At 45.6% G+C, this 576,716-nt stretch overlaps 4 protein-coding genes across 23 annotated transcripts in view; 3 read left to right on the top strand and 1 right to left on the bottom strand.

Moving 5' to 3' along the window:
- Nucleotides 1–2,428, top strand: part of LOC140729756 (phosphatidylinositol N-acetylglucosaminyltransferase subunit Y-like) — a 4,414-nt gene extending 1,986 nt beyond the window's left edge. For 3 of the 4 annotated variants that reach the window (XM_073049947.1, XM_073049946.1, XM_073049948.1), the window contains exon 2: nt 1,019–2,428. In XM_073049947.1, the coding sequence (XP_072906048.1) occupies nt 1,235–1,453 (219 nt within the window). In that variant the 5' untranslated portion in view covers nt 1,019–1,234 and the 3' untranslated portion in view covers nt 1,454–2,428. The remainder of the gene's footprint in view (nt 1–1,018) is intronic. The other variant, XM_073049945.1, reaches the window with a different exon arrangement.
- Nucleotides 2,429–30,257: 27,829 nt separating this feature from the next.
- usp47 (ubiquitin specific peptidase 47) lies at nt 30,258–247,863 on the top strand. 4 transcript variants are annotated; one of them, XM_073049940.1, is made up of 29 exons: nt 30,258–30,528; nt 87,343–87,402; nt 99,120–99,323; nt 106,847–106,960; nt 116,331–116,481; nt 127,058–127,154; nt 128,876–129,021; nt 129,134–129,213; nt 130,771–130,920; nt 136,410–136,505; nt 136,877–137,029; nt 138,613–138,780; nt 142,845–142,976; nt 144,956–145,032; nt 152,873–152,928; nt 155,266–155,378; nt 156,412–156,516; nt 157,145–157,352; nt 163,602–163,717; nt 187,367–187,486; nt 191,097–191,880; nt 219,490–219,665; nt 220,327–220,407; nt 225,564–225,679; nt 227,111–227,229; nt 235,756–235,886; nt 236,226–236,273; nt 241,414–241,544; nt 246,399–247,863. In XM_073049940.1, exons 1-29 carry the CDS (start codon nt 30,490–30,492, stop codon nt 246,571–246,573), a joined length of 4,146 nt encoding a protein of 1,381 aa, XP_072906041.1. In that variant the 5' UTR covers nt 30,258–30,489; the 3' UTR covers nt 246,574–247,863. The 4 variants fall into 4 exon arrangements, with proteins under 4 accessions (XP_072906041.1, XP_072906040.1, XP_072906043.1 ...); XM_073049939.1 differs by having other exon boundaries at nt 30,259–30,528; nt 191,097–191,895; XM_073049942.1 differs by lacking the exon at nt 87,343–87,402 and having other exon boundaries at nt 30,259–30,528; nt 191,097–191,895.
- A 2,037-nt stretch (nt 247,864–249,900) lies between these two features.
- dkk3b (dickkopf WNT signaling pathway inhibitor 3b) lies at nt 249,901–277,695 on the bottom strand. 2 transcript variants are annotated; one of them, XM_073049943.1, is made up of 6 exons: nt 277,462–277,695; nt 269,636–269,767; nt 260,660–260,752; nt 256,280–256,424; nt 253,170–253,326; nt 249,901–251,043 (listed from the first exon to the last, which is right to left on the bottom strand). In XM_073049943.1, exons 1-6 carry the CDS (start codon nt 277,630–277,632, stop codon nt 250,815–250,817), a joined length of 927 nt encoding a protein of 308 aa, XP_072906044.1. In that variant the 5' UTR covers nt 277,633–277,695; the 3' UTR covers nt 249,901–250,814. The 2 variants fall into 2 exon arrangements, with proteins under 2 accessions (XP_072906044.1, XP_072906045.1); XM_073049944.1 differs by lacking the exon at nt 269,636–269,767.
- Nucleotides 277,696–314,915: 37,220 nt separating this feature from the next.
- Nucleotides 314,916–576,492, top strand: LOC140729753 (F-actin-monooxygenase MICAL2-like). Of its 13 annotated transcripts, none has more exons than XM_073049926.1 (37): nt 314,916–315,067; nt 397,133–397,484; nt 414,359–414,566; nt 421,310–421,426; nt 428,571–428,672; nt 429,092–429,247; nt 432,112–432,212; nt 433,782–434,039; nt 435,524–435,639; nt 452,202–452,328; nt 453,257–453,347; nt 454,248–454,395; nt 455,921–456,120; nt 458,464–458,576; nt 460,326–460,394; nt 461,815–461,943; nt 463,286–463,402; nt 468,317–468,484; nt 469,926–470,036; nt 471,235–471,987; nt 474,034–474,126; nt 474,982–475,062; nt 484,873–484,980; nt 485,876–486,062; nt 487,932–488,026; nt 493,238–493,322; nt 521,770–521,944; nt 526,237–526,394; nt 531,131–531,205; nt 536,134–536,231; nt 538,180–539,509; nt 552,313–552,428; nt 553,114–553,200; nt 557,247–557,340; nt 567,804–567,903; nt 571,218–571,291; nt 576,068–576,492. In XM_073049926.1, exons 2-37 carry the CDS (start codon nt 397,221–397,223, stop codon nt 576,250–576,252), a joined length of 6,489 nt encoding a protein of 2,162 aa, XP_072906027.1. In that variant the 5' UTR covers nt 314,916–315,067; nt 397,133–397,220; the 3' UTR covers nt 576,253–576,492. The 13 variants fall into 13 exon arrangements, with proteins under 13 accessions (XP_072906027.1, XP_072906032.1, XP_072906031.1 ...); XM_073049931.1 differs by having other exon boundaries at nt 458,461–458,576; nt 471,235–471,708; XM_073049930.1 differs by having other exon boundaries at nt 458,461–458,576; nt 471,235–471,801.
- Nucleotides 576,493–576,716: the final 224 nt, after the last annotated feature.

Here is a 576,716-nt window from a genome sequence, read left to right as displayed (position 1 = left end):
CTCCATTGATTTGTCCTTTTCTTATTTTGTGATATCACTCTGGAGGAACATTGTATCATTTCTTAATGCATGCATGCATTTCTAAATGACAGTAAACGAGGACTGAGTGAATCTAATCTAATATAGTACCGCTCTGGTTTGCATATCTAGTGGGCAGTCGGGACGTAACATCCGTACTCGACCCCGAGCAGTGATGGCCTTGTCTGTAACTGCTCTATACCCTGTTGTAGCCTTTTCACCAAAAGCTCTGCCAATCTTTGTGTTGTCTTCAAACTTACCAACCCATCCTCTACGCTTGTATCCAAGTCACTGATAAGCATCATAAACGATAGAAGTGCCCTGTGGAACCTCAGTGGTCTCAGACCTCCAGGGAGGATAATGAGCTTCAACCCCACTCTCTCTTCTGTGGGCAAAAAACTCTGAATCCAGAGAACAAGTCACTGGAACTGTTCACTGGCACGTTATCAATTTGTACAAATCTGCAGACGCTGGAAATCCAGAGCGACACACACAGCCTGCTGGAGGAACTCGGCAGGCCAGGCAGCATCTGTGGAAATGAATAAACAGTTGTTGTTTTGGGATGAGACCCTCCCATTCATACCTGAATGCTTTTTTTATAACTTTTTTGTTCTTTAACTTGCTCCTTAATAAGTTTAGGTTTTTAGGAATTCAAAGTTGAATTTTTGCTCCTGACCTGGCCAGGATGTCCAGGCAGTGAGGTGTCAAGGGCTGTGCCTGAGCTAGCTGCCAGCCCCTTTTCCAGTGCTACATTCATGCCAGAATGTCCTTGCAGAGGGAGCATGCGACCAAGATGGGTTCAGTGCCCCCCACCTCACCAGGGAATTGGGTGCATATAAGATAGTAATAACTCTTAATTTGTAATTATTAATAGTATGGTAACCACTAACCTTTGTATGCCTTTTGTTACTGAATAAAGTTTGTACGTTTATTTAAAAAAGAGCATTTCTGTCCATTATGAATCTGCGCTTACCTTTTCAAACCCGTCTGTCACATGCAGGTATGAGGAGACCACCAATCAGCTGATCAATGATGAGCTCGGGATAGTCTATCCGATCATTGACGGCATTCCCAACATGATCCCACAGGAGGCCATATTAATTCCGAAAAGTGAAGACGGCAGCAAGGTTGAAGGAAGTTCCCAGCAGTGAGGAGTGGAGGGGGACACCCGTGGGAGACTGTGGTCTGCGTGATTTTTTCCTTGACACACTGCAGGATGATGCCATTGCACCTGTCCACACTGACTGTACTCATTCCCTTGATGTCTCTTGCGGGGTTGTTGTATTCTGCAGCATTTGACGAGGAGTTTCCGCAAGGTTGTACCAGTGCAGCCAGTGTCTGCTTCTATAGCCTGTTACTCCCCATCACCATTCCCGTCTATGTGTTCTTCCACCTCTGGAATTGGATGGGGATTAAGCTCTTCAGACACAACTAATCCCAGCATGAAGCTCTCAGAATATTTAGAACTCTCTGAACTTCACCCTGCTGCTGAAATGTTAGAGTGACAAAGTTTGTGCTTTGCTTTGAAATGTTGAACCTCTTGGTTGTGAGTTGCTGGTTTTCAAGTTCACATTTACTGTTATTCATATGTATACAGCTAAACAAATCATCATCTCTCTGGAGCCAAGGTGCATACATACAAGTTTAATTATCATTAAACAGTGCATGATTACAGCCAAACAGAACAGCGTTCCTCCAGGGCCAAGACGCAAAACACATTACCAGCAGCACATAGCACAACATGGGGCAGCACGTACACCCAATCACAAAGCAATGACAGCACAAGTCCCTGACTGACAAGGCCTGGAGTTTGACAGGCTGACGCAAAGTGCATTCTGTTTTCAGCATCGACAATGGCCTTGGTTAACTGGTTTCCCGGGGTGTGGTGTGTTTTTGTTTATCAGTGTTGTCCCAATATTTATTGCATTGGTTCTGGTTTCAGTGTCCAGTTTGGGTTTCTTGTGGTCCTGCGAATGTCGGATGGTTGTATGTCTAACTGCCACCGGGGTCAGTGTTGCAGCTTGCTCTCTGCTGTCGGTGATGTCAGCTGAAGAGGCGATGGATTAACCTCCCTGATTTCAGCTGGGACTTGGAGTTGCTGAATCCTCTGCTTTCTAAAGACGGAGCGGTGTCGCCTATATTAACATCTGTCCCAGAGCAAACATCACCAAAACCAGTGATCTGATCTTCATCACACCCATCTTGCTCTGCAATTTGCAGCACAGGTCAGGCGCTGAGGTGCGATGGAGGGACGTGTTCCCCTACTGGGGAGGTTGTGGGGCCATCGATCATTACACAGAGTTCGGAGGCAATGAACCGCGAAACCGACTATCATCCACTCTCAGGCCACAGGCACCAAACTCACACTGTTTGCCACGTTAAATTAAATAAAAGGCAGTTTGAGCAATAATCTCGGATTTTATTTTCAGAGTAGTTTGACTGTTCTTTAATAGTTCCTGTCCTGGGTGTGGGGAGGGAACCAGTGAGGTCTCCTGACTGCTCCTGTGAGAGAGGAATTGAACCTGATGTGGTAAAGGGGGAAAAGCTGAGCAGAGCAGTGGGGGGGGGGGGGCTTGTTTGGGGAGTTACTGCTCTCCCCCTGCCCAGCGTGTGTGCAATCACTTCCTGAGATTGTGCGTGTAGGGGTGGTGTGGAGGCCTAGCAGTTGGCACAGCCCTGTTACAGAACCATTGATCGGGGTTCAACTCCCACCGCTGTCTGTGAGCAGTTTGTTCATTCTCCCTGTGTCCATGTAGGATTTCATCCGGGTGCTCTGGTGTCCAAGGACATACAGGTTAGGTTTAGTGGGTTGTAGACCAGCTCTGTTGGCACCGGAAGCAGGGGGCATTTGCGGGCTGCCCCCAGCATGTCCTCAGACTGTTGCTGATTGGTGACAAAAAGGGTTTTTTGATGTACGTGTGACAAGTAAAGCTAATCTTTAAAATCAGCCACGGTCAGAAGGTGAAGCAGATTTGATTGTCTGAATTTTCTCCTTTGGGATATGCCCGAGCCCTTGTCTGCAAATAAAGGTTTGGCCGTTTAGAAGCTGACATTTCCACCCCTGACAGCTCTCTCCCACACCCGCCAATACTTTCCTCCAATCACCTTTAAATGATGTCCCCTCGGATTAACCATTTCCACCCCTGACAGCTCTCTCCCGCACCCGCCAATACTTTCCTCCAATCACCTTTAAATGATGTCCCCTCGGATTAACCATTTCTACACCTGACAGCTCTCTCCCGCACCCGCCAATACTTTCCTCCAATCACCTTTAAATGATGTCCCCTCAGATTAACCATTTCCACCCCTGACAGCGTTCCATGCACCCGCCAATACTTTCCTCCAATCACCTTTAAATGATGTCCCCTCAGATTAACCATTTCCACCCCTGACAGTGTTCCATGCACCCGCCAATACTTTCCTCCAATCACCTTTAAATGATGTCCCCTCAGATTAACCATTTCCACCCCTGACAGTGTTCCATGCACCCGCCAATACTTTCCTCCAATCACCTTTAAATGATGCCCCCTCGGATTAACCATTTCCACCCCTGACAGCTCTCTCCCGCACCCACCAATACTTTCCTCCAATCACCTTTAAATGATGTCCCCTCGGATTAACCATTTCTACACCTGACAGCGTTCCATGCACCCGCCAATACTTTCCTCCAATCACCTTTAAATGATGTCCCCTCGGATTAACCATTTCTACACCTGACAGCTTTCTCCCGCACCCGCCAATACTTTCCTCCAATCACCTTTAAATGATGTCCCCTCGGATTAACCATTTCTACACCTGACAGCTCTCTCCCGCACCCGCCAATACTTTCCTCCAATCACCTTTAAATGATGCCCCCTCAGATTAACCATTTCCACCCCTGACAGCGTTCCATGCACCCGCCAATACTTTCTTCAAATCACCTTTAAATGATGCCCCCTCGGATTAACCATTTCCACCCCTGACAGCTCTCTCCCGCTCCCACCAATACTTTCCTCCAATCACCTTTAAATGATGCCCCCTCGGATCAACCATTTCCACCCCTGACAGCTCTCTCCCGCACCCACCAATACTTTCCTCCAATCACCTTTAAGTGATGCCCGCTTGGATTAACCATTTCCACCCTGGGATTAAGTCTCCAGCTGTATGCTCGATCTATACCTCTTGTACATTAGAATCAGGTTTAGTATTACTGTCATATGTTGTGAAATGCGTTGTCCTTGCGTCAGCAGTAAAATGCAATATATAATAGAAAAAATTGAATGACAGTAACTATATATATTAAGTAAGTAGTGCAAAAACAAATTTTAAAGTAGTGAGGGGTTCAATGTCCATTGAGAAATTCGATGGTAGAGGGGAAGAAGCTGTTCCTGAATCGTTGAATGTGGGTCTTCAGGTTCCTGTAGCTCCTTCCTGATGGTAGCAACGACAAGAGGGCACGTCCTGGGTGATGGAGTCCTTAAAGATGGACACCACCTTTCTGAGGCACGGCTCCTGGGTGGTGAGGAGACTGGTGCCTGTGGTGGAGCTGACTGAGTTTACAACTCTGCACCTTATTTTGATCCTGTGCCGCAATAACACCCCCCCCCCCCCCCATATCAGGTGGCATTGCAGCCTATTAGAATACTCTCCATGGAATTTATGTAGAAATTTGCGAGTGTTTTTGGTAACCTCAAACTCCTAATGAAACAAAGCCATAACTGTGCCGTCTTTGTAACCGCATGGATATGTTGTGTCCAAGATAGAGATCTCGACACCCAGGAGCCTGAAATTGCTCACTCTCTCCACTCCTGATCCCTCTATGATGACTGGTATCCCTCATCTCACCCTTTCCAAACTCCATAATTAGTTCTTTGGTCTTAGTGATGTTGAGTGCAAGGTTGTTGCTGCGACACCACTCAATTCTGTGAACAAATCAATTGTCTTAATAAAATTAAGCTTTAGATCTGAACATGTTCTGTTGGTTAATGGAACCTTCAGTAGCAGAGCAAAAAACCACTAAGCTATTTTTAAAGTTGAGAGTCAACTGTTCTATCATATGAGTAGAAGATTGGATTTCTGGTTGATCAAGGAGGTGACAATGATATCCCTGGTATCATGTTTCATCTCTCCCTCTGCATGCATTCACAGTCTGGTCCGTTTGGTCAGGGTACGCAGCAGTGAAGTGGTTTTTATTGAAATTTTAATTTGTAATAGTTTTGGTAGGTACGAAGCACTACCACAGGAGATCAGCATCCACCGTCGTGCTCCCTTCTCACTGGGTCCCACACCACCAGGTTCAGGAGCAATTACTACCCTACAACTAACAGGCTCCTGAACTGGCATGGATAACTTCACTCAACGCAACTCTTTCTTTACTGAGATATGGCCTTTCCGGCCTATCTGTTGGGTAAATATATCCAATGACTTGGCCCCCACAGCTGTCTGTGGCAATGAATTCCACAGATTCACCATGTTCTAGTGAAAGATATTCCTCCTTATCTCTGTAGTAAATGCTTGTCCCTCTATTGTGAGGTTGTACCCTCTGGTCCTAGACTCCCCCACTCTCAGAAACATCCATCCCATCTAGGACTTTCCGTAATCAATGAGATCCCCCACCATTCTTCTAAACTTCAGTGACCAGAGCCATCAAACATTTCTCGTAAGTTAACCCTTTCATTCCCAGGATGATTCTCATAAGCCTGCGCTGGATGCCAGCACTTTTTTCTTAGGTAAGGCCTAAAACTGTCCCAAGTGCAGTCTGAGCATTGCCTCATAAAGCATCAGAATTACATCCTTGAGCGTACATAGTTGTGGCAAAGCTGCACTCACAGGTCTGGTGAGGGGTTTAGACCCAGTGACAGTAAGGGAACCGTGTGACTGACAGGCGAGCCTGTGAGCGGTGGAGCTTCCCTTGCTCTTCACGGTGCGAGAGGTGATGAGCTTGGCGTTGCCTGGGGGGGGGGGGGTTGTTCACAGTGATCACGCAGTAGCACGGCGGTTAGCACAATGTTGCGCCTGGAGGTGGGTGCGCCAGTTCCATTCCGGCTCGCTCTCTAAGGAGTTTCTACGTTCTTCCAGGTGTTTCGGTTTCAAAGACATACCCTTTAGTAGGTGAATTGGTCATTGTAAATTGTCCTGTGATTCGGCTAGGGTTAAATCAGTGGGTCAGTGGGCTGACAGGGGCTGTTCTGCATTGTATTACAAAATGGGTAAATATTAGCAAGTGCCTGACCTGTACCCTGTGGTGGAAAGGTTCTGGGGTGAGCCACTCGCTGCTGGATACCGGCTCTTGTTACCTCAGCAAATGCCGAGATGCACACTTGTAGCACGCAGGGCTGGAAGGGCCTACTCCCCACTGTTTTGCTAATATAGAATTGTAATTTTGTACACCTCTATCAAATCTCACCTCATTCTCCTCTGTTCCGGGGAGTAAAGGCCAAACCTAGTCAACGTTTGCCCAAAACCCAGGTCCAACAACATCCTTGTAAATTTTCTCCACACTCTTTCAAGATTATTGCTAACTTTCCTGTAGGTAGGTGACCAAAACTGTGCACAAAACTGCCACTTAGCTCATTATCCAGATTCCCAGCGGCGTAGCTCAGCAGTTAGCATGACAGTATCAGAGCTCGGAGATGATGATGGGGAAGGAGACCAGATCATCCAGGAAAACCCCAAGTGGTGACAGGAAGAAGATGCGCACACCTGAGGCCAGGATTAACCCGGGTGCTGGTACTGGCAGGTATCAGCACTAACTGCTGCGTCCATACGCCATTTCAGAATACAGCATAGCGTAGTCCGGTTAATTGAGCTGCTCATTGGGATAACTCTTAATACAGACTAATCGATAAAATAGCTGGGATTCCTTTCATTTATTTGGGACAGCATGCCAACTGCACCAGACGCTATTTAACAACTGTTCTCTCTGAGGACAGCACAGTGTCAAACGGACAGGTTTTAAATAGCTTCACTTGTGTTATGTTACACATTTGAGCCAACAGATGCCAATTCAAAACAGTGATTATAGATCATTTTGTTTGTTACCTTGCAAAGATGCCATGAAAAATCTGATACAAACTGAAAGATTTACCCCTCTGGATGAAACAGCAGCCTACACTGGATGAATTCTTCCTCTGATAATTATTAGGAATATAGACAAGGTTTTATCGTACTGTAGTAATATTGATAGTATTATAATTTGGTCTATATTTCATTTACAGTAAATATATAATTTTTTGCTCTGTTATGTGGTGGTTTTTTTTATACCTGTGTAATGATTTCCATGAAACTTTGGCTAATTGGGGCAGCCACCTAATTGGGCCAAAATGTACTGGTCCTGATGTGTCCCAATTAACTGGAATCCATTGCTTACCATTGCCCTGAAATGTTAACTCTCTTTGCAAATGTCGTGGGACTTGAACCAGTGACTTCTTCTGACTTAGAACACACAATGCTTTTCACAATAAATAGTGGGGCAGTCGAGGACCAGAGGGCACAGCATCAGAGTAGAGGAGCATCCATTTAGAACAGAGATGAGGAGGAATTTCTTTAGCCAGAGGGTGGTGAATCTGTGGAATTCGTTGCCACAGGTGGCTGTGGAAGCCAAGTGGCTGTGTATAATTAAAGTGGAGATTGACTGGTTCTTGATTAGTCAGGACATCAAGGGTTACAGGAGAATGAAGTTGAGAGAGATAATATATCAGCCTGAATGGAATGGCAGAGCAGACTCGATGGGCCAAATGGCCTAATTCTGCTCTGATATCTAATGGTCTTAGGGTCTTAAATTAGTGAAAGGAAACTGCCCCTTTACCAATCATTAGTATTAATTAATTAGTATATCATTAATTATTAGTATCCAATTACCCAAATCCTACCTTAATCCTAAATGTTCAACAAATTCCTCCATATTACACTCAGTTTACAGAGGCCAATTAACCAACCAGCATGTGTATATTTGGGATGTGTGAGGAAATGGGCACACACGGGAAATTCCAGGCGATCACAAGGGCAACCTGCAAACTCCCCACAGACAGCAGCTGAGTCTGAACTGAGTGCAGGTCTCTGGCGCTGTGAAGCACTGGCTGTATTGCCATGCTTTTGATCCATTTAGTTCCAGTTCAAGTGTGTTATTGTGTATACTGCCAAATGAAACAAAGTTCATCCAGACCAAGGTGTACAACACAGGTCACATAACTCACACCCAATACACAAAGTAATATTACCACAAATAAATCAACAAATAATAAAATATATTCCAGAAGACTGAGATTTAGCACAAGGTTATGAAGAAATCATGGCAGCACCTTAGGCATTTGTGAAGATTCGGCAGGACATCTAAAATTTAACAAAGTTCTACAGATGTGTGGTGGAGTGTGTATCAACTGGCTGCATCACGGCCTGGAATGGAAACACCAATGCCCTTGAACAGAAAACCCTACCAAAAGTAGAGGGAACGGCCCAGCCCATCACGGGTAATGTTCTCCCCACCATTGAGCATATCTACACAGAGGGCTGTTGCAGGAAAGCAGCATCAGGGACCCCCACCACCCAGGCCATGCTCTCTTCTCACTGTTGTCATCAGGGACCCCCACCACCCAGGCCATGCTCTCTTCTCACTGCTGTCATCAGGGACCCCCACCACCCAGGCCATGCTCTCTTCTCACTGCTGTCATCAGGGACCCCCACCACCCAGGCCATGCTCTCTTCTCACTGCTGTTATCAGGGACCCCCACCACCCAGGCCATGCTCTCTTCTCACTGCTGTCATCAGGGACCCCCACCACCCAGGCAATGCTCTCTTCTCACTGCTGTCATCAGGAACCCCACCACCCAGGCCATGCTCTCTTCTCACTGCTGTCATCAGGGACCCCACCACCCAGGCCATGCTCTCTTCTCACTGCTGTCATCAGGACCCCCCACCACCCAGGCCATGCTCTCTTCTCACTGCTGCCATCAGGGACCCCCACCACCCAGGCCATGCTCTCTTCTCACTGCTGTCATCAGGGACCCCACCACCCAGGCCATACTCTCTTCTCACTGCTGTCATCAGGACCCCCACCACCCAGGCCATGCTCTCTTCTCACTGCTGTCATCAGGGACCCCCACCACCCAGGCCATGCTCTCTTCCCACTGCTGTCGTCAGGGACCCGCACCACCCAGGCCATGCTCTCTTCTCACTGCTGTCATCAGTACCCCCAACTCCCAGGCCATGCTCTCTTCTCACTGCTGTCATCAGTACCCCCAACTCCCAGGCCATGCTCTCTTCTCACTGCTGTCATCAGGGACCCCCACCACCCAGGCCATGCTCTCTTCTCACTGCTGCCATCAGGGACCCCCCACCACCCAGGCCATGCTCTCTTCTCCCTGCTGTCATCAGGGACCCCACCACCCAGGCCATGCTCTCTTCCCACTGCTGTCATCAGGAACCCCCACCACCCAGCCCATGCTCTCTTCTCACTGCTGTCATCAGGGACCCCCACCACCCAGGCCATGCTCTCTTCTCACTGCTGTCATCAGGGACCCCCACCACCCAGCCCATGCTCTCTTCCCACTGCTGTCATCAGGGACCCCCACCACCCAGCCCATGCTCTCTTCCCACTGCTGTCATCAGGGACCCCCACCACCCAGGCCATGCTCTCTTCCCACTGCTGTCATCAGGGACCCCCACCACCCAGGCCATGCTCTCTTCCCACTGCTGTCATCAGGAACACCCACCACCCAGCCCATGCTCTCTTCCCACTGCTGTCATCAGGGACCCCCACCACCCAGGCCATGCTCTCTTCTCACTGCTGTCATCAGGGACCCCCACCACCCAGGCCATGCTCTATTCTCACTGCTGTCATCAGGGACCCCCACCACCCAGGCCATGCTCTCTTCCCACTGCTGTCATCAGGACCCACACCACCCAGGCCACGCTCTCTTCTCACTGCTGTCATCAGGACCCCCACCACCCAGGCCATGCTCTCTTCTCACTGCTGTCATCAGGACCCCCACCACCCAGGCCATGCTCTCTTCTCACTGCTGTCATCAGGGACCCCCACCACCCAGGCCATGCTCTCTTCTCACTGCCACCATCAGGGGCCCCCACCACCCAGGCCATGCTCTCTTCTCACTGCTGCTATCAGGGACTCCCACCACCCAGGCCATGCTCTCTTCTCACAGCTGTCATCAGGGACCACCACCACCCAGGCCATGCTCTCTTCTCACTGCTGTCATCAGGGACCCCCACCACCCAGGCCATGCTCTCTTCTCACTGCTGTCATCAGGACCCCCACCACCCAGGCCATGCTCTCTTCTCACTGCTGTCATCAGGGACCCCCCACCACCCAGGCCATGCTCTCTTCTCACTGCTGTCATCAGGGACCCCACCACCCAGGCCATGCTCTCTTCTCACTGCTGCCATCAGGGACCCCACCACCCAGGCCATGCTCTCTTCTCACTGCTGTCATCAGGGACCCCCACCACCCAGGCCATGCTCTCTTCTCACTGCTGTCATCAGGGACCCCACCACCCAGGCCATGCTCTCTTCTCACTGCTGTCATCAGGGACCCCCACCACCCAGGCCATGCTCTCTTCTCACTGCTGTCATCAGGGACCCCACCACCCAGGCCATGCTCTCTTCTCACTGCTGCCATCAGGGACCCCACCACCCAGGCCATGCTCTCTTCTCACTGCTGTCATCAGGGACCCCCACCACCCAGGCCATGCTCTCTTCTCACTGCTGTCATCAGGGACCCCCACCACCCAGGCCATGCTCTCTTCTCACTGCTGCTATCAGGACCCCCACCACCCAGGCCATGCTCTCTTCTCACTGCTGTCATCAGGGACCCCCACCACCCAGGCCATGCTCTCTTCTCACTGCTGCTATCAGGACCCCCACCACCCAGGCCATGCTCTCTTCTCACTGCTGTCATCAGGGACCCCCACCACCCAGGCCATGCTCTCTTCTCACTGCTGCCATCAGGGACCCCCACCACCCAGGCCATGCTCTCTTCTCACTGCTGTCATCAGGGACCCCACCACCCAGGCCATGTTCTCTTCTCACTGCTGTCATCAGGAACCCCCACCACCCAGGCCATGCTCTCTTCTCACTGCTGTCATCAGGACCCCCACCACCCAGGCCATGCTCTCTTCTCACTGCTGTCATCAGGGACCCCACCACCCAGGCCATGCTCTCTTCTCACTGCTGTCATCAGGGACCCCCACCACCCAGGCCATGCTCTCTTCTCACTGCCACCATCAGGGGCCCCCACCACCCAGGCCATGCTCTCTTCTCACTGCTGCCATCAGGGACCCCCACCACCCAGGCCATGCTCTCTTCTCACTGCTGTCATCAGGGACCCCCACCACCCAGGCCATGCTCTCTTCTCACTGCTGCCATCAGGGACCCCACCACCCAGGCCATGCTCTCTTCTCACTGCTGTCATCAGGGACCCCCACCACCCAGGCCATGCTCTCTTCTCACTGCTGTCATCAGGGACCCCACCACCCAGGCCATGCTCTCTTCTCACTGCTGCCATCAGGGACCCCCACCACCCAGGCCATGCTCTCTTCTCACTGCTGTCATCAGGGACCCCCACCACCCAGGCCATGCTCTCTTCTCACTGCTGTCATCAGGGACCCCACCACCCAGGCCATGCTCTCTTCTCACTGCTGCCATCAGGGACCCCCACCACCCAGGCCATGCTCTCTTCTCACTGCTGTCATCAGGGACCCCCACCACCCAGGCCATGCTCTCTTCTCACTGCTGCCATCAGGGACCCCCACCACCCAGGCCATGCTCTCTTCTCACTGTTGTCATCAGGGACCCCCACCACCCAGGCCATGCTCTCTTCTCACTGCTGTCATCAGGGACCCCCACCACCCAGGCCATGCTCTCTTCTCACTGCTGTCATCAGGGACCCCCACCACCCAGGCCATGCTCTCTTCTCACTGCTGCCATCAGGGACCCCCACCACCCAGGCCATGCTCTCTTCTCACTGCTGTCATCAGGGACCCCCACCACCCAGGCCATGCTCTCTTCTCACTGCTGTCATCAGGGACCCCCACCACCCAGGCCATGCTCTCTTCTCACTGCTGTCATCAGGGACCCCCACCACCCAGGCCATGCTCTCTTCTCACTGCTGTCATCAGGGACCCCCACCACCCAGGCCATGCTCTCTTCTCACTGCTGCCATCAGGGACCCCCACCACCCAGGCCATGCTCTCTTCTCACTGCTGTCATCAGGGACCCCCACCACCCAGGCCATGCTCTCTTCTCACTGCTGTCATCAGGGACCCCACCACCCAGGCCGTGCTCTCTCACTGCTGTCATCAGGGACCCCACCACCCAGGCCATGCTCTCTTCCCACTGCTGTCATCAGGGACACCCACCACCCAGGCCATGCTCTCTTCTCACTGCTGCTATCAGGGACACCCACCACCCAGGCCATGCTCTCTTCCCACTGCTGTCATCAGGGACCCCACCACCCAGGCCATGCTCTCTTCTCACTGCTGTCATCAGGGACCCCACCACCCAGGCCATACTCTCTTCTCACTGCTGTCATCAGGGACCCCCACCACCCAGGCCATGCTCTCTTCTCACTGTTGCCATCAGGAACCCCACCACCCAGGCCATGCTCTCTTCTCACTGTTGCCATCAGGAACCCCACCACCCAGGCCATGCTCTCTTCTCACTGTTGCCATCAGGAACCCCACCACCCAGGCCATGCTCTCTTCCCACTGCTGCTATCAGGAACACCCACTACCCAGGCCATGCTCTCTTCTCACTGTTGCCATCAGGGACCCCCACCACCCAGGCCATGCTCTCTTCTCACTGTTGCCATCAGGAACCCCACCACCCAGGCCATGCTCTCTTCTCACTGTTGCCATCAGGAACCCCACCACCCAGGCCATGCTCTCTTCCCACTGCTGCTATCAGGAACACCCACTACCCAGGCCATGCTCTCTTCTCACTGCTGTCATCAGGGACCCCCACCACCCAGGCCATGCTCTCTTCTCACTGTTGCCATCAGGAACTCCACCACCCAGGCCATGCTCTCTTCTCACTGCTGTCATCAGGGACCCCCACCACCCAGGCCATGCTCTCTTCTCACTGCTGTCATCAGGGACCCCCACCACCCAGGCCATGCTCTCTTCTCACTGCTGTCATCAGGGACCCCCACCACCCAGGCCATGCTCTATTCACACTGCTGTCATCAGGGACCCCCACCACCCAGGCCATGCTCTCTTCTCACTGCTGTCATCAGGACCCCCCACCACCCAGGCCATGCTCTCTTCTCACTGCTGTCATCAGGGACCCCCACCACCCAGGCCATGCTCTCTTCTCACTGCTGCCATCAGGGACCCCACCACCCAGGCCATGCTCTCTTCTCACTGCTGCTATCAGGGACTCCCACCACCCAGCCCATGCTCTCTTCCCACTGCTGCCATCAGGGACCCCCACCACCCAGGCCATGCTCTCTTCTCACTGCCACCATCAGGGACCCCCACCACCCAGGCCATGCTCTCTTCTCACTGCTGTCATCAGGGACCCCCACCACCCAGGCCATGCTCTCTTCTCACTGCTGCCATCAGGGACCCCCACCACCCAGGCCATCTCACTGCTGCCATCAGGGACCCCCACCACCCAGGCCATGCTCTCTTCTCACTGCTGTCATCAGGGACCCCCACCACCCAGGCCATGCTCTATTCACACTGCTGTCATCAGGGACCCCCACCACCCAGGCCATGCTCTCTTCTCACTGCTGTCATCAGGGACCCCCACCACCCAGGCCATGCTCTATTCACACTGCTGTCATCAGGGACCCCCACCACCCAGGCCATGCTCTCTTCTCACTGCTGTCATCAGGACCCCCACCACCCAGGCCATGCTCTCTTCTCACTGCTGTCATCAGGGACCCCCACCACCCAGGCCATGCTCTCTTCTCACTGCTGCCATCAGGGACCCCACCACCCAGGCCATGCTCTCTTCTCACTGCTGCTATCAGGGACTCCCACCACCCAGCCCATGCTCTCTTCCCACTGCTGCCATCAGGGACCCCCACCACCCAGGCCATGCTCTCTTCTCACTGCCACCATCAGGGACCCCCACCACCCAGGCCATGCTCTCTTCTCACTGCTGTCATCAGGGACCCCCACCACCCAGGCCATGCTCTCTTCTCACTGCTGCCATCAGGGACCCCCACCACCCAGGCCATGCTCTCTTCTCACTGCTGTCATCAGGACCCCCACCACCCAGGCCATGCTCTCTTCTCACTGCTGCTATCAGGGACCCCCACCACCCAGGCCATGCTCTCTTCTCACTGCTGTCATCAGGGACCCCACCACCCAGGCCATGCTCTCTTCTCACTGCTGTCATCAGGACCCCCACCACCCAGGCCATGCTCTCTTCTCACTGCTGTCATCAGGGACCCCCACCACCCAGGCCATGCTCTCTTCTCACTGCTGTCATCAGGGACCCCCACCACCCAGGCCATGCTCTCTTCTCACTGCTACTATCAGGGACCCCCACCACCCAGGCCGTGCACTCTTCCCACTGCTGTCATCAGGGACCCCACCACCCAGGCCATGCTCTCTTCTCACTGCTACCATCAGGGACCCCCACCACCCAGGCCATGCTCTCTTCTCACTGTTGCCATCAGGAACCCCACCACCCAGGCCATGCTCTCTTCTCACTGCTGTCATCAGGGACCCCCACCACCCAGGCCATGCTCTCTTCTTACTGCTGTCATCAGGGACCCCCAACACCCAGGCCATGCTCTCTTCTCACTGCTGTCATCAGGGACCCCCACCACCCAGGCCATGCTCTCTTCCCACTGCTGCTATCAGGAACACCCACTACCCAGGCCATGCTCTATTCTCACTGCTGCCATCAGGGACCCCACCACCCAGGCCATGCTCTCTTCTCACTGCTGTCATCAGGGACCCCCACCACCCAGGCCATGCTCTCTTCTCACTGCTGTCATCAGGAACCCCCACCACCCAGGCCATGCTCTCTTCTCACTGCTGCTATCAGGGACCCCCACCACCCAGGCCATGCTCTCTTCTCACTGTTGCCATCAGGAACTCCATCACCCAGGCCATGCTCTCTTCTCACTGCTGTCATCAGGGACCCCCACCACCCAGGCCATGCTCTCTTCTCACTGCTGTCATCAGGGACCCCCAACACCCAGGCCATGCTCTCTTCTCACTGCTGTCATCAGGGACCCCCACCACCCAGGCCATGCTCTCTTCCCACTGCTGCTATCAGGAACACCCACTACCCAGGCCATGCTCTCTTCTCACTGCTGTCATCAGGGACCCCCACCACCCAGGCCATGCTCTCTTCTCACTGCTGCCATCAGGAACTCCATCACCCAGGCCATGCTCTCTTCTCACTGCTGTCATCAGGGACCCCCACCACCCAGGCCATGCTCTCTTCTCACTGCTGTCATCAGGGACCCCCCACCACCCAGGCCATGCTCTATTCTCACTGCTGCCATCAGGGACCCCACCACCCAGGCCATGCTCTCTTCTCACTGCTGCTATCAGGGACCCCCACCACCCAGGCCATGCTCTCTTCTCACTGCTGCTATCAGGGACCCCCACCACCCAGGCCATGCTCTCTTCTCACTGCTGTCATCAGGGACCCCCACCACCCAGGCCATGCTCTCTTCTCACTGCTGCCATCAGGGACCCCCACCACCCAGGCCATGCTCTCTTCTCACTGCTGTCATCAGGGACCCCACCACCCAGGCCATGCTCTCTTCCCACTGCTGTCATCAGAACCCCCACCACCCAGGCCATGCTCTCTTCCCACTGCTGTCATCAGGACCCCCCACCACCCAGGCCATGCTCTCTTCTCACTGCTGTCATCAGGGACCCCCACCACCCAGGCCATGCTCTCTTCTCACTGCTACCATCAGGGACCCCACCACCCAGGCCATGCTCTCTTCTCACTGTTGCCATCAGGGACCCCCACCACCCAGGCCATGCTCTCTTCTCACTGTTGCCATCAGGAACTCCACCACCCAGGCCATGCTCTCTTCTCACTGCTGTCATCAGGGACCCCCACCACCCAGGCCATGCTCTCTTCTCACTGCTGTCATCAGGGACCCCCACCACCCAGGCCATGCTCTCTTCTCACTGCTGTCATCAGGACCCCCACCACCCAGGCCATGCTCTCTTCTCACTGCTGTCATCAGGACCCCCCACCACCCAGGCCATGCTCTCTTCTCACTGCTGTCATCAGGACCCCCACCACCCAGGCCATGCTCTCTTCTCACTGCTGTCATCAGGGCCCCCACCACCCAGGCCATGCTCTCTTCTCACTGCTGTCATCAGGACCCCCACCACCCAGGCCATGCTCTCTTCTCACTGCTGTCATCAGGACCCCCACCACCCAGGCCATGCTCTCTTCTCACTGCTGTCATCAGGGACCCCCACCACCCAGGCCATGCTCTCTTCTCACTGCTGCCATCAGGGACCCCACCACCCAGGCCATGCTCTCTTCTCACTGCTGCTATCAGGGACTCCCACCACCCAGGCCATGCTCTCTTCCCACTGCTGCCATCAGGGACCCACACCACCCAGGCCATGCTCTCTTCTCACTGCCACCATCAGGGACCCCCACCACCCAGGCCATGCTCTCTTCTCACTGCTGCCATCAGGGACCCCACCACCCAGGCCATGCTCTCTTCTCACTGCTGCTATCAGGGACTCCCACCACCCAGGCCATGCTCTCTTCCCACTGCTGCCATCAGGGACCCACACCACCCAGGCCATGCTCTCTTCTCACTGCCACCATCAGGGACCCCCACCACCCAGGCCATGCTCTCTTCTCACTGCTGTCATCAGGGACCCCCACCACCCAGGCCATGCTCTCTTCTCACTGCTGCCATCAGGGACCCCCACCACCCAGGCCATCTCACTGCTGCCATCAGGGACCCCCACCACCCAGGCCATGCTCTCTTCTCACTGCTGCCATCAGGGACCCCCCACCACCCAGGCCATCTCACTGCTGTCATCAGGGACCCCCACCACCCAGGCCATGCTCTCTTCTCACTGCTGTCATCAGGACCCCCACCACCCAGGCCATGCTCTCTTCTCACTGCTGCTATCAGGGACCCCCACCACCCAGGCCATGCTCTCTTCTCACTGCTGTCATCAGGGACCCCCACCACCCAGGCCATGCTCTCTTCTCACTGCTGCTATCAGGGACCCCCACCACCCAGGCCATGCTCTCTTCCCACTGCTGTCATCAGGGACCCCCACCACCCAGGCCATGCTCTCTTCTCACTGCTGTCATCAGGGACCCCCACCACCCAGGCCATGCTCTCTTCTCACTGCTGCCATCAGGGACCCCCACCACCCAGGCCATCCTCTCTTCTCACTGCTGTCATCAGGGACCCCCACCATCCAGGCCATGCTCTCTTCTCACTGCTGCCATCAGGGACCCCCACCACCCAGGCCATGCTCTCTTCTCACTGCTACCATCAGGGACCCCACCACCCAGGCCACGCTCTCTTCTCACTGCTGTCATCAGGGACCCCCACCACCCAGGCCATGCTCCCTTCTTACTGCTGTCATCAGGGACCCCCACCACCCAGGCCATGCTCCCTTCTTACTGCTGTCATCAGGGACCCCCACCACCCAGGCCATGCTCTCTTCTCACTGCTACCATCAGGGACCCCCACCACCCAGGCCGTGCTCTCTTCTCACTGCTGTCATCAGGACCCCCACCACCCAGGCCATGCTCTCTTCCCACTGCTGTCATCAGGGACCCCCACCACCCAGGCCATGCTCTCTTCCCACTGCTGTCATCAGGGACCCCCCACCACCCAGGCCATGCTCTCTTCCCACTGCTGTCATCAGGGACCCCCACCACCCAGGCCATGCTCTCTTCCCACTGCTGTCATCAGGGACCCCCACCACCCAGGCCATGCTCCCTTCTTACTGCTGTCATCAGGGACCCCACCACCCAGGCCGTGCTCTCTTCTCACTGCTGTCATCAGGACCCCCACCACCCAGGCCATGCTCTCTTCCCACTGCTGTCATCAGGGACCCCCACCACCCAGGCCATGCTCTCTTCCCACTGCTGTCATCAGGGACCCCCACCACCCAGGCCATGCTCTCTTCCCACTGCTGTCATCAGGGACCCCACCACCCAGGCCATGCTCTCTTCTCACTGTTGCCATCAGGAACCCCACCACCCAGGCCGTGCTCTCTTCTCACTGCTACCATCAGGGACCCCCACCACCCAGGCCATGCTCTCTTCTCACTGTTGCCATCAGGAACCCCCACCACCCAGGCCATGCTCTCTTCTCACTGCTGTCATCAGGGACCCCCACCACCCAGGCCATGCTCTCTTCTCACTGTTGCCATCAGGAACTCCACCACCCAGGCCATGCTCTCTTCTCACTGCTGTCATCAGGGACCCCCACCACCCAGGCCATGCTCTCTTCTCACTGCTGTCATCAGGGATCCCACCACCCAGGCCATGCTCTCTTCCCACTGCTGTCATCAGAACCCCCACCACCCAGGCCATGCTCTCTTCCCACTGCTGCTATCAGGGACCCCCACCACCAAGCTGATTCAGAATCAGATCTAATATCACTGGCATATTTTGTGAAATTTGTTAACTTTGCGGCAGCTGTACAATGCAATACGTGATATGTCACCATATTCCGTATGTATGTATATATATATAAATAAAATAGTTAATTTTAAAATAGTGCAAAAACAGAAATAATTTTTAAAAAGTGAGGTAGTGTTCATGGATTCAATGTCCATTTAGGATTCGGATGGCAGAGGTGATGATGCTGTTTCGGAATCGCTGAGTGTGTGCCTTCAGGCTTCTGTATCTCCTTCCTGACGGAAACAATGAGAAAGAGCATGTCCTAAGTGATGGGGGTCTTTAATGATGGACAACACCTTCTTGAGGCGCCAGTCCTTCGAGATGTCCTGGATACTGCAGAGGCTAGTACCCAAGATGAAGCTGAGTAATTTTACAAATTTCTATTACTACTTTTGGTACTGTGCAGTAGCCAACCCCCTGCCCCCACATACCAGACAGTGATGCATCCTGTCAGAAAACTCTCCATGGTTCATCTGTAGAAGTTTTTCAAGTGTTTTGGATGACAAACCAGATTTCTCAACTTCCTAATGAAATGTAACCGCTGTCTTGCCTTCTTTATAACTACATCGATATGTTGGGACCAGGTTAGTTCCTCAGAGATCTGGACACCCAGGAACCTGAAGCTGCTCACTCTCTCCACTTCTGATCCCTTTATGAGGATTGGTATCGACAATAGACAATAGGTGCAGTAGTAGGCCCCTTGTTATGAAGGTCAACATGCCATTAGCTTTCTTCACTGCCTACTGTACCTGCATGCTTGCTTTCAGTGACTGATGAACAAGGACACCTAGATCTCGTTGTACTTCCCCTTTTCCTAACTTGACACCATTCATATAGTAATCTGCCTTCCTGTTCTTGCCACCAAAGTGGATAACCTCACATTTATCCACATTAAACTGCATCTGCCCACTCACCCAACCTGTCCAAGTCACCCTGTATTCTCCTAACATCCTCCTCATATTTCACACTACTACCCAGCTTTGTGTCATCTGCAAATTTGCTAATGTTACTTTTAATCCCTTCATCTAAATCATTAATGTATATTGTAAATAGCAGCAGTCCCAGCCCCGAGCCTTGTGGTACCCCACTAGTCACTGCCTGCCATTCTGAAAAGGACCCGTTAATCCCTACTCTTTGTTTCCTGTCTGCCAACCAATTTTCTATCCATGTCAGTACCCTACCCCCAATACCATGTGCTCTAATTTTGCCCACTAATCTCCTATGTGGGACCTTATCAAAGGCTTTCTGAAAGTCCAGGTACACCACATCCACTGGCTCTCCCTTGTCCATTTTCATAGTTACATCCTCAATGTGTTCCTTTGCCTTACCCTTCCTGAAGTCCACAATCAGCCCTTCCGTCTTACTGACATTGAGTACAAGGTTGTTGCTGTGACACCACTCAACTAGTTGGCATATCTCACTCCTGTACGCCCTCTCATCTCCATCTGAGATCCTATCAACAATGGTTGTATCATCAGCAAATTTATAAATGACTTTTGAGCTATGCCTAGCCGCACAGTCATGGGTATAGAGAGAGTAGAGCAGTGGGCCAAGCACACACCCCTGAGGTGCACCAGTGTTGATTGTCAGCGAGGAGGAGATAATCAGCAAAGAAATTCAGTCTCCTGGTTAGAAAGTTAAAGATCCAATTTGTGAGGCCCAGTTTTGTAGCTTATTGATCAGGACTGTGGGAATGATGGTGTGAAACGCTGAGCTAGAGTTGATGAACAGCATCCTGACATAGGTGTTTGTATAGTCCAGGTGATCTAAGGCCGTGTGATGAGCCATTGAGATTGTGTCTGCCGTTGACCTATTGTGTAAGAACAGTTATTACCCCTCAACCATCAGCTCTTGAATCAAAGGGGATAATTTCACTCAAACTCATCACTAAACTGTTCCCTCTGGACTCACTCTCAACGACACTTCATCTCATGTTCTCAATATTTATTGTTTATTTATTATTATAATTATTTGTTGTTCTTTCTTTTTGTATTTCCCTAGTTTGTTGTTTTTGGAGCACTGGATGTCTGCCCTGTTTATGTGGTCTTTCATTGATTCTATTATGATTATTGTATTTATTGAGGAAGCCCACAAGAAAATAATCATATATTTGATTTGATAATACATTTACTCTGAACTTTGAGGTGCATTTACAACACAAGTGAAAGAGTAAGCAGTGTAATACTCGTGGCGCTTCATACCTGATAAGATCTGGGTGATTATTATTTGGTAATCTTATTACATGCACATGTATCAGTAAAGAAAAAATAGCTGTTCAGCAGTTTCAAATGTTTCTCATGGTAGAATTTTCTTCACCAAAATGTCACAAACATTTCCTTTTGGTCAGCATCTAAATTTAACTTCCTGCACATAAAATGGTGAAAAAGTTCCCTTCTCATGAATTGAACAGTTAATGTCTTTGTGTTGATTATAAATAGGTTTCAGCTTGAGACTGGCTGCAGTAGAAAGATTTCCTTGTCAGTCATCTTTCCTGTAAATAGTGACCACTGCTAAAAGCTGTATTGACAGTCTATAAAATCGAGGCGGTGTGACACGTTTACCTGTAACCTCAGGAAATGGTTTTTATGTGCAGGTCAGCTGACAGTCCCAAAAAAATAACTCCTAATAGACCATAAGACCTAGGAGCAGAATTAGGCCATTCAGCCCAATGAGTCTGCTCCACCATTGTATCATGGCTGATTTTGACAGACAGACATACTTCATTGATCCCGAGGGAAATTAGGTTTCATTACAGCCGCACCAAGAATAGTGAAGAAATATAGCAATATAAACCCATAAATAATTAAATAATAATAAGTTAATCATGCCAAGTGGAATTAAGTTCAGGACCAGCCTATTGGCTCAGGGTGTCTGACACTCCAAGGGAGGAGATGTAAAGTTTGATGGCCACAGGCAGGAATGACTTCCTAATTCAATATTTTTTATTAATGTATACAAGAATATATAACAAATACCTAGTATATTTATCTAAAAAAATTACTAACAGAATACAGACAATAGAAAAATTGAACTGTATAGGACTGAGTAACATTCGTGTATATAGTACTCTGGTAATGATTACTAATACTGCAAATTTACAAAGAGTATATATTAGGAATTTTATATATATAAAAAAATCTAGCCCCTACCAAGAAAGCCAATGGGTAAGAACAAGGAAAAAAATATTTTTAAAAAGAAGTGTCACCAAGTTGTTAACAAAGAATAACATAATTAATAACATCTACGTAGGAAAAAAGCCTCACAAGTTGGAGTAGTAGTTCATAAAAGGACCCCATGTTGTATAAAAGTACTGTACTGAATTAGAAATAGAACACCGAATCTTCTCCAAACTAAGATGAGTCGTAATGTCTTCTAACCACTGCATATGAGTAGGAGAGACTGCTTCTTTCCATTTAAGCAAAATCTGTCTTCTCCCCATTGCGAGATAAAAGCTAGAACATACAAGTCTGAGGGAGTTAAAGTTAAATCTTGAGTTCCGAGAATACCAAAGAGAGCAGTAAGAGGATTAGGTTCAAAGTTAGTGTTAAAAAGTTGAGAAAAAGTAGAAAACACATCTTTCCAAAATAACCAAACCATATGAATTAATGAAGCATTGGCTGAATTACATTTGTCACAAGTTGGAGAAATATCAGAATAAAAACGGGATAATTTCTCTTTCAACAAATAGGCTCTATGTACCACTTTAAATTGTACCAAAGAATGGCGAGCGCAAAAAGATGACTTATTCACTAATTTCAAAATGGTATTCCAATCTTCATCAGAGATCTGCATATTCAGTTCATGCTCCCAAGCTTGCCTAATATTATGTAAAGAAAGCTGCTTAAACATAAGCAGTTTATTATATATATTAGAGATTGATCCATCAAAAAAGGTTCCAAATTTAAAATATCATCTAAGAGATTCTTACCTGAACTTGAACGAAAGGTAGCCAATTGAGAACGCAGAAAATCTCTAATTTGAAGGTGACCATAAAAATGAGTTTGGGGTAAACCAAATTTGATGGACAACTGCTCAAATGACGCTAAGTTCCCATCAACAAATAAATCCAAAAATTGTCAAATACCCAATCTATTCCATTCTATAAAAACTTTATCAGTAGTAGAGGGTAGAAAAAAAAATAGGAATTACTTCCTGTGAGGCTCAGTGTTGCATCTCGGTGGAATGAATCCCTGGCTGAATATACTCCTGTGCCTAACCAGTACATTATGGAGTGGATGGGAGACATTGTCTAAGATGGCATGCAACTTGGACAGCATCCTCTTTTCAGACACCACTGTCAGAGAGTTCAGTTCCACCCCCACAACATCACTGGCCTTACGAATGAGTTTGTTGATTCTGTTGGTGTCTGCTACCCTCAGCCTGCTGCCCCAGCACACAACAGCAAACATGATAGCACTGGCCACCACAGACTCGTAGAACATCCTCAGCATCATCTGGCAGATATTAAAGGACCTCAGTCTCCTCAGGAAATAGAGACGGCTCTGACCCTTCTTGTAGACAGCCACAGTGTTCTTTGACCAGTCCAGCTTATTGTCAATTCGTATCCCCAGGTAGTTGTAATCCTCCACCATGTCCACACTGACCCCTTGGATGGAAACAGGGGTCACCGGTGCCTTAGCCCTCCTCAGGTCCACCACCAGCTCCTTAGTCTGGAAAAGAAATTCCTTTTCATCAGGGTGCACAACACAGTACATATAACTCTCACACAACTGTTCTCATGTATACCAACAAATGAAACAATGTCCCCCTGGACCAAGTTGCACAACACACAATATGAAACTCATACACATAACATGTAAGTAATATTACCACAAATAAGTTAACAAATGATAAGGAGCGTTTACGACATAAGTTAAAAAGTGAAGAGTATAACACTACTGGTGCTCCATACGTTAGATGAGAGATTGTTGTTGGATGGTTCAGGCTGCATAGCCACACTGGGTACAACGTTCTCCGTTCACTCCTTACCAATCCCACCATCACTGTCAAACCTGAATACTTTGAGTGGTGCTCCAGATTCAATCATCTGTGTCTCCATTCTCAACAGAGTTCCTTCGCCACTGAGGCTCAGCACACAAAACGCAGGGCCAAAGGGCCTGTACTGTGCTGTATTGTCGTATGTGCCTCAGTGGGTCAGGCAGCATCTATGGAGAGAAATGGACAGTTGACATTTCAGGTTGAGATCCTATATCAGGAATTCAAGTTTCAATTTGAAGTTTAATTGTCATTTAACCATACATGAAAATAGCCAAATGAAATGGCGTTCCTTTGGGGCCAAGGTGCAAAACACATGGAGTCATAGAACACTACAGCACAGAAACAGGCCCTTCAGCCCATCTAGTCTGTGCTGAACCATCAATCTGCCTAGTTCCATTGACTTGGATCCCTCCATATACCTATCCAAATTTCTCCTTAGGTGTTGAAATTGACGGTGCAAGCTCCTCTCAATGGAGTCAGGCCTCAAACTGTGGGACCACTTGCTTTTCAGCTGCCAAGGGAGAGGCATCGAACTGTCATGTTCTACTGGGCACAGCATAGTTGTGGTCAACTGAAGATTTCAATTAGACTGAGCTGTCTGGACTATGTACATATATATGTGCCTGGTTGTGTTTTTACTAATATTCCATATGTGCTGGTACATCAGAGGAGTGGGCCTCAAAGCCACTGTAGAACCATAGAACCATAGAACATTACAGCACAGAACAGGCCTTTTGGCCCTTCTGGCTGTGCCGAACTGTTTTCCTACCTAGTCCCACTGACCTGCAACTGGACCATATCCCTCCATACCCCTCTCATCCATGTACCTGTCCAAGTTTTTCTTAAATGTTAAAAGTGAGCCTGCATTTACCACTTCATCTGGCAACTCATTCCACACTCCCACCACTCTGTGTGAAGAAGCCCCCCCCCCCCAATGTTCCCATTAAACCTTTCCCCCTTCACCCGTAACCCATGTCCTCTGGTTTTTTTCTCCCCTAGCCTCAGAGTAAAAAGCCTGCTTGCATTCACTCTATTTATACCATTATAATTTTATAAACCTCTATCAAATCTCCCCTCATTCTTCTACGCTCCAGGGAATAAAGTCCTAACCTATTCAACCTTTCTCTGTAACTCAGTTTCTCAAGTCCCGGCAACATCCTTGTAAACTCTTTCACTCTTTCAACCTTGTTAATATCCGTCCTGTAATTCGGTGACCAAAACTGCTGCTCATCAGGTATCGGTGAGTTGGCGTCTGGTCTATGTACATGCTTATCTGTGTCACTGTTTTTACTGATATTCTGTGTAGGTTTGTTGACTAGTATGTGCGAGAACTGGGCATCAAACCACAGTGTCGCGGGCAAGGGGGGGGGGTTCTTTATTCTTTGAATGTGTTCTTATATATGACTGTCGGTAATGTGTTTTAGCATCTTGCCCTGGAGAAAGACTGCCTCGTTTGGCTGTATTCATGAGTATTCATGTATGGTTGAATGACAATTAAACGTGAATTGAATTGTGCTAGAAGCTTGTTACCAACAACACACAGCACACTGCACACACTACAACTAGCACATCCGGTTACAATGGTAGAATGGCATACAGTCACAAAAGGGGAACAAATATAGTGCAATTTCCTGAGTTGTCCTGGTCCACCTTGTTCTTCCACTAATGTACACTCGGGAGCAGCACTGAGTGAGCACTGGAGGGCAGCACCGAGTGAACACTGGAGGGCAGCACCGAGTGAACACCGGAGGGCAGCACCGAGTGAACACTGGAGAGCAGCACCGAGTGAACACTGGAGGGTAGCACCGAGTGAGGGCAGCACCGAGTGAACACCGGAGAGCAGCACCGAGTGAACACTGGAGAGCAGCACCGAGTGAACACTGGAGGGCAGCACCGAGTGAACACCGGAGAGCAGCACCGAGTGAACACTGGAGGGCAGCACCGAGTGAACACCGGAGAGCAGCACCGAGTGAACACTGGAGGGCAGCACCGAGTGAACACTAGAGGGCAGCACCGAGTGAACACCGGAAGGCAGCACTGAGTGAGCACCGGAGGGCAGCACTGAGTGAGCACTGGAGGGCAGCACCGAGTGAACACTGGAGAGCAGCACCGAGTGAACACTGGAGGGCAGCACCGAGTGAACACCGGAGAGCAGCACCGAGTGAACACTGGAGAGCAGCACCGAGTGAACACCAGAGGGCAGCACTGAGTGAGCACCAGAGGGCAGCACTGAGTGAACACTGGAGGGCAGCACCGAGTGAACACTGGAGGGCAGCACAGAGTGAACACTGGAGGGCAGCACCGAGTGAACACTGGAGGGCAGCACCAAGTGAACACCAGAGAGCAGCACCGAGTGAGCACCGGAGGGCAGCACTGAGTGAACACTGGAGGGCAGCACTGAGTGAACACTGGAGGTCGGCTCTCTTTGCCTCCTGCCAATCAGCTATTGCTTTACCCATGCTAGAATCTTTCCTGTAATACCATGGGCTCATGGCTTGTTAAGCAGCCTCATGTGTGGCACCTTATCAAAGGCCTTCTGAAATTCCAAGTACACAACATCAACCGACTCTCACCAATGATTGACTGAACAGGAGGGTTGTGTGGCTACTGTGGGACCGGCAGAAGGTGGCACTTCTTCATCTTTGGTCACAAGTCAGGAGGTGTTTTTGTTATAGACTAAGCAAATAGAAGCATTGCTTTTGGTAGATGGTGCACACAGCAACCATTGCACGCCCGTACTGGAGGGAATGAAAGTTTAGGGTGGGTACAAATCGGGCAGGGGGTGCTATGCCAGGTGCCAAGCTTCTGGAGATGGATTCATCCAAGACATTCAGAATCAAAATCAGGTTTATTATCACTGACATATGTCAGTGAATATGTTGCTTTGAGGTAGTAGTAGTACAATACATAATTATGACTGGAAATCACATTTCACAATGTAGAAAAAAGAAATAAATAGTGCAAATAGAGAGCAAAGTAGTGAGGTAGTGTTTACGGGTTCATTGTCCATTCAGAAATCTGATGGTGCAGGGGAAGGAGCTGCTCCTGAAATGTTGAGTGTGGGTCTTCAGGCTCCTGTACCTCCTCCTTGATAGTAGCAATGAGAAGAGGGCATGTCCTGTGTGATGAGAGTCCTTTATGATGAATGCCATGTTTTCGAGGCATCACCTTTGGCACGTCCTCGATGTTGTGGAGACTGGTGCCCTCGATGGAGCTGTCTGAGCTTATAACCCTCTGCAGCTTTTTCCAATCCTGCGCTGTGGCCCTTCCAGACCGGGTGGTGCTGCAACCAGTTAGAATGTTCTCCACGGTACGTCTGTAGAAATCTGCAAGAATCTTTGGTGACGTACCAGATCTCCACAACCCCTGAATGAAATGTAGATGCTGTTGTACCTTCTTGAACTCTGGCCCCATAATAGTCACTGGCCTCCCCAGCATCAAGGACATTTTCAAAAGGTGATGCCTCAAAAAGGCAGCATCCATCATTAAGGACCCTCATCACCTGGCACATGCCCTCTTCTCATTGTTACCGTCAAGTAGGAGACACAGCAGCCTGAAGACACTCACGTATGTTTCAGGAACAGATTTTCCCCCTCTGTCATCAGATTTACAATGAAGCCATGAACACTACCTCAGTATTTTTTCTCTCTTAATGCATTACTTATTTAATTTAATTTTCTTTTTCTGTATGTACTTTTTAATATGCTTTATAGTTTTAAATTATGTATTGCAATGTACTGCTGCCACTAAAACAACAAATTCCAAGACATATGTGCTATAAGACCATAAGATATAGGAGCAAAATTGAGCCATTTGGCCCATCGTGTTTGCTGCACCATTTCATCATGGTTGATCCAGTTTCTTCTCTGCTCCAATCTCCAGTCTTCCCCCCACTCCCCTGTATCCCTTCATGCCCTGACCAATCAAGGATTTATCAACCTCTGTCTTAAATATACATAAAGACTTGGCCTCCATAACTACCTGTGGCATCAAATTCCACAGATTCATCACTCTATGGCTAAAGAAATTCCTCCTCATCTCCATTTTATAAGGACGGCCCTCTATTCTGAGGCTGTGTCCTTTGGTCTTTGACTCTCCCACCATAGGAAATATCCTCTCCTCATCCACTCTAGCAAGGCTTTTCGCCATTCGATAGGTTTCAATGAGGTCATCCTCATTTAAACAAAATTCTGATAATTTGTGATTGCATCATTTTGTTGGGCCCAGGATTGATCTTCAGAGATGTTGAGATGTATGAAGTTAAAGCTCAGTGAATTTGAGAGTATTCCATTACATTCCTGACTTGTACTAGAATCATTCAGCAGGTGAAGAGGCAAGGAATTCATCCAAGCTAATGGAAATGTTGTTTTTGATGGTTGTGTCTAATTCAAGTTTAATTGTCATTCAACCATACACATGAATGCAGGCAAACGCAACAGTATTCCTCTGGGGCCAAGCAGCAAAACGTGCAGCACACATAATTACGATAGCAGAAAAAGCATACAGTTACAAAAAAAATGATACAGCCCAAGTCCCTGAGTGTCACGGCCTGTAGATTGATGGTGCGTGGATGTTGTCCTGGAGTCACTTTTCTGCAAGAACTAGCTCACAGCAGTACATCATCACATGCTAGTTAAGGGGCAGACAAACACAATCCAGCTGAACTTCTTCCGAGTGACCACTGGAGAGCAGCACTGACGGGAGGGGCCAACACCGAACAACTGAGGCAACGCAGTTCCCTTGTTGCAGGTCTTGCAATGAACCAGTGAACTGGGCTTGCCGTACCCTTCACCGGGGTCATTCAGGAGTTAAGACGTTTATGGTGGAATACACAGTTCTCAGGTGGACATTTACATGGTTGGTGCACTGAGTCAGTGGTGGTTGTCAAGGTGTTGACAAATTCAAGGTAAATTTGTAATCAAAGTATGTACTAGTTACCAGTTACACCTCATATTCCATCTTGGTAGCCTCCAATCTGACATGTAAACATCGATTTCTCCATCTTCTGGTAATCACTCCCCTCTGTTCCCTCTCCCTCCCTTTTTCCACTACCTTATTCTGGTTCCCCCCACCCCTTCTCCTCCTCACCTGCCCAACACCTCTCTCTGGTTCCCCTCCTCCTACGGTCCACTCTTCTCTCCTATCAGATTCATTCTTCTTCAACCCTCTCCCCATGGTATGTGTCGGTTTCCTCCCATAGTGCAAACACATACCTTGTAAATTGTCACAAGATTATGTCAGGGTTAATTAGGGTTGCTGGGGCGCTGTGGCTTGAAATCGTGGAAGGGTTCATTCCATGCTTATCGCTAAATAAATAAAATAAATAAAGTTATCTTTTCCAGCAATTACCTTTGTCACTCACCTTCACCCTCCCCTGGAGTCACCCATCACCTCCCAGCTTGTACTTCCTCATCTCACCCACCTTATTCTGGCTCTTTCCCTCCTTTCCAGTCCTGATGAAGTGTCTTGGCTTGAAACATTGATCAACACTGGTGCACCTCAGGAGTGTGTGCTTATTCCACAGCTCTACTCTCTATATATCCATGACTGTGTGGCTAGGCATAGCTCAAATACCATCTATAAATTTGCTGATGATACAACCATTGTTGGTAGAATCTCAGATGGTGATGAGAGGGCGTACAGGAGCGAGATATGCCAACTAGTGGAGTGGTGCAGCAGCAACAACCTGGCACAATGTCAGTAAGGTGAAAGAGCTGATTGTGGACTTCAGGAAGGGTAAGACGAAGGAACACATACCAATCCTCATAGAGGGATCAGAAGTGGAGAGAGTGAGCAGCTTCAAGTTCCTGGGTGTCAAGATCTCTGAGGACCTAACCTGGTCCCAACATATCAATGCAGTTACAAAGAAGGCAAGTCAGCAGCTATACTTTATTAGGAGTTTGAAGAGATTTGGCATGTCAACAAATACACTCAAAAACTTCTATAGGTGTACCATGGAGAACATTCTGACAGGCTGCATCACTGGTGGGGGGGGGGGGGGGAAGGGACTACTGCACAGGACCGAAAGAAGCTGCAGAAGGTTGTAAATTTAGTTGGCTCCATCTTGGGTACTAGGCTACAAAGTACCCAGGACATCTTCAAGGAGTGGTGTCTCAGAAAGGCAGCGTCCATTATTAAGGACCTCCAGCACCCAGGGCATGCCCTTTTCTCACTGTTACCATCAGGTAGGAGGCACAGAAGCCTGAAGACACACACTCAGCGATTCAGGAACATCTTCTTTCCCTCTGCCATCTGACTCCTCAATGGACATTGAACCCTTGGACACTACCTCACTTTTTAAATATATATTATTTCTTTTTTTGCTTGATTTTAATCTATTCAATATACATATACTGCAATTGATTTACTTATTATTATCTTTAATTTTTTTTTTCTATATTATGTATTATATTGAACTGCTGCTGTTAAGTTAACAAATTTCACGACACACGCCAGTGATAATGAACCTGATTCTGATTGTTTATTCCTTTCCACAGATGCTGCCTGACGTGGGAAGTTCCTCCAATATTTTGTTTGTGTTGCGTTGGTGCAGTACTCCTTGATTGCTGCAGGTCGCGCGTGCGCAGAGCTGCCCGTCCCGGCAGGCGGGGGCGGGTCCGTGTGACGTCACACGCCGCTGCCGCTGACGCAGTGCCGGGGCCGCATTCGCCATTTTGGTTGTTGCCCGGGCGCCTGGACCGAGTTTCTCGGAACTCACGGGGTCTTTGGTCTGTTTGTCCGTCCGTCCTTTTACCCGGCTCCGCTGCCTGCTTCAGCCAATTCACTGCGGCCCGACGATGTCTCCTTCTTGAGAGGCCCGCTCGCTGCTCCAGCGCCCGGATTGTCGTTTCCCCCTCCCCAACACCCACCCACTCCCGAGACATGGTGCCCAATGAGGAGAACCGGCTGTTACCCCGGGAGGTGAGGCCCGGTACCTGGGACAGGGCGAGGGATGGATGGAGGGAGGTGTGGGGTTAGGGGGTGAAGAAGGAGATGGGTGGGGATAGGGAGAGAAGGTGTGTTGGGGAAGGAGGGTGTAGTGTAGTGTGAGGGAGTGGGGGAAAGGATGATGGGCAGAGTATGTTGGTGGGGAAGGAGGGGAGGATGATGTTAGGAGGGGATGAGGAAGGAAGGACAGTGGAGGCAGAGGGAGGAGGGATGGGGGAAATAGGGGAGTGGGAGAGGGTATGAGGGAGAAGATGGGTAGGGGATGATGTAGGGCAAGAGGGAGTGGGGGTTTTGGAGGATATGGAGGGAGTGGGTGGGGAGATGCAAGGAAAGGGTGGGATGGTGGGGAGAAAGGGTCAAGGCAGGGTGATGGTGGATGGAGGAACATGGATAGGGGAGAGTAAGGAGTGGGATAGTGTTGGGGAGGTGTAGGCCCAAAGAGAGAGTTAAAAAGATGAGGAAAGAGGCTGGAGGTGGGTGATGGGAGAGTGGCTGAGAGGTTCCGAAGTAAGGAGGGATAGAGGTGAACAGGAGGAAGGGGGCAGAGGAGTGGAGATGAAGAGGCCATTGAAATACTTTAGCAGGACCATAGGCAAACTGGCTGGTGCAATGAGGGGAGAGAGGTTTTGGATATGTGTGTTGGCTTGAGTGGGCAAATGGGGAAGGAGGTGGCAGGGGTGAGGGGTTGGGTTGGATGAGAAAGAGCAAAATGTGTGTAGGAAGGTGTAGAGGTGACTGTGTAGGGGCATCACTATCTTTACCTTCCCTCACATCTCTGCCCAATTTGAAGACAATTTACAAGATACTGGGATATATAATATTCCTTGTCAAGTGAAGGGAGATGTGTTCTCTTCTGCCTGAGGTGGACAGATTGCTCTGATTTAAGCCATGATTTATATGCTATCTTTCTCTGCACCCTGGACTTGAGAATTGTTACAAATGCTGCCTGGTCCATCTCTCTTTGAACAGATTTGTGTTGGGGTATATCTTTAAAAAAAGAGCATATAGCCCAGAGCCTGAATTTGATTCCAGAGCCCAGAGTGTGAGTTGTGCGGTTGGCACGCCCTTCAGTATGCACTTTGTTCTCGAGGTGGTGGGGAGGCACAGGCCCTCTCTCATCACGTAAAGAAGCTCTTGGCTGGGATACAGTTTAATTCTCCCATGGATTGTCAGTGTGCCTGTGTGCAGTGTGTGTTGTTTTTGTTTTCTGTGTTACTGACAGCTGTCCACACGTGGTTTTGCAATAATGTTATGGTTTGAGTTGTCTCTAATGTTCTTTCAATCTGGCTCTTCAACACAGTGCTGTTGACACCCAGCTCCAATGTAATTCATTTCTTTGTGTGCATTGATGTTTATGATAAAACAGTTTCGAACTTGAAGTGTTCAAAGTGCTTGGCCACTTTTGATGTCTGGTGTTTACCAAAGCTGCACTGCTTATTCCAGCATCTATATTTAATAATTCTACTGGTACACATACTCACAGGATTGTAATTTTAGAATTAAACTGTAGAACTTAATATAGTTTTTGTTTTGTACTATATGTGAATGAAAATCGTAATTTTTATTTGTATCATAGATTGGGTTGATGTAAAATATGCCGCATGTAATAACTGCATCAGCAGCTTTTCTGTTTTATAGCTCTCAGTGAATGTTAATTGTCCTTTCAATTGGCATATTTCATGTTTTGACAGCAGCAGATGGCTGTGGAGTCCAAGTCATTGGATATCTTTAAAGTAGAGGTTGATAGATTCTTGATTAGTCAGGGTGTCAAAGGTTACAGGGAGAAGGCAGGCGAATGGGGTTGAGAGGAATAATAAAACTGCCAAGATTGAATGGCTGAGCAGGCTCAATGGGCCAAATGGCCTAATCCTGTAGTCTAACATCTGGGACGGCACGTTAGTGTAGCATTTAGCGTAACACCATTATAGCGCCAGTGATCTGGCTTCTATTCCACCCTTGTCTGTAAGGAGTTTGTCCATTTTCCCTGTGACTGGATTTCGTCCGGGTGCTCAGGTTTACTCCCACAATCCAGGGATGTCCGGTTTGGTAGGTTAATTGGTCAGATGGGTGTAATGGATGATGCGGGCTCGTTGGGCTTGTTACCGTGCTGTATCTCGAAATAAATAACATTACTATGCATACATTTTCTTTAAATTTGGCCAAGCATTAGTATATGGGAATTCTATAGACGGGTATGTTGATCACAATGTATAGAAGGCTGTTTCTGTATGAAATAATCCTGACTCCAGATTGATTCTTGAAATTAAGGGAGAAGTGTCTTTTGAGGGGAAAGTGCAGAAGATTGTCCCATATTGACAATAATCCCATTGTAGATTGTGTGTGGGAGTGACAAGATGATGCTTGTTTTCCAAGGTTTTGGTTGAAGGTTATCTATTTGGAACAAAAGTGAAAAATTTCTTGAGGATTGTAAATATTTGAAGTTGTTAATCCTGCAGAACTGTTCATGCTCAGTTTGAGTATATTTGTGGCTGATTTGTTTTTACTTTAAAGGGAATCAAGTGGGAACGGTCGAGGCACAGGTTCAGCTATAAACTTCAAAGCCTAAAAAGATAGGAGCTGGTGCTTTAGAATTCCAGCTGCACCATTCATTGAGACTGTGGTTGTTTCTTAATACCATTTTCCTGGAGTCTCTTAGCATCCAGGCATTTATTGATCTCAGTTTTAATGAGGTCAGTTTCTGAGACTTCACAGTACTCTGGAATGGAGAATTCCAGAGATTCACCGTCCTCTGAGTAAGTAACTTAAATGGCAGAATCTCTGCTGATTCTCAGCAGAGGAAACGTCTTTCCTGCATTTATTAGCATGTAATCCAGCAGCTGCTGGAAGTCCAGAGCAACACACAAAATGCTGGAGGAACTCAGTAGGTCAGGCAGCATCTGTTGGAATGAATAAATGGTCGATATTTTGGGCCGAGACCCTTCATCAGGACTAGAAAGGAAGAAGAAATCAGAATAAACATGTGGGGGGGGGAGGGGGAGGGCAAGATTGAAGATGATAGGAGAAGCCTGGGGGAGGGAGAGGATGAAGTAAAGCTGGGAGTTGGTAGATGAAATTGGCAAAGAACTGGAGAAGAAGGAATCTGATAGAGGAGAGTGGACCATGGGAGGAAGGGAAAGAGGAGGTGATAGCCATGTGAGGAGAAGAGGTAAGAAGCTGGAGTGGAGATTTGAAGGGGGAGAAAGCTGGTGAAAGTCCTGGTAAAAGTTTCTCAGTCCGGAACATCAACTATTAATTTCCATAGACGCTATGTGATCTGTGCAGTTCCTCCAGCATTTTGTGCTTGTTGTCTTACATTTAGCCTTCTGAGCCCAGTGAGGACTTTGGAAATGTTCGTAGTGTTGTTTAATTTTTACCTAAATTTTTAAGAATGCATACTAGGTTACCCCAATCTCTCATTAAAACATCAAACCTGTCATCCCTGGCATCAGCTAGAATATCTTTGCTGCATTACCTTCATGGACATTATATTCTTGTAACAGTCAGGAGACCACAGATATGGAAAATGTGCACCTAATAGATTGGCAAAGCAGGCTTAGGAGATAGATGGCATCTGGCTATTTATTTTATTTATGTAGGGATGCAGCACTGAGCAGGCCCTTATGGCTCAGCAACTACTTACTTAACCCTTTCCTAATCATGGGACAATTTACAATGACCAATGTGCCTACTAACCAGTACATCTTTGGACTGTGGGAGGAAACCAGAACACCCAGAGGAAGGAATCCCATGTGTTCATTTGGGGGGGTGGGGGGTGGAATGTTAGAATTGAACTTTGAACTCTGACCCCCCCCAGCTGTGATACTGTTGTGCTAATTGCTATACTCCCTTGCTGCCCATCAATTTGTTTTATCAGTACTGTGTGTATATGTGCATCGACAAACAATATACTGGTAAGTCATGAAAAGTGAGAAATAGATCTCTGAAAAGAGAAGGCTCGTATCCCTTGTTTATTTAGTTGGTCTGCATTTTTGTAATTAATCAGTTTTATCAATGCATCCAGTATAAGGGCAAGGAAATCGTGATGGTCCTTGGTAGTCACTGAGTTATACAATACAGAAACAGGCCATTTGGCCCAACTTGTCCAAGGTGCTGACCTGAATCTGGAGGAGCTGCACCATAGGAGTTCCCTTCCCTCACTGTTCTCATCCACCTACTCCACTTCCCTATTTAGATCCATGCGCACCTTCCTCTCCTGTCAGGTTCCATAGTCTACATCCCTTCGTCACCTCCAGCCCCTTCCACTATTTCCACTGTTCTCTCCAAAGTCTGCCGCTCATCCTCGCCTGGATCCATTTATCATTTGCCAACTCTCACCACACTCTTTCAATAGACAGAAGGTGCAGGAGTAGGCCATTCGGCCCTTCTAGCCAGCACCACCATTCACTGTGATCATGGCTGATCATACACAGTCAGTACCCCGTTCCTGTCCTCTCCCCATATCCCTTGACCCCGCTATCTATAAGAGCTCTATCTAACTCTCTCTTGAATGCATCCAGAGACTTGGCCTCCACTGCCTTCTGGGACAGAGCATTCCACATATCCACCACTCTCTGGGTAAAAAAGTTTTTCCACATCTCTGTTCTAAATGGCCTACCCCTTATTCTTAAACTGTGGTCTCTAGTTCTGGACTCACCCATCAACGGGAACATGCTTCCTGCCTCCAGTGTGTCCAATCCCTTAATAATCTTATATGTTTCAATGAGATCCCCTCTCATCCTTCTAAATTCCAGTGTATACAAGCCCAGTCGCTCCAATCTTTCAACATATGACAGTCCCGCCATTCCGGGAATTAACCTTGTGAACCTACGCTGCACTCCCTCAATAGCAAGAATGCCCTTCCTCAAATTTGGAGACCAAAACTGCACACAATACTCCAGGTGGGGTCTCACCAGGGCCCTGTACAGCTGCAGAAGGACCTCTTTACTCCTATACTCAATTCCTCTTGTTATAAAGGCCAGCATGCCATTAGCTTTCTTCACTGCCTGCTGTACCTGCATGCTTGCTTTCATTGACTGATGTACAAGAGCACCTAGATCTCATTGTACTTCCCCTTTTCCTAACTTGACTCCATTTAGATAGTAATCTGCCTTCCTGTTCTTGCCACCAAAGTGAATAACCTCACATTTATCCACATTAAACTGCATCTGCCATACATTTGCCCACTCACCCAACCTGTCCAAGTCACCCTGCATTCTCATAACGTCCTCCTGACATTTCACACTGCCACCCAGCTTTGTGTCATCAGCAAATTTGCTAATGTTACTTTTAATCCCTTCATCTAAATCATTAATGTATATTGTAAACAGCTGCGGTCCCAGCACCGAACCTTGCGGTACCCCACTGGTCACAGCCTGCCATTCCGAAAGGGACCCTTTAATCGCTACTCTTTGTTTCCTGTCAGCCAGCCAATTTTCAATCCATGTCAGTACTTTGCCCCCAATACCATGTGCCCTAATTTTGCCCACTAATCTTCTATGTGGGACTTTTATCAAAAGCTTTCTGGAAGTCCAGGTACACTACATCCACTGACTCTCCCTTGTCCATTTTCATAGTTACATCCTCAGAAAACTCCAGAAGATTAATCAAGCATGATTTTCCCTTCATAAATCCATGCTGACTCGGACTGATCCTTCTACTGCTATCCAAATGTGTCGTAATTTCCTCTTTTATAATTGACTCCAGCATCTTTCCCACCACTGATGTCAGGTTAACCGGTCTATAATTCCCTGTTTTCTCTCTCCCTCCTTTCTTGAAAAGTGGGACAACATTAGCCACCCTCCAATCAGCAGGAACTGTTCCTGAATCTATAGAACATTGGAAAATGATTACCAATGCGTCCATGATTTCTAGAGCCACCTCTTTAAGTACCCTGGGATGCAGACCATCAGGTCCCGGGGACTTACCAGCCTTCAGACTCAACAGTCTATCCAACACTGCTTCTTGCCTAATATAAATTTCCTTTAGTTCATCCTTTACCCTAGTTCCTTTGGCCACTATTACATCTGGGAGATTGTTTGTGTCTTCCCTAGTGAAGACAGATCCAAAGTACCTGTTCAACTCGTCTGCTATTTCCTTGTTCCCCATAATAAATTCACCTGTTTCTGTCTTCAATGGCCCAATTTTGGTCTTAACTATTTTTTTGCTATTCACATACCTAAAGAAGCTTTTACTATCCTCCTTTATATTCTTGGCTAGTTTACCTTCGTACCTCATTTTTTCTTGGTATATTGCCTTTTTTGTTATCTTCTGTTGCTCTTTAAAAGCTTCCCAGTCCTCCGGTTTCCCACTCATCTTTGCTATGTTATACTTCTCTTTTATTTTTATATTGCCCTTTACTTCCCTCGTCAGCCAAGGCCGCCCCTTACTCCCCTTAGGATCTTTCTTCCTCTTTGGAATGAACCGATCCTGCACCTTCTGCATTATTCCCAGAAATACCTGCCATTGTCGTTCCACTGTCTTCCCTGCTAGGGTATTGTTCCATTGAACTTTGGCCAGCTCCCCCCTCATAGCTCCATAGTTCCCTTTGTTCAACTGTAATGCTGACACATCCGATTTTCCCTTTTCCTTCTCAAATTGTAGGTTAAAACATATCATATTATGGTCACTACCTCCTAATGGTTCCTTTACCTCGAGGTCCCTGATCAAATCCGGTTCATTGCACAACACTAAATCTAGAATTGCCTTCTTCCTGGTAGGCTCCAGCTGTTCTAAGAATCCATCTCAGAGGCACTCCACAAACTCCCTTTCTTGGGGTCCAGTACCATTCTGATTCTCCCAGTCTACCTGCTTGTTGAAATCTCCCATGACAACTGTATCATTACCTTTGCGACATGCCAATTTTAACTCTTCATTCAACTTATACCCTACATCCAGACTGCTGTTTGGGGGCCTGTAGATAACTCCCATTAGGGTCTTTCTACCCTTAGAATTTCTCAGTTCTATCCATACTGACTCTACATCCCCTGATTCTATGTCCCCCCTCGCAAGGGACTGAATATCATTCCTCACCAACAGAGCCACCCCACCCCCTCTTCCAGTCAGTCTGTCCTTTCGATAAGATGTATATCCTTGAGTATTCATTTCCCAAGCCCTGTCCGCTTGAAGCCATGTCTCTTATTCCCACAACATTGTACTTGCCAATTTCCAACTGAGTCTCAAGCTCATCTACTTTATTCCTTATACTTCTTGCATTCATATATAATACTTTTAATTCGTTACTCCCCTCTCCTTTCATATCAATTCCTATTTTACTTGGCCATACTGTATGATCTCTTCTTGAGCTTTCTACTCCATTGATTCTGTTGTCCTTTTTAACTTTTCTTATTTTCACTTTCCCTTTAACTCCATCCTTATATTTCCAGTTCATCCCCTCTCCCCCACTACTTAGTTTAAACACATCTGTGTTGCAGTGGCAAACCTGTCTGCCAGAATGCTGGCCCCCCGTCTATTAAAGAGCAACCCGTCCCTTTTGTACAATTCATCCCTACCCCAAAACAGATCCCAGTGGTCCAAGAATGTAAATCCTTCCTGCACCAGTTCCTCAGCCACACATTCAGATCCATTATCTCCCTGTTCCTGCCCTCTCCAGCACGAGGAACTGGAAGCAAACCAGAGATAACCACCCTGGAAGTCCTGCTTTTCAGCCTTCTTCTGAGTTCTTTGAAGTCCCACTGCAGAATGTCCTTCCTCTTCTTCCCGATGTCATTTGTGCCGACATGCACTACCACTTCCGGCTGTTCACCTTCACCCTTGAGGATTCCCTGCAATCGGTCTGTGATGTCCTGGATCCTTGCACCAGGGAGGCAACACACCATCCTTAAATCTCGCCTGTTGCCACAGAAACCCCTTTCCGTACCTCTTACTATGGAGTCCCCTACTACCACGGCCCTTCCTGATGTCTGACTCCTCGGCTCTGCTTCTGCACCAATTTTCGGCTCGCAGACCTGTCCGCCTCTCAGACTGGCAGTATCTTCTGTCCTGACAGCTTCCAAGAGGGTGAACCTGTTATTGAGAGGTACATCCCCTGGGGTCTCCTGTACTTCAAGCATCCTTTCCTTCCTCATCGTCACCCCCTTTCTCTCTTCCGGTATCCTCGGTATCCTTTCACCACTATATATAGCCTATCTCTACTCACTCATTCAGACTAGGTGAAGAGTCGTAACTTAGACATTGTTGGATCTGACTGCTTAATTTTTTTCTTTGCAGTTTAACATTTGTCTGCTTGTATTTCAGTAGTTCTTGTATGCATGTAACAGTTTAGTATGTGTATGTGCATATTCATTGTGTCCCCTAGAGGTTATATAAAAATGATTTTGGAAACTTCTCTTGGTACTGCATTATTTGAATAAGAGCTATCTCATTGTTTAATTTTTTTTTACAAATTTGAATGGAATTTTCTTTTGTGGGTATAAAATAGGTGGCCATGAGGCCAGCACCATGTTAGATCTTGGATCTTTCTTTTGTTCCTCCCTTTACTGAGTAAGCCTCTATCACTGTTCCTTTTAAATTTCTTTGTTTTATGAACACTTGATAAAATGACTATGAAGCAACACGTTTTGTGCCTTTCAATTTTTGTGACTTCTGAAAGAACTTTGGATTAAAACATTAGTCCAAGAATATCGGCTAATTCCCTCAGCAGGTGCTCCCTGTTCTCAGTTCCTTCTTTATATTTGCTGTTCGGTTTTCCCTCTCCTTGCTGAATTCTGAAACCTCATGATTACAGCTTTTTCTTTGAACTAATATTGCCATCGGCTTTGCTAGATAGCCATTGTTGGACCACTTTCTGTTGTAGGTTAATCAGCCACTGTAAATTGTCCGTAGCATGTCGTAGGTGAGTGATGGGATCTGCAGAAGTTGAGAAGAATAGGAGATAAGACACAAAAGTGGGGAAAGGGATTGCTCTTTGTGTCGGTACAGATGATGGGCCAGAATAGTTGTGTCTAATGTTTTAAAGAACTTTGATATGGTGTAAATGTGGTACTATTTGTAAACTATGTATTAATTGAAAAGGGATTTAGTGCTTTCATGGCGAATTTGACAAATAAACTCTTCTCGGGCTTCCAGCTGGGTTACAAGTGTTGATTATAACTGATGTTTCGATGACAAGCTTTGTTACCTTCAGGGATTTCATCATCCTTGATGAAGATGGCAGAACTTGTCATTGAAATATCAGTTTTAATCAGTACCTGTACCTGGCTGGGATCCCGGAAGGGTTTATTCATTCGTGCTAATTGTTGAAGTTTGAGTTTAAGTTCATGTTTATTTTCATTTAACCATATATATGTATGCAGCAAAATGAAGTCGTGCTCCTCTGGGGCAAGGTGTAAAGCACAGCACATACAGCCACAGAAAAAAATTAGCACAAGTCCCTGTGGAATTTAGCCGGAGGTTTGCTGGTGCATGGGATGTTGTCCTGGAGCCACATTTCTGCTGGAACAAGCACACAGTGGTTCTTCATCTTGCCCTGGTGTAACTGACTATTGCCTTCATAGCTTGCTGTACTCAGATTTAAAAACCCATTTATTCTATTGAGGCAATGAGAAGTATATGTAGACAGAATTCATGGAGGGGAGACTGTGCCCATAACTCTGCAGTATTTTGTGGTCTCAGGCAGAGCAGTTGTCATACGAAATTGTTGTGTGTCCAGATAGGATGCTATCTATGGTGCATTGATAAAAACTGATGAAGGTCATGAGTGTGCAGGGATTAGGGTAGGGGGCTGTGGATGTGTCTCAGGAAAGAAATAAAAAATTATTATTAGATAGCTATAGCTTGGTAATGTATGTGAAACCCATCTGTAGATGTACATGTCCGTAGAATATAGACTGATCAAGGGCTGTTAGTGAGGTAGTCAAGGATCCAATTGCAAAGGGAGGTTTTGACTTCCAGGTTCTGGAGTTTGCTTGGAATTACAGTATTGAAGGCAGGACTGCAGTCAATAAACAAAAACAATAGTCTGACATGTTGTAGGTGTGTCTACTGTCCAGGTGCTCCAGCGATGGGTGTATAAGGCCAGGGAGATGGCATCTGTCGTAGACCTGTTTTGGCAATAGGTGAATTGCAGTGGGTTGAGGTTTTCTAGGACACTGGAAGTTGATGTATGCCATATCCAGCTTCTCAAAGCACTTCATGATAACTGTCAGGGCCACTGGGCATGTTATCTTGTTTTTCTTTGGTACTGGGATGATAGTCATCTTGATGCAGGGGGAGTTTAAATATATTTACAAATACTCTCGCCAACTGATTTGCGCAGGGTCTATGGACATGGGATGCAAGAATTTTAAGTTGCTCCAGTAGAAGGCTACATGGGTCTGATGAGCCAAACCAAGTGCAGCTTTCTCTTCCTTCAGTGTCCTTGCACCAGTCATTTTTCTCCAGTGATGACTATATTTCAAAGTTTGTATTTTAGCAATCTTAAGGTTTTGTTTCATGTAGGGGCTGTCCTTAAGCTGTTGAAAAGCTGCTCTGTGGTCAGCTGTTTACCACACTGACAAGCCTTGAGTTTGAGAGAGAATTTTCATGTCATCTTAATCAGGGAAGAACATTTAATGTAGCACAAAGTGCTGGAGGAACTCAGCAGGTCAGGCACGGTCTATGAAAGGGAATAAATGGTCAATTTTTGGGCAGAGTCCCTTTATCAGGACTCTTGAAGGGTCTTGGCCTCTCTATTGCTCTCTATGCATGCTGCCTGACCTGTTGAGTTCCTGTAGCATTTTGTGTGTGTATGTAGTGCTGGATTTCCAACATTTTTGGAATGTCTTATGAAAAAGATTCATGGCAGTTTGAGTTGATAGAAGGGAATTGGGTATAAACTTGTTAAAGACAAATTGTATTTGAATCGGATTCAGGTTAAATATCATTGACCTTGAAATTGCTTGTTTTGTGGCAGCAGTAGAGGCAATACATAAAATATACTATAAGTTATAATAAGAATATAATTTTGAAAATTAAGTAGTACAACAATAGTGAGGTAGTGTTCATAGGTTCTTTGGAAAAAAATTAGGTTTATGAAGAAAATGCAGTCATTTGTGGATTTTGAGGAGGTGCTTCACAATATCTCTTAAAAGACTGGTTAGCAAAATAGACAATTGTGAAATTAAAGACTCAGTAGCATGTTGGCTTAAAAATTAAAACTTTTGGGTAAAGAATCAGGATAAATAAAACTGCTTACAGTAAAATTCTTTAAGCCAATGTGCCAAGTTTTCCTCCGCCTATCCCCTACCAGCTTGTATCCTTCCCTCTCCCCACCTCATTCTGACTTTGCCCTCTTTTTTTCCCAGTACTAATGTAGGGTCTCGGCCTGAAACAGTGACTGTTTATTCTTCATGATGGATGCTGTCTGACCTGCTGAGTTCCTCCAGCATTTTGTGTGTGTTGCTCTGGATTTCCAGCATCTGCAGAATCTCGTGTATTATTGCAAATTTAGAAATTGTGACTTGGATGCCTAAGTCTAGGTTGTCAATATAGACCAAGAAGTAAAGCCAATTCCCTGAATACTGAGATTGCTATTTCACCTTCCTTCAGTGTGGTGGTAGAGAAAAACAATTAATGAAATTAAACTGTATCTTTTGGAATTGATTTTAAAGTTCTCTCGTTTTTAAAGCTCTGGGGCCAGTTGTAGATCACAGAATAATTTTTGTTTTATAATCCTGCCTTGAGTTTGGAGGTCTGCTTCCTCTAGTCTGTCAAATGTAAACAATCTCCCTTAAAAGATAATTGGCAGGTCAGCTGTTTTGTACTGCTCTCCTAAACTGTGGAACAGATGTCTACTCAGGTTTTGAGATGGTGTTTAAGTTTCAAATATTTATGTAACATTGCTTTTAACTAACATCTTTTTATCTTTTATTTTCATTTTTATTTAAAATTTATTTTCATGTTTGCACTTTGTCTCATTGTGAAACATGTTGAAGTACATTGTATGACAAATGCTGTAAATAACTTTATTAGTAAACTATTCAGCACTACATTCTGTTAACCAACTTAATCAATGTTGTTTTTATGCTGTCAATCTTTCTTTTACTCTTGCCCACACGGCATCAGTATTTGTGGATCCTGGATCAGCCTCTACAGCCATCTGTGGTCCCAGCAATATCCCTACTGCAGCAATATCCCTTTTATGCTATTTACTTCAACTTTGCAAATATGTAATGCAGCATCTTAGCAAAACCTTCTGGAGGTCTGTCTGTACCATGTTGGCTCCATTACCCTCATCAATTCTGTCACCTGATCAAAAAAAAGTTTCAAACTGGTGAAACAAATCTCTGCTTAATTCATGACCCTCCAGAGTCAGTAGGGGAAACTATCCTTTGACTTGTTTTTTAATTTGCTTTGATTGGTTTGACAGTGAATGCAGCTGTATTTGGAGTGTTTGAATGTATGGCAAGGCTAGTTGTTATTGCATAAAATGTGAAGATTCAAAGGTTTTATAAAATTTGAAGTCCAGAGGAAAACTTTTGACCTAAAATGTCGGCTGTCTGTTTCCCACCATGAGTGCTGTCTGAGTTTCTCCAGTTTGGAGTGTCTAACTCCACAATAGACAGTCTCGAGCAACTTTTTTTTTAACCTCTCCATAGATGCTTCCTGACCTGCTGAGTTCCTCTAGCACTTTTTGTATGTATGTGTGTGTGTTGGAAATGTAGTGTTCAGTAAGGAGAGTAGTGAGAGACTCTGCTGAGTGGGCAGATGACATTTAACAAAGCTAATGGTGAAGTGCTAGGTACTTTCAGAGAGATAAAATAGTTGAAGGAATGTCTTCTCTTCCTAAATGGCTGACAGCTTATTTTGTGACTGACCCAAGGCTTTAGATAGTGCAGCCAGGGGAAAGCTCAACTTGCATGTACCCCAGTCAAGGCCCTTAATAATTTTAAACATGTCAGTGAGGTCATCTTTCCTTTTTTGTAAACTACTAGTATAGGCCCTGACTATTTATTCACTTCACGTGACAAACCTATCATTCCAGAATCAGTCTGGTGAACCTTTGCCACACCTGCTGCACCATAAGCCTTGGAAGCAGAATTAGGCTTTTCAGCCCTTTGAGTATTCTGTCACTTCCTCTCGGGCAAATAAATATTCTTTCTTTTGTAGGAAGGCAGTACATGTAGATAATATTCTAGCTTCAAACTCACCAAGGAATAACAGGAGCAACATAACTTTGAAAGCAAATTAAAAACGAGACTTAAAGAACAAAGATCAAAGTAAATTATCAAACTGGTTGTATGCAAGTACAATAAGAAAAAAAAAGTTATCAATAAATATTGAGAACATAAGATGAAGAGTCCTTGAAAGTGATTCCATGGCTTGTGAAATCAGTTCAGTGTGGGGTTGAATGAAGATATCCCTACTGATTCAAGTGCCTGATGGTTGAGGGTAATACCTGTTCCTGAAGCTGGTCCTGGTGGTGTGGGTCCTGAGGCTCTTGTATCTCCTTCCCAATGGCAGTTGAGAAGGGAGCATGGCCAGGATGGTGGGGGGTGGGGGTGGGTGAGGTATTTCCTGATGATGGATGCTGCTTTCCTGCGACAGTGCTTTATGTACTCAATGGTGGGGTGGTCTTTATCTGCGATGGAATGGGCTGTATCTGCTTGCTTTTGCAGGATTTTTCCATTCAAGGGCATTGGTGTTTCCATACCAGGCTGTGATGCAGCCAGTCAGTATACTCTCCTCTGCACATCTGAAATTTTGACAAATTTCTATAAATGACATGTAAATTAACACAAACTTATAAGGAAGTAGATCCTAAGAATGTTCGGTAGTGAATGTAGCAGTATTTAAAGGAAAAGTTTACTTTTCCATGGAATGTCTGAATGTATGGTAAGGGTCATCTCTGATTGTCCATAAGATAGATAGATACTTTATTCATCCCCATGGGGAAATTCAACTTTTTTTCCAATGTCCCATACACTTGTTGTAGCAAAACTAATTACATACAATACTTAACTCAGTAAAAAATATGATATGCATCTAAATCACTATCTCAAAAAGCATTAATAATAGCTTTTAAAAAGTTCTTAAGTCCTGGCGGTAGAATTGTAAAGCCTAATGGCATTGGGGAGTATTGACCTCTTCATCCTGTCTGAGGAGCATTGCATCGATAGTAACCTGTCGCTGAAACTGCTTCTCTGTCTCTGGCTGGTGCTATGTAGAGGATGTTCAGAGTTATCCATAATTGACCGTAGCCTACTCAGCGCCCTTCGCTCAGCTACCGATGTTAAACTCTCCAGTACTTTGCCCACGACAGAGCCCGCCTTCCTTACCAGCTTATTAAGACGTGAGGCGTCCCTCTTCTTAATGCTTCCTCCCCAACACGCCACCACAAAGAAGAGGGCGCTCTCCACAACTGACCTATAGAACATCTTCAGCATCTCACTACAGACATTGAATGATGCCAACCTTCTAAGGAAGTACAGTCGACTCTGTGCCTTCCTGCACAAGGCATCTGTGTTGGCAGTCCAGTCTAGCTTCTCGTCTAACTGTACTCCCAGATACTTGTAGGTCTTAACCTGCTCCACACATTCTCCATTAATGATCACTGGCTCCATATGAGGCCTAGATCTCCTAAAGTCCACCACCATCTCCTTGGTCTTGGTGATATTGAGACATAATAATAATAATAATAATAATAAGTAATAGTAATAATAAGAATGTAATTGTGACTGTTGATGGTATACTATACTAGTAGGAGGAAGAAAAGCCATTGTTTTCACATAGAGAATGAGGATCATTGCTATTTGTATCATTGACAGAAACAATAGTGCAGAAACTGTTGTTCATGTTCTATACATACCTCCCACTTCATCTCAGTTGGCATTAAATTCTTCCATATTTTACAACAGTTGGATGTTATCAATTGTGATATACACAAATCATTGTGAGCTGCATATGGGAATGTAACAGAATTGTGCTATTGTACTTGATCTGTTCAATGCTGACTAAATTATTACAGTGAAACTACTTTAATTAGCATTCTTAGGACTTTGGCATCAGACAAGCAGATTTTTTGGATGCTTGCATGTTATCCTTGATAATACCCCAACATTCTTTTGATTTTTATTTTATTATCAACTTTGTAAAATCGGAAAATGTTCCTATGAACCTGATAAGTTTTGAGGAAGCCTGGGGAGCAGAACCAGGTGATTTAAGGGAATGGATGGTATACTGTGAGTTCTGTGTTCAAAGTTCAAAGAAAATTTATGATCAAAATACACTGTATGCAACCCTGAGATTCATTTTCTTGTGGGCATTCACATTAAATACAAAGAAGTAACATAGAATCAATGAAAGGCCATATGCAACAGGATGGACAAGCAACTGAAGTGCAAAAAAAAACCCAACAAAGTGTGCAAATACAAAAAGAGGAAAAAAGTAATAATAATAAATAAACATTACATGTCAAGATGATGAGATGAAGAGGCCTTGGAAGTGAGTCCATTTCAGTGGGATCAGTTCAGTGATGTGGCAAGTGAAGTTATCTCTGGTTCAAGAGCCTGATGGTTGAGGTTAATAACTGTTCCTGAAACTGGTGGTGCAGATCCTGATGCTTTCCTGATGGCAGCAGTGAGAAGAGAGCATAGCCTGGATCGTGGTGTCGTTGATGATAAGATGCTGCTTGGTGGGGAGGGTTTTACCTGTGATGGTCTGGGCTGTATCCACTACTTTTTGTAGGATTTTCTGTTCAAGGGCAGATCAGGCTGTGATGTAACCTGTTGATATATTCTCTGCTACACCTCTGTAGAAGTTTGTCAAAGTTTTAGATGTCATGCCGAATCTTCACAAACTACTGAGAAGGTAGAGGTGCTGCTGTGCTTTCTTTGTAATGGCACTTGCATGCTGGACCCAGCACAGGTCCTTTGAAATGATAACACAAAGGAATGTGCAGTTACTGGTCCCCTCTACTGCAATTGCCCAATGAGCACTGGCTCATAGACCTCTGGTTTCCTTGTCCTGAAGTCAATAGCAAAACATGAAATCACAAAACCTACAACACCAAACACAAAAACTCCTCATTCTTGCTGACATTGAGAGGTTGCTGTGTTACCACTCAGTCATATTTTTAGTTTCCCTAATATGCTGATTCATCACCACCTTTGATTTGGCCAATGACAGTGGTGTCATCAGCAAACTTAAATACAGCATTGGAGCTGTGCTTAGCCTCGCAGTCATAACTGTAAAGTGAATAGAGCAGGGAATTAAGCACGCAGCTTGTCTTAAGAGTTTGAATAAAATTAGGGCCGCCTTGCATTAGTTGGTATCTGTAATAAATATGACTTTGGCATAGTAGATGTCATGAAGGGGGAAGTCCCTACCTTGAAGTTGAGTGATAGTGTGGAGTTTTTCCAATGACATTCTTGGTTGGCTGTTGCAAAATGTTTTTCTTAAGTCCATTACCCCAACTGGGGCACAGGTCGTTGATAGCAGCTTGCCAGAGTCTTCAATCCGGGTTTGCTATTTCAGTCTGTCAAGGAGATCCTTCCATCGAAGATCCTTCCTCTCCCAGAAATGAGGTCTTCAGAGTTTCTGTAATGCTGCTTTTTTTTTACCGTGGCCAACTGTCCTCCTTTTGCAGCTGGGCTTGGGACCATCCATGGCATAGTTTGATTCCAGTGGAAATGCACTCATGTAATTCCAGAAAGGTTTGCAGTGCTGCCATTGGTTTTGTGGTGCACATTTGAGGTCCTGGCTGATGGGTAATTGCAGAGTCACTAGGAAGTTCTATTAATTGCTTGCAGTGGGATAGACATGCCTGTGCAGCTGATGTTTTTAGTGCTCTGTCAATAAATGTTATGAGGATTTTTGCTTTAGTTAGGGAAGCACTTTTGCAATATTCTGGAATAAACACTGAATTCAGTAACTTCCTTCTTCCCTGTTGCTCTGTTTAATGTCTCTTTCTGACCTCATTTCTTTTATGTGCCTTGTTGATGGCCAGTGCTTGGCTTTCTTATCACTTGATCTATATCTGGTAATTTCAAAGGAGTGTTAGGGTGCAGGGAGGGGTTTGCAGAAGTTAAATCAAGAGCACAATTTGTAAACTTGGTTAAATTGCATTTGATAACAGGAGGAGAGAGAATTGGAAACAATTGGAAAATAGATCTTGATGGAAGGTGCACATGCAAATTTTCATTGCAGTTTCTAATGGTTTAGCTGTGTTGTAAAGTTATCACCTGTAGGAGTTGATTGGAACATTTGAATAATATAAAAATGTCACTTCACTAGCAGCATATTCTCATCTTCTGTTAGATTGCCAGAACATTAGGAAATGTGATGACTGACAAAGGTTCTCGTAAGTTCACTGGATTTCTGATTGCCACTTGTTCAGTTTTATCAGCAAGTGGAACACACATCCCTGCATGCTTCATCCATAGTGTTGGAGCAACTATTTGAGGTGGCACGGCAGCATAGCAGCACTTTACGGCACCAGCAACCAAGGTTCAATTCCCACCATTGCTTGTTAGGAGTTTGTACGTTCTCACCTTAACCACATGAGAATCTTTCAGATGCTCCATTTTCCCCCCACATTTCAAGGATATGCATGTTGATAGGTTAATTGGTCACATGGGTGTAATTGGTGTGGACTCATTGGACCAGAAGGGCCCATTACTGTGCAGTATCTCAGCAGGTCAGGCAGCATCTGTGGAAGGAAATGAATAGTCAACATTTTGACCCAAGTCCTGATAAGGCGTCTCAGCCTGAAATGTCAACAGTTTATTCCCGTCCATAGATGCTGCCTGACCTGAGTTCCTCCAGCATTTTGTGTATGTTGCTCTGGATTTCCAGCATCCGCAGAGTCTTGTGCTTTTGACTTATTGCAATCTTGCTTGTTGCTTTCATGATGGTTTTGAGAAGTTGTGCGAACACATGATTTGTTTCTTTGCTCATTAGTCTCTGGTGGCAATCTGGCAATGTTCTGGCATCGACAAGCCTGTGGATTAATACGATATGGTGTCATTTCATACCCTTTCTCAGCATGCATCTCTCCCTCATGCCCAGAATGGAACTGATAAATGTTCAGTTTACTCGAGATAGTTCAATAACTATTATGTTTCAAGGGCAGTTTTATTTTATAGTGACATTGATGTTGGTTATGGATAATGTAGCGGGTGAAGTATGACATCTTTATTTCCTGCCACTATATCCCCACCTATATCCCCTTCAAGACATAGTAATGAGGAGAGTCCAAATTTGTGACAGCGCAATGTAATAATTATCAGTTAATCTGCATATTTCTTTTCCTGAACCTCCTTTCTGGAAGGCACTGTAGGGCTATTAAAACAAAAACTTCACACCATCTTAAAAGTTTCCCCAGGCATTTAATCTGATCATTTATTCTAGGTGGCTGCCCCTCACTCCCACCCTCTATCTATTACAACAGTCACTGCAATGTTACAATAGTCATGGGGAACCTCAATATGCAGGTAGATTGGGAAAATCATGTTGGTGCTGGATTACCGGAGGGGGAATTTGTAAGATGACTTTTTAGAGCAGCTTGTGGTGGAGCCCACTAAAGGATCAGCTTTTCTGGTTTGGGTTTTGTGCAATGAACCAGATCTATAGGAAGAAGCACAGTTGACGTTTTGGGCTGAGACCCTTCTTCAGGACTAATGAAAGAAAAGGTAGTAAGAGATTTGAAAGTAGGAGGGGGAGGGGGAAATCCGAAATGATAGGAGAAGACAGGAGGGGGTGGAGTGAAGCTAAGAGCTGGAAAGGTGATTGGCAAAAGGGATACAGAGCTGGAGAAGGGAAAGGATCATGGGACGGGAGGCCTAGGGAGAAAGAAGGGGGGAAGGGGAGCACCAGAGGGAGATGGAGAACAGACAAAGAGTGATTGTGAGAGGCAGAGAGAGTGAAAGAAAGGAGGGGAAATAAATAAGGGATGGGGTAAGAAGGGGAGGAGGGGCATTAACAGAAGTTAGAGAAATTAATGTTCATGCCATCAGGTTGGAGGCTACCCAGACAGAATATAAGGTGTTGTTCCTCCAAACTGAGTGTGGCTTCATCTCGACAGTAGAGGAGGCCATGGATAGACATATCCGCCAGGACTTAAGAACTTTTTAAAAGCTATTATTAATGCTTTTTGAGATAGTGATTTAGATGCATATCATATTTTTTACTGAGTTAAGTATTGTATGTAATTAGTTTTGCTACAACAAGTGTATGGGACATTGGAAAAAAAGTTGAATTTCCCCATGGGGATGAATAAAGTATCTATCTATCTATCTATCTATATCAGAATGGGAATGGGATGTGGAATTAAAATGTGTGGCCACTGGGAGATCCTGCTTTCTCTGGTGGACAGAGCGTAGGTGTTCAGCGAAACGGCCTCCCAGTCTGTGTCGGGTCTCACCAATATATAAAAGGCCGCACCGGGAGCATCGGACGCAGTATACCACACCAGCCGACTCACAGGTGAAGTGTCACCTCACCTGGAAGGACTGTCTGGTGCCCTGAATGGTGGTGAGGGAGGAAGTGGATCGATGTTGCAGCCAGTTGCACGGGGAACATTACACTGGTAAAGGGAAGAATGAATTCAATTAAATACCAGCAAATTCTGGAAGCAAACATCACACTGTCAGTAAAAAGCTGAAGATGAAAAGAGGATGGTTTCTACAACAGGATAATGATCCTAAACACACCTCAAAATCCACAATGGGCTACCTCAAGAGGTGCAGTCCCCCTACCTAAACATCATCGAAAATCTGTGGATAGACCTCAAAAGAGCAGTGCATGCAAGACAGCCCTAGAATCTCACAGAACTAGAAGCCTTTTGCAAGGAAGAATGGGTGAAAATCCCCTAAACAAGAATTGAAAGACTAGTAGCTGACTACAGAAAGTGTTTACGAGCTGTGATACTTGCCAAAGGGGGTGTTACTAAGTACTGACCATGCAGGGTGCCCAAACTTTTGCTTCGGCCCTTTTCCTTTTTTGTTACTTTGAAACTGTAAAAGATGGAAATAAAAAAAGTAATCTTGCTTAAAATATTAAAGAAATCTGTCATCTTTAACTTTATGCCTTTTGGAATTCAGGACATTTTTTACTCGCTTAGCTATTCACAGTAACAGATATTTTGACCAGAGGTGCCCAAACTTTTGCATGCCACTGTATCATTAAGGGTTTCCATCACCTCTTTTCGTTGCTACCATCAGAGAGGAGGTACAGGAGCCTGAAAAGACTTTGCTCACCTTTTCAGTCCTGCTGAAGGTTTTCAGCCTGAAATGTTGACTACTTTTTTCCATAGATACTGCCTGGCTTGCTGAGTTCCTCCAGCATTTTGTGTGTGTTGCCAGCATTATCAGGAACAGCTTCTCGTCTGCCATCACATTTCTGAATGGACAATGAACCCATGAGCACTACCTTGCTATTTTTTGTTCTCTCTTTGCAGGGCTTAATTTTTTATATACACTTCTTGGAATTTATTGTATTTTATTATGCATTGCAGTGTATTGCTGCTGCAAAACAACATACTTTAAAGCAGGATCAGATTTAATATCAATGGCATCTGTGGTGAAATTTGTTTTGTTGCAGTTGTAGTTGTTTTACTGCTGCAGTAACCCTTTCCTTTCCTGGGGTGGCTCCGGCAGTCCCACTTGTCTTAGGTTGACTTCAAATGGCCCAGGCTTTCCTAGTCTGGACATTGTCTTTAACTTTTGCCTTACTGCAACTCCCACAATATTACATAGATAATATTGACAGTGAACTAAGATTCATTTACTCCCCTCGACACAGAAGCGCTCTACGATAGATAGATAGATAGATACTTTATTCATCCCCATGGGGAAATTTAGTGTGAAGATAAGAGTTTAGTGTGCAGAAGAAATCTGCCTGTTATCATCAAGATTCAACATTATTTAATGTCATTTCCTGTATACTAGTGTAAGAATGAAATTATTATTCCAGATCCAATACAGCACCAAAAAACATGGTAAAGAGCACAATAATTCAAAAAGCACAATAAATATAAATATATAAGATAGCTTTTATACATTTTTGTATATCCATAAAGTGATGCTACACTGTACATAAGGTGACTGATGGGAAAGAGCAAAGTGGTGGTGGTGTTAGTGGGTGGAGGTGTTGTTGAGTTTTGCTGCTTTTGAGGCAAGTAACTGTTTTTGAGTCTGATGGTCTTGGTGCAGATGCTAAACAGCCTCTCCCTGAAGGGAGTGGGATGTGGGACAGTATTTCAAAAGAGATTATCTGGTCATTTTCCCTTTGCAAGCTTGCTGTAAATCTGGCGTTGAAATTTTGGAAATCTGGCGGGAGCAAACGATGTTGGGAACGATGAGGGTGGAGTGTCATGGAGTGTCCAGTTCGTAATTGTCAAATTGTTCTTATGAGATGATACCTTGTCTAACAGTTGCGGTTTATTTTCTACTTTACTATCTTAGAAGCTAAGCAAAGCCTCAGAATAGAGGCACATCCATTTAGAACAGAGATGAGCAATTTTGGGCAGTGGTGGATCTGTGAAATTAATTGCCACATATTGCTGCGGGGGCCAAGTCATTGAGTAGGTTTAAAGCAGAGGTTGATAGGTTCCCTCATTTCTGCCATGAGAGAATGCAGAGCAGACATGATGGGCCAAATGGCTTATATTTGCTCCCACGTCTTTTGGTCTTATCATTAATTTGGCATAGTACTCAAATCCTGAGAAGATTGAGTTTATAAGTTTGAACATGACGGTATAACCCAGTGTTTAGTACAGGCTGGAACTATACTGTGGGAGGAGGAAAGGTTCATTCTTATAATTGCCAGCTTTGGGTTAGAAGTTAAACTGAGGCACTATGTCCTGGTTCAGATCAAATGTGGCAGCATTGAGGCTTCTACTGTTTGTCTAATAAACACTTCCAGCAATTTTTGTTGGTAAGTCAGCTGCCTTCTAGTATGCCTTTGTATATCAAAAACAAAATATCAGCCTGTAGTCTCTCCAAAGATAGAAAAAAAATTGCTCCCCCCCCCTCCCCAACTGAGCAGCAAATATCACACAGTGACACGGAGTCACTGGCAGATCTAGGGGTTCTGGTTGCCTACTTGAATTGGCAGATGTTGCATCTCCCTGTCATGTTGAAGTCTCCCTGTCATGGCACTTTCCTCTGCAATAATGCATAAGTATTCATTACTCATTCACGAGGATGGTGCTAGGAATGAAATTTTGAAAAGATTCTGTACATTTCCACTGTACCTAGGCAATTTAAAAGTGGCTTTAAATCTACAGGGTTTGATAAGAGTAAAGTTTGATAAGGGATTAAGTTCAAATTAAATTTATTATCAAAGTACATTTATGTCACCATATACAACCCTGAGATTCATTGTCTTGCGGACATTCGCAGTAAGTACAAAGAAAAGCAATAGAATCATTGAAAGACCGCACACAAGAAGGATAAACAAATAATGTGCAAAAAAACAACACAGTGCAAATATAAAAAGAAGAAAAAAGTAATAATAATATCAAAAATGAGATGAAGAGTCCTCAAAAGTGAATCCATTGGTTGTTGGAACATTTTCAATGATGGGGTGAGTTATAGTTCAAGAGCATGATGGTTGAAAGTTAATAACTGTTCCTGAACTTGGTGGTGTGGTCCTGAGGCTCCTGTACCACCTTCCTGATGGTCGCAGTAAGAAGAGAGCATAACTTTGCTGGTGGGGATCCCTGATGATGGGTGCTGCTTTCCTGCAACAGCATTTCATGTAGATGTGTTCACTGGAGGGAAGGGCTGTACCCTTTTTGGACTGGGCAGTATCCACTACTTTTTGTAGGATTTTTCATTCAAGGGTTTTCCATACCAATCTGTGATGCCACCGGTCAATATACTGTATATCACACATCTGTAGAAGTTTGTCAAAGTTTTAAATGTGCTGAAACTTCACAAATTTCTAAGGAAGTAGAGGCGTTGCTGTGCTTTCTTAGTAATTGCATTTGCATGCTCAGGACAGATCTTCTGAAATGATAACACCAAGGAATTTAAAGCTGCTGATCCTCTCCACCTCTGCTCCCTCAATGAGGACTGGCTCATGAACCTCTGGTTTCCTCCTGAAGTCTGTAATGAGCTCCTTGGTTTTGCTAACATTGAGCAAGATGTTGCTGTTGTGGCACCATTCAGCCAGACTTTCAATCTCCCTCCTATATGCTGATTCATTGATTTGCCCAACTATTTTAAGAAATAGATAGGGTGTGGATGGTATCTCAGTTTAATGTTGCCTCTAAAGAAGAACAGAGCAGATTCTGAAATCTTGAAGAGAAACAAATGTTGAACATAGCAGAATCTTTGGAGAGAAGAATAGTGTAGTTTCACTTGATATTTCATGTGATCCACATTCATGCCAGCCACATGTGCATGCTCATCTTTTGCCTACTCCAAGAAGCTGACTTATTTTGTCCTACACTACATCCAATGCCTTAAAATATTTTTTCTTATCATTTCACTTAGTTCATAGAGTAGTATAGCATGGAATCTTGTCATGGATAACTTGTTGTGGACTGTCTTTCCACCTGCTGCAGGAGGGCTTCAGTGGCAGTGTATGGTCCAACAAATAGTGCAAATAATTGTCGTAGATGATTTTCTTGTGATCACAAGACCCTTTTGGACATTGGTAATGCAGATTCCTGCAAGTCTGGTTCATTGGCGAGACAGATAGAGGGGAGCTGCATGGCCTTGGTTATTGCATGGGCCAGGCCCTTATGCCGCGAGATCGCCTGTTGTAGCCTTCCAGTGGAGAAGCGGCTGGAGACGGTGTGGTGGATGTCTGTGCTGGTTTAGGGCTGGACGCTCCCGCTGGTGCTGCCCTTTAGTGTTCATTCAGTGGAAGACAGGCTAGATTGTGTTTGCAGCTGCAGAAGCACTTGATGATCAGACTGCTGCAGATGTGTTCTTGCTGACAACATCCCATGCACCGTCAATCTATAGCACATAATACTCAGGGAATTGGACTATATTATTTTTCTTTTATGACAATGTTTACTGCTATGTTAATCACATGTACTATATATGCCTTCTCTGTGTGGTTGTTGGTGCTGTGTTTTTCAGCTTGGCGCTGGAGGAGCACTGCTTCGTTTGGTTCTATTCATGGGTATTCAAAGATTCAAAATACATTTATTATCAAAGTATGCATGCAGTATACAACCCTGGGATTTGTCTTCCCACAGACATGAAACAAAGAAAATCATGAGACCCATTCAAAGAGAAAGTGAAATACCTAATGTGCAAAAAAGAGGACAGATTGCTCAAACAACAAAAATGAGTGAAAAATGCAGACCATAAAACATCAGTCATTGCAGCAGTCTAGGAATATTCAGCCGAGTTCACTTCAGTTTTGCACTGTGTCGTTCGTTGACTGCAGGCCGCAGAGCCAGTCCTTCCTGATCAAGATTGCACAAAATAGCAATTAAAATAGCAGTAACTAGTAACACATCACAACATGAACTACAGAGTCCAATCCACAAACTGTGTTGATTAAACCTTGCCCAAGATCCTGGATTCTGACACCATTGAAGGAGGAGGGGGGTATGGTTAAACTCAGGCACCTTCCTCAGGAAGCAGTAAGAGAGAAACCTGTCAAATGCAGGGAGATGGCTCTGGACACCCACTTATATTCATATCCATGTGTGGGTGAATGACTTTTGAACTTGAACTTGACTCTCTGTGGAAGCTGATCACCTAGCCATCTTTAAATTTTGGATTGCCAGCATCTGCAGCTTTTGCTTTTGTTGTCTTGCTTGTTAGGCTCAGATGAATGGTCCTCGCTGTAACTAAATTGTGTGCCAATTCAGCCAGACACCTTATTCTGTTGGGCATTCAGAAAGTTATTGAGGTACAATATCTCAATCTTACTTGACTATGCATGAATCATAGTATTATTTACTCTTTATTAATCCAGCAACTTCAATTAAAAAATAAAGACAATTAAGTAAAGATTTGCTTAGTTGACGAATCACAAGTATGATGTAATTCACTGAATCTAGACATGATTCCTCATCGAACAAAATTCCCTAAAATTTAATCTTCAACAACCATTAAATGCCAATCCTGGATGACCTCTTCCCTGCTGATCTGGAGTCTATAAACGACAGAAAATTTTGCTTTGTGGTTTTTGACAGCCCGCCCACCACCATATTTTGCATGGGTTGTGCTCCAGTCCAATTCATATTCTTCCAATACACAAATCTGCATCATACACATTTGCATCGTGTGCTCTAAAAAGTGATTTGTGCTGATTTATTCTTTTTTTCACACAAATTCCATGAGAGAGAGTTTTTTTAATTCCATATCTCAAATGTTTTGGATTTCTGTATCCTGTAAGGGTGAGCTATAGCCCAGGCAGCTCAAGTGTGCTTGTTGGTCGTCACTAACAGACGAGATCTTTCCTGCCTTACCTCACAAGGAGTAGAGTGTAGCGCTGACACATGGTGCCGTTCCCTTCAATATACAGTCAAATAGCAGCAACAAAATATTATTGCCAATTTCCTTTACATCTGATAAGTTTTGAATTTTTGAGATTAATTCTCACTTAGCTTCTTAGGCTATTTTATTCCAACCTTTCAGGAACATTGGGATTCAGTATTTGGTTATGTTTAATGGTTACTCTCAAATTCATTTACATGGATTATTTTCCAAGTTCAGTATTTTCTCTGCAGCAATCAAATTAATTTATGTGCTTTTAAGAGGCTGTTGGATGATAGAAAAATGGAGGGTTATATAGTAGAGAAGGGTTAGATTAGATTGAGTAGGTTAAAAAGTCAGCACAACATGATAGGTTGAAGGGCCTGTACTGTGCTGTAATGTTCTACATTCCAGTTTGTGTTCAGCTGATCTAGATTTGCTCAATCTCCACAGCATTCTGTGTTGTGTGGGAATGATTCTGGCTTCTGCCCCCTGTCTTCCCAGTGATGATGAAAGGTCTGAAATTTCCCCAATATTGATTGGCATCTCTCTAGAGCACGGAGTTTAGACGGGGTGGAGTTTGTTAGGTGTGTTCAGGAAGGTTTCCTGACACAATATGTAGATAAGCCTACAAGATTTGATCAGGTATTGTGAAATGAACCTGGTCAGGTGTCAGGTCTTTCATTGGGAGAGCATTTTGGAGATAGTTATCTCAGTTCTTTCTCTTTTACCATAGCATTGGAAAGGGATAGGAACAGACAAGTTAGGAAAGCGTTTAATTGGAGTAAGAGGAAATATGAAACTACCAGGCAGGAACTTGGAAGCATAAATTGGGAACAGATTTTGTTAGGGAAATGTATGGAAGAAATGTGGCAAAGGTTCAGAGACTATTTGTTTTGCATGGGTTTGCATGTGGTGTTCCAATGAGACAGGGAAAGGATGGTAGGGTACAGGAGCCATGACGTACAAAGGCTGTGAAAATCTAGTCGAAAAGCTTATGAAAGTTTCAAAAAACTAGGTAATGATAGAGATCTAGAAAATTATAAGACTAGCAGGAAGGAGCTTAAGAATGAAATTAGGAGTGCCAGAAGGGGCCATGAGAAGGCCTTGGCGAGCAGGATTAAAGAAAACTCCGAGGCATTCTACAAGTATGTGATCAGCAAGAGGATAAGATGTGAGAGAATAGGACCAATCAAGTGTGATAGTGGAAAAGTGTATATGGAACTGGAGGAGATAACAGAGGTACTTAATGAATGCTTTGCTTCAGTATTCACTATGGAAAAGTATCTTGGCGATTGTAACAAAGACTTGCAGTGGACTGAAAGCTTGAGCATATAAGACATTTAGAAAGAGGATGTGCTAGAGCTTTTGGAAAGCATCAAGCTGGTTAAATCACAGGAACCAGGTAAGATGTGCCCCAGGCTCCTGTAGGAGGCGAGGGAGGATATTACTGAGCCTCTGGCAATGATCTTTGCATCATCAATAGGGATGGGAGAGGTTCCAGAGGATTGGAGGGTTGCAGATGTTATTCCTTTATTCAAGAAAGGGAGTAGAGATAGCCCAGGAAATTATAGACCATTGAGTCTTACTTCAATGGTTGGTAAGTCAATGGAGAAGATCCTGAGAGGCAGGATTAATGAACATTTGGAGTAGTATAATATGATGAGGAATAGTCAGCATGGCTTTGTCAAAGGCAGGTCGTGTCTAACGAGCCTGATTGAATTTTTTTGAGGATGTGACTAAACACATTAATGAAGGTAGAGCAGTAGATGTAGTTTATATGGATGTTAGCAAGGCATTTGATAAGGTACCCCATGCTTATTGAGAAAGTAAAGAGGCATGGGATCCAAGATGATCTTGCTTTGTGGATCCAGAATTGGCTTGCCCACAGAAGGCAAAGAGTGGTTGTGGATGGGTCATATTCTGCATGGAGGTTGGTGACCAGTGGTGTGCCTCAGGGATCTGTTCTGGAACTCCTTCTCTTTGTGATTTTTATAAATGATCTGGATGAGGAAGTGGGAGGGATGGGTTAGTAAGTTTGCTGATGACACAAAGGTTGGAGGTGTTGTGGATAGTGTGGAGGGCTATCAGGTTATTGTGGGACACTGATAGGATGGAAAACTGGGCTGAGAAGTGGCAGATGGAGTTCAACACAGATAAGTGTGAGGTGGTTCATTTTGGTAAGTCAAATATGATGGCAGAATATAGTATTAATGGTAAGACCCTTGTCAGTGTGGAGGATCAGAGGGATCTTGGGGTCCGAGCCCATAGGACACTCAAAGCTGCTGCACAGGTTGACTGTGTGGTTAAGAAGGCATATGGTGCATTGGCCTTCATCAACTGTGGGATTGAGTTCAAGAGCCAAGAAGTAATGTTACAACTATATAGGACCCTGGTTAGACCCCACTTGGAGTATTGTGCTCAGTTCTGGTCATCTCACTTACAGGAAGGATGCGGAAACTATAGAAAGGGTGCAGAGGAGATATACAAATATGTTGCCTGGATTGGTGAGCATGCCTTATGAGAATAGGTTGAGTGATCTCGGCCTTTTCTCCTTGGAGCGATGGAGGATGAGAGGTGACCTGACAGAGGTGTTTAAGATGTTGAGAGGCATTAATCGTGTGGATAGTCAGAGGCTTTTTCCCAGGGCTGAAATGTCTAAGATGAGAGAGCACAGTTTTAAGGTGCTTGGAAGAAGGAACAGAGGAGATGTCAGGGGTAAGTTTTTTACGCAGATAGTGGTGAGTCAGTAGAATGGGCCATTGGCAACAGTAATGGAAGCAGATATGATAGGGTCTTTTAAGGAACTCCTGGATAGGTACATTGAGGTTAGAAAAATGGAGGACAATGGGTAACCCTAGGTAATTTCTAAAGTATGTACATGTTCGGCACAGCATTGTGGACCGAAGGGCTTGTATTGTGCTGTAGATTTTCTATGTTGCATCCCATCTGGCTGCGTTGTTGCCATCAAGGCAGTACGATTTGGAGAGCTACCCCTCTTCTTGCAATTGATGAATTCAAAGGAATGGCAGAGTTCAGTGCAGTTTGGCACTAGTGGTTATCAGTTAGCCATAGCTGACGAGCCCCATCTGCCCAAAACAACTGGTTTTAAGTCATCAGCAACATGTCTTTGCTCCTGTCAGATTAAACTGTTTCTCTGAGCTTAGAATCTGTGCCACACATGAAGGCCAGGAGCTGGACTTGGTTGTCAGAGGCTATTTGAGATTCATGCCAGTGGGAGCATTTAATAGATAGTGGGTAACCCCACTCCCTCCCCCAGCTATGACAACCTTAAGGAACCTGAGCATATATCACACAGTGAATGCTGAAAGATCTTGATGTGATTTATCATTTAGCTGGCAAATGGATAGCACCTCACACTAGATGAGTTGTAGCTACAGGTAAACAAGCACAAGTATTTATCCCTCATCCGTCAAAGGGAGACGTTCATTGTAAAGGAAAAGTCTGTAATCTTTTTAATGTACGAAGTACCTGCTGCCACCATCAAAGTAATCAGAAAGGGCACCACGGTAGCATAGTGGTAAGCACAACACTTTATAGTAACAGTGACCTGGGTTCGATTCCCACTGCTGTTTGTACGTTCTCCTCATGACTGCATGGGTTCCCTCCAGGTGCTTTGATTTGCTCCCACAGTCCAAATAAGTACTGGTTGGTCAGTTAATTGTTCATTGTAAATTGTCCTGTGATTAGGCTATGGATTAATTGGGGTTGCCGGCTGGTGTATCTCAATTTTAAAAAAAAAGAGCACTCACTCTGCTCTGATTATTCTTTGAATCAATCCAGCCGCTGCATTCACCCATAAAGAGGTCTCTGGGGTGTTTTGGTTTTCCTCTGATCCATTTAACTGCAGTTTGGATTTCCAGCACTTTCACCAGTTCAGCAAGTTGTGTGCTAGGTGGCAGCGTTTTCCTTGGATTTAAGTGCTGGAATTAAAATAGCTGTTCCCAAAACTCCAATGTAGTTGTCACTTCAGGATTAGAAATTGAGCTCTACATCAACCATTTTCTCTTCCAGACCAATGTGGCAGTGATTCCATCATTTCCAAATCCCTGACTACCATTCACAGCTGAAATATTAGTGCTCATTTTTTTTACTTTAAGACTGTACTTTACTCATATTAACTTGACGACTTGATAAATCATATTCTCATTACTTGAACTTAAACCACTGTGCTATATTTTTCCTTCCCGCAGCTCAAAGATGTGCCATTTAATAGGCTAATTGGTCATTGTAAATTGTAAATTCTCCTGTGATTAGGCTCATTGGGCCTATTCTGCACAGTATCTTTAAATAATAAATAAACAAAAGACACACACAGGGACAAGTCCCTTCAGCACATCAAATCTGTGCCCTCCATGATGCCAATCTAATCCCATCTGACTTCTTGGGTCTCTCTATTCCCTCCCTGTCCATGTGTTTGTCTAAATGCTTCATAAATTTTACTGTTTCTGCCACCTTCCCTGCACCTACCACTCTGTGTGGTAAAGAAAAATCTTGCCTCATCAATCTCTGTTAAACATCAGACATACAGTAAATCTGTTCTTTTACTTAACTAAAATGCAGCCACCATGATTACTCATTGAGGAATGAATTGTACAATGCACTTTTACCAAGTTATTATAGCATTTAAATATAGCTTACTGTAGTATCGTCATTCCCCAATGTATCAGTTACTGAATCCCATCTCCGTGCTTTATACTGGCACACTACAGTCAATGTGCTTGACACAGACTCCCCAAATGTGAACTCGTCTAATGTACTTTTGCCTTTTCCGAATTGGCACTGTTTTATTCACCTTGCTCCATGTTTTTGCTAGCCTCTACACCACCCTCTCAGCTCTTTCCCTCTCCCTCTGGTCGCTGTCTGAGATTTCAAGTTCCAATATGGTTTTGGTTGTCAATATTGAAACTTACTGAATATTGAAAGGCCTAGGTAGAGTGCAAGTGGGTCAACAGTGGGTGAGCTCAGGCACAGAATGCAAGCCTCAGAATAAAAGGATATTCATTTAGAACAGAGATGCTAGGAATTTCTTTAGCCAGGGGATTCATTGCCTTGGACGGTTGTGGAGGCTAAGTCATTGAGTGTATTTAAAGCGGAAGTTGATAGCTTCGTGATTAGTCAGGGTGCCAAAGGTTATGGGGAAAAGCTAGGAGAATGGGGTTGGGGGTAATAAAATGGTTATGATGGATTTGTGGAGCAGACTTGCTGGGCCAAATTCTGCTCTTTTGTCTAATGGTCTTGTCTATTTCCCCCAGTCACCAATCACTTGATCTCAATTATTCCCTTCAGTCCTCTCAGATCTTTGCGTTTCTATCTGGCAATTTCATCTTTAATTTTCACTGCTCCACCATTGTTGCTGTGTGTTTAGTTCTAGTATTCCTTTCCTAAAATTCATTATCTTTATTTTCTCTAAAGACACTCATTCATTCCACTTCCTTCATAAAGCTTTTGGCTGTCTTTCCTCAGGGTTTGGTTTTAAATGTGGTTTGATCTTGCTGTAGTGTTTTGTTATGTTACAAATTTTGGAGTAAGTACAAGCTACTGCAAGTATTCAGAGAAGAGAAAATCTGCAGATGCTGGAAATCCAAGTAACACACAAAATGCTGGAGGAACTCAGAAGGCCAATCAGCATCTGTGGGAAAAAGTACAGTTGATGTTTTGGGCTGAGGCGCTTTGGCAGGACTGGAGAGAAAAAGATGAAGAGTATATTTAAAAGGGTAGGGGAGGGGAGAGAGAAACAATGTGATAGTTGAAACTGGGGGGAAGGGGTGAAGTAAAGAACTGGGAAGTTGATTGGTGAAAGAGATACAGGGCTGGAGAAGGGGGAATCATTAGAGGACAGAAGGCCTTGGAAGAGAGAAAGGGGGGCAGGAGCACTAAAGGGAAGCGATGGGCAGGCCAGGAGATAGGTGAAAGAGGTGAAAGAGCTTTTGCTGTGTATAGAGTATTTTATGTGTTGCCGTGGTATGCTTGGACCTGCTGAGTCTACAATCACTAATAGATCTGTTGTAGACGTGATCTGGCTATTGAGCCCTATTTATAGAGGATTTTGCAGATTCTTTCTGTTATGGTATTTAGCATTTGTCCATGTGGAATATCACCTGTCACTGTTCCATTATAGTTACATATTTCATGCTTTGTTCAGCTGAGACCTAAATTCTTTCTTAATCTCTGTCACTAATTTTGTACATTAATATTGAGCTGACTGAAGAACTTTCTAGGGTAGTACAATCAAATCTGACTCTAGAGCAGGAGTTCTTAACTTGGTGTCCATGGACTCCTTGCTTAATGGTATTGGTCCATGGCAAAAAGAAGGTTGGAATCCCCTGCTCTAGAATAAGATCCCAAAAGATTACAGAACAGCTGCTGCACTGTTAAAAGATACACTCTTTCAGATGAGGTTTTAAACTAAGGTCCCACTTTCTCTCTAGTGGATGTAAAAGAGACTTTGATAAGAGACAAAGATAGAGGGAACAGTCAGACATTTAGCTAATATGGGGGGGCATAATTTTAAGGTGATTGGAGTAAAGTGTAGGGGGGGGATGTCAGTTTTTTTTTACAGTGGTAGGTGCATAGAATGCACTGCCAGGGTGGTGGTTGAGGCAGATGCAGTAAGGACATTTAAAATACTCTTGGATAGACTCATGGATGATAGAAAAATGGAGGGCTATGTGGGAGTGAAGGGTTAAATTGATCTTAGTGTAGGTTCAAAGGATAGCATGCAACCATGCTCTGTGCAGTACTGTTCTAAAAGAGCCCATAGGACTATTTTGCTGATAAACACATTTTAGTGATGTACACACTATTTATTCCCTCAAGTAAACTGACCAGGTTGTGTCATTCAATGACCGTCACTTTTGCTGCCTGTATACAAATTGACAGGAGCCTTCTGTGCTAGGTTATCACCCACTTTTCAGAAGAGAAATATGCGATTCTGCAGATGCTGGGAATCCAGAGCAACACACACAAAATGTTAAAAGAACTCAGCAGGTCAGGCATCATCTGTGGAGAAGAATTAATCATTGACTGTTTCATCCCAGTTTGGCAAAAGAATAAACCAGGGAAGGTAGTGCACCCGTGGCTGACAAGGGAAATTAGGGATAGTATCAAGTCCAAAGAAGAAACATAAATTAGCAAAAAAAAGCGGCACACCTGAGGACTGGGAGAAATTCAGAGACCAGCAGAGGAGGTCAAAGGGCTTAATTAGGAAAGGGAAAAAAGATTATGAGAGAAAGCTGGCAGGGAACATAAAAACTGACTGTAAAAGCTTTTATAGATACGTGAAAAGAAAAAGATTGGTCAAGACAAATGTAGGTCCTTTACAGTCAGAAACTGGAGAATTCATCATAGGGAACAAAGACATGGTAGACCAATTGAATAACTACTTTGGTTCTGTCTTCACTAAGGAGGACATGAATAATCTTCCGGAAATGGTAAGGGACCGAGGGTCTAGTGAGATGGAGGAACTGAGGGAAATACATGTTAGTAGGGAAGTGGTGTTAGGTAAATTGAAGGGATTAAAGGCAGATAAATCCCCAGGGCCAGATGGTCTGCATCCCAGAGTGCTTAAGGAAGTAGCCCAAGAAATAGTGGATGCATTAGTGATAATTTTTCAAAACTCCTTAGATTCTGGATTAGTTCCTGAGGATTGGAGGGTGGCTAATGTAACCCCACTTTTTAAAAAAGGAGGGAGAGAGAAACCGGGGAATTATAGACCGGTTAGTCTGACATCGGTGGTGGGGAAAATGCTAGAGTCAGTTATCAAAGATGTGATAACAGCATATTTGGAAAGAGGTGAAATTATCGGACTAAGTCAGCATGGATTTGTGAAAGGAAAATCATGTCTGATGAATCTTATAGAATTTTTTGAAGATGTAACTAGTAGAGTGGATAGGGGAGAACCAGTGAATGTGGTATATTTAGATTTTCAAAAGGCTTTTGACAAGGTCCCACACAGGAGATTAGTGTGCAACCTTAAAGCACACGGTATTGGGGGTATGGTATTGACGTGGATAGAGAATTGGTTGGCAGACAGGAAGCAAAGAGTGGGAGTAAACGGGACCTTTTCAGAATGGCAGGCAGTGACTAGTGGGGTACCGCAAGGCTCAGTGCTGGGACCCCAGTTGTTTACAATATATATTAATGATTTAGACGAGGGAATTAAATGCAGCATCTCCAAGTTTGCGGATGACACGAAGCTGGGCGGCGGTGTTAGCTGTGAGGAGGATGCTAAGAGGATGCAGGGCGACTTGGATAGGTTAGGTGAGTGGGCAAATTTATGGCAGATGCAATTTAATGTGGATAAATGTGAGGTTATCCACTTTGGTTGCAAGAACAGGAAAACATTATTATCTGAACGGAAAAGGGGAGATGCAACGAGACCTGGGTGTCATTGTACACCAGTCATTGAAGGTGGGCATGCAGGTACAGTAGGTGGTGAAAAAGGCAAATGGTATGTTGGCATTCATAGCAAAAGGATTTGAGTACAGGAGCAGGGAGGTTCTACTGCAGTTGTACAAGGCCTTGGTGAGATTGCACCTAGAATATTGTGTGCAGTTTTGGTCCCCTAATCTGAGGAAAGACATTCTTGCCATAGAGGGAGTACAGAGAAGGTTCACCAGATTGATTCCTGGGATGGCAGGACTGTGATATGAAGAAAGACTAGATCGACTAGGCTTATACTCACTGGAATTTAGAAGATTGAGGGGGGATCTTATTGAAACGTATAAAATTCTAAAGGGATTGGACAGGCTAGATGCAGGAAGATTGTTTCCGATGTTGGGGAGGTCCAGAACGAGGGGTCACAGTTTAAGGATAAAGGGGAACCCTTTTAGGACCGAGATGAGGAAAAACTTCTTCACACAGAGAGTGGTGAATCTGTGGAATTCTCTGCCACAGGAAACAGTTGAGGCCAGTTCATTGGCTATATTTAAGAGGAAGTTAGATATGGCCCTTGTGGCTAAAGGGATCAGGGGGTATGGAGAGAAAGCAGGTACAGGGTTCTGAGTTGGATGATCAGCCATGATCATACTGAATGGCGGTGCAGGCTCGAAGGGCCGAATGGCCTACTCCTGCACCTATTTTCTATGTTTCTATGTTTCTGTGACTTTTGTGCTGAGTACTGATGAAGTGTCTCAGCCCAAAATGTCAGCTCTTTATTCCTCTCCATAAATCAGGGGGTTCCAAAACTTTTTAATGCAGTGGACCCTTTCCATTAGGTCCATGGGGTCCATGGGCCCACATTTCCAAGGGGTCCATGGGCCCACATTGTAAATGCCAGTCATAGATACTGACCTGTTGGGTTCCTCTAGCGGTTTGGGTCTGTTGCTCTTCAAATGGGAGGCAGGTCCAAAATGTTGAAGCTCATGGAAGCTGGTAATCTAGATCAAGAATTGTCCTGGTGATAGGGCTTAGAAGGTGATGGTCCATTGGAAACCTATGACTAGTAGTGTATTATAGTACTGGACAATTGCAGTTTGTTTCAGGTATTAACAACTTGGATTCGAATGAGGTATGATTATTATGTTCTTGAAGACATGAAATCTGTGGTGTTGATTAAGTGGGAAGTCTTTGGCTATTGAGCATTATTGATGGATTGGTAAAAATGGGTAGAGAAATTGCAGATGGAATTTATTCCTAAAAAAATGTGGTGATATGTTTTGCAGAGAGAAAAATGAGTAAGCTGAATGGTAGGATCATAGGAAGTACTGAGGTACAAATAGACAAGAGCTGTTAAAATGGAAATGCAAGTAGATAGTGGTTAAGGAGGCATAGGGCTTACTTGCCTCCTAACATGCATTCAGAATGCCAGGGCAGGGAGATGTGGTCTAGCTATATGAGTTATTAGTTAAGTCACAGGTGGGGTGATATGCATTTCCAGTTGCCACGTTATAGGAAGGGTCTGATTGCACTGAAGAGATTCATTGGTATGTTACCTAGGCTGCAGCATTTCAGCAACGAAACGTGATCAGAGAGGTTTGGCTGGTTCAGTGCTTCCCAACCCTTTTTTTATGCCATGGACCCCTGCCCATTAAACAAGGGACCCCAGGTTTGGAACTCCTGGTCTGATGGGTATCAAGTACGAGGGGCATAAATAAAGAGTAATGAGAAGTTTTCCCTTAAAAGAGTGATTAAAATCTGTAACACATTGCCTGAAGAGAATTGTATCGGCTGTCCCTGGGTTGCAAATGCCTGATGTATGCATACTAATACAGACATATGTACTCCCATAATATTAAATTCCAAAATCTGATGTACGGACGCCTATTCTTATGAACAGCAGAACTAGCAGAGAACATCTCTGTGGAGGTGTGGTTATCATATTGAGTTTTAGTCTTTTCTGACATCTGTAAAAATGGAACCAGTTCATTACCCATGGGGTGGGAGGGTGGCAGCTTGTACTCTGATTTACAGTCGATTCCGGTTGGTTGGGACACATGGGAACCAATACATTTTGGCCCAATTAAGTGGTTGCCCTAATTAGCTGAAGTTTCATGGAAATAGTTAAAATGGTATATAAAAAAGACAAACTACCATTTAGCTGAGTAACAAATTTTGTATTTAAATTAAATACAGAACAAATAGGAACACTACCAATACCATTATAAAACTGTATTACTTCCTAATTGTTAAAGACAGAGGAATTAATCCAGTGAATGCTGCCATCTTCTTTTTATTGACTGTAAATTAACAGAACCGTTGTAGGCACCTATGATAATTTTTTGGCTAATGTCAAATCTTTGCGTAGCATCTTGACAAGGGTCTCAAATTTTTTAAAGTCAAAATTTTAAAAATGGTCAAAAACCACTGGTTTGAATTGGCATCCGTTGGCCCATATGGAGAACCTAACACAAGCACACACAAATGATGCTATTTTAAAAACAGTTTGCTTGGAGCATGGTGTAGTGTCTTAAGGGTCACACAGTTGCACATGCTTTAGCAATGGTCTCCTGCTCTAATTAAGCGGCATAGTGTCCCAAATAAACAAAGGCATCCTGGCTATTTTCTCAATTGTTTTTGTTCTTTAAGAATTGTCCCATTAAGCAGCTGCCCCAATTTACCGAAGGCCGAATTAACCAGAATCCATTATATTTAGAGGCGCACTTGTATTACCATGGCATAGATGGCCATGGCCTGAGTGATGAGAAGTGAGACTGGTATAGATGGGCATTTGATGATCAATGTGGACACAGGAGACTGCTGAACCTGTTTTCTAAACCACGAGGCTCAATTACATTAGATCCTGATAGTTTTTGATGGGGGTACAGACAGAAAGGATGTTTCCTCTTGTAGGAAAATCCTGTGCAAGGATTCCCTGTTTGGGCACTGTCGTGATTGTAAGGATTAGGGTGTCAATTTGGAGTTCAATTCCAATGTCATCTGTAAGGAGTCTGTTTGCCCTCCCCGTGAACGCATGAGAGGGTGCTCCAGTTTCCCCCCTCAGTCCAAAGATGTACTGGTTAGTAGCTTAATTGGTAGGTTAGGCTCAGGTTAAATTGGTGGGTTGCTGAATGAAGCAACTCAAAGTGCTGGAAGGGCCTGTTCTGTGCTGTATCTCTAAATAATGACAATAAATTAAAAATGAGTCACATAGTTGAGATATGAGATATTTTTCCCCTCAGAGTTGTGTGTCTTTGGAACTCTTCTCCTTAAAGGGTTGTGGAAACAGTGTGAATATTATGAGGAAAACATGCAGGCTGTCAGGGAAGGAGTGTGTGCATGGGTGGGGGTGGTGTGACAGGTTCCCATCAAATGGAATGAGGAATTCAGGTTACAGTCAGATCAGCTGTGATCTTATTAAGTTGTGATGCGGGCTTAAAGCTATTGGCCTACTTCTAATCTGTTTGTTTGTATTTTAAGGGGAAAGTGGATAAATGCAAAAATAAAGGAATAAAAGTGCATGTTTAATTGGGCGTGAAGAAGAGTAGAAGTCTCATGGAGCATACATAATGACCTGGTCCAGTTCGACTGGCCTTACAGGCTTTTTCCCAGGGCTGAAATGGATAACACGAGAGGGCACAGTTTTAAGGTGCTTGGAAGTAGGTACAGAGGAGATGTCGGGGGTAAGCTTTTTATGCAGAGGCTGCTGAGTGCATGGAATGGGCTGCTGGCAATGGTGTTGAAACAATAAGGTCTTTTAAGAGACTCCTGGATAGGTACATGGAGCTTAGGAAAATAGAGGGCTATGGGAAACCCTAGGTAATTTCTAAAGTAAGTACATGTTCAACACAGCATTGTGGGTGAAAGGCCTGTATTGTGCTGTAGGTTTTCTATGTTTCTATCTGTCAAAGGGCCTCTGGATCAGTAAGGGATTGGAAAGCCAAGAGAATGTTAGCATTTATTAAAGACAAAAGTAAAGATCTTAAACCTCCGTTCGGGGACATGGTGAAACCACATCTGGAAAACCAGAACTCCCTATCTATCAGAATTGGATCTTAGCCATGATCTTATTGAATGACAGCACACTTGATGGGCAAAATGGTCTACTCCTGCTCCTATTTCTTGTGTTACTTTGGGAGCAATGTATAAAGATAGCTCAGCACCATCTTTTGAAGAGCAGGTTGGGATGAGTAATAAATTATGGCGTCGCCACCAATGCCAAGATGCTGAAAATGAGAATTTTTTAAAAATGTCTCCCTCTTTTAAGGAAGGATCTACTGGTGACCATGGTAGTGTAGTGGCTAGTGCATCAATTCCGGTGTAAGGGTTTGTATGTAATTCCCGTGAATGACATGGGTTTTCTCTGGATGCTCTGATTTCCTCTCCTAGTCCAAAGATGTACTGCTTAGTAGGGTAATTGATCATTGTAAATTGTTCTGTGATTAGGCTAGGGCTGTTGCGGGCCAGTGCAGTTTGTACTGGGAGGGCTTATTCTGTGCTGTCTCTCTAAATAAATCTGTTTAGAGGTGGCATTTCCAGAGGTAGTTATCTAGAATGGTTGTTGCCTCTAGGAAATATCAGACAGGTTCAGCTGGTATTTGCTGACATTTACAAGATGTAAAAGGACTTTGGAGTCCATGTGCAGGATTCCCTAAAGTTTAACTTGTCGGTTGAGCCGGTGATAAGGAAGGTAAAATGAATGCTAAGAGCAGGGATGTAATGCTGAGGCTTTGAGAGGCATTGGTTACAACACTTGGAGTATTGTGAGCAGTTTTGGGCCCTTTTTCTATGAAAGGATGTACTAGCATTGGAGGGGGTCCAGAGGAGGTTCGCAATAATGATCCCAAGAATGAAAGGGTTAACATGAGCATTTGGATTTGGGCCTGTACACACTGGAGTTTAGAAGAACGATGGGGAATCTCATTGAAACCTATTGAATATTGAAAAGCTTAGATAGGGTGGATGTAGATAGGGTGTTCCCTATAGTGGGGAAGTCTAGGACCAGAGAGCACAGCCTCTGAATAGAAGAATGCCAATTAGAACAGAGATGAAGAATTTCTGTAACCAGAGAGTCATGAATCTGGAATTCATTGTTACAGACGGATGTGGAGGCAAAGTCATTGAGTAGATTGAAAATGGAGATTGATGGGTTTTTGATTAGTCATTGTGTCAAAAGTTATGGGGAGAAGGCAGGAGAACGGGGTTGAGAAGGATAATAAATCAGCCATGATAGAATGTTGGAGCAATCTCGATGAGCCTAATTATATTCCTCTGTCTTACTGTCTTGTAAGCAAGAGGATGATAGCTTATTGGGTCTAGGCAAGGTTGTCGAATTAATGTTATCTAAAACTAAAGTAATTTCTCTCCCTATTCTGATGCAGAATTGCAGACCTGAAACATTAAATCTGTCCTTCCACAGAGGCTGAGTATTTCCAGCATTTTGTATTTTTATTTCAATAGTGATGATAATTCAGAAGTAGTTCATCAACTGTGAAGGACTTTGAAGTATCTGAAACTGTGAATGTTACTGTGGAATGTCATTCTCTTTCATAGGGTAAAATAAAGATAAAGATTAGCTTTATTTGGCATATGTATATCAAAAGATACAGTGAAATGTGTTGTTTGTGTCTGTGATCAACACAGTCCAAGAATGTGCTGGGGGCAGTCTGCAAATGTCACATTCTTCCAGTGCCAGCTGAGTATGCCCACAATTTGTTTATCTTTGTTCCACACTACAGCATTGGAATTGTATTTTATTGCCCTATTTAAGGTAATATATTGGTTTATGTGTTGTGTGTGTGTATCTTTTGTGGGTGTGAAGTGGACCGTGGTTTTGTTTGGTTGTCTGTGTGTATAGCCAGATAACAATAAACTTGATCTTGAATTGACTAACCCATTTGTATTTTGAATGTGAGGTTGAAAGCTCAAGGCAATCGTCTTATCTAGTGGCACATAATGGACAGAGAATGTGGTGTGCCTGTGCCCTTTGGAAGAGTAGTCAGTTCCCCTTTTGAAAGCTCCCATTGAATCTTGCATGACTACTCTTTTAGGCAGATCAGAAGTGGCTGCATATGAAGGCATTTAGAATATAGAACAGCACAGGAACAGGGTCTTTCAGGATACTGAATGTTCCACCTCTTCTTGTGCCTGTCTAAATGCCTCTTTAACATTACTATTGTTTGGAACTCCACCACATTTTATTAGTACTTAGAGTACTAATTAAAAAAACTTCGCCTCCCAAACTGCTTTAAATTCCACTCTCTCCCTAACAACACTCTGCCCTCAACCCTGATGCCCCACCTTATCTTACAGCTGTGTCCTCATATTTGACATTTCCATCCTGGAAAAAGACTCTTCCCTATCCACATCTCTTGGTAAGGGCACCGAGGAGTGTGCTGGAACATAAAGGGATCTGGGAATACAAGATCCATAATTCCTTGAAAGTGATGTCACATGTAGAGACTCATTAAGAGAGCTTTTGGCATATTAGCCTTCAGAAATCATTGTTATTTTGAAGTTGCATAAGACAACCCACGCGTGGACTATAATCAAATTTGGGGTATAGTTTGCGTATCTAGTCACCTACACATCTACCTACAGGAAAGGTATGAATAAGACAGAGTGCAGAGAAAATTTACAAGGATGTTTACAAACAAATGTTTAGGACACACTTCTGTTTTCTACTGTGTGACCTTGTCAGGATGAAGGTCGGTGCTCTCTGGTCAGCTGATTAGCAATGATCTCCTCATGGAAACATTAAATTGTTAATGTGACCATTGGAAGTTGGCTCCTGTTTAATTTCCATTGTGTTCCAGGGAAGTGTCAGACTTAATGCTGGATAATTGTGTGTGTAGCAAGAATTGGACACATAGAGTGCTCACAAATATACCAGTAATGTAGCACCAGTAGTAGCAGAAGTGTTTAAACCCACACCTGTATTTGGATTTGGAATAAACAGGAAAAAGAAACAGCTTGTATAAAACATGTTGTAGTCAATTAAATATTAACAGTGTAGTTACTTTCATACCGACAAATGCATCATCCACTTTTCATACACAGGATGATCTTGTGGGCCACACTGCCTTTGTACTTTGGAAATGCTGAATGAGTGTTTAAGTATTGGACCTCAGCAAGTTAGGCAGCGACTATGAAGAGGAATAAACAGTTGATGTTTAGGTTCTAGATCCTGATGAAGGGTGTCAGCCTGAAACATCTACTATTTATTCCTCTCCACAGATGCTGCCTGACCTGTTGAGTTCCTCCAACATTTTGTGTGTTGCTCTGGATTTTCAGCGTCTGAGGAATCTCTTGTGTTAAACATTGCTGCCTCATGTTAGTTTGTGCCATTTGGTTAGACCGTGGTTCATTTGTAAGTCATTTCCATGAATCATTTTCCTTGATGTCTAAACCTGACATGAGTTTATGTAGCATAGGATTCAGGCCATGGCCTTTTCTCATGAATACAGCTGGGAGGAAGTGCAGGAGTCTGAAGACACACACTTAATGATTCAGGAGCAGCTTTTCCCCTCCGCCATTCGATCTCTGAATGGTCCATGAACCTTTCGGTACTATCTCCTGATTCTCCTTTATTTGCACTATTTATTTTAGTAAAATAATTTTATATCTTTGCTCTCTTCTGCAAATCCAGTGATTTCATGTATAAGTCAGTAATGATAAATCTGATTTTGAAGTCTTTACCGATTCTAATTATTCAAGCAGCTTCAACCTTTTGGGAGGTGATTTTAAATTTTTGCTTGTGCTGAAAATGGATTCTGGTTTCTCTTCCAACCAGTGGCATTGGAGACGATTCAGAGGTGGTTCATGAGAATGATCCTGTGAATGACATGTTTAATGAATGAGCAGTATGTAATGGCTCTGGGCTTATACTCGTTGGAGTTTGGAAGAATGAGGGGGGGATTTCATTGAGACCTATCAAATATGAGGCCTAGACAGAGTGGATTTGGAGAGGATATTTCCTATAATGAGGGAGTCTAGGACCAGAGGGGATAGCCTTAGAAAACAAGGACGTTCCTTTAGGTCAAAGAGGAGAAGGAATTTCTTTAGCCTGAAGGTGGTGAATTTGTGGAATTCATTGACACAGACGGCTGTGGGGACCAAGTCTTTGGGTAGATTTAAAATGGAGGTTGATTGGTCTTAATTAGTAAGGGTATCAAAGGTTATAGGGAGAATGCAGGTGAATGGGGTTAAGCGGGATAACACATCAGGCATGATGAAATGGCAAAACAAACTTGATGGGCTGAATGGCTTAATTCTGTAGTTGGGTGGCTGAATGGTCTAATTCCGAGTTTAAACCTGCATCACTTTGTTTGGAATAGTGTCATGGGGACTTGGCCAAACAGACAACCTGAGATCACCGATCTGACTGAACTGCTGTAAAACAAATTTCATGACATCAGTGATAATTCTGATTATATCTGGTGTGTCAATCCATTATGACTAGACTCTAGGACTAGAGTGCGATCACTGAGCTGTGTTTGCATCACTGTGTGTTCTACATAGCTAAAATTGCTGGTTATTTCCTTGTTTCACAAATAACAGTTCAACTGCAGTGAGCAAACGCTGATACTGAAATAGCTGAGGTTTCCATTTGATTGGTGGTATGCAAATACAATAGAATTCGATTGGCTTGCGAGGCAGGAAGTGGCCAGAAAAGCAATTGGGTTTGAAACAAGGAAGTTAAGTACCGTGTATTTACATTTCTTAAGGTGAACCAGTCCCAGCAGCTGCTTCAACTTTCTATTTAATTTCCTATTAGTGCCTTGTATCACTTCCCTTAACGATCCTGCTGGAAAGAAAATGGACGCTAATTAGGTTTTGTGGAATGTTTGAACCAAATAATGGTTGTTGCTATCTCTCCACCATTTCTCGTTGCTATTGCTGCTGAAATCTGCTACAGATGCCGTCCAACTGTGGAGACTGTCTTGTGACCTTCAACTGTAATTCAGGCCTCGGCTGCAGAACAGGCTTGGAGGTCATAATTTCTCTGGAATTGTCAGTGTGGGAATCCAAGCAGGGTCTCACTCTGTGGACTACAGATGTTCAAGATTTTTGGGGATGTTTTGATGTCGTTCAAAGTCAAAGGAAGGAAGGGACGTGTAGTGGATTCTCTGGTAAGTGTGAGAGGTTTGGCACGACTGAAGTACAAGTTTCTGAATTGGTCTAGTTGTTTTCCAGACCTGTGTTGGTAAAAAAAGATAAATACTATCCTCTTTTTGGGTACGGTCAGTCCTGGCCACATGGAAACTTGCTGACTGATTAAGTTGGACTTGCAAAGCATCCAAGCATCTATTAGATATGACTAGGATTATGAATAGTTAATTGAGACTATTTGAGAATATTGTCAGATCTCATTTGGACTTTCTTTATATTCTATTAATGTTCATTGTATCCAATGATGACATGAAACCTGTGCAGGAGAGTTTTTAAAGTAGAATAGCCATTGCACTGGACAGTTCCACTCTCTTGACCTCAGAAGTCTGGGTCCAGTGTACGAGTAGAATTTACAAACTGTGGTTTTCCTTTCTTGCAGTAGATGACCATGACTACTTCAGCTTCTTATCACACTCTTCCCTCTCCACAAAGAGTAACAGAACTGCCGCCTTGGCCTTTGGATCTCACTGTTGATCTCATCTGCCTAGTCTGTCAGAGCTGACTTCACGTGCTAGGCTAGGCATGGCCCTATCTTACTGGGGTATGAGGCCCACGAGCTGCTGTCACCTAGTTTTGTCTACCTGTTACTGCCAAAGAATCTTTCATATTCTTCCGTCTGTAGTGCTGTCCTTCAAGTGGAAGGAAAGCTCCTGAAACATTCTCTACAAAATTCTTCAACCCTCTTTCCAAATCAGTACTGAAGGAATTGGTAGGTTCACTAAAAATTACACAACTTTTGATAGGCAAATTTAAAATAAAGCAATGTGAGATGCCGTTCACCTCTGAATGGCAGCATCACTTCCTTTTGTGTTCCTATTTGTTGACTTGGTTACTGCATTTACAGGCTTATTTTTCCGTCTTTGAGCTGCCTGTCAAAAGGATGAAGAGTTCAAAATAAATTTATTATCAAAGTATGTATATGTTACCATGAGCTACCTTGAGATTCATTTTCTTGTAGGCAGTTATAGGAAAATAAACAAATATAACTTCAAGAAAATTTTACTATAATTTACAAAAATAAAATTATTTACAAAAACTACATAAACATTGGCAAACAACAAAAGTGTAAAACAAGTTGTGCAAATGAAGAAGAATAATGAGAACAAGTTGTAATGAGTCCTTGAAAGTGAGTCTGTAGGTTGTAGAATCTGTACAGTGTTGACGTGAGAGAAGTTATCCATGCCATTTCAGGAGCCTAATGGTTGAATCTGGTGGTGTGAGTTCTAAAGCTGCTGTACCTCCTGCCCGATAGTGGTAGTGAGAAGAGAGCATGGCCTGGATTGGGAGGTGGTGCGGTCTGTAATGATAGGTGCTGCTTTTTTGAGGCAACACTCCATGTGAATATGCTCAAAGGTGGGGTATGCTTTGCCTCTGATGGACTGGACTTGGTTGTCTTCACTACTTTCCATTCCTGGGCATTGCTGTTCCCTTACGAGGCTGTGATGAAGCCAGTTAGGATACTCTCCATTCTGCATCTACGGAAGTTTGTTGAAGTTTTTTGATGGGGCATTAATAGAGTGGACTGCCAGAGACATTTTTCCAGGGTGGAAAGTTGGGGGTGGTGGGGATAGAGAGTTCTTTACAGTGTGGAATGCACTACCAGGGGTGGTGATTGAGGCAGACATACTGGGGACATTTAAAAGACTCTTGGTTAGGCACATGGATGATAGAAAAATGGAGGGTTATGTTGGAGGGAAGGGTTAGATTGATGGGAGTAGATTAAAAGATCAGGACAGTATCGTGGGCTGCAGGGCCTGTATTGGAATGTACTGATGATGTTTGCAATTCATGATTAATGTGAAACAGTACCTTGTGACATAATCAAATGGCTCTAAAGTATCCTCTCCAAAGATCCTGCTTCAACATTGCATGGAATATTGTTAATAGTACACTGGTATTCCAGTGAACTGTAGTGCATTCAGAATGCAGTTTTACTTTCACTCCTGTCTAGTGAGTTTGCAAATTCCAGTAAAGGGTGGGTCCTGCTGTTTCACTAAATTCTAAATTCTGTGTTCTAAGATTGAACTGCGATTATGCAAACAACACTTTGAAAACCCAACCAGAGAGAATTTGCAACAATGATGGGGGTCTTTGATGGATGCTGTGTTCTATGGCAGCACGAGGTGAATGGTTCCTTAAGGATGTCATAACCAAGGTGTGGGGGGTGGTAGTGGTGATAAGCTCTCTCTACCTATCAATGCCATGCGTCTCAAATAGCCTCTGACAACCAAGTGCAACCCCTGGTCCTCACATGTGGCTTAGCTACCAAACCCAGTTGGACAGTTTCTTCTGACAGGGGAAAGGGCAAAGTTGGGCTGATGGCTCCTTAATACCAGTCACTTCGGGCAGATGGGGCTCATCAGTTGTGATTGGCAGCTCATCTATGAGAAGGAAAACTCCGATCTCAAACCGCCACTGCTACATTACATTATATTAATTGTCAACAGTCTGTGTGGTTATGGGTGAGGGGAACAACTTTCTGCACTTGTTCCAGCATTGCTCTGTAGACAGTAGTTTTTCTTTAGGGATGCAGCGTGGAATAAGACCCTTCCGGCCCCTTGAGCTGTGCCGCTCAGCAACCCACCTATTCAATCTTGGCCTAATCACATGCCAGTTTACAATGACCAATTCACCTGCTTGGGCTATGGGACGAAACCGGAGCACCCGGAGGAAACTAACATGCACATGGGAAGAAACACATAAATTTGCTTACAGAGGAAGCCAGAATTGAACTTCAACCTTCTAATACTGACCACCTAGCTGCTATGCCACCATGGTGCCCCATGGCAATATTTGAATTGTTACGCATAAAATTAAGGGATGTTTCCATTCTCTTTGAGAAGACGAGAATATAAGAGCATTGTCAGACTGCACTTTTGAGCATTTTGGGCTCCTAATCTAAGAAAAGATGTGCTGGCATTGGAGGAGATCCAGAGGAGCACAAGAATGATCCCAGAAATGAAAGGGTTAACATGAGAAGTGTTTGGCTCTGGCCTGTACTCTCTGGAATAAGGGGGGTGGGGAAGAGAATCTCATTGAAACCTAAGGCCTAGATAGAGTGAATGTGGAGTAGATGTTTCCAGTACTGGGGGAGTCTAGGACCAGAGGGTGCACACTCAGAATAGAGGGTCATCGAATCAGAATGGATATGAAGAGGAATTTCTTTAATCAGGGGGTGTTGAATCTGTAAAATTTATTTTCATAGGTGCCCAAGTCATTGGATATATTTAAAGTAGAGGTTGACAGGTTTTTGATTAGTCAAGGTGTCAAAGTTTACAGAGAGAAGGCTGGAGATTGGGATAATAATCAGACTCAATGGGCTGAATGGCCTAATTCTGCTTCTATATTTTAAGGTCTAACTCAAGCATTCAGTTCCATTAACATCCTTGTGAATCTCTTCTCCACTTTGTCAGTTAGTCAGTTTTAGTTATTTAATCTGGGTTGGGGGGAGTGGGGGTAGCCTCAGGTTTTGGACTGAATGTAACCCTTACATGCTGCATTGCTCAAGGAAAGGAGTTAAATATTTGCACTGCAGGCAATTACGTTATCCTTCCTGTAAAATTCTCAGTCAAAATGTAATAAGCAGGATAAGCACCATGTACACCATCACATTGAACAAGAATAAGGTTTAATATCACTGGCATTATGTGGTGAAATTTGTTTTGTCACAGCAGTAGAGCGCAATACATAATAAAATATATAAATTACAATATGACTTGTATTAAAAATATAAAAATTAGTGCAAAAAGAAAAAGAATAGTGAGGTAGTGTTCATGGGTTTATTGTCCATTCAGAATTCTGATGGTGGAAGGGAATAAGCTGTTGGAAAAGCGTTTAATCGGAGTAAGGGGAACTATGAGGCTATCAGGCAGGAAATTGGAGGCTTAAATTGGAAACGTTCTCAGGGAAAAGTATGGAAGAAATGTGGCCAATATTCAGCGGATATTTGTGTAGAGTTCTGTATAAGTACGTTCCAATGAGACAGGGAAGTTATGGTAGGGTACAGAAACCGTGGTGTACAAAGGCTGTAATAACTCTGGTCAAGAAGAAAAGAAAAGCTTACAAAAGGTTCAGAGAGCTAGGTAATGTTAGAGATCTAGAAGATTATAAGGCTACCAGGAAGGAGCTTAAGAAGGAAATTAGGAGAGCCAGAAGGGGCCATGAGAAGGCCTTGGCGGGCAGAATTAAGGAAAACCCCAGGGAATTCTACAAGGATGTGAAGAGCAAGAGGATAAGACATGAAAGAAAAAGACCTATCAAATGTGACAGTGGGAAAGTGTGTATGGAACCGGAAGAAATAGCAGAGGTACTTAATGAATACTTTACTTAAGTATTCACTATGGAAAAGGATCTTAGTGATTGTAGTGATGATTTACAGCAGACTGAAAAAGCTTGAGCATGTAGATATTAAGAAAGAGAATGTGCTGGAGCTTTTGGAAAACATCAAGTTGGATAAGTCACTGGGACCGGACAAAATGTACCCCAGGCTACTGTGGGAGGTGAGGGAGGAGATTGCTGAGCCTCTGCTGATGATCTTTGCATCATCAATGGGTATGGGAGAGGTTCCCGAGGATTGGAGGGTTGCGGATGTTGTTCCTTTTTTCAAGAAAGGGAGTAGAGATAGCCCAGGAAATTATAGACCAGTGGTTGGTAAGTTGATGGAGAAGATCCTGAGAGGCAGGATTTATGAATATTTGGAGAGGTATAATATGAGTAGGAGTAGTCAGCGTGGCTTTGTCAAGGGCAGTTTGTGCCTTACGAACCTGATTGAATTTTTTGAGGATATGAATAAACACGTTGATCAAGAAAGAGCAGTAGTGTATATAGATTTCAGCAAGGCATTTTATAAGGTACCCCATGCAAGGCTTATTGAGAAAGTAAGGAGGCATGGGATCCAAGGGGACATTGCTTTATGGATCCAGAATTGGCTTGACCACAGAAGGCAAAGAGTGGTTGTAGACGGGTCATATTTTGTATGGAGGTCGGTAACCAGTGGTGTGCTTCAGGGATCTGTTCTGGGATCCTTACTCTTCATGATTTTTATAAATGACCTGGATGAGGAAGTGGAAGGATGAGTTCGTAAGTTTGCTGATGACAAAGGTTGGAGGTGTTGTGGATAGTGTGGAGGGCTGTCAGAGGTTACAGTGGGACATTGATAGTATGTAAAATTGGGCTAAGAAGTGACAGATGGAGTTCAACCCAGATAGGTGCGAAGTGGTTCATTTTGGTAAGGTGCTGGGAGGGTAGGTACAGAGGAGATGTCAGGGGTAAGTTTTTTTTTTACTCAGTGGTGAGTGTGTGGAATGGGCTGCCAGCAATGGTGGTGGAGGTGGATATGAAAGGGTATTTTAAAAGGCTTTTAGATAGGTACATGGAGCTTAGTAAAATAGAGGGCTATAGGTAAGCCTCGTAATTTCTAAGTTAGTGATGTGTTCAGCACAACTTTGTGGGCTGAAGGGCCTGTATTGTACTGTTGGTTTTCTATGTTTCTATGTTCCTATGTTCCTAAAATGTTGAGTGTGTATTTTCCGGCTCCTGTACCACCTCCTTAATGATAGCACTGAAAAGAGGGCATGTCCTGGATGATGGGGTCCTTAATGAAGCTGCATTTTTGAGGCATCGCCTTTTGAAGATGATGCTGGGGAGGGTAGTGCCTATGATAGAGCTGGCTGAGTTTACAATTTTATTCAGCCTTTTCTGAATCCTGTGCAGTGGTCCCTTCATACCAGATGGTGATGCAACCAATTACAATGCTTTCCGCAGTACATCGGTAGAAATTTGAAAGAGTCTTTGCGAACGTAATGAGTCTCCTCAAACTCCAAATAAAATATAGCTGCTATGGTGCGTTGCACTAATATGTTGGGCCCAGGATAGATCTTCAGAGATGTTGACACCCAGGAACTTGAAACTGCTCGACCTTTCTGTGGCCGATGCCTGGATGAGGACATTTGGTTAGTTGTTAATAGTAAACTCCTTGCTATAAAATTGATGTATGCGATGGAGTTCTTTCTGCAGACTGTCCTGTAAGTCTCTTTGCCAGGGGTGCATCTACAGTTCTGTGCGATTACCAGTGTACAGCTGGTCTTCCTCATGCTTTTTTGTTTTGACATTTTCAAAAGTTTTGGTAGTTGAGAGTAGATTTTATCGTGTAGCAGACTGTGAATACTCTGAAATGCAGCGGGTGGTTTTGCTCATAATCACAACATTAACTGCAGTATTTGCACCTTGATTCAGGTTTCCCTTTAATTTGTTCGACAGCTTTTTGTTTTTTCATCCACACTCTCATGGTTTTTATCACCGTCAGGTCACTGATGGTGCATCCCTTGCCCAAAGGAATTGGGTCAGTAAAGGTAAATGTTCTATTCTGAAAATTAAGCACAATTTTATGTCCTTTGTTTATTATTTGCACAAAAATTTATCAGTGGGAAAGCATTTTTCGATGTCCAGATGAAGGATCTCCTCTCCAGAGATGCTTCCTCCAGCATTTTATGTGTGTTGTTCTGGATTGCCAGTGTCAACAGAATCTCTTCCGTTAATATTTCTCCTGCTTTTAACCAGCAAAAATCTGAAGGGATGACAATGTACTTTATCGGAGGATGATATGTGGCTTGGAGGTGGTGTGCCTCATGTTTTTGCTGCTCTTGTCCTTCCAGCTGGTAAAGGTGGTGTGTTTGGAAGGTCTGTCTGAGGTGTCTCAATGAGTTACTGCAGTGTGTCCTGTGGCTGCTGTGGCTGGTAGAGGTGGTGGGTTTGGAAGATGCTGTCTGAGGAGTCTCGGTGAGTTACTGTACTGTGCCAAATTTACCAAGAAGGATTTTGAGGATCATCTTGAAGGACCAACATACTGCGGGAGGCCATCATGAACAACATATGCACCGCCATCAGCTATGTTGCCCGAGCGCACCCTTGGACTGCACTGGTTGTTGACAGAAGTGACCCATTCCACTATGCTTTGATGTACATGTGACAAAGCTTATCTTTATATCTTCATTATCTGAGGAGTTACAAATGGTGCTGAACATTGTGTAGTCATCAGTGACCATCCCTGCATCTGACCTTGTGACTGAAGGAAGCTCGGCACTGAGGTAGCCGAAGATGGTTGGGCCAACGGTGCTACCCGCAGAATGTTAATTATGTTTCTGCAGCACAGTGTGCTTTTGTCCAGGAGTTGAGAATTCTTGCCAGAAAACAGGTGTTACGTGGTGTCTACTTCAGCGATGCACAACCCATATCTCTTTGTTTAAAAATATACCTAAGCTGATAATACTACAGATTCTCAGTGTATTAAAGCTCAAAGCAAAGCTGGAATTTTTCAGTATAATACTTCATTATTTTTAGCACACTACCTCTTAAGCCCATCACCCCTACTAGGACATCGGCCTGTTGACAGCACCTCGCCAGAGTCCTCTGACGTGGGCCAATGGAAGATTGATCGGCTCTGTGGCTTCTGCTTTCACCCCATGGCCTGATGCGTCTTGTAGGTGAAGAGCCTTTCCTCTTCCAATGATAAGGTCATTGGAGCATCTTTTGGCATTTCTGTATCTCTGGGTTTGCTAGCCCCATGCCCAACACTCCTCCTTTCACAACTGTGTTATTTTTTAGCACATATGCTTCCAATATCTTGTAGGGTTCATCATCAATTTCTGTTTGATGTGTTTTGAAAAATAGTTTTTTTTTCAAGGCATTTATGTTGTGTTAAAGGTGCTATGAACTCAGTATTAGCAGTGGGTTCCCTGCTTAAGTGAATGTAACCAAGTTGAATCAATTCAAAGTGAAGCTTTGCTTTAACAATTAAAGCAGCTGCTTGATAACTATCAGAGCTTTACTATAGTTCAAGGGATTAATTATAATTTTTGGTGGGTCACATTTGATTAAGCTACAGTGGTGAACACATAATTCACAAATCTGAAATTTCCTGATCATAAATTTAATCGCTTCCCTTTTGGCAACTCAAGGTGAGGTGATTAGGTTGAGGATGAACAAGAGGATGTTTTGGTGGAATGGATTAGATTCAGCTTTATTTCATGTACATTGAAACACATCATTTGTATTAACAACATGCGCTCCTAAGGATATGCTGGGGCAGCCCACAAGTGGTGCCACACATTCCGGTGCCAACATAGCAACGTTCAGCAGTACAACACAAGCAACAACACCAAGAAGACGAGCAAAACAAGCCCCTTTCTCTCTCTCTCTCACTCTCTCACTCACTCTCAATCAATCAATCCATCCCAGGACAGGCTGCCTCCGGGGCTCTAATCCTTGACCCCTTAACTCGGACATCAGGCCTCCAGTTCCTGCCTGAGACTCACTGACATTTAGGTCTTCAAAACCTTCACATCTTTGTGAGAGAGATACAGAAAGCTTAGATGGATTGGGAAAAATCAATGAGAGTTACATTACAGAGTGTCTCTCTTGTGCTTGCCACTCCCTCTCCTCTCCCTTCCCCTTTCCCAAACCATGATTCCCCTCTCCCTTCCCCTTTCCCCAACCATGATTCCCCTCTCCCTTCCCCTTTCCCCAACCATGATTTCCCTCTCACAGTCCACAAGATACCCATACCAGAATCAGGTTTATCATCACTCACATATGTCTTGATTTTTTTTGTGGCAGCAGTACAATGCAATATATAAAATTACCACAGTACTATGGTAATGTCTTAGGCACTCTTAAGCAAAGTGAATCCCAGCCTTTTCTCAATTGTTTTTCTTCTTTAAGATTTGTCCCGTATAAGAGGCTGCCTGGATTAACTGATGGCCCAATTAACCAGAATCCACTGTATTTGCACAATTCTGTATAAAGCTGGCTGAGGTACATGTGAACCTGTTAAATTTTGGCTTCTAACTCTAATAGAGTTTCAAATGATGCAAGAGGAGAGGATCCCTTCAAAACCAATGTATGATGACCACCTGGAATGGAAGAGATCTTTTCTGAAATTCTTTAGATTTTAGTCAAAGAAAAAAGAACTAATTTAAAATGGATGTTTTACCTGAATACTGCAAGTCCAGTTCACTGGTTCCATGGAGTGATGGACAGTGGGGTAGCTGCATTGCCTCGGTTGTGGCAAGGTCTAGGCTGAAGCTGCGGGCTTGCCTTTTGTAGCCATCCTAGATAGGAGATGCTGAGAGGTGGTGTGGGAGAGCCTCTGTAGAGCGAGCTGCAATCTGTTCAGGGTTGGAGGTTGGCCCCTCTCGGCTGTGCTGCTCTCCATTGTTTGCTCGGTGGAAGAACAAGCTTGACCATGACTACAGGCATGCCATTGATGTATTTGGGCTATATTATTCTTATTTTTTGTGTGACTGTATGTTTTTCTGAAATTGTAACTATGTGCTATGTACTGCTGATAATGTGTGTTGCTGCTTGACTCCAGAGGAATGCTTTTTCATTTGGCTATGTTCATATAATGTTGAATGATAATTAAACTGAACTTGAATGACAAAGCTCATACTGATAACCAAGTTTCCCTTTGGATTAGGGAGGTTAGATGAAATTGTTTAGAGTATTTCATGTGTTTTTGATTACTTTGTGAACTTGAGAGTGAATCCAGGATAGCTTTGGAATTGAAATCCTTTTACTAAGTTCTACTACTCCTGTAAGACCCTAATGCAGAAATATCAGTATAATTGGAACACTTTTAAGATGATGAAACAATTCAGAATTAAAGTTAGAGTGTTCACCTGGATAACAGCACTTGGTAATTACTGGGAATGGCACATAATTACTGAATGTGTGATCTGGGTTCCCTGGTGTACATTTGTAGTAATTACTCGGAGGAGAGCCTTTCCAGTGAGGTACAGACTGATTACAGGAGTTTTTCCGCTTAATGAGTGAAAACGCTTCATGACGTTTAGAAACTCTAGACAAATTAAATGATTGGATTAAAGAAAAGGAAATGATATGACCGCATGCAAAGTCATCTGTGTGAGATAAAAATAGTCTTTGTTACTGAGCAAAGGTTAAATTTCCCTGAAAGTTTGAATCTGGCATCAGCAAGCTAGCCCTGTACTGGCATGAGTTCTAAAGTCATATAGTAAGATTCAGGTTTAATATCGTTGTGCATTGCTGGTAACTCTATGTATAAATGATGTGGACAATATGTTCAACTGGCTATTCAACTTGTCTTTTGGGATTGGCAAATAAAAATGGTTAGCATAACGCTTTACAGCGCCAGTGACCCGGTGTCAATTCCAACCGCTGTCTGTAACTAGTTGAGAGGTTCTCCCTGTGAGTGTGCTCTTGTTTCGTCCAGCAGTCTAAAGATGCAACAATTAGTAGGTGAATTGGTCATTGTAAATTGTCCCATGATTAGGCTAGGATTAAATAGGTGGGTTACTGAGCGATGTGGCTTCTGTGACTGGTAGGGCCTATTCAATGCTACATTTCTAAATAAATAAAAAAATAAAGAAATAATTTTATTAAGGTACAGTAAATATACTCTGATCCAGTGTGATTAATTTTCTAGTTCACCTTGATAAATATATACACTCCAAGCTGCTTATCGCTGACCTAATTTATTGCATCTACAAGGTGTGTGTTGCAAGGATAAAGCAGTGTTTGTCCAGCGGCTCAAATCAAGACACAATAAGTATCAGTGGTAATTGCTTCTTCTTTTGCAGGCAAGAGAATAGCCAAATTTGGACCAAGTAATTCCCCAGTAGCTCTCGCATGTCTCCTACTCCACATCCCTATAATCAGCAAACACCACTTGTAGAACTTTGTTTATGGGAAGTATTAGTAGGAGAATGTTAATGATCTGTACTTTTACATTATTTCAAATCTCTGAAATATTAGTTATCATGTGGTGTAATTTTGAGAATGGAGATTTGATTGGGGTAACTTGCTCTTTTCAGACCTGCAGTGTAATGCTGCATGTCAGGCAACTTGGAGTTTGGATAAACCAATCGACTAAACTATCTATGGGAGTAAGTGTCCCTTCATCGTCTTGTGCCACTTAAAGTTCTTGAGCATTGTACTGCAACTCTTACCTTTCACTGCACCAATACTGTGTTTCATGGTCACTCCTAACTGAGTAAGTCCGGTCTGTGTTTTTATATGTGTATATATAGATAGAGATAGAGATGGAAGTGAGAAAAAGAGCAACTTGTATTGAATATTTCTTCATAGTTCTTCTTGGTGGGATTCTTTTTAATGTACCGTAAGCATGGCTTAACAAGTGCAGCAGCAGAACATAAGTATCTACCTTTAAAGTGTCACCCGTACAGGTTAAAGTTCAACCCATCTCATGATTCCTTGGCCAAAATTCTGTCCCATCCCTCCTGAACCTACTGACAGAATTGTTGCCTGTAAGTTTTCTGTTAAGGGTTTTTCACTCTGAGCCATCACCAGCACCTTCAAGGACATGCATTCAGAAAGGAAAAGGAAAATGGTCACCAACAGAATCAACAAACTCATTCGCAAGGCCAGTGATGTTGTGGGGGTGGAACTGGACTCTCTGACAGTGGTGTCTGAAAAGAGGATGCTGTCCAAGTTGCATGCCATCTTGGACAATGTCTCCCATCCACTCCATAATGTACTGGTTAGGCACAGGAGTTCATTCAGCCAGAGACTCATTCCACCGAGATGCAACACTGAGCGTCATAGGAAGTCATTCCTGACTGTGGCCATCAAACTTTACAACTCCTCCCTCGGAGTGTCAGACGCCCTGAGCCAATAGGCTGGTCCTGGACTAATTTCTTCTTGGCATTACTTACTTACTATTATTTAATTATTTATGGTTTTATATTGCTATATTTCTACACTATTCTTGGTTGGTGCGACTGTAACGAAACCCAATTTCCCTCGGGATCGATAAAGTATGTCTGTCTGTAATACCATGAAGGATTCCACATATCCTGCTCATGGACTGTTTGCCTCACTCCCATTAGGGTGAAGGCTATAGAGCATCCCCACCAGGACTGCCAGACTCAAAAACAGTTACTTTTCCCAAGCAGTAAGGGTCATCAACACCTTCACCACTACTTTATTAATTCAAGTTAGTTACTTTATGTACAGCCACTCCTGTGCCTGGCGTCACTTTATGTACATATAATCAATGTGTACAAGCTATTTTTTTATATTTATTGTGTTCTTGTGCTTTTTTTTGTGCTGTGTAGGATCTGGAGTAACATTATTAGACTCTCCTTTACCCTTCCTTTACAGGAAATGACATTAAACCATATAGATTTTAGAATTAAACAATCTTGAAAGGGACTTGGATCTAACCTCTCGTTAGGTCATAATATAAAGTTTGTAGCCATGCTAATAATTAAATAGCTGCTGCTTATTCATGTCCTCATGTACCTTTGTTCTTTTATTTCTCTGTATTCCTGCTGGTAGCTTTGCTGTCCTTCCATGCTCCTGCCAGGGTCAGGTTGTCTCTGTGGCTGACTAGTACTGAAACTGTTGCTTTCTGAAAGCATACCATGTCAACCCTTGTACCTTATTTTCCAAAGCCACTTTCAGATAGTAAGAATAAACTGAGTTTTCAATGTTGGTAAAAATTCTTATTTATTTAGAGGTACAGCACAGAACAGGCCCTTCTGGCACAATGAACCCCACTGTAACTCACCAGTTTAACCCCAGCCTTATATCACTATACAATATGTAGATAAGCCTACAGGAGGAGAGGCTATACTTGATCTGGTATTGGGAAATGAACCTGGTTAGGTGTCGTCTCTCAGTGGGAGAGCATTTTGGAGATAGTGATCACAATTCTATCTCCTTTACCATAGCATTGGAGAGGGATAGGAATATGAAGCTATCAGACAGGAACTTGGAAGCAGGTGTTCTCAGGGAAACATACGGAAGAAATGTGGTAAATGTTCAGGGGTTATTTGTGTGGGGTTCTGTGTAGATACGTTCCAATGAGACAGGGAAAGGATAGTAGGGTTGTTGTTGTGGATGCATGTTAATTGGGACCAGTACATTTTGGCCCAATTAAGTGGCTGTCCCAGTTAGCTGAAGTTTTATGGAAATAGTTAAAAATGTATTTAAAAATAGATGTTTAACTGAGTAACAAATTATGTATTTAAATGAAATACAGAACCAATTAGAACAATAGCGCTACTGCTATAGTATTATAAAACTACATTAGATCTAATAGCTGTTGACAGAGGAATTTATCCAGTGTAAGCTATCGTGTTCTTTTGATTGACAGTAAATGAACAAAATCAGTGCAGACAATTAGTGTGGATAATGGACTGCCTTGATACAATGCTTTTGATGATTACATCTGCCAACTTTTTATTTTCGTTGTAACATTGAAGATGATTGTTGATTCCTTCAAGTTCTTCGCAGTTACTAACTTTATGAAGTGGTGCAATCATTCCATTTTGACTCTCAGCCATTCCCTGCATCTCCAAACCTGAATGCTTGAAACAGTGTACGGTGATTATCTTACTGCTTATTTCTCACTATTAGTGACAAAAATCACAGCTTTTTAATACAAACACAACGCAACTGATGCTATTTTAAAAACTGTTCACTCTGACTGCAATTTAGCGTCTAATAGGTACACAAGTATAGGTGTCTGATGCTAGTTTAAAAACTGTTCAGCAATTCTCCTGTCCCAATTAAGTGGCATAATGTCCCGCATAAATGAAGGGAATCCCAGATATTTTCTCAATTAGTTTTTGTTCTTTAAGACATCCCAAATAAGCGGCTGCCCTGATTAACCGATAGCCCAATTAACCCGAGTCCACTGTGTATCTGACAGTGTGGTCTCTGCTTGCTCTTAGGCATATTGTTTCTTGTATTCTGGTATTTCCCCTGGCATGTATCTTTGCTTTTCGTATGATTTAAAATATGTAATTTTACTTTTTGTGTATCTTAGGGGATGTTTTGGAGTTGCAGACAAAGTATCTTTGAGGAAATGAAGAAGAAATTCTCTCAGGTAGTATCAGTGTTGCATTGGCTGGAAAGTATTAACAGCCTGTGAATGAGGCAATAACATGGCCTGGCCGGGGTTTCACATTTGTTCCAGTAATCCTGGGCAGTGCTAACAAAAAAAAAAGCAAGTGGAGTTGGCTTATTTCTCCTGTTGTTTGTTTTAACTGCCATAATGTAGCTTTATTTTTGGTTAATTAGAAACTGAGAATCCCTGTCCTGCCAGTGGCCATTGATCACCTTTGCTCCTTTCTTGTGTAACTTGCTGTAAGTGGTGGCTGACTGCACAGTAGCACCAGCCACTACTTCACCTCTCAGCATTCTTTTCTCAGTATATGCTCTCCTGACTTTCTAGTGCCGATGTCTGTATATTGCTATTATTTTTGTGTACCTATCATATACCTACTGTATGTGCTGTGTGCTGTCGGTACTGTGCTTTGCACCTTGGCCCTGGGATCGCTGTTACATTTGGCAGTATTCGTGGATTTTCATGGATGGTTGAATGACAATTAAACCTGTATAGCATGTTCTGAGGAAGCTTTTGCAGCTTTTTATATTTTTAAAGCTATTGTGTGGTGCCTTTTAGTGGTATTCAATTGCTAACTGTTTGTGTAAACTCTGTACAATGTGATGAGGCCATTTGAAACACGCACAAGGCTTGAAACAGAGAACCTTCTGTTACTTTTCATCTGTCTTCATCTAGGGCAAAAAAAAATCTTTTAGTTTAAAGTGTAGTGTTGGGTTGTTGTGTTCTTAAAATGCATGTGTTTTTTAAACATTGTAAAATGCTCTCAAAATGCACCTACTTTTAAAATATTCTCACCATTGTTTGTAAGGAGTTTGTACGTTCTCCCATTGACTGAGTGGGTTTCCTCCGGATGCTCTGGTTTCCTTTCACAGTCCAAAGACGGGATGCCGGAAGGGCATGTTACCATGCTGTATCTAAATAAATAAAATTAAAACTTTTAACTTCCGTTGACAGTTTGTCCCATATACTTACCACCTTCTGTGGGAAAATATTGTCTCTCAGGTACTCCTTAAACCTCCCCATCTCACTTTAAACTAGTGGTCACCAACATTTTTAAACCCAAGATCCCCTACCTCGGCCTTAGTGAAAGGCAAGATCGACCCCAGATCGATTAGTTACACGCATGTGCACTGGGGCAGAAAAGACCGGAAGTAAAACCCCACAACCCGAAAGTAGAAATAATGCATAAACACCAGGGGTACCCACTGTTTTTTTGCACCACGGACTGGTTCAATATTGATAATATTCTTGTGGACTGGCTGGCGGCGCGGGGGGGGTGTTAAACACAACGGGAATACAGTGATATTCGAAGCAGGTTCCTTATGTCCAGTCAATTCTGCAATTTAGTTTTCACAGCTCTCGGCACTTAGCTGCTGTCCCGCGCTGCTCATGTTTCCTCTGCTGAAAAAACTCAGCGGGTTCGTCTTTAAGTGCAGGGTGCTTGGACTCAAGGTACCGAAGCAGTTTTGAGGGCTTCATTGCCTCATTAGACAGCCTCCCGGCCTGAACTCCAGCCTCTGCCCACCCACCACCAGACGCCCTGGTCAGGTGCGGCTGGTCGTGGGTGGGGTGAGAGGACAAGGTCAGGGCCAGAGGTCCCCGTACCGGGGCCGCAGCGGTTGCAGTCCAGAGAGAGCGACCGACCGAGTGAGGAGAGTGACAGGCCCGCGCCCGCCCCCCTTGTAGGATCCATCAGCTGACAAAAGTTTGTTTCAGCAGATCGCAGCAAGGTAGCTGCTCTGCTACTTATGAAACCTTGAGCCCGAATTAGGTCGTCTGTGAATATTTTAGCATCGGGTTCCCCACAAACGTTTGGTGTGCTAAACAGGTTTAGAGGCGGTGCCCATCTGTCCGCACTCCAGGCCAGTACCAACGGCACTTCTCGTCAGCTGTACTCCAGGCCAGTAGCATCGGCGGTTCCCACCGGCTGCACTCCGGGCCAGTAGTATTGGCACTTCCCGTCAGCCGCGCTCCGGGCCAGTAGCATTGGGGGTTCTCACCGGCTGCGCAAGGGTATCGCTACGTTTAGGCGACTGATGACCTTGTGTGCTGTCAAGTTCAACTGTGGGCGTGACAGGGAATGAGGAAAGGTGCAGCTGACTCAATGAGTCAATGGGCTGATTCATTGGACCACTGAAGTACACTGAGCTATGCGCATGCGCACTGGGCAGAAAGAACGGAACTAAAACCCCCGCAACCTGGAAACAATTTCTCAACATTATTTGTGTATTTTTTTTTCATTTTTTTGGGGGATCTACTGGGAAAGTCTCAAAGATCGACGGGTTGGCGACCACTACTTTAAACCTATCCCCTCAGTTTTGAGATTCCCTTTACTGGGGGGAAAAGACTTTGTCACCTTATTTTTGCCCATCATGATATACCTCTATAACATGGTCCCCTACACACCACAGGTAAAAATCCCCTGCCATTCTGGGGCCATTGACAGATCTTTGAACTGTTTGTGCTACATAAAATAAAATTCTTCATTTGGAGGGTAGTACAAATATTGAACAAGCTGCCAGAGAAGGTAGTGGGTGTGGGTTTGATTTCAATGTGAAGAAAAGTTTGAATAAGTACATGCATGGGATGGGTATGGAGGGATATGGTCCAGGTGCAGGTTGAGGAGGCTAGGCAGAATAACAGTTCAGCACGGATTAGATGGGCTGAAGGACCTGGTTCTGTGCTGTAGTCCTTTGTGACTTAATGGCATTCTTCCAATAGCTAGGTGACCAGAACTACACAAAATACTCCATGGCAACACGAGTGAATCTGCAGATGCTGGAAATAAATAAAAACAAAAAATGCTGGCAGAACTCAGCAGGCCAGACAGCATCTATGGGAGGAGTTAGTGATGACGTTTCGGGCCGAAACCCTTCATCAGGAGTGAAGTAACATAGGATGGTCGAGTGGGGATAAGAAGTGGGGGGAGGGATGAAGTAGAGAGCTGGGAAGTGATAGGTTGAAGGGAAATGGGCTGGGGGAAGGTGGAGAATTATGGGAAATAAAAGAGAAAGAAAGGTAGGGCTGGGGGAGATTATCGTGGGGGGGGGAAGAGAGAGAAAGAGAACCAGACTAAAATTATAAACAGGGATGGGGTAAGGGGTATCAACGGAGGTCTGTGAGTTGAATGTTCATGCTGGGAACATAAGGTATAAGTGCTAGGCGGGAGATAAGGTATTGCTCCATCAACCTGCGTGTGGCTTCATCTTGACAGGCCACGGACAGACATGTCGGAGTGGGAGTGGTCTGTGGAATTGAAGTGTGTGCCCACAGGGAGATCCCGCCACTGCTGGAGGACTGAGCGCCGGTGTTTGGCGAAACGGTCTCCCAGTCTGCGGCGGGTCTCCCCAATGTATAAATGGCCACTTTGGGAGCACCGGATACAGTATATCACCCCAGTTGGCTGGCAGGTGAAGTAGTGCCTCACCTGAAAGGACTGTCTGGGGCCTGGGATGGTGGTGAGGGAAGAAGTGTGGGGCCAGGTGTAGCACTTTTTCCGTTTGCAGGGATGAGTGCCCGGAGGGAAGTCGGTGGGGAAGGATGGGGGGGGATGAATGGATAAAGGAGTCCCTGCGGAAAGCCGAGAGTGGGGGGGAGGGGAAGATGTGTCTGGTGGTGGGATCCCGTAGGAGGTGGCGGAAGTTATGGAGGATTATACGTTGGATCTGTAGGCTGGTAGGGTGATAGGTGAGGACCAGGGGGACTCTATCCCTGGTGGGCTGGCGGGGGGATGGGGTGAGGGCAGAGGTGCGTGAAATACGGGAGATGCGATGGAGGGCAGAGTTGATAGTGGACGAAGGGAAGCCCCTTTCTTTAAAAAAGGAAGACGTCTCCTTTGTCCTAGAATGAAATACTCCATGGGCAGTCTCAGTTGTAACATAACATCCCAACTCTTGTGCCCAATCTGCAGATTTTTTTTTTACTTTCATATTCAAAAAGGCCAGTGAGTACACAAGACTGGAACATGCGTCAGGCTGCTGGACAAAGTCCCAATTAAACCACGTCGAGAATTTTGAAATTAGCTCCCGATGCCATCACATAAGATGGATGGATGGGCTTTGGGGGAGGGAATGCAGTATATGTACCTCCATAGTAATCTGCCTTTGGACCATTAACCTCATGCTTCATAACAGCATTCACCTGAAATGCCCAGGCCTGAGACCTATCTTAGAACAGAGATGAGGAAGAATTTCTTTAGTAAGAATCTGTAGAATTCATTGCTTCAAACAGCTGTGGAGATTAAGTATTTGAATATATTTAAAGCGGAGGTTCTTCCCCACCGCTGTCAGATTTATCAATAGACAGTGAACCCATAAACATTACTTTTATTTTGCTCTTTTTACACTACTTAATTTTTAATATGTATTCCAATGTACTGCCTCAAAACAACAATTTTTGTGACATATGCTAAAGATATTAAACCTGATTTTGATTCAGATTTTTTATATTGCTTAGTGTACAGCTACATTTTGGCCCTTTCTCGCCACACTGCTGTTTGTTTATGGTGAGGCCTAATTTGCAGTGTTGTGTCCAGTTTTGGTTACCTACCTACAGGAAAGATGTCAATAAGATTGAAAGAGTGCAGAGAAATTATACAAGTATGTTGATGGGGACTTTAGGCCTGAGTTAGAGGGAAAGGTTGAAAAGGATCTTGGTGATTGTAGTGATGACTTGCAGCAGACTGAAAAGTGTGAGCATGTAGATATTAAAAAAGAGGATGTGCTGGAGCTTTTGGAAAGCATCAAGTTGGGTAAATAACTGGGATCGGATGAGATGAACCCCAGGCTACTGTGGGAGGCGAGGAAGGAGATTGCTGAGCCTCTGGTGATGATCTTTGCATCATCATTGGAGACAGGAGAGGTTCTGGAGGATTGGAGGGTTGCAGATGTTGTTCCTTTATTCAAGAAAGGGAGTAGAGATAGCCCAGGAAATTATAGACCAGTGAATCCTGAGATGCAGGATTTATGAACATTTGGAGAGGTATGATATGATTAAGAACAGTCAGCATGGCTTTGTCAAGGGCAGGTCATGCCTTACGGGCCTGATTGAATTTTTTGAGGATGTGACTAAACACATTGATGAAGGAAGAGCAGTAGATATAGTGTATATGGATTTGATAAGGTACCCCGTGCAAGGCTTATTGAGAAAGTAAGGAGGCATGGGATCCAAGGGGACATTGCTTTGTGGATCCAGAACTGACTTGCCCACAGAAGGCAAAGGGTGGTTGTAGACCAGTCATAGTCTGCATGGAGGTCACCAGTGGAGTGCCTCAGGGTTCTGTTCAGGGACCCTTACTCTTTATGATTTTTATAAATGACCTGGATGAGGAAGTGGAAGGATGGGTTAGTAAGTTTGTTGATGACACAAAGGTTGGAGGTGTTGTGGATTGTGTGGAGGGCTGTCAGAGGTTACAGAGGGACATTGATAGGATGCAAAATTGGGCTGAGAAATGGCAGATGGAATTCAACCCAGATAAGTGTGAGGTGGTTCATTTTGGTAAGTTAGATATGATGGCAGAATATAGTATTAATGGTAAGACTCTTGGCAGTATGGAGGATCAGAGGGATCTTGGGGTCCAAGTCCATAGGATGCTCAAAGCAGCTGTGCAGATTGACTCTGTGGTTAAGAAGGCGTATGGTGTATTGGGCCTCATCAATTGAATTTAGGAGCCAAGAGGTAATGTTGCAGCTATATAGGACCCTGGTCAGACCCCACTTGGAGTACTGTGCTCAGTTCTGGTCGCCTCACTACAGGAAGGATGTGGAAGCCATAGAAAGGGTGCAGAGGAGATTTACAAGGATGTTGCCTGGATTGGGGAGCATGCCCTGTGAGAATAGGTTGAGTAAACTCGGCCTTTTCTCCTTGGAGGGAAGGAGGATGAAAGGTGACCTGATAGAGGTGTACAAGATGATGAAAGGCATTGATCGTGTGGATAGTCAAGAGGTTTTTTCCCAGGGTTGAAATTGTTGCTACAAGATGACACAGGTTTAAGGTGCTGGGGAGTAGGTACAGAGGAGATGTCAGGGTTAAGTTTTTTTTTACTCAGATTGGTGAGTGTGTGGAATGGGCTGCCAGCAACGGTGGAGGAGGTGGATACGATAGGGTCTTTTAAGAGACTTTTGGATAGGTATGTGGAGCTTAGAAAAATAGAGGACTACAGGTAAGCCTAGTAATTTCTAAGGGAGGGACATGTTCGGCACAACTTTGTGGGCCGAAGGGCCTGTATTGTGCTGTAAGTTTTCTGTTTCTAGGTTAGGACTTTATTTCCTGGAGCATTGGAGAATGAGGGAAGATTTGATAGAGGTATACAAAATTATGGGGGGTATAGATAGGATAAATGCAAGCAGGCTTTTTCCACTGAGGTTAAGTGAGATTAGAACTAGTGCTCATGGGTTAAGGATGAAAGGGGAACTGTTTAAGGGGAGCATGAAGGGGATGTTTGTCACTCAGAGGGTGGTGAGAATGTGAAACAAACTGCCAGTGTAAGTGGTGGATGCAGATTCAGTTGCAATATTTAGGAGAAATATGGATAGGTATATAGATGGGAGGGGTGTGGAGGGCTATGGTCTGGGCGCAGATTTGGCATGGATGAGATGGGCCGAATGGCCTATTTTGTAGTGTTCTATGACTATGATTATTCTCAATGTTGGCCAACTCCCATCCCCTCCTCACTGCCTTTAGGAATGTATTCATTTCTCACAGTCACTATTTCTCCTTAAATGCATCTCCTGCAGTGCATCTCAACTGTTATCTAAAATCCTGCTTAGTGACTCATTTCTGTTGATTGGATACAAGATATTTTGGCCCCACACCCAAGTGTCCCCGTCTCTTTGTGAAATGCTTTAACACACGCTGTAGTTTTAATCCTTGTGTGTTATGATAGAATGCTTGCTATTCTTAATAGATGGTTTGTTTTGTGTTGAACCATTTTCTCTCTGCAGCTAGTAAAGCACAGAATAAATTTATTCCATTTGTGTCATGTTCTTTCACCTGTTACAAATGTATAGTTGCAATTACCTGGTTTTCAGCATTAATTACTTATAAAATGTGGTCTGATCTTCATCTAAGTCACACTTATAGACAAACACAATCTGACAAATCTAATAACACCAGAACAATTGTACTATTTCTCGTCAATACAGAGTACAGCATTTAAACATTGTGTAGGTTCAAAAAAAGTATGTGAACCTCTCGTGTCATGGCTTCTATAAAAGCTATTTTGAGTCAGGTGTTCCAATCAATGAGAAGAGATTGGAGGCATGAGTTCTACAGGTGCCCTGTCCTATAAAAAAGATACATGAAAGTCAGATTATTGACAGAGCCTTCTCTTATCAAGAAAGATGTTTCTGTGCACTATGACAACTTTTAGAGGAATTTTGAAGAAGGATTGTAGAGATGCATGAAGCTGGAAAAGGCTACAAAAGCATTTCTGAAGACCTGAGAGCTGATCAGTTCACAGTAAGAGAAATTGTCTACAAATGGAGGATATTCAGTCCTGTTGGTACTCTCCCTAGGAGTGGGCATCCTACAAATATCACACCAGGAGCACTAAGTGTGATGCTGAAGGAGGTGGAAAAAAATCCCCCAAACGTAACAGCAAAAGACCTGCAGAAATCTCTAGAACTTGCTAATGTCTCTGTTCATGTATCCACTATAGGAAAAACACTGAACAAGAATACTGTTCATGGAAGGACACCACAGAGGAAAACACTGCTTTAAAAAAAATTGCTGCATGTCTCAAGTCTGCAAATGACCACCTGGATGTTCCACAGTGTTACTGGGACAATGTTCTGTGGACAGATGAGACAAAAATTGAACTTTTTGGCAGAAATGCACATTGCTATGTTTGAAGGAAAAAGATCACTGCATACCAACATGAAAATCTCATCCAAACTGTGAAGTATGGTGGAAGGAGCAGCATGGTTTGAGGCTGCTTTGCTGCCTCGGCCTGGACAGCTTGCAATTGTTGAAGGAATTCAAAATTGCACCAGGACGTTTTATAGGAGAATGTCAAGGTAACGGTCCATCACCTGAAGCTTAATAGAAGTTGAATGATGCAACAAGACAATGATCTGAAACAAAAGAGTAAATCAACAACTGAATGGTTTAAAAAGAAAATTCGTGTTTTGGAATGGCCAAGTCAGAACCCAGATCTTAACCCAATTGAGATGCTGTGGCATGACCTAAAGAGAGAGAGGGCTGTTCATGCAAGGTATCCCAGAAATATCGGTAGGGTTTTGTATGGATGAATGGTCTAACAATCCTCCTCTGATCAGCAACTACAGGAAATGCTTAATGGAGGTTATTGCTGCTAAAGGAGGTTCTACCAGTTATTAAATACAAGGGTTCACATACTTTTTCCAGCTTGGACTGTGATTGATTAAATAATGTGTTCATTAAATACACGTAAAGTATAGTTGTTTGGGTGTTATTAGTTTCGGCAGATTGTATTTGTCTATTATTGTGACTTAAATAAAGATCAGACCACGTTTTGAGTAATTAATGCAGAAAACCAGTTAATTGGGAAGGGTTCACAAACTTTTTTCTTGCAACTCTAGATAATCACATTTGTTCGCCAGTTGAACTGAGATAATTGTTATTAACCTTCGGATTTCATTGAATCTATTGACATTTAACACAGTACAGAAATATTGTGCGTCTCTTTAAGAACTGTGGCGTTTGCCATTTGGCACACAAAACAAAATAGATTTATTTATTTTATTTATTTTGAGATAAAGTGCAGAACAGGCCCTTCTGGCTTCTTCAAGCTGTGCCACCAGAATTCCCCTGACTTATCCCTTGTCTACTCATCAGACAGTTTACAATGACAGCTCTTTGGACTGTGGGAGGAAGCTGGAGCACCTGGAGAAAACTCATGCTTTGGGAAGATGTACAAACTCCTTAGAGAATGCCAGGATTGAATTCAGAACTCCAACGTTGTAACTGCTATGCCACCATACTGCCCCGTATTTAAGATTGTATGCACATAGGGCCTTGCATCTCTTGAGAAGTACCTACATGTTTAGAAGTTTGGTCTCTGCTCTTCACGCATGTGGCAACTAATGTACATGGAGGAACATCCCACAGTGCATGCATGAATGGTATTTGAGGCGGTGAAAATAGTGAGAAGTCTCCATACTTCTCGTCAGGTCATAGTGCTTAGACTATAAGTCATGCAGAATTAGGCCATCAGACCATTGAGTCTGATTTATTATCCCTCTCAATTCCATTCTCCTGCCTTCTCCTTGTAACCTTTGGCATCCTCACTAATTAAGAACCTATTAAATTCATATACTTCAAGTGTTGTCTGATCAATGCCTTATAAAGCCTCAGCATTTTATCCTTGCTCTTATATTCTCATTCCCTGGATATGAATGTTAACATTGCTTTTGCCTTCCTTATCACCAACTTGACCTGCCCTTTATTCCTTCTACCAAAATGCATGACTGTACACTTCCTGACACTGTATTCCATCTGTCACTTCTTTGCCCAATCTACTATCCTGTCCAAGTCTTACTGCAGATTCCTTGTTTTGTCAACATGACATACCCTTCCACCGATCTGTTCAATTCCTTCTGCAGACTCCCTGCTTCCTCAACGCTACCTGCCCTGCCCCTCCACCTATCTTTGCTTCAGTTGTTTACACTCACCCAGAGATCTATTTGTCAGCTCCAAATAAAAAAACTCTTAAAACATGCAACCACCTTTCAATACTTCAAGGTCAGTGCTGATTGTGAACTCATGTCATCGGATGTGAATTGACTATCTAGATTTTCAACTGAAACACTGATAAACCCATCAAAGTTGGTTGTTTAAAGTTCAGTATAAACCACTATGTTAAGGCTGATTCAGTGCTTTTATTATTATTTTCCCTTTTTTCTTAATCTGCAAACAATGCTGCATCAGACATGCAAAACTGCATGTTTGTTTAGAAGTGTAGGTAGTTTAGGCGTGTATATAATGCATTCGATTATTGAGTTGCTGTTTGTTGGATTGTGGTTTTCAGTTTTGTATGGCTCAACAAGCTTTCTGTTAGACCAACTAAACTAAATGGATTCACAGTGTAAGCAGTGGATATATTTAATGACTGTTACTTTCAGGACACAGACTTCCAAATAATTCAACTTAATATCAGAGAATGTATACAGTATACAACCTGAAATTTTTACTCTTTGCATATGTTTATTGGTGTTTAAAACATTTCTGTAGAAAATAAAAATCCATAGGTATCAATAAAAATGTGTAGGTATTGTACCCATATAAACCACTAGACATTTTTTCTTTTTTTGCTCTACTTGTTTGTTTCTTAATGTAATTTATAGCTCTTTTACATTATGTATTGCAATGTATTGCTGTTGCAAAACATACTTCATGACATATGCCGATGATGTTAAACTTGAATGTTTCTGAATGCCTGACATGTTGGAAAGACGACCTGTATCTTGATTCAGGGTGGGAGCACATACCTATCAACCAGTACCTTGCTTCTTAACTGTACAAGGGACACTGTTTACACTGGCTCTTGTCTAGGGTAACCAAGTTCTTTTGTTTTCAATAATACATGTAGAGCAAGATACCTCATTAACTAGGTTGTTATTGTATGATATTACCTGGCTTCACTAGTTTACAGAAACATTAATATCCATGATAAACTTAAAACAGTCACATGTTGCAGCGTTACGGGCACTTTTAAAAAGGTTATGGTTAGGCAGATATGTTTTCTGTTCTCCAATAAAGTAACAATTTATTGCCACGATATGGAATGAATACTGTTGAAATGCAGTGAACAATGAACTAGGTTCATTTAAGTCTAGTACAGGGAGTGGCACTGTAGCATAGAGGTTGGTCTAACTCTAACAGACCACCAGTGACCTGGGTTCAGTTCCGCTGCTGTCTGTAAGGAGTTTGTCCGTTCTCCCTGTGATAGTGAGAGTTTCCTCTGGGTGCTCCAATTTCCTCCCACATTTCAAAGTAGTAATAGTTATAATTGCTGAGATGGGTGTAATTGAGTTGGAGGGACCTGTTACCATGCTGTCTCTCCAAATAAATAACAGTAAATGAAGAAAGTCAAGGATTGGTAGTTGTTGTGGGATTCTTTTCTACTTCAATTCAGGTTTATTGGTTTGTCATCATGTAGATGGAGATACAGTGGAAAGAGTTCTGTTTGCACGCCATCCAGGCACATCATGGTGTGCATAAGTTGTCAGTGCAGAATGTAGTGAAGCAGCCACAGAGAAAGTGGTACATGGAGAAGGATATCTGGACGTATATTGGCACAAATTCTGTCGGTCAGGCCCAGCCGGTTTCTGTTATTGCGCAGTCTGGTCCTCATTCACAATATTGAGCTGTGGTAACTGAAGAACTTGGTGGAATGCTGCAGCAGGTATTCTGCCATCTCATTGAGAGCGCCCAGGGACAGAGCCACACCACTGGAAGAAACAGGAGACCATATAAAGTTGGGTAAAAGGTGTATGACAAAGATAGTGACAAAGGTTAGTGGCTTGATGACTAATGAGGAGACAGAAGACAGATGAGGGATTGTTTCACTGTGTTTCGATGTACATGTGACAAAGTTAATCTAATCTTTAATAACTGGGTGAGACACGGGTATGATGCAGTCAAAAACTATGAAAATAATGCATGGCTGATCTATAAAGGCTGCTACTCTATATTAACAATAACCAATGTTGTTGCAGTCAGAGACGGTGGCAGATGAACCACGGGTACTCTGTATTATTCAGGACACCACAAATGCCAAGTCGGTCACTCAGCGGATCACTCTCAACCTCCCTGCATCAACTCTCGTCAATCAGCTGTTTGACGACGTCTCAGCTAAAGCAGGCTATATTAATGGCACCTTCGAGCTGGTCTGGAGCAACGGTCTTAACAATCCTGACCAGGTGAGCCTGAGAACTAACTCTTGCTTCTTGAGATAGTGATGTCTATCTTATCCACCTAATCATGAATACTAGAATGGCTGGGGGGGGGGGGGGGGGGGGTTGGAACCAAACTGAAGCGACAGAGGAAGAGGCGGTTGGCACACAAATAGAGAAAGCTTGCAGACAGTGCGAGAAGGAGGGGTAGGCAGGTGACAGAAGGGACGCGCTCAGACCGATGGTTTGAGATGTGTCTATTTTAATGCAAGGAGAATTATGAACAAAGTGGATGAGCTTAGAGCTTGGATCAGTACTTGGAATTATGATGATGTGGCCATTACAGAGAGGCTTGGATGGCTCAGGGGCAAGAATGGTTACTTCAAGTGCCAGACTTTAGATGTTTCAGAAAGGACAGGGAGAGAGGCAAAAGAGGTGGGGGGGTGGGTGGCACCATTGATCAGAGATAGTGTCATGGCTGCAGAAAAGGAGGAAAACATGGAGGGATTGTCTATGGAGTCTCTGGGTGGAAGTTAGGAACAGGAAGGGGTTAATAAATAAATCTACTAGGTATTTTTTATAGACCACCCAATAGTAACAGGGACATTGAGGAGTAGATAGGGAGACAGATTTTGGAAAGGTGTAATAATAACAGGGTTGTTGTGATGGGAGATTTTAATTTCCCAAATATTGATTGGCATCTCCCTAGAGCAAGGGGTTTAGATGGTGTGGAGTTAGGTGTGTTCAGGAAGGATTCTTGACACAATATGTAGATAAGCCTACAAGAGGAGAGGCTGTACTTGATTTGGTATTGGGAAATGAACCTGGTCAGGTGTCAGGTCTCTCAGTGGGAGAGCATTTTGGAGATAGTGATCACAATTCTATCTCCTTTTCCATAGCATTGGAGAGGGACAGGAACAGACATGTTAGGAAAACATTTAATTGGAGTAGGGAGAAATATGAGGATACCAGACAGGAACTTGGAAGCATAAATTGGAAACAGATGTTCTCAGGGAAAAGTACGGAAGAAATGTGACAAATATTCAGGGGATATTTGTGTAGAGTTCTGTATAGGTACATTCCAATGAGACAGGGAAAGGATGGTAGGGTACAGGAACCGTGGTGTACAAAGGCTGTTGTAAATCTAGTAAAGAAGAAAAGAAAAGCTTACCAGTGGTTCAAAAAATTAGGTAATGATAGAGATCTAGAAGATTATGAGGCTAGCAGAGAGGAGCTTAAGAAGGAAATTAGGAGAGCCAGAAGGGGCCATGAGAAGCACTTGGCGGGCAGGATTAAGGAGAACCCCAAGACATTCTACAAGTATGTGAAGAGCAAGAGGGTAAGACGAGAGAGAATAGGACCAATCAAGTGTGATAGTGGAAAAGTGTGTAGGGAACTAGAGGAGATAGCAGAGGTACTTAATGAATACTTTGCTTCGTTATTCATTACTGAGAAGGATCTTGGTGATTGTAGGGATGACTTGCAGCGGGCTGAAAAGTTTGAGCATGTAGATATTAAGAAAGAGGATGTGCTGGAGCTTTTGGAAAGCATCAAGTTGGATAAGTCACTGGGACCGGACCAGATGTACCCCAGGCTACTTCTTTGCATCATCAATGGGGATGAGAGAGGTTCCGGAAAATTGGAGGGTTGTGGATGTTGTTCCCTTATTCAAGAATGGGAGTAGAGATAGCCCAGGAAATTATAGACCAGTGAATCTTACTTCAGTGGTTGGCAAGTTGATGAAAAAGATCCTGAGAGGCAGGATTTATGAACATTTGGAGAGGTATAATATGATGAGGAATAGTCAGCATGGCTTTGTCAAAGGCAGGTCGTGTCTAATGAGCCTGATTGAATTTTTTTGAGGATGTGACTAAACACATCGATGAAGGTAGAGCAGTAGATGTAGTTTATATGGACGTTAGCAAGGCATTTGATAAGGTAACCCATGCTTATTGAGAAAGTAAAGAGGCATGGGATCCAAGGGGATCTTGCTTTGTGGATCCAGAATTGGCTTGCCCACAGAAGGCAAAGAGTGGTTGTGGATGGGTCATATTCTGCATGGAGGTTGGTGACCAATGGTGTGCCTCAGCAATCTGTTCTGGAACTTTGTGATTTTTATAAATGATCTGGATGAGGAAATGGAGGGATGGGTTAGTAAGTTTGCTGATGACATAAAGGTTGGAGGTATTGTGGATAGCGTGGAGGGCTGTCAGAGGTTACAGTGGGACATTGATAGGATGGAAAACTGGGCTGAGAAGTGGCAGATGGAGTTAAACCCAGATAAGTGTGAAGTGGTTCATTTTGGTAGGTCAAATATGATGACTGAATATAGTATTAATGGTAAGACCCTTGACAGTGTGGAGGATCAGAGGGATCTTGGGGTCCAAGACCATAGAATGCTCAAAGCATCTGTGCAGGTTGACTCTGTGGTTAAGAAGGCATATGGTGCGTATGGGCTTCATCAATCGTGGGATTGAGTTTAGGAGCCGAGAGTTAATGTTGCAGCTATATAGGACCCTGTTCAGACCCCACTTGGAGTACTGTGCTCAGTTCAGGTCGCCTCATTACAGGAAGGATGTGTAAGCTATAGAAAGGGTGCAGAGGAGATTTACATGAATGTTTTCTGGTTTGGAGGGCATGCCTTATGAGAATAGGTTGAGTGAACTTGGCCTTTTCTCCTTGGAGCGACGGAGGATGAGAGGTGACCTGATAGAGGTGTATAAGATGATGGGAAGCACTGACCGTGTGGATAGTCAGAGGCTTTTTCCCAGGGCTGAAATGGCTAACTTGAGAGGTCATGGTTTTAAGGTGCTTGGAAGTAGGTACAAAGGAGATGTCAGGGGTAAGTCTTTTACGTAGAGAATGGTGAATACGTGGAATGGACTGCCAGCGATGGTGGTGGAGGCAGATATGATAGGGTCTTCAGGGACTTTTGGATAGGTATATGGAGCTTAGTAAGATAGAGGGCTATGGGTAACCCTGGGTAAACTCCAAGGTAAGGACATGTGTGGCACAGTTGTGTGGGCTGAAGGGCCTGTACTATGCTGTAGGCTTTCTATGTTTCTAGAATGTGGCTTCCAGCAATCTTCTCACTGAATCATGAGTGTGGCCTCCAACAGTCCTGTCACCTAATCATTAGTGTGGATTCCAACAATCTTACCACAGAATCATTATTGTGGATTCCATTTGTGCAGATTTCCTGATCTTGACCAGAAAATGAGTACGTAATAAAGTGGAAAAGGAATATCTCTCTGAGCTAATAACCAGGGCTGACTTTGGTGTTTTCTTATCATGGCAACAGTTACTTGGAGTATTGAGAGCTGCCTTGGACCCCTTATCTAAGAAAAGTTATGCTGGCATTACAGAAGGTCCACAGGAGGTTCACGAGAATGATTCCAGGCATGGAAAAAGTTAATGTATTAGGAGTGTTTGATGGCTTTGGGTCTGTATTCACTGGCCTTTAGAAGAATGAGGAAGGATCTTATTGAAACGTATCAAATATTGAAAGGCCTGGATAGAGTGGAAGTGGAGAGGATGTTTCCTGTAGTGGGAGAGTCTAGGACCAGAGGGCACAGCATAAGAATAGATGGTCAACCAATTAGAACAGAGGTGAGGAGGAATTTCTTTAGCCAGGAGGTGTTGAATCTCTGGAATTCATTGCTACAGTGGGCTATGGGAGTATACTTAAAGCAGAGATTGATAGATTCTTGATTAGTCAGGGTGTCAGAGGTTATGGGAAGAATGGGGTTGAGCGAGATAATAAATCAGCCATGGTGGAATGGTAGAGCAGACCCGAAAGGCCAAATGGCCTAATTATGCTTCTGTGTCTTGTGGTCGTATCTCTGCAGACGGATAATAAAACTTTCACTTTAAAGTGTCTGCTTCAAGTCTGAGCTTGCCATTGAAGCCTGCATGCAGCTCGAGAGTGCTGTCTTTCATCTGCAGCTAGTCAGTGAGGCTTCACGTAGGATATTACCCAGTGTATCTGGTAGGTCTTGACTCAGAATTGTGGACCTGTTCCTCGATGAATAGATTGTTATTCTCTACTGTGCATCTTCTATAGATGTACTATGGAAAGTATCCTAATTGGTTGCACCATGGACTGGTATGAAAACACCAAAGCACAGGAACAGGAAAGACTGTAGAAAGTGTTGGATAGGCCATTTTAGGCAAAGCTCTCCCTTCCATGAATACATTTACATGGGTCACTGCCACAAGAAAGCAGTATTAATCATCAAGGACTGCTATTGTCCAAGCCATGCTCTCTTCTCACTAGTACCATTGGGAAGAGGTACTGAAACCTTGGGTCCCACACCACCAGGTTCAGTAACAGTTACTACCCTATAACCCTACAGTTAATTTCCTGAACCAGTGTGGATAACTTAACTCACCATAACTAAACTGATTCTACAACTTACAGACCCACTTTCAAGGACTCTGCAACTCAAACTCTTAATATTGTTTTTTACTTGCACAGTTTGTCCTCATTGGCTGTTTGTCAGTTTTTGTCTCTATGTATAGTTTTTAATTAATTCTGTTGTTTTTCTTGCAAATGCTGCAAGAAAATCAATGTCAGAGTTGTATGTGATAACATATATGTACTTTGATAATTTACTTTGAATATTAAACTATTGTTCCCACTAATGGATAATCTATAGCAGAAGAACGTATGTCTCCTAGGGCCATGAGTTTGGAAAAGTCAGAGATACAGAAGTTATTTACTGGTAATGCATGCTTAACTCTGACGTAAACTTCAGGGTCTGTACTTGCTGGAGTTTAGAAGAAATGAGGGAAGATCTCATTGAAACCTATCAAATATTGAAAGGTTGAGATAGAGTGGATGTAGAGAGATGTTTCCTATAATAGGGAAGTCTAGGACCAGAGGGCACAACTCAGATTAGAAGGACGTACCTGTAGAACAGAGATTGAACATGGAACAGTATAGCACAGGAACAGGGCCCTCAGCCTACAATATTGTGCTGAAACTAATCCCTTCTGCCTACACAGTATCCCATATCCTTCCATTTCCCTCACATTCATGTGCTTATAAGACCTTAAGATATAGGAGCAGAAGCAGGTGATTTGGCCCATTGAGTTTGCTCCACCATTCAATCATGGGCTAATTCATTTCTTCCAGTTAGTCGCACTCCCCTGCCTTCTTCCCATACCCTTTGATGCCCTTGGCTAATCAAGAACCTATCTATCTCTGCCTTAAATGCACCCAGTGACTTGGCCTCTACGTCCACTTGTGGCAACAGATTCCACAGGTTTACCACCCCTGACTAAAGTAATTTCTCCGTATCTCTGTTCTAAATAGACGTCCTTCAATTCTGAAGTCGTGCCCTCTTGTCCTGGACTTCCCTACTATGGGAAATAACTTTGCTATATCTAACCTGTTCAGACCTTATCTAAGCATCTATTAAAAGTCTCTAATGTGTCTGCCTCTGCGACCACCCCAGGCAGTGTATGCCAGACACCCACCACTCTTTGTTTAAAAAAAAACTTGCCTCTCACGTCTCCTTTGAAATGACCCCCCGCCACCTTAAATTCATGCCCTCTGGTATTAGGTTCAACCCAGGAAAAAAGATCCTGTCTGTCTACTCTACCTATGCCTCTCATAATCATATAAACCTCTATCAGATATCCCCTTAGCCTCCTCCACTCCAGAGAAAACAATCCAGTTTGTCTGTGATTTCCTTATTCTATGTGGTGAAATTTTGTGACCAGCACAGCAGTGTTAATGGTTGGACAAAGCAGCTGCTAATCCACTGCTTTTCTTTTTTCACCCCTTTTAATCAGGAAATGTTGGACTCTTGCCCTAAAACCAACTGTTATTCCCACAACACTGTAATTCAACATGGTTCACTGTCTGTAATTCATGAATCTTGTTTATGCTGCTTGATTTACAGACACACTCCACAGCTTCGTCCCTGCAACCATCAGATTTCTGAATTGTCTATGAATACTATCTTAATGTGTGTGTGTGTATATTTCTTATCGTATTATTTATAATTTATGCATTGCAATGTACTGCTACCACAAATCAGAAAATTTCATGTGATAATAAATCATTCTGATTCACACTATGAACAGACCTTACTGCATTCTGTGTTCAGCTGGTTTTGATGAGCTAGCTGTAAGACAAATGAATACCCTGCCACCACTGAGGTCTCATCACTAGGACAACAAATCCTTTACTGTTTATCTGTGCTGTGCAATGCATACATTTTGAATTATATTTTATTAAATATTGTAATACTTTAGTTTATGTGCCATGTGTGATATGTTTTGTGGATGCATCATAGTTCAGAGGACTATCATTTTGTTTGGTTGTACAGTCAGATGACAATAAATCTGAACTTGATATTCCATGGTATTGATGAATGATGGAGCAGGCTCGACGGGCCGAATGGTCTACCCCGCCTGCGGCGTGTTCACGTGTATTCAGGGCTTGTGGTTACCCAGGCTTAGGGTCCCAAATGCTTTATTTATTTGAAATAAAATCAGGAAACACTCAGCCGGTCAGGTAGTATCAGTGAAGGGAAAGGAAACTAATATCTCAAGTCTGAGACCTTTGTTAAGAATTGGGATGAAACAATTGTTTTCAGTTTATATTTTTTATTTGAAAGATACAGAGCAGAATAGGCCCTTTCGGCCTAATGAGCCGCACTGGCCAGTAGCCCACCAATTTAACCTTAGCCTAATCACAGGACAATTTGCAATGGCTAATCAACCTAAAAATTGGTATGTCTTTGGATTGTGGGGGGAAGCACAAGCACACACATGAAGAACATACAAACTTTCTTATAGAGGACACTGGAATTGAACTTGGATGCCTTGAGCTGTAATATTGCTGCACTAACTGCTGTGCTACCATGGCATCCCAATAACAGTGAAGTGATTGGAGTAAAGGGAATATCTTTGAAATAAAACATTTCAAAACTATATTTCTAGTGATACCAGATGAGTTAATGTGACATTTAGAATCAGATTATCATTCTTTGTGTATTGTGTAGCAACTAATAGAGATGTCATGTGCCCTGTTTTGCATTAATAATGTTTTGCATTATTAACCTCTAACCCTTCTTAACCTGTTCAAATTCAAGTTCAGTTTATTGACATTCAGCGTGTTTCAATGAAACAATGTTGCTCCAGATCAAGGCGCACAGCACAGTACATATACCACACACATATAAACTAATATTGCCACAAATTAACAAATAATAAGGTGCATTTATGACTCGTTATAAGTTAAAACAATAAAGCTACTGGTGCTTCATATGTGACGAGACCTGGGTGCTGGCAGGGAGTCCTGGGAAAGAAACTGTTTTCTCATCCTAACAGTTCTTGTCCTGATGTTACAATACCTCCTGCCTGAGGTAGGGGGTCAAAGAGATTGTTGGACAGTTGTGAGGGACAATGCTGAGGGTCCTGCTGCTGATAAATAGCCTGATGATCCTCAGAGCTGTCCTCGCAATCCTTTGTCATATTTGGTTTGACAGTGTTTAAATTCATACCATGTAGCCTGTAAACTTTATATCCTGTTTCAGAGCCCTCTGGATTACACCAGTGAAAAATCTCTTACTGATTCGGGATTTGAAGCAGGAAAGAAAAACTTCCTTCACCTTACAGATAAGGATGGAGAGCAGCCCCAGTTTGCATCGGTAGGTAGCCTTGACCTTCATCATGGGGTTAATTGTATTCATAGCTGCTCAATATTTACAAATGATTTTGCTTTCTAGTTCACATAGGTTCCTTTTCAGTGAGGTTTTAGACTCCTCCACAAATATGTACAAGTGAGTTTTGTAGCGTGCGTGTGTGTGTGAGAGAAACTATTGGTGCTGGAAGGATCTTGAGGTATTAGGCAGTATAAGGACATGAATACATTTAGTTGGAGTGCTGAAACAGGAAAGAACATCCAGGCCATGCTGTCTTCTTGCTAGTACCATCTGCCTGGATGTACAGGAATGCCTTTCGGTTCTGTTATGAACCCCGTAACTGGGTCACTTACCAGCAAAGATAGAGAGGTCCGCTGAAGTCTGATGGTACTATTTTTAAACGTTTTTATTTTTAAAGGGGCACAAAAGTAAGGTTAATACAAACATTCAGATAATATATGTCGTCAATACTCAATCTAAAGCGCGGGTATAGTAGTAATCAACAATAAGAAGTAGCTCTATCGTTTGTCTAGGGGTAAAACTATTGTCCGATGGAAATATAAAAGTCTCGCCAGTTCATGAAGGCTTTTAGCCGTTTGAGGGACTGCTGGGTGTTCACGGGTTGGAGAGAGAAAATAAACTTGCCAGCCTTCTGGACTCAAAGCGTGGAATCGGGAACGGGAGTTCCCCGTTGTCAGTTCGGAATCCTTTTCGGGGTTATCAGCCACGCGTGTCCCAAGCTAGGGGAACCGAATCAAACGTGACTTCCGAACAGCTTCCCGTCCTTACGGGAGCGATGAGCGATGGTGTCTCCGCCTGGGGTGTCGCTGGAGTACCGCCTCCTGCAGTCTCCTTTTTATCATGACTGGCAGATTTGTAAATGTCAATCAAGGTAGGGTGATACAATCCCCACCCCACATTGCCCGAGGGTGTCCATGTCCCTGATAGCTGGCACGTACTATAGAATTGCAATTCACACAGGTGCCTCTAAGAACAATGGTCAAATCCGTTGCATTGTCTCTCATTTCCTGGGTCCAAGACCCAAATTAATAGCGATCTTGCGATTCTCCGGAAGGAGGGGGCTGGTCCCGCACCCTTCGGCCCCTCAGAGCTGTGGTACATTCATAACAGTTCCAGGTTAACCACCAGGTTCAGGAATAGTTATCAGGCTCCTGAAATGGTGTGGATAACTTCACGCACCTCAACACAACTGATTTCACGATGTACAGACTCACTTTCAAGGTCCCTATAACTCGTGTTTTCAGTATTATTTTTAATTTACACAGTTTGTCTTTTGCATTTTGGTTATTTGTTAGTCTCTATCTGTTTATAGTGTTGGTAATACAGTCTGCCCTCCTTATCTGCAGATTCCGCATGTGCGGATTCAACCAACCGCGGATCGAGAAAACCCGGAAGTTCTCTCTCCAGCACTCATTGCTTGAGCATGTACAGACTATTTTTCTTGTCATTATTCCCTAAACAATACAGTATAACAACTATTTACATAGCATTTACATTGTATTAGGTATTATAAGTAATCCAGAAATGACTTAAAAGTACAGGCAGTCCCCGGGTTATGAATGAGTTCCATTCCTGAGTCCGTCTTTAAGTCGGATTTGAGGTCGAAACAGGTACATCCGGTATTATTTAGCGTCAGTTGGTCAAATGTTTTTCTTAGTATATAGTACATATTTTACCTTTCTATGCATATAAAACACTTAAGAGACATACGTATTTCAATAATTAAACCACTGCATTGCTTAGTAATAATTGTAGCTTTCATCGGGGCGGGGCCTTTGAAATGCTCTATTAAAATTGTTCCGATTGTTGATCGACTGTAGACACTGTTCCAGTGACTGATGGCATCGCTTTATTACTTCCACCTTATTTTCAATCACGATTGTGATTATTTTCGTGAACAGAAACACCGCGGATTCAGAGCTACACTGGGTCCTAAAGGCCACCGCATTGAAACAGGTTAAATAAGGGACTCGAGCATCCGCGATTTTTGGTTTCCTGGGGGGGGAGGGGTGTCTCAGAACCAATCCCCCGTGGATAAGGAGGGCCGACTGTATTCTGTAACATTATTTTCTTGTAAATGCCTACAAGAAAATAAATCTCAAAGTAGCACACATTTTCATAATAAGTTTATTTTGAACTTCAAGTGCTTAACAAATCGGGGCATTAGCAGGGAGAGAAAGGGTTCCTGTTTCATAAGTGATCTTTCATTACAAGATTTCATTTCCAATCAATGGCCATTAATAGGAGCATTGAACTCTGTTTTTCTGAAGGTGTGACCTGACCCACTAAGAACTTGCTGCATTTTCTTTTCCAATGTGTGCAATGTTTACATGTTGGACCGACCAGGTGAAAATTCTTTTTATTTATTTTGCTGCGCAGGACAGGCTTTTCTGGCCCACCGATCTTCACCACCCAGGAAACCACATATTTAACCCAAGCCTAATCATGGGTCTATTTACAATGACCAATTAACTTCAGTTAACCTATTAGTGGGTAGATTCTTGGAATTTAGGAGGAAAGCGGAGCACCTGGAGGACACCCATGTGTTTCACAGAGAATGTACAAATTCCTTACAGATTGGCACAAGAATTGAACTCTGGAAAGCCTTGTGCTGTAATGGCATCACACTAACCATTTTGCTACATGTTCCTGAGCTAGTTCAAGAACATTATTAATGCTTGAGTGTAGAGACAGGAAAGATAAGGGGAAAAAAGATCAAATATGCTTGCACATCAATGTTCTGGCTGGAGAAATTAAAGTCATGGACCGTAGTCTGAGGAAAAACATTAATATGCAGTGCTATCCTTTTTCCAGTTGGTACCTATGCTGACCAAGAGAGCAAAGTGTACCTGGCATGAGGCAGGAACTGATAAATGACTGCGTTCTGCTTCAATGAAATGCTGTACTTGGTATGCTATGAGAAATTCTTACATTGACCAAGGATATTTCATTAGCTTTGTATTTGAGGAGCTGGAGTTTATCAATTGCAATTTAATTAGGGTTCTTTCAAACAAATTTTCATGGTCTTAATCACTTACAAGCCAAGAAAATATACTGTATAAAGACCATAAAACATTAGAGCAGAATTAGGATATTTGCCTTAATGAATCTTGCTCTGTCATTCCATTATGGCTGATTAAAGACCATAAGATATAGGAGCAGAATTAGGCCATTTGGTCCGTCGAGTCTGTTCTACCATTTCATCATGGCTGATCTAATTTTGCTCTCAGCCCCAATCTCCTGCCTTCTTCCCTTATCCTTTCATGCACTGACCAATCAAGAATCTATCAAGCTCAGCCTTGAATATACATAAAGACTTGGCCTTCACATCTGCCTGTGGTAAAGAATTCCACAGGTTCACCCTCCCTGGCTAAAGAAATTTCTCTTCATCTCTGTTCCAAAAGAATGCCCCTCTATTCTGAGGCTCTGTCCTCTGGTCTTAAATTCTCCCACCGTAGGAAACATCCTCTCCACATCTTATATCAAAGCCTTTCACCATTTAATAGATTTCAATGAGGTCACCCCTCATTCTTCTGAATTCTAGTGAATACTGGCCCAGAGCCATCAAATGTTCTTCATATGACAAGCCTGGAATGATCAATCCTGCAATCATTTTCATGAACCTCCTTTGAACCTGCTCCAGTTTCAGCACATCCTAAGATAATGGACCCAAACCTTCTCACAATACTCCAAGTGAGGCCTTACCAGTGCCTTACAAAGTTTCAACATTACATCCTTGCTTTTATGTTCTTGTCCTCTTGAAGTGATTGCTAACATTGCTTTTGCCTTCCTCACCACCTACTCAAACTGCAAATTAACCTTTAGGGAATCATCCACAAAGACTCCCAAGCACCTCATGCGTGGCACCTTGTCAAAGGCCTTCTGAAAATCCAAATGCACAACATCAACCGATTCTCCTTTGTCTATCCTGCTTTTTATTTCTTCAAAGAATTCCAGCAAATTTGTCAAGGAAGACTTTCCCTTAAGGAAACCATGCTGACTATGGCCTATTTTATCATGTGACTGCAAATACCCTGAGTTTTTACTTTTAATAGTCAACTCCAACATCTTCCAAACACTGAGGTCAAGCCCACTGGCCTATAGTTTCCTTTCTTCTACCTCTCTCTGTTCTTGAAGAGTTGAGTGACATTTGCAGTTTTCCAGTCTTCTGGAACCATTCCAGAATCTAGTGGTTTTCAGAAAATCATTATTAATGCCTCCACGATCTCTTTAGCCACCTCTTTCAGAACTCTAGTGTACATCATCTGGTCCAGGTGGCTTATCTATCTTCAGACCTTTCAATTTCCCAAGAACGTTCTCCCTAGTTATGGTAACTTCGCACACTTCATGCTCCCTGACACCTGGAACTTTCACCATATTGCTGGTGTCTTCCACAGTGAAGATTGATGCACAATACTTAATCAGTTCGTCTGCCATTTTTTTGCCGCCGTTCCTACCTCTCTGACATAGTTTTCCAGTGGTCCAATATCCACTCTTGCCTCTCTTTTACGCTTTATGTAACTGAAGAAACTTTTGGTGTCCTCTTTATTATTATTGGCGAGCTTACCTTCATACAAGGAAACTGTAGACAGGAAACCAGTTGGCCTGACCTCAGTGATTGGGAAGATGTTGGAGTCAATTGTTAAGGATGAGCTTATGGAGTACTTAGTGACACAGGACAAGAAAGGACAAAGTCAGCATGGTTCCCTGGAGGGAAAGTCTTATCTGAATGCCCTGCTGGAATTTTTTTGAGTAGGATAGATAAAGGGATGCAGTGGATGTTATATAATTGAACTTTCGGAAGGCCTTTGACAAGGCGCCACACATGAGGTTGCTTACCAAGTTAAGAGTATTACAGAAAAGTTACTAGCATGGTTAGAGCTGATTGGTAGGAGGCAGCGAGTGGGAATAGAAGGATCCTTTTCTGGTTGGCTGTCAGTGACTTGTGTTCCGCAGGGGTCGGTGTTGGGATCTGTTCTTAATAAGCTGTATATCAATGATTTAGATGATGGAATAGATGGCTTTGTTATCAAGTTTGCAGATGATATGCAGATTGGTGGAGGGGCAGGTAGTTTTGAGGAAGCAGGAAGGCTGCAGAAGGATTTAGACAGATCAGGAGAATAGGCAAGAAATTGGCAAATGAAATATAATATTGGAAAATGCATGATCGTGCATTTTGGTTGAAGAAATAAATGTGCAGACTATTTTCTAAATGGGGTGAAAATCCAAAAATCTGAGATGCAAAGGGATTTGGGAGTCCTTGTGCAGAGCATCCTAAAGTTAATTTGCAGGTTGAGGTAGTGGTGAGGAAGGCAAATGGAATGTGAGCTTTCATCTCAAGATATCAGAATATAAGAGCAGGGATGTGTTGCTGAGGCTTTATAAGGTACTGATGAGGCCTCACCTTGAGTATTGTGAACAGTTTTAGACTCCTTATCTAAGAAAAGATGTGCTGGCATTGGAGAGGGCTCAGTGGAGGTTCACAAGAATGATTCTGGGAATGAAAGGATTTTCATATGAGGAACTTTTGATGGCTCTGGGCCAGTGCTCGCTGGAATTTAGAAGAATGAGGGGGGGATCTCATTGAAACCTTTCAAATGTTGAAAAGCCTGGAGCGTGTAGATATGGAAAGGATGTTTCCCATTGTGGGGGAGTCTAGGCTAAGAGGGCACAGCCTCAGGGTAGAAGGGCGTCCATTCAAAACAGATGCGGAGAAAGAAATTTCTTTAGCCAGAGGGTGGTGAATTTGTTACCACAGGCAGCTGTGGAGGGCAGTTGGTTGGATGTATTTAAGGTAGAGCTTGATACGTTCCTGATTGGCCACGGCCTCGGAAGCTATGGGGAGAAGGCCAGGCAGTGAGGCTGAGGAGGGGGAGAAAAGGATCAGTCATGATTGAATGGCGGAGCAGACTTGATGGGCCAAATGGCCTTATTCTGTTCCAATATCTTATGGTAATTTGAAGGCCACTTCCTTATTTCTGTTTGGGGGTGTTACGTAACCTCGTAACCAGGTAACTTACCAGCAAAGATAGCGGGATCAGCTGAGTCGGATGCTACTATTTTCAAACGTTTTATTCAAAAAAAAAGGCACAAACGGATTGTTAATACAAAACATTCAGATCATATACATCGTCAAAACTCAATCTAAAACACCGGTGTAATAATAATCAATCAGAAATAAGCTCTATAGTTGTCTAGGGGTTAATACTGAGTCCAATTGAAATATAAAGAGTCGCTCAGAAGTTTGCAGGCTTTTCCCTTTTGGGAACCGCTGGGGTTTCACGTTGTGGAGAGAGAGAGATGGTTGAGAAAGGATAAACACTTGCCCGTTGTCTTTACAGAGCAAATCCTTGGAATCAGGGGAGCAGGCTTCCCCGTTGTTAGTTAAAAGCAGTCTTCCGTTGGTTCTAGCCACAGATTCAAAATTTGGAATCTAACGCACGTGGCTTCCTTCAAAATGGCTTCCCGCTCCCACGGGAATCGGTATCGTGCTTCCTTGGTGTCTCCTTGGTGCGTCTGAGGGTTGTCCCCCCCTCAGACCCTCCTTTATACTTCTTCACGGGATCGCAGGTGTCAATCAGGTTGCAGGTGATGCGATCTCTCTCTCAACCAGCCCACTTTGCCCGAGGGCCTTTCACGTGGTCTCCATGAGACAATAGTCAATGTCGCCTTTATTCTGCTTCTCGGGAGAATGTGGTCTTCCGCACGTCTCTCTCTCTCTCTCTCTCTCTTTCCCATTTCCTGTGTCTATTCAGCACGGCTCTTCCCCTCTTGGGTCAGTTGACCCCCCCCCCTTGACGAGGGCCTTTGCGATTCTCACAAAGGAGGGGGCCGAGGTTATAACAGGGGGTCTGTATACAATTCCCATCAGGGTTATTTTACCTTTGCAATTCCTTAGCTCTATCTACAACGATTCAACACCTGACCCTGTGATTTGACCCTCTTTCTAATTATTTGATTTCGTTGTTTACCAACAGGGCAACACTGCCCCATCTGCCTTCCTGCCTATCCTTTTGATACAATATGTAACCCTGGACATTAAGCTCCCAGCTGTAATCTTTCAGCCATGATTCAGTGATGCCTACAACATCATACCTGCCAATCTGTAACAGTGCCGCAAGTTCATCTACCTTATTCCATATACTGTGCGCAGATACACCTTCAGTCCTGTATTCACCCTTTTCGATTTTCTCCGCCTTTTACATTGTTACTCATTCTTTTGACTGCAATTTTGCCCAGTCAACAGCCTTTCCTCACTACACATTGCCTCTGTTTGTTTACCAGCTACCTCATCTTCAGCACTATTATCACCTTTCCTATGATACTTGTTGTATTGAAATATATGCAGCTCAGGACAATAGTTTCATCATGGTCAACCTTTTGATTCTTAACTTTGTCTGAGGTCTTCCCAACATCTGCCTCCACAACCTCTCCTCTGAAGGTGCCAGAACTCTGGCACCGTGAGATGGCACTCTGGTTCCCATCCCCCTGCAACTCTAGTTTAAACTCGAGTGTGAAACATTAACTAACCTTCCTGCTGTGATATTAGTCTCCCTCCTCTAGTTCAGGTGCAAACTGTCCCTTCTGTACTGTTCCTACCTTCCTTGGAAGAGAGCCCAACAATCCAAAACTCTTGTGCTCTTCCTCCTACACCAGCTCCTTAGCAATGTGTTAAACTGCATAATCTTCTGACTTCTGGCTTCACCAGCACGTGGCACAGGTAACAGTCCTGAGATCACAACCCTGGAGGACCTGCCCTTTAATTTGGCACCTAACTCCCTGAACTCCCTATGCAGAATCTTGTCACTAGTCTTAGCCATGTCACTGGTGCCTACATGGGCCACTACTTCTGGCTGTTCACCCTCCTGCTTATGATTGCTCAGGATTCGATCCAAGATATCTCTGACCATGGCATCTGGGAGGCAACATACCAGCGGGAATCTTGTTCTTATCTCCAGAATGTCCTGTCTGTTCTCTTAACTAACAAAACCCCTACCACTACAGTGTGTCTCTTCTCCCCCTTTCCCTTTTGAGTCATAGAGGTAGGCTCAGTGCCAGAGATCCGACCACTGTGACTTTCCTCTGTTAGATGATCCCCCCCCCCACCCCTGACGGTATCCAAAGTGATATACCTGTTGTGTAGGGGATGGTCATGGGTACTCTGCACTGGCTCCTTAACCCCTTTCCCTTTCCTATCTGTCACCCAGTTTCTAATGTCCTACACCTTGGGTATAACTTCCTCTCTATATGTCCTATCTTGTGATCCCCTCAGCCTCCCAAATGATCTGGAGTTCATCCAGTTCCAGCTCCAACTCCTTAACGTGGTATGTTAGAAGCTGCAGCTGGATGCACTTTTTACAATTGTAGTCCTCAGGGACACTGGAGTTTCCCTGCCATCCTACATCCCTCAAGAGGAGCATACAGCTATCCTGTCTGACACCTCTACTATCCTAGCTAAGCAGATGTAAAGAAGGGAAGGAAAAAACTTGAGCATTTCTTTTATTTTTCTGTGATTGAAGCCTCTCTTTGCAGAAACCTTGATAGCTAAACCCTCAAGATCACCCCTCTGTGTCCCCTCAGACAGTTGCTGTGATGATGGCTGCTGTGCTTGCCCCTGCCTTCCTTTAATTTGCTCTTACTAATCAATACCAAATGCCGATTGGTCACTGGTCAAAGCACCTTTTTGCTTCTGCCTTTTCTTCTTGAGCAGTGGACCTGATTGAAGTCCTCTCTTCTCCAAACTTCTGATGTCCAGATTGGCTGCTGGTCAAAATTCTTTATTTATTTATTATCCCTCTCAACCCCATTCTTCTGACTTCTCTCTGTAACTTTTGACATCCTGACAAATTAAGAACTTATCAACCTCTGCTTTAAATATACTCCATGACTTGGCCTCTACAGCCATCTGTAGCAAGGAATTCCACAGATTCACCATCCACTGTCTAAAAAAATTTCTTCTCATCTCTGTTCTAAATGGATGTCCTTCTATTCTGAGGTGTACCCTCTGGTTCTAGACGCCCACTATAGGAAACATCTTCTCTGTGTCCACTCTATCTAGGTCTTTCAATGTTTAATAGGTTTCAATGTGACGCCCTCTCATTCCTCAAACTTCAGTGAATATAGGCCCAGAGCCATCAAATGCTTCTCGTATGTTAACCCTTTAATTCCCAAGATAATTTTCATGAACTTTCTCTGGACCCTCTCCAATGTCAGCAAATCCTTTTGAGCCTGACGATTCAGAGGTATTCTCCTGCCTTCATGTTCTGGCTAAAGAAATTGTTCTTAATCTCCATTGTAAAGGGACATAATTCTATAATGCGACTGTGCATCGTGTATGATTTGTGTATCTTTACAGGATGAATCTGGCACGGCAGAAAGCAGTGGGCATGACCTCAGCACTCAGGAAAGGATTATTGGTCCTCAGCTGAGGGAGAACTCTGTCGGTTGTGGCGATTACAGTAATCACAGCTACTCATATTCTCCCATCTTGGGAAAGTCTGAAACTGGTGAGTGAACAGTACATCGCAGTGTCCTCTACCTAGAATCAAATATTCTATTTATTTCATTACTCTGCTCTCTGAGAGGTTATTTACTTAGTATGAATGTTAATGCAAAAAGCACAGTAATGTATATAAGTCCTAGGATCTGCAGTACTCTGGGAAATGCAAAGGATCCATGTGCCACTACTGTTTCACATTTTAAAACAAAAATCATTTGTTTTTGAGAGTATTTGGGCCATTAATATCTTGACCTTAGACCATAAGACGTAGGAATAGAATTAGGCCATTCATCCCTTCGAGTCTACTCTGCCGTTCCATCATGGCTGATCTCAGATCCCGCTCAACCCCATACTCCTGCCTTCTTGCCATATCCTTTGATGCCCTGACTCATCAAGAAATTATCAACTTCTGTCTTAAATATACCTATGGACTTGGCCTGCACTGCAGTCTCTGGCAGAGCATTCCACAGATTCACTACTCTCTGGATTCACTACCTCTGTTCTAAAAGATTATCCCTCAGTTTAAAGCTGTGCCCTCTAGTTCTGGATGCCCCCACCGCAGGGAACATCCTCTCCACATCCACCCTATCTAGTCCTTTCAATATTCAGTAGGTTTCAGTGAGATTCCCACATATTCTTCTAAATTCAAGTGAGTATAGGCCCAAAGCGGCCAAACTTTGTTAATCCCTTCATTCCTCGAATCATCCTCATGAACCTGCTCTGGACTCTCCAATGACAACACATTGTTTCTGAGATAGGGGCCCAAAACTATTGACCATACTCAAGTACAGCCTGACTAGTATCTTATAAGACCTCAGCATTATTTCCTTGGTTTGATATTTTATTCCACTTGAAATAAATGCCAATATTGCATTTGTTTTTGTTACCATAGACTCAACCTGTAAATTAAAATTCTGGGTGTCTTGCATGATGTTTTTTAAGTCTCTCTGCACCTCTGATGTTTGAATTTTCTCCCCGTTTAGATAATAGTCCGCACTATTGTTCCTTTTACCAAAATGCATTATCATACATTTCCCAACACTGTATTCCATCTGCCACTTTTTTGCCCATTCTTCCAATTTGTCTAAATCCTGCTGCAGCTGCATTGCTTCTTCAGCAGTACCTACCCTTCCATCTGTCTTTGTATTATCTGCAAACTTTGCCACAAAGCCATCAATTCCATTATCTGAATCTTTGACAAACAATGTGCAAAGTAGCAGTCCCAATACTGACCCCTGAGGAACAGCAGTAGTCACTGGTAGACAACCAGAAAAGGCCCCTTTATTCCCACTCACTGCCTCCTGCCTGTCAGCCATTCCTCTATTCATGCCAGCACCTTTCCTGTAACGCCATAGGATTAAGCAGGCTCATGTGTGGCACCTTAACAAATGCCCTCTGAAAATCCAAGTAAACAACATCCACTGCCTCTCCTCTGCACCCTACTTGTTGCTTCCTTGAAGAGCCCTAACAGACTTGTTAGACAAGATTTCCCTTAATGGAAACCATGCTGACTTTGACTCATTTTATTGTTATTTTCCAAGTATCCTGAAACCTCATCCTTGGTAATGGACTCCCAACACTTTCCCAACCTCAGAGGTTAGGTCAACTGGCCTATAATTTCCTTTCTTTTGTCTTCCTCCCTTCTTGGAGTGACATTTGCAATCTTTCAGTCCTCTGGAACCATGCCAGGATCAAGTGATTCTTTGAAAGATCACGACCAATGCTTCCGTTCTTTAACAACCTCTCTCAGGACTCTGGGATACAGTCCATCTGGTCCAGCTGACTCTCCACCTTAAGACCTTTGAGTTTGCCTGATACTTTTTCCTTTGTAATCAGAATGACATTCACTCCTGCTCTCTGATACTCACAAACCTCTGGTACACTGCTCGTGTCTTCCACAGTGAACACCAGTGCATTAAGTTTATCTGCCATTTTTTGTCCCCAATTACAACTGCACCAGCATCATTTTCCAGTGGTTCAATATCAACTTGCTCCTCCATTTTACTCTGTATAACTGGTGTGCTTCTTTATTTCAAAGTTCAAGTTTATTGTCATCTGACTGTATGTATATACAGTGTAAGGCGTATATGTGTATCTCTCTCTCTCTATATATATATATATATACACACACACACACACACACACACGTAGAACAGTTTTGTCGTAATTTTATGAATTGCACTGTACTGCTGCTGTAAAAAAAGGGAAAAGTCTAATTTCATGACATTTGTAAATGATAAACCTATCAACTTGTAGGCATTTGATAAGGTTCCCCATGCAAGGCTCATTCAGGAAGTAAGGAGGCATGGGATCCAAGGAGACCTTGCTTTGTGAATCCAGAATTGGCTTGCCCACAGAAGGCAAATGGTGGTTGTAGATGGTTCATATTCTGCATGGAGGTCGGTGACCAGTGGTGTGCCTCAGGGATCTGTTGTTGGACCCCTCCTCTTTGGGATTTTTATAAATGACCTAGATGAGGAAGTAGAAGGGTGGATTAGTAAGTTTGCTGATGACACAAAAGTTGGGGGTGTTGTGGATAGTCTGGAGGGTTGTCAGATTACAGTGGGTCATTGATAAGATGCAGAACTGGGCTGAGAAATGGCAGATGGACTTCAACCCAGATGAGTGTGAAGTGGTCCATTTTGGTAGGTAAATTTGAAGACAAAATGTAATAGTAATGGTAAGACTATCAGCAGTGTGCAGGATCAGGTAGATCTTGGGGTCCATGCCCATAGGATGACAGTGATGTATGATGTGTTGGCCTTCATCAACTGTCGGATTGAATTCAAGAGCTGTAAGGTAATGTTATAGCTATATAAGACCTTAGTTAGACCCCACTTGGAGTACTGTGTTCAGTTCTGGTCACCTCACTACAGGAAGGATGTGGGTACTATAGAGATGGTGCAGAGGAGATCTACAAGGATGTTGCTTGGATTGGAGAGTATGCCTTATGAGAACAGGTTAAGTGAACTCGGACTTTTCTCCTTAGAGCAACAGAGGATGAGAGGTGACCTGATACAGGTGTATAAGATGATGAGATGCATTGATCATGTGGATAGTCAGACTTTTTCCCAGGGCTGAAATGGCTGACATGAGGAGTCATAGTTGTGAGGTGCTTGGAAGTAGGTACAGGGGGGATGTCAGAGGCAGGTTTTTTTACCCAGATAGTGGTGGGTAGATGGAATGCACTGCCAGTGATGTTGGTAGAGGAGGATACAATAGGGTCTTTTAAGAGATTCTTAGGTACATGGAGCTTAGAAAAATAGAGGGCTATGCAGTTTCTAGTGTAGGTTACCTGGTTGGCACAGCATTGTGGGCTGAAGGGCCTGTAATGTGCTGTAGATTTCTATGCGCTGTGATTCGATCTGGGTTTCTATTGTGGACTGAGAGTGGGAGGGGGATGCCGGAAGAGAGGAATCACGCTTTGGAAAGGAGAAGAAGTGAGAAGCACCAGAGAGACATCTTGTAATGTACAATAAACCTGTTGTTTAGAATCAACTGACCTGCCCCGGTATCTCAGGCCTGGGTGTGTCTGTACCTATGCTGTGCCCCACCCCTGGCACTCATCTCTGCCACCTGGTTCACATCCTTCTCATGGCACTCCACCCTCACCATTCCCAACATCCTTTGCACGCGCCAGATTTACAAGCCCACTCTCTGCTCCACCTTGACAAGTACAGTACTTTGCTGAAGTCTTAGGCACCCTAGCTATATATGTGCCTAAGACTTTTGCACAGTACTGTATACAACCGAGTGAACCAATGTTTTTCTGGACCACGATTCACTCACAAAGCATGTACCACACACAGCACACAAAACAAAATATTACTATAATAAGTTAGAGTTAAAAAATGCTTGTAGTGCAGAGTGCGTACTGAACAGATCAGGTGGCATCAGCAGGGCAAGAAATAAAGTTCCTGTTTCACACGTGATCTTTCATCAGAAAATGAAGCACTACATTTAACTGTTATTCTCTCTGAGGATGTTTCCTGGCCCACTGTGTACTTGCAGTGTTTCTTTATAGGTTTCCAATGCCTTCAAATGTGCAAACCAAGTGCACATTTTTTCAAGCTAGTTCAAGGACATGGGTAAAGCTAGAGTGTACAAGCAGGAAAGATGGGGAAAAAAAATCAAAGAAACAAAATTGGTTAGTCCTCAACCAATCAGGTTCCTGGTGTCCCACCTTGTTTACAATCACATTCCAGTTCTTACTTAGAGCAAGACCTTCGTCTTTGTTAAAATTCTTGTTCTCTGATGAAACTATTAATCTCTAGACAGCAGAGCCTGATTGGTTAGTCCTCAACCAATCAGGAGGGACAATGATGGGGGTTTATATGCCATCAGACTAGACATGCCTAGGTCTCATTCCTGATGTAGGTGGCGAAGTTAGTCATTGAAACGTCGGTTAAAATTGACCGCTGAACCCGGCTGGAAGTCCTAGAAGTGTTTTTGCGTCATATACGCTGGGAAAGCACTTGATCCTTTTTTCAAGATCAAAGATGTGTTTTTTGCACATCAGTGGTTTGGCAGGAGTAAGCCCACAGTAAACAACTTTCCTGCACTATTCCTACACCCATTTCTTTTCCTAGAATCTAATGTACACAGTGACTGAGCTCTGAGCTGTCACACCCTATGTAAAGAATTCCTTCGAGTTGCTTGGTAATATAGTTCTGAATGGCTGACCTTTTCATCCTGTGAAGCTTAGTTGTAGACCTGCCCAGGGAGACATCAATCTTACCAAGACCAGTAAGACTCCTGCTTGCTTCATCTATTTATTTTAATTATTTTTATTTAGCAACACAGCATGGAATTGGCTTTCTGGCCCTTCGAGCCCCACTGCCCCAGTGACTCCTGACAAGCCCAATTAACCCTCACTTAATCACAGTGGCCAGTTAACCCACCACCTGGTACGTGTTTGGACTGTGAGAGGAAACCAGAGCACCCGGCGAAAACTCTTACATTCCGCAGGGAGGATGTACAAATTCTTTACAGAGGATGCAAAATTGAACTCTGACGTCTGAGCAGTAATATTGTTGCGCCAACCACTATGGTACTGTGGTGCCCATTGAGATCACTTTGAGTTTACCTAAATTCGCAACTATTTATTTTCTCCTAAAGGATAAATAGTCTTATCTTAGATAACATTTCTTGCTCTTACCCCTTTCATGGGAGATCACACTTGTGAAAAATATTCTAGTTATTGGACTAGGGCTCTTTTTGGTTAGAGAAAGACATCAGTATCTTTGTACTCCGATCCTCCTTCGATAAAGATTCCAATTCATTTATTTATCACATATACAGTGAAACATTACGGTGAAGTGTGTCACGCAACACAGACAAAATGCTGGTGGAATGCAGCAGACCAGGCAGCATCTATAGGAAGAAGTACAGTTGATGTTTCGGGCCGAGACCTTTCGTCAGGATTAACTGAAAAAAAGAGATAGAGAGAAATCTGCAGATTTCCTCGTGTTTGAGTGAAATCTGTCAGTTGCATTAACAACCAACTCACCCAAGAATGTGCTTGGGACAGCCAGCAAATGTTGCCATACGTTCCTGTGGCTACATAGCATTCCCACAATGCTCAGCAGAGCAACACAGAACACAATCAACAAAACAATAATAACAAAACACAAGCAACACCCACAAAATACTGGAGGAACTCAGCAGGCCAGACAGCATCTATGGAAAAGAGTAAACAGTGGAAGTTTCAAGCCGAGACCCTTCATCAGGTCTGATGTTTACTCTTTTCTCTAGATGCTGCATGGCCTGCTGAGGATAGCTGAGTGATAGGTGAAGCCAATTGGGTAGGAAAGATAAAGGGCTAGAGTAGAAGGAATCTGATAGAGGAGAATGGACCATAGGAGAAAGGGGAGGAGGAGGGGACCCAGGGACAGATGATAGAGAGGAGAGAAGAGGAAAGAGGCCAGAGTGGGAAATAGAAGAAAAAAGAAGGGGGAGGGATTTTTTTTTACCAGAAGGAGAAATTGATATGCTATCAGGTTGGAGGCTACCCTGATGGAATATAAGATGTTGTTCTTCCACCATGAAGGGGGTCTCATCTTGACAAAACAAGCCCCTTTCCTTCCTCTCCATCCACCTACACACACAAAACAGTCTTCCAACTCCAAGACAGGCCTCTGGGCCTCCAGTCTTCAGGCTTCAGCCCTCAGGCTTTGATTTCAGGACTTCGAATCAACCTTTAGGTACCAGTCTTTGATATTGACCCTCAGACTAGCCAATGACGAGACCCTGAACTGCTACTGCTTTGCTTTCTAAACCTGGACACTCACCTTTAATGCTCCCTTTATAATAAAATCCGGCCCTTCTATCAAAGTGCATAACCTTCCACTTTTTCACACTAGTTTCCATGCGCCATTCACTTAGCCTATCCAGATCTTCATGAGACCTTTCTGTAGTGACTCACAGGCCACTGCCGCCCAGCTCCTGTTCATGAATGAATTTGGATAAATTGTACTTCACCTGTTCATCCAGCAATTGTGAATAATCAGGTCCATTGAACACAACCTCCCAACCTAGAGGGTGTCAAGCACCTTGGCTTTATCTGCAAAAAGCAGGATTTCCTGGTGAACAACCTTTTCAATTCCAATTACCGTGCCCATTCTGAGGTGTTGGTCCACGGCCTCCTGTTCTGTCATGTTGAGGTCACTCTTAGGTTGGAGGACCAGCACCTCATTCCGTTTAGGTAGCCTCCAACCTAATGGTATGAACATCAATTTCTCCAACTTCTTGTCATCCTTTTTCCCATCCCCATTCCCTGTTCTTCAATTCCCCACTCTGACATCTTTTTCCTCACCTACCTATTAACCCCCACCCCCAGTGCCCCTCCTCCTTCCCTTTCTCCCAAGGTCCACTCTCTTCTCCTATCCAATTCCTTCTTCTCCAGCTCTTTTTTTCCCCACTTAATCACCTCCCAGTTTCTTATTTCACCCTTTCCCCCACCCACCTGACTGCACCTATACTTCTGAGCTTGTCTTCCTTCCCCTCCCCACAATTTCTTACTCTGGCATCTTCCCCCTTCCTTTCTCATCTTGGTTGAAGGTTTTTGCCCTGAAATGTTGACTATTTATTCCTCTCCATAGATGCAGCCTGACCTGCTGAAATCCCTCCAGCATTTTGTGTGTGTTAACCTGGAAATAAACTCTTAATTCTTGCGCCATTGCCTCTGTTTAATAATAATCAACCCAGACCCTTGTTGGGAGTTTAATGATCGATGTGGCACCTTACTAAAGTCCTACTGAAAGTTCAAATATGCCACACTAACTGATTTCCTCCTCATCTATTCTGGTATTGGTAACCTGAAATAAAACTAAAGAAAAATGCCTCCTCACCCCCCCCCCCCCCCCCAAATTGATAGGGTGGTTAAGAAGTTGTATATTGTTAGTCAGGGGGTTTAGTTGAAGAGCCACGGGGTAATATTGAAGTTCCATAAAATCTTGGTTGGACCACACTTGGAGTATTGTGTTCAGTTCTGGTCGCTTCATGAAAGAAAGGACATAGAACCTTTGGAGATGGTGCAGAGGAGGTTTACTAGGATGCTGCCTGGTGTAGAGAGCATGTTTTATGAAGATAGGTTGAGCGTGCTCGGGATTTTCTCTTTGGAGAGAAAGAGAATGAGAAGATGATAAAAAGCGTAGGTTGAGTGGACAGTCAGTGGACCTTTTCCCCAGGGTGTAAATGGCTAATATGAGGGGGTATAATTTTAGGTAATTGGAGGAAAGTGTAGAGGAGATGTCAGAGGTAGGTTTTTACACAGGAGTGGAGGGTTTTGTGGAATACACTACCAAAATTGGTGATAGAGGCAGTTACAATAGGGGCATTTAAGAAGCTCTTAGGTAGGCACATGGATGATAGAAAATGGAAGGACATGTTGGAAAGAAGACTTGGATTGAGTAGATTAAAAAGATTGGCATATCATGGACCAAAAGGCCCATACTGTGCCATGTTCAAATGGCACATTGTGCGAAGAGAACTTGTCAAGGAAATCTTCACTACTTTAAAATAATTTAAATGCAGTTTAAATATGACAGGGTTAGCACCTGCCCTGTTTGTTGAAGGATAGTGCATCATGCGAATTTTCATTTTATTTCAGTCAGAGGACTCAAAGGTCCAAGCAGCTGATCTCTCCCTGCAGCAGTGTGGCTAAAAATAGGGCTTGTAAACACACTGTGACTGTACTCTGTGTAAAAAGTGTGAGAGCATCAGCTAGTAAGGAAAGGTTTACTTCCGAATTGGAATCAGGTGTCATAACACTGGTATGCAGTATGTCATGAAGTTTGTTGTTTTGCAGTAGCAATACATAGTAATAAAACCTATAAATTACAAGATATGTTTGTGTATGTATTGTGTGTGTGTGTGTGTATGTATGTGTATATGTGTGCGTGTGTGTAGAGGCATACACATCTAGGTGATTACAACAAAACTAATCTGCCCCTCATTGTCGTCTTTAATCTGCTATGATGGTTGATCATCTGTCATTCAGTTAGATGAGGCTACAATCACTTGATTCCATTCTTCCCTGAATAGTTATAGCTGATGATCACTACCTTTTTTCTTCTTAAGACCATCACTCCTACTGTGGCATAGGCCTGTTGACAGCAGCTCACCAGAGTCCTCTGTCCAGCCTCCCAGAAGGTTGATCAGCCCTGTGGCTTCTGCTTTTACTACATGACTTCATACATCTTTGAGGCGACGATCCTTCCTCTCCCTCAGAGATGAAGTCTTTGGAGCTTGTTGGTGTTTCTGTTGCTTTGAGTTTTTTAAGGGCACGGTTGCTAGCCCCATACCCACCCTCCTTTTGCAGCCAGGCTGGGACCATGGTGCACTTAAGTGTGTACCCTTTGCCTCTTCCAGTTTCTCGTCTGAAAGTTGTCACTGTTAACTGAAAACATGGCACTTTTTCCTGTATGGATGCTGCCCGCATTGGGGATTTCCAGATCTGGTGGAAGCAGAAATTTACTCCTTCTAAATCTTGGGAAGAAATTTGTTCCCTGGTTTCAGACTCCATCCCTTTTTCCAGGATAGACTGAAGGAGAACCTTGGGTATATATTTAACCATAATCAGTTTCAGACACATCTTCCGTACAGATTACTTACTTTTGCTTAAATCCACATGATTCTCACCTCACCAGCACTTACTTCTGAAACATCCATATCTTTAGCATCTGTAATCTTGGTTGTTTAAAGCACTTCCAGTCATTGTGGGCATGCTGTGTTAGTGCTGATGTGTGTTGATGTTGGCAGGCTGCCTCCAGCGTATCCTTAGGTGTGTTGGTTGTTAACACAAGCAGTACATTTGACTGTACATGTGATCAGTCTGAATCTGAATCCACCCTCATCACTGTAAGCTTAATCCCGTTATTAACTCTGAGTGCTGTTCACCCGATAGTTGGGCATACTGGCTTACCAGGCTTTCGTTTAAGTGAACTCTTCGAATGATAGTTCTAATCTTTGTTCTAAATATTCCTGTGGCCTCCTCCGTCTTCTGGGCTCTATCTGCTTTTTGATGGTAAATGTCTTTGTAGGGTTATATCGCTCCGAAATGACCCTCTGACGGAGGTTTCCCTAGGAGGCAGGTTTGTTCAGTAACATGGGGATCTTTATGATCCGGTGAAGAAGAAACTAAATACTATCCATTCTGAGCGTAGTGGTTAGTGTAACGCTTTACAGCGCCAGCTTTAAGATTGGGGTTCAGTTCCTACTATAAGATCAGGGTTCAATTCACGCTGCTGCCTGTAAGGAGTTCGTACATTCTCCCCATGACCATAGGGGTTTCCTCCAGGTCTCTGGTTTCCTCCCACATTCCAAAGACATATGGGTTTGGGTTAGTAAACTCTGGGCATGATATTGTTGGTGCCAGAATTTTGGTGACATTTGTGGGCTGCCCCACCACATCCTCTTTCTGTGTTGATTGTTGACTTAGATGACACATCTCACTATGTTTCGATATACGTGTGACATATAAAGGTAATCTGCATCTTTAAATGCTGAAGATCCTTATTTAAATTGGGCACTGCATCTGATTGTTTGGAAAGATTATAGAATGTTTTGAATAAGAAATCTGGTCAAAGCCTTGCTACTTCAGGGCTCAGAGTTTACCCAGCTGTTTTAGTTGGGAATAGTGTTGCTGATATTTTGAATTTTTATTTTGAGGGTTGTAAACCTGTCCAGGTTAAAGGAAGGATCATGTGAATATACAAATTTATCTTTGCAAAGAATTAAAAATTCCCAGAAATGAGTAAAAGAATAAAAATAAGTTTAAAAAAATAAAGGCTTGCATTCTTTAAGTACCTTTCACAACCATTGAATGATCAATTAAGATGTTCTGAGGCATAATCACGAGTGATGTAGAAGGTTTGGGGCCATTTGCTTGTAGTAAGTTTCCATAAGCAATAATATCATGTCGACACATAATTGTGGTTCACTCCCTCAGCCAGGTTTATTTTTTGAATAAGCAGTAATGCTTGGCTTATTGGTAATGCTGATGTCCCATCTGTGAATTAAATACTTTTTGTAAAGTTGTGAAATTGCAGTTTTGAGTGTGAGTGGATTTCTGCTTGCTACAGGATATGTGGGATTGGTGAATCAAGCTATGACCTGCTACCTGAACAGTTTGCTGCAGACGCTTTTTATGACTCCTGAGTTTAGGAATGCACTCTACAGGTAATGTCTAATTTAATTATTTCAGCATTTCAAAAGTAAATCTTATCAGACAGGCTGAAGCAGTGTTTAAATAAAAATACCTCCCTCCCCCATCTTGTTATCTTGTTATTCTGTGATCGATATTTACTCTTGTACGTTCTTGTGAATGGAGCATTTGAGTTTTTGTGTTCAGAGGCCCTTCAGCACATGTATGGAATCTCAGGAACTCCACACAATTATCAAGTGTTATTAAGTTAATCTCCACAGTGTAGGTTACAAGTGTGGTATCAGTCACAACTTGTCATTGAGTAAAGAACACATCCTGTAAGATCTCCAGTTCCACAAAGTTCATGCTTTGGCAATAAAAGGGCTTCGTTTAGACTTGGAAGTGTCACATCTGTAGTTTTGGGTAAGTGTGTGCGACCCATAGGTGCTCTGCCATTTTCAGTTTGGGATCCTCGCTTTTAACATGAGCCAATGTGTCTGGTTGAGGATGGAAATGAAGAAAACCAGTCTGGGAGAAGAACTCTTGTCTTCCCATGTTTATTCAGCTATCTGTTGAGGAGGAGTGTGACATAATTCTGCAAGCTGAGATGGCAGTTTGAGACATGGTACTGGTTTGAACCCAAAGGTGACTATCTTGACCACAGTATAGAGCAGTTAAGCATGGATTAAGACCCTTCAGCCCAACTAGTCCATGCTGACCATGTCACCCACTCAGCTCGTCCTAATTTCATGTGTTTGGCCCATATCTCTTAAACGATACAGCATTTGCCTCAACCACCGTCTTCTGACAGCTTGTTCTGTATATTCACTATCTTCTGTGGAAAAAAGAAGTTTCCCTTCAGATCCCTTTTATATATTTCCCCCCCCCCCCCCACCCTAAATCTATACCTTCTGGTTTTTGGACTCCTCTTACTCTGGGGGGGAAAAATTGATACCTCTCATAATTTTAGACAGTTCTGTAAGGTCACCCCTCAATCTCCTCTGTTCCAAGGAATAAAGAACTAGCTTGGTCAACCTCCCTGATAAACTCAGACCTTATTGTCTGGGCAAAATCCCCATAAATATCTTCTGCACTCTCTCCAGTTCAATCATCTCTTCCCATAATACGATACGCAAACCTGTACACAGTACTATTAGTGTGGCTCACTTGGTTTTAAAATCACACATATTTTTATCAGTGAGTTAATTTGGATAAAATACTGCCAGCATTTATATGACCTGCCATGGTAGAGTAGCAATGAGCTCAACACCTTACTGCACCAGCCATCATCCAACGGGATTCAGTTCCTGCTGTTGTTCGTACGTCCTCCTTTGACCTTGTGGACTTTCTCCAGGTGCTCTAGCTTTCTCCCACAGTGCAAAGATGTATGGGTTAGGTCTAGTGAATTGTGTGCATGCTGTGTTGGCACTAGAAGCACGGTGACACTTGCAAGCTTACCTCAGCTCATCCTTGGATTGTGGGTGTTGAAGCAAGTGAATCATTTCACTGTATCTTATGATATACTTGTGACAATGTTTATTTTTATCTCTTCATAGTCAATAATCCACGTGTTACCACCCAAGATTATACATTTCACAGATAACCCTTTTGGAAGTTCCTTAGCCATTCTCATAATCTGTCAAACTCTGAGCTCTGAATCTTCTAACATACTGATTGTTAAAGATTGCTTAGCAATAATTTCAAGGAGCTGGGATGTGCCAGTTGGTTCCTTGGGCTGATGCAGATGTGTTCACAGGTGGGAGTTTGAAGAAGGTGAGGAAGATCCGGTCACCAGCATTCCATACCAACTCCAAAGGCTCTTTGTTTTGTTACAAACGAGTAAAAAGAGAGCGGTGGAAACGACAGATGTGACACGAAGCTTTGGCTGGGATAGCAGCGAAGGTAGGTGGTGCATTGAGAGCACTAGATTGGGGCAAAATATTCCTGGTGGTGTTTCAATGGTTTTCTCTCGATATCCTTTATCAAGGCCTAATGATTGTGTTCCTCTTGCTAGCCTGGCAGCAGCATGACGTTCAGGAACTGTGCAGAGTCATGTTTGATGCACTCGAACAAAAATGGAAGCAAACAGAACAGGTAACTAATATTACACATGTCCTTGCTAAAATGAAACTGATATTTCCCTCCTGTTTTTCATCAGATATCAACTCTATTGGCATGTATTACGGTTTTCACTGAACAACTTGACCTATTATCTTGTAGAGGAAAGTACTGTATGTCTTTTAAAAATCTAAATGTATTATATTGTACTTTGTACTACAATCTCAATTATTCTGTTCTCCTTTGCACTTGTGAACTGCAAATTACATGAAACAGTCTTGAATTTTGATTTCCCCCATGTTCATGCTAGTTATACCCTAACAGCAATTTAATACAATTTCAAAGGAGCCCTTGTCATAAAAGCATAGTGACTGTCTAATTGTATTATATTTTTTGTTTGTTTAATATTCCCTCAGCAAGAAATCCCAACTGTCTGGCGTTACCAATGGCTGCCTAAGTCATGTATAAAGCAGCACCTCCTTCCCCCACCTCCCACCATCAATTTAATTAAACAAAACATGAAATGCTGGCAGAACTCAGCAGGCCAGACAGCATCTATGGGAGGAGGTAATAACGACGTTTCGGGCCGAAACCCTTCATCATGAAGCTGGCTGAGTTTGCAACTCTGCAGTTGTTTCCAATCCTGTGCAGTGGCCCTGCTATCACTTTACTTGGTGATGCAGAGCACTGCTTTTATTCTCCTCTCTCCAGATATGCAGTGCTAATGAATGAACATCAGTGCCTGAAGGTCTCCATATCCAACCTTGCTCTGATTTTGAGGTGTTTTGTTGGGGGCTGCAGTCCTGAAATTCCCAATCCTACCTTTGCCCAAACTACAGCCCATGTGGCTTAAATGATGGACAATAAATCCAAAGTTGAGTTTATTCTCATCTGTAGAAGTGCATGTGTGCACAGGTGCAATGAAAACCTTGTTTGCAGCAGCATCACAGGCACAGAGCATCAAGTAAACAGCATTCACAAGTAAAACTTAAGATCATAAGACACAGCAGAGATGGGCCATCGGCCCTTCGAGTCTGCTCCGCCATTCCACCATGGCTGATTTATTATTGTTCTCAACTCCATTCTGCCTTTTCCTCATAACCTTTGACTCCCTGACTGAGGACATGTCAACCTCTGCTTTAAATGTGTTCAGTGGCTTGCCCTCCACTGCCACCTGTGCAATGGATTAAATATAAATTATACACAATTTAAGCAAGGAAGAATACAATTTAAACAAAAATCCACTTTAGTGCAAAGTGATCTTGTCTTTGCCTGTAATGACCACAATCGACAGAAGAATGAGGAAAGCAGAATTTTGGCCAAGTTAATTTACTGGGTTGCTTATTCATAGATTTCCTCTTATTGCTTTGTGTTTTTAACTTCTACGTACTTCATTTGTTGCTATTGGGTCACTGCTGTGACTATCCTGTGGCAAAGTGTTTTCTAAAGACTGGATTTTGCTATGACAGTTGATTGGCGGATCCAGGAGGTGTTATTTACACCTTAGTACTGTACTGTAGTGTGGTGGTAGAGTTACTCACGATGTAGCAATGCTTTGTTGTTAATTCTAAGGAATCTTCTCTCCGGTTTCAGGCTGACCTCATTAACCAGCTCTACCAAGGGAAGTTAAAGGACTACGTGAAGTGTCTGGAGTGTGGCTACGAGAGCTGGAGAATTGATACGTACCTCGACATCCCACTGGTGATCAGGCCCTATGGTTCCAACCTTGCATTTAATAGTGTGGTAGGTGGTCATGCAATGTGCTTTGGATGGTGGCATATCATTGGATTTGTACAATACAGTGAAGTTACGGAGGACACAGAATGTCATGATGGCTTCCAGCACAGTGATCCCATCATTTCCCTTCTCATTTTCCTGCAACTTATTCCCTTTTTCATACCTTTAAACTTTTTGATTCTTTTGGAACTTACCATAAGATTAGTTTTGTATATCATGTGTATATTGAAACATACAGTGAAATGCATTGAATAAAATTGGTGAGGACTGTGCTGGGCAGCCTGCTTGCATCATCAAGCTTGCAGTACCAAATTAGCTTGATGACAACTTACTAACCCTAACACTTTGGAATGTCTTTGGAATGTGGAAGAAAACCAGAGCACCTGGAAGAAACCCATGTGGTATGGGGACAACATAGTCTCTTTACTTTGGTGGGAATTGAACCCCAATCTGGCAGCTTGCACTGTAACAGTGTTATGCTAATTTCTACACTACAATGCCACCCCACTTAGCTGCATAAGAGAGCAGACTACAGTGGCAAGTTATCTTGGGGTGTGTGAAGAAATCAGAGATCCTAGCAGAAACTCACGTGGTCACAGAGTACTCCGCACAAGTAGCACCTTCTCACTTACTTACTGCCTGATATGCAGCTGGCAGTTAAGACAGTATTGAAGGTCCTCCATCTCTGATGGTGGTCAGGCCTTCCTTCATTGTGTCAGTAGCTTCCTCTCTGTTTTCACTACTGTCAGTCATGCAAGTCCTGGGTGAAGACTCAGGAATACCATGATACTCAAATGTAGAAGGATTCTTCTTTGTTGTTTCCGTAACAATTTTTTTTTACCAGTCAGGGTTGTTAGTCCTGAGCTGAAACCCAGAAGCTGGAGGACTGGTGGACCACTTTTAATCTGTCCTCTACCCTTTGATCTGCTTGGCATGGGTGACCCCACCAAGAGCCAAAGCATAAAGCCCTGACTCCTGCCAGCATAGCTGTCTGGGTCATTGAGACATACAAGTCTCCAAACCATGAGAATATTGTGGTCCTCTTGGAGGAAATAGTGCCTCTTGTCAGCATCAAACTTGGGTCCCAGAAACTGAAAGGCAAAGGTGCTAGCTGTTATGCTACCTGTTCTGCCCTGATACTTGGAGCCTTTCCTCTAAGTGTATTGATAAGGACCATGTACAGATGCATGGCAGGGAGTTAAATCTGATTTGTTTCACTGTTGTTCTTAACCCATCACCCCTATTGGCCATTGACAGCAGCTCACCAGAGTCCTCTGCCATGGGCCAGACTTTCAGTCTGAGAGGGTGTAGTCCATTGAAGATCCTTTCTCTCTCAGGAATGAGGCCTTTGGAGTTTCCGTAGTTCTGGGATTTTACAGGATGGGGTTGCTATCCTCATGCTCAACCTTCCTCCTCTCACAGCTGGACTTGGGACTATCCCTGGCAGATATTTGTTGCTGTTAGTTGGAGATAAATGTTCGTTGGGTGTTAGTTGAACTCAGCTCTTCAAATAATTCCCTGTAAGACAAAAGATGTCATTCATACCTTTGTTATAACTAACTATGATAAAATACTTAAGTTACTGAACTTTTCTAAGTCCCTGTATCCAAGAAAAGTATGCAGAGTTACGAGGGTGACATGGTAGCTTTGCAGTTAGCATAAATCTAGTATCTAGTTTCCATTTTGCCATTGTCTGTCAGGAGTTTGTATTTTCTCCCTATGACCATGTGAGTTTCCTGCAGGTACTCTATAGGGGTTAGTAGGTTAAATGGTCACATCGCAGTAATTGGATGGCGCAGGCTCGTTGAGCCAGAGAGGCCTGTTTCCATGATGTATCTCCAAAAGAAATTAAGCAACAATGCAGCACCATAGCAAATGTATTTTCCTGCAGTGAGACAGGAACTGTTTAATTCATTGGTTGGCTTTTGTATCCAACAATGACAGGAGACTTGTGCGGGAGAGTTTCTAAAGTGGAAAAGCTGTTAGACTGGGGCAGTTCCACTCTTTTGATCTTGGAAGTCCAGGTCCAGTGGTACGAATAGTCATCACAATTGGAGTCTTCCTTGATTGCAGTGGATGACCATAACTACTACTGTGCCTTGTCATGCCCTTCGCTTCCTACGAAACATTGTAGAGCCACCTTCACTGTAGATCTCATCTGCCCAGTCCACTGGAGCTGATTTTGCATGTTAGGACAGGCATGACTCTATCTCACTAGGCTTTAGGCCTGCCAGCTACCCCTCACCTGGTTTAGCCTGCCTGTCAGAGTGGTGTACTGAGGTGTGGCTGCTGTCACTTGCAAACAGCTACTTGGAGCCACTGGTGAGAGCTGAGTGTCCCGTGAGGACAAAAGGTGAGTGAGGTGCTACCCCACTGTTGAAAACTGGGCTGAGTTGAGTTCTATTCTATGCTCATTGCCCTATGACAGGAAAGATGTGGTGGAGGCTTTGGAGAGGATGCAGAAAAGGTTTACCAGGATTTTGTACTGTAATGAGAGGTTGGACAAACTCGGGTCATTTTCTCTGGAGCAGTGGAGGCTGAAGAGAGGCCTGATAGAAGTTTACAAGAGTGAGAGACATAGAGCAGACAGCCGGTGTATTGAAAGACATAGAGCAGACAGCCGGTGTATTTTTCCCAGGACTGAACTGTCTAGTGCTAGAGGGCATGCACTTAAAGTGAGAGGGGGAAGTTTAAGGGAGATGTGCAGGGCAGGTCTTTCACACAGAGTGGTAGGTGCCTGGAGTGGGCATTTAAGAGGTATGGGCACATGAATCTGTAGAGTGGCTTTGTGTGGGCTGAAGAAAAGGGATAGTTTCATTAGGCATTTAGTCATTTGGTTAATTAGTTCACAGTTTAAAGCCATTAAAGTATAAATACAACCTTAAGATTCATCGTGATGGCACTCAAAACAAAGAAACACAATAGAATTCATCAAAAAAAAACCTCACAAGGCCAATGTTTGGCACAAAATTGAGCCTCAGGTCAAGTTCCTGTGCTGCTTCTATGTAATGTTTTTCTAGTCTGTCGATCAGTTGAAGCAGGTTGGAAAATTCCATGCCAAATATGTAAACACTAGCACTCCGTGCAAATATTCCTGTCTGGTATTATTGAGTGATCAAATTAAACAAGTAGACAAAGTGCAAATCTTTCCTTTGTCTACCCAGTCTCAGACAATTACGATTGCTGTATCTCACCTCATCTATACTCCCTATCTCAATAATACGGTAGAACAGCACAGTAGCATAGTGGTGAGCTCACTTCACAGTGCGCCTGCTGTTAGATCGGGATTTGATTCCTACCGCTGTCCGTAAGGAGTTTCCTCTGGGTTCCTCCAACGTTAAAAGTGTGCGGTTCGGGTTTGTAAGTGATGTGCATGTAATGTTGGCACCAGATGGGTGGTAACACTTGTGTACTGCCCAACACATCCTTGCTGATAGGATTTGATGCAAATGACACATTTCACTGTATATTTTGACATACATGTGACAAAGGTCATCTTTAACCAAAATTAGATGATCATACCCAATTGAAGGTGTGCCTGACCCTGAAATGCATACTTTTTGTATGTGTTGATGTCTGCCCTTGTCAGAAAAGTTCATGAGTCAAGGTCTGTAGCATGGCATTGTCAGGAATAGACCAGAATCCACCATTGAAACTTCCTCTTAATCTGAATCATCAAGGTCTCTCCTCCACCCATCTAAGGAGTGCTGAATGCAGGACCCTTAGCATTATCAAGGATCCCTCCCATATGTCCCACAATCTCTTTGACCCTCTATAATCAGGTAGGAGGTGCTGTAGCATTAGGACAAGGATTGTTGGGATGGGAATCAGCTTCTTAGGCCACTGAACTCCCTTCCACCACCCAGATCTCATCATGTACGAAATGCCAGTAGCATTTTACTGTTTACTTTTCAACTTGGATCGTAAATACAACTTATACAGGTCCACAATCCCTTATCCAAAATCCTTGGGGCCAGTTGCATTTCGGAATTCAGAATTTTTCAAATTTCAGAAAATTGATAATTATGTTGTTAATTAATCTGTGTCATAGCAGGTGGACTTTAGGACCCGGGGGAGCTCTGGACTTGCGCACATCCTCCTGTATACTTTAAATCATCTCTAGATTACTTATAATACCTAATACAATGTAAATGCTATGTAAATAGTTGTTATACTGTATTGTTTAAGGAATAATGACAAGGAAAAAAGTCTGTACATGCTCAAACAAGTGCTGGAGAAGAACTTCTGGGTTTTCCCAATCCGTGATCTTTTACAAATACTATTACAGTACAGTTTATTTATAGGGTAATATACTGATACATGAAATAGTGGGATAATTGTAGACCATAAATACACTAGTACATTTTATTTCCAACAAAAACATTCAATAAAACAAAAATATACAGCTTAAACAAACTGAATCAAACACATAGTAAATGACTTATTGGAATAAATGTAGAACGTAAATATTCTAGGACATAGATAGGTTCAAACTAAGCTAAATACGTACAGGTACCTCTAGTTAAGTCGCACTACGTCTGGCAAACAGAGCTAAATCCACAGGTACCTGATGGAACAGGATTCTCAAATTATGAAACAGCACTACGACAGACTGTGTTTTTAAAGACTTCTTCATGTGTCTCATTAACATAGGTTTATGTCTAAGCAATCCCTCTTTAACTGAGTAAACTGCCATAATCTCTTGCTTACTGATAAATGCGCGTTGTTCAAGGCCATCAATTAACTGATCACACATTTTCACCATATCGCCTATGGGGATTTTTTCACCTGTGTTCACTGTCATCATCATCGCTACTATCTTCATGCCGCACGGACACACCACGATCAAGCTTCTGCAATAACTCCACTTTCTGCGTTATTGATAATGATAGATGCTTCCTTCTCTTTTTCTCATTGTTACCCATAGGGGTATCTGCAGCTCTTTTTGACATTTTCACAGTGAAATTAAACACAAAGTTACCAGTGAACACAAAATATCAGTGAACAGCAAATGCACGTGTAACCAGTATGAGCGCTGAGCCACAACTGATGTCTGGCAGCCTCCGTTAGTGCTGCCACTTCACACCTAAGTGACATCAGCTGTTGGCATGCCAAACAAGCCTTGTTACAACATGCTCCACACTCCACGAAAAAAACTTTGGTTTTCAGAGCTTTTCAGATTTCAGATAAGGGATTGTGGACCTGTATTAAATATCAATTTTCTGGAATACTGTATATTTTGTTATTTTCTAGTTGTGGTAATTTTTGTGTTTTGTGTGAGTTCTATGTACTGTGTTGTGCACCTTGATCCAGAGAAACATTGCTTCGTTTGGTAGTGTACATGTATGACAATAAACTTGACCTTGAATCACATTATTGAAACAAGCTGTTTACACTGTCTTTTCCCTTTAACATTATTGCTGAAGGTATGCATGATTGGAAGTTTGTTAGCTGTTAGTGCGCTGAAGTTTTATTTGCCTATTCTGGTATTCCAGGAAGAAGCTTTGCAAGCGTTTGTCCAGCCTGAGACCCTGGATGGCCCCAACCAATACTTCTGTGAACGCTGTAAGAAAAAATGTGATGCCCGCAAGGTAAATTATTTCAAGTGGTTCAAATGTGTTGGTGTACTTACCTGTTGAGGCTCTCTATTGGTCAGGATTGACCATAGATATTGCGTCCTAGTTGTCTACACAGGCCAGTATGCAAGCTAGGGCAGTACTGTATGGAGAGCAAGCTGTTGCCCATGCAGCAGGATCCCCCTCTCCACACAGTTAGTGAATCTAAAGGAACGGCAGAAAACTATACCCACTCACAGCCTTTTGTAGTAAACCCTGTGGAAAAATCCAGAGCTGGTGCCTCTAAGACAGTTCTGCTTTGAGTTCATTGCTGACTGACAAGTCCTGCAATGCCACTGGTGCCAAATGTTTAATCTGATTTGCAATCTTGTTTTGTTTCCCTGTAGGGACTAAAGTTCCTTCATTTCCCGTATCTGCTGACACTGCAGCTGAAGCGATTTGATTTTGACTACACCACAATGCACAGAATAAAGCTGAACGATCGGATGACGTTTCCAGCCGAGTTGGACATGAGTCCTTTCATAGACTTTGAAGAAGAAGTAAGTTCCATGCCACCTCAGCTGCATTGATGAGATGCAGCAGAATGGATTTCCAAGATTGAAGATTGTTTAATGTCCTTTCCAGTCCACAAGTCTGAAGGAGAACAAAATAATTGTTACTCTGGATCTAATGCAGCACAAAAAAAAAGTTTGAAGTGAATTTATTAGCAAAGTACCTATGTGACCATATACAACCCTGAGATTAGTTTCATGCTATCATACTCAGTAAATCCAAGAAGCATAATAGAATAGACAAACAACCAGTGTGCAAATGACAACACTGTGAAAATAGAAAAAATAATAAATATGCAATAAATATTGAAAACATGAGATGAGTCCTTAATAAAAAAACAATAATAATAAGAAACAATGAATGTTAATACACAAGATTGTTTTTAAATATATATAGATTGAATAATTGTCCATAAGGTGACTGATGGGAAATAATAAACTTGTGGTGAAGATGTTAATCAGCCTTACTGCTTGGGGAAAGTAACTGTTTTTGAGTCTGGTGGTCCTGGCGTGGATGCTGCGTAGCCTCCTCCCTGATGGGAGTGGGACCAACAGTCCATGAGCAAAGTGGGTGAGATTCAGCTGCCATTCACAGAAAAGGGAGAAACATTAGAAAAAGAGTTTCTTCAGGGTAGAGAACTCCAGAACTTGGGAGCTCAGGTTTAGGATGAGGAAAAAGTTTTAAAAGGACAACTTCAGGAAGAGGATGGTGAGTATATGGAATGAGGATGTGGTTGAGGCAGGTACGTTGGTTATCACTGAGAAGCACTTGGATTGGTACATGGAGAGGAGGGGCTTAGAGGGATATAGGTCATAGACAGGGAATTAGGGCAAGCTGGGTGGACCCTGTGATTGGCATGGACTAGTTGGGCTGAATGGCCTGATCCTGTGGTGTATTAGCATAGTACAGTATAACACAGTACAGGTCCTTTGCCCCATGAATGCTGACCTAGCAATGAGTAAACAAGACTCACTACTCTTTTTTTAAAAAAATCTGACATTCCCCCTATACTAGCCTCCAATCACCTTAAATTAATACTCCCTTGTATAGCCATTTCTGCCCTGGAAAAAGGCCTCTGGTTGTTCACTCTATTGATTAACTCTTAACATATGAGGAGCTCTGGGCCTGTACTCTCTGAAATTTAGAAGAATTGGGGAGGGGGAACCTATTAAATATTGAAAGGCTTATATAGAAGACGTGGAGAGAATGTTTCCTATAGTGGGAGAGTCTACAAGCAGAGGGCACAGCCTAGAATAGAACAATGTCCCTTTAGAACAGAGATAAGGAGGAATTTCTTTAACCAGAGGGGTGTGAATCTATGGAATTCATTGCCACAGACAGGTATGGAGGCCAAGTTATTTAAAGCAGAGGTTGATGGGTTCTTGATTAATCAAGGGGTTATGGGGAGAAGGCAAGAGACTGGGTTGAGACGGATAATAAATCAGCCATGATGGAATGGCAGAGCAGACTCGATGGGCCAGATGGCCTATAATTCTGCTCCTGTGTCTTGGGGTCTAGTCAAAGATGCTGTCTGACTCTGTGATCTATCCAGGACGTTTTGCTTTCACAGAAATCTCCTCAGACTGAGAGCTGCACAGATAGTGGTGCTGAAAATGAAGGGAGTTGTCACAGTGATCAGTTGAGCAATGACTTCTCCAATGATGATGTTGTGGACGAAGGCATCTGCCTGGACAATAGCAGCACTAGCGATAAAACTTCAAAGGCAGGCAACGAAAAGGTACGTGGTATGATCAGTGACTTTGTTCTGGGGTCTATTACAACGTACATGAAATTTGTTCTTTCTGAATGTGTTGGGGAAATGGCTGATAGAGAGCAGATGGAGTTTAATCCAGATAAACATAAGCTGCTGCGCTTGCAATGTGAAGGTCAGAACTCTCTTTTAAATTACTTTTTCTTACGTCAGTAAAATTTTACTCATATTCCTGTCAAAGTCTTTAAGCCTTATGCCTTTACACTGTTTAGAAAGCACTTTGTTTTCCTGTGAATGTCCTTCCTTGTGTGTGTGTGCACCTTTAACTCCTGGTGGAGTCGTCGGGGTGCCGTCATGACAAGCTTTTTGCACCGATCTTTTTGGTGATTGCTCATCATACAGTGTGTCTTGGGCATCTGAAACCTGGCGGAGTCCATTCCTCTCCAGGTTTTATTTTACGAGGTTGAGTTGCTAGCTCGACACTAAACCCAGGCACGGATGGAGAGCGTGCAAGGGAGCTGGCTGGTTTCAAACTCGGGACCTCTGATGACTTGCATGTACTTAAATGAAATGTATCTGCTACCATTTTGTCCAGTCTACCAATGTTTCCCTTTAATTGAACGTTCCATCTGCACTGTCTAACTTCTGCCTGAGGAAGGACTTAAATCTGCCTCAATTTGCTTACTGTCACAACAGATTTACAGGAATCGCACAGGCTCTCCACTGTGGTTTAAAGCACTGAGACACTGTTGATCAATTGTAGCTCGGTAATAATGCCATCATCCCCTCAGTGTTACTCAAAACCTGAACCTCTACCTCCCTCTGCAACTGGATCCTTAACTTCCTTATCAGAGACTGCAGACTACAAATCAGTGATTAATTCATCTTCTCACTGACAATCAACGTAGGCACACCTTGAGGGTGCATGCTTAGCTCTGCTGTCTACAGTTATGATTGTGTGGCTCAAATACCTTTATAAATTTGTAGATGACACTGCTGGATTCTGATGTCTTAATCTAAGGTTATTTCGAAAGTCAGGAAAGAGGCACAGAGCTAGTTCCTTCACGATCGTTTTATGAAGCATTAATACAACAGAGAAATTGAAACAAACTGATAGAAGTCTACTGAGCTATGAACTAAGATGCCACTAACATCGTGGTGTAGCACTTTTATACTCAAAGATAGGGAAAATTCCATTCAGATTTGTAATTAAGAATTGACCAATAAGCTACCCCTATTCAAATAATGCAGTACCAGGAGAAGCTTCCAGAATCATGCCAATATAGCAATGAGGGGACGCATTGAGCAACTGCATATGCATACTGTGACCACTAGGAAAGATACTAGGCAGTTCCATGTATATAATGTAGTGTAAAATACAAGTAGACAGTTAATTAAACTGAAGAAACTAACAGTTAAACAATCTAAGAATCTAAGATCCAATACATCACAGTTGGTAAAATCTGCAATGACAGCAAGACAGCAGACAGGAATGAGATAAAACGGCTGGGTGATACATAAATGATATACTTCTATATAAATGCCAGGAAAACCAAGGAATTCATTATGGTCTTCAGGAAGGAGAAGTCAGGAGAACACACACACCATTCCTCATTAGGGGTTCGTGGTGGTAAGAATGAGCAGCTTCAAGTTCTTGGGTATCAACATCTCAGAGGATACATCTTGGGCCCAACACAATGATACAGTCACAAAGAAGCCGTGCTAGCCACGCTAGCAGCTGGACTTTGCTAGGAGATTTAGTACGTCATCAAATTACCGTGGAGAAGGTTCTGACTGGTTGCATCACAGCCTGGTATGGGAGCTGTAATGCACAGGATTGCAAGAGCTGCAGAGGATTGCAGACTCGGCCAGCTCCATCACGGGTATCATAGAGGATGTCTTCAAAAGGCAGTGCTTCGAGAAGGCTGCATTCATCCCTAAAGACCCTCAATATCTGAGACGGCATTTTCTCATTGCTACTATCATGGTACAGGAGTCTAAAGACCCACACTTTGTCATGTAAACCTGATTCTGATCTCTTCTGCACTGTTTTCTATTGCTACGACATCACTCTTGTAGTTTGGTGGGTGACCAATACTGCAGTCTAACCAGTCTTTTGTTCAGCTGCTGCATTGTTTTGGTATTTGAATGAATATTTCACAATGATTATACATAGCTACTGCTACCAGAATTCCAGGGCTTGTATCATTATTTGCAAAGGTCCAGGAAAACTATGTGTAAATTCAGCCAGCTCCATCATTGGCACTGGACTCCCCACCATTGAGGACATCTTCAATAGGCAATGCATGAAGAAGGCAGCATCCATCAATATAGACCCCCACCACCCAGGACATGCCCTCTTTTCATTACTACCATCAGGAGGAGGAACAAGAGCCTGAAGAGAGAGACTGAATGTTTGGGAACAGCTTCTTCCCCTCCATCATCGGATTTCTGAATGGGCTATGAACACTACCTCACTTTTTGCTCTCTTATTGTATTACTTATTTTTTTCTTTCTTATTGTAACTTAGAGCAATTTTAAAAATCTTTTGTGCTGTACTGCTGCTGCAAAAGAACAAATTTCATGACATGCAGTATGACCATAAGACATAGAAACAGAATTAGTCCATTTGGCCCATTGTGTCTGCTCCATCATTCCGTTGTGGCTGATTTATTATCCTTCTCAATCCTATTCTGCTTTCTCCCCGTAATTTTTGGCTCCCTTATTAACGAAGAACTTTTCAACCTCCACTTTAAATACAGCCATTGTCTTGGCCTCCACAGCTGTCTGTGGTAATGAATTCTTCAGATTCACCAGCCTTTGGCTAACAAAATTCCTCCTCATCTCTGTTCTACAGGGACAGCTTTATATACTGAGGATATGCCCTCCAGTGCTATATTCCCCCACTTTAGAAATCATCCTCTCCACATCCAATCAAGCACGGCCTTTCAATAATTGATAGGTTTTAATAAGATTGATATATCATCAATAATAAAGCTGATTTTGATTCTGCTCACAGTTGCGTTGCAGCCGTTCACTCAGCCTTGGTTTTGAAATTGCACTAAGATCAGTTCAGCATTTTTTAAGCATTAAAGAATTTTCACAAAATAAGTAATGTGGCAGAAGGGTTGGTAACCAGGCAAGGTCCATCACCTTGTTGCGATCGAGAGGCTTGTGAATTCCTGAGATCCCTCATATGGTGCCATCTGGAGCTCAACTCCTGATAGGGTCACCCATGGCGATAAGGTCAAGGTGGAGGTTCTGGGCAAAGAGCGATCCAACCAAGACCTCAGCGGTGGAGCTGGTGGAAAATGATACATCACAACTTCGGTGAAGGGTCCCCAGTCGTCATGCACTCATGGCACTGGACCCTGACCCCAATCTGTCAATGACTGTGTGTATCAGCCCTGTTAAACAATTTCATGTGCAGACATTCGCTGTTAAGGAGTGTGCACCTCCCTAGTCTTTTAAGGTGTTTGGCAGAAGTACGGAGATAGAGCGTGTGGGCATGATGATTATTCTACCTTGTGCTCGAGTTTGAAATGTTTTGTGTGAAGAGATTTTGGGGAAATGCAGGCAACTGGAACTAATTGGCTTGTTCTTTCTAAGAGCCAGCACAGGCAATGCCTTTTTTTCTGTGCTGTTGTATCATTCAATGATGCAGTAGAATTCAGAATCAGATTTAATATCATTGGTATATGTCCTGAAATAGATTGTTTTGTAGCAGCAGTAGATTACAATACATAATAAAAAATCTACAAATTGCAATAAAAATATAAATGCAAAAAGAGAGCAAAATAGAATAGTGTGATGTTCATGGGTTCATTGTCCATTCCGAAATCTGATGACATGGGAAGAAGCTGTTACTGAAATATTGAATTTATCTTTAGTCTCCTGTACATCTTGTACCTGATGGTATTCAATGGGTAATGGGTGCCCATAATAATGGATGCCACCTTTTAGAGGCATCACCTTCTGAAGATGTACTTTATGCTGGGGAGGCTAGTGCCTGTGATGGAGCTGGCTGAGTTTATAACTTTCTGCCTGTTTATAATAAGTATTTAAGGTTACTCCCTGTGCTATTCTTTCAGAGTGGCTGGATTTATGAACTCTTCTCGGTTATGGTTCATTCGGGCAGTGCTGCTGGTGGACATTACTACGCCTGTATTAAATCATTCAGTGATGGGCAATGGTACAGTTTCAATGATCAGCATGTGAGCAGGGTAAGCAAGCATAGTATGCCTTATACACAGGAATGCAGCCAAACTCCGTATGATTTACAAATGCCCTACCGCCCCTCGGTTTATAAAACTACTGTCATTCCTGTTCTCTCTGTTATTTCTGAATTATAATCTAACCTCTTTCCCTGTGCCCCCCCCCCCCCCCCCCAATATGCTGCATGTCAGCTATCATCCATATCCGTCGGTCTGGACTCACTCCCTTTCTTTGTAATCTCCTTACCGAGATGTGAGTACTTTTCTATTTCTGGTATATCAGATAGTCCTGGTTTTGACAGCTTTGCCACCGATGAAGCTGCTTGTAGCTGCCATTGTCCTAGGTTCTGAAATTCCCTTAGTAAACCTTCCTCCTTTTCCAATGGAGCTTTTGACCACAATGTACTCTAATGCAGCTACGTGACAGATTCTGTTTTGAATTTTACCCCAGTGAAGCACCTTAGAGCATTATGCTATATTAAAAGTTGTGGTGCCAATATTGTTAAGATGATAGCTGCTTATTTAAAAGCATGCCTTGTCAAAGCTTTTGTAGAGAATCAAGATGCTGAGAAGGCTGACATTTCTTGCCCATCCAGAGTAGTTCATGAGATGGTGGCATTAAGACACTGATTCAAGACTTTTGATGATGATGCTTGTTGGATTCTGAAGTTTTTAATCCAAGATTCTTTCAGAAGTCCGGAAAGCTCAAAACTTGTTGCTTCGCTATCATTTAGAACAAAGGGAAGTTGAAATGAACAGTGATAGAGGTCTAGTATGTGAAGTGAGAAGCAAAAAACTAAGATGGTGCTGCCTTATGGTTAGCTATTGTTATACCCAGAGATGAGCTAAATTCCATTCAGATTCAACCATTGAGATAGCTCTTATTCAAGTAATGCAACACCAAGCGAAGCTCCCAGAATCATAGCAATGTAGCCTCTGGGGGCACAATGAACAACGGCATATACATACTGTGACCACGAGGAAGCATACTATGCAGTTACTTTTATGTAAGTAATTATATAATCTACAAGCAGATGATTAATCAGTAAACTGCAATGAAAATAACAAGTAGTCTAAGAATTTAACAGTCATATCCAATATGCTCCTACAGTGCTTGAGGGTGTTGGAGAGGAAGCTGATGGTTGTGGGTTTGGGAGTCATTGGGATATCCCAGGATAAGTGTCTACATTCAGTAGGCGATGCACACTGCGCCGGGGTGGAAGGGAATAAACTTTTGAGGTTGTTAGCTGGGTGCCAAATATATTTGTTTGGTGTTTAGAATCCATTTTACAAAAGAAAACATTGAAATACGGAAAATATTGCTGTGTTTGTGACTATCTAGATGGGGCAATTTTAAGAGAAATATAAGAAATGGGTTGCCTCGGTAGACTAGAGGTTAGTGTGACGCTATTGTAGCTCAGGGCGTTGGAATTCTAGTTCAGTTCTGGTGTCTTCTGTAAGGAGTTTGTATGTCCTTCCCAGTATGCATGGGTTTACTCTCAATGATCTGGTTCCCTCACACATTCCAAAGGTGTATCAAATAGTAGGTTCATTGGTCATTGTAGATTGTCCTGTGATTAGGCTAGGGTTAAATTGGTGGGTTGCTGGGCATCACAGTTCAAAAGGCCAAAAGAATCTCTAAATTATTGTATCTATAAATTAATAAAATTAAAATTGAAATTAGTCCCTTAGTCTGACATTCATTAAAGTCAAGGTTAATTGTTTACCATGACGTCATTTTCTTGAACTAACCCTACTTCCCTTCAGTATTTTACACTCTATCACAGTATAACTGGACTTCACCTGGTGGAGTTAATAGTTGTTGAAATAAGTTAATACTTGCGTGTAACTATTTCATCAAAGATTTCTTAAAAATGTTTTAAAAGTTGTTCAATTAAAGCAGTTTCCAGAAGCAAGTGGTAGCATTGAATACGTAGATTTCAGGGTTACTTCAATTGGATATAATTATGTATTTTTTTCCTTTTTAGATCACTCAAGATGATATTAGGAAAACGTATGGTGGCTCCGCAGTGACCAGAGGTTATTACTCAAGCGCCCTTGCTAGGTGACTACACAGCACTCACTAATATTATTTACTGTGTATCTTTGAGACTGTTAGATGTAAATATTAACATTGGCAGCAAACAATTTCCTTGGTTACAGCTTTCAACAACAGAAGTATCAGTAGAAATGTCTGAACACCATTTCAACGTTCAAAGTAAATTTGTATTCATATACTGTATGTAATCATATACAACACTGAGATTATTTTTTCTTGTGGGATTTCACAGTAGAACTACACACTGGCAACAACTGACAAACGCCCAATGTGCAAAAGGAGATGAATTGCACAAATACAAAAAAAGTACTGCAGACATGAGTTGTAGAGTCCTTGAAAGTGTATCCATAGGTTGTGGAATCTGTTTAGAGTTGAGGTTTTTCTCTTCCTGTCTTTGTAATGTAGACCCAAGTATTTAATAAAATCGTTAGTGTTCAGCATGTATCCATCTAAGCACTCTAATACAGTACTGGAAGAGCACCACACTGCTCTTAGATTGAGATGCTAAGGGCTCCTGCCTGCCCCTCATTTGGATGTAAAAGGTACCACAGTGTTTTTGAAGAACAAAGAGGTTTTCCATTCCCCAGTTAATTTTTATGCGTCAGACCACAAAACCAAACGAATTTTTCCCACGAGAGATTCTGCAGATGCTGGAAACCCAGAGCAACACACACAAAATGCTGGAGGAACTCAGCATGTCAGGCAGCATCTACGGGGGGTGGGGGGGGGGGGAATAAACTGTCGATGTTTCGGGCTGAGTCTTCAGAACTTCAGGAGATGAAGCGTCTTGGCCCAAATTGTGAACTGTTTATTCATTTCCATAGATACTGCCTGACCTGTTGAGTTCCTCTGGCATTTTGTTCGTTCTTCCTGTTGTTTTTTTTGTTTGTAGCTCATTTCTGCGTTCAGATTAATTGCCATTTGCCTTCAGCGGGACATGGATGTACAGGTGAATTGATATATGGCAAATGAAAGTTAGTTTGGAAGTGTTATATTTGGCTGTCACAGTAGGTAGCAATTAGCATGACAATATTGCAGCTCAGAACATCTGAGTTCTGGGTTCAAATCCCACCACTGCCTGTAAGGAGTTTGCGCCCGTGAACTGTGTGCGTTTCTTCCCACATTTCAAAGACATAATGGTTAGTAGGTTAACTGGTCATTGGAAATTGTCCTGTGATTAGGTTAGTGTTAAATAGGTGTGCATTGCTGGCCAGTGTGGCTTGTTGAGCTGCACTGTAACTCTAAATAAACAAAATAAAAAGTAAGTTGATAGAAAGTACAGGTTTAAAAGGAGTGTTGGGAAAGTTCGGAGATGCAAAGGAAGTGTCGGGATTGTCCGGGGGATGCCAAAGGAGTGTTGGAGGAGTCCAGGGGATGCCAGGGGAGTGACGGAGAGTCCAGGGGATGCCAGGGGAGTGACGGAGAGTCCGGGGGATGCCAGGGGAGTGACGGAGAGTCCGGGGGATGCCAGGGGAGTGACGGAGAGTCCAGGAGATGCCAGGGGAGTGACGGAGAGTCCAGGGGATGCCAGGGGAGTGACGGAGAGTCCGGGGGATGCCAAGGGAGTGACAGAGAGTCCAGGGGATGCCAGGGGAGTGACGGAGAGTCCGGGGGATGCCAGGGGAGCGACAGACAGTCCGGGGGATGCCAAGGGAGTGACGGAGAGTCTGGGAGATGCCAGAGAAGTGATGGAGAGTCCAGGAGATGCCAGGGGAGTGACGGAGAGTCCAGGGGATGCCAGGGGAGTGACGGAGAGTCCAGAAGATGCTAAAGGAGTGACGGGGAGTCCAGGGGATGCCAGGGGAGTGACGGAGAGTCCAGGGGATGCCAGGGGAGTGACGGAGAGTCCGGGGGATGCCAAGGGAGTGACAGAGAGTCCAGGAGATGCCAGGGGAGTGACGGAGAGTCCAGGAGATGCCAGGGGAGTGACGGAGAGTCCAGGGGATGCCAGGGGAGTGACGGAGAGTCCGGGGGATGCCAAGGGAGTGACGGAGAGTCCGGGAGATGCCAGAGGAGTGACGGAGAGTCCGGGGGATGCCAGGGGAGTGATGGAGAGTCCAGGAGATGCCAGGGGAGTGACGGAGAGTCCAGAAGATGCTAAAGGAGTGACGGGGAGTCCAGGGGATGCCAGGGGAGTGACGGAGAGTCCAGGGGATGCCAGGGGAGTGACGGAGAGTCCAGGGGATGCCAGGGGAGTGACGGAGAGTCCGGGAGATGCCAGAGGAGTGACGGAGAGTCCGGGGGATGCCAGGGGAGTGATGGAGAGTCCAGGAGATACCAGGGGAGTGACGGAGAGTCCAGGGGATGCCAGGGGAGTGTCAGGGAGAAGCAAAGGCACACAGATTTGGAGGTAGGATGGTATTTTAATCTGTTAATGACTGGAATGCAAAATGAAGGAGGTGACGTTGGGAATTTTAAAAGTGCTTCAACATCAGCTGAAGGCAATATTTGTGAGGAAGAACATAGAACCGTGCAGACTCTTCAGCCCACGATGTTGTGCCAACCATTTAGCCTACCGTAAGATCATTCTAACCCATCCTTACTATGCAACCCTCCCACAACCTCTTCATGTCATCTTCTCAATATTTATTGCTTAGTTATTTAATATTATTATTTCTTTTTTCCTTTTTTGTCATTTTTGTCTTTTGCACACTGGTTGTATGCCCAATTGGTTCGGCCTGTCATTGATTCTATTGTGGTTATTGGATTTAAGAATGCCCACAAGAAAATGCACGTCAGGGATGTAAATGGTAATTATTTATGTACTCTGATAATGAATTTACTTTGAACTTTGAGGAAATAAAAATAACAATGTTTTGCTTCCAGTGATAGGAATGTGGATAACCAGTCCATGGGGAGTTCATACCCAACCCTCCTCCTTTCACAGCGGGCTTGGGACTGTCCAGGGTGGAGTTCAATTAATTTAATAATTTCTTTTTTTTTTGTTTTCACATGTATAGAAGTACAGTGGAGAAATGTTGTGTGCCATTCTGGCAAATCATTCCAAACATGGGTGCAGTGAAGTCATCCAAAGGGGAAGTTGTAATGGAATGCACATTATGGTGCTGTATTTACAGAGAAATACATTGCAGGTTGACAGTAAAGTATAAAGGCAGTGATGAAAGATGGATTGCATTCTTTGAATTGTACTCAAGTATCCTGACCAATGAAGGAAAGGGTGCCGTACACCTTATTTATTGATTTAATATTGCAGGACAGAGGAAGCCCTTCAAGCCTCAGCTGCCCCAGCAACCCCACAACTCCAATTAAATCGAACTTAATCACAGGACAGTTTACAATGACCAATTAACCTACCCAGTATGTCCTTGGATTGTGGGAGGAAACTGAAGCATCCGGGGAGAACCTACACATTCCATGGGGAGGATGTTCAGAGAATCCTTATAGAACCGAGGTGGAATTGAACAGCAAACTCCTGAACACCTGAGCTGTTATAGCATCGCATTAACCCCATATTATGTACTAGTGTGGCCAGCTGACATCTATGCTTCCTCTGATCAAACACGGTTTGATTCCAGAGCTGTTACCCTGCCCTTCCAAGTTCAAAGTAAATTTATTATAAAAAGTATGGATATGTTACCATATATCACTTTCAGGTTTATCTTCATCCAGGCATTTGCAGGTTAAAAAAAAGAAATATTACAGAATTTTATAAAAATACACATAAACACAGACTAACAACCACCAACGTACAAAAGAAGACAACAGTGCAAATAAAAGTAATGCTGAGAGCATGAGTTGCAAAGTTGTAACATGAGTTCTGTTGATCCTTCTAAATATTCCCTTTTCACACAATTAGCATTCCTAAATAACAATTAGCAATTTATAAAAAGGAGATTTACCAAGATGCTGCTTGAATTAGAGAGCACGTTTATGAGACCATAAAGACATAGGAGCAGAATGAGCCCATTTGCCCCACTGAGTCTATTCCGCAAACTTCAACGTTGGAAAGGTTGAATGCGTTAGGGCTTTTCTCTTTGGAGCGAATGAGAATGAGCGGTCCCTTGGTAGAGGTGCACAAGATAAGAGGCATCGATCAAGTAGTTAGCCAGGGACTTCTTCCCAGGACAAAAATGGCTAATATGAGAGTTTTAAGGTGACTGGAGGAAAGTATCGGGGAGATGTCGGGGTAGTTTTTTTTTACATGGAGAATGGTGAGTGTGTGAAACTTTAGCAGAGGTGGTGGTAGAGGCAGGTACATTAGGGGCATTTGAGAGACTTTTAGATAGGCACATGGATGATAAGAAAATGGAGGGTTATATAGGGGGGAACTGTTAGATTGATCTTAGAGTAAGTTTAAAAAAAACTCAGTACAATATAATGGGCTGAAGGGCCTGCGGGAAGACTCCTTACTTCCTTGATCTCTTCTAGCACTCAATGTCTGAATTTCCAGTGTAACTCCATAGAGGTGCCATTTTGTTGTAGCTTGTAAATAGCATTAATTTTTATTAATTACTTTTAGATTTTATATCTAACCACTGACAGAACATCAAATGCCCTTTCTTCTATTCTTTTATATTGTTATCCCAAATTTCACTCTGGAGGTGCTTGGCTCTGCTTCAAATTTGTCAAACAGCAGGAATGTATTTCCTTCCATTTATCCTATTTTCGTAGAAAGCTTGGAGAAAATAGTCTATAAGACATAGGAGCAGAATTAGGCCATTTAGCCCATTGGGTCTGCTCTGCCATTTTCATCATGGCTGATTCTTTTTCCCCCTCAGCCCCACTCCCTGGCCTTCTCTCTGTAACCTTTGATGCTGTGTCCAATCAAGAATCTATCATGCTCTGCCTTAAATACATCCAACGACTGGCTTCCACAGCTGCCTGGGGTAACAAATTCCACAAATTCACCACCCTCTGACTAAACAAATTTCTCAGCATCTCTGTTTTAAATGGATGCCCTTCTGTCCTAGGCTGTGCCCTCTTGTCCTACACTCTCCCACCATAGGAAACATCCTTTCCACATCCACTCTGTCCAGGCCTTTCAGCATTCAAAAGGCTTCAATAAGATCCCTCAACATTCCTTTAAATTCCAACGAGTACAGGTCCAGAGCTACCAAATGTTCCTCATATGATAACCCTTTCATTCCCAGAATCACCCTTGTGAACATCCTTTGAACCCTCTCCAATGGCAACACATCTTTTCTTAGATGAGCCCAAAACCATTCACAGTGCTCTAGGTGAGGCCTCACCAGTGCCTTTTAAAACCTCAGCATCACATCCCTGTTCTTGTATTCTAGACCTCTTGAAATGAATGCTAACACTGCATTTGCCTTCCTCACCATCGACTACCTGCACAAGGTAGAGTGTTCTGCACAAGGACTCCCAAGTCCGTTTGCATCTCAAATTTTTGGGTATTTTTCCCGCTTAGAAAGTTGTTCTGTTACCACAGTGCATTTTCCAGCACTGTATTTCATTTGCTACTTTCTGGCCCTTTATTCTAATCTAAGTCCTTCCACAGCCTTTGAGTTTCCTCAAAACTATCTGCCCCTCCACCAGTCTTCGTATCATCTGCAAACTTGGTAAGAAAGCCATCTATTCCATCATCTAAATCATTGATAGACAGCATAAAAAGAAGCAGTCTCAACACCAACCCCCTGCTGAACACCACTAGTCTCTGGCAGCCAACCCAAAAAAAGATCCTTCTATTCCCACTCATTGTATCCTACCAATCAACCAATGCTCTAACCATGCCTCTAACTTTCCTGTAATACCATTCTCTAATCTTGGTAAGCAGCCTCATATGTGGCACCTTGTCAAGGATCTTCTGAAGGTCCAAATATATAACATCCACTGCATCCCCTTTTTCTTTTGGAGCCCTGGGGTGCAGTTCCTCTGGGCCAGGTGACCTATGTACCCATGGGTCTTTCAGCTTTTTGAGCACCTTCTCCCTTGTAATAGTAATTGCACTCACTTCTCTTCCCTCACACCTTTCAACACCTGGTACATTGCAAGTGTCTTTCGCAGTGAAGATTGATGCAAAATACTCATTTAGTTCATCTACCATCTCCTTGTCCCCTGTTATTATTTCTCCAGCCTCATTTCTAGCAGTCCTCTATCCACTCTCATCTCTTTTTATAGTTTGCATAATTAAAAAGCTTTTAATATCAACTTATATTGTTTGCTAGCTTGCTTTCATATTTCATCTTTTCTCCCCCGAATGATTCTTTTTGTTGCATTCTGTAGGTGTTTAAAAGCTTCCCAATCCTCTATCTGCCTGTTAATTTTTGATTTGTATGCCCTTTCATTTGCTTTTACATTAGCTTTGAATTCGCTTGTCAGCCATGGTGGTACTATTTGGCTACGAGTATTTCTTCATTTTTTGAGTACATCTATCCTGCACATTCCTTAATTTTCCCAGAAACACACGCCATGCCTGCTCTGCTGTCATCCCTGCCAGCAGTTCCTTCCAATTTACTTTGGCCAACTCCTCTCTCATACTGCAGTAGTTTCCTGTACTCCACTGAAGTACTGCTTCGTTAGACTTCATTTTCTCCCTATCACATTTCAAGTTGAACTCAGTCATATTGTGATCACTGCCTCCTAAGATTTCTTTTACCTTGAGCTCCCAAATCACCTCCGGTTCACTACATAACATCCAATCCAGTATAGTTGATCTCTTACCAATTTCAATGAAAAACTGCTCTGAAAAGCCGTCTCATAGGCATTCAACTAATTTGCTGTCTTGAGATCCATTTCCAACCTGATTTTCCCAATCGACCTGTGTGTTGAAATCTCCCATGACTATCATAGCATTGCCCTTTTGACATGCCTATTTCCTGTTGTGATCTATGGTCCACATCCCAGCTACTGAGGGAGGCCTGTATATAGCTGCCATCAGGGTCCTTTTACCCTTGCAGTTTCTTAACTCAACCCACAAGGATTCAACATCTTCCGATTCTATATCACATCTTTCTACTGATTTGATGCCATTCTTTACCAGCAAAGCCACGCCATCCACTCTGCTGACCTTCCCATCCCTTTGATACAATGTGTAACCTTGGACATTCAGCTCCCAATTATAACCATTCTTTAGCCACAATTCAGTGATGGCCACAGTTTCATGCCTGACAACCTGTAATAGTGCAACAAGATCATCCATCTTATTTCTTATATCTGTGCATTGAGATATAACATTCAATGCATGAAGTTCCTTAATTTTTTTAAGGCCAGAATACCTAACTCTACTTTAGTGATTTCTATCACTTGCTAACTATTTGAGGTAGATTCTCTGATTTCACTAGTATTGGGGAGTGGGCACCTTGGTAGCGTGGTGCTATTACAGCTTGAGTGTCAGACTTCGGAGTTCAATTCTGGCCTCCTCTGTAAGCAAGTTTGTATGTCCTTCCCATATGCATATGGATTTCCTCTGTGCTCCAGTTTCCTCCCACATTCCAAAGAAGAACCAGTTAGTAGGTTAATTGGTCATTGTAAATTGTCCTGTGACTATGCTGGGATTAATTACTGGGTTGCTGAGCTGTGTAGCTTGTTGGGCTAGTAGGACTTGTTCCCCACTCTTTCTCTAAGTAAAATAAAAACCCCTGTTCAGTTTGAATCACTAAAATCTTGCCACACTGTGAGTGTATGAGCAGCTGCAGTAATATAGTTGTGTTAGTGTCATTCATTTGAGGAGAAAACAAGTGTTACTGCACTGTACAACGTGTGCTGTGGCAGTTGTAAGGAATTCAGTAAGAGCCTAAGCAAATGTGCATTTGCTATGTGTATGAATATTTCATAAGGGATCAGTTTCAAAGTTATCTGCTACCTAATATAGCAAGTTCTGAGCTGAGAATAGTGTTGTTAACAGCTGAACTTCCTCTCTCACCAGCTCGACCAATGCGTACATGTTAATTTACAGACAAAAGGAGTCCACAAGGAATGCAAGTGAGTGAATTTACTTTACCACAGTTACCAAAAGTTTCAACACAACACAGCATTACTTCTCTTGCTATTTGCTGCAGGAATATTCTTTAATATTTTTCCCTTTTACTGCACAAGTTTAACCTTCGCCCACTTTTGTGTTGCCCATGATTCCTTGCCGCCTTCATTTAGTCATTTCTCAACCTCTGAGAATGGAGAATATGAACCATGGCTGAAATGGACAGATATTTGATTGAAATGTGCAGTGAGAGGGTATCTTTCAGTTAGTATTGAATGTAATTCAGCCTTTCTGATATTAAATCTTAAGAAGATTCAGGTTTATTATCACTGTCATATTGTAGAGAAATTTCCTTTATGGTAGCAGTACAGTTCAATGCTTATACAAATTACTATAGGCAACTAAAAGTAATATACAAAATCAAAAAGTGAGGTAGTGTTCATACACCGTTCAGAAATATGATGAACTATCTTAGAACCACAGAACCGTAGAACACTACAGCACAGTAGACAGGCCATTCAGCCCTTCTAGTCTGTGCTGAAACTTTATTCTGCTAGTCCCATTGACCTGCACCCAGTCCATAACCCTGCAGACCTCTCCCATTCATGTATCTCTCCAATTTATTCTTAAAACTTAAGAGTGAGCCCGCATTTACCATGTCAGATGGCAGCTCGTTCCACACTCCTACCGCTGAGTGAAGAAGTTCCCCATAATGTTCCCCCAAACCTTTGGACTTTCACCCGAAAGCCATGTCCTCTCGTATTTATCTCTCCTAATCTAAGTGGAAAGAGCCTACTTGCATTTACCCTGTCCATACCCCTCATAATTTTGTAAACCTCTATCAAATCCCCCTTCATTCTTCTACGCTCCAAGGAATAAAGACCTAACCTGTTCAATCTTTCCCTGTATCTCAACTCCTGAAGACCTGGCAACATCCTAGTAAACCTTCTCTGCACTCTTTCAATCTTACTGATATCCTTCCTATAGTTAGGTGACCAGAACTGTACACAATACTCCAAATCTGGCCTCACCAATGTATTATACAACCTCACCATAGCATCCCAACTCCTATACTTAATACTTTGATTTATGAATGCCAGGATGCCAAAAGCCTTCTTTACAACCCTGTCTACCTGTGATGTCACTTTCAGAGACTTATGTATCTGAACTCTCAGGCCCCTTTGTTCCTCCGCATTCCTCAGTGCCCTACCATTTACTGTGTATGTCCTACCTTGATTTCTCCTTCCAAAATGCAACACCTCACACTTGTCTGCATTAAATTCCATCTGCCATTTTTTTCTGGCCCATCTTGGGTGAAGCAGGAGATTTCTTGGATCAACATTGTCATGCACCAACAGGAAAATATTATCTCGTCACTGATGTTGCTTTGTGAGCTTATTGTTTGCATATTGGGTACTGTACTTCCTGTTTTACAATTCTCTGGGCTTTAGAAAGGGTTTTACAAGAAGTGTATTGGGACTTTAATGTTTTGCGAAGTGATTGTTTCCTCTGCAATGCTTATGCATCTGTGGCCACATAAAGTCATGCCTAGCCATAAAGCTATTGGTCACAGAGATATACCTTTAATGTGATGCATTTGTCCCAACCTCAGATGCTCTTCTGTTAAACTCTCTGGCTATTCCTTAAAGCTGCTGCAAAACAACAAATTTCAAGATGTATGTCAGTGACAATAAGCTTGATTCTGATTACAGACCAATTCCATAAATTTCAAGGTTAAGACCATAAAGAACAATATTGAAATGTCCTTTCTCTACACTGTAGATGTGACTGGAGTTTGTCAATTTCTAGTATTTTGTGAGTTTTTTTCCTTAAGGATTTCTAACACATAAATCATCTCTGATATTTCTCTCCAAAGTAAATCTTTCCAGGAAATTTTCCTCTTCACTTTGTTGTTGGGTGTGTATTTTGTTGTTCTCGGCACTTTCTGGGCATGGTCTTTGTAAAATGGCTGTTTAGACCAATACAGTGACTGTTCCAATTGTTTAAGCTACTAAAATGTATATATGGCCTTTATCAAAGGCACCCACAGATTACCAAACAAATTTGTCACCATGCCAGAGGAGGTCACGATAGACTAGTGCCCAAAAACACTGCCAAGGTTCAGTGTGGTCCCTTTATCAGCCACTAGTGTTTGCTTTATCCATCCGAGGGTCCATCCACTCACTTCCTGCTTTTCCACACTCCCGTAATTTTAGTGAGTAACACTTCAAAAACTTTCATTACTGTTGCAAGATGGTCCATAATGCAAGCTCACAGAACATCTTGAATGTTTAGCTATTTTTTCTGTGTGAGTACAGAGCATAACTTTCCTTCTTTGGTAGAGTTCTTGGAGGTGCATGACTTTCCAAAGCACATTGAACACCTGGTCCAGAAGGAGAAAGAATCAGAAGAACAAGAAAAAAGGCAGAAGGAAATTGAACGCAACACTTGCAAGGTATTATACATAGTCACACTTTAACATCTTTGTTTTCGAGATAATTTTTGTTTTAGATAAAGTACGTGGATGGGAGATACGAAGGGCTATGGTTGCCATGTGGGTTGATGGGACAGGAAGAATAATAATTTGGTGTGGACTAGATGGGCCAAAGGGCCTGTTTCTGTGCTGCAGTGCTCTGACTCTATTATAAAGACACCAGCTTTTTGCTAATTGTTCAGTTAAATATAAAAGGAAGAACAGAACCCTTGTAACAGTTCCTTGGTTCTATTGGTGTATTTCAAGTTCTGAGACCCAAGTTAAACACAGCAATGAGTTTAATGTAGTGAAAGTCAGGAGCATGTATGAGGGAGAAACATATATGAGAGAGGAGAACTGGTGTACAGATGAGAACTTGGCAAGGTTTCTAGGGTGGAAGAGTTTTGACATTGGTAGTGGTAGCACCACCCATGGCAAAAAAAAATCCTATTCCAGATGCATCTTATTTCTGAAAGATTAGTATTATTTGTCATTTGTACATTAAAACATGCACTGAAATGCGATATTTGCATCAACAAGCATGTGATGGGAGCAGACTGAAAGTATCACCACACTTCTGGTGTCAACATAACCTACCCACAACTTACTAGTTATATCCTGAACATCTTTGAACTGAGAGAGGAAATTTAAGTTGGTCATGGGGATAATATACAAACTTCTTACAGACAGCAGCACTCTTTCAACCCAACAAGCTGTCACTGCCCAGTTAAATCCATGTGACAAATTATCCATAAGTCTTTTGTGTATATTAATGGGAAGATGTATAAACTCATTATAGACAGCAGTGGGAATTGAACCTCAGGCTGTGATAGTGCTTAGCTAACCATTACGCAACCGTGGCATCCTAAGATTTTGAGGATCTTAGCTCAGCATCGTCCGGATTAAAACACATTCACTTGGGTGGCAAACCTGTTGCCGAGCAGTATTTCTTAAAAAAAATAAAGAACAATGTTTTTCAGTCCTCTTAATGGCTTGTGTAATTCTTCTGTCACAGATTAAATTATTCTGCATGCACCCTGTGCGGCAGGTAATGATGGAGAACAAACTGGAAGTCCACAAGGACAAATCATTGCGGGAGGCTGTGGAGATTGCATGCAAGGTATGAACATGCGGGAAGAGCTGCATTTAACTTCCATCAGAGAGTGGCTGTCTTCCTTTCAAAGCAGAATAACCAAAATCTGTTTCCATTTATGGAAGTTTTCTTGATTTTCTTGTACCTGAAACACAGCTAGCATGTTTATGGAGAATGCATAAGACACAGGAGCAGAATTAGGCCATTTGGTCCATTATGTCTGCTCTGCCATTCTGTCATGGCCGACTTATTATCCCTCTCAACTCGATTCTCTTGCCTTCTCCCCGTAACCGTTGATGCCCTAACTAATCAAGAACTTGTCAAATTCTACTTTAAATATACCCAGTAACTTAGCCTCCTCAGCCATCTACAGATTCACTACCCTCTGGCAAAAGAATTTCCTCTTCATCTCTATTCTAATTGGATGAACCTCTACTCTGAGGCTCTGCCTTCTGGTCCTAGACTTCCCCACTATAGGAAACATTCACTCTCTCTGTTTGTTAATGTTCAGTAGGTTTTAATACCCCCCACACCCCTAGCCCCCTCCCAAACATGCTTCTAAACTCCAACAAGTACGTGCCCTGGAGTTTATGCCACAGTTAAGAGTGCATTACCAGCAAATGATAACGCTTATCTCTCTGCCTTTTTTTTGAAGCTCATGGGCCTGAAAGATATACTTCCGCTGGATTGCTGCCGGCTGGTCAAGTACGATGAGTTCCATGATTACTTAGAGCGTTCATACGAGGGTGAGGAGGATACTCCTATGGGTCTACTCCTGGGCGGAGTCAAGTCCTCTTATATGTTTGACTTGCTGCTCGAAACAAAGCAACCTGATCAGATTTTCCAACCGTACAAGTCAGGAGGTGAGTTTCTTGTATTGGTGCTGAGAAAGCAATACCATTGTTTTAATTTCCAAATGGTTGCATAGAAATAACTTGTGTTAAAATTCCATTTTCATTTTGGAATGCTCTCCTGATAAACTGCTTCAAAAGGTTAGCAGCTGCAGCAGTTAAGCACCCCTTCAATCTTACCTTGAATGAGCAGCCTATTTTACGCCTGAAACCTCCTGGTGAAGTTCTGCTGCTTCAATTTTAGAAGCCAGTTTTCAAAAACCTTTCATTTCGTGGAACAATAATCATCGCACCTTAGTCCGGAATCAGGTTTATCATCATGAACTTGTAGGATGGCAAATATGTTGTTTTGCAGCTCCCACCTTTTTATTCCGTCATTTTTCCTCATTTCTTTCCAGTCCTGATGAAGAGTCTTGGCCTGAAGCATCAACAATTTATTCATTTCCATAGATGCTGCCTGCCCTGCTGAGTTCCTCCAGCATGTGTGTTTGTTGCTCTGGATTTCCAGCATCTGCAGAATCTCTTGTTTATGATGGGTGATTTGTTGTTTTGCAGCATTAGTACAGTACACTGTGCAGTGTAGAGTAGAATTTCTACACATTATCAACATATTGCCAATAAAAAGGAATGACAGGGTAATATTTGGAAGTTACCCTCGTTGGTAGGGTGGCTTTGCCCCCTTGATAGACCTGATGGAGTCTACAACCCTCTGCAGCCTCTTGCGACACTGTGCATACCAGACTTCTCTTGAGCTGTCTCTAATTCTTGTCAAGTACGTTAATCCATTCTGATCATGTCTTTAACCTGGAATATTGACCCTGTTTCTGTTACCACATACGCTGCCTGACTTGCTGAGCACTTGTGGGACTCTGTTTTTGCTTTGCCTTCCCAGTATCTGCGGTATTTTGCCTTGCTCTGTTCAATCTGTGTTCATCGGTTACAGACTACTCCTGCCAGTGGGAGTGGTTTCTTATTTTCCCTGCTGTAAAGTTCATTTTGAACACCTAAAAGGAGGACATCCCAGTTTCTCCAACTGCTGAAGTCTCTTATCCATAGGGCCATTTCAATAAATCTTCTCCAAAACCATTGAAGTTAGGTACCCTGAAGAAGCTGCACTTATAGCTGAGTTTTATCTACTGATTTGCTTTCAATGTTTGCTGGACATTTCTCGGCTTTGTACTTTGTCCATAAACTCAACAATCCCTGTAATAACTTTCTCGACTTCAAAGTCAATTTATTGTCAAAATACACCATATATTACCCTGCAATTCATTATTCAAGAAAGAAAGAAGCACAAAACTTTTTTCTTCACAAACGTTTTATGAAGTACTAATAAAGCAGAGAATTGAAAGCAGACAGTAACAGGAAGGGGAAGAAAGAAGTTAAAGATTAATGATGGTGAGCTTGCATGTTCAGCTCTTTTTATACCCCTAGATTAGACACATTCCATTCATATTTGAAGGTAAGAGTAACTAGTCAGGTAGCCCCTGTTCAAATAGTACAATACCAGAGAAACTTCCAGAATGATACAACCCCCCCCCACCCCCACCCCTTCAGCATCCCATTCCCTTTCCCCTCTCTTATCTTACCTCCTTGCCCACCATTCTGGTGCTCCTTCCCCCTTTTCATTCTTCCATGGCCTTCTGTCCTTTTCTATCAGACTCCCCTTTTCCAGCACTGTATCTCCTTCAATCAAATTCCCAGCTCTTGTTACTTAATTCCTCTCCCTTCAGGTTTCATCCATCACCTTGTGTTTCTCTCCCCTCCCCCCACCTTTTAAATCTACTCCTGAGCTTTTTCTCCAGTCCTGCTGAAGGGCCTTGGCCCAAAACGTCTTTTCCATAGATGCTGCCTGGCCTGCTGAGTTTCTTCAGCGTTTTCTGTGTGATGCCTGGATTTCCAGCATTTGTAGATTTTCTGTTGTTTCTGATTTGATACTTCAATTATCTTATAATTGTGTCCCCTCGTATTAGCCATTTCCATCCTGGGAAAAAGTCTCTGGTTATCCATTTGATCAAAGCCTCTAATCATTTTGTACACCTCTTTTAAGTTGCCCCTCATCCTCAGTTGCCTCAAAGAGAAAAGCCCTATCTTGCTTAGTCTTTCTTCATAAAACTTGCCTTCTGAACCAGGCAGCAACCTGGCCAATCTCTGCATACACTCTAAACCAGGGGTTCCCAACCTGGGGTTCACGATCCCCTTGCTGAATGGTGTTGGTCCATGGCATAAAAAAACATTAGGAACCCCTGCTATAAATCTTCCACATCCACTTGTCACCAGGGCAGTATTTGGCGCTCTGAAAGACGATGCAAATCCTCAAATTAGCCAAAGCTGGAGTCCATGCGTGATTTATTACAGGGTTTGTTTATCAGCTGTCCAGTGTACTTGTGCAATCAGTCTTCACATGGGCATTGATGTGAGCCAAGATTTCATTCTGCAAATGACTGAACCCACGTCAGGCCAATGTGCAGAGATTGGAATCTTTTTCTGTACACCATGAGAAAATCAGATGGTGACCTTGCTTTGGAAACACGGCTCAGGATGGCATGGCATGTTTCCAGGTCACCTGGTTTCAATGTAATTCCATCCCAGAAAGAACCCTGATATAACAAAACTTTAGTGTATCAACATCAACTCTGTGAAGGATTTTGTTAAAGTTTTGCTGCATAAGATCACATGACAAACACAGGGTTAGGGGAGGAACTTGCCCTGCATCTGAGAGGGGACCACTTTGTTTCCTCCTTGTCTCAGATTGAACAAGAAGCACATTTGTAAATACTCCTTTTGTAAGATGTGACCTGGCTGCATTTCCTTGGGATTGTCATAGCTGGAGGTGGGGGAGGTAGTGGGGATAAGCTCCCACTATCTGTTACATGCTCTGAATGGCGTGTGTCTCAAATATCTTCTGAAAACCAAGTCTAGCTCCTGGCCTTCACCTGTGGCTGAGCTCCTGAGCTCAGCAGAACAGTTTCTACTGACAGGAGAAAGGAGCAAAGGCAGACTACTGGCACTTCGGGCAGATGGGCTTATCAGCCGTGGTTGGCAGCTCATCCAGGAGAAAGAAGAATCTGATCTCAAACCTCCGTTGACTTGCGGCTATACCCTCTCATGGGGAAGGCTTTGGGAGTAAACCCCAAGGGAAAATCTGGAGCTGGAGGCCCTTAGGCAGTCCTACATTGAGTTCAATGCTGACTGGCAACTCCTGTGATACCGCTGGTGCCAAACTGTATTGGTCTCTGTTGTTCCTTTGCATTCATCAGCTGCATGGAGAGGGGGAGCCTGCTGCATGAGTAACAGCTTGCTCTCCATATCATACTGTCCTGGCTTGGTATGACAGCTAGGACACAATATCCATGGTCGACTACAGCATACTTATTCACTCCACAGTAGAGCCATTCTTCTATTCCCACTAATTCCGGGACAAATCCACTGAGTCTGAGCCAATGAAGAGATTCTACATTAGCTCCTCCACCCACCTTCTCCCCAGTCCCATTGAAGTGTCTCGACTCAAAACATCAAATGTCTGTTTCCCTCTACAAATGGTGCCTGACGCACTGTGTTCCTCCAGCATCCAGTGTGTTGCTGAAGATTCTGTTTGGTAGAGTAAACAACCTCAGAACACGTGCCAAAGCTAATATTTAGAAAATTATTGGAGATGTGAGACAGCTGGAATCTGGAGCAACAATCAATCTGCTGAAGAGCTCAGTGGCTCGAACAGCAACTATGGATGGAAAGGAATTGTTGATGTTTCAGGTGAGAAAAAAAGCACTGGATCAGTACTGACTTTAGCAACAACTTTTTTAAAAAATGCACGAGATTTTGCAGATGCTGGAATTGCAGAGCAATACACACAAAATGCTGGAGAAACTCAGCAGGTCAGGCAGCATCTATGGAGGGGAATAAATAGCTGGCGATTAAGGCTGAGATCCTGCTCCCCTCCTTTCCAGTCCTGATGAAAGGTCTTGGCCTGAAACACCAACCGTTTATTCCCCTTCATAGCTGCTGCCTGGCCTGCTGAGTTCCTCCAACATTTTGTGTGTTTCTTTAAAAATAACTTAGTTGCTTTGGCTTTTATTATCAGTTATTGAAGGAAACATTGTGATAACATTGCTCATTCTTTATATTCTTGCACTTTACAATTGAGAATAAGCAGCTCAAGAGTACAGTTTCTTTCAGATATAGTGATGAGATAACATTCACTTTGCATTACGCTTTAGAGTGCCAACGATCAGAGTTCAATTCCCTCTGCTGCTTGTAAGGAGTTTGTACATTCTCCTTGTGACCGCGTGGGTTTCCTCACACATTCCGAAAATGTATGGGTTAGGGATAGTGATTTGTGGACATGCTTTATTGGTGCTAGAAGCATGGTGACACTTCTGGATTGCCCTCAGCACATCGTCAGACTCTGGTCATTGATGCAAGTGCCGCATTTCACTATGTTTTGATGTACATGTGACAAATAAAGCTAATTTAATGCATCAGCATCGTCCGCTGTTTTTCTGCTAAGTTTGTCCACTCTTCTGTTACTGCAGACACAAGAATCACACTGATTATTAGTACCAGACACTGCACAAGGAAACCAGGGTGTTGTTGCAGTAAAGATTATTTTCACACACCAACTCTGAGCTCTAGATCTTACACTTGTGTTTGAGTAAATTTTTTGAAGTGGACTTGCCTTATTTCTGCAAGTGAGGGGAGCAAATGTGGGTTGGAATCACTGTATACAGTCTGATGAATTTGAGTTGCTGGTGTATCTCGTACTGTTGTGTCTCTAGGGCTGGGTGGAGGTTGTGTTGGTGATGCCTGAGCAATGGTGGTATCAGTCTGTCCTGAATATCGCAATGACAATGAATTCCACAGATTCACCACCCTCTGGCTAAAGAAATTCTTCCTCATTTCTGCTCTAAAGGAATGCCCCTGTATCTTGAGCCTGTGCTCCCTGATCCTAGATTCACCTACTATAGGACACATTCTCTCCATATGCACTCGAGATAGTCCTTTCAATATTCGATAGGTTTCAATGATATTTTCTCCCTGCCTGCTATTCTTCTAAGTTCTGAATAAAGCATGTGTGCATATCCGTTGAATGTCTCTGTGTGGTTACCGAATTTACTCATTGCTTAATTGACAATTTAATATAAAAAAAAATTCAGTACACAAAGAAAAAAACTACTCGGGCAATTCTTTGTGTGTACTGACTAAGTGTTATGTGTTTTAGAGGCACTAAATATACATGTTTTAAGTTTGGAAATAGTCATCATAATATACAGTGGATTCCAGTAAATTGGGACACATCAGGACCAGTACATTTTAGACCAATTGAGCAGCTGCCTCAATTTGTCAAAGTTTCATGGAAATAGTTAAAAAGGTGCATATATAAAAAATAATCAAACTGCTCTATTACTGAGTAACAAATTGTCTATTTAAATGAAATGCAGAACAAATTTAGAACAATTACCAATACTATTATAGTACTATAAAATTGTATTAGTTTCTAATAGTTATTGACAGAGGAATTCATTCAGAATACACTGCTCTGTTCTATTGATTGATTGATTGCAAATGAACAAAATCAGCGTAGACACCTTGTGCAGATAAAGGCCTGCCTTCATACAATGCTTTGGATTGCTTCCTTCAAATCTTCATTTTTCACTGTAACGTTCAAAATTATTGTTGATATCTTCAAATTCTTTGTAGTCCCTAACTTGCTGAAGTAGTGAAATTGTTTCATTTTCACTCCTGGCATTTTTGGTGTCTCCAAGCCTAAGTGTTTGAAACCACAGTGAGCAAAACAGTTCCGAATTGTCTTACTGCTTATTTCTCACCAGCTATCAGTGACAGAAATCACTGCTTTTTATACACAAGCACACACACAACTGACACTATTTTAAAACTATTCACTCTAAGCACAGTGTAGTGTCTAACAGCCACAGAAGTACACACAATTGATGCTAGTTAGAAGCTGTTTGGCAACAGTCCCCTGCCCAATTAAGCTGCACAGTGTCCCAAATAAATGAAGGGAGTCCTGGCTATTTTCTCAATTAGTTTTTATTCTTTAAGAGTTGTCTCAAATAAGCAGTTGCCCTGATTAACTGGTGGCCTAATTAACCTGAATCCACTGTATTCCATTTCAGAGGTTTGTTTGTAGCTGAAACAGTGTCAGTAGAGGCCATAAAATGGTGCTTGCAAAGGTCTGCAGCGGAGCAAGCCTGCCACTGCCATTCCTGCTCATCTCATGTTCATCCATTACTTTTTGTTCAGAAGTGATGGTGAAGGTGCACGTGGTTGACCTGAAGACAGAAACGCTGGCTCCGCCCATCAGTGTTCGGGCCTATCTTAACCAAACAGTGGCCGAGTTCAAACAGATCATTTCCCAGGTAGGAGCTGTGGGTCGTTAGATTCATGAGTTTGTCTGTGTGCTTGGAGTTGTGTTGCATCTGTGGACTGTACAGTGTGTCGTCTTCTCAGTAGGTTGAGTGTTTGGCTATGAGCAACACTAGCTCAGATACCAGGTTCAGAATTGGGTTTATTATCACTGACAGATGTAATGAAATGTGTTGTTTTGTGGCAGCAGTATAGTGTAAGACATAAACAATAACAAATTAATTCTGCTGAACATTGTTGGTATGCTATGTTGGTGCTGGAATAAGTGGCGACACTTGCAGCCCCAAGCACGTCCTCAGGTGTGTTGGTTATTCATGTAAACGATGCCTTTCAATGTAATGTTTTGATGAAAATGTGGTCAATCTGAAGAGTGCAAAAGAGGAATAGTGAGGTTGTATTCATGGCTCATTCAGAAATCTGATGGCAGAGGGGAAGCAGCTGTTCCTAAAATGCCAAATATGGGTCTTCAGGTTCCCATACCTCCTCTCCAGTGTTCATAATTAGAAGAGGCCATGTCCTGAGTGGTGAGGGTCATAGAGTCATAGAACACTGCAGTCCAGAAACAGGCCCTTCAGGTCATCTAGTCCAGTGGCAAACTGCCTAGTGCCATTGACCACAGCCCTCCATACCCCTCCCATCCATGTCCCTCTCCTAATGTCTCTTAAATGTTGTGATTGAACCTGCATCCACCATTTCCACTGGCAGCTCATTCTACACTCTCACCACCCTCTGAATTAAGAAGTTCCCCTTAAGCATTTCACCTTTCACCCTTAACTTATGACTTCTAGTTATTAGTCTCACCCTTGCTCAGCGGAAAAAGCCTGCTTGCATTATACCCATAATTTTGTACACCTCTATCAAGTCTCCTCTCATTCTCTTACACTCTAGGGAATAAAGTCCTACTTAATCAGCCTTTCCCTATAACTCAAGGAACTCGTCCAAAAGACCATAAGATATAGGAGCTGAATTAGGCTATTTGGTTCATCAAGTCTGCTCCACCATTTCATCATGACAGATCCATTTTCACTCACAGCTCCAATCTCCTGTCTTTTCTCCATAACCCTTCATGTCCTGACTAATCAAGAATCTGTGAACCTCTGACTTAAATATACCCAGTAACTTGGCCTCCACAGCCTCCTGTGGAGATTTACAACTCTCTGGCTAAAGTACAGAAACAGGTCCTTTGGGTAGGGGCGTGCCCTTTGGTCCTAGACTCCCCTACCACAGGAAACATTCTCTCTGCATCCACTATGTCGAGGCCTAATGAGATAAGTTTCAATGAGACCCCCATTCATTCTTCTGAGTTCCAGTGAGTGCAAGCCCAGAGCCATCAATTAGTCCTCATATGGTAACCCTTTCATTCCTGGAATAATTTTTGTGAACCTCTTTTGAACCCTCTCCTATATCTGGAGTAACAGACAAACTGCTGCAGGAGCTCAGCAGGCCAGGTAGCATCTGAGGAGGGACATGCACAAAATGCTGGAGGAACTCAGCAGGCTAGGAGCATCTATGGAAAAGAGTAAACAGTTGATATTTCAGGCCAGGACTGGAAAGAAAGGAGAGAAGGCAGAGAAGGTGGTGGGGGGAGGGAAGAAAGTTCAAAGTGACAGGTGATACCAAGGGGGGTGGGGTGGTGAAGTAAAGATTTGGGAAGTTGGTGAAAGAGGTGAAGGACTAGAGAAGGGGGGAATATGATAGAAGAGGACAGAAGACCATTGAAGAAAGGGACAGAGGAGGAGCAACAAAGCGAGTTTATGGGCAGGGAAGGAGATAAGGTGGGGGGCAAGCAGGAATGGGGAATGGTGAAGGAGAGTGTGGTAGGGAAGGTTGAGAAATCAATGTACATGCCACCAAGTTGGAGGCTACTCAGACAGAATATAAGGTGTTGCTCATCCAAGCTGAGTGTAGCCTTATCCTGGCAGTAGAAGAGGCCCAGGTACTGACGCATCGGTATGGAAATGGGTGGCCACTGGGAGATCTTATTTTTTGTGGCGGATGGAGTGCAGGTGCTTGCCGAAGTGGTCTCCCAATCTACATAGGGTCTCACCGATATACAGGAGGCCACACTGGGAGCACTGATGCAGTAGATGACCCCAACAGACTTGCAGGTGAAATTCACTTCACCTGGATGGATGGTTTGCGGCCCTGAATGGTCGCGAGTGTGAAAGTGTAGGGATAGTTGTGGCATTTGTTCCACTTGCTAGGGTAAGTGCCAGGAGGAAGATGAATGGGGAGGAGTGAGTGGAGAAGGGAGTCGTGAAAGGTGCAGTCCCTGCAGACAGTGGGCGAAGGGGAAGATGTGTTCAGTGTTGGTGATGGTGGAAGTTACGAAGAATAATGTGCTGAAGGCAGAGGCTAGTGGGGACAAGAGGAACCCTATCCCTGGTGTGGCAGCAGGAGGATGGAATGAGGGCAGATGTACGCAAAATGGAAGAGGTGCACGGAAGGATAGCATCGATGGTGGAGGAAGGAAAACCCCTTTCTTTGAAGAAGGAGGACATTTCAGTGGTTCTGGAATGAAGAGCCTCATCCTGAGAGCAGATGCAGTGGAGCCGGAGGAACTTGGAGAAAAGGATGGCAGTTTTACAAGTGAAAGGGTGGGAAGAGGTACAGTACAGATAGCTGTGGAGTCAGCAGGTTTATAAAAGATATCAATAGATAGACTGTCTCCAGAGAAAGACAGATATTGAGAGAGGTGTTGGAAATGAGCCAAGTAAATTTGAGGGCAGGGTGGAATTTGGAGGCAAAGTTGATTAAGTTGATGAGCTGAAGATGGGTGCAGGAAGCAACACCAATGATGGAGCTGTCTGAGTTTAAAACTTGCTGCAGTTTTTTCTGATTCTGTGCTGTGGCCCCTTCATGCCAGATAGTGATGCTGAAAGGAAGGATTTTGCAAGGCATCAGGGAGAGGATGTACAGTGTATATATGTGTGTGTGTATATATATATATATATATATATACACACACATATAACCATATAACAATTAGAGCACGGAAACAGGCCATCTCGGCCCTTCTAGTCTGTGCCGAACGCTTACTCTCACCTAGTCCCACCGACCTGCACTCAGCCCATAACCTTCCTTTCCTGTCCACAAACCTATACAATTTTACTTTAAATGACAAAATCAAACCCGCCTGTACCATTCTACTGGAAACTCGTTCCACACAGCTACCACTCTGAGTAAAGAAGTTCTCTCTCATGTTACCCCTAAACTTTAGCCCCCTAATTCTCAACTCATGTCCTCTTGTTTGAATCTCCCCTACTCTCAATGGAAAAAGACTACCCATGTCAACTCGAACTATCCCCCTCTTAATTTTAAATACTTCTATCAAGTCCCCCCTCAACCTTCTGTGCTCCAAAGAATAAAGACCTAACTTGTTCAACCTTTCTCTGTAACTTAGGTGCTGAAAGCCAGGTAACATTCTAGTAAATCTCCTCTGCACTCTCTCTATTTTGTTGACATCTTTCCTATAATTCGGTGACCAGAACTGTTCACAATATTCCAAATTTGCCCTCAACAATGCCTTGTACAATTTTAACATTACATCCCAACTCCTATACTCAATGCTCTGATTTATAAAGGCCAGCATACCAAAAGCTTTCTTCACCACCCTATTCACATGAGATTCCACCTTCAGGGTACTATGCACCATTATTCCTAGATCACTCTGTTCTACTGCATTCCTCAATGCCTTACCATTTACCATGTATGTCCTATTTAGATTACTCCTACCAAAATGTAGCACCTCACACTTATCAGCATTAAACTCCATCTGCCATCTTTCAGCCCACTCTTCTAACTGGCCTAAATCTCTCTGCAAGCTTTGAAAACCTACTTCATTATCCACAATGTCACCTACCTTAGTATCATCTGCATACTTACTAATCCAATTTACCACCCCATTATCCAGATCATTAATGTATACGACAAACAACATTGGACCCAGTACAGATCCCTGAGGCACACCACTAGTCATTGGCCTCCAACCCAACAAACAGTTATCCACCACTACTACATGCACTGTACACATATATATATCTGGGACGCCTGAAACTTTTACACAGCACTGTACTTGTCAACATAGAACACCGAGTGAGTTTGTAAATCTGACGAGAGCAAAAGATGTTGAGAATGGTGAGGGTAGATCGCCACAAGAGGGCTGTGGGACAGGTGGCATGGGCGCAAACACCCCCAGCTCTGAAACTCTAGGGAAGGTCGGTTGATTCCAAACAATTGGTTTATTGATCATTACAGAATATCTCTCCAGAGTTCCTGCATCCTCCCCTTTTGCACTGGATAGTTCTTGCATTGAACCAGTAAGAACTCGACTGATGAGAAGAGAATTTTGTGGGAAAATTAATGTTTATTGTTTTTTGTGAAGAATAGAGAGAATTTTAAACAATGAGAGACTCTTGCGTACAGAATTGTCTTGGGAACTGGTTGATAAGACATAGAAAGTAAACATGCAGGTAAAGCAATCAATTAGGATGACAAATTGTACGTCAAATTTTCTTGTAAAGAGATTAGACTGATATTTAAAATTGATTGTACTTCAGAACAACCCTGTTTGAGATGTCAGCAGCTTGGATTATCTGAATTGAAAGAGCAATAGACATGGGTTCAGAGCAGTGTCGATTCATTCGATTGATTTCTACCATGCAAAAGCTGTTGAGAAAGCAATCTCTTGTCCCTTGTGTGATCTGTGATCATAAATGGTGGAGATATGTGAGACTGCAGATGCTGGAAATCAGCAGCAACACTCAGCAGCTGAAGGAAAGGAACCGTAAGCATTAGACCATAAAATGTAGGAACAAAATTAGGCCAATCAGCCCATTGAATCTGTTGTGCCATTTCATCATGTCTGATTTTATTATCTCTTTCACCCTGTTCTCCTGCCTTTTTCCCGTAACCTTTGCCACCCTGACTAATCAAAAACCTATCAACTTTACTTTAAATAATACTCAATGACTTGGCTTCCACAGCCATATGTGGCAGTGAATTCCACAGATTTACAACTCTGGATAAAGAAATTCCTCCTCATCTCTGTTCTAAATGGATGTCCCTGTATTCTGAGGCTGTGCTCTCTGGTCCGAGACATTCCCAGTATAGGAAACATCCTCAGCACATCCACTCTGTTTAGGCCTTTCAATATTCAATAGGTTTCAATGAGGTTCTCCCCCCCCCCCCCCCCCCCCAGTCTTCTAAATTCCAGTGATTACAGACCAGAGCCTTTGATCACTGCTCATATGATATCCCTTTCATTCCCAGAATCATTCTCGTGAACCTCCTTTGAACCCTCTCCAACAACAGCACCTCCTTTCTTAGATAAGAGCCCACAACTGCTCACGATATTCCAAGTGCTCACCAATGTCTTATAAAGCCTCAGCATTTCATCCTTGCTTTTATAATATAGATCTCAGGTTGAGTCCCTTCATTGGTCTTGATAAAACAAATTAAGACACAAATCTATAATTTTTGCTCCATCTGTAAACACAGGTATGCTTTGTTTTAAACACAGGCATGCTTTTATTCTCTGTACTTCCCACTGGTATTCAGCACCACGTAGACTTTATGAAGTTTCTTCAAGTTGATTGCAGTGGTGATACAGATTTGAGGCCAGAGATGGAGTACTGTGTACAGTTCTGGTTGATTGCCACACTGGTGCAGTGAAAAGTCTTCAGGATGTATTTTGGTAGGAGGTAAGAGTAAGTAGACTGTGTTTGTTTATATTGTGGGCATGATCGAGGTGCAGGCTGTTTCCTAGTTATGGACACTTCTGCTTAAACACTGGGTGGTTCAAAGTAAGATTATCAAAGTAGGTATTTAGTGCGTCACCTTGAATTTCATTTTGTTGTGAGCATTCACAGTGGAACAGGGAAACGCAGTAGAATCAATGAAAGGCTGACAACCAATGGGCAAAAGAAGCCAAACTTTCCAAATACACCAGGAAATAATACTGAGAGCATGAATTGAAAAGAATCATTGAAAGTCAGTTCTTAGGTTGTGGAATCCATTCAGAATTGTGAGTAAACTTATCCACTCTGGTTCAAGTGCCTGATGGTTGAGTGGTAAAAGGCTGTTCCTGAATCATGTGATTTGAGACCTAAGGCTCCAGTGCCACCTTCCCAACGGTAATGCTCAGTGGTGAGGAGGGCTGTATGTGTGATGGACTGGGCTGTATCCATCACTTCCTGTATGCTTTTCTGTTCCTGAGCATGATGCAGCCAGTCAGGATGTTTTCTGCTGTGCATCTGCAACAGTTTGAAGTGCGGAACTAGGACCATTAAATTAAAAAGCTCTATCTATGTACATATGTTTGTTCCAATGAACAGCAGAGCGGGTTCCCTCACTGTTGCTCATTATTTTCTACTTTTAGAGATTCTTTCTTATAGATGCCATTCATATTGAGTGCAATTTGTCATTTTCTAACTTCAGAGATGTTGCACTAGCTGAATTCCAGGAAGGAACGGGATACTAGGTGCGGAAAAGTTGTGTAAGCTTGGTCTAAATTCTACAGAAGAATGAAAGGTGGTTTTATTGAAACCTATTCTGAGGGGGCTTGTTGCTGAGGATGGAGGGGGTGAGGTTTCACAATAATCTAGGTGAATCAATAAATCTGAAGAGGCTTTACCATTGGATATATTAAAAACTGAGTTGGTTAGGGTGTTTTGACCCATTTAAAGGTGGCATGGTAGCGTAGCAGTTAGCATAATGCTTTATAGCGCCAACGACAAGGGTTATCAATTCTGCTGCTGTCTGTAAGGAGATTGCACATTCTCCCTGTGACCGCATGGGTTTCTTCTGGTGCTCTGATTTCCTCCCATGTTCCAAAGACAGATGAGCATCAAATCTCCATTCATTCCTTTACGTTCTAGGGAATAAAGACATATTGTAGCGATGTGCTACACACAGCGCTGAAATAACGACACACAGTCGGTAAGTCGTTTCAAGACTAGTTTATTCAAACTTCGCGGCGCTGGCATTTAATCCCTAGCGCCCGCCCTCTCCAGGCGGAAATGACATCAGAGGTGCATTACCAAAGTCTCCCCCCACGCGTTGGCTATTTGTGAGCCGGTTCGCCAGCGCAGAAAGTGGGTCGCCACATAACCCCCCCCCCCAGAACCGGCGATACACCCCCCAATGTCCACAGTCTGGATCAGCCTCTGTTTGGGAGGTCTGCCTCTGTACCACGGTGCCTGAACCTCGACCGGCTGCGCCAAGTCCACATGGGTTGGTTTGAGTCGGTCCACCGTGAAAACCACCTCTCTCCCCCCAATGTCCAGAACGTATGTGGACCCATTGTTGTTGATCACCTTGAACGGCCCCTCGTACGGCCGCTGTAGCGGTGCCCGGTGTCCGCCCCTTCGTACAAACACAAACTTACAGTCCTGCAGGTCTTTGGGTACATGGTTCGGGGTCCGTCCGTGCTGTGAAGTTGGTACGGGGGCCAGGTTGCCAAACCTTTCGCGTAGCCTGTCCAGGACTGCTGCGGGTTCTTCCTCTTGCCCCCTTGGGGCTGGTATGAACTCTCCCGGGACGGCCAGGGGTGCGCCGTACACCAACTCGGCCGACGAGGTGTGCAGATCCTCTTTCGGCGCTGTGCGAATTCCAAGCAGGACCCAGGGAAGCTCGTCCACCCAGTTAGGTCCTCTCAGGCGGGCCATGAGAACCGACTTCAAGTGACGGTGGAAGCGTTCCACTAGTCCGTTCGACTGTGGGTGGTAGGCAGGAGTATGGTGTAGTTGAGTTCCCAACAGGCTGGCCACAGCCGACCACAGGCTGGAGGTGAACTCGGCGCCTCTGTCGGTGGTAATGTCGGCCAGTACCCCGAAACGTGCTACCCAGGTTGCAATCAGTGCTCGGACGCAGGAATCGGCAGATGTGTCGGTGAGCGGGACCGCCTCTGGCCACCTCGTGAACCTGTCCACCATAGTTAGGAGGTACCGTGCTCCTCGGGACACTAGTAGGAGGCCCATGATATCCACTTGAATGTGGTCGAACCTCAGGTGGGTGGGTTCGAACTGCTGTGGCGGGCTTTAGTGTGCTGCTGCACCTTGGCTGTTTGGCACTGCACGCACGTTCTGGCCCGTTCACTGACCTGCTTGCGAAGTCCGTGCCACGCGAACTTGCTGGAGACCAGCTGGACAGTTGTCCTGATAGATGGGTGTGCCAAACCGTGTATGGAGTCGAAAACTCGCCGCCTCCAGGCTGCCGGGACGATGGGGCGATGTTGGCTGGTAGCCACGTCGCACAGGAGGGTCCTCTCACCTGGGCCTACGAGGAAGTCCTGCAGCTGCAAACCCGAGACTGCGGTCCTGTAGCTGGGCATCTCGTCGTCTGCCTGCTGCGCTTCCGCCAGTGCTGCATAGTCCACCCCCAGGGACAGGGCCTGGACAGATGGTCTGGAGAGTGCGTCCGCCACGACATTGTCCTTTCCCGAGACATGCTGGATGTCCATCGTGTACTCGGAGATGTAGGACAGATGTCGCTGCTGGCGAGCTGACCAGGGATTGGACACCTTCGTGAACGTGAAGGTCAACGGTTTGTGGTCCGTGAACACGGTGAACGGCTTGCCTTCTAAGAAGTACCTGAAATGCCGGATTGCCAGATACAGTGCCAACAGCTCCCGGTCGAAAGCACTGTACTTGAGTTCGGGTGGTCGTAGGTGCTTGCTGAAGAACACCAAGGGTTGCCAGCGCCCCTCGATGAGCTGCTGCAGCACCCCACCAACTGCTGTGTCGGATGCGTCCACCGTGAGAGCGGTCGGAACGTCCGTTCTGGGGTGCACCAGCATCGCTGCATCTGCCAAGGCTTCCTTGGCTTTAACGAAAGTGGCCGTGGCCTCCTCGTCCCAAGTAATGTCCTTGCCTTTACCTGACATCAGGGTGTACAAAGGGCGCATGATACGGGCTGCTGAGAGGAGGAGACGGTGGTAGAAGTTCACCATACTAACGAACTCCTGTAGGCCTTTGACCGTGTTGGGCCGGGCAAAGTGGCGGATCGCGTCTACCTTGGCGGGCAGAGGTGTTGCCCCGTCTTTGGTAATCCTGTGGCCCAGGAAGTCGATGGTATCGAGACCAAACTGGCATTTGGCTGGGTTGATCTTGAGGCCGAAATCACTCAGGCGTGAGTAGAGCTGGTGGAGGTGGGACAGATGCTCCTGGTGACTACTGCTGGCTATAAGGATGTCATCCAAATAGATGAACGCAAAGTCCAGGTCGCGTCCCACCGCATCCATTAGCCGCTGGAACGTCTGTGCGGCTTTCTTCAGGCTGAACGGCATTCGGAGGAACTCGAACAGGCCGAACGGGGTGATAAGTGCTGTTTTGGGGATGTCTTCAGGGTGCACCGGGATTTGATGGTATCCCCGGACGATGTCTACTTTGGAAAATATCCTTGCCCCGTGCAGGTTTGCTGCAAAGTCCTGTATGTGCAGCACGGGGTAGCGGTCTGAAGTTGTAGCCTCATTCAGTCTGCGGTAGTCGCCGCATGGTCTCCAGCCCCTTGTTGCTTTGGGCACCATGTGCAGGGGGGAGGCCCATGGGCTGTCGGACCTCCGTACGATCCCCAATTCCTCCATCCTCTTGAACTCCTCCTTCGCCAGGTGGAGCTTTTCCGGGGGGAGCGTTCGTGCGCGGGCATGGAGGGGTGGTCCCTTGGTCGGGATGTGGTGCTGAACCCCGTGTCTGGGCATGGCTGCCGTGAACTGCGGTGCCAGAATCGATGGAAAGTCCGCCAGGATTCTGGTGAATTTGTTGTCCGACAGCGTGATGGAGTCCAGGTGTGGGGCCGACAACTTGGCTTCACCCAGGGAGAACATCTGGAAAGTGTCGGCATGTACCAGTCTTTTCCCTTGCAAGTTGACCAGCAGGCTGTGAGCTCGCAAGAAGTCTGCCCCCAGGAGTGGTTGGGCCACGGCGGCCAGTATGAAGTCCCATGTGAACCGGCTGGCGCCGAACTGCAGCTGCACTGTGCAGGTGCCGTAGGTCCGTATCAAGCTGCCGTTTGCGGCCCTCAGGGTGGGTCCTGGCTTCCTGTTGCAGGTGTCATACCCCGTCGGGAGCAAGACGCTGATTTCCACTCTGGTGTCGACCAAGAAGCGGCGTCCTGACTGTTTGTCCCAGACGTCCAAGAGGCTGTCTTGGTGGCCAGCCGCCATAGTCATTAGCGGCAGCTGGCCCTGGCCCTTGCAGGGCGGGCGACAATGGTGGGCTTTTGTGCCCCACCGCTGGTGGTAGAAACACCACTGTTCACTGGCCTCCTCACTCCTGCCTCTGTGTTGTGTGCGCCCCCCTGCCAGGCCTGGTCTGGTCCGCTGTTGGGCGCGTGGCCTGGTAATCTGACCGATGGACACCACGCTCTCCCTCTTGGCTTTCCACAGCACGTCTGCCCAGGCCGCCACCTTCCGGGGGGTCACTGAAATCTGCGTCGGCCAGCAGCAGATGTATGTCCTCGGACAGTTGCTCTAAGAACGTGCTCGAACATGAGGCAGGGCTTGTGTCCATCAGCCAAGGCCAGCATCTCGTTCATCAATGCTGACGGCAGTCTGTCTCCCAAACCGTCCAGGTGAAGCAGGTGGGCACCCAGCTCACGCCGTGAGAGGCCAAAGGTCCCAATGAGCAGCGCTTTGAATGCTTCATATTTGCCTTCTTCTGGGGGCGACTGTATGAAATCCGCAACCTGGGCGGCCGTCTCCTGGTCAAGGGCGCTCACCACGTGGTAGTAATGTGTGGAATCAGAGGATATCTGCCGAATCTGGAACTGGGCTTCTGCTTGGCTAAACCACACGTGTGGTCGCAGCGTCCAGAAAGTCAGCAGTTTTAGCGAAACTGCGTGAACAGATGAAGAGTCGGTCATCTTTGGTCCAAATCCCGTTCGGACTGTTGGGGTCACCAATGTAGCGATGTGCTACACACAGCGCTGAAATAATGACACGCAGTCGGTAAGTTGTTTCGAGACTAGTTTATTCAAACTTCGCGGCACTAGCATTTAACCCCTAGTGCCCGCCCTCTCCGGGCGGAAATGACGTCAGAGGTGCATTACCAAAGTCTCCCCCCATGCGCTGGCTATTTGTGAGCCGCTTCGCCTGCGCAGAAAGTGGGTCGCCACAATATCCTTATAACTTAGCTCAAGTCCCAGCAACATTTCCTCTGCACTCTTTGAATCTTATTTACATCTTTCCTGTGAATAAGCAACTAAAACTGCATATAATACTCCAAATTAGACCTCAACAACCTCTGACACAATTTCAACATAACATCCAAACTCCTTACTCAATACCTTGAATTATAGTAATCTTGTACTACGTGCTGTGTCCACACAGTGGAGCTCTAGGCTTTCTGATAGGTGTGAAGTCAACCAACTGCATTACAATCGAGGGAATCTGTCGATGCAGGAAATCCAAGTAACAGGCACAAAATGCTGGAGAAACTCAGCAGGCCAGGCAACATCTTTGGTAAAAAGTATAGTTGATGTTTCGGCCTGAAACCCTGGAGAACAACTGAAGAGAAAAGGCTGGGGAGTAGATTTAAAAGGTGGGGAGGGGGAGAGAGAAACACCAGGTGATAAGAATTGGGAAGTTCATCAGTGAAAGAAACAGAAGGCCATGGAAGAAGGAAAAAGCAGGGAGGAGCACCAGAGGGAGGTGATGGGCAGGCAAGGAGATAAGGTGAGAGAGGAAAAAGAGGATGGGAAGTGGTAAGGGTGGGGTGGTGGGGGGCATTTCCGCAAGTTTGAGGAATTACTGTTCGTGCCATAGGTTGGAGGCTGCCCAGGCAGAGTATAAGGCGTTGTTCCTCCAACCTGAGTGTGGCCTCATCACGACAGTGGAGGAGGCTATGGATGAAAATGTCAGAATGAGAATGGAAAATGGAATCAAAATGGGTAGCAACTGGGATATCCCGTTTGTTCTGGCGGTTGGAGCATAGATGCTTGGTGAAGCAGTCTCCCAATCTGTGTCGGGTCTCACCGATACACAGGAGGCCACACTGCGAGCTCCGAAACCAGTAAATAACCTCAACAGGCTCACGGGTGAAGTGTTACCTCATCTGGAGGGACTGTTTAGGGCCCTGAATGGTAATGATAGATAGATAGATAGATACTTTATTCATCCCCATGGGGAAATTCAACTTTTTTTCCAATGTCCCATACACTTGTTGTAGCAAAACTAATTACATACAATACTTAACTCAGTAAAAAATATGATATGCATCTAAATCACTATCTCAAAAAGCATTCATAATAGCTTTTAAAAAGTTCTTAAGTCCTGGCGGTTGAATTGTAAAGCCTAATGGCATTGGGGAGTATTGACCTCTTCATCCTGTCTGAGGAGCATTGCATCGATAGTAACCTGTCGCTGAAACTGCTTCTCTGTCTCTGGATGGTGCTATGTAGAGGATGTTCAGAGGAGATGTAGGGGCAGGTGTAGCACTTGTTCCACTTGCAAGGACAAGTGCCAGGAGAAGGATGAGGGATGAATGGACAAGTGAGTGATCCCTGCAGAAAGTAGGGGGGAGGAGGGAAAGATGTGTTTGGTGGTGGGATCCCGTTGGAGGTGGCAGACACGGAGGCTGGTAGGATGGTAGGTGAGGATAAGAGGAACCCTATCCCTGGTAGGGTGGTGGGAAGATGGGGTAAGAGCAGATGTGTGTGAAATGGAAGAGATGCGGTTGAGGGCAGCGTCAGTAGTGGAGGAAGAGAAACCCCTTTCTTTGGAAAAGGAAGACATCTCATTGTTCCAGGTTGAAAGGCCTCATCCTGAAAGCAGATGCGGTGAAGATGGAGAAATTGAGAAAAGAGAATGGCGCTTTTACAAGTAGCAGGTGGGATGAGGTGCCCATCTCATTCTTTTGTCCTAGACCCCCTCTCCATGAGGAACATCCTTTCCACTGTCTAGGCCTTTCAACATTCGAAAGATTTCAATGAGATACCCCCTCATCCTTCTGAATTCCAGCGAGTACAGGTCCACAGCCATCAAATGTTCCTTATATGACAACTCTTTCATTCCCGGAATCATCCTTGTGAACCCCCTCTGAACCCTGCCAGCACAACTTTTTAAAATAAGGAGCCCAAAACTGTTCACAATTCTGAAGGTGAGACCTCATCAATGCTGTATAAAGCCATAGCATCGTATCTCTGTTCGTGTATTCTAGACCTCTTGAAATGAATGCCAACATTGCAGTTGCTTCCCTCTCCATTGACTCAACCTGCAAGTTAACCTTTAGGGTGTTCTGCACAATGACTTCCAAGTCTCTTTGCATTTCAGATTTTTGGATTTTCTCCCCGTTTAGAAAATCATCTGCACATTTATTTCTTCTGTCAAAGTGCATGACCATACATTTTCCAACACTGTATTTCATTTGCCACTTTATTGCCCATTCTCCTAATCTGTCCAAGTCTTTCTGCAGCCTTCCTGTTCCCTCAACACTACCTGCCCTTCCACCAATCTTTGTATCATCTGCAAACTTGGCTACAAAACCATCTATTTCATCATCCAAATCATTGATATACAGCATAAAAAAGAGGTGATCCCAACACCAACCTCTGTGGAACATCACTAGTCACTGGCAGCCAACCCAGAAAAGGATTATTTTATTCCCACTCGCTGCCTCCTATCAATCAACAATGGTCTAACCATACCAGTAACTATCCTATAATACGATGGGCTGTAATCTTGGTAAGGAGCCTCATGTGGCACCTTATCAAAGGCCTTTTGAAAATCCAAATAGACAAAATCCACTGCATCCCCTTTATCTATCCTATCTGTAATCTCAAAGAATTCCAACAGGTTCATCAGGCAAGATTTTCCCTTAAGGAAACCATGCTGACTTTCTCCTATCTTGTCCTGTGCCACCAAGTATTCCGTAAGCTCATCCTTAACATTTGACTCCCAATATCTTCCCAACCACTGAGATCAGGCTAACTGGTCTAAATTTCCTTTCTGCTGCCTCTCTCCTTTCTTAAAGAGTGGAGTGACATTTGGGATTTGGAGATTCCTCGTCTTCACCTACCACCCCACCAGCCTCCACGTCCACCACATAATTCTCTGAAACTTCCATCTCCAACTGGTTCCCACCACGAAACATATCTTTCCCTCCCCCCCCCCCCCCCCACCAGTTTCTGCTTTCCGCAGGGATCACTCCCCACGTGACTTTTTTGTCCATTCATCTCTCCCCTCTGATCTCCCTCCTGGCACTTATCCTTGCAAGTGGAACAAGTGCTTCACCTACCCCTACACCACCTCCCTCACTACCATTCAGGGCCCCAAACAGTTCTTCCAGGTGAGGCGACACTTCACCTGTTGGGTCTCTGTTCGGTGCTCTTGTATGTTGGTGAGATTGGTTTGCCGAGCATCTACGCTCCGTCTGCTAGAACAAGCGGGATCTCCCAGTGGCCACCCATTTTAATTCCACTTCCCATTCCCATTCCATGGCCTCCACTGTCGTGAACCTAAGGCCACACTTAGGTTGGAGGAACAACACCTTATATTCCATTTGGGTAGCCTCCAACCTGATGAAAGAACATCCAGTGATGCTTCCTACCCCACCCTTCACCATTTCCCATCCCCTTGCCCCTCTCTCTTGTTATCTCCTTGCCTGCCTATTGCTTCCCTCTGGTGCTCCTCTTCCCCCCCCCTCCCCTTTCTTCCATGGCCTTCTGTCTCTTTCCCCAATCAACTTCCTAGTGCTTTGCTTCATCTCTCCCCCTCCATGTTTCACCTATCGTCTGGTGTTTCTTTCTCCCCTCCACCCACCTTTTAAATCAACTCCTCAGCTTTTTTTCTCCAGTCCTGCCAAAGGGCTTCGGCCCAAAACGTCGACTGTACTTTTTTCCATAGATGCTGCCTGGCCTGCTGAGTTCCTCCAGCATTTTGTGTGTGTTGTTTGGATTTCCAGCATCTGCAAATTTTCTCTTGTTTGACATTTGGAATTTTCCAGTCCTTCAGAACAGTGCCAGAGTCCAGTGATTCTTGAAAGATCATTATCAATACCTCCACAATCTCTACTGCTACCTCTTTCAGAACCCTAGGGTACAGCTCATCTGGTCTGGGTGACTTATATACCCTTGGGTCTTTCAGCTTTTTGAGCACCTTCTCCCTTGTAATAGTTACTGCACTCACTTCTCTTCCCTCGCACCCTTCAATACCTGGCACATTGCTAGTGTCTTCCACAGTGAAGACTGATGCAAAATACTCATTTAGTTCATCTGCCATTTCCTTGCCCCCTGTTATTATTTCTCCTGCCTCATTTTCTAGCTGTCCTATAACCACTCTCATCTCTCTTTTATTTTTTATATACTTAAAGCTATTTCAGTCCACCTTGACATTGTTTGCTAGCTTGCTTTCATATTTCATCTTTTCTCTCCGAATGCTTCTTTCAGTTGCTTTCTGTAGGTTTTTAAAAGCTTTACAATCCTCTATCTTCCCGCTGATTTTTGCTTTGTTCTAAGCCCTTTTCCCGCAGTTATACTATTTTGCCATTTGAGTATTTCTTTGATTTTGGAATACAGTTGGCCCTCCTTATCCGCAGGTTCCACGTACATGGACTCAACCAACTGCAGATCGAGAAAACCCGGAAGTTCTCTCTCCAGCACTTGTTTGAGCATGTACAGAATTTTTTTCTTGTCATTATTTTCTAAACAATACAGTATAACAATTATTTACATAGCATTTACATTGTATTAAGTATTATAAGTAATCTAGAGATGACTTAAAGTATACGGGGGGGGGGTGTGCATAGGTTACCATTGATCGGGAATCAAAAAACCGTGAAGTTCTCTAAGTCGGAACAGGTATATTCGGTATTATTTAGCATCAGTTAGTGAAACGTTTGTCTTAGGATATAGTATATATTTTACCTTTCTGTGCATATAAAACTCTTAAAATGTATGTATTTCAATAACTAAACCACTGCATTGCTTAGTAATAACTGTAGCTTTCATTGGGGCAGGGTCTTCACATGCTCCATTATTCTCACTTTATCCTTTAAAATTGTTCCGATCATTGACCAACTGTAGCCTAACGCTTTTCCGATGACCGATGGCGTTTCACCTCTTTCCGAACGCTTTATTATTTCCACTTTATTTTGAATCGTGATCGTTTTCCGGAACAGAAACACTGTGGGCGGCGGGTCCTGAGCTCCACTGGGTCCTAAAGTCCACTGCACTGAGACAGGTTAAATAAGGTCCGGAGCTCCGCCAGGTCCTAAAGTCCACCCACTTGAGCATCCACGTTTTTTGGTATCCGCGGGGGGTTCTCGGAGCAAATCTCCCGCTGATAAGGAGGGCCGACTACATTTATCCAGCACCTTCCTCATTTTTCCCAGAAACTCACGCCATTGCTGCTCTGTTGTCATCACTGCCTGTATCTCCTTCCAACTTACTTTGGCCAGTTCTGTCATCCCATAGTAATTTCCTTTACTCCACTGAAATACTGCTACATCAGACTTTGCTTTCTCCCTATCAGATTTCAAGTTGAACTCAATCATATTGGGATCACTGCTTTCTAAGTGTTCCTTTACCTTAAGTTCCCTAACTGCCTCCAGTTCATTACATTGCACCCAATCCATTACAGCTCATCGACAAGCTGCTCTAAAAAGCCATTTCTTAGGCATTCAGTAAATTCCCTCTTAAGATCCATTACTAACCTGATTTTTCCAATCTCCTTACATGTTAAATTCTCCCATGATTATCATTGCATTGCGCTTTTGACACATCTTTTCTATTTCCTGTTGTAATCTGTAGTCCATATCCCAGCTACTATTTGGAGGCCTGTATGTAAATGACTTGAGTGTCCTTTTACCCTTGCAGTTTCTTAACTCAACCCAAAAGGGTTCAACATCTTCCGATTCTATATCACATCTTTCTAATGATTTGATGCCATTTTTACCAGCAGAGCCATGCCACCCTCTCTGCCTCCCTTCCTGTCCCTCCAATACACCTTGGACATTCAGCTTCCATCTACAACCATCCTTTAGCTATGATTCAGTAATGGCCCCAACTTCATATCTGACAATCTGTAAAGATGCAAGATCATTCACCTTATTTTGTATATTCCATGCATTGAGATATAACACTTTGAGTACTGTATTTGCTACCCTTTTTGATTCTGCATCCCTAATGCACTGATACTCACCCTGCTGGCTGCAATTATGTCCTATCACCTGCCTGCCCTTTCTGACAGTCTGACTGCATACTATCTTTGTTTTTCTACCATCCATCCTATCCTGAGTCCCTTCACTCCGGTTCCCATACTCCTGGCAGATTAGTTTAAACCCTCCTAAACAGCTCTAACATACCTGCCTGTGAGAATATTAGCTCCCCCACCTTGGGTCAGGTACAGCCCGCCCCTTTTTTTCAGGTCATACCTCCCTCAGAAGAAATCCCTATGATCCAAGAACCTGAAGCCCTGCCCCCTGCACCAGCTTGTCAGCCATGCACTTATTTGCCAAATTATCTTGTTTCTACCCTCACTGGTGTGTGGTACAGGTAACAGTCCAGAAATTACTACCCTGGAGGTCCTGCTTCTCAGCTTTCTGTCTAGCTCTCTAAATTTTCTCTTCAGGACCTTATTGCTTTTCCTTCCTATGCCATTGGTATCAATATGTATCAAGACATCTGGCTGCTCTCCCTCCCTCTCCAAAATGCTGTGGATGTGATCCGAGATGTCCCTGACGCTGACACTTTGGAAGCAGCATACTATCTGAGTGATACACACAAAATGCTGGAGGAACTCCTCTGTCAAGATGAGGCCACACTCAGGTTGGAGGAACAACACCTTGGAGGAAGCCTCCAACCTGATGGCAGGAACATCGATTTCTCAAACTTCCACCCACCTCCCCCCTACCCTCACCATTTCCCATCTCCTTGTCCCTCATGTTAACTCCTTGTCCACCTATCACTTCCCTCTGGTGCTCCACCTCCCCCCTTTCTTTCTTCCAATCAACTTCCTAGCTTATTGCTTCACTCTCCTCCTCTCAAGTTTCACCTATCGCCTGGTGTTTCTCTCTCCCCTCCCCACCTTTCATATCTTCTCCTCAGCTTTTTTTTCTCCAGTCCTGCTGAAGGGTTTTGGCCTGAAACGTCAACTGTACTTTTTTCCATAGATGCTGCCTGGCCTGCTGAGTTTCTCCAGCATTTTGAGTGCGTTGCTCAGATTTCCAGCATTGGCAGATTTTCGCTTGTTTGTGATTTGAATGCTATCTGAGTGTCCCGTTCATGTCAACAGAATCTCCTGTATGTTCCTCTGACTAATAAGACTATTAATTACTGCTCCCTTCTTCTCCCTCTTTCCCTTCTGCACTGCAGACCTGTGCTCAGTGCCAATAACCTGGTCTCTGTGACATTCCCCTGGGAGATCAACCCCCACAATAGTATCCAAAGTGATATACTTATTATTGAGAGGAATGGCCACAGAGGAGCTTTGCTCTAACTACCTATTTGCCTTCCCATTTCTTCTCCTGATAGTCACCCAGCTACCTGCTTCCTGCAACTTAGGGGTGACTACTTCCCTGTAACTCCGATTGATGATCTCCTCACTCTCCCATACAGGCTGAAGGTCATCCAGCTGCTGCTCCAGATCCCTAACATGGTCCTCAAGGGAGCTGCAGCTGGATACACCATGCAGATGTAGTTCCCCAGGAGAGTCTGGGTCTTCTGGGACTCTGACACCCATTAAGAAGAACACACAACAGCCATTTAAACCACTAAATACCCTGACCCAGTAAGAAAAAGGGGAAACTTTATAGAAACTTACCTGGACAACTTACCCAGAGCCAAGCCAAAGCCTGACCCTCCCACTCTAACCACTGGCCCACTCCCAACAATGGCCGTTCCGCTTGTCCATTCTGTACTTTTATTACTCCTCTCTGCGCTGCTCCCACTGACCTATGAGAAACTCCCTCACCATGTGCTGCTCCCACCGCTGATTGTGCTGGTGGAATGACGCCAAATACCCGCAAAGCTCTCCAAATAATGGCCGCTCCGCTTGTCCCCTATGTACTTTTATTACTCCTCTCTGCGCTGCTCCCACTGCTGATTTGGCCACTTGGAGTGAAAGATCAACTAGAGTCCAGAAGACACCAAACTGCAAATGCAAATATCATGCAAATTTGTAACTTGTATTAGTTTTTTGTCTCACATCTGCCCCAAAAGAAATTTTATGACATGTACTCGGTGGCCACTTTCTAATGTATAACATGTGGACTATTGCTGCTGCAGCCCATTCACTTCAAGGTTTGATGTGTTTTGCTCCTCTGCACTGCACTGTTGTAACGTGTGGTTATCTGAGTTACTGTCACCTTGAACCAGTCTGGCCATTCACCTCTGACGTCTCTCATTTACAAGGTGTTTTCACCCACAGAACTGCTGCTCACTGGATGTTTTTTTTTTACATCTGTCTCAGTAGGGTCAAGGGACTGGTGTATGTGAAAATCCCAGGAGATCAGCAGTTTCTGAGATACTCAAACCACCCTGTCTGGCACCACTCGATGGTCAAAGTCACTTAGATCACATTTGACATTTGGTCTAACAACAACTGAATTTCTTGGCCATGTCCACATGCTATTATGCATTGAGTTGAAGCCACACGATTGGCCAGTTAGATATTTGTATTAGCAGGCCGCTGTACGGCTGTACCGAATCAAGTGCCCTCCAAGTGCATCATTGATAATAAACCTGATTCTGATTCTGGTAAATTTAGGTTTTGCTTGAATGAAACATCACAGCTGCCGCTGAATGGATCTGATACAGTTGGGATGTTGGAGAGGACTGGGTTATCCAAACGTGATAGTAGGTGTGGAATAAAGGAACCCAGCAGAGACAGAATTGGGAATAGTTGGATTATTTGATAACAAATGCTTGAATAAAAGGTCACAGCAGCATGTGAGCCTTGTGATGTCAGCACAGTCAAAATGAACAAACTTCGCAATGAATCATTTCTTAAGATCAAATAAGAGACCGAATAAAATGCAAGAAACAACATGATGGAGGAACTGCAGCATCTGTCAGGGGAAAAGGAATTGTCAATATTTTTCTGGTGAAACCCTGCAGTCTTACCCTACCTCAAAAAGTTGGCATCTGCTGTTAAGGGCACCCATCACCCAGGACATGCCCCCTTCGCATTGCTACCATCAGGGAGGAGGTACAGGAGCCTGAAGACACACACTCAATGATTCAGGAGCGGCTTTTTCCCTTCCGCTATCAGATTTCTGAATGAACATTGAATCCATCAACACTGCCTCATTTTTTTCTCTCTGTTTGCACTACTTATTTGATTTATATTAATATATACTTAATTTATAGTTTATTGTTATTATATATTGCAATGTACTTTTGCCACAAAACAACAAATTTCACGACATAAGCACGAGAAATTCCACAGATGATTGAAATCCAAAACATTGTACACAAAATGCTGGAGGAACTCAGCAGGTCAGGCAGCATCTATGAAGATGAATAAACAGTCAATGTTTCAGGCTAAGACTCATCTTCAACACTGGAAAGGGGTGGGGGGGGGGGGGGAAGATGCCAAAATTAAAAAAAAGTGGGGAAGGGGAAGGAGGATAGCCAGAAGGTGATAGGTGAAGCCAGGTGGGTAGGAAAGGTAACAGGCTGTAAGGGAAGGAATCTGATGGGAGAGGAGAGTGGACCTTTGGATAAAGAGGGGAAAGGGAACCAGGAGGAGATGATCAGCAGGTGAGGAAAGATAGGGGGCCAGAGTTGAGAACAGAAGAGACAAATAGGAGGCTTTTTTTTACCAGAAGGAGATACTGATATTCATGCCTTTTAACTACATATGCCAGTGATATTAGACCTGATTCTGAACCTGGTCTTTGTACACCCCACATCCCATCAGGAAGCTGTTTAAGCCGTCTACTTTCTTTGACATACAGTTGCAAGAAAAAAGTTAGTGAACCCTAATTCATCCAAATTCTATTAAGCTTCAGGTGATTCACTGCTACCCTGACATTCTCCTGTAAAATGTCGTGATACAATTTTGAATTCATTGTTCCCTCAAGTTGTCTAGGCCCTGAGACAGCAAAACAGCCCCAAACCATGATCCTCCTTCCACCATGCTTCACAGTTGGGGTGAGGTTTTGGTGTTGGTGTGCATTGTCCTTTTTCCTTCAAACATAGCAATGTGCATTTCTGCCAAAAATTTGTCCACAGAGCATTGTGGATCATCCAGGTGGTCTTTTGCAAATTTGAGACATGCAGCAGAGTTTTTTTTTAGAGCAATGGGTTCTTTCGTGATGTCCATCCATGAACAACATTTTTGTTCAGTGCTTATAGTGGACATATGAAAAGTGACTTTTGCAAGTTCTCGATGTTTCTTTTGGTCTTTTGCTGTTACCCTTTGGTTCTTTCTCACCTGTTTCTTGGTGTGATCTTTGCAGGACCCCCACTCGTAGGTAGAGTAGCAATAGTACTGAATTTCCTCCATTTGTAGACAATTTCTCTTACTGTGGACTGTGTAGTGTTTCGAGAGGCTCATCATGAGGCACGTCAGGACCCTGCTGCCCTCCTCACTGGACCCCCTGCAGTTTGCGTACCATCCCAACTGTTCAACAGACAATGCCATTACCATCACCCTCCACCTGGCCCTAACCCACCTGGACAAAAGAGACAGATACGTTCAAATGCTGTTCATAGACTTCAGTTCAGCATTCAACACAATCATCCCTCAGAAACTGATTGGAAAGCTGAGCCAACTGGGCCTGAACACCTTCCTCTGCAACTGGATCCTAGACTTCCTGACTGGGAGACCTCAGTCAGTCCGGATCAGGAGCAGCATCTCCAACACCATCACACTGAGCACGGGGGCCCCCCAGGGCTGCGTGCTCAGTCCACTGCTGTTCACTCTGCTGACCCATGACTATGCTGCAACACACAGCTCGAACCATATCATCAAGTTCACCGATGATACAACCGTGGTGGGTCTCATCAGCAAGAACGACGAGTCAGCTTACAGAGAGGAGGTGCAGTGGCTAATGGACTGGTGCAGAGCCAACAGCCTATCTCTGAATGTGAACAAAACAAGAGATGGTTGTTGACTTCAGGAGGGCACGGAGTGACCACTCTCCGTTGAACATCGAAGGCTCCTCGATAGAGATTGTTAAGAGCACTAAATTTCTTGGTGTTCACCTGGCGGAGAATCTCAGCTGGTCCCTCAACACCAGCTCCATTGCAAAGAAAGCCCAGCAGTGTCTCTACTTTCTGCGAAGGCTGAGGAAAGTCCATCTCCCACCCCCCATCCTCATCACGTTCTACAGGGGTTGTATTGAGAGCATCCTGAGCAGCTACATCATTGCCTGGTTCAGAAATTGCACCATCTTGGATTGCAAGACCCTGCAGCAAATAGTGAGGTCAGCTGAGAAGATCATTGGGGTCTCTCTTCCCGCCATTACAGACATTTACACTACACACTGCATCCACAAAGCAAACAGCATTATGAAGGACCCCCACGCACCCCTCATACAAACTTTTCTCCCTCCCGCCATCTGGGAAAAGGCACCGAAGCATTCGGGCTCTCATGACCAGACTATGTAGCAGTTTCTTCCTCTAAGCCATCAGACTCCTCAATACCCAGAGCCTGGACTGACACCAGCTTACTGCCTTCTACTGTGCCATTGCCTTGTTTATTATTTATTGTAATGCCTGCACTGTTTTGTGCACTTTATGCAGTCCTGGGTAGGTCTGTAGTCTAGTGTAGTTTTTTTCTGTGTTGTTTTTACGTAGTTCAGTGTAGTTTTTGTACTGTTTCATGTAGCACCATGGTCCTGAAAAATGTTGTCTCGTTTTTACTGTGTACTGTACCAGCAATTATGGTCGAAATGACAATAAAAAGTGACTTGACTTGATAAGCACTCAGGTCTTTAGAAATGCTTTTGTAGCTTTTTCCAGCTATAATTCTTCTTTAAGGTCATCTGAAAGCTGTTTTGATCGAGGCATGGTGCACGTAAATAAATCTTTCTTGAGAAGAGCAGGCTCTCAGTAACCTAACGTTGTGTGTCTATTTTTAATATAGGGCAGGGCACCTCTACAACCCACACCTCCAATCTCATCTTATTTATTGGAACACCTGACTCCAAATAGCTTTTTGTAGAAGGCATTATCTCAGAGGTTCACCTACTTTTTTGAACCTAGATTATGATTATTTAAATAGTGTACTCAGTATTAGAGAAGTACAATTGTTTGTGTTATTAGTTTAGGCAAATTGTGTTTGTCTATTATCGGGATCTAGGTGAAGATCAGACCACATTTTATGAGTAATTAATGCAGAAAACCAGGTAATTGCAAAGGGTTCATAAACTTTTTCTTGCAACTGTAGATCCAAGCTGTTCCCCTCTATTGACCTCATTTACGTGGCTGAACTTGTATTTAAACTGAACAACTCCTCAGCCCTGCTTTTCTCCAGCTTTTTCTGTGTTGTTCCAGATTCCAGCATCTATAGTTTCTTGTGTCAACCAAATACTGGTTCAGATTCACAGCAATAGTAGAAAGAAGAATTGAAGAATGGGGGTGTGGCAGGGTTTTGCTGCTGTTTCGTAAAGATTTTAAAATATTCCTGGATTTAAAATTTAGATTGGTTTTCAAAAGCAGTTGCCTTATGGAGTCCATTTGCCTTTTGTTTCTAATCACAGGCGACAGGACTGTCTGCTGAACATATGCGCATTGTCCTGGAGCGCTGTTGCAATGACCTGCGGCTGCTTCATGTACTCAGCAAGACCCTGAAGGCTGAAGGATTCTTCCGCAGTAATAAGGTGAGTAAAAGAAACAAGGCGGCCATGCTGGACAGTTACAGATATGTGATTCAAGATTGTTTAATGTCATTTCCAGTATGCAAGTGCAAAGGAGAACAAAATAATTGTAACTCCAGAGCTGATGCAGCAGCGACAAAAGATAAACAAGACAATAATAAAAAAAACAACACATATAAATAGATAGCTTATATACATAGATGGATTGATTGTATGTCCATAAAGTGATGCTAAGCACAGGAGTGTCTATACGTAAGATGACTGACAGGAAATGATAAAGTCATGGTGGTTGGTGGTGTGGAGGGGTTGATAAGCCTTCTGTGAAGCCCTCCATTTATCAGGTTTGATCATGGATGTTGCGTCCTTGCGTGATACACAAGCCAGGGGCTTTGATATGGAGAGGAAGCTATTGCCTGTGTAGCACGCTTCCCCTCTCCACACAACTGATGGATCCAAAGGAATGGCAGAGACCGATGCTGTTTGGCACCAGCAATATTGCAGGAGATGCCGGTCAGTGTTGAGCTCAATGTAGGACTGTTTTAGGGACTACAGTTTAAAGTTTTATCTCATGGTTTACTCCCAAAGCCTTCGTCATGAGTGGGTTTAGCCGCAAAGCAGCAGAGGTTTGAGATCGGAGTTTTTCTTCTCCTAGTTGAGCTGCCAACCACAGCTGAGGTGCCCAGTCTGTCCGAAGTGATTGGTTTTAAGGTGCCAGTATCCACCTTTTCCCCTTCTCCTGTCAGTTGAAACGGTTTGGCTGAGCTTAGTGGCTAAGCTACACATGAAGACCAAGAACTGGACTTGGTTGTCAGAAACTATTTGAGATGCAGATCATTGGGAGCATTTAATGGGTAGTGGGAGCTTATCCCCATGACCTCTCCCAGCTTTAACAGCCTTAAGGAATCAGATCAGCCTTACTGCTTGAGGAAGTAACTCCAGGTTAATGGCAATGCAGCAAGTAGGGTTAAAACCTTCTGGTATGAAATCAACTTTAACAGAACCTTGTAGAATGAGGTAATTATAAAATACAGTTTTGCTAGAAGGAAAATATTTTAATTTGGATTATAATTTTTGTATTCAGATATTTCACTGTAGCACACAGGAAGGCTGTACAACAGGTAAACAAAACTGCCTAACACATCACTGGCTGGAAAAGTGTTAGTAACATCATGAAGGATCCCAGCCATCCTGCTCATGGACTGTTTGTCCCACTCCCATCAGGGTGGAGGCTACATAGCACCACGTCAGGACCACCAGACTCCAAAACAGTTCCTTTCCCCAAGCAGTGAGGCTGATCAACAACTCCACCCACTAACCCAGCCCTCCACACTCCCAACCACCACTACTTTATCATTTCCTGTCAGTCACCTTATGTACAGACACTTCTGTGCCTTGAGTCATACAATCAATCTATGGATATAAGCTATCTGAATATATTTATATTAATTTTGTTTTAATTATTATTGTGTTCTTGATCTTATTGTGTTTTTTTTGGTGCTGCATCAGATCCAGGGCAACAATTCTTTTGTTCTCCTTTACACTTGTGTACAGGAAATGACGTAAAGCAATCTCGAATCTTCAGCCTATTTTGTCGATGCTGTGGCTCAGTGCAAGCCCCAGTTATTTTGTCTGTAACTTACTCTTTCTCATGTTCATTAAACCCCTCCGATTCTTTTGCCATGTTAGCATTCATTTCAAAAGAACTTCTTGAGCCAAAGAGTAGTGAATCATGGCAAAGACGGCTATAGAGGTCAAGTCATTGCATATATTTTAAGTGGAGGTTAATAGGTTCTTGATGTCAAAGGTCATGTCAAAGGTTACAGGGAGAAGGCAGAGCAATGCGTTGAGGGGTTAATAAATCTAGCATGATGTGGAGTGGACTCAATGGCCTGAATGGCCTAATTCTGCTGTTATGTCTTACAGTCTTATAACCTACCGAGCCAGATCTCTGGTACATGGAATGAAACCAGAGCACCCAAGGAAGCCCGTACAGTCATGTACAGATTCCCTCAAGCGGCTCTAGTGATTATGATTGAACCCTGTGTCACTGGGGCTATTGAGGAGCAGTTCTCTCTGCTTGTTCCCTTGTGCTGCTCCTATTGTACAGCTAATAATGGCATTCAGTGAGAACTATAGAGAGGGTCTGTGTGCCTGTTTGTGTGTTGGTATATAGAAATGTAAGAATGTGTTCCCAATGGAAGGCACAGTTACATTCTTCATGAATGTTAATGTAACATGATATACCAGTTTTAATCATTACAGCTCTTACCTCTGCAACTCCAGAGGTTCACACACTTTTTTGAACCTAGATTGTGATTGTTTAAATGGTGTACTTGGTATTGACGAGAAGAGGTCCAATTGTGTGTTTTTAGTTTAGGCAGATTGTCTTTGTCTATTATTGTGACTTACATGAAGATCACACAACACTTTGAGTAATTAATGCAGAAAATCAGGTAATCGCAAAGGGTTCACAAACTTTTTCTTGCAACTATATGTAAATTGATAATGAATTTACTTTGATAGTTGAACCTTTTGTATGTTTCCCCACTGAGATAGGACACTGAACAGTACAGAACTGGACAGGCCACTTCGTCCATGATGTTGTATTGATCTCGATGCCAATTTATGCTAAATGCCCTCCTCCTATATATCATCCATGTCTCTCCATCATAGTCATGTGTACCTGTAAAAGCCTCTTAAACTTCACCAGACTGCCTGCTTCCAGGACTGGATTGCATTACAACTGTTGAAGAGTGTATGCCCTCGCTGTCTATGTGATATTCAAGCCAGGGCAATACAATATGGAGACCAAGTTATTGCCCATGCAGTAGGCTTCCCCTCTCCATGGCAGAGACTCATACAGTTTGGCACCAGTGGTGTCACAGGAGTTGCCGGTCAGCATTGAATTCAACACAGATCTGCCTTAGGGACTCCAGCCATGGATTTTTTGTCGGGGTTTACTCCTGAAGTTTTCCCCATGTGCGGGAATAGCTGCAAGACCAGTGGAGATTTGAGATCAGAGTTTTTCTTCTCCTAGATGAGCTGCCAAACATTGCTGATGAGCCCATCTGCCCAAAGCAATTGACTTTAAGGTGCCAGTAACCAACCGTTGCCCCTTCTCCCGTCAGTAGAAACAGTTCCACCTTGATTAGTCGCTAAGCCACACGTGAAGTTCAGGAGATGCACTTGTTTGTCAGAGAACAGTGCTGGATAAGCAAGAAGGTTTTGATAGCATTGATTCTGTGAACTGTAGAATAGTATGCTACGGTGGTACGGAGGTTAGCGGAACACTTTACAGCACTAGCAAACCAGGTTCATTTCTGCTGCTCTCTGTAAAGAGTTTGTACGTTCTCCCCAAGACCACATGGGTTTCTCCTGGGTGTTTGTCTCCTCCCACAGTCTGAAGCTGAAGGGTTTGGGTGAGTAAATTGTGGGCATATGACATTGGCATCACCTGCAAGATGCCTCAGCATGCTTGGACATCGTTGTGTTTGTTGACACAAATGATGCATTTCACTATATCTTTTGATGTACGTGTGACAAATAAATCTAATCTTTAAATCTTTTAACAGTAATTTCAATCCATGTTAACCCAAGTTTTAATGTGCTCTAGGTATTTGTCGAAAGCTCGGACACGCAGGATAATCAGGTGCCATTCACTGAATCACATCTCTGGCATCTGCTGGACCAGCACTCCAACACCATTCGGTTGTATGTTTCATTACCAGAGCAGTCACCCGGCTCCCAGGGACTGAGATACCTGCATCAGAAAGCAGCAGGGGATCCCGCCAGCCAGGAGGACAGCTGTGAGTCTACAAGGGGGTCTTCAGCACGCAGGAAGCCAGTGGAGGCAATTTTGGAGGAGAGCACAGAGAGACTGAGAAACCTTTCACTGTTGCAGCACCAGCAACAGTCTTCCTGCAGTTTGGGAGGGAATGGCGATGGGCCGAGAAGTGCCGAAGGCAGTGACTTTGAAACAATTGAGTCCCCATCTCAACATCTTAAATTGTCGGTGTCTGCGGACAACAGAGAACTGGAGAACCGGATTCCCTCTTGTGATGCTGAGGCACCATTGCAGTCAGAGGAGCGGTCGGACTCCGATGTAAACAACGACAGGAGCACCAGCTCTGTGGACAGTGACATCCTCAGCTCTAGCCACAGTAGTGACACTCTGTGCAACGCCGACACCGTCCCCATGTCCCTAACCAATGGCTTGGACTCCCACAGCATCACGTACAGCCGCCGCTCAAAGGCCAGTGAAGGGAAGAAGGAAACATGGGACACAGCAGAAGAGGACTCGGGGACGGATAGCGAGTACGATGAGAACGGAAAGGGCAGAGGACTTGCACGGAATATTTACTTCAAAGCAGAACAGTGCACATCAGAGGATGGATCAGGTGATGGACAGAGAAGTATGTTGCCTCTGTTTAGTGCTTATTAAAATGACTTTTGTTCTTGGGTATATTTCTAACATCACCAATCTGCTAAATAATGAGTAATATAACTACAAAATACTGTGAATGCACTAGCGGTCATGTTGTGGGTGCTGGTCATGGAGTCAGAGCAGCACAGAAGCAAGCCTTTGTACCCGTCTAGTTTATGCCAAACTATTATTCTCCTTGGTCCCATTGACCTGCACCCAGATCCTAGCCCTTCATATTAGTCCCATCCATGTACTTATCCAAGCTTCTCTTAATTGGTGAAATCAACCCCGCATCCACACTTCTCCTGGCAGCTTGTTCCACTCTCTTGACCCTCTGAGTGAAGAAGTTCCCCCCATGTTCCTCTTAAAACTTTCACCTTTTACTCTTAGCCTATGACCTCTGGTTGTAGACTCACCCAACTTCAGTGGAAAAAAACCTGCTTGCCTTTACCTTATAGATAATAGGTGCAGAAGTAGACCATTTGGCCCTTCGAGCCTGCACCGCCATTCTGAGATCATGGCTGATCATCTACTATCAATACCCGGTTCCTGCCTTGTCCCCATATCCCTTGATTCCCCTATCCATAAGATACCTATCTAGCTCCTTCTTGAAAGCATCCAGAGAATTGGCCTCCACTACCTTCCGAGGCAGTGCATTCCAGACCCCCACAACTCTCTGGAAGAAGTAGTTTTTCCTTAACTCTGTCCTAAATGACCTACCCCTTATTCTCAAACCATGCCCTCTGGTACTGGACTTTCCCAGCATCTGGAACATATTTCCTGCCTCTATCTTGTCCAATCCCTTAATAATCTTATATGTTTCAATCAGATCCCCTCTCAATCTCCTTAATTCCAGCGTGTACAAGCCCAGTCTCTCTAACCTCTCTGCGTAAGACAGTCCAGACATCCCAGGAATTAACCTCGTGAATCTATGCTGCACTTCCTCTATAGCCAGGATGTCCTTCCTTAACCCTGGAGACCAAAACTGTACACAATACTCCAGGTGTGATCTCACCAGGGCCCTGTACAAATGCAAAAGGATTTCCTTGCTCTTGTACTCAATTCCCTTTGTAATAAAGGCCAACATTCCATTAGCCTTCTTCACTGCCGGCTGCACTTGCTCATTCACCTTCAGTGACTGATGAACAAGGACTCCTAGATCTCTTTGTATTTCTCCCTTACCTAACTCTACACCGTTCAGATAATAATCTGCCTTCCTGTTCTTACTCCCAAAGTGGATAACCTCACACTTATTCACATTAAACGTCATCTGCCAAGTAACTGCCCACTCACTCAGCCTATCCAAGTCACCCTGAATTCTCCTAACATCTTCATCACATGTCACACTGCCACCCAGCTTAGTATCATCAGCAAACTTGCTGATGTTATTCTCAATGCCTTCATCTAAATCATTGATGTAAATCGTAAACAGCTGTGGTCCCAATACCGAGCCCTGTGGCACCCCACTAGTCACCACCTGCCATTCCGAGAAACACCCATTCACCGTTACCCTTTGCTTTCTATCTGCCAACCGGTTTTCTATCCATGTCAATATTTTCCCCCCAATGCCATGAGCTCTGATTTTACCCACCAATCTCCTATGTGAGACCTTATCAAATGCCTTCTGAAAATCGAGGTACACTACATCCACTGGATCTCCCTTGTCTAACTTCCTGGTTACATCCTCGAAAAACTCCAATAGATTAGTCAAGCGTGATTTGCCCTTGGTAAATCCATGCTGGCTCGGCCCAATCCTATCACTGCTATCTGGATATGCCACTATTTCATGTTTAATAATGGACTCTAGCATCTTCCCCACTACTGATATTAGGCTGACAGGATGATAGTTCTCTGTTTTCTCCCTCCCTCCTTTCTTAAAAAGTGGGATAACATTAGCCATTCTCCAATCCTCAGGAACTGATCCTGAATCTAAGGAACATTGGAAAATGATTACCAATGCATCTGCAATTTCTGGGGCCACCTCCTTCAGTACCCTAGGATGCAGACCATCTGGACCTGGGGATTTGTCAGCCTTCAGTCCCATCAGTCTACTCATCACCGTTTCCTACCTAATGTCAATCTGTTTCATTTCCTCTGTTACCCTATGTCCTTGGCCCATCCATACATCTGGGAGATTGCTTGTGTCTTCCTTAGTGAAAACAGATCTAAAGTACTTATTAAATTCTTCAGCCATTTCTCTGTTTCCCATAACAATTTCACCCAATTCATTCTTCAAGGGCCCAACATTGTTCTTAACTATCTTCTTTCTCTTCATATCTAAACTCTTCACAATTTTGTATACCTCTATAAAATCTCCCCTGATTCTTCTATGCTTTAAGGACTAAAGTCTTAATTGATTTAACCTTTCCCTACAACTCAGGTCTTCAAGTCCTGGAAACATCCTTGTTAATGTTCCGTGTTCTCTTATTGATATCTTATTGATATCTTCCTGAAGGTGGGTGTCAGTGATGAAGCTGCACATGGAGTATTGTGTTCAGTTTTGATCACCCATGTTACTAAACTGGAAATGAGGCAGACAAAATTCACAAGGATGGTGCCAGGACTTGAGTGACTGTTATAAGGAGAGCTTGAACATGGTAGGACTTTATTCCTTGGAGCATAGGAGATGGAGAGATGTGTATAAAATCATGAGGAGCATAGATAGATTGAATGCACTCGGTGTTTTTCCCAGAGTTGGGGAATCAGGATGCAGTGGGTATAGGTTTAAAGTGAGATTGGAAAATTTAGTGTGAACTTAAGACACCAACAATTTCTTTAAACGGCCGCGTGTATGTACAGCAAGTTACCAGAAGAAATGATACAATAATAACTTGCCACAGTTAAGACCATAAGACATTTGAGCAGAATTAGGCCATTCAGCTAATCAAGTCTGTTCTTCCATTCCATCATAGCTGATATATTATCGATCTCAACCCCATTCTCCTGCCTTCTTCCCATAACCTTTGATGTCCTTACTAATCAACATGTCAACCTCTGCTTTAAATGTACCAAATGACTTGACCTTCACAGCCGTCTGTGACAATGAATTCCACAGATTCACCACCCTCTGGCTAAAGAAATTCCTCTTCATCTTTGTTCTAAAAGGATGCCCCTCTGTTGAGGCTGTGATCCTAGACTCCCCCACTATAAGAAACCTCCTTCCCATGTCCAGTATCCAGGCCTTTCAATATTCTATAGGTTTCTATGAGATCCCACCCCATTCTTCTAAAGTTGGACAAATACCTGAATTAGAAAGGTTTAGAAGGTTAAGAGCAAACACTGGTGAATGGGACTCACTGAGTGGGCATTTTGGTTAGTTGGACCAAAGGGCCTGTTTCCATGCTGTATCACTCTATGACTCGCTTGTAGTCCCTGACCTTAGATGCATTGAGAAGTACCCATTCTAGCAAACAATTTGCATTTGTGTAGTTTTGGATATGGGTTTTGTTGGACGACTGGTTGTTACCCTGGTAGTTGGCTGTGAGCATCCTTGAACCACTGCAGGTACTGGAAATGTGGAGCAATACAGAAGGTTAGAGGAACTTATGGTTCAGGTGGCATCTACTGAAGGGAAAGAGACAACTTCTGACTGCCATGGAGCAGTTTGCAACAAAGCAAAGCATTGTAAGCATATATGATAGCAATGTTAAAGGGGTATTTGGACAGACGGGGGCAACATGCAGACAGATGGGATTAGTTCAGACAAAGGCCGTTGTCACTGCAGACATGGTGAACCACATGGCCTGTTTCTGTGCTGTACTGTTTGAAGTACACCACTCCCTTCACCCTCTGAAAACAACATTCTGTGTTCTCTCCACACCAATCCCAGGTTCACTATCAGACTCAACACAGAAACAGGTCCTTTGGCACATTGTGTCAGCATTGACCAGAATCAGGTATATTATCTGATCTATTAATCAGGTAATCGCTGGCATACGTCGTGACATTTGTTGTCTTGCGGCAGCAGTACAGAGCAATGCAGAACACTAAAAGCCATAAATTACAATAAATATATATTTAAAATAATAGATTAAATAGTAGTGCAAATAAAGAGGGAAAAGAAAATACTGAGGTTGTGTACTTGGGATCAATGTCCATTCAGAAATCTGATTGCAGAGAGGAAAAGCTGTTCCTAAAACATTGAGTGCATGTCTCCAGGCTCTTGTACCACCAGCTTAATGGTAGCAATGAGAAGAAGACAAGTCCTGGGTGGTGGGATCCTTAATGATGGATGCCACCTTTTTGGGGCATCACCTTTTAAAGGTCTCCTCGATGCTGGAGAGGCTAGTGCCCATGATGGAGCTAGCTGAATTTACAACTTTGTGCAACTTCCAATCCTGTGTGGTGACCCCTCCATACTAGACGGTGATGCAACCTGTTAGAATGCTGTCCACAGTACATTTGTAGAAATTTGCAAGTGCCTTTTGTGACATACCGATTCTCCTCAAACTGCCATGCCTTCTTTGTAATTGCATTGATATGTTGGACCCAGGATAGATCCTCAGAGTTGCTGACACTCAGGAACTTGAAACTGCTCACCCTTTCCAATTCTGATCTCTCAATGAGGACTGGTGTGTGTTGTCTCAACTTTCCCTTCCTGAAATCTACAATCAACTCCTTGTCTTACTGACGTTGAGGCCAGGTCATTGCTTGGGCAGAAGTTGAATCTGGGCATGACCAACCTCACAAAACACTTTGTCACAGTAGATGTGAGTACAACTGGGTGACAGTTGTTGAGGAAGCTCACCCTTCTCAGGCACTGGTATGTTTGTTACACTTTTGAAGCAGGTGGAAACCCCTGACTGCAGCAGAGAGAGATTGAAGGTGCATACATAAAATGCAGAAGGAACTCGGCATTCTTAAGAAGGTTTTCATCCTGAAACATCGACTGTCTGTTCAGAGATGCTGCCTGACTTGCTGAGTTCCTCTAGCATTTTGTGTATGTTGCTTTGGATTTCCAGCATCTGCAGGATCTCTGTGTTTGAGAATGAAGGTGTCTGAACAGTTGCTTGGCACAGGTTATCAGAGCCCTACCAGGTACACCATCAAGGCCTGACAGCTTGCAAGAGTTCACCCTCTTGAAAGATGTTCTGACATTGGCCTCGAAAACAGAGAACACAGGATCACCAGGGATTCACACAGGTGTAGTTTATTCTCTCTTTCAAAGTGTGCATAAAAGGCATTGAGCTCATCTGATAATGAAGATGAAGCATCACTGTGATTCATAATATTAGGTTTTGTTTTGTAGAAAGTAATGGTGCATAAATCTTGCCAGAGCTGACATGCATCAGATTCCATCTCTAACCTCAATTGGAATTGTTTCTTTTGCTCTTAAAATAGCCTTCCGTAGGTTGTGCCTGGACTACTTGTATAGTTCTGGATTACCAGTCCTGATACTAGTCTAACTAATCATATCCACCTGCAAGTCATCCCTGGCTATTCGTGCATCTGTCTAAATGCCCCTTAAATGTTGTTGTCACATCTGCCTCCATCGCTTTGCTTTGTCACAAACTGCTCCATGGCCTGTCCATTCAACATTCTCATCACTCTATGGTTGAAGTGGTTTATTATTGTCAAAAATACTGAAGTACAGTGGAAAACTTGTCTCATATACTGTCCATACAGATCAGATCATTACACAGTACATTGAGGTAGAACAAGGTAAAACAATTGCAAAATGCAGAATAAAGTGTTACAGAGAAAGTGCAGGCAGACATTAAGCTGTAAGGCCATGAAGTGATAGATTGTGAGGTCAAGAGTCAATGTTAGTGTACTGGGCAGATATTCCGTAGTCTTAAACAGCCTGGTGGGACTTGCTTTCGGGCTTTTCTATTTGCTGCCCAGTGGGAAGGGGGAGAAGAAGAAAGAATGCCCAGAATAGGTGGGGCCTTTGATTATGCTGGCTGCTTTACTGAGGTAGCCGTAAGTATAGACAGAGTCCATGGAGGGGAGGTTGGTTTCTGTAATGTGCTGAGCTGTGTCCACAGTTCTCTGCAGTTTAATCTGGTCACAAACAAAGCAGTTGCTGTACTAAGCTGAGATGTGTCCAGATAGGATGCTTCATATCGTAGTTTGATTAAAAATCAGTGAAGGACAAAGAGGGCATGCCATATTTCTTTAGCCACCCTGAGGAAGTAGAGCTTTCTTAAACGTGGGCTCTGCATGGTTGGACCAGGACAGGCTATTGGCAATGTTCACTCCAAGGCATCTGAAGCTTTCAGCATCTTCTCTGTACCTACTTCCAAGCACCTTAAAACTGTTCCTTCTTGTGGCAACCATTTCAGCCCTGAGAGAAAGCCTCTGACTATCCACATGATCAATGCCTCTCATCATCTTATACACCTCTATCAGGTCAGCTCTCATCCTCCATCGCTCCAAAGAAAAAAGGCTGAGTTCACTCAATCTATTCTCATAAGGCATCCTCTCCAATCCCGGCAACATCTTTGTAAATCTCCTCTGCACTTTTTCTATAGCTTCCACATCTTTCCTGTAGTGAGGTGACCAGAATTGAGCACAATACTCCAAGTGGGGTCTGACCAGGGTCCTATATTGCTGCAACATTACCTCTTGGTTCTTAAACTCAGTCCCACAATTGATTAAGCCCAATGCACCATACGCCTTCTTAACCACAGAGTCAACCTGCACAGCAGCTTTGAGTGTCCTATGGACTCGGACCCCAAGATTCCTCTCATCCTCCACACTGCCAAGAGTCTTACCATTAATACTATATTCAGCCATCATATTTGAATGACCAAAATGAAACATCTCAAACAGTCTTAACAGGAGGGAGTCATCATTTCCCCAGCTGTAGGTTGATTCATTATAGAGTCTAATGTCCGAGGGTAAGAATGACCTCACATAGCGCTCTGTGATGCTGTGCAGTTGTCTTACACTGTTACTAAAATTGCTCCTTTGTTCAGAGGGTGAGAAATACTGTCCAGAATTGCCAGGATTTTCCGTTGGTTCCTTTGTTCCTCCACAGCCTTCAGTGTGTCCAGTTTGACTCCTATAACAGAGCCAGCCTCTCCAATCAGTTTATTGAGCCTGTTGACATCACCCACGTTGATGACATTGCCCCAGCACACCACTAGTGACAATAGACTGGTAGAATGTATAGGAGAGGTCTGTATACTCCAAAGGACCTCAGTCTCCTCAGAAAGTAGAGGCGACTCTGGACTTCTTGTACGTAGCCTCAGAGTTGTTGCTCCACTCAAGTCTGTCATCCATGTACTTGCAGGTCCTTTCCTCACCATCAATGGTAACAGGGAGCAATGCAGGCTTAGTCCTTCTAAAGTCAGAATCAGATTTATTATCAGCGGCATGTGACGTGAAATTTGTTAACTTAGCAGCAGCAGTTCAATGCAATACATAATATAGAAGAGAATTTTTTTAAAAAAAGATCAATTACAGTATACATATGTTAAATAGATTTTTTAAAAGTGCAAAAAAACCAGAAATACTATATATTAAAAAAAAGTGAGGTAGTGTCCAAGGGTTCAATGTCCATTTAGGAATCAGATGGCACAGGGGAAGAAGTTGTTCCTGAATCGTTGAGTGCCTTCAGGCTTCTGTACCTCCTACCTGATGGTAATAGTGAGAAAAGGCCATGCCCTGGGTGCTGGAGGTCCTTAATAATGAGCACTGCCTTTCTAAGACACTGCTCCTTAAATATGTCTTGGGTAGTTTGTAGGCTAGTACCCAAGTTGGAGATGACGAGATTTACACCCCTTTGCAGCTTCTTTTGGTCCTGTGCAGTAGCCCCTCCATACCAGACAGTGATGGAGCCTGTCAGAATGCTGTCCACAGTACAACTATAGAAGATTTTGAGTGTATTTATTGACATGCCAAATCTCTTCAAACTCGTAATGAATTATAGCCACTGTCTTGCCTTCTTTATAACTACATTATGTTGGAACCAGGTTAGATCCTCAGAGATCTTGACACCCAGGAACTTGAAGCTGCTCACTCTCTCCACTTGTAATCCCTCTATGAGGATTGATATGTGTTCCTTTGTCTTACCCTTCCTGAAGTCCACAATCAGCTCTTTCGTCTTACTGACGTTGAGTGCCACATTGTTGCTGTGGCACCATTCCACTAGTTGCCACCTCTTACTCCTGTACGCCCTCTCATCATCATCTGGGATTCTACCAACAATGGTTGTATTGTTTGCAAATTTATAGGTGGTATTTGAGCGATGCCTAGCCACACAGTGATGTGTATACAGAGAGTAGAGCAGTGGGCCCCTGGGGTGCGCCAGGATTGATAGCCAGCGAGGAGGATATGTTATCAACAATCTGCACAGATTGTGGTCTTCCGGTTAGGAAGTTGAGGATCCAGTTGCAGAGGGAGGTACAGAGTCTGTCTGTCACGATCTCCTGTATGTTACTGATGTTGAACTGCAGATGATTCAGCTTGCACCATTTGACAGAGTTCTCCATCAGGACCATGTATTCATCCTTCTGTCCTCCCTTTATACACCCAACTATTGCTGAATGATCAGAGAATTTCTTTAGATGACATGACTCAGTGTTGTATCTAAAGTCCGAGGTATACAGGGTAAGCAGGAAGTGAACCAATACAGTCCCCTGTGGGGCCCCAGTGCTGCTTATAGCCATAGCTGACACACAGCTCTGAAGCCGCACGTAATGTGGTCTGCCAGTCAGGCAGTCCATTATCCAGGATACAATGGAAATGCCAATCTCCATTGAACGGAGTTCTTCCCCCAGCAGTGAAGGTTGTATGGTATTGAAGGCACTTGAGAAATCAAAAAACATGATTCCCACAGTGCTGCCCTGCTTATCCAAGTGGGAATAGGCTCTGTTTAGCGGGTAGATGAGAGCATCATCAACGCCAGCGATGGGCAAACTGCAGGGGATCGAGGGCTGATCTGACCAGGGTTTGAAAATCTGGTTCTGATTCCAATTTTGCTGCCTACCGCTGCTGCTTGCGGTCTATTGGTCAGGAGGTCAGGGATCCAATTGCAAAAGGAGATGTTGAGGTCTTGGAGCTCTCCATTAATTTTACTGGTGGCAGTATTGCATTTCTACTTTGAGTTCTGATTTTGCCCACAAGTGGACAATGTCTTTTCCACATGTGCCTATCAATCTTACACCGTAACTGTAAGGATCTTTAAAATGGTCAAAGCTGCTATGTGTGCAAACTTACAGTTGAGAATCCTTTGCAGTTACCTGGTTTTCTGCATTAATTACTCATAAAATGTGGTCTGATATTCATCTAAGTCGCAATAATAGACAAAGACAATCTGCCTAAACAAATAACAAACAACTGTACTTCTTCTTGTCAATCCTGAGTACACCATTTAAACAATTTTTCTAGGTTCAAAAAATTATGTGAACCCCTGCAGTTAAGCCTTCTACAAAAGCTGTTTTGGAGTCAGGTGTTCAAATCAATAACATGAGATTGGAGGTGTGGGTTGTCAAGGTGCCCTACCCTATAAAAAAAAGGCATACTACATTGGGTTACTGACATGGCCTGTTCTTCTCAAAAAAGATACATTTATTTGCACCATGCCTTGAATCAAAACAACTTTCAAAGGACCTTTGGAGAAGAATTGTAGCTCTGAAAGGCTACAAAAGCATTTCTAAAGACTGTGTTCATCAGTCCACAGTAAAATTGCCTACAAATGGAAGAAACTCAGTATTGTTGCTACTTTCCCTAGGAGTGGGCATCCTGCAAAGATCACACCAAGAGCACAACGTGCAGTGATGACGGAGGTGATAAAAGAACCCGAGGGTAACAGAAAGAGACCTGCAGAAACCTCTGGAACTGGCTAAAGTCTTTGTTCACCTCATCCCAACTGTGAAGCATTGTGGAAGGTGGATCATGGTTTGGGACTGCTTTGCTGCCTCAAGATAGCTTGCAGTCGATGAGGAAACAATGAATTCAAAATTGTATCAAGATTATGCAAGTCTGATCAGCAGCTACAGGAAATGTTTGGTGGAGGTTATTTCTGCTAAAGGAGGTTCTACCAGTTATTAAGTACAAGGGTTCACATACCTTTTCCAGCCTGGACAATGAATGATTAAACAATGTGTTCAATAAAGACATGAAAAGAACAATTGTTTTTGTGTTATTAGTTTAGGCAGGTAGTGTTTGTGTATTATTTTGACTTGGGTGAAGATCAGACTACATTTTATGAGTAATTAATGCAGAAAACCAGGTAATTGCAAAGTGTTCACAAACCAGTAGGTAGTTTCTCTTTGGTTCACATCTGCCTGTTCGCCAGTAACCTCACTACTTCTCCCATCCCCCTCCTCTTTCTTGCCTCTTCCTTTCCCTCCCCACCTCCTCAAATCACTCTCCCCCATCCACTCCCCACCAATCATTTTGTAAGAAAGAAGCATTGTTTGCTTCAACCATGACATGGTTCAGACATGGAAACTGCATACCCAGTACAGGTGTCCCCTGCTTTACGAATGTTCACTTTACACCACTTCGCTTTTACAAAAGAACTACATTAGTAACCTGTTTTCGCATTACAAAGAGGATTTTAGCTTTTACAAAAATGTTTCCCATATAAATTAATGGTTCTTTGCTTTACGCCATTTCGGCTTAAGAAAGGTTTCATAGGAATGCTCTACCTTTGTAAGGGGGGGGGGGGGCACCTGTAGTGTGGAAGTAAAAGGTTTAAAAACCTGTCATTTTATATCTATCAATGCAAGTATCTGGTTTGTTCAGCCCCATGAAGATGTGAAAAGGAAACTAATGAAAAATATAGAAGGTAATTAACCTACAGATTTTTGATGTTGGGAAGAATACTAAAAAGTAGAAATTACTCCCCTGACAGAAAATCCGAATTAACCTCATATACCTCTTGGCAATGGATAACCCCGAGGCCAGATTACACATCTTGGCAAAGGAATAATAAACTTGCATGTTTGGTAATCCTGCCTTCATAAAACTTGCCATGAGTAATGCCACAGGAATTGTCCTTATTTATTATAAAATACCAGAATTACTGAGTAAGGGGATTAAGAAGGAAGCAGTCTTCAGATTTGCCATTACTCTTGTTTAAATAACTTTTCTGTTTAAAGTTTAATTTATAGGACATTTCCTGGACGTAAATCTGCTGTCCCAGTGGGGATGTGATAGTTCCCATTACACCCCCCCCCCCCCCCCCCCGATGTTCACTTTCAAGATGTAGTTCCTCTAATGAGCCTGCTGATAGGGAGAACTTTGAAGTTAAAACTGATCCTTGGGGTAAAGTTTGGGTAGGGACCCAAGACAATAGTTGCCAGCCTTGTTACAATTCTGGGCAGAGCTCAGAACATAGAACTTAGAACAGTATAGCACAGTGCAGGCCCTTTGGCCCACATTGTTCTGCCAACCTTTTAATCTACTCTAAGATCAGTTTAACGCTGCGTCCATTATTCTATCATCCATGTATCCATCTAAGAGTCTCTTAAATTTGTTTCCAAAGTGTTTGCCTCTACCACCACCCAAGGAAGCATGTTCCAAGGACCCACCACACTGAGTAAAAAAGCCTGCCTCTAACATTTCCTGATACTTTGCTTTCATCTTAAAATTATGTGCCCTGGTATTAGCCAATTTTGCCTTGGGGGAAAATGTCTCTGGCTGTACACTTGCTCTATGCCTCTTATCATATTATACATCTCTATTAAGTCACCTCTCATCCCCCTGCTCTCCAAAGAGAAAAGCCCTAGCTTGTTCAACTTTTCCTCATAAGACATGCTGTCTAATCCAGGCAGTATCCTGGTAAACCTTCTCTGCGCCCTCTTTAAAACTTCCATATACTGAGGCGGTCAGAATTGAGCACAAAATGCCCAAGTGTGGTCTAACCAGGGTTTTTAAAACTTCAACATTACCTTGCACCTCTTGAACTCAGTTTCCCGACTAATGAAGACCAACACACCATACACCTTAACCACCCTATCAACTGGCGCAGCAAGTTTGAAGGATCTGTGGTAGCTGGAGTAATGATTTGGGACTATAGTTTTCAAGTAGGTGTTCGTGGGTGAGGCTTCAGGGGGCTTTGATTCTGATACAGAATATGTGTGGGATTCTACCTGGTGTTGCGAGGCCACAAAAATTGAGTGTAACAAAAAGAATTGGTAACCCCATAGGTTTCCTCTGCTTCCTTCTCACATTCCAGAGTCGTTCAGGTTGGATGAATAATTGGTCATATGGTTGTAATTGAGCGGCGTGGGCTTATCGGGCCAGAAGGGAAAACTGAAGGGGATTTTCACTCTGAATGGTGAGAACGTGGAATGAGCTGCAGCGAAAGTGGTGGATACAGGTTCGATTTCCACATTTCAGAGAAGTTTGGACAGGTACATGAATGGGGGAGTGTGGAGGGCTGTTTTCCAGGTGCAGGCCAAGGGGAGTAGACAAAATAAAAGTTCAGCATGGAATAGATGGGCTGAAGGGCATGTTTCTGTGGCCTACAATAGTTAGAAAAATAAGTTTATTCTGTGTAGAGTTGCAGAGTCATAGAGTACTACAGTGCAGAAACAGGCCCTTCAGCCCATCTATTCCATGCTGAACCATTAATCTGCCTAGTCCCATTGAGCTGCACCCAAACCATAACCCTCCATACCCACCAACCCCTATTGATGTACTTATCCAAACTTCTCTTAAATGTTGCAGTTGAACCCACATCCACCATTTGTGCTGGCAGTTCATTCCACAATCACCACCCTCTGAGTGAAGGAGTTCTCCTTAAGCATTTCACCTTTCACCCGTAACCCATGACCTCTAGTTATAGTCTTACCCAACCTCAGTGGAAAGAACCTGCTTGCCTTTACCCTATCTATATTCATAATTTTATATACCTCTATTAAATCTCCCCTCAGTCTTCTATATTCTAGGGAATAAAGTCCTAACCAGTTCAATGTTTCCTTATAACTCAGGTCCTCAGATCCCAGCAAAATCCTTGTAAATTTTCTCGGCACTCTTAAAATCTTATTTACATCTTTCCTGTATGTAGGTGACTGGAACTTCACACAAAACTCCAAATTAGGTCTCAGCAATGTCTTAGGCAATAAGATATAGGAACAAAATTACGCCATATCGATTTTACTCTGCCATTTCATCATGGCTGATCCATTTTTCCTCTCAGCCCCAATCTCCTGCCTTCACCCTGTATCCCTTCACACCTTGACCAATCAAGAATCTATCAACTCTGCCTTAAAAATAGAAATTCCACAAGTTCACCGCTCTCTGACTAAAGAAATCCTTCCCCATCTCCTTTCTAAAAGGATGCCCCTCTTTTCTGAGGCTGTGTCCTTTGATCCCATCATAGGAAACATCCTCTCCAAATCGACTCTATCAAGGCCTTTCACCATTCGATAGGTTTCAGTGAGGTCACCCTTATTCTTCAGATTCTAGTAAATACAGACCCAGAGCCATCAAACGCTCTTCATATGACAATTTGTTCAATGTTGGAGTCATTTTCGTGAACTTCCTTTGAACCCTCTCCAGTTTCCACACATCCTTTCTAAAGTAAGCGGCCCAAAACTGTGCACAGTACTCCAAGTGAGACCTCAGCAATGCTTTATAAAGCCTCAACATTACATCCTTTTATATTCTAGTCCTCGTGAAATGAATACTAACATTGCATTTGCCTTCCTCACCACTGACTCAACCTGCAAATTAATTTTTAGGGAATCCTGCACAAAGACTCCAAAGTCCCTTCCCACCTCAGTTTTTTGGATTTTTTCTTCATATAGAAAATAGTATACCCTTTCATTTCTTCTACCTAACTGTATGACCATACACTTCCCACTTCTGCCACTTCATTGCCCATTCTCCTAATCTAAGTCCATCTGTAGCCTCTCTGTTTCCTCAAAATTACCTGCTCCTCCACCTATCTTCATCTTGTCTACAAACTTTGCAACAAAACCATCAATTCCGTTATCCACGTCATTGACACATAATGTAAAAAGAATCAGTCCCAACACAGACTCCTATGGAACACCACTAGTCACCAGCAGCCAACCAGAAAAGGCTCCTTTTATTCACACTCTTTGCTTCCTGCCAATCGGCCAATGCTTTATCCATGCTAGAATCTTTCCTGTAATACCATGGGCTCTTAAATTGTTAGGCAGCCTCATGTGGCACCTTGTCAAAGGCTTCCTGAAAATCCAAGTACAAAGCATCAAGTGATTCTCCTTTGTCTATGCTACTTGATATTTCTTTAAAGAATTCCATCAGGTTTGTCAGGCAAGGTTTTCCCTTAAGGAAGCCATGCTGACTATGGCCTATTTTATCATGTGCCCCCAAGTACCTTGAGATCGCATCCTTAATAATCGACGTCAGTGTCTTCCTAACCACTGAGATCAGGTTAACTGGCCTATAATTTCATTTCTTCTGCCTCTCTCTTCTTGAAGAGTAGAGTGATATTTGCAAATTTTCAGTCTTCTGGAAGCATTCTGGAATCTAGTGATTCTTGAAAAATCATTACTAACACCTCCACAATCTCTTCAGCCACCTCTTTCACAACCCTGGGGTATACACCATCTGCTCCAGCTGACTTCAGACCTTTCAGTTTCCAAAGAACCTTCTTTCTAGTAATGGCAATTTCACAATTTCTGACCCCTGCACTCTGGAACTTCCACCACACTGCACAGTGAAAACTGATGCAATGTACTTATTCAGCTTCACCGCCATTTTCTTGTTCCTATTACTACCTCTCCAGCATCATTTTACAGTGGTGCAATATCCATTATAGCCTCTCTTTCACACTTTATATATCTGAAGAAACTTTTGGTATCCTCTTTAATATTATAGGCTAGCTTATTTTTGTATTCCATCTTTACCTTAATGACTATTTTTAGTTGTCTTCTGTTGGTCTTTAAATGCATCTCAATCCTCTGACTTCCCACTATTTTTTGCTGTATTATAGGCCCTCTCTTTGGCTTTTATGTCAGCCTTGACTACTCTTGTTAGCCATGATTGTGTCATCTTACCTTCAGAATACTATCTCCTCTTTGGGATGTTTATGTCCTGTGCCTTCCAGCTTGTAATTAAGCTCAATAAAACTTGCTCTTCCAGTGTTCTTTTCCAGTTAATTTTGGCCAACTTCTCTCTTATGCCACTGTAATTCCCTTTATTTCACTGTAATACTGATACATCTGACTTCAGTGTCTTCTCAAATTTCAGGGTGAATTTGATCACTTGCCCCTAGGGCTTCTTTTACCTTGAGTTCTTTAATCAATTCTGGTTCATTGCACAACACCCAATCCAAAATAGCTGATCTCCTATTGGGCTCAACTACAAGCTGCTCTAAAACACCATTTTATCGGCACTCTAGAAATTCCCTGTCCTGCAATCCAGCGGCAACCTGATTTTCCCAATCTACCTGCGTATTGAAATCCCCCATGACTTTTGTAGCATTGCCCTTTGGCATGCATTTTCTATCTCCCGTTTTTATTTGTAGACCAAATCCTTACTACTATTTGGGGGTCTGTACACAACTCCCATCTTCTACTACTGTACTTCAACATAACGTCTCGACTCCACTGGCAGTTGTAGCTAACGTGAGTTGGGAAGGGTTCTTGAGCAACTTTTAAAGCTTGTTTTGCTCTTCAAAGCATTAACATTTAATATGGAAATAGTTCAAGATACTTCTGATGCACAAAGCAGACTGTCTGAGCCACAGATGTTTAGGCTAGCTGCTAAAATGAACACACACTCCTTTTAGAATTTTGCATTAGTGGTTAGTCAGCTTTAAAGTGCTATCCAAGTGTAATCACCCCCTGAAACACATTTCATCATCATGAGCAAATCGCCCTTTTCATTGCTTTCTTGCTTTCTAATAAATCACTGAGGATCAAGGTTGCAAAATGGTTGTATTAATCCTTTCCACTTTTCTGCATGAGTTATTTTACTGTAAGGTTAATATTAGATTAGCTTTACTTATCGCACAGACATCAAAACATACAATGAAGTGTGTTGTTTGTGTCAACAAACCAGCACAGTCTAAGGATTATGCTGGGGGCAATCCAGCACCAACATAGGCATAAGCACAATTTACTAAAGATACTTTTGTAAGTTAAGTTCAAGTTCAGGTTTATTGTCATTTGACTGTACATGTGTACGACCAAACGAATCAGTGTGCCTCTAGACCAGGGCTTCCTCACCTGGGGTCCACAGACCCCTTAGTTATTAGTAGCGGTCTATGGCATAAAAAGCTGGGAACTCCTCTCCAGACCTCAGTGCACCCACAATAATTGAATAAACACACAGCACATAAAACAAAATATTACTATAAAAAGTAAATAAAATATAATTCAAAATGCATGTAGCTCCTACTTAACAGTAGAGTAAACAACTTGCTGTCCTAGTGTCAAGACCTCGTTGGTGGCAGGGTATTCATTAGTCTCACAGCCTGAGGGAAGAAGCTGTTAGCTAGCCTGGCAGTCCTAGTCCTGTTGCTTATATACCTCCTTCTGACAGTAGTGGGTCAAAGAGATGTGGGATGGAAGGTAGGGATCCTCAAAAATGTTACGAGCCAACACTTACCAGCTATTCAGTTTTGTAATCCCTTCTCCAAATGGGTCACTATTAATCTGTCAGATAGTAATTATACTAGTGGGATAAAGGAATAGGCATCCGTTAGTCTCGTGAGACCATGGATTTGCGCCTTGGAAAGTTTCCAGGGCGCAGGCCTGGGCAGGGTTGTTTGGGAGACCAGCAGTTGCCCAAGCTGCAAGCCTTCCCCTCTCCACGCCACTGATGTTGTCCAAGGGAAGGGCACTAGGACCCATGCAGCTTGGCACCGGTGTCATCGCAGAGCAATGTGTGGCTAAGTGCCTTGCTCAAGGACACAACATGCTGCCTCAGCTGAGGCTCGAGCCAGTGACCTTCAGATCACTAGACCAATACCTTATCCACTAGGCCATGCACCAACACTAGTGGGATAAGATACTGCTTAAAACCTATTTCTTTTACCAAATATTATGTGTCAATTTATGTTTAGGAACCTTCTCTGAAGCATTTGGAAAAGGGCAAGACATTCTGGATTCTGACATGTCAGCTCCGTTCCTGTTCCCACAGAAACACTCTGGCTACCAAAAATTTCTGGCATTTTCTGTCTTTTCTTTAGGCCACTTTCCTCCTCAAGCCTCTTGCAGCATTGACCATCAACCCTAGACATCACCACACATAAATGCCTGAACCCAAAACCCTGAATAAACAGTTGTTAAATGGAAACTTGTTTATTTCAGGTTCAACACTAATAATTGGCTCAACCTTTCCAGTAGTTTGCAGAGAAGAGGTTCAAAGTAAATTTATTATCAAAGTGCATAAATGTCACCATATACAAAACTGAGATTCATTTTCTTGCAGGCATTTACATGAAAATGAAGAAATACAATAGAATTTACAAAAAGAAAAAAATGCATAAGACATTTGAGGCCCTGCCGTTGGTCAGGATTAACCATAGATGTTGTGTCCTAGCTGTCTACGTGATACACCAGCTAGGGCAGTATGATATGGAGAGCAAGCAGTTGCCCACACAGCAGGTTTCCTCTTCCACACAACTGATAACTCCAAAGGAACAGCAGAGGCTCATACAATTTAACTCTAGCAGAATTGCAGGAGTTGCCAGTCAGCATTGAATTCAATGTAGAACTACCTTAGATACTCCAGCTCCAGACTTTTCCTCTGGGTTTCCTCCTAAAACCTTCTCCAGCCATGAGTGGGTAAAGCTGCAAGGCAGCACAGGTTTGAGATCAGAGTTTTCCTTCTAGGTGAGCTGCCAACCATGGCTGAGGAGTCCCGTCTGCCCAGAGCAACTGGTTTTAGGACACCAGTAACCCATTTTTGCTCCTTATCCTGTCAGTACAAAGGGTTTCGCTGAGCTTAGTAGTTAAGCCACATATGAAGGCCAGGAGCTGAATTTGGTTGTCAGATGTAATTCGAGCAGCATGCCATTGGGAGCATTTAATGGGTAATGGGAGCTTATCTCCATTATGCCCCTGGCTATGACAACCTTAAGAAACCTTCAAATCACTAACTGCAAATAATAAAAAATACTGAGAACATGAGTTCTAAAGGGCCCTTGAAAGTGAGTCTGTAGGTTGTGGAATTGGTTTAGTGAGGTGAGTGAAGTTATCCATGCTGATTCAACAGCCTGATGGTTGTGGGGTAATAACTGTTTCTGAACCTGGTGGTGTGGGATCTGTTCCTTCCTGCCTGATGGTAGTAGCGAGAAGAGAGTATGACCTTCTCTTCTTGTGATGGGGGTCATTATTGATGGATGCTGCCCACAATGTAGTGACAAACCACAGTTAAATAAGTAATCACATGAACTAATCCCTTCTGCCTACACAAAGGCCATATCCTTCCATTTTCCTCACACTTGTGCCTATACAAATGTCTCTTAAATGCCCTAATGTGTCTGCCTCTACCAACACCCCTGGCAGTGCATTCCAGGTACCTATCTGTGTATTAAAAAACACAACTTGACCCTCACATATCCTTTAAAATTGCCCCCTCCCACCTTAAATGCACTCCTTCTGGTGAATGGAGTGCTAACCTTAGTAGAACTAGGATCTGCTGAATTGGACTGTAGCTGTACAAAGTTGTGGTTAGACAATAGCTGGAGAGCTGAGCATGTCTGAGCTCTACATTATAGGCTTAATGGAAAACGTATGGACTCGGTTAAATATGAGGAGACATTACACAATGTGGAATTTAGAAGGTTATGTGATTGAAGTTGCTCGGACATGAAGGAGAACTGATTAAAGAGCTATTTCAGATTGCAGTCCAGATTGGGTTTAATTCTGTGAGGACAGTGGAAGTTTCTTCAACAGGATGTTATGAAGTTAATTGTTTTATATCTGAGAGTGGCATTTAAGTTCACCAGAAGTGTTTACTGGGTAGTGAAATGAACTTGGCTCCTCTAAACCACATCATGTTTACTCTTATTTTCTTTATTAGTCTACTTTTAAGTTTTCCAAGATGGATTTTTATTCCCTCTATGATAGGTTCTGCCTCTATAACATATAAAATAATGATCTAGTCTGCCCTATCTAATCCTTTTGTATTTAAATCACAATGAGCATATTTTCAAATACCCACTTTTATCTTAAACAATTTCAGGTCAAATTTTATTGTTACCTTGATTTTGAGATTTCCTGGTTTTTATTTTGTCCCTCCTTTCCCCCTGCCCCAATCAGCTGCATCACCTTTTCCGTGCAAGTTTTCTGTTTTATTTGTGCAATGTTTTTCTGTGCCTTTTTGTTTTATATTATTAGTTACAGAATCAGTTGTCCATGGATATTTTTCCAGTTTGGAGCATTCAGTTCTTGTCATTCACAGATATAAACTGATTCTGGAATGCCTTAAATTTGTCACTTTAATCTCTCTTCCCCCGCCCCCCACTACCTTGCCCAACATGTACTCTCTGGATACCAATCTTCAGAACCCTGGAGAAGGCCTTTTCTTAGTAAAAGCTTTATTATTTCTCCCCTTAACCACCTCTGTCCACAGACTGTGATTTGAAGGTTTTTTAAAGTTGTCAGAGGTCTGTGCCCAAGTCATTGGGTATATTTAAAGCAAAGGTTGATAGTTTCTTCATTAGTAAAGGCAGAATCATGTTTAATATCACTGGAAGACAGAGGAAATGCAGTGGATGTCATTTACTTGGATTTTCAGAAGGCATTTGTTAAGGTGCCACACATGAGGCTGCTGAACAAGATAAAATACTATGGCGTTACAGGAAAGATACTGGCGTGAATCGCTGACAGGAGGCAGTGAGTGAGAGTAAAGGGGGCCTTTTCTGGTTGTCTGCCAGTGACATAATTTAGATAATAGAATTGAGCTAATGGAATTGATAGCAAATTGTGGCAAAGTTTGTGGATGATACAAAGATAGGTGGAGGGGTAGGTAGTGCTGAGGAAGCAATGCGATTACATCAGGATTTAGACAGATTAGAAGAATGGGTAAAAAAGTGGCAGATGAAATACAGTGTTGGGAAATGTACAGTAATGCATTTTGGTAAAAAGGATAATAGTGCAGACTATTACATAAAAGGGGTGAAGGTTCAAACATCAGAGGTGCAGAGGTACTTAGGGAGTCCTTGTGCAAGAATCCCAGAAGGTTAATTCACAGGTTAAGTCTGTGGTTAAGAAAGCAAATGTAATCACAAGTAAGAGAAAATCTGCAGATGCTGGAATTCCAAGCAACACACACAAAATGCTGGAGGGACTCAGTAGGCCAGGCAGCATCTATGGAAAACAGTACAGTTGACATTTTGAGCCAAAACCTTAAGCAGGAAGGTTCAGCCTGAAACATCGACTGTACTCTTTTCCATAGCTACTGCCTGGTCTGCTGAATTCCTCCAGCACTTAGTGGGTGTTGCAAGGCAAATGCAATGTTGGCATTTATTTCAAGGGGAATAGAATATAAGAGTGAGGAGTTAATGCTGAGCCTTTATAAGACACTAGTCAGGCTGTACTTGGAGTATTGTCAACAGTTTTGGGCCCTGTATCTCAGAAAGGATGTGTTGTCATTGAGAGAGTCCATAGGAGGTTCACAAGGATGATTCTCGGAATGAAGGGGTTAGTATATAAGGAGTATTGGGAGTTTTGGACCTGTACTCACTGGAATTTAGAAGAATGCGGTGGATCTGATTGAAACCTACCAAATGTTGAAAAGACTAGATAGGGTGGATGTGGAGAGGAGGTTTCCTCCAGGGGAAGTATCCAGAACTAGAGGGCACAGCTTCAAAATTGAAAAGCAATCATTTAGAACAGAGTAAGGAGGAATTTTATTAACCAGAGAGTGGTGAAGCTGTGGAATGCTCTGCCACAGACTGGTGGAAGCCAAGTCCGTGGGTATATTTAAGGCAGAAGTTGATAGTTTCCTGATTGGTGTGGGCATCAAGGATATAGTGACATGGGGTTGAGTGGGATCTGGGATCAGCCATGATGGAGAAGACTCAATGGGCTGAATGGCCTAATTCTGCTCCTATGTCTTATGGTCTATTAAAAAAATGTAGTGCTAGAAGAGAGCAACAATACATGAGGTAGTGTTCGTGGGTCCATTTGCCATTCAGAAATCTAATGACAGAAGAGAAGAAGCAGTTTCTTGAAATGTTGAATAAATCTCTTCAGGCTCCTATACCACCACCTTGATAGTAGCAGTGAGAAAGGGGCATCGAAGGTTACGGGGAGAAAGCAGGAGAATGGGAGTGAGAAGAATAATAAATCAGCCATGATCAAATGGCAGAGCAGGCTTAATAGATTGAATGTTCTAATTCTGCACCTATGACTTATGGTCTTTAAAAAAACAAAAGGAATAATGGGCTGGTGTTCATGGGTTCATGAACTCTGATGGAGGGGAAGAAGCTGTCCCTGAATCATTGAGTGTGGGTCTTCAGGCTCCTGTACCTCCTGCCCTGATGGTATTAATAAGAAGAGGGCATATTCTTGATAGTAAAGGTTCTTGGTGATGGATGCTACCTTCTTGAGGTATCACCTCTTGAAGATGTCCTCTGGTGGGTAGGGTTGTACCCATGATGGAGCTGGAACCCTTTAAATAAGCCTCTTGTCTATGGTGCTTGCATTCACCCTTGATTAAACTGTGCAGAATGATTTATGGTAGTTTCCTTGCCTTTCTAATCTGTGCCCAATTTAACAAGGCCAGAAATGCCATTTAAACGTTTTACCTCACTGTATAATTTCTATCCTGTGGAGTTCTCTATGCTCTCATGAAGAATATTTCATACAATTACATCTTTATTAAAAAAGTGTGATTGTGAATGACAGTTCAAAAGAAGTTTTAAGCCTTCTTGGTGGTGTTTAAATTTATGAATTTTTTTTTTGTCCGTCCAAGGCGTCTTGAGTTAAACCTGATGTCACATGTTGGAGTGGTAGAGTAGGATCATCAAGCATGCAGTAAATAATTCCAGTAACACTAAAGTAATGAAAGCTCCTTTTCATCTTCAGAATGGGGGCCGGTCTTTAATTACATCTGGAGATTATTACTCCAAAACGCAGAAACCTTGAAGCAAAATAAGTTCATTGTTTGTTGAGGCTAATGTGGAATTGGACCTGTCAGATCTGTGCCCACATAAGGCAGCTGACCACAACTTGAAAACACAAGTATGTTATTGATAGATCTAGCAGAATCCCCTTTACTTCGTGTGTGATCAGAATATGAAAGTTGCTACCACTCAGTGGTTGAGGTGAATTGGTGTATATTATGACCACACCAGGGACCATCATTTTAAGATGATTGGAAGAAAGTATGGGGGGGGGGGGTATGTCAGAGCCAGGTTTTTTTTTACACAGAGTGGTGGGTGCATGGAATGTGCTGCCAGAGATCATGGTCGAGGCTGATACATCATGGACCTTTAAGAAATTCTTAGATAGGCACATGGATGATTGAAAAATGGAGGGCTATGCAGGAGGGAAGAGTTAGATTGATGTTGGAGCATTAACACTGGCATGGGATTGCTGGGCTGAAGTGCCTCTGATAGGTTCTTGCTTAGTCAGAATAGAGGGAAGTCCATTTAGAACAGATTTAGGGTTATTGCTTTAACCTGAGGGTGGGGAATCTGTGGAATTCATTGTCACAGACGGCTTTAGAGGCGGAGCAGAGGTTGATAGGTTCTTGCTTAGTCAGTGTGTCAAAGGTTACGAGGAGGAGGCAGGAGAATGAGGTTGAGAAGGATAATTAATCAGCCATGATGGATTGGCGGAGCAAACTCAATGGGCCAAATGGCAGAATTCTGCTCCTATGTCTTATGGTCCAGTGTAATTCTATATACACCCATAATTTTTATTTTATATTATTTCTCCTACATGTTACAAAATAATCCATAAATTCTGCTCATCCCGCATGTCACCATCTTCTCTGAGTGTATTAATGAGAGGTGTGATAGGCTATGTAGCAAGTGACATTTTTTATTGCTTTAGTATTGAATGCCAGATGTAACACAGTACATGAATATTTATTCTAGGTTCTAGATTTTGGCCATCTCCGTAGTTAATGCCCCAGCGGAACATGAACATTGAAATAAAACTGTTAGATTAGCACTCTTTATTTGCTTGCAGTCTTATTAATGGAAGAAGGCCTTGGGAGAGTAGAGCAATCAAAACATTGTCTTGTTGCTACTGGCAGGTTTACAGACTGGCTTCTCTCCTTGACAGTTTTGGCTCAGTTTCCTTAGCAACTGTTGGTCTCCAAGTCAGCAGAGGGAACATTTCACCAAGGAGAGAAGTTGGTGAACTTTCTTCAACCTCAAGCTACATTTAAAGTGGTCAATTCCCAGCACAATTGTATCTGCTGAACATGAGCTTCAGGGTAGGAGTAGGTTATTTGACTCTTAAAATCAATCTCATAATCTCTCTCAATTCTGTTTTCTTGCATTATCCCCAATTCCATTGGTTTCCTTTATAACCACAAATTCTGCACTGTTTGACTGAGCCTCCACACTCCTCTTGTGTATATTCACTGCAGTTCTGATATAGAAGAGAATTCTGGTCATCTCATTGTAGGCAGGATGTGGAAGCTTTCAAGGGGATGCTGAGATTTACCATGAAGCTGCCTGGATCAGAGCACGTCTTATGAAGAAAAGTTGAGCAAGCCAGGGCTTTCTCTTTGGAGCGAAGAAAGATGTGCGTTAACTTGATAAAGGTGTACAAGATAATAAGAGGCAAAAATTAATTGGACAGCCAGAGACTTCAGAAATGGCAAATACAGGTGATAATTTTAAGGTGATTGGAGTAAAGTGTAGAGGGAGATTTCAGATGTTTTTTAGAGTGATGGGTGCATGGAATCTGGTGCCAAGGTAGTGGTAGAGGCAGATCAAATAGGGTCATTTAAGAAATTCTTGGATAGGCACATGGATGATAGAAAAATGGAGGACTATGTAGGAGGGAAGGGTTAGATTGATCTTAGAGTTAGTTAAAAAATCAGCACAATGTTGTGGGCCAAGGAACCTATATTGTGCTGTAGTGTTCTATGTAGAGAATTCGAATGATTCACCACCTTCTGAGTGAAAAAACATCTCGTTTCTGTCTCAAGTAATCTTGTATTCTGAGATGCTGACCCTTTGGATGCTTCAAATGAGAAGTAACACATAGTGCTGGAGCAACTCAGTGGGTCAGGCAGCATTTCTGGAGGGAAATGAACAGTTCATATTTTGGGCCAAGACCCTTCTGTCGGTACTGGAAAGAAATGGGCAGAAGGCCCTCCTGAAGTCAACAACCATCTCTTTCGTTTTGTTCACATTCAGAGACAGGTTGTTGGCTCTGCACCAGTCCGTTAGCCACTGCACCTCCTCTCTGTATGGTGACTCCTCGTTCTTGCTGATGAGACCCACCACGGTTGTATCATCGGCAAACTTGATGATGTTGTTCGAGCTGTGTGTTGCAGCACAGGCGTAGGTCAGCAGAGTGAACAGCAGTGAACTGAGCACACAGCCCTGGGGGCGGGGGGGGGGGCCGTGCTCAGTGTGATGGTGTTGGAGATGCTGCTCCCAATCCAGACTGACTGAGGTCTCCCAGTCAGAAACTCCAGGATCCAGTTGCAGAGGGAAGTGTTCAGGCCCAGTTGGCTCAGCTTTCCAATCAGTTTCTGAGGGATGATTGTGTTGAATGCTGAACTGAAATCTATGAACAGCATGGAGGGGAAGAAGCTGTTCCTGAATCGCTGAGTGTGTGCCTTCAGGCTTCTGTATCTCCTCCCTGATGGTAACAGTGAGAAAAGGGCATGCCCTGGGTGCTGGAGGTCCTTAATAATGGATGCTGCCTTTCTGAGACACCGCTCTCTAAAGATGTCCTGGGTACTTTGTAAACTAGTACCCAAGATGGAGCTGACTAGATTTACAACCCTCTGCAGCTTCTTCCAGTCCTGTGCAGTAGCCCCTCCATACCAGACAGTGATGCAGCCTGTCAGAATGCTCTCCAAAGTACAGCTATAGAAGTTTTTGAGTGTATTTGTTGACATGCCAAATCTCTTTAAACTAATGAAGTATAGCCATTGACTTGCCTTCTTTATGACTACATCGATATGTTGGGACCAAATTAGATCCTCAGAGATTTTGACACTTATGAAGATTTATATGTGCTCCTTCGTCTTACCCTTTCTGAAGTCTACAATCAGCTCTTTCGTCTTACTGACGTTGAGTGCCAGGTTGTTGCTGCGGCACCACTCCACTAGTTGGCATATCTCACTCCTATACGCCCTCTCATCACCATCTGAGATTCTACAAACAATGGTTGTATTGTTTGCAAATTTGTGGATGGTATTTGAGCTATGCCTAGCCACACAGTCATGTGTATACAGAGAGTAGAGCAGTGGGCTAAGCACACGCCCCTGAGGTGCACCAGTGTTGATCTTCAGCGAGGAGGATATGTTATCACCAATCCACACAGACTGTGGTCGTCCAGTTAGGAAGAAGAGGATCCAATTGCAGAGGAAAGTACAGGTTCTGCAACTTGTCAATCAGGCTTGTGGGAATGATGGTATTCAATGCTGAGCTATAGTCGATGAGCAACATCCTGACATAGGCGTTTGTGTTGTCTAGGTGGTCTGAAGCTGCGTGGAGAGCCATTGAGATGGAGTGGTTACAGATGTTAGAAATATCAGTGTTGATACCATCAGGTTGGAGACCACCAAGGCATAGTTCCTCTCATCTTTTTAGGCCAGATGCAGATGAGGGGGTGGATAGGTGTGTCAGTGTGGGAATGGGAAGTAGACTTAATATGGTGAACTGAGGAGATCCTGGCTGTTATGGTGGACAGTGCAAAGGTGTTCGATGAAATGATCCCCTATTCTACGTTGGTTCTCATAGGGCGTGTCTCGATGTGAGGGTCCTTTAGTGGTGGATGCCACCTTCAGGAGGAATTGCCTTTTGAAGATAAACTTGATGGGGGGGATGGGTTTTGGCTCAAGTTGATGTTGCCTGAGGGTAGGACACTCTTGCCATCCTGTGCAGTGGAGCCTCCATACCAGCCTGTGATGCAACCAGTCAGAATGCATCCCAGTGGACATCCATAGAAGTTTGCCAGGGTCTTTGGTGACATACCAAATCTTCTAATGAAGTAGAGCCACTGGGATGCCTTCTACGTGCTTGTGTCAGTGTGTTGGCCCAAGATCCTCAGATGTTGACACCTATCTCATGTTGAACGTGCTCACCTTTTCACTGCTGACCGTCAATGAGGTTATGATCTTGTACCTTATTGTTTACCTGCACTGCACTTTCTTTTCAACTGTTGTACTTTATTCTGCATTCTGTTATAGTTATACCTTGCCCTACCTCAGTGCACTATGTCATGAATTCATCTCTATGGATGGTATGCAAAACAAGCATTTCTGAATGACCCATGAACATGAGCTTTCTATTCTTACTTACACGCTTGGTTTATTATAGTTTATAGCAATTCTTCTGTCTTACACTGTACCACTGCAACAAAACAACAAATTTCATGATGTATGGCAACGTCTGTGAGTCTGGGCCAGGGATTGGAGGTTGGTGACCCAGTGTCTGAGTCAGGGACAAAGGACTGGATGGAGGCCTGGAGGTGACCTGTCCTGGGGTTGGAGTCCTGTCTTTGTGGGTAGGAGGGTGGGAAAGGGGCTTGTTTTGCCGTTGTTGTTTGGCGTTGTTGCTTGTGTTGTTCTGCTGAACGTTGCTTTGTTGGCACCAGAATGTGTTGTGGGTTGCCTCCAGCACAACTTTAAGTGGCCTTGGTCGTTGACGGAAACGGCACATTTTACTGGTATGTTTCAATGTACATGTGATAAATCTGAATCTGATGATAAACATGATTGTGACAAACTTCACTGTACTTCAATACATGTTAGTAGTGGTACAGTCACTTGAGTCAAATATGGTGTTCTCCTAAGGGATTGTTCATTCGTGGGTCCTCAGTGGTTCTGGAGGCCAATCCAGGATTCACATATTCGGGTGCTGTGTCGACAATGTGTGTGGTGGCTGTGGTTGGTTGTTCAGTCTGTCATTTAGCAACCGCCACTTGACTCTCATGTAGCACAACTCCCTCTTGCACAGATTTCCTCCAGGTGTATCTATGGAGTGCAGTGTCTTCCCAGTTCTTTGATGTAAAGTTGAATTTCTACGGGCCTGTTTTGACATTATCTTTGACCTTCCTCCAACTGGGCGTAAAGGATCTGTTTGGAGAGACGTAAGTTAGGCATCCGGAAGACGTAACTTATCCATCAGAGTAGGTGATGCTTTATCCTGGTGGGGGTGCATTTCCACCTCAATACATATATTGTATTGGTTTATTATTGTCGCGTACCATAATAGTAAGAAGTTTATTTTACATATAGTTTATAGAATGACATAATAAAACAATTCCACTTCCTTGGTCTTTCTGAGGTTGTGTTATGCATACTGGAACTGAGTCTAGTGAGCCAGCAGTCAGCTTGGTTAAAGAGATATTGTGATAACAGGTCCTGTGGCAACGCAGTAATAATCCTGTTCCACTCTGACTGTAGCCTTTACAAAAACACTTACTATGCACACCAAAGCAGACGTTTTGACTGAGTGGTAATTGTGCTAATACTGTGTGCCCTTAACTTACTGTTTATTTACGGTGTTCTTATATCAATTTTACTTTTGCAGATTTGTTGGTGTTTGTTGATAAACGCATCACCCTGGCTGCATTCAAGCAGCAGTTGGAGCCTTATATCGGAGTTCCATCATCCCAGTTTAAGATCTTCCGAGTCTATGCTAACAGCCAGGAGTTTGAGAGTGTTCGATTAAATGAAACTCTTTCATCATTCTCTGATGACAATAAGGTGAGAACTGGAATTTAATGTTAATCCAGTGTTGCTGAGGCCTATGTTTTGAGTTGTACATTTAACTATTTTACATCTGATGAATTAGCTCTGCAAAGACTTTAAAATTACTTTATCCCCAAGTAACACACAGAAATTCCAAGCAATCTCCTGATTTAATCCTAGTGTAATCATGGGACAATTTGCGAAGACTAATTAACCGACTAACTAGTATGCCTTTGGACTGTGGGAGGAAACCTAAGCACCTGGAGAACATAGAAACTCCTTATAGACAGTGGCAGGAAGAGACATGCAGCAGCATCACCAGCAAGCAACATCGGATAAGCAGCATTCACAAGAAAAACATAAATTAAACCAATTATTCAAGATTGTTTAATGTCACCAGTGTAAAGGAGAACAAAGTAATTGTTACTCCGGATCCAATGCAGCACAAAAAAGTCAGATAAAGAACACAATAATAAAAAACGTTTCATACGCGCACACACGCCAGGCACAGGAGATGACTGACAGGAAATGATAAAGTCGTGGTACTAGAACACAGTTAAAGCAGGAAAAATAAACAAAGCCCACTTCAGTGCAAAGTGATCGTATAGTTGCTAATCTTTAATAATAATTATAATTTGATATTATAAAAGTTCTTTCTTTAAAAACAAACCTCTAGATAACTATTCGACTTGGGAGAGCTCTGCGGAAAGGAGAATATCGTGTTAAAGTGTACCAGCTGCTGGTGAATGATCCAGAGGTAAGTCTAGTTAAATTTGCTTAAACTTCGTCACAGACTTGAAGAAGCCCTTGATCAGCCAGCCTTCTGTCCTGTGCTCAAGCCTCTGATGTGCAGAGTGAGCTCAGGACCAGAAAGGGAGACTTGGTCAGTGATTAAATCGAGGTGAATTAATTTTCTGTATATAAAGCAATTGATGGAATATTGATGCAGATTTAATTATCTCTATTGTGAACTTAATTCCCTTTGGCCAGATGGGGCTCTTCAGCTGTGGGGTTGGTGGCTCATCTAGGAGAAGAAAAGCTCTGAACTCAAGCCTCCACTGACTTGTGGCTAAACTCACTCACCGGGAAAGCTTTGGGAGTAAACCCTGACAAAAATCCAGAGCTGAAGTCCCTGAGGCAGTCCTACGTGGAATTCAACATTTGCTAGCAACTTCAGTGACACTTCTGGTGCTAAACTGATATCGATCTCTGCCATTCCTTTGGATTCATCAGCTGCGAGGAGAGGGGAAACCTACTGCATAGGCAACAGCTTGCTCTCCTTATTGTTCTGCCTTGGCTTGCATATACGTAGATAGCTAGGACATAACATCCATGGTCAATCCCAATCAATGGATGCCTTGTTCAAACTTAGTTGACTATTTGGAATATAGATGAGTTTGTGATTTCTGGGTTACATCTTGGTACTTTTGGCTGTCTTGGTGGTCATATAAGCACCTGATAAACCATGTTTTAAAAATAATTTGGAATAGAGTAAAATACAACCCGTGGGACCCATTACATCTTTATGTGAATGCAACCATTGCTAGTTCATTTTACAATTCCCAGTGGCATAGTAAAAATGGAGAATTGATCCATGATAAATGTTTGTGTAGGTGTTAAAGCCTTGCAGCCGGAGTGGATATTTTCACAATTTTCTTTTTCATTTGCCATTTAACTAGTGAAATAACATTCCAGTGTCATTGGTTACTTGAGAGTGTGTAAAATATTTCCGGCTACAATTCCTGAAACACCTGAACATGAAGGTGTGCAGGTCTAGCCAGTCCCCGTGAGCTCCATCTCCTTCTCTGTTGAAGGGCAGTTACAGAATTGATTTAGAATTGTTTAATGTCATTTCCAGTATACATGTGTAGTTTATTGCCTATTACGCGACTAGCGTTTAGAACGGTGATGAAGGTCCTCCTTCTATCCTTGGTCATCTTCTCTGTTGTGCCCCACATGTGATTCAGGGTCCTCACAGATGTAGAAGGATTCTTCGTTGCTGTTCCCATACGTTTTGTTTGACCTGTCAGGGTTGTTAGCCCAGAGCTGAACCCCTGAACTTGGAGAACAGGTGGACTAATCTAGTCTGGCCTCTACCCTTTGACCTTTTTGGCATTGGTGACCCTACCAAGAGCCAAAGCATAAAGCCCTGACTCTAGCCAGCAGCGCTGTCTGGGTCATTGAGGCATGCAAGCCTCCAAACCATGGCAAGGCGTGATTCTCTTTGAGGATACAAGTATAAAAGAGAATGAAATAATTGTTACTCCAGATTCGATACAACAAAAAAAGATAACAAACACAATAATAAAAAAAAGGTAAATCTGTAAGATAGCTTGTATACATTGATTGTATGTCCATGAAATAACGCTCGACACATGAGTGTCTGAACATATGGTGACTCTGACAGGACTAGAATATAAAAGCAAACCTGTCACTGGTGAGGCCTCATTTGAAGTGTTGAGCAGTTTTGGGCCCTTTATATAAAAAAAGATGTGCTGACATTGAAGAGGGTTCAAAGGAGGTTCATGAAAATGATTCCGGTTTTGAAAGGCTTATCATATGAGGAGTGTTTGAGGGCTCTGGGTCTCTACTCACTGGAATTCAGAAGAATTAAGAGTGGCCTCATTGAAACCTAACAAATGGTGAAAAGCCTCGAGAGAGTGGAGATGGAGAGGATGTTTCTGATGCTGGGGGAGTCTAAGACCAGGGCGCACAGCCTCAGAATAGAGAGGCGTTCTTTTAGAATGGAAAAGAGGAGGAATTTCTTTAGCCAGAGAGTGGTGGATCTGTGGAATTCATTGCCTCAGGCGGCTGTGGAGGCCAAGACCTTGTGTAAATTTAAGGCAAGGGTTAATAAATTCTTGATTTGTCAGAGCATGAAGGGATTCGGGGAGAAGGCAGGAGAATGGGGCTGAGAGGGAAACTGGCAGGCTTGATGGGCTGAATGGTCTAATTCTACTCCTATATATTATGGTCTTATGGAAATGATAAAGAATGGTGGTTGGGGATGTGGAGGGGTGGAGGTGTTGATTAGTGTTCATGCTTGGGGAAAGTCACTGTGGTCAGTTTGCTGTTATGCAGAGGTCGGAAGAAGCATGGGAGTAACAGGGAGGGGTAGCAAATTACCCTCTGCACCCCACAGACATTTTACTGAGCAGACTCCTCCACATTCAATTTACTCTGAGTCTGTGTGACATAGGTAAATTTATTACCATGGTACATATAGGTCACGGGCATTTTCAGTGGAAAAACTACACAAAGAATGACAAACAACCAATGTGCAAAAGAAGACAAACTGCAAATACAAAGTAACACATAAGTAAATGTTGAGAACATAAGGCCATAAGAAATAGGTGATTCAGCCCATCTAGTCTCCTCTGCCATTCCATCATGGCTGTTTTATTTTCCCTCTCAACCCCATTCTCCTGCCTTCTTGTAACCTTTCACACCCTGACTAATCAAAAACCTATCGATCTCTGCCTCCATAGCCGTCTTTGCAATGAATTCCACAGATTCACTATCCTGGGTTGTAGAGTCCTTAAAAGTGAACCTATAGGTGGATCCACGGCAGCCTACAGTGATCAGCTGAGGCCTCAAATGAGCAACCATGTCAACCTTCATGTAAATAGTGAAATGACGGGCAGTGGCTGGCTTTAATATTTTTTCTAAAAGCTTTGGTTTTACTCAGAAACAGGCCCTTCAGCCTATCTAGCCTATGCCGATCTGTTATTCTGCCAAGTCCCATCGACGTGGACCGTAGCCGTTCATACCTCTCCCATCCATGTACTTACCCAAACTTCTCTTAGTTATGTTCAAGCCCGCATGCATCACTTCCGCTCATTCCACACTCTTGCCACCCTGAGAAAAGTACCCCATCATATTCTCCTTAAATATTTCACCTTTCAAACTTAGCCTATGACCTCTATTTCTAGTCTCACCCAACCTCAGTGGAAAAAGCCTGCTTGCTTTTATCTATCTATACCCTTCATAATTTTGTTTCCAGTGCCTATAAAAAGTATTCACCTCTCCCCCCCCCCCCCCCCCCAGGAAGTTTTCATGTTTTATTGTTTTACAACATTGAATCACAGTGGATTTAATTTGGCTTTTTTGACACTGATTAACAAAACAGACTCTCTTGTGTCAAAGTGAAAACAAATTTCTACAAATTGGTCTAAATTTATTACAATCTTTAAACACAAATTAGCTGATTGTGTAAGTATTCACCCCCTTCATGTCAGCAATTAGAAGATGCACCTTTGGCAACAATTATAGCCTTGAGTCTGTGTGGATAGGTCTCTATCAGCTTTACACATCTGGACAGTGCAGTTTTTCCCCATTCTTCTTCACAAACTGCTCAAGCTCTGTCAGATTTCTTTTCAAGTCCAGCCACAAATTCTCAGTTGGATTGAGGTCTGGACTCTGGCTTGGCCACTCCAGGACATAGACTTTGTTTTTAAACCGTTCCTGTGTAGCTTTGGCTTTACACTGGGGTCGTTGTCTTACTGGAAAACAAATCTTCTCCCAAGTCACAGTTCTATTGCAAAATGCATAAGGTTTTCCTCCAGGATTTCCCTGTATTTTGCTGCATTCATTTTACCTTCTACCTTCACAAGCTTTCCAGGGCCTGCTGCAGTGAAGCATCCCCACAGCATAATGCAGCCACCACTATGCTTCACGGAAGAGATAGTGTCTTCTTGATGATGTGTGGTGTTTGGCTTACACAAACGTAGCATTTAGTGTTATGGCCAAAAAGCTCAGCGTTGGTTTCGTCAGACCATAGGACCACCTTCTAGCTGACTTCAGAGTCTCCCACGTGCCTTTTGGCAAACACTAGCCAAGATGGCTTTCTCTTTGCCACTCTCCCATAAAGCTGCGACTGGTAAAGCACCCTAGCAACAGTTGTATGTGCAGTTTCTCCCTTCTCAGCCACTGAAGCTTGAAACTCCTCTGGAGTTGTCAGAGGTCTCGTGCTGGCCTCCCTCACTAGTCCCCTTTTGCACGATCATGCCATTTTTGAGGACAGCCTGCTCTAGGCAGATTTACAGCTGTGCCATATTCTTTCCATTTCTTGATGATTGACTTAACTCTACTCCAAGGGATATTCAATGACTTGGAAGTTTTCTTGTATCCATTTCCTGACGTGCTTTTCAGTAACCTTTTCACTGAGTTGCTTGAAGAGTTCTTTTGTCTTTATAGTGTAGTTTTTGCCAGAATACTGACTCTCCAGCAGTTAGACCGTCCAGCCACAGGTGTATTTTTACTACAAACAATTGAAACACTGTGGCTGCACACAGGTGATCTCCATTTAACTAATTATGTGACTTCGAAAACCATTGGCTGCAGTGATGATTTGTTGTGGTTTATTAAAGGGGGTGAATACTTAAACAATCAGTAATTCTGTGTTTTGTTTGTAGAGATCTGTTTCACTTTGACATGAAAGAGTCTTTTTCAGTTGATCAGTGTCAAAAAAAAACAAATTAAATCTACTGTGATTCAATGTTGTAAAACAATAAAACATGAAATCTTCGAAGGGGAGTGAATTCTTTTTATAGGCACTATGCCTCTATTAAATCTCCCCTTATTCTCCTATGCACCAGGGAATATAGTCCTTAACTATTCAACCTTTCCCTTTCTATCTGTAATTGACTCATTTTCTACTTTGTGGTTGAATCAATGTTTCTGGACAACTTGGGATGGGCAGTAAATATTTCATCCATTTTGCCTGAATAAATACATTTGAAAAGTCTGATTTCTCCGAGACACAAGGCCAATATTCTGATGTACCTTTATTACTGTAAATAGTAAGAGTTTGGTCCAGACAAGAATGTTTAGTCTTTAATAAATTTCAAACCAGAATCATATTTCCATCAAAGATTATTTTGCATATACTGTATATGTGCTCTTATATTACAGCCTTGTAAATTTCTCCTCGATGCTGTGTTTGCTAAAGGCATGACAGTGCGTCAGTCAAAGGAGGAACTTCTGCCACAGCTGAGAGAGCAGTGTGGCCTCGATCTCAGCATCGACAGGTAGGAAATTAAGAGAAGCATAACAGAAGAACTAGGTGTCTGTTTCTAAACAATTGAGGTGCTGGTTCTCCGTCGTATCCAGCAATGACAGGATACTTGTGTGGGGAAGTTCTTAAAATGGAAAGGCTATTGCACTGGGACGGTTCTACTCTCTTGATCTCAGACGTCCGGGTCCGGTGGAACAAGTAGTCGACATAAACTGGGGCCTTCCTTGGTTGCAGTGGATGACTGTCACTCTTCTGTGCCTCATTATGCCCTTTCCTCTCCACGGAGCATTGCAGAACTGTCTTCCTGGCTGTTGGATCTCATTGCACAGTCTGCCAGAGCTGATTTCACCTGCGAGGACAGGCATGTCCCTATCTCACCAGGGTATGAATCCTGCCTGCAGTCCTCACCTGGTTTACCATCAACAACCAGCGCAGTCCGAGGATGTGCTGGAGGCTATCCATGAGTGTTGCCATGTTTCCAGCACCAGCGTAACATATCCACGACTTGCTAACTCTAATTTGTACGCCTTTGGAATGTGGAAGGAAACTGGAACACCTGAAGGAAACACACATGGTTTCAGAGAGAACGTACTAACTCCTAACAGACAGTGATGGGAATTGAACCAGGTCACTGTGTCCGTGATAGAACTGGTTATGTTTACACCCCACTGCAGCCTTTTGCGATCTAGTACAGTGGCACCTCCATACCAGATGCTGATGGAACCATTTAGAATGCTTTCCTCAGTACATCTATAGAAATTTGTTAGAGTCTTTGGTGATGTACCAAACCTCCGCCAACTCCAAATGAAATATAGCTGCTGGCATATCTTATTTATAATTACATCAGTGTAATGGGCCTAAGATAGATCTTCAGAGATGTTGACACCCAGGAACTTGAAGCTTCATGGAGTATGGTTCAGGAACTGGTAGATGAATAGTGACTGTCAAAAATTGCAGCAGTTTGTAACTAATCTAATGATTTCAAGATTGTTCAATGCCGTTTTAATACCCAAGTGTAAAGAAAAACAAAATAACTGTTTCTCCGGATCTGATGCAGCTAAAAAAAAACACAATAAGATAAAGAACACAATAATAAAAATGCAATAAATATAAATACATAAGATAATTTATATGCACAGATTGATTGTCTGTCCATAAAGTGATGCTGGGCACAGGGGTGTCTATACAAAAGGTGACTAACAGGAAATAATAAAGTAGTGGTGGTTGGGGCTGTGGAGAGATGAGTTGGTGATGTTGATCAGCCTTACTACTTGGGGAAAGTATCTGTTTTTTGAGTCTGGTGGTCCTGGTGTGGGTGCTTCCTGATGGGAATGAGACAAACAGTCCACGAGCAAGGTGGGTGGGATCCTTCATGATGTTAGTCCATTTGTACATTACTGCACTTTCCTGTGGTACATTGACAATTTCTCATCATGTGTGACAGGTTTAGGCTGAGGAAAAAGACTTGGAAGAATCCTGGAACAATCTTTCTGGACTACCATGTCTACGAGAATGACATTAACATCTCAAGCAACTGGGAGGTTTTCCTCGAGGTACTTAATGGTAAGCTTCCTCAGGGAAAGACATTCTAGATTTTAACGGCAATCTTCCTTGGGAAGGACATTCGAGATCTGATACATCTGAAGGCGTATCCACCAGTGACGAGGCAAAAGGCCACTATACAGGAGGACAGGAAGCTACTGAACTGAAGAGTCATTGGAGGAGTTCATGTTGGGACTCAGTGAGACTGAATATGATGAATTTTAAATTAACATGTAAAGACAAGAAGCCCTTGGAACATAGAACGGTACAGCACAGAAACACGCCCTTTAACCCACAATGTTGTGCCAAACCAATTAAATTAGTATAGGTCAGTCTGGGGAAACACAGTTTAATGCAAGGCAGTAGACTTGGGGAGTAATTCTATAGATTGTTGGCTTTGTTTAAATATTGGTGAGATCAAATACAGTCCTATGCAAAAGACTTAAAAAAAGATGTAGCTAGGGTACACAGTACTGTATTTGTCATTGTGGAGCAGAGAACAAGTATGTAAATCTGGCGGGAGCAAAGGAGGGTGGAGTGCTGCAGGAAGAGTGGCAGAGGAGCGCCAGAGGTGGGGTGGGGGTGGTGGCACGGGTGCAGGCACACTCACCCCTGTGACACCAGGCAAAGGGCATTTGATTCCAGACAACTGGTTTATTGATCATTACAGAATGTCTCTAGTACTTCCCTCTCCCTTCCCCTTTTCCCAACGATAATTTCCCTCGCCTTGACCCTTTCCAACTTTCAGTCCAGACCCATATCAGAATCAGGTTTATCATCACTCACACATCTTGATATTCGAACACAACATAAGAACATGAGAAATAGGAGCAGGAGTAGGCCATCTGGCCCATCGAGCCTGCCCCGCCATTCAATAAGATCATGGCTGATCTGTCCGTAAACTCAGCTCCATCTACCTGCCTTTTCCCCATAGCTCTTAATTCCCCTACTGTATCTTAAATATATTTATTGAAGAAGCCTCAACTGCTTCCCTGGGCAGAGAGTTCCACAGATTCACCATCCTCTGGGAAAAACAGTTTCTCCTCATCTCCATCCTAAATCTTCTCCCCTGAATATAGAGGCAATGTCCCCTAGTTATAGTCTCACCTATCAATGGAAACAGCTTTCCTACTTCTATCTTATCTACCCCTTTCAAAATTTTGTATGTTTCTATAAGATCCCATCTCGTTCTTCTGAACTCCAGAGAGTATAGTCCCAGGCAACTTAATCTCTCCTCATAGGTTAACCCCTTCATCCCTGGAATCAACCTGGTGAACCTCTTCTGCACTGCCTCCAAAGCCAGTATATCCTTCCTCAAGTATGGAGACCAGAACTGCACACAGTACTCCAGGTGCAGCCTCACCAGTACCCTGTATAGTTGCATCATGACCTCTCTGCTCTTGAATTCAATCCCTCTAGCAATGAAGGCCAACATTCCGTTTGCCTTCTTAATAACCTGTTGTACCTGCACGTCAAATTTTTGCGATTCATGAACAAGCACTCCCAAGTCCCGCTGTACAACAGAATACTGCAATCTTTCACCATTTAAATAATAATCTGTTCTTCCATTATTCCTTCCAAAGTGGATGATCTCACATTTACCAATGTTATATTCCATCTGCCAGACCTTGGCCCGCTCACTTAACCTATCTATATCCCTCTGCAGACTCTCCACATCCTCTGTACAATTTGCTTTTCCGCTTAGTTTAGTGTCATCAGCAAATTTTGCTGTGCTGCACTCAGTCCCGTCTTCCAAATCATCAATGTAAATGGTAAACAGCTGCGGGCCCAGCACCGACCCCTGCGGCACCCAACCCACCACTGACTGCCAATCAGAGAAATACCCATTCATACCAACTCTCTGCCTTCTATTGGTTAACCAATCTACTATCCATGCCAATGCACATCCTCCAACTCCATGCATCCATATCTTCTTTATAAGTCTCTTGTGCGACACCTTATCAAACTCCTTCTGGAAATCCAAGTATACGACATCCACCTGTTCCCCTCTTTTCACTGCACTCATTATGTCCTCAAAGAACTCCAGTAAGTTTGTCAAATAGGACCTGCCCTTTCTGAATCCATGCTGTGTCTGTCTAATGGAACTACTCCTTTCTAAATGTTCCGCTATGTCTTCCTTAATGAAAGCTTCAAGCATTTTCCAGACTACAGATGTTAATGTAACTGGCCTATAGTTGCCTGCCTTTTGCCTACATCTTTATTTACATCCTTTGTGGGGGTTTTTTCTGGCAGCAGTACATAACAGACAGACAGACAGACATACTTTATCGATCCCGAGGGAAATTGTGTTTCGTTACAGTCGCACCAATCAAGAATAATGTAGAAATACAGCAATATAAAACCATAAATAATTAAATAATAATAAGTAAATTATTCCAAGTGGAAATAAGTCCAGGACCAGCATATTGGCTCAGGGTGTCTGACACTCTGAGGGAGGAGTTGTAAAGTTTGATGGCCACAGGCGGGAATGACTTCCTATGACGCTCAGTGTTGCATCTTGGTGGAATGAGTCTCTGGCTGAACGTACTCCTGTGCCTAACCAGTACATTATGGAGTGGATGGGAGACATTGTCCAAGATGGCATGCAACTTGGACAGCATCCTCTTTTCAGACACTACCGTCAGAGAGTCCAGTTCCACCCCCACAACATCACTGGCCTTACAAATGAGTTTGTTGATTCTGTTGGTGTCTGCTACCCTCAGCCTGCTGCCCCAGCACACAACAGCAAACATGATAGCACTGGCCACCACAGACTCGTAGAATGTCCTCAGCATCGTCCGGTACAGTATTGCACAATACAGCATTGTACAGTATTGCACAATACTGTAGCAATAACGTTGCTACAGTATTGTGCAAAAGTCTTAGGTACCCTAGGTATCTATATTTATATTGTGTGTGCCTAAGGCCTTTGCACATTACTATACATTAATTACCCTTTATTAAAAGAGGGATTGAATTCAAGAGCAGGGAAGTCATGCTGCAACTATACAGGGTAAAGTGAGGCCGCACCTGGAGTACTGTGTGCAGTTCTGGTCTCCATACTTGAAGGAAGGATATACTGGCTTTGGAGGTGGTGCAGAGGAGGTTCACCAGATTGATTCCAGAGATGAAGGGGTAACCTATGAGGAGAGATTGAGTCACCTGGGACTATACTCTCTGGAGTTCAGAAGAACGAGACAGGATCTTATAGAAACATACAAAATTTTGAAAGGGGTAGATAAGATCGAAGTCGGTAAGTTGTTTCCATTGGTAGGTGAGACTAGAACTAGGGGACATTGCCTCTATATTCAGGGGAGACGATTTAGGATGGAGATGAGGAGAAACTGTTTTTCCCAGACGGTGGTGAATCTGTGGAATTCTCTGTCCAGGAACAGATAGGTTTTTACATAGTAGGGGAATTAAGGGTTGTGGGGAAAAGGCAGGTAGATGGAGCTGAGTTTACGGACAGATCAGCTATGATCTTATTGAATGGCGGGGCAGACTCAATGGGCCGGATGGCCTACTCCTGCTCCTATTTCTCATGTTCTTATGTAAAAAATAAACAGTCAACGTCTTGAGATCTGGGTTTGTCAATGACATGAAAGTATGTGGGACGGTATCATCGTGAGTATATTTGGACACTGAACAGGGTAAAGATGGGTTGATTGGGCAATAGTGTGGCAAATGGAGCTTAATGTTGAGAAAATGTGAGATGCAGGAATCAGTAAGAGGAATCTAAAGATGGACTATCTAAATGGAGAGAGAGAGTGTGCAGAGTCATCAGTGTGTTCCATTGCATGAATCATGGAATAAGCGGGCAGGCGCAATAAGAGGTCAGGAAGGCAGATGGCCTATTCAAGTTTATTGTCATCTGACTGTACGTATACAACTGTATGAGACAACGATCCTCTGGATCACAGTGCACCCACAGAAAACATATCACACACAGCACATAAAACAAAATATTACCACAAATAAGCTAATAAAATATGATTCAAACTGCATGTATTCCGCAGCAGGGGTAAACACTAAAGCAGTGGTCCCCAACCACCGGGCCGCAAAGCATGTGCTACCGGGCCATGAGGAAACGATATGATTTGGCAGTATGAAATGATATGAGTCAGCTGCACCTTTCTCATTCCCTGTCATGCCCGCTGTTGAACTTGAACGCACGTAAGGTCATCAGTCGGTCATTAACCTACAATGACTCGATGAATAAAAAACAAATGTCACTTGAGAGTTTCTTTGGAAGAGGTGGTAGGGGACGTAAAAGGCCTAACGATGATGATAACGCAGAAACAGCTGAGGCCGAGACTGCAAAAAAAAAGAAAGCTTCCTTCAGCAGAAAATATGAGGAGTCGTACATAAAATATGGATTTAATGCGTCCAGTGACTCGCACGCTCCAAGCCCCCTGTGTGTGATATGTGGAGACAAGCTGTCTAATGAGGCAATGAAGCCCTCAAAACTGCTTCGGCACCTTGAGTCCAAGCACCCTGCACTTAAAGACAATCCCGTTGAGGATTTTGAGCGGAAAAAACGTGAGCAAGCAGGACAGAAGCAAGTGCTGAGAGCCACCACCTCCACAAATGCTGCCGCTCTTAGTGGCTAGCTGTGTTGCTAAGGTTAAGAAGCCTTTCACTGTTTGGTGAAGCGTTGATTCTGCCTGCTGTCAAGGACATGCCGTGAACTGTTGGGAGAAGCTGCAGCTAACAAGATGGCACAGGTTTCTCTTTCAGCTACCACAGTTTCAAGGGGAATCGATGACATAGTGGAGGACATCGAAGCACAGCTGTTGGAATGGCTTAGCGAGTCACCATGGTATGCTATCCAGGTCGACGAGTCTACCTGTGTCGACAACAAGGCAATGCTGTTGGTTTATGTGCAATATATATTTCAAGATGATGTGCAGGAGGATATGTTGTGTGCACTGCTGCTGCCAACTAACACAACTGGGGCAGAACTATTCAAGTCTTTGAATGACTACATGTCAGGCAAACTGGACTGGTCATTCTGTGTTGGAATATGCACAGACGGGGCTGCAGCTATGACTGGACGGCTGTCTGGTTTCACTACCTGAGTCAGAGGTTGCTCCTGAATGCCAGTCTACAAACCATGTCATACACAGGGAAATGCTGGCTAGCCGAAAAATGTCACCTGATCTTAACCGCGTATTGAGTGACTTTGTTGAAGTTATCAATCACATCAAAGCAAAAGCCCTTAACTCACGTCTGTTTGAGCAGCTTTGTGAGGAAATGGATGCAGAGCACAAATTCCTTCTCTCACACACTGAAGTCAGGTGGCTGTCGAGGGGGAGAGCCCTGGCCAGGGTTTTTGAGTTAAGAGAGCCGCTACAGAGATTTCTTTCAGGAAAAAAGTCACCACTGGCAGCACACTTCAGTGACGAGGAGTGGATAGCAAAACTTGCTTATCTGTGTGACATCTTCAACCTGCTGAATGAACTCAATTTGTCACTTCAGGGGAGAATGACAACTGTCTTCAAGTTGGCAGATAAAGTGTCTGCTTTCAAAGCCAACCTGGAACTGTGGGGACGGCGAGTGGACAGGGGCATATTTGACATGTTCCCAACATTAGCTGGAATTTTGGGAAAGACTGAGGCTGCACCATCCTTCTCACAGCTGGTGCACAATCACGTATCTTCGTTGTTGACAGAATTTGAGCATTACTTCCCAACCACAAATGACTCAAGACGTGCAAAGGAATGGGTCCGTGACTCATTTGTGAATGTCCCCGGTGAATCATCCATGTCAGTGTGGGAAGAAGATCAACTCCTCCAGCTTGCAAATGACGGTGGGCTGAAAAGTATGTTAGACATAACATCTCTGCCGGCATTCTGGATCAAAGGCAAGGCTGAATATCCTGAGATAGCCATGAAAGCACTGAAAATGTTGCTTCCATTTCCAACATCATATCTCTGCGAAGCGGGGTTTTCTGCAATGAATGCAACGAAAACTAAATTGCGGAATAGATGGGACATAAGGAACCCCCTTCGAGTATTGCTGTCTCCCATCACCCCTCGATGGGACCGTCTTGTTGCAAGGAAACAAGCCCAGGGCTCCCACTGATTCAGCGATTTTGGTGTTGCAATGATTTTATATGTTCATACGAGGAAAATATGTGCTGTGTGTAATATCCAAACGTTACTTAAAATGGTGTGATGCTGTTGACTTATAAGTGACTTATAATTGACCTATCACTATATTCATGTGAGGAAAATATCCGCTGTGTTTAGTATTAAATTTGTTAGATGAACCCTTTTAGAAATGAAATTGAATATATTAGAATGTATTAATATAGTTGACTTATCACCTATATTCAGGTCGTGATTAAACCCCCCCCCCCCCCCCCCCCCCACCATCGGCCAGTCCGCAAGAATATTGTCAATATTAAACCGGTCCGCGGTGTACAAAAGGGTTGGTGACCCCTGCACTAAAACATATGTTAACCAGCTTGCTGAGCTAGTGATGAGACCTTGGTGGTGGCGATGTACTTGTTGGTCTTACAGCCTGAGGAAAGAAGGTATTACCCAGTCTGGCCAGATTGGACTGGTCCTGGTCTTTCTCTAACTCTTTCCTGATGGTAGTGGGTCAGAGAGATTGTGGGATGAGTGGTCGGTCTTATGCATACAGTGGTTCTGGTAAATGTTACAAATGGTGGGCAGGGAGACCCTGGTGATTGTCTCGGCGGTTCTTATTAACCCTTTGTTACCAGAGAGTTGGATTGTAGAAGGAAGGAGGCATTGTCACATGTGTACTGGGATTTAATGAGGGTAAACCTGGGATACTGTGCTGTTTCATCCTGTTATGTAAAAAAGGGGTATACTGGAATTGAGGGCAATCCATTGATCATTTACCAGTGTCATTGTTGAATGAGAAAGCTGTACTATCATCCATGACTAAGATTAGATCGGTCTCCTTTGGATTTCAGCAGAATGAGGGTTGACTATACTGAAATGTAAGATCCTGAGGAGACAGAGAGAATCGATGCTGAGATGTTTCCACAAGTTGGAGATTGGAGGGATGGAATTATAAAATTAGAAGGTGGGATTTAAAGCTGAGAGATGCAAGGACTTCTTGCAGAAGAGTTGGTGAATTGAAAGCTATATTGATCACATCTACATTGAGACATGCAGTGTAAAGCATGTTGATGTCAATGAGCAACACAGTCCAAATATGTGCTGGGGTAGTCCACAAGCATCAGCACGCTTCTGGCACCAACATAGCGTACCCACAACTCTAACCCTAACCCATTCGTCTTTGAATGTGGGAGGAAATTGGAGTACCCAGGGAATCCCAAGTAGTCACAGGAGAATGTACAAACTCTTGCAGACAGCAGTGGAATTGAACCCATGTCGCTGTCATTGTAATAGCATTATGCGAATGGCTATGCTAACATGATGTCCCCATAACTCTGGCATTCTCTACCTTGGTGGGAATGGGGAATTGTGGAGGCCGGATTGTTGGGGTATCTCAAGAGGAAGCAGATAAAGTTCTGAAAGATGAGGAAGAAGCAAATTGTGGGGAACTTTCATTGGGGATTCCTGGGGCAGATCAGCCATAATATTGAATGCTGCAATAGCCTTAAAGGGCAGAGGGGCCTGATTGTATTTTCTTATGCTCTTGAGGCCTGTCTATGTGAGTAGGTGGGTGGGAGAGAGGATATGGGCTTGATTGGCTGTTACTACTTGTGTTGTTCTGTGGAACATTGTGGGCCTGCTGTTGTGTTAAATTCTAGTCACCTCATTATAGGAAGGATGTGGAAGGTACAGAGGATATTTACCACGGTGCTGTCTGGACTAGAGAGCAGGCCTTATTGGAAAGGTTGAGCGAGCTAGGACTTTTCTCTTTGGAGCTAAGAAGGATGAAAGATGGTTTTGATAGAAGTATACAAGATGATAAGGGGCATAGATCAAGTGGATAGCCAGAGACTTTTTGTCAGGGTGAAATGGCTAATACAAGGAGGCAGAACTTTAAGATGGTTGGAAGAAAATATGAGAGAAATTCAGAGGTAGGCTGTTTTATACAGAGATTGTGTGTGGAACGTGCTGCCAGGATTGGTGGTAGAGGCAGATATATTAAGGACATTTAAGAAACTCTTAATTGCACGGATGATAGAAAAATGGAGTGCTATGTGGGAGGGAAGGGTTAGATTGATCTTTGAGTAGGTTAAAGGTCAACACAACATTGTAGGCCATAGAACCTGTACTCTGCTATACTGTTCTATGTTGGATCTGGAATGTGTGGCGACACTGTCAAGCTGCCCCTAGCACACCCTTGGTTGTATTTTCACTGCATGTCTCAATGTACATGTGATAAGTTATTCTGAATCTACATAGCAGTCACCAGAACAGGGTGAGGTGTACACACGGTGGCTGCACTGTGGCATTGGTGAGAGGGTTGGTCGTATTATTAATTGGGAGGAAGCCACTGCGGAGAGGCCAGGTGAGTGTATCACCCAGGGGTTTCTGAAGAGCTTTCACTATGTTCCACTTCCCAATTCTCCTAGCACTGTGTTGGCCTTTTTTGCAGAACCTGAGAAGATGAAGTCCCTGTCCCAGCTGGCAGTGCTGACCAGGCAATGGAGGCCATCACAGATGAAGCTGGACTCGTTCCAGGAGGTTGTCCTGGAGAGTAGCAGTGTGGAGGAACTGAAGGAGAAGGTTGGTCACTTATAGTCATATTTCCTTGTGGATTCACTTGAGATATCTGTGCCCCTTGCTAAATTGTTCTGAATTGATTGTGGACTTCTGGAATACACACCAGTCCTCATTGAGGGGTCAACGATAGAAATGGTGGGCAGCTTCAAAATTGCTGGAATCTGGAGCAACACAGGAACTGCTGGAGGAACTCCCAGATGAAGGGTCTTGCCCAAAATGTCGACTGGCCATTTCACTAAGTCGTGTCTCGCTTGACGTGCTGAGTTCCTCCAGACATTGTACTGTATGTGAGACGTGCTGTGCTGGTGTGGCTGATGGTTGGTTTGTTTTTCTCGTTAACAGTTACACGCAATAAGTGAAATTCCCATTGAGAACATCGAATTTGCCAAGGTAAGTCATCTTCAGAGTAAATTAAAGTGCTGCAAATCTGAAATAAAATATTATTTTATTTTATTTAGAGCTAACAGTGCAGAACAGGCCCTTCCATCCCTTTGAGCTGTGCCACCCAGCATCCTCATATTTAATCCTAGCCTAGTCATGGGTTTTGAATAAGAAAATGTGCTAACACCTTAGAATGTATTGTGGCTCCATTTCCTGAAAGTGGTTACGCAAGTGGATGAAGTGGTACAGGAGTATGGCATGCCTGCCTTCATTAGTAGGGGTGCTGAGTATTATCTAATTATTTATTTGTTGGGATATGACACAGAATAGGCCCTTTGAGCTGTGCCGCCCATCAATCCTGGATTTAACCTAGCCTAATCACAGAACAATTTACAATGACCAGTTAACCAAACCTGTACATTTTTGGACTGTGGGAGGAAAGCAGAGCACCCGGAGGAAACCCAGGCTGTCAGGCAGCAGCAGGAATTAAACTCTGAACTCTGACACCAGAGCTGTAATAGCGTCTCATGCTAACCACTATGCTATCATGCTGCCCAGAAAACCTGAAATGCTGAAAACACTCAGTGAATTAGGCTGCTTCTATGATGCTGCGAATGTTTTAAAAGTTAAATGGAGCTAAGATGTTAACTTTCAAATTACAGCATAGTACAAGCCATTCAGCCATTCTGCTCTTCTCCAAGATCAATCTAACACTTCCTTCCTAGGTAGCGCTCCATTTTCATCCATGTGCCTATTTAAAAGTCTCTTAAATGTCTCTAGTGTTAATCTGACACCCCTGGCAGCACACTCCACACACCCACCACTCACTGTGTAAAAGCTCTACCTCTGATATGCCCCCTATCCAATTGCCTTAAATTTATACCCCCTTGTATTGGCCATTTTCACCCTCAGGAAAAGTCTCTGGCTGTCCACTTGATCGATGCTTCTTACCATCTTGTACACTTCTGTTGTCACCTCCCTTCCTGCTTTGCTCCAGAGAGAAAAGCCCTGAGTCGCTCAACCTATCCTCGTAAGACATGTTGTCTAATCCAGGCAGAGTGATAGGCAGTATACCGTAGTTAAACAAGCTATAGGACCCACCTGATGGTTATTCTTACACGTGATACCCTGCCACACAACCCTGTAAGTATATCCTCTATCATGGTGCTGATACTGCCCAGGTTTGTTCATGAAGATGAGTCTACAGGCTTGGTCTAAACTCAGAGTACAGAAGAATGAGATGTGATTTTATTGAAAGTTACTGTGGCTGGGCTTAATGTACACCTTAGCCAAAATAAAAATGCTGACATTTGCGAGGGTCCAGAGGAGGCTCACAAGAACGTTTCCAGGAATGAATGTGGAGTGTTTGATATCTTTGGGCCTGTACCTGCTGGAACTTAGAAGAATTAGGGGACATCTCATTGAAGCCTATTGAACGTTGAAAGGCCTAGATAGAATGGATGTTTCCTATAGTGGGGGAATTTAGGATGAGAGGGCACAGCCTCAACAGTACATGAATATCCCTTTAGAACAGAGATGATGAGGAATCTCTTTAGATAGAGGGTAGTGAATCTGGGGAATTCATTGTCACAGATGGCTGTAGATGTTAAGTCAGTGGGTATATTTAAAGCAGAGGATGATAAGTTTGAGGTTAGGGTGTCAAATGTTACAGAGGAGAGGCAGAATGGGGTTGAGGGGGAAGTAAATCAGCCAGGATGGAACAGCAAAACAGACTGGATAGCTAAATGGTCTAATTCTGCTCCTTCGTCTTATGGTCTAATGGAGTGGAAGAGGTTTCATAGTAATCTCAGTGATCAATGGATCTGAAGAAGCTGAACCATTGAATCTATTAAACGTTAGATTCTGCAGATGCTAGAAATCCAGAGTAACCACTGAATATATTAAAATGTGAATTAGAGATTTTTTTTGGCCAGTAAGGGATTCAGGGGATATGGACCTGAGGGGAAGGTCAGAGCAGATTTTGTTTTTCAGGTTTTTGCTCCTTCTGACCGAGTGCTAACCACTTCCAGAACCTACACCTTGCTGATTATTATTGGATTAGACTGTTTAATTGTCTAATAGCTAAACAATTACTTGCATTTACTGTAGTTACTTATATACATATAACTGTTTAGTGTGTGATTGCAGTATGTATATATAATTGTTCAGTATGTCCTCTAGTGGTTACATTTGTGAGATTCTGGAAAGTTCTCTTATTGTATTATTAGGTATTATCTGATTGGTTAACTCTTGTCTACAAATTTGAATGGAATGTTCCTTATCTATGTGGCCGACCACGCTGGTCCGTCATCTTTTAGCTTTTAGTCTCTCTGTTCTTAGCTACTAGACTTCTGCAGCTCTACAGACAAGTGGTTAACACAACACTTTACAGTACCAGTGGCCTGGGTTCAATTCCCGCCACTGCCTGTAAGGAGTTTATATGTTCTCCCCATGACCACATGGATTTCCTTCAGGTGCTCCGGTTTCCTCCCACAGTCCAAATACATTTCAGTTGGTAAGTTAATTGATCATTGTAAATTGTCCCATGTTTAGGTTAGAATTAAATCTGGGGATTGCTGGGCGGCGTGACTTGAAGGGCTCAAAGGGCTTATTCTGCACTGTATCTCAACAAATAAGTTTCCAATCACAAACAGGAGAAAATCTGCAGATGCTGGAAATCCAAGCAACAGACACAAAATGCTGGAGGAACTCAGCAGGCCAGGCAGCATCTGTGGATAACAGTACGGTCGAGGTTTTGGGCCTGCTGAAGGGTCTCGGCCCGAAACATTGAATGTACTCTTTTCCATAGATGCTGCCTGGCCTGCTGAGTTCCTCCAGCATTTTTTGGGTGTTGAAATAAATTTCCACATCTTTGATTTGCATAATAAACAATCGTGAAACAAGTTTTGTGCCTCTTACCTGATTTCCAAATTAAAAACATCCAATCCAACACTATTCCTGCCCCATGCCATTAGGGGAGGGTGGGGAAGGGTGGATGGCAGTGGTGGCATGATAGTGTAGTGGTTAGCATAATGCCTTTACAGCACAGCAACTGGGGTTCAATTCTCACCCCTGTCTGGAAGTTTGTATGTTCTCCCTATGACAACATGGGTTTTCTCCAACATTCCAAAGTTGTACGGGTAGGTAGGTTAATTGGTCACATGCGTGTAATTGGGCAGTGCGGGCTCACTGGAACAGAGGGGCCTGTTACCGTGCTGTATCTCTAAATTAAAAAGTTATCCTTGTAAAGTTTTCTGTTTACTCTTTCGACCTTATTTACATCTTTCCTGTCAGTAGGTGACCAAAACTGCACATGGTATTCCAAATTAGGCATCACCAATGTCTTATACAATTTCAACATCCCAGCGCCTATTCTCAATCCATTAATTTATGAAGGCCAATGTGCCAAAAGCTTTCTTTATGACCCTATTTACCTGTGATGCCTCTTTCAATGAATTGTGGACCTGTATTCCCAGATCCCTTTGTTGGTCTTGGTTGGCCCTACTGAAGTGCAACACCTCACACTTGTTGGCATTAAAATTCCATCTGCCATTTTCCAGCTGGTCCAGATCACGATGCAAGCTCTGATAGTCTTCCTCGGTGTACACCCAGATCGTTAATACAGATGACAAACAACAATGGACCCATCACCGATCCCTGTGACACTTCACTAGTCACAAGCCTGCAGTCCAAGAGACAACCATCTACTACCACTCTCTGGTTTCTTTCACAAAGCCATTGTGTAATCCAACTTACTACCTCATCTTAAATGCTGAGTGACTGAACCTTCCTGACCGACTTCCCATGCGGGACCTTGCCAGATGTCTTACCAAAGTCTGTGTAGAAACAACCACTGCTTTGCTTTCATCAATTTTCCTGCTAACTTCCTCGAAAAACCTCTATAAGATTGGTTAGATATGACCTATCATACACAAAACCAAGCTGACTATTCCTAATCAGTCCCTATCTATCCAATACTCATATATCCAGTCCCTTAGAATATCTTCCAATAACTTAACACTACCGATGTCAGGCTCACCGGCCTATAATTTCATAGTTTATTTTTAGAGCCTTTCTTAAACAGCGGACCAACATCGTCTGACCTCCAATCCTCTGGTCCCTCACCTGTTGCTAAGAATGATTTAAATACCTCTGCTATGGCCCCTGCAATTTCTGCACAGGGTCAAAGGGTCCATCTGGACAAGCACTGGGGATTTGTCCAGCCTAATTTGTCTCAAGATGGCAAGAGCCTCCTCTTCTGTAATCTGTATATGGTCCATGATCTTGCTGCTCTTCTGCTTAATTTCTATTGACTGTGTCTATCTCCTGAGTAAATATAGATGCAAAAAATGCATTTAAGATCTACCCTCCCCCCAAGTCTTTTTTGGCTCCATACATGGATTAACATTCTGATCTTCCAGAGGGCAAAATTTGTGCCTTACAATCTTTTTGCTCTTAATATATCTGTAGAATCCCTTGGGATTCTTCTTCTTGTTTGCTAGAGCAATATTGTGCCTTCTTTTAGCCCTCCTGTGTTCTTCCCTAAGTGTTCTCTTGCATATCTTGTACTCCACAAGAATCTCACTTGTTCCTACCTGTCTATACCTGCCATGTACTTCCTTTTGTTTTCTTAACCAGGGCCTCAATATCTCTTGAAAACCAAGGTTCTCTAAACCAGCTTTACGTTTTATTCTGACAGGCACATTCTAGCTTTGTACTCTCAAAATTTCACTTTTGAAGGACTCCCACTTTCCAAGTACACTTTTGCCAGAAAACAGCCTGTCCCAATCCACACTTGCCAAATCCTTTCAGATATCATCAAAATTGGCCTTTCTCCAGTTTAGAATCTCAACCCACGGATAAGACCTATCATTTTCCATATTTACTTTGAAACTAATGGCATTATGATTACTAGATGAAAAGTGTTCCCCTCCACAAACTTCTGTCACCTGTCCTGTCTCAGTCCCGAAAAGGAGATCAGATATCGCACACTCTCCCATTGGGACTTCTGTGCACTGAGTAAGGAAACTTTCCTGAACACATTTAACAAACCCTATCCCATCTAGTCCTTTCACAGAATGGGAGTACACTATGGTATCTTGAATCATTGTTTCTAAGTTATTAATGGTGCGTTATCTTGTGTCCACAGGGCAGGGGGACGTTTCCATGTGATATTTCGGTGTTGGAAATACATCAAGATTTAGACTGGAATCCCAAAGTCACAACTCTGAATGTCTGGCCACTTTACATCTGTGACGATGGAGCAGTCATCTACTACAGGTAGCTGAGATCACTGAGCAGTGGGGGAGTCAGACAGCAACCTCTCCGTACACAGCTCATGCTGATGATTAATTCCCCAGTACACACTCTGTGCTGGGGGTGTCAGACAGTAACACTCACCTCTGCACACACAACTCACACAGATGATCATTTCCCCAGTACACACTCTGCTTCATCATTGAGTCACTATGTATGTGATTCCCTTGTGCCATCATTTGGCCCAGGCATCACAAACTCATGGTATTGTAGTGGTTAGTGTAACTTTATTACAGCTTGGGGTGTCGGAGTTCTCGGAGTATGTCATGATGTGTTCTGTTAAAGAAAGTTTGGATGTTTTTCCTGTGAGCACGTGTGTTTCCTTTGGGTGCTCCAGATCCCTCCCACAGTCCAAGCACATACCAGTTAGTAGGTGAATTGGTCATTGTAAATTGTCCTGAGATTAGACTAAGGTTAAATAGGTGGGTTGCTAGGTGGTATGAGCTCGTTGGGCCGCAAGGGCCTGTTCTGTGCTGTATTTCTAAGTAGATAGATCAATCCATAGTCATGAAATGATCTGAGTTATGGAGTGCTACAGCACAGTAAACAGCCCACTCAGCCTACTGAACTGTTCTTCAACCTTTTCCCATCAACCCACTCCTGGACCACAGCCCTCCATGCCCCTACCATCCATGTACCTATGCAAATTTCTCTTAAATGTTGAAATTGAGCTTATATCCACCACTTCCACTGGCAGCTCGTTCTACACTCTCACCGCCCTCTGAATAAAGAATTTCCCCCTCATGTTCCCCTCAAATATTTCACCTTTCTCCTGCCTTCTCCACCTTGTCAGACAATGTGGGGTGGGGGGGGGGGGGGGGTTTAGACCAAATTGCATTGAGGTTTCACATGGGGTGTAGATGAGGCCATTTAGGACCAGTGTGCTGTCACGTGGGAGGGGAGGCACTGCATTCCCTATGCATATTGCATTATGATTCTTCAAGGAGCTACACATCCTTGTCTTTTCCCTCTACCCACTCAGTAAGGAGTCCACAGAAAGACTTGGACAGATTAGGAGAATGGGTAAAGAAGTGGTAGATGGAATATTGTGTTGGGAAGTGCATAGTCATGCATTTTGGTAGAAGGAGCAAAGGTGTTGACTTTTTTTCCCTAACGGAGAGAAAATTCAGAAATCGGAGATGCAAAGGGACTTGCATCTCTGATGCAAGTTTGGGAGGCCTAGTACGGGATTCCCTCAAAGGCTAACCTACAGGTTGAATCGGTAAAAAGGAGAGCAAATGCAATGTTAACGTTCAATTTGAGAGGACTAGAATACAAAAGGGTGTAATGCTGAGGCTTTATAAGGTATTAGACCACATTTGGACTAATGTGAGCAGTTTTGGGCTTCATATAGAAACATAGAAAACCTACAACACAATACAGGTCCTTTGGCCCACAAAGCTCTGCCAAACATGTCCTTACCGTAGAGATTGCCGAGGATTACCCATAGCCCTCTATTTTTCTGAGCTCCATGTACCTGTCCAGGAATCTCTTAAAAGACCCTATCGTATCTGCTTCCACCATCGCCAGCAGCCCATTTCACACACTCACCACTCTCTGCGTAAGAAAACTTACCCCTGACATCTCCTCTGTACCTACTTCCAAGCACCTTAAAACTATGCCCTCTCATGCTAGCCATTTCAGTTCTGGGAAAAAGTCTCTGACTATCCACACGATCAGTGCCTCTCATCTATTTATACACCTCTGTCAGGACAACCCTCATCCTCCATCGTTCCAAGGAGAAAAGGCTGAGTTCACTCAACCTATTGTCATAAGGCATGCTCCCCAATCCAGGCAACATCCTTGTAAATCTCCTCTGCATCCTTTCTATGGCTTCCACATCCTTCCTGTAGTGAGGTGACCAGAACTGAACACAGTACTCCACGTGGGGTCTGACCAGGGTCCTATATAGCTGCAACATTACCTCTCGTTTCCTAAACTCAGTCCCACGATTGATGAAGGCCAATACACCATACGCCTTCTTAACCACAGAGTCAACCTGCGTAGCAGCTTTGAGTGTCCTATGGACTCAGACCCCAAGATCCCTCTGAACCTCCACACTGCCAAGAGTCTTACCATTAATACTATATTCTACCATCATATTTCCTGGGCTATCTCTACTCCCTTACTTGAATAAGGGAACAACATCTGCAACCCTCCAATCCTCTAGAACCTCTCCCGTCCCTATTGATGATGTAAAGATCATCACCAGGGGCTCAGCAATCTCCTCCCTCGCCTTCCACAGTAGCCTGGCATACATCTTGTCTGGTCCCGGTGACTTATCCAATTAGATGCTTTCCAAAATCTCCAGCACATCCTCTTTCTTAATATCTATTTGCTCAAGCTTTTCAGTCCACTGTAAGTCATCCCTACAATTGCCAAGATCCTTTTTTGTAGTGAATACTGAAGCGAAGTACTCATTAGGTACCTTTGCTATCTCCTCCAGTTCCACACACACTTTACCACTGTCACACTTGATTGGTCCTGTTCTCTCACATCTTATCCTCTTGCTCTTCACATACTTGTTGAATGCCGTGGGCCTTTCCTTAATCCTGTCCGCCAAGGCCTTCTCATGGCCCCTTCTGGCTCTCCTGTTTTCATTCTTAAGCTCCTTTTCTTCTTGACTAGATTTACAACAGCCTTTGTACACCATGGTTCCTGTACCCTACCATCCTTTCCGTCTCATTGGAACGTACATATGCAGAACTCCATGCAAATATCCCTTGAACATTTACCACATTTCTTCTGTACATTTCCTTGAAAACATCTGTTCCCAATTTATGCTTCCAAGTTCCTGCCTGGTAGTTTCATATTTCCCCTTACTCCAATTAAACATTTCCCTAACTTGTCTATTCCTATCCCTCTCTAATGCTATGGTAAAGGAGATAGAATTGTGATCACTATCTCCAAAATGCTCTCCCACTGAGAGACCTGACACCTGACCAGGTTCGTTTCCCAATACCAGATCAAGTACAGCCTCTTCTCTTGTTGGCTTATCTACATATTGTGTCAAGAAACCTTCCTGAACACACCTAACAAACTCCACCCCATCTAAACCCCTTGATCTAGGGAGATGCCAATCAATATTTGGGAAATTAATATCTCCCACCATGACAACCCTGTTGTTACTATGCCTTTCCAGAATATGTCTCCCTATCTGCTCCTCAAATGACCCTGTTACTACTGGGTGGTCTTTAAAAAACACCCAGTAGAGTTATTGACCCCTTCCTGTTCCTAACTTCCACCCACAGAGACTCTGTAGGCAATCTCTCCATGTCTTCCTCCTTTTCTGCAGCTGTGACACTATCTCTGATCAACAGTGCCACTGACCCACCTCCTTTGCCTCCCTCCATGTCCTTTCTGAAATGTCTAAAGCCTGGCACTCGAAGTAGCCATTCCGGCCCCTGAGTATCCAAGTCTCCGTAATGGCCACAACAGCATAGCTCGAAGTACTGATCCACGCTCTGAGCTCATCTGCTTTAGTCATAATACTCCTTGCATTAAAATAGACACATCTCCTACCATTGGTCTGAGCGTGTCCCTTCTCTGTATCCTCTCTCTCGCACTCTCCAAGTTTTCTCTATTTGTGAGCCAACAGCTCCTTCCTCTCTCTTCAGTTTGGTTCCCACTCCCCAACAATCCTAGTTTAAACTCTCCCCAAAATCCTTAGTAAACCTCCCTGCCAGGATATTGGTCCCCCTGCGATTTAAGTGTAACCCATCACTCCTGCCCCAAAAGAGGTTCAAATGATCCAGAAATCTGAATCCCTGACCCCTGCTCCAATCCCTCAGCCACGCATTTATCCTCCACCTCACTCTATTCCTACACTCACTGTCACGTGGCACAGGCAGTAATGCCGAGGTTACTACCTTTGTGGTCCTGTTTCTCAACTCCCTTCCTAATTCCCTGTAGACTGCTTTCAGGACCTCCTCCTTTTCCTGCCTATGTACCAATATGTACCACGACTTCTGGCTGTTCTGCTTCCCACTTCTGGATATCGTGGACACAATCAGAAACATCCCAGATCCTGGCACCTGGAAGGCAAACTACCATCCGTGCTTCTTTCCTAAGGGAGGATGTGCTGGCGTTGGAGAGGGTCCCAAGGAGGTTCACAAGAGTGATCTCAGTAATGAGAGGGTTAACATACAGGGAGTGTTTAATAGCTCTGGGCCTGTACTTACTGGAGTTCAGAATAATGAGGGGAGATCTCATTGAATATTGAAAGGCTTAGATAGAGTGAATATGGAGAGGATGTTTCCTATAGTGGGGTAGTCTAGGACCTGAGGACACATAGAGTGGATGTGGAGAGGATGTTTCCTATAGTGGGGGAGTCTAGGACCAGAGGACACAGATAGAGTGGATGTGGAGAGGATGTTTCCTATAGTGGGGGAGTCTAGGACCAGAGGACACAGAGTGGATGTGGAGAGGATGTTTCCTATAATGGGGGAGTCTAGGACCTGAGGACACAGCCTCAGAATAGAGGAACACCCCTTTAGAACAGAGATGAGGAGGAATTTCTTTAGCCAGAAGGTGGTGAATGTGGAATTCATTGTCATAGACAGCTGTGGGGGCCAAGTCATTGAGTATATTTAAAGTGGAGGTTAATAGGTTCAAGATTAGTCAGGGTGTTAAAGGTTGTGGAGAGAAAGCAGGAAATGAGGCTGAGGGGGGTAATACATTAATCAGCCATGATGGAATGGCGGAGCAGACTCAATCGGCCAAATGGCATAATTCTGCTCCTATTTCTTTTGCCTCCCAGCTTCCACTGATGTGATCTAACGTGCTCTCTCCTCTGCCTTTAATTGCCCCATGTTACAGGGACAGGACCGAGCTGCTGATGGACATGACTGAGGAACAGCGCAGTGGCCTGTTGAAGAAGGAGAGCAGCCGTCTGCAGAAATCAGGCCACAGGGTGAACTACTCTCCCCGCAAGGAGAAAGCACTGAAAATCTACCTGGACAGCGGCCCCAGCAAGGATTCCAGCCAAGACTGAGACCTGGCCCGGTTCACTCTAGCTCAGCTCTCTGCTCAATGGAAACAGAACCGATTCACCACTGCTGTGTACACCTGCTGTGGCTGCCCCCATTCATCATTAGGTCTCCCTAATGACACCAGCACTGATTGGCTATTTTTGCCCACCAATCGGAAACCGAGTGGGGACGACCAACTCCAAATCATGTCGTGCACTATCATATATCGTCCTGTCAAGGAAGTGCAAACCATGAGGGAAAGTTAGGGTATAATGTGGGCTCTGCACATACTCAATGGAAAAGCTAGACCCCCTTCACACATGGGATTCTGTAGCTGAATAAAGGCTGTGCACGGTCCAAAGAATTTGTCATTTATTTTCAGCATGTATCTCATCGGTGAATTTTAAAATAAGGTGTACTATATCTGGGATAGGGAGGGAGAGCTTTGGGGATGGGGAGCCGTGACATCCAGACGAAAGGGTCTGTGAATGAGTGTTCTTAGTGACTTTTGCTTGGCCTGAAGTTCTGTGCTTATGGTTTAAAAGTCTGCCCTTGCATCTTGTCAGAGGCAAATCAGGATTGTAACTTTTTTTTGGGTTCCCAAGTCGTGATTTCTAGGATTGGGCGCTCGTATCGCTGGGTGGACGATGTGACATGGACATCAGCTGCAGCTTGGCGGATAATTCACTGGGCTGGGGTGGAGTTACCCTCTCCCACCCCCTCCCCAACACTGCCTCAGGTACACATACCAAGCCACACCGCCCCTGCGGTGAACTCCTACACGGCTGCTTGAATTTGTAGGTTTTTTTTTAGGTGTTTTCTTTCCTGTCTGGTTGCGATTTAGACATCAAAAATTTTGATGCCTCTGTTAATTCTTTTGGTCTTCATCACTCAAGTCCACCTTGGTTCCAATGTTTGCTGTACTTTTGTGACCCTGTGCCAGATGGTTTGAGTGGTTTGTGAATCTTGCAGAGATTGATTTTAATTTTATGATGTATTTAATTCACTCGACAGAAATGGGAGCAGTTCTTCTCGTAGAGTTTGAATTTATTCCATTCTATTCAGCAAAGAGGCAGTTGAGACAATTTTTGTTTCATGGCTGGCTCCACCTCAAACACTCATCCGAGAATCTCTAGCGACTGGAAGCTCCCCTCTTGCGAAACCTCCACCATGGTTTTCCTCAGAACTTTTCGGAAGTTCTCATTTTTTAATGACTCAAATGGATCATCAAAGATGCATTTTGGTGAATATTTTTTCATACCCAATGCTGGTCACGAATGAGTAACATGCCAATAAAACGCTGATTTGTTCTATTTCAGTTCTCAGGTTTGCATTTTGTGGCTACTTTTACCCATGTGCTCATTTTACCAGTGTTTACCAGCCTGTGATGTCTTTGAAAAAGAAAAGCATTGCTTTTCACGAGTATAACACACACAAAATGCTGGAGCAAGTCAGGCAGCATCAATGGAAATTAATAAATTGTTGAAGTTTCAGGCTGAGACCCTTCCTTCCCTTTCCTCCATGGGCCACTCTCCTGTCCTACCAGATTCCTCTTTCTTCAGCCCTTTATCACCACCCAGCTTCATACTTCACCTATCACCTTCTAAGTTGTCCTCCTTCCCCCTTCCTTTCCAGCTCGAAATGTCAATTGTTTATTCATTTCCATAGATGCTGCCTGACTCAGCAGGCAGTTGCTCCAACATTTTGTGTGTGTTACTCTGGATTTTCAGCATCTGCAGTATCTCCTGTGTTCCTGTCTGATTGAGTTCCTTTAAATTTCATGAGTATAAACTTTTTGAAACTGTGAGGTTAAATGTCAACATCAGCATCATGTGTTGACTTGCAAAAAAAATTGGATAGGTATATGGACAGGAAAGGAATGGCGGTTTAACGGCTGAGTGCAAGTAGGTGGGACTAGGTGAGAGTAAGTGTTCGGCACTGAATAGAAGGGCTGAGATGGCCTGTTTCCGTGCTGTAATTGTTACATGGTTAAATCACCTTGTTAGCTGGTTGGAAGTGTTCCTGTTGGTATTGGTGTCCATGCTGTAGGAAAATCTTTCAAATGGAAGTGAATCACAGGTGACAGGGCAGAGAGGCTGTGGTTTGTTCCATTATCCCATGTCCATGAAGATCCCTGAAACCTGAGCTCCATTTTCAAAACACAGAGTGCTGGAGGAATTCAGCAAGCTGGACAGTATTGATGGAGGGGAGTTAACGATCAATCAGATTTAGGTTGATTGTTCTCAGGTGGATGATAAAGGCGCTACAGTCAATATTTAAGGAATAACACATGACTTTCCTCCAATATCTGGGCTGACAATTGTATTTTACTGAACAAATACAGCAGATCAATACACACAATGCTGAAGGAACTCAGTTCAGGCAGCATCTATGGAGGAAATTAAAAAGTCGACATTTCGGGCTGAGACCCAGGCACTTGAAACTGCTCACCCTTTCCACTCCTTGATATTGACTGTCTTGTGGTCTCCCAACCTCCCTGTCCTGAAGTCGGGACTGTAGTTGTTGGTCCATACAGTGACAGTTTAATTTTCCCTCAGTACTTTCTAGACTTGCCTCCACTCAAAGCCAGAATCAAACAGTGAATGCAAGGACGGTCAGGTTTGATTTATGTATCGGACTGTGTGGGTGCAGATTAACGGTGGAGAACTGTTTAATGTTTTGGTTCCAAGTGGGAAATTCCTGTTCCTGCGTGACTGTGGATGGGTGGGAGTGGTGGCAACTGGAAGAACATTGGCTTTGGGAGATTGAGTTCAGCCTGAAGGCTCGGTTTTGGAGCTGTTGGAAGAGATTCACCAGGGAAAGGTTTCACTGGTGACAGTAAGGTATTCACTGCCAGGCTTCTAAACCATACCAATCCTGGCTCTATTGGTGTGTACACAGCAGATCTGGCTGTTAGTGTATGCCAGTTTGTACAGCCTCCCCAGAATCGATGACAATTTTTATATACCTGCATCAAATTTCCCTCTTGTTCTCCTCCGCTCCAGGGAATAAAGTCCTAATCTATTCAACCTTTACTTATCAAATCCTGGCAACATCCTTGTAAATTTTTTCTGCACTCTTTCAATCTTGATATTAATATCTTCCCTGTAGATGGGTGAACAAAATTGTGCACAATGCAGCGGCTAATGGCATTCCTGTGCTGGGAGTAAACGATGGGCCAAATAGCTCTCTTTTGTGTCACTGACCAGCCCTGTGGGTTCACAGCAGCAGAAGGGACAGGCCAGATTCTGCGCTCAATGGGCTGAATGGCTCTTCTGTGTCACTGCTGGATCATGAACTGCAGAGATTCTGCTTTCTACAGTTTAATAAATCATACCAAGGCCCCAACATTACCTTTGGAAGATGTACTTTTTATTGATTATACTGTAGATCTGGTAATTTTAGAAAAAGCATCTAACAGCTTACAATTCTAAACATGAGTTTGAAAAAAAAAGTTCTAAACTAAACCTGGAGCCAGTAGTCAGAGCTGTAGGTGTCTCTAACTATTCTTTCTCATTCACTGGAACTAAGACCCAGTTTAACAGCTAGTGATGCCCCTATCTACAACCAGCCCACACACAAAATGCTGGAGGAACACAGCAGGTCAAGCAGCATCTATGGAAATGAATAAACAGTTTCAGGACTGGAAAGGAAGGGGTCGGAAGCCAGAATAAGGTGGTGGGGGAAGGTTAGTATAAGCTGGAAGCTGATAGATGAGGGGGAAGGTGGGTGGGAGAGCAAGTGATAGGTGAGACTGGGTGGGTGGGAGATCACCACGCAGGGGGAAGGAAGGATCCACCAGTGATGTTTATTTAAGGATTGGCAGCAGAGTCCTTTCAGATAGCGTTAGCAGTTATCACAACGCTATTACAGCTCGGGCATCGGAGTTCAATTCTGTAAGGAGTCTACATCCCATGATCACGTGGGTTTCCTCTCACAGTCCAAAAGACTTACCAGGTTGGTTAATTGGTCTTTGTAATTGTCCTGTGCTTTGGCCAACGTAGATCAGTGGGTTGCTGGGCAATGTGGGTAAGAAGGGCCTGTTCCATACAGTTTCTCTAAATAAATAACATTTACTGAGTGTGAACAGCAGATCACTAAACAGCTGAAGGTGTTACTAAAGTATGCCATTACCAGAACCACTACACTATTTTCCAATGGATTGTTACAACAATTATCTAGCCTCTATGCTCCTGACTTTCCATAATCACTTGAAAGGATTGTGTGTTGGCTAGGTTTGGGAGAGATTGGACCGAACAGCAAGTCAGCTGTGATTTTTGTCTCCTGCCTCATTCGTCAACTCTTCCTGTGTTCTCCCAGTTGTGGAATCCAACCTGGTACTGCGTACAGTCCAGAACAAAGCCTCTGCCTTCCCCTGTTCACTGGGATCTATGTTCTCTGCGCTGGGGAGTGGCCCCTCTTCCATGTAGTCAGAGAGATCTTTCGTGACACTGATCCACTGGTTTTCCTGGCACACGGATATCACGCTGTTACTGAGCAGGAGAGAGAAAAAGTTTATTTAGTGATACAGTGTGCAGTAGGCCCTTCACACGCCACCCCAGCAATCCCACAACCCCAGTTAACCCAGCCAGTAAGCCGTGGGAGGAAACCAGAGCACCCACGGAAAACCCATCCATTCCACAGGGAGAACATACAGAGGAGCATTACAAAACAGTACCGGAACAGAACTCTGAAACACCCCTGCACTACCATTGTCAATATATCAAGATATCAATAAGACTGAAAGAGTATCAACAAACACTGCTTAATACAAACTTAACACCTTCTCAAAAGTCATAGCAGTTAGCACAATGCTTTAAATCAATTGGGATTTGATTCCCACCGTGCTCTGGAAGAAGTCAGCTTCCCCCACGATTGTGTGGATTTCCACCGGCTGCTCCTGTTTCCTCCCACATTCCAAAGATGTCTGGGTTAGGGCTAGTAATTTCTGGGCATGCTGTGTTCATACCCGTAGCCTGGCAGGCTGTCCCCCACACCTCCTTGGACTGTGCTGGTCATTGACACAAGTAACATGCATTTCACTGACATATATGTGACAAAGCTACTCTTTAAATACACATCTTCAAGGAGCGGTGTCTCAGAAAGGCAGTGTCCATTACTAAAGTCCTCCAGCGCCCAGGGCATGCCCTTTTCTCACTGTTACCATCAGGTAGGAGGTACAGAAGCCTGAAGGCACACACTCAGCGATTCCAAAACAGCTTCTTCCCCTCTGCATTCTAATTTCTAAATGGACATTGAAAGCGTGGACTCCACTTCTTTTAAATATACTGTATCTGTTTTTTTGCACTTTTTAAAATCTAGTCAACATACACATATTGTAATTGATTTAATTATTTATTATTTTTCTTCTTTCTGTATTATCTATTGCATTGAACTGCTGCTGCTAAGTTAACAAATTTCAGTACACATACCGGTGATAATAAATCTGACATCTCTGTGGCCCAACTCTTGCATCCCTCTGTATGAGGAGTAGACCCACTGTTCCTTGGGCCACCTCAGTTGGTGTGGATGATCAGAGGGGTTGATCACACTGACGTACAATCCTAGGCGATTTCAATGCCTCTGAGCAAAGGTCATCTGTCAAGTTCAACTTAACGTACCTTCAAGCAGCTCAGGGAGAGAAGTTCAATGCCACTGCACAACGACATTACTCATTACTGTACTTGTAAATAAGTAACCCTTATACAGCTTTGGCTCAACGTGTCCATGTACTGCCTGGGCAAGCCTGTCCCATCTGCTTGTGTTTGCCCCATAGCCCTCTAAACATCTTCCATCCATGTACTCATCCAAATGTTACTGATGTGCCCACCTGATTCCAAATATGCCCCACCCTTTGTGTGAAGAAGCTGCTCCTGATGTCCCTTTTAAATAACACCCCTCCCTGCGGAGAAAAAAAAAGAGTATGTGTTTTTACCCTCATGATCTAAGAGTCCACATCCATAGATCAATCAGAGTTACTCTGCAAGTTGATAGGGTGGTTAAAGTGGCATACATTAGTCGGGGAAATGAGTTCACGGACTGCGAGGTAATGTTGCAGCTCTATAAAACCCTGGTTAGACCACACTTGTAAGAGTGTGTTAATTTCTGGTCCCTCAAGCTGAAGAATGTGGAAGCTTTTTAGAGGGGTGCAGAGGAGATTAATGCCTGGATTAGAGAGCATATTTGAGGGCTGATTGAGCTGGGGCTTTCCTCGCTGGAGCAAAGGAAGATGAGAGGTGACTTGATAGAGGTGTACAAGAGGCAAAGGTCAAGTAGACAGCTAGAGACTCTCCCCCCCCCCCCCCCCAGGGTGGAATTGTCTAATACAAAAGGGCAGAGTTTTAAGATGTTTGGAGAACACGTTTTTGAAATCACACACAGAACAATGGCTGTGTGGCACACCCTGGCAGGGGTGGTGGTAGAGACAAATACATTAGGGTCATTTAAGAGACTCCTAGATAGGTACATGGATGATAGTAAAATAGAGGGCTATGAGGAAGGGTTAGATTGATCTCCAAGTAGGTCAAGATATCAGCACAACAAAAGGACCTGTTCTTTCTGTTCTATGTTCTTGTGCACCTCAATCGTGCCCTCACTGCTGGGTGCAGGTTCTCCTTACCGTTCTGGTGCACAATGCAGTCCCCCGGCACAGGGACATCGGTCCAGAGCCCCGTCCGGTTCCATTTCCCAAGTGACGAGGTCCAACAAATGGTGGGCAGGGTTGTGACACACCTGATCCTTCTCAGCCAAGGGGGTGCACACAGGAAACAAGAGATCTGCGCAAAGCCAAGACAAATCTGGTGAGACCTGTACATCGGGCACATCAGAAGACCAGCACTCTAACAAGGCAACCCAAATTAATACCACATTGTTATTGAATATCAACAATATTTATGATCAGTCTGATTTATTGCTCCTTCGGGTATGTCCATAAGCCATCCCATCGGAGCAGAATTAGGCCGTTTAGCCCATTGAGTCTGCTCCACCATTTACACATCACCAATGATCTCACCTGGACTGTACACACTGGCTTTGCGGCAAAAAAAACTTAAGAACACAAGAAATAGGAGCAGGAGTAGGAGTCGGCCATCTGGCCCGCTGACCCTTCACCATTCAATAAGATCATGGCTGATCTGACCATGGACTCATCTCCACCTACCTGCCTCTTCCCCATAACCCTTAATTCCCCTACTATGCAAAAATCTTTCCAACCTTGTCAAAATATAATGGCCCTGTGATTAAGCTAGGGTTAAATAGGTGGGTTGCTGGGTGATATGGTTCGTTGGGCCAGAAGAGCCTATTCTGCATTGTATTTCTAAATAAATATTTACAATGGAGACAAACAATTTGTGGGAAACTGATTCTCTGGTACCAGAGGTCCTGCATTTACGGTGCGGGGAGGTCCAAAGACATACAGGGTAAGATTTTCTCTACAGACTGGCTGCCGAGGTTTGTGGGGGAAGCAGGTGCGAAGGAAGGTTCTTAGACACATGACAGGTCAGCAATGATAAACCAGATTCTGGGAACACATGGAATGGAGGCAGGTACAGGGAGGAGAGATTTGGTTGAATTCTGCACCAAAGGGCCTGTTCCAGGTTCCATCTGAAGAAAGTGGAATTTCGCAGTTTTAATTCCCGTTTCGAAATGTCGGTCCAAGGCCACCTCTCCACTATGAGGCCAGAGGAGCAACAGCTGACATTCCACCTGGGTAGCCCCCAACCTGACTATTGATATAGTCATTGAAAAGTACAGTATAGGCCCTTTGGCCCATCTAGTCCATACCAAAACACTTAGGCTGTCTAATCCCATCGACCACAGCCCTCTCCACCCCTACCAACCATGTGCTTCTCTTAAATGTTGAAATAGAGCTTGTAAGAGTTGGTAGCTCATTCCACACTCACGACACTCTGAAATTACCCCTTATGTTCCCCTTAAACTACTTACCTTTCACCCTTAGACCAAGGATTTCTCCAACTTCCAGTAAAATTTCCCCCTCCTTTTTCCATTTCCTACTCTGACCTCTTCCCCTCATCTGCCTATCACCTTTCTCCTGTGGTCTACTCTCCCTCCTATCAGATTCCTTCCTCTCCAGTCCTTTACCAACTATCCCATCCCAACTTCTGACTTCATCCCCCACACCCCCTTCCCCTACATGGCTTCACTTACCACCACCCTGCTTGTTCTCCCCCTCCCCTCACCTTATTCTAGAATCTTCCCCCTTCCTTTTCAGTGCTGAGGAAGGGTCTCAGCCCCAAATGTCGACTGTTTATTCATTTCCACAGATGCTGCCTGACCTGCTGAGTTCCTGCAAGGGGTCATCTCAGCAGATGGAAAATCTCGTGTTTGCTGAGACAAGTTTGAAATCCTACTCGTCTCGTCTTCTGAAAAATGTACAGCTCCACAAACCTGCCGGATTTAAATAGTTTACTTAAACAATTTATGGAAAATCATTTGTGACTTTGGGGAATTAATTTTCAGGGCTGGAGTAACTATACTACCCATGTCAGTAAGCCTCATAGATCTGTTCAAAGTACATGTCACCATATACAATCCGAGATTCATTTTCCTGCAGGCAAACTCAATAAATCCATAAAACCTTAATAGAATCAATGAAAGACTGCATCAACTGGGCATAAACCAGTTTGCAAATGACAATGAACTGTGCAAGTACAAAAATGATTTAAAAAAATGGAGAACATGAGATGAAAAATCATTAAATGTGAGCCCATTGTCTCTGTTTATATTCTTATTGAGATACAGCACAGAATAGGTCCTTCTGTCTCTGAGCTGTGCTGCTCAGCAATTATCCAAACTAACACTAGCCTAATCATGGGACAATCTACAATGACCAATTAACCCACCAGCCAGTATGCCTTCGTACTGTGGGAGGAAGCTACCACCAAGAGAAAACCCACGTGTGTCACAGGGGGAACATGTAGAGAGCTGTGGGAATTGAACCCCGATTGCTGGTGCTGTAAAGTGTTGTGCCATCATCAAACAATCAGGTATTTTATCAACACACATCACACAGTAACATTTCAGCAGAGCTGGCGAGGGGAGAGCAGGAACTGAGGCTTCAGAATCCCCCATCAACCGATACGCCTTTGAAAGCTTTCTGGATGCATCACAGCTGGGTAGGGCAATTGTTCTGCCAGTGACCGCAAGAAACCGTAGAGTTGTGGACACAGCTCAGCACATCACGGAAATCAGCCTCCCCTCCATGAAGTCCATCTACACTTCTCACTGTGCCTTGGTAAAGCAGCCAGGATAATCAAAGACCCCACCCACCCCAAACTTTCTCTCTTCTCTCCTCTCCCATTCAGCAGAAGACACCAAACCCAAAGCACGTCCCACCAGGCTCATTGAAAAGATGGACTTGTGACTTGAGTCTGTCTTGTTGTGACCTTGCACCTCATTGTTTACCCGAGTGCACTCTCAGAAACCATGATACTTTACTCTGCATTCTGTTAGCGTTTTCCCTTGTGCTACCTCAATACACTGTGTAATGGTCTGATCTGTATGGACAGTATGCGAGACAAACTTTTCACTGTATCTCAGTACATGACGATTCCAATGTCAGATCTGAACTATCTAATTCCCCAAGCTGGGTAGCAGAGGATGGGAGACTTTCTGTACTGGGTAATAACTTTGGCACAAGCAGAGCACAATGATCCCTGCCTCTTCCTACTGCCAGTTACTTGTACAGCAAGGGTTAACAGCAGAACTCACCAGTGTGGAAGGCACAGCAGAGGTGTGGATGACAGTCTGACTGATGTTGACAGATGGAGCCCTGCTCTCCTCTTACTGCACCTGCCTGGCATTGCCCCCAGATACACAGGCGGTCCTCGTCACACTCCACATCTCGAGAACAATTCTAGGAACGGACATTCAGCACCAAACGTTAACCAACAAACAAATCCATTATCCATATGAATAGCATGATTAATTAAAACTGCAACAGCTGTTGGGCTGAGGGACATTGGCAAGGCTGCATTAAGAGGTCACTCTCCCGAGACATTCTCTCTTCTCTTTCCCATCAGCACAGCACAGAAACCAACCTCACCTCAATGGACTGTCTACACTTCACTGCCTCGGTAAAGCAGCCAGTGTAATCAAAGACCACCCCCCCACCCCGAGCATTCACCTGCACCCCCCCCCCCCAATGGGCGGAAGATACAAAAGTCTGAAAGCAGATCCCACCATGCTCAAGGACTGCTCCTACCCCAATCAGACTATTAAATTGTTCCCTTCTACGAAAAGATGGACTCTTCACATTGTTGCAACCTTCCATCTTATTGTCTACTGGCACTGCACTTGCTTGATAACACTATTCTGCATTCTGTAACTGTTTTAGGTTGCTCTATCTCAATACACTGTGTAATGATCTGATTTGTATGAACAGTGTGCAAGACAAACTTTTCCACTGGACCTCAACATGGAACATCACAACACAATTCAGGTCTTCCGGTCCACAATGTTGTGCTAATCTTTTAACCTACTCTAAGATCAGTCTAACCCTTCCCTCCCACATAACCTCCAAGAATAAACCAAATCCAATTCTAATTCCAAGGGAAGACCTGTAAATTGAGGAAAGAAAGTGATACAGGATATTCTAATAATTCAACAATAAAAGATATTTTACTGAATTTGTTCTTGGGACATGACCACAAAACATTCAGTAGGAACTGAATTAGGCCATTCAGCCCATCAAGTCTGCTCTGCCATTCCATCATGGCTGATTCATTGTCCCTCTCCGCCCCATTCTCCTGCCTTCTCCCATAACCTTTGACATCCTGACTAACTAAGAATCTATCAACCTTCGCTTCAAGAATACCTAATGACTTGGGTTCCATAGCTGTCTGTGGCAATAAATTCCACAAATTCACCACCCTCTGGCTAAAGAAATTCCTCCTCATCTCTGTTCTAAAGGGACATCCTTCTGAGGCTTGCCCTCTGGTCCTAGACTCCATTACTGTGGTGCTAGCAAGTTTGTGAACCCTGTAGAATTTTCTCTAGTTCTGCAAAATGTGATCAGATCTTCACACAAGTCCTAAAACTAGATAAAGAGAACTCAATGAAATAAACACAAAAAACATTATACTTAAAAACACAAAATGCTGGCAGAATCCGATATCCGGTGCTCCCGATGTGGCCATTTATACATTGGGGAGACCTGCCAAAGACTGGGAGACCGTTTCGCCGAACACCAGCACTCAGTCCTCCAGCAGTGGTGGGATCTCCCTGTGGCCACACACTTCAATTCCACAGACCACTCGCACTCCGATATGTCTGTCCATGGTCTCCTCTACCGTCAAGATGAGGCCACACGCAGGTCGATGGAGCAATACCTTATCTCCTGCCTAAGTAGCCTCCTACCTGCCGGCATGAACATTCAACTCACAGACCTCTGTTGATACCCCTGCCCCCCCTTACCTCCATCCCTATCTATAATTTTAGTCTGGTTCTCTTTCTCTTTTTCCCCCCTCACTATAATCTCCCCCCAGCCCTACCTTTCTTTCTCTTTTATTTCCCATAATTCTCCACCTTCCCCCTAGCCCATTTCCCTCCAGCCTATCACTTCCCAGCTCTCTACTTCATCCCCACCCCCCCCCCACTTCTTATCCCCCCTCGACCATCCCATGTTACTTCACTCCTGATGAAGGGTTTCGGCCCAAAACGTCGTCACTACCTCCTCCCATAGATGCTGTCTGGCCTGCTGAGTTCTGCCAGCATTTTGTGTTTTTATTTATTTCCTGCATCTGCAGATTCACTCGTGTTGCCAAAACATTATACTTGTTCATTTATTGAGAAAAATTATCTAATATTACATGTATTTGTTGGAAAAAGTATGTGAACCTCTGGGGTAATGCCTTCTACAAAAGCTATTTGGAGTTGGGTGTTTCAGTCAATATGAGATTGGGGGTGTGGGTTGTAGAGGTGCCCTACCCTATAAAAAAAGACACACAAAGTCAGGTTATTGACAGAGCCTGCTCTTCTCAAGAAAGATCTGTTTTTTGTGCACCATGCCTCGATCAAAACAACTTTCAGATGACCTTAGAAGAAGAAATGTAGAGATACGTGAAGCTGGAAAAGGCTACAAAAGCATTTCTGAAGACCTGAGAGCTGATCAGTTCACAGTAAGAGAAATTGTCTACAAATGGAGGATATTCAGTCCTGTTGCTACTCTCCCTAGGAGTGGGCATCCTACAAATATCACACCAGGAGCACTAAGTGTGATGCTGAAGGAGGTGGGAAAAAAACCCAAAAGTAACAGCACAAGACCTGCAGAAATCTCTAGAACTTGCCGAAGTCTCCTTTCGTGTGTCCACTGTAGGAAAAACACTGAACAAGAATACTGTTCATGGAAGGACACCACAGAGGGAAATCACTGTTCTCAAAAAAAAAACAAAATTAAAAAAACACACACACGCACACATCACATTGCTGCACATCTGAAGTTTGCAAAAATCATCTGACCCGATGTTCCAAAACACTTCTGTGACAATGTTCTGAGGACAGATGAGACAAAAGTTGAACTTTTTTGGCAGAAATACACACCACTATATCTGGGGGGGAAAAAGGGCATTGCATACAAACACCAAAATCTTATCCCAACTGTGAAGCACAGTGGAAGGAGCATCATGGTTTGGGGCTGTTTTGCTGCCTCAGGGCCTGGGCAGCTCGCAATCGTTGAGGGAACAATGAATTCAAAATCACAGCAAGACTTTTTACAGGAGAATGTCAGGGTAGCAATCCATCACCTGAAGCTTAATAGAAGTTGAATAATGCAACAAGACAATGATCTGAAACACAAGAGTAAATCAACAACAGGATGGTTTAAAAAGAAAATTCATATTTTGGAATGGCCGAGTCAAAGCCCTGACCTGAATCCTACAGAAATGTTGTGGAAGGACCTGAAGCAAACAGTTCATGCAAGGAAACTCACCAACATTCCAGAGTTGAAGCAGTTTTGTAAGGAGGAATGGCCTAAAATTCCTCCAAGCCGATATGCAGGACTGATCAACAGTTACAGGAAATGTTTGGTTGAAGTTATTGCTGTACAAGGGGGTCACACCAGTTACTGAAAGCAAAGGTTAACATACTTCAACCAATATATACAGATAATATTCTCAATAAATAAATAAACAAATATAATGTGTTTGTGGTATTTATTTAATTGGATTCTCCTTATCTAGCTTTAGGATTAAGTGAAGATCTGATCACATTTTAAGTCATATTTAGGCAGAAATAGTGAAAATTCTACACGGTTCACAAAGTTTCTAGCACCACTGTATAGGAAACATCCTCTATATGTCCATTCTATCTAGGCCTTTCAATATTTGATTTCAAATAGGATTCAATGAGATACTCCCCGATTCTTCTAATCTCCAGTGAGTACAGGCCCAGAGCATCAAACTCTCTTCATACATTAACCCCTTCATTCCCAGGAACATTCTTGTAAACCTTCTCTGGACTCCCTCCAATGTCAGCACATCCTTTCTCAGAACTAAGAGGCCCAAATCTGCTCACAATACTCCAAGAGCGATTTGACCAAAGTCTTATAAAGTCTCAGCATCTCATCCTTGCTTTTATATTCTAATCTGCTCAAAATGAATGCTAATATTGCATTTGCCTTCCTCACCACAGACTCAACCTGCAAGATAGCCTTTAGGGAATCTTGCACAAAGACTCCCGAGTCACTTTGCACCTCAGAATTTTATCCATTTAGAAAATAGTCCACACCTTTACTTCTTCTACCAAAGCGCATGCCCACATACTTCCCTGCACTGCTTTCCACCTGCCATTTCTTTGCCCATTCTCCTAATCCATGTAATCAGGTAAACAGGATCAATGTACGTACACATCACAGTCAGACGAGACAAGATGGGCCAAAGGGCTTGTTTCTGTGCTGTACAGATTTAATGAAAAATAACCCAGGACTACACCGAGCATCCAAGCTCGTCCACTCACCCTTCGCTCTGAACACACTACCTCATTTTCCCTCCTGATCAACTTTCCCCTGAATGTTGTTTGACTCAGCCCCTCCCTGGGTTGATTGCTGCCCACGTCCCTGAGAATCAACCAATCCCAGGAACCGGCCGAACTTGCCTCGTGCTCTGCTCTCCGCCGAAGGCATTTGGGCTCCAACGGGTCTGTTTGGCAGAACTGGTGCTTCCCACAGTCCTCATCTACAATACACTCCTGCAAGACACAGACAGATCTGTCAATAGCAGCACTAACAGCTAAAGAATACTACCGTAGTGTAGCGGTTAGTACAACACTATTACAGGTTGGGGCTTGAGTTCAATTCCAATGCCATCTATCCTCTGGGTGCTCTGGTTTCCTCCCACAGGTCAAAGACGTACTGTTAGCAGGTTAACTGGTCATTGTAACTGTCCTGTGATTAGGCTAGGGTTAAACCAGGGGTACTGCGTGGCACAGCTCGTTGGGTCAGAAACGGAAGGGCCTGTTCCTGCTGTATCTCTAAATAGAAAAGGATACTAACAGTTCCAGCATGTCTGTACCACCCAGGAGCTGAGGGTAATTTGAGGAAAAGAGGAAAACAGCTCTGCAGTAGGATACACCATTCCTGGGGGACAAGTTTATCATTTGCAGGGCTTTCAATGTTGAAAATCATTGAGAATGTGCTAGTCAAGTTGAAATTTATTGTCGTCCAACTTCATGTGAGTGTGTGTACACCCGCAAAACATATACTACACGCAGCACATAAAACAAATTATTACCATTGAAAATGCGTGTAGTGCACAACACAGGTGAACAGTAACCAGCTCACTGTCCTAGTGACGTGACCTCGGTGTTGGCAGGGTATTCATTGGTCTCCCAGCCTGAGGGAAGAAGCTGTTACCCAGTCTGGCAGTCCGAGTCCTGATGTTCCTGTACCTCCTTCCTGACGGTAGTGGGTCAGAGACTGTGGGATGGGTGGTCAGGATCCTCAATGGTTTGGGCCCTTCGTCTACAATGCTCCCAGGAAATAGAGGAGTGAGACCCTGGTGATCCTCTCAAAATGTATTTATTTTTAAAAAGGGTGTTGAGGTCCGATGCCTTGCAGCTTCCGTACTACACAATGATGCGGCCAGACTAGACACCCTTTCCTGTAGAAAGTTGTTAGAAGGGGGGCAGGGCTTTGCACACCTCAATTCCCTCAGAAAGTGTAGACACTGCTGTGCCCTCTTGACTAGTGAGGTGGTGTTGTGGTCTGGGATTAAATCACGGGTTGCTGGCTGTACAGCTCGTTGGGCTGGAAGGGTCTGTTCTGCACTCCTCCAAATAAACAAACCACATACACCAGGGCAGATTTCAAAGGCTGTTTGAACGAGGTGGTTTGAAGAAGCATTGTAAAGGTGTGAGGAGGGTTTGGGGATGAGCAGAGGGCAGAAATCCTGAATCGGTTTTCGTTTGGAGTAGGGAGTCGGAGAATCAGAACGGGAGTGCGGCGGGAGCCATCTTGAATTTTTCTTATTCTCATTGGAGTTGAGAGGTGGGACTGCGCAGGCGTGTGACATCGGGCAGTGAAGCGGGGAATATTTAAAAAGGACACAGCCTTATAGAACGGGCAGCGGAGTGCACCGGGAGCAGAGTGTAGGCTGAAGGGCTTTGGCTCAACGGGCTTAGGCGGAAGCGGGCAAAGCAAGGTAGGTTTAGGTTTCAGTTTTTCCTGTTATTTGAGGAAAGGGGGAAGTATGAGTGTGAGGGCAGCTTGTTGTTCTCGGTGTCGGATGTGGGAGGTCCTGGAGTCTCCTAGCCTCCCGGACGTCCACATCTGCGCCAGGTGCGTCGAGCTGCAGCTCGATGACCTTCGTCTGGTCAGGGAGAGTGAGGAGGTGATAGAGAGGAGTTACAGGCAGGTGGTCACTCCGGGACCATGGAGGCAAACAAATGGGTCACGGTTAGGAGGGGGAAGGGGAAGAGTCAGGTACTAGAGAGTACCCCAGTGTCTGTCCCCTTTAACAATAAGTACTCCCATTTGAGTGCTGTTGGGGGGGTACAGCCTACCTGGGGGAAGCAACAGTGGCCGTGCCTCTGGCACAGAGTCCAGCCCTGTAGCTCAGAACGGTAGCGAAAGGAAGAGGAGGGCAGTAGTAATAGGGGACTCAATAGTCAGGGGGTCAGATAGGCGATTCTGTGGACGCAATCAGGAGACCCGGATGGTAGTTTGCCTCCCTGGTGCCAGGGTCTGGGATGTTCCTGATCATGTCCAAGATATCCTGAAGTGGGAGGGTGAGGAGCCAGAGGTCGTGGTACACATAGGTACCAATGACATAGGTAGGAAAAGGGAAGAGGTCCTGAAAGGAGAATGTAGGGAGTTAGGAAGGGAGTTGAGAAGAAGGACCGCAAAGGTAGTAATCTCGGGATTACTGCCTGTGCCACGCGACAGTGAGAGTAGGAATGGAATGAGGTGGAGGATAAATGCGTGGCTGAGGGATTGGAGCAGGGGGAAGGGATACAAGTTTCCGGATCATCGGGTCCTCTTTTGGGGCAGGTGTGACCTGTACAAAAAGGACGGGTTGCACTTGAATCCCAGGGGGACCAATATCCTGGCAGGAGATTTGTGAAGGCTACTGGGGAGACTTTAAACGAGAATGGTTGGGGGGTGGGAATCAAATTGAAGAAACTAAGTGAGAGGAGGTTAGTTCACAAATAGAGAAAGCTAGTAGACAGTGTGTGAGGGAGGATAGGCAGGTGATAGAGAAGGGGAGCGTTCAGACCGAAGATGTAGGGGAGAAGGAAGAAAAAGATAATAAAGTTGATCACAACGTTAGGGATAAACAGAGAGGAAGAGGTGGAGAATTTCTTAAATGCATCTATTTTAATGCTATGAGCATTGTAAGAAAGGTGGATGAGTTCAGAGCATGGATTGATACCTGGAAATATGATGTTGTAGCTATTAGTGAAACATGGTTGCAGGAGGGGTGTGATTGGCAACTAAGTATTCCTGGATTTCGTTGCTTCAGGTGTGATAGAATCGGAGGGACAAGAGGAGGAGGTGTTGCATTGCTTGTCCGAGAAAATATTACAGCAGTGCTTTGGCAGGATAGATTAGGGGGCTCATCTAGGGAGACTATTTGGGTGGAATTGAGGAATAGGAAAGGTGTAGTAAAACTTATAGGGGTGTATTATAGACCACCTAATGGGGAGTGAGAATTGGAGAAGCAAGTTTGTAAGGAGATAGCAGATATTTGTAGTAAGCACAAGGTTATGATTGTGGGAGATTTTAATTTTCCACACATAGACTGGGAAGCCCATTCTGTAAAAGGGCTGGATGGTTTGGAGTTTGTAAAATGTGTGCAGGATAGTTTTTTGCAGCAATACATAGAGGTACCAACTAGAGAAGGGGCAGTGTTGGATCTCCTGTTAGGGAATGAGATAGGTCAGGTGACGGAGGTATGTGTTGGGGAGCACTTCGGGTCCAGTGATCACAATGCCATTAGTTTCAATATAATTATGGAGAAGGATAGGACTGGACCCAGGGTTGAGATTTTTGATTGGAGAAAGGCTAACTTTGAGGAGATGAGAAAGGATTTAGAAGGAGTGGGTTGGGACAATTTGATTTAAGGGAAGGATGTAATAGAGAAATGGAGGTCATTTAAAGGTGAAATTTTGAGGGTACAGAATCTTTATGCTCCTGTTAGGTTGAAAGGAAAGGTTAAAAGTTTGAGAGAGCTATGGTTTTCAAGGGATATTGGAAACTTGGTTCAGAAAAAGAGGGAGATCTACAATAAATATAGGCAGCATGGAGTAAATGAGGTGCTCAAGGAATATAAAGAATGTAAAAAGAATCTTAAGAAAGAAATTAGAAAAGCTAAATGAAGATATAAGGTTGCTTTGGCAAGTAAGGAGAAAATAAATCCGAAGGGTTTCTACTGTTATATTAATAGCAAAAGGATAGTGAGGGATAAAATTGGCCCCTTAGAGAATCAGAGTGGACAGCTATGTGTGGAGCCAAAAGAGATGGGGGAGATTTTGAACAATTTCTTTTCTTCGGTATTCACTAAGGAGAAGGATATTGAATTGTGTAAGGTAAGGGAAACAAGTAGGGAAGTTATGGAAACTATGACGATTAAAGAGGAGGAAGTACTGGAGCTTTTAAAGAATATAAAAGTGGATAAATCTCCGGGTCCTGACAGGATATTCCCTAGGACCTTGAGGGAAGTTGGTGTAGAAATAGCAGGGGCTCTGACAGAAATATTTCAAATGTCATTAGAAACGGGGATGGTGTCAGAGGATTGGCGTATTGCTCATGTGGTTCCATTGTTTAAAAAGGGTTATGACAATAGACAATAGGTGCAGAAGTAGACCATTTGGCCCTTCGAGCCTGCACCACCATTTTGAGATCATGGCTGATCAACTACTATCAATACCCGGTTCCTGCCTTGTCCCCATATCCCTTGATTCCCTTATCCATAAGATACCTATCTAGATCCTTCTTGAAAGCATCCAGAGAATTGGCCTCCACTACCTTCCGAGGCAGTGCATTCCAGACCCCCACAACTCTCTGGGAGAAGTAGTTTTTCCTTAACTCTGTCCTAAATGACCTACCCCTTATTCTCAAACCATGCCCTCTGGTACTGGACTCTCCCAGCATCTGGAACATATTTCCTGACTCTATCTTGTCCAATCCCTTAATAATCTTGTATGTTTCAATCAGATCCCCTCTCAATCTCCTTAATTCCAGCGTGTACAAGCCCAGTCTCTCTAACCCCTCTGCGTAAGACAGTCCAGACATCCCAGGAATTAACCTCGTGAATCTACGCTGCACTTCCTCTACAGCCAGGATGTCCTTCCTTAACCCTGGAGACCAAAACTGTACACAATACTCCAGGTGTGGTCTCACCAGGGCTCTGTACAAATGCAAGATGATTTCCTTGCTCTTGTACTCAATTCCCTTTGTAATAAAGGCCAACATTCCATTAGCCTTCTTCACTGCCTGCTGCACTTGCTCATTCACCTTCAGTGACTGATGAACAAGGACTCCTAGATCTCTTTGTATTTCTCCATTACCTAACTCTACACCGTTCAGATAATAATCTGCCTTCCTGTTCTTACTCCCAAAGTGGATAACCTCACACTTATTCACATTAAACGTCATCTGCTAAATATCCGCCCACTCACCCAGCCTATCCAAGTCACCCTGAATTCTCCTAACATCCTCATCACATGTCACACTGCCACCCAGCTTAGTATCATCAGCAAATTTGCTGATGTTATTTTCAATGCCTTCATCTAAATCATTGATGTAAATTGTAAACAGCTGTGGTCCCAATACCGAGCCCTGTGGCACCCCACTAGTCACCACCTGCCATTCCGAGAAACACCCATTCACCGCTACTCTTTGCTTTCTATCTGCCAACCGGTTTTCTATCCATGTCAATGTCTTCCCCCCGATACCCTGAGCTTTGATTTTACCCACCAATCTCCTATGTGGGACCTTATCAAATGCCTTCTGAAAATCGAGGTACACTACATCCACTGAATCTCCCCCGTCTAACTTCCTGGTTACATCCTCGAAAAACTCTAACAGATTAGTCAAGCATGATTTACCCTTGGTAAATCCATGCTGGCTCAGCCCAATCTTATCACTGCTATCTAGATATGCCACTATTTCATCCTTAATAATGGACTCTAGCATCTTCCCCACCACCGATGTCAGGCTGACAGGTCGATAGTTCTCTGTTTTCTCCCTCCCTCCTTTCTTAAAAAGTGGGATAACATTAGCCATTCTCCAATCCTCAGGAACTGATCCTGAATCTAAGGAACATTGGAAAATGATTACCAATGCATCCGCAATTTCCAGGGCCACCTCCTTTAGGATGCAGACCATCTGGACCTGGGGATTTGTCAGCCTTCAGTCCCATCAGTCTTCTCATCACCGTTTCCTTCCTAATGTCAATCTGTTTCATTTCCTCTGTTACCCTATGTCCTTGGCCCATCCATACATCTGGGAGATTGCTTGTGTCTTCCTTAGTGAAAACAGATCTAAAGTACTCATTAAATTCTTCTGCCATTTCTCTGTTTCCCATAACAATTTCACCCAATTCATTCTTCAAGGGCCCAACATTGTTCTTAACTATCTTCTTTCTCTTCACATACCTAAAAAAGCTTTTGCTATCTTCCTTTATATTCCTGGCTAGCTTGCGTTCGTACCTCATTTTTTCTCCCTGTATTGTCTTTTTAGTTAAGTTCTGTTGTTCCTTAAAAACTTCCCAATCATCTGTCCTCCCACTCACCTTAGCTCTGTCATACTTCCTTTTTTTTTAATGCTATGCAATCTCTGACTTCCTTTGTCAACCACCGTGGCCCCTTTCCCCCCTTTGAATCCTTCCTTCTTCGGGGGATGAACTGATTTTGCACCTTGTGCATTATTCCCAAGAATACCTGCCATTGCTGTTCCACTGTCTTTTCTGCTAGGCTATCCTTCCAGTCAACTTTGGCCAGCTCCTCCCTCATGGCTCCATAGTTTCCCCTGTTCAACTGCAACACTGACACCTCCGAGCTGCCCTTATCCTTCTCAAATTGCAGATAAAAACTTATGATATTATGATCACTACCTCCTAATGGCTCCTTTACTGCAAGATCGCTTATCAAATCCTGTTAATTACATAACACTAAATCCAGAATAGTCTTGTTCCTGGTCGGCTCTCGTACAAGCTGTTCCAAGAATGCATCCCGTAGGCACTCTACAAACTCCCTATCCTGTGGTCCAGCACCAACCTGATTCTCCCAGTTCACCTGGATGTTGAAATCCCCCATAACTACTGCGACATTACCTTTGCCACATGCCAATGTTAACTCCCTATTCAACTTGCACCCAATATCCATGCTACTGTTTGGTGGCCTGTAGACAACACCCGTTTGGGTTCTAAGAGTAAACCTAGCAATTATAGGCCTGTCAGTTTGACGTCAGTGGTGGGTAAATTAATGGAAAGTATTCTTAGAGATGGTATATATAATTATCTGGATAGACAGGGTCTGATTAGGAACAGTCAGCATGGATTTGTGCGTGGAAGGTCATGTTTGACAAATCTTATTGAATTTTTTGAAGAGGTTGACAAGGGTAAAGCAGTGGATGTTGTCTATATGGACTTCAGTAAGGCCTTTGACAAGGTTCCACACGGAAGGTTAGTGAGGAAGGTTCAATCGTTTGGTATTAATATTGAAGTAGTAAAATGGATTCAACAGTGGCTAAATGGGAGATGCCAGAGAGTAATGGTGGATAACTGTTTGTCAGGTTGGAGGCCGGTGACTAGTGGTGTGCCTCAGGGATCTGTATTGGGTCCAATGTTGTTTGTCATATACATTAATGATCTGGATGATGGGGGGTAAATTGGATTAGTAAGTATGCAGATGATACTAAGGTAGGAGGCGATGTGGATAATGAAGTAGGTTTTCAAAGTTTGCAGGGAGATTTAGGCTAGTTAGAAGAGTGGGCTGAAAGATGGCAGATGGGGTTTAATGCTGATAAGTGTGAGGTGCTACATTTTGGTAGGAATAATCCAAATAGGACATACATGGTAAATGGTAGGGCATTGAAGAACGCAGTAGAACAGAGTGATCTAGGAATAATGGTACATAGTTCCCTGAAGGTGGAATTGCATGTGGATAGGGTGGTGAAGAAAGCTTTTGGTATGCTGGCCTTTATAAATCAGAGCATTGAGTATAGGAGTTGGGATGTAATGTTAAAATTGTACAAGGCATTGTTGAGGGCAAAATTGGAATATTGTGAACAGTTCTGGTCACCAAATTATAGGAAAGATGTCAACAAAATAGAGAGTACAGAGGAGATTTACTAGAATGTTACCTGGGTTTCAGCACCTAAGTTACAGGGAAAGGTTGAACAAGTTAGGTCTTTATTCTTTGGAGCGTAGAAGATTGAGAGGGGACTTGATAGAGGTATTTAAAATAATGAGGGGGATAGATCGAGTTGACGTGGATAGGCTTTTTCCATTGAGAGTAGGGGAGATTCAAACAAGAGGACATGATTTGAGAGTTAGGGGGCAAAAGTTTAAGGGTAACATGAGGGGGAATTTCTTTACTCAGAGTGGTAGCTGTGTGGAATGAGCTTCCAGTAGAAGTGGTAGAGGCAGGTTCGGTATTGTCATTTAAAGTAAAATTGGATAGGTATATGGATAGGAAAGGAATGGAGGGTTATGGGCTGAGTGCAGGCTAGTGGGACTAGATGAATGTAAGCATCAGCACAGACTAGAAGGGCCGAGATGGCCTGTTTCCGTGCTGTAATTGTTATATGGTTATATAGCCCATGGCCAATCCCAATCATTCCCATGGAGCTAGACACAGAAATCCTGGAAACATGGGACACGAATTGGGAATGAGAGGGGTCAGAGAGGGATGTGGGTATCACTGGGTGGAGAGCTCTCGTGGGCTCGGTTCACAGCAAGGTAAATGGTGATGGTGTGGGTGTGGCCAGAGGCTAGTCACTGGGACGTGAAGCCCACTGCCAGAAGGGAGGTGGTTACAAGCTCTGTGGGGAGAAGGGCCCTGCGCAGATGGGGCTCGTCCACCTTGGCTGGCAGCTCATCGAAGGAAAAGTGATCTCAAACCTCTGCTGCCTGGCAGTTATACCCACTCATGGGGAAGGCTTCAGGAGTAAACTCTGAGAAGAATCCGGAACTGGAGTCCCGGAGGTATTCTCTGTATCAGTCTCTGCCATTCCTTTGGTTTTCTCAGCTGCATGGAGAGGGGGAGTCGGCTGCACGAGCGACAGCCTGCTCTCCATATCGCACAGCCCCAGCTCGCATATCATGTAGACAGCTGGAGGCAACATCGACCCTGACCAATGGAAGGCCACTGATGGGAGGAAGGAGGAGGGGAGGGGAAGAGTCAAGACAGAAGGGGCTAATGGGGGGAGGGCTTCATCTTCATTTTCCATAGGTGCTGCTGTATCCCGTCATGCGGCAGCCGAAAGGACATTCTACGTTCGATGGGCTGAATGATCTGCAGTGTCCTCACCACCCTCCGCTCTAACGAGAGCCACGTGCATGGTGGAGGAGAGGCGAGTTCACTACCCTAGAACAGTCGAGGGGGCGGGGGGCTGTGGGTCAGCCGTACCTTCCTGGCTCCCTGCCACGTGCCGACGTCCGGCTCTCCAGTCCCGAGGGGGGAGGCAGATTCTTCGTGCTGGTCCTTAGAGATGGGGAGTGGCTCGGTGTCCCAGTTCATCCACCCTGGCACCAGGTCCATCTGCAGTACCAGACACGAGTCCTGTTAGCAGGGCGGGGCAGCAAGACCACCCATCGCAACTCATCACCACCACCCTACCACAGAGCCAGGATATATCCCGTCAATCTCTCATATTGTAGCCCTTCTCCCTGGAGCATATCCGAGACAAACACCTCAATTCATAAACCAGCTTAGGCCATAAGACACAGAGGCCACTCAATCCATCAAGTCTCCTCCACCATTCCATCATGATAATCTAGTATCTCTCTCAACCCTATTCTCCTGCCTCTCCCCGTAACCTTTGATTCCTTGACTAATCAAGAACCTGCCCACTGCCACTTTAAAGATACCCAGTGACTTGGCCTCCACAGTCATCTGTGACAACAAATTGTAGATTCACCACCCTCCGTCAAAAGAAATTCCTCCTCATCTCTGTTCTAAATGGATGTCCCCCTTTTCTGAGACTGTGTCCTCAGGTCCTATACTTACTCACTATAGAGAACATCCTCTCCACACCCACTACAGAAGACTTTTAATATTACATTTCAGTGAGATCCGCCCCTCATTCTTCTAAGGTGCAGGCCCAGAGCTATCAAACACTGACATGTTAACCCTTTCATTCCCGGAATTATTTTTGTGAACCTCCTATGGACCCATTCCAATGCCAGCACATCGAAACAAGCACAAACCACAGAGAAACAGACCCCCAATCTCACCTATCGTAGAACTGGGGTCTGATTTGTTGTTTTTCTTGTAATTTAACTTTCTTTATGCTTGCTCATATCTTTGTACAATCACCTGCTTGTCTGTAAATGATCAAAGGATTTTCAGAAATTTCAGAATCAGATTGATTATCACTAACGTACAGAATGATGGAACTCTCCAGCACAGAAGAGAGTGAAGTTCCCCTTAAGCAGTTCACCCATGACCTCTGGTTGTAATCCTACCCAACCTCAGCGGAAAAAGCCTGCTTGCATTTACCCTATCCATACCCCTCATAGTACTGGCACGTGGCCTAGTGGGCAAGACATCAGACTAGTAACCTGAAGGTCACTGGTTCGAGCCTCAGCTGAGGCAGCGTGTTTGTGTCCTTGAGCAAGGCACTTAACAACACATTGCTCTGCGACGACACCGGTGCCAAGCTGCTTGGGTCCTAGTGCCCTTCCCTTGGACAACATCGGTGGCGTGGAGAGGGGAAGGCCTGCAGCTTGGGCAACTGCCGGTCTCCCATACAGGCCCTGGAAACTCCAGGCGCAGATCCATGGTCTCTCGAGACCGACGGATACCACCACCCCTCATAATTTTGTATACCTCTGTCAAATCTCCTCTCATTCTCCTATGCTCTAGGGAATAAAATCCTAACCTATTCAACCTTTCCCTATAACTCAGGCCCGAAAATCCCCATCAACGTACTAGTAGTCTACACTCTTTTAATCTTATTGACACCTTTCCTGTCAGTAGGTGGACAAAACTGGACTCCACATTAAGCCTTACCGACCTCTTATACAACTTCAGTATAACATCCCATCTCCTGTACTCAATACTTTGATCTAAGAAGGCCAAAGTGCCAAAAGCTCTCTGTACAACCCTGTCTACCCATGATGCCACTTTCACAAAATTATGGCCTTGTGGTCCAAGATCCCCCCGCTCTACTAGTATCATCAGTGACCCACGTCATGACCTGATAAAAATCCTTCAGCACTTGGACATTGACAGGAAAGATATCAGAATCATCAGAAATTTGTATTGAGATTGGGAACAAAGAGCAGGAATGAGAGTGATTTTGTTCCAATTAAGAGGGGAGTCAGGCAGGGTTGCGTTCTCTTGTCTGACTTATTCAACCTTTATAGAGAGAAGATTTTAAGAGAAATCAGCAGTATTCCAGGCATGATAATTAGTAGATACAATTTAAACAACCTACGATGTGCAGATGACAGTGCTGATAACTACTTCTAAAGAGAAGCTCCAAGAAATACTTGATAAGGTCAGAAAAAGTGCGAAGAGAGGGTTGGCCGCAAGAAAACCGAATGTGTGGTTGTCACCAAGAAAGTACAGAAATACAAGCAAAGTCACTTTTAATTGTCATTTCGACCATACCGTAAATACGAACTGAAAGTGGGCAACGAAACAATCAAACAATTTCAATTACTTGGAGCATGATAACATCTGACAGTAGGGCTGACGTTGAAATTAGGAGGAGGATGGAGATTGCTAAATGCCTGCTCAAGCGTTTGAGCAAGATACTAAAGAATAATAATTTCTATGGGTAGGAAACTCAAGTGTTGCAACACAGCGTTCATTCCATACTAACATATGGAGTGAATATTGGACAACATCAAAGCAAAATAACGCTGCAGAAATGTGGCTTTTGAGAATAAATGATGAAAATATCATGGAAAGACAGAACAAATGAAGTATTGTGAAAAGCCAGAATAAGAAGAGAGCTGATATCATCAATCAGGAAAGAGCAGCTGGAATTTCTGGGACAGATACCAAGGAAAGAGAAGCTTGAACGTCTTGCAATGATGGGGAAAAAATGATGGAAGAAAAAAAAATAATAGTCAATAGCGAATGGCATTCATGAGGTACTTCAAGGGATGCACAGGCAAAAGTTCTGAAAAAGTTATTAGAACTTCTCAGATGAAAGACCATGATCATATGACAGGACACAGAACGATGTGAAATTTCACAAACAAAATATCTGCAGATGCTGGAAATTCAGAGCAACACAAACAATGCTGGAGGAACTCAGCTCAGGCAGCATCTATGGAAAAGAGTAAACAGTCAACATTTCAGGTTCTCGGCCCAAAACGTCAACTGTTTACACTTTTCCATAGACAGTGCCTGGCCTGCTGAGCGCCTCCAGTATCGTGTACTGGTATGAAATTTGTTGTTCTTTGCAGCAGTACAGTGCAAATCATAAAATATTAAAATCACAAATATATATTAAAAAGTTAAATGAAATAACAAGAGCAAAAAGAGAACAAAAATACCGACTGTTGGGCTCAGTGTCTGTTCAGAAACCCGATGGCAGGGTGGGGGGGAAGAAGCTGTTGCTGAAACTGTGTACCCGTGATATCGGTGGCTGTGTTTATTTTGCTGCTTCTTTCTCTGTGAGACTGTCCACCATAAATCAATCAGCCTCACAGGCTGTTCTCATCAATACTGGACAGTATTGGATGTCCAGTTTGTGCTGTTTTACAGTGGAAAGACCACCACAAGGGCGATTACTTTCAGTGGAATGAGTTGGGGGACTGTTATTTCTTTGATTGAACGTCTATCATGATTTACACCTCATTCACAACTTCTGAAGACCCTTTTGGAACAATGGTAGCTGCAATACTGTGTTCAGTCTGGTCTCATTATAGGAAGGATGTGGCAGCTCCAGAGGGTGCAGAGGAGATTTACCAGTCCCCTGCCGGGACTCGAGAGCGTGTCTTATGAGGAAAGGTTGAGTACGCCACAGAGTAGTCACTGCTTCACAGAGAGCACTATAGCACAGAAACAGGCCCTTTGGCCCATCTAGTCCATATCAAACTGTTATTTTGCTGAGATCCGTTGATCTGCATCCAGACTACAGACCTCCAAATCTCTCTCATCCATGTACCTATCCTAATTTCTCATAAATATTAAATCGAACCTGCATCCACCACTTGTGTTGGCAGCACATTTCACACACTCACCACCCTCTGAGTGAAGAAGTTCACCCTCATTCTCCTTAAACATTTCACATTTTACCCTTAACCCATGACCTCTAGTTGTAGTCAAACCCAACCCCAGTAGAAAACAGCCTGCTTGCATATACCCTAGCTATATCCCCGAGTTTTGTACACCTCTATTGTGTTCAGGAAACTCTTCTGAGTTCCATAAGGCATCGGAGTAGAATTAGGAAAGACATCACTAAGATTGAAGTTACCAGGACTTGGTGGGCTGAGAAGCCTACTCCTGTGGAACTCGAGCGAGTGACGTTGGACAGGCTGGGACTTCATACCTTGGAACACAGAGAGGGAGACCACCACCATGGACAGTGCCAAGCCCAGCTGCAAATGGAGGTGGTTTGGGCATGGGGATAGCAACCCCATCCCATAAAACCCAGGGCTACAGAAATGTCAATAGAAGCTCCAAAGACCTCATTCCTGGGAGAGGAAGGATCTTTACCACCAGGACATCTGAAGTTTGTGGTGAAAGAGAAGCCACAGGACCGATTGACCTTCAGCCCAGAGCAAAGAACTCTGAGCAAACTATGCCCCAGTCGGGGTAAATACAGGAGAGTATTGACAGAGAATACTGGCTCTTGGGAAGGGCCATAGAACCCATCAGGAGAAGTGGGAGGCACAAGGTTAAAGACAGAAGAATAAGGGGAGGGCCACAGGTACCTCAGCAATCACTGGAACATCATCCATCCACTTACTTCCCACAGATACTGCCTGACCCACTGAGTTCTTCCAGTGTGTTGTGTAATGCTTCAGCTTCCAGTATCTGCAGTCGAGTGTCTCCTGGAGAGCTAATGATTTAGTTCTCAACCCCCTCCCTTTTACTCTCTTTCCATTCCCTATTCTGGCCTCATACCACCTATCACCTCACTTCCCCCAGTGCCCCTCCACCTTCCCTTTCTCCCCTCAGATTCCAACTTCTCTAGCCCTATCAGCTCCCAGCTTCTCACATCATTCTCCCTCTACCAGCTCTCCACTTGAATCCCGCTTGGATTCCTCCCTCTCCCACTTTCTAATTCTGGCACCTTTCCTCTTCCTTTCCACCCTGAAAGCAGCTCTTGGCCTAAAATGTTGACAGGTTATTCATTTCCATAGATGCTGTCTGAGCTGCTGAGTTCCTCCCTATCAAATCTCAAGTTGAACTCAGTTATATTGTGACCACTGCCTCCTAAGAGCTCCTTTACCTTAAGCTCCCCAAATGCCTCCTGTTCATTACATAACACCCAATCCAGTACATCTGATCCCCTAGTTGGCTCAAGATCAAGCTGCTCGAAAAAGCTATCTCATAGGCATTCAACAAACTCACTCGAGATCCATTTCCAACCTGATGTTCCCAATCAACCTGCATGTTAAAATCTCCCATGACTATCATAACATTGACTTTTTGACTCGCCTTTTCTGTTTCCCATTGTGATCTGTAGTCCACATCCCAGCCACTGTTGAGAGGCCTGTATATAACAGCCATCAATGTCCTTATATCCTCACAATTTCTTAACTCAACTCACAAGGATTAACATCTTCTGATCCTAGTCATATCTTTCTACTCATTTGATCCCATTCTTTACCAGTAGAGCCATGCCACTCCCTCTGCCTACCTTCCTCTCCCTCTGATACAATGCGTAACCTTGGACATTCAGTTCCCAACTACAACCATCCTCAGCCATGATTCAGTGAGGGCCACAACATCATACAGACAGACATACTTTATTCATCCCGAGGGAAACTGGGTTTCATTACAGTTGCACCAATCAAGAATAGTGTAGAAATATAGCAATATAAATATATACTTGACAAACTGTAAAAGAGCAACAAGGTCATCCACCTTATTTCTTATACTGTGCATTGAGATAAAACACTTTGAGTGCTGTGTTTGCTACCCTTTTTGATTCTGCGTCCCTAGTGCACTGATACTCTCCCTGCTGGCTACAACTCTGCCTGCCTTTCTGACAGTCTGACTGCACACTATCTTTGCTTTTTTACCATCTGTCCTGAGGAACTTCCCTGGTTCCCAACACTACCCCCCCCCCACCCCCCACCGCCAAATTAGTTTAAACCCTCCCCAACAAGTCTAATAAACCTCCCTGTGAGAATATCGGTCCTCCTCAGGTTCAGGTGCTACCCGTGCCTTTTGCACAGTTTATAGATCACACAGGATAGATCCCAATGATCCAAGAACCTGAAGCCCTGCCCCCCCGCACCAGGTTCTCAGCCATGTATTTATCTGCCAGATCATACTGTTTCTACCCTCACTGGCGAGTGACACAGATAACAATCCAGAAATTACTATCCTGGAGGTCCAGCTTCTCAGCTTTCTGCCTCGCTTTCTAAATTCTTTTTTCAGGACCTCTTTGCTTTTCCTTCCTGTCATTGATACTGATTATGTACCTCCTGCCTGGTGGTAGCTATGAGAACAAGACATGACCTGGGTGATGGGGATTCTTAATGAGGCATTGCTCCCTGATGTACGGATGCTACACACTGGAGACACACTGGAGACACACACTCAACAATGCAGGAGCAACTTCTTCCTTTCCACCATCAGATTTCTGAATAACAATGAACCCATGAATCCTACCTCACTATGTTTTCTTTTTAAATCACTCTCTTTCTGCTGTGCACTACTTACTTAAGACCACCAGATATAGAAGCAGAAGACCATTCAGCCCATCGAGTCTGCTCCACCATTCAATCATCCCCACTCCCCTGCCTTCTCCCCATACCCTTTGATGCCCTGGCTAATCAAGAACCTATCTATCTCTGCTTTAAATACACCCAATGACTTGGCCTCCACAGCCACTCTTGGCAACAAATTCCACAGATAATTCCACTTAATACATATTTCTGATTGCAAGTTATTTTTTATTCTGCAGAGCAACACAAGGAATAGGGGCAGAGTGGGCCATCTGGGTTATTGAACCTGCTCCACCACTCAGTAAGATCATGGCTGATCTGGCTGTGGACTCATCTCCACCCACCTGCCTTTTCCCCTACTACCCAATCTTGTCTTGAATATATGTACTGAGGTGGCCTCTACTACTTCCCTGGACAGAGAATTCCACAGATTCACCACCCTTTAGAAAAACAGTTTCTCCTCATCTTTGGCCTAAATCGACTCCCCCAAATCTTGAGGCTAAGTCCCCTAGTTCTAGTCTCACATATTTCACAGCATATGCCAGTTATAGTAAACCAGATTCTCAACAGGCCTTTCGGCCCATCTCATTCATGTCATCCGAGATGTGCCATTTAAACTCCTCCCATTTGCCTGTATTTGGCCCATATCTGTCTTAACATTTCTTCCTGTCCAAATGTCTTTTAAATGTTGTAATTGTACCAGCCTCTGGCACTGCGTTCCACAAACAGACCACCGTCTGCGTGAAGCTGCCCTCAGGTTCCTCCTAAATCTCTCTCCTCCCACCTTAAACCTAGTCCTCGATCCTCCACCCTAGGGGAAAAACGCCGGGTGTCAGTCCCGGTGTATCGCTCCAGGCGCAGTTCTAGTGCCCCCCCCAACCCCCCGGCACCCGCCGCATTGCTGCCCGGGGTGTCGCTCTGGACCGGTCTTGGTGTGTAAATCCCGGCGCTGCGCGGGTGCCTCTCCGCAGCCGGTGCACTGCTCCCGGCGCTATTCAGCAGTCGGCATATTACCCCCGCGGCTATTCAGCAGTCGGTAACCGGTATATTGCTCCCGGGACTAGTCAGCAGTCGGTAACCGGTATATTGCTCCCGGGACTAGTCAGCAGTCGGTAACCGGTATATTGCTCCCGGCACTAGTCAGCAGTCGGTAGCCGGTATATTGCTCCCGGGACTAGTCAGCAGTCGGTAACCGGTATATTGCTCCCGGGACTAGTCAGCAGTCGGTAACCGGTATATTGCTCCCGGGACTAGTCAGCAGTCGGTATATTGCCGTTCCGAAACCGGTGCACTGCTCCCGGGGCTGTTGCACAGACAGTAGCCGGAATATCGCTCCCAACTCCGAGCGGCCGCCGTTCCGAAACCTCTCACCTCCCGGACTGCTCCCTGCAGTTTGTGCCGCGTGTCCTCCATCAGTTCGCCCACCTCCTGCAGCATCTCCCGCAGGCCGGCTTCTGCCGGGGCCGGAGACCCGCGCCCGCGGGCACACTGACCCAGACACACCAGGAGCAAGAGACCGACCCGCAGCCGTGAGCCACCCATCGCAGCGCCGCTCTCCGCTCTCGGTCCGCTCCGGTCCCGCTCCGCTCCCGGGCCCCGCCTCCCCGCGTCCCTCCTCCAATCAGCTGCGCTGCCGCCACGTGCCCGCGCGTCTGCGGGAGAGCGCAGGAAACGTGCCCGCGCGTCTGTGGTGGTAAAGGTGCGGGAATGTCGGGAGTTTACAGAAACTTCAAATAGTATCCTCTCAGCCTCGATCTCCTGCCTTCTCCCCAAATCCCTTCATCCCCTGACCCATCAATCTATCAACCTCGGCCTCAAATATACACAGAGACTTGGCCTCCACAGCTGCCTGCGGCAAAGAATTGCACGATGCACCACTCTCTGACTAAAGACATTCCTCCTTACCTCCATTCTAAAAGGACACCCCACTGCGTCCTCTGGTCTTGGACTCTCCCACGGTAGGAAACATTCTCTCCACACCGACTCTATCAAGAACTTTCACCATTCAATAGGTTTCAGTGAGATCACCCCTCTTCTTCTGAATTCTAGTGAATACAGTCCCTGAGCCATCAGACCCTCTTCATGTGACAAGCCGTTCAATCCTGGAATCACTTTCATGAACCTCATTTGAACCCCCTCCAGATTGAACACATCCCTTCTAAGATAAGGGGCCCAAAACTGCTCACAATACTCCAAATGAGGCTTCACCAGAAATTTATAAAGTTTCAACAATACATTCTTGCTTTTATATTCTAGTCCTCTGGAAATGAATGCAAACATTGCATTTGCCTTCCTCACTACAGACTCAACCTACAAATTAACCTTTAGGAAATCCAGCAAAAGGACTCCCAAGTCCCTTTACACCTCCGTTTTTGTATTTTCTCTCCATCTGGAAAATAGTCAATTCTTTCATTTCTTCTACCAAAGTGCGTGACCATACACTTCCCAACACTATAGTCCATCTGCCACTTCTTTGCCCATTCTAATCTGTTTAAGTCTTTCTGTAGCCTCTCTAATTACTCAAAGCTACTTACCCCTCCACATATCTTCTTATCCCATCACCCAAGTCATTGACATATAATGTAGAAAACAATTGGTCCCAACACAGACCCCAGTGGAACACCACTAGTCACTGGTAGTCAGTCCTTTATTCCCACTCTTTGCTACCTGCCAATCAGCCACTGCTTTATCCATGCCAGAATCTTTCCTGTAATACCATGGGCTCGTAACTTGTTCGGCACCTTGTCAAAGCCCTTCTGAAAATCCTAGTACACAACATCAACCAGTTCTCCTTTCCCTGTCCTGCTTGTTACTTCTTCAAAGAGTTCTCTAGTAGAGTCAGCCATGAGCTACTCTGAAATCCCATCCCGTAGGCACTAGTGCTATGAATGGTGTGTTGGCGTTCATAGCAGGAGGATTCAAGTACAGGAGCAGGGAGGTTCTACTGCAGTTGTACAAGGCCTTGGTGAGACCACACCTGGAGTATTGTGTGCAGTTTTGGTACCTTAATCTGAGGAAAGAATTTCTTGCCATTGAGGGAGTACAAAGAAGATTACTGGGATGGCAGGACTTTCATACGAAGAAAGACTGGATTGACTAAGCTTATACTCGCTGGAATTTAGAAGATTGAGGGGGGATCTTATTGAAACGTATAAAATTCTAAAGGGATTGGACAGGTTAGATGCAGGAAGATTGTTCCCGATGTTGGGGAAGTCCAGAATGAGGGGTCACAGTTTAAGGATAAAGGGGAAGCCTTTTAGGACCGAGATGAGGAAAAACTTCTTCACACAGAGAGTGGTGAATCTGTGGAATTTCTGCCACAGGAAACAGTTGAGGCCAGTTCATTGGCTATATTTAAGAGGGAGTTAGATATGGCCCTTGTGGCTAAAGGGATTGGGGGTATGGAGAGAAAGTAGGTACAGGGTTCTGAGTTGGAAGATCAGCCATGATCATACTGAATGGTGGTGCAGGCTCGAAGGGCTGAATGGCCTACTCCAGCACCTATTTTCTATGTTTCTACAGAAATTCCCCTCCTGTAATCCAGCACCAACCTGATTTTCCCATTCTACCTGCAAACTGGAGTTCCCCATGACTATTGTCCTTTTGGCATGCATTTTCTATCTCTGTAATTTGTAGGCAGCATCCTTACCACTGTTTGAGGGTCTGAATACAACTCCCATTAGGGTCTTTTAACCCTTGCAGTTCCTTAGCTCTATCCACTATGATTCAACACCTTCTGACCCTCTGTCACCTCTTTCTAATGATCTGATTTCATTTTTTACCAACAGGGCAAAGCCACCTCAACTAACTCCTGCCTGTCCTTTCAATGCAGTGTGTATCCTTGGACATTAAGCTCCCAGCTATAATCTTTCAGCCTTGATTCAGTGATGCCTAAAATATCATTCCTGCCGATCTACAACTGCGCTGCAAGTTCATCTACCTTATTCCATGTACTGCGCACATTCAAATATAACACCTTCAGCCCTGTATTCACCCTTTTCGATTTTGTCCACTTTTTACATTACAACTCATCCTGTTGACTGCAATTTCACCCCATCAACAATCCCTCCTCACTACACATTGCCTGTGTTGGTAAATCACCTACCTCATCTTCAGCACTATTACCCACCTTTCCGATGACAGTTCTTGCATTGAGAGGTCAGGACACAAATCGCACCATGTTCAATCTTTAGATTCCTGAATCAGTCTGAGTTTTTACCAACATCTGCCTCCGCGACCACTCCGCTAAACTGTTCTGGTACTCTGGTTCCGATCCCCCGCAACCCCACCATGCAGCATTAATAAACCTTCCCTCGAGGATATCAGTCCCCTTTGGTTCATGTGCAAACTATCCCTTCTGTACAGGTCCCATCTTCCCTGGAAGAGAGCCCAATGATCTAACAATCTTATGCCCTCCCTCCTACACCAATTCCTTAGCCGCGTATTAAACTGTATAATCTTCCGCGTTCTGGCCTCACCAGCAAGTGGCATGGTAGCAATCCTGAGATCACAATGCTGGAGGTCCTGCCCTTTAACCGAGCACCTAACTCCTGAACTCCCTGTGCAGAACCTCATCACTTGTCCTACTAGTGTTATTGGTACCTACATGGACCACGACCTCTAGCTGTCCGCCTCCCACTGTAGAATGCTGAGGACTCGATCCAAGATATTCCGGACCCAGGCACTCGGGAGGCAACACACCATCAGGAATCTCATTCTCATCCTCAGAACTTCCTCTCCGTTCCTCTAACGAGCAAAGCCCCTATCACGTCAGCATGCCCCTTGTCCCCCCTTCCCTTCTGAGTCACAGACTCCGTGACAGAACTTTCCTTTTCCCCGGCTTTCTCTGCCGGAAGCCTTGAAGAGCTAAAGCGATAAGATCACCAGTCTGACCATGACCACTGTGACCATGTCCACTCAGTCTATGGCCACTGTGACCATGTCCACTCAGTCTATGGCCACTCTGCCCATAACCACTCAGTCTATGGCCACTCTGACCATGACCACTCAGTCTATGGCCACTCTGTCCATAACCACTCAGTCTATGGCCACTGTGACCATGGCCACTCAGTCTATGGCCACTCTGCCCATAACCACTCAGTCTATGGCCACTCTGCCCATAACCACTCAGTCTATGGCCACTCTGACCATGACCACTCAGTCTATGGCCACTCTGTCCATAACCACTCAGTCTATGGCCACTGTGACCATGGCCACTCAGTCTATGGCCAATCTGACCATGTCCGCTCTGACCCTGTCCACTCAGTCTATGGCCACTCTGCCCATAACCACTCAGTCTATGGCCACTCTGCCCATAACCACTCAGTCTATGGCCACTGTGACCATGACCACTCAGTCTATGGCCACTCTGACCATGTCCGCTCTGACTATGTCCACTCAGTCTATGGCCACTCTGACCATGACCACTCAGTCTATGGCCACTCTGACCATGACCACTCAGTCTATGGCCACTGTGACCATGTCCACTGTCTATGGCCACTCAGTATATGGCCACTGTGACCATGGCCACTCTGACCATGGCCACTCAGTCTATGGCCACTGTGACCATGTCCACTCAGTCTATGGCCACTCTGACCATGTCCACTGTCTATGGCCACTCTGACCATGGCCACTCAGTCTATGGCCACTGTGACCATGTCCACTCTGACCATGTCCACTCAGTCTATGGCCACTCTGACAATGTCCACTCTGTCTATGGCCACTCTGACCATGACCACTCAGTCTATGGCCACTCTGACCATGTCCACTCAGTCTATGTCCACTCTGACCATGTCCATTCAGTCTATGGCCACTCTGACCATGACCACTTAGTCTATGGCCACTCTGACCATGTCCACTCAGTCTATGGCCACTGTGACCATGTCCACTCAGACCGTGTCCACTGTGACCATGTCCACTCAGTCTATGGCCACTGTGACCATGGCCACTCTGACCATGTCCACTCAGTCTATGGCCAGTCTGACCATGTCCTCTCAGTCTATGGCCACTGTGACCATGTCCACTCTGTCTATGGCCACTCTGACCATGTCCACTCAGTCTATGGCCACTCTGACCATGGCCACTCAGTCTATGGCCACTCTGACCATGACCACTCAGTCTATGGAATGTCCACTCTGACTATGGCCACTGTGACTATGGCCACTGTCTATGGCCACTCTGACCATGGCCACTCAGTCTATGGCCACTGTGACCATGTCCACTCAGTCTATGGCCACTCTGACCATGTCCACTCAGTCTATGGCCAGTCTGACCATGGCCACTCTGTCTATGGCCACTGTGACCATGTCCACTCAGTCTATGTCCACTCTGACCATGTCCACTCAGTCTATGGCCACTGTGACCATGTCCACTCTGTCTATGGCCACTCTGACCATGACCACTCAGTCTATGGCCACTCTGACCATGTCCACTCAGTCTATGTCCACTCTGACCATGTCCATTCAGTCTATGGCCACTGTGACCATGTCCACTCAGTCTATGTCCACTCTGACCATGTCCATTCAGTCTATGGCCACTGTGACCATGTCCACTGTCTATGGCCACTCTGACCATGTCCATTCAGTCTATGGCCACTCTGACCATGACCACTTAGTCTATGGCCACTCTGACCATGTCCACTCAGTCTATGGCCACTGTGACCATGTCCACTCAGACCGTGTCCACTCTGACCATGACCACTTAGTCTATGGCCACTCTGACCATGTCCTCTCAGTCTATGGCCACTGTGACCATGTCCACTCAGTCTATGGCCAGTCTGACCATGTCCTCTCAGTCTATGGCCACTGTGACCATGTCCACTCAGTCTATGGCCACTCTGACCATGGCCACTCAGTCTATGGCCAGTCTGACCATGTCCTCTCAGTCTATGGCCACTGTGACTATGGCCACTCTGACCATGGCCACTCAGTCTATGGCCACTATGACCATGTCCACTCAGTCTATGGCCAGTCTGACCATGGCCACTCTGTCTATGGCCACTGTGACCATGTCCACTCAGTCTATGTCCACTCTGACCATGTCCACTCAGTCTATGGCCACTCTGACCATGTCCATTCAGTCTATGGCCACTGTGACCATGTCCACTCAGTCTATGTCCACTCTGACCATGTCCATTCAGTCTATGGCCACTGTGACCATGTCCACTGTCTATGGCCACTCTGACCATGACCACTCAGTCTATGGCCACTGTGACCATGGCCACTCTGACCATGTCCACTCAGTCTATGGCCAGTCTGACCATGTCCTCTCAGTCTATGGCCACTGTGACCATGTCCACTCAGTCTATGGCCACTCTGACCATGTCCACTCAGACCATGTCCACTCAGTCTATGGCCACTGTGACCATGTCCACTCAGTCTATGGCCACTCTGACCATGTCCACTCAGACCATGTCCACTCAGTCTATGGCCACTCTGACCATGACCACTCAGTCAATGGCCACTCTGACCATGTCCACTCAGTCAATGTCCACTGACCATGTCCACTCAGTCTATGGCCACTCTGACCATGTCCACTGTCTATGGCCACTCTGACCATGGCCACTCAGTCTATGGCCACTGTGACCATGTCCACTCTGACCATGTCCACTCAGTCTATGGCCACTCTGACAATGTCCACTCTGTCTATGGCCACTCTGACCATGACCACTCAGTCTATGGCCACTCTGACCATGTCCACTCAGTCTATGTCCACTCTGACCATGTCCATTCAGTCTATGGCCACTCTGACCATGACCACTTAGTCTATGGCCACTCTGACCATGTCCACTCAGTCTATGGCCACTGTGACCATGTCCACTCAGACCGTGTCCACTGTGACCATGTCCACTCAGTCTATGGCCACTGTGACCATGGCCACTCTGACCATGTCCACTCAGTCTATGGCCAGTCTGACCATGTCCTCTCAGTCTATGGCCACTGTGACCATGTCCACTCTGTCTATGGCCACTCTGACCATGTCCACTCAGTCTATGGCCACTCTGACCATGGCCACTCAGTCTATGGCCACTCTGACCATGACCACTCAGTCTATGGAATGTCCACTCTGACTATGGCCACTGTGACTATGGCCACTGTCTATGGCCACTCTGACCATGGCCACTCAGTCTATGGCCACTGTGACCATGTCCACTCAGTCTATGGCCACTCTGACCATGTCCACTCAGTCTATGGCCAGTCTGACCATGGCCACTCTGTCTATGGCCACTGTGACCATGTCCACTCAGTCTATGTCCACTCTGACCATGTCCACTCAGTCTATGGCCACTGTGACCATGTCCACTCTGTCTATGGCCACTCTGACCATGACCACTCAGTCTATGGCCACTCTGACCATGTCCACTCAGTCTATGTCCACTCTGACCATGTCCATTCAGTCTATGGCCACTGTGACCATGTCCACTCAGTCTATGTCCACTCTGACCATGTCCATTCAGTCTATGGCCACTGTGACCATGTCCACTGTCTATGGCCACTCTGACCATGTCCATTCAGTCTATGGCCACTCTGACCATGACCACTTAGTCTATGGCCACTCTGACCATGTCCACTCAGTCTATGGCCACTGTGACCATGTCCACTCAGACCGTGTCCACTCTGACCATGACCACTCAGTCTATGGCCACTGTGACCATGTCCACTCAGTCTATGGCCACTGTGACCATGGCCACTCTGACCATGTCCACTCAGTCTATGGCCAGTCTGACCATGTCCTCTCAGTCTATGGCCACTGTGACCATGTCCACTCAGTCTATGGCCACTCTGACCATGGCCACTCAGTCTATGGCCAGTCTGACCATGTCCTCTCAGTCTATGGCCACTGTGACTATGGCCACTGTCTATGGCCACTCTGACCATGGCCACTCAGTCTATGGCCACTATGACCATGTCCACTCAGTCTATGGCCAGTCTGACCATGGCCACTCTGTCTATGGCCACTGTGACCATGTCCACTCAGTCTATGTCCACTCTGACCATGTCCACTCAGTCTATGGCCACTCTGACCATGTCCATTCAGTCTATGGCCACTGTGACCATGTCCACTCAGTCTATGTCCACTCTGACCATGTCCATTCAGTCTATGGCCACTGTGACCATGTCCACTGTCTATGGCCACTCTGACCATGACCACTCAGTCTATGGCCACTGTGACCATGGCCACTCTGACCATGTCCACTCAGTCTATGGCCAGTCTGACCATGTCCTCTCAGTCTATGGCCACTGTGACCATGTCCACTCAGTCTATGGCCACTCTGACCATGTCCACTCAGACCATGTCCACTCAGTCTATGGCCACTGTGACCATGTCCACTCAGTCTATGGCCACTCTGACCATGTCCACTCAGACCATGTCCACTCAGTCTATGGCCACTCTGACCATGACCACTCAGTCAATGGCCACTCTGACCATGTCCACTCAGTCAATGTCCACTGACCATGACCACTCAGTCAATGGCCACTCTGACCATGTCCACTCTGTCTATGGCCACTGTGACCATGTCCACTCATACCATGGCCACTCAGTCTATGGCCACTGTGATCATGTCCACTCAGTCAATGGCCACTGACCATGACCACTCAGTCTATGGACACTCCGACCATGTCCACTCTGTCTATGGCCACTCTGACCATGACCACTCAGTCTATGGCCACTGTGACCATGTCCACTCTGTCTATGGCCAGTCTGACCATGTCCACTCAGTCTATGGCCACTCTGACCATGTCCACTCAGACCATGTCCACTCAGTCTATGGCCACTCTGACCATGACCACTCAGTCTATGGCCACTCTGAACATGTTGTCAGTCAGTCAATGGCCACTCTGACCTTGTCCACTCAGTCAATGTCCACTCTGACCATGACCACTCAGTCAATGGCCACTCTGACCATGTCCACTCTGTCTATGGCCACTGTGACCATGTCCACTCAGTCAATGGCCACTCTGACCATGACCACTCAGTCTATGGACACTCTGACCATGTCCACTCTGTCTATGGCCACTCTGACCATGACCACTCAGTCTATGGCCACTGTGACCATGTCCACTCTGTCTATGGCCAGTCTGACCATGTCCACTCAGTCTATGGCCACTCTGACCATGTCCACTCTGTCTATGGCCACTCTGACCATGACCACTTTGTCTATGGCCACTGTGACCATGTCCACTCTGTCTATGGCCAGTCTGACCATGTCCACTCAGTCTATGGCCAGTCTGACCATGACCTCTCAGTCTATGTCCACAGTCTATGGCCACTGTGACTATGGCCACTCAGTCTATGGCCACTCTGACCATGTCCACTCAGTCTATGGCCAGTCTGACCATGTCCACTCAATCTATGGCCACTCTGACCATGTCCACTCAGTCTATGGCCAGTCTGACCATGTCTAAGTCTATGGCCACTCTGACCATGTCCACTCAGTCTATGGCCACTGTGACCATGGCCACTCAGTCTATGGCCAGTCTGACCATGTCCACTCTGTCTATGGCCACTGTGACCATGACCACTCAGTCTATGGCCACTCTGACCATGTCCACTCAGTCTATGGCCACTCTGACCATGGCCACTCAGTCTATGGCCACTGTGACCATGTCCACTCAGTCTATGGCCAGTCTGACCATGACCACTCAGTCTATGGCCACTCTGACAATGTCCACTCAGTCTATGGCCTGTCTGACCATGACCACTCAGTCTATGGCCTGTCTGACCATGACCACTCAGTCTATGGCCACTCTGACAATGTCCACTCAGTCTATGGCCACTCTGACCATGTCCACTCAGTCTATGGCCACTCTGACAATGTCCACTCAGTCTATGGCCAGTCTGACCATGACCACTCAGTCTATGGCAACTGTGACCATGACCACTCAGTCTATGGCCTCTCTGACCATGTCCACTCAGTCTATGGCCAGTCTGACCATGTCCACTCAGTCTATGGCCACTCTGACCATGCCCACTCAGTCTATGGCCAGTCTGACCATGACCACTCAGTCTATGGCCACTGTGACCATGTCCACTCAGTCTATGGCCACTGTGACCATGACCACAGTCTATGGCCAGTCTGACCATGTCCACTCTGTCTATGGCCACTGTGACCATGTCCACTCAGTCTATGGCCACTCTGACCATGACCACTCAGTCTATGGCTACTGTGACCATGACCACTCAGTCTATGGCCAGTCTGACCATGTCCACTCTGTCTCTGGCCACTCTGACCATGGCCACTCAGTCTATGGCCACTGTGACCATGACCACTCAGTCTATGGCCACTCAGTCTATGGCCACTCTGACCATGACCACTCAGTCTATGGCCAGTCTGACCATGTCCACTCTGTCTATGGCCACTGTGACCATGTCCACTCAGTCTATGGCCACTGTGACCATGACCACTCAGTCTATGGCCACTCAGTCTATGGCCACTCTGACCATGGCCACTCAGTCTATGGCCACTGTGACCATGACCACTCAGTCTATGGCCAGTCTGACCATGTCCACTCTGTCTATGGCCACTCAGTCTATGGCCAGTCTGACCATGACCACTCAGTCTATGGCCACTCAGTCTATGGCCACTCTGACCATGGCCACTCAGTCTATGGCCACTGTGACCATGACCACTCTGTCTATGGCCACTCAGTCAATGGCCACTGTGACCATGACCACTCAGTCTATGGCCACTGTGACTATGTCCACTCAGTCTATGGCCACTGTGACCATGTCCACTCAGTCAATGGCCACTCTGACCATGTCCACTCAGTCTATGGCCACTGTGACCATGGCCACTCAGTCTATGGCCACTGTGACCATGTCCACTCAGTCAATGGCCACTCTGACCATGACCACTCAGTCTTTGGCCAGTCTGACCATGACCACTCAGTCTATGGCCACTCTGACAATGTCCACTCAGTCTATGGCCACTGTGACTATGGCCTCTCTGCTTTCCCCCTCCTTCCTTTAACATGTTCTTACTAATCAAACCCACACGCCGATTAGTCAATGGCCAAACACTGTATTCTGCTGCCGTAACCCACTCTTGGTCGGTGAAGTCCCCTCCAACTGCCGACATCTGGTCAGAACTCTATGTTGGTCCATGGGCTTCTGCTACCATGAGCCACTCCCAGGTGGGGGGGGTGCAGCACCTCATATTTCATTTGGGTAGCCTCCAACCTGATGGTATGATTTCTCTAACTTCCAGTAATTTTCCCCCTCCACCTTCCCTCTTCTTCAGTTCCCCACTCTGGCCCTTACCTCTCCTCCTCACTTGCCTATCACCTCCTCCTTTGCTTTCTCCCATGATCCACTCTCGTCTCCTATCAGATCCCTTCTTCTTCAGCCCTTTACCTTTTCCACCAATCACCTCCCAGCTTCTTACTTGACCTCCCCTCATTCACCCACCTGGCTTCACCTATCACCTTCCAGCTTGACCTCCTTCCCCTCCCCCTTCTTAATCTGGCTTCCTCCTCCTTCCTTTCCAGTCCTGAAGAAGGGTCTCGGCCTGATATGTTGATTCATCTCCACAGTTTCTGCCTGGGCTGCTGAGTTCCTCCAGCAGTTTGCACATGTTGATCTACGAGAATGTTTTCTCAAACACTGTAGAAATACCTAGGGAATCTACAGAAATGTGCCGGGAGTTTGTGGAAACTGGAGAAATATCTAGAGTTTGCAGGAAACGGGCAGGAGGATTTGGCTCAAAATGCAAGAACATTTGGAGAGTTTGTGTAGATCACAACAAGAACCCAAGAATGTTCACAAACTGCCAAGAGTAGCCAGAGAACTTGCAGAACCACAGCGAATGTCTGCAGCGTTTGTGGGGCAGCTTAGAGAGTTTGTGGAAACTGCTGCAGCTTTGCAGGAATGGGTAGAGTTTTTGCAGAAATATCTGGGGAGATAAAGTGCAAAGGCGCACAGCCGCTTGACAATCAGCGGCCCAATTCTGCTCCGATGTCTTATGGCCTAAGACGAAGGTGCAGATCTTTCCCCTCAGATCCCCCAAAGGCATTGCCAGTTTCCTATCATCGTGCAAGGGTGGTGCTCGAGTATTGATACCACGCAGAATCAATAACTCTCCTTTCAGCCTGGCCTGCTGAGTCCCTCTGACACTTTGTTTTACTCTGGATTTCCAGCCTCTGCAGAATCTCCTGTAGTTATGACTGGCTGCTTCACTCTGAAGTCTCTTTGAGGTATTCCTACCCAGAAGAAGTTTAAATCTTCACTTCTGCAGGAGTCCAGTGAACCCTCTCTCACTGCTCCCCTCTGCTGCTGTCCTCACCTATCACCCTCCAGCTTGTCCTCCTTCCCCTCCCGCACTTTCTTATTCTGGCTTCTTCCCCCTTCCTTTCCAGTCCTGATGAAGGATCTTGTTGACTGTTTGTTCATCTCCATAGATGCTGCCTGACCTGCTGAGCTCCTCCAGCATTTTGCATGTGTTTCACTCTACATTTTATGCCTTAATGCAATTTGACAGATAAAGCTAATCTTTTTATATACTGACCACCGTCTGGGTGAAAAAGCTCCCCGTTAATTTCCCATTAAATCTCTGCCCTCTCACATGAAACCTCTGCCCTCGAGTGTTTTATTCCCTACCACTCAGAAAAAGATTCACTCTAACATTAATTTTGTAAACCTTTATATTGTGTGTAGTTTTGGTCACCTACCTACAGGAAAGATTGAAAGAGTGCAGAGAACATTTACAAGGATGCTGCTGGGACTTGACAACCTGAGTTATAGGGACTAGTTGAATAGGACTTTATTTCCTGGAGCGTAGGAGAATGAGAGTAGATTTGATAGAGATATACAAAATTATGAGGGGTATATAGATAGGGTAAATGCAAGCAGGCTTTTTCCACTGTGGTTGGGTGAGAAATGAGTAAGAGGTCATAGGTTAAGGGTGAAAGGTGAAATGTTTAAGGGGAACCTGAGGGGAACTTCTTCACTCAGAGGGTAGTGAGAGTGTGGAACGAGCTCCCAGTAGAAGTGGTGGATGGGGGGGTCAATTTCAACATTTAAGAGAAGTTTGGATAGGTACATGGATGGAGGGGTATGGAGGGATATGGTCTGGGTGCACGTTGATGGGACAAGGCAGATTAATAGTTCAGCATGGACTAGATGGGCTATTTGATAGGACCCTTCATGTTATTAGTTCTCAATTTAAGACCTGCAAGCGATCCCTCTTTGTTCAAACAGCATTTCGAATTCTGCTTTTTCACACCACACTCTTGAATAACAATAGCACGTGGGGCACCTTTACATTCCAACTCTGCTGCTTCTGACATCAATCCAGACTTTAAAATTTCTTCATTCAATTTAGATACTACACTTTTCCCTTTCCCTTCAATAATAATATTCACATCACCACCTCTTATCCCCTCACTAACTTTTAACACACCCTCGAACACCAACAACGGGGAATTCTCACTTCCCACTATTACCAAGGTTAACCCTTTCTTCACTGAACCAAGTCCATCTGACCCACAAGGACTGCATTCCCTTTCAACTGAATCAAATACCTCAGACTTTTTCTGAGCTCCATTACTAGGTTCAGTACCACGTGCGTCCACATCTTGAACACACTCAAATGAGACATTTGCCTCTTCCAGGCTTTCAATACCCGTACCCTTTTCAAATTCTAAGTTCCCCTGATCCTCCCAGTTCCTCTCTGGGCAACTCCCTTCCGGAGTAACCTCAACCCCGCGGGCTGAAACAACCTCATCTGCCAACCCAGCAGACTTCTTCAAGGTAATGGCATCCTTTTCATCTAGGACTGCCCTCATTTCATTATCGGGAACACATTTAAAATTTTCAACTTCTTCAAACAGTTCTGCCAAACCAGACAGATCATCCATGTCCAACCCTGGACCTTTTAACAGCCTTATCTGTTTCTCATCTTTACTCCGTGCCTCTATAAATTTTCTCCTGGCTAAGGGAAGGTCTACTTCCTCTCCCTTATTCTCTTTCACCTCCCTATTCTCCGTTTTACCACCCTCTAACTCCTCTTGGTACAGGGTCAGTAAAAATGTCTCGGCCAAATCGATACTGGCCTGATTTAAACTGGTCTCATTCTCAGCTGCCTTTCTCGACATGCTGTGAGTGATCGCACATGCGGGATAGATCTTGGGATCTAGGGGCGGGACCTCAACACTCCCAGGCTGGCTCGTCAGCTTCATTGCTGACCAAACCTGACCACCGGCTAAATCGTTACCAAGAAGGACGTCCACGTCAGTTCTTGGGAATTCTGATCGCACCCCTATTTCAACTGGTCCAGATACCAGATCACAATTTATAATGATCCTATGCAAGGGCACCGCTTCTGTCCCTTTTCCTATTCCTCTCAAAGCTACCATTCCCGTCTTGCGACCAAAATCCAGTACCTTACTGCTAATCAATGACAGTTCAGCTCTCGTGTCTCTCCAGAGCCACACTGGAACTGGTGTGTCTCCCTCTCTCACAGACACGGTTCCTTTTGAAATACATTTCTCAGACCCTTCTCATACTCTGTCTACCTGGGGCTCTCTTGTCGATTTACTGATCACCACAGCACATCCTATAGGGACTGCTGCTTTCCATTTTCCTGTCTCCTTCCTCGGAGCAAGGCACTTAGATGCAATATGACCCACCTTTCCACAATTAAAACAGGTCAAGCCAGGACCTCTCCTGCGGTCTTGCCTCTCCTCCTCAATCTTACCACTAGCTCCCGGCGGGACCTCTGCCTCAGCCGGCAGGCTTTCTCTACCGTTCCCATGGTCTCTCTGGTAACTTTTATTCGAGGAAAACTTTGTCCTGTGGGTTAGGGCATATTCATCTGCGAACCTAGCAAATCCGGAGATGGACTTATTCGGCTTCTCGTTCAAATACATCCGGATATCCTCCGAAACACAACCTTTAAATTCCTCAATCAGAATTAACTCCCTGAGTCGCCAGAAATCTTCTTCCACTATTTCTGCTGCACACCAGCGATCCAAGAGCACACCCTTCTCATAGGCAAACTCGGTATACGTCTGATTCCACCCTTTCTTTAAATTTCTGAACTTTTGTCTATAGGCTTCAGGTACCAATTCATAGGTCCGAAGAATGGCCTCCTTTACTTTCTCATAATTCTCAGACTCCTCCTCCTCCATGGACAACGCCGCATATGCCCGTTGTGCCTTCCCTTTTAACACACTTTGTAACAACGCCACCCACTGTTCTTTGGGCCACTTCTCATTCACTGCCACCTTTTCAAAATGCAAGAAATAACTATCAACATCTGTCTCCTCGAACGGCGGTACTAACCTAAACTCCCAACTAACATTAAATCTCTCCTCTCGGTCTGCCCCTTGAGCTCTTCACTCTTGCCTTAACTTTTCCATGTCCAAGTCATGTTGCCTCTGTTTCTCTTTTTCAGCTGCTTCCAGCTGTTTTAACTGAATTTCATGCTCCCTTTGTTTCTCAGCTCTTTCCTGCTCTTTTTCCTTTTCCTTTTCAGCTCTTTCCAGCTGTTTTAACTTAATTTCATGTTCCAACCTTAATTTCTCCAACTCTAACTGAGCCGTCCCACTAGCTGGTACCTTTTCAGGGATATTTTCCAATACCTCAGCAGAAAACACATTCTTCACAATATAATACTGAGTTATGACCCTCCGCACCTCCGCTTTTTCGTTGACAACCTCACCTCTGTGAGGTTTAGTCCTTTCGCAATATTTATCAAGTCCGATTTGGTGGCCGCCTCTAGCGCCTCCAGAGTTGGGTTTTCTATAAATTCATCCACGTCCATCTTTGCTGGTTTCCCGTCTGGCTACCCGCGCAACCAGATCCAAGTTTGGACTTACAAGCCCGATTCACTGGCCCTCCAATTTGGTATCAAATCCCGAGACGAGATCCCCGCTTTGTTACGAACCCCGTAACTGGGTCACTTACCAGCAAAGATAGAGAGGTCCGTTGAAGTCTGATGGTACGATTTTTAACAGTATTTATTAGTAAAAATACACAAAAATAATATCAATGCAAACATACAGATAATATACGTCGTCAATACTAAATCTAAAAGTGCGGGTAGAATAATAATCAATAAGAAATAAGCTCTATCATTGTCTAGGGGATAATGAATTGTCCGATCGAAATATAAAAGTCACTCAGTTCATGCAGGCTGCAGCCTTTTGGTTGGAGAGAGACAGATTTTAGAAACTTGCCGGCTTTCCTTTATCTGATCTTGATCCGTATTCATCCTTTAGCGAGGCCGTTCCATGGAAGACTTGTCATCCGTGCAAGGATGGACACACACACAAGTCCCCACCGGTCTCATACGTTTCTCCTGGTGCGTCTAAAGGGGTTGTTCCCCAGACCCTCTTTTATCCTGACTCACGGGGTCTCAGATGTCAATCAGGTTGGGATGATGCAATCCCTCAACCAGCCCACTCTGGTCACCCCCTGAGGGCTTCAATGAATAGTACAGTACTCAATACACAATTCCGTCTCCAAGAGACAATGGCCGTTATCCGTGGCTTTGTCTTGCTGAGGCCAGGACACATTCCAAAACCTGTGTATTCTGCATGTCTCTCTCTCATTTCCTGGGTCCCAGACCCGAATTAATAGCGATCTTGTGATTCTCAAAAAGGAGGGAGGGCTACTTTGTACCCTTCGGCCCCTCAGAGTTGTGGCACATTCATAACACACGTTAGCTAAGATCACAACTCTTTAGTTTTTGTTTGCTGAAGAAAAGGAATAAAAATAGGTGGTTATTAAATTGGAGTCTGATGCTACAAGAATTTATTAAGGTACAAGATGTTAAGATATTAAAGGAAGTGACAATGTAATTGCTAACTGTTTGGATGCTGAATTGAATGTATAACTGTATTACTCTGTAGTGAAAAAAAACTCTCTTGTATTGTGTTAGATTCTGAAAAATCCTGTAAGACTCTGTATTAATTCATTTTTACCGATGGTAAAAATCTTTGAAGGAAGGGGGTGTTACGAATGTGCCACAACTCTGAGGGGCCGAAGGGTACAAAGTTGCCCCCTCCTTTTTGAGAATCGCAAGATCGCTATTAATTCGGGTCTGGGACCCAGTAAATGAGAGAGAGACACGCAGAATCCACAAGGTTTGGAATGTGTCCTGGCCTCAGCGAAACGGAACCCCTGATAATGGCCATTGTCTCTTGGAGACGGAATTTTGTATTGAGTACTGTACTATTCATTGAAGCCCCTCAGGGGACGACCAGAGTGGGCTGGTTGAGGGATTGTATCATCCCAACCTGATTGACATCTGAGACCCCGTGAGTAAGGATAAAAGAGGGTCTGGGGAACAACCCCTTTAGACGCACCAGGGGAAATGCTAGAAATCCCGTGACAGCGTTTAATAGCAACAGCCGGTGGGGGCCCGTGTGTGTCCTTCCCTTGCCTGGGATTGGTGGGCTCACCACGGAAGAACGGCTTTAGCTAAAGGAGAGGCCACAAGTGAACGGCCACACCAACGAGACTCCGACAGATCGAAATCATAAAAGGAAAGTCGGCAAGTTTTTCTCCAAATCTCTCTCTCTCTCCAACCATTGCAACCCAGCGGTCCCCAAAGGCTGCAGCCTGCATGAACTGAGTGAACTTTATATTTCCATCGGACAATTCATTATCCCCTAGACAACGATAGAGCTTATTTCTTATTGATTATTATTATACCCGCACTTTTAGATTTAGTATTGATGACGTATATTATCTGTATGTTTGCATTGATATTATTTTTGTGCATTTTTACTAATAAATACTGTTAAAAATCATATCATCAGACTTCAACGGACCTCTCTATCTTTGCTGGTAAGTGACCCAGTTACGGGGTTCGTAACACTATAATACCATGGGCTTGTAGCTTTGTAAGCAGCCTCATGAGTGGCACCTTGTCAAATGCTTTCTGAAAACCCAACTACACAACGTCAACCAATTCTCCTTTGTCTATCCTGCTTGCTATTTCTACAAAGAATTCCAACAGCTTTGTCAGGCAAGATTTTCCCTTGAGGAAACCATGCTGACTACGGCCTATTTTACCATGTGCCTCCAAGTACCCTGAGACCTCATCCTTAATAATCGACTCCCATCCACTGAGGTCAGACTAACTGACCTATAGCATTCTTTCTTCTGCCTCTCTCCCTTCTTGAAGAGTGGAGTGACATTTGCAATATTCCAGTCTTCCAGAACCATTCCAGAATCTAGTGATACTTGAAAGATTATTACTAATGCCTCCACAATCTCTTCAGCCACCTCTTCCAAAGCCCTGGGGTGTACACCATCTGGTCCAAGTGTCTTATCTACCTTCAGACCTTTCAGTTTCCCAAGAACCTTCTCTCTAGTTATGGTAACTTCACACTCTTCGTGACCCCTGACAACTGAAACTTTCACCATATTATCTTCCATAGTGTTGCAAAATACTTTTTCTGTTCATCTGCCATTTTGTTGTCTCCATCACTACCTCTCCAGCATCATTTTCCACTGTCTGATATCCACTGCTGTCTTTCCTTTACACTTCATGTATCTGAAGAAACTTTTGGTATCTTCTTTAATATTATTGGCTAGCTTACTTTTGTATTCCATCTTTACCTTCTTAATGACTTTTTTAGTTGCCTTCTGTTGATATTTGAAAGCCTCCCAATCCTCTAAATTCCCACTAAACTTTACTCTATTATATGCCCTCTCTTTGGCTTTTATGTTGGCTTTGACTTCTCTTGTCAGCTACAGTTGCGTCATCTTTCCTTTAGAACACTTCTTCCCCTTTGGGATGTACATATCCAAATTGCTTCCAGAAATTCCAGCCATTGCTGCTCTGCCATCATCCCTGCCAGTGTTCTTTCCCAATCAATTCTGGCCAGCTCCTATTCTGCATTGGATTCTACTTGGTTCATACTCTGCGTGGAGGTCGGTGACCAGTGGTGCTCTGCAGGGATCTGTTCTGGGACCCTCCTCTTTCTAATTTTTATTGATGACCTGGATGAGGAAGTGGAGGGATGGGTTAGTAAGTTTGCTGATGACAGAAAGATTGGTGGTGTTGTGGATAGTGTGGAGGGTTGTCAGAGGTTACAGCAGGTCATTGATAGGATGCAAAACTGGGCTGAGAAGTGGCAGATGGACTTCAACCCAGATAAGTGTGAGGTGGTTCATTTTAGAAGATCCAATTTGAAGACAGAATATAAATAAATAATAAGACTCTTGGCAGTGTGGAGGATCAGAGGATCTTGGGGTCCGAGTCCGTAGGACAATCAAAGCTGCTGCACAGGTTGACAGTGTTATTAAGAAGACATATGGTGTGTTGGCATTCATCAGCCATGGGATTGAGTTCAAAAGCTGTGAGGTTTATATAGGATCCTGGTCAGACCCCATTTGGAGTACTGTGTTCAGTTCTGGTCACTTCACCACAGGAACGATACAGATACTATAGAGATGGTGCAGAGGGGATTTACAAGGATGTTGCCTGGATTGGGGAGCATGCTTTATGAGAATAGGTTGAGGGAACTTGGCCTTTTCTCCTTGGAGCGACAGATGATGAGAGGTGGTCTGATAGAGGTGTAAAAGATGATGAGAGGCATTGATCATGTGGATGGTCAGAGGCTTTTTCCCAGGGCTGAAATGGCTAACATGAGGGGACATAGTTTTAAGTTGCTTGGAAATAGGTACCACGTGGCTGTCGGGTAAGTTTTTCACACAGGGAGTGGTGGGTGTGTGGAATGCACTGCTGGAGATGGTGGTGGAAGCGGATATAACAGGGTCTTTTAACAGCCTCTTAGACAGGTACATGGAGCTTAGAAAAATAGAGGGCTATGCACTAGAGAAATTCTAGGCAGTTTCTAAAGTAGATAACATGGTCAGCACAACATTGTGGGCCGAAGGGCCTGTAATGTGCTGTAAATTTCTGTCTTCTATGTTAACACCTTTATTTATTCTGGCCAATATTTATTCCTTATTAATTTATTAATTTTATTTTGCTTACTTATTTTTCCTTGTATTCATTGTGAATGCCCACGATTTCAGGATTGTGCATAGTGACATATAAGTACTTTGATAATAACTTTACTCTGTGTTCTGAGAACCTTGCTATCTCCATGTCAGGGTGCTGGCTTGTGGCCTTGCATGCTTTCTCAGCTCTGAAGGTTGTGGTTTCAAACCGGTCCAGCATTGCTCTTCCACCATGCGACCAGCAGATGGCGAGAGGTTCTGCAAAACAGCAAATTACTCAGTATACTTCAGCGATAATATACCTGATTCTGATTCTGAATCGTCAAGAGGCTCCAGAGAACAAAAACTGAGTCAAGTCAGAGAAACACAACAAGTTGTACGTGTCCTCCTCTACCAGATGAAGACTTTGTCGAGCACCTCTACTCCATCCACAAAAAGTGGAAATTCCCAGTGGCCAACAATTTTAATTCCTATCCCCATTCTCATTGAGGATCGAGGAGCATCACCTCATTTTCTGTCTGGTTAGCCTTCAAACCGATGAAGGGTCTTGGCCCAAAACATCAACTGTTTATTCACCTCTGTAGATGCTGCCTGACCTGCTGTGTTCCCCCAGCGTTGTGTGTGTGTTTTGCTCTGGATTTCCAGCATCTGCTGAATCGCATATGTTTCTGTGTGTGTTGTAGATTTTTTTTTAAGTTAGCATGTGTTCCAATGTCAATCTTAGGAGCAGGATTGGGTCAGTCCATGCTTCAAGGGTCCACCGTCCAATCTGGTCACCGCAGCATCACCTCTTGGCATCTAGGGCCAGGATTTAGTCTGTTGTGAGACATGTCCAGAGGTCTGGGCAGAATCTACTTCCAAATTCTGCAGTGGCCCATCCAGTCTTATCCTGTCAGAGATATTTCCTTTGTTCAACATACCTCCCCCACCATCCAGGGCATCTTCAAGAGATGGTGTTACAAGAAGGCTGATCCACCATTAAGGATTCCCATCATTGAGGACCTGCCCTCATCTCATTGCTACCATCAGGGAGGAGGTACAGGAGCCTGAAGACACACACTCAACATTTCAGGAACAGCTTCTTCCCTCCACTGTCAGATTTCTGAATGATCTTTGCACTGTATTGTTGCCACAAAACAACAAATTTTGAATCCTATAAGACAGTGGTGGATCTGAATATTTAGTTGTCATTTTCTTTGCAGTCTAACAGTTAATTAATGTTTATGTTTTGTATAATTGCTCATATCCAGGTAACTTGGGCAGGTGAGGCTTGTCAGCCATGGTTGGCAGATCACAGAAGATGGAAAACTCTGACTGCAGTCCCTTCGGTGCCTTGTGGTATGGACTTTGGGAATAAACCCTGCGGAAAATTCCAGAACCAGAATCGCTATGGCTGCCCGATGCTGAGTTCAACTCTAACTGGCAACTCCTGCAATGCCGCTGGTCCCAAACAATATTATTCTCTGCCAACATGAGGAAATCTGCAGATGCTGGAAATTCAAACAACACACACAAAATGCTGGTGGAACACAGCAGGCCAGGCAGCATCTATAAGGAGAAGCGCTGTCGACGTTTCGGGCCGAGACCCTTCGTCAGGACTAACTGAAAGGAAAGATAGTAAAAGATTTGAAAGTAGGAGAGGGAGGGGAAACGAGAAATGATAGAAGACCGGAGGGGATGGGGTAAAGCTGAGAGCTGGAAAGCTGATTGGCAAGAGGGATACAGAGCAGGAGAAGGGAATGGGTCATGGGACGGGAGGCCTTGGGAGAAAGAAAGGGGGAGGGGAGCACCAGAGGGAGATGGAGAACAGGCAGAGTGATGGGCAGAGAGAGAGAAAAAAAGGAGGGGAAAAAACTAAATATATCAGGGATGGGGTAAGAAAGGTAGTGCCTACAGACTCTCACAGCTACCTGGACTATTCCTCTTCCCACCCTGTCTCTTGCGAAAATGCTATCCCCTTCTCACAATTCCTCCGTGTCCGCCGCATCTGCTCTCAGGATGAGGCTTTTCATTCCAGGATGAAGGAGATGTCTTCCTTTTTTAAACAAAGGGGCTTCCCTTCTTCCACCATCAACTCTGCTCTCAAACGCATCTCTCCCATTTCCTGCACATCTGCCCTCACCCCATCTGCCCGCCACCCCACTCGGGATAGGGTTCCCCTTGTCCTCACCTACCACCCCACCAGCCTCCGGGTCCAACGTATAATTCTCCGTAACTTCTGCCATCTCCAACGGGATCCCACCACCAAGCACATCTCTCCCTCCCCCACTCTTTCTGCTTTCCGCAGGGATTGCTCCCTACGCGACTCCCTTGTCCATTTGTTCCCCCCCCCCATCCCTTCCCACCGATCTCCCTCCTGGCACTTATCCTTGTAAGCGGAACAAGTGCTACACCTGCCCTTACACTTCCTCCCTCACCACCATTCAGGGCCCCAGACAGTCCTTCCAGGTGACACTTCACCTGTAAGTCGGCTGGTGTGGTATACTGCATCCGGTGCTCCCGGTGTGGTCTTTTATATATTGGTGAGAACCGACGCAGACTGGGGGACCATTTCGCTGAACACCTACGCTCTGTCCACCAGAGAAAGCAGGATCTCCCAGTGGCCACACATTTCAATTCTGCGTCCCATTCCCATTCTGATATGTCTATCCATGGCCTCCTCTACTGTCGAGATGAAGCCAAACTCAGGTTGGAGGAACAACACCTTATATTCCGTCTGGGTAGCCTCCAAACTGATGGCATGAACATTGACTTCTCTAACTTCCGTTAATGCCCCTCCTCTCCTTCTTACCCCATCCCTGATATCCGTTTTTCCCTCTTTCTGCTCATCACTCTGTCTGTTCTCCATCTCCCTCTGGTGCTCCCCTCCCCCTTTCTTTCTCCCGAGGCCTCCCGTCCCATGATCCTTTCCCTTCTCCAGCCCTGTAACCCTTTTGCCAATCACCTTTCCAGCTCTCAGCTTCACTCCACCCCCTCCTGTCTTCTCCTATCATTTCCCATTTTCCCTTCTCCCTCCTACTTTCAAATCTCTTTCTATCTTTCCTTTCAGTTAGTCCTGTTGGAGGGTCTCGGCCCGAAACGTCAACAATTCTTCTCCCTATAGATGCTGTCTGGCCTGCTGTGTTCCACCAGCATTTTGTGTATGTTGCTTATTCTCTGCTGTTCCTTTTGATTCATCAGCTGGGCGGTCTGCTGCATGGGCAACAGCTTGCTCTACAGATTGTAGTGTCCTGGCTTGTGTATCATGTTGGTAGCTGGGACACAACATCCATGGTCAACCCCGGCCCCTGACCAACAAAGGGCCTCATACAAGTAACTGCCTATTATGTTTCCTAGTGGTTACAGTATGCGTGCAGCTGTTCAGTGTGTCCCCCTAGTGGTGACAGTGTGTATTTGCAGTTGTTCAGTGTCTCCCCCTAGTGGTGACAGTGTGTATTTGCAGTTGTTCAATGTGACCCCTGGCGGTCACAGTGTGTATATGTAATTGTTCAGTGTGTCCCCTAGTGGTCACAGTGTGTATATGTAATTGTTCAGTGTGTCCCCTAGTGGTCACAGTGTGTATATGTAATTGGTCAGTGTGTCCCCTAGTGGTCACAGTGTGTATATGCAATTGTTCAGTGTGTCCCCTAGTGGTCACAGTGTGTATATGTAATTGTTCAGTGTGTCCCCTAGTGGTCACAGTGTGTATATGTAATTGTTCAGTGTGTCCCCTAGTGGTCACAGTGTGTATATGTAATTGTTCAGTGTGTCCCCTAGTGGTCACCGTGTGTATATGTAATTGTTCAGTGTGTCCCCTAGTGGTCACCGTGTGTATATGTAATTGTTCAGTGTGTCCCCTAGTGGTCACAGTGTGTATATGCAATTGTTCAGTGTGTCCCCTAGTGGTCACTGTGTGTATATGCAATTGTTCATTGTTCATTATATGTAATTGTTCCGTGTGCCCCCTAGTGGTCACAGGAGATACCTGCAGCGTAGAGCCTGTCCTAACGTCTGAAAGTACCTTGGATTAAAAACATCAGATTCCAACAGATTGGAGGATGGAGGCCTGATGTCTGTGAGTCAGAAGTTCAGAAGCAAGCACTGCAGGCCCAGAGATGGCCTGTCTTGGGTTGGGGGTCTCTCTGTATGAGTTAGTGGGTGGGGAAGGTACTTGTTTTGCTGTTGTTGTCTTGTTTGGTTGTTGTTGCTTGTGTTACTCTGCTGGGCGTGAGTGTTGGCGGCAGAACATGTGGCGACACTTGCAGGCTGCTGCCTTGGATTGTGTTGGTTGTAATGCAAATGGCACATTTCACTATAAGTTTCAATGTACATCCGATTAATAAATTACTCTGAATCTGATCCTGAATTTTTGTTCCTCTTCTTAAGCCCATCACTCCAGGCCGCTGACAGCTGCTTGCAGAGTCCCCTGTCCTGGGCCTGTCTTTCAGTCTGTCAAGATGTAGCCAATCAAAGATTTTTTCTCTCCCAGGGACGAGGCCTTTGGAACTTCTGTTGGTGTTTCCATAGCTCTGGGTTTTAATGGGATGAGGTTGCTGGCCCCATGTCCAAGCCAGGCTTGGGGCCATCCATAGCTGAGTTTGAGTTTCTGCTGTTCCTCTATAAACGCCTGCGTTAGCCCTGTCCCTCGTCACCGACACCATTCTCATTCAGTTCCAATTCCCTTTATGGATGTTAAACACATCTGTTTCCTATGCTTGTTTTTTTGCTCTCACACTATCAATCACAAAATCTCAAGGGACCTTTTCACTCTGAGGTGACTCGTAAAACCTGCCGCGTTAATTGTTACCGGATCCGAGACGGTCTGTTCCTTTGTCGTTCCCATGACCAATTGTTCCAGGAAACTTTGGCCAGTGCATTCCATAAATTAATTTTTGTAGTTGCCCTTTCCAACTGGATAATCCCAGCATGAAGATTAAAGACTCCCCTGGGTGCCCTTTTCACAAGCTTCCATTGTGTGATAATTTACACCCTTGTCTGGGGGATGGGGTGGGAACTACTGTTTAGTGTCCTTAAACAACTCCAACCAATATCTTCTTTCTCTAGCTGCCCAAATGGTTTTTGGTTAAAACCTAACCCTAACCCTAACCCTAATGCGAGTCCAGATAGTCACTCCAATGGTACTTCATAGAGAAGCACAAGGCTGTAGATGCTGAAATTTGGAGTAAAAGAGACGATGATCTCATTAGGCCCAGCAGCATCTTAACAGGCTGTGACACTGCGTGGCATAGAAGATGCTCTGCCGCAGACAGAAAGGTTCTACATCAGGCAGTGAAAACAGCCCAACACATTGCCAGCACCAGCCTACCCACCAGCAAGGACACAGATACAGAAAGGTCCAGAAAAGGGCCAGTGACATCATAAAGGATCCCACCCACCCTGCTCCTGGACTGTGTGTCCCACTCCCATCAGGGAGGAGGCTACGTAGCATCCACACCAGGACCACCAGACTCAAAGACCGTTACTTTCCCCAAGCAGTGAGGCTGATCAACACCTCCACCCACTAACCCACCCTCCACACCCCCAACCACCACTACTTTATCATTTCCTGTCAGTCACCTTGTGTACAGACACTCCTGTGCCTAGCGTCACTTTATGGACAGACAATCAATCTATGGATATAAACTTCTTCTTCTTCGTGTGCTTTGCGGGTTACACGCTTGGCTCTCCACATCAAATGATCCCTCGCAGCGTCGATGGTATCTCACACACTTAGATCTGTTAGAACTATATACACAGGGTCCATATATTTAAGTTTCTTTGGAGTTCTGGTGTTGCAGTCCATGTTTCAGAAGCAGACAGCAAGATGGACCAGATGTAGCATTTTAGTAGCCTAAGCCTTGTTGTCATAGAAACGTGTCTGTTGGTAAAAATGAGTTTCATTTTTTGAAAGTTGGTTTTAGCAATGTCAATTCTTCTTTTTATTTCTACTTTACTTCTAGCATCTTGTGATATAAAGCTACCAAGGTCATTAAAGCTGGTCTTTTGTTATATAACCTATCTTATGGATTTATAATTTATTGTGTTTTTTAATTATTATCGTGCTCTGTATCTTATTGGTTTTGGGGTCTGAAATAACAATTACTTATTTATTATTCATAGCGTGGAAAAGACCCTTTTGATTCTTCAAGCCACATCAGCTGAGAATCCAAATTAAACCTTAACCTAATCACGGGACAATGTACAAAGACCGGTTAACCTAGCCGCGACTCTTTGGACTGTGAGAGCCTGGGGAGGACGTAGAGAGCGCTGGGATTGACTCCAAACTCCAGAACGATCCGAGCTGTAATCGTGCTGCACCACTGCGGTCCCCTTTACACCTGCGTGGTCAAAATGACCTTAAACAATCTTGTATCTGTGGGCAGGTAAGTGTTCTGCCGAACGTTGTTGGGGTATTATTTTATCGCCAGAGTGTGTAGCAAAATGTGTGGGCTGCCCCAGCACATCCTTGGCTTGTGTTGGTCGTCAGCACCATCCTCATACCATCCCAATTCCCTTGATTTAAATTATTGAAACCTTTCATCGCAGACATCATGTCCAGTGTGGAGAGAGCTTCCCGAAAAACACTTGTGGGCTGCCCCCAGCACACCCATAGGCTGTGCTGTTTGACACATTTCACCTGTATGTGTCCATAAGACAACAGAGCGGAATTAGGCCATTCACCCCTTCGAGTCTGCTCAATCATGGCTGATATATTATCCCTTCAACCCCATTCTCCTGCTTTCCCCAGTAACCTTTGACACCCTGGCTAATCAAGAACCTATCAACCTCCAATTCAAATTTACCAAATAATTTGGCCTCTGTGGCAATGAATTCCACAGATTCACCATTCTCTGGCTAAACAAATTCCTCCCTCTCTCTGTTCTAAATGGACGTCCCTCTATCCTGAGGCTGTGCCCTCTGGCCCTAGACTCCCCCACAAAGGAAACATTCTCTCCACATCCACTCTATCTAGGCCTTTCAATATTCGATAGGTTTCATGAGATCCCCTCCCTCGTTCTCCCAAGTTCCAGCGAGTACCGGGCCAGTTTCAATGTGCATGTGATGAGTCTGTATGACTGGATCAACATTGGTTTGTCAGACAAATTCGATTTGTCTGCCCAGCTCTGTTGACATCAGCCGCTCTGAGCTGCGTCAGAGAGTAGGGAGCGTGGGACACAGCCGGGTGGTCTCAGGCTGCTCATCGGATAAAACAGCAACTCGTTTTGAAAGGGTAATCTTTCAAACATGCCTTCATGCTCTGACGATGCGTCAAGTGATCCATGCTAATCCTGTGCTGGGTTTAACGTGTCTTGGCCATCTCTCTGAACAGATAATCAGCTTGCTCAGAGGTTTTATACCGGGCATCTGCTCCAACAGCATAGCATGAATTTTATTTATTTATTTAGAGATACAGTGGCCCTAGGAGCCCCCGATTTAACCCTAGCCTAATCACAGGATAATTTACAATCACCAATTAACCTAGTATCTGGTATTCTTTGGGCTGAGGCTGGAAACTGGAGCACCTGGAGGAAACCTACACACCCAGGAGGGAACGTGCAAACTCCTTAACGAAAGTGTCGGGACTGGACTCTGACGTCCAGCGCCCTAGCTGTAATAGCGTCATGCTAACTGCTACACGACTGTGGCGCCTGTTCGTATACTCTTTCATTCTTCATTTGAGAGAGACTGTGTGCTCCTTGGACTCCTGCAGGAAGTCCTAAAGCACCTGTAGATAGTTCAGTAGGACGGAGGTGGACTCGCTGTTAGAATGCACAGCCAGTGTATGACAGAAAACGCAGAGTAATCATTCAGGTGACAACCTGCTGCGGATCTCAGCGGGTACAGCAGTCCTGAAGCAGGCTTTTGACTCAAGACCTTTCCTCCCCCACCCCTCAAGAAGGCAGCATCCATCATTAAGGACCCCCTTCACCCAGGACATGCCCTCTTCTCATTGCTACCAACAGGAAGGAGGTACAGGAGCCTGAAGACACACACTCAATGATTCAGGAACAGCTCCTTCCGCTGCACCATCTGATTACTGAATGGACAATGATCCCATGGACACTACCTCAGTATCTTTTCTGTCTCTCTTTTAGCACTGCTTGTTAATTACTATAACAGAGAGACACGGGAATCTGGAGAAACACAGACTGCTGGAGTAAATATTTCTGATCATAATTTATAGTTTTTATTAGAACGCCTTGCACTGCACTGTTGCTGCATAACAACAAATTTCACAACACATGCTGGTGACATTAAACCTGATTCTGATTCAGGACCTGTTGAGTTCCTCCAGTGAGTTTGTCCAGATTCCAGAGCCTCTCGTGTCTCCAAGGGTTTTTCAGTTCTTGTTTGACAGATAACATCAACGTAACAAAGCCAGGCTCCTTGTGGTCTTTCACAGAGAGATAAAAGTTCCCTTGGAGCTCCTTGACAAGATCAAAGTTCACCAATCTGATCTGGCACCTGTTAAAGTCACCGAGCTGGGTGGGTCTGTCCAGATCCCCCCTACACCCACCCCAGTCCCTCCATCACATCGTTTTTTGTCCTCCTCCACCTCCCTCTATCTGACCCTCACTCACACTCCCCTATCGAAAGTGACTGTTTTTGAGTCTGATGGTCCTGGTGGGGATGCTACGTAGCCTCCTCCCTGATGGGAGTGGGACAAACAGTCCATGATCAGGGTGGGTGGGATCCTTCATGATGTCTCTGGTCTTTTCCAGCACCTTTCTAAATGTACATCCTTGGTGCTGGGTAGGCTGATGCGTTGGGCCGTTTTACTACCCAATGTAGAGCCCCCTTGTCCTCGATTTTCATACCAAACAGTGATGCAGCTCATTGGGATACTCCTTGCTGTGTATCTGTACAGGCCCTTCAGCCCACAATGCTGTGCTGACCTATGTGAACCTACTCCACAATCAATCTAACCCTTCCTTCCCACACAGACTGCCCTGATGGGAGCAACAAGAAGTGGGTGGGTAGTGAGGGTTCCTAGTAAGACATGACCTCTAGAGGACGTCTTCGATGGTGGGGAGGGTTCTCAAAGTTCAAAGTGAAATAAATTTGTTCTCAAAGCACATTTACATCCACAACTCTGAGATTCACTTTTTGCAGGCATCCACAGTAAATGGAAGGAAACACAATAGAATCACTGAAAGACCACACACAAATAACCAATATGCAAAAGACATAAACTGTACAAACACAAAAAGAAGATAATAATAATAATAATAAATATCAAGAACGTGAATCAAAGTGAGTTCTGCTTTTTAAGCTGGTGGTTTCTTCTTGGTTTGAAAATTCTGTCAGATTTTCTTGAAGGAAGAAACCGTTGGTGTTTGCCACCAGCCTGGCACCTGCTTGGCCTGTTTCACATGGTTTATTGAGGATCCCAGCCACTTGCTGAAAATTAATGTTTCAGCATTTCTGGGATTTACCTTCTGATCTGATTATACTCCCAGTAACGACATTTTCCAGTTTTTGCTGTTGCCAAGACATTGCCTTTTCCAAAAACAAATCTGTATGTTTACTCGAACAATATTACACATCAGTGTATAAACTGATCTTTTGGAAATTTCTCAGAATCAGTTTAATATCACTGTCATGTGTTGTTTTGTAGCAGCAGTACAGTGCTAGATATAAATAACTAATAAAATAAGGTGTGCAAAAAGAGAGGAATGGAAGAGTGAGGTGGTGTACGTGGGCTCATTGTCCACTCAGGAATCTGATGGTGGAGGGGAGGAAGCTGCTCCTAAAACATTGAGTGTGTGTCTTCTGTCTCCTGTACCTCCTCCCTGATGGTAGCAATGAGAAGAGGGCATCTCCTGGGTGATGCGGGTCCTTAATGATGGATGCCGCCTTTTTGAGGTGTCACCTTTTGAAGGTATCCTCAGTGCTGAGGAGGCTAATGCTCATGATGGAGCTGGCTAAGTTTACAATTTTCTGATCCTGTGCAGTGGCTGGGACTTATGGCCCTAGGGTGAATCACTGTCAATTATAAACAGCTCACAAACTCCCATCATGCTCTCCTAAACTAAGTCAAAGTAGAAATTTATTATCAACCTATGGATACACTTGGTGGCCACTTATTTAGTTACACCTGTACACCTGCTCGTTACTGCACACATCTAATCAACCAATCATGTGGCAGCAACTCAATGCATAAAAGCGGCAGACATGGTCAAGAGGTTCAGTTGTTGTTCAGACCAAACATCAGAATGGGGAAGAGATGTGCTCTATGTGATTTTGATTATGGAATGATTGTTGGTGCCAGATGGAGTGGTTTGAGTATCTCAGAAACTGCTGATCCCCTGGGATTTTCATGCACAATGTCTCTAGAGTTTATAGAGAATGGTGCGATAAACAAAAACAACATCCAGTGAGTGGCAATTCTGTGGGCAAAAACGCCTTGTTAATGAGAGGTCAGAGGAGAATGGCCAGACTGGTTCAAGCTGACAGGAAGGTGACAGTAACTCAAATAACCACATGTTATAACAGTGGTGTGCAGAACAGCATCTCTGAACACACAACACGTCGAACCTTAAAGTGGATGGGCTACAGCAGCAGAAGATCACAAACATACACTCAGTGGCTACTTTATTAGGTACAGGAGATACTGCCACCATATACTACATTGAGATTTCTTTTCTTGCAGGCATTTACAGAAATATAAAGAAATCCAATAGATCATAGAATTTACAGCACAGTACAGACCAGTCGACCCACAATGCTGTGCTGACCCTTTAGCCTACTCGAAGATCACTGTAACCTTTCCCTCCCACATCTCTGCTCTGCCCATTACACCAATGGCATTTAGGGCAGCAGTGAAGGTCTCCCGTCTCTGGTAGTCTTCATGGCTTCCTTCGTGTGCCAGTAGCTTCTAAGCTTGTCGTGGTTTGGTGGCTTGCATGCCTCAATAACACAGAGAGCTCTGCTGGTCCAAGTCATGCTTTGGCTCTTGGTAGGGTCACCCATACCAAACAGGTCAAAGGCAAAGGCCGGACCAAGAACGGTCAACCGGTCCTCCAGGTTCAGCTCAGGGCTTACAACTGTGAATGGTCAAAAGATAATCGTTACAGAAACAGCAACAAAGAATTCTTCAACATCTGATCGCGACGGTATTCCTCCCACATAACCCTACGTTTTTCAATAGAATTTACAAAATACTGTATGTAAACAAAGACAGACAACCAGAAAACTGTAAATAAAAATAAGAAAATAAGTTATCCAGAGTCTGCAAAGCTGACTTGCTAAGTTCACTTTTCTAAGTGCAATCGAAACACAGAGTCGGGGCATTGAGTTTAGAAGTCAGGAAGATGTTGGTGAGGCTGCACTCGGAGCTGTGGTTAAACTGGAAAGAGTGCAGAGAAGGTTTACAAGGACTCCAGGGCCCGAGTTATAGGGAGAGGCTGGCCAGGCTTATTCCTTGGAATTTATGGGACTAAGGGGTGACATTATAGAGGTGCATAAAATCTTGATGGCATAAATAGAAAGAAAAGTAGAGGATATGGCCTCGTCCATTACAGGTAAAGTCCACCCCAGCACTGAGCACCTCTGTATGGAGAGCTGTTGCAGGAAAGCAGCATCCATCATCAAAGATCCCCCCCCCCCACCCCACCACCCAGGCCATGCTCTCTTCTCACTGCTGTCATCAGGACCCCCACCACCCAGGCCATGCTCTCTTCTCACTGCTGTCATCAGGGACCCCCACCACCCAGGCCATGCTCTCTTCTCACTGCTGTCATCAGGGACCCCCACCACCCAGGCCATGCTCTCTTCTCACTGCTGTCATCAGGGACCCCCACCACCCAGGCCATGCTCTCTTCTCACTGCTGTCATCAGGGACCCCACCACCCAGGCCATGCTCTCTTCTCACTGCTGTTATCAGGGACCCCCACCACCCAGGCCATGCTCTCTTCTCACTGTTGTCATCAGGGACCCCCACCACCCAGGCCATGCTCTCTTCTCACTGCTGTCATCAGGGACCCCCACCACCCAGGCCATGCTCTCTTCTCACTGCTGTCATGAGGAACCCCACCACCCAGGCCATGCTCTCCTCTCACTGCTGTCATCAGAAAGGCGGTAGGGGAGCCTCAGGACTCACAACAGCAGGTTCAGGAACAGTTATTACCCCTCAAACATCAGATTCTTGAACCAGAGGGGATAACTTCACTCATCCCAACACTGAGCTCTTCCCACAGCCTATGGACTGACTTTCAAGGACTCTTTATCTCATGTTCTCGATACTTATTGCTTATTTTTTTACATAAGAACATAAGGAATAGGAGCAGGAGTAGGCCATCCAGCCCATCGAGCCTGCCCTGCCATTCAATAAGATCATGGCTGATCCGTCCGTAAACTCAGCTCCATCTACCTGCCTTTTCCCCATAACCCTTAATTCCCTTACTATGTAAAAACCTATCTAACTGTTTCTTAAATATATTTAGTGAAGAAGCCTTAAGTGCTTCCCTGGGCAGAGAATTCCACAATTTCACCACCCTCTGGGAAAAAACTGTTTCTCCTCATCTCCGTCCTAAATCTTCTCCCCTGAATCTTGAGGCAATGTCCCCTAGTTCTAGTCTCACCTACCAATGGAAACAACTGACCGAATACGATCTTATCTATCCCTTTCAAAATTTTGTATGTTTCTATAAGATCCCATCTCGTTCTTCTGAACTCCAGAGAATATAGTCCTAGGCAACTCAATCTCTCCTCATAGGTTAACCCTTTGATCCCTGGAATCAACCTGGTGAACCTCTTCTGCACTGCCTCCAAAGCCAGTATATCCTTCCTCAAGTGTGGAGACCAGAACTGCACACAGTACTCCAGGTGCGGCCTCACCTTACCCTGTATAGTTGCAGCAAAACCTCCCTGCTCTTGAATTCAATCTGTCTAGCAATGAAGGCCAACATTCCGTTTGCCTTCTTAATAACCTGTTGTACCTGCAAGTCAAATTTTTGCAATTCATGAGCAAGCACTCCCAAGTCCCTCTGCACAACAGCATGCTGCAATCTTTCACCATTTAAATAATAATCTGTTATTCTATTATTCCTTCCAAAGTGGATGATCTCACATTTACCAATGTTATATTCCATCTGCCAGACCTTGGCCCACTCATTTAACCTATCTATATCCCTCTGCAGACTCTCCACATCCTCTGTACAATTTGCTTTTCCACTCAGTTTAGTGTCATCAGCAATTTTTTATTGTTATTTATTTTTTTCTTAGCTCGAGCACACTCATTTCTCAATTGCTAGGAACTGTTGGACTATTCTAGTGGTCTTTAGTATTGTGACTTCCTGAAGATTTACATAAATATTGCCGTGTGGGTCTGATTGTTTAATGTTGCTGTGTAGTAACTTTGGGGTGATACCCGTTGCAGATATTACGATCGGGACAATAGTTCATGTTGCATAGTCTTTCAATTTCCACTTTTAATTCAGCATATTTCCATTGTTTTTCACTTATTGATTTCTGTATGTTATGTGTGTTTGGAATGACTATATAACCATATAACAATTACAGCATGGAAACAGGCCATCTCAGCCCTTCTAGTCCGTGCCGAACACTTACTCTCACCTAGTCCCACCTACCTGCACTCAGCCCATAAACCTCCATTCCTTTCCTGTCCATATACCTATCCAATTTTACTTTAAATGACAATATCTAACCTGCCTCTACCACTTCTACTGGAAGCTCGATCCACACAGCCACCACTCCCTGAGTAAAGAAATTCTCCCCCATGTTACCCTTAAATTTTTGCCCCCTAACTCTCAACTCATGTCCTCTTGTTTGAATCTCCCCTACTCTCAATGGAAAAAGCCTATCCACGTCAACTCTATCTATCTCCCTCATAATTTTAAATACCTCTATCAAATCCCCCCTCAACCTTCTACATTCCAAAGAATAAAGACCTAACTTGTTCAACCTTTCTCTGTAACTTAGGTGCTGAAACCCAGGTAACATTCTAGTAAATCTCCTCTGTACTCTCTCTATTTTGTTGACATCTTTCCTATAAATCGGTGACCAGAACTGTTCACAATATTCCAAATTTGCCCTCAACAATGCCTTGTACAATTTTAACATTACATCCCAACTCCTATACTCAATGCTCTGATTTATAAAGGCCAGCATACCAAAAGCTTTCTTCATCACCCTATCCACATGAGATTCCACCTTCAGGGTACTATGCATCATTATTCCTAGATCACTCTGTTCTACTGCATTCTTCAGTGCTCTACCATTTACCACGTATGTCCTATTTTGATTAGTCCTACCAAAATGTAGCACCTCACAGTTATATCTATTAAGTAAGTTGTTCTTGCTTGTTTGTCCTGGGAATATTATATCCGGCCAGTTATTATGGATTGTCCTATCCGGAATAATGAATCAGTCATAATATAATCTCCAGGATTCTGACTCTAAAACGGGACCAGGCTTGTGTTTATAGTGAGGTATGGTGGCTCTTACGAGCTTGTATTTTAAAGTAAGATTTTGGTGAATGATATTTGCCGCTTGATTGTGCTTGTGTGAGTTAAACTGCTGCAGGATCCCGTAATGTGTTGGGTTGTTTCTGGTTTCTCTTGGCATTTTCTATATTTATCATCTTGAATTTGTTGATCTTTTATTGTGCATTGTTGAATATTTTTGTGTTAACCACCTGGTTTTGTATTGCCTCTGGGAATTGGTCTCCGACTCTGGGCTATAATAATAATAATGATGATGAAGAGGAATAACATTAAAATTTACACAAGCGTCAGATAAAATTTGTAAGGATATATCTTCATCAGCGAAACAGGATTCAGCACTCCACAGACGATTCTGATAAGCAGTACACACCCCCAAACTTAAACGAGAGCACAACCCAGGAAAATGAAGAAATTATCACTGCACAAGGAAAAGTTAACCAGTAGTAGAGTGTGACCCTCCATGGAAGACATCCCCACAATCTGAGCAGACTTGATGTTAACACGGAGTGTCGAACTCCCGGCTCAGAGCTGGAGACCTCTTCCCAGAAACTGAGGGGTTCCTTGTGTCCATACAGGACCACAGAAAAAAATATTAGAGTGACTATTGCCAAGTATATTGCAGGTACATAATCAAAGAAGCAGGGATCTACATATTGGGTGGTGGTAGACACAGATACATTAGCGGCTTTTAAGAGATGCTTGCATAGGCACGTCAATGTGATGAAAATGGAAGGATTTACCTACCATCCATCGGGACATTTATCAGGAGCGCTGCGTACACAGGGCACTTTGTATTAGTAAGGATCCCAGCCATCCATCCAGCATCCTCTTTGACTTTTTACCATCAGGCAGGAGACTCCGATGCATAAAAACAAGAACGGTCAGGGTGAGAAGCCCCAGGCCACTGGGCTTCTGAACTCTCTGCCGCATCATACTCGAAGTATCCCAGGTTAATTTGTTCTGAACCTTATAATATTGAATATTAATGCATTTTTGTTTGTTATTTATGAGTGATTCATCTGTAAATTTTATCCCTACCTTCATAAGTTTTCACATGTTATGTGTTTTATGTGCTCTACACCCTGACTGGAGAAACATTGTCTCGTTTCTATATTCGGTACAGACACATCTGTAGTTAAATGACAATAAACTTGATTTGGCCATTATGTGGGCAGAAGGGATTAGTTAGGTTGTCCATTTGATGACTAATTTAATTGGATTGGTACAACATTGTGGGCCAAAGGGCCTGATACTGTGCTGTACTACGTTCTGACCACGACAACAGTGCTGCCCAGGTTTATGCCGAGAGGGAAAGACTGAAAAGCGACCCGGGGTTCAGTTTTTCACACAAATAGTGATCCCTATATGGAACAAGTTGCCGGGGAAGTGTCATAAACCTGAGAGAATCTGCAGATGCTGGAAATCCAAAGCAACACACACAAAATGCTGGAGAAACGCAAACCTAGGGTCCTGCTAAAGGGTCTCAGCCTGAAACATTGACAATACTCTTTTCCATCGATGCTGCCTGGCCTGCCGGATTCCTCCAGCATTTTGTGTGTCTTGCCAGAGGAAGTGGTTGATTTGGCAACAATAACAACATGTAAAAAAAGTTTTGGACAAGTACATGGGTAGGAAAGGTTTAGAGGGATATGCATCAAGTGTAGGCAAATGGGATGAGCTTGGATGGGCAACTGAGTCAGTATGGACCAGTTGGGTTGGAGGACCCTTCCCCATGCTGTTCCATGACCTGTACTCATTGTCTAAATACATACAGTACATGGAACCATCTGCAACCCTGAGATCCATTCTGTTGCGGGCATTCGCAGTAGAAGCACAATAGAATCATTGGAAGGCAGAATCCAACAGTCAAAGAACCAGTGTGCAAAAGACAACAAACTGCAAATACAAAAGAGAGAATAAATAAATCAGCAATAAATATCCAGAACATGAGATGAAGAGTGCTTGAAATGAACCCACAGGTTGTGGGAACAGTTCAGTGATGGGGTTCTGCTGGGGCTACACTAGCGCGTGATGAGGAAATGCTACGTCCTTGTTCTTGCAGAAACATGGTTCCAGGACAACATCAATCACGAGGAAATCTGGAGATGCTGGAAATTCAAGCAACACACACAAAATGCTGGTGGAACACCGCAGGCCAAGCAGCATCTGTAGGGAGAAGCATTGTCAACGTTTTGGGCCGAGACCCTTTGTCAGGACTCACTGAAAGAGTCTTTCACTCAGTCCTGACGAAGGGTCTCGGCCTGAAATGTCGACAATGCTTCTCCCTACAGATGCTGCTTGGCCTGCTGCGTTCCACCAGCATTATGTGAGTCATACACCATTAATCTACAGAACATGACACCCAGGGACACGGAGAGCCTGCAAGCAGTGCGGCCGGGGAGGGTCCAGAGGAAGTTCACCAGAATCATTCCAGAAATGAAAGGATTCATGTACGAGAAATGTTTGATAGCTCTAGGCCTGTACTCAATGGAGAATAGAAGAATGAGAGGGGATCTCATTGATATCTATTGAATATTGAAAGGCTGGGATAGAGTTCGACCTCCATAGACTAGCGGGGCACTGTCTACGCCACCCTGAGCTACCTGCCAGGCTAATCATCACATGGGAGCCCAAGCACGGGAGGATGAACCCTGGGCGCCCTCCCAAGACTATGGTCAACAGGCTCCTAGAAGATAGTGGCGCGGCTATTGTAGATGAGCTGAACACACTGATGAGGGAGAGAGGAGTGGAGAGTCCATCATCGTGCCCGACGCCGGCCCCCTAGGCCTGAATGGACTTAAGAAAGAAAGAAGGGATAGAGTGGACGTGGAGAAGATGTTTCTGAGGTGGGGGAGTTTAGGTCCGGAGGGCACAGCCTCGGAATAGATCAGGGCTCCTAACCTTCTTTCTGCCATGGACCAATACTATTAAGCAAGGGGTCCATGGACCCCAGGTTGGGAACTCCAGGGATAGAGGGACGTCCTTTTAGAACGAGATGAGGTGGAATATATTTAGCCAGAGTGTGGTGAATCCCTGGATTCGTCGCCACAGACGGTGTGGAGGCCAAGTCATCAGATATACTTAAAGCGGAGGTTGACAGGTCCTTGATTAGTCAGGGTGTCAAAGATTTCGGGGAGAAGGCAGGAGAATGGGGTTGAGAGGGATCGTAAGTCAGCCGGGATGGAATAGCGAAGCAGGTGATGGCCGAATGGCCGGCTTCTGTTCCTTTGTCTTGTTTCCTCATTAGCGGCGGCGGCTCCCCGGTCTCAGTCCAAGCGGGGGTTGTCCCCGAAGGGAGAGTTTCAGCGTGGGGAGTCAGCCGGACAGCTGAATGAAAACGGCGAAGAGGTGTTTGTTGTGAAACGGGTTTGTATTTGGAGGGCTGGTGAAGTGAAACTCCTTAACGATTCTCGCTACCGTGTGATTGGCCATCGGCAGCCGGATCAGACCAACCCCAGCGAGCACAGATGGGAGGAACCGGGCGACCAGCCTCTTGTTTGTGCGAGCTGGAGAACCGACTGTCGTTAGCACAGGAACGTGTTAACTCCCTCAATCCGAGCGAGGAGACTCTTCACAGGGACCCCAGCCTTCGGATGGACCCCCGTGGTTCTGTAAGTATGGACACAACCCTCTGCCGACAAGTGTCAGCCAAGTTCTCTGGCCGTGCCAAGTGCTAATGCTTTACTGGTGAGGGAGCGCGGAGTTTTGGAGTTTCCGGGTTGTGTCGGGTGTCTCTGTCACTCTGTGGTGTGCGGGCTTCGTTTTACCATTTGAAGTGTTGCCGTTTAATGATTAACCCTCACTCACAGTAACAAGCAACTCAGCACAACTATTTGTGTGTGCGGCTATTAATAAAATAGAGCCGTGTGGTCTTTTCCAAACAGTGCGTGAGAGAGGGAGAGGGAGGAAAGGCAGGGGAGAGGCGGGAGTGGGGGGGGGGTGGGGGTGAGGGCAAGAGAGGGTGTGGGGGGGGAGGATGGCAGGGGGAGTTGCGGGGGGAGGGAGGTAGGGGTGAAAGGGAGAGGTGTAAGAAGGGGTGAGGAGGTGAGGGGATGGGAGGGAGGGGGTGAGAGGGAGAGGTGTGAGAAGGGGTGAGGGAGTAACAAGAGGGAGGAGGTGAGGGGATGGGAAGGAGGGGGTGAGAGGGAGAAGTGTGAGAAGGGGTGAGGGAGTAACGAGAGGGAGGAGGTGAGGGGATGGGAGGGAGGTAGGAGGTTACAACTCCTCCCTCGGAGTGTCAGACACCCTGAGCCAATAGGCTGGTCCTGGACTTATTTCCACTTGGCATGATTAACTTATTATTATTTAATTATTTACGGTTTTATATTGCTATATTTCTGCACTATTCTTGGTTGGTGTGGCTGTAACGAAACCCAATTTCCCTCGGGATCAATAAAGTATGTCTGTCTGTCTGTAGGGGGGAGAGAGAGATTTTGGGAGGCAGAGGGGAGGGAAGAGAAGAAAGGAGATAAAAAAGAAAAGGAGGGATGAAGGGGCAGTAGTCGCTGTAACAGAAATGGTGCAAATTAAAGGAGGAATCTGGGTTTCTGTAGCACCTGCCTCATCCCGTTCGAGCATGCCAAGGTACTTTGCAATCGACACGTTTACAGCGAGGCTCCCAACGAGAGTGAAGTGACGGGGTAGCCCGGCTTGGTGGTCTGTGAGTGGGCTTTTGAAGGACAGTTCACCATCCCGTGGATAACAGATGGCTGTGACGTTTTGCTGAGGGGTTTCTGGCAGTTTCTCTGTGTTTGGTGATGCTGCGGAGATAGTAGCCAGGAAGACCCTCAGGCGATGGGTGGTTCCACTTCGCCAGTCCACACTCGTGTGCCCCTTCACCGGAGAGAGATCGCAGTGGGCTGTGTTAGAATCAGAATCAGGTTTCATGTTACCAGCATGTGTCGTGAAGTTTGCTGGTTTGTGGCGGCAGTACACTGCAATACATAATTTAAGAAATATATATTAAAGTATTAAATTAATGAGTAAAATCATGAGGTAGTGTTGATGGGTTCATTGTCCATTCAGAAATCTGATGGCGGAGGGGAGGAAGCTGTTCCTGAATCACTGAGTGTGTGTCTTTAGGCTCCTGTACTTCCCCCTGATGGTAGCAATGAGGAGAGGGTATGTCCTGGGCGATGGGGTCCTTAATGATGGACGCTGCCTTTTTGAGGCATCGCCTTTTGAAGGTGTCCTTGATGCTGGAGAGGCTAGTGCCCATGATGGAGCTGGCTGAGTTTACAACTTTCTAAAGCTTTTTTCCAATCGTGTGCAGTGGCCCCTCCATACCAGACGATGATGAAACCAATTAGAATGCTCTCCATGGTTCATCTGTAGAAATCTGCTAGAATCTGGTGACATATCAATTCTCCACAAACTCCTAATGAAATCCAGTCACTGTTGAGCCACCTTTGTAATTGCATCAATATGCTGGGCCCAGGATAGATCTTCAGAGATTGCTCATTCTTTCCACTCCTGATCCCTCGTTGAGGACTGGTGTATATAGCCGTGACTTCCCCTTCCTGAAGTCCCCAAAGAACAAAACCTAACCAGAGGATGCTTAAAAGAAATTTTGAATTTGTAGTGTTCCCTGGGGTGGGAATGTCAAATAGCAGAGAGCGTAGGAATAAGGTAAGAAGGGAAAAGTTTGAGGGAGATATGACGGCCAAGATTTTTTTAATACACAGAATGGTGGAACTCCATCATGGACGGTTCTAAACCTGATTTTGAAAGGAGGGTTGGGCATGGGACCAGCAACCCCCATCCTGTCAAAACCCAGAGCTACAGAAACACCAGCAGAAGCTCCACAGACCTCATCCCTGGGTGGGAAAGGATCTTTGTCTAGAAGATGGACAAAGCTGTATACCTTCTATTGGCCCAGGATGTAGGACTCTGGCGAGTAGGAGGGATGGCTTCAGAAGAAGAAAGTGTGGGTGCCTGGAACGTGGTAACAATGTTCATAGATAAGTGAGCCGACGGAGAATGGTGCTGGCCATGTGGGCTGCTTTGGAGATCAGCCTTTGTCCAGCTGCTTTAGAGAGTCAGACCTTCAGAATGCTACAAGGTTCTTTAGTTATAGAGTTGTTGAACTGCAGTGATTAGGGTTGTGCCTGATGAAAGGTCTCAACTGGAAACATCAACTGTTTGTTCCCGTCATAGTTGCTGCCTGACCTGCTGAGTTCCTCCAGTATTTTGTGTGAGCTGGTCTGGATTTCCAGCATCGGCAGAATCTCCTGTGTTAGGGTTGTACTGGTCGAAGGGAGGTAGCTCTTCCTGAGCCTGGTGGTGTGGGACTTCAGGCTTCTGGAGCGTGGTGAAATCCCTGATGGACGTTGGCTCTTCCTGAGCCTGGTGGTGTGGGACTTCAGGCTTCTGGAGCGTGGTGAAATCCCTGATGGACATTGGCTCTTCCTGAGCCTGGTGGTATGGGACTTCAGGCTTCTGGAGCGTGGTGAAATCCCTGATGGACATTGGCTCTTCCTGAGCCTGGTGGTGTGGGACTTCAGGCTTCTGGAGCGTGGTGAAATCCCTGATGGACGTTGGCTCTTCCTGAGCCTGGTGGTGTGGGACTTCAGGCTTCTGGAGCGTGGTGAAATCCCTGATGGACGTTGGCTCTTCCTGAGCCTGGTGGTGTGGGACTTCAGGCTTCTGGAGCGTGGTGAAATGCCTGATGGACGTTGGCTCTTCCTGAGCCTGGTGGTGTGGGACTTCAGGCTTCTGGAGCGTGGTGAAATCCCTGATGGACGTTGGCTCTTCCTGAGCCTGGTGGTGTGGGACTTCAGGCTTCTGGAGCGTGGTGAAATCCCTGATGGACATTGCCTTCCTGAGCCTGGTGGTGTGGGACTTCAGGCTTCTGAGCTAGCTGAGCAAAGGGCGCTGAGTAGGCTACGGTCAATTATGGAAAACTCTGAACATCCTCTACATAGCACCATCCTGAGACAGAGAAGCAGTTTCAGCGACAGGTTACTATCGATGCAATGCTCCTCAGACAGGATGAAGAGGTCAATACTCCCCAATGCCATTAGGCTTTACAATTCTACCGCCAGGACTTAAGAACTTTTTAAAGCTATTATTAATGCTTTTTGAGATGGTGATTTAGATGCATATCATATTTTTTTTACTGAGTTAAGTATTGTATGTAATTAGTTTTGCTACAACAAGTGTATGGGACATTGGAAAAAAGTTGAATTTCCCCATGGGGATGAATAAAGTATCTATCTATCTATCTATCTATCTATCTATCTATCTGGAGCGTGGTGAAATCCCTGATGGACGTTAGCTCTTCCTGAGCCTGGTAGTGTGGGACTTCAGGCTTCTGGAGCGTGGTGAAATCCCTGATGGATGTTGGCTCTTCCTGAGCCTGGTGGTGTGGGACTTCAGGCTTCTGGAGCGTGGTGAAATGCCTGATGGACGTTGGCTCTTCCTGAGCCTGGTGGTGTGGGACTTCAGGCTTCTGGAGCGTGGTGAAATCCCTGATGGACGTTGCCTTCCTGAGATAGAGTCTCTTGCTGATGCTGCTTGAAGTAAACTGGTTATATTGTCACATAGGGTACATTGTCACATCAACTGAGGTCCAGTAAAAAACTTGTCCTGCATACTGTTCACACAGATCAATTCATTACAGCAATGTACAAGGGGAAATTACCGTACTTTGTTATCAAAGTACGTATCCAGAATGCAATCTTGAGGTTCAGCTTCTTGCAGACATTGCAAAACGTGGGTCCAAATCCATAGGACACTCAAAGCAGCTGTACAGGTTGACTCTGTGGTTAAGAAGGCGTATGGTGTATTGGCCTTCATCGATCGTGGGATTGAGTTTAGGAGCCGAGAGGTAATGTTGCAGCTATATAGGACCCTGGTCAGACCCCACGTGGAGTACTGTGTTCAGTTCTGGTCACCTCACTACAGGAAGGATGTGGAAGCCATAGAAAGGGTGCAGAGGAGATTTACAAGGATGTTGCCTGGATTGGGGAGCATGCCTTATGACAATAGGTTGAGTGAACTCAGCCTTTTCTCCTTGGAGTGAAGGAGGATGAGAGGTGACCTGATAGAGGTGTATAAGATGATGAGGGACATTGATCGTGTGGATAGTCAGAGGCTTTTTCCCAGGACTGAAATGGTTGCCACAAGAGGACACGAGTTTAAGGTGCTGGGGAGTACGGAGATAATATCAGGGTAAGTTTTTTATGCAAGAGAGTGGTGAGTGTGTGGAATGGGCTGCCGGCAATGGTGGTGGAGGCGGATACAATAGGGTCTTTTAAGAGACTTTTGGATAGGTACATGGAGCTTAGAAAATAGAGGGCTATAGGTAAGCCTAGTAATTTCTAAGTTGTGTTTGGCACAACTTTGTGGGCCGAAGGGCCTGTATTGTGCTGTAGGTTTTCTATGTTTCTATGTAACAAAGAAACACGACAGGACCCATTAAAGAAAACGCTCGCACAACGAAGACACAATGTATGAAAAAAAAGAACAAATCGTGCAACTGCAGAGACCCCAAAAGCGAGTCCATAGCCACTGAGCTGCTGAGGGGTGCAGGTCACAGCCACGGGATCAGTTCCCCCACAGTGCCAGTGGGTGCAGGTCACAGCCATGGGATCGGTTCCCCCACAGTGCCAGTGGGTGCAGGTCCCAGCCACAGGATCAGTTCCCACAGTGCCAGTGGGTGCAGGTCACAGCCACGGGATCGGTTCCCCCACAGTGCCAGTGGGTGCAGGTCCCAGCCACAGGATCGGTTCCCACAGTGCCAGTGGGTGCAGGTCCCAGCCACAGGATCGGTTCCCACAGTGCCAGTGGGTGCAGGTCACAGCCACGGGATCGGTTCCCCCACAGTGCCAGTGGGTGCAGGTCACAGCAATGGAATCAGTTCCCCCACAGTGCCAGTGGGTGCAGGTCCCAGCCACAGGATCGGTTCCCACAGTGCCAGTGGGTGCAGGCCGCGGCTACGGGATCAGTTCCCCCACAGTGCCAGTGGGTGCAGGTCACAGCCACGGGATCAGTTCCCCCACAGTGCCAGTGGGTGCAGGTCACAGCAATGGAATCAGTTCCCCCACAGTGCCAGTGGGTACAGGCCGTGGCTACGGGATCAGTTCCCCCACAGTGCCAGTGGGTGAAGGTCACAGCCACGGGATCGGTTCCCCACAGTGCCAGTGGGTGCAGGTCACAGGCATGGGATTGGTTCCCCCACAGTGAAAGTGGGTGCAGGTCCCAGCCACAGGATCGGTTCCCCCACAGTGCCAGTGGGTGCAGGTCACAGCCACGGAATCAGTTCCCCCACAGTGCCAGTGGGTGCAGGTCACAGCAATGGAATCAGTTCCCCCACAGTGCCAGTGGGTGCAGGTCACAGCAATGGAATCAGTTCCCCACAGTGCCAGTGGGTGCAGGTCACAGCAATTGAATCAGTTCCCCCACAGTGCCAGTGGGTGCAGGTCACAGCAATGGAATCAGTTCCCCCACAGTGCCAGTTGGTGCAGGCCACAGCAATGGAATCAGTTCCCCCACAGTGCCAGTGGGTGCAGGCCACAGCCACAGAATCAGTTCCCCCACAGTGCCAGTGGGTGCAGGCCACAGCCACAGAATCAGTTCCTCCACAGTGCCAGTGGGTGCAGGCCACAGCCACAGAATCAGTTCCCCCACAGTGCCAGTGGGTGCAGGCCACAGCCACAGAATCAGTTCCCCCACAGTGCTAGTGGGTGCAGGCCACAGCCACAGAATCAGTTCCCCCACAGTGCCAGTGGGTGCAGGCCACAGCCACAGAATCAGTTCCTCCACAGTGCCAGTGGGTGCAGGCCACAGCCACAGAATCAGTTCCCCCACAGTGCCAGTGGGTGCAGGCCACAGCCACAGAATCAGTTCCCCCACAGTGCCAGTGGGTGCAGGCCACAGCCAGGGGATCAGTTCCCCCACAGTGCGAGTGGGTGCAGGCCACAGCCACGGGATCAGTTCCCCCACAGTGCGAGTGGGTGCAGGCCACAGCCACGGGATCGGTTCCCCACAGTGCCAGTGGGTGCAGGTCACAGCCACAGAATCAGTTCCCCCACAGTGCCAGTGGGTGCAGGCCACAGCCACAGAATCAGTTCCCCCACAGTGCTAGTGGGTGCAGGCCACAGCAATGGAATCAGTTCCCCCACAGTGCCAGTGGGTGCAGGCCACAGCCACGGGATCAGTTCCCCCACAGTGCCAGTGGGTGCAGGCCACAGCCACGGGATCAGTTCCCCCACAGTGCCAGTGGGTGCAGGCCACAGCCACGGGATCAGTTCCCCCACAGTGCCAGTGGGTGCAGGCCACAGCCACGGGATCAGTTCCCCCACAGTGCCAGTGGGTGCAGGCCACAGCCACGGGATCAGTTCCCCCACAGTGCCAGTGGGTGCAGGCCACAGCCACAGGATCAGTTCCCCCACAGTGCCAGTGGGTGCAGGTCACAGCAATGGAATTGGTTCCCCACAGTGCCAGTGGGTGCAGGCCACAGCCACAGAATCAGTTCCCCCACAGTGCTAGTGGGTGCAGGCCACAGCCACAGAATCAGTTCCCCCACAGTGCCAGTGGGTGCAGGCCACAGCCACAGAATCAGTTCCCCCACAGTGCTAGTGGGTGCAGGCCACAGCCACAGAATCAGTTCCCCCACAGTGCCAGTGGGTGCAGGCCACAGCCACAGAATCAGTTCCTCCACAGTGCCAGTGGGTGCAGGCCACAGCCACAGAATCAGTTCCCCCACAGTGCCAGTGGGTGCAGGCCACAGCCACAGAATCAGTTCCCCCACAGTGCCAGTGGGTGCAGGCCACAGCCAGGGGATCAGTTCCCCCACAGTGCGAGTGGGTGCAGGCCACAGCCACGGGATCAGTTCCCCCACAGTGCGAGTGGGTGCAGGCCACAGCCACGGGATCGGTTCCCCACAGTGCCAGTGGGTGCAGGTCACAGCCACAGAATCAGTTCCCCCACAGTGCCAGTGGGTGCAGGCCACAGCCACAGAATCAGTTCCCCCACAGTGCTAGTGGGTGCAGGCCACAGCAATGGAATCAGTTCCCCCACAGTGCCAGTGGGTGCAGGCCTCAGCCACGGGATCAGTTCCCCCACAGTGCCAGTGGGTGCAGGCCACAGCCACGGGATCAGTTCCCCCACAGTGCCAGTGGGTGCAGGCCACAGCCACGGGATCAGTTCCCCCACAGTGCCAGTGGGTGCAGGCCACAGCCACGGGATCAGTTCCCCCACAGTGCCAGTGGGTGCAGGCCACAGCCACGGGATCAGTTCCCCCACAGTGCCAGTGGGTGCAGGCCACAGCCACAGGATCAGTTCCCCCACAGTGCCAGTGGGTGCAGGTCACAGCAATGGAATTGGTTCCCCACAGTGCCAGTGGGTGCAGGCCACAGCAATGGAATCGGTTCCCTCACAGTGCCAGTGGGTGCAGGTCACAGCAATGGAATCGGTTCCCCCACAGTGCCAGTGGGTGCAGGTCACAGCCACGGGATCAGTTCCCCCACAGTGCCAGTGGGTGCAGGTCACAGCAATGGAATCGGTTCCCCCACAGTGCCAGTGGGTGCAGGTCACAGCCACGGGATCAGTTCCCCCACAGTGCCAGTGGGTGCAGGTCACAGCTACAGGATCAGTTCCCCCACAGTGCCAGTGGGTGCAGGTCACAGCCACGGGATCAGTTCCCCCACAGTGCCAGTGGGTGCAGGTCACAGCAATGGAATCAGTTCCCCACAGTGCCAGTGGGTGCAGGTCACAGCAATGGAATCAGTTCCCCACAGTGCCAGTGGGTGCAGGCCACAGCCACAGAATCAGTTCCCCCACAGTGCCAGTGGGTGCAGGTCACAGCAATGGAATCAGTTCCCCACAGTGCCAGTGGGTGCAGGTCACAGCAATGGAATCTGTTCCCCACAGTGCCAGTGGGTGCAGGCCACAGCCACGGGATCAGTTCCCCCACAGTGCCAGTGGGTGCAGGCCACAGCCACGGGATCAGTTCCCCCACAGTGCCAGTGGGTGCAAGCCACAGAATCAGTTCCCCCACAGTGCCAGTGGGTGCAGGTCACAGCAATGGAATCAGTTCCCCACAGTGCCAGTGGGTGCAGGCCACAGCCACAGAATCAGTTCCCCCACAGTGCCAGTGGGTGCAGGTCACAGCAATGGAATCAGTTCCCCACAGTGCCAGTGGGTGCAGGCCACAGCCACAGAATCAGTTCCCCCACAGTGCCAGTGGGTGCAGGCCACAGCAATGGAATCAGTTCCCCCACAGTGCCAGTGGGTGCAGGCCACAGCCACAGAATCAGTTCCCCCACAGTGCTAGTGGGTGCAGGTCACAGCAATGGAATCGGTTCCCCACAGTGCCAGTGGGTGCAGGTCACAGCCACGGGATCGGTTCCCTCACAGTGCCAGTGGGTGCAGGCCACAGCAATGGAGTCAGTTCCACACAGTGCCAGTGGGTGCAGGCCACAGCAATGGAATCAGTTCCTCCACAGTGCCAGTGGGTGCAGGTCACAGCAATGGAATCAGTTCCCCACAGTGCCAGTGGGTGCAGGTCACAGCCACGGGATCAGTTCCCCCACAGTGCCAGTGGGTGCAGGCCACAGCCACGGGATCAGTTCCCCCACAGTGCCAGGGGGTGCAGGCCACAGCCACGGGATCAGTTCCCCCACAGTGCCAGTGGGTGCAGGTCACAGCAATGGAATCGGTTCCCCACAGTGCCAGTGGGTGCAGGTCACAGCCACGGGATCAGTTCCCCCACAGTGCCAGTGGGTGCAAGCCACAGAATCAGTTCCCACACAGTGCCAGTGGGTGCAGGTCACAGCAATGGAATCAGTTCCCCACAGTGACAGTGGGTGCAGGCCACAGCCACAGAATCAGTTCCCCCACAGTGCTAGTGGGTGCAGGTCACAGCAATGGAATCGGTTCCCCACAGTGCCAGTGGGTGCAGGTCACAGCCACGGGATCGGTTCCCCCACAGTGCCAGTGGGTGCAGGCCGCAGTTACAGGATCAGTTCCCCCACAGGGCCAGTGGGTGCAGGTCACAGCAATGGAATCAGTTCCCCCACAGTGCCAGTGGGTGCAGGCCACAGCCACGGGATCGGTTCCCGACAGTGCCAGTGGGTGCAGGTCACAGCAATGTAATCAGTTCCCCCACAGTGCCAGTGGGTGCAGGTCACAGCAATGGAATCAGTTCCCCCACAGTGCCAGTGGGTGCAGGCCACAGCAATGTAATCAGTTCCCCCACAGTGCCAGTGGGTGCAGGTCACAGCAATGGAATCAGTTCCCCCACAGTGCCAGTGGGTGCAGGCCACAGCCACGGGATCGGTTCCCGACAGTGCCAGTGGGTGCAGGTCACAGCAATGGAATCAGTTCACCAACAGTGCCAGTGGGTGCAGGCCACAGCAATGGAATCAGTTCCCCCACAGTGCCAGTGGGTGCAGGTCACAGCTACAGGATCAGTTCCCCCACAGTGCAAGTGGGTGCAGGCCACAGCCACAGAATCAGTTCCCCCACAGTGCCAGTGGGTGCAGGACACAGCAATGGAATCGGTTCCCCACAGTGCCAGTGGGTGCAGGTCACAGCCACGGGATCGGTTCCCCACAGTGCCAGTGGGTGCTGGCCACAGCAATGGAATCAGTTCCCCCCACAGTGCCAGTGGGTGCAGGCCACAGCCACAGAATCAGTTCCCCCACAGTGCCAGTGGGTGCAGGTCACAGCAATGGAATCAGTTCCCCACAGTGCCAGTGGGTGCAGGTCACAGCAATGGAATCAGTTCCCCCACAGTGCCAGTGGGTGCACGCCACAGCTACAGGATCAGTTACCCCACAGTGCCAGTGGGTGCAGGTCACAGCTACAGGATCAGTTCCCCCGCAGTGCCAGTGGGTGCAGGCCACAGCCACAGAATCAGTTCCTCCACAGTGCCAGTGGGTGCAGGCCACAGCTACAGGATCAGTTCTCCCACAGTGCCAGTGGGTGCAGGCCACAGCAATGGAATCAGTTCCCCCACAGTGCCAGTGGGTGCAGGTCACAGCAATTTAATCAGTTCCCCACAGTGCCAGTGGGTGCAGGTCACAGCAATGGAATCAGTTCCCCCACAGTGCCAGTGGGTGCAGGTCACAGCCACGGGATCGGTTCCCCACAGTGCCAGTGGGTGCAGGTCACAGCAATGGAATCAGTTCCCCCACAGTGCCAGTGGGTGCAGGTCACAGCCACGGAATCAGTTCCCCCACAGTGCCAGTGGGTGCAGGTCACAGCAATGGAATCAGTTATCCCACAGTGCCAGTGGGTGCAGGCCACAGCCACAGAATCAGTTCCCCCACAGTGCTAGTGGGTGCAGGCCACAGCTACAGGATCAGTTCCCCCACAGTGCCAGTGGGTGCAGGCCACAGCAATGGAATCAGTTCCCCCACAGTGCCAGTGGGTGCAGGTCACAGCCACGGAATCAGTTCCCCCACAGTGCCAGTGGGTGCAGGTCACAGCAATGGAATCAGTTCCCCCACAGTGCCAGTGGGTGCAGGCCACAGCCACAGAATCAGTTCCCCCACAGTGCTAGTGGGTGCAGGCCACAGCAATGGAATCAGTTCCCCCACAGTGCCAGTGGGTGCAGGCCACAGCCACGGGATCAGTTCCCCCACAGTGCCAGTGGGTGCAGGCCACAGCCACGGGATCAGTTCCCCCACAGTGCCAGTGGGTGCAGGTCACAGCCACGGAATCAGTTCCCCACAGTGCCAGTGGGTGCAGGCCACAGCCACGGGATCAGTTCCCCCACAGTGCCAGTGGGTGCAGGCCACAGCCACGGGATCAGTTCCCCCACAGTGCGAGTGGGTGCAGGCCACAGCCACGGGATCAGTTCCCCCACAGTGCCAGTGGGTGCAGGCCACAGCCACAGGATCAGTTCCCCCACTGTGCCAGTGGGTGCAGGTCACAGCAATGGAATTGGTTCCCCACAGTGCCAGTGGGTGCAGGCCACAGCAATGGAATCGGTTCCCTCACAGTGCCAGTGGGTGCAGGTCACAGCAATGGAATCGGTTCCCCCACAGTGCCAGTGGGTGCAGGTCACAGCCACGGGATCAGTTCCCCCACAGTGCCAGTGGGTGCAGGTCACAGCTACAGGATCAGTTCCCCCACAGTGCCAGTGGGTGCAGGTCACAGCTACAGGATCAGTTCCCCCACAGTGCCAGTGGGTGCAGGTCACAGCCACGGGATCAGTTCCCCCACAGTGCCAGTGGGTGCAGGTCACAGCCACGGGATCAGTTCCCCCACAGTGCCAGTGGGTGCAGGCCACAGCCACAGAATCGGTTCCCCCACAGTGCCAGTGGGTGCAGGCCACAGCCACAGAATCAGTTCCCCCACAGTGCCAGTGGGTGCAGGTCACAGCAATGGAATCAGTTCCCCACAGTGCCAGTGGGTGCAGGTCACAGCAATGGAATCAGTTCCCCACAGTGCCAGTGGGTGCAGGTCACAGCCACAGAATCAGTTCCCCCACAGTGCCAGTGGGTGCAGGCCGCGGCTACAGGATCAGTTCAGCGCTGAAGCACCTCGACCAGATCGCGGAATAAAAAGTAAAAGAAAAACAGATGGGAAGGAACTGCAGAGTCTCCGAAATGGAGTCCAACACTGTGGAGTGTGCTGAGCACCGAGGTGAGTGGAGCCCGTCCAGTAGCCCAATGGCTGTAGGGCAGCTGCTGCTCCTGGGCCTGGCACTGTGAGACCCAAGTCTCCAGCACCCTCCGCCTGCGAGAAGACTGCTCAAACGCATGCAGACGGCACTGAACACCCGTCTGCTTTCGACTCTCGTCCTCATTGGTTTTAATCTTGCTCAGTGCTCTACTCTGCGAGTCAGAGTAGGCCACAGATTCATGTCCCACCATTAGGAACTGATGCAGCGTGCACAGACAGCGATGCCATGCCTGCTCTCTCCACTCTCATCCACGTTAAATCCCCCAGGAGATCGCAGAAGCGCCCGAATGCAGAATGAAGTGTTACAGTTACAGAGAGAGAGCAGTGCAGGCACAAAAAGAGCGAGGTCATAACGATTGTGAGGTTTAAAGATCGGTTTGTCATACCAGGGAGTATTCAATAGACATATAACAGTGGGGTAGGAGATGTCCTTGAACTTGCTGGGACGAGCTTTCAGACGTTTATACCTTCTGCCCGATTGGTCGGGAGAAATGAGAATATCTTGGGGGGGGGGATAAAGTTTTTGATTGCGTTGGCTGCTTTACTGAGGCAGTGAGAAGTGAAGACAGACTGTGGAAGGGAGGCTGGTTTGAGTGATGTGTGAAACTGTCCACAACACTACAGCTTCTTGCAGTCTCGGGCAGAACGGTTGCCGTACCAGGCTGCTGTGCACATGGACAGAATGCTTTTTGCAGTGTTGGTAGAGTGTGACTGGGTCATGCCAAGTTTCTTTAGCCTCCTGGAGAAGTTGAGGCTTTGGTGAGGTTTCCTGGCTATGACATAAATGTCGTTGGATAAGGACAGAATACTGGTGAAACTTAAAGCTCTCTTTAACCTAACCTCAACACAGTGACATAGACAGGAGCACGTACACTGCCCCACTTTCTGAACTCAATGACCAGCTCTTTTGTTTTGTCGACATTGAGAGAAAGAATAGCTTTATCTGTACGTCAGAAGCACGTCGATGACCCACACGGTCTGAGCATGTGCTGGGGGCAGCCCGCAAATGTCGCCGCGCTTCTGGCTTCAATATAGCACGCCCACAGCTGGCTAACACTGACCCGTTGGTCTTCGGAATGAGAGAGGAAACCGGGGCACCCAGAGGCAGTCACGGGGAGAAGATGCTAACTTCTTCAGGACAGCAGCGGGAACCGAGCAACAGCCATGATTGCTGGCGCTTTAAAGTGATGGTGTTAACCACTATGCTTCAAACGTGTCACCTTGCCAGCCTCTTAGTAAACTGTCTATCCCCTTCCTGTGGTCCAGCTCATCGCTATCAGCCCACTGCAAAGGTATCATCTGCAAATTGTAAGTGGGGTTTAGTCTCACATACGAAAAGGAGCTCTGGGACTTTAGAATCACAGAGCTCTACAGCTCAGAAACAGGCCCTTCGGCCCATCTACTCTGTGCTGAACTAATTGTCTGCCCAGTCCTACCGACTTGCACCAGGAAAATAGCCCTCCATAGCCCTCACATCCATGTACTTATCCTCAAACCTACATCCACCACCTCTGCTGGCAGCTGACTCTACATTCTCACCACCCTCTGAGTGAAGAAGTTCCCCCTCATGTTCCCCTTAAACATTTCACCTTTCACCCTTTACTCATGACCTCTGGTTGTAGTCCCACCAAACCTCAGTGGAAAAAAACCTGCTTGTATTTACCCGATCCATACCCCTCATAATTTTATGTGCCTCTATCAAGCTTCCCTTCGTTCTCCTGTGCGCCAGGGAATAAGGACCTAACCCATTCAGGACCTCGTGTCCCGGCAACGTCGTTGTAAACTTTCTGTGCGCTCTTTCAGTTTTATTTTTTAAACATTGTTTCATGTAACTGCCAGCTCAGCACTCCTTATCTCTGGAGACCGTTTGGGTTTGTCCACATGTTGGACTGTTATCGTTTGGCAGGATGACTCATTAACCGTTTCAGAGCCTCGGGGAGTTCACTGTTGAACCAGGTCAGAGACTTACTACAGAAGTAGGCTCTTTCAGAAACTGGTTTGACAGGGGAGGGATTTCAAACTTGTAATTCACCTGATGTTATCTGTATTTAGAACACAGAACAATAAAGCGCAGAACAGGCCATTCGGCCCACAATGTGCTGACGTTTTAACCATGTGACAATTATAGCACGGAAACAGGCCATCTCGGCCCTTCTAGTCCTTGCAGAATGCTTACTCTCACCTAGTTTTAACCTATGTAAGATCAATCTAGCCCTACCCTCCCACAGAGCCCACCATTTTTCTATCATCCATGTGCCTATCTAAGAATCTCTTAAATGCTCCTAATGTATCTGCCTCTATCACCACCCCTGGCAGGATGTTCCACACACCCACCACTGTCTGTGTAAAAGGAAACCTAAGCTCTGACAATTCCCCCCTATACGTTCCTCCAATCACCTTAAGATTATACCCCCACATATTAGCCATTTCAACCTTGGAAAACAGTCTGGCTGTGCACTTTACTGATGCTTATTGTACACTGTTACATTCCCCAGTAACCGGGTAATTTACCAGCAAAGATAGATGGGTCCACTGAAGCCTGATGCTACTATTTTCAAACGTTTTTATTTATAAAGGGGCACAAACGTATGGTTAATACAAAACATTCAGATCATATACGTTGTCACAACTCAATCTAAAGCACAGGTATAGTAATAATCAATCAGAAATAAGCTATATCGTTGTCTGGGGGTAATGTAGATATATATTGTTTACTGGATATCTAAAAGTCTTTTGCGGTCACTGCAGTTCCACCAGCTGCCGTCGTTGTGGTGTCGCGTTGGTGCACTTTTGTTAGAAAGAGAGAGAGAGGGGGGATGAAAGAGTTACCCGACCGGTTTTCCAACCTGGAGGAGTTCGGTTTGTCGGAGCCTCGTTGGGGGAATGAACGCTCATCGGTGGCCTCCCCTGTAGCTAAGCCGTTCTTCCGTTGTGGGGTCGCCAATCCCAGGCAAGGAAAAGACGCACACGAACCCCACCACCGGCTGTCGCTATCAAAACGCTGTCACAGGATCTCTAGCATGTCTTCTGGTGCGTCTGAAGGGGTCCTCCCCCCAGACCCTCCTTTATACTTCCTCACGGGATCGCCGGTGTCAATCTCTCTCTCAACCAGCCCACTTTGCCCGAGGGCTTTACACGTGGTCTTCATGAGACAATAGTCAGAGTCACTTTATTCTGCTTCCCGGGGGAACGTGGTCTTCCGCACGTCTCCCTCTCTCTCCCATTTTCCTGTGTCTCTCCAGCACGTCTCTCCCCCTCTTGGGTCATTTGACCCTCCCTTGACTAGGGCTCTTGTGATTCTCACAAAGGAGGGGGCTGGGGTCATGACAACACCTCTATCAAGTCTCTCCTTCACTCCGAAGAGAAAATCAGAATCAGGTTTGATGTCACTGGCACAGGTTGTGAATTGTGTTGTTTTGTGGCAGCAGTACAGTGCAATACATAAAAAAACTATAAATTACAATAAGAAATATGAAAATACTACTTAATTTTATATGAAATTAAAGAAGAGCAGAAATAGTGAGGTAGTGTACATGGGTTCATTGTCCATTCAGAAATCTGATGGCAGATGGGGAAGAAGCCATTCTTGAATTGTTGAGTGTGTGTCTTCAGGCTTCTGTGCCCCCTCCCTGATGGTGGCAATGAGAAGAGGGGCCTTCAGACTCCTGTGCCCCCTCCCTGATGGTGGCAATGAGAAGGGGGCGTGTCCTGGGTGATGCGTTCCTTAATGACGGACGCCACCTTTTTGAGGCGTGGCCTTTTGAAGATGTCCTCCGTGCCGGGGAGGCTGGTGCCCATGATGGAGCTGGCCTTTGTGTCCTAGCTCATTCGAGCGCTCTTCACGCTCTCTAATCCAAGCAGCATCCTGGTAAACCATCTCTGCACTCTCTCCAAAGCTTCACATCCGTCCTATAATGAGAAGACCAGAACCAAACACAATATTCCAAGTGTGTTTGAACCAGAGCTCTGACATTGCTTTTGTGAAGTTGTTCATTGACAGGGCGTGATAGAGTCCTAGCTCTCCCATTGATGATTAATGCTGAATGTTACTGCTGTGACAATTTCCCCAAAAGATCTGGGAGTTTAAAAACCTGAAACCAATTTTTATGTAAAAGTAACACTGAGGTTGTTGTAACAAACGCAAATGCTGGAGGAACTCAGCAGGTCAGGCAGCATCTATGGAAGTGAATAAACAGTGGACATTTTGGGCCGGGATGATAATGGTAACTTTATTTTATCGAGCACCCTTCATACAGATGATGTAGTTCAAGGTGCTTTACACTGGGATAAGGTGAAAATAGGAAAAAATAGAAAAAGAAAATAGAAGACGTAAGATGTTGGTTAGAAGCACGGTTAAATAGGTTTTGAGCTGGTGTTAACGGAGTCTGCATCCTTTATAGTTTTAGGTGTTGAATTCTTCATTGATCAAAAACACGTACCTGCCGATGATCTTTTGAAGGAGGTTGTTTAAATTTCAGAGACCGACGGAAAACGACCTGAGAGCTCGAGCAGGATTATAAAGTGAAAGCGATTCTGTGATGTACTCTAGTCCCAGATCATTGAGAGCTTTAAAATCAATTCTGACAGTGCAGGAAGCCAATGCAGAGTTGATGGGATGAGATCCTTCAGCACTGGAAAGGAAGGAATGTTTTCCATTGGGAAATATGACGAGTTTTCCATGCACCAGCTGGGATTGTCCATGGCTCCAGAACAACAAACCTTGACTCCTAAATAAAAACAGAAGCTGCCGTAAATATTCAACCTGGGAGATGGAATCCGGGCGGGGAGAAACCGTGTTTGTGTCTACCGTCTGCAAATCTTCATCAGTACTGTTAGGGAGGAGGGTACAAGAAGATTTCTGGGGCAGAGGTGTTGGGGGTCAGGTGTGTAGAGCAAAGGTTCTGATTCTACGCTGCTACAAAGCACCCAGGTATGTTAACACAAGATTTGGCAGATGTTGGAAATCCACAGTAACACACCCAAACTGCTGGAAGAACTCTGCAGGTCAGGCAGCTGTCACAGACAGGAGTAATCAGACATTTCACGCTGAAACTCTTCATTAGGACTGGAAAGGAAGGAGGCAGAGTCCCCTCAGATCCTACCGTGTGTGTGTGTGTGTGTGTGTGTGTGTGTGTGTGTGTGTGTGTGTGTGTGTGTGTGTGTGTGTGTGTGTGTGTGTGTGTGTGTGTGTGTGTGTGTGTGTGTGTGTGTGTGTGTGTACTTTCGTGAACCTGCGTGTATGTTGTGAGGCTGTGATCGTGGAGTGGGTGTGTGTCTCTGATTCAGGTTGTGAATGTGTGCCGTGTTGTGCCTCTATCTGTGTCTGTGTGTGTGTGTTGTGAGGTTGTGATTGTGCTCTGTGGGGGTGTTTTGTGAGGTTGTGATTGTGCCTTGTGGGGGTGTGTGTGTGTGTTGTGAGGTTGTGATTGTGCCCTGTGGGGGTGTGTGTGTTGTGAGGTTGTGATTGTGCCCTGTGGGGGGGTGTGTGTGTGTGTTGTGAGGTTGTGATTGTGCCCTGTGAGGGTGTGTGTTGTGAGGTTGTGATTGTGCCCTGTGGGGTGTGTGTGTGTGTTGTGAGGTTGTGATCGAGCCGTGTGACGTGTTGTGTGTCTGTTTATGAGAGTGTGTACTGAGGTTGGAACGTGCCTTGTTCGCGTGCGTGTGTGGTGCCTCTTGCAAACTCCCAGTATTAATTTCAGGTTCCTCAAAAGAATTCCTTTTGCGTATCTACCAGCACCGAGTAAGATTTCTTGTTGATGAATTGGTGTCAGTCTCCTGGTGTCACATTACTGTACCTAATGTTAGGAAATGAAGCTGAAACGATTTAGAATTTAAGGGACAGGGAGATTCAATAAATGTTTGGGGAATTGATTTTCCCCCCTTTGAAATAGCGAAAATCAAGAGGAATTGTTAAAAAACTAGGTGAGATTTATTAACCAGAAGGGATCCTGAGACAAAGAAAGAAACTCTGTAATGGGAGCAACAGACACCAAGTGCTGAAGGAACTTAGCAGGTCAGTTTATCTATGGAGAGAATAGTCAGTCGTTTGGAGACAAGACCCTTCATCAGGATTGAGAAGGAAGGGGGCAGGGTCTTGGCACAGAACGTTGACTGTTTATTCCCCTCCATAGACGCTGCCTGACCTGCTGAGTTCCTCCAGCATTTTGTGTGTGTTGCTCTGGATTCCCAGCATCTGCAGAATCTCTCACATGTTGCTCCATGGTGAAGTCTCTTCAAAGCATGCCTACCCTGTGGAAGTTTAGATCATTTTCTTCTGCAGGAGATCAGTGAGACCCACTTTCACTACTCCCCCTCTGATCTCTGCTTCCCTCTCACTCTTTGACCATGTGCTCACCCAGAGTCACTCATCTCTCTCTCTCTTCCCTTCCCCCACCTTCCCCTTCCTCTCACCTATCACCTGTCAGCTTGTACTCCTTCCTGTCCCCCCCCCACCCACCCACCCACCCACCTTCCCCTCAACTGGTCTCACCTTTCCCATCTTTCCTTCCCCCCGCCACCTTATTCTGCTTTCCATCCCCTCTCCTTTCCAGTTCTGATGAAGGGTCCCAGCCCGAAACATTGACTGTGTATTCCCCTTCATAGACGCTGCCTGACCCACTGAGTTCCTCCAGCACTCTGTGTGTTGTTCTGGATTTCCAGCATCTGCAGAATCTGGTGTTTACAGTAACCAGATCATCGGCTCACTGAACTGGAGGAACTTTGGCTCCAGACTGTTCTTCAAAGCTTGGCATTGGTATTCACCCCGCTGATACATTTCAGAGATTCTCAGATAGGCCCGTGGATGATAGAAAAATGGAGGCTTATACAGGAGGGAAGGGTTAAAAGGTCGGTATGACATCGTGGGCCGGATGGCCTGTACTGTTCTATCTTCTACGTTTCAAGTTCAGGTTCAAGTTTATTGTCATCTGACTGTACAAACAAATGAAACAACGTTCCTTCGGACCACGGTCACCCACGATGCATATATACAACCCAACAAAACCACGTTCCTCCGGACCACGGTCACCCACGATGCATATATACAACCCAACGAAACAACGTTCCTCCAGACCACGGTCACCCACCATACATATATACAACCCAACGAAACAACGTTCCTCCGGACCACAGTCACCCACGATACATATATACAACCCAACGAAACAACGTTCCTCCAGACCACGGTCACCCACCATACATATATACAACCCAACGAAACAACGTTCCTCCGGACCACAGTCACCCACGATACATATATACAACCCAACGAAACAACGTTCCTCTGGACCACGGTCACCCACAATACATATATACAACCCAACAAAACAACGTTCCTCCAGACCACAGTCACCCACAATACATATATACAACCCAACGAAACAACGTTCCTCCAGACCACAGTCACCCACAATACATATATACAACCCAACGAAACAACGTTCCTCTGGACCACGGTCACCCACAATACATATATACAACCCAACGAAACAACGTTCCTCCGGACCACGGTCACCCACCATACATATATACAACCCAACGAAACAACGTTCCTCCGGACCACAGTCACCCACGATACATATATACAACCCAACGAAACAACGTTCCTCTGGACCACGGTCACCCACAATACATATATACAACCCAACGAAACAACGTTCCTCTGGACCACGGTCACCCACAATACATATATACAACCCAACAAAACAACGTTCCTCCAGACCACAGTCACCCACAATACATATATACAACCCAACGAAACAACGTTCCTCCAGACCACAGTCACCCACAATACATATATACAACCCAACGAAACAACGTTCCTCTGGACCACGGTCACCCACAATACATATATACAACCCAACGAAACAACGTTCCTCTGGACCACGGTCACCCACAATACATATATACAACCCAACAAAACAACGTTCCTCCAGACCACAGTCACCCACAATACATATATACAACCCAACGAAACAACGTTCCTCCAGACCACAGTCACCCACAATACATATATACAACCCAACGAAACAACGTTCCTCTGGACCCCGGTCACCCACAATACATATATACAACCCAATGAAACAACGTTCCTCTGGACCACGGTCACCCACAATACATATATACAACCCAACGAAACAACGTTCCTCCGGACCACAGTCACCCACAATACATATATACAACCCAATGAAACAACGTTCCTCTGGACCACGGTCACCCACAATACATATATACAACCCAACGAAACAACGTTCCTCCGGACCACAGTCACCCACGATACATATATACAACCCAACGAAACAACGTTCCTCCGGACCACGGTCACCCACGATACATATATACAACCCAACGAAACAACGTTCCTCCGGACCACGGTCACCCACGATACATATATACAACCCAACGAAACAACGTTCCTCCGGACCACGGTCACCCACGATGCATATATACAACCTAACGAAACAACGTTCCTCCGGACCACGGTCACCCACGATGCATATATACAACCCAACGAAACAACGTTCCTCCGGACCACGGTCACCCACGATACATATATACAACACAACGAAACAACGTTCCTCCGGACCACGGTCACCCACAATACATATATACAACCCAATGAAACAACATTCCTCTGGACCACAGTCACCCACAATACATATATACAACCCAACAAAACAACGTTCCTCCGGACCACGGTCACCCACAATACATATATACAACTAAACGAAAGAATGTTCCTCTGGACTACAGTGCACCCACAAAACATGTATTTCACACAGCAACAACACACACAAAATGCCGGTGGAACGCAGCAGGCCAGGCAGCATCTATAGGGAGAAGCGCTGTCGACATTTCGGGCCGAAACCCTTCATCAGGACATATTCGTCAGTTTTCACACAGCACATAAAACTAAATATTACCATAAATAAGTTAATAAAATATAATTAAAAATGGATGCCGCGTGTAGCACAGATGAACAGTAAACAGTTCGTGTCCTAGTGACGAGACCTCGGTGTTGGCAGGGTATTCATTAGTCTCACAGCCTGAGGGAGGAAGCTGTTACCCAGTCTGGCAGTCCGAGTCCTGATGCTCCCATATCTCCTTCCTGATGGTAGTGGGTCGGAGAGATTGTGGGACGGATGGTCGGAATCCCCAACAATTCTTCGGGACCTTCGTCTCCAACGCTCTCAGTAAAGAGGGAGAGAGGGAGACCCCGGTGATCCTCCGGGTAGTTTTTATTTTTCCCTTTGTCACGTACCACCTTGACTGGGAAACGTACCACCACTGGTTTGAAAGCACGAAACTCCCTCCCCAACAGCACTGTGGGGCACCTTTACCAGAAGGACTCCAGTGGTTCCTGAAGGCAGCTCACAGCCACCTTCCTGAGGGGGCAGTTAGGGATGGCATAGTAGATCTTAGTTCACTAGTCTTCCCCAATCCCTGTGGGGTGGCATGGTGGTGCACGCTTAATGGAGAATGCATGTGTGTGACTTTGTTTAATGTGAGGAGGCTGATACATGGGCAGCCATCACACAATCCTTGACAGATCAGGGTCAAGGTCCAATAGCAAGACCGACCCTTCACTGCCATTGTGATGTGGCATCAGCTTCCACCAGTGGAGTCTTGGTTGGATCGCTCGTTGTCTGGAACCATCCTCTTGACCTTCCGGCATGGGTAACCCTACCAGGAGCTAAGCTCTAGATGGCACTGCCCTAGGGAGCTCAGGAACTTGCTAACGACAAGGTGATAATCCTCGATAAGCATACTAATGTTGCAGTTAGTGCAAATGCTTTTCAGCTCCGGTTGTAAGATTGGGGTTCAATTCCCACCACTGTCTGTAAGGAGTTCATATGCTCTCTTCGTGACCGTGTGGGTTTCCTCTGGGCGCTCGGGTTTCCTCCCACATTCCACAGGTGAGCTGGTGAGTTGTGGGCATACTCTGTTAGTGCAGAAGTGTGGCAACACGTTCTCGCTGATTTGATTTGGCACAAATGATGAATTTCACTGTGTATTTCAATGTACTTTCTGAATCAGAATTGGATTTAATATCACCAGCGTATATTGTGAAATTTGTTAACGTTATGGTAGAAGTATAATGAAATACATGATAGATAAATATAGAGAAAAAACTGAGATTGTTTGTATATATGTCCATTAAAAAGTTACAATAAGTAGTGTAAAATAACAGAAATTTTAAAAAAAAGGAGGTGAGGTAGTGTTCATGGGTTTAACCTCCGTTCAAAAATCTGGTGGCAGAGGGGAAGAAGCTGTTCCTGAATCGCTCAGTGTGTGCCTTCAGGCTTCTGTACCTCTTTCCCAATGGTAACAATGTGAAGAGGGCATGTCCTGGGTGGTGGGGATCCTTAATGATGGATGCTGCTTTCCTGAGGTTGTCTTGGAAACTACAGAGGCTAGTACCCGTGATAGAGCTGACTAACGTTACAAGTTTTTGCAACTTATTTCAATCTTGTGCAGCACCCCCCATACAAGACAGTGATGCAGCTCATCAGAAAACTCTCCACAGTACATTTGTAGAAGTTTTTGAGTGTTTAGTTGACAAACTAAATCTCCTCAAACATCTAATGAAATATAGCCACTGTCTTGTCTTATTTATAGCTGCATCAATATGTTGCACACAAAAGGTCCAGAGGAGATTCACAAGAATGATCCTAGAATTTAAAGGGTTAACCTATGAGAAGCATTTGGTTTCTCTGGGCCTGTACTTGCTAGAGTTTAGAAGAATGGGGACACCCATTGAATATTGAAATGCCAGGATAGAATGGATGTGGAGAGGATGTTTCCTATAGTGGGTAAATCTAGGACCAGAAGGCACAACCTCAGAATAGAAGAATGTCCTTTTAGAACAGAGATGAGGAGGAATCTCTTTAGTCAGAGGGTGGTGAATCTGTGGAATTCATTGTAACAGATGGCTGTGGAGGCCAAGTGGAGGTTGATAGGTTCTTGATTGTTAAGGGGGAGGAAGGGTTTAAAGGTTATGTGGAGAAGGTGGGAGAATGGAATTGGAAAAATCAGTCATGATCGAGGAAAAGACTTAATGGGCTGAATGGTCTAGTTCTGCTCCTATATCTTATGGTCTGTTGTGCACCCGACCTTGTCTTTACCTACTGCTGCTTAGGTGCACAGAACATCGTTTGGACTGGATTGTTCATCAGAATCAGACCAGAAAGCATAGAAGCAGAATTAGGTCATTTAGACCATCAAGTTTTCTCTGTCATTCCATCATGGCTGATTTATTATCACTCTCAACCCCATTCTCCTGTCTCTCTCCGTAACCTTTGATGCTTTTACTAATTAATAAACTTTTCATCATCATCATCATCATTATATGCTGTGTTGAATGATGTAGGTAATCATCTGTCTTTTGTCTGATCATTACCTGGGGAAGACCCCCTTCACGTTGTTATTCTTGGTCTCTTTTCTATCCATGACCATTCAAGTTCTTGGCAAATTTTTCTACAGAAGTTGTTTGCCATTGCTGCCTTCTGGGCCGTGTCTTCACAAGACAGGTGACCTCAGCAATTAACAACCTATTAACCTCCGTTTTAAATATACCCAGTGACTTGGCCTCCCCAGCCGTCTGTGGCAATAAATTCCACAGATTCACCACCCTCTGCCTGAAGAAATTCCTCCTCATCTTCATTCTAATCAGACCCCTTGACTTTGGTCCAAGAATCACCCTCTCTAGGAAACATCCTCTCCACATCCACTCTATCAAGGTCTTTCAAAATTCAATCATTCTTCTAAATTCCAGGAGTACAAGTAAATTATGGTGAATGCAGTTATAAGACTTGAATGAGGCTGTTGGAACGTGTGGCATTGAATGTTTTTTTTCTAAAAATGTACTTTGTTAATTGAAAATGTAATCACACAACACTCATCAGTGTCATTCACTGGATGTGATTTATCACCACATTCATTCCAAGTATTTACATTACATCAACAGTTTTTCATGCCCGGCATTCCATCTGCAATAAGTTTGAGAGGTTTACAAAAGGAACAGGCTCTCAGTGTCCAATGTGGTCCTTCCTCACCGAGCCCTTGCATTAGAACATAGAAACATAGAAAACCTACAGCACAATACAGGCCCTTCACCCACAATGCTGTGCCGAACATGTACTTACTTTGGAAATTACCTAGGGTTACCCAAAGCCCTCTATTTTTCTAAGCTCCATGTACCTATACAGGATCCTCTTAAAAGACCCTATCATATCTGCCTCCACCACTGTCGCTGGCAGCCCATTCCATGCACTCACCACTCTCTGCGTAAAAAAAACTTGGTTTATTTCTCCCAAAATACAAAAGCTTCAAAGTTCAAAGTAAATGTACTATCAAAGGACATATATGTCACCAAATACAACCCTGAGATTCATTTTCTTGCAGGCATACTCAGTAAATCCAATGTTTCAGTGTGTCCCTCAGCTCGTACTCCCATAGTCGCTGTCACTCCCTCATCTTGCTGTCTGGGAGACTAACACGTTTCGGCTAGACCCACGGGTGATAAAATGCTCCGTACAGCTCCCAGTGGTTGTCCCCTCATGTCGAGTCTGTTCTCCTTGTTTCTGGACACTGCACCCTGAGGTAACATTGCCTCTGTGTCTCCATGGAATGCTGTAAGGCCACTTATTCATCTAAATGCTTGTGAAGACTGACCTTTCTTACTCTTGGAATCATACGGGGTGGTGTGGTGGGGTAGCATGGTGGTTAGCGTAACTCTATTACAGCAACGGGGTCAATTCCACCTCCCCACCTTGTCTGTAAGGAGTTTGTTCGTTCTTTCCGTGACTATGTACATTTCCTCCAGGTGCTCTGCTTTCCAAAAACATCCAGGTTTGTAGTCTAATTATTCACAAGGGTGTAATTGGGTGCCGTGGGCTGGTTGGGCCAGAAGTGCCTGTTCCCATGCTGTATCACTAAATAACATTTTAAAAACAATTCAGTGAACTCCCTCTATTGTAAGTGAGGCCTTCTGTCATTAGGGAGAGCAGATGGGTGAGTGATATTCCAGATGTGGTCTCACCAGAGCTGTGTGTAATTTTAGCAAGGCCTTGCTATTCTTGGACTCAAGATCTTCTTGAAGAAAAAACCTGGCTTGCATCGGCCTTCCCACATACCTGCTCGACACGCAGGTTGGGTTTCAGTCATTTCCCAAGCCCCTCTGAGCTTCGACACCCTTCAGACCATTTAAAAAATATTCTGCGTTTCTATACTTTCTGTGAAGCGCTATGTTGATGCTGGAATGTGTGGTGACACTTGCAGGATGCCCCCAGCTCCATCTTGGGTCTCGGCATGAAATGTCAACTGTACTTTTCCACAGATACTGCCTGGCCTGCTGAGTTCCTCCAGCATTTTGTGTGTGATTCTGTATTCTGTTACTGTTTTCCCTGTGTGATGCTCTGTGTAATGATCTGTTCTGCAAGAACAGTATTTAAGACAAATTTTGCACTGTATCTCTGCAAATGTGACACTTATAAACTAATTTTCTAATTTAATTTTCTTCACCTCAACAGACATCTTTGCCAATGCGGCCCTCCCTCCCTATCTCCTCTCTAGCCTAGGGTCAAGTGCACAGTAAGTGTTGAATGCATCTCAGTCCATCGCAGGCAAAGCCCTCCCCACCACTGAGCACATCACATGGAGCGCTATCGCAGGATAGCAGCATCCATCATCAGGGACCCCCACCACCCAGGCCATGCTCTCTTCTCACTGCTGTCATCAGGGACCCCACCACCCAGGCCATGCTCTCTTCTCACTGCTGTCATCAGGGCCCCCACCACCCAGGCCATGCTCTCTTCCCACTGCTGTCATCAGGGACCCCCATCACCCAGGCCATGCTCTCTTCTCACTGCTGTCATCAGGGCCCCCACCACCCAGGCCATGCTCTCTTCCCACTGCTGTCATCAGGGACCCCACCACCCAGGCCATGCTCTCTTCTCACTGCTGTCATCAGGGCCCCCACCACCCAGGCCATGCTCTCTTCTCACTGCTGTCATCAGGGACCCCCACCACCCAGGCCATGCTCTCTACTCACTGCTGCCATCAGGGACCCCCATCACCCAGGCCATGCTCTCTTCTCACTGCTGTCATCAGGGACCCCACCACCCAGGCCATGCTCTCTTCCCACTGCTACCATCAGGGACCCCACCACCCAGGCCATGCTCTCTTCTCACTGCTGCTATCAGGGATCCCACCACCCAGGCCATGCTCTCTTCCCACTGCTGTCATCAGGGACCCCACCACCCAGGCCACGCTCTCTTCTCACTGCTGCTATCAGGGACCCCCACCACCCAGGCCATGCTCTCTTCCCACTGCTGTCATCAGGGACCCCACCACCCAGGCCATGCTCTCTTCTCACTGCTGCCATCAGGGACCCCCACCACCCAGGCCATGCTCTCTTCTCACTGCTACCATCAGGGACCCCCACCACCCAGGCCATGCTCTCCTCTCACTGCTGTCATCAGGGACCCCCACCACCCAGGCCATGCTCTCTTCCCACTGCTGTCATCAGGGACCCCACCACCCAGGCCATGCTCTCTTCTCACTGCTGCTATCAGGGATCCCACCACCCAGGCCATGCTCTCTTCCCACTGCTGTCATCAGGGATCCCACCACCCAGGCCATGCTCTCTTCTCACTGCTGTCATCAGGGATCCCACCACCCAGGCCATGCTCTCTTCTCACTGCTGCTATCAGGGACCCCACCACCCAGGCCATGCTCTCTTCTCACTGCTACCATCAGGGACCCCCACCACCCAGGCCATGCTCTCTTCTCACTGCTGTCATCAGGGACCCCACCACCCAGGCCATGCTCTCTTCTCACTGCTGCTATCAGGGACCCCCACCACCCAGGCCATGCTCTCTTCTCACTGCTGTCATCAGGAACCCCCACCACCCAGGCCATGCTCTCTTCTCACTGCTGTCATCAGGACCCCCACCACCCAGGCCATGCTCTCTTCTCACTGCTGTCATCAGGGACCCCACCACCCAGGCCATGCTCTCTTCCCACTGCTGTCATCAGAGACCCCCACCACCCAGGCCATGCTCTCTTCTCACTGCTGTCATCAGGGACCCCCACCACCCAGGCCATGCTCTCTTCTCACTGCTGTCATCAGGGACCCCCACCACCCAGGCCATGCTCTCTTTTCACTGCTGTCAGGGACCCCCACCACCCAGGCCATGCTCTCTTCTCACTGCTGTCATCAGGGACCCCACCACCCAGGCCATGCTCTCTTCTCACTGCTGTCATCAGGGACCCCACCACCCAGGCCATGCTCTCTTCTCACTGCTGTCATCAGGGACCCCCACCACCCAGGCCATGCTCTCTTCTCACTGCTACCATCAGGGACCCCCACCACCCAGGCCATGCTCTCTTCTCACTGCTGTCATCAGGGACCCCCACCACCCAGGCCATGCTCTCTTCTCACTGCTACCATCAGGGACCCCCACCACCCAGGCCATGCTCTCTTCTCACTGCTGTCATCAGGGACCCCACCACCCAGGCCATGCTCTCTTCTCACTGCTGTCATCAGGGACCCCCACCACCCAGGCCATGCTCTCTTCTCACTGCTGTCATCAGGGACCCCACCACCCAGGCCATGCTCTCTTCTCACTGCTGCTATCAGGGACCCCCACCACCCAGGCCATGCTCTCTTCTCACTGCTGTCATCAGGGACCCCCACCACCCAGGCCATGCTCTCTTCTCACTGCTGCTATCAGGGATCCCACCACCCAGGCCATGCTCTCTTCTCACTGCTGCTATCAGGGACCCCCACCACCCAGGCCATGCTCTCTTCTCACTGCTGTCATCAGGACCCCCACCACCCAGGCCATGCTCTCTTCCCACTGCTGTCATCAGGGACCCCACCACCCAGGCCATGCTCTCTTCTCACTGCTGTCATCAGGACCCCCACCACCCAGGCCATGCTCTCTTCTCACTGCTGTCATCAGGACCCCCACCACCCAGGCCATGCTCTCTTCCCACTGCTGTCATCAGGACCCCCACCACCCAGGCCATGCTCTCTTCTCACTGCTGTGATAAGGCAGAAGGTACAGGAGCCTCAGGACTCACCACCACCACCAAGTTAAAGAACAGTTATTATCCCTCAACCATCAGGCTCTTGAACTGGTGTGAATAACTTCATTCATCCCAACACTGAATTGATTCCATAACTTTTAGGCTCACTTTCAAGGACTCTACAAGTTCTCGGTTGGTCAGACTGCCCGTTATGCCACTGGCACTTAGGGCAACAATGAAGGTCCTCCATCTCTGGCGATGTTCAGGGCTTCCTTCATCGTGTCAGTAGCTTCCTCTTGGTTTTCACCACTGTCAGTCATGCAAGTCCCTGGTGGAGACTTGGGAATATCATCACACTTAGATGTAGAAGGATTCTTCATTGCAGTTTCCTTAACAGTTTTGTTTGATCAGTCAAGGTGGTTAGCCCTGAGTTGAACTCCCGAATTTGGAGGACTAGTGGAGCACTCTCAGTCTCTACCCTGTTTGGCATACTCTTTGACCCTACCAAGACCCAGAGCATAAAGACCTGACTCCAGCCAATAGAGCTCTCTCGAGTCATTGAGGCACACAAGCCTCTAAACTATGGCAAGGTTCTGGTCCTCTTGGAGGCTTATTCTCAGTGTTAGTTATATATTTAGTTTTACATCTGCATGATTTGTTGTTTGCACGTCAGTTGTCTGTATAGCTTTTCATAAATTCTATTGAATTTCTTCATTTTTGCTGTGAATGTCTGCAAGAAAGTGAATCAGTAGATAGTTTATGGTGGCACAATATGTACTTTGACTTTGGGTTGGTTTGGGCTCAGCCCCCAAACCAAGGCTCGTTCATTCTTGGCCATGGTGGAGTGGCAGAACAGACACGATGGGCTAAGTGGTCTAATTCTGTTATGGCCAAGTGTTGTGTATCAGGGAGTCTGGGGTGACAATTTCACATTGATGAATAAATGCATCCGAATCTGAAGCTTCTAGCTTGGATGTTGAGTATATCATACAGTTGTTTGGGTATACCATCCTAGCTGTGGTTAAATGGATTTTGCTAGTTCACCAGCTCCTTCCTTTTCTCCCATGGTCCACTATCCTCTCCTATATGATTCCTTCTTCTTTAGCCCTTTTACCTCTTCCACCTTTCACCTCCCATCTTCTCACTTCATAGCCCCTTCCTCACCCACTGGGTGTCACCTGTCACCTGCCAGCTTGTCCTCATTCCGCTCCTCCCACCTCCCTATTCTGGCTTCTTCCCCCTTCCTTTCCAGTCCTGATGAAAGGTCTTGTCCTGAGACATCAAATGTTTATTTTTCTCAAAGTTCAAAGTAAATGTACTATCAAAGTACATATATGACACCTTGAGCAACCCTGAGATTCATTTTCTCTCAGGCATACTCAATAAATCCGATAACCATAATGGAATAATTGAAAGACCACACCAACAGGGCGGACAGCCAGTGTGCAAAAGACAACAAGCTGTACAAATACAAAAGGAAAGAAAAAGTAATAATAATAAATGAGCAATAAATATTGAGAACGAGATGAAGAATCTACTGATGCTGCCTGGCCCGCTGCATTCCTCTAGCGTTTTGTGTGTGTGTTGCTCTGGATTTGCAGCATCTGCAGAATCTCTTGTGGTTGTGAGTTGCTGTTTTCAAATAAGTCTCACATTGTTCCTCAACTTTCCATAGATCAGGGCCAGGTTTATTATCGTTGACATATGTTGTGAAATCTTGTTATCTTGTGGCAGCAGTACATTCAATTACTACAATTTACAGTAAACTCTGCAAAAGGGCAACAGTAAGCTGGTGTTCTTGGGTTCCGGACCGCTCAGGAATCTGATGGTGGAAAAGGAACTGCTCCTAATACTTAAGAGTGGATCTTCAGGTTCCTGTTCCTCCTCCCTGATGGTAGTGATGAGAAGAGGGCGTGCCCCAGGTGGTGAGGGTCCTTAGTGATGGATGCTGCCCACTTGAGGCATCACCTTTTGAAGGTGTCCTTGATGGTAGGAGGGCTAGTGCCCATGATGGAGTTGGCAGAGTTTACAAACCTCTAGTAAGGGTTCCAACCTTTTTTATGCCATGGGCCTCTACCATTAACCGAGAGGTCCATGGACCCCAGGACGGGAACCCCTGCTCTGCAACCTCTTGTGATCCCGTGCGTTGGAGCTTTCATACCAGACAGTGATGTGACCAGTCAGAACGCTCTCCTTCATATATGGTATCTGTAGAAATTTGCCAGAGTTTTTGGTGACATACCAAATGTCCTCCAACTCCTTACTAAGTAGAACTGCATTTCTGCAAGTGAATCTCTCATCTTTCAGTGTTGAGAGACTAGACAGGACAAGTCTATCATGATGTTGGCAAATATCGATGCCTTTAATCAGAAGTTTTCAGTGGGAGCTGTTCAGACTAGTTTGTAAATAGGTTTTCATGTTTCTTAGACAAGACAAACAAGTAAAGTAACATGTTGAGGGCTTGGTGAATCATAGGAAGCTTCAGATGGGGAAGGGGGTGTCAGGAGGAAGCTCCGGAGATCAGGGTCTGGGCAGCTAAAGGCAAGGCTTCTCTTCCCCAGCCACCGGGAGCGGCGTTGATAGGCTGGGGGACAAGCAAGTGGCCAGGAATGGGGAAATGCAGGGTGCTTCAAAGGAGGCTCACAAAAATGATTCCAGGTTTGAATGGCTTGTCATATGAAGAGCATCTGATGACACTGGCCTTGTACTTACTGGAATTCAGAAGAATGAGGGGTGACCTAATTGGAACTGATTGAATACTGAAAGGCTTTGATAGAGTGGACGTAGAGAGCATGTTTCCTATGGTGGCAGAGTCTAAGATCAGAGGACACAGCCTCAGAATAAGGGTACATCCATTTAGAATGGAGATGAGGAGAATTACCCGACGCAGACTGGGAGACCGTTTCACTGAACACCTGCGCTCTGTCTGCCAGAGAAAGCAGGATCTCCCAGTGGCCACACATTTTAATTCCATGTCCCGTTCCCATTCTGATATGTCTATCCATGGCCTCTACTGTCAAGATGAAGCCACACTCAGGTTGGAGGAACAACACCTTATATACCGGCTGGGTAGCCTCCAACCTGATGGCATGAACATTGACTTCTCTAACTTCTGTTAATGCCCCTCCTCCCCTTCTTACCCCATCTCTGATATATTTATTCCCCCCTTTTTTTTCTCTCTTTCTGCTCATCACTCTGCCTGTTCTCCATCTCCCTCTGGTGCTCCCCTCCCCCTTTCTTTCTCCTGAGGCCTCCCGTCCCATGATCCTTTTCCTTCTCCAGCTCTGTATCACTTTTGCCAATCACCTTTCCAGCTCTCAGCTTCATCCCACCCCCTCCGGTCTTCTCCTATCATTTCGCATTTCCCCCTCCCCCTCCTACTTTCAAATCTCTTACTATCTCTCCTTTCAGTTAGTCCTGATGAAGGGTCTCGGCCTGAAACGTCGACAGTGCTTCTCCTTATAGATGCTGCCTGGCCTGCTGTGTTCCACCAGCATAAGGAGAAATTTCTTTAGTCAGAGAGTGGTGAATCTGTGGGATTTGTTGCCACCAGTGGCTGTGAAGGCCAAGTCATTGGGTATATGTAAGGCAGATTGAGCTGTGCCTAGGCACACAGTAGTGGGTGTAGAGAGAATGGAGCAGTGGGATAAGCACACATTCATGAGATGTGCCAGTGATGATTATCAGCGAGGAGGCGATGTTATTTCTGATTTTATTCGTTGGAGCGTGGGAGAATGTGGGGAGGCTTGATAGAGGTGTACCGAATTGATGGGTATAGATAGGGTAAATGTCAGCTTTTTCCACTGAGGTTGGGTGAGACTAGAACTAGAGGTCATAGGTTAGGGGTGAAAGTGAAATATGTAAGGGGAACATGAGGAGAGCTTGTTTACTCAGAGATACATGGATGGGAGAGGTATGAAGGGCTATGATCCAGGTGCAGGCTATGGGACTAGATCAGCACGGACTCAATGGGCTGAAGAGCCTGTTTCTGTGCTGTAGTGCTCTATGACTCTAAGATTCTATCCTGTGAGGGGGCAGATGGCAGAGGGCAGGAGAGTTTTCATTGTGAGCAGTGGAGTGCAGGAGTAAGGTTAAGTGGGGAAACGATGAGACCGGAGAGCAAACGCTGGCAAATAAAATTAGTGAAAATCCCAAAAAATTTTGTGAGCCTGTGAATAATGAAGAAAGGCGAGGGTTTAGTTGGAATCAAGTTTAACCCAGTGTATGACATACCACAGGCTCTCTCTCTCCCTAATAAGGGGGAAGGAGGTGTCTCAGTTTTCCCAGTGAGCAGGGAGACGTAACAAACAACTCGCTGGTTTACGACGTTAAAAGTCCGTTATGTCACTTTTTTCGAGCTCTGTGCCCGAAGTTCTCAAAGATCTCGAGTCTCCGGGCACACAGCCGTAGAAATTCTGACTCCCCTGATGACACACGGGTCCTCTGTTGTGCCGCTGACCCTCGATCCACCCATCTCCAGAGCCCCGCGATCCGAGCCGGGCTCTTGGCGTGCCGAACAACAACGGCCGGTATGAAACCCGAGAACGGGTCCCATTCCCGCAAAGAACCGAAGTCAGCGTGTAACCCCAGGTCGGGGTCTTCAAAAGAACCCTGATAGGCAAAAATAGAGATATTAAAGGTGGAAATAGAGCTGCTTCTGAAGATGCAAGCAAAGGAGTCGCTGCTTAGCTCCATCATTACTCCCCTCCGTCTCTTCCATGCACCTTATTCTCCACCTGCACTGCACTCTCTCTGTAACTGCTACACTTTATTCTGCATTCTGTTATTGTTTTCCTTTCTACTCTGCAGTTATTAGACTCTTGAATGGATCTCTTATGCTAAAGATAACTTGTAAGACTTTCCTATAAGATTAAGATGAACTCTTGATCTTCCAGTCTACTATATAGTAGCTGGTGAGCCTTATTGCTGAACAGCTTTGCAGTTTCTCTGTAACTGTAACATTATAAACTACGTTCTTTTGTCTTTTCACTATGTTTACATGGGGCACCACAGTAGCGTAGTGGTTAGCGCGACGCTATTACAGCTCGGAGAGTTGGAGTTCAATTCCAGCGTCCTTCCCGTGTGTGTGTGGATTTCCTCCGGGTGCTCCTGTTTCCTCCCACAGTCCAAAGACATATTGGTTTGTAGGTCAATTGGTCATTTTATATCGTTCTGTGATGAGGCTAGGCTGGGCAGCGTGGCTTGTTGGGCCAGACGGGCCTGTTCTGAGCCGTATCTCTAAATAAATAAATGTATGTATGGATGTCAGACAAAGGTTTTCACTGTATCTCACAATCAGAATCAGGTTTATTATCACTGGCATATGTTGTGAGATTTGTTTTATGGCAGTTGTAAATTGCAGTATGTAGTAAAAACATATAAATTACAACAAGAAATATAAAAAAATAAATTAAGTAGTGCAAAAAAAAAGAAAAAAATGGTGATGTTGTGTTCATCGGTTTATTGTCCGTTCAGAAATCTGGTGGTGGAGGGGAGGGAGCTGTTCCTGAATCACTGAGTCTGTATCTTCAGGCTCCTGTGGCTCCCCCCTGATGGTAACAATGAGAAGGGGGCACGTCCTGGGTGTTGGGGGCCCTTAATGACGGGTGCCAGCCAGCTTTTTGAGGCATCATTCCTGGAAGGTGTCCTCGATGGTGGGGAAGTTAGTGCCCAGGATGGAGCTGGCTGAGTTCACAACTTTCCGTAGCTTTTTCTGATCCTCTACAGTGGCCCCTCCATGCCAGGTGGTGATACAGCCGTCAGAATGTACGTCTGCAGAAATTAGCTCGGTATATATGAGATTGGTAAACCAACGGCTTAACATCAATAAAGTATGTCTGTCTGTCAAAACCAATCTTGGATGGGTTAAATATAGTAAAAGAGGAAGTTTGAAAGTGGCCCAGGCTCTCAGAAGAGGCTGTGCAGGATGCGTGTGTCTGTGTGTGAGAGAAAGTGAGATGTGGGGAGGGAGAGAGGGGGTGGGGGATTGCGTAATCATCATTGTCCCTACCTTGGTCACAGGAGTGACACCAGGAGAGTGTGTGTGTGTGTGTGTGTGTGTGTGTGTGTGTGTGTGTGTGTGTGTGTGTGTGTGTGTGTGTGTGTGTGTGTGTGTGTGTGTGTGTGTGTGTGTGTGTAGGTGAGATTGGTAGTTTTCCTTCCCTCAAGGACATTAGTGAAATGAAAACACGAGATTCTGCAGACGCTGGAAATCCAGAGCAACACACACAAAATGCTGGAGGAACTCAGCAAGTCAGTCAGCATCTATGGAGAGGAATAAACAGTCGATGTTTTGGACTCAAATCTGTATTGTTGTTTAAGAAGAGAAGAAAGGGTTAGTGATAGATCAGGTGGCTTAACTTTGGCATTGGTAAATTATAGAATCTGTTCTGCTATACCTATTTTCATGATAAAAAGCCACAGATTGTCCGGGGATGCTCGGCATGGATTCATTAAGGGAAGATGGTGTCTGAGTCAGTTGCAGAAAGGAACTCCTACCAGAACTGAAAGACCCAGATAGAGTGGGTGAGGAGAGGGCGTTTCCTATAGTGGGGGGGGGGGGTCCAGGACCAGAGGGCACAGCCTCAGAATAGAGTGATGTTCATTTACAAAAGAGATGAGGAGGAATTTCTTTAGCCAGAGGATAATGAATCTGTGGAATTCATTACTACAGATGTTTGTGGAAGCCAAGTCATTGGGTATATTTAAAGTGGAGGTTGACAATTTCTTGATTAGTCAGGGTGTCAAAGGTTACAGAGAGAAGGCAGGCGAATGGGGTTGTGGGGAATAATAAGTCAGCCATGATGGAATGTCAGATTGTATTTGATGGGCCGAATGGCCTACACCTGCTCCTATTACTTGCAGTCTCTTGTAATGTACTTCTACCTTCCAATTATTCAAGGACACTACCCTCTATCTCTGAGGAAGAGCGTTCCAATGGCAACTCTTGGAGAAATAATTTTTACGCAATCTTTGTACCAGTGGGTGATTTCTTATAAATAGTGATCCACTCCAACCTCAGGTGTGGTCTCGCCCAGTCCTAGGTATAACTGCCCTACTTCTGCATTCAATTCCCTGGCGGTAAATGTTAACAAATGTTTTTCTTTTTGGAGAGATGGAGTATGAGAGGTGACTTGAGAGAGGTGTACAAGATGATAAAATTGGTCGGCTGGAGACTTTTCCTGGCATGGAATGGCTAATGTGAGGGGATAACTTTGAAGAGACTGGAGGAAAGAATGGGGCAGGGGTGTCGGGGGCAGGTTCTTTACACGGAGATTGGTGGGTGTGTGGAATGTGCTGCCAGGTGGTGGTAGAGGCAGGTACATTAGGGACATTTAGAGGACTCTTAGATAGGCACATGGATGATAACAAAATGGAGGGCTGTGTGGGAGGGAAGGACTAGACTGATTTTAGAGTAGGTTACAGGGTTGGTACAATGTCCTGAGCTTGCACCGTGCTGTACTGATCTATGCTCTGATTTTGTTATATCTGCACGAAACCTTTGGTGGATTGTTAGGTAGAACATCCAAATCTTATCGCGTACACCCTGGTCTTCTTGCTACTGAGCCTGAGTGCTGGAAACTATTTTGTCTTATTTCTTGATCAAAACTCTTCGCTGATTCTACAAGAGATTTTAAAATGGAAAATACTTTCCGCAAGTGAACTGTTTATCATCTGGTCTGTTGTGGCAACACTTCCTTGTTGTTAACACAGGAGATTCTGCAGATGCTGGAAATCCAGAGCAACACACAAAAAATACTGGAGAAACTCAGCAGCTCAGGCAACATCCATGGAGATGAATAAACAGTTGATGTTTCAGGCTGAGACCCTTCCTCAAGACGGGAAAGGGAGGGAGAAGATGCCAGAATTTTAAAAATGGTGGGGGGGGGGGAAGGAGGACAAGTTAGAAGGTGATGGATAAAGCCAATGGGTGGGGCAGGGAGGGTGAAGAAAGAAGCTGAGAGGTGACAGGAGGGAAAAGTAAAGAGGGAGGGATCCAATAGAGGAGAAGAGTGGACTATGGCGGAAAGGGAAGGAGGAGGGGTATCGGGGGAGGTGATAGGCAAATGAGGTGAGGAGGTAATAAGCCAGAGTGGGAAATTGAGGGGAAAATTCCATAAGTATGATCAATCGATGTTCGTGCCCTCCAATTCTGGAGGCTTCCCAGACACAATATGAAGTGTTGCTCCTGTTTGCTGGTTATGAGTTGGTGAGAGTTACTGAGGTTTGCCATGGATGGGGTGGCCTCTGTGCTGGATGTGGTGGGGGATACACTCCTCCTTTCGACTGGATTAAACTCGTGTTGCTCACACTCCAGGTTGGGGCAGGTGCGATGTTGCTGCAGGTGTTTACCTTTAAACATAATGGAGCCATTCGACCTATTGAATCTGCTCTGCTGTTCAATCGTATCTGATTTATTTTTTTCTCAAACCCATTCTCCCATAATCTTCAATCCCCTTAGAAACCTCAGGTTATGGGAAGAAGCCAGGAGAACTGGGTTAAGGAGGAAAATAAATCAGTCATGATGGAATGGTGTCACAAACTTGGTGGGCTGAATGGCCTAAATCTTTCTGGTATAACCCTGAACTAGGTCTCGTTTGCACCTCTGCCTTCTGGATTCTCTCACTATTAACTGATGAGAGTAAGGAGGTTTAAACCCTCCACTCGATCACCACCCCCAACTGCAGCTTGGCTGTGAGGTGTTTGTGTGTTAGTAAGTCCATTCATTTCGAGAGGATGAGGATATAAAAGCAAAGGTGTAATGCTGAAGATTTATAAGGCATTGGTCAGACTGCACTTGGATTATCGTGAGCAGTTTTCGGCCCCTTGTCTAAGAAAAGTTGTGCTGCCATTTGGGAGGGTTCAGACGAGGTTCACGAGAATTATCCCAGGTATGAAAGGGTTAACATATGAGGAGCTTTCAATGGTTCAAGGCCTGTACTCTCCGGAGTTTAGAATGAGGGGGGATCTCATTGAAACCAATTGAATATTGAAAGGCCAAGATAGAGTGGATGTGTAGAGGATGTTTCCTATAGTAGGGGAGTCTAGGACCAGCGGGCACGGCGTCAGAATAGAGGGGCGTCCATTTAGAACAGAGATGAGAAGGAGTTTCTTTTGTCGGAGGGTAGTGAATCTTTGGAATTACTTCCCACAGACAGTTGTCGAGGCCAAGTCATTGGGTATACAGTATTTAAGGCAGAGGTTAATCGGTTCTTGAATAGTCAGGGCATGAAAGGTTACAGGAAGAAGGCAGGAGAATGGTGTTGAGAGGGGATAATAAATCAGCCATAAAGTGCTGGAGGAACTCAGCAGGTCAGACAGCATCTATGGAAAACGGTCAACGCTTTGGGACAAGGTCCTTCAAGGGTCTTGGCCTAAAACGTCAACTGTTTATTTATTTCCATAGATGCTGCCTGGCCTGCTAAGTTCCTCCATTGTTTTGTGTGTGTTGCTTTGGATTTCCAGCATCTGCAGATGTTTGGGTATTTCTAATAAATCAGCCGTGACTGAATGGCACAGCAGACTCGATGGGCTGGGTTCTGCTCCAATGTCTTTTGGTTTTCATTGGTAGCCGTTGTGCACGGCTCAGAGTGATTCCTCTGCAGATTGTCAGTCACGCTTGTGACTGTGCAGAGACAATGTAAACTTCTGTAAATTGTTCTTGCGCCTTGACAGCTCAGAAGAATTACCCCCCGGCTATGTTCAGTCACGACAAGGATGGACTTCCTTATTTCTGGTAAAAGAGGGTGACAGGCAATGTTTATCTAAGGGGATAGTCCTTAAATCACACCTGCATCTCCAGACCATCACAAATCTCCTGCCAGTAACCTGTTCAATTTTCCTTGTGCTCTTTCCACTGTGAGTGAAGGCAGACACACTCAGTGGCCACTCTGTTAGTTACACCTGTACGTCTACTCATAATGCAAATATCTAATCAGCCAATCATGAGGCAACTCAATACATAAAAGGATGTGGACATGGTCAAGAGGTTCAGTTGTTCAGACCAAACATCAGAATGGGAAAGAAATGTGACAAAGTGATTTTGACCGTGGAAAGATTGTTGGTGCCAGATGGGGTGGTTTGAGTATCTCAGAAACTGCTGATCCCCTGGGATTTTCATGCACAACAGTCTCTAGAGTTTACAGAGAATAGTGTGAAAAACAAAAAAAAAATCCAGTGAGAGGCAGTTCTGTGGATAGGAACACCTTGTTAATGAGAGAGGTCAGAGGTGAATGGCCAGACTGGTTCAAACTGACAGGAAGTTGACAGTAACTCAATAACTACGTGTTACGACAGTGGTGTGCAGAAGAGCATCTCTGAATGCACAACACATCGAACTTTGAAATGGATGGGCCTCAACAGCGGAAGACCGTGGGCGTACACTCAGTGGCTCCTCATTAGGTAAGGGAGGTTCCCAATAATGTGGGCACTGAGCGTATTCTATGGTCATTCATGGAGATCTGAGTCTGGGCCAGGGTCTGGTGGTTGGAAACCTGATGTCTGCAAGTCTGGGGCCAAGGGTTGAATGCCTGAAGGCAGCCTGTCCTGGAGTTGGAGGTTTGTGTGTGTGTCTGTCTCTGTGTTTGTGTGTGTGCAAGAAAGGCTTGTTGTGCTCCTGTCTTGTGGTTGCTTGTGTTGCTCTGCTGACATCGTTGGTGCCGGAGTGTGGGTCGACCCTCGCGGGCTGCCCAAGCACATCCTCCGGTGTGTTGGTTGTTGATGCAAACGTTGCATTTCACTGTTTTGATGTATATGTGGTGTGCTAAAGCCCTCCCAACCCTTGAGCACATCTACATGAAAAGTTACTGTGGAAATGCAGCATCCATCATCAAAAATCCTCACCACCTAGGCCGTGCTGCCTCAGGACTCACACCACCAGGTTCAAGAACAGTTACTGCCCCTCAACCATCAGGCTCTTGAACAAAAGGGGATAACTACACTCATTCCATTTCCGGTGTTCCCACAACTGAAGTTTTCACTTTCGGGATTCTTTAACTTGTTATTTCAATTTCGTTATTTATTTGATTTGCACAGTTTGTTCATTGATCCTGTTTAGTTACTGTTCTATAGATTTGCTAAGTATGCCCACAGGAAAATGAATCTCAGGGTTGTACGTGGTGACATGTATATACCCTGATAATAAATTTTACTTTGAACTTTAAACCTGAATCTAACAAGTTTGGGTAAGAGTGTGAGCATTTGAATTCTCACACTCTGAATTGTAAGTTTGTGGATATAACGATATTGCTCAAAGATTAGTTTGACCATGGGAACTATCTCCAGTGTAGAGGGAAAATATTTCCCCTTCAAGGTCACTAACAGATATCACGTTACCGTTAGCTTGTACTTGTACTTGTTACTGAAATCGAGTAACACAAACACTTCCCGGAAGAAATATTTTAACCCGATGGTACAAAGACTTTTCAGTGTCATTGATTTTGCTGTCAGTGTGGGTACAGGGTGGCGCGGTTGCACAGAGGCTGGCAAAGGTAGTGGTTAGCGAAACGAGGACATGTGTTTAACATCAGAGGTGTGAGACAGTACAGGCCCTTCAGCCCACAATGTTGTGCCAGACTTTAAACCCACTGTGGTCACCTGTTGTAGCCACTGGGGAAGGAGATGCTGGAGCTGGATTCTGTGTGGGGCTGGGGGCTGCTCCCTCCCCCGTCAGAGCAGCTCTCTAGTGTTTGCTTGGAGGAAGGTAATTTGGTTGCGTTCTTCCGTAGCTGCACAGGCGCACGATGAGGAACTGCAGCGTGCTGTACTTGTTCTTGCAGCAATACAGTTCCAGGAAACCACAGGCCACGACCCTCGGTGACTTGGGCTAGGCTATTATTATTTTGTATATATATCTTTTGTAACTTGTATGTTTACCTGGAATCTGTGCAGTGTGCCGTGTGTGACTGTTGGTTCTGTGTTTTGTACCTTGACCCCAGAGGAACACGGTTTTCTTTGCCTGTTGTATGATTGAATGACAATTAAACTTGAATGCTTAAGAGCAATTTAGGTAAGTACATGCGCAGGAGACCTGAGGGGTGCAGGAAGGTGGGACCAGCTCCCTGGGGAACTCAGTTAGCATGGATGTGTTGGGCTGAAGGGTTTGCCTCCATGTTGTCTCACTCCATGGGCAGGATGGTCCTCTGTCAGCACTGCCCATTTGGTGGTCAGCCTGGGTTTTCCTGTTCCGATGTTGGGAGCAGGGTGAGGGGTTCGCACATTAGGAAGGGAGACTCCTGCAGCAACTGCCGTAATGTCTGGCAGAGAGTGAGAGGTGGCACTTTAACAAAATGCATTACAGTGCCAGCAATCGGGGTTCAAATCCCCCCGCTGACTGTAAGGAGTTTGTTCATTCTCCCCGTGTCCTCATGGGTTTCCTTCAGGTGCTCCAGTTCTCTCTCTCATCCCAATTTCAAATTGCTTCTCAGATCGGAGTTCTGAGAGGCGGGACTGCGCAGGCGCGTGAAGGAGGCCTGGGAAGGAGGGAAGATATAAAAAGAACGCAGCCTTAAGCAGCGGGCAGCTTCGTTTGCGGGCAGCGGAGTGAGCCGGGAGCAGAGTGTAGGGCTTGGGCTCAGAGGGCTTAGTTCTTGTTATTTTCAGTTATTCGGGAAGTATGAGTGTGAGGGCAGCTTGTTGTTCTCGGTGTCGGATGTGGGAGATTCTGGAGTCTCCGAGCCTCCCGGACGTCCACATCTGCGCCAGGTGCGCCGAACTGCAGCTCCTGAGGGACCGAATTAGGGAACTGGAGCTGCAGCTCGATGACCTTCGCCTGGTCAGGGAGAGTGAGGAGGTGATAGAGAGGAGTTACAGGCAGGTGGTCACTCCGGGGCCACGGGAGGCAGATAGGTGGGTCACGGTCAGGAAGGGGAAGGGGCAGGTACTAGAGAGTACCCCAGTGGCTGTACCCCTTGACAATAAGTACTCATGTTTGAGTACTGTTGGGGGGGACAGCCTACCTGGAGGAAGTGACAGTGGCCGGGCCTCCGGCACAGAGGACGGCCCTGTAGCTCAGAAGGGTAGGGATAGAAGAAAGAGGACCATAGTAATAGGGGACTCGATAGTCAGGGGTTCAGACAGGCGGTTCTGTGGAGGTGATCGGGAGTCCCGGATGGTAGTTTGCCTCCCTGGTGCCAGGGTCCGGGACGTTTCTGATCGCGTCCAAGATATCCTGAAGTGGGAGGGTGAGGAGCCAGAGGTCGTGGTACATGTAGGTACCAATGACATAGGTAGGAAAGGGGAAGAGGTCCTGAAACGAGAGTATAGGGAGTTAGGAAGGCAGTTAAGAAGAAGGACCGCAAAGGTAGTAATCTCGGGATTACTGCCTGTGCCACGCGACAGTGAGAGTAGGAATGGAATTAGGTGGAGGATGAATGCGTGGTTGAGGGATTGGAGCAGGGGGCAGGGATTCAAGTTTCTGGATCATTGGGACCTCTTCTGGGGCAGGCGTGACCTGTTCAAGAAGGACGGGTTACACTTGAATCCTGGGGGGACCAATATCCTAGCGGGGAGGTTTGCTAGGGCTACGGGGCAGACTTTAAACTAGTAAGATGGGGGGGCGGAAATCAATTTGAGGAAACTATGGGAGAGGAGGTTAGTTCACCAGTAGAGCAAGTAAGTAGACCGTGTGTGAGGGAGGACAGGCAGGTGATGGAGGAGGGATGCGCTCAGCCCGAAGTTGTAGGGGAGAAGAAAGAAAAGGATAATAAATTTGAATGCATTGCTAGGGATGAAAAGAGAGGAGGAGGTGGAGAGTATCTTAAATGTATCTATTTTAATGCTAGGAGCATTGTAAGAAAGGTGGATGAGCTTAAAGTGTGGATTGATACCTGGAATTATGATGTTGTAGCTATTAGTGAAACATGGTTGCAGGAAGGGTGTGATTGGCAACTAAATATTCCTGGATTTAGTTGCTTCAGGTGTGATAGAGTAGGAGGGGCCAGAGGAGGAGGTGTTGCATTGCTTGTCCGAGAAAATCTTATGGCGGTGCTTTGGAAGGATAGCTTACAGAGCTCCTCTAGGGAGGCTATTTGGGTGGAATTGAGGAATGGGAAAGGTGTAGTAACACTGATAGGAGTGTATTATAGGCCACCTAATGGGGAGCGTGAGTTGGAAGAGCAAATGTGTAAGGAGATAGCAGATATTTGTAGTAAACACAAGGTGGTGATTGTGGGAGATTTTAATTTTCCACACATAGATTGGGAAGCTCATTCTGTAAAAGGGCTGGATGGTTTAGAGTTTGTGAAATGTGTGCAGGATAGCTTTTTGCAACAATACATAGAAGTACCGACTAGAGATGGGGCAGTGTTGGATCTCCTGTTAGGGAATGCGATAGGTCAGCTGACAGATGTATGTGTTGGGGAGCACTTCGGGTCCAGTGATCACAATAGCATTAGCTTCAATATAATTATGGAGAAGGACAGGACTGGACCTAGAGTTGAGATTTTTGATTGGAGAAAGGCTAACTTTGAGGAGATGCGCAGGGATTTAGAGAGAGTGGAATGGGTCAAGTTGTTTTATGGGAAGGATGTAATAGAGAAATGGAGGTCATTTAAGGGTGAAATTATGAGGGTACAGAATCTTTATGTTCCTGTTCGGTTGAAAGGAAAGGTTAAAGGTTTGAAAGCGCCATGGTTTTCAAGGGATATTAGAAACTTGGTTCGAAAAAAGAGGGATGTCTACAATAGATATAGGCAGCATGGAGTAAAGGAATTGCTCGAGGAATATAAAGAATGTAAAAGGAAACTTAAGAAAGGGATTAGAAAAGCTAAAAGAAGTTACGAGTTTGGTTTGGCAAATAAGGTGGAAGTAAATCCGAAAGGCTTCTACAGTTATATTAAAAGCAAGAGGATAGTGAGGGATAAAATTGGTCCCTTAGAGAATCAGGGTGGTCAGCTATGTGTGGAGCCGAGGGAGATGGGAGAGATTTTGAACGATTTCTTCTCTTCGGTATTCACTAAGGAGAAGGATATTGAATGGTGTAAGGTGTGGGAAACAAGTAAGGAAGTTATGGAACCTATGACAATTAAAGAGGTGGAAGTACTGGCGCTTTTAAGAAATTTAAAAGTGGATAAATCTCCGGGTCCTGACCGGATATTCCCCAGGACCTTGAGGGAAGTTTGTGTAGAGATAGCAGGAGCACTGACGGAGATCTTTCAGATGTCATTAGAAACAGGGATTGTGCCGGAGGATTGGCGTATTGCTCATGTGGTTCCATTGTTTAAAAAGGGTTCTAGAAGTAAGCCTGGCAATTATAGACCTGTCAGTTTGACATCAGTGGTGGGTAAATTAATGGAAAGTATTCTTAGAGATAGTATTTATAATTATCTGGATAGACAGGATCTGATTAGGAGTAGCCAGCATGGATTTGTGCGTGGAAGGTCATGTTTGACAAACCTTATTGAATTTTTTGAAGTAGTTACGAGGAATGTTGACGAGGGTAAGGCAGTGGATGTAGTCTATATGGACTTCAGCAAGGCCTTTGACAAAGTTCCACATGGAAGGTTAGTTAAGAAGGTTCAGTCGTTAGGTATTAATGCTGGAGTAATAAAATGGATTCAACAGTGGCTAGATGGGAGATGCCAGAGAGTAGTGGTGGATAATTGTTTATCGGGATGGAGGCCGGTGACTAGCGGGGTGCCTCAGGGATCTGTTTTGGGCCCAATGTTGTTTGTAATATACATAAATGATCTGGATGATGGGGTGGTAAATTGGATTAGTAAGTATGCTGATGATACTAAGGTAGGAGGTGTTGTGGATAATGAGGTGGGTTTTCAAAGCTTGCAGGGAGATTTATGCCGGTTAGAAGAATGGGCTGAACGTTGGCAGATGGAGTTTAATGCTGAGAAGTGTGAGGTTCTACATTTTGGCAGGAATAATCCAAATAGAACATACAGGGTAAATGGTAGGGCATTGAGGAATGCAGTGGAACAGAGAGATCTAGGAATAACAGTGCATAGTTCCCTGAAGGTGGAATCTCATGTAGATAGGGTGGTGAAGAAGGCTTTTGGAACGCTGGCCTTTATAAATCAGAGCATTGAGTACAGAAGTTGGGATGTAATGTTAAAATTGTACAAGGCATTGGTAAGGCCAAATTTGGAATATTGTGTACAGTTCTGGTCACCGAATTATAGGAAAGATATCAATAAATTAGAGAGAGTGCAGAGATGATTTACTAGGATGTTACCTGGGTTTCAGCACTTAAGTTACAGAGAAAGGTTGAACAAGTTAGGTCTCTATTCATTGGAGCGTAGAAGGTTGAGGGGGGATTTGATCGAGGTATTTAAAATGTTGAGAGGGATAGATAGAGTTGACGTGAATAGGCTGTTTCCATTGAGAGTAGGGGAGATTCAAACGAGAGGACATGATTTGAGAGTTAGGGGGCAAAAGTTTAAGGGAAACACGAGGGGGTATTTCTTTACTCAGAGAGTGATAGCTGTGTGGAATGAGCTTCCTGTAGAAGTAGTAGAGGCCAGTTCAGTTGTGTCATTTAAGGTAAAATTGGATAGGTATATGGATAGGAAAGGAGTGGAGGGTTATGGGCTGAGTGCGGGTAGGTGGGACTAGGTGAGATTAAGAGTTCGGCACGGACTAGGAGGGCCGGAATGGCCTGTTTCCGTGCTGTGATTGTTATATGGTTTATATGGTTAAAGACGTATGGTTTAGGGTTAGTAAGTTGTGGGCATGCTATGATAAGACTATAAGACATAGGAGCAGAATTGGGCCATTCTATCATGGCTGATTTATTATCCCCCTTCGACCCCATTCTCCTGCCTTCTCCCCATAACCTTTGACACCCTGACTCATCCAGAACTGATCAGCCTCAGCTTTAAATATACCTAATGACTTGGCCTCCACAGACATCTACTACTATGTCAACTCAGGCCTAGGGGGCTGGCGTCGGGCACGATGACGGACTCTCCACTCCTCCCTCTCCCTCATCAGTGTGTTCAGCTCATCTACGTTAGCCACGCCACTATCTTCAAGGAGCGTGTTGACCATATTCTTGGGAGAGTGCCCAGGGTTCATCCTCCCGTGCTTGGGCTCCCATGTGATGACTAGGCTGGCAGATAGCTCAGGGTGGCGTAGACAGTGCCCCGCTAGTTGCAGTCTTCTCGAATGGATTTTAGTAGTGAACATTGGTAGGTTGTCATAGAGCTCGACGTTCATCACGTACTGTTGCCAACTCACGTTAAGAGCCATCCGGAGCATTCATTTATAGCAACCATCTAGTGACTTGCTCATGGTCTTGGTGAGACTCCACGTCTTGCATCCGTATGTGAGAATGGACTCTATGACTGCTATGAAGATCCTCTTTTTGAGCCCTCTGCTCAGGTTCATTGAGGAACTGAAGGAGGCCACAGACATCCGTGTCAATGAATTCCACAGATTCACCACCCTCTGGTTAAAAACAAATGGCGATATTTGCGGGCTGCCACAGCCACGTCCCGGACTCCACTGGTCATTGACACATTTCACTGTTTGTGTTGATGTACATGTGACAAACAAAAAGCTAATCTTTAAACACAGCTGGCAGTGCTGAAAACCACAAGAACTTCCTGCCTGGGGGAAGAGGATGCAAAAGCTTTCCTGGTTTATAGAGGCACACAGTGACACAGCTAATAGTGATAGTGTCGACATCGGTAGGAATGGGGAAGAGGTCCTGAAAACAGACCACAGGGAGTTAGGAAGGAAGTTGAGAAGCAGGACTGCAAAGGTAGTAATCTCGGGATTACTGCCTGTGCCACACGACACCGAGAATAGGAATAGAATGAGGTGGGGGATAAATATGTGGCTGAGGGATTAGAGCAGGCAACAGGGATTCTGATTTCTGGATAATTGGGACCTCTTGGGACAGGTGTGACCTGTACAAAAAGGACGGGGTGCACTTGAATCCCAGGGGGACCAATATCCTAGCAGGGAGGTTTGCTAAGGCTACTGGGGAGAGTCTAAACTAGAATTGTTGGGGGGGTGGGAACCGAACTGAAGAGACTGGGGAAGAGGCAGTTGGCTCACAAATAGGGAAAGCATGGAGACAGTGCGAGAGGGAGGACAGGCAGGTGATAGAGAAGGGACGCACTCAGACCGATGGTTTGAGATGTGTCTATTTTAACACAATGAGTATTGTGAACAAAACGGATGAGCTTAGAGCGTGGATCAGTATTTGGAGATATGATGTGGTGGCCATTACAGAGATTTGGATGGCTCGGGGACAGGACTGGTTACTTCAAGTGCCGGGTTTTAGATGTTTCAGAACCATAAAAGAATCAATGGAAGACCACAGCTGGCATGGTGGACGAACAACCACTGTTCCAAAGCCAACAAACTCTGCAAATACAAGAGAGAAAATAATAATAAATAAATAAGCAATAAATATCGAGAACATGAGTTGAAAAGTCCTTGAAAGTGAGTGAACAGCTTGTGGGAACAGTTCGGTGATGGGGCAAGTGAAGGTGAGGGAGATTATCCCCTCTGGTTCAGGCATGATGGTTGAGGGGTTGTAGCTGTTCCTGAACCTGGTGGTGTGGGCCCTGAGGACCTGTACCTCCTTCCTGAAGGCAGCAGTGGGAAGAGAGCATGGGCTGGGTGGTGGGGGTCCCTGATGACAGCAGTGAGAAGAGAGCATGGCCTGGGTGGTGGGGGTCCCTGATGGCAGCAGTGAGAAGAGAGCATGGTCTGGGTGGTGGGGGTTCTGATGACAGCAGTGAGAAGAGAGCATGGTCTGGGTGGTGGGGGTCCTGATGACAGCAGTGAGAAGAGAGCATGGCCTGGGTGGTGGGGGTTCTGATGACAGCAGTGAGAAGAGAGCATGGGCTGGGTGGTGGGAGCCCCGATGATGGATGCTGCTTTCCTGCAACAGCGCTCTGTGCCGATGGGCTCAATGGAGGGGATGGCTTTACTCATGATGGACTGGGACGTATCCACTGCTTTTTGTAGGATCTGATGTTTACATACCAGGTTGTGATGCAACCAGTCCTTCCTCTCCACCACAGGTCTATGGATGTTTGTCAAAGTTTTAGATGTCATGCTGAATCTTCACAAACTTCTAAGGGAGTAGAGGGGCTGCCATGCTTTCTTCGTAATTGCACTCGTGGGCTGTGCCCAGGACTGGTCCTCCGAAATGGTAACTCTGAGAGGAATTTAACATTGCCGACCCTCTCCACCTTTAATTCCCTGGAGAGGACTGGATCATGAACCCCCGGTTTCCCCTTCCTGAAGTCACTGATCGGCTCCTTGATCTTGCTGACGTTGAGTAAGATGTTGTTGTTGTGGCATCACTCAGCCAGATTCTCAATCTCCCTCCTATATGTTGATTCATCACCAGCTTTGACTCTGCCTATGACATATGGCATTGGATCCACGCGGCTCAGCCGCTGACTCAAAGCGATTCTGTAGCCGCTCCTCTGCCTTCCACTACCCTCTCTTTGTTGTCCCTGTCTCTGGACCTTTGATCTTTGGCCTCTACCTGCAAGCAGGTAGAAGGACAGCCAAGTAATCAGATTTCCCAAAGTGCAGTCTGAACATGGAATGCTAGGCATTCCTTCTCGTAGTATAGCAGTAGTTTCATGTGTTGGGACCCCTGATGCTGATGGTGATTGGGCAGAGATTTCTTCAGACAAGCCTGGTCGAAGTCTCCAACTAGGATTTGAAATGTGTTGGGGTGCACTGTTTCGTTTTCGGTGACCGCAGCACGCAATATCTCGAGTGCCTGACTACAGTTGGCCGACGGCAGTATGTAAACTGATCGGGATCACAGAGGGGAACTCTCTCAGCAAATAGAACTGTTGACACTTTATTAGGTATTCCAGGTTGGGGGAACACGTGTACAACAAAACCACTACATTGGAGCACCACAGAGAGTTCATCATGGAGCACACACCCCACCTTTTGCCTTTTCTGAACGCTGTGGATTCTTCACCTCAATCTATCTCATTATGACCTTGCACCTTATTGTCTACCTATGCTGCCCTTTCCCCGTGACTGTTACACTTTATTCTGCACTCTGTTATTGAGTATTATTGTTCCTGAGTGTTGGTTAAGATGCACTCAATGAGTGAAGAATATTGCATCAGACTCCTGACTCGAGCCTTGCAGATGGTGGATGGGCTTTGGCGAGTTAGGGTTTGAGTTATTCACTACGGAGACCCTGTCCTCATAGCCACACCGTGTAGACAGCGACTCCAATCCAGTGTCCGGTGAGGGGCAGCTCCCAGGATATCAGCAGTGGGGTTTCGGTGATGGTAATGTGATAAGCTGTCAGGGAGTTAGAGATGGATTAAATCTCTTTGACTGAGGGCTACTTGTCACCTACCCTGGCTATTGTTCTGTCACTGTTTGTGGGACCTTGCTGTGCACAATCTGGCCCCTGCATTACGTGAGGGGCAGTGGTGGAGGCTTGTTTGCTCGACTGGAGGCCTGTGACCAGTGGTGTGGCTGAGATCACTCTGAAGATGGCTGCAGTTGTTGGCGCTACAAAAATGCAACTCTTCCAGACTCAGGCAGCAAACAGAACCACTGGTGAGCTGTTTCTCCCTATAAATGTTACCAAAACAATTTAATGACAGTAGTGAACTTTTGGAAAAGCAGTACAGAGGCAGTGATGCTGGGTGTGACTCACATTTCATGATGAATAATCTTTCCCAATGGCTCTTCAGGTTGATTGATGATGCATTGACCTTCAAGAATTTTAAACACACCTGTGCATTCTTGTTTCCATTCATCAGGGGAGGTATAGAATTAGATTTCCTTTTTTGGGATCTGGGTGTTATCGCTAATCTCTAATTGCCCTTGAGGAGGTGGGGTGAGCCTTTCTCTGCAGTCCTGGGGAAGAAACTCCCACAGCGCTGATGCGGAGGAAGTGCCAGGATCTGTGGACCTGTTTTAGCAAGAAGCTGGAGAGCGTAGGAGACTTCTGAGCATCAGGATGATCTTGTGGAGGTGGTATGCATCTCCTGTACGTGGTCACTGAGTGTACGTTTGTGATCTTCCTCTGTTGTAGCCCATCCTCATCAAGGTTCGACATGTTGTGCATTCAGAGATGCTCTTCTACACACCGCAGTTGTAACGTGTTGTTATTTGAACCAGTCTGGCCATTCTCCTCTGACCTCCCTCATTAACAAGGCGATTTACCCCTCAGAACTTCTGCTCACTGGATGTTTTTTGTTTCTCACACCATTCTCTGTAAACTCTAGACACTGTTGTGCTTGAAAATCCCAGGAAATCAGTTTCCAAGACACTCAAATCACCCTCTCTGGCACCAATAATCATTCAATGGTCAAAGTCATTTAGGTCACATTTCCTCCCCGTTCTGATGTTTGGGTCTGAACATCAACTGAACCTCTAAACCATGTCTGCATGCTTTTATGAATTGAGTTGCTGGTTAATTAGATATCTGCATTAATGAGCAGGAGTCCCTAACAGAGTGAGCACTGGGTGTGTAAGATCATGGGGGCAGAGGGAAGCTGAATGAAGAATTTCACATCATGTAAATCAGTGAGAATAAACTTAATTCTGATTCAGTTAATACCCCAGGGGCGCAAGGGACCCTGTCTCCCTGTTGCCCTCCTGCCTCCTCCTTCTATCTGTTGGAAACACTCAAAATGCTGGAGAAATTCAGCAGGTCAGACAGCATTTTTGGAGAGAAATGGACAGTTGACATTTTAGACTGAGACCTTTCATCGGGATTACCGTACTATAATCTGCAGAATTTCCTGTGTCTTTCAATTTACCATATGTTAGCTATTAATCTCTGAAATCACAATCTCCCCTCTTCTGCACTCCCAAGGCAGGCTCTCAAACCAAAACCTCATCACTCTCCCTTTGTAGATGCTGCTCGACCCACTAATTTCCTGCAGCAGATTTTTTTAAAGGCTCCAGATTCTAGTATTTACAGCGTCTATCTCATCTCATTGCCCTCTTCTCATTCCTACTATCAGGGAGGTGGTACAGGACCCTGAGGACACACACTCACTGAATCTGGAACAGCTTCTTCCCCTCCATCATCAGCTTTCTGAATGGTCCATGAACATTACCTTGCAATTCCTCTTTCACTTAGTTGTCTAGTTACTGGTCTGTCTATCAATCTATCAAGTCCTGATGAAGGGTCTCAGTCTGAAACATCAACTGTTTTTTAATTTTCATAGATGCTGTCTGATCTGCTGAGTTCCTCCAGCGCTTTTTGCTCGGGATTTCCAGCATCTGTAGGATCTCTCGTGTCTGCCATCCAGCTATCTATCTAGTTATTATAACCTGTAGTGTAATTATTTTGTCTTGCACTTTGCTGCTTACGACATTTGTTTGTAAAGATAAACCTGACTGTGATTCTGACTGTTTCTGCATCTCTTGTACTCAGTGAATGAGGACATTACAATCTATTTTACTCTTTGTTAGCCCCTTTTGAGTTCTGGCCAACCTGTTCTACACCTGCACATCTTTGTGGAGATGCATTCTGATCAGCATCTCATTGTGTCTGTAATCAGCCAAAACACAGCAAAGGCTTGTCTCTTTCTTTAAGAATCGTGGTTTCCCTTTTGCCGTCATCAATGATGCCCTCACCCGCATCTCCTCCATTTCCCGCACTTTGGCCCTCACCTCATCCTCCCGTCACCACAACAGGGACCGTGTCCCCCTTGTCCTCACCTACCACCCCACCAGCCTCCGGATCCAGCATATTATCCTCCGCAACTTCCGCCACCTTCAACAGGACTCCACCACTAAGGACATCTTTCCCTCTCTACCCCTCTCTGCTTTTCGCAGGAATCGTTCCCTCCGTGACTGCCTGGTCCACACGTCCCTCCCCACAGATCTCCCACCTGGTACTTATCCCTGCAAGCGTAAGTGCTACACCTGTCCCTACACCCCCTCTCTTACCACCATTCAGGGCCCCAAACAGTCCTTCCAGGTGAGGCAACACTTCACTTGTGAGTCTGTTGGGGTAATCTATTGCATCCGGTGCTCCCGGTGCGGCCTCCTCTACATCGGCGAGACCCGACACAGATTGGGGGACCGCTTCGTTGAGCACCTCCGCTCCGTCCGCCACAACATACAGGATCTCCCGGTTGCCACCCACTTCAACTCTCCCTCACATTCCCATTCGGATATGTCCATACATGGCCTCCTCTACTGCCATGATGAGGCCAAACTTTGGTTGGAGGAACAACATCTCGTATACCGTCTGGGTAGTCTCCAGCCCCTTGGTATGAACATCGAATTCTCCAACTTCAGGTAATTCCCTCCCTCTCCCTTCCCCCATCCCACTTTCACTCTGTCTCCTCTTCGAGCTGCCTATCACCTCTCTCATGATTCTGCCTTCTTCTACAACCCACAGTGCTTTCCCCTTAGATTCCTTCTTCACCTCTCCTGCCTATCCCCTCCCTGCTTCCCCTCCCCCACCCCTTGACCTTTCCTCTGATTGGTTTTCCACCCTCCCCCCACTTTCTTTATAGGGCCCCTGCCCCCTCCTTCTTCAGTCCTGACGAAGGGTCTCGACCCGAAATGTTGACTGCTCATTTCAACGGATGCTGCCTGACCTGCTGAGTTCATCCAGCTTTTTTGTACGTCTTGATTTGACCACAGCATCTGCAGTGTACTTTGTGCTTGTCTTAGTAACCTCTTCTTCTCATCTGCCTTCATCTCAAACTCCACAGCCAGTGGAATCCTCCTGACTGTACAGAGTTAACTATGATGTGGGAGTATTGGTGTGGTTGAGACAGTCTCTCCAACCCCAGGCTTGATATCAAGCCTCCGGAACCTCGTGTTCCTGACCTTGCCTGAGAGTTGCTCCTGACTATTTTGGAGTGTGTGAAGATGGTGGAGAGGCTGGGTGGGGACTGTTTCTGAATCCTGGCTCCACCACAAAAGATCTAAACTATTTCTGCGAGTTTATACAAAGGGGGGGGGGGGTGTCTGTGTTTTCTAGTGGTAAGAATAGAGCGATGGAATGTGAAGGCTTGTCAGACAATATTTACTTTGGAATTTACTGAATGAAATCTCTCATATTTTTGATTGCTCAGTATTTCACAATAAAACCATTTTTGGATTTGGTCATTAGCAAATATTCAAGAGAACTCTCCCTTCATTTTACAGAATCTAAGAGTCTGTATCTAGGAATCTAAGAATACACCTGTACTCTCTTTGAGACAGCTGTCCAGTCAGTCCCCACCGTGTGCCTTGGCCAGTCACCTTGATTTGTTACTGACCCTCCTAACCCTTGCTGCAGCTAAATATTGCTATTAAACGCTCCTGAAATTGTCTCTCGGCTCCAGGGGCCAGATTCGATCCTGACCTCCAGCACCGCCTGTGTGGAGTTGGCACGTTCCTCCCTGTGACTACGTAGGTATTCCCAGGTGCTGTGGGTTCCTTCCACATTCTGTTTCAGAATTCCAAATCAGATTTATCACCACTGGCTTGTAAGGGCTGTTTACTACACCCCTCATGTGCATTTTGATTATATTTTATGAACCTGTAACATTTTGTTTTATGTGCTGTGTGTGATATATGTATTGTGAGTACACAATACATATATCACACAATCTCTCGCTCTCCCAGTGTAGAGTGCCCTTCTGCTTCAAATTATCCACCATTGTCCCTGTACCAAAAAAGACCAAAGTAGCATGTCTGAACAACTGGCATCCTGTCACACTCACCTCAATAATAAGCAAATGCTTTGAGAGGCTGGTCAAGGATTACATCTGCAGTGTGTTACCACCCACACTGGACCCCCTGCAATTCACCTACCGACACAACCGATCGACAGACCACGCAATAGCCACAGCTCTACACACCGTCCTTACACATCTGGAGGAGAAGGATGCTTATGTGAGAATGCTGTTTTTGGACTACAGTTCAGCATTCAACACAATAGTTCCATCCAGGCTCGACAGGAAGCTCAGAGACCTCGGCCTTGACCCTGCCTTGTGCAGCTGGATCCTGGACTTCCTGTCACATTGCCGGCAGGTGGTAAGAGTGGGCTCCCTCACCTCCACCCCTCTGACCCTCAATACAGGATCCCTTCAGGGCTGAATACTAAGCTCCCTCCTTTAATCTCCATATACCCATGACTGTGTCACCACCCACAGCTCCAATCTGCTAATTAAATTTGCTGATGACACTACATTGATTGGCCTAATCTCAAACAATAACGAGGTGGCCTACAGGGAAGAAGTCATCTCTCTGACACAGTGGTGTCAAGAAAACAACTTCTCCCTCAATGTCGCAAAAACAAAGGGGCTGGTTGTGGATTGCAGGAGGAATGGAGACGGGCTAACCCCTATTAACATCAATGGATCTGGGGTTGAGAGGGTAAAAAGGTTTAAGCTCCTCAGCATCCACATCACCGAGGATCTCGTGGTCTGTACACACCAGCTGTGGTGAAAAGGGCACAACAGCGCCTCTTTCACCTCAGACAGCTGAGGAAATTTGGTAAGAGCCCCAAATCTGAAGAACTTTCTACAGGAGCACAATTGAGAGCATCCTGACTGGCTGCATCACTGACTGGTATGGGAAATGTAGTTCCCTTAATCGTAGGATTCTGCAGAGAGTGGTGTGAACAGCCCAGCACATCTGTAGTTCTGAACTTCCCATGATTCAGGATATTTACAAAGACAGGTGTGCAAAAAGGACCTGAAAGATCATTGGAGACCCGAATCACCCCAACCACAATCTATTCCAGCTGCTACCGTCCGGGAAACAGTACCGCAGCATAAAAGCCAGAACCAATAGGCTCTGGGACAGCTTCTTCCACCAGGCCATCAGACTGCTGAACTCACGCTGAGTTGAGTGTAATTCTATGTTACGTTAACTCTTCTATTTAGCATAAATTATTATAAATTACTATAATTGCACATTGCACATTTAGACACAAAATGTAACGTAAAGATTTTTACTCCTCATGTATGTGAAGGATGTAAGAAATAAAGTCAATTCAATTTAATTCAATTCATGGAGAAGCTTAATTAATTCATATGGTTTGGACTTGTCCAAATCTTGAAAAATATTGGAAGGAAGTTTTTCAAACTTTTTCCTTACTTTTTAAAGTCAATTTTAAGCCTAACCTTCCGACGGTCCTATTTGGTATTGTTGCAGGACAAGATATTAAGCTGAAGGCATCTGATTTACATACTTTGACCTTTAGTTCTCTTATAGCTAGGAGGACGCTTTTGTTTAAATGGAAAGATGTTTTTTCTCCTACTCATGCTCAATGGTTATGAGATGTTATGTCTTGTTTAGATTTAGAGAAGATTCGTTGTTCAATTTCTGAATCTCGTCAAGACTTTCAAACATCGTGGGGACCTTTACTAAATTATTTTCAAAACCTTCAATTCGTTGTTTAAACTCAGATGTTGGCTATTATTGATTTTTATTATATGAGAAGGTATTTTACCTTCTTTTCTCCTTAATGAACAGCTTTGGTCTTGGTAGGGGTTAGACTTTTTTGTAATAAATTAGTTTAGTTCAATATAACTATTGATTAACTTACATGGATATGGGGTAATGAGATTGCTATTATGAACAGATATAATGTAATTGGTAGTTTTTTTATCTTTCTTGGCCTTTTATATACACTTTCAATATTGGAAAAGAAAGAATTCAATTCAATTCACCATGGTCCAGAGGAATGTTATTTTGTTGGTTTGTACAGGTTTTGGCGCGTGGCCTAGGGGGCAAGGCATCAGACTAGTAACCTGAAGGTCACTGGTTCGAGCCTCAGCTGAGGCAGTGTGTTTGTGTCCTTGAGGAAGGCACTTAACAACAGATCGCTCTGTGATGTCACCGGTGCCAAGCTGCTTGGGTCCTAGTGCCCTTCCCTTGGACAACATCGGTGGCGTGGAGAGGGGAAGGCCTGCAGCTTCGGCAACTGCCAGTCTCCCATACAAGCCCTGGAAACTCCAGGCGCAGATCTATGGTCTCTCGAGACCAACTGATGCTACCACCACATACAGTATGTATTGTGGGTGACCGTGATCCGGAGGAACGTTGTTTCGTTGGGTTGTATATATGTATTGTGGGTGACCGTGGTCCAGAGGAATGTTGTTTCGTTGGGTTGTATATATGTATTGTGGGTGACCGTGGTCCGGAGGGACGTTGTTTCGTTGGGTTGTATATATGTATTGTGGGTGACCGTGGTCCAGAGGAACGTTGTTTCATTGGATTGTATATATGTATTGTGGGTGACCGTGGTCCAGAGGAATGTTGTTTCGTTGGGTTGTATATATGTATTGTGGGTGACCGTGGTCCGGAGGGACGTTGTTTCGTTGGGTTGTATATATGTATTGTGGGTGACCGTGGTCCAGAGGAACGTTGTTTCATTGGATTGTATATATGTATTGTGGGTGACCGTGGTCCGGAGGAACGTTGTTTCGTTTGGTTGTATATATGTATTGTGGGTGACCGTGGTCCGGAGGAACGTTGTTTCGTTGGGTTGTATATATGTATCGTGGGTGACCGTGGTCCGGAGGAACGTTGGTTGGTTGTAGATATGTATTAACATAGAAACATAGAAAACTTACAGCAACAATACAGGCCCTTCGCCCCACAAAGTTGTGCTGAACATGTCCCTACCTTAGAAATTACTGGACTTACCTATATCCTTCTATTTTACTAAGCTCCATGTACCTATCCAAAAGTCTCTTAAAAGACCCTATCATATCTGCCTCCACCACCGTTGCCGGCAACCCATTCCACGCACTCACCACTCTGAGTAAAAAAAAACTTACCCCTGATATCTCCTCTATACCTACTCCCCAGCACCTTAAACCTGTGTCCTCTTGTGGCAACCATTTCAGTCCTGGGAAAAAGCCTCTGACTATCCACATGATCAATGCCTCTCATCATCTTATACACCTCTATCAGGTCACCTCTCATCCTCCGTCACTCCAAGGAGAAAAGGCCGAGTTCACTCAACCTGTTTTCATAAAGCATGCTCCCCAATCCAAGCAACAACCTTGTAAATCTCATCTGCATCATTTTTATGGTTTCCACGTCCTCCCTGGTGTGAAGCGACCAGAACTGAGCACAGTACTCCCAAGTGGGGTCTGACCAGGTTCCTATATAGCTGCAACATTACCTCTCGGCTCCTAAATTCAATTCCATGATTAATGAAGGCCAATATACCATACACGTTCTTAACCACAGAGTCAACCTGCACAGCTGCTTTGAGTGTCTTATGGACTCGGACCCCAAGATCTCTCTGATCCTCCACACTACCAAGAGTTTTACCATTAATACTATATTTTGCCATCATATTTGACCTACCAAAATGAACCACCTCACACTTATCTGTGTTGGACTCCATCTGCCACTTCTCAGCCCAGTTTGTGGGTGACCGTGGTATGAAGGAACGTTGTTTCATTGGGTTGTATATAAGTACAGTCAGATCACAATACACTTGAACTTGAAACGTAGAAGATAGAACAGTACAGGCCATCCGGCTCACGATGTCATGCTGATCTTTTAACCCTTCCCTCCTGTATAAGCCTCCATTTTCCTATCATCCACGGGCCTATCTGAGAATCTCTGAAATGTATCAGCGGGGTGAATACCAATGCCAAGCTTTGAAGAACAGTCTGGAGCCAAAGTTCCTGCAGTTCAGTGAGCCGGTGATCTGGTTACTGTAAACACCAGATTCTGCAGATGCTGGAAATCCAGAACAACACACAGAGTGCTGGAGGAACTCAGCGGGTCAGGCAGCATCCCTGGAAAAGAATAAACAGTCGACATTTTGGGCTGAGATTCTTCATCTGGACTGGAAAAGAAGAGGAAAGAAGTCAAAAATTAGTTGTTTTGTGGTAGCAGTCATGGTTAGCACCACACCTCAGAGCACCAGCAACCTGGGTTCAAATCCTGCTGCTTTCTGTAAGGAGTTGATTAGTTCTCCCCATGATTGCTCTGGATTCCTCCCACATTCCAGGGAGGGTGAGCGCTCGGGTAGTGATTTGTGAGCGTTCTATGTTGTTGCTGCGGGAAGTGTGGCCACACTCGTGGGCAGTCCCCAGCACAGCCTTGGGCATTAATGCAAATGGTACATTTCACTGTGTGTTACGGTATACCAAGCACGTGACAAATTAAACCAAGCTTTTAATCAACACAATGCAAAGTCATAAAGATTATTGTTAAATTACCAGACTAATAGTGCAAAGAAAGAGAATAATGAGGTAGTGTTCTGAAACCTGATGGTGGAGGGGAAGAAGCTGTTCCAGAATCATTGAGTGTGTGTCTTCAGGCTCCTGTACCTCCTCCCTGATGCTAACAATGAGAAGAGGCATGTCGCGGATGCTGAGGGTCCTTAATGATGGATGCTGTATTCCTGAGGCATCACTGTTTGAAGATGTCCTCTGGTGAGACATAGCAAAAACAAGGTTAACTAACTGCTGCATATTCCCCCAAATGTGTAGGTGAGGGGTGGAATGTGGGGAGAGCTGCTGGGGCTGTGGGCAGAATAAAGTGGGATTTCAATTGGAGCAACGCACACAAAATGCTGGAGGGACTCAGCAGGCCAGGCAGCATCTATGGAAAAGAGTAAACAGCCGATGTTTCAACTGGGTCAAATGGCCTGTTTCCTTGCTGTTGAACTCCATGAATTCCCTGTGCTGGAAATTACAGGGTTCTTGAACAGCCAATAGGTAAAGAAGCATCTTCCTTGCTCGACTGCACCGGAGATTTGCTATGGGACCTGTCCTCCATGTTCCTTCTGAACGAAGAGGGGGGAGGAGATGTGACAGGATCTAATGTTGATATTGTCCTCGGCTTTGAGCTATGGTCATAATGATATGTTTTGGTGTATGGATAGGATCTTACACTTTATTGTATACTATTTATTTAATTTAGGGATACAACACGGAGCAGGCCCTACCGGCTCAACAACCCACCGATTTAACCACAGTTTAATCACAGGACACTTTACAATGACCAATTAACCTACTAACTGGTACATCTTTGGTCTGTGGGAGGGAACTGGTGCACCCGGAGGAAACCCACACTCTCAGAAGAAGAACGTACAAACTTGCTTACAGAGGGCATTGGAATTGAACTCTGAACTCTGACACCCTGAACTGTAATAGTGTTGGCCACTATGCCAGCATGGTGCTGCACTGCCCTTTCTCTGTAACTGTTGCACTTTACTCTGTGTTTTCCCTTGTTCTACCTCAGTGTGCTGTGTAATGATCTGATCTGTATGAACAGAGTGCAAAGCTGTATCTCTGTACATGTGACAATAATCAACCAAAAACACAAGAGATTCTGCAAATCCAGAGCAACAGAGACAAAATGCCGGAGGAACGCAGCAGGTCAGGCAGCATCTGTGGAAATGAACAAGCAGTTGATGTTTCAAGCCGCGATCCTTCCTTGTGCAGGAAGGCACAGAGTCGACTGTACTTCCTAAGAAGGTTGGCGTCATTCAATGTCTGTAGTGAGATGCTGAAGATGTTCTACAGGTCAGTTGTGGAGAGCGCCCTCTTCTTTGTGGTGGCGTGTTGGGGAGGAAGCATTAAGAAGAGGGACGCCTCACGTCTTAATAAGCTGGTAAGGAAGGCGGGCTCTGTCGTGGGCAAAGTACTGGAGAGTTTAACATCGGTAGCTGAGCGAAGGGCGCTGAGTAGGCTACGGTCAATTATGGATAACTCTGAACATCCTCTACATAGCACCATCCAGAGACAGAGAAGCAGTTTCAGCGACAGGTTACTATCGATGCAATGCTCCTCAGACAGGATGAAGAGGTCAATATTCCCCAATGCCATTAGGCTTTACAATTCTACCGCCAGGACTTAAGAACTTTTTAAAAGCTATTATTAATGCTTTTTGAGATAGTGATTTAGATGCATATCATATTTTTTACTGAGTTAAGTATTGTATGTAATTAGTTTTGCTACAACAAGTGTATGGGACATTGGAAAAAAAGTTGAATTTCCCCATGGGGATGAATAAAGTATCTATCTATCTATCTATCTATCTATCTATCTATCTATCTATCTATCTATCTATCTATCTATCTATCTATCTATCTATCTATCTATCAATAAACCATCAACCATCAAGCTCTAGAACAAGAGGGGATGGATAACTTCACTCATCCCATCATGGAAATGTTCCCACAACCTATGGACTCACTTTCACCTTTTGTTCTTGATATTTATTGTTTTTTGTTTATTATTTTTTAAAATCTTTTTGTATTTGTACAGTTTATTGCCTTTTGTCACTGGTTACTTGTCTATCCTGTTGGTGCAGTCTTTCATTGATTCTGTTGTGTTTCTTTGTACTGATGTTGAATGCCTGCAAGAAAATGAATCTTTGGGTTGTATGTGGTGTCGTAAAATACACTCCTTTAATCAAGCCTTCACCTCCCTGTACTCCTTACAATGTGCGCAGGCTTCACCATCAACAATACGTTATCTAAATGTCAAAGTTCAAAGTAAGTTTATTAAATGTCACTATACACGACCCCAAGGTTCATTTTCTTGTGGGCATTCACAGGAAAGTAAAGAAATACAGCAGAATTTATAAAGAAGTATGCACTAATAAAGACTGACAAATGGCCGTTGTGCAGAAGACAAATTGTACAAATAAAAATAATACTGAGAACAAGAATTGTAAAGAGTCTTTGAAAGTGAATCTGCAGATGACTGTTGAGGTGAGTGAAGTTATCCACTCTGGTTCAGAAGCTTGATGGTTAAAGGGTAGTAACTGTTCCTGAACCTGGTGGTGTGGGTCCCAAGGTTTCTATACCTCCTTCCTGATGGTAGGAGTGAGAGGAGGTGGTGGGAGTCTTCGATACATCTTTCCTGTGGCAGTACTCCGTGAATGTGCTCAGTAGTGAGGAGGGCTTTGCCTGTGATGGACTGGGCTGTGTCCACCATCTTGTGTAGACGGTAGATGTGGCTTGTTATTGATGCTCTATCTTTCCAAAACTGTCTTCTAGCAGATCAAGCTTTGATCTGAGGAAACACAGGGGAGTCTGCAGATGCTGGAGGAATTCAGCGGGTCAGGCAGCATCTATGGAAAGGAAAAAAATGGTCAGTGTGCAGGCCGAAACCTTTCATCAGGACCTGAGGAGAGTCTTGGCCTGAAACCAACGTTTATTCATTTTGTGAAATGCTGTCTGATCTGAATAGTGAATCTTGCAGGGCGTTTTTTTCCCCCCATGTGAAGGATTTCTGCTTAGCTGAAACCATGTAGTGCAGTTTGGGCTGTTTTACGCGGAGTCACCACGGCATATACTTAGTGCAGTAACCCAATCTCAGCTGCGTTCCGCTGCCCTCCAACAGGCAATTCCCATTAGTGTGTGCTGTCTGACAGTCTGAACTTGTGTTCACACTCAGCCCGTGTTTATCACCCTGGGCATCGTCTGCCCCTCTGGGTCTGTTTACACAAGGTAATGATGTAATGGGCGCAGCCCAGTGAAAGGGCCAATGCCGTGTCCCAGGGAGACGATGCTTGGCCTCAATCCCATACACCAGCCTCAGCTCGCTGCTGCCATTGGGCAGGAGGGGCAGGAGCCTCAGGGCTCACAGCACAGATTCAGGAATGGTTATTACCCTCAGCCATCATCCTCTTGAACCAGAGGGGATAACTTCACTCAACATCACTCACCCCGACATGGAACTGTTCTCACAACCTATGAACTCACTTTCAAGGACTCTTCATCTCATGTTCTTGTGTACTTTTAAAAAAAAGTAAATTGTGGTAAACTATCACCATAAACAATGAAGAGGTGAGTGAATGATTCAAAGAAGACAAGCCAAGCAGATGGCTTCTTCAGCAGCAAAAGCTAGGCCCGAAACAAATTACTGGGTGGCATATTCTAGGCCTGGAACGACTTGCTTCAGTGGAGCCAGATCTGATGCACGAGCTGCTGCTCGGACAATTTAATGCCGGCCCAGATAGACTGGGGGCTCCTCTCTCTGTGACACTGGGACTGTGAGACTGCCCCTGCTTTGTGTCTGTGAAATCTGTGATGATTTGCCCCGCTGATATGATGAACTGAATACCAAGGCTTTGGGCCTTCTCTGAGGATTTGGATCTAAGGACTCAAGTTGGTTGGAATGCTGTTGTTGTTTGCATGTTTTGTTTTTTTTCCTCTTTCTCTATGGGCACTGGCGGTTAGTATTTATTTTTTTAATTGGGTTCTTTCAGGCTTCTTGCTTTGTGGGTGCCTGTAAGCAGACAAATCTCAAGGTTGTATAATTTATACATTCTTTGATGATAAATGTACTTAGAATCTTGAATCTTAATATTTATTTAATTATTAGTAGTAGCATTTTTTCTTTTGTATTTTGCACACTGGTTGTTTGCCTATCCTATTGGGTGCAGTCTTTCATTGATTCTATTGTGTTCCTTTGTATTTAGTGTGAATACCCACAAGAAAATGAATCAGGGTTATATATGGTGACATTATTATTGATAATAAACTTACTCTGAACTTTATAGCAGAGGGGTGGACAATACTGTTATTGGATCTTGACCCTCTCTCTTCCATATATGTAACCCCACTATCCCTCCATTCCTCCTCTGTCTATCCCTCCATTCCTCCTCTCTCTATCCCTCTCAGGTTCAAGCTCAGTTTATTTTCATTCAACAGCACACATGTACACCACCAAAAAAAAACATTTCTTTGGACTAAAGTGCACAACACAATACCCATGACTCACACACAACACATAAAGTAATATTACCACAAATAAATTAACAAGTAATAAGGTGCTTTACGAGACAAGTTAAAAAGTAAACAGTATAACGCTACTGCTGATTCATTCATGATGAAATCTGGGTGGTGGCGGAGAGTTCCGTAATCTCACAGCCTGGGGGAAGAAGCTGTTTCTCATCCTAACAGTCCTTGTCCTAATGCTATGGTACCTCCTGCCTGATGGTAGGGGGTCAAAGAGATTGCTGGATAGATGGGAGGGATCATTGACTATGCTAAAGGCTCTCTCCTTCCTCTATCCTGCCCTCCCTCTTTCTCTCTATCCTGCTCCCTCCATATTGTATCCTTATCCCTCCATACCTCCCTCTTTCTTGCTCACTCCAGATCTGTATCCCATAAGATATAGGAGCAGAATTAGGCCATTCAGCCCATCAAGTCTGCTCTGCCATTCCATCATGGCTGATTTATTATCCCTCTCCATCCCATTCTCCTGCCTTCTCCCCAAAACCTTTGATGCCCTGACTAATCAAGAACCTATCAATCTCTGCTTTAAATATACCCACAGACTTGGCCTCCACATCCATCTAAGCAATGAATTCCATAGGTTCACCACCCTCTGGCTAAAGAAACTTCTTCTCATCTCTGTTCTAAATGGATGTCCCTCTATTCCTAGACTCCCTTCCGATCCCTCACTCCCACTATCCTTCTCCTTCCATATTTCTATGCCTCTCAGTCCCACCATCCCCCTCTCCCTCATCTCTGTCTCCCTCTACGTTCCCCCCCCCCCCCACCCAAACTGGTCATGACGGCACTGAGCTGCAGTCTCTGTCGAGGTTATGAATCAGAATCAGGTTTAATATCACTGGCACTTGTCATGAAATGTGTTGTTTTATGGCAGCAGTATGTTGCAATATGTAATAAAAATGCTATAAATTGCAATTAGAAAAAGAGTACATGAAAGTTAATTGAATAAGTGCAAATAGTAGTGAGGTGGTGTACTTGGATTCATTGTCTATTCAGAAATCTGTTGGTGGAGGGGAAGAAGCTGTTCCTGAAACATTGAGTGTGAATCTTCAGGCTCCCGTATCTCCTCCCTGATGGTAACAATGACAAGAGGGCATGTCCTGGGTAATGGCAATGATGGATGGTGCTTGTTTGAGGCATTGCCTTTTGAAGATGTCCTCGATGCTGGGGAGGCTGGTGCCCATGATAGAACTGACTGAGTTTACAACTTTCTGCAGCTTTTTCTGATCCTGTGCAGTGGCCCCTCCAGTCCAGGCGGTGATGTAACCAGTTAGAATGCTCTCCACAGTAGAAATTTGTAGAAGTTTTCGAGAGTTTTTGGTGACATACAAAGTTTCCACAGACTCCTAATGAAATGTAGCTGCTGTTGTGCCTTCTTTGTAATTGCATCAATACAATTAGGCCCAGTTTCATTCATCAGAAAAGTTGACACCCAGGAACTTGAAACTGCTCACCCTCTCCACTGCCCATCCCTCGATGAAGACTGGTATGAGTTCCCTTGACTTCGCCTTCCTGAAGTCCATGACCAATACTCTTACTGACGTCGAGTGCAAAGCTGTTGCGGTGACACTTTTCAAGAAGCTGAACTATCTCACTCCTGCACTACTCCTTGTGAACAGCCGAAATTCTGTAAACAATAGTTGTTATTGGCAATTTATAGATGGGATTTGAGCTGTCCCTTGCTGCACGGTAGAGAGGGTAGAGAGGGTAGAGCAGTGGACTAAGCACAGCGTTGATCATCAGTGAGGTGGAGATGTTATTTTCGATCCGCACACTATGGTCTCCTGGTTAGGAAATCAAGGATGCAATTGCAGAGGGAGGTACAGAGGCCCAGGTTTGGAGCTTGTTGATTCTGATTGCATTGATTGCTGTGCTGTATCAAGTTGAAACTTAATTGTTCAGTAGGTTTGTGGGTATGATTTTGGAGATATAGAGGAGTAGGGACTGGGCTTGTCTTGCTTCGTCCTTTAGTTGCTTGCTGTGTTGGTGCTGAAATGTTTGGTGACACTTGCGGGCTGCCCCCAGCACGTCCTTAGATTGTTAAGACAAGTAATTAACTTCACTGTATGTTTCAATGTACACATGGCAGATAAATGAATCTGGTATTTGGTTTATTGTTTTCTCCCTCTGCACGCCTATTCCTTCCTGTCCTTCCCTGCCTCTACTTCCCTCTGTATCCTCTCCTTCACTGCATCCTTCCCATTTAAATACTTGGTCAGGTACATGGTGGAATGGAAATGGAAATGGCAGGAAATTGGCACTAGCTGGGGGACTCAAAAACAGTTCCTTTCCCCAAGCAGGAAGGCCGATCAGCACCTCCACCCACTAACCCACTCTCCACACCCCCAACTACCACTACTTTATCATTGCCTGTCAGTCACCTTATGTACAGACACTCCTGTGCCAAGTATCACTTTATGGATGTACAATCTATCTTGTGTGTTTATATTTATTGTTTTAAATTATTATTGTGTTCTTTATCTTATTGTGTTTTTTTTTGTGTTGCTTCAGATCCAAAGTAACAACTACCTCATTTTCCTTTACACTTATGTACTGGAAATTACATTACACAATCTTGAATCTTAAACCTCTTGACTGTTTGACATAATCTGTTTGGATGGTAATCTTGAACCATGGTTGAAATGGACAGGTTAGTCTAAAGATCCTGTATCTGTGCTCTAAATACAAATCAAGACTGTAATTGCTGACAAAGGTGCATTTGCTAATTACTGACTTGAAGGGGGTGATTACTTACACAATCAATTATTTTGTGTTTTATATTAGTAATTAATTTAGATCACTTTGTAGAGATTTGTTTTCACTTTGACATGAAAGATTCTTTTCCTGTTGATCAGTGTCAAAAAAAGCCAAATTAAATCCACTGTGATTCAATGTTGTAAAACAATAAAACATGAAAACTTACAAGGGAGGTGAATACTTTTATAGGCACTGTAGATTTTGAGCTGGTGTTTAAAAGTGTCAACTGAGTTTGCATCCCCTATAGTTTCAGGTATTGAATTCCACAGTTTAGGAGCAAAGTTTAAAAAAAAGCTGACCTGCCAATTATCTTTCAAAGGAGGTTGTTTAAATTGAAGAGACTGGCAGAAGAAGACCTGAGAGTTTGAGCAGGATTATAAAACGATTATAACACCACAGCAAGGGAGAAGCTGTAAACTTTCTAAACAGTATTTCCCCTCGCTGTCTAAAGATAAAGATGAAAGATTAGCTTTGTTTGTCACGTACATTGAAACAGTGAAGTGCTTCATTTGTGTCAATGACCAACACAGTCCGAGGATGTACTGGGGACAGTCCAGAAGTGTCACCATGCTTCTGGCATGGCTGCAACTCACTAACCCTAACCTGTACGTCTTTGGACTGTGAGAGGAAACCAACACAATCCCAGGGAGAAAGTGCAAACTCCTTACGGAGATCAGCGGGAATTGAACCAGGATCGCTGACACTGTAGTCAAGTCAAGTCACTTTTTATTGTCATTTTGACCATAACTCCTGGTACAGTACACAGTAAAAATGAGACAATGTTTTTCAGGACCATGGTGCTACATGAACAATACAAAAACTACACAACTACGTAAACCAACACAAAAACTACACTCGACTACAGACCTACCCATGACTGCATAAAGTACACAGAACAGTGCAGGCATTACAATAAATAATAAACAAGACAAATAGGCACAGCAGAGGGCAGTAGGTTGGTAGTCCGATGGCTTGGGGGGAAATCTGTTACATAAATAAACAGCTGAATGGCAGCGTCCGGGATTCTGTCCGTTTCTGTACTCCTGCCGAGTATTTTGTTGCCATTTTGTTTCGCCGAGTGTTTTATTGCTGTGAAGCAATATGGTAGCCTCTATGCATTTGTGCTGTCAATCCTTCCTTGAAGGCCTGACTTTTAAAAAAAAAAATTTCCTCAACCTTCCTCATATTGGTCTCGCCAGCTGTCCATAGCAAGTGCAGGGGCTCAAGTTTGGCCAGTGGTCACCAACTCTAGTTGTCAGGAAGTGGGGATGCAGTGGTGAACACCAGAGACTTCAGATTGCATGGGCTTCCACCAGGAAGATGCATGATGGAACCTGCCCCCGTAAGAGCCAGGAGAGCAGGCCGACTGCTGAATTTATAGTCAGTAAGCCAGAAAGATGTGGAGACTTTGGAGGTTCACCAGATTTTGCCTGGATTAGAGGGCAAACTGGGGTTGTTTTCCCTGGAGTGGCAGAGGGGAGATCTGATCGAAGTTTAGAAGATTTAAATCAGCTAGTGCCTTTTTCCCAGGAGTGAAATGTCTAATACCAGAGAGAATGCATTTAATATGGGGGGGAGGGGGGAGTTCAAAGGAGATGTGAGGGGCAAGTTTTTTACACAATAGTGGTGAGTGCCTGTGGTGATGGTAGAGTCAGATAAGATAAAGGCATATTGGAAGCTCTTAGAAACAGAATCAGAATCAGGTTTAATATTAGATTAGATTCAACTTTATTGTCATTGTGTCGAGTACAGATACAAGACCAATGAAATGCAATTAGCATCTAACCAGAAGTGCAAAAGAATAGTGTTATTTACAAAATAACTGCGAATAAAAACTAAGTGCTACAGCACACAAATATAAAAGTACTGAGACAGTACAATATGGGTGCAATACTGCTTAGCGCTGATGTGAGGTTCAGCAGGGTCACAGCCTCAGGGAGGAAGCTCTTCCTGTGCCTGCTGGTGCGGGAGCGGAGGCTCCTGTAGTGCCTACTGGATGGGAGGAGAATGAAAAGTCCATGGTTAGGGTGAGATGCATCCTTGATAATGCTTTTCGCCCTGCCCGGGCAGCATTTATGGTAGATGTTCTCAATATCACTGGCATATATTGTGAAATTTGTTGTTGATGTATGGGAATGGGGAATGGGGAAGTTGTGCCGGAACGGGGGACAGGGACAATGTGCGGGGAGAGAGAACGGATGTCATTAGTGACAACTACTCCCTCTCGGCCTGAAGCATTGCTGGTCGATTCCGGTCCATAGATGCTGCTTGACCTGCTGAGTTCCTCCAGGTGTTGCTGTGGATTTCCAAATTCTGCAAAATCTCTGAATTAGTTTCCTTCCGCATGATGGACTGAAAGGCCTTTCCTGTACAGTTCTATGTCAATCAGAATCAGTTTAATATCTCTGGCACATGTAGTGAAATTTGTTGTTTTGCAGCTGCAGTAAAATGCAATACATCATAATAAAAAAAACTATAAATTACAGTAAGTATATTTATTTAAGATTTAAAATATTTGCAGAGAGAGAGAAAAAAAATTATTGAGGCATTCAGAAATCTGATGGTGGAGGGGAAGAAGCTGTTCCTGAATTATTAAGTGAGCATCTTCAGTCTCCTACACCATGTTCTTGATGGTAGCAATGAGAAGAGGGCATTCCCTGGGTGATGGGGGTCCTTCGAGTCAGAATGACAGATGTCAGCTTTTTGAGAGATTGCCTTTAGAACGTGTCCTCAATGCTGGGAAGGCTAGTGCCCATGATGGAGCTGACTGACTTTACAACTTTCTGCAGTTTTTCCAGTCCAGGGCAGAGACCATTCGGCCCATTGTTTTGATTCTAGCCATGAAGAGTGTCAGAACAACCCCACCTCCTCATCCTTCTGCAGAAGGATTTAAATCTGTGTTCTCTTCTCACAGTCTCTTCTATTTAGGGAAAAGGATCCCTCCTCTCCACCCTGACGGGTTCTCTCATTGTCGATTTAGAATGGAGGTGAGGAATTTCTTTCGTCAGAGAGTGGTGAATCTGTAGAATTTGTTGCCACAGGCAGCTGTGGAGGCCAAATTATTGAGTATATTTAAGGCAGAGGTTGATAGAAGGCAGGAGATTGGGGCTGAGGAAAATTGGATCAGCCATGATGAAATGGTGGAGCAGACTTGATGGACCAAATGGCCTAATTCTGCTCCAATATCTTATGGTCATTTCCTGGACCTCAGTTAAATGTCCCCTTCACTCTTTCCCATTCCACAGAAGACAGCTCCAGTTTGGACAGTCTTTCCTTATGAGTATACCCGTCCCCATCTTCGAGGAACATCTCACAATTCCCTTCTGTCCCTTTGCCTCCCTCGCCTCAGTGACCAGAACCCTACCCACTGATCCAGTCCTGACGAAGGGTCTTGGCCCGAAACGTCGACAACGCTTCTCCCTATAGATGCTGCTTGACCTGCTGCGCTCCACCAGCATTTTGTGTGTGTTGATCCAGTCCCTGCCTCGTTCTGGCCCAGTGAGGCCCCCCTGCTCCCACACTCTGTGCTGTGATCAGTAAATGCAGTTGCAGGGCTGAAATGGGATAATTAATCCCAGAGGCTGGCTCAGAATTCCTTCCAGAGTGACATCTTGTGCTGTGTTCACATCTATCGGCAGCATTCAGTTCGAGTTACCTGCTTCAGCGAGGGGTGGGGAGGGGCAGAGCAAGCAGGAGAGAGAGAGAGAGAGAGAGAGAGAGAGAGAGAGAGAGAGGAAGAAGGCCAGAGAAAGAGGGGGAAGGGCAGAGAGGGGGAGGGGAAAAAGGGGGAATGGGGAGAGAGAGTTAAGGGAGGGAAAAAGGGGGAGAGAGAGGGCTGGGAGAGGGAGACCAGTTACAGAGAAAGTGTGATGGAATTCCCAGTTCTCAGCCTGAGCCTTCTCTGCCTCATCTGGACACATGTTAATGTGAGAATCTCTCCCTCTGTCCGCAGTGCTCCAAATTCCGGTCAAAGCCTTGGTTATTCTCTCTCAATTTCCATCCTTCTGACGTTACCTAACATAGCGCAGCACAACACTGGAACAGGCCCTTCGGCCCACAATATTGTGCTCAACCAATGAAATGTCTAACCAAACTAATCACTCCTGCCTATGCAATGTCCATAGAACATAGAACAGTACAGCACAGTACAGGCCCTTCGGCCCACAATGTTATGCCGACCCTTAAACCCTGCCTCCCATATAACCCCCCACCTTAAATTCCTCCATATACCTGTCTAGTAATCTCTTAAACTTCACTAGTGTATCTGCCTCCACCACTGACTCAGGCAGTGCATTCCACGCACCAACCACTCTCTGAGTGAAAAACCTTCCTCTAATATCCCCCTTGAACTTCCCTCCCCTTACCTTAAAACCATGTCCTCTTGTATTGAGCAGTGGTGCCCTGGGGAAGAGGCACTGGCTGTCCACTCTGTCTATTCCTCTTAATATCTTGTATACCTCTATCATGTCTCCTCTCATCCTCCTCCTCTCCAAAGAGTAAAGTCCTAGCTCCCTTAATCTCTGATCATAATCCATACTCTCTAAACCAGGCAGCATCCTGATAAATCTCCTCTGTACCCTTTCCAATGCTTCCACATCCTTCCTATAGTGAGGCAACCAGAATGGGACACAGTACTCCAAGTGTGGCCTAACTAGAGTTTTATAGAGCTGCATCATTACATCGCGACTCTTAAACTCTATCCCTCGACTTATGAAAGCTAACATCCCATAAGCTTTCTTAACTACCTTATCTACCTGTGAGGCAACTTGCAGGCATCTGTGGACATGTACCTCCATTCTCTGCACGTTCCTCATTCCTGCCTCTACCATCACTCCTGGCAATGCATCCCAGGCACCCACCAGTCTCTGCGTGTCTATAAAAAAGAAATTGCCCCACACATCTCCTTTGACCTTTCCCCTCTCACCTTGAACACATGCTCTCCAGTATAAGGGGTGCCACAATATTATAGCTTGGGGCATCAGAGTTCAATTCCAACATCATCTGTAAGGAGTTTGTCTATTCTCCCCATGGAGTGCGTGGGATTCCTCTGGGTGCTTCCGTCTCCTCCCACATCCCAAAGGTGTGTCGGTTAACAGGTTAACTGGTTATTGTAAACTGTCCTGTGATTAGGCTAGGGATAAATATGTGTGTTGTTGGGTGGAGCAGCTCCTTGGGCCGGAGCCGCTTCTGCACCCTCTCCAAGCCTCCAAACCTTCCTGAAATGGGGCAATTAGGACTGATATCACCTCCCTAATTCTCCCATTTCAACCATTTCACTTCCAATCCCCATTCCTGCTTTGGCATGTTAGTCCTTGGCCTCCTCTTCCGCAACAATGAGGTCACTCTCTGGTTGGAGAAACAACACCTCATATTCCATCGATGTAGCCTCCAACTTCTGATAATTTCCCCCTCCCTCTTCCATTCCCCACTCTTCTCCTCACCTACCTACCAATTTCCCCTGGTGCTCTTCCTCCATCCCTTCCTCCGTGTCTTCTTCTTCAGCCCTTTACCTTTTCCACCTATCACCTCCCAGATGCTTACTTCATCCCCCTCTCCCAAACCCATCTGGCTGCACCTATCACCTACAAGGGAAAACCGACAGATATTGGAAATCTATCACCTTCCAGCTCGTTCTCTCTTCCCTTCCCCCTCCTGAGAAAGGGTCTGGCCTGAAGGGTCTGTTCATCTCCACAGATGCTGCCTGGCCTGCTGGATTCCAGCATCTCTTGTGTTCGCTCATTTTAAACCTGTTCCCGTGAGTGTGGGGCACCTGTACTCAGGGAGAACGCGTCTCGGTCAGCGGCACGGTGCCGGGCTGTGCCGGGAGGACAGGCGTGTTCCACGTTGATGCCTCCAGTTTATTCCGGAGAGTTTGTGGACACAGAGGGCGCCAGAGCAGTGACAAACACCAATCCCTGCCCAGTTGTGAAATTTGAGCCGACTAACGTGGCTCCGATATTAGTGACATCACCAAAAGTGATGTTCCAACTTGGAGCGGAGAGTGTACTGTCCAGTTGTGGGCTTGGGACTGTAAATGCTTCCTCCCCCACTCTGTCTGTCCGGCGCCCTGAAGATCCCGGGCAGGAATCGTCCCTGACGGGTCGCACAGGTAAGCAGCGGCCGGTATTTAACTCTGCACTCCGCAACAGGAAGTCTAAAAGTTTTTTTGGGGAAAAAAAAACTCTTTGGCAATTGAGTAAAGTGATTCGGTGCCGTGGGATATTTTTACTGTCTTCAGTTCTGGGAACAACCTTGTTCTTGCCCAGCGGGGGAGAGAGTTGTTGACCAGCGGAGCGTGGAACGGCGGTTACCAGCACACTAGCTTATCCATTGGTTATGGATTGGCGGTTGTTAATCGTTTGTCCGAGAATGTGATCTTCCACCCTGGCCAAGCTCTGGACAGGTGTAAAATTAGCCCTGGAAAAGTTCCCTAGTGTTAGGAGAGTGATTGAGAGTGAACTGTGCTGCTGTTTTTAATCTTTTAAAAAGGCTCTCTCTCTCTCCTTTTGATCAGTCTGGACAACAGAGATACACATCCAGTGAGTTCCTATCGACACGGCTCTCTAATCTGACCGGTCTGTGAAGGAACTTGTATTCCCATAGCACCTCACCCACTGACAGTTTCCCCCCCACTCTGGCCCGGTAGATTTAAGATTCGAAATTGTTTAATGGCATTTCCTGTACATAAGAGTGAAGGAGAACAAAATAATTGTTTATCTGGATCCGATATAGCACAAAAACGCAATTAGGTGAAGAGCACATTTAAAAAAAAATATAGATAGCTTATATCCGTAGATTGATTTGATGACCCTCGGCACAGGAGTGTCTGTACATAAGATGACTCTGACAGGAAATGATAAAGTAGTGGTGTTTGGGGGTGTGGAGGGGTGGGTTAGTGGGTGGAGGTGTTGATCAGCCTCACTGCTTGGGGAAAGGAACTGTTTTGGAGTCTGGTGGTCCTGGTGTGGATGATCCTAATGGGAGTGGGACAAACAGACAGGTAGGGTAGTTTATGTGGTGCAGCTGTTGTATAAAACAAGGCAAAGTTAGCCACAGCAGTCTCTCTCACAGAATTTTGAAACCTTGATCTGATAATCCACTTGTGTGAAGTCAGTTGACTGATTTGAATATTAATCTCCAGGCACAGGGGAGCGTGTTTCATCACAGTTGTAACTGGCTGCATCACTGTCTGCTGTGGAGGGGCCACTGCACAGAGAGTTGTAAACTCAGCCAGCTCCCCCATGGGTCCTAACCTTCCCAGTATTGAGGACATCCTCAAAAGGTGATGCCTCAAAGGCTGCATCCATTATTAAACACTCCCGTTGCCTAGAACATGCCCTCTTCTCATTGTCATCATCAGGGAGGAGGTGCAGGAGCCTGAAGACACACACTCAGCATTTGAGGAACAGCTTCTTCCCCTCCACCATCAGATTTCTGAATGCAAAATGAATCCATGAACACTACCCCACTTTTTTCCCCTCTTTTTGCACTATTAGTTTAACCTAATTTGTTTATATAGTACTGTGTAAATGGCTTCAGCACATATTTATCGAGGGTGCTTAAGACTTTTGCACAGTACCGTAGTAATTCTATGTATTGCAGTGTACTGCTGCAAAAAAAAACAACTTTCATGTATGTGAGTGATGATAAACCTGATTCTGATATGAGTCTCTATTGTGAACTGAGAGTGGGAAGGGGGCAGGGAAAGGGGAAGAGAGAGGAGAGGGAACGGGAAGCACCAGAGTGACATTCTGTAATGAGTACAATGACCTTGCCTGCCTGCAGTCTCAGGGCTGGGTGTGTTTGCACCCAGGAAACCCCCCCCCCCCACACCGTCTCTGGCACTCCTTCTCTGCCAGCTGTCTCACACCCCACCCACGGCACTCCACCCTCACCATTGCCAACATCCTTTGCTCCTGCTAGATTTACAAACTCGCTCTCCACTCCACATTGGCGCATACAGTACAGTGCACACTGTGCGCCAAAGACTTCTGCACAGTACTGTATATTTCATATTGTAGTTTATAGATTTTATTAGTATATATTGCAATGTACCGCTGCCGTAAAACAAGAAGTTTCAGAACACATGTCAGTGACGTTAAACCTGGTTCTGATTCTGATTTTGTCATTTTTTGGTGACTGAAAAGACCATTCAGCCCATTGAGTTTACACTGAAATTCCAAGCAATCCCATCAGTCTTGTTCCCTGTAACCCCTTCTCTCAAAGCCCACACAAATACCCCCCGATTCCCCGACCACGCACGTACACACAGGGTAGTTTACAGTAGCCACTGACCCACATGTGTTTGGGATGTGGGAGGGAAATGTATCTAAGGTAGGATGTGTTAGCATTGGAGATGGTCCAGAGGAGGTTCATGAGATTGATCCCAGAAAATGAAAGGGTTAATATATGAAGAGTGTTTGAATGCTCTGGGCCTGGACTTGCTGGAGTTTAGAAGGACGAGGGGGGATTTCATTGAAACCTATTGAATAATGAAAGGCCTGGATGTTTACTTTTGAGGGAGAGTCTAGAACCAGAAGGCATACAGTGCCTCAGAATACAAGGATGTCCCTTTAGAATCAGAATCAGGTGTCACCGGCATGTATCGCGAACTTTGTTAATTTAGTTGCAGTTCAATATTGAAAGAAAATAAATAAACCATCTACGGCCAGTGTGTATGTGTGTACATACATAATCTCAAATAGATTAAAAATAGTGCAAAAACAGAAATAGTATATATTTTTATATAAAAGTGAGGTAGTGTTTATGGGTTCAATGTCCATTTAGGAATTGGATGGTAGAGTGGAAGAAGCTGTTCCTGAGTCGCTGAGTGTGTGCCTTCAGGCTCCTGTACCTCCTCCCTGATGGTAACAGTGAGGAGAGGGCATGTCCTGGGTAATGGGGGGGTCCTTAATGACGGATGCCAACTTTTTGAAGGTGTTCGCGATGCTGTGTTGGCAAGTGCTGGTGGCCGAGCTGGCTGAGCATCTGATCCTGTGCAGTGACCCCTCCAGACCAGACGGTGATGTAACCAGTCACAATTCTCCCCATGGTACATCTGTAGAAATTTGCTAGAGTCCATGGTGACATCCCAAATCTCCACAAACTCTGAATGAAATATAGCCACTGATGTGCTGCATTTGTGTTTATGAGGTGGGGGTCCTGATTTTAGCAAAGCATCGAAAACACAGCAGTACTCCCCTCACCCCAGCGTTGTGATCACCACTCCAAGCTGTATGGTGTAAGTGAACATGATTGGGCAGTGGATCCCAGAGCAATAAACCTGGCCAATGATAAATATAAATCTAATTTGTTTTATTACTGTCACGTGTACCAAGGCTCAGTGAAAAACTTTGCCTCTGTACAGGTCATTCAGTCAGTAAAGGGAAAGCTCCAAGAGATTGCAGAGAAAGGTGTTGCAGTTACAGACAAAGCAACACATACCACATGCTGGAGGAGCTCAGAATGTCAGGCAGCACCTTTCAAAATGAATAACAGTTGACGTTTTGGTCCTGATGAAGGGTATCACCTCGAAATGCCATCCATTTATTCATACAATAAGATAAAGAACACAATAATAATAAAAAATCACAATAAAAATAACAATACGAGATACCTCGTATTCTGAGGGCAGCCTCCAACCTGATGGCATGAATATCAGTTTCTCCTTCCGGTTTAAAAAAAAAGTTTCCTTCCTATTCCCTCTTCTGCTCCCCACTCTGGCCTTTTACTTCTTTTCACCTGCCTCTGGGTTCCCTCCTTCGCTTTCCTCCTGTGGTCCCCTCTCCTCTCCTATCAGATTGCTTCCTCTCTAGCCCTTTACCTTTCCTACCCATCTGGATTCACCCATCACCTTCTTGTTATCGTCCTTCCTCTCCCCCCCCCCCCCCCCGCCCCCACCACCTTTTTATTCTGGCATCTTTCCCCTTCGTTTTCAGTCCTGATGAAGGATCTCAGCCCAAAATGTCGACTTCCTATTCATTTCCACAGATGCTTCCCGCCCTGCTGAGTTCCTCCAGCATGTTGTGTGTACATAGATTGATTGTATGTCCATAAAGTGACACGAGGCTGTACATAAGGTGACTGATGGGAAATAATAAAGCACTGGTGTTATTGGATGGAGGTGTTGACCAGCCTTACTGCTTGGGGAGAAGAACTGTTTTTGAGTCTGATGGTCCTGGTGGGGATGCTATGTAGCCTCCTCCCTGATGGGAGTGGGACCAACAGTCCATGGGCAGGGTGGGTGGGATCCTTCATGAGGTTACTGGCCTTCCTGTGACAATGCCCTTGACAGAAGGTAGACTGGTGCTGGTGATGGGTTGCAGGCAGATAATGGGTTAACAAGGTAGACAGTGAGGTTCAGAGTCCATTTTCTTGTACTAGGAGACTGTTCAGGAGCAGTGCCTGAAGCTGTTTTCAGCTCGCCAGCTTGTGCTTTCAGGCTTTTTGCTCTTCTTGCTGTTATTTTCTTGTTCTGATTTGTTGTGTCCTCTGTTGTTCTGGTGTCAGAATGTGTGTTGATACTTGTGGCACATCCTTGGGTTGTGATGGTTGTTAATGCAAACGATGCATTTCACTGTATGTTTCGATGTCCATGTGATAAATAAATCTGAATCTGAATCTTCTGCCCGAAGGGAGAGGGGAGAAGAGAAAATGTTCATAGTATTTGATTATGCTAGCTACTTTACTGAGGCAATGGAAAATGTAGACAGAGCCCATGGAGGGGATGCTGGTTTCTGTGATGAGCTGAGCTGTGTCCACACTCTCTTCAGTTTCTTGCGGTTATGGGCCATACCAAGCCATGGTGTTTCTGGATCGGATACTTGCTATGGAGTACTGATTCATGACTTGTGATCAAAGGCGATGAAATTTCAAAGTGGTTTTCGCTGGATGTAAATGCTTTGGAATGTGTATAAATTATGCTCTTTATAAAGTTTAAATTGCTGTTGTTAATGGTTAGGGCAGTTTCCTGAGATCATTTACACAACTCATGCAGATCTTTGATTCTTTAATCAGTTTGGGGTGTCTGGATGTGAGGGAGCGCTGAGGAAGCAGTTAAGGGGCCAAAGGAAATGGCTGTGTAATGAGCCTCCGTCGGTTGAAGTGATGTAATAACTGCTTTAATACTCTGGAGAGCAGCCGAGGGTTCTCGACCAAATTCAAAAGAAAATATTAATGAATTGGCAATGTTCCCAGCTACCCAGGCTGCTAGGATATTGCAAAGTACTCAGGTAAAACTTGGCAAGTTCAGGAATGCCTGGGGCCATTCAGAGATTCAACAGATCCCCAGGTGCAAAGTTGATTAAAGTTTAGATTTATTTGTTATGTACATCGAAACATGCGTCGTTTGCGTCAACAGTCAAAACACACTGAGGATGTGTTGGGAGCTTCCACCACCAACATAGTATGCCTACAATTTACTAATCACAACCCGTACGCCTTTGGAATGTGGGAGATAACCGGATCGCTTGGAGAAACTGGGAGAATGTACCAACTCCCTACAGAGAGCATCGAGCTTGAGCCTGGGTTGCTGAGGCTCTAAAGCATTATATTGACCACTACGCTACCATAATGCTCAGGTTTCTGTGTGGCCTCGTATTGGAAGCAGGTGTATGATGCTGTGTTGGTGGGCAAGGGGGAAGATACCACTCACCAACCTGCGTTGTCCCTTCAAGATTGTCTAATGCCATTCCCAGTACACAAGTGTATCGAGGCCAAAGTTGGTCAGAATAAGCCGTGGATGCTGTCTGGATACGCAAGCCAGGGCAGAATGATATGGAGAGCAAGCTCCCCCCACCATCTCCTCGCATCAGATGAAGAAAATGATAGTCTGGCACCAACATGGGCACGAGTTGCCAGTCTGCATTGAACTCAATGTGGGACTGCCAAAGGGACCCCAGCTCTGGACTTTTCCCTCGGGGTTTACTCCTGAAGCCTTCCCCCTGAGTGGGTCTAGCTGCAAGGCAGCAGAGCTTTGAGATCAGAGTTTTCCTTCTAGATGAGCTTCCAACCGCGACTGACGAGCCCCATCTGCCCGAAGCGACTGGTTTTATGGTGCCAGTAACCCAGCTTTGCCCCTTCTCCTGTCCATGGAAATGGTTCTGCCAGGCTTAGTAGCTGAGCCACAGGTGAAGGCCAGGAGCTGGACTTGATTGTCAGAGGCTATTTGAGACACACACCATTGGGAGCATTTAATAGGTAGTGGGAGCTTATTCTCACCACAATCATCCTTGCCCCCACCCCCCCAACCCCATCCTGCAATGACAAACTTAAGGAATCAATATACAAGTGCATTGGAGAATACTTCTGATCCGATGCAGCATTTTTTTTAAAAAAGAGGAAAAAATAACAGAAATAATCAGGAAAGCTCAGCTACGCTTGTACTTTCTGAGGAGGCTGAAGGCAGCTGGACTTTGCACATCTGGATTCACGTTGTTCTGCATTCATTTTCAAAGTACATTTATTATCAAAGTTTGTATACTACATACAACCTGAACATCTGTCTCCTTACAGACAGCCACAAAACAAAGAACCCCAGTAGAACCCATTAAAGAGGAGCATTAAACGTCCAATATGCAGGAAATAGAAATAAATCGTGCAAACAGTTAAAGTAAGCAAATAACATTCAGAACTGAAGTTGACGAGAGTGAGTTCACTGGCGATCCAGAAGCCCGTTAGTTGCAGGTCGCAGCCTCAGTTCAGCGCAGAGACGTGTAAACTTCACCGGCCCCTCCTTTGCCTCTGGCTGTGTCACCCTGGCCTGGTGTTTAAATCGGTCAAACAGCACATTGGTCCTCGCTCTTTGGCCTGGCCCTGCCTCTTGCATACACTCTTGGACCCAGGACAGAGAGCGAGGAACAACCTAAGGGTTTTAAAAAATTTTGCAGAAGCGGGAACTCTTCCTCCAATGTCACTCCCTGGTTTTGACCAAAGGACTGATCACCTCATCACCGTTCGTGGGGTTTTACTGGGCACTTGTGTCTCAGTGTGGTGCCTGCCTGCCCTCCCGCAGGGGGGCTCTGATTGCAGTGTCTGGGAGTCACATGCAACTGGAAGTTGATCCTTCGTCTGGAGCTAACTGAATAGGGCAGATATTAATTAAGGTGAGAACCAGTCTTAAGTTCTTAATGTTGATTGTAAATTGCAGACTGTACATTGAAGTTAAAAGCATGCCTTTGCACTGTCTGCAGAGCACAGACTAAGAGATATAGTTTGCAAAATGGTAACCGTGAGAGGTTCACATTAGATTCAGCCAGACATTAAGACAATGGGGTTGTGATAATCAGCCTGCAGCAATCCAGGCAACATCGGCTAAGTTATTTGCACTATTGTGACTGAGTTCAATGTGTCAGGCTAGACTGATGTTGTCACTTAGCAGATTAAACATGGTCATAGGGGTGACGGGGTGGAGATACATCTCTACCAAAGGAGGTGTAAGGTGCTCCTTCCCTCCACTAACTTGCAGGTCACCCTTGGGCAAGGTGTAGCACCTGCTCAGCCTCCCACACGCCCGATCAGGGTCACTTGAAGCCATGGGAGCGGGTGGTGGATGGTCGTATGAGCAGCCGGTACATATCACATGTGACCACTGACACCAGGCAGACAATCTCGGAAGAGTATTGATAATGGCTGGGGACACCCGTCTTGTAAAGACACTGGCCAGAAGAAGGCAATGGCAAACCACTTCTGTAGAAGAGTTTGCCAAGAACAATCATGGTCACAGACCATGATCGCTGATATCATATAACATGGTACATAATGATAATGATGGTGATTGTGAGGTTGGAGAGTCAACTCACGTAGAACTAATCTTGGCTGTCTTTTAGTTTGTTCCAGCAGGGGTGTTTGAACATTCAGAGCAGTTTGTAATTCAAAGCAAGCATTGTCAGCCCAAAGTATTGAAGTAAATGATGTAATTGAATTGGTTTAGAATCACCTATTGATCTTGAAGATCTAAAAACGTGATGTACTTTAGGATTTATGAGGCTCTACCGCGAGTGTCTCTAGGAGAACTCTCCTCGTGGCGATGAATATAGGCTTGTATCTCACCATATCCTGTGTCTCTCCGGTGTCTTTGATCACAGCTACAACAGAGTTTGTGACTGTTCTACTCTGTTGTTGCTCTATGGATTATTTATGCATATTACTGTCGTTTACTGTTTTACTGCAAAACAACAAATTTCATAATGTATGTCAGTGTTAATAAACCTGATGTTGATTCTGACTGTGGGCGACAGACTGTACGGATGGCATTGAGGTTGAGGGGAATTGATGCTGGGGAGAGGAATGAGGAACCCCCTGCCCTTGCCTTTCTCATTGTGCTGTACAAACCATTGGTGAAACTGCACTTGGAACATTGTACACAGTTGGTAGAACATAGAACTTTATAGCACAGTTCAGGCTCTTCGGCCCATAATGTTGTGCTGACCTTTTAAGCTACCCTAAGATCAGTCTAGCCCTCCCCTCCCAAATAACCCTCCTTTATTTTCCCATTATCCATGTGCCTGTCTTAAGAGTCTCTTAAGTCTCCCTTGTGTATCTGCCTCTATCACTGCCTCTGGCAGCGCGTTCCACCATTAAAAATAAATCTACCTCTGATATCTCCCTATGCTTTCCTCCAATCATTTTAAAATTGCACCCTCTTGGATTAGTCACTTCTGTTCTGGGAAATGTCTCCGGCTGTCCGCTCGATCCATGCCTCTTATCGTCTTGTATAACTCATTCAGGTTGCCGCTGAAGGAAACACGTCATTAAACTGAGAGGGCAGTGAAAATGCTGCCAAGACTTGAGGTACTGAGTTGTAGGAACTCTCTCTCGTTCCAGCATTTTCATGGTCACCACTTGTTCATTCCAGATGTAATTTTAATCCTGCAGCTGGGGTAGGGGGGGCATCTGCGCGCACACATGCAGATCACCAGCTACTAGTCCAGTAACTTCACCTTTCTCTCTCTGCCTATCTATCAAGTTATTTCGAGACACAGCATGGAACAGACCCTTCGTGCCCACCAAGATGCGATGCCCAATTTAACCCTAACCTAAACACAGGTACAATTTACAATGACCAATTAAAATACTAACTCCGGTACATTTTCGGACAGTGTGAGGAACGGACAAGTTTGGTTATAGAGGATGCTGGAATTGAATTCTAAACTCCAGTGCCCAGAGCTGAAATAGCGGCACGCTAACCACTACCATTATGCCATCCTCTGAACTCTCCCCTCATTGGAGGGAAGATTTGGGGATAGTGAATTCCTCATCGGAGGGTGTTGTGAGTTGGGGAGGGAGCTGAGTGACTGGAGGACACAGGGTGATGGGTTTCAGGCAGAGGGAAAATGAGGGAGATGCTGTTTGCACGGACACAGATCTGGGGGGTGTTGCCTGAACAGGCGGTGGAAGCAGGTTCAACAGGAACGTTAAAAATAGACAAGGTATGTGTAAAGGAAATGTTTCGAGGTTTGTTCAGACAGGAGCAGCCCATAGCGTTCCACATAATGGAAATAGGCCATTCAGCCCAACCTGTCTGTGCTAGCCAAGCCAGTTCTGTTTGCCTGTATTTGACCGTCTACACCTTTCCTATCGGTGTAACTGTCTGAATGTCTTTTTAAGTGTTGGTGTAGCTACCTGTGTCACTTCCTTTGTCAGCTCGTTCTGTGTACCCAGCACCCTCTCTGCTGGTGCCAGACGACATTTGCGGGCTGCGCCTAGCACACCCTTGGGTGTGTTGGTTGTCAACACAAACAACACATTTCACTGTGTGTTTTGATGTGATAAATAAACTTCAGAGTCAGAATCTGGTTTATTATCACTGGCACGTGACGTGAAATTTGTTAACTTAGCAGCAGCAGTTCAATGCAATACATAATCTAGCAGAGAGAGAAAAAAATAAATAAACAAGTAAATTAATTGTGTATATTGAATAGATATAAAAACGTGCAAAAACAGAAATGCTGTATGTTTTTAAAAAAAAGTGAGTTAGTGTCCATTGAGGAATCGGATAGCAGAGGGGAAGAAGCTGTTCCTGAATCGCTGAGTGTGTGCTTTCAGGCTTCTGTATCTCCTCCCTGATGGTAACAATGAGAAAAGGGCATGCCCTGGGTGCTGGAGGTCCTTAATAATGGACACTGCCTTTCTGAGACACCGCTCCCTGAAGATGTCCTGGGTACAAGATGGAGCTGACTAGATTTACAGTCTTTTGCAGCTTCTTTCAGTCCTGTGCAGTAGCCCCTCCATATCAGACAGTGATGAAGCCTGTCAGAATGCTCTCCACGGTACAACTATAGAAGTTTTTGAGTGTATTTGTTGATATGCCAAATTGCTTCAAACTCCTAATAAAGTACAGCTGCTGTCTTGCCTTCTTTATAACTACATCAATATGTTGGGATGAGGTTAGATCTTCGAAGATCATGACATACAGGAACTTGAAGCTGCTCACTCTCTCCACTTCTGATCCCTCTATGAGGATTGGTATGTGTTCCTTCATCTTACCCTTCCTGAAGTCCACAATCAGCTCTTGCGTCTTACTGACGTTGAGTGCCAGGTTGTTGCTGCGGCACCACTCCACTAGTTGGCATATCTCACTCCTGTACGCCCTCTCGTCTCCACCTGAGATTCTACCAATAATGGTTGCATCATGAAAGGTTACTCTGCAAGTCCCCTTTAAATCTCTCCTCTCACCTATGCCATCTAGTTTGCAATTCTCACTTGCTGGGAGAAAGCCAGGGGCATTTATCCTATAGATATCCCTCGTTCCCCTCTCACCCTATCTGTGCCCCTCCTGGTTTCATATTGCTCCGTTCCACCCAGGGGAGACTGTGTCGGAGGCGTTGAGGCACGCGGGGGTGGGGGCAGGCCTCTCCCGTCAATGCTGCTCTCCAACGTTCGCTGGGTGGAAGAAAGGTGGATTGCGTTCATCTGCAGCTGTAGTATGAAGGACTGCTGCGGGCTTGTTCTTACAGAAACGTGGCTCTGGGATGTTATCCCATGCACCACAGTTTACAGGCCATGACACAGGGACTTGTCGGCATGGTAACGTAGTGATTAGCAGAACACTATTACAGTGCCACCCTCACAGATTCAATTCCTGCCGCTGTCAGTAAGGAGTTTGTATTTTTTTTGTGAGTAAGTAGCATGCGTATGTCTATATATTATAGTAACTGTGTTCTCCTGCTATTGTACTTATCGAGGGACATAGTCTGGGTGCAGGTCAATGGAAGTAGGCAGTTTAAGTGGTTTGGCATGGACTCGATGGGCTGAAGGGCCTATTCCTGTGTTGTACTTTTCTATGACTCTATAACTCTACTAAAAATTAAATAAGCAGCATAAAAGGAGCGAATAATAGTGAGGTAGTGTACATGGGTTCATTGTCCATTGAGAAATCTGATGGTGGTGGGGAAGAAGCTGTTCCTGAATCGCTGAGTGTGAGTCTTAAGGTTCCTGGTCGTAGCAACGAGAAGAGGGCATGTCCTCGGTGATGGGGTGGTTAGTGGTAGATGCCACCTTTTGGAGGCATCGCCTTTTGTAGGTGCCCGTAATGTCCTGTGTGGTTTCTTGTTTTGCATTGGATGATCTAACAGTGTTTTGTCTCCTGTTAATGTTTCAGGGTCAACGATGCGTGAGGGAGAACATTAGTTCACTTGGCCAGGGCTGAGGTGTAGGAATCCCACTTCGTTCTGCTGGGGGACGAGGCCATGGGTGAGAATGACAGTGACAAGGGCAACCAGGCCGGGCAGCTCTTTGAAAACTTTGTGCAGGCATCGACTTTCCGGGGAACGCTGCAGGCTTTCCACATTCTTTGCCGCCAACTGGATCTCGACCCCCTGGAGCACCAGGTGTTCTACTGCAACCTGAAGTCGAGGGTCAATACCTGGAAGGCCAAAGCCCTTTGGAACAAGCTCGACAAACAGAGCAGTCACAAGGAGTACAAGAAGGGCAACGCGTGCCCTGACACACAGGTGAGGCGTGTTTACGCACAGTGACCCTCTGATATCCAGGGCAGTTGGTCAGCTCATGTCCAAACCAATGCAGCATGTTGGAAACAGGACTGGTGTTGGAATTGGTTTAATATTATATTATTATTATTATTATTATTATTATTATTTACTTGTTGCAAACCAGTCAGAAGCTTTCACTAGTAGATCATAGGAGCAGAATTAGGCCATTTGGCCCATCAAGTCTACTCTACCATTCTATCATGGCTGATATTTTTTCCTCACCTCATTTCCCACCTCCTCCATCCACCTTCCCCTCACCTGGTCTCACCTGTCACCTGCCAGTTTGCAAAGTGAGTAGAGCAGGGGGCTAAGCACACAGCCTTGCTGATGGAGATTGGGGAGGAGTTGTGGTTACCAATCAGAACTGACTGGGGTCTGCAACAGAGGAAATGAAGTAACCAGTGGCACAAGGAGGTATTGAGGCCAAGGTCTAGGACACGGGTTCCCGACCTTTTTTTATGCCATGGATGCTTGTCATTAACCGAGGGGTCCTTGGACTCCAGGTTGGAAATCCCTGATCTAGGAGCTTATTGAATAGTCTGAGGGGATGATAGTATTGAATGCCGAGCTGTAGTCAGTGAAGAGCATAATGATGTGTGCACCTGTGCTGTCCAGATGTTCCAGGGTTGAATGCAGTGAGATGGTGTCTGCTGAGGACCTGTTGCACCAGTTTGAGATCAGAGTTTTCCTTCTCCTGCCAACCACAGCTGATGAGCCTCTTCTGCCCAAAGCAACTGGTTTTAAGGCACTAGTTACCCACCTTTGCCCCTTCTCCTGTCAGTAGAACTGGTACCTCTGGGCTTAGTAGCTAAGCCACACGTGAAGGCCAGAAGTCGGACTTGGTTGTCAGAGGCTATTTGAGATGCATGCCATTGGGAGCATTTAATAGTTATAGGGAGCTTGTCCCCACTACTCTCCCCCCCCCCCCCCCCGTATAATAAACTTAAGATGTGAAGGGAGTGTTGTATGTAATGAAAGATTTGAAGGGACGAAAGGGGGAGATGTATCCTTAAAGAATGCAGGAATCCAGTTCAGACTGACAGTTCTCATGCTGCACTGTGGTACGAACAGGCCTCGGTGTGCAGGCTGTCTGAGACGCTAAGGGACATTTAATAGAAGCCAGACTCACTTGTGGAAACGTGTGGTAACCCAGCAGAGATAACCTCTGAAACCCAGAGATCTGGATTGCCACCTTAAATGGCAAGAGGAGCAAGAATGTCTGCGGCCTCCTCCCTTCCTCACTCCCGGGCTATTTTGGGATGCTGTCCCTACACCGAGAACAGAATTCCACGGATTTTTGTGCTGTGGGGCTGTGACAGCCTCTGGTGCTGATCACTGGCACAAGGGACACTCTGGGCTGTGAGGGGGGTCAGCATTCCCCAGGGAGACCTCAACCCTGCTACAGCTGGGCACAGGCACCCATGAGGGATCAGCACTCAGGCAGTGGCAGTCACTGGAAACAATCTCACACCAGCACTCAGAGTCCCGGTATCGAGCTGTCTCACTGCTATTGAAATGCAATCCTTTGAGATCCTCTCTTTTCCAGACTCAAACGTACTTTTCCTCTTCGCCCCCCCCCCCCCACTGTTACCACCACTCTTTCCCCCAGTCTTTTCCACTTTTACCCCCACTGTGTTCCTCTGTCCTCCTCCTTTCTCCCTTCCCCCTGCTTTCACTCTCTATCCCCTTCACCCCTTCCCCATCCTTTCTCTTCCCTTCTCCTCTGTTCCTGATGCACCATCAATAACTCTGAGACGTGGGTTAAGGTAGGCTTTTATTGGCTGGAAGAAAGCACAAGCAGCAAGTGACCACCACACAACATCCTGGAGACTGAGGAAGGGTCTGTGTCTCCAATCGCCTTTATACCGGGGTCCGTGGGAGGAGCCACAGGAGCAGTCAGCTGGGGGGGCGGGGGGGGGGGGCTGTCCAGACAGGTATATGTAGTTCACCACAGTTTCCCCCCCCCTCACTGTTTCCCCAACCTCACCCCAGTGTTTTCCCTCCTTGTCCCTAACCCATATGTCTTTGGAAAGTGTGAGGGAACCGGAGGACTCCAAGGAAGCCGTGGTCACATGGAGGATATTTAAACTCCTCCTCCCCCCCTGTTCCCACCACCTCCCCATTCACCCCCCCCCCCCCATCCATAACCCATATGTCTCTGGAACGTGGTCACGGGTAAACCTTACAGACGCTGGCAGGAATTGAACTCTGAACTCGGGAATGCCCCGAGCTGTAATAGTGTCGTGCTGACCGCTGCGCTATCGTGGCGCTCTGTGTGAACTGTACGCAGGACCTTGGACCCTGTGTCAACCACAAACCAATTTACCATTTTTATCTGCTTTCCCTTAAACGTCGTTACTATTTCCCACAGGCCGCACGGCAGCTAATCTGTTCCGAGCAAGCTTCCAGTTCAAGCACTGTGAAAGTGTCCAGTGCTCTCTGTTGCCAGTGTTGGTTTGAAGGGTGTGTGTCAGCACCAGGACTCTGGGGGAACATCCACAGTGTTGACAACACTGATACGTTTGCTAATTCTACATCAGTTGGAGAGAAGCAGTCTAACGGTAGCAGAGCAGTTAGTGAGATTCTATTACCGCTCGTGGCGTCGGAGTTCTGTGTTTAATTCCAACATCATCTGTAAGGTGGGTACACGTCCGCCCTGTGGAAGCATGGGTTCTCCCTGAGAGCTCTGGTTTCCTCCCACATTCTAAAGACGTACCGGTTAGTAGGTTAATTGGTCATTGTAAATTGTCCTGGGAAGGAGCGCCTTTGGTAGCAGTGAGGCTCAGTTTACGTTGGGGTTGCTGGGCAGTGCAGCTCAGGGGCTGAAAGGCCTGTTCCATGCCGTATCTCTAAATAACTCAACACAATATCACTCAACGATCAACTCAATCCAGAAAAGTGTGAACTGATTCACTTTGGCACGTCATACTCCAAGGCAGAGTACAGGGTCAGGGTTAATGTTCGGATGCTTAGCAGTGTGGAGTAACAGGGGGATCTAGGTGTCCACGTCAATACGACACCATGCTAGTCCAGTTCACTGCTTCATTAGTGGGACTGACATTGGAGGAGCTGGGTAGCCTCAGTTGTCATGAGGACCAGGCCCTCATTCCTCTTGCAGCTGCCCAGGGAAGGAGTCTCTGAAGCTGATGTGGGAGAGAGCTGGGGTCCTTACTGGGTTGGGAGGGTGGGGGGCTTGTGACTCCTCCTGTCAGTGCTGCTCTCCAGTGTTTGCTCGGTGGAAGATGAGTTGGATTGTGTTCATCTGTGGCTGCACCAGCGTGTGATGAAGCATCACACTGTACCATCTATCTACAGGCCATGACACTCAGGGACTTGGGCTTTAGTATTATTTTTATACATTTTTTTGTAACTATGTTTTTCTGCCGTTGTAATTATATGTGTTTTGTGCTGTGTGTGAGTGTTGGTACTGTGTTTTGTACCTTGGTCCCATGAGCATTGCTGTTTCATTTGGCTGTATTCATGGGTATGGTTGAATGACAATTAAACTTGAACTTGAGCAGGTCAGCTGGGAGAGTGGGCAGAGAAATGGCAGATGGAGTTTATCCCAAACTAGATGTATTTTATGAAGTTAAATCAGGCTGGATTTGGTGCCTTGAGGAGCCGTGTAACACAGTGAGACCAAGATGTACATATAAAGTATGTAGTTTGCTGGAAGTGGTGGCACAGACAGAGAGAATGCTGAAGGGAGAATATGACCTGTTTGCCTTTATCAGGCAGGGCACTGAGTACTCCAGGTCACAGCTGTGCAAGCAGTGTAGCGGTTAGCATAACACTTTACAGCGCCAGCAATCAGAAGCTCCGGGTTCAATACCCACTGCTGTCTGTAAGGAGTTTGAATGTTCTCTCCGTACCCACGTAGCTTCCCTCCGGGTGCTCTGGTTTACTCCAGCATCCCAAAAGACATGCAGGTTGGGTTTAGTAAGCTGTGGGAATGCAATATTGGTGCCATAAGAATGGCGACACTTGTACGTCCTCAGACTGTTGGTCTTTGATGACACTGATAAGTAGAGATTCCTTGCTTGTAGCTCCATGGGGCTTTATCAAATATCCCTGTTTAGGACTACCATAGGTGAAACCCACAGTCACAGCCATGGGTACTTTAGTATTGTCATGTACGGCTGCCGCAAAACGCCCATTTCATAACACGTGCCAGTGATATTAATCCTGAATCATCTCACTGTATGTTTCAATGTACACGTGACAAATAAAGCTACTCTTTCATCTTGAAAGTCAGAGCACCACAGTAGCTTAACAGTTAGCACGATATTGTTACGTCTCGGGGATCAGAGTTCAGTCCCAGAGTCATCTGTGAAGAGTCTGTATGTCCTCCCCATGGAATGTGTGGGTTTCCTCCCACAGTCCAAAGACGTACAGGTTAGTAGGCTAATTAGTCATTGTAAATTGTCCCGTGATTAGGTTAAGGTTAAATCAGGATTGTTTGGCATTGCTGGGGCAATGTGGCTCAAAAGGCCTACTCCGTGCGGTATCTCTAAATAAATAAAGTAATCTGCATCTATTAACTGAGAAGCAGTTGTAGTTAAACTCAGATTAAAAATTTGAATGTTGTACAGTATCCCAACCCTTGCGTGCATGTTCTGTGTTCCCAGGCAAAGTCCATCTATTGCATTACAGCTGTGAGTTAGCGAGTGTCTGAATTGTTCAGAGCTGTGATCACCTTGACTGAGAACCAGCACACTTACAGCAGTGCCTTATTTGGTCTGCAGTTAACATGATGTGAATTAGTCATTCTACAGTTGTAGAGCTGGCTCATTCTGACTCACGCCCATCTCCTCTAGTTTAATTATCATCTCAGCTGCACACAGGTGGAACCAATTCTCTCCGGTTAGTTGGAGCCTTGAAGAAACTCTCCTATGTCAGTCATGAGCAAAGCTTCAACTTTCTGGTCAAGAGATTCTGGTTTCAAAAGGTCTTGATGCATCATCCAGAGCAGTCACATTATATCTGCGTCCGCCACTTCCTGTGGAGCTCATTACTCACCCAAAAAGTTAAATCTTTCTCCCCTCAAAGCCCTTTAGTTTTAGATTCCCTACCATGGGCAAAAGACTGACCTTTCACCTTACCTCTGCCTCTCTTGATTTTATAAATTTTATAAGGTCACCCCCTCAGCCTCCTTTGCTCCAGGGAAACCTGTCCTAACCTATTCACCCTTTCCTTACAGCTCCAGCCCTCCTGCCCCCCCCCCCCCCCACCAGTCCTGTGGAACTTTCCTTCACTCTCTCCAGCTTCATCATGTCCTTCCTGTGGTGTGGTGACCAGAAATGGACAAAATGCTCCCAGTGAGGCCTCATCAATCTCTTGTACAGCTGGAACGTGATGTGCCCACTCTGGTACTAAATGTCCCAGCCGATGAAGGCAAGTGTGCAAAATGTTTTCTGCACCGTCTTGTCTAACTGTGCCTCCACCTTGAGGGAACTACATTCAGTGGTCACTCTGCTAGGCACAAGAACGGAACCCGGTGTGGCCTTCTGCAGCTGTGGCCCGTCCACTTTAAAGTTCAATGTGTTGTGATTCAGAGATGCTCTTCTGCACACCACTGTTATAACGTGTGGTTGTTTGAGTTACTGTTGCCTTCCTGTCAGCTTGAACCAGTTTGGCCATTCTCCTCTGACCTCTCTCTTTAACAAGGGGTTTCCATCCACAGAACTGCCACTCACTGGATGTTTTTTGTTTTTTTTTGTACCATTCTCTGTCAACTCTAGAGACTGTTGTATGTGGAAAATTCCAGGAGATCAGCAGTTTCTGAGATGCACAAACCACCTTGTCTGGAACCAACAATTATTCCATGCTCAAGGTCACTTAGATCACATTTTCTCCATTCTGATGTTTGGTCTGAACAAAAACTGAACCTCTTGACCATGTCCACATGCTCTTATGCATTGAGTTGCTGCCACATGATGGGCTAATTAGATATTTGCATTAACGAGCAAGGGTACCTAATAAAGTGGCTACTATGTGTATGTACTTCAATCCTTAGATCTGCCTATTTTATAACACTCCACAGCGTCCTGCCCCGCTTTAACTTCCCAAGATGTGTCACTATGCTTTTGTCCGAGTTAAATTCCATCTGCCATTCCTTGGCCCACTTCTCCAGTTGATCTAAATCTGCTTATAACATTAGTCAACTAGGATAGCGGTGAGCAAAATGCTACACAGCGCTAGTGACCAGGGTTCAATTCCCACCACTGTCTGTGAGGAGTTTCAATATTCTCCCTGTGACCATGTTGGTTTCCTATTGGTGCTCTGGTTCTCCCTCCCACCCTCAAGATGTGCGGGTTAGTAGGATGTGGGTGTAATTGGGCAGTGCAGGCTCATTGGGGTGGAAGACCTGTTACCACGCTGCATCTAAAAAGACAGAACTCCTTCAGCCAGAGGGTAGCAAATCTGTGGAATTCACTGCCACAGGGTGCTGTCGAGGCCAAGTCATTGGGTATATTTAAAGCAGAAGTTCATAGGTTCTTGATTAGTCAGGGTGCCAAAGGTTACGGGGAGAAGGGAGGAGAATGGGGTTGAGAGGGATAATAAATCAGCCATGATGAAGTGGCAGAATTGACTAGATGGGCTGAGTGGCCTAATTCTGCTCCCATGTCTTATGGTCTAAGAAATTACTACATTAAGTAAAATATACCCATGCCTGTGTCAACCACAAATTTGGAGATGATCTCATTGTTTGTGGGTGATTTCTGTGCACAGTACAGCCTCGATGTCTCCAACAGTACAGGGTTGACTTCACTCCAAAGCCACTGAAAATCTTTGGGAGGTTATAAAAGACAGAAGAAACTCTCCACCTACCACCCCTTCTCCTCCCACTCCCTAGGAGGTGACCAAGATGATTGCCTTTAAATCTGTGGATGAAGACAGACACGAGGCCATCAAAATAAACCAAGGAAGAGAGGCAAATGATCTCTGGTAGATGGTGAAGGAGGGATTGACATGGGTAAATTCTTTACACAAGAAGTGGAGAGCCAGCACCTTAAGCCAGGGCAACAGTGGTAAATAGCAAAGCACATCTGTACAGAGTGATCAGTAGAAAGTGTAGGGAGATACACAGAGTGGTGGGTGTGGGAACCCCTACCTGGGGCGGTGGTATAGGCAGATACATCAGGGGCATTTAAGAAACTTAGATATACACATGGACAATAGAAAAATGCAGAGCCACATAGGAGGGAAGGGCTAGATTGAATTTGGAGTAGGTTAAAGGGTTGGCACAACAGAGTGGGCTGAAGGGCCTGTATCGTGCTGGAATGTTCTGTGGGATGTGGGGCAATGGAAGTCAGATGCCTCAGTTCAGGAAGATTTGCCTCGTAGTTCCAATCACAAGAACTTTCCTCACTGTGACCATTTCATAATTCTCTTCATACAAACACATGGCGAAGGATTATTTTAAACTTGAAAGGAGATGCCTGTGGGGCTATTTAGAGACAGATAAACATTTGGTGTCTTGATAGCGTAACGGTTAGTGCAACGCTATTACAGCTCGGGGTATCAGAGTTCAGAGTTCAATTCCAGTGCTGTTCTGAAAGGAGTCTGTTCCTCCTCCCTGTGAAACGCACAGGTTTCCCCCCGTGCTCTGGTTCCCTCCCAGAGTCCAAGAGCATGCTGGGTAGGCTGATTGGTCATTGTAATTTGTCCCGTGATTAGGTTAGGGTTAAATCAGGGTTGTTGTGGGTTGCTGGGGGTGCTGTGGATCGAAGGGTTGGAGAAGCCTACAATGTGCAGTATCACTGAATACTGGAGAAGACACGCTCAAGATGAGAGCGTGACGGTTTATAGGAGATGTGCGCGGCAAGTATTTTTAACCCATGGTGGTGGGTGCCTGGAACGTGGTGGTAGACCTGATACATTAAGAATTCAGGAGGCTTTATGATAGGCACATGGATATGCAGCGAATGGAGGCATGTGGACATTGTGTAGGCAGAATGGATTGGGTAGATGTTTAAATAGTTAGCACAGCCATGCTGGACCGACAGGCCTGTTTCTGTGCTTTATTGTTCTGTGTTCTTTCCTTTAGCCAGAGGGTGGTGAATCTGTGGAATTCACTACCATGGACAGCTGTGGAGACCAAGTCATTGGGTATATTTAAAGCTGAGGTTGATAGGTTCTTGATTAGACAGGGAGTCATAGGTTAAAGGGAGAAGTCTGGAGAATGGAGTTGAGAGGGATAATTAATCAGCCATGATGGAATGGTGAAACAGACTCAATGGGCCAAATGGCCTGATTCTGCTCCTGTGTCTTATGGTCTTGTGTTCTAGGGTTTGGTGGGGAGATTCTGGGGATGATGAATCCTCGAATCAGTGAATTTTTCCGTGACAGGTGAGTTGTGGAGTCATAGAGCACTGCAGTAGGCCTTTCAGCCCATCTAGTCCATGCTGAACTGTTAGTCTGCTCAGTCCCATAGTCCTCCATACCCCTCCCATCTACATACCTATCCGAATTTCTATTAAACATCCACGGCTCTGTCGGCAGCTCATTCTACACTTGCTCCACCCTCTGAGGGAAGAAATTCCCCCTCAGGTTTTCCTTAAGTGGAAAAAGCTTGAGCATTAATCCAGTCTATACCCCTTATAATTCTGTATACGCCTCATTATGTGCCGTGTCATATGACATGGGAAATCAAGATCTTCCATCTGTGTTTAACCTGAGAAGTTCTAATAAGTTCTTTAAAACTTTTGCCTGTCCATCTCTTGAAGTAACTCACGAATGTCATGTGCTGTCGACTGCCACTTTTTCTTCCAACATTTTTTTCCCCTGTCGAGCAAGATGTTTGAGCTTCTCTTTGCTCAGTACATATCCCAGAAATTCCAGCTGCCGTTTCTTGATTGATGATACCAGCTCTCTTCTTATTCCGGCTTTTTGCAACACTTCCTCATTTGTATACATTCTCACACTGCTGTATACATCCATCAAATCTCTCCTCATTCTCACACTCCTGTGTACATCCATCAAATCTCTCCTCATTCTCACACTCCTGTGTACATCCATCAAATCTCTCCTCATTCTCACACTCCTGTGTACATCCGTCAAATCTCTCCTCATTCTCACACTCCTGTGTACATCCGTCAAATCTCTCCTCATTCTCACACTCCTGTGTACATCCATCAAATCTCTCCTCATTCTCACACTCCTGTGTACGTCCATCAAATCTCTCCTCATTCTCACACTGCTGTATACATCCATCAAATCTCTCCTCATTCTCACACTCCTGTGTACATCCATCAAATCTCTCCTCATTCTCACACTGCTGTATACATCCATCAAATCTCTGCTCATTCTCACACTCCGGTATACATCCATCAAATCTCTCCTCATTCTCACACTGCTGTATACATCCATCAAATCTCTGCTCATTCTCACACTCCTGTGTACATCCATCAAATCTCTCCTCATTCTCACACTCCTGTATACATCCATCAAATCTCACCTCATTCGCACACTTCTGTGTACATCCATCAAATCTCTGCACATTCTGACACTCCCATATACATCCATCAAATCTCACCTCATTCTCACACTCCTGTGTACATCCATCAAATCTCTGCTCATTCTGACACTCCTGTATACATCCATCAAATCTCTCCTCATTCTCACACTCCTGTATACATCCATCAAATCTCTCTTCATTCTCACACTCCTGTATACATCCATCAAATCTCTGCTCATTCTCACACTCCTGTGTACATCCATCAAATCTCTCCTCATTCTAACACTCCTGTATACATCCATCAAATCTCTACTCATTCTCACACTCCTGTGTACATCCATCAAATCTCTCCTCATTCTCACACTCCTGTGTACATCCATCAAATCTCTCCTCATTCTCATACTGCTATATACATCCATCAAATCTCTCCTCATTCTCATACTGCTATATACATCCATCAAATCTCTGCTCATTCTCACACTCCTGTATACATCCATCAAATCTCTCCTCATTCTCACACTCCTGTGTACATCCATCAAATCTCTCCTCATTCTCACACTCCTGTGTACATCCATCGAATCTCTGCTCATTCTCACACTCCTGTGTACATCCATCAAATCTCTCCTCATTCTCACACTCCTGTGTACATCCATCAAATCTCTCCTCATTCTCACACTCCTGTGTACATCCATCAAATCTCTCCTCATTCTCACACTGCTGTATACATCCATCAAATCTCTGCTCATTCTCATACTCCTGTATACATCCATCAAATCTCTCCTCATTCTCACACTCCCGTATACATCCATCAAATCTCTCCTCATTCTCACACTCCTGTATACATCCATTAAATCTCACCTCATTCTCACACTCCTGTGTACATCCATCAAATCTCTACTCATTCTCACACTCCTGTGTACATCCATCAAATCTCTCCTCATTCTAACACTCCTGTATACATCCATCAAATCTCTACTCATTCTCACACTCCCGTGTACATCCATCAAATCTCTGCTCATTCTGACACTCCCATATACATCCATCAAATCTCTCCTCATTCTCACACTCCTGTGTACATCCATCAAATCTCTGCTCATTCTCACACTCCCGTGTACATCCATCAAATCTCTCCTCATTCTCACACTCCTGTATACATCCATCAAATCTCTCCTCATTCTGACACTCCAGGAAACTACCCACCATGGATCAGAACTGAAGAAGCCTCTCGGATGAGTGGTGAAACATCTTTTAGACAACGCAGCATCCAGTTGCCTTGATTTACCACTGCTTGATATACAGTGACCTGGATGCCCGAGAATTTTCATAGATATATCTGCAAATGCAAATATAAATAAATGGCAATAAATAACAAGAACATGAAATAACAAGATAAAGAGTCCTTAAGGTGAGATCATTGGTTGTGAGAACACCAGAAATAGAATGAGTGTAGTTATCCAATCACAAACAAGAGAAAATCTGCAGACGCTGGAAATCCAAACATCACACATAAAATGGTGGAGGAACTCAGCAGGCCAGGCAGCATCTATGGGGGGGAAATTACAGTCGATATTTCAGGCTGAGACCCTTCAGCAGGAGTGTAGTTATCCCCTTTTGTTCAAGAGCTTGAGGGATAGTTGCATCTGTGCAGCATTTGTCATCAAAGATCCTCACCACCCAGACCATGTACTTTTCTCACTGCTGCCATCAGATAGAAGGAAGAAAGGTGCATGGTGGTGAGGATCTTTGATGACAGATGCTGCGTTTTTATGGCAACATTTCATGTAGATGTGCTCAGTGGTTGGGAGGACTTTACCAGTGATGTACTGGGCCGAATCTGCTACCTTTTGTAGGATTTTCTGCTCAAGAGCATTGGTGTTCCTATACCAGGCTATAATGCAGCCAGTCAGCACTCTTTCAGCCACATATTCATGGAAGTTTGCCAATGTTTTTGATAACATGCCAAATCTCTGCAGACTGCTGAGGAAGTAGAGTTGGTGGTGAGGTTGTGGTGACAGATGTTAAGACCTCAGACAAAGTCAGGAATCAAAAATGTTGAACATGATGCAACCTTAGCCGCACATATTTCAGTGCGAGTAGTATCGTAGGAAAGGCAGCTGAGGGCAGGGCAATGGTTCGACATCTGGATTATGATATTGTAGCCTTTAGTAAGACCTGGGCCAGCAGGCGGTGGAATGGCATCGGCACTGGACTTCAAGGCAGACGATCCTGAGGTCATAAAGAGCTGCAAAGTAAGATGGCAGCTCAGTGTTTCAGGGTTCCATTGTTTTAGACAGGACAGAGCGGAGGGGTGGTGTTACTAGTCAGGGAAAATGTCATGGCTGTGCTCAGTCAGGACAGCCTGGAGGACTTGACTAGTGAGGTGGTGTGGCTGGAATTGAGAAATAAGAAAGGTATGACCACATTAATGGGGTTATATTACAGACCATTTTCAGTCTGTGGGATTTAAAGGAACAAATTTGCAAAGAGATCACAGACTGATGTGAGAAATATAAGGTTGTGATAGTAGGTGATTTAAACTTTCCACATGTTGACTGAGACTCTTGTACTGTAGAAGGACAGATGGGATAAAGTTTGTCAAATGTGTTCAGGAAAGTTTTCTTCATCAGTTTGTACAAGTCCCAAAGAGAGAGTTTGTGATACTTGATCTGCTATTAGGGAATGAGACAGGGCAAGTGACAGAAGTTTGTGTAGACACTTTTCATCTGGTGATTATAATGCCATTAGTTTCAAATTAAATATACGAAAAGTTAGGTCTGGTCTGTGGGTTGAGATTCTAAGTTGGAGAAAGGCCAACTTTGATAGTATCAGAGAGGATCTGGCAAGTGTGGATTAGGACAGACTATTTTCTGGCAAAGGTGTACTTGGTAAATGGGAGGCCTCAAGATGTGAAATGTTGAGAGTACAAAGCTTGTAACAAAGCCGTTACAATAAAAGTTAAGGGTAACATGTATATGTGATTTTGGTTTTCTTGAGATATTGAGGCTCTGCTTAAGAAAAAATAGGAGGCGCATTGCAGGTAGAGGCAGGTACAAGGGAACAAATGAGATGCTTCTATGGTATTACAAATGTAAGAGAACACATAAGAATGAAATCAGGAAGGCTAAAAGAAGGCATGAGGTTGCCCTAACAGACAAGGAGAAGAATCCTGAGGGATTCTATGGATATGTTGAGAGCAAAAGGAACAAAACTGGTCCTCTGGAAGACCAGGATGGTGAGCCATGTGTAGAGCCAAAAGAAATAGATCTTAAATGGATTTTTTGCATCAGTATTTACGCAGGCGACACATATAGAGTCTGTAGAAGTGAGGCAAAGTGGCATCAACCTCATGGACTCCATACAGATTACAGGAGGAGGTGTTTGCTGTCTTGAGGCAAACCAGGGTGGATAAGTCCCCAGGGCCTGACAAGGTGTTCCCTCAGACCCTGTGGGAGACAAGTGCAGAAATTGCAGGGTTCCTAGCAGAGGTATTAAATCATCCTTAGCAACAGGTGGGGTACAAGAGAATTGGAGGATAGCCAGTGTTTTTCCACTGAGGTCATGGGTTAAGGGTAAAAGGTAAAATATTTAAGGGGACATGAGGAGAAACTTCACTCAGAGGGTCATGAGAGTGTGGAACGAGCTGGATGCTAACTTGATTTCAATGTTTAAGAGAAGTTTGGAGATGTACAAGGAAGGTAGGGGTGTGGAGGTCAATGGTCCTGGTGCAGGTCAATGGGAGTAGGCAGTTTAAATAGTTTCTGTATGGACTAGATGGGCCAAAGGGCCTGTTTCTGTGCTGTTCTTTTCCATGACTGTGTCTCTAAACTCATCAATATACTCATTGGTTTGGCCTCCACAGCTGTCTGTGGCAATGAGTTCCACAGATACACCACCCTCAGGACAAAGAAATTCCTCTAAAGGGATGGCCCTCTATTCCGGAGATTCCCAACCTGGGGTCCATGGACCCCTTGCTTAATGGTATTGGTCCATGGCATAAAATACGTTGGGAGCCCCTGAGGCTGTCCCCTTAGATACTGGACTCCCACCACAGGAAACATCCACTCTATCCTGGAGGCAAAGATTTTCCCCAGAGGACAGTGAGGGTTTGGATCTCTCTCCCCTGGTTTACACTTGCTGACATTGTCTGGGATTGAGATTGCTGGCTTTCTGGAGAGCAGGATTAGGATTCAAGCACAGGGGGTGAGAACGTTGATGAGAAGTCTGCAATAGGAGAGCGAGAAAGGGCTTGAGTGACCTGTTTCTGCTGGTCCCAACGTCTGCACTGCAGAAGCCAGCCAGAAAGGAAACGCAGTGAAACAATGACAGATTTCACACACGAGCTGATTTACACGTTTAGGAAGGAGCCTCCTGTGAGACTTCCTCTCCTTTCACGGAGCAGCAAGTAAATAATAATTTTCAGCGCAAAATATTTCCTCCTGGTGCGGGCAGAGCTGATTAATTTTCCTCCTGGTGCTTGGGACGGGGAAGTCAGAGTGAGCCAAGATCAACAGCATGACAACGTCATGAGGAAGGTAGTGAATAGCGAGGGGTAGGTCCCCTCCTGTTTAAAATCTGGGCAGGGACCACACAAGAGCAATGTGTTCTATAGCAGTTTGCCAAACTGTAGGCAATGAAGATCCGAATCTGGTTTATTATCACCAGCATGTGTCATGAAATTTGTTAACTTAGCAGCAGCAGTTCAATGTAATACATAATCTAGAATAAATAAATAAATTTTAGTACAGTATATGTACATTGAATACATTAGAATTGTGCAAAAACAGAATTAATATATATTAAAAAATTGAGGTACTGTTCATGAGTTCAATGTCGATTTAGGAATCGGATGGCAGAGGGGAAGAAGCTGTTCCTGAATCGCTGAGTGTGTGCTTTCAGTCTTCTGTACCTCCTACCTGATGGTAACAGTGAGACAAGAGCGGGCCCTGGGTGCTGGAGGTCCTCAATAATGGACGCTGCCTTCCTGAGCCACCGCTCCTTGAAGATGTCCTGGGTACTTTGTAGGCTAGTACCCAAAATGGAGCTGACTAGATCTACAACCCTCTGTAGCTTCTTTCAGTCCTGTGCAGTAGCCCCTCCAAACCAGACGGTGATGCAGTCTGTCAGAATGCTCTCCATGGTGCATCTATAGAAGTTATTGAGTGTATTTGTTGACATACTAAATCTCTTTAAACTCCTGATGAAGTATAGTTGCTGTCTTGCCTTCTTTATAACTGCATCGGTATGTTGGGACCAGGTTAGATCCTCGGAGATCTTGACACTCAGGAACTTGAAACTGCTCAATCTCTCAACTTCTGATCCCTCTATAAGGATTAGTATGTGTTCCTTCGTCTTACCCTTCCTGAAGTCCACAATCAGCTCTTTTGTCTTACTGACGTTGAGTGCCAAGTTGTTGCTGTGGCACCACTCCACTAGTTGGTATATCTCACTCTTGTACACCCTCTCGTCACTACCTGAGATTCTACCAACAATGGTTGTATCGTCAGCAGATTTATAGATGGTATTTGAGCTATGCCTAGCCACAGTCAAGTGGCTAAAAGTGGAAACTTTCGCCCAATTGAAGTTTGAACATGGTTGTAATTTGGCAGGCATGGTGGACAGCGTGTGAGTATAGCACAGTTCCAGACTCAGCAGTATAAAGGTGACCCCATTATCTGTTTAGAAGAAATTGAATGTGGTCTTGAGTTTGGATGGGACACAGGACAGATGGCAGATGGGACTGATCTTTAGCATCTTAGCTAAAAAGACACCCTCCCACAGTGTGACCCTCTCTCAATATCACCCTCTCCCACAGTGTGACCCTCCCTCAGTACCACCCCTCCCTTAATACTGCCCATTTCAGGACTGAATAGGAACAGAGATTGACCCTGTTCACCCCCCACCTCAACACCCCCCTAGGTACCCACACCCATTCCCTCATCTGAACCCCCTCCTCCATCCTCTCCCCACCCTCACCTATCTTGTCCTGTTGTCTCCTCTCCTTCTGCTCTCTACCCTCATATTCGCCTCACCTTTTCTATCTTTCTCCCCACGCCTGAGCATCCCAACTTTGAACACACCCTGCCCAGGGAAGGAATTCCTTGTCAGATGTGTCCAAAATGGAAGAACCCCCACCTGTCCCTCTCACCTCCCCACCCCCAGTATGTCAGACCACACCCCCCCTCCCCCGGGCTCCAGCATTATACATTACAATAAGCTCACGTCTTGTTCTTCTAAACCACAGCTCGTGGGAGGTCTGGGAATGGAGAGATGGTGAGAGTTTGTGTGAGGTAGGGAAGTTGCATTGTGGGTAAGAGATTCGTGGGACAGATGGGACAGGGTTGAAGATCTTTCTCAACATCTCTTAAATCGTTCACAGAACATTTGCCTCTATTCTCAGCTCTTCAGTATGCGCAGTCATAGGGCACGGAAACAGGCCCTTTGGCCCAAATGGTCAGTACTGACCAAGATATGTGCCAGTGTTCAGCTCACAGCCTCATAAACCTTTCCAATCCATCCACATGTCCAACCGTCTTTCAAACAATGATAATGTACCTGCCCCATCCACTCCCACACACCCACCAAACTGTGCTTCAGGAAAAATAGCTGGCCCGGAAGTTACTCTTAAAGGAAAAAAGTTGTAGAAGGTTGAGTGAGTGAGTGTGTGTGTGTGTGTGCGTGCGTGCGCGTGCATGAGAGAGTGACCCTCTGTGTGTGTATATGTGAGAGACTCTCTCTGTTAGAGTGTGGGTGTAGGTGTCTGCCGGTTGTGTTGTGCTCAGAGCTGATGAGAACATGAGCTGTTTCTGTAATGTGCCTGGAATCCTGGCTGGTTATGTCATTTTCTGCACGGTTTAATAAACAGCAGAAAGAACAGCGGCCCCTCCCTTCCTAGGCAGGCTCTTCGCCAACTCCGTGTGGTTCTGATGGGTCAATAGCCCAAGAGTTTTACAGGGGGTTCTCCAGGGCATGTTGCTCAGGGTCCTGCTCTGGGGGGCGGGGGTGTCGGGGGGGAAACAGTCTCGCAAAACAATGTACCCTCCTTAAATTATCATCATCTCTCTCCTCTCCTTCGACACTGCCCTTCCCACCATGTGAACTTCCCTCAGTTTGAGTCATTATCAACATGAGCTTGCTGTGCACATATTTCCCCTCCCTAACCCTTGCTCCCTTCTCCCTCGCCCCCCCCGCCCCCTCCCTCCCCCCTCCTCCCCCTCTCCACCCCCGCACCCCCGCCCCCTCCCTCTCCCTTCTCCCCTCCCCCTTGCTCCCCTCCTCCCCTCTCCCCCTCACTCCCCCACCTCCCCCTCGACCCGCCCTCCTCCCCTCCCCCTCCCTGTCACACTGTCTCAGTAAGTGTTTCTGTTCCTCCCCCCAGTGCCTGATCATTGGGGCCGGACCCTGTGGCCTCCGAACCAGCATCGAGCTGGCACTACTGGGTTGTAAGGTGGTTGTGCTGGAGAAGAGGGAGACCTTCGCCCGAAACAATGTTCTTCATCTCTGGCCGTCCACTATTCAGGACTTGCGAGCCCTGGGAGCCAAGAAGTTTTACGGCAAGTTCTGTGCCGGAGCGATAGATCACATCAGTAAGTATGCCTCACTGCAGATTCACAGTCAACTTTGTGATCACTCTTATGTGAAATTTGTTGTTTTACAACAGCAGTACAGTGCAAACGGTGGGAACCAGGGTAATCCTGGAAACCGGGATTCTCACGTCAGTGGTAAGGAAGAGTACATGGAAAGAACTGTGAGGGATGGGATTTATGAGCATTGGAAAACCCTGGCCTTTTTACGGAGAGCCAGTATGGCTTTGTGTGGTGCGGGTTGTGTCTCAGTAACTTGATTGAGTGTTTTATGATGTGATGAAGGTAGAGCTCTGGATGTTGCGTCCATGGAATTTCGTAAAGCATTTGACAAGGTCCCTAGTGAATTGACCTTTTGGATTCAGAACTGGCTTGCCATAGAAGACAGGGTAGTGGTGGAAGGGTCTTATTCTAGCTGGAGGTCTATGATTACTGGTGTTCCACAGGGATCTATATTAGGACCTCAGCTGTTTATGATCTACATGAATGACCTGTTGAATGAATGTAGATGGGTGGGGTGGTAAGTTTGCGGATGATACCAAGGTTGGTGTTGTAGTTAGTGTAGAAGACTGGTAAAAAATACGGTGGGATATAGATCAGTTCCAGATGTCAGAAAACCGTAAGACATAGGTGCAGAATTAGGCCTTTCAGCCCATTGAGTCCGCTGCCCCATTCCATCATGGCTGATCCATTTCACTTTCAACCCCATTCTCCTGCCTTCTTCCCTTAACCGTTTACTCCCTGACTGATCAAGAACTTATTTACCTCTGCCTTCAATATACCCAGTGACCTGGCATCCACAGCTGCCTGTGGTAACAAATTCGACAGATTCACCACCCTCTGGCTAAAGAACTTCCTCCTCATTGCTGTTCTAAATGGACGTCCCTCTGTTTTGAGGTTTTGCCCTCTAGTTCTAGTTTCCCCCACCAGAAGAGACGTTATGTTCTCACCCTCTCTATGTTGGCCTTTCAACATTTGATAGGTTTCAATAAGATCTCCCCCTCATTCTTTTAAATTCCAGACAGCACAGGCCCAGAACCTTGAATCGCTGCTCATGTGATAACCTTGTCATTCCCTGTTTCATTCTCGTGAACCAGCTCTGAACCCTGTCCAACATCAGCACATCCTTTCTTAAATAAGGGGCCCAAAACTGCTCACAATACTCCAAGTGAGCTCTCACCAGCACTTTATAAAGCCTCAACATTACATCCTTGCTTTTATATTCTCGTCCTCTCGAAATGAATGCGAACATCACATTTACCTTCCTCACCACGATTCAGTCTGCAAGTTAACCTTTAGGGAATCCTGCACAAGGACTCCTAAATCCCTTCGTGGCTCTGAATTTTGAATTTTCTGCCTGTCTTGAAAATAGTCTACACTTTTATTCCTTCTACACGACCACTGTACTTAATCTGCCACCTCTTTGCCCATTCTCTTCATCTGTAACCTCACTGCTTCCACAGCACTACCAGCCCCTCAGCCATCTTCATATCATCTGCAAACTTGGCCTCAAAGACATCAATTTCATCATCCAAATCATTGACAAAAAGTCTCGGTCCTGACACAGACACCTGTGGAACACTACTAGTCATCGGCAGCCAATCTGAAAAGGATCCCTTTATTCCCACTGTTTGCCTCCAGCCAATCAAAGGCCTTCTGAAAATCCAAGTACCCAACATCCTCCGATTCTCCTTTCCCTGTTATTTTTTCAAAGAATTTTAACAGATTTGTCAGGCAAGATTTTCCCTGAAGAAAATTATGCTGACTTTGGTCTATTTTATCACATGCCTCCAAGTACCCTTAAACCTAATCCTTAACAATTGATTCCAAATTTCTCAACCACTGACATTAGGCTAACTGACCTAAAATTTCCTTTCTTCTACCCCCCCTTCCTAAAGAATGAAGTTATATTTGCAATTTTCCAGTCCTCTGTAACCATTCCAGAATCTATTGATTCTTCGAAAAGTTATTCCTAGTGCCTTCACAATCTCTTCAGCTATCTCTTTTAGAACCCTAGGGTATAGTTCATCTTGTCCAGGTGACTTAAAGTATCTACCTTCAGACTTTTCAGCTTCTCAAGCACCTTCTCGTTAGTAATAGCAATTACACTTGCTTCTGCCCCCTGACATTCTTGAATTTGGGTGGAGAAATGGCAGATGGTGTTTAACTCAGCCAAGTGTGAAGTTTTGCACCTTGGTATGTCAAATGCAAAGAGACATACACTGTTAACGGCAAGGCCCTTACCAGCATTGATGAGCAGAGGGATCTTGGGGTTCAAGTCCATAGCTCTCTGGAAGTGACTACGCAGGGTGGTTAAGAAGGCATATGGCATGCTTGCTTTACTAGTCGAGGCAGTGAGTTCAAACATCAGGAAGTTATGTTGTAGCTTTATAAAACTCTAGTTAGGTCTCATTTGGAATATTGCATACAGTTCTGGTTGCCCTGTTGTAGGAAGGATGTTGAGGCTTTGGAGAGGGTGCAAAAGGGGTTAGAGGGCAAGATGCAGCCTGGATTAGAGGGCACGTGCTATAATGAAAAGTTGAACGAACTTGGGTTGTTTTCTCTGGAGCGGCAGAGCCTGAAGGGAAATCAAATAGAGGTTTATAAGATTATGAGAGGCATAGGTAGAGTAGAGAGACAGTATCCTTTGCCCGGGGTTGAAATGACTAACACTAGAGAGCATGCATTTAATATGAAAGGGGGGTAAAATTCAAAGGAGATGTGAGGAACAAGTTGTGGTACACAGAGAGTGCTGGGTGCTTGGAATGCACTGCCTGGAGGAGGCAGAAGCATAGAGACTTTTAAGAGACGTTTAGATAGACACGTGAATGTGAGGAAAATGGAGGGATCTGGGCATTGTGCAGGCAGAAGAGATTAGTTTATTTGGCCTTTTGATTTCTAATCTAATTGGCTCAGCACAACATTGAGGGCTGAAGGGCCTGTTCCTGTGCTGTACTGTTCTTGTATTCTAAGAGAAAACATTGGCCACCTCTATTGCCTGAGTGGACTCACATCACATTGTCCAACGAGGGGGCAGTGCTGAGGCATTCTTGCTGAAACCCCCTTGCTCTCCAAAGCCCACACTCTAGACCAGCTGTCTGACCTGGCTCACATGCAGTTTGTACTGTGCGGTACCGTTCTATGTTCTTGAGAGCCATATAACTCTACAGCACAGAAACAGGCCATTCAGTCCATCTAGTCTATAGACTCTGCCAAACCATTAATCACGCCACCTGGACCATTCCCCTCATATCTGTATATCTATCCAAATTTATAGAGTCTATGTTAAAAGCATCAAAATAGAACGTAGCAGCAGAGTACAGGCCCTTCAGCCCGCAATTTTGTGCCAAAGTTGAAATGTCAGTAATGATGATTTCTGTCTGTATTTCTCACTGCCTTGTTAAAACATCCAGCAGAATCAAAGACCCCTCCCACCCCAGACATCTCTGTTCTCTCCCATCAGACAGAAGATACAAAAGTCTGAAAGCAAGATGCACCAGGCTCAAGGACAGCTTCCACCCCACTTCTATAAGACTAATGGTGGTTCCCTAGTACAGTAAAATGAGCTCTTGAACTCACGAGCTATCTTGTAATGACCTTGCACTTTGTCTACCCGAACCACACCTTCATGGTAACTGTTACACTTCATTCTGCACTATCTTGTTCTATCCTAGTGCACTGTGTAATGATCTGATCGGTATGAACAGTATGCAAGACAGGTTTTTCACTGTATCCCCATACGTGTGACAATAATAAATTCCAATACCAATTAAATAAATAATGCATACAAAGGAATAACCTAACACACTGAGTGTCTGCAGGCTCCTGTATCTCCTCCTGGATGGTAGCAACGAGGAGCAGGCACGTCCCAGATGGTGAGATGCCACTTCTTGAGGCTCTACCTGTGCCTCAAGATGTCCTTGACCATGGGGAAGGTTTTGTCTGTGATGGAGATGGCTGAATCTGCAACCTGCAACCCTCTGCAGCCTCTTTCAATCTGTGCATTGGAGCCTCCGTGCCAGGCAATGATGCAACCAGTCCGAATTATAGGAAGAATGTGGAAGAATTGGAGAGGGTGCAGACGATGATAGAGTCACAGAGTCATAGAACAATACATCACTTAAACAGGCCCTTCAGCTCAGTTAGTCTGTGCCAAACCATTAATCTGCCTCGTCCTGTTGCTGGAGTTAATAGTGTTATTCCTATTCACTCGATTAGCCAATCTCACATGGGAGGAGTTCACATTCTGTACAAGTTGTGTTAGCAATAAGGGTCGGTGAATATCCTGCAAGACTAGTGTCCTTGTGTGCTCTGCAATCTCTCTCAATGTTGCACCTTCCCACTGAGTTACAACTTAACCATAACCCTCCTTATCCCTCTCATCCCTGTACCAATCCAACTTTCTCTTAAATGTTGAAATAGACCCCACTTCCACCACTTCCATTGGCAACTCGTTCCACACTCTCACCACCCTAGAGTGAAGAAGATCCCCTCATGCACCCCTTAACTGTTTCACCTTTCACCTTTAACCCATGACGTCTAGTTGTAGTCTCACCCAACCTCAGAGAAAAGTCTGCTTGCATTTACCCTATCTATACCCCTCAGGATTTTGTCTTTCTCTTTCAAATTTCCCCTCTATCTTCCACATTCTAAGGAATAAACTCCTAACCTATTCAGTCTTTCCCTAAAACTCAGGTCAAGTCCTGGCAACATTCTTGTAAATTTTCTCTGCCCTCTTTCAATCTTGTTTACATCTTTCCTGTAGGTAGGTGACCAAAACTGCACACAATACTCCAAATTAGTCCTCACCAATGTCTTATACAACTTCAGCATAACACCCCAACTCCTGTACTCAATAGGATACATTGATTTATGATGGCCAATGTGCCAAAATCTTCCTTTACGATCCTATCTACCTATCCTATCCTATTCACATTCAATGAATTATGGATCTGTATTCCCAGATACGATTTGGCGAATTCCTAATATGATTTGGCGGTCTGAAGCGATAAGCAGTGCAGCTGATTCATATCGTTTCATACCACCAAATTATATCGTTTCCTCTGAGGTGGTTGGGGACCACTGATTTAAACCACTTCCAACAACACTAATAAACCTGCCCACAAGAATTTTGGTCCCCTTCGGATTCAAGTGCAACCCGTTCTTTTTGTACAGGTCCCACCTGCCCCAGAAGAGGTCCCAATTATCCAGAAATTGGAATCCCTATTCCCTGCTCAATTCTTCAGCCACATATTTATCTGCCAGCTCATTCTACTCCTATCCTCACTGTCACGTGGTACAGGCAGCAATCCCAAGATTGCTACCCTCGAGGTCCTGCTTCTCGGCTTCCTTCCTAACCCCCTGTATTCTTTTCTCAAGACCTCATCCCTTTTTCTACCTACGTTGTTGGTACCGATGCGTACCATGACTTATGGCTGCTTACCCTCAGGATATTGTGGACGTGCTCAGAAGCATTGTGGACCCTGGCACCTGGGAGGCAAACTACCATCTATGTTTCCTTTTTGCGTCCACAGAATCGCCTATCTGTCCCCCGACTAAAGAGTCCCCTATTAATGCTGCCATGCTCTTCAGTTCCCTGTCCCTCTGAGGGTCAGAGCTAAAGGCAATGCTGTTGCTTCTCCCAGGCAGGTCATCCTCCCCTACCAGTAAACAAAACTGAGTACGTTGTTGAGGGGAACGACCACATGGGTGTTCTCTACTTTCTGACGTTCTCCATTCCCTCTCTTGACAGTCACCAGTTTATCTGTCTCCCGTAGCCTTGGGACGACTACCTCCCTCTGGCTCCTGTCTATCACTGTTTCACTTTCCCTAACAAGCCGAAGGTCATCGAGCTGCAGCTCCAGTTCCCAACACGGTCTCTAAGGAGCTGCAACTCGATGCACCTGGTGCAGATGTGGCCATTGGGGAGTCTGGGAGTTTCAAGACCCTATTCTCTCAAGATTTAAATAAGATTTAAATTTTACTTACTTTGCCTCTGCCTGTTCTCGCTGAAGCCCTGTTGAGCCAAAGCCTTGCCACTCTGCCTCAGACTACCCGACGGGTCCGCTAGGCGCTACCTCTCTTTTATAGAGACTGAGTTTTACAAAGCTCTTTGCCAGTCCCGTGTGTGAACAATTCTGTTGCACCTGTGCAGTGCTCCCGTTGAAATGCTTCCTGCATTTTAAAGCTCTTTGCTGTTCCTGCTCAGTACTCCAATCGACCAGCATCAGTTCTGTGCCTCACAGCTAGTCACAGTCCTCCAGTCAGGAAGGCGACCATCTACTATGATGCCATGTCTCCTGAGGATGCCTAGGAGTGAAGATATGTGGAAGGTGATAAGAGGCATAGATTGAGTGAAGAGCCAGGGACTTTTTACCAGGGTGCAAATAGCTTATAGAAGGGGACATAATTTTAAGGTGATTGGAGGAAAGTATAGAAAGTATGTCAGAGGTAATTTTTTTGTGGATGGAATTGTGGGGTGGTGTTAGAGGCAGATACATTAGACATATTTCGGAGACTCTTAGACGGGCATCTGGTGACAGAAGAATGAAGAGCTATGTTGGAGGAAAGGATTTTGGAGTAGGTTAGAAGGTTAGTATAACATCATGATCTGAGGGGCCTGTACTGTGCTGTACTGCTTGATGGTTTAATACTCTCCACAGTACATCTGTAGAAATTTGCTAGTCTTTAGCGATGGGCTGAATGTCCCCAATTACTAATGGACGTACTCTTTTTTCCGCTGACAGGTATCCGCCAGCTGCAACTGATCCTCGTCAAGGTGGCCTTGTTGTTAGGGGTGGAGATCCACGTTGGTGTGGAGTTCCAGCAGTTACTGGAACCCCCTGAAGACCAGGACACAGAAGGTCAGTTAGATCATTTCTCTCTCTTGCATGGCCCTCGTCAGTTCTGATGCTCTTGCCCCATCCCCTCCCTGAGTGTTCCCTTCCCTGAGTCTTCATATGGCAAAATCTTCAGGCCTGGTTTTGTCTTCCTGGCCATTCGGCTATAGAAGGCAGCTCCTGCATGTCTTTGGACTATGTGAGGAAACCCACACGGTCACGGGAAGAACATACAAACTCCTTACAGACAGCGGCGGGAATTGAACCCGGGTCACTAAAGCAGTAAAGCATTTATGCTCGTTGCTGCACCACCATTATAGAGTATTATCACCAAGGATGAAATGCTGAGGCTTTATAAGACATTGGTCAGACCACACAGAGTATTGTGAGTAGTTTCGGAGCGCTTATCTACAGAAGGATGTGCTGATGTGGGAGAGGGTCCAGAGGAGCTTTATAGGAATGATCCCGGGAATGAAGGAGTTAAAATATGAGGAGCATTTGATGCCTGTGGGCCTGTGTTCACTGGAGTTTAGAAGAATGAGGGGGGATCTCATTGAAACCGATGGAATGTTGAAAGGCCTTGATAGAATGTTTCCTATGGTGGGGGAGTCTAGACCCAAAGGGCAGAGCCTCAGAATAGAGGGATGTCCATTTGGAACGGAGATGAGGAGGGATTTATTTTGCCAGAGGGTAGTGAATCTGTGGAATCCATTGCGGAATAGAACTGTGGAGGACAAGTCATTGGGTACATTTATGGCGGAGCTTGATAGGTTTTTAATTGGCAAGGGGGTTAATGGTTATGGGGAGAAGGCAGGAAAATGGAGTTAAGAGGTCTAATAAATCAGCCATGGTGGAATGGTGGAGCAACTCAATGGGCTGAATGGCCTAATTCTGCTCCTGTGTTCTAAGGTGGGAGACTGAGGTTGAGAAACGGAAAGAAAGTCAACGGTGATTGAATAACACGTACTAAATGGTGGAGGGACTCTGAAATTTGGGCAACATGGTACAATTACAGCAGCAGCTGCAAGATCAGAGTTCAGTCCTTGCTGCTGTCTGTAAGGAGCCCTGTACGTTCTTCCTGTCACCATGTGGGTTTCCTCCGCATGCTCTGGTTTCCTCCAAAGGTGTACAGTCGAGGGTTTGTGGCTTGTGAGCATTCTATGTTGGTGCCCGATGCATGGAGTCATTTGTGGGCAGCCCCCAGCACAGCCTTGGACCGTGTTGGCCACTGACACATTTCACTGTATGCTTTGATGTACATCTAACAAATAAAGCTGATCTTTCATCTTTATCTTTGCAAGTGAGGCAGCAAGACTTCCAGCATCTGCACAGTCATTTGTGTTTATGAGCTGATTTTGAACGTCGGGCCAGACTTGATTCAGTTCCTATATCTTATAGTCTTTTAACCACCAGGTTCATGTCCAGCAGGTCCGTTGCTTTATTTATTTATGTGGAGATATAATGAGGAACAGGCCCTTCTGGCCCATTGAGCTGCACTGCCCAGTCACCCATCGATTCAACCGTAGCCTAATCACAGGACATTTTAAATGACTAATTAACCTATTAACCAGTCTGTCTTTGGACTGTTGGAGGAAACCCAAGCGCTCGTGGGAAGGACCTACAAACTTCATACAAAGGACATTGGAATTGATCAGCGGATTGCAACACCCAAAGCTGTTAGAGCATTGTGCTAACCGCTTCACTACAGGAGCACTGCTCTGAACGTCAGTGGACTGGTGCAGGTATTTTGAATAGCCCTGTTTATGAGCTCGGCTGATATGTTGAGATTAGCTCAATTTACATCTAATCATTTGTACATCTTGTTTTCGTGATGCACTGAGAACAAATGGACAGTGTTAAATGACTGTCAGTGCGCAGAAGGCGTAATGGATACCCTGCCCTGCGTCAGAGTCCCAGAGCACAAGGAAGACAGCGCCTGAGGGTCGAGACCAGTCCCTGCCCTGAATTAACCCAGGACGGGCACTGATTCCACACAGCCAGGGCTACCTCGATGGTGCGGGAGTTAGCACAATCCTGTTACAACTTTGGGTGTCGGGGTTCAGGGTTCAGTTCCAATGTCCTTTGTAAGAATGTACTGGTTAGTAGGTTAACTGGTCATTGTAAATTATCCTGTGATTGGACTAGAGTTAAAAAGTTGTGTTGTCGGGCGGTACGGCTCAAAGGGCAGAAGGGCCTGTTCTGAGCTGTATCTCTGAATAGAATAAAATAAATATCACAGGTACTTCAGGACATACAGTGAAATGCAGCGGATCAGGCAGCATCTGTGGGAAAGAGTAAACAGTCGATGCCTCGGGCTGAGACCCTTCATCAGGACTGGAAAGGAAGAGGAGAGGTCAGGGAGAGGTCCTACCACCCTGTACTTCTCCCTCCCCTCCCCCACCTTCTTACTCTGACTTCAGCCCCGATGAAGGGTCTCAGCCCGAAACGTTGACTGTTTACTCTTTTTCATAGATGCTGCCTGACCTGCCGAGTTCCTCCAGCATTTCGTGTGTGTTGCTCTGGATTTCCAGCATCTGCAGAATCTGTCGTGTTTGTGATACAGTGAAAAGCAACGTTTGCATTAACGACCAACACAACCCAAGTTTGTGCTAGGGGCAGCTTGCAAGTGTGGCTTCACACTCCAGTGTCAACATAACATGTCCATGACAGAACAACACAGGACACAACAAGCAACAAAACAACAACAGCAAGACTAGCCCCCTTCCTCCCTCCCTCCCTCCCACCCACTCACCCACTTATCCACTCATCCACATGCACAGACAGGCCCCACCCACTCATCCACATGCACAGACAGGCCCCACCCACTCATCCACATGCACAGACAGGCCTCACCCACTCATCCTCATGAACAGACAGGCCTCCAATCTCATGACTGGTTGCTTCTGGGCCCCAACGACCAGTCTTTGCCCTAGCTCTCAGATTCACAGATACTGGGTCTAAAACTTCCAGTCCTTGGCCCAGACTTGCAGATATGAAACCTCTGGACACACCAATAGACCACAATGAGTAAGGTTAGGCAGCAGCAGCTCGACCATGATTTCTGAAGTGTTCCCTAGTGGGATAAAATGGACTCGACCTCACAAACTACCTTGTTATGTTCTTGCACCAGTTTTGTTTACATGCACTGCACTTTCTTTGTAAGTTTAACACTTTATTTTGCATTCTGTTGCTGTTTCCCCTTGTTCTACCTCAGTACACAGTGTAATGACCTGATCTGTATGTAAGCCAGGCTTTTCACTGTCGGTACATGTGACAGTAATATTCCAATTCCCTTGTCCTCCCTGGTGGCAGGGTCACCGGTTGGAAAGGTGCTTCTGCCTGGGTGGGCTTTGAGCAGGCCTTTTGCTGATTATTTTAGGTCGAAAGATATTTAGGCTTTTGGCGAATGTTATAGGTGCAGACCCCTGGGGGCAGGGATGGGCAGGGAGTCCATGGGTCACTGGCAGGGTCCTGATTATAAACCTCTTACAAGGTAATAATAGAATCACAAACTGGAAAGTATTTTGAGAATTTCTGGAATGCCGGAGTCGTCTGTCCAAAGCATTCCGAAGATCAGAGCCGGGCTTCCAGTTCCCCGCTGTTTCCAGAACAGTCTTCACAGGAGTGTGTGTGCGAGTGTGTGCAGAGGAGGGTGCAAATGTGTTTAGGAGAGACTGTGATTGTGTGTGTGAGAGCGTGCAGTGGAGAAAATGTGTGCAGGAAGTGCGTGTGTGGAGAGAGAGTGAGAGTGTGGAGAGAGAGTGAGTGTGGAGTGAGAGTGTGGAGAGAGAGTGAGTGTGGGAGAGTGTGACTGGAGAGAGAGTGAGAGTGTGGAGAGAGTGTGTGAGTGCAGGGAGTGAGTGTGTTAATGTGCACAGGCAGTGTGTGAGTGTGCAGGGTGAGAGTACTGTACGTGCAAAGTGTGTGTGAGCGTGCGGGGAGGGTATATATGTGGCATGTGAGTGAGTGTGAGAGGAAAACCACATTCTGATCATACCCCTTTATCTGCATTTGGCCAGTAATTCCTGGTGAACGGTCCTCAGTGTTCTGTGGAATTAGATTCTGTCCCTGCCCTTGTTTGCCCACACAAGTTCAACTGCTGTGGGAAGGGCTGTTGTGTCTTGAGAGAATCAATCGCACCCACCAATCCCATCACTGTTACTGTTAGACCCGTGGCACAGAATTCAGGCCAGTGACCTCTCCTCAGAGTTGGACAGAACAGAACGGGAACACAAGAGTTTGCAAAGAAGGCAGAGCAGCGCCTCTGTGGAGATTCGGCATGTCATTGAAAACCTTGGCAAACCTCTATAGATTTATGGTGGGATGTGTGCTGACTGGCTGCATTATGACCTGGTATAGAAATGCCAATGCCTCTGAGTGAAAAAATCCTACAAAAGGCAGTGGATTCAGCCCAGCACATCACAGGTAAAACCCTCTCAACCATTGAGCACATCTACATGAAATATTGCCATAGAAAAGCAGCGTCCATCATCAAAGATCCTCACCACCCAGGCCTTGCTCTTTTCTTGTTGCTGCCTTGAGGTAGAAGGTACAGGAGCCTCAGGACTCACACCACCAGGTTCAGGAACAGTTATTACCCCTCAACCATCAGGCTCTTGAACAAAAGGGGATACAGTGGCATGCAAAAGTTTGGGCAACCCGGTCAAAATTTCTGTTACTGTGAATAGTTAAGTGAGTAGAAGATGAACTGATCTCCAAAAGTCTTAAAGTTAAAGATGAAATACTGTTTTCAACATTTTAAGCAAGATTAGTGTATTATTTTTGTTTTGTATAGTTTTAGAATGAGAAAAAAGAAAAGAGCACCATGCAAAAGTTTGGTCACCCCAAGAGATTTGAGCTCTCAGATAACCTTTACCAAGGTCTCAGACCTTAATTAGCTTGTTAGGGCTATGGCTTGTTCACAGTCATCATTAGGAAAGGCCAGATGAAGCAAATTTCAAAGCTTTATAAATACCCTGACTCCTCAAACCTTGTCCCAACAATCAGCAGCCATGGGCTCCTCTAAGCAGCTGCCTAGCACTCTGAAAATTAAAATAAATGATGCCCACAAAGCAGGAGGAGGCTACAAGAAGATAGCAAAGCGTTTTCAGGTAGCTGTTTCCTCAGTTCATAATGTCATTAAGAAGTGGCAGTTAACAGGAACGGTGGAGGTCAAGTTGAGGTCTGGAAGACCAAGAAAACTTTCTGAGAGAACTGCTCATAGGATTGCTAGAAAGGCAAATCAAAACTCCCATTTGACTGCAAAAGACCTTCAGGAAGATTTAGCAGACTCTGGAGTGGTGGTGCACTGTTCTACTGTGTAGCGACACCTGCACAGATATGACCTTCATAGAAGAGTCATCAGAAGAAAACCTTTCCTGCATCCTCACCACAAAATTCAGCATCAGAAGGTGGCAAAGGAACATCAAAACAAGCCTGATGCATTTTGGAAACATGTGGACTGTGGACTGATGAAGTTAAAATAGAACTTTTTGCTCACAATGAGCAAAGGTATGTTTGGAGAAAAAACGGTTCAGAATTTCATGAAAAGAACACCTCTCCAACTGTTAAGCACGGGGGTGGATCGATTATGCTTTGGGCTTGTGTTGCAGCCCAAATGGGGAACATTTCAATGGTAGAGGGAAGAATGAATTCAATTAAATATCAGCAAATTCTGGAAGCAAACATCACACCGTCTGTAAAAAACAAAAGCAGCTATTCTCAAACTGTAAAAGATGGAAATAAAAAAGTAATCTTGTGTAAAATATTAAAGAAATGTGTCATCTTTAACTTTATGCCTTTTGGAAATCAGGTCATGTTTTACTCGCTTAGCTATTCACAGTAACAGAGATTTTGACCGGGATGCCCAAACTTTTGCATACCACTGTAACCACACATTCTATTTCTGGTTTCCCACAACCAATGGTCTCACTTTAAGGACTCGTTATCTTATTTCATGTTCTTGTTATTTCTTGCTATTTATTTGCATTTGCACAGTTTGCTGTTCATTGATCATGTTTACAGTTATTGTTTCTATAGATTTGCTAAGTGTGCTACAGACAAAGAGTCTCAGGGTTTTATGTGGTGGCATGTATGTACTCTGATAATAAATTCTACAAGAAGGGTCAGAGCCGTCTCTATTTCCTGAGGAGACTGAGGTCCTTTAACATCTGCCAGACGATGCTGAGGATGTTCCATGAGTCTGTGGTGGCCAGTGCTATCACGTTTGCTGTTGTGTGCTGGGGCAGCAGGCTGAGGGTAGCAGACACCAACAGAATCAACAAACTTATTCGTAAGGCCAGTGATGTTGTGGGGGTGGAACTGGACTCTCTGACGGTAGTGTCTGAAAAGAGGATGCTGTCCAAGTTGCATGCCATCTTGGACAATGTCTCCCATCCACTCCATAATGTACTGGCTAGGCATAGGAGTACATTCAGCCAGAGACTCATTCCACCGAGATGTAACACTAAGCGTCATAGGAAGTCATTCCTGCCTGTGGCCATCAAACTTTACAACTCCTCCCTCGGAGTGTCAGACACCCTGAGCCAATAGGCTGGTCCTGGACTTATTTCCACTTGGCATGATTAACATTATTATTTAATTATTTATGGTTTTATATTGCTATATTTCTACACTATTCTTGGTCGGTGCGGCTGTAACGAAACCCAATTTCCCTCGGGATCAATAAAGTATGTCTGTCTGTCTGTCTGTTTTACGTTGAACTTTGAGATGCTGGAAATCCAGAGCAACACACACAAAATGCTGGAGGAACTCAACAGGTCAGGCAGCATCTATGGAGTGGAATAAACAGTCAATGCCTTGGGCTGTAACCCTTCTTCAGGGGGCAGGTGGCGGGTGGAGAGGAAGGAGTACAAGTTGGCAGGTGATAGGTGAGACCGGGTGGGAGGAGTGCTAAATGCATGGAAAATGATGCTGGGGTGATGGTAGAGGCAGATACACTGGGGACATTGAGAAGGTTCTTAGATAGGGACACAGATGATTAAACAATGGAAGATTATGTGGGGGGAAGGGTTAGATTGATTTTGGAGTAGGTTATAAATTCAGCACAATATTGTGGGCCGAAGGGTCTGTACTGAACTGCATTAGTCTGTGTTAAACCAGTGGAGTTCGGTTTGTGTTCCTCACCACTCCCTCATCCTTTGTTTAGACGTAGGCTGGCGTGCGGAGGTATTACCCAGGGACCACCCTACCTCCGCATTTACCTTCGATGTAATTATCGGCGCTGATGGTCGGAAGAGCAGTTTGCAAGGTGAGCATTGCCAATCAAAATCCCTCCTCGTTGTTCGTCAATTTCCACTCCCTCACCCCCATCACTCCAGCGTTTCCCTGCTCTGCCCCCACCTGACTCCCACCCTCCACCCTTCCTTCTGGTTCCTGTCTCACAAGCCCTGCTCCACCCTCATCTGCCCCCTAGCCTGTGTCACCCCCCTCCCCCGTCCTATCTCCTTCCTTCCCTGTGGTCCCTTTTTAATCCCCTCTGCCGTCTGCTCTCTACTCCCTACCCTGCCTCTCTCCTCCCTCCTACCATTTCCATCCCTCCCTCCTACCTCTTCCAGCACCCCACTACACCGTTCCTCTCTTCTCCACCCTATCCTGCCTACAGTGTGGGCAGGGATCTGCGCTGGTGGGCACAGTGGACGTTGCTCTGACGGTACCTTGCTTCTGCAGGCTTCAGGAGGAAGGAGTTCCGGGGTAAGCTGGCCATTGCCATCACAGCCAATTTCATCAATCGCAACACCACAGCGGAGGCAAAGGTGGAGGAGATCAGCGGAGTGGCTTTCATCTTCAACCAGAAGTTCTTCCAGGACCTGAAGGAGGAGACGGGTGAGGTTGACCTGGCTGACGTGTTGGTGCTGGCTCACGGGCTGCCCGTCCAATGGTCCCGAGGGTGGGGCAACCAGCAGCTTCTTCTTTCCCAACCTTTCACCTTCCTGGGATGACGCAGGACTCGTCCCTCAGCCCACCAGAAAAATGGAGTGGTTCTCTCTCAAAACACTTCTCACTGCCTCAGTGAAGCAGCCACCCACCCCAGACGTTCTCCCCCCCCCCCTCCCACTGGGCAGAAGATATAGAAACCTGAAAGCAAGTACCTCCAGGCTCAAGGACAGCTTCCGTCCCACTGTTATATGACCATTGAAATGGCTCCCTATTGCTATAAGGTGGACTCCTGACCTCACAATCTACCTCATTTTGACCTTCCACCTTATTATCTACCTGCTCTGCAGCTTCTCTGTAGCCGTTACACTTTATTCTGCAGTCCGTTATTGCTTTCCCTTGTTCTACCCCAATGCACTGTGTAATGATCTGATCTGTATGAACAATACACGACAAGCTTTTCACTGTACATGTGACAATAGTAAACTAATTCCAATTCCAGTTAAGTAAGTAGTGCATGGAAAGGGATAATGACAAATGGGTTCATTTGCCTCTCTATCTCAGTGCGCACGACAATAACAAACTAACTCCTATTCCAATTCCAATTACAGCAACAATTATTGAAGATTGTTTAATGTCATTTCCAACATACAATGTAAAGGAGAACAAAATAATTGTCACTCTGGATCCGATGCAGCACAAAAACACACAATAAGATAAAGAACACAACAATAAAAAACACAAGAAATGGAAATACATAGGATAGCTTATATACACGGATTGATTGCATGTCCATAAAGTGATGCTGGGCACAGGAGTGTCTGTAGGTAAGGTGACTGACAGGAAATGATAAAGTAGTGATGGTTGGGGGTGTGGAGGGGTGGGTTAGTGGGTGGAGGTGTTGATCAGCCTCACTGCTTGGGGAAAGTAACTGTTTTTGAGTCTGGTGATGCTAGATAGATAGATACTTTATTCATCCCCATGGGGAAATTCAACATTTTTTCCAATGTCCCATACACTTATTGTAGCAAAACTAATTACATACAATACTTAACTCAGTAAAAATATGATATGCATCTAAAATCACCCTCTCAAAAAGCATTAATAATAGCTTTTAAAAAGTTCTTAAGTAGTTTACTTAAATACATTGAGTCCTAACCCTGGCTCTTTAACATATCTTACTCCTGGTGGTTGAATTGTAAAGCCTAATGGCATTGGGGAGTATGGATCTCTTCATCCTGTCTGAGGAGCATTGCATCGATAGCAACCACTGTATGTACCCTCCTCCTCGATGGGAGTGGTACAAGCAGCCTTGAGGAGGGAAGGAGGCATCCCTCATGGTGTTATTGGGATGTAGAAGTTGTCCATACTTTTTGACTATCCCTATTGTCCCTACGCTGAGGAGGCAGTTAAGGGTGAACCAGTTTGGTCTACAGTCACCTATAGCTGAAGTCAGCAGATTTCCACCCTGGAAGGTTATACTTATTAACCAGATAGAATTTTACAACAATCTTTGAACTTCATGCTTCCTGTTGCCAAAGCTGGATTTGTTTACAGGTTTAGGATTGTTGTTTTGACTGTTGTACCACAGCAAAATCCATCTGGTAGTGGAAATCTGGATCTGTCCGAGATTGGCAGAGCTACTGGCTGGGACGGTGGATTAGAAAGTGCACAGGGAGCATGAGCTGAATTACCTCGTGTCCCACCTGGGACATGCCCTCTTCTCATCAGTACCATCAGGGAAGGGTACAGTGGCCTGAAGCCACACACGCAACGACTTAGAAGCTGCTTCTTTCCGCTGCCATCAGATTTCTGAATGGTCCATGAACACAACCTCACTACTTTTTAACACAACAGATTCTGCAGGTGCTGGACATCCAGATCAATGCGGACACACACACGCAGACAGACACACACGCAGACAGACACACACGCAGACAGACAGACAGACACACGCACGCACACGCAGACAGACAGACACACACGCACGCAGACAGACAGACACATGCACACACACGCAGACAGACAGACACACGCACACACACGCAGACAGACAGACGCACACACATGCAGACAGACAGACACACACACACGCAGACAGACAGACAGAGACACACAGACAGACGGACAGACAGACAGAGACACACAGACAGACAAATGGACAGACACAGAGACATACAGACAATGCTGGAGCAACTCTGCGTGTCATTCTGCATCAGTGGGTGTAACGACAGCACGGGATTTGTTTGATTCACTGATAACAGAGGAATGTATCTTTGGCACCAGGATGTGATAAAATAACGCACATAAAATTCCTAGCAGGCCAGGCAGCATCTATGAAAGTTCATCGGGACTGGAATGGAAGGAGGAGGGGGAAGGTGTCAGAATAAGAAGGTGGGGGAGGGGAAGGAGGACACACTAGGAGGTGACTGGTGAAACTGGGGGTTGGGGAGAGAGGGAGGGTGGAGTAAGAAGTTGGGAGGTGATGGTGGAAAAGTCAAAGAAGGAGGAGTCTGACAGGAGAGCAGAGTGGACCATGGGAAAACGGAAAGGAGGGGGGGCCAGGGGAAGGTGAGGAGAAGAGGTGAGAGGCCAGAGAGGGGAATTTGAGAAGAGGGAAAAGGGTACTCTCTTTTGGCATCACCTGTTTAATTTTTAATAGACATTTCCTGTCATAGTTTTATGATTAAATATTGCAATGTACTGCTGCTACAAAACAAGACATTTCATGACATAGGTGAGTGATATTAAATCAGATTGTGATTGTCTCGAGGGGAGGGGTTTTGATGTTGGATCGTGTTCTGTTTTTACAGGGATTGATCTGGAGAACATTGTCTACTACAAGGACAACACCCATTACTTTGTGATGACGGCAAAGAAGCAGAGCCTGTTGGACAAAGGGGTCATCATCAATGTAAGTGATGGGACAGCTGGGGAGGGGATGGGGTGAGCCGGGGAGCAGGGTGGGCTCGTACAGTCATACAGGGCCACAGCACAGAAACAGGCCTTATGGTCCACCTCGTCCATGCCAAACTATTAGTCTGCCCAGACCCCTCGGCCTGCACCTGCTCCACAGCCCTCCCTACCCCTCCCATCCGAGTACCTATCCAAATTTCTCTGAAGTGTTGCAATCGAACCTGCGTTCACCACTTGCTCTGGCAGCTCATTCAGCACTCTCACCACCCTCTGAGTGAAGATGTTCCTCCTCATGTTCCCTTTAAATATTTCCCCTTTCACCTTTAACACCTGACCTCTCGTTGTGTTCTCACCCAACCTCAGTTGAAGAAGCCTGCTTGTGTTCACCTTATCTTATCCCTCATAATATCGTATATCTCTATCAAATCTCCTCTCATTTTCCTATGCTCCAGGGAATAAAGTGCTAATCTATTTAACCTTTCTCTGTTACTCAAGTCTTGGCAATGTCCTTGTAAGTTTTCTCTAGTCCAGACAACATCCTGGTTAACCTTTCTGTCTCCTCTCCAAAGCCTCCAAACCCTTCCTGTAATGAGGCAACCAGAACTGAATGTAATACTCCAGATGTGGTCAAACTTAAAGCAGAGCTTGATGGGTTCTTGATTAGTAAGGACATCAAAGGTTACGGGGAGGAGAATAATAATAATACTTTATTGATCCCAAGTGGGAAATTATTTTGTTACAGCAGCAAAATTTAAAAACTCACTTAGCAGTGAAGGAAAAGCATTTCAGGATGTATATTGTATACATTTCTCTGACATTAAATGTAACTATTGAAACCTACTGAGGAGTGTGCAGACTGAACAGAATAGTGTACAGAATAATAATATTCACAGGCAAGAGAATGAGGTTGAGAGGGAAATGGATCAGCCACGATCAATTGGTGGAACAGACTCGACGGGTGGAATAACCTAATTCTTCTCGTATGTCTTGTGGTCTAACTAGACTTTTATAAAGCTGCAACATAGCTTCCTGGTTGTTGAACTCTTCCCGTGCAAACTAGCTGCTGTTTGTTACCACACTGGCCACCTGGATTTGCTCTTCAGCAGCTGGACTGCTTTACACACGAGGACGTTCCTGTCCCTGTCTCCTGTGCGTGTGGTGTCCCTGCACCATTGAGCATATCTACAGGAAAGCAGCACCCATCATCAAAGACCCCACCGCCCAGGCCATGCTGCCATCAGGAAGGAGGTACTGGAGCCTCAGGACCAAAACCACCATCTTCAGGAATAGTTATTACCCCTCAACCATCAGGCTCTTGAACCAGCGTGGGTAACTTCACTCACCTCAACAGTGAACTGATTTCACAACCTATGGCCTCACTTTCATGGACTCTACAACTCATGTTCTCAGTGTTATTTGCCGCCTTGGTTGTCTGTCAGCCTTTAAATATAGTTTTTCATAGATTCTATTGTTTTTCATTGTTCTACTGTGAATGCCTGCAAGGAAATGAATCTCGGGTTTGTACATAGCGACATAATAAACATAGTTTGTGCTTTGAATTTTGCAGGATTATGTTGATACGGAAATGCTCCTGGGCACCGAGAATGTGAACCAGGGTGCCCTCTTGTCCTACGCCAGGGAAGCAGCCGACTTTGCCACGGATTACCAGCTTCCAGCTCTGGACTTTGCGATGAACCACATTGACCAGCCCGACGTGGCCATGTTCGACTTCACCTGCATGTATGCGGCGGAGAATGCCTCTCTGGTCCGCGAGCGGCAGGGCCATCAGCTGCTTGTGGCTCTGGTTGGCGACAGCCTGTTGGAGGCAAGAACCCTTCCCTTCCTCTCTACTTTGAGGGCAGGAGGGGTGGGGGGTTAATTAACGCAAGAAGGGTTTGGACATGGGGAAGTAATGTTGTAAAGTCACTGAGTTTTATGGCACACAAACAGGCCCTTCGGCCCATCTTGGTTCATGCCAGCCAAGATACCCCATCAAAGGTAGTCACATTTACCTGTGTTTGACCCATAACCTTCTAAACCAGGGCTTCCCAACCTTTTTTATGCCACGGACCCCTACCAGTAACCGAGGGGTCTGTGGACCCCGGGTTGGAACCCCTGTTCTAAACCTTTCCTATCCATGTATCTGTCAAACCTTTTTTAAAAAATTGCCTTTGTACCTGCCTCTAGCAGTTCGTTCCACCTATTGACCTCCCTCGGTCTACAAAAACAGTTACTTCTCCAGCTCTCACTAAGCTTTCCCCCCTTAAACCTTGTTCTTGATTCCCAGCTCTGAGAAATGTCTGAGTCCATTCACCCTCCTTATGATGTCACACACCTCTATAAAGTCACTCTTCTGTCTTCTGCACCCCAAGGAGTGAAATCCCAGCCTGTCCAACCTCTCTCTGTAACTGTGCTGGCAACACTCTTGTCTTCCGTTCCAAATACACTCTTTCAGTTCAGTGGCGTCTTTCCTAAAGCAGGGGACCAAAGCTGCCGGCTGTAAAGCATAGAGCACTGCAGCACTGTGCAGGGTCCTTGGCCCACAACGTTGACCCAACCGACTAACCTATTCCAAAATCAATCTAACCCTTCCCTCACACGTACCCCTCCATTTTTCTATCATCCATGTGCCTCTCTAACAGTTTGTTAATGTATCTGTGTCTACCACCACCCCGGCAGGTTTTTTTACACGTAGGGCGGTGACTGTCCGGAATGTGCTGGAACACACACACACACAGAATGCTGCAGGAACTCAGCAGGTCTGGCAGTGTATATCGACAGGAATAAACAGTCCGTGTTTCAGGATGAAAAGTCTAGTTGGCATAGATTAGGGTGAGAGGGCAAAGAGAGTCCTGGGCCTGGGCTGAAACATGAACTGTTCAGTTCCCTGTGTAGATGCTGCCCGGCCTGCTGAGCTCTTCCCCTGGTTTGTGTGTGAGCCGATTTTCCTGAAATGACAAATGAGACGTGGAGGAACTCAGCAGGTCAGGTAGCATCTATAGAAGGGAATGGGCAGTCAACACTTCAGGTGGATCCTGCAGCTGCCCAGAAATTGACTGTCCATTTCCCTCCACAGATGATGCCTGACCCAGTGGGTTCTTCCGGTATCTCGGTTGTTGCAGGAAACTTATTGGACTAGTGAGGCAACCAGTCTGTGGTGGCCCTGACAACTCGTTCAATCTGTGTCAGTGAGGTGGGGCCTTGTTTGTCCCCTTCTCTCTGACAACTCGTATCTCTGCACATACCTTGCCTTCTCCTGTTGCCAGTAACTCACTTCCCTCTCTCTCTGATTCTGTGAACCAACTGCAGCCATTTTGGCCGATGGGGACAGGGTGCGCGCGTGGATTCCTCGCTGCGTTGGACACTGCGTGGATGGTCAAGAGGTGGGCGGAAAAGGTGCCGACTCTGGAGGTCTTGGCGGAGAGGTGAGTGTGTGTGTGTGTGTGTGTGTGTGTGTGTGTGTGTGGGGGGGGGGTTATTGCTATGTCCTGTGAGAGTGGTGTGGGGGGTAAATGAGTGTGTATCTCAGTGTGTGAGCCGGTGCTGGTGTGTGTACTGTGTGTTGAAGTGTGTGTATCTCAGTGTGTGAGCCGGTGCTGGTGTGTGTACTGTGTGTTGAAGTGTGTGTATCTCAGTGTGTGAGCCAGTGCTGGTGTGTGTACTGTGTGTTGTGTGAATACGTATGATGGAGCTCATGCAATGATTGAGTTATGCAAACACAGATATTGACACTTTGGCCCAACATGTGTGTCCCTCTCATAATCACCTACACCAAATCCATTTATCTGCGTTACGTCCATTGTCATCTTCACCTTGCTAGTTAAAGTACTCGCCCAGATGCCCAGACCAGTGGTGGAATCTTTGCCTGTTCATGCCCTGTACCACTGGCTCAGGCAGTGTTGTCCAAATACAGCCACCTTCTCAGATCTCCTCGAAGCCCCCTTCATTTTTATTTATAGAGATACAGTCCCTTCCACCCTGCTGAGCTGTACCACACAGTAGTCCCTCATTTAACCCGAGCCTAATCACAGGATAATCTACAATGACCAATTAACCTACCAACCAGTAGGTCTTTGCACTGTGGGATAAACTGGAGTACCCAGAGGAAACCCACACTGTCACAGGGAGAACGTACAAACTCCTTACCGACAGCAGTGGGAGTTGACCCAAGAGCGTTGTGCTAATCACTATGCCACTATGCTGCCTTAACCCTACACCCCATCTCCATCCAGGTGGATGAACATTGATTTCTCTAGCTTCCAGTAATATCTCCCTCCTCTCTTTTTCCATTCCCCATTCTGGTTCCCTTCTTACCTCTTCCATTTCCTCAGCTGCCCCTCCTCCTTCCCTTTCTCCCATGAGCCACTCTCCTCTCCTATCAGATTCCTCTTTCTCCAACCTTTTACCTTTTCCATCTATCACCTCCCAGCTTCTTACCTCATCTCCCCATCCCCACCCACCCAACTTCCCCCTCACCTGGCCTCACATCACCTGCCAGCTTGTCCTCCCTTCCCTCTCTCCACCTTCTTCCCCCTTCCTTTCCAATCCTGATGAAGGGTCTCAGCCTGAAGCATCAACTGTTTATTCCTGTCCATAGTGCTGTCTGACCTGCTGAGTCCCTCCAGCATTTTGTCTGTCCTTCATGTCTTGCCTCCATTTTCATGATCTATCCCATCTATCCCCCTCAGCCTCCTCATCTCCAGGAAAAACAAGCTCAGCTTGTTCAATCCCCTCCATGATGCCCTCCGAGCCTGTTGAATTCCTCTCTAGCAGAGTGGTGGTGGATGGTCGTATGAGCAGCCGGTGCACATCACAAGTCCTGGTTTGTGACCACTGACACCAGGCAGACAATCTCTGAAGAGTATTGATAATGTCTGTGGTCACCTGTCTTGTAAAGACACTGCCCAAATTAAGACAATGGCAAACCACTTCTGTAGAAACATTTACCAAGAATAATCCTGGTCATGATTATATCGCTCACGTAATATGACAAGGTACATTGGGAGCAAATGAGACTTGATGTACTTGTGTGGAATGATCTGTTCGGATGTCACATGAACAAAAGCTTTTTACTATACCTCAGTGCCTGTGACAAATAATACCATCAGTAAATCCAATGGCAATTTAGGCAAGTTTGTCACAAGGTTTGCAGATGATACGAAGATAGACGGAGGTGGTGCTGAGGAAGCAATGCAATTGCAGCAGGACTTAGACAAATTGGAAGAATGGGCAAAAAGTGGCAGATGGAATACAGTGTTGGGAAATGTATGATAATGCATTTTGGTGAAAGAACAATAGTGTGGACTGTTATCTAAATGAGGAGAAGGTTCAAACATCGGAGGTACAGAAGGACTTAAGAGTTCTCATACAAGACTCTCAGAAAGTTAATTTACAGGTTGAGTCTGTGGTAAAGAAGGCAAATGCAGTGTTGGCATTTATTTCAAGGGGAATGGAATATAAAAGCAAGGAGATAATGCTGAGGCTTTATAAGACCAGAGTATTGTCAACAGTTTTGGGCCTCATAAATCAGAAACGATGTGTTGTCATTGGAGAGAGTTTAGAGGAGATTCATGAAGATGATTCCATGAATGAAGGAGTTAACATATGAAGAGTGTTTGGCAGCTTTGGGCCTGTACTCACTGGAATTTAGAAGAATGTGTGGTAATCTCATTGAAACCTACCGAATGTTGAAAGGACTAGATAGGGTGTTTCCTATGGTGGGGGTGTCCAGAACTAGAAGACACAGCCTCAAAACTGAGGGGCAACCCTTTAGAACAGAGGTAAGGAGGAATTTTTTTTATTAGCCAGAGAGTTGTGAATCTGTGGAATGCTCTGCCACAGACACCTGTGGAGGCCAAGTCCGTGGGTATATTTAAAGCGAAAGTTGATAGTTCCCTGATAAGTCAGGGCACCAAAGGATGTGGTGAGAAGGCAGGTGTATGGGGTTGAGTGGAATCCAGGACCAGCCATGATGGGATGGTGGAGCAGACTCGATGGGCTGAATGGCCTAATCCTGCTCCTAGGTCTTGTGGTCTTATATCCTATGTTCTCTCAGGAGAGCAGGAATAGTTGGGAGATCATTCCAACTGGGACAGAAGATGGGGACCGCAGGGCTGGCTTTAAGGGCAAACTGCAGAGAGGGAGATGGAGGCCGGTGTGAAAACAGAGGGGTTGAAAGGTCTGTTTGATTGCTGTAAAATTCCACATGACTCATTGTTTATTCAAGGATCTGGCTTCCTCAAGCACCACTGGGGAATAAGCAGTCTCTAGGTTGCAACTAAATGTTTAGAACAATAAGCCATGTGAAGTGCTTGCATTTTTTTCTCCAACGGGCGAAACAGCCTTGGGAGAAGGAGTCCAGACCATCACCAAACATAGACTGGAATTTTCTTTGCTTTTCTGTGTTGCCGGGGTGATGGATCCTGATGCACGGATTCAGAATTGGAACGGTTCCCAGGATTTTGCCTGTTGATAACCAGAGTCCACTGGGTTCTGGTGCTGAGGGAGCCGCTATACACGGCGTGAGGAATCTCCACGTGCGTCGAGCCGGGGATGGAGGCACCTTCCTTTCCCTGGTGGATGTTTGCAAACCAGTAGAAGGGAATTCGGGCAAAGAAGAGGGAGGACAGAATGGGATAAGGTGAAGGGAAGGAGACTCCTGTGGAGTGTTGGAGCAACAAACGGTCTGCTGGAATAACTCAGTGGATCGAGAGTCTCACTGGGTTCCTCCTGAAGACTTTTAATGCAGCATCTCAGTATGTCATATAAAACTCTAGTCAGGCTGCATCTGGAGTATTGTGTACAGTTCTGGTCACCCCCCCCCCCCCCCCATTATAGGAAAGATTGGTGAGGCTTTGGAGAGGGTGCAGAAGAGGTTTACCAAGATGCTGCCTGGTTCAGAGGGCATGTGCTGTCATGAGAGGCTGGATGAACTTGGCCACCAGCATTTTCTGTGTGTAGCTGGACAAACTTAGCCACCAGCATTTTCTGTGTGTAGCTGGACAAACTTAGCCACCAGTATTTTCTGTGTGTTGCTGGACGAACTTGGCCACCAGCATTTTCTGTGTGTTGCTGGACGAACTTGGCCACCAGCATTTTCTGTGTGTTGCTGGACGAACTTGGCCACCAGCATTTTCTGTGTGTTGCTGGACGAACTTAGCCACCAGCATTTTCTGTGTGTTGCTGGACGAACTTGGCCACCAGCATTTTCTGTGTGTAGCTGGACAAACTTAGCCACCAGCATTTTCTGTGTGTAGCTGGACGAACTTGGCCACCAGCATTTTCTGTGTGTAGCTGGACGAACTTGGCCACCAGCATTTTCTGTGTGTAGCTGGACGAACTTGGCCACCAGCATTTTCTGTGTGTAGCTGGATGAACTTGGCCACCAGCATTTTCTGTGTGTAGCTGGACGAACTTGCGGTTGTTTTCTCTGGAGCAGTGGGGCTGAGGGGTTTATAGAGGTTTATAACCTCTGATAGAGGTTTATAAGATTATGAGAGGCATAGATGAAGTAAACAGACAGTATCTTTTCCCAGGGTTGCAATGTCTCATACCAGAGGGGAGGTGTTTAAGGTGAGAGGGGTCATTTCAAAGGAGATGGAAGAGGCAAGCGGTGGGTGCCTGGAATGGACTGCCTGGGGTGGGGGTAGAGGCAGATAGATTAGAGGCTGTTAAGTGATGTTTAGATAGACACATGAATGTGAGGAAAATGGAAGGATATGGACATTGTGTAGGCAGAAGAGATTAGTTCAGTTGGCCATTTGATTACCGATTTAATTGTTTCAGCACAACATAGTGGACCACTCTTGGACCAGTCTTGGACCACTAGTGGACCACTCTTACTGTGCTGTACTGTTCTATGAAAGAATCTCTGAGAGGGAGAGGGAGAGGGAGGATTTGTTGACGTTTTGAGTCAAAAGCCTGACTCAGAACTGAGAAGCTGCTAACCGTGACATGAGGTTTCGACCCAGAACGTCGACAGTTCCTATTGCTCCCCCAAACAATTATTTTTATTTATTTAGAGATACAACACAGAACAGACTGTTCCAGCCCAATGAGCCACACCACCCAGCCACCCACCTGTTTACCCCTGGCCTAATCACAGGACAACTTACAATTCACCAACTAACCTTCGGACTGTGGGAGGGAACTGGAGCACCTGGACGAAACCTAAAAATTCACGGGGAGAACGTACAAGCTCCTTACAGGCGGTGTTGGAATTGAACTCCAAACTCTGAGGCTCTGAGGCGTAATAGCTTCACAATAACCGCTGCGCTACCATGGTGCCTGATCCACTGAGTTCCATCAGCAGATGGCGTGTGGCTCGAGATTTCAGCGTCCGCAGTCTCCTGTGGCTTATATGGAGGATTACCAGCACAGAGCAGAGGGGCAGAATGGCCTGATTCTGTGCTATGATTCGTAGTCGAATCCCTCACCCGGAGCTGTCAGATTTACTGAGTTTGAACCCACACCCCATCACAGCAGGAATACCACATCCTGCTCCAGCTGTGGCCTTGACAACAGCTGAGCTTCCCAACCAAATGTGGCTGATACCAAGGGGCAGAGTATTAAAGTGATTTGAGGGAAGAATGGGGGAGGGTTGTCAGAGGTAGGTTTTTACCACAGAGAGTGGTGGGTGTGTGGAATGTGCTGCCAGGGTGTTAGAGGCCAATACAGAACCTGAGTCCGATTTACTATCACTGACATACATTGTGAAGTTGGTTGTCTTGCAGAGGCAGTGCGTTGCAATATATTATATTAAAAGCTGTAACTACCATGAGTATATACAGTTGAAGTCAGAAGCTTACATTCATCTTAGCCAAACACATTGAAACTCAGTTTTTCACAATTCCTGACATTTAATCCTAGAAATCATTCCCTGTCTTAGGTCAGTTAGGATCACAACTTTATTTTAAGAATGTGAAATGTCAGAATAATAGTAGAAAGAATGATTTATTTCAGCTTTTATTTCTTTCATCACTTTCCCAGAGGGTCAGAAGTTTACATACACTTTGTTAGTATTTGGTAGCATTGCCTTCGAATTGTTTCAAACATTTTGGGTAGCCTTCCACAAGCTTCTCACAGGAAGTTGCTGGAATTTTGTTCCATTCCTCCAGACAGAACTCGTGTAACTGAGTCAGGTTTGTAGCCCTCCTTGCTCGCACACGCTTTTTCAGTTCTGCCCACAAATTTTCAATCGGATTGAGGTCAAGGCTTTGTGATGGCCACTCCAATACCTTGACTTCGTTGTCCTTAAGCAATTTTGCCACAACTTTGGAGGTATGCTTGGGGTCATTGTCCATTTGGAAGACCCATTTGTGACCGAGCTTTAACTTCCAGGCTGATGTCTTGAGATGTTGCTTCAATATATCCACATAATTTTCCTTCCTCATGAGGCCATCTATTTTGTGAAGTGCACCAGTCCCTCCTGCAGTAAAGCACCCCCATAACATGATGCTGCCACCCCCTGCTTCACGGTTAGGATGGTGTTCTTCAGCTTGCAAGCCTCACCCTTTTTCCTCCAAACTTAACGATGGTCATTACGGCCAAACAGTTCAATTTTTGTTTCATCAGACCAGAGGACGTTACTCCAAAAGGTAAGATCTTTGTCCCCATGTGCACTTGCAAACTGTAGTCTGGCTTTTTTATGGCAGTTTTGGAGCGGTGGCTTCTTCCTTGCTGAGCAGCCTTTCAGGTTATGTCGATATAGGACTCGTTTTACTATGGATACAGATACTTGTCTACCTGTTTCCTCCAGCATCTTCACAAGGCCCTTTGCTGTTGTTCTGGGATTGATTTGCACTTTTCGCGCCAAAGTACGTTCATCTCTGGGAGACAGAATGCGTCTCCTTCCCGAGCTGTATGACGGCTGCGTGGTCCCATGGTGTTTATACTTGCGTACTATTGTTTGTACAGATGAACGTGGTACCTTCAGGCGTTTGGAAATTGCTCCCAAGGATGAACCAGACTTGTGGAGGTCCACAATTTTTTTTTTCTGAGGTCTTGGCTGATTTCTTTTGATTTAGTTTGTAAGCTTCTGCCCACTGGAATTGTGATGTAGTCAATTAAAAGTGAAATAATCTGTAAACAATTGTTGGAAAAATTACTCATGTCATGCACAAAGTAGATGTCCTCAACGTCTTGCCAAAACTATAGTTTGCTAATATGAAATCTGTGGAGTGGTTAACCAATGAGTTTTAATGACTTTAACCTAAGTGTATGTAAACTTCCGACTTCAATTGTATACGTGTGTGAGTATGTGTGTGTTTAAACAACACAGTGAGGTAGTGTATGTGGGTTCATGGTCCATTCAGAAATCTGATGGCGGAGGGGAAGAAGCTGTTTCTGAAATGTTGAATGTGAGTCTGGAGGCTCCTACACCTCCTTGATGGTAGCAATGAGAAGAGGGAACGTCCTGGATGATGGGGGCCCTTAATGATGGAAGCCGCCTTTTTAAGGCATAGCTCCTCAAAAAAAACTTTAAAACTCTTAAACACGTTGATGGAAAATTCAGAATCAGGTTTAATATCACTGGCATATGCTGTGAGATTTGTTGTTTTGTGGCAACTGTACAGTGCAGTATATAATAATTTTTAAAAAGCATAAATTACATGAAGTATATATTTTAAAAATTAAATAAGTCATGCAAAGAGAGCAAAAATAGTGAGGTATTGTTCATGGGTTCGCACAAGCAACCAATGTTTTAGGAACAGCTTCTTCCCATCTGCCATCAGATTTCTAAATGGACAATATTGATAGACCATCTGAGCAGGCAGCCTGAAGCTAGGTAGAAGGCACAAAGGATTAGTTTCATTTGGATCATGTTTGGCACAGATATTGTTGGTGGAAAGGCCCATTCCTGTGCTGTTGTGCTTTATATTCTATCTTCTAATGCAGAAAATGTGGACCTCTCCACCTGGGGATGTAAACAGGCGGGTGGGGAGTTCCAGAGGGAGGTGGAGTTGGTGGATAAGAGTCCACAGTTCTTCACAGAAAGGCAGCCGAAGCAGAGGAGCTTCGCGTCCTTCTCCAGACCCAAGCACTACCATCTCTGTGGCCCCTATCTATGCTGCCATTGGAGAGGAGCCAGAGGAGGTTCATGAAAATAATCCCAGGAATGAAAGGACAGCATACGAGAAATGTTTGATGGTGCTGGGCCTGTACTTGCTGGAGTTTAGAAGAATGAGGGGGGATCTGATTGATGACTATCAAGGCCTGGATAGAGTGGATGTGGAGAGGATGTTTCCTATAATGGGGAAGTCTAGGACTAGAAGGCACAGCCTCAGAATAGAGGGATATCGTATAGAGATGAGGAAGAATTTCTTTAGCCAGAGCTTGGTGAATGTGTGGAATTCATTGTCACAGACAGCTATGGAGGACAAGCTAACACGTTGACCACAGCATCTGCAGTGTACTTTGTGGAGGCCAAGTTATTGGGTGTATTTAAAGTGGAGGTTGATATGTTCTTGATTAGTCAGGGTGTCAAAGGTTCGAGGGAGAAGACAGGAGAATGGGGTTGAGAGGGATAGTAAATCAGTCATGATGGAATGGTGGAGCAGACTGGATGGGCCGAATGGCCTAATTCTGTTCCTTTCGCTACATAAAAACTACAGCACAGAACAAACCTTGTGCTGACTTTTTAACCTCCTTTAACATCAATCTCACTCTTCCCTCCCATATAGCCTCCATTTGCCTATCATCCATGTGTATCAGAGTCTCTTAAATGCCCCTAATGTATCTGCCTCTACCCCCACCCCGGCAGGGTGTTCCACACACCCACCACTCTGTAAAAACGTTACCTCTAACATGTCCCTTAGACTTTCCTCCAATCACTTTAAAATGCTGCTCCCTGGTATTTGCCATTTCTACTCTGGGCTGTCCACTCTGTCTATGCCTGTTATTATCTTGTCAAGTCACCTGTCATCCTGCTTCATTCCAGAGAGAGAAGACCGAGCTCAGTCAATAAGACATGCTGTATAATCCAGGCTTGTTTGAGAGTAACACGTTTCTGCCTCTATCATCACCCCGGTAGCATGTTCTATGTATCCACCACAACAACTTACCTCTGACAGCCCCCTTTTGGTCTCACCTTGTTTGACCCCTAGCTGGCTGTCAACCCCAGCACTAATCGACAGCCAAGGGACAGTGTCTGCTCAGGGAAGGCAGGGCAAGAGGTTGGAAGCCTGCAGTCTAAATGCCGCACTCTGCACAGACAGGGCCGGGGTGTGGTTTGGGTGGCTTCCAGTCAGTGAGCGTCTGTCTGATTCAGTGATAACTCAGCAAGTCAGGGTGCATTATGGAAATTAATTAACAGTGGACATTTTGGGCCGAAACCCTTCATCCGGACCGAAAGGGAAGGGGGAAGATGCCAGAATAAGGAGATGAGGGGAGGGGAAGTAAAGAGCTGGAAGGTGATAGGTGAGACCAGGTGAATGGGGGAGGGGTGAAGTAAAAAGTTGGGATGTGATAGGTGGAAAAGGCAAAGGGCTGAAGAAGAAGGAATCCGATAGGGGGAGATGGGACCATGGGAGAAAGGGAAAGAGGAAGGGCACTAGGGGGAGATAATAGGCAGGCAGGGGATGAGGTAAGAGGCTAGAATGGAGAAATGAAAAAGAGGAAAGGGGGAAGGGAAAGAATTACCAAATGCTGGAGAAATTGATATTCATGTTATCAGGTTTGAGGCTATTTAGATGGAATACAAGGTGTTGCTCATCCAGCCTGAGCGTGGGCTCATCGGGTCAGAAGACTGACATGTTGGAATGTTTGTTTGTGTGATGGACTATGTAGTGAATGGCCTATGCATGGGAGTATTTTCGGGGGATGATGAGACTGATAAACCAAGTGGGGTGAGGCTTCAGGCTGAGCTGTGAGGAATTGGTCTGTGGTCTTGTTCCAACATGAGATTGGGAGGGTGAATGACTGGAAAGCTTCATGCCCTTCCTCTTCCTGGGATTCCCTGAAGCCTTTTGGCAACCGGAGGAGCATTAATGAAACATAGAAACATAGAAAATAGGTGCAGGAGTAGGACATTCGGCCCTTCGAGCCTGCACCGCCATTCAGTATGATCATGGCTGATCATCCAACTCAGAACCCTGTACCTGCTTTCTCTCCATACCCCCTGATCCCTTTAGCCACAAGGGCCATATCTAACTTCCTCTTAAATATAACCAATGAACCGGCCTCAACTGCTTCCTGTGGCAGAGAATTCCACAGATTCACCACTCTCTGTGTGAAAAAGTTTTTCCTCATCTCAGTCCTAAAAGGCTTCCCCTTTATCCTTAAACTGTGACCACTCGTTCTGGACTTCCCCAACATTGGAAACAATCTTCCTGCATCTAGCCTGTCCAATCCCTTTAGAATTCTATACGTTTCAATAAGATCCCCCCCTCAATCTTCTAAATTCCAGTGAGTATAAGCCTAGTCGATCCAGTCTTTCTTCATATGAAAGTCCTGCCATCCCAGGAATCAATCTGGTGAACCTTCTCTGTACTCCCTCTATGGCAAGAATGTCTTTCCTCAGATTAGGGGACCAAAACTGCACACAATATTCTAGGTGCAGTCTCACCAAGACCTTGTACAACTGCAGTAGGACCTCCCTGCTCCTGTACTCAAATCCTTTTGCTATGAATGCCAACATACCATTTGCCTTTTTCACCGCCTTCTGTACCTGCATGCCCACCTTCAATGACTGGTGTACAAGGACACCCAGGCCTCGTTGCATCTCCCCTTTTCCTAATTGGCCGTTGTTCAGATAATAATATGTTTTCCTGTTCTTGCAACCAAAGTGGATAACCTCACATTTATCCACATTAAATTGCATCTGCCATGAATTTGCCCACTCACCTAACCTATCCAAGTCACCCTGCATCCTCTTAGCATCCTCCTCACAGCTAACACCGCCGCCCAGCTTCGTGTCATCCGCAAACTTGGAGATGCTGCATTTAATTCCCTCGTCTAAATCATTAATATATATTGTAAACAACTGGGGTCCCAGCACTGAGCCTTGCGGTACCCCACTAGTCACTGCCTGCCATTCTGAAAAGGTCCCGTTTACTCCCACTCTTTGCTTCCTGTCTGCCAACCAATTCTCTATCCACATCAATACCATACCCCCAATACCGTGTGCTTTAAGTTTGCACGCTAATCTCATAATGAAAGAGTGTTTGCCTTGCAGCAGATGGGGAAGGCCATTTGGTTCATCAGCCTGTGCTGACATTTCCAGATTGTCGTGCTTCCCTCACTCTCCTGTAGAGTATTTTGCTTCAAATATCAAATCAGTTTTTTTAAAAAAACACAAAATTGTACAGCCCAGCACAGATCCTTCAGCCCACAATGTGTGTGAACCCTTTAACCAACTCCAGGATCAACCTAACCCCTCCCTCCTATATAACCCTCCATTTTACTATCATCCTGTCTGAGAGTCTCTGATGTATCTGCCTCTTTCACCACCCCTGGCAGGGCATTCTACACACCCACCGTTCTCTGTGTGAAAGTACTTGCTCAGAATCAGAATCAGGTTTATTGTGGTGGGAAACTTGTTTACTTAGTAGCAGCAGTTGAATGTAATACATAATATAGAAAAAAAACATAGTAAAATAATAAAAAATAAATTACCAGTATGGATATATTGAATAGACTAAAAATCATGCAAAAAAACCCAGAAATAATATATATTAAAAAAAGTGAGGTAGTGTTCATGGGTTCAACGTCCATTTAGGAATCAGATGGCAGAGGGGAAGAAGCTGTTCCTGAATCACTGAGTGTGTGCCTTCAGGCTTCTGTACCTCCTACCTGATAGTAACAGTGAGAAAAGGGCATGCCCTGGGCGCTGGAGGTCCTTAATAATGGACACTACCTTTCTGAGACACCGCTCCTTGAAGATGCCCTGGGTACTTTGTAGACTAATGCCCAAGATGGAGCTGACTAGATCTACAACCCTCTGCAGCTTCTTTCGGTCCTGTGCAGTAGCCGCCCTTACCAGACAGTGATACAGCCTGTCAGAATGCTCTCCACAGTATACGAGTTTTTGAGTGTATTTGTTGACATACCAAACCTCTTCAAACTGCTAATGAAGTATAGTTGCTGTATTGCCTTCTTTATAACTACATCGATATGTTGGGACCTATACTTCCCTCCAATCACATTAAAATTTTAAACAACTTAGAGATACAGCACTGAATGGGTCCTTCCTATCCTTCGAGCCACACAATCCAGCAGCCCCCGATTTAACCGCAGCCGAATCACAGGACAGTTTACAATGACCAATTCACCTACTAACCAGTACAGCTTTGGAGAGTGGGAGGAAACTGGAGCACCTGGCGGACCCGTGTGAAGGACATACAAACTTTCTTACAAAGGATGGCAGAAATGACGACTAAGCCCCAGCTGTAATGGTGTCAGACTTACTGATACAGTGACGTGGGTCCCTCTTGTATTACCCATTTCCACCCTGGGGATAATGACTGTCCACTTTATCGTTACCTCCTTGTCGCGTACACCTTTATCAAGTCACCTCTCATCTTCTTTCTCTCCAAAGAGAAAAGTCCTCACTCACTCAACCTTTCCTCAGAAAACAAAGATAAGAAGGTGCTAACTCTCTGTGATTTCCAGATCACCACCCACTGTTCATTACAAAGTCTTTGATGTTTGTCTTCATTTGTTTTTGTCACATGTACCAAAGTACTGTGAAAACCTCCTTTACGTTTTGTGTTCCTGCTTATCTCTCTCCAGGAGCCCTCCCTCCCCCAATCTCCACCTTGCCCTCTCCCAACCTTCACTCTCCCCTTCCCCAACCTCCACCCTCCCTTCCCCTTCCCCAACCTCCACCCTCTCCTCCCCTCCCCAATCTTCACCTTCCCCTCTCCCAACCTTCACTCTCCCCTCCCCTCCCCTCCCCTCCCCAATCTCCACCCTCCCCTTCCCCAACCTCCACCCTCTCCTCCCCTGCCCAATCTTCACCTTCCCCTCCCCAATCTCCACCCTCCCCTTCCCCAACCTCCACCCTCTCCTCCCCTCCCCAATCTTCACCTTCCCCTCCCCAATCTCCACCCTCCCCTTCCCCAACCTCCACCCTCTCCTCCCCTCCCCAATCTTCACCTTCCCCTCTCCCAACCTTCACTCTCCCCTCCCCTCCCCTCCCCAATCTCCACCTTCCCCTCTCCCAACCTCCACCCTTCCCTCTCCTTTCCTCCCACATCACTCCTTTGTTTTTCCTCTGTGCTCTCCGCCCCCCTCTCTCCCACCATCTCTCTCAACTCCACCACTGCTTCCCTCCCTACCTGTACTACCCACTTGTCATCGGTTTGCATGTCATCAAGAACTGTTAGGATAAGAACAGCTTCTTCCCCAGGCCGTAAGACGACTGAACTGCCTGCCACCACCCAGGTCTCATCACGTATGAAGTGCCAGTAGTGTTATACTGTTCACTATTTAACTTGTGTCAGTCCATCCCCGCCTCAGAATGCTTTTGCAATGCTGTCCCTCTTCTCTCTGTGCTGGGCGTCTCTGCACTCCACTCCCAGTCCCGATAATACCGTCCCTCTTCTCTCCGTGCTGGGCGTCACTGCACTCCACTCCCAGTCCCGATAATGCTGTCCCTCTTCTCTCCGTGCTGGGCGTCTCTGCACTCCACTCCCAGTCCCGATAATACTGTCCCTCTTCTCTCCGTGCTGGGTGTTTCTGCACTCCACTCCCAGTCCCGATAATGCTGTCCCTCTTCTCTCTGTGCTGGGCGTCTCTGCACTCCACTCCCAGTCCCGATAATGCTGTCCCTCTTCTCTCCATGCTGGGCGTCTCTGCATTCCACTCCCAGTCCCGATAATACTGTCCCTCTTCTCTCCGTGCTGGGTGTCTGCACTCCACTCCCAGTCCCGATAATGCTGTCCCTCTTCTCTCTGTGCTGGGCGTCTCTGCACTCCACTCCCAGTCCCGATGCAGGGTTTTGATCATTCCTGACGCTGCCCGACCTGCTGAGTTCCAGCAGCATATTGTTTGTTATGCCAGATTCCAAGGTCTGCTGTCTCTAGTGAAATGCTTCTGTTGCCTGCCATCCAAACAGATTATGTCATACGTCCAAGAGATTTAGGATTCAAGATTGCTTAATGTCATTTCTAGTGCATTGGTGTAAAGAAGAATGAAATAATTGTTACTCCGGATCTGATGTCGCACAATAAAACATAAGATAAAAGACATAATAATTTAATAAAACACAATAAATATAAATACATAGGATAGCTTATTTACATAGAATGATTGTCTGTCCATAAAGTAATACTAGGCACAGGAGTGTCTGTATACAAGGTGACTCTGACAGAAAATGATAAAGTAGTGGTGTTTGGGGGTGTGGAGGGGTGGGTTAGTGGGTGGAGGTGTTGATCAGCCTCACTGCTTGGGGAAAGTAACTGTTTTTGTGTCTGGTGGTCCTGGTGTGGATGCTACGTAGCCTCCTCCCTGATGGGAGTGGGACAAACAGTCCATGAGCAGGGTGGGTGGGATCCTTCATGATGTTACTGGCCCTTTCCCAGCACCTTTCTGGGCGCTGAGTAGGCTACGGTCAATTATGGATAACTCTGAACATCCTCTACATAGCACCATCCAGAGACAGAGAAGCAGTTTCAGCGACAGGTTACTATCGATGCAATGCTCCTCAGACAGGATGAAGAGGTCAATACTCCCCAATGCCATTAGGCTTTACAATTCTACCGCCAGGACTTAAGAACTTTTTTAAAAGCTATTATTAATGCTTTTTGAGATAGTGATTTAGATGCATATCATATTTTTTACTGAGTTAAGTATTGTATGTAATTAGTTTTGCTACAACAAGTGTATGGGACATTGGAAAAAAAGTTGAATTTCCCCATGGGGATGAATAAAGTATCTATCTATCTATCTATCTATCATATGGTATGTCCCTGACGGTGGGCAGGCTGGTGGGGTGAGGCGTTGGGTAGGTTTGACTACCCGCTGCAGAGATTTCCATCGAGGTGATAAAAAGAAAACAATATGTCGAACGTAGTGTTGCAGTTACAGAGAGGGTGCAGTGTGGGAGACAAAGTGCAATGGTCACGAATGTGTTGATCATTGATGCAGAACACAGTATTTCACTGTATATTTTGATGTTTCACAATCTTTATAAAGCTAATATTTAAGTACTGGGAAATCAAGAGTTCATCTTTCAGTGTACAAGTGGTCTGTTCAATGGTCTGATAGCAGCAGGGTAGAGCCCGGTAGGTTGTGCTTTCAGGCTTTTGCACCTTCTGCCCAAAGGTGGGGCTGAGAAGTGAGAATGTCCGGGTGAGTGGGGTGTTTTATTTACTGAGGCAGAGTGAGGGTTCGTTTCATTACACCCACTTTGTGAACTTCGATACTAAGTTAGTGAAACAGGTCTATGAACAGCCTGCTGATGGGAATGGGTTCCTTGTCTCCACCCTCGGTAAGCTGACAGTGATCCTCTCCGGCAGAGGGCTTGGTCCTGTTGTCTGGTGTTTTCTGTGTGAGGTACGTGCATTCCCCCGTCTCCCTGGGAGCTCCAGTTTTCTCTCATATCCCAACATCATGCGGGTCAGTGGTTTAATTTGCCCCTTGTGTGTTGGTTGAAGGGTAGTATATGGGGAAGGTTTTTGGGTGAACAAGGAGGAATTAGGCTAAATGGGTGATTGAATATCAGCAAGGAGCAGAATTCAGCCACTTGGTCTCTCGAGTTTTTATCGCCATTTCATTATGGCTGATGTATTATCCCTTTCATCCCCATTCTCCTGCCTTCTCCCTGTAACTTTTGACAGCCTGACTAATCAACCTCTGTTTTAAATATATCCAATGACTTGGCCTCTGTAGCAATGAATTCCACAGATTCTCTACCCTCTGGCTAAAGAAATTCCTCCTCATCTCTGCTCTCTGACTTGGTGGGACCTCTTTTGTGGCTGTGGCCTTTATCCATAGGGTTCCCTGACAGTGAGTGGCGCTGAACTGGCTCTGTGCTGTCGACTCACTGCGGTTCATACGGGGAGGAGGCAGGAGTCTGGGGCCGAGAGGGAAATGGATCGGCCGTGATGAGATGGCGAACCAGACCCGATGGGGCAAACTCTGCCCTGATATCTTATGTTCTGTGTTTGAATTTGTTTACTTTTTAATTGTCTGCACGATTCGTTCTTTTTTTCACACATTAGGTATTTGACAGTCTTTGTGTTGTGAGTTTTTTTCCGTGGATTCTATCGTGTTTGTTTTATAGCTGACTGCAAGAAGACAAATTTCAAGATGTACATACTTTGATAATAAAAGTACTTTAAAGTTTGAAGGGCCTGTCCTTGTGCTGGATCTCTCTATGACCTGGCCGTGGTACTCACCATCTGGCAACTGAGATCCTGTGTTACAGCGGTGATGTCTCAACAGAGTAGATCAATCCTGGCCTGGATCAGCTGTGCCTTTTTATTGGAATTGGTTTATTATTGTCACATGCACTGAGATACAGTGAAAAGCTTGTCTTGCATACTGTCCATACACCGTGCATTGAGGTAGAACAAGGGAAAACAGTAACAATGCAGAATAAGGTGTGACAGCTGCTGGAAGAGAGCAGTTGTAAACAGTGAAGTACAAGATCATAATGAGGGAGATTTGAGTCCATTTCGTGGTAAAGCTGTTCTTGAGCTTGGAGGGGTGTGCTTTCAGTCTTTAGTATGGGAGGGGGAGAAGAGAGAATGTCTAGGGTGGATGGTCTTTGCTTATTTGAGGATGGGAAGTGTGGACAGAGTCCATGGAGAGGTGGCTGGATTGAGTGACGTACTCGACTCCCTGCAGCTTCGAGCAGAGCGGTTGCTGTACCGAGCCGTGATGTATCCACGGAGGATGCTGTCAGGGTCGATAGGGGCATGCTGACTTTATTTAGCCTCGCGGATGCAGAGGCATTGGTAAGATTTCTGGGCCATAACTTCTGTTGTTCTTTGATGGGGAAAATTAGAAACACTAACAATGATTGGATTTCCCCCGTTTCCAGGGAGAGTATTTATCGATTGCTGCCTCAAACTACACCAGAGAACATCAGCAAGAACTTTGAACAGTACACAATAGATCCTGCTTCACGATACCCCACCCTCAACTCCAGCTGTGTGCAGCCGCATCAGGTGAGACAATTTCATCACACCTGTGAGATCATAGAGAGATAAGGAGCAGAGTCAGGCCATTCAGCCCATCAAATCTGCTCCACCATTCCATCATGGCTGACCCATTTCCCTTTCATCCTCATTCTCCTGCCTTTTCCCTGAAACCTTTGACACCCTGACTAATCAAGTACATACCAACCTCTGCTTTAAATATACCCAATGACCTGGCCTGCACAGCTGTCTGTGGCAATGAATTCCACAGATTCACCATTCTCTGGGTGAAAAAATTCCTCCTCATCTCTGTTCTAAAGAGACGTCCCTCTATTCTGACCTCTATTTGGACCCTCTTGTCCTAGACTCCCCACTATAGGAAACATCTTCTCCATGTCTACTGTATCTGGGTCTTTCAAATATTTGATAGGTTTCAATGAGATCCCACCTCATTCTTCTAAACCCCAGTGAGTACAGGCCCAGAGCCATCAAATGTTCCTCAGACATTAACCCTTTCAGTCCTGGGTTCATTCTCATAAACCTCCTCTGGATGCTCCCCAATGCCAGCACAACTGTCCTCAGTTAGGAAGCAAGATAGAAATAATATGGAGAATTCTACATAAATGCCCAAAAGTCATCGCTGTTTCGAGCCTTGCTCCACCATTCTTTCAACCTATTTCTCCTCCCCACATTCCAGACTAGAAGGCCATTCACCCATCATGCTTGTGCCAGCTCTTTGAATGTACATCTAATCAGTCCCCTCACTGCACTAACAACTCCCCTCCCCTCAATGGTCATCCAGTTTCTTTTTGAGTTAATATGGACACTCCTCAGTGTAGAGAGAACTGCATTGACTACACAGTGTATTTTGCTTTAGAAATAACTGATTTAGAACTAGCTAACCGGGTCTGACTGGGCTACAGGGATTAATGGAGCCCTCCCTCTCTCTCCTACCCAGGTCCGTCAGCTCTACATTACCACCGATCTGAAGAGCTGTCCGCTCGAGAGGGTCAACTCCATGCGGAAGTCCATCAAAGTTTCCCGCCGTGGTGAGTTACGCCCACAGTGAGGGTCAGGTTATCTCATGCCCTTTGTCCCCCTCCAGCCTCCCTGTCTTGGTCCTCCCTTCAGTAGAGCAGCCAAGCCTGGGGTCGGGGGGTTAGTGAATGAGTATGGGGGACTGTTTAGAAGAGTCTTGAAAGACCATAGATGCTAGAAATCTAAACTCACTAAAGTTCAAAATAAATTTATTTTCAAGGTACATAGATGTCACCAAATCCAACCCTGAGATGTACCTTCTTGCAGGCATTCACAGTAAAACAAAGAATTACAAAAAAAAGCAAACAAAATACTAATAATAAATAAATAGGCAATAAATATGGAGAACATGAGATGAAGAGTCCTTGAAAATGAATCCATAGGTTGTGGGAACAGTTCAGTGATGGGGTGAGTGAAGTTATCCCCACTGGTTCAAGAGCCTGATGGTTGAGGGGTAATAACTTCCTGAACTGTGAGGTGGGGGATGGTGGGCAGATTCTTATCAAATTCCATCTTCTTCAGCTTTTCGTTACTTACACTTAATATCTCCCAGCTTCTTACATCATCCACAGGACATACCATATGTCCTCAAGCTCCTAATGAAATATAGCCACTGGTGTACCTTCTTTGTAATTGTATCAATACCTTGGGCACAGAGTAGTTGACATCCAGGAACTTGAAGCTGCTCACCCTATCTGCCACTGACCCCTCGGTGAGGACTGGTGCGTGTTCTCTCAACTTCCCTTTCCTGAAGCCCATAATCCCTTCCATGGTCTCACTGACAGCAATGCATTGTGGGAAGGGGTTCAGATGGAGGGAGGACCATTTTGGTTGAGTGACGTTGATTCTGTGTGGAAATCCTAGCACACACATCGGTCAAAACTGTTCACCTGTTGCTTTATTTGTTCCAGATTCGGAGATTCGCCCCAACAGGTTGTTGACGTGGTGTCAGAAGCAGACCGAGAGCTATGAGAACGTGAAGATCACCGATCTGACCAGCTCCTGGCGCAGTGGCCTGGCACTGTGTGCCATCATACACCACTTCTGCCCGCACCTCATGTACGCTACACTCTTAACATTGTCTGTACCGGAGTTGGGTGGGACGGTGAGGGGAATCTCTGCCACCCAGGGCTTCTCTCCAAGTCCCACCCAGCCCTGGGTATAAACTCTCCATCTTCCTCCCCAAAAGCACTCTGGGAGCACCTCCATCAGGAGTGCAGGGGTTCAAAGTGGCTCACCTTCACCTCGTGAAGGGCAGTCAGGAGATTAGCTTTAGTACAGGCCCTTTGGCCCGTAATGTTCTGCAGACCAATGTAAACCTACTCCACCGTCGATCGGACCCTTCCCTCCTGTACGGCGCACAGCTCTCCACCTTTCTAACATCCGTGCGCCAGTCTAAGAATCACTCAAATGTCCCCAATGTATCAGCCTCGATCGTCATGTTTTATAAAGACAAACAGATCTGCTTTACTTGTCACACTGAAACATGCAGTGAAATACATCATTAGCGTCGATGACCAACACAATCCGAGGATGTGCTGGGGGCAGCCCGCAAGAGTCAACAAACATCCAGTGCCATCGTAGCATGCCCACATCTTACCAACCGTAACCTGTACATCTTTGGACTGTGGGAGGAAACCTGAGTACCAGAAGAAAACCCACGTGGTCATGGAGAGAACGTCCAAACAGTGGAAATTGAACCTGGGTTAATTATGGCCAGTGTTGGAGGGCCATAGACTGACCATGGAGTAGATTTGTATAGGTTGGTCCAACATTGTGGGCCGAAGGGTCTGTACTGTTTTATACTGTTCCATGCTCTATATTTGCCACACTCGATGCACCTCACCTGCATCAGGAGTGACGACCCGATTGGAGTAGCTTGTTGCTCCTGAGACCTGGGCTCGTAACTTGGGCATGGAGGTACGCAAAATTATCAGGGGTGTAGATCAGGTGAATACAAACAGGCTTTTTCCACTGAGGTTGGGTGAGACTACACCGGAGGTCGTGGGTTAAGGGGAAGGGTGAAATGTTTAAGAGGAAGCTGAGGGGGAACTTCTTCACTCAGAGGGTGGTGAGAGTGTGGAACGAGCTGCTAGCACAAGTGGTGAATGTGAGATCGATTTCAACATTAAGTGAAGCTTGGAGAAGTACATGGATGGGAGGGGTACTTGCGTGTTTAGAGATACAGCACGGACTGGGCCCTTTCTAGCCTTTTGAGCTGCACTGCTGACCAACCCACAGATTTAACCCGAGCCTAATCACAGGAAAATTTACAGTGATGAATTACCTACTATCCTGTACGTCTTTGGACTGTGGGAGGAAACCCACACACTCACACTTGTTTACAGAGGATGTTGGAATTGACCTCTGAACTCCAAAGCCCTGAGCTGTAGCAGTGTTGCACTAACCTTTACACCACCGTGATGCCCAGGGTGTGGAGAGCAATGGCCCGGGTGTGATTGCTGGGATGGTGCAGACTGAATCGGTTCAAGGGCCTGTTTCCGTGCTCTAGTGGTTTATGATTCTATAACTGTGATGGCAAGAACTGCCCTACTAATGGGAGCCTCTTCCTTTGTCCTTCCAGTGACTTTGACTCCCTGAATGAGGAGGATGCAGCCAAGAACAACCAGCTGGCCTTTGACATTGCAGAGCGGGAGTTTGGTATCTCTCCGGTCACCACGGGGAAAGAGATGGCCTCCGTCAGTGAGCCAGATAAGCTCATCACGGTCATGTACCTCTCCAAGTTCTATGAGCACTTCCGAGGGAACCCCACATCCACCCCCTGTGAGTGGAATTAATTTCCAGACAATTAACTCCCCTGCTAACATCTTCTTCCCCTTCCTCATCACCTGGATTCACCTCTCTCCTGCTAACATACTCTTTCCTATCCACCCACCTTCCCCTCACCTGGATTCACCTCTCTCCTGCTAACGTACTCTTTCCTATCCACCCACCTTCCCCTCATCTGGATTCACCTGTCCTCTGTTAATTTGTACTCCTTCTCCTCCCCACATTCACGTCCTGGTTCGGAACCCTTCCTTTCCAGTCCTGATGAAGGGTCTTGGCCTGAAACAACAACTGCTTATTCATTTCCATAGGTGCTGACTGACCTGAGTTCCTCCAGCATTTTGTGTGTGTTGCTCTGGATTTCCAGCATCTGCAGAATCTCTCATGTGTACAACATTTAAATGTTAGCTTTAGTTGTTTTATGTACCTCAAAACATTGAAACATAGTGAAATACATCACTTGTGTCAGTGACCATCGTAGCTGAGGATGTGTTGATGGCACCTTCCATCAGTGCCAACACAGCATACCCTCAACTCACTAAACCTAACCCGTACGTCTTTGGACTGTGGGAGGAAACCGGAACACCCGGAGCAAACTCACTTGGTCAAGGGGAGAACGTACAAACTCCTTACAGACAGTTGAGTATTGGGAGCAGTTTTGTGCTCCATATCTAAAGAAAGATGTGTTAGATTGAGAGGGTCCAGAGGAAGTTCACAAGAATGATCCTGGGAATAGAAGGGTTAATATACGAGGAGTGTTTGATGGCTTTGCGCCTGTACTTGCTGGAGTTTAGAAGAATGAGGGACGATCTCATTGAAGGAGTGTTTGATGGCTCTGGGCCTGTAATTGCTGGAGTTTAGAAGAATGAGGAGGGATCTCATTGAAACCTATTGAATATTGAATGGTCCAGATATTGTGGACTTTTCCAATAGTAGGAGAGTCTAGGACCAGAGGGCACAGGCTCAAAATAGAGCAGGGGTTCCCAACCTTTTTTATGCCATGGACCCCAATCATTAACCTGTGGGTCCATGCACCCCAGGTCGGAAACCCCTTTGGAACAGAGATGGGGAGGAACACGCACACAATGCTGAAGGAACTCAGCAGGTCAGGCAGCATCTGTGGAGATGACTAAACAGTCAACGTTTCTGGCTGAGACCCTTCAGCAGGTCGATTAAAAAATTGGAGAATGACAAGGGAGACATACCAAAATTTGTTTAGAGTTCTTAACTTGCATCCACCTGAAAATTCATCATCATCATTATATGCCCTGTTGTATGATGTGAGCGATCACGGTCCCATGACCATACTTGTTCTTGGCAAATTTTTCTGCAGTTGTTTGCCATTGCCGCCTTCTGGGCAGCATCTTTTCTTGTAAAGACCCCAGACATTGTCAATACTCTTCAGAAATTGTCTGCCGATCGTCAGTGGTCGCATGACCAGGACGTGATATGTTACAGCTACTTGTATGACCATCCACCACCCGTTCCGATGGTTTGGGCAGTGGGGAGCTAAGTAGATGCTACACCTTGCACCTCCTTTGGTAGAAACATATCTCCACCTGTAATAACCTCCACATTGACAGTAGAAGCTGAAAGAACAGGAAATGCCCAGCTGATCAATCAGTATCTGTGGGGGGAGAGAGAGAAGTAGACCTAATGTTTCAGGTGGAAGATCCTTGTGTGTCCATTATTTTCTGCTTGTGTTTCAGATTTCCAGCTCCTGAAGTTCTTCTCATTTTCATGCCCCTCCATGTAGAGAGTGTTTTCACTGTGGTAACATGTCCCCAGGTGTTTCTTGCCTCTGAACTTGACAAGGAGAACTTGGGACAGCTTGCTTCAAAGTTTGGTCAGAGCTGGAGAGGTGGAGGAGTTCAGAAGCAGTGTGCAAGTGTACCAATCCATAGGAAGGATCTTGGCCCTGAAGCATTGACTGTTTATTCCTCTCCGTAGATGCTGCCTGAGCTGCTGAGTTCCTCAGCATTTTGTGTGTTGCTCATCTCCCAGAGCAAGTGCTCTCGTTAAGAGGAGTTTATCGCGGGTCTGGGAGGAGTTAGATCCAGGGAAGGGTGAGTCCGTGGAGGAAGCTGCCAACAATTGATAAAAATTATTACACAGCAACATTGTCAGAACTGTCTTCAGGGTACCAGAGCAGTCTGTGATATCTCAGTGAACCTCACCGTTGTCCACTCTCACCCTACTCCCTGGCATTCTCATGTCGAACCCTTGCAGCCTGCAGGACCGAGAGAGTGTTGCGATGGGAAAAGTAGCTGCCCCTGACTCTGTAACACAGGAAACTGTCCCAGCTACGTTGAGTGAAACATGTTTGTCTTTTGCCAGCAGCTGTGTTCCAGCACCGGAAGGAAGGAAGTAATGACATTTCAGCACCGACATCCAGACAATCGAATTCCCTCTGTAACGTTATCAACCTGTTACCGAGGAAAAGGACTCCAAAGGTGTGTATGGTTACGATCAGAAACTCATTTATTTATATATTTTGAGATACAGCGTGGAACAGGCCCTTCTGGCACTTCGAGCTGTGATGCCCAGCAACCCACCAACTTAACCCCAGCCTAGTCACAGGACTGTTAACAATGATGCATTAGTCTGTTAACCGGTATGTCTTTGGACAGTGGGAGACCGGGGCACCCGGAGGAAACCCCCACACATACAGGAAGGAACGCATAGACTTGCTGACACAGGATGCTGGAATTGAGCTCCGATGCCCCAAGATGTAGTAGCATCATGGTAATTGCTTCACTCCCGTGGCCCCGGTAGTCGTTTTGCAGCAATACATAAAAATAAATTACTGAAAGTTACAAAAATAAACGAATTGTGCAAAAGTGGAATAACGAGTTAGCTTCAGGATCAGGTTCAATATCACCGGCCCACGTTGTGAAAAGTGTCGTTTTGCAGCAGCAGTACTTTGCAATATATAAAAATAGAAGCTATGAATTACAATAATATATATAAAAAGTTAAATTAAACAAGTTGTGCAAAATGGGAGCAACAAAAATAGTGAGGCAGTGTACATGGGTTCCTTATCCATTCCGAAATCTGTTGGAAGAAGCGAAGAAACTGTTCCTGAAGCATTGAGTGTGTGTCTTCAGGCTCCTGTACCTCCTACCTGATGGTAGCAATGAGAAGAGGGCAGGTCCTGGGATATTTATGGGTTTATGGACAATTCAAAAATCTGCTGGTAGAGGAAAGCAACTGTTTCTAAAATGTTGAATGTGGGTCTTCAGGCTCCTGTACCACCTCTCCGATAGCTCCAACAAGAAGAGGGCAGATCCCGAATGGTGAGGGTATTGAATGAGGGTTGTCTCCTTTTTGAGGCACTGTTTCGTGAAGATGGTCTTACAGAGTGCTTTTGCTACCTGTCAATGCCTTTTGGAGGCTCAGTCAGTGTTTGAAGGATAGAGAAGGGGAAACAAACTCCTGGATCTAGTTGTACAATGAATGAGAATCAGGTTTATTATCGCTGATGAAATGTATTTCTTGTGCCGTACATAGGAATACCCTAGAGCAAAGAAGACTGAAGGAAGATTTGACAGAGGGAGACAAAGTTATGAGGGGTATAGACAGGGTAAATGCAAGCAGGCTTTTTCCACTGAGGTTGGGTGAGACTATAACTAGAGGTCATGGGTCAAGGGTGAAAGGGGAAACATTTAAGGGGAACCTGAGGGGGAACTTCTTCACTCAGAGGGTGGTGAGAGTGTGGAACGAGTTGCCAGCAGAAGTGGTGGATGTGTGCTTGATTTCAACACTTCAGAGAAGTTTTTGATAGGAGGGTATGAAGGTTTATGGTCGGTGCAGGTCAATGGGACTAGGCAAGTTAATAGTTTGGCATTGATCTGATGGGCTAATGGGCCTGTTTCTGTGCTGCAGTGTGGTATGACTCTAAATTACTTTCCAGCTAATAGAGTGCTATCACAAACTAATGGACTGAGTGTTTCCTTCTGGAATTCTTCACATCCAGAATAATGTTCCTGCATTGGTATTGGGATTGTCTGGCTAAGTAGTGAGGAAGAGAAGATCTTGGGAGGGGAGGGTCTTTGCAGACATCCGATCTGTGTGGGTACCACATTTTGGAGAAGGTCCTTGCAGACGTCCAGTCTGTGTGGGTGGCACGTTTTACGCTATGTCCTTGCAGATGTCCGGTCTGTGTGGGAGCAACGGTTTGATGCTTTACTTCTTGACCACAGGAAAAGAAAAGTGAGGATAAAGATGGAGCGAGCAAGCGGCGGAAGAAGGCTGTCACAGACTGGCAGGAGGTGAGTGAAGTAATGTCTGTACCGTTGTGTCAGGAGGGGGTGGACGCTCCGTCACTGCACAATCTCTGGCCCACTCTGGATGGGGTGGGCTTCACCCCTGATATCTATCTATCCATCTGTCCATCCTTCCGTCCATCACGGGACAGGCTCTTCTGGCCCAACAAACTGTGCCCCCTGGCAACTCATCGATTTAACCCTAGCCTAATTACAGGATAATTTACAATGACCATTTAACCTAATAACCGGTACGTCATTGGATTGTGGGAGGAAACTGGAGCACCTGGAGGAAACCCATGTGTTAACACTCAAATAACAAAGACAAGTTTTCCTTTCGTTGAAACAACTTTACTTTCTCTGTCTCGTTCAATACGTGAGAGCCACCATCTTCTTCCCCACAATCCCCATCCACCCCTCGTGCGCTTGCCAAGTCAATTCTTACAGAGCTCACCACCACGCAGTCACAGCGAGAACATACAAACTCCTCACAGGCAGTGGCGGAATTGAATTCTGAGCTCCGCCACCCTAAGCTGGAACAGGGCTGTGCTAACAGCTAGGCTACCACGTTCCTTCCCAACCTCCAGGGAGAGAGATGGGTGTGGGGAGTGTTTTACAGAGAAGCTGTACAAGATGTTGTTGTGGCTTAAATTAGAGTATTGCAAGCCGTTCTGGCCACCCACCTACAGGAGAGATATCAATAAACTTGCAAGACTGCAGAGAAAATGTTGTTGGGACTTGAGGAGCTGAGTTATAGGGAAAGATTGAATAGGTTAGGTCTCTATTCCCTAGAATGTAGAAGACTGATTTATTCCCTGGAGAACGAGGGGAGATCTTATAGACGTATACAAATTTATGAGGGGTATAGATATAGGAAATACAAGTGGGTTGTTCCACTGAGGTTGAATGAGACTAGAACTAGAGGTCCTAAGTGTGGAGTGAAAGGTGAAATATTTCAGTGGAACTACTTCATTCAGAGAGGGGTAAGAGTTTTGAACAAGCTGCCAGTGATGCAGGTTCGATTGCAACATTTAAGAGGAGTTTGGGTAGGTACATAGATGGGAGGGGGTATGGATGGCTATGGTTCCATGCAGGTAGATGGGACGAGACAGAAGACCAGATCAGTGCAGATTAGATGGGCCAAAGGGTCTGTTTCTGCACCGAAGTATTCTATGACTCTGTAACTGGAAAGCAAATAACTTTGGAGAGTTGTCAGACAGGAAATATTTGTGAACATGGGTGAGGATTTTATCAAGTCTTACCACATGGAGACTGCCCCTTTGGCCCACCAGGTTCTGGAGAAGGCAGGAGAATGGGGTTGAGAGGGATAATAAATCAGCCATGATGGAATGGCGGAGCAGATTCAATAGGCTGACTGGTCTGATTCTGCTCCTGTGCCTTATGGTCTTATGGTCTCTCCAACCAGGCTGCAGATCGCAAGAATGACAGGAGTGCAGCAAAGGATGTGGTCAACCACAACAAGGTCAAATCAATGGCGAGCCAGTTACTGGCCAAGTTCGAGGAGAACGCGCCAAGCACGTCGCTGCAGAGACAGGTGAGGAACAGGCCCTCAGGCCTTCCCTGCTGGAACCCTCCCCCCTCCTGCCGTTGGGGATGTGTGAATCACATTGACAAATCATTCCAGTCTCTGCAGGAGAGAGTGGCTTGGTTTGGATGGGAGGAGCGGGCTCCCATTGTATCCCGTGCTGGTGTCGGTGCGATTCCATTAGCTGGTTGCCAAGGCTGGTCCAGCAGGTAATCTGTGGATCCAGTACAACTGAGCTTTGACTGATCCCTGGATCCAGTACACATCGCTGAGGTTGCAATGGGCCGCCAATGGTGGTAATTAATGATGAGATTTGGGTTGGAGAGTATCGATGTATCGGTACTGATGCATTAATATTGGTTTATTATTGTCACGTGTACAGAGATACAGTGAGAAGCTTGTCTTGCACAATGTTCATACAGATCAGATCATTACACAGTCCATGAGGGTAAAAAAAGGGAAAACAACAGAATGCAGATAAAATGGTTACAGTTATAGAGAGAGTGCGGTACCGGTGAACAATAAATTGCAAAGTCGTATTGAGGTTGATTGTGAGCTCAGGACTCCATCTTATTGAACAAGAGCTGGATTCTGCGTCTGATAACAGTGGCATACAAGCTCTCCTTGAGCCTGGGGGGACGTGCTTTCAGGCTTTTGGATCTTTTGCTTGATGGGAGAGGGGAGAAGAGAGGATGTCTGAGGCAGGTAAGGTTTTTAATTACGCTGGCTGCTTTACTGAGGCAGTGAGCAGTGTAGGTGAGGCTGATTTCTGTGATGTGCTGATCTGTGTTCACAGCTCTCTTCACTTTCTTGTGGTAACGATGTGTATATTCAAACGTTTGTGTCTCTTCCCGATGGAAACGGGGGAGAATGATGGGGGTGAGGAGTTGTTGATTACATTGGCTGCCATGAGAGGTCCGTTCGACAATAGGATAAAGACTGTTCTTGAGCCTGAAGATGTGTATGTAATGTTCAAGCGTTTGTATCTTCTGCCCAATGCAAGACGGGGGGTGTGGGGAGAGAGCTGTGAGGGGTTTTGGATTGTGTTGGCGGTGAGGAAGGTGGGAGACTTGTGAGCTGAGTTGAGTGCGTTGCGGAGGGGTGTGAAGCTGGTGGTGGCGTGTGTGAATACTTGAACCTCGGGAGCCTCCACTGAAGGTTTTCATGGCACCATCGCCACTTCAGTGCTCAGATACCATGTCGTTCACAAGGTAGCCTTCACCTCTGAATCACTCTGTCTGCATTCTCTAAACTGTTTATATCTGAGTTCCTTGTGCTTAAAGTCACCAATTCTCTCCTTTCTCCTCTTTCTTCATCTCTTCCTCTCTCTTGTCTGTCCGGTGAGGGACAGGTGCCTTCCTGTGTAATGAAATCTTCATCACCCGTTATGTCTGAGTGTCACGTGAACCCTCGCTTCCTTAACTCCCGGGACCAGACAGGATCTGACCTCTGCTCACGACCCAGACAGGTATGACGATGAATGTCACTGCTTTGTCATGCAGATAACGATGAGAGTAAATGAGTAGACGCCCGTTGGCACCTTGGGCTTTGATTTATTGTTGTCATGTGGATGACGATGAGTGTAAATGAGTAGACGCCCGTTGGCACCTTGGGCTTTGATTTATTGTTGTCATGTGGATGACGATACAGTGAGAAGCTTGTCTTGCATACTGTCCATACAGATCAGATCATTACACAGTGCACAAGGGAAAACAATGACAGAATGCAGAATAAAGTGTTACAGCTCCAGAGAGAGTGCAGCGCAGGTAAATAATAACGTGCAAGATCAGAATGAGACAGACTGAGGTCAAGAGTCTGCTTTATGCTGGGGGACCGTTCAGTCGCCTGTAACAGCAGGATTGAAGCTGTACTTGAGCCTGGGGGGATGTGCTTTCAGGGTTTAGTATCTCTCACCTGGTGAAAAGAGAATGTCTGAGGTGGGGGGGGGGGGGTCTTTGATAACGCCGGCTGCTTTACTGAGGCAGTGAGAGTGTAGAGAGAGTCCATGGAGGGGAGGCTGGTTTCTGTGAGGTGCTGAGCTGTGTCCACACTCTCTGCGGTTTCCTGTGGTCACAGGCAGAGCAGCTGCCGTACCAAACTGTGAGACATCCAGATAGGATGTATATAGTGTATTGGTAAACGTTGGTAAGGGTCAGTTGGGGGGGGGTGCTGGGGTGGGGGGGTTGATGCCACATTTCTTTAGTCACCCGAGGTCACTGCTAGCTTTGTAATTACTCCCATTGAGTTTGTTCATTTGTTATGTGCTGTGTGGTATGACATGGGCAATTATCCTCTCATGAGCATCAGCGTGCTTGGCAAGTTTTCCTACAGAAGTCATTTGTCATTGCCTTCTTCTGGGCAGTGTCTTTACAAGACGGGTGTCCCCAGCCATTATCAATACTCTTCAGAGATTGTCTGCCTGGTGTCAGTGGTCACGTAACCAGGACTTGTGATGTGCACCGGCTGCTCATACGACCATCCACCACCTCCCATGGCTTCACATGACCCTGATCGGGGGCTAAGCAGGTGCTACACCTTGCCCAAGGGTGACTGCAGGCTAGCAGAGGGAAGGAGTGTAACCCTGAGGCTCCATCCATCACAAGCAGATAGTGACAAGACCAGAACTGGCAGGGGGACTCCTATTCAAAGCTAAAGACTGCTCGTCATGGCTTGCAGTCTTCAGTGATCACACAGGTTCAAGATACAAGCAAAGTGAAACCCTGAATGTAGCCGAGCAGAATGAATCATTTGAAACCGAGTTTATAGTTTTTACTCATTGGTACAAGTTCAAGTTCACTATTGTTTAACTGCATGTATACAGCCAAACAAAACAATATTCTCCCCAATCTGGTGCACAACACAGTACATATAACACACACACACAATACATAAAGCAATATTACCACTAATAAATTAGCAAATAATAAGGTGCATTTATGATACAAGTTAAAAAGTAAACAATTTAATACTACCAACAATTCATACAGAACAGCGCCACGGTAGCGTGGCAGTTAGCATGTCGCTATTACATCTCGAGGAGTCAGAGTTCAATTCTGATGTCACCTGTAAGGAGTCTCTGTATGTCCTTCCTGCGTGGGTTTCCTCCGGGTGCTCTGGTTTCCTCCCACAGTCCAAAGACAAGTAGGTTAATTGGTCATTGTAAATTGTCCCGTGATTACGTGAGGGTAAATGGAGGTTCCTGGGCCGGTGTGGCTCAAAGGGTTGTATCTGTATCTCTAAATAAATAAATACGTAATGAGACCTGGGTGGTGGCCGGGAGTTTGCTCACTGCAGGAAGAATCTGTTTCCCATTCTAACAGCTCTTGTCCTAAGGCTACATTACTTCCAGCTTATCGGTAGTGGGTGAGATTGTTGGACGGAAGAATATTTCTGTTTTTTGGATAAAATATTAGTGGGATCAGCATTTGTCAATTAGAAAACTTCCCTGTTTTCGGACTCAAACATTTAAGGTGAAGTCGTCGATGGTTAGATGATGTCTTTAATTTTAAATCCAGAATGTGATGGTGAATTTGCAATTTCCTCAATCTTTTCTGTTTACATTACAATGTTTGCAAAAGGATTGTTAATGACAGCACTGCTATAATTAGGCTCCCGACAGGCAATTCAGTTCCCTTAAATTATCCCCTTTCCTGTTTGAAATTCCAGCGTGTGCGATATACCAGAGACTGCCCATGTAAAATCAAAAACTCTGCATAATGCCTCTGAGTATTTTCTGGGATCACCAGTTTCATGTGCAGCTTCCATATCCCCTGTCTCATTCTGGTGTTCCTGTCGCTCACAGGTGACAGTGGCCAGAGAAGGCAGGTGACGCAGTGAGTTCAACCCTGCTGTCTGTGCGGAGTTTGTACGTTCTCCCTTTGACAGCGTGGGTTTCCCACCAGGTGCTCCAGTTCCCTCCCATGTCCCAACTCCTCACGGATCAGGATTGAACTTCCTGTAGGAGCACCACCGAGAGTGTCTCACCCGGCTGCATCATGGCGTGGTACACGAACTGCAAGGCATCCGAGACAAGGAGAACAGTAACAAATGACCCATTTGTGACACTTACTGGGAGCATTCTAGAGGAAGGATCCCTACCACCCAGCCCACAATCATTTTGACCCAGTACCGTCAGGAAGGAGATACAGGAGTGTCAGGACTAAGACTGGGTAACAGCTTCTTCCCTCAGGCTGTGAGACTAATGAATACCCTGCCACCACCGAGGTCTCGTCACTAGGACAGCGAGCTGTTGACTATTCGCCTGTGCTGCAGTTCACTACATGCATTTTGAATTATATTTTATTAACGTGTGGTGTTATTTTGGTTTATGTGCTGTGTGTGATATATGTGGGTGCACCGTGGCCCAGGGGAATGTTGTTTCATTCGGTTGTACAGTCAGGTGACAGTGAGTTAGGGTCTGTGAGGCAGTGAGGAAACGGCTCCCCCAGCTGACTCACTTGCTTTCTACAGAGCCCAAGCCTGGCCAATCAGGTAAGCAGTCTGCACTGATGAAGATGCAAGTGTTTGAAATGATGGCGTCCAATTTCAAATTAGCAGTGAGCTGTGCACCCACCATGTTCTGTCTGTGTTACGTATAGCAGTACAGGCCCTTCTGCCCTCAGTGTATCAGTACAGGCCCTTCTGCCCTCAGTGTAGCAGTACAGGCCCTTCTGCCCTCAGTGTATCAGTACAGGCCCTTCTGCCCTCAGTGTATCAGTACAGGCCCTTCTGCCCTCAGTGTAGCAGTACAGGCCCTTCTGCCCTCAGTGTATCAGTACAGGCCCTTCTGCCCTCAGTGTTGTGCCAACTTTATATCCTCGTCTAAGATCAATCTCACCCTTCCCTCACACAGAGCCCTCCATTTTTCCATCATCCATGTGTCTAAGAGTCACGTAAATGCCCCAGTGTATCTGTCTCTACCATCAGCCTGGTGGCTATTCCATGCACCCTCCACTCTGTAAAAAAAAAAAGCTAACGCTTACACCATCTTATACTTTCCTCCAATCACCTTTAAACGATTCCTCCTTGTATTAGCCATTTCTGCCCTGGGAAAATGTCTCTGGCTATCCACTCTATCTATGCTTCTTATCATCTTGTACATCTCTATTAAACCAGTTACCTCTCATCCTCCTCCTCTCCAAAAACAAAAGCCCTAGCATGCCCAACCTATCTTCATTAGACATGTTCACTAATCCAGGCAGCATCCAGGTAGATCTCCTCTGCACCCTCTCCAAAGCTTCCACATCCTTCCTATAATGAAATGAATGCAGTATTCTAAGTGTGGTCCAACCAGGGTTTTAAAGAGCTGCAACATTACCTCACGACTCTAAAACTCAATGTCATGACTAATGATATGCCTTCTTAACCACCCTATCAACTTAAGCGGCAACTTAGAGGGATCTATGGATGTGACCCCAAGATTCCCCTATTCCACCATACTTTTAAGAATCCTCCCATTAACCCCATACTCTGCCTTCAAATTCCACCTTCCGATGTGAATCACTTCACACTTTGCTGGACCAAACTCCATCTGCCACTTGTCAGCCCAGCTCTGCATCCTATCAGTGTCCCATTGTAACCTACAGCAATGTTTTATACTGTCCCCAACACCACCAGCCTTCATCTGCAACCCTTCCACTTCTTCATCCAAGTCATTTATAAAATTCACAAAGAGCAGAGATCCCTGTGGAACAGCCATGGTCCCCGACCTCCAAGCAGAATACGCTGCATCTACTACCAGACTCTAACTTCTGTGGGCAAGCCAATTCTGAATCCACACAGTCAGGTTTCCCTGGATCCCATGCCTCCTGACGTTCCTAATGAACCTACCATGGGGAACCTTATCAAGTGCCTTACTGAAATCCATATACACTGCATCCACTACTCTACCTTCGTCAATGTGCTATGTCACATCCTCAAAGAATTCAGTCAGTCTCGTGAGGCTCAAATTACCCCTCACGAAGCCATTCTGACTAGCCCTAATCAGACTATGCTTCTCCAAATGCTCATAAATCCTGTGTGTGTAAACCCTCTCCAGTAGTTTGCCCACCTCTGACGTAAGACTCACTGGTCTATGATTCCCAGCGTCAGTACTCTCACCTTACTTAAATAACGTAATAACATTTGCCACCTCCTGTGGCCAATAAGGAAGCAAAGATCGTTGTCAGAAGCAATGTTCTGTCTGTTACTGCCACGTTTGGTCTGTGCTGCTGTGTTCTGTCTGCCTGCATCCTCCGGCACCCTTCTGCTGGCCATCAGGCCTCTGTCTTGACCTGTGTTTCCGGGGACAACTGCCTGGCGCCTGCTGCTACCTTCCCGCTGAAGATTTGGTGAAGCGTCCAGGTACCGCTCACGGGGTCACCTGTTGTGTTTTGCCTGGCAGTCTGACCTTGCGGCCAGCGCTGACCACGTGATCAGAGAGGCCAAGTCCATCAGGATGGCCGAGAGCCAGACGGGGCTGACCAAGCGGCTGTCAGTGACTCCTCATTCTGCTCTCGCTCTCTCCGGTGTCCTGCAACGCCTTCAGCGTCTGGAGGAGACCCTCGAACAGGTGATGAACTGCTGGTACTCTTTCCTCCTCTTGACACACTCTGTCTCTCAGTCCGTACACAGTCTGTCCCTCCCCCCCCCGCTCTCACACACGCTGTCTCTCAGTCCGTACACAGTCTGTCCCTCCCCCCCGCTCTCACACACTCTGTCTCTCAGTCCGTACACAGACAGTCGGTCTCCTTCCGCCCCCGCTCTCACACACACTCTCTCTCTCAGTCCGTACACAGACAGTCGGTCTCCTTCCGCCCCCGCTCTCACACACACTCTGTCACACAGTCTGTCTCTCAGTCCGTACACAGGCAGGCAGTCTCTCCCTCCCCCCCCCCCACCCCCGCTCTCACACACACTCTGTCACACAGTCTGTCTCTCAGTCCGTATACAGACAGTCAGTCTCTCCTTCCCCCCCACTCTCACACACAGTCGGTCTCTCAGTCCATAGACAGTCAGTCTCTCCCTCTCCCCCGCTCTCACACACACTCTGTCATACAGTCTGTCTCTCAGTCCATACACAGTCTCTCCCTCTCCCCCGCTCTCACACACACTCTGTCACACAGTCTGTCTCTCAGTCCGTACACAGGCAGGCAGTCTCTCTGCCTCCCCACTCCCCCATCATTCTCCCCTTCTCCCCGCGCGCTCTCCCCCCATCACCCCCTATCTCTCACCCCTCTCAACCCCCCCACACAACTTTTGCCCTCTTGCCTCCAGTGCTGTGTATTTCATACAGAACTCTGAGAAACTCCAACCAGCCTCACTTCCCCGACTTTCCCTGGAGTCTCGCAACTCTTTTCCTCTTTAAAATATTTACCCAGTTCTCTGTTAAATCTGCTTCCCCTGCCCTTCCTGATTGCATAACTCACTGATTGAAAACATTTCCCCTTGTCTTCCCTCTGCTTCCCTTGTGGATTGCTTTAATTTGCCTCCTCTGATTGTCGACTCCGCTGGAGCTGCAAACATTCTCTCCTGATTTACCCTGTCCCAATGCCTCCAGAACCTTCTCCACTGTTGGAACTTGGCCCGCCTGTCCCCTAGGTGTTGTTGGATTGGCTGCCTGCCCCGTAACTCCAGGAGAGGGTGGACGCAAAGCACAGAGCCAGAGGTCACTGCGCTGCCCGACAGCAGACTAGTTGCATGCTCTGCACTGTGACATCGGGCGGGTTTGCTCTGATGAGCTTAGAGTGAAGTGACACTTGCATGCTTGGGTAAATCTAAGACAGGTTCAAGAGAAGTTTAACGATTGTTTAAAGTTTAGCTTTATTCATCACATTGAACACACAGTGAGATGATGTCCCTCTGAAGTTGTGTGGTGGTCTTGTTGTGTTCCAAGCTGTGGGCTCACCCTCGGCCTGTGCTAACCCTCTCCCCCACTCCACCTGCTGCTGTTCTCCTTCCTGGTCTTGCCGTAACTTTTCTCTTGCTTTCCTCTCTTGCCCGGCACGCCGCAGAGGAGGGCTCTGTCTCTGGCACAAGGTGAAGTTCCCTTTAGCAGGAAGAGCATTAAGGAGCGAGGGGCTCACCTGACCGCACTCTTTGGGGGCAGGACCCTCAAGCAACAGGTCTGTACTCTCTGGACGTGTGTTCCTCTGTGTCTGAGCCGTTATGTTGATTTGAACAGTTCTTGACAGAGCCTCCCAAGATGCCTGAACTACAAGCCAAAATATCCAGGTGCACAGCTTAAAGCACAGAGTAATCTGATGTTATTGGTGAGTTTTGTGTTACGAGTCTGAGGAATAGGGATAAACTGGTTTTGCTTACTGTCCATCCAGATAGCAAGGTAAGGTAATAACAGAGTGCAGAGTAAGGAGTAACAGCCCCGGAGAAGGTGCAGTGTAAGTAGACAGTAATGTGCAGATTCACAAGAAGGTGGATTGAGGTTCAGAGTCTACCTTATTGGACTAAGAGGCTGCTCCATAGTCTTAAAACAATGGGATAGCAGCTGATCTGGAGTCCATTCAGACTTTAATATCTTCTGCCCAATGGGGGGAGGAGTAAGAGAATACTCGGGGTCGTTGATTATCTGGCTGTTTTACTGAGGCAGTGATAAGTGTAGATTGAGACCACAGAGGGGAGGTTGTTTTCCAAGGAGTGCAGAGCTGTGTCCACAACTCTCTGCAGTTTCTTGCAGTCACCGGCAGAGCAATTGCCGTACCTAGCTGTGCTGTATCCAGACTGGATGCTTTCTCTGGTGTGTAAATGAAAATCGGTATCTGTGCTTTTTCTTACTGAGCAGCAGCACACACAGGAAGGGCAGAAGGGCCTCTCCACCAGTCAGTCCACATGTGAAGTAGACGGTGGTTGTCATATTCGGGGTGGACCAGATCTCCATTGTCTCAATGATAACATTAGAAACACTACAAGTTGCTGAAAACCTGAGTTAAAATCCAGAAAAGTGCTGGGAAATGCTCGTTAATACGAGAGATTCTGCAGACGCTGGAAATCCAGAGTAACACACCCAGAATGTTGCCGGAACACAGCAGGTCAGGCAGTGCCTATGGAGGGAATAAACAGTCGATGTTTTGGGCTGAGACCCTCCGTCAGGACCTGTTTATTCCTTTCCATAGATGCTGCCTGCCCTGCTGAGTTCCTCCAGCGTTGTGTGTGTTACTGCAGAATATCTCGTGTTCAGGAGTAATTAATCCTGATTTGCTCTTCGCATCGTTTCTATTCCTGCTTCTCTCGTTCACTCGTCTTTGCTCTTCTTTTCTCGGTTCCTTCCTGCACGTGCCATCTCGCCTTCATCCGCTGGCGGTAAAGCCGGTGCTATCAGACTCCATCTCATGCCGTCCCGTCTCAAGTGCTTTCTCCACCCACAGCTGCTCCTCCAGCACGTCTCCTGCTCTCCACCCTCCAACACAGGTACCAGCGAGCGCAGATCTCTGCTCCCATGCCGTACGCTCTACCCACAGCTGCTCCTCCAGCACGTCTCCTGCTCGCCATCCTCCAACACAGGTACCAGCGAGCGCAGATCTCTGCTCCCATGCCGTACGCTCTACCCACAGCTGCTCCTCCAGCACGTCTCCTGCTCTCCATCCTCCAACACAGGTACCAGCGAGCACAGATCTCTGCTCCCATGCCGTACGCTCTACCCACAGCTGCTCCTCCAGCACGTCTCCTGCTCTCCACCCTCCAACACAGGTACCAGCGAGCGCAGATCTCTGCTCCCATGCCGTACGCTCTACCCACAGCTGCTCCTCCAGCACGTCTCCTGCTCTCCACCCTCCAACACAGGTACCAGCGAGCGCAGATCTCTGCTCCCATGCCGTACGCTCTACCCACAGCTGCTCCTCCAGCACGTCTCCTGCTCGCCATCCTCCAACACAGGTACCAGCGAGCGCAGATCTCTGCTCCCATGCCGTACGCTCTACCCACAGCTGCTCCTCCAGCACGTCTCCTGCTCTCCATCCTCCAACACAGGTACCAGCGAGCACAGATCTCTGCTCCCATGCCGTACGCTCTACCCACAGCTGCTCCTCCAGCACGTCTCCTGCTCTCCATCCTCCAACACAGGTACCAGCGAGCACAGATCTCTGCTCCCATGCCGTACGCTCCACCCACAGCTGCTCCTCCAGCACGTCTCCTGCTCTCCATCCTCCAACACAGGTACCAGCGAGCGCAGATCTCTGCTCCCATGCCGTACGCTCCACCCACAGCTGCTCCTCCATCCTCCAACACAGGTACCAGCGAGCGCAGATCTCTGCTCCCATGCCGTACGCTTCACCCGCCTGCTGACTCCTACTAACTTCAAGCGCCCGTGGGTGCTCACATTGAGAATGCCTTCATCTCCCGTGCTCAGTGATGGTTCTCTCTGGGTTAGTGACCTGTGGAAAAGGGACTTTGGCATTTCTAGAACACCGACTGCCTCCCCTTCTTTGGCCAATGAGGAACCAAGTGTGATGGGTGGTGTCCTCATGTGGAAGAGGGAGGTCTCACGATCGATAATGTGAGAGAGATCGCAGGGCTGGCTTTCCTGAGGTTGATGGAAAGGTTATATTGGCTGTGAGACGGTGGTTCATCAATACAAGCCTCCCCTCCAAACGCTGTTCATCTTCAGGTGTTCTGCCTGAGGGGAGGGGGGCTTTCCTCAGTACCTTCCCTCGTTTACTTCCCACTGTATGACCCATCCTCAGTACTGCTCCTCCCTCAGTACCACCCCTCCCACAGTGTGACCCTCCCTCAGTGCCACCCCTCCCACAGTGTGACCCTCTCTCAGTACCACCCCTCCCACAGTGTGACCCTCCCTCGGTACCACCCGTCCCACAGTGTGACTCACCCTCAGTACCACCCCTCCCACAGTGTGACCCTCCCTCAGTACCACCCCTCCCACAGTGTGACCCTCCCTCAGTGCCACCCCTCCCACAGTGTGACCCTCTCTCAGTACCACCCCTCCCACAGTGTGACCCTCCCTCGGTACCACCCCTCCCACAGTGTGACCTTCACTCAGTACCACCCCTCCCACAGTGTGACCCTCCCTTGGTACCACCCCTCCCACAGTGTGACCCTCCCTCAGTACCACCCCTCCCGCAGTGTGACCCTCCCTCAGTATCACCCCTCCCGCAGTGTGACCCTCCCTCGGTACCACCCCTCCCACAGTGTGACCCTCCCTCAGTACCACCCCTCCCGCAGTGTGACCCTCCCTCAGTATCACCCCTCCCACAGTGTGACCCTCTCTCAGTACCACCCCTCCCACAGTGTGACCCTCCCTCGGTACCACCCCTCCCACAGTGTGACCCTCCCTCGGTACCACCCCTCCCGCAGTGTGACCCTCCCTCAGTATCACCCCTCCCACAGTGTGACCCTCCCTCGGTACCACCCCTCCCACAGTGTGACCCTCCCTCAGTAGCACACCTCCCACAGTGTGACCCTCCCTCAGTACCACCCCTCCCACAGTGTGACCCTCACTCGGTACCACCCCTCCCACAGTGTGACCCTCACTCAGTACCCTCCCCTCCCACAGTGTGACCCTCACTCAGTACCACCCCTCCCACAGTGTGACCCTCCCTCAGTATCACCCCTCCCACAGTGTGACCCTCACTCAGTACCACCCCACCACGGTGTGACCCTCACTCGGTACCACCCCTCCCACAGTGTGACCCTCTCTCAGTATCACCCCTCCCACAGTGTGACCCTCCCACAGTGTGACCCTCCCTTGGTACCACCCCTCCCACAGTGTGACCCTCACTCAGTACCACCCCACCACGGTGTGACCCTCCCTCATGAGGCTCTCTCTGCACCTACTCTCTTTCTTGGCTTTTCGGATGCCTGTTCTCTCTGGTTGGTTAGATACAGTTCAGGGTGTGGTTAGTAGTAATTAACTAGGTGTTGACACACATTTAATAAACAAGTTGAGGAATATTGTTAAAGGACCATTAGTATCAGACTTGTGAGAGTGAATCCTTCAGTCTACTTCTCCTGAACTCCAGCCCACAAATTTAACTATTTCCTCTCTCACTGTTGATCTTTCCCTCTGCTCTTCTCTTCTCCTACCCTCCTGTTGCTGTTTCTGTTGTCCGGGCAATATTATCTCCCCCCCCCCCCCCCTCCCCCCGAGATCAGGTACGTGATATCAGGGAGGCTGCCCTTCATTTGGAAAGGATGTTTCTCAGCAGAAACGATGAATCGAGGGTTCCGGCTGAGAAGACAGTGAAGGTGAGTGGGAATGTGGATCGGTGGTGCTGCAGATCTCCGATGATGTGAGGCTGAATTCATTGAGTCAAGTACCATGAAAACTTTCTTGTAGCAGCAACTCAGACACGTGGGTGCTGAGCACGCACTGGCTGTAAATTATACAAGGCAGCAAAGAACTGCAAAACAGGACATTAGAAAGGCTCTCCGCTGGTCAAGGTCAACCATGGATGTTGTGTCCTAGTTGTCCACATGATACCCAAGCCAGGGCAGTACGATATGGAGACAAGCAGCAGGCTTGGTAGCTGTGAGAAGATGGTATAGCCTGGGTCTTGGGAATCTTTGATAAATGCATTTCCACCAGTAGATGGTGTCAGTAGTGGGAAGGGCTGTCTGTGATGTACCAGACGGTTTCCCTCTGTGCTACTTGTCCTGTCAAGCCCGTGAAAGACCAATCAAAATCTTCAGTTAGTCTCATTCCAACTCTCTCTCTCTCTCTTTCTCCCCCGTCGAACGTTCCTGTTGACCTGATCCGCCGGCCCTTTCAGTCCACATATCCTCGATCCAAGCATCTTACTGTGAAGATATGCTGGTGCCTGTGATGTTTCCAAACATCTCGTGCTCCCCCCTCCAGCTTTTTTGCCAACAACCTTCTATCTGTGGCCCTGATAACGTCTGGATGCTAATGATGTTCCAATGGATCTGTCATTTCAGACCTTATTGATTGTGTTCAGTCTCCCAGTAATTCTAATATCTCTGATCTCTTCCCATTAACTGAAACCAAGGATCCTCTTCAGTTTAGAGATATTTAGGGAATTGAAGCCAAATTGTGGGCTGCCAGAATCTACGTTGAGTGCTCTCTGTTCTCTCTGCTTGTAGACATCTTGTACCAAACCCTGTCCCTTGAGTGAAAACGGGAGCTCTCGATCTACAAACTCCAACCAGCGCTGTCACAGACAGGTAGACCTTGTGATGTGGATTGGCATGTTGAGCCTTGACCAGTGCATGCATCGCTTTTCTTCACGTAGCATTTACCCATTGAGTGCGGACACACACGGATGTGGACACGTGTGCACACGGACAGACACGTGTGCACGCGGACAGACACGTGGACACATGGATAATCTTTGTTTTAGATATACAAGTAGAGAGGTATTATCCAAGGGTGCCAATATTTCAAGTTCTTAAGGGACTGAGTTATAGGGAGAAGTTGGACAGGCAAGGACTTTACTCCTTGAGGTGTGGGAGATTAAGAGTGACCTTCGAGATGTATACGATCATGGCGGACACAGATGAATGAATGCACTCAGTTTTTTTCTAGAGTGCATAGGTTGCGGGGGAGAGGGAAGAGATTTAAGAGGAATTTGAGTGGCAGGGTTTTTACCCAGAGGGTGGTAAGTGTACAGAATGAGGTGCCAGTGGAAGTGGTTGAGGCAGGTGCAATAACAACATTTAAAACCTACTTGGACAGATACAACGATGGGAAAGGTTTAGAAGGTTACAGGCCCAACCTTGGCAAATGGGACTAACTGAGATGGGCCAACTTGGTTGGCATGGTCCATGTGAGCCAAAGGGATTGCAACATTGAACAGGGCGGAGGGGGGAGTGCGGTTACAAACGGCCTTATTGTCTTTAGTGCAAAGAGTTAGTAGTCGAATCCACCCGATCCCATTCCAGAGCTGTCTTGGAATGATGAGGACTGAGGAATGCAGGTCTGGGCTCTGGACTGGTCCCCTACACTCTCTCTAACACGTTAATATCTAGGAGCAGAATAAGGCATGATGAAATTAAGAAGTGGATTCAATGGGCTGAATGGCCTAATTCTATGTCTATGGTCACTTGGCCCATCAAGTCTGCTCTGCCATTCCATCATGGCTGATTTGGTGTCCCTCTCAACCCCATTCCTCTGCCTTCTCCCCGTAGCCTTTGACACCCTGACTAATCATGAATCTATCAACCTCTGCCTTAAATATACCAAATGTCTTGACCACAGACATCTGTAGCCATGAATTCCTCAAATTTACCTCCCTCTGGCCTAAGAAATACCTCCTCATCTCTGTTCTAAATGGACGTGCCTCTATTCTGAGCCTGTGCCCTCTGGTGTGAGACTCGTCCACGGTCAGTCAGTAGTTGGACAGGATTTGCTCTTGAATGAGAAAAACGAAATAGGAACTGGAGAAGTCTTTGAGCTGTTGTACCACTGAACAAGGGTGATTCAAAAAGAAAGAATCTCCGAATAAAAAGTGATGTGACAGACTGTAACGTCATAACAGCGACTGTTAGTCTCGCGTTTCACTCTGAGATGAGTGACATCTCTCTGTCCCTTGTTAGTGAGAGAGAGAGAATGTGGCACATCAACCTTTCGGGTAAACAATGGTTTTTCTTGGCTGCAGATCATGGTCTGTCTTTGGGTGCTTTGGTTATTGCTTGGAGGGTGGCGGGCGCTGGCGCTTTTTGCTGAAATGGGCGGGGTGGGGCTTGGGGTTCCAACATTTTCTGTCAATCATTCTTTTGGGGTTCTTCTGTTTTTCGTGGATGTGAAGACAAGTACAAACCCCATTTCCAGAAAAGTTGGGATATTTTCCAAAATGCAATAAAAACAAAAATCTGTGATATGTTAATTCACATGAACCTTTATTTAACTGACAAAAGTACAAAGAAAAGGTTTTCAATAGTTTTACTGACCAACTTAATTATATTTTGTAAATATACACAAATTTAGAATTTGATGGCTGCAATACACTCAACAGAAGTTGGGACAGAGGCATGTTTACCATTGTGTTACATCACCTTTCCTTTCAATTACACTTTTTAATCGTTTTGGAACTGAGGATACTAATTGTAGTAGATTTGCAATTGGAAATTTTGTCCATTCTTGCTTGATATAAGACTTCAACTGCTCAACAATCCGTGGTCTCCGTTGTCTGATTCTCCTCTTCATGATGCACCATACATTTTCAATAGGAGATAGATCTGGACTGGCAGCAGGCCAGTCAAACACACGCACTCTGTGTCTACAAAGCCACACAGTTGTAGCCCGTGCAGAATGTGGTCTGGCATTGTCCTGCTGAAATAAGCATGGTCATCCCGGGAAGAGACGCTGCCTTGATGGCAACATATATCTCTCTAAAATCCTAATATACGCCTCGGAGTCGATGGTACCTTCACATACATGCAACTCACCCATGCCTTGGGCACTGATGCACCCCAATACCATCACAGATGCTGGCTTTTGCACCTTTCACTGATAACAATCAGGATGGTGGTTTTCATCTTTGGCACGGAGAACTCGACGCCTGTTTATTCCAAAAACTAGCTGAAATGTGGACTCATCTGACCACAGCACACGGTTCCACAGTCTTTTGGTCCATCTGAGATTAGTTCGGGCCCAGAGAACTCGCTGACGTTTCTGCATAGAGTTGATGTATGGCTTCCTTCTTGCGTAATACAGTTTCAAGTTGCATTTCTAGATGCAGCGACGGACTGTGTTAAGTGACAATGGTTTTCCGAAGTACTCCCGAGCCCAGGTGGCTATAATTGTCACAGTAGCATGATGGTTTCTTAGGCAGTGCCGCCTGAGGGCTCGAAGATCACGCGCATTCAACAGTGGTTTCCGACCTTGCCCTTTACGCACTGAGAAGTCTCTGAATTCTCTGAACCTTTTCACAATATTATGTACTGTAGATGTTGAAAGACCTAAATTCTCTGCAATCTTGCGTTGGGAAATGTTCCTTTTGAACTGACTAACAATTCTCTCACGAATTTTGGCACAAAGGGGTGAGCCACGACCCATCCTTGTTTGCAAAGACTGAGCCTTTGATGGACGCTACTTTTATACCCAGTCATGATACCTCACCTGATACCAACTTTAGGAGATCTAGGCCTCATATGGAGCCAGTGATCATTAATGGAGAATGTGTGGAGCAGGTTAAGACCTACAAGTATCTGGACCTACAGTTAAACGAGAAGCTAGACTGGACTGCCAACACAGATGCCTTGTGCAGGAAGGCACAGAGTCGACTGTACATCCTTAGAAGGTTGGCGTCATTCAATGTTTGTAGTGAGATGCTGAAGATGTTCTATAGGTCAGTTGTGGAGAGCGCCCTCTTCTTTGTGGTGGCGTGTTGGGGAGGCAGCATTAAGAAGAGGGACGCCTCACGTCTTAATAAGCTGGTAAGGAAGGCGGGCTCTGTCGTGGGCAAAGTACTGGAGAGTTTAACATCGGTAGCAGAGCGAAGGGCGCTGAGTAGGCTACGGTCAATTATGGAAAACCCTGAACATCCTCTACATAGCACCATCCAGAGACAGAGAAGCAGTTTCAGCGACAGGTTGCTATCGATGCAATGCTCCTCAGACAGGATGAAGAGATCAATACTCCCCAATGCCATTCGGCTTTACAATTCTACCGCCAGGAGTAAGATATGTTAAAGTGCCGGGTTTAGGACTCAATGTATTTAAGTAAACTACTTAAGAACCTTTTTAAAGCTATTATTAATGCTTTTTGAGAGGGTGATTTTAGATGCATATCATATTTTTACTGAGTTAAGTATTGTATGTAATTAGTTTTGCTACAATAAGTGTATGGGACATTGGAAAAAATGTTGAATTTCCCCATGGGGATGAATAAAGTATCTATCTATCTATCTAATTAGCCTGCTTAATGTGGAGTCTTCCAAACCGGTGTTACTTGAATATTCTGTGCACTTTTCAATCTTATTTTAACTCTGTCCCAACTTTTGTTGAGTGTGTTACAGCCATCAAATTCTAAATTTGTGTATATTTACAAAATACAATTAAGTTGGTCAGTAAAACTATTGAAAATCTTTTCTTTTGTACTTTTGTCAGTTAAATAAAGGTTCTGTGAATTAACATATCACAGATTTTTGGTTTTATTGCATTTTGGAAAATATCCCAACTTTTCTGGAAATGGGGTTTGTATCTTGGGTTGTTTATTGTGAACATTCTCTGATAATAAAAGGAACCATTTGAAAGAAAGAAAGTGGTCCAAAAGTTTCAGGGCCGAAGAAATAGTAGGTTGGGAGCAGAGAGAGAGGCTCTCGCTGAACTCCCGTCAGAGAGAAGATCTGAACTTCTTCAGTGTAGAAGAGGCTTCGCAGTAGTGAATTCAAAGTCAACACGAGTGAATCCGCAGATGCTGGAAATAAATAAAAACACAAAATGCTGGCAGAACTCAGCAGGCCAGACAGCATCTATGGGAGGAGGTAGTGACAACGTTTCGGGGTTTCGGCCCGAAACATCATCACTACCTCCTCTCATAGATGCTGTCTGGCCTGCTGAGTTCCTCCAGTGCTTTGTGTGTATTACCCCAATATGTCCTGATGTTAGTAAATGTGATTAATGTAGATGGACAAAGAGGCCAGGTGGGATGTTGTAGGTCGAGGGGTCTGTCTCTATGCAGTACAACTCCAGGAGGTGTGTATTACCTCCTGGGGGCTGCCCTGTGTGGATTGTCCTGGCTTGGTTCTTCTTTGTTTCATGGCTGTCTGTGGGGAGACAAAGCTCAGAGTTGTATACTGCAGACCTACTTTGATTATTATCAAATGTACTGTGGATCCTTATGGTTATGTTGAGTTTCTTGTCATCTTCTAGATTTTATTTTAACAAGTTTATTTTGATTTCTACCATCAGTAAGTTATGTCGCAGCTCTAGTTGGGCTGCATTCAGTTCTGGTCGCTCTATTATAGGAAGGGTGTCGAGGCTTTGGAGAGGGAGCAGAGGCGATTCACCAGGATGCTGCCTGGATTAGAGGGCATGTGATATCACGAGAGGCTGGACAAACTTGGGTTGTTTTCACTGATGTGGCGGAGGCTGAGGGACGATCTGATAGAGGTTTGTAAGATGATGAGAGGCATAGATAGCGTAGGCAGACAGTATCTTTGTCAATACCAGCGATAAATGTCTAAAACCAGAGGACATGCATTTAAGATGAGAGCATAATTTCAAGGGAGATGTGAGGCCAAGTTTTTCACACAGAGAGTGGAGGATGCCTGGAATGGACTGCCTGGGGTGGGGGTAGAGGCAGATAGATTAGAGGCTGTTAAGAGATGTTTATATAGGCACATGAATGTGAGGAAAATGCAAGGATATGGACATTGTGTAGGAGAAGAGATTAGCTTAGTTGGCCATTTGATTACTGATTTAATTGGTTTGGCAGAGCATTATGGTCTGAAGGGCAGTTCCTGTCTCTACAGCGGGTAGTCAAAACTTCCCAACAAATCACTGACACCAGCCTGTCCGATGACATATATGAACAGAAAGGTGCTGAAAAGAGGACCAGCAACGTCATGAAGGATCCCAACCACCCAGCTCATTGTGTAAGCAGCAGGAGTTAGTTTAGTTGGCCATTTGATTACTAATGTAATTGGCTTGGCAGGACATTGTGGGCCAAAGGGCCTGTTTCGGTGTTCTATAGCCAATCTGTGCAAGTACAGTGAGGCACCGGTTGAATTAAAAACTTCCTTACAGCAGCATCATATCCACGCAACCTCGGAAGCCATCCAGAATATAAATTATACAAAAAATATACAAGACAGATTCAGATATAGTGTAAAACAAGACATTAGTACAAGTAAACACACACACACTCACTCACTCACTCACTCACACTCCCACTTGCCCTTTCGCCTGCCCTCCCGCCCTCTCTCCCACTCAAGAGACATCCATGGTAGTACAGGCGGTTTTCTGTAGCAATCTGTTACTGCGATAGGGTTAGGGTTGTTCAGTCAGTTCAAGAACTTGATGGTGGAAGAGAAGTAGCTATTCCCACACTTTGTGCTGTGGGACTTAAATCTTCAGTCCCTCTGGCCTAGACTCTCCCACGACTGGAAATATCCTACTGGAGAACAGAGGTGAGAGTTCTTCAGAAAATGACGCTTTCTGTGTTAATAGAAGATCTGGACAGATTACAGAGAGACAAAGTGCTGGATCTGTGGGGCGCAGTACACTGGAGATCTGAAATACAATAAAATGCTGGAACAGCACACACAATGCTGGTGGCATTCAGCCAGAGACCATCTCGCAGAGTTTCTCCAGCATTTTGTGTTTCTCCAGATTTCCAGCAGCTGCAGAATCTCTTGTGTCAATAAAATGCTGGAAATATTCAGAAAGAGAGCCAGGATCCGGTTTGATATCATTGGCATACAATATGTTGTTTTGCAGGAGAGCAGTACATTGCAATACATAATTTAAAAATCTATAAATTAATTATGATCTTTCAAGAATCAATGGATCCTGGCATTGTTCTGGGGGAATGGAAAATTGCAAATGTCACTCCACTCTTCAAGAAGGGAGAGAGGCAGAAAGGAGGAAACTCTCGGCCAGTTAGTCTGACCTCAGCGGTTGGGAAGATGTTGGAGTCGATTGTTAAGGATGTGGTTTCAGGGTACTTGGAGGCACATGATAAAATAGGCCGTAGTCAGCATGGTTTCCTCAAGGGAAAATCTTGCCTGACAAACCTGTTGGAATTCTTTGAAGAAGTGACAAGCAGGATGGACAAAGGAGAATTGGTTGATGTTGTGTACTTGGATTTTCAGAAGGCCTTTGATAAGGTGTCACACATAAGGCTGCTAAACAAGTTAAGGGCCTATGGTAGTACAGGAAAGATACGAGCAAGAATAAGGCATTGGCTGATTAGCTGGAGGCAAAGAGTGGGAATAAAGGGAGCCTTTTCTGACTGGTTGCCGGTGACTAGTGGTGTTCCACAGGTGTCTGTGTTGAGACCGATTCTTTTTATGATATTGGTTAATGATTTGGATGATAGAATTGATGGTTTTGTGCCAAGTTTGTGGTCGATACAAAGATAGGTGGAAGGGCAGGTAGTTTTGAGGAAGTGGAGAGGCTACAGAAGGACTTAGACAAATTAGGAGAATGTCCAAAGAAATGGCAGATGGAATATAGATGAGAAACTCTGCAGATGCTGGAACACTATGTGACACACACAAAATGAGGAGGAACTCAGCAGGACAGGCAGCTTCTATGGAAAAGAGTAAACAGTCGACGTTTCAGGCCTAGACCCTTCATAGTGTCGGGAAGTGTATGGTCATGCTCTTTGGTAGAAGAAATAAACAGAATTTTCTAAATGGAGAGAAAATTCCCAAAAGGTTAATTTGAAGATTGAGTCAGTGGTGAGGAAGGCAAATGCAACGCTGGCATTCATTTCAAGGTGACTAGAATGAAAAAGCAAGGATGAAATGCTGAGGTTTTTTATAAAACACAGGTGAGGCCTCACTTGGAGGTTCATGAAAATGTTTCCAAAATTGAAAGGCTTGTAATATGAGGAGCTTTTGATAGCTCTGGGCCTGAATTCAGAAGAACGAGGGGTGACCTCATTGAAACCTATCGAGTGTTGACAGAGTGGATGTGAAGAGGATGTTTCCTATGGTGGGAGTATCTAAGACCAGAGGACACAACCTCAAATTAGAGGGGTATCCTCTTAGAATGGAAATGAAGAGGAATTTCTTTCGCCAGTGAGTGATGAATCTGTGGAATTCATTGCCACAGGTCACTGTGGAGGCCAAGTCACTGGGCCTATTTGAGGCAGAGGTTGATAGGTTCTTGATTAGTCAGGGCATGAAGAGATACCAGAAGAAGGCAAGAGATTGGGGCCAAAAGGGAAATTGGATCTGCCAGGATGAAATGGCGGAACAGATTCGATGGTCTAATTCTGCTTTTATGTCTTTTAGTCTAAATAGGTAGACTAAAAATGAAAACAAGAAAAGGGGGGAAAATAGTAAGGTGGTGTATATGGGTTTATTGTTCATTCGGAAGTTTGATGGCAGAGGAGAGGAAGCTGTTTCTTAAACATTGAGTGTGTGTCTTCAGGCTCCTGCATCTCCTCCTTTATAGTAGCAATGAGAAGAGGGCATGTCCTGGGTGATGGGGGTCCTTAATGATGGATGCCGCCTTTTTGCCGCATCGCCTTTTGAAGGTGTCCTCGATGCTGGGGAGGCTAGTGGCAATGATGGAATTGGCTGAATTTGCAACTCTATAAAGCTTTTTCCAATCCCGTGCAGTGGTCCCTCCATACCAGCCAATTAGTATAACACCGGAAATAGCAGGTCAGGCAATATCTACAGGGAGAGGAACAGTGATGATGTTTCTGGTGGATCAGACCAGCCAGTACTGGCGTGCACAGGTTGGCTCAGGGACCCTGGGAAACCCAGTGAATGGAAACAGAGGCTGAGACTCTGAGATACATCTCTCTGCAAGAACCTTCAAAGGGAATGTGGCTGTCTCAGGCACCACTCAAAGTCAAAAGAAGTCTGTTGTCAAAGTTAATACGCTCAGTAGCCGTACTATTAGTTACCTCCTGTATCTAATCAAGTGGCTGCTCATGGTCTTCTGCTGCTGTGGCCCATCCACTTCAAGATTGGATATGCAGTGTATTTGGAGATGCTCCTCTGCACACCAGTGTTGTAACTCGTGGTTATTTGAGTTACTGTCGCTTCCTGCCAGTTTGACCATTCCCCTCTGACCTTTCTCATTAACAAGACACTTTTGCCCACAGAACTGCTGCTCTCTGGATATTTTTTGTTTATCGCACCATTCTCCATAAGCTCTGGAGACTGTTGTGTGTGAAAATCTCAGGGGATCAGCAATTTCTGAGATACTCAAACCACCCCATCTGGCACCCACGATGATTTCACAGTCAAAGTCACTTAGATCACATCTCTTCCCCATTCTGAAGTTTCGTGTGAACAACAACTGAATCTCTTGACCATGTCTGCATGCTTTTATGCATTGAGTTGCTGCCAAATGATTTGTTGGTTAGATATTTGCATCAGTGAATAGGTGTACAGCTGTACCTAATAAAGTTACCATGTACCACTTTGAGATTAATTTTCTTGCAGGCATTTACAAGAAAACAAAAAATACAATAGGATTTATGAAAAACTATATATAAAGATTAACAAACAACCACTGTGCAAAGGAAGACATGTTGTGTTAAAATACATGAGAAAATAAATAATACTGAGAACATGAGTTGTGTTCTTAAAAGTGAGTCTGTAGGTTGTGGAATCACCTCAGTGTTAAGGTGAGTGAAGTTCAGGGGTCTGATGACTGCAGGGTTATAACTGTTCCTGAAGCTGGGGGTGTAACACTCCTGTATCTCCTGCCCAATGGTAGTAGCGAGAAGAGAGCATGGCCTGGATTGTGGGGGTCTTTGATGGTGGATGCTGGTCTCTTGTGGCAACTCTGTATGTAAGTGTGCTTAATGGTGGAAAGGGCTTTACCTGGGATGGTCTGGGCTGTATTCACCAGTTTCTGAGGATGCCTTTGTTCCTGGGCTTTGTTCCTGCTCAGTGAGACGGGTCACCATTATTCCCCACTCTTCAGTTACCCATTTCCTCCGTCTAGCTTGTTACTAAACTGACAACACCATCCATCTGTGTTCCTACACCCCACAGTGAGTGAGATCACCAACAGATACTCAGTGTGGTTTTGATTAAACGTCACCCGTCTCCTCTCCCTGAAACTTCACTTTCCTCTCAATGTTTCTCTCATTTGGCCTTTCTTTCTCTTTGCTTATTCCCTCTGGACCCCCACCTCTTTCTCCCTCTCTTTTTCCCCTCACCCCTCACCCCCCCTTGTTTTCCACACTCTTGTTTCCTCTCTCCTTTCTTCCTTCCTCTGTCTCTAACTCTCTCTCGAGCTTCTCCCCTTCCCCCTCCTCTCTTTCCCCCCGCCCTCTTTTTACTCTCCCCCCCCCCCCCCCCACCTCTCCGTATCTCTCCCCGACCCGGTGGTTAGATGACGGTGGGGAAGGTGTCGGCAGTGATTGGAGAAATGGCTGAGGTTCTGGTGACTCTCTATCGGACTGATCACAGGCCCAACGCGGTGGTGACCCCTCCTCAGCAGGTGAGTGAGGCTGTTGTAGTGAGATCGGAGCGCTGCACGCATGCTGGGGCCGACTGACGACTCACCTCAGCGCCTCTCCTCATGGTGTTTAACCATCGGTGCTCAGAATCAGACGTGTGTTGTGAAATTTGTCGTTTTGTAGCAGCAATACACAAACACAATTACTATAAGGTACAATAAGTTCCTGGGCGTCAGCATCTCTGAAGATCTAACCTGGACTCAACATGTTGATGCAGTTGCAAAGAAGACATGATGGCGAGTATATTTCATCAGGAGTCTAAGGAGGTTTAGTATGTCACCAGAGACATTTGGAAATTTCTACAGAAGTACAGTGAAGAACATTCTAACTGGCTGCATCATCGTCTGGTTTGGAGAGGCCACTGTACAGGATCAGAAAAAGCTGCAGGAAACGTCAGATACAGCCAGCTCTATCCTGGGCACTACCCTCCCGATGCCTCAAAAGGGTAGCAGCCATCATTAATGACCCCCATCACCCAGGAGATGCCCTCTTCTCATTGCTCCCATCAGGGAGGAGGTACAGGAGCCTGAAGACACACACTCAGTGTTTCAGGAACAGCTTCTTCCCCTCCGCCATCGGATTACTGAATGGACAATGAACTCTACCTCACCTTTTTTTTTTGCTCTTCTTACACAACATATTTAGTTTAAATTTTTAAAAATTGATTTCTTACTGTAATTTATATACTTTTTATTAATATGTACAGCTGCCACAAGACAACCAATTTCATGATATATGCCGGTGATATTCAAGCAGATTCTGATTCTGAAATATAAACAAGAGGAGGTGGTTTAGAGGGTAAGGAGTTGTCAGCCACATTGTTTGGAGCATAGTTTCTAACACCCTTGTGCATGTTTCTTTCTTTATGACTTGTAGGGGTCCCTGAGGAGAGAATTTCCCCAGAACCTCGGGGGCAGCGACATCTGCTACTTCTGCAAGAAGCGGGTTTATGTGATGGAGCGGCTGAGCGCAGACGGGAAGTTTTTCCACCGGGAGTGCTTCAAGTGTGACTTCTGTTCCACCACACTGCGACTCGGAGCCTACGCGTTCAATGCGGAGGAAGGTAACCTGGGCCAATTTCTTCAACCAAGGTGGGGCGGGCCGGGCTGTGAATGCTCAAAACTCGAAGGTGAAGATCTGTTTCCCAGCCTTTCAGTTTTCCATTAATGGTCGAGCACCTGCCCAACGTAGTTGTACAATGGTGACTAAGTTTTAACCAGTTTGTTTGAAAAAAAATCAGGGATATAACTGCAAAGGCAGGTATCAGGACAGAAAATAGTATCAAATATTTTTTAAATGCAAAGAATAAATGAAGATTAATAAGGAAAATAAAATTAAACCCTTGCCAGAAATATTGACAATGTGATCAACATACAAAATGCTAGATGAATTCACCAGGTTGAGCAGCATCTATAGAGAGGAATAAACAGCTAACATTTCAGGCTGAGACCCTTCATCGGGACTCGGCCCAAAACGTTGACTGTTTATTCCCCTCTATAGATGCTGCCTTATGCGCTGAGTTCATCCAGCATTTTGTGTGTGTTGCTCTGGATTTCCAGCATCTCTTGTGTTTATGACTTTGAATCTGTGTTGGTATTCAGGCTGACTTCAATCACCCGGGTCAGTCTGTGAACCAACAAGTGCCAGCTTGTTCCTCCAGCTCCTGGTGAAGATTGGCAAGTTGTTTTATGATGATCGCATGTACTGAGGCACACAGAGCATTTCATTCTATCAGTGCACTGAGGTGGTACAAAGAAAGTCAACGATACAAAATAGAGTGCAACAGTTCCAGAGAAAGTGCAGAGCAGGCAGACAATGAGGCGCAGGATCATGGCGAGGTAGATTGTGAGGTCAGGAGTCTCTTTTAATGCACAATGCAACCGTTCAATAGTCTGCTAACAGTGGGATAGAAGTTGCTCTTGAGCCTGGGGGGACGTGTTTTCAGGCTTTTATATCTTTTGCCTGGGAGGGGGAGAAGAGAGATGTCTAGGATGGGTGGGGGGTCTTTGATCATGTTGGCTGCTTTACTGAGGCAGGGGGAAGTGTAAACAGAGTCTTGAACGAATAGGAAAGGTTTAGAGCAGGGGTTCCCAACCTCTTCTCATGACATGGACCAATATCATTGAGTGAGGGGTTCATGGACCCCAGGTTAGGAACTTCTAGTTTAGACGTGGATCAAATGGGACTAGCTTAAATGGGATTCTTTATTGGCATGGCCCAGTTGGGCCAAAAGACCTGTTCCCATTGATGGATTCCAATGTTTTAATCCAAGGTTCTTTTGGAAATCAGGAAAGAAACACAAAACCTTTGTTTTATTAAGCGTTAATAGAACAAAGAAACTCAAAAAAGGACAGTGGTGAGACCAGGGACTAGTGAGTGGATGGTGAGAAAAGCTAAAAAATGGTGACACCTCATGATCAACTCTTTTTTTATCCATAAGAAATATTCCATCCAAATTTGTAGATAAGTGTCAACCAATCAGATACCCCCATTCAAATAACACAATGCCATAGAAGCTTCTAGAACTTTGTAGAATTATACAAAGACCTGTATCCACTAGGGACTTACTAAACAACTGCATATACATACTGTGACTACCGGAGAAACAGCAAACAGTTAAATGTTTATAAGTGGTTATAAAACACTTGCAGGTAATTCATTGTTAAGCTGCAAAGAAAATAACAATTATGTAGTCCAATCCAACACCATTGCCATACTACTCCGTGACTCTCCATGACTTTATCTCTTTCCTCTAACTTCTCCGCTCTTGAAAACTAACTTGTCTGTCTTTCTAACTCAGCTGAGGTTTCTCAGTTTGAACTCTTGCTCCCTGTCCACAGATGCTGTCTGACCTCCAGCAATTTTTGTTTCAGATTTCCAATACCTCCAGTTTAGTTTTAGATTTTTACAATCTGATGTTTGCTTCCCCCAGGAAAGTTCTACTGCAAACCTCACTTTACCTACTGCAAAATGAATAACAAGGCGAGAAAACGGCGGAGTCACTCCTCATCGTTGATGCACAAAAAGGTAGGAAGTTTATCACAGTCTCTGGCCCTCATACAGAGAGGATGTGATCCTCTCAAGTTGAAGGCCAAGTTAACTAAAGGACCTTTGCTATTAACCACTAGGAACTTACTAAACAACTGCATATACTGTACATACTGCGACTACTGGAGAAACAGCAAACAGTTAAATATTTATAAGTGGTTATAAAACACAAGCAGGTAATTAATTGTTAAGCTGCAAAGAAAATAACAATTAAATAGTCCAGTCCAACACCATTGCCATACTACTCCGTGACTCTCCATGTCTCTGTCCCTATATAGCTTTCGGTTACAGCTATATAGGACCCTCAAACCCCACTTGGAGTACTGTGCACAGTTCTTGTCTTGTCTTGTTCATACTGCACCAACCGCCGCCGCTGGGCTTTAAATGTGTAGTCCCTCATGCACGCAGTTGTAATTTAAATTGCGGTGTTTAAGAGCAGCGACTTGAAAGTTTTACTATCAGCGACAGATGTAGCGTGTGGCGGCAGGGAGTTCCAAACTGGAATGGCCCTAGGGTAGAGTGGGGAGCGGTAGCAGTCCTTATTGGTCTGGATGGTCTTGTAGTTCAGGGATCGGTTTTGTTGGGTTGTTGGTCAGTTATTCTGGTTAACTCACTGCAGGAAGGATGTGGAAACTATAGAAAGGGTGCAGAGGAGATTTACAAGGATGTTGCCTGGATTGGGGAGAAAGACTTATGAGAATAGTTTGAGTGAACTCGGCCTTTTCTCCTTGGAGCGAAGGAGGATGAGAGGTGACCTGATAGAGGTGTATAAGATGATGAGAGGCATTGATCGTGTGGATAGTCGGAGGCTTTTTCCCAGGGCTGAAATGGTTGCCACAAGAGGGCACAGGTTTAAGGTGCTGGGGAGTAGGTACAGAGGAGATGTCCGGGTAAGTTTTTTACACAGAGAGTGGTGAGTGCGTGGAATGGGCTGCTGGCGACGGTTGTGGAGGTGGATATGATAGGGTCTTTTAAGAGACTCCTGGATAGGTACATGGAGCTTAGAAAAATAAAGGGTTATGGGTAACTCTAGGTAATTTCTAAAGTAAGAACATGTTCGGCACAGCATTGTGGGTCAAATGGCCTGTATTGTGCTGTCAGTTTTCTATGTTTCTATTAATCGAAGTGTCCTTGGACCCCAGGTTGGGAACCCCTGAGTTAAAGTTTATTGTCAACTGACTGTACAAACAAATGAAACAATGTTCCTCTGCGCCCACAATATATCACACACAACACAAAATAAAATATTATCATAAATTTGTTAATGAAATATTTAATAAAACGTAACACAATAGAATTCTATAACATGTATGTATTGTGCAGCACAGGAAAACAATAACCTGGTGACAAGACTTCAGTGAGGCAGTGTATATGTTAGTCTCACAGCCAGAAGGAAGAAGGCAGTCTGAGTCCTGATTCTCCTGTTCCTCCTTCCTGACGGTAGTCGGTTAAAGAGATTGTGGGATGGGGGGGTGCGCGTAGGGATCCTCTGCAATGCTTTGGGGCCCTTTGTCTGCAGTGCTCCTGATAAATGTCAGAAATGGGGGCAGTGGGGAGATGCCAATTATCCTCTTGGCGGTTTTTATTGTCCTCTGTAGAGTCTGCGGTCTGATGTCTTACAGCTTTCGTACCACACAATGAAACAGACAGCAGGACACTTGGCTGAATTACTCTTACATCAATGTTGATCCTGGTAGCGTAGTGACTGGCCTAATGCTATACAGTACCTGTGATTTGGGTTCAATTCCCACCGCTGTCTGTAAGAGTTTGTATGTTCCCCCTGTGACTGTGGGTTCTTCCAAGTGCTCTGGTTTCCTCCCACAGTCCAAAGGTGTACGGGTTGGCATTAGTAAGTTGTGGGCATGTTATGTTGGCACCAGAAGCGTGGCAACACTTGGAGGCTGCCCCAGAACATCCTCGGACCATATTTGATTATAATGCAAATGACATATTTCACTGTATGTTTTGATGTACATGTGACAGGTAAAACAAATCTGTTTGTCTTTATAAAACATGGTGGTCGAGGCTGATACATTGCGGACATTTAAGAGATCCGTAGACGGGCAAAGGGATGTAAGAAATATGGAGGGTTATGAGTTGTACAGGAGGGAAGAGTCAGATTGATGGTGGAGTTGGTTAAAAGTTTGGCAGAATATTCTGTCCTGTACTTTTCTATGTCCCATTTGTAGAGGGGAACTGCTGGAGATATTAACCTCAAATTCAGTTTCAAGTTTATTGTTATAGACATGATATTAAGGTCCTGAAAATGAACTTTTCACAGCAGTGCATTACATTACAAACGTGTTTAACATCAAGGATTAAATTTATTCACCATTTACATTGACATGGATTAAGAATTTGCTGTGGTGTGTTGGTCTGGACATAAGATGCAACAGAAAACAACAGTTATAAGAATAAAGTTAAAGCACAGGTATGGAATAGAATGTAGATATACACATAAACACCAGCGTGTGTGCTGGGTGGCCACTTCATTTAGGAACCTCCTGTAACTGATAAAGTTGCCACTGAGTGTTTGTTCATGGTCATCTGCTGATGTAGTCCAGCCACTTCAAGGTTTGATGTTCTGTACGTTCAGAGCTGCTCTTCTGTACCATGTGGTTATTTGAGTTACTTTCGCCTTCCTGTCAGCTTGGACAGTTCTCCCATTCTCCTCTGACCTCTCTCATTAACAAGGCAATTTCACCTACAAAGCTGCTGTTCTCTGGATGTTTTGTTTTTGTTGTTTCTCACACCATTCTCAGTAAACTCTAGAGATTGTTGTGTGTGAAAATCCCAGGAGATCAGCAGTTTCTGAGATACCAAACCACCGCATCTGGCACCAACAATCATTCCACGGTTAAAGTCACTGGGATCCCATTTCTTCCCCATTCTGATGTTTGGTCTGAACAACAACTGAACCTCTTGACCATGTCCACATGCTTTTATGTACTGTGTTGCTGCCACTTGAGTGGCTGATTAGATATTTGCATTAACGAGCATGTGGACTTAATAAAGTGGCCACTGGGTGTATTTACAATGTAAACAGCATTATAAAAAGTGGTTTAAAGTGTTTACAGTGCAGTGGAGGGGGTGGTGGGGCTAACTAGAATGGTTGATCAGATTAACTGTCTGGAGGAAGAAACTTAAGAAGGTATGGTTTTTGTTTTAATTGCCTTATAATGCTTTCCAGCAGGAGGGAGCTTTTGGAAAAGGCCAGTTGCCTTGTGTCATGTTGCATAGACATGTTAACATAAATTACAGATAATTTCTTTTTGCAATATTTCTATTCAGAAAAAACGATTTACAGAGTGCAACACATAGATCCATCTCAACATAACTTGTATACATTCATATATTGTAATAAAATTGATCAAAATGTTATAGCATAACACATAAAGGTATACCACTCCGTAATCAAAAATTTAAAGATAGGTCATACATCATAAAAGAAATTTTTTATATAGAAAAAAATCAACCCCCTACCAACTACCACAGAAAAAAGCTGATGGATGATAATGGATAATTAGAAAAAAAAAACCATATTTGCTTAAGAAGAGAAGATAAAAATGTACCTAAAAGTCTGTGCACTGGTAAACTTTATAAATTGGAAAAGTAATTTAGGAAAGGTCCCCAGATATCATAAAAAGATTGTTTCGAATTTAAGACTGAGCAGTGGATCTTTTCTAAATTTAAATAAGACATAAATTACAGATAATTTAAATAAAATTATTTAGACATTGGAGCAAATTAGTCCATTCAGCCCATCGATTCTCCTCCAGCATTTGATCATGGCTGATCCATTTCCCTTTCATCCCCATTCTCCTGCCTTCTCCCTGTAACCTATCACACCCTGATTAATCAAGAATCTATCAACCTCCACTTTAAATGTACCCTGTGACCTCTACAGCCGTCCGTGACAATGAATTTTACAGATTCATACATTATTCACAATAAAAATATACATAATTTACACAAATAATAATCCAAGTTGATCAGGTTGATGAATCACAGTCATACTGCCGGTAGGATTGTTGTTCTGCATTCGGGTTCAAGAACCCGATGGCAGTGTTGTTTAACTTTGGGATTCACAGCACAACAATATATGAGCTAAAAATCCTCCTTTGTCATAAGGAAGTATGGAAAATATGGATATTTCATTCTTGCCTGGGTCATCTCATGGGAAGAGATGGCTGGGTGGTGGTGGGCAAGTTCCAAAGCTAAAGCTGGCCAGTTAGGGGAGAGAGAGAAAGAGATATTGTAAATTTAGCAATGTTATAAACTCTGACTGACTGTATGATTTGTGACACTGTCACTGTCAGTAAGTTCCGTGATGAAGAGTGTACGACTGTTGTCACACGCTGGGACAGTACAACCACATTGACAGTCACTGTCAGTAAGTTCCGTGATGAAGAGTATGACTGTTGTCGAACGCTGGGATAGTACAATCGCACTGACCGTCACTGTGAGTAAGTTCTGCGATGAAGAGTGATTGTTGTCACACACACAAGAAGAGTACAATATCACTGACAGTGTCACAAGTGTTGTCACACAGTTTATTTATATATCCTTTAGAGATTTATTCATGAACAAAAGAACATGCAATAATCAAGAGTTCACAAAACTATTCACAATTTCAAATTAAAATATGATTACTTTATCCACAAAACATTCAGGGCCTGCGCAGGCCACCGTTCCCAGAATTTCTCCACTGTCCCCTTTGATACTGCATACCTGGGCATGGACATAATGCTGGAAGACTGGCAGGCAGTTAGCTTGGGCAAAGCTCTCGACTACCCACTGCCTGGACACCTGAATGAATGGCCATCTTGGGCAGGAGCACGCCACACATTGACAGTGTAAAACTGTTGTCACACAGTGTACAGGTTTTGTCACGTTGACATGGTATATAGGTAATGTATACACAGTATACATTGACAGTGTAAAACTGTTGTCAGTGTACAGGTTTTGTCACGTTGACATGGTATATAGGTAATATACACAGTATACGTTGACAGTGTTTAAGCGTCACACTGCTGCATTGGACAAGCAATATCACGCGCTGGCACAGTGTTACAAGCGGTGAGGCATTAAGGTGTAGTCACGGTTACTCTGCGTTCACCTGTCACCTCAGAGTAACGTGTGCGCGGTTACTCTGCGTTCACCTGTCACCTCCTTTGCTTTGTTTTCCAGGGCGAAGCCACGCCTTTGGCTAATCCGGAGGGTGAGGCGTCAGGGAGCCTCTGCACTGACAGCACTGCTGCCGTCACACCCCCAGGTACCGTGAGCTCGCTGTCTCGGAGAATCCTCAGCTGGCCTCTGCGGCTCTCCGGGCTGCTGTTAGGTGCGCCCAGGCGCCTGTCTAACTGGATGCAGGGCATTCTGCATGCCGCCCGCTCCCACTTGCAGGACAACGCCTACAACTATGGCTACCTGTACGAGCTGCTGAGTCTGACTGTTCCTCTGCTTTCAGTTCAGCTGGAGATCCTGCTACATATGTGCCAGGAAGGAGGCTCGTCCCCCGAGCGTCTGATCGAATGGGTTTACAATGCCCTTGGGTATAAAATGCACTGATGTGCCTGCAGTTAGCGGCAGAGACATCGCAGCGTGCCATGAGGCAAACGGCAATCAAACTGAAAGCTATTTATTTAAAATTTTAAAACAAATCACTATTTTGGACAATTGATAACAGCCGATCAGGTACAGAGAAGGGTTTATGCAATATGGTTTACAACCAGGGCAGTGATGTTTGTGATAACCATGTTACCAAAAAATAACTTCTTTTTAAACAAATTTAAATTTATAATGTTATGCTTTAAACTGTTTACATTTTTATACAGAGGTCATTTTTAGAAAAAGCAGGGAAAGTTTAGATTATTTTTGTTTGAACCATGGCACGAGATGTAGATTCTGAAAACGGCGATGAGTCCAAACGTCCTCACCGCTCGTTAGCTTAGCCCAATGGAAAGGACGGACACTGCCTGGCGTTCCTGTGGCATTTTATTGCCAGTTACGAGGGAAGAAAGTCTGCCATAGCTGGCTACAGTTGGAGTGATTTATCGGCCCAGGCATCAGAGAAACTATCTGCTATTGTTGTTCACTGACTTACACTGCAGGCTTCCGGCCTACACAGCTAGGCTAGTTTAGAGCCTCTGCTGCCCCCCCTCCCCATCCCCAACAGTGTCACAGACGCTGAGTTTTAACTCTGTTTACAGTGGGAGATGGAACTCCACAATATTAGAGAGCTCCACAATATTGCTAAGCAGCCAGATTGTTGTGAATGATTTTAATATTTGTAGCTTTCTTTGAAGTGAATGTCATGATGTCCCCTTGCACCAGAGGCCGGGGATGTTTTTTACTGACTGTGCAATTGTTTTAAATGCGTTACTGCAAGTTATTTTATGCAGAGTCTTCTGTTAGGAAACTCGATCCATGTTTCAGTTTGCGCAGGTGTTTCTGTGTCGAGAGCTCTGTCAGCTGGCAGCCCTGACTTGATCCCGTTGCATTGTGAGGCTGGGAGAGCTCCTGCGGTGGTTGGGGAGGCAGAGGGATGTTGATGTCCTGTGGCGTTCCCAAGCGATCAACCAATATCTCAATCTTGGCAAAAGATCTGGAGTGTTGCACTGACTGGAGTCGCTGTAGCCCCATCTTTAAAAAACCTGTAATCATAAGACAAGTGTTGCTCTGTTAACAGTGCCCTCCTGTTTTTCATGACATTGCATTTAATTTGGTAATCTCACTTTCCCCTCTCCTACTCTGCCTTCTCCCACTGCCTGCAGTCTGTCTCTGTTGTCGCTCGCTTTGGTTGTGCCTTGACCAGCATGTTCTGTCACTGAACTCCGCATGTTGAGTAATGCAGCCCTCTTCTCTGCACTCTAACCTGCTCCCTACTGACTGTGGCTTTAACCAACAAGCACCAAATAATAGTTTTTAGAATGATTTATTTTCCAATATACTGCCAATTTACGCTGCTTACTAGTGCACAAGCCGGTCACAGCCTCCATGAATGGAGTTAAACCCATCCTTTTCTGATATCCTTCCAAAATTTTACAACAGACAAAGCTGAGCGTCCCCTTATTTGGTGAATCATGACATATTAGCAAGATGCAAGACCTGTGATTTTTATTTCTGCAGTTCTATTATTTAAATTCACTAAAACTGAAGAAAATTTCCTTTTATATATTTAAAAAGCTGAAAATATAAATTGTTAGACAATCTGAATCTGTAAAAAATAAATAAATAAGAGTTTGACCTTTTATGTCACAGAGATTTCTGTGGATTTCTCTATAAATTTAACTCAGAGAGGAAGGAGATGGAATCACTCTGTGTGACGGTTTTATGTGAAATTCCTCTTTCTGTCTGTATGGACAATTTTGAGTCCCTTTCCAGTGACCTGGGGGAGGAACTTCAGGCCCTGTCCGTCTCCCAGTGTGTTTCCCCAGACTTACTTTCCTCCAAGCAGATCAAAGTGAGAAGACTGGTGTAACTCCTCTCTGCGTAAGATTTCTGGAGCAAACCACAGACGTGTGTTTGATTGTTTTAATGGATTTATTCAGGAGGTTTAACAGCTGTAGGGCTGTGTACTAACAGGACTGAAAGACTTGCTTCATCTGCTAGCCAATGAATGAGGCAAATCAACCCAATTATGCATGAACGACAAGTGCACTTCGTGATTTATAAATCAAACCCGCTCACACTCCTCCAGCACACTCTATACTCTCCTGTATCTTCTATTGCAGAGTCCACTTATCTTTAAAGGATGAAAACCAAAGGATATTTGAATCCCAACCCATCTGACAAAGGTTTAACAGAAGGGTTCCTATTTCATTAGTAGAATATAAATAAGGAAAATGTTTAAGAAGCCTTTTTTCCCCAGAAATTGTATTATTTACCAAATTCTCACAAAGTGCTGTATCGTGCACATGATTGTATATGTCATTATTTATGATTCCTAAATCTGTAAGCAAAGATTAAATTAAAGTAGACGCTTTGTAAAGTACTTGCTGGTTCTTTATCTTTCTTTTCCTGAAGGTGTTCTCCCGCGAATTCTTCTCCCAAAGCCGTGAGTGAGCGCCTGATTGCAAACCCACTGTATGCCCGGCACCTTGTGGAGCTCTGGGACAACCCTTGCTGTTCCTCAATGTAACCCCTTGGGGAAGATGTTGCTGAGGTTCTGTTGTGACTTGATATTTGATTAAGTGGTAAAGGAAGGTCCCAGCTGAGCCCTGATGAAGGTTCTTGACCCAAAATGTCGACTGTTTTCCCCCACCGTAGATGCTGCCTGACCTGCTGAGCTTGTTTATCAAAGAGAGGAGAGAGAATTCTGAGTGGTACAATGGAGACCTGTGTGTGACTTCAGAAATGCACTCAGGCAATATCCTGAAGACTCTTTTCCACACTATTTCCATGGGACCACAGATGTCCACACTCAGAGTGTGGAACGAGATGCCAGCGCAAGTGACGCATACAAGCATGAGTGCGACCTTTTAGAGAAGTTTGGACAGGTACATAGATGATAGAGACATGGAGGCTGTCGTCCTGGTGCAGGTCAATCGGAGTAGGCAGTTGAAATGGTCCAGCATGAATGAGATGGGCTGAAGGAGCTATTTCTGTCCTGCTCTTTTCAATGACTCTTAAGGACTCAGACTTTCAAGTTTACTGTATTTAGTTATTTTATTTGGCGATGCGGTGTGGAACAGGCCCTTCCGGCCCAACGAGCTGCTCTGCCCAGAAATTCTCCGGTCTAACCTTAGCCTACTTACAGAACAATTTACAACGGCCATCTTAGTGGTACATCTTTGGTCTGTGGGAGGAGTTCCAAGCGCTCACAGGAGAAAAGTACAAACTTTCTTACAGAGAACGCTGGAATTGAACTCTGAACTCCAATGCCATGTGCTGTAACAGCGTTGCACTTACCGCTACGCTATCGTGACCATCCTCCCATAGTTGGGCAAGAGTTAAAGTACACAGTTGTTCAAGTGTGGTCTCACCAACATCTCAGGCAGCTTTTCTTGCTTCCAGAGTGGATTCCCCTCTGTTTCCACATAGATCCAATTGGAAGGAATTGCCTTGAATGTTTTTGCAGGAGCAGACTTGATGGGCCAAATGGACCAGCTCTGCTCCAATGTCTATGGTCAGAGAGATGGTGAGATAGAGAGTTTAAAGCTCCCTCAGTACTGCCCCTCCCACAGTGACTCTCCCTCAGAACCACCCCCTCCCACAGTGTGATCCCCCCTCAGTACCACCCCTCCCACAGACATGAATTTGAGGTGCATCTGTCCCATACTGTGTGCTTCAGATGATGTCTCTGGGTCAGACTGTGATGTCAGCTGCCAAGTGCCTGCTTGTAGAGAGGAAGGAACTAAACAGAATTAAATTTAATGGAACATACGATTTTCGCAGTAAGCAATGGCAGCATCTCCGAGCCCCCAGCTTCCTCACTGATGGACATCTCCATCAATACGAGGTGCTCCCTCTGAAACGTCACCTCTTTCACCCAGAGGGAGGTCTGAATAAGGAATGAGCTGCCAGAGAGAATGGTTGAGGCAGGTACATGAACAACACTTAATGTGTAATTGGGCAGCTAAGTGGATAAGAAAAGTTTAGAGGGATATACAAGACCATAAGGCACAGGAGCAGAGTTAGGCCATTTGGTCCATCAAGTCTGCTGCACCATTCCATCATATTAGCCCTCTCAACCCATTATTCTGCCTTCTCCCCGTATCCTTTTACACTCTGACTAGCCAAGAACCTATCGACCTCTGCTGTAAGTATATCCAATGACTCGGCCCCCCACGGCCAACTGTGGCAATAAATTCCACAGATTCGCCACTCTCTAGCTAAAGAAATTCCTCCTCATCCCTGTTCTAAATGGACGTCCCTCTGTTCTGGTCCTGGACTCACTCACAATAGGAAACATGCTCTCCTTGTCCACTCTATCTAGGCCTTTCAATATTTGATGAAGTTTCAATGAGACACCCTCCCTCGTTTTTCTAAACTCTAGTGAGTACACTAAATGCTCCTCCTACATTACACTTTCCGAGATCATTCTCGTGAAACTCCTCTGTACCCTCTCCTATGCCCGCACATCCTTTCTTAGATACGGGGCACAGAACTGCTTACAATACTCCAAGTGTGTATTGGGCCAAACCTGGGCAAATGAGACTAGTTTAGAAGGGAATGTTGGGCAGAATGTCGTATTTCTGGGCTGGAGGGCTCCAGGACCAAGTCACAACTGAACCTCAACTCTCTTCCTCCCAGCTCACATTTGTGATCCACCAGAACTGGCCCTGCTCACTCGCGTCTTCTAACAACAGTGAGTAGATGGACCTGTTGTTATTAACCTGCCTCTTGCCTCCCATTCCAGGTGGCCTTGGTGCTGGGAGCTCAAACTGTATAAAACCTTCGGCAGCTCGGAGCGGACAACTTTCCTGGTTCCGGCATCTCAAGTTCTTGCTTCCTTTTTTTCATGGGGAGGGCCCTTCTCTTCTGGAACCTTCCATCTTGGAATGGGAATTGGTTTATTATTGTCACATGTACGGAGATACAGTGAAAAGCTTGTCTTGCACAATATCCGTACAGATCTGATCACTTCACAGTGCATTGAGGTAGAACACGATAGAACAGCAACAGAATGCAGAATAAAGTGGTTGAAACGGGTATATCACCAACATTTATAGATATTTGGACAGATACATGGATACGGTAAGTTTAGAAGCACATGGGCTGATTTTACAATCTACAGACTCACTTTCACGGACTCTTAACAACTCATGTTCTCAGTAATATATTTTATTTGCAAACTTGTCTTTTTCGCATTAGTTGTTTGTCAGTCTTTATTTATGTGTAGTTCTCAGACATTGAGACTGTTGGAAAGAGAGAGAGAGAGAGATACCACTTCTACCTCTTCCAACGATTCTGAGTGAGGCACAGAGAGATCTGTATTTACTGACAATTACCTTTATTGTTCAAACTAACTAATATGTGAATTCATACACTAAGTACCTTGTGCGCACACCTGCTAAGTGTCCCTGACTCTCCTGGATAGTCAAAGAATAGCAAAGGTATTACCCGGGCGGAGGAATTTACGCTGGCCAGGTGCTCCTTGTTCCTCGTGGTCCCGATTCACTCTCCACGTGCTTCACGCAGGGTTCTTCTTGCTTGTATCTGTGATGGTTATTCTTCGAAGTTACCACCACCAGCACCCACAAAGCATCCACTTTTATATCCATTTCTTATCAATTCAAATGTCGCATTCCCGTGTCATTGGCCGCAGGTCATGTGTCTGGCCTTTAACACCTGGTCATTGGCTCTGGTCCAAAGCAGCATCCATCTATTGTCCTCTTCCCATCAAGGGACAGTTGCTGACTCATGGCTCTTTGTTCTCAGTCAGCAATGAGCTTGAATCGCCTCAGGCATTCACAAGTCTGCATGTTATAGCCAACCAAAGAACACCTCACAAACAACTCCTTATTTGGAAATGACCTCCAGTCCAGCAGATTACCTCAGCATGTCAAGCTCACAAAATGGAGAATTGAGTGCCTTCACAAAATGGCAGCCTCCATCCGCCAAGTACACGGCAAGAACAAAGACTGCTTCCACTGTCCTTGATTCATTTGAATTCACTGATTTGAAGATTGTCATTCTTTCTGGCCAACGAGAGCAGAATTGGGCATACACTTCCCGACACCGTATTCCATCTGGCACTTCCTTGCCTGTTCTCCCGACAAAGTCCTTCAGCAGACTCTCTGTTTCTCCTCACTACCTGTCCCTCCTTTGTATCATCCACAAACTTTGCAACAGAGCCATCAGTCGCATCATCCAAATAACTGACATTCTACGTAAAAAGAATTGATCCCCACACAGACCCCTGTGGAACACCACTAATCACCGGCAGCCTGTCGGGAAAAGGCTTCCTTTATTCTGACTCTTTTCCTCCCGCCAGTCAGCCACTGCTTTATCCATGCTAGAATCTCTTCTGTAATACCATGGGCTCTTGTTTAGCAGCCTCATGAGTGGCAACTTGTCAAAAGCTTTCTGAAAAGTACCAAACATCCACGGATTCTCCTTTGTCTATCCTGCCTGCTATTTAGCCATCAGATCATAAGACATAAGAGCAGAATAAGGCCATCTGGCCTATTGCACCTGCTCCGCCATTTCATTATGGCTGATCTATTTTCCTCTCATCCCCAATGTGGTGAACTAGATATACCTGTCTGACTGCTCCTGTGGCTCCTCCCACAGACCCTGCTGACTGCCCCTGTGGCTCCTCCCACAGACCCCTGTATAAAGGCGACTGTGGCCTGCTGCTCTCCCTCATTTTCCCAGGATGTAGTGTTGTTCTTCAGTCAATAAAAGCCGATATCTCACTTCCTAAGTCTCAGCGTGAGTTATTGATGGTGCATCACCCAATCTCCTGCCTTTTCCTCATATCCCTTCATGCCCTGACTAATTAATCTCTGCCTTAAATACACCTGATGTCTTAGCCTCCTGTGGAAATGAATTCCACAGATTCTCCACTCTCTGGCTAAAGAAATGCCTCCTCATCATTCTAAAAAGACATCCCTCTATTCTGAGCCTGTGTTCTCTGGTCTTAGACTCTCCCAACATAGGAAATGTTCCCTCTACATCCACTCTAACGAGGCCTTTCGATAGGTTTCAATAAGGTCATCCCTCATTCTTCTGAATTCCAGAATTCCAGTGAGCACAGGCCCAGGGACATCAAACACTCCTCATGTGGCAAGCCTTTCAATCCCAGAATCAATTTTGTGGATTTGAACTCTCTCCAACGTTAGCACATCCTTTCCTAGATAAGGGGCCCAAAACTGCTCCCAATCCTCCAGGTCCTCAGCAGTGCTTTATAAAGCCTCAACGTTACCGTGGTGCTAGAATGTTGGTGACCTCCTTTAGAAATATTTCTGTTTCTGCATAAATACGACCTAAAATGTGATCAGATCTTCACGTAAGTTCTAAAACTGGATAAAGAGAACCCAGTTAATATCCCAATAATTTTTGCTCTGTTATATGGCCTCTCTTTGACTTTCATTTTGGGTATGACTTCTCTTGTCAGCCATGGTTGTGTCATCATGCCTTTGAAATATGTCCGTTTCTTTGGGATTTATCTATGCTGCACACTCCGAATTGCCCTCAGAAACCCCAGCCATTGCTGTTCTGCCTTCGTTCCTGCCAGTGTTCCCTTCCAATCAACTTTGGCTCCTCTCTCATGCCTCTGTAGTTCCCTTTACTCCACTGTAATACTGATACTGTAGCGGTGTGCTACACGCAGTGCTGAAATAACGACACGTAGTCAGTGAGCTGTAGTTGCAAAAAGGTTTATTCAAACTTTGCGGCCTCACTTTAAAGCCTTCCTGTTCCCGCCCTCCCCGGGCGGGAATGCTGTAGGGGGCGTGTATTCACAGTCCCGTCCCGCGCGCGGGCTTTTCCCCTTGCTGGTGAAGCAGGCTTGGTGCCCTCTTTGGGACCGTCCTCAATGCCGGCGCGCGCCACTTTGTGAGCCGGTTCGAGTGCACTGGGAAGTGGGTCGCCACAATACATTTATTTCATAGTTTTTCCTAAATTCTATTGTATTTCTATTTTTATATATTTTTAAAATTATTTTCTTTTGTACATTGGTTGTCAGTCTTTGTAGTTTTTCATTGATTCTATTGTATTTCTTTGTTCTGCTATGAATGCCCGCAAGAAAATGAATCTTGGGGCAGAATATGGTGACATTTATAGTACATACTTTAATAGTAAATCTATCTTGAACTTTGAACCTTTGGAAAGTGCAGTTCAGGTAAACAATAAGGTGCAAATCTCAGTGAGGGCTGGAGTACTAGGGAACTATTCAAGAGTCTGATAACTGTGGGGCAGAAGCTGTTCCTGAACCTGGTGGTATGTGATTTCAGACATTTGTCCCCATGGGAAGGAAGGATTAAATTGATCTTGGAGTAGGTTAAAAGGTCGGCAGAATAATGTGGGCCGAAGGGCCTGTGCTGTGCTGTTTTATGTTCTATTCCAGATACCGGAAATCCTGTGCAACACACACAATCATTAAAGCTTCTCAGATCTCCCCTGCAGGGGTTCCCAACATGGGGGCCACGGACCCATTGGTGTCCATGGCATAAAAAGATTGGGAACCTTGTTCTAAACCTGTGATTGATCTTGGAGCAGGTTAAAGGGCAGGCATAACAACTGTACTGTAATGTTCTGTATTCTATGTTCAGCCCAATGGAAGGGGAGAGAATTCCTTTCCTGGTCCCCAGATGTCATCTCCACTTCTCCCTCAAGATCCATATCCTCCCCAGCGACACTCTGTCGGGGGCACACCCATGGCGTTGGATATCCGTCACGCAGTGTGGTACGGCACTGGGGCATGTAGTTCTCCTGCCTCACAGCGCACCGTTTAATCTCAACCTCTTCAACTGAATTTAACCATAAGACTAAAAGATAGACAAGCAGAATTAGGCATTTTGCCCATCGAGTCTTCTCCACCATTCAAACATCATCATTATGTGCCGTGTTGTATGACACGGGTGATTACAATCTTTCCATGACCATGACTGCTTTTGGGAAATTTTTCTACAGAAGTGGTTTGCCATTGTAGCCTTCTGGACAGTGTCTTTACAAGACGGGTGACCCCAGCCATTATCAATACTCGTCAGAGATTGTCTGCCAGGTGTCAGTGGTCGCATAACCATTGCACCAGCTGCTCATTCGACTGTCCACCACCTGCTCCCATGGCTTCACGTGACCCTGATCGGGGGCTAAGCAGGTACAACACTTTGCCCAAGGGTGACTGCAGGCTAGGGGAGGGAAGGAGCGCCTTACAACTCTTTTTGCAGAGATGTATCTCCACCCCATCATCCTCATTCAAACATGGCTGATTTTATTTTCGAAGACATTATCCCACCTTTCCCCATAACCTTGGGCACCCTTACCTTCCACCCTATCACTTCCCAGCTTTTTACTTCATCCCTTCCTCCCTCACCCACTCACCTTCCCCCTCACATGGTCTCACCTATCATCTGCCAGCTTATACTCCATTCCCTCCCCCCCCCCCCCCCCACCTTCTCATTCTGGTTTCTTCCCCAATCCTTTCCAGTCCTGATCAAGGGTCTCAGCCCAAAATGTCGACTGTTTATTCCTCTCCTGGCCTGCTGAGTTCTCCAGCAGTTTATTGCCAGGAATTTATCAGTCTCTGTATGAGATACACATTGACTTGGCCTCTTTGGCAATGAATTCTGCAGATTATCCACCTTCAGGCTGAAGAAATTCCTCCTCACCTTATGTCTAAAGGGAGTCCTACTCTGAGACTGGTCCTAGCATCCCCTACCAATGTAAACATCCTCTCCACATCCACTCTATCTGTGTCCTCTGGTCCTAGCCTCCCCTACCAATGTAAACATCCTCTCCACATCCACTCTGTGTCCTCTGGTCCTAGCCTCCCCTACCAATGTAAACATCCTCTCCACATCCACTCTGTCTGTGTCCTCTGGTCCTAGCCTCCCCTACCAATGTAAACATCCTCTCCACATCCACTCTATCTGTGTCCTCTGGTCCTAGCCTCCCCTACCAATGTAAACTTCCTCTCCACATCCACTCTGTCTGTGTCCTCTGGTCCTAGCCTCCCCTACCAATATAAACATCCTCTCCACATCCACTCTGGTAGGGGAGGCTAGGACCAGAGGACACAGACAATGTAAATATCCTCTCCACATCCACTCTATCTGTGTCCTCTGGTCCTAGCCTCCCCTACCAATGTAAACATCCTCTCCACATCCACTCTATCTGTGTCCTCTGGTCCTAGCCTCCCCTACCAATGTAAACATCCTCTCCACATCCACTCTGTCTGTGTCCTCTGGTCCTAGCCTCCCCTACCAATGTAAACATCCTCTCCACATCCACTCTCTGTGTCCTCTGGTCCTAGCCTCCCCTACCAATGTAAACATGCTCTCCACATCCACTCTGTCTGTGTCCTCTGGTCCTAGCCTCCCCTACCAATGTAAACATCCTCTCCACATCCACTCTATCTGTGTCCTCTGGTCCTAGACTCCCCCACCATAGGAAACATCCTCTCCACATCCACTCTATCTGTGTCCTCTGGTCCTAGACTCCCCCACTATAGGAAACATTCTCTCCACATCCACTCTGTCTGTGTCCTCTGGTCCTAGCCTCCCCTACCAATGTAAACATCCTCTCCACATCCACTCTGTCTGTGTCCTCTGGTCCTAGACTCCCCCACTATAGGAAACATTCTCTCCATGTCCACTCTATCTGTGTCCTCTGGTCCTAGACTCCCCCACCATAGGAAACATCCTCTCCACATCCACTCTATCTGTGTCCTCTGGTCCCAGACTCCCCCACTATAGGAAACATTCTCTCCACATCCACTCTATCTGTGTCCTCTGGTCCTAGCCTCCCCTACCAATGTAAACATCCTCTCCACATCCACTCTATCTGTGTCCTCTGGTCCTAGCCTCCCCTACCAATGTAAACATCCTCTCCACATCCACTCTATCTGTGTCCTCTGGTCCTAGCCTCCCCCACCATAGGAAATATGCTCTCCACATCCACTCTATCTGTGTCCTCTGGTCCTAGCCTCTCCTACCAATGTAAACATCCTCTCCACATCCACTCTGGTAGGGGAGGCTAGGACCAGAGGACACAGACAATGTAAATATCCTCTCCACATCCACTCTGTCTGTGTCCTCTGGTCCTAGCCTCCCCTACCAATGTAAACATCCTCTCCACATCCACTCTGTCTGTGTCCTCTGGTACTAGCCTCCCCTACCAATGTAAACATCCTCTCCACATCCACTCTGTCTGTGTCCTCTGGTCCTAGCCTCCCCTACCAATGTAAACATCCTCTCCACATCCACTCTGTCTGTGTCCTCTGGTCCTAGCCTCCCCTACCAATGTAAACATCCTCTCCACATCCACTCTGTCTGTGTCCTCTGGTCCTAGCCTCCCCTACCAATGTAAACATCCTCTCCACATCCACTCTGTCTGTGTCCTCTGGTCCTAGCCTCCCCTACCATAGGAAACATGCTCTCCACATCCACTCTATCTGTGTCCTCTGGTCCTAGCCTCCCCTACCAATGTAAACATCCTCTCCACATCCACTCTGTCTGTGTCCTCTGGTCCTAGCCTCCCCTACCAATGTAAACATCCTCTCCACATCCACTCTATCTGTGTCCTCTGGTCCTAGCCTCCCCTACCAATGTAAACATCCTCTCCACATCCACTCTGTCTGTGTCCTCTGGTCCTAGCCTCCCCTACCAATGTAAACATCCTCTCCACATCCACTCTATCTGTGTCCTCTGGTCCTAGACTCCCCTACCAATGTAAACATGCTCTCCACATCCACTCTATCTGTGTCCTCTGGTCCTAGACTCCCCCACCATAGGAAACATCCTCTCCACATCCACTCTATCTGTGTCCTCTGGTCCTAGACTCCCCCACTATAGGAAACATTCTCTCCACATCCACTCTATCTGTGTCCTCTGGTCCTAGCCTCCCCTACCAATGTAAACATCCTCTCCACATCCACTCTGTCTGTGTCCTCTGGTCCCAGACTCCCCCACTATCGGAAACATCCTCTCCACATCCACTCTGTCTGTGTCCTCTGGTCCTAGCCTACCCCACCAATGTAAACATCCTCTCCACGTCCACTCTATTTGTGTCCTCTGGTCCTAGCCTCCCCTACCAATGTAAACATCCTCTCCACATCCACTCTCTGTGTCCTCTGGTCCTAGACTCCCCCACCATAGGAAACATCCTCTCCACATCCACTCTATTTGTGTCCTCTGGTCCTAGCCTCCCCTACCAATGTAAACATCCTCTCCACATCCACTCTATCTGTGTCCTCTGGTCCTAGCCTCCCCTACAAATGTAAACATCCTCTCCACATCCACTCTGTCTGTGTCCTCTGGTCCTAGCCTCCCCTACCAATGTAAACATCCTCTCCACATCCACTCTATCTGTGTCCTCTGGTCCTAGACTACCCCACCATAGGAAACATCCTCTCCACATCCACTCTATCTGTGTCCTCTGGTCCTAGACTCCCCCACTATAGGAAACATGCTCTCCACATCCACTCTATCTGTGTCCTCTGGTCCTAGCCTCCCCTACCAATGTAAACATCCTCTCCACATCCACTCTGTCTGTGTCCTCTGGTCCTAGCCTCCCCTACCAATGTAAACATCCTCTCCACATCCACTCTCTGTGTCCTCTGGTCCTAGACTCCCCCACTATAGGAAACATCCTCTCCTCATCCACTCTGTCTGTGTCCTCTGGTCCTAGCCTCCCCTACCAATGTAAACATCCTCTCCACATCCACTCTATCTGTGTCCTCTGGTCCTAGCCTCCCCTACCAATGTAAACATCCTCTCCACATCCACTCTGTCTGTGTCCTCTGGTCCTAGCCTCCCCTACCAATGTAAACATCCTCTCCACATCCACTCTGTCTGTGTCCTCTGGTCCTAGCCTCCCCCACCATAGGAAACATCCTCTCCACATCCACTCTATCTGTGTCCTCTGGTCCTAGACTCCCCCACTATAGGAAACATTCTCTCCACATCCACTCTATCTGTGTCCTCTGGTCCTAGCCTCCCCTACCAATGTAAACATCCTCTCCACATCCACTCTGTCTGTGTCCTCTGGTCCTAGACTCCCCCACTATAGGAAACATTCTCTCCACATCCACTCTATCTGTGTCCTCTGGTCCTAGCCTCCCCTACCAATGTAAACATCCTCTCCACATCCACTCTATCTGTGTCCTCTGGTCCTAGACTCCCCCACTATAGGAAACATTCTCTCCACATCCACTCTATCTGTGTCCTCTGGTCCTAGCCTCCCCTACCAATGTAAACATCCTCTCCACATCCACTCTGTCTGTGTCCTCTGGTCCTAGCCTCCCCTACCAATGTAAACATCCTCTCCACATCCACTCTGTCTGTGTCCTCTGGTCCCAGACTCCCCCACTATCGGAAACATCCTCTCCACATCCACTCTGTCTGTGTCCTCTGGTCCTAGCCTCCCCTACCAATGTAAACATCCTCTCCACATCCACTCTGTCTGTGTCCTCTGGTCCTAGACTCCCCCACCATAGGAAACATCCTCTCCACATCCACTCTGTCTGTGTCCTCTGGTCCTAGCCTCCCCTACCAATGTAAACATCCTCTCCACATCCACTCTGTCTGTGTCCTCTGGTCCTAGACTCCCCCACTATAGGAAACATCCTCTCCACATCCACTCTATCTGTGTCCTCTGGTCCTAGACTCCCCCACCATAGGAAACATCCTCTCCACATCCACTCTATCTGTGTCCTCTGGTCCTAGACTCCCCTACCAATGTAAACATCCTCTCCACATCCACTCTCTGTGTCCTCTGGTCCTAGCCTCCCCTACCAATGTAAACATCCTCTCCACATCCACTCTATCTGTGTCCTCTGGTCCCAGACTCCCCCCACTATCGGAAACATCCTCTCCACATCCACTCTATCTAGGCCTAATTCCCTATCTGGTAGATTTCAGTGAGATCCCTCCCCGTCACTGTACGTGTTTCCTCTGATGTCCCCCCACATTCCAAACGTGGCTTGTTGTGTCATTGCAGATAGTTCATCTCACTCTTCCCCACCATCCCTGCCCCCTGTCGGGGAGGGTCGCTCTTCCCCCACCATCCCTGCCCTCGGTCGGAGAGGGTCGCTCTTCCCTCACCATCCCTGCCCCCGGTCGGGGAGGGTAATCTCTTCCCCCACCATCCCTGCCCCCGGTCGGGGAGGGTCGCTCTTCCCCCACCATCCCTGCCCCCGGTCGGGGAGGGTAATCTCTTCCCCCACCATCCCTGCCCCCGGTCGGGGAGGGTCGCTCTTCCCCCACCATCCCTGCACCCGGTCGGGGAGGGTCGCTCTTCCCCCACCATCCCTGCCCCCGGTCGGGGAGGGTCGCTCTTCCCCCACCATCCCTGCCCCCGGTCGGTGTGGGTCGCTCTTCCCCCACCATCCCTGCCCCCGGTCGGTGAGGGTCGCTCTTCCCCACCATCCCTGCCCCCTGTCGGGGAGGGTCGCTCTTCCCCACCATCCCTGCCCCCTGTCGGGGAGGGTCGCTCTTCCCTCACCATCCCTGCCCCCGGTCGGGGAGGGTCGCTCTTCCCCCACCATCCCTGCCCCCGGTCGGGGAGGGTCGCTCTTCCCCCACCATCCCTGCCCCCGGTCGGTGAGGGTCGCTCTTCCCCCACCATCCCTGCCCTCGGTCGGGGAGGGTCGCTCTTCCCCCACCATCCCTGCCCCCGGTCGGGGAGGGTCGCTCTTCCCCCACCATCCCTGCCCTCGGTCAGAGAGGGTCGCTCTTCCCTCACCATCCCTGCCCCCGGTCGGGGAGGGTCGCTCTTCTCCCACCATCCCTGCCCCCGGTCGGGCAGGGTCGCTCTTCCTCCACCATCCCTGCCCTCGGTCGGGGAGGGTCGCTCTTCCCCCACCATCCCTGCCCCCGGTCGGGGAGGGTCGCTCTTCCCCCACCATCCTTGCCCCTGGTTGGTGTAGGGTCGCTTCTTTCCCCACCATCCCTGCCCTCGGTCAGGTTATCTCCAGGGTTAAGGCAATGAGCTGTTGTCGAGGTTCTGACATCGCAGTACTCTCTCAACATCCACAATACCTCGTGTGGCATATGGGTTACAGTAAGCGAAGACGCTGGGCGCAGGACACTCCAGTAACCCAGGGCTTGATGCCACCAACAGGAGCCAACCAACATTATCAGTGAAACATCAGTAATGACCAGCTTGTGCCTAACAACAAACCTTATTCCCAGCACATGATTTTCAACCTTCAAACAACACAGGATAGGAAACATTACAGCACAGTACAGGCTCTTCAGCCCACGATATTGTGCCAGTCTTCCAACCTACTCGCACCCTCTCCTCCATTCTTCTATCATCCTTGATCCTATCTAATGATCTCTAAATATCCCAGTGCATCTGTGCCTACCAGCACCCTCTCTAAAGCTTCCACATCTTTCCCATAATGAAGTGACCAGAATGGAACACAGTATTCCAAGTGTGGTCTGACCGGAGTTTTATAGAGCGGACTAAAGAAGGTCAACTCACCCTATCGATTTATGCGGCAAGTTTGAGGGAACTATCGACAGGGACCCCAAGTCCTTCTGTATCCTCCTTTGTGCTGTACTGGGTTGTGCACCTCGGTCCAGAGAAACGTCTCGTTTGGCAGTATATGTGTACGGTATACGGCTGAATGACAATAAAGTTGAATTTCAACTTGTTAATCCTTCCTCGAGAACAGCTCTTCACAAGCCGCAACACAAACAGAGATAACCCTGATAACGATAACCCTGTTTACGTATAAACTTTTATCGGAATATCTGCTGAACGGTTTGTTTATGTGAACCGAGCATGGTTGCCATTGCAGGGTTCCTGGAGAGCTGACTCTGCTGGAGTGACTGGGGAGGTCGTGGATGGGACACTGGTTACAGACCGTGTGGATCGATTCCTCCTCCCTCTCCCTCCTCACCTCCTCTCACACACACAATCCCCACTCACTCACAGAAACACACCCACACACACACACACACACTCCCCAGTCACAGAAACACTCCTCACCTCCTCTCACACACACACAATCCCCACCCACACCCACACACACACACTCTCCCCAGTCACAGAAACACTCCTCACCTTCTCTCACACACTATCCCCACCCTCACACACACATTCCCCACCCCTTCATTCACTCCCCACCTCTCTCTCGTTGTCTTTCACTGTCCCCCTCTTTGTCTTGCTCCCTCTCTCTTACTCTCTCACACACAATCCTTTCTCCCACACCATCTTTTTCTCACTCATTGTTTCATTTTCTCTCTCTCTCTGTTCCATTCTGTCTCTCGATGTCTCTGTCTCTCTACATCTCTCTCTCTTTCTCTCCCTCTCTCCCCTCTTGCCAGCTTGCTTTCTCTTTCTGATATTTATTTTACATATTTCAAATTCCATTCATTCGTGATTCTGTTTGCTTAAATTTTTAAAAATCTCCTGACATTCTTTTTGGTATAGTCACAGATAAACTCATTTTGTTTTTGTTGGCTAGAAATTTTGCAAAGACAGGCTGCTGCTGGAGGGCAGCCCCAGGGGACTGATGCACTTCCAGGGTGGGGGGTGGGGGGGGGAATCAGAGTCAAAGTTCAAAGTAAATTAATTATCAAAGAACAGAAATGTCACCGTGTACAACCCTGAGATTCGTGTTCTCGTGGGCATTCACAGTAAATACAAGAAACACAATAGAATCTGTGAAAGACCACACCCAACCCGTGTGCAAAAGACAACAAACTGCTAATATAAAAGTAAAAAGAAATAATGGTAATGAATAAGCAATAAATATTAAGAACATGAAATGAAGAGTCCATGAAGATGAGTCCAGAGGTTGTGGGAAGAGTTCAATGATGGGGTGAGTGAAGTTGTCCCCCTTATTCAAGAGCCTGTTGGCTGAGGGGTAGTGACTGTTCCTGAAGCGGGTGGAGTGAGTGCTGAGGCTCCTGTACCTTCTTCCTGGTGGCAGCAGCATGTCCTGGGTGCTGGGCGTCCCTGATGATGTGCACTGCCTTCCTGCCGCAGGGCTCCATGTAGGTGTGTTCTCTGGTGGGAAGGGCCTTATCCATGATGTGCTGGGCCGAATCCTCTACTATTTGATTTTTCATTCAAGGGCATTGGTGTTTCCATACTAGGCTGTGATACAACCAGTCAGTATACTCTCCACCGTATATCGATAGACGTTTGTTAAAGTTTCGGATGTCATGCTGAATCTTTGCAAACTTCTAAGGAAGTGGAGGTGCTGCTACGCTTTCTTCATAATTGCATCTACATGCTGGGCCAGGGCAGGTCTTCCAAAATAATCAGACAATTTCACTGTGTGATAAAATTTAGTTTTTTTGCAACAGTAGTACATAAAAAAAATTATAAATTACAATAGGAATATAAAAATAATTAAATAGTGCAAAAAGAGAGCAAAATAGTGATGTAGTTTTGTTGGACCATTCAGAAACTTGATGACAGAGGGGAGAAACTGTTCCTAAATCGTTGAGAGTGTGTCCGCAGGTTCCTGTATCTCCTCCCTGATGTTAGCAACGTGAAGAGGGCATGTGTTGGATGGTTGTGTAAAGAAAATCTGCTGCTTTTTTGAGGCACTGTATTTCGAAGGTGTCCTCAGTGGTGGGGAGGCTGGTGTTCATGATGGACATGAGTGAGTTGACAACTTTCTGTAGTTTGTTCCATTAGCCCCTCCATGCCAGTCAGTGATGTAACCAGTTAGAACGCTCTCCACAGTGCATCTGTAGGAATTTGTTGGTCTTTGATGACATACCAAATCTCCTCAAACTTCTAGTGAAATATAGCCACTGTTGTGCCTTAATGATTGTATCAATATGCTGGTCCCAGCATAGATCTTCAGAGATGTTAACAGCCAGGAACTTGAAGCAGCTCACCCTTTCCACTGATGACCCCTTGATGAGAACTGCTGTGTGTTCTGACAGCTGCGATACAATATCCATGACTAACAGAGGCCAGCATGCTTCCTACATACAGTATCTGTACTCTAACATCCCTCTGTTCTACAAAAGAACCGGGGACCTTCCTTTAAAGTGGAAGTTCTACCTTGATTTCTCCTTCCAGAATGTAACAACATAGTCCTCATTGGCTTGTCTCTGTGGGTGACTCCAGTCACAGAGTACGACAGCACAGAAATGGGCTCCACACCAACCTGGTCATCAGTCTGCACCCAGACCGTAGTCCAGCATGTCTCATCTACCTCCACCATCGACGGTCCCAAGCCTGGCTGTGAAGGGAGGAGGGTTGAGCATGGAGCTAGCAACCCCAACTGGGCTACAGAAACACAAGCCGGCCGGTGGCGGAGAGGCATCCACAGCAGACTTCCAGGCAAGCGGTCCCAGATTTGAATCCGGCCAGCTCCTCGCACGCTTCCCATCCTTGCTGGGAGCTTTGACTGAGCAACTCAGCCCTGAGAAAGACAGACAAATGCCAAAGGAAATGGTAAGTCGCAGAGGGGAACACCAGCAGAAGATCCAAAGACCTCATCCCTGGAGGAGGAGGGATCTCTGCCTAGAAGACGTATGACGTAGGTGCAAGACCATGGAAGCCACAGGGCAGATCGTCCTCAGGAGAGGCCAGCTAATGAACGCCTGGCGATGCTGACACCAAGATGGGCAACACCTGTGTACAACTTGAGAAACTGGCTCAGGACAGAGGACTCTGAAGCTGCTGTCGCAGCCTATACCCCAGTAGGGATGATGGGCTTAACCTCCCTCGTCCATTGTAGAGTCCATGATGCAATCCCACAAGCATTGTCTGATCCAAGATCACCCTCAGAGGTGATCTGGACAGCAGCAGGGGTGACCAACAGAGTCATAGAATGCTAGAGTACAGAAAGAGGTTCTTTGGACCATCTAATCCGTGCTGAACTATTTATCTGCCTAGTCCCATTGACCTGTACCAAGGCCTTAGCCCTCCACACCTCTTCCATCCAAATTTCTCTTAAATGTTGAAATCAAATCCGCATCTGCCATTTCCGCTAGCAGATTGTTCCACATACTTGCCATCCTCTGGGTGAAGAAGCTCCCCCTCATATGCCCCTTGAACATTTCACCTTTCACCCTTAACCCATTTACCCTATCTATACCCCTCATAATTTTGTACACTTCTATCAAATTTTGCCTTGGATCCCCAGATAGTGGGACATCTGTCTTGTGTCGTTGCTGAGGTCCAGGCATTTGGACTTTTTCAGACTGCACTTGGAGTATTGTGAGCAGTTTAGACCCCATTATCTAAGAAAAGATGCATTGACATTGGAGAGGGTTCAAAGGATATTCACAAAATGATTCTGGGAGTGAAAGGGTTAATGGAGGGGGCTTTGATAGCACTGGGCCTGTATCAGCTGGAGTTCAGAAGAATGAGGACGATCCCGTTGAAACCTATTGAATATTGAAAGGCCTAAATAGACTGGATGTGGAGAGGATTTTTCCTATAATGGGTGAGTTTATGACCAGAGGGCACAGCCTCAAAATACAAGGATGTTCCTTTAGATAAAAACACAAAATGCTGGCAGAACTCAGCAGGCCAGACAGCATCTATGGGAGGAGGTAGTGACGACGTTTCGGGCCGAAACCCTTCATCAGGAGTTATCCTTTAGAATTGAGATGAGGAGGAATTGCTTTAGCCAGAGGGTAGTCAATCTGTGGAACTCATTGCCACAGGTGGCTGTGGAGTACAAGTTAGAAACCTACAGCACCATACAGACCCTTTGGTCCACAATGCTGTGTCGAACATGTACTTACTTTCGAAATTACCTAGGTTACCCATTGCCCTCTATTTTTCTAAGTTATTGGTTATATTTAAAACGGAGGTTGATAGGTTCTTGATTAGTCAGGGCATCAAAGGTTCTGGGAAGAGGGCAGGAGACCCTGGCCCCCTAGGCCTGAGTCGACGTAGTAGTAGCAGGAGAACGACGCTGAGATATATTTTCTTGTGGGCATTTGCAGTAAATATAATGAAAAATAATAGAATCAATGGAAGACAGTGCCCCAAAGGATGGACAAACAACCAACAAACTCTGCAAATAAAAATAAATAAACAAACAAATAAACAATAAATGTTGAGAACATGAGCTGAAAAGTCCTTGAAAGTGAGCCCATAGGTTGTGGGAACAGTTCAGTGATGGGGCAACTGAAGTTATCCCGACTGGTCGAGGGGTGGTAACTGTTCCTGAACCTGGTGGTGTGAGCCCTGAAGTTCCTGTGAGGCCTGATAGCAGCAGTGAGTAGAGAGCATGGCCTGGGTGGTGGGGGTCCTGATGACAGCAGTGAGAAGAGAGCATGGCCTGGGTGGTGGGGGTCCTGTTGACAGCAGTGAGAAGAGAGCATGGCCTGGGTGGTGGGGGTTCTGATGACAGCAGTGGGAAGAGAGCATGGCCTGGGTGGTGGGGGTCCCTGATGACAGCAGTGAGAAGAGAGCATGGCCTGGGTGGTGGGGGTCCCTGATGACAGCAGTGAGAAGAGAGCATGGCCTGGGTGGTGGGGGTCCCTGATAGCAGCAGTGAGAAGAGAGCACGGCCTGGGTGGTGGGGTCCCTGATGACAGCAGTGAGAAGAGAGCATGGCCTGGGTGGTGGGGTCCCTGATGACAGCAGTGAGAAGAGAGCATGGCCTGGGTGGTGGGGGTCCCTGATGACAGCAGTGAGAAGAGAGCATGGCCTGGGTGGTGGGGTCCCTGATGACAGCAGTGAGAAGAGAGCATGGCCTGGGTGGTGGGGGTCCCTGATGACAGCAGTGAGAAGAGAGCATGGCCTGGGTGGTGGGGGTCCCTGATGACAGCAGTGGGAAGAGAGCATGGCCTGGGTGGTGGGGTCCCTGATGACAGCAGTGAGGAGAGAGCATGGCCTGGGTGGTGGGGGTCCCTGATGACAGCAGTGAGAAGAGAGCATGGCCTGGGTGGTGGGGGTCCCTGATGACAGCAGTGAGAAGAGAGCATGGCCTAGGTGGTGGGGGTCCCTGATGACAACAGTGAGAAGAGAGCATGGCCTGGGTGGTGGGGGTCCCTGATGACAGCAATGGGAAGAGAGCATGGCCTAGGTGGTGGGGGTCCCTGATGACAGCAGTGGGAAGAGAGCATGGCCTGGGTGGTGGGGGTCCCTGATGACAGCAGTGAGAAGAGAGCATGGCCTGGGTGGTGGGGGTCCCTGATGACAGTGAGAAGAGAGCATGGCCTGGGTGGTGGGGGTCCCTGATGACAGCAGTGAGAAGAGAGCATGGCCTGGGTGGTGGGGATCCCTGATGACAGCAGTGAGAAGAGAGCATGGCCTGGGTGGTGGGGGTCCCTGATGACAGCAGTGAGAAGAGAGCATGGCCTGGGTGGTGGGGGTCCCTGATGACAGCAGTGGGAAGAGAGCATGGCCTGGGTGGTGGGGGTCCCTGATGACAGCAGTGAGAAGAGAGCATGGCCTGGGTGGTGGGGTCCCTGATGACAGCAGTGGAAAGAGAGCATGGCCTGGGTGGTGGGGGTCCCTGATGACAGCAGTGAGAAGAGAGCATGGCCTGGGTGGTGGGGGTCCCTGATGACAACAGTGAGAAGAGAGCATGGCCTGGGTGGTGGGGGTCCCTGATGACAACAGTGAGAAGAGAGCATGGCCTGGGTGGTGGGGTCCCTGATGACAGCAGTGGAAAGAAAGCATGGCCTGGGTGGTGGGGGTCCCTGATGACAGCAGTGAGAAGAGAGCATGGCCTGGGTGGTGGGGTCCCTGATGACAGCAGTGAGAAGAGAGCATGGCCTGGGTGGTGGGGTCCCTGATGACAGCAGTGGGAAGAGAACATGGCCTGGGTGGTGGGGTCCCTGATGACAGCAGTGAGAAGAGAGCATGGCCTGGGTGGTGGGGTCCCTGATGACAGCAGTGAGAAGAGAGCATGGCCTGGGTGGTGGGGGTCCCTGATGACAGCAGTGAGAAGAGAGCATGGCCTGGGTGGTGGGGGTCCCTGATGACAGCAGTGAGAAGAGAGCATGGCCTGGGTGGTGGGGGGTCCCTGATGACAGCAGTGAGAAGAGAGCATGGCCTGGGTGGTGGGGGTCCCTGATGATGGATGTTGCTTTCCTGTGTCAGCATTTCATGTAGATGTGCTCAGTGGTGGGGAAGGTTTTACCCATGATTGACTGGGCACTATCCACTACTTTTTGTAGGAATTTCTGATCAAGGGCATTGGTGTTTCCACACCAGACCATGATGCAACCACTCCCTCTTCACACCCACCAGTACCCAACTCAAGGCCAATGGCTGTGTTTTTTCTGGCTTATCAGAAATATTTGTTCAGCACATACCGTTCTGACAGACTTCAGTTCTTGGTGGGGGTGAACTGAAACGGTGCCCAAAGAGATGAAGCTGTAGTACGTGACTAATCCCGGTCAGGGCAGCGACAGAAACACACCAGTGTCGGGATTTGCCTGGAGGTTGGTTTAGGGGGATGATTCTCGCTTTGCAGATGAGACGCTGAGCATTTGAGAAGTTGCAGTTTCAAATCCCGGAAGAGCCATTTGTTTAATATATTGCACACGATTTGGGCGCCAAGGTAACGTTGTGGTTATCGTGACACTAATACAGCTTGGATCATCAGAGTTCAGGGTTCAATTCTGATGTCATCTGTAAAGAGTTTGTACTTCTGTCCGCGAGCCCGTGGGATTCCTCCAGATGTATTCCGGAGTCGGGTGTTCAATTCTAGCATCACCTGTAAGACATTTTTACAGTATTTCCTCCCCATGGAATGTGTGGGTTTCCTCCCGCAGTCTGAAGCTGTTCTGGTTAAGAGGTTAATTGTCCTGTGTTTAGGCTAGGGTTAAATCGGTGTTTCTGGGTGGTGCAGTTCTGAGGGATGGAAGGGCCTGTTCCTCACTACCTCTGAATAAATAGATTACTCCCACTACGGATGTCCGTCTGCGCGGAGCCAATCCCAACAGACCGTCCTCCACCAGGCTCAGGTCCCAATTCACACTCATTTATTTATCGCATGGACAGTGAAACATGCAGTGACATGCGTTGTTTGTGTTATTGGCCAACACAACCTGAGGGGGCAGCCCACAAGAGTCACCACACATTCCAGTGTCAACACAGCAAGCCCACAATACTCGGCAAAATAGCACAGGACACAACAGCGAAACAAGCCCCAGAGTGCCTGTTCTGCACAGCACTGAATGGCCACTTTATTAGGTACACTGGCTCGTTGTTGAAAATATGTCATCAGCCAATCACGTGGCAGCAACTCATGCATAAAAGCATGCAGACATGGTCAAGAGGTTCGGTTGTTGTTCAGACCAAACATCAGAATGGGGAAGAGATGTGATCTGACTGTGGAATGTTCGTTGGTGCCAGATGGGGTTGTTTGAATATCTCAGAAACTGCTGATCTCCTCAGATTTCCACACATAACAGTCTCTAGAGTTTACAGAGAATGGTGCAAAAATCAAACATAACATCCAGTGAGCAGCAGTTCTGTAGATGAAAAGCCTCTTTACTGAGAGAGGACAGAGGAGAATGACCATACGGGTTCAAGCTGACAGGAACTCACATAACAATGTGTTAGAACAGAAGGGCATCTCTAAACACACAATGCATCGAACATAGAAAACCTACAGCACAATACAGGCCCTGTGGCCCACAAAGAAAACCTACAGCACGATACAGGCCCTGTGGCCCACAAAGAAAACCTACAGCACGATACAGGCCCTGTGGCCCACAAAGAAAACCTACAGCACGATACAGGCCCTGTGGCCCACAAAGAAAACCTACAGCACGATACAGGCCCTGTGGCCCACAAAGAAAACCTACAGCACGATACAGGCCCTGTGGCCCACAAAGAAAACCTACAGCACGATACAGGCCCTGTGGCCCACAAAGTTGTGCCGAACATGTCCCTACTTCAGAAATTACTAGGCTTACCTATAGCCCTCTATTTTACTAAGCTCCATGTATCTATCTAAAAGTTTCTTAGAAGACCTTATCATACCTACCTCCACCACCGTTGCCGGCAGCCCATTCCACGCACTCACCACTGTCTGAGTAAAAAATGTACCCCTGACATTTCCTCTGTACCTACTCCCCAGCACCTTAAACCTATGTCCTCTTGTGGCAACCATTTCAGTCCTGGGAAAAAGCCTCTGACTATTCACACAATCAATGCCTCTCATCATCTTATACACCTCTATCAGGTCACCTCTCATCCTCCTTCGCTCCAAGGAGAAAAGGCTGAGTTCACTCAACGTATTCTCATAAGGCATGCTCCCCAATCCAGGCAACATCCTTGTAAATCTCCTCTGCACCCTTTCTATGGCTTCCACATCCTTCCTATAGTGAGACAACCAGAACTGAGCACAGTACTCCAAGTGGGGTCTGACCAGGGTCCTATATAGCTGTAACATTACCTCTCGGCTCCTAAATTCAATTCCACGATTGATGAAGGCCAATACACCATACGCCTTCTTAACAACGGAGTCAACCTGCGCAGCTGCTTTGAGCGTCCAATGGACTCGGACCCCAAGATCCCTCTGATCCTCCACACTGCCAAGAGTTTTACTATATTCTACCATCATATTTGATCTACCAAAATGAACCACCTCACACTTATCTGGGTTGAACTCCATCTGCCACTTCTCAGCCCAGATTTGCATCTTATCAATGTCCTGCAGTAACCTCTGACAGCCCTTCACACTATCTACAACACCCTCAACCTTTGTGTCATCAGCAAACTTACTAACCCATCCCTCCACTTCCTCATCCAGGTCATTTATAAAAATCATGAAAAGTAAGGGTCTCAGAACAGATCCCTGAGGCACACCACTGGTCACCGACCTCCATGCAGAATATGACCTGTCTACAACCACTCTGGGCAAGCCAGTTCTGGATCCACAAAGCAAGGTCCCCTTGGATCCCATGCCTCCTTACTTTCTCAATAAGCCTGGCAAGGGGTACCTTATCAAATGCCTTGCTGAAATCCATAAACACTACATCTACTGCTCTACCTTCATCAATGTGTTTAGTCACATCCTCAAAAAATTCGATCAGGCTCGTAAGGCATGACCTGCCCTTGACAAAGCCATGCTGATTACTCCTAATCATATTATACCTCTCCAAATGTTCATAAATCCTGCCTCTCTGGATCTTCTCCATCAATTTACCAACCACTGAGGTAAGACTCATTGGTCTATAATTTCCTGGGCTATCTCTATTCCCTTTCTTGAATAAAGGAACGACATCCACAACTCTCCACAATCTCCTCCCTCGCCTCCCACAGCCTGTAGCCTGGGGTACATTTCGTCTGGTCTCGGCGATTTATTCAAGGTTAAAGAACCTTGAAGAGGATATGCCACACAGGAGACGCTTACAAACACACACTCAAGAGGCCACTTTATTAGGTACCTAAGAGTGGCCACTTGGTGAATGTTCTGTGTTCTCTTCTGCAGATGCCAGATTATAACTTTCCTGTCTGTGTACTGCCCAAATGCCTTTGAATTGTTAATGTACATACCTCAATCACTTCCGCTGCAGCTCATTCCATACACCATCCTCCATTTGAGTGAAAAAATTGCCTCTCAGCACCCTATGGAACCTTAAAGTTGTGCCCACTGGTCCTTGATTGCCCAACCCTGGGATACATTCACCCTAGCAAAGCCTCCACAAGGTCACCCCTGAGTCACAAATACCCCGAAGAATCAAGTCCTGGTGTGCCCAGCCAGGACCTCTACTTTCAATGACTTGGCCTTCACAGCTGTCTGTGGCAGTGAATTCCACAGATTCACCATCCCCGGTTAAAGAAATTCCTCTTCATCTCTGTTCTAAGTGGATGTGCCTCTGATCCTAGACTCCCCACACTATTAGAAGCATCCATGCCACACTTGCTCTATCTTGACTTTCCCATATTCACCTTGGGAAATCTTTCTCCCACCCTGACTTATTGGAGAGAAGGTACAAAGGCCTGAGAACACACATCACCAGCTTCAAAGCTGGAGTCACAAGACCATTGATCAAATCCCTAGTCAACTACCTCGTTATACCTTGCACTTTATTGACTGGCTGGTCTGCACCTTCTCTGTAGCTGTTACACTCTATTCTGTATTCTGTCACTATCTTCCCTAGTTCTACCTCAATGCACTGTGTAAAGATCTGATCGGTATGAACAATGTGCAAGATAAGCTTCAGACATGTGATGAGTTTAAACCAATTTACCCATCAAGAGCAATGAAGCTCCGTCTAAAATTCACCCAGTGAGAGAAAGAACATGCCCATTCCAAAGGGTCACAGTCTCAGTGTAAGGGATGGGCTAATCAGGAATGTGGGAGGGGTGGTACTGAGGAAGGGTCACACTGTGGGAGGGGTGGTACTGAGGGAGGGTCACTGTGGGAGGGGTGGTACTGAGGGAGGGTCACACTGTGGGAGGGGTGGTACTGAGGGAGGGTCACTGTGGGAGGGGTGGTACTGAGGGAGGGTCACACTGTGGGGAGGGGTGGTACTGAGGGTCACACTGTGGGAGGGGTGGTACTGAGGAAGGGTCACACTGTGGGGAGGGGTGGTACTGAGGGTCACACTGTGGGAGGGGTGGTACTGAGGGAGGGTCACTGTGGGAGGGATGGTACTGAGGAAGGGTCACACTGTGGGAGGGGTGGTACTGAGGGAGGGTCACACTGTGGGAGGGGTGGTACTGAGGGAGGGTCACACTGTGGGGAGGGGTGGTACTGAGGGTCACACTGTGGGAGGGGTGGTACTGAGGAAGGGTCACACTGTGGGGAGGGGTGGTACTGAGGGTCACACTGTGGGAGGGGTGGTACTGAGGGAGGGTCACTGTGGGAGGGGTGGTACTGAGGAAGGGTCACACTGTGGGAAGGGAGGTACTGAGGGTCACTCTGTGGGAGGGGTGGTACTGAGGGTGGGTCACACTGTGGGAGGGGTGGTACTGAGGGTCACTCTGTGGGAGGGGAGGTACTGAGGGAGGGTCACACTGTGGGAGAGGTGGTACTGAGGGAGGATCACACTGTGGGAAGGGAGGTACCGAGGGAGGGTCACACTGTGGGAAGGGAGGTACCAAGGGAGGGTCACACTGTGGGAAGGGATGGTACTGAGGGAGGGTCACACTGTGGGAAGGGCGGGTACTGAGAGAGGGTCACACTGTGGAAGGGGCGGTACTGAGAGAGGGTCACACTGTGGGAGGGTCGGTACTGAGGGAGGGTCACACTGTGGGAGGGGTGGTACCGAGAGAGGGTCACACTGTGGGAAGGGGTGGTACTGAGAGAGGGTCACACTGTGGGAAGGGCGGGTACTGAGTGAGGGTCACTGGGATGGGTGGTACTGAGGGAGGGTCACACTGTGGGGGAGGGGTGGTACTGAGTGTGGGTCACTGGGATGGGTGGTACTGAGAGAGGGTCACACTGTGGGAGGGGTGGTACTGAGTGAGGGTCACTGGGATGGGTGGTACTGAGGGAGGGTCACACTGTGGGGGATGGGTGGTACTGAGAGAGGGTCACACTGTGGGAAGGGCGGGTACTGAGAGAGGGTCACACTGTGGGAAGGGGGGTACTGAGAGAGGGTCACACTGTGGGAAGGGGAGGTACTGAGGGAGGGTCACACTGTGGGAAGGGGAGGTACTGAGGGAGGGTCACTGGGATGGGTGGTACTGAGAGAGGGTCACACTGTGGGAAGGGGGGTACTGAGAGAGGGTCACACTGTGGGAAGGGGAGGTACTGAGGGAGGGTCACTGGGATGGGTGGTACTGAGGGAGGGTCACACTGTGGGGGAGGGGTGGTACTGAGGGAGGGTCACACTGTGGGAAGGGGGGTACTGAGAGAGGGTCACACTGTGGGAGGGGTGGTACTGAGGGTCACACTGTGGGAAGGGGAGGTACTGAGGGAGGGTCACACTGTGGGAGGGGAGGTACAGAGGGAGGGTCACACTGTGGGAGGGGAGGTACTGAGGGAGGGTCACACTGTGGGAGGGGAGGTACTGAGAGAGGGTCACACTGCGGGAAGGGCGGTACCGAGGGAGGGTCACACGTTAGGGGCATTTAAGAGGCCGATAGGCACAGGGATGGTAGAAAAATGTAGGATGAAGGTGTAGGTTGATCTTGGAGTAGACTAATGGTTGGCACAATATCACACCGTACTGATTTATTTTCTCTGTTGTGTCCCACAGGTTTTACATCCCAGTCTGAATCAAACAGCAGCCAAAGATCAAATTGTGTGCCCGTAATCGCAGACCTTTCCAGAACCCCGCCGACCCTGGGGGTTCACTGCCCGGTATGGTGTCCAGACACAACGGGTGCCTGCCTGCTGGCGGTCAGGGCAACGGTGACCAGTGACGACAGCAGGTAGGTCTGGTCCCTGGACCCTGGCAGCCCTCTCCTCATCTCAGCCACGAGACAGAGTAAGACAGCACAGGGCATGACTGACCCAGGGGGACTTGGTAGATAAACAAGCAACATCCGCTCATTGGGGGGGTGGGGGGCTTCTCAAAGCCAGAGTGTAAGAACTTCAGAGCCGGTGTGGGAGGCTAAGAGGGGAAGTCAGTCGGGCCTTGGCAGGGCAGCATCGTGGTTAGCAAAGCACCGTGACTCGAGGTCAGTTCTCATCACTGTCTGTTAGAATCAAATTGAATTAGCTTTATTATTTACATCCTTCATATACATGACCAGTAAAAATCTTTAGTTACGTCTCCATCTGAAAGTGCAATGTGCAATTATAGTAACTTATAATAAATATTAAATACAACAGGATAGTTGATACAACACAGAAATACAGATGCATCAGCATGAATTAATCAGTCCGATGGCCTGGTGGAAGAAGCTGTCCTGGAGCCTGTTGGTTCTGGCTTTTATGCTGTGGTACTGTTTCCCGGATGGTAGTAGCTGGAACAGTTTGTGGTTGGGGTGATTCGGGTCCCCAATGATCCTTCGGGCCCTTTTTACACACCTGTCTTTGTAAATGTTCTGAATAGTGGGAAGTTAACATCTACAGATGTGCTGGGCTGTCCGCACCACTCTCCACAGAGTCCTGCGATTGACGGAAGTACATTTCCCATACCAGGCAGTGATGCAGCCAGTCATGATGCTCTCAATTGTGCCCCTGTAGAATTTGGGGGCCCATACCAAACTTCTTCAACCATCTGAGGTGAAAGAGCTGCTATTGTGCCTTTTCTCATCACACAGCCGGTATGTACAGACCATGTGAGATCCTCAGTGATGTGAATGCCGAGGAACTTAAAGCTGTTCACCCTCTCAACCCTAGATCCATTGATGTCTATAGGGGTTAGCCTGTCTCCATTCCTCCTGTAGTCCACAACCAGCTCCTTTGTTTTTGCGACATTGAGGGAGAGGTGGTTTTCTTGACACCACTGTGTCAGAGAGATGACTTCTTCTGAGATTAGGCCTATCAACGTAGTGTTGTCAGCAAATCAGCAGATTAGAGCTGTGGATGGCGACACAGTCATGGGTATACAAGGAGTAAAGGAGGAGACAGTACACAGTCCTGAGGGGCTCGTGTTGAGGGTCAGGGGGCAGAGGTGAGGGAGCCCACTCTTACCATCTGCTGACAATCTGACAGGAAGTCCAGGATCCAGCTGCACAAGGCAGGGTGAAGGCTGAGGTCTCTGAGCTTCTTGTCGAGACTGGAGGGAATTATGGTGTTGAATGATGAACTGTAGTCCAAGAACAGCATTCTCACATAAGCATCCTTCTTCTCCAGATGTGTAAGGACAGTGTTTAGAGCTGTGGTTATTGCATCACCTGTCAATCGGAGTTAAAGAATAAAGAAAGAAAGGTTATTGAGGAACTAATCAGGGAAATGATGGGAGTGGTGTACATGGGCTTTAGACAAGGTCCCATAGGGTCATCTGGTCCAGAACCTTCCTCATTATTCCTTCTGTACACTAGTTATTTATCTGGTGCTGTATAGGAAGGAGTTTATTATTGTCACATGTACAGAGATACTTCTTGGACACTGTTCAGACAGGTTGAATCATTACACAGTGCATTGAGGTAGAACAAGGTTTAACACTATCAGAATGTAGAATAAAGTGTTACGCTTACAGAGAAGGTGCAGTGCAGGTAGACAATAAGGTACAAGGCCTTAACGAGGTAGGTGATGAGGTCAAGTGTTCATTCTATTGTACTAGGCAACCATTCAATAGTCTGGTAACAGAGGGGTAGAATTGAGCCTGGTGGTACATGCTTTCAGGCTTCTGTATCTTCTGTCCTGTGGGAGGGGAGAGAAGAGCGAATGTCCGGGGTGAATGGCGTCTTCGATTATGTTGGCTGATTTACCAAAGCAGCAAGAAGTTTAGACCGAAAAACAGTTATAAATGATAAAGATCATTGTGGGCCAAAGAGCCAGTACCGTGCTGTAACATCCGATGTTGTGTGATCTGGATTCTGCTTTTGATATTTGACTCATCAAACATCACTGGAAAACAATCAGGGAGTCGTATGAGTCATTGGGTCCGTTCTTCAGAAAAGCTTCTCCGTGGTTCCTCGTTTCCTTGCGGGATTGTTGCTGGCAGGAGTTCAGTGGAAACATTATTAGAAACAGAAGCTTGTAAATGGAAGTCCAGACGTGATACCAGCCTGTGGGGGGCCACCGCAGGCTCTCTGTTGTACGGAGCAGCAACTCGAGCTGCTGGAGGCACTCTGTGGTGTGGGAGCATCTATGGAGGCAGAAGGATGCTCACAGTTTAACTACCATTCAACCGTACGTGAATACTGGCAAACAAAACTGTGCTCTTCTGAGGTCAAGCTGCAAAACGCTGTACCAACAGCACATAGCACGAACAGTTTGAAGTCAAGCCCTGTCATCTGGATGGAGAGGGAAGATGGGAGATGGGCAGTGTGCAGAAGTGAAAGGAAGGAGTGGAGTAGAGGCCAGTGGGAGAGGGTAGGCACCCCCTCACTCCCCTCTCTCTCACACTTCCTCAAGATCAGATTTAGTCTATTTGGAACACCACTGCTCGGCTTTTCACCAAAACCAGGACGAGGGAACGTATTATGCCCATGCCAGCTACTCTGCATTGGCTTCCTGAATCTTTTAGAAATGATTCAAGAAGTTTTCTTACTTGTTTTTAAAGCTCTCAATGGTCTGGGATTGGAGTATATCACAGAATTGTTTTCATTTCAAAATCCTGCTCCATCTCTCGGGTCTTCTTCTGCTGGTCTCTTCAATTTAAACAATCTCCCTCAAAAGATAATTGTCAGGTCAGCTTTTCTGAACTACTCTCCTAAACTGTGGAATTCAATACCTAAAACTGTAAGGGATGCAGACTCAGTCGACACATTTAAACACCAATTTATCCAACCTTGATTTTAACTGACATTTTCTTGTCTTTTATTTTCATGTTTGGACTTTTAACCCATTGTAAAGTGCTTCGAACTACATCATCTGAGTGAAAAGTGCTCTATAAATAAAAAGAACTTAGAACAAAGCCTTGTGTCAACTGCATTAAATTGATGTAGAATCTTTCTATACTTCAGCATATGAGGGTTGTTGTTTGACGACAGTGGTACAATGCAAAGATGTAAAATTACTGTTTCAAAATAAATTAGCTCTGCAAATGTACTGTGGGTGCCTCAGTAGCATAGCAGTTAGTGTGACATTATTGCAGCTCAGGCCGTCAGTTCCGGCCCCGTCCGTAAGGAATTTGTATGTCATTGAGAAGTACAGCACAGAAACGAGCCTTTCCACCCATCTCATCCATGAAGAACTATTTAAGCTGACTACTCCCACTGACCTGCACCTGGACCACAGCCCTCCACATCCATGTACCTATCCAAACTTCTCTTAAACGCTGAAATCGAGCTTGCATACACCACTTGTGCTGGCAGCTCATTCTATATTCTCAAGACCATGAGTGAAGACAATTCCCCTCACGTTCCCCTTAAACTTTTCATCTTTCACCTTTCACCCTTAACCCATGACCTCTGGTTGTAGTCCTACCCAACCTCAGAGGAAAAAGCCTGCTTGCATTTACCCTATCAAACCATCTCTGAGCCATATTCTTTCTATGTCATGATGATGGACCTACCTGTACTCCAAGGGGTATTCAGTGACTTGGAAACCTTCTTGTATCCATTTCCTGACTTGTGCTTTTTAATAACCTTTCATGAAGTTGTTTGAAGTGTTCTTTTGTCTTCATGGTGTAGTTTTTGCCAGGATACTGACTCACCAGCAGTTGGACCTTCCAGATCCAGGTGTATCTTGACTACAATCAGTTGAAACACCTTGACTGCACACAGGCGATCTCCATTTAACTAACTATGTGACTTCAAAAACCAATTGGCTGCACCAGTGATGATTTGGTGTGTCATATTAAAGGGGGTGACTACTTATGCAATCAATTATTTTGTGCTTTATGATTTGTAATTAACAGATCTGTTTTAACTTTGACATGCAAGAGTCTTTTTCTGTTGATCAGGGTCAAAAAAGCCAAATTAAATCCACTGTGATTCAATGTTGTAAAACAAAACATGAAAACTTCCGGGGGTGGGAGAGAATACTTTTATAGGCACTGTAAATACTTTGAGGATAAATTTACTTTGAAATATAAACTTGGAAATGTACTATGGGATCTGAGTCACAGGGTTCCCAATCCTGTTGTCTTTTGCTTTGTCTGAAGCAGCTCTGAAACGGAGGTGGAACGACCAGTCCACCCACCCAATGTGATGGACTCTTCAAGCTCAGCAGACTCAATACCAGCCGCAATAGGTACGGGACCCAGAACCGAGATGACCCAGGCCACAGGGGAAGTAAAGACAAGCTCCAAGCCCCAGGAAGGTAAAACCACTTTCATCCTCCTCTTAAGCCGTCACCCCTACTGGGGCATAGGCTGTCAAGCAGCTCACCAGAGTCCTCTGTCCTGGGCCAGACTTTCAAATTATCCCCAGGTGTCGTCCATCTTCAAAGATCCTTCCTCCCCAGGAACACGGTCTTTGGAGCTTCTGTTGACGTGTGTAGCTCTGGGTTTTTACGGGATGGGGTTGCTAGCCCCATGCCCAGCACTGCTTTCACAAGCAGGCTTGGGACTGTCCATGAGGCAGCTTAACAAGTTACGAGCCATGGTTTTACAGGAAAGATTCTAGCATGGAGAAAGCTGTGGCTGGTTGGTTGCTGGTGACTAGTGATGTCCCACAGGGGTCTTGGTTGGGACTGATTTTTTAATATTACATATTAATGACTTGGATGATGGGATTGATGGTTTTGTTGAAAAATTTGTGGACGATATGAAGGTAGGTGGAAGGACAGGTAGTTTTGAGGAGGTAGAGAGGCTATAGAAGGACTTAGGCAAGTTAGGAGAATGGGCAAAGAGATGGCAGATGGAGTACAGTGTTGGGATGGTAATGCACTTTGGTGGAAGAAATGAAAAGGTTGACTATATTCTAAATGGAGAGAAAATACAAAAATCTGAGGCACAAATGGACTTGGGAGTCCTTGTGCAGGATTCCCTGAAGGTTAATTTGCAGGTTGAGTCTGTGGTGAGGAAAGCAAATTCGATGTTAGCGTTCATTTCAAGAGGACTAGAATATTTAAAAAAATGTAATGTTGAGATTTTATAAAACACTGGTGAGGCCTCACTTGGAGTGTTGTCAGCAGTTTTGGGCCCCTTATCTAAGAAAGGATATGCTGAAACTGGAGAGGGTTCAAAGGAGGTTCACAAAAATGATTCCAGAACTGAATGGCTTGTCATATGAAGAGCGTCTGATGGCCCTGGGCCTGTATTCACTGGAATTTAGAAGAATGAGGGGTGACCCCTTTGAAACCTATCAAATGGTGAAAGGCTTTGAAAGACTGGGTGTGGAGAGGATGTTTCCCATGGTGAGAGAGGACACAGCCTCAGAATAGAAGGTGTACTTTTAGAATGGAGATGAGGAATTTCTCTAGCCAGAGCTTATTTGTCATATATGTCAAGAAACCACTAAATCCAGTCTCTTAAATGTCCCTAATGTGCCTGTCTCTACCACTCCCCACGCCCTTGGCAGGGCGTTTCATGCACCCACCACTCTGTGTAAAACCCCTCCCTCTGACCTACTCCCTACACTTCCTTCCAATCACCTTAAAGTGATCTCCTTTCACTTTAGCCATTTCCACCCCGGGCAGAAGTCTCTGGCTGTCCACTCGATCTCATCCTGCTCGCTCCAGACAGAAAAGCCCGAGCTGTCTCACTAAGGCGTGCTCTCTAATCCAGGCAGCATCCTGGTTTGTTTGGGAGTATCATATTTCCAATGTCATCGGAACTGTTCCGGCATCGGTGGAAGGAGCCAGCGTCTCCCCCCTCACCTGGTCTCGCCAATTACCTGACATAGTAACCCAGTCGCAGAGCTCCCCAGCGTTTTGTCTGTCAGCCACATTGACAGCTAGTGACCATTTGGTGAACTACATTGCCACCTGGCGGCGACGTAAAGTAACTGCACACTTTTTCTCCCCACGATTTCCTCCTATTCCTCGGCATAGACAGAGTGGAGTCGGAAACTTTTACCCAGGGCAGAAATGGCCAATGCGAGGGGGCATAATTTTAAAGTGATTGAAGCAAGTATAGTAGGGAGGATGCCAGAGGTAATTTCTTTACACACAGAGAGCTGGGTGTGTGGAGCGCTAGGCACATGGATGATAGAATGATGGCGGGTTATGTAGGAGGGAAGCTTTAGATTGATGTTAGAGTAGGTTGAAAGGTTGGCATAACGTTGCTGGTCAGAGGGCCTGTACTGTGCTGAAATGCTCTATCTCTCTACTCTAAAAGCACTCAACAGGTCAGGCTGGAGGAACTCAACAGGTCAGGCAGCATCAGTGGGGGGAAATGGACAGTTGACATTTTGGGTTGGAACTCTTCATTGACCCTTCAACAATGTGAATTCAGCTTTTCACTCTGTACACTAACGATCTGTCGAAGATTACCTGAACTGTATTTCTACTAATGAGAAGGTGCTGGAGAAACTAAAGGTCACAAAGGTAGATAAATCACCTGGACCAGAAGGACTACATTCCAGAGTTCTGAAAGAGGGAGTTGAAGAGATGAGGGAGGCACTTGTACTGACCTTCCAGTAATAACTCGAGTCAGGGAGGGTCCCAGAGGAATGCAAAATCACAAATACCATGTTTAAGAAGGGAGGTGGTCAAAAGACAGGATGAAAGATAGGCTGGTTAGTCTAACCTCTGTGATTAGTAAGATTTTAAAGTTCATAATTAAGGATGAAACTTCTGAGTTCTTGGAAGTCTATTTTTATTTTTAGAGATTTTTAAATTTAGAGATAAGCACAGAATAGATCCTTCTGGCCCAACGAGCCGGCTGTCCTGAAACCCACCAATTTATTTACTTACTATCCATTACAGTGCAGGTCCTCCATCTCTCTCTGTCCTTGGCCACGCAGATGTAGAAGGATTCTTCATTGCTGTTTCCGTGACAGTTTTGTTTTACCGGTGAGGGTTGTTACCCCTGAGCCTGGAGACCGGTGGTTCACTTTACCCTTTGACATGGGTGACCCCACCAAGACCCAAAGCACAAGGCCCTGACTCCCGTCAGCCGAGCTCCCCAGGTCATTGAGTATGCAAGCCTCCAAAGCGCAACAAGGTCCTGGTCTGCTTGGAGGATCCCGTCTACTTCACCATAGCTTAACCTCATAGCATCTCCAACACCATCACACTGAGCACGGGGGCCCCCCAGGGCTGTGTGCTCAGTCCACTGCTGTTCACTCTGCTGACCCACAACTGTGCTGCAACACACAGCTCGAACCATATCATCAAGTTCGCCGATGACATGACCGTGGTGGGTCTCATCAGCAAGAATGACGAGTCACCATACAGAGAGGAGGTGCAGCGGCTAACGGACTGGTGCAGAGCCAACAACCTGTCTCTTAATGTGAACAAAACAAAAGAGATGGTTGTTGACTTCAGGAGGGCACGGAGCGACCACTCCCCACTGAACATCGACGGCTCCTCGGTAGAGATCATTAACAGCACCAAGACCCTGCAGCGGATAGTGAGGTCAGCTGAGAAGATCATCGGGGTCTCTCTTCCCACCATCACGGACATTTACACTACACGCTGCATCCGCAAAGGAAACAGCATTATGAAGGACCCCATGCACCCCTCACACAAACTCTTCTCCCTCCTGCCATCTGGGAAAAGGCTCCGAAGCATTCGGGCTATCACGACCAGACTATGTAACAGTTTCTTCCCCCAAGCTATCAGACTCCTCAATACCCGAAGCCTGGACTGACACCTTGCCCTATTGTCCTGTTTATTATTTATTGTAAATGCCTGCACTGTTTTTGTGCACTTTATGCAGTCCAGTGTAGGTCTGTAGTCTAGTGTAGCTTTCTCTGTGTTTTTTTTATTACGTAGTTCAATCTAGTTTTTTGTACTGTGTCATGTAACACCATGGTCCTGAAAAACGTTGTCTCATTTTTACTATGCACTGTACCAGCAGTTATGGTCGAAATGACAATAAAAGTTGACTTGACTTGACTTGAATCGCAGGACAATTTACAATGATTAATTTAACCTACTAATCAGTAAGTCTTTGGGCTGTGGGAGGAAACCGGAGCACCTGGAGGAAACCCATGCACCAGTGGGGGGAAAAGTACAAACCTTCTTTCAGAGGATGCCAGAATTGAACTCTGAACTCTGTCGCCCCGAGCTGTAATAACGTTACAATAACCACTACGCTACCATTGTGCCCCATTATCTGCGAGAGTAGAGTGACGTTAGCATGGTCTTCAAAGGCAGATCGACCTGAGACATGGGCTGTCCATTTCCTCCCACAGATGCTGAGTTCCTCCAGCAGATTCCAGAGGCTGGTTCTGTAGCCTCTCATGTCTCCGAAAGATCCCATATGGATTCTTTACTCAAACGTGAAAATGGTTCAGCGTAGATTAAAGGGTCTGTTTCTTTGCTGCTGTTCTCTATGGCTCCAGTTGTTTAAAGTGTTCAAATAGAATCAGTATAGATTTGAGACCTTCCGCTGGTCAGATCGAGCATGGATACTGCGTGCCGTCTGTCTATCACGAGCCAGGGCAGTGTGATACGGAGCGCACAGCAGGCTCCCATCTCCACACAGCTGATCGTCCAAAGAGACGGCAGAGTTGCCGGTCAGCATTGAACTCAACGTAGGGACTCCAGCTCCGGATTATTCCCTCAGGGTTTATTCCCGAAGCTTTCCCCACAAGTAGGGGCAAAGCCCGGTGGGGATGGTGGGGGTGGGGGGAGCGTTGTGGGGACAAACTCCCACTACCTACTAAATGCTCCCAATCCATTGCATCTCAAATAGCCTCTGACAACCAAGTGCAACCCCTGGCATTCACCAGTGGTTTAGCTACTAATCCCAGTGGGACCATTTCTACTGACAGGAGAAGGGGCAAAGGCGAGTTACTGGCCCCTTAAAACCAGCCGCTTTGGGCAGATGGGGCTCATCAACTGTGGTTGCAGCTCATCTCGGAGAAGGAAACTAAATCATTATGGACCTTTTTTTCAAAAAAAGATTAATTTGCACTTTCTGCTTTTTAATCTCTATTCCACAGCCCCAAGTCGAACTTGCAGCTTCAATTCCCTGGCCACAGACAGGCAGGAGACGTGGAGGAATAGACTACGTAACAGTAAGGATATTACATCACGCAGCCTTTCACTTGTACCGTCACTGTCCCATGTCTGTGGGAGGGGGCGTACTGAGAGAGGGTCACACTGTGGGAGGGGTGGTACTGAGGGTCACACTGTGAGAGGGGTGATACTGAGAGAGGGTCACACCGTGGGAGGGGTGGTACTGAGGGAGAGTCACACTGTGGGAGGGGTGGTACTGAGGGAGGGTCACACTGGGAGGGGTGGTACTAAGGGTCACACTGTGAGGGGGTGGTACTGAGGGAGGTTCACACTGTGGAAGGGGTGGTACTGAGGGAGGGTCACACTGTGGGAAGGGTGGTACTGAGGGTCACACTGTGGGAGGGGTGGTACTGAGGGAGGGTCACACTGTGGGAGGGGTGGTACTGAGGGTCACACTGTGAGAGGGGTGGTACTGAGGGAGGTTCACACTGTGGGAGGGGTGGTACTGAGGGAGGGTCTCACTGTGGAATGGCCACTACTGGGGGAGGGTCAGTCCTTAACTGACCATGTTCGAGAGATGAGTGTCGTGAGGCACTGTTGTTCCCTGCTCTTGTTCTGGGGTAAAGAGACAGTAGTCCTGGGGAGGATTCAGTAGACCCTCTCCTGGAGCTGCCAGACCTAAACACTCCAACACTGCCCCCCGCCCCCCCCCCCAACATGAGATGGAAGAGGGAGCCAGCAGTTTTCCACGCAGTCCTTTAAGCAGCCTCAAGAGGGCAGTAGAACCTCATGTGATTTCATTGCATAACATTTGCTTATTGCTTATTTGAAGTAAAGTTCAAAGTAAATTTATTATCAAAGTACATGTATGTCACCATGTACAACCCTGAGATTCATTTTCTTGCAGGCATACTCAATAAATCCAATAACCATAATAGAATCACTGAAAGACCGCTCCAGCTGTGTGTAAACCAGTTTGCAGAAGCCAACAAACCGTAAAATAATAGTAACAATAATTGTATACATCGTCCCAGTAGTACAGGTATCATCCCAAAACTACTACATAACAGCATTAAACAATCAGGCCTACACAGCAATATTCATGTAAATCTCCAGAAAGCCACAATAGTAAACACCACTAGAAAAATCCAAGTTCCCAGCAATTGAGAAATGAGCGTGTTTGGCTATGCCCGTACCTTAGGTTTCACCAGCATGAGCTGAGAAAAAGAAGCAATAAATATCAAGAACATGAGATGAAGAGTCCTTGAAAGTGAGTCCAGAGGTTGTAGGAACAGTTCAGTGATGGGGCGAGTTGAAGTTGAGTGAAGTCATCCCCTCTGGTTCAAGAGCCTGATGGTTAAGGGGTAGTCACAGTTCCTGAACCTGGTGGTGTGGGCCTGAGGCTCCTGTACCACCTTCCTGAAGCAGCAGTGAGAAAGGAGCATGAGCTGGGTGGTGGGCGACCCTGATGATGGACGCTGCTTTCCTGTGGCCGCACTCTGTGCAGGGTTTACCCTTAATCAGAGATCCATTCCCCATGATGGACTGGGTCATAGCCATTAGTTTTTTGTAGGAGTTTCTGTTTAAGGGCATTGGTGTTTCCATACCAGGCTGTGACGTAGCCAGTCAATTTTACTCTCCACAACGCACCAACAGAAGTTTTTCAAAGTTTTAGGTGTCATGCTGAATCTCCACAAAATCCCAAGGAAGCAGTGGGACTGCTGTGCTTTTTTCATATTGCACTTGCACGCTGGTCCTGGGACACATCCTCTGAAGCGATGACACAGGAGTTTAAAGTTACTGTCCCTCTCCACCTCTGATGAGGACTGGCTCATGGACCCCTGGTTTCCTCCTCCTGAAGCTAATGATCAGCTTCTTGGTCTTGCTGACATTGAGTAAAGGGTTGTTGTTATGGCAACACTCAGCCAGATTTTCAATCTCCCCCCTATATGTCACCACCTTTGATTCAGCCTACGATGGTGGTGTGTGCTTAGCCTCACAGTCACAAGTGTAAAGCAGGGAGGGAGAGTAAATAATTATTTCATTCTCAACCATTCTCTAACTTTAGATATAGAAATAGTGACATTTTGTTTGTTCCCGTTGACCCTCACCAGTTTTTATCGATGCACCACGGAGAGCATCCTGCCCGGATGCATCAGAGCTTGGTACAGCGACCGCTCTGTCCGTGACCACAAGAAACCACAGAGACACAGCTCAGCACCTCACGGAAACCAGCCTCCCCTCCATGGACTCTCTCTACACTCTCACTGCCTCAGTAAAGCAGCCAGCGTGATCAAAGGACCCCCCCCCCCCCATCTCAGACATTCTCTCTTCTCCCCTCTCCCATCAAGCAAAAGATCCAAAAGCCTGAAAGCACGTCCCCCCAGGCTCAAGGAGAGCTTGTATGCCACTGTTATCAGACGCAGAATCCAGCTCTTGTTCGATAAGATGGAGTCCTGAGCTCACAATCAACCTCAATACGACTTAGCAATTTATTGTTCACCGGTACCACACTCTCTCTGTAACTGTAACCATTTGATCTGCATTCTGTTATTGCTTTCCCTTGTTCTACCCCAATGCACTGTGTAATGATCTGATCTGTCTGAACAATACATAAGACAAGCTTTTCACTGTACGTGCGACAATAGTAAACCAATTCCAAACAAGAGAAAATCTGCAGGTGCTGGAAATTCAGAGCAACACTCACACAAAGTGCTGGAGGATCTCAGCAGACCAGGCAGCATCTATGGAAAATAGTACAGTTGAAGTTTCGGGCCAAGGCTCTTCATGAAGGGTCTCGACCCGAAACGTTGACTGTACTCTTTTCCATGGATGCTGCCTGGCCTGCTGAGTTCCTCCAGCACTTTGTGTGTGTGTTACTCCAATTCCAATTCCAACCTGTTGGCTAGCAGTGATGACATTTTTTCCCCCTGAGTGTGGCTTTATTGTCAACACTGGAAGCTCTTGGGTTCTCTTAGGAGATATAGAACATAGAACATAAAATAGTACAGCACAGTACAGGCCCTTCGGCCCGCAATGTTGTGCCGACCCTCAAACCCTGCCTCCCATATAACCCCCCACCTTAAATTCCTCCATATACCTGTCTAGTAGTCTCTTAAACTTCACTAGTGTATCTGCCTCCACCACTGACTCAGGCAGTGCATTCCACGCACCAACCACTCTCTGAGTGAAAAACCTTCCTCTAATATCCCCCTTGAACGTCCCTCCCCTTACCTTAAAGCCACATCCTCTTGTACTGAGCAGTGGTGCCCTGGGGAAGAGGCACTGACTGTCCACTCTGTCTATTCCTCTTAATATCTTGTACACCTCTATCATGTCCCCTCTCATGATGAAGTTCAAGGCTGACAACCTCCCAGGACAACCCAGGAACTGTGTCAATTAAGAATCAATTAATTAATTAAGTGATACAGTAGCTCTTCGAGCCACACTGCCCTCAACAATGTCACAATCCCGATTACCTCTAAACTCATCACAGCACAATTTACAATGACCAATTGACCTACTAACTGGTATGGTGTGTCTTTGGACTGTGGGAGAAAACCAGAATACTCTGAACCTATTAGAATGGAATTTCAGGCCTCTGTACCTCCTGCCCCATGGTAGCTGTGAGAAGCTGGAATGGGCTGGATGTCGCAGATCTTTAATGATCTGAGGCATTGCGTTCTATAGATACTACTGATGGTGGGGAGAGTGGTGAACTACATATACCTGTCTGGACACGCCCCCCCCCCTCCCCCACTGACTGCTCCTGTGGCTCCTCCCACGGACCCCGGTATAAAGGCGATTGGGGACACCGCCCCGGCCTCAGTCTCCAGGATGTAGTGTGGTGGTCAATTGCTGCTTGTTCTTTCTTCCAGCCAATAAAAGCCTATATCTCGCCTCACGTCTCCAAGAGTTATTGATGGTGCATTAGGGAGGAATGTGCCCATGATGGTTTGGACTGTCCACTTCTCTCTGCAGCTTCTTACATTCCCGTTTGATCGAACTACCAAACCAGACCATGACGCAACCAGTCAGAACTCTTTCAACAGTATGCCAGCTGAAGTTTGTTGAACTGTTATTCTGCATCTGGACCATAGCACTCCATAGCACTCCATAGCACACCATAGCACTCCATAGCACTCCATAGCACACCCACCTTTCTCTAAAATTGAATCCGCATCCAACACTTCTGCTGAGGGCTCACTCCAACTCTCACTATCCTGAGTGAAGAAATTGCCCCTCATGTTCCCCTTTCACCCTACACTCAGTTCTGCTCTCACCCAACCTCAGTGGAAAAAGCCTGCTTTCTCTTACACTGTCTATATACCCCTCATAATTTTGTATTCATCTATCAAGTCTCCCTTCATTTTCCTGTGCCCCAGGGGATGAAGTCCTAACCTATTCCGTCCTTCCCTATAACTCACGTCCTCCAAACCCGGCAACGTCCTTGTGAGTTTTCTCGGCCCTCTTTCAATCTCATTGGTATTTTTTCTGTAGATGGATGACCAGGACTACGCATAATACTCCGAATCTGGCCTCACCACCGTCTTACAGAATTTCAGCATGACATCCCATGGTGAATGGTGTAGGACAGAGCCCTCAGTTAGTGGTAGGGGTCCATGGCATAACGCAGGCAGTGGGTGTACCTGGTGCAGATGATGAACGGGTCTTTGTGAAGCGCAAGGTGTTGACTACCAAGAGGGTGAAGTGGTGTTTAGACTGACCTCTAAGTTGGTTATCATCTGTCTAGGGTATATATGTCAAACTCAAGGCCCGTGGGCCAAATCCGGCCCGCGGTGGAATTATCTTTGGCCCGCGAGATAATATCTAATTACTATTAAAGCTGGCCCCAGTAATCGAAGCGCCCGTGACCTAAAATGAGTTTGACACCCCTGGTCTAGGGTGTGGTACAGTTCTCATAAGACCACATCCTGGCCAGTTCACTCCCGATTTATCCTCTTGGTGCCCGTGTTTCTGATTTCAGAGCTGCCACTGTTGCTACGCAAGAAGATGGAACAGCCGGTGAGAGAGGGAGCCTTGAGCCCACCAGCCTCTCCTGGGGATCACGAACACACATTGCAGGTACATGTCACTGCCTACCCTCTGTTGGGGCTTTAGCATATAGATTCCCTGCGGCTGACTGACAGGGTATTGGGAAGTTGAAAAGTCAGAGTCGAGTTTATTGTCATCTGCTCAAGGCCATGTTGCAACAGTGCAACAAAATACTACTTGAAGCAGCGTTGCAGGAGCACGGCAACAGATAACCAGAATTCACATGGAAATTAAACATAAATTATACAATTACACCATAAACATGGGAGCAGAATTAGGCCATTCGATCTGCTCCACCATTCCATCATGGCTGATTTATTATCCCTCTCAATCCCTTTCTCCAGCCTTCTCCCCGTATCCTTTGATGCCCTGACTAATCAAGAACCTATCAACCTCTGCTTTAAATATACTCAATGACTTGGCCTCCACAGCCATCTGTGGCAATGAATTCCACAGGTTCACCACCACCCACTGGCTAAAGAATACAATTAGAACATAGAAATTCCATTTTAATGCAAAGATGTCAAGGTGTTGTTAAACTGTGGTGATTAGGGCTGTGCAGTTTGTTCAAAAACCAAATGGTTGAAGGGAAATAGCTGTTCCTGAACCTATTAGAATGGAATTTCAGGCCTCTGTACCTCCTGCCTGATGATAGCTGTGAGAAGCTGGAATGGGCTGGATGTCGGAGATCTTTAATGATGAATTTTGCCTTCCTGAGGCATCACATCCTGTAGATACCACTGATGGTGGGGAGGGATGTGCCCACCATGGTTTGGAGTGAGTCCACTTCTCTCTACAGCTTCTTACATTCCCGTTTGATCGAACTACCAAACCAGACCATGACGCAACCAGTCAGAACTCTTTCAACAGTACGCCTGCTGAAGTTTGCTAAGATTGTTTGGTGATAAGCCAAAATTCCCTTAACCTAAGAAAGTAAAGGTGTTGGTGCACTTTCCTTGTAATGACATCTATCCTCTGTAACCAGGGGTACTTAAATGTATTGGGTTCCTTTCCCGTCTCAGCATCAGAATAGGGTCTAACCACTGGCATGTGCCATGAAATTTGTTGTGTTACAGCAGCAGTACATTGCAGTAAATAATAGAATCTGTCAAATGAGTAAGAAGTAATAAGTGTGTATGTGTGTGTGTGTGTATATATATAATATGTACACACACACACACACACACACACACACACACACACACACACACACACACACACACACACACACACACACACACACACACACACACACACACACACACACACACACACACACAGAGTTAATTTAAATAAATAGTGCAAAAGTGTAGTGAGGTTGTGTTCGGGGTTCAGAAATCTGATGGCAAGGGGGAGAAGCTGTTCCTGAGTCACGGCCACTGTGATTTCCCTTCTCCGGTGTTCTATTTCAGACACTACACCAAATCTGAATAAGAATCAGGTTTATAATCACTGACATAAGTCGGGAAATTTGTTGTTTGTCCAGTGCAATATAGAAAACATTTCTATAAGTTACAATTAAAAACAAGTAAGTGGAGCAAAGAGGAATTGTCAGGTGGTGTTCATGGGCTCATTGTCCATTCGGAACTCTGATAGCAGAGGGAAGAAGCTGTTGCTGAAATGTTGAGTGTGTGACTTCAGGCTCCTGTCCGTCCTCCCCGATGTTAGCAATGAGAAGAGGGTATGTCCTGAATAGTGAAGGTCTTTCACGATGGATGTGGATTTCTGAGGCATCACCTTTTGAAGATGTCTTCAATGGCATCAAGGCTAATGTCCATCATGGAACTGGTTGAGCTTACAGCTTTTTCCCTGATCCTGTGCACTGGAACCTTCATACCAGACAGAGATGAAACCAGTCAGATTGCTCTCCATGGTACATCTGTAGAAATCTGCGAGAGTCTTTCTACATGTTCTATGATTTATGTTGTATGTTTGCATGTTCTTTGACCTATGTTGCATGTTCTGTGTTCTATTCCAGCTCCGGCCAAAGCTGGTGAGAGGTCACGCCTTATCTATCAGGTCACCACGGCAACAAAAAGACATTCGAAATCCAGAGGTTGCAGGCTCCATCTCTCAACCTTCTCTAGAAACCAAAGCTAGAACCCAACTGACCACCAGGAGGCTGCAGCCGCCCCCCTCAAACCGGTCCACCCGGATTGTCCACAAGTTGTCATTCAAGGGCTCCAGTGACCTTTCAAAGACCAGGGAAGGACAAGCGGTGGAGTCACAGTTCCGGCCTAAAGTGAGCATCAGGCTCAAGGACACCCTTGGCCCAGAAGCCTCCTCGTCCGAATGTGGTGGCACCAGAGGAGGAATCATGGAAGCAGGGGACACGTCTATAAATGGAGATGGCATCAACTCTGCCACAGCATCGCCCCACTTGTCGGACTGGAGCTCTCCCATCCCCGGGCAGGTTTTCATGGAAAAAGAGCAAGAGGATGTGGGGCCTAAAGGAGTGGAGAACAGTGCCGGAGAGATGTACCTCCTGAATCACGATAGAGACGAGACCCGGTCCTCAGACTTGATCCAACCAACCAAGTCCATATCTTCAGACATGCGTAACCCCCCTATGTCTCCCAGTGTGGAAGGTGTCCACACCAAGAGTCCAAATCTGGAATCTCCCAAGTCTCCTCTGAGTTACTTGGTGAATGCATTTAGGAAGTCTTTCTTTGACAGTAGGAACTCTGGGCTGTTGGACACGGTGGACCAGACCAATGAGAAGAAAACAAAGATGAGGTGGGCCAGACCCTTCTCAAACAGTTCGTCTCTTGGACTCTTCAACACTTCTACTCCAGACACTTTCCTGGCACCAAAGGGTGGTTCCGTGAGGCCACGATCTCCTGTTCCCAACCAGGACATTGGATCATCTTTGGAACCACCATATCTGGGAGTTATCCCTGGCTCGCCCCTGCTTGGCGCTTCATCTGAGGACTCTAACAGAGGTGGCAGGAAAGACAAGTGTCCTTCCTACAAGAGAGGGCAGCAGAAGGCGGACGAGCTAGGTTCTGGGGGGGATGTCTCGCCGAAGGTAGGTAGTCCTGGTTGGAGAAATGTTCCCAGCAGGAGGACCAAGGGCTTCTTTCCCTCAATGAAGAAGGGAAGCCCAACCCAGGAGATCAATGAGAACCCAACCTCTGCTTCAGAAGTGGCTAAGGAGGGGAGTCGGAAGGGTGATGTCTGGAGGCTGATGAATAGCTTTAAGAGAAAGAGCTTCAGGCACAGAGAGATGAAGAGGTCACTGCCCGAAGTATTCTATTCTATGCCTGCTTCCACCATCCAAGACGCTCACGGACTTGACACACTCCCAGGTATCTCTGTTTAAGGTGACCATACATGTAGGAGCAGAATTAGGCCATTCAGCCCATCAAGTCTGCTCTGCCATTCCAATATGGCTGATACATTATCTCATCCCCATTCTCCTGCCTTCTCTCTGAAACCTTTGAGCTATGACTAATCAAGAATCTATCAACCTCTGCTTAATATATACCCAGTGACTTGGCCTGCACAGCTGCCTGTGACAATGAATTCCATAGATTCACCATTCTCATGGCTAAAGAAATTCCTCTTCATCTCTGTTCTAAAGGGATATCCTTATATTCTGAGACTGTGTTCTCTGGTCCTAGACTCACGTACTACGTGAAACATCCTCTCCATATCCACTCTACCTCGGCCTTTTAATATTTGATAGGTTTCAATGAGATCCCCCTCATTCTTCTAAACGCCAATAAATCTCAGGCTTGTATATAGTGACATATATGTACTTCATTAATAAATTTACTTTAGACCTTGAATCTAGAATACAGGCTCAGAGCTGTCAAATGTTAGCCCATTGTAGATGTTAACCCTTTCATTCCCAAGGTCATTCTCGTGAACCTCCTCTGAACCCTCTCAAATACCAGCACATTCTTTCTTAGATCTGGGCCCATGGGTTGAGAGGGGAAAGATTTTAAAGGGACCTGAGGAGAATATTTTTCCATGCGGACTTTGGTGAGTGTGTGGAACAAGCTGCCAGTGGAAGTAGCTGAGGCAGGTATAATTTAGATATATAAAAGACATTTGGATATGTAAGGTTTAACGGTTTAGAACATAGAATGTTACAGCACAGTACAGGCCCTTTGGCTCACAATGTTATGCCAACCCCTTAACCAACCCTAAAATTAATCTAACCTACACAGCCCTCCATTTTTCTATCATCTATGTGCCTGTCTAAGAGTCTCTTAAATGTCCCTATTGTATCTTCATCCACCACCACCCTGGGCGAGTGTTTCAGGCACCCACCTGTGTAAAAAGTCTACCTCTGGCATCCTCTGAAACTTTCCTCTGATCAATCACCTTAAAGTCATGCCCCCTCCTATTAGTCATTTCTGCCCGGGGAGAAAGTCTCTGGCTGTTCACTCAAGACAGTTGGTGACTCTTGGCATCTTGTACAGGTCACCTTTCATCCTCCTTTGCTCCCGAGAGAAAAGCCCTCGCTTGCTCAACCTATCTTCATAAGACAAGTCCTCTAATCCAGGTAAATCTCCTCTGCACCCTCTCTAAAGCTTCCACATCCTTCCTGTAACGAGGCAACCAGACCTGAACACAACACTCCAAATATGGTCTGACCAGGGTTTTATAGAGCTGCAACATTACCTCGTGACTCTTGAACTCATTCCCCTAACTAATGAAGTCCAACACCTTCTTAACCACAAAAACATTTGAGGGATCTATGAATATGAATCCCAAGATCCCTCTGCTACTGCTAAGAATCTTGCCATTAACCCTGTATTCTGCCTACAAGGAGCGAGGTCCACGTGATCATGGGTAGAACATGCAAGCTCCACACAGAGACAGTGCCCCAGGCCGGGATCAAACCTAGGACTCTGGAGAGGAGTGGATGTAACCCTACCTGCTGCACTATCACACCTCCTCCAGTACTGTCTCCACCACCTATTCTTTACAAATGTTTCTGTACTGAAATATGTTAACACTGGCTCAGTCATACCCACAATCCTAACGCGACACACACAAAGCAAATATGAATATTTATGTTGTTAATTTGTGTTGTATGTTTGCAAGTTATTAATATTTCATCGCAGCACAATAGTTTTCAATTACCCTTTTGAAATGTTTATTTTTAAACCTCACTAGACAGGATGACGCCAACTGTTTTCCATTCAGCAGATGTCAGCCGTGTGTGTACATTTCCCAGATGCTACGCTGCCAAAGGCGATTTAGTTTGAAACAACAGGAATTAACGGGACAGATGAGCGAATGTAACCTGCAGCAGTGCAGCATCTGACAAGAATGTTATTTGTGTTTTATGTATTGGTTTCAGAACACACCAGCCTTAACAAATCTGGTGCAAGTGAAGCCAGAGAGAGCCTTGCATCTTTTCCTATTTCTATTTCACCTTGAATTCATAATCCCTTGCTGTCTTTGCAGAAAGCCAAACACTACACAGGCTTGTGAAGTGATAGACAAACACACAGCTCAGAGACTGGGCATAGATAGATAGACAGGCAGACAGACAGATTCAAACAAAACAGACCCTTTGACCCAACTGGTTCTGAAAGCTGGTTGCATCACTGCCTGGTATGGAGACGCCAATGCATAGGGTGGGACAAAAGGGTGCAGTGTTGCAAATTCAGCCAGCTCCATCGTGGGCACTAGCTTCACTACCATCGAGAACATCTTGAAAAGATAATGCCTCACTAAAGGCCCCCACCACCTGAGGCACACCCTCCTCACTACATCCATAAGGAAGGAGGTACAGGAGCCTGAAGACACACACACAACATTTTAGGAACAGTTTCTTCCCCTCTGCCATCATATTTCAGAATGGACAATGAACCCATGAACACTACCTCACTACTTTTGCTTTTGTTTTGTGATATATTTCTTATTGTAATTTATAATATACTTTTACATCTTGCATTGTACTGCTGCTGCAGAACAACAAATTTCATGACGTATGCCAGTGATATTAAACCTGATTCTGATTCATACTAACCCAGATGCCCCTTCCAAATTAATCTCCATTTGTCTGAGTTTGGCCCTCTAAAGATGTTTTAGATGTGATGGGAGGTGAGGGCCTCAATACAATAGCTACCACTAAAGTGGTAGTGCTGAGCAAACTTGTGGGCCTGAAGATAGACGTGTCCCCGGTGATGCACCATCAATAACTCTCGGAGACGGGAGGTGAACGATAGGCTTTTATTAGCAGCAAAAAGGGAGCACGACATCTCGGAGACTGAGGGAGGAGCAGTGCCTCCAATCGCCTTTATACAGGGGTCTGTGGGAGGAGCCACAGGAGCAGTCAGCAGAGGGGCGTGTCCAGACAGGTATATGTAGTTTGCCACACCTGGTCCCAATGGAATGCATCCCAGGGTACTGAAAGAAATGGCAGAAGTTATAGTCGAGGCTTTGGTGATGATTTACCAAAATTCTCTGGACTCTGGGCAGGCCCTGGTGGATTGGAAGATGGTGAATGTCACACCACTCTTCACAAAGGATGTAGGCAAAAGACAGATAACTATAGAAATCAGTTAGTTTAACATCTGTAGTTAGGAAAATGCTTGAAACTATCATTAAAGGAGAAATAGTGAGGCTTCTGGAAAGAAATGGATCCATCAGGCAGTTGCAGTATGGATTCAGCAAAGGCAGGTCCTGTTTGACAAACTTACTGGAGTTCTTTGAGGATACAACAGCAGTGAATAGAGGGGGACAGATGGACGTTATTTTACAGACAGATCAGCCATGATCTCATTGAATGGCGGGGCAGGCTCGATAGGCCGGGTGGCCTACTCCTGCTCCTATTTCTTATGTTCTTATTTACTTAGATTTCCAGAAGGTGTTAGATAAGATGCAACATTAAAAACTTATCCTTAAGATAAGGATGCATATGGGGGGGGGGGGGTGGATGATGTATTAGCATGGATAGAGGATTGGTTAACCAATAGAAAGCAGAGAGTTGGGATACATGGGTGTTACTCTGGTTGACAATCAGTGGTAGGTGGTGTGTCATGGGGTCGGTGCTGGGCCCGCAACTGTTCATGATATACATTAACGATCTGGAAGAAGGGACCGAGTGTAGTGTATCTAAGTTTGCTGATGACACTAAATTGAGTGGAGAAGCAAACTGTGCAGAGGATATGGAGAGTCTGCAGAGAGAGATATAGATGGGTTAAGTGAGTGGGCAAGGGTCTGGCAGATGGAGTACAATGTTGGTAAACGTGACAACATCCACTTTGGAAGGAAAAATGGAACAGCAGATTATTATTTAAATAGTAAAGAAAACTACAGCATGCTGCTATACAGAGGGACCTGGGAGTGCTTGTGCATGAATCACAAAAGGTTAACTTGCAGGTACAGCAGGCTATCAAGAAGGCAAATAGAATGTTGACCTTCATTGCTAAAGGGATTGAATTTAAGAGCACAGGGGTTATGCTGCAACTGTACAGGGTACAGGTGAGGCCACACTTGGAATACTGCGTGCAGTTCTGGTCTCCTTAGTTGAGGAACGATATACTGGCTTTGGAGGTGGTGTAGAGGAGGTTCACCAGGTTGATTCCAGAGATGAGTGGGGTTAGACCATGAGGAGAGATTGAGTTGCCTGGGACTGTACTCAGTGGAATGAGGGGGGATCTTATAGAAGCATATAAAATTATTAAAGGGATAGATAGAGGCAGGAAAGTTGTTTCCATTTGTAAGTGAGACTAGAACTCGGGGACATAGCCTCAAGGTTCAAGGGAGTAGATTTAGGACGGAGATGAGGAGGAACTGCTTTTCCCAGAGTGGTGAATCTGTGGAATCTCTGCCCAATGTACAGTGGAGGTTACCTCAGTAAATATATTTAAGACAAGGCTGGATAGATTTTTGCATAGTAGGGGAATTAACAGTTATGGGGAAAAGGCAGGTAGGTGGAGACGAGTCCATGGCCAGATCAGCCATGATCTTATTGAATGGTGGAGCAGGCTCGATGGGCCAGATGGCCTACTCCTGCTCCTATTTCTTATGTTCTTATGTAAATCTTTCCAATCCATGTACCTGTTTGTGTCTTTTTAAAGTTGTTATTGTACCTGCCTCCACTACTTCCAGTGGCAGATTGTTCCATGTACTCACCACCATTAACTACCATTAACTGAGGGTCCCTGCACCCAGCGTTTGGATGAAGCAGTTCAGAATCTGAATCAGGTTTAACATCACTGGCATATCTCATGAAATTTGTTGTTTTGTAACAATAGCACCGTGCAAGAGAAAAATAAAAACTGTAAATTACAGTAAGTAAATGAATGAATAAATAAATAAATAGATACATAAGTGAGTCTCGGACGAGAGGGCACGGCCTCAAAAAAGAGGGGTGTCCCTTTAGAACAGAGATGAGGAGGAATTTCTTTAGCCAGAGGGTGCTGAGCCCAAGTCATTGAGTCTATTTAAAGTGGAGGATGATAGGTTCAGGATTAGTCAGGGTGTCAAAGGTTACGGGGAGAAGGCAGAAGAATGGGGGTGAGACGGATAACAAATCAGCCATGATGGAATGGCGGAGCAGACTCGACGGGCTGAATAGGCTAACTTTGTCTCTATATTTTATGGTCTTATGATGTTGTTTGTTGACGCAGATGACAGATTACACTGGATGCTTCAATATTTCGACATATGTGTGACCAACAAAAATAATATTGCATGTTTTAATCAGGCAGGAAAGAAAGGGTCAGGCTGGAATGATGTAACTAGTAGATTGCTACTCAGTTAGCAATGATGAAATGAGATCAAAAATTAGTGTTAGTTAATTAACGACCTGGAGGAAGTCAAAGTTGAGTTTATTATGATCTGCACATGTCTGTGTGGGCACAGGTGCAATGAAAAATTTACAGCAGCAGCATCACGGCAACAGAGCATCAGATAAGCATCAGATAACAAAAAAAACAGAAATTAAACAGAAATTATATGAAATTTTTACAAAAGAAATTACAATTCCAATAAAAACATGAAGTCTATTTGGAGAGGCCAGAATGTAAGGTATGCAGGTTTGTCAACGACATGAAAATAGCTGGAACAGTGAGGATATTTGGTTTCTGAGACTGGGTGGAGATGGTGGAACAGTGAGGATATTTGGTTTCTGAGACTGGTGGAGAAGGTGGAACAGTGAGGATATTTGGGCTCTGAGACTGGGTGGAGATGGTGGAACAGTGAGGATATTTGGTTTCTGAGACTGGGTGGAGATGGTGGAACAGTGAGGATATTTGGTTTCTGAGACTGGGTGGAGATGGTGGAACAGTGAGGATATTTGGTTTCTGAGACTGGGTGGAGATGGTGGAACAGTGAGGATATTTGGTTTCTGAGACTGGGTGGAGAAGGTGGAACAGTGAGGATATTTGGTTTCTGAGACTGGTGGAGAAGGTGGAACAGTGAGGATATTTGGTTTCTGAGACTGGGTGGAGAAGGTGGAACAGTGAGGATATTTGGGCTCTGAGACTAGTAGAGATGGTGGAACAGTGAGGATATTTGGGCTCTGAGACTGGTAGAGAAGGTGGAACAGTGAGGATATTTGGTTTCTGAGACTGGTAGAGATGGTGGAACAGTGAGGATATTTGGTTTCTGAGACTGGGTGGAGATGGTGGAACAGTGAGGATATTTGGGCTCTGAGACTGGGTGGAGATGGTGGAACAGTGAGGATATTTGGTTTCTGAGACTGGGTGGAGATGGTGGAACAGTGAGGATATTTGGTTTCTGAGACTGGTGGAGAAGGTGGAACAGTGAGGATATTTGGGCTCTGAGACTGGGTGGAGATGGTGGAACAGTGAGGATATTTGGTTTCTGAGACTGGGTGGAGATGGTGGAACAGTGAGGATATTTGGTTTCTGAGACTGGGTGGAGATGGTGGAACAGTGAGGATATTTGGTTTCTGAGACTGGTGGAGAAGGTGGAACAGTGAGGATATTTGGGCTCTGAGACTGGGTGGAGATGGTGGAACAGTGAAGATATTTGGTTTCTGAGACTGGGTGGAGATGGTGGAACAGTGAGGATATTTGGTTTCTGAGACTGGGTGGAGATGGTGGAACAGTGAGGATATTTGGGCTCTGAGACTAGTAGAGATGGTGGAACAGTGAGGATATTTGATTTCTGAGACTGGTAGAGATGGTGGAACAGTGAGGATATTTGGTTTCTGAGACTGGGTGGAGATGGTGGAACAGTGAAGATATTTGGTTTCTGAGACTGGGTGGAGAAGGTGGAACTGTGAGGATATTTGGTTTCTGAGACTGGGTAGAGAAGGTGGAACAGTGAGGATATTTTGTTTCTGAGACTGGTAGAGATGGTGGAACAGTGAGGATATTTGGTTTCTGAGACTGGGTGGAGATGGTGGAACAGTGAAGATATTTGGTTTCTGAGACTGGGTGGAGAAGGTGGAACTGTGAGGATATTTGGTTTCTGAGACTGGGTAGAGAAGGTGGAACAGTGAGGATATATTGTTTCTGAGACTGGTAGAGATGGTGGAACAGTGAGGATATTTGGTTTCTGAGACTGGGTGGAGATGGTGGAACAGTGAAGATATTTGGTTTCTGAGACTGGGTGGAGAAGGTGGAACAGTGAGAATATTTGGGCTCTGAGACTGGTAGAGATGCTCTGGGAAAGGGAATAAAACCAGGCAAATGGTGTCCATTTCAAATTCAGTCCACACTTGGAATATTGTGCTCAGCTCTGGCCGCCTCATTCTAGGAAGGATGTGGAAGCTTTAGAGAGGGTGCAGAGGAGATTTCTCAGAATGCTGCCTGGATTAGACAGCACGTCTTATGAGGATAGGTTGAGCGAGTCAGGTCTTTTCACTTTGGAGTGAAGGGGGATGAGAGATACCTTGATGGAGGTGCACAAGATGATAAGAGACATACAGACAGCAGGAGACTTTTCCCAGGGGAGAAATGCCGATACGAGGAGGCATAATTTTAAAGTATTTGGAGGATAGTATCGGGGGAAATGTCCAAGGTCAGTTTTTTTTTACATAGAGTGGTGGGTGTGGGGAATGCCCTGCCAGGGGTGGTGGTAGAGGTAGATATACTAGGGACATTTAAGAGACTCTTAGATAAGCATACAGATGTAAGAAAAATGAAAGGTTATTTGGGAAGGAAGGGTTAGATTAATTTTTAAATAGGTTAAAGGGTCAGCAGAACATCATGGGCCAAAGGGCTGTATTGCGCCATAGTGTTCTACTGTGGGACAGAGTGAAGTCATGCACTTTGGAAAGAGGAACGTGAGTGGGTCTGAGTGAGGTTTGGAGAGATCTACGTGCTCTAATGCTTGAACCTTCAGACATTAGCAGACAGGTGCAGCAGGTAGTTAGGAGGCATCAAAGTCACATTTGTGGTTGCCATTTGCACAGGTGCAAAGAAAAACCTGCATTGCAGTCACAGCATCTGATAAGGAATATTCACAAGAAAAACATAATTAAATAGATTACAAACACAAGTGTTTCTGCAGCTGCTGGAAATCTGAAGAAACACAGACTCAATGCTGCCGAACTGCTGAGTCCCTCCACCATTTTGTGTGTGTTGAATCAGAGATTAGCTTTCTTTGTCACCTGTGCACTGGACATACAGTAAAATACACCGTTTGTGTCAGCGAGCAACACAGTCGGAGGATGTGCTGTAGTCAGCCCACAAGTGTCAGCTTCCTACCAGCAGCTTCACAGCAGGCCCACAGCTTCCTCGCCCGGACCCATACATCTTCAGAATCTTCAGAATCTTCCTACCAGCAGCTTCACAGCAGGCCCACAGCTTCCTCGCCCGGACCCATACATCTTCAGAATCTTCAGAATCTTCCTACCAGCAGCTTCACAGCAGGCCCACAGCTTCCTCGCCCAAACCCATACATCTTCAGAATCTTCCTACCAGCAGCTTCACAGCAGGCCCACAGCTTCCTCGCCCAAACCCATACATCTTCAGAATCTTCCTACCAGCAGCTTCACAGCAGGCCCACAGCTTCCTCGCCCAAACCCATACATCTTCAGAATCTTCCTACCAGCAGCTTCACAGCAGGGCCACAGCTTCCTCGCCCAAACCCATACATCTTCAGAATCTTCAGAATCTTCCTTCCAGCAGCTTCACAGCAGGGCCCACAGCTTCCTCACCCAAACCCATACATCTTCAGAATCTTCAGAATCTTCCTTCCAGCAGCTTCACAGCAGGCCCACAGCTTCCTCACCCAAACCCATACATCTTCAGAATCTTCAGAATCTTCCTACCAGCAGCTTCACAGCAGGCCCACAGCTTCCTCGCCCAAACCCATACATCTTCAGAATCTTCCTACCAGCAGCTTCACAGCAGGGCCACAGCTTCCTCGCCCAAACCCATACATCTTCAGAATCTTCAGAATCTTCCTTCCAGCAGCTTCACAGCAGGCCCACAGCTTCCTCGCCCAAACCCATACATCTTCAGAATCTTCAGAATCTTCCTACCAGCAGCTTCACAGCAGGCCCACAGCTTCCTCGCCCGGACCCATACATCTTCAGAATCTTCAGAATCTTCCTACCAGCAGCTTCACAGCAGGCCCACAGCTTCCTCGCCCGGACCCATACATCTTCAGAATCTTCAGAATCTTCCTACCAGCAGCTTCACAGCAGGCCCACAGCTTCCTCGCCCAAACCCATACATCTTCAGAATCTTCCTACCAGCAGCTTCACAGCAGGCCCACAGCTTCCTCGCCCAAACCCATACATCTTCAGAATCTTCCTACCAGCAGCTTCACAGCAGGCCCACAGCTTCCTCGCCCAAACCCATACATCTTCAGAATCTTCCTACCAGCAGCTTCACAGCAGGGCCACAGCTTCCTCGCCCAAACCCATACATCTTCAGAATCTTCAGAATCTTCCTTCCAGCAGCTTCACAGCAGGGCCCACAGCTTCCTCACCCAAACCCATACATCTTCAGAATCTTCAGAATCTTCCTTCCAGCAGCTTCACAGCAGGCCCACAGCTTCCTCACCCAAACCCATACATCTTCAGAATCTTCAGAATCTTCCTACCAGCAGCTTCACAGCAGGCCCACAGCTTCCTCGCCCAAACCCATACATCTTCAGAATCTTCCTACCAGCAGCTTCACAGCAGGGCCACAGCTTCCTCGCCCAAACCCATACATCTTCAGAATCTTCAGAATCTTCCTTCCAGCAGCTTCACAGCAGGCCCACAGCTTCCTCGCCCAAACCCATACATCTTCAGAATCTTCAGAATCTTCCTACCAGCAGCTTCACAGCAGGCCCACAGCTTCCTCGCCCGGACCCATACATCTTCAGAATCTTCAGAATCTTCCTACCAGCAGCTTCACAGCAGGCCCACAGCTTCCTCGCCCGGACCCATACATCTTCAGAATCTTCAGAATCTTCCTACCAGCAGCTTCACAGCAGGGCCACAGCTTCCTCGCCCGGACCCATACATCTTCAGAATCTTCCTACCAGCAGCTTCACAGCAGGCCCACAGCTTCCTCACCCAAACCCATACATCTTCAGAATCTTCAGAATCTTCCTTCCAGCAGCTTCACAGCAGGCCCACAGCTTCCTCACCCGGACCCATACATCTTCAGAATGTGGAAGGAAGTCCATGTGGTCACAGGGAGAGTGTACAAACTCATTACAGACAGTGGAGAGAATTAGACCTTGGCCACTAGTGTCATTATGCTAACTGCTACATTTCCATGCTGCCAGGAATAAACTCTGCATAAATTTTACAAAAAAGAGCACAATTAGAACAAAGAAAAAAGTGTATTTTGGTGTAGAGTGGTGGGAGGAACAGAGATAGTTTCATTGTCTTGAAAAAAAAGATGTAGATTCAAGATCAGAGGCTGGACATTTAAAACCAAGCAGTGTAGAAATTTCTTCTGTTGGAGGGAGGTAAATCTTTGGAATTCTCTGCCCCCAGGAGGGTGAAGACTGGATCATTGAAGATACTTAAGGTGTGGATGGATAAGTATTTGTAACATCACAGAGGTGGAGGTGAGGCTGATATATATCAGCCGTTATCATTCTCAGTGCTGGGGTGGGCTTGAGGGGGCAAAATGGCCTAACACCTGTCCCTATTCTCATGTTTCTCCCTCTCCCTCTCCATTCCATTCTCCTGTGATCTATCTGTGCTTAAAAACCTCTTCGGTAGCATCTCATCAAAGATTTAGACCATAAGGTATAGGAGCAGAATTAGACCCATTGAGTCTGCTTTGTCATTTGATCGTGGCTGATGTACTGTCCCTCTCAACCCCACTCTCTTGTCTTCTCCCTTTTACCTTTGGCACCCTGACTAATCAAGAACCTATCGACCTCTGATTTAAATATACCCAATGACTTGGCCTCCACAGTCGTCAGTGGCAATTACTTCCACAGATTCACTACCCTCAGCTCCATTCTAAATAGAATTCCCTCTACTCTGAGGGTGTGCCCTCTGGTCTTAGACTCCACTATAGGAAACATCCTCTCCGCATTTACTCTGTCTAGGGCCTTTCAATATTCAACAGATTTCAATGAGGTCCCCCCTCATTCTTCTAAATTCCAGTGAGTACAATCCCAAAGCTACCAGACCCTCCTCATATGTTAACCCCTGAGGTCAGTATCATGAAGCTTCTCTTGATCATCTCCAATGCCAACATATCCTTTCTCAGATAAGCAGACCAAAGCTGCTCACAGTACCTTGACATTCATTTTCTTGAAGGAAAATAAAGGAATTTATGAAACTTTTGAGGAGGTTACAAGAGGATACAGTGGATTTTGTATATTTGGACTTTCAGAAGGCCTTTGACAAGGTGTCACACATGAGGCTGCTTACCAAGTTAGGAGCCCATGGTATTACAGGAAAGTTACTAATATGGTTAGAGCATTGGCTGATTGGTAGGAGGCAGCAAGTGGGAATAAAAGGATCCTTGCCTGGTTGGCTGCCAGTGACTAGTGGTGTTCCACAGGGGTCGGTGTTGGGACCACTTCTTTTTATGCTGTATAGAAATGATTCAGAGGATGGAATAGATGATTTTGTTGCCAAGTTTGCAGGTGATATGAAGATTGGTGGAGGGGCAGATAGTGTTGAGGAAAGAGGTATGATGCAGAAGGACTTAGACAGATTAGGAGAATGGGCAAGAAAGTGGCAAATGAAATACCATGTTGGAAAATTCATGGCCATGCACTTCAGTAGTAGAAATAAATGTGCGGACTATTTTCTAAATGGGGAGAAAATCCAAAAATCTGACATGCAAAGGTACTTGGGAGTCCATGTGCAGAACACCCTAAAGGTTAACTTGCAGGTTGAGTCAGTGGTGAGGAAGGCAAACACAATGTTAGCATTCATTGCAAGAGGTCTAGAATACAAGAGCAGGGATGTGATGCTGAGGATTTATAAGGCACTGGTGAGGCCTCACCTTGAGGATTGTGAACAGTTTTGGGCTCCTCATCTTAGAAAAGATGTGCTGGCACTGGAGAGGATCCAGAGGAGGTTCACAAGGATGATTCCAGGAATGAAAGGGTTATCATATGAGGGGAGTTTGATGGCTATGGGTCTGTACTCGCTGGAATTCAGAAGGATGAGGAGGGATCTCATTGAAACCTTTCGGCTGTTGAAAGGCCTAGACAGAGTAGATGTGGAAAGGATGTTTCCCATGGTGGGAGAGTCTAGGACAAGAGGGCACAGCCTCAGGATAGAGGGACGGCCTTTCAAAACAGAGATGCGGAGAAATTTATTTAGCCAAAAGATGGTGAATTTGTGGAATGCAGCTGTGGAGGCCAGGTTGTTGGGTGCATTTAAGGCAAAGATTGATAGGTTCTTGATTGGACATGGCCTCAAAGGTTTTGGGGAGAAGACCAGGAACTGGGGTTGAGGAGGAGATAGAAAAAAAGGATCAGCCATGTTGAATGATGGAGCAGACTCAATGGGCCAGATGGCTTAATTCTGCTCCTATGTCTTATGGTGCTATGGTCTAAAAATTATACATAAATAAAGACTGATAACCCACCAAAGTGCAAAGAAGACAAGTTGTGCAAATAAAAAACAAAATAATCCTGAGAAAATGAGCTGATGACTACTTGAACGTGAGTCTGAAGGTTGTTCAGATGAAATGCTGTGTGTGGTAGTGAGGACAGGCTTGACTCTGGCTCTCTGCTTCCACTGCAGGTCCCAAGGTCCAGCTGGTGGGACCCCAGTTGCCTGAAGATGAATCTGAATCCTCCTTGGATGACCCTTCTGAAGACAAAGGAAAGGCGAGGTCCTCACTGCCCAAGGAATTCCAGGTTTTGCTGTTTTATTCCCAACTACCAACAACTGCAACATTTTAGCTCTAGGGAATAAAGTCCTAATCTATTCGCCCTTTCCCTATAACTCAGGTCATTAAGTCCTGGTAACATCCTTTAAATTTTCTCATCATTCTCTCAATCTTATTGACATCCCTCCAAGAGGTAAGTGATCAGAACCTCACACAACACTCCAAATTAGGTGTCACCAACATCTTACACAATTTCAACATAACATCCCAAACCCTGTACTCAACACTTTGATTTATGAAGGCCAGATGCCCAAAACATTCTTTAAGATCTTATCTACCAATGATGCCACTTTCAATTAATTACGGATCTGTATTCCCAGATCCCTCTGTTTTACCACAGAGAGAGTGAGCCTTGCTGCTCACTGTGAAAGATCTACCCTGATCAGTCCTACCGAAGTGAAACACCTCACATTAAATTCCATCTGCCATTGTTCAGCCCATTTTCCCAGCAGGTCCAAATCCCGCTGCAAGCTTTAATTGTCTTCCTTGCTGTCCACTACAACCCCCAATCTTGGTGTCATCTGTAAATTTGCTGATCCAATTTATTATTGGGTGACCCTAGTGCCCTGACCAAACCAAGACTCTGCAGCTTGCCCACTTGTTGGCACTCAAACCCTGACCTATGACCTCATGTGTTTGTGACTCTCTTTCAGGAAGGTGAAAGGAGGCAAAGGAAGGCGCGAAATGATGCCCTCCAGAAGCTGAAACAAGAGGAAGTGAAACGACTCTATAGAGCACAGGTACGACATAGAACATACAATCGGGTCTTTACCTTCCCTTGTCGTCTCACAGACACTGGGCCTTTCCCTTCTCTCATCGTCTCACAGACACTGGGCCTTTACCTTCTCTCATCGTCTCACAGACACTGGGCCTTCACTTTCCCTCGTCGTCTCACAGACACTGGGCCTTCACTTTCCCTCATCGTCTCACAGACACTGGGTCTTTACCTTTTCTCATCGTCTCACAGACACTGGGCCTTTACCTTCTCTCATCGTCTCACAGACACTGGGCCTTTACCTTCTCTCATCGTCTCACAGACACTGGGCCTTCACTTTCCCTCGTTGTCTCACAGACACTGGGCCTTTCCCTTCTCTCATCGTCTCACAGACACTGGGCCTTTACCTTCGCTCGTCGTCTCACAGACACTGGGCCTTCACTTTCCCTCGTCGTCTCACAGACACTGGGCCTTTACCTTCTCTCATCGTCTCACAGACACTGGGCCTTTACCTTCCCTCGTCGTCTCACAGACAATGGGCCTTTCCCTTTCCTCGTCGTCTCACAGACACTGGGCCTTTACCTTCTCTCATCGTCTCACAGACACTGGGCCTTTCCCTTCCCTCATCGTCTCACAGACACTGGGCCTTTCCCTTCTCTCATCGTCTCACAGACACTGGGCCTTCACTTTCCCTCGTCGTCTCACAGACACTGGGCCTTCACTTTCCCTCATCGTCTCACAGACACTGGGTCTTTACCTTCTCTCATCGTCTCACAGACACTGGGCCTTTACCTTCTCTCATCGTCTCACAGACACTGGGCCTTTACCTTCTCTCATCGTCTCACAGACACTGGGCCTTCACTTTCCCTTGTCGTCTCACAGACACTGGGCCTTTACCTTCTCTCATCGTCTCACAGACACTGGGCCTTTACCTTCGCTCGTCGTCTCACAGACACTGGGCCTTTACCTTCTCTCATCGTCTCACAGACACTGGGCCTTTACCTTCTCTCATCGTCTCACAGACACTGGGCCTTCACTTTCCCTCGTCGTCTCACAGACACTGGGCCTTTACCTTCTCTCATCGTCTCACAGACACTGGGCCTTTAACTTCCCTCGTCGTCTCACAGACAATGGGCCTTTCCCTTCCCTCATCGTCTCACAGACACTGGGCCTTTCCCTTCCCTCGTCGTCTCACAGACACTGGGCCTTTACCTTCTCTCATCGTCTCACAGACACTGGGCCTTCACTTTCCCTCGTCGTCTCACAGACACTGGGCCTTTACCTTCTCTCATCGTCTCACAGACACTGGGCCTTCACTTTCCCTCGTTGTCTCACAGACACTGGGCCTTTCCCTTCCCTCGTCGTCTCACAGACACTGGGCCTTTCCCTTCTCTCATCGTCTCACAGACACTGGGCCTTCACTTTCCCTCGTCGTCTCACAGACACTGGGCCTTCACTTTCCCTCATCGTCTCACAGACACTGGGCCTTTACCTTCCCTCGTCGTCTCACAGACACTGGGCCTTTACCTTCCCTCGTCGTCTCACAGACACTGGGCCTTTACCTTCTCTCATCGTCTCACAGACACTGGGCCTTTACCTTCCCTCGTCGTCTCACAGACACTGGGCCTTTCCCTTCCCTCGTCATCTCACAGACACTGGGCCTTTACCTTCCCTCATCGTCTCACAGACACTGGGCCTTCACTTTCCCTCGTCGTCTCACAGACACTGGGTCTTTCCCTTCCCTCGTCGTCTCACAGACACTGGGCCTTTTCCTTCCCTCGTCGTCTCACAGACACTGGGACCTTGCCTTCCCTGGTCTTTGGTCATCATGCCTCCTGTCCATACACAACTGCGCTCCCAGAACTCACAAACAACTCACTGACCTGGAGGTCCCAGCCCTCGTCCTTGACAAAGGAGGGTTGGATGGTGTACGTGGATAGAACTGTACAAGATGATGAGACACATATAGTGGATAGCTAGTAACATTTTCCCGGGTTGCAAATGATTAAATCAAGAAGGCATAATTTTGAGGTGATTGCAGGAGATTGTTGGGGAGAAATCAGAGGTTGTTTTTTAACAGAGTTGTTTTTTTAACAGGTGTGTAATGGTTGAGATAGATATATTTGGGACATTTAAGAGACACTTTGATAGGGACATGGATGATAGAAAAATGGACTATATAGTGGGGGAAGGGTTAGATGGGTCTAACCATTGGATAGAAGTGGGTTAATAGGTTGGCACAACATTGTGGGCTGAAGGGCCAGTACTGTGCTCTGACATTCTATGTTCTAAGTATAACACTATCATAGCACCAATTCGTCAACACAAAATGCTGGAGGAACTCAGTAGGTCAGGCAGCTTCTATGAACAAGGATTAACAGTCAACATTTTTGTCTCTCCGAGCCTGAAAGGAAAGGGAGGGGGAAGATGACAGAACAAAACAGTGGGGAAGGGGAAGGAGGATAGCTAGAAGGTAATAGGGGAACACCAGGTGGGTAGGAAAGATAAAGGGCTGGAGAGGAAGGAATCTGATAGGAGAGGAGAGTGGACCATAGGAGTAAGGGAAGGAAGAGGGGACCCAGGGGGGAAGTGGTAAGAGGCCAAGGTGGGAAAATAGAACAGGGGAGTGGGAGGGAATTTATTTTTTTTACTGTAAGGAGAAATTGATGATCATGCCATCAGATTGGAGGCTACCCAGTTGGATTGTAAGGTGTTGCTGCTCATTGTGGCACAGGGGAGGCCATGGTCAACATGTTGGAACAGTACCAATGAGTAAACTAATTGGTCGTTGTAAATTGACCTTCTTTAGGCTTGGGTTAAAGAGTTGGGTTGGTGGACAGTGTGGCTCATTGGGCAGGAAGGGCCTGTACCGCTCTGTATCTCTAATTAAATTTAATTAATTAATTAATATTTGAATCTCTCACTGTTTAAAAGCATTCCTCTACCACAGTGGATGTCCTCGATTTTCCAACTAAAGGATAAAGTTAAAATTTTTTGTCACAAGTATATTGAAACACTCAGCTTAACAGAAACAACAAATTTGTATATATTACACTTGACCCCTGTTACCTTGGCATTGCTCTAAGTTGATGAGTGTCTCTGCAATGATCAATGGCAAATGGGTATCATGTCCTCCCAGCCCGTTCTCAATACACAGCCACCTTTCACCTTCACGCCAATTAGTGATCTAACTGTGTTTTATCATCTCTTCGGCAGTATCTTATCATAGATTTAGACCATAAAACATAGGAGCAGAATTAGACCATTCAGCCCAATGAGTCTGCTCCACTATTTGATCATGGCTGATTTATTACCCTTCTCAAACTTATTCTCCTGCCTTTTCCTGTAATCTTTGATGTCCTGACTAATCAATCCCCCCATTAAGTATACACAATGACTTGGCCTTTGCAGCCAACTTTGTCAATAAATTCCATAGATTCACCACCATCTGGCTAAAGAAATTCCTCCTCATCTCTGTTCTAAATTGTCGTCCATTGGTTCAAAGAATGTGTGCTCTTATCTGGGATTCCCCCACTATAAAAAACATCCTCTCCACATCCACTCTATCTAGGCCTTTCAATATTTGATAGGTTTCAATGAGATCCCCCCCTCCCATTCTTCTAAACTCCAGCGAGTACAAGCCCAGTGCCATCAAATGCTCCTCATACATTAACTCTCCCATGTCCACTCTATCTAGGCCTTTTACTGAATCTCCAAACACATCACATTCCCTCTAATTTGTTTTCCTCATTATATTCTCAATAAAAATACTCCAACAGGTTTTTTCAAACACATTTTCCATTCCAGAAGTAGCAACACAAGCGGATAGGAAGGCGTGCAGCAGGCTCGTCTTCATTAATCAGAACACGGTGAAGTAGAGTTGGGAAGTCATGTTGCATCTGCATGAATGGTTGCTTAGGCAGTGTTGGGGTCAGTTCTGGTCACTCCATTATCGGGAGGATGAGGAGGCTTTGCAGAGGTTCACCAATGTGCTGTCTGGATCAGAGAGCACGAGCTTTATGGAAAAGTTGAACAAACTTGTTGACTCTCTCTGCCCTCCCCCTTTGCTAGATAGTTCAGCGTCAGTTGCAGGAGGTGGAGGAGAAGCAGCGACTACTGGAGGAACGCGGCGTGTTGCTGGAGAAAGCTCTTCGCGGCGAGTCAGGTAGTTATCGTTGCCTACAGTCTGGGCTGTGGGCATTGCCTACAAGTTTGGCTTTTAATGTCCAATTGCACATTGGTTATTTTCGTGTGCACTCAGTGGCCACGTTATTAGGTACCTCCTGTCGCAGCACGTGATTAATTGAGTTACTGTCACCTTCCTGTCAGCTTGGACCAGACTGGCCATTTTTTCCTGTCGCCTCTTATTCTCGCCAACAGAACTGCCGCTTACTGGATGTTTTTTGTTTCTCGCACCATTCTCTGTAAACTCCGGAGAATCAGAATCAGGTTTATTATCACCGGCATGTGTCGTGCAAGTTGTTAGCAGCAACAGTACAATGCACTAAGTAATATAGAAAGAGAAAATAAATACTTAAGTGAATCAATGACAGTATATGTATATCGAATAGATTAAAAATCATGCAAAAACAGAAATAATATATATTAAAAAGTGAGGTAGTGTTCATGGGTTCAATGTCCATTTAGGAATCGGATGGCAGAGGGGAAGAAGCTGTTCCTGAATCGCTGAGTGTGTGCCTTCAGGCTTCTGTACCTCCTACCTGATGGTAACAGTGAGAAAAGGGCATGTCATGGGTGCTGGAGGTCCTTAATAATGGACACTACCTTTCTGAGACACCGCTCCCTGAAGATGTCCTGGGTACTTTGTAGACTAAATTTAAAACCCCCCTGTAGCTTCTTTTGGCCCTGAGTAGTAGCCCCCTCACCCCTCCCCCCCATACCAGACAGTGATGCAGTCTGTGAGAATGCTCTCCACGGTACATCTATAGAAGTTTTTGAGTGTATTTGTTGACATACCAAATATCTTCAAACTCCTAATGAAGTATAGTCGCTGTCTTGCCTTCTTTATAGTTGCATCGATATGTTGGGACCAGGTTAGATCCTCGGAGATCTTGACACCCAGGAACTTTATGCTGCTCACTCTCTCCACTTCTGATCCCTCTATGAGGATTGGTATGTGTTCCTTCATCTCACCCTTCCTGAAGTCCACAATCAGCTCTTCCGTCTTACTGACATTGAGTGCCAGGTTGTTGCTGCGGCACCACTCCACTAGTTGGCATATCTCACTCCTGTATGCCCTCTCGTCACCATCTGAGATTCTACCAACAATGGTTATATTGTCAGCAAATTTATAGATGGTATTTGAGCTATGCGTAGCTACACAGTCATATGTATACAGAGACTAGAGCAGTGGGCTAAGCACACACCCCTGAGGTGTGCCAGTGTTGATAGTCAGTGAGGAGGATTATCACCAATCCGCACAGACTGTGGTCTTCCGGTTAGAAGGTCGAGAATCCAGTTGCAGAGGGAGGTACAGAGGCCCAGATTCTGTAACTTATCAATCAGGATTGTGGGAATGATGGTGTTAAATGTTGAGCTATAGTTGATGAACTGCATCCTGACATAGGTGGTCTAAGGCCATGTGAAGAGCCATTGAGATTGCATCTGCCGTTGACCCATCGTGATGTGGGCAAATTACTATGGGTCCAGGTCCTTACTGAGGCAGGAGTTCAGTCTAGTCATGACCAACCTCTCAAAGCGTTTCAATGTGAGTGCTACCGGACGATAGAGCAGTTTCTGAGATTCTCAAATCACCCTGTCTGGCACCAACAATCATTCCATGGTCAAAGTCACTTAGATCACATTTCTTCCCCATTCTGATGTTTGGTCTGAACAACAACTGAACCTCTTGACCATGTCTGCATACCTTTATGCATTGAGATGCTGCTATGTGATTGGCTAATTAGATATTTGCATTAACGAGCAGGTGTACAGGCATACCTAATGAAGTGGCCACTGAGTGTAGTTTATGTATAGTGTCTTTCTTTGTTTATGTATAGTTTTTTTGTAAATTCTATTGTACTTCATTTTCCTGTGAACTCCAGAAGATGAATCTCAGGGTAGTATATGGTGATGTATATAGGCAAACACGAGGAAATCTGCAGATGCTGGAAATTCAAGCAACACACCCAAAATGCTGGTGGAACGCAGCAGGCCAGGCAGCATCTATAGGGAGAAGCACTGTCAATGTTTGGGCCGAGACCCTACAGCACTTCTCCCTATAGATGCTGCCTGGCCTGCTGCGTTCCACCAGCATTTTGGGTGTGTTGTATGGTGATGTATATATACTTTGGTAATATATTTTACTTTGAGTCCTAACTGGTGTGTTGGGGATGGCAAAACAGCTGAGAGATCTCCTGTGAACACTTAGAGGGCAGTTAAGGGATAAACGCATCAGCATGGGACTGGAGTCATGTGAAAAGATCGATTTTGTTTATTATTTGCTTGACGGATGTGAGCTTTGCAGACTGAGCCAGCATTTTATTGCCCCTTGAGAAGGTGGTGGTGAGCTGTCGCTGTATTCCTGGGTACATACACAACTCTGTTGGGGAGGGAGTTCCAGGGTTTTGACCCAATGACAGTGATGTTCATCTCAAAGTGTGTCCTTAGGAATGGCCATCAGACTTCACAGAAAAACTTCACGTTCAAGTTTAATTGTTGTCCAACCATACACATGAATACAGCCAAACAAGACAGCGTTTCTCTAGGGTCAAGGTGTAAATGACAGGACCGACAGGAACACACAATTACGATAGCAGTAAAACATACAATTACAAAAAAATAATAAAGTAATAATGATATAGCCCAGGGCCCTGAGTGTCATGGCCTGTAGATTGATGGTGCGTGCATTTTGTCCTGGAGCCATGTTTCTGTAAGAACAAGCCTGCAGCAGTTGCTCATCTTGTGCAAATGCAGCTATACGTTCAAACTGGAATCAGTTTATTATTGTCACATGTACGGAGATACAGTGAGAAGCTTGTCTTGCATACTGTCCATACACACAGTGGATTGAGCTATAATATTGTAAAACGATAACAGAATGCAGAATAATGTATAACAGCTAAAGAGAAAGTGCAGTGCAGATAGACGACAAGGTGCAAGGTCATAATGAGGTAGATTGTGAGGTCAAGAGCTCAGCTTATCATACTAGGGAACTATTCAATAGTCTTATAACAGCAGAGTAGAGGTTGTCCTTGAGCCTGGTGGTATGCGCTTTCAGACTTTTGTATCTACTGCCTGCTAAAAGAGGGAGGAGAGGACGAGAGAATGTCCATACGCTTGGTTTTTTACCTCAGATATCCAGACTCTGTATTGCTCTGGAACTGAAGGGTAAGGTTCGTCTGGTTCTCAGTCTTTTAAAGGCAGAGGAGGTGGAGTATGCTTTATGATTAATTCATCGTGGTGCACGGACATGGTGGTTCCCCTCAGTCCTCCTCACCTCACCTGGAACATCTAGAGGACAAACGTCTTCCAGTTTATCTGCCGAGGGAGCTTTTTGCCTTCATCCTGCTAGAGATGTACATTCCACCTCAGGCCAGTGTCAGGCAGGCACTGGAGGAGCTGAGCAATGTAATCAGCGAGCTGATGTCATCCCCAACATTGCTAGGGATTTCAACCAGACCAGCTTGAAGAAATCCCTGAACAACTAGCAGCAACATATCACCTGAGGAGCCAACATGCTTGATCACCATCAATAACTCTTAACATGCCATTCCACATCCACAGTTCGGAAAGTCCAATCACCTGGCTGTACTTCTACACCCAGCATATAGGCAGGGACTAGACCACACCACCAATGGTCAGAACCAAGATGGTATGGCCTGAAATGCCAACTGTACTGTTTTCCATAGATGCTGCCTGGCCTGCTGAGTTCCTCCGGCATTTTGTGTGTGTTGCTAAGAAGGTATGGTCAAGGAAGGCAGAAGAATGCTTACAGGACTGCTTTGAGATGGTGGACTGGACAATATTCACAGATACATCTTCAAATCTGAATGAATATGCACAGTTGTCACCAACTTCACCAAGACCTGTATGGATGAGCGTGTACCTTCAAGAACACACTAACATACGCCAACCAGATGCTGTGAATGAACTGGGAGATTTGTAGGCTGCTGAGGGCTAGATCTGTGGTAATCAAGGCCAATGACCCAGAACTATACAAGAATCCAGGTATGACCAACAGAAGGCTATTTTAAGGGTGAGAAAACAACTCCAATTGAAGTGAGAGATGCAATTGGATGCACATCAGCTCTGGCAGGGTTTACAGACCATTACTTCCTACAAAGCAAAACCTACCACCGTGAATGACAGGGGTATTTCACTCCCAGAAGAGCACAACACCCTTTCTGCTTGCTTTGAAAGGGAGAATAAGACTCCACCTGTGCAAACCCCTGCAGCATCCGGTGACCCTGCGATCTGTGGCTTGGAATCTGACATTAGAACATCAGGCCCTGATGGTGAATCTGGTAGGGCTCTGAGAACCTGGAGAGAGTGTCCAAGGATATCTTCAGTCTCTCACTGCTGCATTCAGAGCTTCCCACCTGCTTCAAAAGGCTGACAATCATACCAGTGTCTAAGAAGAGCAGAGTGAGCTGCCTCGACGGCTGTCGTCCAATGGCTCTCACATTCACTGTGATGAAGTACTTTGAGAGGTTGGTTATAGCCAGAATCAACTTCTGCCTAAGCAAGGACCTGGACCCACTGCAGTTTGCCTATTATCACACTAGGTCTCCAGCAGATGTAATCTCTCTGGTTCTCCACTGGGCCTTGGATCACCTGGACAATAGTAATACCCACGTCAGGCTGCTGTTTATTGATTACAGCTCAGTGTTCAAAAGCATCATACCCTCAGTTCTAATCAACAAACTCCAAAACCCAGGCCTCTGTACCTCCCTCTGCAACTGGATCCTTGACTTCCTCACCGGAAGACCACAGTCTGTGTGGATTGAAAATAACATTCCATTTTTGCTGATAATCAGCACTGGCAAACCTCAAGGATGTGTGCTTAGCCCACTGCTCTCCTCTCTAAACCATGATTCTATGGCTGGGCACAGATCAAACGGTGTCTATAAATTTGATGATAACACTATTGCTGACAGAACTTCAGATGATGATGAGGAAGTGTACAGGAACAAGATAGATCAGCTGATTGAGCAGTGTCGCAGCAACAACCTTGCACTCATCATTAGTAAATTCAAGGAATTGATTGTGGACTTCAGGAAGGAGAAATTGAGAGAATACCCATCACACCTCATTGTCCTGTGCTCCAGGGAAATGAAGTCCTAACCTAAGCAATTCAGATCTACAAATCCTGGCAACATCCTTGTTAAATTTTATTTGTACCCTTAAAAGCTTATTGATATTCTTCTTGCATGGGAAGTGTGCAAGACAAGATCCTGGTGTAGATGACAATAATAAACCAATTAATTTACCCTGAGAGAGGTAGCCCACCCCCACCATGTCCAATCCCTTCCTAGGATTCTACAGAACTGCTCCTTGTTTCTTTTGAGTACATCAGCATGGAACCATCTCTCAGCTTTCAGCAGACACCCTTTAACCTTCATGCTGGGTTTCCAGCAGCGGAAGTGAACAGTATCTATTCTTCTACCCCCAGCGTAATGCCACACATTCCGACTTCAGTCAGAACTCTACCACAGCCAAGGCTTTTGCAGGTTGCTATGACTACTGAAAGCCTGAGGCTAACTGTTAACAAGTGCAGTTACAATAGTGACACACTATAATAACTTGCTTCCATCAAGGTCATTTAATATAGCTTTCAACTCTTTAAATGTTGAATCTTGTAATATCATTTTTCAGACTCTAACAGCTATGAGAGTCTCATACTACAGGAGAGAAATCTTCTCCACTTATCTTGATATTACCTGGAATGTCATAACTCTACAATTACTGTGTCAATCAATGATTTACGAGTTTCAGCCTTGTATTCTCCAGCTTTGCGAGTTCCAGCCTTGCCACACCTATGTCCTGTGGACAATTCTGGTCAAACAGTAGGAAGTTGCGATGACTACTATCCTATTATTCTGCTGGTGTTCAAGGCTGTAATGAAGGACCTCTCTTTCTGTCCTTGATTCCAGAAACCAATTTTGGTCTTGGTCTTGGTGATGTTCACGGCTTCCTTCATCATGTCTGTAGCTTCCTCTTGGTTCTCACTACTGTTGGCCGTGCAGGCCCAGGTGGAGACTCGGGAATACCGTCACCCTCAGGTGTAGAAGGATTCTTCATTGCTGTTTCCGTAACAATTTTGCTTGACCAGTCAGAGTTGTCAGCCCTGAGCTGAACCCCCAAACCTGGAGGACCACTCTTAGTCTGGCCTCTACCCTTTGACCTGCTTGGCATGGGTGATGCTACCAAGAGCCAAAGCATAAAGCCTTGACTCCAGCCAGCAGAGCTCTCTGGGCCATTGAGGCACGCAAGCCTCCAAACCACGACAAGATTTCAGTCCTCTTGGAGGAAGGATGGGATGAGGCTGGGATCAATCCCAAACACTGGTTTTGTCTGTACAGTTTCACTCTGTGGCTGTTGGAGCTTTTCCCTGAGTTCTCCCATCTTCCCACCCCACATCCCAAAGGCATGGAGTGTGTACGTGTTAGAGAATAGTACAACATGGAAAGAGGCCATTCGACCCAACTGATCCATGCCAACCACGATGCCCATCTAAGCTCGTTCCATTCGCCATAAGACCATAGTTTGTAAAACCATTTAGACAATAGGAGCAGAATTAGGCCATTCAGTCCATCAAGACTTTTCCACCATTCCATCATGCTAATTTATTATCACCCTCAAGTCCATTTTCCAATCTTCTCCCCATAACATTTGAAGTGCTTACTAATCAAAAACCTATCATCCTCCGATTTACATTTACCAAATGACTTAGCCTCCACAGCCATCTGTGGCAATGAACTCCACAGATTCACTACCCTCTGTCTAAAGAAATAGCTCCTCATCTCTGTTATAAATGGACATCACTCTATTCTGAGGTTGTGCCCTCTGGTCCTGCTGAGTTCCTCCAGCATTTTGTTCAAAAGCTCAAATTTCAAAGTAAGTTTATTATCGAAGTACATATACATCACCATATACAACCCTGAGATTCATATTCTTGTGGACATACTGAATTAATCCATAGAATTATAACCATAACAGAATCAATGAAAGACCGTCGAAGCAGGGCGTTCAATCAGAGTGTGCTTGAAAGTGAGTCCATAGGCTGTGGGAACACTTCAATGATGAGGCAAGTGAAGTTGAGTGAAGTTACCCCTTTGAAACATAGAAAACATACAACACAATACAGGCTCTTTGGCCAACAAAGCTGTGCCGAACATGTCCCTACCTTAGAACTAACTAGGCTTTACCCATGGCCCTCTATTTTTCTACGCTCCATGTAGCCATGCAGGAGTCTCTTAAAAGACCTTATCATTTCTGCCTCCACCACCGCCACCAGCAGCACATTCTGAGGCTCCGGTACCTCCTTCCTGATGGCAGCAGCAAGAAGAGAGCATGTCTTGAGTAGTGGGGGTCCTTGATGGGTCTGTGTGTGTTGCTCTGGATTTCCAACATCTATAGAATCTCTTGTGTTAATGGCTGCTTTCAATAATGTTGCAGGCTCTGGTAGAAATCAGTTTATCCACTGAAATTTTGACTTCATTGGCTGGAGAAAAATTTGGTTACTGAATAATCAGAAACATTCCCTTTTTAAATTTTAATATGTATTTTTCCATGTGGTTGTAAAGTGCTTTTTTAATAGCTTAAAGTGGCCATATCAGTTCCCATGGGGACCACTTCTAGTCAGTAAATAACAAGAAAAGATTTGCAACTCATGCAATAACATGCATTCATGTACAGCTTTAAATAATAAAATATCCCAGACTGCTGAGACAGAGAGTGATACTGCAAAAACTTCACCCATAAACAGGAGCTTGATGAAAGGGGGAAAGAGGATCTTAAATGAGGAAAGATGAAAAGGTTTAAGAAAGGAGTTTTTTCTCAGTGTATTTAGTGATACAGCGTGGAACAGGCCTTTCCGGCTCAACGAACCTCACTACCCAGCAACCCACTGATTCAACCTGAGCCTAATCACAGGACAATTTACAATGGCCAATTAACCTACCAACCAGTGTATCTTTGAATTGTGGGAGGAAACACGAGCACCACGCATGGGAAGAGTGTACAAGTTTTCTTACAGAGGATGCCGGAATTGAACTCTGAACTCTGATGCCCCAAGCTGTCATAGTGTCACTCTAACTGCTACACTACCATGATGTGCCATGGTTCTGGGCCTTAAGAACTCATGAGTGCAAGGTGCTGGTAGTAGAGATTGCCTCACAGTGCCAGAGACTCGGGTTCAATGCTGTCTGCGTGGCGTTTGCATGCTATCCCTGTGAGCATCTGGGCTTTCCCCACATCTTAACGATGTGCAGGTTAGTAGGTTAACTATCCACTGAGGTGAGGCAAACTTGGATTCTTCTGGAATTAGAATTGAAATTGGTTTATTATCGTCACAAAGATTGGGCAAGATACAGTGAAAAGCTTGTCTTGCATAGTGTGCAGTCAGATCAGATCATTGGGGTGTCATGGTAACGTAGCAGTTAGTGAAAAACTAATACAGCTCGGATGTCAGAGTTCAGAGTTCAATTCCGGTTTCCTCGTGTGCGCGTGGGTTTCCTCCGAGTGCTCAGGTTTCCTCCCACAGTCCGAAGCTGTGCTGGTTAGTAGGTGAAGTGGTCATTGTAAATTGTCCTGTGATTAGACGAGTGTTAAATTGGTGGGTTGCTGGGTGGTGAGGCTCGTTGGGACGGAAGGGCCTGCTCCGCTTTGCATCTCAACAAAGAAATAAATAACCATACCGTGCACCAAGACAGTACAATAGCAATGCAGAATAAAGGGGCAAGGTAGACCGTGAGCTGAAGAGTCCATCTCATTGTACTATCCACCCAGGAACCCCGGCTGTCAGTTCAACATCGGGAAGGCCCAACCATAGCGACTGGGCTCAGCACAGGCCTCAGTCCTCAGACCATTCTCAGAGCAACATGGCAGCTCAGACAGATACATCCTCACCATAATGGCCACTTAGAACAGATGAAGAGCAACGTTTTAGCTAGAGGGCAGTGAATCTGTGAAATTCATTGCCATAGACAGCAGTGAGGGCAAGTCATTGGGTGTATTTAAAGTGGAAGCTGAAAAATTCTTGATTAGTCGGGGCATCAAAGGTTATGGGGAGAAGGTAGGAGAATGGGGTTGAGAGGGATAATAAATCAGACAAGATGAAATGGCAGAGCAAACTCGATGGCTGAACGGCCTAATTCTGCTCCTATGTCTTATGGTGTGATGGTGCATCTTTGCAATATGCTGTGGGTTTCTGTTCATACAGCAAGGACTCCCTGTTTCCCTGTCAAATTATCAGAGCATTCTCTTGTTTTTGCAGAATTGTAGTAAAAGCGACCGAGTGGAAATGCTGGGAGGCAAGGCAGGCGATCCCTTCAGCAGTGTTAACTGAAGGTTTCAGATGTCTTCCACTCCACACACAATCCTGTGAAACAATTAACACCACACCGGGTGGGAGCTGCAACAACTTCCTCAAAATATTCATCAAAGCATTAAAGACACAAAAGTCAATAGCATATAACGGTGTAATCATTCTGACATGTACTTTTGAAAAGTCTTTGGCTTCAAATGCTTATTTTGTGAAAGGTGTTTCTGTGTGTGGGGGAAGAGAATGTCTGCAAATATCCTCAGTGACTTAATAGTCTTACATTGTGGAAGCAAGCTGTCCAGTCCACCGATCTGCCACGAGAAATTTTTGAAGTATGGGTTCCCTATTGATAACTCCGTAAATAAACATATCAAAGTAGATGCCATCTACAAACCTCTAAGAGCCAATAGAATTCAAAGGTCAGCTGAAGGGATAGCCAATCAGGACTGAGGCAAGCAAAAGGGGACTATATAAACATGAGCACTCCCAGAGAGAAACGCCAACAACTGCGCACTGAGGATGTCACCTTGACTGGTGATCAAACGTCTGCAAGCTAATTGCCAAGCTCGGCCAACACCACAACATCAATCATTTAAGAGTCCTTTTTATATCTTTGTCTCTCTATCTCTATCTCTCTAGCTCTCTCTTTGTCTCTCTCTCTCTCTGTCTCTCTATCTCTCTATCTCTCTCTTTGTCTCTCGCTCTCTATCTCTTTATCTCTCTCTCGCTATATATATATATCATCTCTCTCTCTCTACCTCTCCATCCCCTTTGCCTCATTGAGCTGCATTGCTCAGCAACCCCCGATTTAAGCCTAGCCTAATCATGGGATCATTTACAATGACAGATTAACCTATGAACTGGAGCATCTTTGGACAGAGGGAGGAAACCCACACATTCCTAGGGGAGAACATACAAACCCCTTACAGACAGTGGCAGGAACTGGTACCTTACGCTTTGATCTAACCACTGTGCCACTATACTTCCCTCTATGGGTGATAGAAAGATGGAGGGTTATGTGGAAGGGAAGGGTAAAAGGACCTGTACTGTGCTATATTTTTCTATGTTCTATGCTGTAAATCTGAAGTCTCTCTAACTGGCCATTTTGTTTGGTTGCTTAGAGCTTGACTCAAAGGAAGAACCTCAACTCATGCAGAAGTGGTTCAGGCTGGTGATGGAGAAGAATGTATTGGTTTGTTATGAAGCTGAACTGATGATATTGTGAGTATTCCATTTGGTGGAGGGCTGGGCACACAGGGCTTGTAGAGTCACAAGCCCTACAGCGCAGAAACAGGCCCTTTGGCCCATCTAGTCTACTCAATCCCATCGACCTGCACACGGTCCATAGCCCTCCGTACCCCTCCCATCTATGTACCTATCCAAATTTCTCTTAAATATTGCAGTCAAACCCACATCCACCTCTTCTGCTGGCAGCTTGTTCCACACTCGCACCACCATCTGAGTGACGAAATTCACCCTCATGTTCTCCTTAAATATCTCCCCTCTCACCCTTAATCCATGACCTCTAGTTCTAGTCTCACCCATCCTCAATGGAAGAAGCCTACTTGCATTTATCCTATCTTTCCTCAAAATTTTGTATACCTCTATCAAATCTCCCCTCAAATTTCTATACTCTTGGGAATAAAGTTTGAATCTATTCAGTTTTTCCCTATAACTCAGGACATCAAGTCCTGACAACATCCTTGTAAATTTTCTCTGCACTCTTTCAGTTGTATCAATGGGATGAGTCATTGACCAGAAGGCCAACTGGCCATTCAATTGATGCACCTTTGAAAGCATCATGTCCCAGTGAATTGATACGGCAACTGTTCTGCCCGTGACCGCAAGAAACCGCAGAGGGTTGTGGACACAGCTCAGCACCCCACAGGAACCAGCCTCCCCTCCATGAACTCTGTACACACCTCCCGCTGCCTCAGTAAATCAGCCAGTGTGATCAAAGACCCCACCCATCGAGGGCATTCTCTGTTCTCCCCTCTCCCAAGATACAAAAACCTGAAAGCACGTTCCCACCAGGCTGAAGGTCAGATTCCATCCTGCTGTTAAATGGTTCCCTAATGTGATAAGATGGACTCTTGACTTCACGATCTACCTCATTATGGTCTTGCACCTTATTGTCGATCTGCACTGCACTTTCTCTGTAGCTGTAACACTTTATTCTGCACTGTGTGAAAGAAATACGGATGACCATGTGAGAGGGAAGGGTTACATTGATCTTGGAGTGAGTTAAAATGTCATCTCAACATTGTAGGCCAAAGGGCCTGCACTGTGCTATACTGTTCAATGTTCCATTTGTCTTTTCCCTCGTACTTTCTCAATGCACTCTGGGATGAAATCATCTGCATGGGTGGCATGCAAGACACATTTTTTACTGTCCATCTGTACCAGTAACATGTGTGAAGCCTCTGAAGTTCTCGCACAAGACCATGGAATGTTTATCATGTTGAAACATTGGCACAGAACAAGATCTGACAAACATGAACATCTTGTATGGTCAAGAATCAAAAGGCTCTGGATGCTGGAAATCTGAAATAAAAAATCACCACCTTCCTCCTTCCCTGTCTCCCATGGTCCATTCTCCTCTCCTATCTGATCCCTCCTTCTCCAGTTCTTTGCTTTTTCCATCTATCACCTCCCAGCTTCTTACTTCATCCACCCTCCTTCCTCCTCACCTAGTCTCATCTATTATCTGAGCAACACACACAAAATGCTGGAGGAATTCAGCAGGTCAGGTAGCATCTATGGAAATTAATAAACAGTTGATGTTTCAGGCTGAGACCCTTCATCAGGACTGGAAAGGAAGGGGAAAGATAAACAGGTGGGGGGCAGGGGGGAATGAGAAGTACAAGCCTGCAGGTGATAGTTGAAGTCAGGTGGGTAGAGAAAGGGGACGAAGTAAGAAGTTGGGAGGTGATAGGTGGAAAAAACAAAGGGCTGGAGAAGAAGGAATCTGATATGAGAGGAGAATGGACCATGGTAGAAAGGGAAGGTGGAAGAGCAGCAAGGGGATGTCATTAGCAGGTGAGGAAATTGAAGAAGAGGGAAGGAGGGGGGGGGGGGGAATTACCGGAACTTGGAGAAATCAATATTTATACCATCAGGTTAGAGGCTACCTAGATGGAATCTGAGGTGTTGCTCCTCATGCCAGAAGGGGAGGCCATGGGCTGACATATTGATATAGCAATAGGGACTGGAATTGAAATGGTCGGCCACCAGGAAAACCTGCTTTTGGCAGATTGTGCGAAAGTGCCTGACAAAATGATCCCTTAATCACCGTTGGGTCTTGCCAATGCGGGAGCACCAGATAAGTAGACAACGCCAGAAGGTTCACATGTGAAGTGTTGCCTCATCTAGAAGGACTGCTTGGAGGTGAGAGAGGAGGTGAATAGGCAGGTGTAGCATTTCTGTAATCTGCAGGGCTAATCTTCCCCCTCACCTGGTCTCACCGATTTTCTACCAACTTGTACCGCTTCCCTTGCCCCCATCTTCTTATTATGGCTCCTGCCTCTTCCTTTCCAGTCCTGATGAAGGGTCTCAGCATCTGTATAATCTCTTGTGTTTATCAATAAGTTTGAAAGAATGCAGAGAAAGTTTACAAAGATGTTGCCAGGACTTGAGGACCTGAGATATAGGAAAAGACTGAATAGGTCAGGACTTTATTATCTAGTTGGGGAGAAGGTTCAGAAATCAGAGATGCAAAGGGACTTGGGAGTCCTCTTGCAGGATTCCCTAAAGGTTGACTGGAAGGTTGAGTCAGTGGTAGGGAAGGCAAATACAACGTTAGCATTCATTTCGAGAAGACTAGGAGATAAAAGCAATGATATAATTCTGAGGCTTTATAAGGCATAGGCGAGGCCTCACAAAGTATTGGGAGCAGTTTCGGGCCCCTTATCTAAGAAAGGATGTGCTGACATTGGAGAGGGTCGAACGGAGGTCCACGAGAATGATCCTGGGAATGAAAGGGTTAACACGTGAGGCGGATTTAATGTTCTAGGCCTGTACTCACTGGAGTTTAGAAGAATGAGGGGGAATCTCATTGAAACCTATCAATATTGATAGATGGAGTGGACATGGATAGGATGTTCCTAAAATAGGTGAGTCTAGGAACAAAGGGCACAGCCTCAGAATAGACAGACACCCATTTAGAATAGAGATGAGAAGGAATTTCTTCAGTAAGTTCGTGGAATTCATTGCCACAGGTAGCTGTGGAGGCCAAGTCATTGGGTATATTTAAAGTGGAGGTAAATGGGTTCAAGATTTGTTAGGGTATCTAAGGTTACAGGGAGAAGGCAGGAGAATGGGATTTAGAGGACTAATGTCAGCCATGATGGAATGACGGAGCAGACTCAATGGGCCAAATGGTCCAATTTTTTTCCTATATATTGTGGTCTCAACATAATTATGAGTTCATTCGAGATGCATGATGTGGTGTTGATCTACAGGGGAAGGGGTTTCAATTGTCAGGGCAGATCCCAGACTGGCAATGTTCCCACTTCTTTCCCGTTGTGCCTTCCCAGTGCCCGGGAGCTGGAGCTGGAAGACCATCAGAGCCGATTACAGCAGCTGCTTCACCGTCGGATGGAAGTTGATGGTGAGCAAGGAACCTCATGGCAGTTCTTAATTAAATCACTGCTGTTTCGGTGCCTGTAATTATCAGCAACGAGCTGCCGGCTTTTCCTGCCAGTGTTTAATTAAATAATTGGCTGTTAGCCACCTGTGTACCCTCCAGAGATAATCGGGCACCAGGTAAGACTGTTCTGGTACAATAAGGTGATGGTAGCTGACTCACCTGTCCTCTTCCCCCTCCCCACATCCACCACCAGTGGATTTAGTGTGCTCTGTGTAGAACATACACCATGGTTACTCACCCAGGCACCTCCCAAAATCACTCATCTCTCCCACCAAAGAGGAGAAAGGGAAATCGGTTCCGAGCAATACCTCCTCTCCCAGTCACACACCTGCCTAACTTTATCTTGTTGCACTGTTGCACACTGCCAGGGATGTGAATGACTGAATGGTGCCTGAAGGATGGTTGTAGTTGGGATCTGAATGTCCAAGGTTACACGTTGGCGGAGGGCTCTACTGGTGAAAAATGGCATCAAATCATCAGAAAGATGTGACATAGCATCAGAAGGTGTTGAATCCTTGTAGGTTGAGTTAAGAAACTGCAAGGGTAAAAAGACGTTGATGGCATTTATATACGGGCTTCTCAACAGTGGCTGGGAGATGGACCACAGATTACACCAGGAGATAGAAAAGGCGATTCAAAAGGGCAATGTTATGACAGTCATGGGAGATTTTAACATGCAGATCGATTGGGAAAATCAGGCTGGTAACTGATCTCAAGAGAATGAGTTTGTTGAATGCCTAAAAGATGGCTTTTTAGAGCTGATATCTAGGGGATCAGATATACTGGATTGTGTGTTATGTAAAGAACCAGAGGTGATTAAGGAGCTTAAGGTAAAAGAACCCTTAGGAACCAGTGATCACAATATGATTGAGTTCAACTTGAAATTTGATAGGGAGAAAGTAAAGTCTGATGTAGCAGTATTCAGTGGAGTAAGGGAAATTACAGTGGCATGAGAGAGGAGTTGGCCAAAGTAAATTGGAAGGAGATGCTGGCAGGGATGTCAGCAGAGCAGCAATGGCGTGTGTTTCTGGGAAAAATGAGGAAGGTGCAGGACATATATATTCCAAAAATGAAGAAATATTTAAATGGTAAAATAGTACAACCATGGCTGACAAGGGAAGTCAAAGCTAAAGTGAAAGCAAAAGAAAGGGCATATACCAAACAAAAATTAGTGGGAAGGTAGAGGCTTGAGAAGTTTTTAAAAACCTACAGACAGCAACTAAAGAATCATTAAAAGGGAAAAGATGAAATATGAAAGTAAGCTAGCAAATAACATCAAAGCGGATAGTAAAAGTTTTTTCAAGTATGTTAAAGAATAAAAGAGAAATGAGAGTGGATATAGAACCGCTAGAAAATGAGGCAGGAGAAATAATAACGGGGGACAAGGAGATGGAAGATGAACTAAATGGGTATTTTGCATCAGTCTTCACTGTGGAAGACACGAGCAGTGTGCCAGATGTTGTAATGTGTGAGGGAAGAGAAGTGGGTGCAGTTACTATTACAAGTGGGAAGGTGCTCAAAAAGCTAAAAGACCTAAAGGTACATAGTCACCTGGACCAGAGGAATTGCACCCTAGGGTTCTGAAAGAGAACCCTAGGGTGCAGATCACATTAGAGATTGTGGTGGCATTAGAAATGGTCTTTCAAAAATCATTGGACTCTGACATGGTGCCAAAGGACTGGAAAACTGCAAATGTCACCCTACTCTTTAAGAAAGGAGGGAGGCAGCAGAAAGGAAATTATAGACCAGTTAGCCTGACCTTGGTGGTTGGGAAGATGTTGGAGTCAATTATTAAGGATAAAGTAATGGAGTATTTGGTGACACAGGACAAGATCGGACAAAGCCAGTGTGGTTTCCTTAAAGGAAAATCCTGCCTGACGAACCTATTGGAATTCTTTGAGGAGATGATAAGTAGGATAGGTAAAGGGGATCCAGTCGATGTTGTATATTTGGACTTTCAGAAGGACTTTGACAAGGTGCCACACATGAGGCTGCTTACCAAGTTAAGACCCCATGGTATTACAAGAAAGTTATTAACATGGTTAGAACATTGGCTGATTGGTAGGAGGCAGCGAGTGGGAATAAAAGGATCCTTCTCTGGTTGACTGCCAGTGACTAGTGGTGCTCCGCAGGGTTGGTGTTGGGACCACTTCTTTTTATGCTGTATATCAATGATTCAGATGATGGAATAGATGGCTTTGTTGCCAAGTTTGCAGGTGATATGAAGATTGGTGGAAGGGCAGGTAGTGTTGAGGAAAGAGGTATGATGCAAAAGGACTTAGACAGATTAGGAGAATGAGCAAGAAAGTAGCAAATGGAATACAATGTTGAAAAATGCATGGTTATGCACTTTGGTAGTAGAAATAAATGTGCGGACTATGTTCTAAAAGGGGAGAAAATCCAAAAATCTGACATGCAAAGGGACTTGGGAGTCCTTGTTGCTGGTGAGGAAGGCAAATGCCATGTTAGCATTCATTTCAAGAGGTGTAAAATACAAGAGCAGGGATGTGATGCTGAGGCTTTATAAGGAACTGGTGAGGCCTCACCTTGAGTATTGTGAACAGTTTTGGGCTCCTCATCTTAGAAAAGATGTGCTGGCATTGGAGAGGGTTCAGAGAAGGTTCAGAAGGATGATTCCAGGAATGAAAGGGTTATCATAGGAGGGAAATTTGATGGCTCTGGGCCTGTACTCGCTGGAATTCAGAAGGATGAGGAGGGATCTCATTGAAACCTTTTGAATGTTGAAAGGCCTAGACAGAGTAGATGTGGAAAGGATGTTTCCCATGATGGGGGAGTCTAGGACAAGAGGGCACAACCTCAGGACAGAGGGACGTCCTTTCAAAATAGAGATGCAGAGAAATTTCTTTAGCCAAAGGGTGGTGAATTTGTGGTATTTGTTGCCACATGCAGATATGGAGGCCAGGTCATTGGGTGTATTTAAGGCAGAGATTGATACATTCTTGATTGGACATGGCATCAAATGTTATGGGGAGAAAGCCGGGAACTGGGTTTAAGGAGGAGGAAAAAAAGGATCAGCCATGATTGAATGGTGGAGCAGACTTGATGGGTCAGATGGCCTAATTCTGCTCCAATGACTTATGGTCTTATGGTTTTATCTGTGTAACAGATCCCGTACATTTGTATCAGTGTGGATCGGAGTGTAACAGATCCTGTACATTTGTATCAGTGTGGATCAAAGTGTAACAGATCCCGTACATTTGTATCAGTGTGGATCAGAGTGTAACAGATCCCGTACATTTGTATCAGTGTGGATCAGAGTGTAACAGAGCCTGTACATTTGTATCAGTGTGGATCGGAGTGTAACAGATCCTGTACATTTGTATCAGTGTGGATCAAAGTGTAACAGATCCCGTACATTTGTATCAGTGTGGATCAGAGTGTAACAGATCCCGTACATTTGTATCAGTGTGGATCAGAGTGTAACAGAGCCTGTACATTTGTATCAGTGTGGATCAGAGTGTAACAGATCCCGTACGTTTGTATCAGTGTGGATCAGAGTGTAACAGATCCTGTACATTTGTATCAGTGTGGATCAGAGTGTAACAGAGCCTGTACATTTGTATCAGTGTGGATCAGAGTGTAACAGATCCCGTACGTTTGTATCAGTGTGGATCAGAGTGTAACAGATCCCATACATTTGTATCAGTGTGGATCAGAGTGTAACAGAGCCTGTACATTTGTATCAGTGTGGATCGGAGTGTAACAGAGCCTGTACATTTGTATCAGTGTGGATCGGAGTGTAACAGAGCCTGTACATTTGTACCAGTGTGGATCAGAGTGTAACAGAGCCTGTACATTTGTGTCAGTGTGGATCAGAGTGTAACAGATTCTGTACATTTGTACCAGTGTGGATCAGAGTGTAACAGAGCCTGTACATTTGTATCAGTGTGGATCAGAGTGTAACCCAGAGTGTAACAGATCCTGCACATTTGTATCAGTGTGGATCAGAGTGTAACAGAGCCTGTACATTTGTATCAGTGTGGATCAGAGTGTAACAGAGCCTGTACATTTGTATCAGTGTGGATCAGAGTGTAACAGATCCTGTACATTTGTATCAGTGTGGATCAGAGTGTAACAGATCCTGTACATTTGTATCAGTGTGGATCAGAGTGTAACAGAGCCTGTACGTTTGTATCAGTGTGGATCAGAGTGTAACAGATCCTGTACATTTGTGTCAGTGTGGATCAGAGTGTAACAGATCCTGTACGTTTGTGTCAGTGTGGATCAGAGTGTAACAGATCCTGTACGTTTGTGTCAGTGTGGATCAGAGTGTAACAGATCCTGTACATTTGTGTCAGTGTGGATCAGAGTGTAACAGATCCTGTACATTTGTATCAGTGTGGATCGGAGTGTAACAGATCCTGTACATTTGTGTCAGTGTGGATCAGAGTGTAACAGATCCTGTACGTTTGTGACCTCCAGTTATCATGTTACCAACTGACCAAGAATCTGAACTTGTCACAGACACAGAAACTGTGGTACCACCAGTCCATGAGACTCGGCTTTTTGAGTTTGCTGCTATGCCCTGTGATACGATGAGCCCAACAGTGTTCCTGGTTACATCCGTCAGAGCTTCAGAGAGTGGGAACATAACTTACTGCCCGGGCTATCCTCGGTCCACAACACCAAACCAGTATTACAGGAGTATTTAAGTTATTGTCTGCATTCTTTCCTGGCCTGAGAAGTTTATTCACCCTGTTATGTTTCCCCAAACAGAGCAACAGAAAACGGAGAAAGAAATGTCTGAGGAAGAGCAGATGCGAAGTGAAATGCTGGAGGTGGTGGAACAGAGAGACAAGTTAGTGGCGCTGCTGAAAGAGCAACAGCGGCAGGAGGAGGAGGAGAACCAGGATCTGGAGAGCTGGATGTTAGCCAAAGGGTACAGGTTCAACTGGTCCTGAGTCACACCCGTCCTGACCGAAGCTTCATGGACAGGGGCTTCCGGCAGCAGCAGCACCTGTGGATGAAAATACTTCCATATCCAGTCCGTGTTCTTTCCTGGATCAGCAGGAAGAGGCACCCAAAGGAGGCTATGCTGCACATTAAAGAGTTTGTAAAGATGAGATTTATCTGTCACATGTACATCGAAGCATCAAATCAAATCAGCGAGGATTACACTGGAGCAATCTTTAAAATAAAGATCATCTTTATTTGTCACATGTACATCAAAACATGCAATGAAACGTGTTGTTTCTGTCAAATCTAATCAGGGAGGGTTTCTGGGGGCAGCTCACATTGCCGGTACCATCACAGCATGCCCACAGTAACCCGTACAGAGTGTGGGAGGAAAGCAGAGCATCCGGAGGGAGCCCACACAGTCACAGGGAGAACAAACAAACTCCGTACAGACAGCAGCGGGAATGGA

This window comes from Hemitrygon akajei, chromosome 6 (assembly GCF_048418815.1).
Source record: "Hemitrygon akajei chromosome 6, sHemAka1.3, whole genome shotgun sequence".
Taxonomy (NCBI): domain Eukaryota; kingdom Metazoa; phylum Chordata; class Chondrichthyes; order Myliobatiformes; family Dasyatidae; genus Hemitrygon; species Hemitrygon akajei.
The sequence above is the reverse complement of the archived record's forward strand: the minus strand, read 5'-3'. Positions and strand labels throughout refer to the sequence as shown.

Excerpts from the sequence above, each read along its gene's own strand:
- dkk3b (XM_073049943.1), bottom strand. The coding sequence starts at position 277,632 with ATGGGTGGCTCACGGCTGCGGGTCGGTCTCTTGCTCCTGGTGTGTCTG. Across the intron at positions 256,425-260,659 it reads GGCGGAGAGCAGAGCACGAG|AATTGTTCTCGAGATGTGGA; the intron begins GCAAGTTCGGCC and ends GTCCGTTCCTAG. Across the intron at positions 253,327-256,279 it reads CTGCTGTGCCTTCCACACTG|ATCTCTTGTTTCCTGTGTGC; the intron begins GTGAGTTCTGCT and ends GGCTTTGCGCAG.
- usp47 (XM_073049939.1), top strand. The coding sequence starts at position 30,490 with ATGGTGCCCAATGAGGAGAACCGGCTGTTACCCCGGGAG. Across the intron at positions 152,929-155,265 it reads GGAGTCCACAAGGAATGCAA|AGTTCTTGGAGGTGCATGAC; the intron begins GTGAGTGAATTT and ends CTTCTTTGGTAG. Across the intron at positions 241,545-246,398 it reads GGAGCAGTCATCTACTACAG|GGACAGGACCGAGCTGCTGA; the intron begins GTAGCTGAGATC and ends CCCATGTTACAG.
- LOC140729753 (XM_073049924.1), top strand. The coding sequence starts at position 397,221 with ATGGGTGAGAATGACAGTGACAAGGGCAACCAGGCCGGGCAGCTCTTT. Across the intron at positions 434,040-435,523 it reads TTGGCGACAGCCTGTTGGAG|CCATTTTGGCCGATGGGGAC; the intron begins GCAAGAACCCTT and ends AACCAACTGCAG. Across the intron at positions 470,037-471,234 it reads GCAGGACCCTCAAGCAACAG|CCGGTGCTATCAGACTCCAT; the intron begins GTCTGTACTCTC and ends CTGGCGGTAAAG.